This window comes from Indicator indicator, chromosome 5 (genome assembly GCF_027791375.1).
Source record: "Indicator indicator isolate 239-I01 chromosome 5, UM_Iind_1.1, whole genome shotgun sequence".
Lineage (NCBI taxonomy): Eukaryota > Metazoa > Chordata > Aves > Piciformes > Indicatoridae > Indicator > Indicator indicator.
Window position 1 is genome coordinate 23,954,677 of NC_072014.1, and position 576,716 is coordinate 24,531,392.

Sequence of the window (576,716 nt, forward strand, 5' to 3'; positions counted from 1 at the left end):
AGGAATTTTCTTTTTTGATTTGTGCTTAGAAGCAGGTATTGAGAAACTGATCCTTTTCTGTACAAGTAGTGTCTCTTGTTGATGGATCAGTGGTGGACATAAGAAATCTCTAGCCCAAAAGGCAGGCAGTCTTCAGTTGCTTGTCTTGTGGCTAACCAGTCACTGCCAGATTTCTGCAACTGGAGGTGTAATCTCCCACAGTAGTTGCACAGAGAGGAGTAATCCATTAATTCTTGTGTTTTCCTTGCTCACTCTAGTACTCAGAGGTATAAATTAGAGGCAGATGTGGAATCTGAGAATTTTTCCAGTTTCCTATTTTAAAAAGAAGTATTTTGCATTGTGGGCAGTCTTTCTCACAGCCACAGGGAACACCTCATGAAACATTCTGGGTGGTTAAGTAGCATGGATTGCTGGAGTTCACACCTCAGATAGATCTAACAGACATATGTTCAGTTAAGCACACACCAATTATCTGCAATAAATGTAGGCTTGGATAGGAGAAAATAGGCCTCAAGGTTAGGATGCATCTGGAATTTGGCAGAAAAAGATTGTTTCAGTGAGTTGGTACTCAGCTGCAGGAATAAAAACAGATTAAGACAGGTGTTACACCTGATAGATAAAAGGTGAAGGAATTAGTTTTTCAGAAATCAGAAGGGAAAATCTATACTAGAAAAGGAAGAAAACATATTATGTTCTTATACTCATCTAGATGAGCCATGGCTGATCCAATCCCAGTAATTCAGCCAAAAACTAGTAATTCAGCAAATTCCTTTCTGATGATCTGTGTTCAGATCCAGGGTAAGCATGGTAGGTTAGCTTCCCCCTTGGAGTCAATAAGTTACTCTCAGGTCACTTTTCACATTATTCAGCAGTTTTTACCTTTGCTCTTATGTATCAGTTGTTTGGAGGCAGTTTGGCATGTTTGAGCTGCTTTTTCTGTTATTCCCACTTCTTGTCACCACACAGCTGACCTGCAGCCTTCAGTATGTGAGAAAAAGGTTTTGTTTCCCCTGATATGTATCCAGGGGAAGAGGGTTGTCTGCCTGAAAAAAAAAAAAAAAAGAAAGAAAGAAAGAAAGAAAACCAACAAGAAATAAATTGGCTGATATATCTTAGGTAAGTGACACCAAATGGAGCTGTGTTTAGTTTCTCTTTCAATTAATAGAGAACAACACCTCAGGGAATTTCTAGTACCATAGAAAAAAAAAAAAAAAGAAAAAACCATGATCACTGAAAGTGCTAAAACAATGAGCAGTAAGATGTTATTATATGAGCTAGGAGTTGTTCAGATTATTTTTAAGGCCTTTTACTTTCAGCGGTATTTTTTTTCCTCAGAACCAACTGGCTTCATAATGCAATGAGAACAGGAATCTATGCAATAAAAAAAAAAAAAGTATAACATGGTTTCTCCCTAAAAAATATGTGGGGCAACAAAAGTAAAAAATGCACTGTTCTTTGAGGCTTTGAGATGCCAGTCAGTTTTGCCATTCAGAACTAACAGGCCATTCATGACACATGTAATGAAATCTTGGTACTCTATCACATCAACATTTGTTTTTTTCACTATTAATTTAGGATATCAGAGTGATGGGATGTCCTGGTCATTAATACAACTCCTTATTACTGGAGGCCTCTATAGCATGTAGTGATCTCTGGTTTGTTCCCACTACAGCTAACACATAGCTACATAAAACATTCTGACTTCTTTTCTCTACCAGTGAAAATAATCTTCTAATTCCTAGGTTATGCATATGTTTCATGTCTACTCACAGGAATTCATGCAGAGATACATGATTTACTAAAATTATAAAGTGGTGATAATCTTCACCAGTGACAGATTTTCTGGTGCTAAATGCTACTGTTGAGGAGTATTAGTGAATTGTTCCTGACAGTCCTTAGTTCATAATGGCTCAAATGTTTATAAATATGTGATAAATACCTGTATGACTGGATGAAATACCTTCACATGGTAGATTCACTCTGTACTCTCAAATTCCAGTTTTGACAGCAATTTTCTGTGCTCTTTTGAACTAGTTACTCACTTCTTTTTAACTCAGTTCTCTACCTGTGATTAAAAAAACAGACATTGGTACCTACTTTGCCTCTGTAACAACACACACAGGTACTTAAAGGCTGATCAAACCAGTAAACTGACATGAGTAATAGATATTCTGCTCTTGTCACAAGAGGCAGATTTAGATTTCCCACACCAAGAAGTTTTCCTGCACCTTTACATATGTCCTTACTAGGTCAGCTATAGCTTAGGCACATGAAAGGTACTCCTGTGCTTTGGAGACAGCATAGCCAGATACCCCTGATACCATACTGGAGGAAGGAGGAGTGACAACGGACAGCCTCACCAATGGGTTTACCCATCCTACAACCAATAATCTCATGGAAGAGGTGCTCAAGAAAAGAGTGACCAGGAGCTGTTTAATTATGTCTGTGCCCCTGATACACAAAGACAGCAAAGTCTGAATTGTCTGAATTTGGATGAGTACTTTGCTCATTTCTGCAGGTAATGATGATAAACTCCAGAAGCACTCAATAAACTGCATCATTTATGTACCTTACACTACAGACTTTTAATTTCTTGAGTTTACAGCTTGCTAGGGCATTTGTTTTTTCTTTCTTCCTGGACTTCCACATAATACCTGGCCCATCCTAGGGAAAGCATCCAATCACTTGCAGTTGTCCAGTTGGGGACTTAATTATCAGCTGCTTCATACTCTTCCAATTGCAAAGTTCACATCGCACTGTCTGTAGAAATCTCATTCAGCAGAATGTTCTCCCAGTACTCAGTTGCTGAGATTTTCTATGCTAAAACTTCCACACAGAGAAGTGGAAAGCAGAAAATTAGACTCAAGACCATCAAACCCATAAAGACTTCCTCCTCACTCTAGGAGATATTCAGACACTGGGTTTTTATAAAATGGCAGCTGAAATCTGTGGTGGAAAAGCCTCATGCCATTTTTTTAAAAAAATATTTATTTTCTAGCTAGTCAGACTAGAAGTAATTGGAATTGGAGAGACTGCAGTCACTTTTGAAAGTCGTGGCTGGAATTAGAACCAGTCACTTTAACAGTGTGGTATCTGAGCACTATAAACTGATTTCATAGCGAATAAAGGAGTAAAGTTATTTTGAAACAGGTCTGTAGCACTTTAGTAAAACAGTTCCATATTAAAGGCCCTATAACAACACATAATAAAGTGCAATAACCCTTATTCTGATTCTCACTCTGTTCTTTAACACACTGCCTCTGCCATACACACACACACACACGGTTTGTCAACTGGCAGTGTTCAGTGGTTTGCATATCTGGCTGCAGGACAACCTACTGCTAAGCTATACAATGGGATGTTATCTTTTTTCCTAAGGAACCTACATGATTTATGACATAAATTTACAATAGGCTCATATCTGTATATCACATAAGTATTATTGGAAATTCCATCTTTTATCACTACTATAAAAATATTTTATATTGAAGAGAGTAATCATATGTGTAATACTTAATGAGTTTAGTTTGTTTAAATGTAATAGATTTAATCCTTCAACAAACGTGGTTAGGTTTAAAGAGATAATTCCCTATCTTCAAACTGTTTGACGCTTTCTGATATTTTATGTAAATGCTAAACCTAGAAATACCCCAGGTTTCCTAGCTTAGATGGTGGTTTGTGACCTTACACTCAGTATAGTTTTTGTCAGGCCTGGGACAAAGTGGTCACGTAGGTAAAAAGCCACGTCAATTCAGTTGGAACCTATAGGAAACTAACCTGTGGCGTTTTCTATATAATACTGCTATAATTATATAACATCCATGCCACTGATGGGCCGAAGGATTTAAGGAACAGTGTACCCTCGCCGTTACAAATACCGGACACTGGGACTTTTTACAAGTTGCCGTGGCCTTTTCGCAACTGCCACTAGATGGCATCAAATATCCTTTTTTTTCCCTCGTCTTTTGTTTGTTTTAAATATATATATTGCTCTTTTGCCTACAGCAGAGGGTTTAGATTTAGAGTTTAAGGTGCTTAAACAACTTTTAAGAATTCTGGAGAGAAGCAGGTTCTAACTCTGACTGAATACCACTGCACTGAAACAAAAATATTGTCAGTTACCCTCTTGTTGAATCCTGCAAGTTTCAGGATACCTCTCTTCCATAATAAAAACACTAAGAAGTTCTCTAAAATAAACTGCTTTTAAAGTATCTGCTCTTTCTACCAATTATTCATGTTTTTCAACATCCTGATTAACAAACAGATGAACTAAACCACACCAATTTTCCTAGAGCAAATCTAGGAAAGGAAAAAACAAACCAACAAAACAACAACTAAACAAGCCATAATCAGTAACATTACTAGAAGTGAAGGAATTTATAATAGTGAAAATAAGTGCACAGTGTGTGGAAGAAATTTCAAATATATATTTAATTTGAAAGAAATCTATAATTAGCATTCTCATTAAACCACATTTTTATGTCATTAGGCAGAGGGGTAAATGGACCTTTAAAGAAATGGACCTTAAAGGCTCTTCCAATGTATAGTATTATAGGATTCTTCAACTGTGGGCTAAGAATAACAGAAACTCCTTTTGAATACACAAGGGTAGAGTAGCAGATAACCACCACTGTGTCATGAGACTGAGTCTCCACAGCAGAAGAGCCATGTTTCAGCACACTGTCTTTGGCTTAGCTATCCCTGCCTAACGCAGCCTAAAGGCTTGTGCTTTCAGAGTTAGCTCCTCTGGGACAATGCACTCCACCCTGGAAATCTATGCATTAAGCAGACTGGAAGAGTCTTTTCCAATGATCTGTAGAGAAACTAGTGACTTTAACCAGTCATAAAACTAAAGTTGCTAACTGTAAAAGGAGCAGTTGTGGGATCTGGAGTTGTCTAGCCTGGAGAAAAGGAGTCTCAGGGGAGATGTGATTGTTCTCTACAACTACCTGAAATGAGGTTGTAGCAAGGTGGAGGGTTGGTGTGTTCTCCCAGGAGACAAGCATTAAGACAAGAGGATATGACCTCAAGTTGGACCAGGGGAGGTTTTGGTTGGATAGTAGGAAAAATTTCTTCACAGAATGAGCTTTAAAGCACTGAAACAGGCTGCCCAGGAAAGTAATCAAGTCACCATCTCTGGAGGTATTTAAAAGATGTCTAGATGTGGGGCTTAGGGACATGCTTTAGTGATGACCTAGCAGTGTCAGGTTAACAGTTGGACTTAATGATCTTAAAGTTCTCTTACAATCAAAAGTATTCTATAATTCTACTTCCAAATATTAAGAAGGTTGAACAAATGCTGTAATTTCCAAACTTTAGAGAGTTTTTTCAGGATCATCTTGAGACCTTCACTGCTGTCTAGGCGGTAGAAGTGCTCAGAGCTAAAAAAGGGCATTGTGTGAAAGTGGTTATGTTGGTTTGAAAAGGAGCTATTCCTCCAAACATCTATTCAAAGATGATGTGATTGGGGCTGTGTAGCCCCTGTGATGGGACCTTTGCACCTTGGTAGGGTTAATCCATTTGTCAGTCTCTAACCGGGAAACTTTGCCCACAGATGCTGCAGAGCTGACTCCACCTGAACAGAAGTCCCTCTTCCAGTTCCCTTGAAAAAAAAATCACTTTCCTTCTCTATTTAATCTAGACAGATATGACTCTTAACACCTCCCAAAGTGCATTTGCCAATAAAAATAGTTTTTATTTCTGTCTTCTCATTTAGTTGGGAAGAAATACTTTGAATGATTTACAAAGTTTGATTCTACTATAGAGAGTACTACTAGCTTAATTGAGATCATGAACTGATTTGAAGGCTTCCTTTTAAGTTGCTAATTCAAAAGAGTTTTGTACTGTCAGATAAGCGCTGTGACCAATGTAAGTCTGCAGGAGGAAGACTCAGAGGAATTCAAAAGGTGAGAAGGACCGCTTCCCTCAATCCCTCCTATTCCTATTTGACTGCAGGCAGGATTAGGATTGTGACAGAATATAGTTACCATGGGAGACTCCCCCATAAAGGCTCCAAATACTGAAACACATATAAACAGCAATTACACTTGTGCTGCCTCTTGTTTTCATCCCACTACTAAGAGAAACTCTTACTGTGAGTTTGTTCTTTTGGTTCTTACGACTTAGTGCTGCAGTTCAGAAAATCTTTAATAATGTCCTGGTTTTGTTTGCAAGTGTTTTATATAGTAGGATATCAGACTGATGTTGTCACTCTTTTGAGACTAGGTTTACACTCTAAATGTGCAAATACATTTTTGAAGTCATTCAAACTAAAAAGATGTCTAGCAACATATGTTTAACCCTTATTTACCACTATTTCCACAGCTGTGGTTGTACATAAGGGATAATACCTATCTGCCTCAAGTGTCTAGGGGAGAAAGCAGTATTTCTACAACAGAGAATTAATAATGATTGTTTTCCTTTTAGAATACTTTATCAGCACCAACTGGCAAGATTCATTCTCGGCCTTATTGTCCAGAGAAAAGGTTGTCAAGATAACGTTATTATATACAGCTGTACAGAGACATCTTTTTTTATTGCTGCATTTCAGCCAATGCATATAATGAGTGCATGGCCTGGAAACACCCACTTTCACCCTTAAAATCTTACCATTCTTTCAGGTAGAATCATAGAATGGTCTGGGTTGGAAGGGACCTCCGAAGGTCACCTAGTCCAACCCCTTCTGCAGTGAGCAGGGGCATCCTCAACTCGATCAGGTTGAGCCTCACCTTGAATATCTCCAGGGATGGGATCCCAACCACCTCCCCAGGCAACCTGTTCCAGTGTTCCACTACCCTCATGGTAAAGAACTTGTTCCTAACATGCAATCTAAGTCTGCTCTTAGAATCATAGAATCGTAGAGTCATAGAATTATTATAGAATCATAGAATCAGTCAGGGTTGGAAGGGACCACAAGGATCATCTAGTTCCAAACCCTCTGCCATGGGCAGGGACACCTCACACTAGATCAGGCTGACCAGAGCCTGCAAGCGCACACTGCCTGCTCATGTCCAGCTTCGCATACCTGGTACTTAAGGAAACGTGTTTTCTCTCTCCTGATAGCCACCAGTTCAACCATAATTTTGGCTCCCTTGCCCCTAGTACTCTTCTCCATTTCCATACACCTTCAGATTATATATATATATTTTTTTTTTTTTACACATTTATCTTGTGTGTTCTCTTTCTAAAAGGTTTTCATTCTTTGGAAGGATAGATTTATCATTGCCTGCCTTAGGCCCTCTGAGTTAGCTGTTGTGGCATCCTATATTCTTTCATGATTACAAATGACTTTATTTCCACTGCTTTCTTGAAAAATATTCTTAGTGTAAACACACACACACATAAAAAGCTAGCCAGAGAAAGAGTCAGAGGAAAAACATATCACAAATCATAGAATTGCACCTAAAAAGTAGATACTGCAAAGCAGTCAAGGTTTCATTAGACCTCATTTCAAACAAGCACCCAGTGTCTTTGTGGCACTGAATGTAGAAACTTTTTTCAGGCTCAACTGAGTTTTACTTTCTTCCTGCAACAGCCAAATTCAAACCCAAGAACAGAGGCAGATGTGGCTTGATGTGCTGGGTTGTTTTTTTTTTATTATTATTTTTTTCCACTTTCGAACTTGCTCATTCATTTCATATTTTTGACCAAAACAAAAGAAATAGTGAGCCACAAAAAATAAAAAATCTGGCATCCCAACCATGGAAGAAATGGGGGTTTCTTCTTGCTTTGAGAAAAGCTGGGAATGAGGACCTGCATCATCTATTCAAAACACCTGGTCAATGAAATATGCTTAAATATGTAGATCCCTCCTGCCAGTCATTTTTTGATTAGGTGAGAGGACCTAGAAAAATACAGACTTTCTGCATTGCTTTATCCTCCTTGCCTCAGTCTCACCTCTATCAGTAAAACATACACTATTTCCTCTCATCTTTTCCAGTATAACTTCTGCCTTCAATGACCTGAAGACTTACTGACATTTACTGTCATGAGTACAGTGCCAAATGCAATGATGATCTCAGCCATGGCCTCCAGTTCAAATAATAATAGTGGTAGCTGTGACAATGATAGCACATGACCAAGAACAAAAATGTCTCACAAAAGACACAAACCAAATTGGGAGAACATACCAATGAACAGTAAATGTCTAACTCATAAAGAGACAATTCATTATTTGCTTTATCATTTAAGTACTTCCAAAAATTAATGACATTTGCCAAACATATGGCTAGCATTTACTTAAGATAGTAAGCTGATGTACAGTAGGAATCCAAATGACTCATACGCTATGATGTGACTGCTTGACATGCCTTATTAAATCAGCTCTCCAAAGTATCCAATATCAAATATCAAAGCATAGGAAATAGGCTCCTATTTTTTCACATTGATGCATGCACAAGCAGAAAGCAATTCTTAGAGAAACTCTAGTGAGGATAGCATGAGGTGTAGTGCTCAGTCCAGTAATATTTCATTGCTATGACAAACTACAGAGCCATTACCAGAGGGCAGTAAAGAGGCAGAACCTTCAAGAAAAAAATATGTACCTCTCAGGATAGGGTATTTTAATCTCTATATCTGCTTATTCAGCAAGTAGGCTGAAAGGATCCCAGCAAGTTTAACAATAGACTCAGCAAGAGGGTCACTTATTGCCTCGTAGGCTTTGAAGTTCCTTCAGACTTTACAAGGCAGAAGTAAATGTTCTTGTTCAGTTTGCATCTATTGAAGCATTTCTGTCCTTTGTTATCTTAGCATTGATACAGACTGAGCAGACTAGCAAATTTTGGTTTAGATTAGGGAGCTATCAAAATTCAGTTTTATACTGAAGAGCAACATTCAGGGAGACTGAATGGTTTTGCACAAGCATCTAATACAGATCCCTTCAGACCATATACTCTTATTCAATAATTTTGAATACATAAACACAAAGACAAGGTATGGTGAACCGTAAATCCTCAGATGAGCAACTGGAACATGTAGGCAAAATGATGCAGCTAGAGGATAAAAAAAAGAAAATCTGGTCTTGTGCAGGTTGGCATAACTACCTCAGATCAAAATTTAAGCTGGCAGTTTTGAACAGCAGGTCAATACGGCACAAAGCAGAAAACCATGAAGAAAACCTAAATGAAACTGTGGCAATACCAAACAACCTTTCCACATCTCTGTTAACAGGTACAGAAATAGAATAAAGTGAGAATGGCTCCACAGTTAAGCTGAAGTCTGTTGTAACTGTTTTTAAAGTCAAAGTCCTAGATGTCTTGATAAGGCCCATTTTGGGTCAAGTTATATTCCTAATATATTATCACATAAATTGTCTTAAATAAGGCTTCTCAGCCCACAGTTACATGATTCTTGGATGTCTTCCATTAGCCTTGTGACCTTGTTTCCTAGAATATACCTTTTTGGGGATCAAGCTGGACCCAGAGCACTGTCTATTGCGTCCTTCAGACAGCAAACACAAATCTCTTAGAGATAAATGCATATGAAAAAAGAACAGGAAAACTTCATCTGAGAAGTGATTCACAGAAAATTCCTACATGTGTAAGCATATACTCTGTGAAAGCAGATATTTACTACTGGACATCTGCACTAAGCAGCAGCTTGCTGCCTCAATAGTCTGCAATGAGACTAGAGGAAATGGTGCCAGATGACCTTCTTAAGAATAAAAATTGAATCTCAAGGAAACAACCCTGTGATGGTAGCTGGATTGGTTAGATGATGGAAGATGTCTACCACATCTTTCTTTTTATGGTATTAAATAGTTAATTATGTACATTTAAGACTACTTTAGATTGTATTTAACATTTTGCCCATCATCAAATTTCCATGTGGAGAAGCAGCAAGGAGAGGTTTGAGCTAAAATAGATTTACCTTCTGTGGCTCTGCCATTTGAAGAGATCACTTTTTTATAAACGTAACACAGGTCACCATACAAACTAAAAATATTTTATGAGAGAGTTTTGCCACAATTCTGTGCTACACTTTCGATTGGCTTTATTTACTTTTTTACATTTGTATCAGTGTTATCCATCTTTTTTTGATAAATGTTGTCAAAAATGAAGAGACTTGACTAGAAGTCCCAGAAAGAAAAAGGACAAGCAAAATTTTCCTTATTACATTTATCAACGGTATTTCATAATATTTTCACAGCTATTTCTCCTGGAACCAGTAACAATTGAAGCAGTAACATTCAAATAATGCATTAGGAGGGATTTCTCTTTTGCTAAAGCAAAAAGATGAATAATTATTGTCTAAAACAATACCTGCAAAGAAGCTATAAAGTAAGTGAATTGAAAGTCTCAGTAATAAATTTCTTAAAACCTTAATACTAAAGCACAGTTAATCATGCAGCAGAGAAAACCTAAAAGCATTCCACTATTTCCATCTTTAATGTCCTGAAATATATTAATCAACAACAAATTTTATCCTAAAGAGCAGTCATATTCTTTGGTAAAGACAGAGGCAGATCAAAGTCTGAAAGAAGAAAACCATCACTTTCTGGAAGCTAACTGCTGTTTAAAGAAAAATAAGGGAGACCCCTTTCACTGAGTAAACTCCTGAATAATGACTATACATAGTGTGGAGGAAGAGAGAGGGCAGAGATCTAATGAGAATAGTATCTATTAATACTACCCCTTCTAGATTCCAAGTGACTCATGAAGCATATAATAGCCCATTGGGTATACACACACTGCCAGTCTGGAACAGTGTTGGTTTTTTCTGCACTGCATACATTGGTGGGAATTATTTCACTGATTTCCACAAGATTAAATATTGACCCATCATTCAAAGTAGCATTGACATCAGAGCTCTGCCTACAGTGTACAGGATAGAGTAAATAGAAATATTTCAGCTGGCAGAATTATGCAGTCCAACTGAAGATACACATATATGTGAAACTCAGGGGATCCTGTTCTGCTCTCACAAACTCAGATATAAATCTGACAGAACATAACTGAATTTCTGGATCAGAAGTCACTCTCCTTTTTCTGAGTTCTACTCTGTTTTAGATGGAGGATTCTCTTTATTATTATATTCCAGAAATACACTAACATATTCCAACATTCACTTGCACTACATTTTCATTTTGGCACTATTAAAAAAAAAAACAAACACCACAAAAAAACAACCAAACACAAACAGACAAATCTCAGTTGGGTGTGTGGCCTGGATCTTCTAATGGATTAGATAAATGCCATTGATTTGCCTTATCTAAGAGTCTGTTCTTCCACCTTTGTGCAAATGTCCAGAAGTAAGAAATGAAAGAGTGAGAAAACAGAAGAGGAGGTCATGCAAACAGCCAGGAGTTCCTGAGTTTAAAACACCAGAGAGAGAGGAATGGAACATTTTCAAGCTATGAATAGATAAAATGAAGCTTGGCATGATTTGGTTGCTTGAGACACAGCTGAGACTTGAATCTCTGCAGCTCAGGGAAGTCCTGCCAAACAGGTTCGCCTGAGGATTAGGAAATCAGAGAGAACTCCAGGTACCATCAAGCTTCATTGGATTCCTACTGTCACCCCTGAGAGAATGGAAAACAACAGCTACTGCTCTGCAAAGAGAAAACATTTCAAGAAATAACATTCTGGGGGAGAAATTCTGCACCAGCTGAGATCAAGGAAGGAGCAATGAGCAAAAGAGAAAACATGGTTTCAAATAGCACATTTCAGCACATAGTCTGAAAACAGAGCAAATGTGTGCAAGAACAATTAGCTTTCTGCAAGTTGTGTTGGAAGCACAGCCCAGAGCCAGGGCATCTCTATTCATATTTGGGCAGCTGGCCAGAGACTAGAGAAGTGACTTTCCTCACATTATTTTCTCATTTTCATTAAACTGTATTTTAGGGCACCACAAAACAACCCTAATTTTCTCTACATTTTTGTCAGGCACATACCCTTCGCTCCCAGCATAAGAATAATCTCTCCTGGCAAATAAAGCAGGTCCCCATTAATTATCTCTCTCTCGCTCTCTCCTCTTGCAGCTTTACTTGTAGGAATACTGCCACGACTATGGGCTGTTTGCCAAGAGGCCTTACACATGCTTTTTTCATTATTAGACTACTATAAAATTTAACCATATAAGTCTCCTGTGTTATACCCTCATGACAATGCCAACAGCCATTCTAAAATAGACTATGAAAGAGAGCATAGAGAAGAGGCCTTTTTTCAACTCATTAAACTGTGGTTTATTTTTTGCCTTGTTAGTAGAACGTGTTCTGCTCCTGCTGATGGGCACTGGAGCAGGCTCAGTTCTTATATCAGCATTTTAAAATCATCAGCCCACCACTTAAAAATTCATTTAACTAAGTGAGGATTTTGCATGTCAGTAAGGTCTACAATGCAGTAAGGACTAGGTTCTGCCATTTGGCATTAAAGAATGTTGGTTCTAAACTACTGGGAAAATAACAGAGTACAAGGATATCGCTTGTTTTGAATTTCCTTATCAAATCACAGAGCCGAATTGGTTCTAGAGATACAAAATTTTAAGGAAAAAAGCTGATCCTGAAATAGTACGTTTTATCAATAGGTAGCAGAGTACTTGGAAGTGGAGTGTGGCACTATTTTCCCTTTGTAAAATGAAGTAAAAGGAAATTACTTGTCTATGACCATCCAGGGATTCACAGCAGACTAGAATTATGGGAGCAAACATTTGTACTTTGATCATTTTAGTTAAGCCTAATAAGCAATATTTTACTTGCTATCATTAGTTTCCCATCATTGTTTAATAACCTGCCTCAGAAGGAACACAGCCTCTTTTTCTAATGTGTGAAGACAACATACATGGTGGGAATGATGGAGTTTATTCTCTCAGTGTAGCAAAAGACAGAGCAAATAACAGTGTCCCTAATTCAACTTTCAGGAATGTCAGCTGGAGCAGCCAGGGAAGGGCATCAGCTGCCTGTCCTCTCCTTTTGACCAATTGCAGCAGAGACAAGATAGCGCCTGATGGAAAACACAAAGCTCTGTCACAGCACAGCGAACACCCATCAAAATTCGCATTCCAGCTTTGTACCAATTGTGAAAAAGCAACAGTAATGTTGTAAACATGACTGATGAGACCAGGAAAAGAATGATACTTTACATATGCTTGTTAATATGTCACTCCACTTATTTTCATGTGTCATTTAATATCTAGGATATGCTGAGTTTAACAGCTTTAAAAATATGATTAGGAGTCACCATACTTGGCTAACATGTTTCTAGAAACTTATGTCTGTAGTAAGCCCTCTGTGCTGTCAGTGTACACACAGCCATAGCTGCTAGGGAAGACACAGAGAAACACATACTGTTGCCCATTCAGCAAACCAGCAGTGTCTGCATTATCTTAAGCAGCATGCAGAAGCTGCACACAGGACCCTTCATTAAAGAAAATATTTTCTAGTGGAATAACGTAAAAAAACATACATAGCTATTATTTCACTGTCTTGTTGGCAGTGGTACAAGACCTTGGTAACTTTGGGTTGAAGACAGACTAAAACAAATGGACCATAACTGTACAAGGGCACAGGCACCCTGTGCCCATTCCGTGTTTCTCTATCATGCACGCATTGCCTAAGGACATGCAGGCCAGCACAGATGGCCTTATGTGATTGTCTGAATATACTGATAGAGTCATTCTTTCAATGTCACTGGGATTTATTTTCTCCCTTACCTCTCTTTGTAGTTTCATCTCTTGTGAGATTTCCCCTGTCTTCAGGCAGTTGCCCGCAGATTCCTGCAAATTCCAGCCTGAGTGAGCAGAGCAAGCCACAGCTCAGCCCCAGAGGTTGTATAAGAAAGGCAATCAAAGTTGAGATTTCCTGAAAAACAGTGGAGAATTGTTAACATTATCATTTTGAAATTTGTTATTACTTTCTCCTAAGGTCTTGCCCTTTAAAAAAACAAACAAACAAACAAGAAGACAAAGCAAAACACAAAAAACCCACAATAAATCAAGTAAACAACAACAAAACCCACAAAAAAAACCCCAAAACCAAATGAACCGACCAAGAAACAAAACCCAAACCAAAACCACCAAAAGCAACCAAAACACACCACAAAAACATGAAGGGGATTTTCCCCATTCCAGCAATTAAATCAATGTCTCTCACATTTTCAGCCATATTCTCCTATACTTCTTCCTCAAGAAAAACATCTGTCAAACTCCACTCCAGCACTCAGTAGATAAGGACACTGTGTCCTGCTGAGGCTAAGCCAGAAGGACGTTTCCTCTGAGAAAAACGAGTGCCATGCTGTGGATCCCCCTGCCCAAACTTCAAGAAAACTTTATGCTGCCAGGACTCTCCTTAAGCTTTCTTCTAAATTAAGTCCATAACACACACACACCCCAAAATAGTACTGGAAGGTTTCAAGAGATATTATAGAGAACTACAAAAGGCCATGCAGAATGTTAGAACTGACTGACAGGAGAGGTCAAGAAAGTGCCAGATTCTGACACACCCTAGGAGCAGCCAGCAGGGTTGGAGTGCCTTATTGCACAAGCAGGTCCCTTTACTGGGCCAAGCTCCATCTGAACTAACACACCTTGCAGGAAAGTGTGATAGCTTCAAACACCTCCCGCCCATCACCTGTGTCCTGGCAGCACTGCAAGCAGGAGCAGCCTCCGCATGGCTCCCCGTGAAAGGACAGCAGGGCCAGCAGCCACCTGTTCTCACTGGGTGCTAGCCAGAGGGACAGCACAAATTGCTTCTGTGCTGAAGTGCAGGGATGAAAGAGCCAAGATGTGACCTTGTTTATTCTTTAGACAGCCTAAAACTTTTTTTGTGGGGCTTATAGGAAGACTGTGACTAACTCAACAGGATGGTCTAACAGAAAATATCACCGATAAACAGTGACCCCATCAATAACATTTCGTAATTTCAAAGCCACATAAGTGCAGGCAGCAACACCTGCTTATCTGGATATTCAGGTGCTTGCCAATAAACAGATGGATGGGGGTTGGACTGAACTCTTCCATTGAATTTTGCTAGTGTTTCTCAGAAATCAAGACCCTAATAATCCCATTAACCCCAACAGCCTGTGTATATCCACTATGAAGGGAGTATTCAGATTGGATATTACCTCACAGTATGCTGCATCATCTACATGCACAGACACACACCAAAGAATTTTTTTTACTTGTAGGTTTATCAGCAATAGATACTGTTGTATAAAAAAAAAAAAAAAAAAAGAAAAAAGAAAATAAGAAACCCACAGCTGTCCAAATTCAGCCACAATTCAGCTCAGTATCTTTCCACAGGAATTTAAAGAAAAGCAATACTGTTACTCATACATCCCTGGAGCCAAACCTGTTATGTGAGTAGGACTATTAATGTCAGCAGTAATATAAAGTGAGCAGGATTTAGTCCATGCTCAGTAATAAAACCTTCTCAAGAAGATGAAATTGGGCTCAGTGTAATGTAACAGAAGTGACTGGAAACCACAGTGACACTAGGTGGACAGTCTGTACCATACTATGGTTTGAGGACTACAGAGCACGTAGTCTTACAGCTCTGTTCTAAGATTTTTCTGGAGATGATATTAATGAACAGTGACTGTCTGGTGCCAGTGTTACTTCAAAAAGCTATTTTAATACAGCTCACAACAGCAGCACTGACAAATATAATCAAAACAGCAGTCCATTCAAGCACAAGATAGAAATATTGCCCTCACTTGAAAATGAAAAATAAAGCAAGAGAGATGGACTACTGAAAAGGAGAAAAAATGCTAAAAGAAGAAAGAAAGAATCAGTATCATTTGGAGTTATATCACTATGCAGTCATTACAGTATGTGATAACCTGTGCGTGGACTCCATGTGTGATGGTATGGATACAGTTATTAGAATTTTATTTTCTTGAATTTTGTATAGCAATGAGATCAATGTGTGCCACATAGGGAGGGCACTGACAGAAATGAGATCCTACTGTATATTTTCGGAGTATAGGCTTGATTTTGAGCACAGCATTAATTCAGCTTCCCCCCTCCCTCCCAATCAAGATCTCATTATGTTGTCTAAAACCTTGATTCAGACAAGCACTTCTGTATGTGCTTTGTTGGAACGTGTAATTACTTCCCATTAAAGTCAACAGGACTAAGTAGCATGGTTAAGTGCTTTGCTGAATCGGAGCCTAAATGACATCAGCTGTGCCAGTAAGTTACAGGTGCAAAAAAAAAAAAAAAAAAAAAGGACTATGTTTAAAAAAATCTCTTCTATCTTTTTTAAGCAAACTTTCATAATAGGCCTATTTGTAATTTTGCTGTGGATTTTACTTCACTGGCAGGTGACGTTATGTTACTTTCATCTCTCTCAAATGCTGCCATGCTGGTGTTCAGTGAGTCTCTAGAAAAGAGGGCAAATTTTACAGGATTGAAAATGCAGTACTGAGGTAACAAACATTGTTCTGGTTTGTCAAAAGTGAACAGAGAAATACGAGGAAAACACATACAATTGTTTGCCCTTGAAATTTTGTAATGTGACAGACAAGGGAAAATGTGCATTAGCCTTTGAAAAAAGAAAAAAAATTAAAACCTTACCAAGCACACACAAAAAAGCCATCAACAGAAGCTTTCTGAGTGAGCTTATTCAGGAAAAGCTTATGCAGGGTTTACTGCTCTCCTTCACCTGTAACAGACTCAAACACAGATGTGTGCATCATGGACGGCAACGAACAGCACCTAACTGACCCCTGTCTCAGGCACAGGAACAGTTTTGATGTGCTTAAGTCCTCAAAGGCAAACCTTAAAACTGTTCAACCAAATGATGGTCTCCCAGAGGCAGACTCACAATGTCATGGTAGCTTAAGCAAAGGTACCTTAGACACACAACTAAGGATGCTCTTATTTGGGATTCTGGTTAAAATCTCCTTTTGTGAATCTGAGCATGACGCTCACTTGTGTTTGCAGGAAGTGCTCTGAAGCATGGCAAAAAAACACTGTCATGAGTTAACAAGGCAGAATTCATATCAGATAAAATGTGTCTTTAATTGAGAAAAATATCACTAACAGCACCTGGAAGACTTTGAGAAGCAGCAGGGAAAATAAATCAAAGAGAAACTTTAAGAGCATTTGTAACTGTCATCAAAAACAGGCTACCTTTGAGTCCTGATGCTGTGAACAGTCTTGGTATCTGGGTACCTAGATGTTATATTCAGGAGTCTAGCATGGAAAATCTCTATGAGGAACCAGAGTCACAACTTCCACATGACAGGAAATTGGTGGATGCACCCCTATCACAGAGGTGACACAGGGGACAAACTGAAACAAAGGAGTGGATCAATCGGATTAAAAGGACATGTTTTGAAGTGGACAAATAGCTGTTGGTAAATAGCTGATAGCAGCATAACAAATAGGGATGCCAAGAAGAAATTAACTATCACCCCAAAATTTCAGCCACAAGACAAAATAGGCACAAGACAGATATAACAGAGATGCCATGGGAAGGACTGTCTTAAAAATAGGCAACTAAACCCAGGAGTAATAGTACAAGACATCTTAACCTGTAATCATTGCTTCCAGACCAAATTAGGTTAAGAGGCTTTTTTCAAAAAATCTCCAGTTGAAGAATATTCTTTTATTCTATTTATTTCTTTAGATTTTAAAATGTGCCTCTCCAAAGATCTAGGGAAAACACACAGATCATTTAAAATTACACACAAAACTCCAACTAATTCAATGGTCACAGTAAAAAAAAAACCTTCCCAGAACCCTGACCCTAACCCTTCTCAGAAAAGAATCCCACCTTTTGAACCCAGCCACCATCATTCACTCTGCTTCCTAAGAAAAAGCTTGGGAAAATAGCTGGGTTCTTCCAATACCAACCAAGAGGTTAGTAACTGGCCCATGTCTAACATCTAAGGCCACAACATGCAGTGACAAAAATTGTTCTTGACACTCAACTTTCCCTTCTCATCCTCTCTCTGGCATTTCTGCTTTATCTGCAATTTTATTTTGATGAATTATTTTTATCATCTCTTTGTCTTCACACTTTGGTGCTCCTTGAGACATCCAAAATATGTCCCTAGAAGGAAGGCAACCACCATCTTTTCTTCCATCTCCAATCCTTGCCTATTTCTTCTTCTCAGATCCTCTGAGATGGTCATTCCACATGTACCAAACATAAATACTGAACATCTTTTTTTTCCTCAAAGCCATAATTAAAATTCCTCAATTCCTTTCAGTTAATAGCATGCCCATTTTGTAAATGCATAGGGCTACACTAAGAGTCAGACAGAAATAGTCAGTAGAAGAACCAGAAACATAATACAGATCTCGTTTCCCTTCACCTTGGCTGAGGAGTTGAACTAAACAATAGGGACAGTCTATTTCAGTCTATTTTCAGGTACAGTATCTCTGAGAGAGCTATTTTCATACCAAAGGTAAAACCAGGTCTAAACATCTCGAGAGACTTTTTTTTTCCCCTTCAGTCAGTAGAAAAGAGACAGGAACACATAAGTCATAACACATTAAAATGAAAAGGGAGGATCAGTTTTCTGTGCTAAGCAGCAGATACAGGGCTATTATGCTCACATGAGTTATCATAGACTTGCTGGATGACAAGTTACAGATAATTAGAAAAAGAACCCTGTAACTGAATGCTTATAATCTCATTATTGACTTCTAATTCATAATCTGTACATTATTGAACTGACCAGCCATGCTATAAATTTAATACACATTGCATGACAGTCTTCTCTTTCCAAAACTTCATTTGTAATGGGATCTGCAGCTCTTGGCTGCAGTAATTTATAATAATCACTGGTAAATAATACATATAATTGATGCTATTTACCATGTATAAAACAGGAGTTAGAAGTTTCACATTTTAGGCCAGAAATGTTTCACAGAAATGGATTTCTTCTTTACATAAGTTTGATAGGGACAGGGAGAGACTGAAGGCAGAATTTCATCACAAAGGCCATCAGACAGGTCTGTATTTTAAAGGAAACCTTTGCTTACTCCAAGCAGCAGTTCGTGTTAGTGTCAAGTTAGTACCTGCTCATTTTTCCCAGTTTATCCCAAGTCCTTTAAAGCTAAAATATGTGCATCTGGCATTGATTAGAACTAGCCAGAAAGTCTGGTACTAACCTTTTTTGAAACCTACAGATTTCTTTTGTAATATACAGAGCACAATTTAGTTTTCTTCACGTTATTCTTTCATTATTTAACTTCTAGCCTGCAATACATAAATTACATTGATTTTCTTAAGATTCAGTTTCTACTGAAATGACTCCTACAGATTTGATTGTGCTTTGGTTCCAAGATAAGATTGCTAAATTTCCCTTTTCTGCCTTTCACCTGGACTGCACCCTGAATTGGTAAGTGCTTACTTCTAATTCAAGAAATATGTACAGTCCTTGTGAAACATAAAATTGTACATGTATTTTGCAGTAAATTTTCATCAGATGAAAAATGTGTTTACTTTGAAAGAGAGACATGCCTGCCTATGAATCTAGAATGCTTTAAACAGTACTCTATAAGACCATGTGTGTGTACACTTTATCTCACTCCCTCTCTCTCTCTATCCCTGGTGCACTTCCACCGTTTTTAAATCAGACTTCTTGAGCAAATGCTCTGACAACTGGGCTATGGTAAAGGCAGCAGGAACAAATTCTCTTTCACTCTCCAATGATGATTTGGCAAAGACACCAGTAGGCACAGGCAAACACAAGGATTTGGGGACTCACAGTTTTCCCTGTAATTTAGGAGTCTAAACCTCACCCAATCCTCAGTTTACACATGCTAAACTCTCTGAATTTTGTTCTCACCTCTGGAATTGCAAGTTGAGTAGATGCAATGGCAGTGGCCCATGCTAACTGGGGGCACCGTGATCCAAAGAGTTGAGTCATAGACAAATAGCTGCAGAATTCTGATCTAATATGCTCTGATGTAATCTCTATGCATGTCTATAGGGACTACATGAAGTATCTGCTATACTGTTCTCTGCAGTTATCTGTAGCAAAGTAGTTGCCTCCTTGCATATAGGTGCAAAAGGGTATTAAGATCCTGCAATGAAAAGTGCTGTATAAATACAAGCATTCCTTCAGTATGAACCATCAGAGAGGCCAGTGCTTTCCAGATGGAAGATTTGCTACATTTAATAGTTTAGACAGATCTTCATTAAGGGGGTTAATGAGTTTAATATGGATATCCCAAAGGCTTCTCTTCTACTAAGTTAACCACATTTTAAGCTTTGTTGATAAAGCATTCATTTTCTCAACGCCTAGGAATTAAAATCTAATTTTTTGCTTGAGGTTATTGGCATTTCTTAATCTGAAAAGTCTCACAAAGATCCAGCCATGGATTTCCTGAATCTATGAGATTCAGTCTACCTCTTCTGAATTGTTCCAAGACCACATTCATCTGTGAACCTCAGAGATGGAATCCCCATGGCTGCTGTACATAACATTCAGTTTGTATTCAGATGCACCATATTTGATGCATTTATGCTTTTCAGTTGAGCTGTTTAGACTCATTAAGCATTCTACAAGCTTGACCTGCCCTTTAGCATCATGAGTTAATCTCATAAGCATTAATGCTGTGTGAGCTCACCCACAAACTCATGTCCTTTTTGGGAACAAGAGAATCCACTGCTGCCCCTAATCCCACTTTATGTTCTGTGTGGGAAGTTGTAAGGGGCTCTTTTCAGAAATGGAAATGAATATTGCATGTATAGGATCCTTCACCCTGGACCTGAGCAAGGCATAGCTCAGTTGGAGATCAGGACATCATTTGAGACATTTGTGTATGTCCAAAGCTTTATACCGGCTATCGCTGACTAGTCCCTCCCTTCTATGACAAGGATTTTCAGGCCTCACTTCTAGGCATTCATACAGGCACAAGGTTATCTGAAATTCACTGTCCTTGCTAACTGTCGAGCTGGATGTAAAGCAGCTGTTGCAGACTCTACTTGAGATAATGCAATCTGTCAGCAGCAATATGGCAATAGCCCAGACACAGGGTAGTTGTCTCCCCTGAACCAAGCTTAACAGGGGGTTTCTATCTGGGCCACACTGTACTGTCATATCCTGATTCTCCCTACATACCCTGTGAAGCCTGCTAGAGTATGTCTTACACATTTAAGCCCTTCTTAACAGCTATTCCTACAAGCCTAGACCGTTTTAACATAAATGTTTCCTGACCAACATATTGTCACAGAAATGCTCACACCAATGAATTATAAAGCTATTTAAACAAATTACTTAGTTTAAATTCTGTGTCTAATTAGTCGTGGATTACATTCTCCAAATGAATACAAAGCACAAGCAAACAGAGGGAAAAGATCATACATTAATCTTAACTCAGACTGGAGTATGGAGCAAGAAGATCCAAAAAGCCCAACATACCATTAACATTTACAATAGCATTGTCTCAACACCTGCTGAAAGATGTTCCAGACATCACAGTCTGTAGGAATATAAAGCCTGAAAATATTTCTCTTCTTGAAAAGCACAAGGGACTCCTTAGCAAAAATGTTTCCTCTCCCTTCCCTCAAAATTTACAGCTGCTGAAGTCTTTCCAGCACCTGTTCAATGGCTAGGTGCATTTTCAAATACCTGTCACACAATGGATGGTCTTTGGGGAAAATCATAGATTTATCACTATAGTACAGGAACACAAGAAAAATAAATAGCTATTTCTCCACACTGCAGCTAGAAATGAGAAAAAAGCACTGGTAGAGTGCTACCATGAAACAGCTTCCTAAGGATTCTTGTCTGTCATGACAGGCATATTTAAGGAAAAAAAAGAAAGAAAGAAAAAGAAAAAGGATAGCAGTTGTACCTAAAAGAGTGATCATTTCTCTGTGTGTCTGATGCAGACACAGTACTTTTCTCTTTAAGAGCATATATTTTACACTTTGGACTATCACAGCCTCCTATCAAAGGGTGTTTCAATTTGATTCTGTGTTGCATGATGAGTACTTTATTTGGTTGTTGCTGATGGATGTCTTCATTCTGTTTCTGTTGTAAGAAAAACTGAGCGTTTCCCTTCCTCATTCCTTCATCTTCTCTAGGACATTTGCAGTTTTATGCACCACTCTCTTCTTTCAATCATGTCTTTTCAAAGCTGAAATGTTTATTTAGCCTCTCCTTACACAAGCTTTATTCCACATCTGTTATCAAACCTGTATTTTTTTTTTCCAGTTCTATTGCAGCCTTTCCAGATAAGGTGATCAGAATCAGTTGTAGTTATCAAGCTGTGGAAGCACCATAGATTTATTCTGCTACATAATGGTGCTTTTCTACTTTGTTTTCAGTCCTTTCCTGGTATTTCTTATCACTCAGTTTGGCTTTTATTTCTTTCTGCTTTGAGCTATGATCTAATGTTTAGAGAGAAATATCTGCATTGACACAAAAATCTTTTCTGCAATGTTGAGTCCATCATTTATATGCATTTATAAATGTTATTTTCCAAGTGAATTATGCATTTTTCAAAACTGATCTCCACCCATCAACTTATCATCCAATTATGGGAACTTTCTGCAATTCATTACAGAAAGTATTGGATTCTCCTATTATACTTCTGCCTATTTTTTCATGTTATAAAATGAATGCATGAAAGCATTGAACATGGAACACAAATTTAAATCTGTAAATTTAAATATGTGATCTTTCTTTGGGGCAAAAAATGACCATTTATTCCCACTCTCTATCTTCTAGCTTTTAATTGAGAATTAATCCACCAAAGGATCTTCCCTCTCATCCCACAACAGTTTAATTGCCTGAACAGCCTGCTTTTGTCAAATCTGCACATGGCATTTTGACCAGATGACCCAGAAGACCACTGATTAGGACATTAACAGGAGCTGATTTCATGCAAAAAAATCCTTAATTAAATCACAAGGAATTATTCCAATTTTGTCCTGAAATGTAAATTCTTCATTAATGTGCTAAGAGAACTAAACCAGGCTTCCCAGAGTCTATAGGAGCTACACAGATAACTGAAATGTAAAATCAAGGCAGTGGTGCTTTGAATCATTGCCATTAACACCCTTTATAGGCTCATTACACATGGACTAGAAGTCTAAGCTCACAGGTATAAAAGAGCTTGGCATGTTTCTGCTCTGAAAAAAGTGCAGTCAGCACAGTTCTAGCCCAATCATTGGTTTCAACAAATGGTGCAACTGTAAATGGAACTTTATTGTCCTCTATACATACTTAAATTAAGTGCCCACTTCACTAATCGATACAGTTTTCTTTCTTTGGGCCCCCAGTAACTTGCAAGTCTCTGAGCCACATTTTTCACTGGAGAGAATGCAAATGGCCATAAGAATCCAGCTAGGTACTGATGAAGTAAAGTGTGGCTTAATACATTAGTATTTTCAATGAGATCCCCAGTATCTTCAGAATTTTTTTCTCTATATCAAGATTCCTCATCACTGAAATTCTCTTTATGCTTATTTTAAAATTTTATTTAGCAAAGAACAGAACGCTGCATTTAAGCTTATCTGTGATACCTCACAGGTTAAAGTCTTACAGCCTTCTCTACTCAGTAGCTGATTTTTTACAGTTTAGAAAACACACACATTCACAACGCAAAGTAAGAATACAGCTGCCGTGAAACAGCAGCCCTATCGTGAGCAACACCCTCTGCAAACCCAAAACGACAAATAAACACCACAAACTATTAAACTTCAATGGAACAGAGACTTAAGGTTTTTTCTCATTGCTTGTGTAATAGCAGCTAAGAGGCTTCCATGCTAAATGAGGGGAAGGGGCAAAAACTAATTTTTCATATAAAGATGAACTCTGACACGTAGTATGAAAATGCACTTTGTCAAAGTTGATAATTTTATCGCCAAGCAATTCAACACCACAACAGGTTCATCTGAACCGGTAATTGCACTAGTAAATACACTTCTCTTGTGGCCTTATGCCTGAGTGTTTTAACGCTGCCATCTGAGGCTTGGTGCTAAACAAAGCTTAGGAAAGGAAATTACTGAGACAGCAAATTATAAAAAGTTAGATGATGTTCAAATGCAGGCTTATATTTAATAGCAAATGAAAGGCAATCTTAATTCTTGGTCCATTTTTGCTGCCCCATAAGACAATCTGAATGTGTTTGAAATTTACTGTGGATAAATCATTAAAATAGTTTGTTCATGCTTCTAGGCCCTAATAGATATATATTTCTTCTTTTAGGGACACCCTTTATAAAGTAAAACTAAAACAAAATCCCACCCAAACCCTCAACCTTTTCTTTAATTATAGCAAATAAATAGAATTTCTAATGGCTTGTTTCTCCCTTGGTATATTGAATAGACTTCTATCTATATTTACCACATTAGTGGATAAAACTGTTTGGTCATCACTCTCCAGTTATGCTTTTAAATAAAGCTTACATAAGGTACTGCCACTTTATAATTTTGGCACATCAATAAAGTAAAGAAAACAGCAGCCACATCTTTCTGGTAGCAATTACCAAGATTACATTAGTGGTATTTAGTGCATTTAGGCTATTAGATCAGCGATGCTTATATTTTATATAGGTGGGGGCTAGTAATACCAGCTATGAGTAAGATGCCTTAACAGTTCCTATTTTAAGATACTGGGTTTAATTTTTTTTAGTTACTCACAATTTTGAATTTTTTTTCAGCCTGAAGTGGAATTTTCCATCCTAGGTGTTCTGCAGAAATATCATAACAACGTCACTGCCCCCAAAAGTGAGGTATACTCTTCTGTCCATGTTTACAAAATGAACTCACTATCCCTCAACTCGATGCACTTGTCCCAAAAACATGTTAGTTTCTCCAAGATTTTTTAATTGAAATTTTATAAAGGAAAGAGCTCGATAAATTCTTCCCTTATTCAGTTGAGATTTCTTAGGTTTCGGTAGAAGCTGCTTAAGGTGTAGGAATTTAAGAGCACATGCCCTGTGTCTCCGCAGATCTCAATGAGCCATTGCCATATTCAAATACAGAAAAGACAAGAGAAAGGGGAAAGATGATGAGGCTAGATGGAAACGAGATTAGAATCCATTAACAGGAAAATATGGATTTATATGCAGCACACAGGCTGTGGCTAGCCCTGTGGAAAAGGGAGAAAAAGACCAAGAGTGCAAAAAGCAGGAGGCATGAGAAGAGATATATCTGATAAGACACTAGCATGCAAAGGAAGAACTGTGAGTTACTGAGGCAAAAAAATGGAACCAGAGAAAGGACCAGAGTCCCTGGGGCTGCAGGAGGTTCCCCAGGGGAATTTAACTCAGAAGCCAGCAAAGACGGAAAAAAGGTTGAAATGCACATCTGGGCAAGCACTGAGACTGGACAAAGACAATGTATGGATGAAGTATCAGCCAGAAGAAAGAGGCTGGAATCTGGAGTTAGTACTACTGAATAACCCAATCATCAGTGCAGTATTTGAATTTATAAAGAACATTGGCACAGAGTGAACAGCGTGGGAGGAAAAAACAAAACAAAACATAGAGCAGTTGCCTTCACAAGTACAGTCCTGCTCATGGTCTAGCTGACATAGGAAACTCACAGAATTAAAGGTCAGATCAAAAAGGCACAGGATGTTTCCAGAGATCAGCTTTGCATTCTTATGGATGTTCTTTAAATAAAACTTACGTGAGTGCTCATATGCTGTTAAATACACACACACTCAAGATTAATTTTTTTTCCCTCTCCAAAAAAGTAGAATAAAGCCTATCTGTTTTATGCTTTCCAATTTAAATATGGGGTTTTTTTCCCCTTAACAACTCTTAAATCTCACTTGAAATATCAGGAAAAAAAAAAATAATCTCTAACAAAGATTTGAATCCATTTCTGATTCAAGAACCCTTTCCAGTCCATTAAATTCACTTTAAAGAATACAAAGACAGCAATCATCTGAGCTCACTTTCCTGTGCAGCCTCTTCCGATATATGCTCAAAACCAAGACAGACACAGAAAGAGATCAGTTCACATCCCAGTGTTAACAGGTTACATAGACTGTAGGCTTACAGCAGCTGAGCAAATACAGCTGATAAATAACATTACTAATAGCTTTGGCAATGAGTTAAAAGCATCTCCAGTTTCAAAGTTGTTCCACTACTGAGTGAAAGAGAAATGTATTTAATTTTTTTATTTTATTTTAATTCTTCCATCTCTGTGTTCTTTCTGACACATCAATCTAAAAGACAAAAAAATTTTTCTAGGAGTATTAGTCAGGATTATATTTATCTCAACATTCATCACGCTACCAGATCTCAGTGTCAAAGTGTATAAATAAGACTGACAATTTTAAATAAATCAAGAGATTCCTTTTATAGGATCCATACAGGTCATTTGTACTATATTAACTCTGCAAGTCAATCCATTTGTCAGTAGATCTGGGTAGGGATCTGTATTCTAGTAGCTTCTATGTAATAAAAAGGGAATGAAAATAAAACTGTTAGCTTTTGCCAGCATTTTTCTTCTTGTTTCTTGGCTGCAATCACCCTTCTTTTCTGGTATTTTATCCTTGGTTGTTGCTTTGTCTACTTTCTATTGCAAGGTCAGATGAGTAAGGGTGAGACTCAGTAAATATGTTATGGAGCTTATGAGGTTTGACCATTGCAATTCTTTTTAGAAAAAGTGCATTTGCATTAAATAACAACATCATTTGCATCAAATAATAACAGAATAAGGCACTGAGGCTTAGATTTCTTATGTTAAATACTTAACTTACTGTTAGTTTACATTGCAGAAAATTTAGAACAAAATTCCAAACATTATCAAATTTAAAACATCACTTACATTATTTGTCATTAACTAAGAACCACATGGAATTAATTTCTGAAGGAATCACATAAACTATTGTGTTCTAGAATCAAAGAATGGATAGATGGTGAAATAAAGAATTTGTAGTAATCATTAGAAAAATGGAAGATTCTTAAGGCATATCAACCCTTACTTTTTGACAGTAGAGACAGATTTCTAACGGGGGGGGGGGGGGGGGAGGGAGTTGCTTCCAGTTATCTCTCAGAGAGTGAGTGGAACTAAACTACATTTTAAAGCCAGGCAAACTTTCTCAGAAACAAACTATCTAATAACTGCCAGATTTTGAGAATTTAAAAAGTATTTAATTTTATTTTTCTAAATATTAGTAAAGAAATAAGATCGTTATATCTGAAGAATAGCTTAGTTGGATCACAAGTCTACATTTGGAGAAATAAAACCTCTTTCAGAATTTATATGACCCATACTCTTGCCTGAATCTTCAAGATTTTAAGGAAGTATGTTTGTGCACATGACAGAAAGAACCTGGGAAAAGATCTGGTTCTTCATGATTTTATCTAAAATCTCAAAGGGTTTGAATGTCATATACCAAAGTTTAAAATAAAAAGAAAAGAAAGTGAGAGAGGTATATATACACAGTGACAGTAAATCCACATGACTCATAAAGGCCATGGGTAGAAGCAGCTATATTCCCTTGTGATACAAACTTCTGGAGGTGCCAAGTACATAGACTCTCTTCTCTGCCTGGGAAAAACTTCTTGTGGAGAGAGGTCCCAATGAGGTTGATAATTCACCAGGAAGAAAATCCACCAAAATCTTCACTGATTAGGAAACTTGTAGAGCATTAATAGTTATCAAATAAATCGATCTCTTATTTCTCTGTGGTGGTTTTTTGGTTAATTGGGTACTTTTAGAGGTTTGGGTAGAGTGTTGTTTCCCCTCCTCTGCTATGAATCCAAAGGAAATGGAGTTGCAGACATCCAAGTTATTGAGCTTTTGAAATATTGGGATTTGTATTGCAGACAAGCACTCACTACCTTTTCAGGTACTGTTTCTAGATTTTTATGCTGTGGAATTTAGGCAGATGTTGGAAAGGATGGGTAGGCATGTAGGAATGTGTATATCACAAATTTGAGTAGGTTCCAGTGTAAGGAAGACAATAAGAGTCAAAGATCTGATCATAATAATTTGCAATTAGGCACCTAAAGTCCATTTGTCTCCTGTTTCAGAGCCTATGTCCTTTTCAGACTCCCAAGTCATTAAAAAGTACTCATGTTTTCAGCATTAACAGAATGGATCTCTTAAACCTAACCTAGATTTGAAAATTCCTCCTTGACTTATGCCTTGTTCATTCTTCTCTAATTAGTAGTGCAGTCATGCTATTGATGAAAAGCAGGTTCTTTCTGCATGTGAAGACCATCTGGTCTTGCGAGCACATCCCTATTCCTACCCCAGATGGCAACTTCTTGGTAAGGCTAAGAGGTGCAATTATTCAGTTGTTCTGTAATCAGACATGCACTTCAATTAATTACTGGTGATTAAGATTCAACTGTGTTTCTGCTATCTACATTATCAAGACATTCTATGTAAATTTTGCAACCATTGCATTTTTAAGATGCAATAACTTTGTTGTACAGGATAAACATTTTCAATCACGGTGTATAAAGGGTTTTATCAGCTCAGGAAGTCAAAACAATTTCAGTTTGTAAGCTCTAACTAGTCCTGGTGTAATGGTAGGCACTTTATTGTCTGTAACTAAGAACAGGGCCAGAATTCTTCATTTGAAATGGTGCCCTGAGGAGAGAGCTGTAACAAAGTTTGGCCAACATCTATGTGTCACACAATTGAGAAGGGGTGGAACAAATCTAGATGGGGTCTAGAAGTAGTAAAATTCAAACTATTTCTACTTCAAATAGACTTTTAATCTACTCTGCCATCACTTTCATCCAGCCAGAGTGCTTAGCTGTTATATTTACAAGAGGAGAAATACCCATTGCCTTGTCACCTCTAACATTCTCCTAAACACCCCTTCCTGGTCAAATTGCAATTTGCTCTTTTCTGTGAGGTTGGGAGAGAGAGTCAAATCCCTGTTCCAGGGCTATCACACAGGGCCACAAACACACAGGGACTCTGTAAATCATTTAAACGTTCATGAGGAAAAGCAATAAACAAAAAATCAAACATAGAAAATCCACCATAGAGGTCTAATACATTATCACAAGTTTGTAGGACGCTTGTGATTCAGCAGAGGTATACATAGTACAGCAGAGGTGAACAGCTGTTTGCCACCACATGTCACTGGTAAGACAGAAAAGCAGAGAAGTAATTGAGAGAGGGTTGTAAGTTCTTGTAGATGTAGACCACACCACTCTGTGGATAAGAGCTGCCACACAGACAGATGCAGCCTTGTCCCATTCTGGCAATTTAAGGGAGGATGTGCAATCTGCTGTATTTTCTATTTTTCCTTCTTTAAGAATTCTAAAAACTGATGTTACTCTTATTTTGAGGTTACATATGCCCCCCTCCCACCCCCCCCCGATTTCATTTTTGTATAGTAATGAACAGAATGCAACTTTGGGTGACTAATTAGAGCTCTTAACCCACACAGTGTGCTCTCAGACAGACCTGCCAAGCTGTAATGGCTTACGGCAAGGCCTGCCTGGACATAGCTGAAGATAAAAGCAGGTCATATGAACACCAGGAAAGGCCTAAGATTACCTTGTATGGATTTGCTGAGGCATGAGAGTGAAGAGATGAAGGGCTGGGCTCTCCACCACTCCTCTCATCAGCTACCCAGCATGCGTTGCCACATCGGGTGAGCTCATTAGTTCAGACTGGAGCTGAATTTTGCTTGGCAGCTAGGGAACTGTAACTACTTGATTTTTCAACTGTCAGCCTTTTAAACACTAAAAATGTCCAACAATTTAATTGTAATAATATGTATATTTCTACTGTGTATTAACCTCGCCTTAAACTTACATATAATCTACAGGTGAATTTATAACTACACAAATATTAAGTGTAAAGAGTATTGATGCTGAATTGTATTGAGACTCAGTGACCCAATGGAGAGATTCATAAATCCAGAGTTGCCAATTTAACCACAACTCAGGCTTCTTGTGCTGTTCTTTACAATACAAATCTTTGAGTGATTGCTGGGTTTACAGATGGTTTTACAGTAGGAAGTACTTCAATCAGCTCACCACAAGTCACCATCTCCTTTAGTTCCACCATGACTTCAGTGTCTTAATAGGTGTATACTATCCAGTGTGGCTAGAGAATTTGAGTTTCTCTTGGCTGTCCACAGGGATCTTAATACCCAGAGAAGAGTTTAAATCCCACAAAATCATATTTCTAGGCTTATTCTCAAAACAATACACAAAACAAAACAAAATGAAAAAAAACCCCAAACAAAAAAAAACCAACCAAACAAAACCCACAACACTAATGCTACCACTTTGAGTAGTTAAAAGCTATGTCATAAAGATAACCTTAAAATTCAAACCTGAACCTCCTTTTTTTTTTTTTCCAATGTGGGTATTGAGTTATAAACAGTCTTGGAAGAAAATGAACATAGAAGTGACCAGAAATTTCATTCCACAAAAGAACTACACAAAATACACACAATTCTGAGTACAGGCATCAATCTCTATCTGAAATAGAACCACATATAAACAATGTGTCTAGATTTACAGCAATGACTTCGTGTTTTAAAACTCTATAAAGACATCCATATGATTTACATTCTGAATCCCACAGATTATATCTTACTAGAATCTCAGAGGCTTAGATCAATAAACATTATAGTCATTTTTAGGAGCTACCAATGTTTATTAAACCTCCCAGTGGGAGAGAACATTTATGATGGCTCCTATCAGTCTGTGCACTATCTGTGCTGCTAATGGACAAGGAAGACTGGCAGAAATTGCAGTCATCTGAAACAAGTTTTCTTTCCAGTTTCTACTTCTTTTATTGTTAGCAGATTGCTCTTACTTAACCAACACTATTATGCATTTTTAGGCATTAGACAGCTGCTGGGCTAGAGAGCCTCTGGGCTTGGTGTCACTCATTTACTTGCTTCCTCTAAGTCTCCACTACTGTTTGCTTAGGCTGTCAGTTGCAAGAGGGTTTGTCATTTCCTCGCCTCCTCCCTCACCCAAGAGCTTGTCCTGAGGACCTTCAGGAGTTCTCTTACATCCTGATATATTATTTCTGACACAGGGGCCACATGAAGCCAGTGCTTCACGGGAAATCACCAGGAAAACCCCAAACAGATCCCCAAATACAAATGCCTTCTCTAGTCCTCTAAGGAAGTTTCTGTAATCTAACTGATCTTTGTTAATCCCGTTAATCTCTTTAGAGGTACTCACTTGAAACACACCCTTGATACATGTCAGTATCCACACGTACTCAAGCATATACCATAGGGGTCCTTACAAGTTTCAGTCCTTTGAGCTTGCTGTCATAAAGGCACAACCCATCCATTTGGTCAGATTCACTAATCTCCTGTAAAACAAAAGGCTGGTGCATAGTTACAATAATTTGCAACTACCATTTCCTATACAGATTCCTCTCAAATCCACAAGGCAATGACAGAAATTGTTTCACAGTTTTTCAGGAAGTCATTTCAGTGGCAGTTTAGAAGATACTCAGCAGTGCCTGAGGAACTGGACTCAACAATGCTATTCAACCAATGGTAATGAATACTCTGACTCTATTGCAAAGTTGAAGTTTTAAAAAAATTTCTTAGTATACTAACAGTAATACATCTTTAATGTCTGATGGTTTGAGAGCCACCATACTGATGACAATAATAATAACGATGCCAGGTCTCTAGAGAATGACTGAGGTGCCTCTTTTCTTCAAGAAGTACAGTCCAAAGGAGCAGAGCCCTGAACAGCTCACAGACTTCATTTCCCCAAACCCAGTCATTCCAGCCATGAAATAGCTGGAGCTGACTACAAAGCAGGGATATCAGGAGAGCAGCAAAGCACCAATCACAAGAACCACTCAGTCATCTCCGGAAAAGGTGACACAGCAAAACACAAGAACTATTTGTGTCCTATTGTAGTGCATTGATGAGAAGGGGGAAAGGGTCTTCCTGCTGTGTGGTTTTGGGCTTGGAGATGGAAAGCAGCTTCCCTCCTGCTGAGCTCAGCTGCTGCGACAGCAGAAAGCTGTTCTAGACACAGTATGCACTTATCATTGGTTTCTTTCTCCTAAATGCACAGCTCTTTGGTCTTTCATTTCTCCTTTTTATCATCCTCTCAGATATTGACCTTTCCTCCAATAGCCATGATCTTGTGTAATCTTTCTTACTTGTGTAGAGTGAGTTTAAAATGTAATTCCATGAGAATGGCAGCATTTATAGAATTGTTCATAGAATCATAGTATTTTGGTTGGAAAATACCTCTGAGATGGTTGAGTCCCACCCTCAACCATACACCACCATGGACATTAAAACATGTTTTGAATTGCCACATCTATGCATTTTTTCACACCTCCAGGGACTGTGGCTCCACCACCTCACTGGGCAACCTATTCCAATGCATGACCAAAACTGCTAGACACAAGAGAAAGGGGAGGGGTAGAAGAAGGTTCTTATGCTTTTTAAGCAGTAATACAGACAGATGCAAAACTGAGAAGACAGAGTAATACGCTTGTTACTCCTAGCATGTCATGACTTCTAAGGAAGGCCAGGGCACTGGGACTGTCAGATGTGAGAGGCGTTACAGGTAACAGCTTCTTCTTGCCTCTGCCATGCATCTCTGATAGCTGGCCCTCTTAGGGCTCTTCTCCTTGCCAAAACACATATCAGGCTCATAAAACCACATATTCAGTTTTTTTCCCCCCATCAAAGCCAGAGACCTAGAATCTAAGGCTGAGATCTGTCTTGATTTAGACAAGTGTAAATAAAAGTTCATGCTGCAGGGCAGACATTCTCCATCAGAAAATCAAAGCAGAAATAAAAGTTCTAGTTCAAATAATTTCAACTGGTTTTTTTCCCCACCTGGTGTTATTTCCCAACCTTCCTTCCTTTAATAGACACTTGGTAGCTTACAGCAGGTAGCTGGGTCTGAATGTGTTGGTTTTGAAGCATGTTTACTTGGCAGGGAAGCTGAATATCCAGGAGAAGCTGTACCTTGCCCACCTACACCATCTCTGTATCTGTCCCAGCATATTTATCACTTCTGCTACTTTTTTTCCCACCATTTCCCAAACAAGCATTGCCAAGTGCATCTCTGTAAAAAGCCCTCCTTGTTCTATATTTGTCAGTATTGAAGTGTCATTGTCTTCTATTGATTTTAGCCCATCCAAGTCCTTAAATAGCTGGCAATTCTGTTCTTCGTTATTTACAGTTTCATCCATTTATAGTATCACCCATCTGTGGTTTCTGTTTTCCCTTTCTTAGTTTCCTTTTTTTTTCTTCCTTGAACCAATTTCTTTCTTATTCTATGAACTCACAGAACTGTGCTAAAACAACAATCTGAAGTTAAAATAACATCAAATTCACACTCAGTCTTTGAAGTATTCCTTATGCGTTCTCTACACCTACAGAAACTGCAGAAAACCTGGAAGAGCTTCCTCAAGTTCACATAGAGTATTTGTTATTAAGTTGATTAAAGTAACAAGCCATACACAGTGCTCTTCTTTTGTTCAAGCCTCAAAATGATCATGCTGTGAGATAGAAAAAGCAGTAGTCTCAAACACTGACTTAATCCTTGGCTCATGCTGGTTTGTAAGGCAGTACTCGGTGGTATTCATCAACATTTTTTGACCTGTAAAATATTCCCAGCAAAATAAGAGTTTGAAATTTTTAGGAGTTGCTAAAACAAATGTTGTATATCTTATTTACAGCTGCATACATATTAAAAATAAACTAAAATAAACAAAACCCAAAACCTTACTCCTATGTAATTTTTACAACACTGAGTGAGAATGACAAATCGATCATCAGTATTGAAAAGTATCCCAGGCTCCTCGAAGTGGGAGCTCTGATAAGTACTTCATCACTTAGGAAAAGCAGCTATTGAGCAATCACAAAATGACAAGCGTTTGTCTCACATTCCTTCATGGACTGTCCTCACCTCCCAGCTTCATTTCAAACAGCTCCAGTGACTGCAAAGCTTACCATGGCTCCAGGGGGGCTTTCTAGGGAAGGAGGATTGGCTTCCTCCCCACCACACCTAGGACTCTGGCTCCATCCTTTCCCTGCACCACCTGCAAGGCAGCTCCCAGGCTTAGGCTGTTCCTGGCCCTATAGCACCTGCTCTCCAGCACCACCCCAGCCTCTCCTTAGAGCAGAATGACAAAATTGCAACCATAGAAGTAAAAATAGAAATTATGTCTATCCAAAGGAGAGCAATGGCTTCATCATTTTGAAATTGAAGCATTTCAAAGGTTTAAAAAATTTCGGTTCCCCTCTCATCACCAATAAAAATGATTCCAATGACAATTTCAATTATTTCTATTTTATTTTAATGGATTTGTTCACTTTCATTTATGAAAACTTCATGTATGTAAGAATGCCTCAAAAGGGAAAACAATACAGTTTTGCAACTTGTAGAACTATTAAAGCATTTCATACCAAACAAGGAACAAACTGTATAAAAATCTGTTGTGTTCAGTAGCTTAAATAAGGAATTGGAAGGAAAAGTGTGAAAACAAAAGTTTGCTGTCTCAAAATGTTCCACAGAAACTTCACGAAGAAATTAATTGCCACAAACTGAACTTCTACTTAGAGGATCACAGGAGAAGATCTATGATAAACCAAGAGATCTAGCTATGCAGGATGACTGACCCATTTATTGGTTACTTACATGACAAAATAGAAACTATGGCCCATGCTTTCTCTTGAGGTTGCTTGTCCCAATGGCTCATTTACCTGAAGCACACACAGAAACACTTCGGCACGGGGGCTGCAGCTAATAAGGCCCATGTCTTACATGTCCTGCTTAAACCAAGCTGGCCCTGTAGAGTAGCTTTTCCTCTCCCTGCGAAGACTAACACCTGAGCACTGGCACAGCATCAAGCACAGCCTTGATGTATTTCCAAGAGCAGCTAAGCTTATTTGAAAATCATGTGAAGACCAGGGGGAAAGTCATATCATGTATGGATTTTACAACAAGGAGTTTCATGTTCAGAAATGGAAAACACTAGCAATTGTTTCTATTGTCCTGTTTAAAATATGCAGGTATGAAGATTGAAGACAGTAATTTTCTTCAGTAAAATAAATTCCTTATGATTACAGAAAGTAGAGTTCCAGTAAATAAACCAACACTTCTCAGTAGATTAATAAAAATGGAAAACTAAGCAGTCCAAAATCATGTCTCAGAAATTACTTTGTTCTCATTATGTGCAAAGCAGGTTAATTCTCCTACATACTGTATGGAAGCCCTACATTTTGCCAAGCCTTCTCTAATGCTATGGAACAGCTTCCTGGGAAATGAATACATAGTCAAATCAGTACCAAATAAGGCAGTCACTTCTCCATAACAGGGGATGTCAAGAGGAGGATGTCTTGCAGTGGGTGAGAGGCAAAGCATGCAGTAGATGCAGAGGTGGTCACACAGGCTGGGGTATCATGGGCTGTCTGCAAAGCTTGGAGCCTGGCAAATAACCCTGGTTCTCCAAAGCTGGCTCTGTGCTTCACTGCTGGTCATCTCCTTGTGATTAGGTGAATGGGGAACACGGCTCAGAGATCACTCAGCAGCAGCTGCTCCGGGTCTGGAAGCAACAGTCTCATCTATTATTCAGATAATGGGCAGTCTGCTAAAGACTAGAACAACCAAAAGAGGATTAGTTGTCAGCACTTTGAAATGGTTTTTCACTGTTCTGTTGTTATTACTTTTGGAAGCCAGAATTTTACTCCTTACCTTTACCTGAAATGGTTACAGTCACTGCTGTGCTGTAACAAAAAGTTATTTTTGGAAGCAAGAATTGTACTGCTTACCTTTATCTGCTGCTTATAAGGACCATGTAACACACTTCTATTATGCTTGCACTGACCCCAAACTGTCTTCTGTTTTAAAATATTTTAATAGATATTTATATAATAGATAATTAAAACAAAAAATGACAGTAAGCAGATAAATTATAAATGAGATTTAATCATTAATATTCACTTAACTAAATGGAGCTGTACCCTGTGAACATCATTATTTAGTGTTCAGCACTTGTATATGACAGGAATTTATTTACTTGCGTACTTGTACCTACAGTCCCCAGCTGAGTTGTGAGGGTTTTGCTTCCCCACAGAATGAATAAAGACACAGGAAAAGACAGTCTGTCTCCTAGGGAGGTTACAGTCTGAGAAAATATGCCAAGTGCAGAACAGAGGTGCCCAGTGTGCTTTCATGCCTTTCCAGAACATGAAGGGTAGCTAAGAAAAACCAGCATGAAGCTTCAAAAAGCATCTAGTATGCCACGGGGTGCATTTCTGCAAGACAACTGTCCACAGAAACTGGTTGTAACCAGGGTGCCCAATGCTTATGACCACAACATCTCTGCAGATCTGGTCCATGTCCCATGTACAAGGCCAGTTACAGATGAGGGAAGTGTCTCAGCTGGCTCTGTGGTCTGATGAAAGTATGGATGATGGTGTAAAGATTAAATGGAGAAAGAATGTGGAAATCATAATTACTGATCTGATCTGAAATACCTCAGTAATTATCTTGTAGGCATTTGGAGAAAGTAAATAACCCAGATGACTTAATTTTCCCGAAATGGTCTTTTTTCATTCCAATATAAATAATTTTATTAAAATTATACTTGACCAGTACTTTTAATATATATGCTATGGAGTGCATTTCTGCAAGTCAACTGTCCAGAGAAACTGGTTGCAGCCAGGGGACCCAATGCTTATAACCACAACATCCCTGCAGATCTATTCCATGTCCCATGTACAAGGCCTGTTACAGATGAGGGAAGTGTCTCACCTGGCTCTATGGCCTGGTGAAATACTCCAGGTGAGGTCTCACCACAGCAGAGTGGCAGAATCACCTCTCTCAGTCTGCTGGCCACACCTCTTTTAATGCAGCCCAGGATGCAATTTGCCTTCTGGGCTGAAAGTGCACATTGTTGGCTTGTGCCCAGCTTTACGTGCACCAGTACCCCCAGGTCCTTTTCTGCAGGGCTGCTCTCTATCACAGCCTCCCCCATCCTGTGATGATACTGAGGATTGTCCCAACCTATGTGTAGGACCTTGTTCATATTGAACCTTATGATGTTCACCTTGGCCTACCTCTCCAGCTTGTCCAGGTCTCTCTGGATGATATCCTCTCCCTCTGGCATATCAGCTGCACCATTCAGCTTGTATTGTATTTGTGTTTGGCATTCCGTTGGCATTCTATTAAATGCTATGTAAAATTAATATAATAATCAAGAATCAACGTGAAGAGGTTTTCTTGACTGTTTAAATAATATTTTAAGGTAGCTTTGTCAACATTATCTGCAATTCCCTATTCAGTAACCTTGGAATTGCAAAAGTATCATGAAGGCAGTGTTATCAGAGATAAATGGGCTGAAAAAAGGCACAATACAGAAAAAAAAGAAATTTAATTACAACTTCAAATCCCTTGACACTTGTCCATTCAAACTCTGAAAGTCCAAAACTCCAAAAGCTGATGTTAGTATCTAAGTTCAAAATGTAACCCAAGAGAAAAAGACTCTTCTCCAATGCTTCTATTTGCACAGATATTTCATTAATATAAACCAGTTTTCCGTCACTGTGTTTTTACCATTACTTTTTAAACAATACAAAATGGGTAGCAAAAATCACTCTGGCTCCATTATGCAGCAAATGTAGGCAGACCTTTAACTTCAGCATGACTCCACAACAGAAACTGTCTACAAATGTCCCTACACAGCCCTTTTTGCACAATCAGGCTTAAATTAGTAAAGACATATGATGCATTAAGCCATGTGCATTACACTGTTCAGGCTTGAAAGTGCTTAATGTTGAGTAAAGTCTCCCATCAGCTGTTTTTGTGTTATTTGTTTTGTGCTCTCATTTGAACTATTACATAACATGATGTAATGAAAATTGGCACATAGAGGTGTATCAGTTTATATTCCAGAGGAAAAGTAGTGTATTTTTTTATTTCACAGAGACAGAATAAAACAGATCTTTAATTCAAATTGAAAAGCAAAGAGGAGTATGGTAAATGATAATGTAGCACCATTGATTGCAGGAAGTATTATCATATACTGTGAAGACAGGTCTTCATCATGTCAGTATCATAATTATTCTAAATCAACGTTCTTCTTTCTGAATTATCATAGCCTAAAGCCATTATAGACACTGACTTACTGCAACATATGAAAAGGAGGACAGAAAAATTACAACTGATATATTGTCACCATTTTTTATTCCAAATGCCACAAAATATATGTGATACACGAATCAGATCAAGTGAGTGTATATGCACACAGAGGATTTAGTTGCAACCACACTAATGTTTTGCCCATTGCATACTTGTACACACACAGAAATGCAATCTTCTTTGAGATGGCAAAGGGAAGCATAATACTTAGTCCACCTGACAAGTGCCCTGGTCATTAGGCTTTCATGGAGTTACCACAGAACCATGCTGAAAACAACACCAGCTGGTTTTGAAAAGCTTTGCTGATGTTTGGGGAAAGGGTGAATGTACTCTTGCAGGGCAAAGGAAAAAAATGAAGGGGGGTGGGGGGGCGGGTTGGGCAGAGGAGGAGGCATAAGTAAGGAGGCATGAGTAAGATAGCATCAGTAAGTCCATTAAACTTCTGGGAAAGAGTTAAGTCTTACCTCTCCTTTCCATGAACTACCTCAAGTGGGTTCCTCCACACTGTGCTGGCTTTTGTGGATTCCCTTCTTTTTCTGCAGTGTAAAATAAATATCAGCATCTAACCTCAGTATTGCAAAATTCACTAGTGACCCAGCCTTATGTGGTAGCAGACTTGATATCAGAAAGCGTTGGCTACACAACTCATCCATGCCACAGACTGTGCAACTTCCACACTGGTCAAACTGTAAGAGATGAAAACACAAAATTTAACTGGAATTACTTTCATCAGGAAGACATAGGAGTTTTCAGCCTTTGGTCACTGCAATGTGACTAGCATCACTGTGTATTTCCATTACTCTAATCTCCATGGGAGACAGATTACATAGATGTTGCAAACTGAATCTATTCTTAATAAGAGGTAAGTTCAAAAGCTAAGATCTTTACTAAGTAGAAAGACCTAAGGGGATGAAGCTGTTGTGATAAATTAATCTTACCACATGGCAAGTGAAAAAAACAAGGTTTTTTTTTAATGCTGGCTAATCTCAGCATGTGTGTATTTTGCCTAGAGGTGAATGTGGGCTTAGTCTCAGAGTCTAACTCTTAGGGCTCATACATAACACAGGTTTTTGGGACAGGGAGAAGCAAATGAGTCATCCAAAATTACAGTGGGGCTCAGTTTACGCACAAAGCAAGTTGAACGGGATCCTTGGAGTTGTATCCCTCCGGCAAGCACACCAGGAACAGCAAAGATACATTCACTGCCAATTCAGTCACCTGAGCATAGCTTTTAAAGTGAAACAAAAACAGCAGTTCCATTCCCCTCCTTCCCTCCCAGATATGGAGCCCAAATGATCTTCAAACCCCACAATCCGTAGTTGTGCATAGTGATAAAAATCTTCAGTATAGCTAAAAGCAATTACCAGTGGAAAGCATGCATTCAGACTCAACAGGGAAACATGACCCAAGTAGAGACTCTCTGTAACCTCATTTGCAGGAAGTTATTTTGTTTCAAATCTTTGAGCATTGGTGGGGGTGAGAATACTCAGAAATAAACAGGTCAGAAATTCTTCAACATCAGTTTCTATGTACTCAACACCCTCTTTTCTATTTTTAAGCACCAGCCAGCCAGGCAATGTTACTGGTAACACATCCACACAGGTTTCCTTGACATTCCTCAAATAGTGGCAGCACTATTATCTGTGAATGTTGCACTTTTCCATCAATGGACAAACTGTTCTGTTTCTACTATTTGTAATATTACAACCTCATAACACACTTGTGGACTGACAGACATCTTTTTCTTCTCCTCCTTCCTTTTACTGCACTGACATTGGAAGCCTGCTTCTCATGAGGGTTAATATTTTGGATTTTTCCACTTACACAATTAAGAAGCAGCCCCATGGAAGAACAACTTTATGCAAGGGAAGACTAGTTTAAAAATGCAAGATCCCAGGGATGAGGAATATGGATAAGTACTTCAGCGTTTTAGTTTAAATTCAGCCCCATAAAAGTTCACATGAAATATTCATACTTTAATGTCCACAAAGTAGTTTAATCTGATCTGCAGAACCACAGCTCTGGCACTATAATATGTCCCATGGCCATACAAAATGCTGAAGCAAGCAGAATATGTCCATATACCTCTGCCAGAAAAATTCTGGCCTGCAGGCTCTGCTGCAAAGCATTCACTAAACACCCTGTATAACTATTTCATATATGTGCCCTCTGGATATGCTGAAGGCTTTTCTCCTTAGGTGTCTGTCTCTGATCCTAGCAACAGACACTGTTTCTTTGTTCAGTGACCTTATAAATAGAAGCACTAAGATCCAGAAAAATTGCTAGCAGTATCACAATCTTTAGTGATGGTCAGTGATTCCCCAGATTTCACCCTAAACATAATTATGTGGAGAAATCCAACTACAGAATTTTTGAGTTCCTCAAAACACTTCATCTGTCATCACTCCGTTGAACCAACTCTAATTATTTGCTTTCGAAAGCAGCTCTAATTGATTTATCTGTTGCTCAGAATAACACCATGATAAATAAATTATCACCTAAACACGATGGATTACTAACATTTCCTTTTCTAATTATATTTATGACATATTACTAGGTCTTGCTTCATTTAAAAGCTTGTTTATGCTTTCCTCATCCCTGTAATCTAATCTAAGGTGCAAAGCCTGGGTTCGTGCCAGTGAACCCCTTTGCTAATATACTGTGACACTAGCAGAGTCCATCTGGAGTTACTGTTCTGCTTGATGTCACATGGCAGATCCTACCTGCACAAAAGATGAAAGGACATTCAAGGCACGTATCTAGGGATGACAGTTTTCTTTGTGATGAACCACAGAGTCACAGCTTGTTAAGTAAGACTGTGACAGTGATAAAAGACAAAGCCATCATTTTATAGCAGAATATGGCCTATCTGTACATGACAGGCCATACTATCTCTGCTCACACATGCTGACATCTCATAAAGCATTGTCCCAAGTGCTGGACAGAAATAGTCCCTGAAGACAGCACCACTAGAGTAATAGCATACTGCTTATCTCGGGACAAATGAATGGAAAAAAAACCCTGAAGTGTACAACGTGTCCCTATTAACATCACAGATACAGGGATCTTTCAGTTTAAAGTATTTTCTACTCTTGTTTGAGGTTCAGTTGGTTTGGAATCAAACAACAAGTTCCCTTCATTTTAAATTATTTTGATTCCTTCAATTTTATTTTTTTTCCAAATGTTGAGGGTAAATTAACAAAAATCTGTTGGGAACTCTCCTTTTTGGAGGCCAGTGTGTCCATACTGTGTGAGCAATCTTACACTGTGCTTAACATTCCTTGCACTTGGCATCTTCCCAGATTGTGCAAACATCACTAGCTGGTGCTCATAGCCTCCCAGTGTGCCCCACAGGGTGAAAGCCCATGGGAATGTAGGTTACATCAAGAGGATAACTGCCAGGCACCTCCCAGAGCAGGTGGCATAGGGGCGCAGGGAGGGAACAATGTCAGCAAAGGTGGCAGTATGGAACTTCAGGCTGGTACCTTGCTGTGGGGAATGGGAAGGCCTGGTGGCTTCCTGGCAAGAAGAGACCAAGGAAAGAGATATTAAGAAGGAAAAGATTTAGCTCAAAGGAAGAGATAAGGAAGAAGGGCTACAAACCAGTAGGGGAGCATAAAGAAAGAGGAAAAATCTTTTTTTCTCTAAGGGTATTTCTCTATTAAGTCAGGTCCTTCTCTTGGGTTTAGCCCTCTTGATGTTAGTCCACTAACAAAAGCTTTAATGATGTATTAACCCTGCTAGTGGCAGATATTGCAAACCACCTGAATATGGGCAGAAATTAACCCATCTGCTCTAGTGATCCATATGAAAACCTTTGGCTTCCTACACTCCCATAAGAATAAAGTAGCTCTCCTGCAAGCATAGGTAATGGGGCTGGGGGAGAACAGTGTGGCATCATGAAACAAACAACAAAAAAAAAGAGATATTATTGAGAATGCACTGGAACTGGCTGCCCAGGAGGTGGTGGAGTCTGGCTCTGGAGTTGTTCAAAGTCCACCTGGATGCCATCCTGTGAACCTGCTCTAGGCAAACCTGCTCTGGTGAGGGGATTGGACTAGATGATCTCCAGAGGTACCTTCCAATTGCTGTCATTCTATGACTCTGATTCTGTTATGCTGTCATGCAGGTGCTGCTTATCATCAAGATGCCACAAATTTGGTTAATATGGGTATTCAGACTGAGTACCAATCACATGGGCTAACCTGAGAAGTGTCTAGTGCTTTGGTACATTTGAGACGTGTTGGCAGCAATGGTCAGGGGTTGTAAGTCTTTAGAAGTGACAGTGAAAACCTGTCTGCCACTCTCAAGTTGTGTGATGCACATATCTCCCTTCCCTACTGTACATGCAATCATTCCCCTCACTGAACCCTTCTACCAAACATCTCGTTCTCACCTGCACTGTAAACACCTGCAAAGTCACTGGTGAATCACCTTCAAAATTTTCCTCTGTGACACCTACAAAATATTGACAAAGTTTAAGTATCCCATGTCTTAAAACTGCTGCCTGCCGTACTGAGTAGCATTTACTGTTTGCTTGTACCCTCCTCATCTGTTGACTGAATGTCTCCTGTCTTCACACAAAAATATATTACAACTATACAAAAGAATTTAATAAGTAAGCACTATTAATCACAGTAGCATTTACCAAAGTATTAAATAGCAAGCCATTTACACTGCTGTTATGGTTAGCTCAGCATTTCTGATTTAGTTAGTCTGATGTTGGTCTGCATCCTGTAAAGCCTCAGGTATGCATTTACCTGGCCAACTTTACTAAGGGTAGTGTTCATGTTTTTGAAAGCTCTTAATCCTGAAATATATGAGAGTTCCAGTTTTCATTTGAAGAGAAACACTTTAACTTTTATAGAAGAATGTTCAAAGATCTGAATTCATATAGAGAGAACTCTTTTTTTCTCATTCCTAATATTTTCCTGATTTTTCAGCCATTCTAATGATTTTTGGTACCTTTTTCTTGATGTTTTACAGTTGGATTTAGCTCTACTAAAGTACTTTGTTGACGTGAAGCAGACTGCATTTTGAGCTTGTAAACTCATTACATTTTTATTCACACATTCTGTGCATAGGCATAAATTACAAAAGTGTCTTCCAAACATTAAATTCTCAAGAATACGAAGATTTTGATAATCCATTTTGAAATCTTATATCTTGTCCATTTGGTTCTAGCCAAGCCATCACATGATTTTGAAACTGGAATTGAGATACTGTTTTATGAAGACAATCATCATTCCACCATAAAAAAACTTTCTTTAGAGATTTTAAAGCATAGCTAGCTTTTCCCTGGAGTCTTTCTGCTTTCTACACACCATGGTTCTAGTCTGGATTACAAGTGCCAAAATGCCACCAAAAAGAAGACTGTTCCTTCAGTATTTTTGGTTTAGCAAGAGATAGAAAGTGCTAGAAATTTTCTAGAAAAAAAAAAGCTTTAGTGAGAATCCCCACTGAGCTTTTAGATCAAAAGGGCTGATGAAGCACAGGAGGTTTGGGAAAGATTTCAAACTGAACTGATGCTAAATCTATTGAATTTTGCTGATCAGTTTAGCAAAATGATTGAATATTGTCTCAAGTGCAATCAATGTTGGTATTTTGAGAGGGCTTTGTATATATTTAGAATAGGACAGCCTGAGGCCTAAATCTGCCCTCAGTGACCTCTGCCGTTAGGCTGGTATGAATGTGCAGAAAAGATTCCTATTGGTGACTGAATCATGCCATCACCATCACTAGCTTTACATTTGTTTATCTTATTCATGAGCTCCCAAAGTCACACAGGAGGGTGACAAAAGTTAGAGGTGTCTCCCATGCAGGCAAGGAACTCCAAATTCTTTCTGTGCCTCTTGGTGATGCAGAGGCTGCCACGGTCGTCAGGTTTCACTCTGCCTGACATAGCATAGGATCTGAGGGTCTGAATTTCCCACAGCAGGGCACAAAGAAGCAATCTGAAATATAAGAAAGCTTCATTTAACAGAGGCATAAAGTAGAGGCAGCAGGAGTTGTGTTAGATGTCAGATCAATGTAAAATTTCCCACTTTTCTGTTGTTTCTTCCTACAAGGAGTTCCAGGTTCACTGCTGACTTTGAGTAGTTCCAGTGCTGCATCTCAGAAACAGTTGCTACATGCCTCAGGAACAAACACTGGAATGTCTTGTAAGGTGATTCTGGTCATTCCTTTACTTTGATCCCGATCAAGTAGGTTTTCTCCTCAAAACATGTCTGAATACTGCAAAATGCACACAGGGGGTTTTATACAGGAACACTGATCAGTTTCTGAATTTGCAACACACTAGTTACTCACATAGGCAGTCAATGCACAGTGAATATGAAGTAACCTCCTCCATGTCAAAGCTAAGGTGTGAACTCACAGATGCTTCTCTGCAGTAGAGTAAGTTACTTCACACTTTGCCAGCTAAGAGAATCTGCAAAAGGAGTTAGTATGGAGTAGCTTATGAGCTTTACATTCACAACTTGATTTTCTTTTTTTTTTTTTTTTATGTCAACTTTTCGTTTGGAGATGGATTCAGACATTTTACTTCTGAGCAACTTAGTTCAGAAAATGTTCAGTCTCAAAAAAAAAAATCTAATGTAGTGCTCTTGTATTTCTTCTGAAATCTCACTCTTCTATGAACTGAATTACAGGTAGTTCTGATACAAAATAATGGATAAAAATAATACTTATAGTCAGAAGTAATAAAATGAAGATCTTCTGATTGTGAAAAATAAATATGTTGGATCATTGACATACATTACAGACAGTTTAAATATAAAGAAAGTTTAGTTTTAGTATATTAATAATATTGAAAGTCTTACGTAGCTTTTTATAGTTTAGGTCTTGCATATTGGCTGGCATCTTGCCTGGCTCCTAGCCTTTAATAAGTTCAAAACCAAAAGAATCTTGCCTCTTGAAAAACTAGAGCTTCCAAAGCCTCCCTGACATACTGTGAAGAACACAGCAAGAGAAGCAGTTCCCACCAAACCCTGCTGTCTTTCCAGATGCACAAGAGCTTTTAAAAGCAAGAATCTTGGGCCACGGAATAATTCAAGGCAGAATGTACCTCAGGAGGTCTTTAGTTGCTCAATGCAGGGTCAACTGTATGATCAGACCAGATTGCTTAGGGCTTAATCCAGGCTGGTCTTGACACCTTCCAGGAGACTGCACAAAATCATCTGCAAAGAAACAACATTGTAGCCATATATAAAATTTTTTGTTCCAATTCAAACTTCATTTAAAGTGCTCAGGGAGGTGAAGTGCTATTGAACTTGCCAATCTTTTCGATACAAGAAGTGTTGAAGCACGGGGAAAGAAAGGATGCTTACTCACAGAAAGAGTCTTGGGCTCGAAAGCATGAGTAATGGTAAACTAGGTAAAACAAGACTCTTTCGAAGTCTTCAATGGATTAACAAGAAGGTAGCTTCATTTTATTCCACAAGTCCTAGTGCAAAGCATTTTATCCAAAATTCCAAGCTTTTCATCTAGCAACGATTTCCTTGTAAAAAATCATTTCTTTGGACACAGACTTTGGTTAAAGATAAAAGATCAGTCAATTGGATAAAGCTCAATGGCTCTAGGCAGAAAAATAAGAAAACACAGTAAAAACAAACAAAACCAAAACCATCAAACAAAACAACCTTGAATTTCTTGAAATCCTTTAAATATGATCACATACAGAACAATCTGAAGTGCTTAACAATATTGATCAAGTGGTACTCTTCTAAAAAGCATTCTTTGCAAGTTCAGCTTTGTTACTTAATACTTGATTTTCCAAAGTGCCGAGCACCTGCAGCTCCCACTGGCTTCATTTGCAGCAACCACAGTTACTCAGGAAATCAGGTCAGATGACACTCATGCGGCAAGGCCATACTTTTCAGTGAAAAACTACACATTTTGAAAACTAGAGTGTTTTTCACTTCACTACACCTTCTGTTAAGAAGTGTCTATTTGTCCACAGCAGATGCTGGAGCCATGTCCTTTTCAGCTGCCAACATCCCAAACCAGTTCCCAAGCTGGTCAAGATGGAAAAGAACGAAAGTTGTCATACTGGAAAATACCTTAAAAATAAGGCTCTGGTACAGGGTCCAGCTCCCCTTTTATTCTCCTCTGGAAGCCAACAGCAAGGAAAACTAAAAAATGAACAGATGCTTGCTTCTGTCCTGCTCTGGCTTCTGGACAGACAGACTTTCTGAGATGGTGAAATATAAACAACCACCACCTTCTAAGGATACAGGCACTTATTCACAGAAATAGGAGGAATGAAAGAAAAAAGGTAAGATAATTAGGACTCTGGAACAAACAATTAGAGCTGTGTACAAAGTAACACAATTTTTCACCTATCCTTATGCAGAGGCAGGATCTAAAAATCCATACTACTGCTACATAATCTGAGGCACCTGGACAAATCAAGGTGATGCAGAGAGGTCCTTGATTCTGTGACTCTGCAGAGCACAACTGGAGATTAGGAAAATAATTATATCTCGTAAAAAGAGTGTATATGACATTAATTGAGATTATAAAAAGCTAACTACATCTGGGGCTAAAAAATGGTGTTATCCCAAATTCTCATTAATAGCATCCAATTACTGTTGGTGGTTATATAACTGTTCATCTCACTATGTGGCCACTTATTGCTGAAGTCTGTTGCTGCTCAGCATAAATCGCACAGTGTATAAATGGTATTTACTTTGCATTTTGCAGTACCAGGATAAACAAAAACATACTCTGAAACAAAATTAAACTGAGAGGAAAGGTTATTCCAAGCAAAATTTGTTAATTTTCTATCTTGTAAAATTAGCCTAGTTTTGGTTGTGAGGCATAAACATGTGACTGATGTGAGGTATAAAAGAAATAAATGTTTTCTATTTTAAATATGCAGCAAATCCCAGCACATTATTGCATAAAACATACCACTCATTTTAGATTTTTTTTCCCCTGAATGCTACACAAATCATAAAAGCCAAGAGATGTCAAAGTGCCCATCATTAGAATATGGGAACTTTTACTGAGAAGTCTGTGTGTGGGCATTGACCAAACAAAATGTCAATGAGCCTCTGCTAATAAGAATGAGCAAAGATAAAGTAGGCAGAAAGATTTTTGTCAGTGAATACTGCAAACAACAATCACAGCAGTCAGGCAATTACAAGAATAAAACACCCATAAGTCCAGCAAATAAAATGTGATCCCTTCATAAGCCATGGACATAAGAGGCAATGGCAATAACTAAAGCTGCACTTCACAGGATATTAACCTTACTGAAAGGAGGGCTGATGATTGCTGTTGCATCAAATCCAACTAACAGCCTGTTCATACAGCCAAATACCTATTGTTTATGTAGAAAGGAAAACAGTTTCAGTAGTAAAGCTACTGTGATGACCAAGGAAGCAAAATCAATGAGCTAAAACATGAGGGAACAGTTGCACACTGAAACAATAACCAGAAGTGTTAGGAAAGACCAAAACCATAGACTAAAGCAATGGGATTAAAAAAAAAAAATGAATAGGTTGTAATGATCTCTAAGAGGATGGATTTTCATTTCTTCATAGCCAATGGCAAGATTTCATTGATTCTTGCTGGAGGAGAATCAGGCTTCTTAAGACAGAAACAAAAAAGGCTGGAAAAAAAAGACAAAAAATACAACAAATAGTGAAAGGATTCAATATGAAAAATAGAGCAGATACATAACACTAATTCTTTCCCTATTAGAGGCAGAACTTCTGCTTGCATTGGAATGGAGATTTCAAATTGCTGTTATCTAATGAACGATAATAATTTAACAAGAAATCACTGCAGTTGGTTTTGTCATAAAGAACAAAATATCCAACAACTAATTCTCACAATAATAACATTTCTTAATCCACAACACACTATCTGCAGTCTGAAAGTACACTGATAATCCTCAGCTCCTTTGGAAGTATTTGCAGAACACAAACTCCTTCCCAGAACGTAGTACATGAAGGTAATTCTAAGGAAATAGACGTTATAATATCTGCTGGTATTTGCTGCCATTAAGCTTCATTTCTGAAGGTAATCTACATAAGGGAAAAAAACCAGCTCCTGCTTTATGAAAATGAGCATATATCCAGAGTAGCAATAAATGGGTAGTCAAACTGAGAATTCTGGAAACAAACCAGACATTGTGTTTTATAGAAAATGCTTGTTTGATGATCCCTAGCAATGTAATTACACAGTTTACTGGGATAAAAACGTCATTCCAAAATCAGAACTAAGCTTTGTAAGTTAACTAGTATTCTGCTTTACCCAAAAGAGCCCCAGTGCGTAAATTCAGTCTTTTTCATCAAATATTCAACATGTGCTGTTCAAAATGCATATTAACTTTACAAGGATGCCATTATAAGGCATATGCACCACATGCATGCAAACAGTTTATTATTTTTTTCTTGATAGCTTTACATCATTAATAGAGGGAAGTGAGGTAGTACATATATTTAAATTTATATTGTGTTTGTATTTAAATTTTAGAAAGCCTTAAAAAAACACCTTAGCATGTGTTACATGTAAAATGACCTGAAGTGGCTTATGTGAAAGTATTCTAATAGATTAAAGTCATAAGTGAGAGTTATCAGTATGCACAAAATGTTACCATGGAAGATAAAACATTTATTAATAAACAATTATAATAGTATTTTTAATTAGAAGTTAATCATCTCAAAGTTTCAGATATACATGTCAGAAAAACAAATGAGAAACCTGTGAAGATAGACATTTGTGACCAGATCAAATAACAATTCAAATATAATTACTGAATGTAATAGAGAGATAGAATAAACAGGTACATACTGCTCAATTCCTCTTAAACCTCAATAACAGGTGGGTATACCAAGGCAATACATTCCCCAGGAAAAGATGCCTAAACATGATCAAACTCTCAAAAATAAAAACTCTATACGTAATGCTACTGAAATGTTCAGAAATAAACTCTAAAATATAAATCCAGGACTTGAAAAGAACAAAACTGTTTCTCATATGAATTTCCCCCATTACAGTTACATTCTTATAATCTGAGACATTTCCAGAGGAACGATAAAATCATTATGGGTAAAGACTGGGAGCTAGGCTAACTGAAGGACAGAGACTAGCCACACAGATATCAAATTTATATTTTGGGTACCTGAAACTAATAATGAACCCCCAAGTTCACATATTGCTTCCCTTGGCTTCTGACATAACAGGTCAGGATGATTTGTAGATGCTCCATCTGGAACGCTGCAGGCTATAGCACAGCAGAGTCTCCTTGGCAGGATACCCTGGCACTCCTTACCACAGTGGCACAGCTGTAACCGAAGGTATGAGGATTTCTCTGGTCTTTCCTCATGCAGCTGATGGCCTGGATAGTGGTGAAAGCACTTTTCTATTGGATAAAAGTTGTGTGTTTAATGCTTTCTGACTGAGGAAGAAACTGAACTTGGACCCTACTTTGTGAGCTGGTGTACTCTAGAATCTGATAGAAAAAGTGAACAGCATCATCATTTTTTCTTTTAACTTAAAGGAACACTCTGGAAAGAGGCATCCTGTTTCTATAGAGGTGCTCTCAGCATGCTGCAAAGAAACCTCTTAGGTTAAGTCTTGAAGTAGATTCAAGCAAAGGTGGTATGTCTACATCTGGGTTTCCAGACATATTTTGAAGGAAAATAAGTAATAAGATTACTACATAGATACCATCTGGTCTGAGCACCCACAGAAGCACAAGCTTAGGTTCTTAGGAAGTTTAAGATGGGAGTTCCTTATTGAATTTAGGCTCCCCAAAGCTTAAATAGAGGCTGAATGATTTTAGGTGATTTGTACATACCCAGCTGCTGTCTGAGGTGCCTAAATCCTTTCCTGGATCTGGCCCAGGAGAGAGCAGAGTGTTGTACAGTTAAGTGCTCTGCTTTTACAGAAAATCAATGCCTAACTCACTTTTTTTTTTTTTCATTTAAAAGATCCTCCCTTAGCATTTGTATAGCTTGCCATTATACAGCTAATTGGACACATTATAAATGCTTGAAGATATTGAAGGGCGTTAACAAGGAGAAAAATACAATTTTTTTGTCTAGTACAAGAGAGTATGAAAATCAGAAGAAAATTCATGTCTGTAGGAATTGAGAGTGAAGCATATTCAGGTGAGTTTCCTTACTGAAATGGCAGAAGCTTCAGCATTTCCACTATTTAAACAAGAAGAAACATGGCACTGAGAGGCAGACTAACGTAGTGTGTCATCTCTTCTTCTAATTGGTGTCAGCATACAAAATCAGCTCTCTTTCCTGTTTTGAACATATTCTTTTGGAGCAATTAGTGATTATCAGAGAAGGCTGTGGGAACATAACATGGCATGGAGGTGCTCTTTGCTCGACAACAGCTTCTAATTATGGTGGTTTACTCATGATTCAAGGTGATAAATCTCTGCCGGGAAGCTTCTGAAATTAATATTTTTTATATTAATAATATATATATATATAATATAGGTAGATAGATATAACAATATCTGGTAGATAAGAAATGAGCTGCTATAAAAATTCAAATGGAAGGGGGAAGTCTACAATAACTGGAAAAATCCTGCTTCTTGACTTAATCACATTTCTTCTTCTGTATTAATATGGAGAGGTGTGGTCTGAAGATTTCCCAACACAATATTACATGAGTAAAATGCCTGGTGTAGCTGACTTTCCATTATCCCTCCTTTATTCTTAAAACACAATAAAAAAGAGGAAGCTGGATATTAGGCATCAGAAAAGCTATGGCTACAGAAGCTCATCTCAGACACTTCTCTGCTCCAAAGTCCAGCACAGTTTGAGTTAGAGAAGTCCCAAGGCAAAGAGAGCACAAACATCCTTCTGTCTCTTCTGGAAGATTTTTGTCATCATGAGTACATCACATGTCTATATTACTTTATTGCTGAATTAATGTGTTTCCCAATGAGTTTTGAATATATTATATACATTTGCATGTATTTTGAATACTCTTAGGGCTTATTGTTTACTGCACACATCTTACAACATACATAAGATTCTGCAAAAAATACATATCTGAATTAGTGCCCTATGAAGAAAGAGTCAAGACACATGTTTTTATTTTTGTCTTCATGGCTAAAAAAAGTTTATTCCGTGTAACTGATAACCAAGACTGTTGGAAGATTATTCATTATCTGCCAGTCAAATAAAAATGTCCATTAATATAATCAGTAATTATATCTCCTATCAACCACTCAGTAAATTATTCATTATTTTTCCCTCTTCCATAAATTTGCTGTACATAATAATCATCAAACAAAAAAATTATCAAGATCTTTTTCTCTAACAATCTCAGATAAATTATCCACAAATATTTGTTTAATTAACCAGCTCTACTACCTGTCATGTATCCAAGCAGATGTTAAGTACTCCTCTGTCTCCTTCCTTAAGCAAATGAATATCTAGTTACACAATTTTTCCTGTGTGCCACAGATATGTGATTTTAATCTCACCCTATTACCTGAGGTCAGGTAGAGGTTCAGAGCTGCAGTCACAGTTCTTTATTGTTGTCTGAATAAGCATTCTCCAGCCACAAACAAAACCATACTTTTGTTCTTTTCTTAGTTCTCTTCTAACTTAATTCCCATTAAAAATACCACTTGCAAGCATATCTTGAAAGGCAAAAAGCCCAGAAACCTGATCTGTTTAACAACTTTCTGTTTTATGGATTATTCACTTTCTCTGCTCAGAAATGTTTAATAGGTGTTTTCCTACCAGCAGTATTTTTATCTTTTATGAAGATCTTTAAAGAAAATGTGCTAAAATCTGTTTTCAAGCCTAAATCAATCAAGGTTGGGTCAAGGTAGTTCAGGATATTCTGGGCTGTATTTCCAACTCCTCAACCAGGCAGCACCTTTTTGCCATATTAGTATGATAAAGGCAGAAAGACTTCATACCTTCCCATAAACGCATAGGTATTTTTATTACTTCTAAAAGAATACAACCCTTCTTCTATGAGGAACTGGAGGAATAAACAAGAGTTTCTAGCTCTGACACTTACCCCAAACAGCTACAGCAACTCAGAGGGTCAGGGAGACAGGAGGAGAGGCTCTGGAAACAGCAGAAAGTACCCTCCAATGTGCTAGTAATAGCAGGACCCCCCAGTGTCACAATTCTAAAGTAACATGGTCGGTTTTACTGTACATAACCTGGCATTCCTGATGAAAGAGAACCTTTTATCCTCCACCATCTCTTTTTTTTTTTTTTTTTTTTAGGCTGATTTCAACCTGGACTGTGAGTATATGAACACTTGTGCTGGCATACAGGACTAGGTGGCACAGGAGCAAAGTAAGGAGACAGAGATGGGAAACGCCAAGATTTTTCAAAGCAAATGCAATGGGTGCAATGATCTGAAGCCACGACGTTGAAGTCAGCACCTCAAAGTAGTGGTGTCCTGGAATCATTTCTCTTTAGGCTGCTACATAAAACTGTCATCAAACTCAATATTTAAGCTGTGCTTTGTTAACATGCTGAGATAATACAAGATGAGACACTTAAGTACTCTTAGTTTCCAAACCTGATGATCCTGCAAAAAATCAAAAATTGCTCAGCTGTAATCTAAAACTGGATATTATAAAGACACTATAGTAATGATCTGACAGGAAATGTTTATGTTTCTGTGTTGACACAGTCATAGATTTCCTTTTTTTGTCTGATGTTTGTCATACAGTGAGTGTATCCTTATGCATCGTAGGCTACTGACTTGTTTCAGCCTCTATGTGAGATTCAACATCAGCTTTCATGTGGCCGCATTTCTCAAGTTTTATTTTTCAATACATAATTGGGCCAAGTATAATACATAGCTGGCATAGTTCTTTTGAATACAGTGAATTCATGATCTTTTATTCCAGACAAGGTTGCACTATATGAAATTATTGTTTAAACATCTTGTGAAGGTTAGGGGTTTAATGTAGTAAGAAATGGATTTTCTGTCAAATTGGGTGGCCATAGAAGAGAGAAAAGCATGAAAAATGCTTATAATCCCTTTAAATCTCTAATCAGTCACAGTTTTCAATTGATTGTTATAGTCTTGGATATTTCAGCAGTATCTGACACCACTGAATAATATTGAAATGCTTAGAACCTGAGCTATATTAATAGAAAAAGTCAATTTGTTTACATGCCCACATGCATAATGTTCCTTGCAGTACTTTTTATTCTTTTTTTTTATATATATTCTTTTCATGTACCCAGGGATTCTCAGTTTGTTCACTTTTATCTAGTGTTTCTGCACTTCCTTTGTGTGAAATACTCTTTCATTATCAAAACTGAAGTCTATTTATTTTGCCTATATTTTCAATCTCATGTTAGCTAGTATTTCACATTACAGGTCAGATAAAACTTTCCTAGTTAATGTTGTGTCACTATGACAAAACTCAGATGATAATTAGGGAATATGCATTTATAAGGAGTGTCTCATTTGTATTCCACTTTATTATTTAATGTACTTTCAGAGTGATTTAGCTGAAACTTCTCATGAATTCTTGGTGTTCTAAGTGTTCTAATTGAAAATCTAGTATTTCATTCACTTTTAAGAATGTTTATAGAACAAAAGTGATCAGTGCCACAGAATGGCATTTTCATAGGCACAAATGTTTGTATACTTTACATATATATATCTTACAAATACTTCGCATGTTCATAACAATTTAAATAAGAAATCATTTGTCTATTCATAAACTGGTAATAAAAAAGAAAAAGGAAAATAAATTAAACAAGGAACAAAGGCAGTACTGACATAAAAGTTTTTTTCTAAAAAGAGAGAAGAAATCTCGGTCGTACATAAATAGATGGTGACAAATATGTGAAAGTTTTATTTTATGCTCATCCAAGTAAGTGGTAGAAATAACCTGCCTAGACCTACAAGCAGCAGTACTCCACAACAGTACCCTTCCTGCTGCTGCCATTTGTTTAATGAGTCTATTCAAAAGCAAGATGAATGGAAAAATTTAATTATTAATTTTATTTATTTATTTCTAATGCCTTTGCATGATTACTGACTGAATTGGCAATAGCCTTACTTTTATGTGCAGATTCTATGCATTTCATTCCAAAAGGTTGTATTACCATCACCTGGTTTCTTTCTAGATTCCTGGGTATATGCCATTGAAGAATGTAAACACCCAGCAAACATGATGTTTCATGCTAGGATTTTAGTCAACATGCACTTTGGGATTTTCCCTTCACATTAGCATGGACAGCACAGACAACTGGCAGCTCCAAAGAGCAGTCAAATTTTAGGTCTTTTAAAATCTGTGATGCACAAGCAGGAAAACTACATTTCTCTTTAGGTAAACATTTTCTATTAGTCCTTTCTTACCCAGACTTGCATAGCACATTTATTTCCCTGGGTCATTTTCCATTTTACAGCAAATAGATTACAGCAACAGCATAGCAATCTGATAGCAGCTTTTCCCTCCATCAATAGTATTTCTATTTAAAGACGAGGATTCAAAACCAGTGCTGAAGGTACAGATGTTCAAGATCAGACTTGATGTGGCCCTGGGCAGCCTGATTTGGTTGGAGGTGTCCCTGCTCACTGCAAGGGGGTTGGATGAGATGACCTTTGAGGGTCCCTTCCAACTCAATGCATCTGTGAATCTGTAAACTTGGCAAGCTACACTACATGCAAGTATTATGCATTCATATATGTACATTATTATAGTGTGCAGTATACACAAGAGAGATGTGTATATATAGGCATGTACATATATACATACAATGTAAACTGTAATATAAACTGCCCTCAAGATAGATTCATTATTTTTTCAGTAAGACACATTTAGGTCCTGTTGACTTAGGGAAAGGTCTTTAGGGGATAGAAATCCTCACTGTGGCCAAGTGTACATGCTTAGCATATGACTGTGTGCAAAAGGTGAGAGGAAAACACACAAAGCTGGTCAAGCTCAAATGAATAGCCTGGCTGAGCCATGATCCATGTGACCTTCTCTGTAGCTGCCATGGGTTTTCATGGATGATTTCTGATGAACACAGCCCAGAGTAATTACATTCTTGCAGATTACTTCTTCCTGTGATGATAAGTACTCTGTCATTCAAGGATTAATTACTGTGTAACTTGCAAGGTTTTTTATTTTAAAATCTAGTTAGCTTGGAAGCAAATACAAATATAATAGTGACATTGTGGTCACAGGGAGTTGAATAACCATGTGATTATATGTTCAAAAGTAGACAGAATTTACGCATAGAATCATTGAATGGTAGGGGTTGGAACAGACCTCTGGAGATCATTGAGTCCAACCCCCCTGTCAAAGCAGGATCACCTAGAGTAGGTCACACAAGAACGCATCCAGAGGAGTCTTGAAAGTCTCTAGAAAAGGAGACTCTCCAACCTCCCTGGGCAGCCTGTTCCAGCATTCTGTCAGTCTTAAAGGTTTTCTTCATGTTGAGGTGGAACTTCTTGTCTTCCAGTTTGTATCTGCTGCACCTTGTCCTGATTAAGGCAGACATCTGTATCTAATTATAATGTACAATGTTTGAGCTACAAAGATAGAGAACTGCAGCTGCTCTTAATAACCTGCTTATTTGTTTCAAATCATTGCAAAAGAAAATATAACAATAGCAACAACTTGACTATGTAGCTAATTTATAAGAACAAATGAATCAAACCAGAACTTTCAGATTATTAGGCATTTCCATCAGCCTCTCTCTGCCACCTCAGAAGAGTTACTTCACTTTTTCCTCCATCTCGTTTTAAAGACGGAAATAAAATTCCCTTGGAACAGAGAATGATTGTATTACATTTACCTAACAAATAGGTACCTAAACGCTGCTACCAATATCTTTGGTAAAACTGGCTAGTGTTGTACTATTAAAATACAAAGGTTTTAGAAACTGGGCTAACTGTCAGAAATCCCACCTTGTATACTAATTACTGGTGTAGGCTAAAAGAAAACACTTTTGGTATCTTTCTGTTAACTGGGCTGTGTATACACCAGTTAATCTCTAATCTTTTAATTTCACCAGAGGATCAGGAAACAATTGTTCCATTTTATGACCCTAATTCCATATTATATGACAGTGTTGACTTTAGCAGAATTAGTCTTAATTCAGAGCTCTCTAAAGAGAAGTGTATAATCAGGTCCCTTAAAAATTGCTAGAAATGGGAGAATAATGTGAGCTTTAAAGTTGATGATTTGTTGTATTCAAATGTTTTAGTAGCAGGGAAGGTTATTGTCCTATGCTTATGGTTCAGGCATTACTCTGCCTAAAGCACATGTTTGCTTAGGATTTTGTTAGTAGGGAAGTGTAAGTGACTCTAATATATATATATATAAAAGCAGGGTAGAATATAAGAAAAAAAATGAGAAAAATTGTTATCAAGAAAATAATGTAAATACCTCCCATCTAAAAATAAACACAGTATGCAAAAGGCTAAACAAACACAAGCTGGACAAAAAATGGAATGGTGCTTGTTAGAATCCAACTAACAGATCAAACCCATGAGAAGTGCTGAAGAAGAGGGATATTTATCCATGGGAACTTAAGAATTCTGGAGAGGCTAAGGTCCCCTGAAAAAAGTGTATGTCCTTCCTCTTCTTTTATGAAACTCCAGCCTTGTAATTTTCTTTTTGTTTACTGAATCAGCCTCCTCCAGCAGAGGCTTCCTGTTCCAATTGCTGGGTTTGGGTTCAGAGGTTTTGGGTGTAAGCTCTTCCCCAGTGGGATGGCAGCATGAGGGAATGGGATGTAAGGGTTTAGCTTGATGGCTTTCTGCTTGCTGCTGCTTTCTGCTGTGCTTTTTCTGCAAACAGGTTAAGGTAACTGTGCATTATGTTATCTCATTTATATTAAACTCTTATCTCAACTCTTTGTCACAACCCAGAGTTTTTTTGTGTGATACTTTCCCTCACTTCAGTGTTGGGGAGAAAGAGGCAGCTTAACCCATTACAGTATGTTAGCCTGTTACAAGCAAGTGGCACAAATGAGACATTCATCCCAGAAGATGCTGGATGACAGAAGCTGGATCTTAAGCTAGCTAACATGAACTGAGATGAATAAATTGCTCCCTTATGACTATTTAGTCTTTTAAACGTGACTATTCCAATTTTATAACTCAAATTATTATGAGGCCCACACTTTGGCTATCACTTGTCCACATGTCCCTCTCCTTTGAGCAATAGGTGATGCAATCACCTTCACTGCCAGTCATGGAGAATATACTAGAACTAAATTAGTTTATTGTCCTTTGTCAGAATTCATCAAATAATGTAATAGTAATTTTTTAACTCTAATATGAGGAAGGCCAATTAAAACTCTAGAAGGCAGACAGTGCTCAGTTGTTCCAGGTAATAAGATCTGCCTAGCACTTGCCATCTGCACGGTGATTCTACTACTGTCTATCAAATTACATTTCATATAATGAAATTAAAACAAAATTAAATCAAACTCCTTATATCCTTATCTTTATAGCAGTTATTCAAATTACCCTGCTCACATAACTACTGGAAAAGAAAACATGTCAGTGTTGAGGATAAAGACCCAATAAGAAGAAAGAGGGAAATCTGGTATCCAGGCAATGATGCCATGAACTTCAGCCTGTGAGAAGGATCAGCAAAGTTCCTGTGTTATGCTAGCACTAGACAGCTATGGAAGAAATAAAAGTCTTATTCCCAAATGTAAAGAAAGAATTCCAGAACTGAAAATGCTTCATGGCAGATTAACTAATAACACTGTAAAACATCTAACTCTTATTAGTAAAAAGCAGTGGTCATAGAAAGGAGCTGAGAGAACCAGGAGATATGAGGCTTCTGCCTAGGTAGTCAGGAAAGCAGTAGAAAAGGCACAAGCAAAGGCTGTGGATTTATATTTAATGCTTAGTCCAAAAAGGTTTCAGATACTGCAGACAAGTATTCTGCTAGTGTACATGAATATGACAACCATTTTAAATGCCAGTCGTGTATCACTCATGAACATCTCAAGCCTCAGGAATTGTTTCATACCACTGATAACTGCAGTTATTGGTAGAAATGGATCCACGTATTTCAGAGAGCCATAAGAGGGCAGTGCATGGATATTACAGGCTAAAAGCACAAGTAGCAGAATTTATACCTCATCTGCACATTCTGGATAACCAGAAATCAATCCTCAGTGTATCTAAAAATATCAAACATATCATCATAGGATCAGATGATAATAGAGTTGTGAGAGACCTTAGGAGGTATCTAGTGCAACTTACTGCTCAAAGTAGTGTCAGTGATGAGCTGCGAAACCACATTGTTTAGGGCTTGATCAGTTCAGTCTTGTGAATCATAGAATGGTCCAGGCCAGAAGGGACCTCCAAAGGTCATCTAGTCCAACCTCCCCGCAGTCAGCAGGGACATCCCCAACTAGACCAGGCTACCCAAGGCCTCGTCGAGTCTTACCCTGAATATCTCCAGGGAAGGAGCCTCAACCACCTCCCTGGGCAACCTGTTCCAGTGTGGAATTTACAAGGAAGGGGACTACACAGCTTCTCTAGATGACTATCCTATTTATGTGGGATTAGCAGAGAAAGGACTAGTACAGCATTAAATGGGATTATATTTTTGTCCTAAACTGAAGGCGTATGTGGCATCACCTATCATCACAGGATGTATGTCACTGGACTAGGACTTTTGACATGGTCTAAAATCTGATGTTCACTTTCAAGTGAACCACAGCAGTCTTGAGCTTTCAGTGTCAAGCATAATGAAATCATTATTTTAAATGAAAACAATTTCTCCCTTGTAACAGCCCTCTGATTTCAAACGTCTGCTTCATGAAACCTTAGTATTCTCCAGGAAAAAAATACTTTTGTTTTACTAAGAAAAATTAAAAATGCCACTGGGAAATATTTCTATCAATATTGCATATAACTTCATGGGTTTGTTTTCTTCATGATAAATTGGGACTGAAGATAAAAGCAAGACCTGTGTTTTCAGCACTAGAGTTTCATATCTGAATCTGTGCCTGGATCTTCCAGAATGTGTACGTTCTGGAAATCTGCAGGCTGGTTTGGATAGGTAGCCATGAGAGTTGCTCATTACTGCCCTAACAACAAAAAAGCATGGCAGTTCTTTAAATCCCAGATGTGTTTTCCCTCCAGCTGTTGACCCAGCACATGAGGAAAATGAATAAATCATTATTTATCTAGTTCAAATGGCATAAAAATTAATTACTGTATGTTTGCATTGATCTTCTTTTTCCCTCAAGAGTTGTGAAACTAGGCTTCCAAAACCACATTTGAATGACATTATTACCAAGCTAAATCATAGTCTCTGACTGCTCTGGACACCACAAAGTGTAAAAAAGTCCTCTTGTTTCAAAAAGCACACATCAATAGTTTGAACATTACACTGTGAAAATAAGTAGTATATAAACAGTTAAAACTATCATAATCATCAACAGAATGAATATCTCTACTGTGATCTAATATGAACCTGTCTTAAATAACAAAGACTAATAAATAGAAAATATGGAAAATAAATGAATGTGTAAATGATATCTTGCTATTTCTGAAAATGCTTTTGGATATAGCAGGGCTTTTATTACTCTTTCCAGTCAGAAAAGCTACTTTTCACCTGAAATTATTACTCATTCTGCCATACTTGCACTGCATGGTAGACAAGTGCTGGGAAAACTAGAAGGGAGACTGAAAATTTGTATCTTTCTTGTATAGCAGTGAAATAGACTTAATGTCAGAGAAAGGAAATCCAGGAGAGATTATTTAAATAAATTCCATTTTAGGCCTCAAAAGACTCTTTCACAAAACAACACAAGCCATTTGAGTATCTTTTTCTGTCACCACAGATTATGAGAAAAACTCTTACTTGTCAAGTACCTGCAGTTCATATTGGCTTCAGAAGAGTTATTGAATACAGTCATCAGCACTGATGAAAAATTGAGCCATTCATTCACAGCTGCATTAATATAATTTTTGAGATGCTAGCTTTAGACAAATACCTGGGTTTAAAAACGTGGCCTATATTTATGTGTATTTTATCTGAAGAGACAGCAGATCAGCTCATACACAACCTTTGTGGTGGGAAATGCTGTTTCAGGATATGGGTATCTCTTCAAACGAATAAGACAAACAGCAGTTTTTGTAATATGATTAGCCATGATCCCGTGGATATTAGGAAAGTAAAGTGGGAATATTGAGAGAGAAATATGTGGCTTGGATATTTGCATATTATTGATGACAGTGATGTGACAACACCACTGATGTGTACAGTGCCTGGAATAATTATTCTATATGATTCTGGACTCCATACAGTTACAGGGAAATATTATTATTAAGAGAATAATCCTGAAAAATTAAATGTGGAAAAATACAGTTGTTGGCATAAAATATACATTCCAGGTGGAAAAAGCTTCACCTACAGAACTGAGTGTTAGAATATGCTAATAATAAAATTGTTAATGACTAAGTGAATGCAGTGTAGAAATTGCAAAGTGACTGTGAAAAGTATGTTAACAGAATGCAGAAAGAACATAGAAGGTATACAACACTAAAAAATAAAAAAACAAACAAACAAAATAAAAAAAAAAAAAACAACCATACTTTGTTTGCCAGGGCTTTCTGATTAGCATAGGGAAAAAAAGGTACTACTACTATTAAGATATATAGAGGAAAAATAAAAGTCGTCTTCATCAAGCCAGTATGGAGCCATTGGCACTAAAGGTTCATACTCTATGGTGGGTTTTTCTCCTGAGTGAAATAGGAATTTATTTGCTATGCTATGTTTTGAGACACTGTTTTCAAATTTAAGAAGGTTACTGCTCTCTGACTGAGGTCTACAAGGTCTTTGGGATAAAAAATAATTATTCTTAGGAATAGTAGAAACAGCATTCTCATGAAACACTTATGAACTGGACTAAACATCTGAAACTGTATTTAGAGTTGGCAGACGTAATTTCCCCGCCCTAAAGTGTTTGAATTATTTAATTTTGAATACTAAAGTTTACTGAAAGTCATAATTTCTGGCCAATGTCAGTCTCTTCTCTCGTACCCTTTGGCCGTGGATTATGAAACTGTCTTTCTGCTTCTCTTCATATCAGGCAGTTAATTTCTGGTCCATTTATACTTCCATCCACCTGTTCTCTCTGTCCCTTTGTCTCTGAGGCTGAAAACCACAAATAACTAACAGTAGATAAGAGTCAAGCAGGGAAGACAGAAAGCTGAAATCAATAGGAAATATGGGACAAAGGGTTCTAGGTAGAAGGGAATTAAATTTATCTAAAATTATGAGAGATGAGCCCAAGGAAAGAAGCAAAACAAAACTTATATTTATCTATTAAAATAAAAAAATCTGCCAGGATGATTTGTACTGCCAGGATACTGGTGACCAAAAGGAACATGTTAAATGCTTCAAAACTGCATTTTATTGATCTTAAAGTGAACCAGTGGTGGGAAGAAATTTATATATGCCTACTATTGGAAACACAGCCAACGTGATACTACCCAAAGGAGATGAAAGGTCTCACTGCCTCTTGGTAAATATCAAGAAAATTTTCTAACATGAACCAAGCTCCTTCAGAGCAGCTGCTGTCCTCTTTGCCCCTGCAGATGTTCAGCATTGCCTCACTTTTGCTGCAGAGCCCTTGTTACCCACTGCCTGCTAAGCTAGCAGCACTTGGAAATGCTATCAGAGCAGGAATTCAGCTGCTATGGCCTGATCTCAAGGAAAAGTCTGAGAAAGAGAAATAACCTGCTTCATTCTGTGACCTCTCTGAAGTTAAATCCACCATCTGAGAGTTACTGTGCCTACAAATTTGGTTTGGAACAGTTATTCGATTTTGTGAAAGAACTTCATGTGGCAAATTTTTATTTATTATTGCTTAGAAATGAAACAGAAGCAAATTCCCTGTGAAAGGAAATTGTGTCTGCACAGAATGTGCTGGAGCTATACACCCTGAAGATCTAGCTCACCTCACGGTTTTCTCTCAGGACACAAGGCCTGGAAGCCTGCTGCTGCTGAATTAGGAGTTACATCAACACCAGAAACCTTGCAATCTCAGGAAGCTTCACATCACTGCTTTACCTATCCTTGGCGTTAGGATGAGAGAAAGGAAACACCACAAACCTGCTCCAATTACTAAGTACACTTTTTCATCATGACTGATAAAAAACATATGCAGAACGTGCAGATTTAGAAGAAACCTTAACTACATGGTTTACTCAAAGGAGATGCTAAAAAAAGGAAATAACTTCACCTGACATATGGTAGTCCTATCATTTAATGTTTGAATACACTGTGGAGAAGGAAGTGGGAACTTGGGTATATAATGTGAAATTGTATTTAAAAATATAAGTTAAATCAATAACTTATAGAGAATAATTTACTTTTTTCACGCTTTAACAATGGATTTGCTTTTCCATCTCACTCTGTATTTGTTAGGCAAACACATCTGAAGACACTAAACTTAGTGCTTACATGAACTGTTATTCTAATATATTTTCCATGAATTCCTGTTGGAAGACAGATTGCACAAATGGAGAATGTAGACATTTATCTTCAATTACATTACCTGTGGTACAGAACTACTCACAAATATATTTTGTATACCATTAAAATTCCTCTACATATAGTAAAAGGGAAAAAATAAATTAATAGAAGCATGTTTCCTGTCTTGCCTGATTATAATCAACGTTCTTTCTGGGATGAGAGCTACTACAATGACAGACAGCACTCTATCTAGAAAATCTTCAAGAAGCACGGCCCATGCTTGGGTCGCCTCTGTCACACGGAACTGGCCAGAGGGGGTCAGCGCGGAGTAGTCTGAGGCACCCGTTACTGGGCAAGAAGCATCCGAAACAAGATGTGAACGTGGATAATGTAAACTCCCAAAGCAAGAGCCCATCCCAAAACTGTGTCTTAATATGAGGGAATGAAACCCTGTGGTGAGACAGAGATATTGAAAGAGTCTCTCGGAGGAAGAAGTGGAAGCCTCATTGCTTGAATAATTTAAATCCTAAATGAATAATACAAACACAAAAATACTGAAGGGAAGAATCTGCTGGCAAGGCATTGAGTAGATGGATATATCGATGCTTTTTGTAATTCTGCTTTCATGACCTGTACATACTACTTCCAAAATGATCCTAAGTCATGAGGGTTTGAATCCCTAGGCATTCTAACACAGCACATAACAACATCCATGTATACTGCAGAATTACAAGGCCTTTAATAGGTTGCCCACTGTCTGACTGTTTTTCCTTGGGATGTTACCTTTATCAGCCCAGGAAATTTAGCTCACGGAAGTTCTGCATTATGGATTTTACATTTATAATTCATATACTTGTCATCAAACTACAGTCCCTCAGAGAAAATTACAGGTAAATGATACATTGAATAAAATCCAAAGTAAGTACAGCATAACTTTTTGTGTGAGTGTGCCACCGAGGGATTAAATTAGCTGTAAAATTACCAAGAAATTTATATTTACTTTTTAGAGCATGATTTGGTGTACCCAACTTCTTTTGTCCTTTTGCTATACTAAAAACTTGGCATCCTTTCTCCCATTGAGATACCTAAAGTCGTAAATACTAATAAGACCCATAGGCAGACACAGCGAAGAAGTAAACCTTAAGGCTGAACAGAACAATCACCCCTGCATGATTTTATTGACATCAGTGATTTTGACAGAACTAAGAACCCATTTTTAATATAACAAATTTGAACACAAAATAACTATAAACGTACCTAATTCAAGGTGAATTTTGTAACAACCGTAATGAAGTACTCCCATTGTGCTGTGTAGGTAGCTGTATAGACCATGTGGCTGCAGGATTAGGAAAGATTTACCACTCCTGGGGCATCAGTGCAGTACAAGCAAAAACAAGTTACTGCTAGGAGCCACCTCTGGCAGCAGCAACTGCTACCATACCCACCCTATGCCTCTTTTGGTTGTATCAGTAGAGATTGGCTGGTTGGCTGTTCATAATGTTCAAACAGCTGATTTCTATCTTCCCCAATGGAGGCAATTTGGCAGCAATTGCATACTTTGCCTGTGCTTAAAGCTCAGTCAGTCATAATCTAATTAATGGTCATTATTATTGTAAAGGATTGAAACAAAATCTAGACCTATAAACATAAATGTTTTGACAGACATTAAAACAAAACAAAAAAGAAGACAAGGAAACAAGAGTGTTAAAAAACAAAAGGTGACAGGAGACATAAATCTTTCAAGAAATCACAAAGGCCACTCAAAAACAAAGTTCCAGTATTTCACTTGACAGCTCTAAAGACACTCCCAGACTTATTTAAAATTGAAAGCATCTACAGCATAGGTGGATGAATCAATGACAGGACACACAGGGTATACATGGTAAAAGCAACACAGTTATCCCCTGCTAGCTAGAACAGTGGAGGAGGAAGGAGAAGGGAAAAAACAACACAAGAATTATCAAGACTTAACAGTATATTGCTCCAGTACAAAAAGTGTCTATTCAAGTGGGAATGCACCGGTACATTTCTGTTTACAGGAGGGCAAACTGTAGAATCATGACAATAATGAAATGGCAAACACAGGACTTTGGAAAACTCTCATGGAAAGTCTCCTGGAGCATCAATGAGTAAAAGGCATAGCCAAGTATGATAAATATGCTGGACTAAAACTGATTGTCTCCTTTATATTTTTTTTCACCAAAAATATGATGGAAAATATGATTAGATCCATTTCCCCAGAGTTATGCTTTCCCAGCAATAACAAGATTTGAAATAGATCAATAACAGATCTCCAGACATACATTCCTCTAAATTCTCTCAAGGAACTCGAGAACGAAGTAGTTAAAAAGGCGGTGAAAACTTTGAAACCACTATTTCAAAATCAGCTGCTATCCTTGAGGCTAGGAAACGCCACATGTAATTTTGCTGCAGAGCAGCAGTTGTTCACTGGAGAGCTACTGCTGGCTGTGGCGAGGGTAGTGCCGTGAGGGGCAGCGCCACAAGGGGGCAGAGGACAAAGGATCAGTTGTGCTGAGTGGATTTTAGCTCCGGAGACAGCCTCCCTAGATACTTAGTTCTCTTGCAGAGCTGGCAGCTGCACAACTTCATAGATAAAGCACATATCTCCACGGCGTTCTCCTTTTCTTTCCTCACACTAGACAGGCACATTTATGATGAAACTTTCCCACTTGAAGGCATATTTCCCCAATCAAATGCAAATTCTTTCACATTACTCTTTTGTGTGCGTGTGTTAGTGGCAAATTGTTCAGTCTTCACGTATTTTCCTCTCGCACTTCTCTATTGGCTTGCTACAGAAAATTATACAGCATTATGCGCAATGAGCATTAAGCACTACAGGAGCCACAGATCACCTGCATCACTGAAAGGGCGTAAATCACCATGACAAACATTTTCTGATGCCACCTATTGCTCCTGTATTTATTATATCCCATCATTCTTGTGAATTCATCCTCTGCTAAAAAAAAAAAAAAAAAAAAAAAAAAAGAAAAGAAAAAAAAAGCCACCATCTCAAATCGTGGGTTTAGCAGAAGTTACCTTGTTTTGACAGATTATCCTGATCAGGTTCTACACCAACTAAGGTGAAAAAAAACCAAACACAAAACAACTGACACTCTTTACTGTATAATCACATAATCAAGTCAAACTTCAAGTTATCTTTAGATGACAGAACAGAAAAGGTCTTCTGGAGTCATGGAGTTCTAGACCTTTTATTTCAGTCTTCAGGCAAGCATAGTGTGACTCTCAAACTTGACATGAAAAGATGAGGCTTCAGTGGAGTTTGAATTCTTAATTTTTTATTTCATTTTTTTTCCAGATGCTACCTAAAGAGCTGGACTCAATTCTGGATTGTAATTGATCTAGTTTGCTACCAACTGTTGAATACTAGAAACAAACACCAGTTCGACACAGGACACAACTTTATTGTGATTATTTTCTGTTGTTGTTATAGAAACATTTAAGTGTCATTTGTTATTGTAAAAGTGAGAATGAAGTCACTGCTGGCCTTTATAACTTGACTAGATGTTAGGTATTATATAAAGTGTTAAAATAAGTATGTTCTCATTTTGTGTACACTAGTTCTACTGCTGTCTTTGGGAACTTGGATACATTTTCAGGGCAATATATGTCCTTGGTCAAAACAAAGAGCAGAAAGAGAAAAACTCACCCACTGCCCAAATGACAGAAAAAGCTAATTAAAATACTGTAAGCTTTTTGTTTTCTAGTGTTGATCAGGATCATAAAAGTGTTACACTTTCTCAAATATTATGATTACATAGAATATATGTCTGTTACTCCTTGGATTCATACCACTGAGTACAGAGATTAAAATATTTGCTTCTGTAAATAAGCAACATTCACTTCCTGATGAGGTATCGGATTACATATCACATAACATAGCTGAGGCTTTGTAATTACTACACAACAATTCTTATGTAGAGCTCTAAATACAATTTATGTATGTATAAATGATATTTTTAGACATCACTAACAATTGTGTAAGTCTGGAATGATTCCACTGAGATTAAATAAAATTAGTTCAGCAAACCCCAAATCCTCAACAGTGTCCCTCATCTGGTAAATATAGAGGATGACACACAGTAACAGTGAAACAAAGACCACACCTGAGATAAACCCACGGGAATAAGGAAACACCTGTGTGTGTTGTGGCAGAACAGGTGGGAGGCGGTGGTTTGCCGGCTCAATATCCTGTGCTTGCGATTACAAAGAACGGCGAGCAGGTGTCTCTCTTTTTTTCCCTGTGAATTTATAAAGAAGCCTCCGCTGCTTTGCACGACCCTAGAGATGCCTTCGCATGGCTGCCCCCAGTTCCCTCCCCGTATCACCTCGCCGAGGTCCCTCGGTTCTTGCCGTGCCCGTGACTGAACGCGCACAGGAAGCCGTAATTGCAGGCTGAGAAGAATAGTCGCGGCCCCAGTTATTCCTGTGGGACAGAAGCAGAGAGGAGCGTGGCGGGGGAAGGCAAGCGTTCCCCAGGCCCGGCCGCTGGCAGCGGCGCCTTCGTGAGCGCCGGCGGGGCGGCTTCAGCACCACGGTCAGCTCCTAGATGGAGGTCCGCCCCGACCCGGCCCCAACTCTGGCGCTGGGCGGTGGGGCGGAGCCCGACCCGCGGGCGTAGCGCCCGCGGTTGAGCGGCCTCGGTGACAGCGCGGTTCCACCCCGGCCCGGGTGAGGCCAGCCTGTGCCGGAGCTCACCGCTCACACCCCCGACCCCGCGCCCACAGGGACCCGGTGAGCTCTCCGCGCCACCCTCTCGGCCCCCGAGCGGGAGCTCGCACCTGCTCGCACCCGGGGAGCAGTGCCCGGCGCCGGGGGCCTCCCTCTTTCTCGGCAGAAGGTGTGCGTGCAACGAGGGGAATCCTCGTCTGGGTCACGCTGCGGGAGGAAGGGGCGAGCCCTTCCATTGGGCGGGGAAACATGCCGAAGGCTCCGGTGGTCCCTTCCCCTCTCGCTCGCACCACTGCTGAAAACCGACCCCCACTCGCGCCTCCCTCCTAGACGGGGCGTGTACTGAGCTCCCTCCCTCCCCCAGCTCCGGCAGCGCCTGGGGCTCCCCGGCGGGCCACGCTCAGGGGCCGCGAGAGGGCCGGCGGTACCGGCAGGCGGAGAAGCTGGGGCAGCCGAAGGTGACAGTCGTCCCCATCCACGCCCCCCCGCCGGCAGCGCCCTCGGTCCCTGCTGCCCCCCTGCAGCCGCAGCAGCGGGGGATGTGGCACGTCGCGGTGCTGCCGGGGTGTAGCTCATTCCTGATGCCGCTGTTTGTCGCTGAGTTTTGAAGAGATTTATTGGCTGGCTCCTGCTAAGCCACGCTTGAGTAATCCGAGCTGCTGCGCGCCGTGGTGAAGCCCGGAGGGAGGGAGCGTCACTCCCTCTGGCAGCGGAGCAACATTAGTCTTCCAGCCCTCAAACCATCACTACAGCGTCGGAAACTGCCGGGTCACAGCCGTTTGCTTTGGAAAATTGGCGATGTTTGGTGCTAGAGATCGATTACCCTTGTAATCTTCCCCCCTTCACCATCTTCTCCTGTTCACCCCACCCCTTCCCGCCCCAGACAATAGCGTTCGAGCTCCTCCAGGAGAAAAAAAAATAGAAAAGAAAGCAAGGAAAGAAAGAAAAAGAATCAGAGGGATGGATCTGACTCCAATAGGAAAAGCGTGTCTCTAGAAGTGGTGTTAATGGGAAGAGATTTCCGAGCTCCAGAGGACGATGATGTGTCACAAAGGGTAGCTGGCTCGGTGCTTTGGGCTGGAGCCGTGTAGGAGATCCTTGGAGAAGTCATTGTGCACAGAAAACCGAAGACCTGTACAAACATGCCTGTTCGCAGAGGTCATGTGGCACCACAAAATACATTTTTGGGTACAATCATACGAAAATTTGAAGGGCAAAGTAAGTTCTTTCTTTCTATTTTGCTACAGTAGTTTCATTCTGCTTGTGACTTAAATGGACAGCAGCTCCAGACTTTTAAGTTTGTAGGTTGGACAGAAAACCCCAGAGGTAAGGAGTGGGTCCCTCGCAGGAGTAACATTGGTTTTGATGTAGAATACAGATTACCGACTTGTACTATTTGGCGTTTTTTTCCACCTTATTTCAAGGAATAATACTGTATAGCTATAGAAGTTATATATCTTACCTTCTTCTGAACTGGTGAGATGGCTCTAAAAGCAGAGTGCACAACCTCACTGCCTGTGCAATGTCTAAAAAAAAAAAACAAGCTAGTTTTATTATTGTTGGTAGTGTTATGACTATTATTGTTGTTATTGTCTTTACAAAATAAAGCAAAATGGTCAGACTTTGATTTAGAGGAAACAGATAATATGCAGAGGGGTTACTAAAGGGAAAATGCTCTTACCTTGTTGTCATGGCTGCATTTTAATATAGCTGTCAAATATTCCTGCTTTGTTTACGGAAGCCTAAAATATCTATTAAACCAGTGCAACTGCATCCTCAGGGAGCATGTATGAGATCTTTTCCAATGCAGCAGTTTACTACCTGTCGAGGAGGCTGAATCTGAAGTGTTTTTCCTGGTCTGAACTCTGGGTTACTGTTAACAGAAGGAACACTTGATGCTTAAAATGAATTTCATTTAGAAACAGTAGTTTTGATATATGCACATTTATTTAAATATTTTGCATAATTTTAGTATCAGTTTGGTGCAAAGCCTTAAGACTAATTCTAGTTGATATGCTTCTTTATACTTAAACCCACACTACCAATTTGATATTTATATTATTTGAGAGAAAAGTAGTTTGTAGTCCTAATTTATCGAAATGCCAAGTGAATGTTGCTACTCAAGTAAAGTTTTTATACAGTAAAGTATATATATTTTGAAGAGATTAAAGCCCTACCTACTAAAAAGGCAAGTGATTGTAAAAGTTAAGCATGATGAAAGACAGTAAAAAAAACAAGAATGAAATTTGTGTTTTTCTCTCTAAATACTTCACTGAGTATCTTTAAAATTTTGAAGACTGCTAACTTGGTGTCACATAAATAGTCTTTTGTAAAGCAAGGGGCCTATTGACGCTATTAAGCAAACAGAAGTTAATGTTATAAACTGTAAACATATAAAAGCTGCACATTTATAATTACAATATGAATAGTGTGTTATAGTGGTAAACAGAAACAAAAGAAGTAACAGTTGAAAACTTTTGAACCTGTCAGATGAGGGTTTGGGAAAGTATGATGGACTGAGACACATAACTTCAGTGGACTGTGCAGTATGTTTCCAGCATCACAATATTTGGTTTTCATATATCTTCATACTACTTTTTTTTTTTTACTATCTGTCATCATACTTTTTTTTTTTTTAAACTAAGGAATATTTTATTATTCTTTTCTAGTTTTGTTAAAATACTGATTATAAACTTGCTGTCGTTTACCTCAATGAAAACCCCTGCAAAGCAGACAGAGCTGGCTGGACCTTATCCCAGGAAGCCCTTTGTTTGAGTAGAGTCCCCTGCCTGAGGCCCCAGTTTCACCCCAAAGGAAGCTACTAACTTCTCAAGAACTTTCCTGGAGTTATGTCTGACAGCACGGTATTCATCACCTGGGCTTTAGTGAAGCTAAAAAATCCCGATTCTCAAGTCAAAAGGACTTTTGCAAAAGACTTGAGTAATCTGGGTTTATTTCTTTAAAAGAATGCTATCTTTATCTTAATGTATTCTAAATCTTTCTTTAGAATCATGGATCAAACTTGCTACATTAAATGACTGAAAATCTCTGCATTTCAGGCATCCCAGTGAAAAGGAAGGTTGTTTAGCATCCATCCATGCAATCGACACTTTATGAAATGTTGAAAGAGTACTAAAAAATGCATTGCTTTCTTTTATTGCAGATAAAAAATTCATCATTGCTAATGCTAGAGTGCAGAACTGTGCTATCATCTACTGCAATGATGGGTTCTGTGAGATGACCGGGTTCTCCAGGCCAGATGTCATGCAGAAACCTTGCACCTGTGATTTTCTTCATGGGCCAGAGACCAAAAGACATCAGATTGCCCAAATTGCTCAGGCACTGCTGGGGTCAGAGGAGAGGAAAGTAGAAGTCACCTATTATCACAAAGATGGTAAAGTCTGTTTTTATTTTCAAGACTTTTTTGTGTGTTTTGTTATCAGTTGATCGATAAAAGAAATGTGTATGATCCGCTGGCCAGACCCTCTGTTGTAGTACTGTAGTGTAATTTCTCTGAAGTCCAGTGCAATACACTTATGTATATCGTTAAGGGAATCTGTCCTGGAAGTAGTGGGTGTAGAGTGTATCCCTGTACTCTGACTCTTAACAGCTGAATGAAGCTAGCACTGTTGTTTGCAACTATTGAACAGAAGTTTTTCTCTGGGGTGGTTTAAAGCAGAGGTAAGTCTCCTAAAGTAAACAGCCCTCCAACAATGAACAGATAGTACAGGCATAGGGGGACATCACATTTTATGAACTGTTTCAACTCAAAAGACATAGGAATGGTGTTGGATTCAGGTGGCTTACCTCTGCCTGCATTGCCCAATGGGAACCATACCTTGATTTGAATGTAGTATTTTGTTGGAAAAAGTAAAATGAAGTTAAAAGTAGCAAAAATTGGCTTAACATGACCAAAGCGTTATCTTGCGAAGAAAGGGACAAATCGCTTTCAGAGGTGAGATACTATGAAGTTGAAGTACCTGCACCTGAACCACTCAAGTTGTCCTAGAATTAATGTTGTAAGAGTAAAAATTTTGGGATGGCTAAACAGAGTTTCCCTGTTAATCAATGAAGATATAATACACAAAGACTGGCTAAATCTGCTGTGCCTGATGCTTTTATTTCCCATAAGCATGAAAACTAGTTATGATACATAATAGCTGTATGTAGGGGTTTGGTGTTTGGTTCTTGGTTGTTTTTTTTTTTTTCCTAATTACCCAGGGGTATTTACAGAAATACCTATCTTCCTAACAAATTCAAGTAATGGATAAGTGTGGTGTACCTTATTCTGTCTCTTGCTGTGTACACTCTTGGGAGAAGGAAAAGGAAATTCATATTCAAATGATGAGCTTAAATTAGTTCTGGAGAAATGCCAGTGTGCTGTTTGCATCAATTTTAGAATCACATGCAATGGATGCTCTCGCATTTTAAAGTCACAGAGTTAAGCCCTGTTCTCAATAATTCTGTTGTTATCTCAGAAAGACTTAAGTAATATTATTTTTAGCTTAGGCTGGTATAATTCAGATAGGACTCAGTCCAACCATTCCACCCACACTAATGATACTTAAGCATATTCTTCTTAGCACATTCTCAATAGAGGCCTTTATTCCTAATCTGATTCAGTGGTCTGGAGCAGATTTTGGTCAAGATTTGTTCTATCTGTGACTTGTACATAGATGTCTGAGGAGACCTGATGCAGTGTGCCTTTTACACATCTAGCCTGTGTTTGTGTTAACTTGGCATGTGTTAAAAATAATACTGCAAAAGGAGAATGTCATTGCTAACTTTCACAGCCACCAGCCTGGAGCACTGTTTTGAGATCTGCTCATTTAAAAGTGCTTCAGTCTCCCAAGATATTAGGAGGGAGGGAAAGCTACTTAAGTAGTGCTTATCTGTCAATTACTGTATATATGTTTTCCAGAAATGCTGAATTCTGGCATTATGCAGCACACCATAATCTTTTTGAGACAAACCAAAATGAAACTTCCCACAAAAATTACCATGTATTTTGTAAAGAGTTTTGAATTTTGACAAACATTATAAATTAATGGGTACAAATGTGGTAAAAAGATCTGAAATTTGTCTTGTCATAAAATCAAAACTACCTATATCATGGATATAATACATGTCAGCAATCATACTCTATTGTTATTCTGTATTACTGAAAAGATATATTTCATTTTTTCAGTTTCACTTCTTTGGTTACTTTTAATCTACACTTAACTTTTTCAAAATTTCAAGTTTATTTTTGCAATTTATAGACTATATATACACATAAGGAATGTATATCACATTCTGTATATTTAACAACATATATAGAAGGATGATACCTAAAAAGGACTTCCTCCAGGATCTGAAGCAAAATTAATTTAAAGAATTTTCTAACAATCTTGAGAGTTTAGTGCTTGGTTAGTAGCTTGTTTTGCACTATGTGCTGTGAGTGAATATGAGACTATTTTAAGAGGTCAATACTAACACTGTTAGAAATGTAAGTTTCTCCATGTTACTAACCAGTTACTCCAATACTTTAATTGCTTGAAGGCTTGATTTCACATTCTATTTCATAGCCACCCATTGTATAATATTTAACATAATACTAAGCATAAGGAGGAGAAAGACAGCTCATGAAGGTGTAAATCCCTTGAGGTTCCACTGACAAGAGACCATATAATGCAGTCCTGAATAAATGTCCAGTGAATTGCAAAGGAAACCTTATTCCATATCACACTATTGTTTATTCTACATAAGCCATTGATTACATTTAAAATTATTTTCATATTTCAAAATAAAGCAAGTATCAGTAGGATCATATATCCCTTCACTTACAAACCTAATCTGTCATCAAAAGTCCAACAATGCAGATCTCAGAAAAAGAATCACTCTATAACTAATGCTTTTTACTTTTCATTCTAAATACCACTTCACATAGTTATAAAATGTCACAGCTTTAAAGTTCAGCTTAAAAATGAATTCGTGCACTTAGAAAAATGGTATTGCATACATACTAGGAATTAGGATTCTGATGTTCTCTACTGACCTGCAGTCCACTTTTCTACATGAAGGGAAGTGTAAGATTTTGAGTTTTAAACATCTCAAGGATACAAGTCTAAATGCTGCTGTTTGCTCAACACTCTATAATCTTTAGGCTAGTTCACATGCCTAAAGAAAAGGGGACAGAAAAAATGGGGAAAATCTTGAATCAGGCTGGTTTTCAGAAAACGACAGTTACTTTATTGTACACTGCCTTAAGCGTGGCAGACAAAAGATACAGTGGCCAAAGAAGAAAGGAAATTTGATGTATTACAGTTTTATAAACATGTTACCTAGACTGGACATTTTTCCTTTTTTCACTGTGCAGTGTGAGGAGGATGCAGAATACTTGTCAGAGCTTTGTGTAATTGTTTAGAGGTGAGATGCTAGTATTTACTTACAAACACAACAGGCTTCTCTCCCACCAGTGCCCCATCTTCAACAGAAGTTTTTAATGTTTGCAGCTAAAAGCCTTACTAGCTCCTCTTGCAGTATTCATGTCAGAATAAGATTGTTAATGTAGCCTACATTTGGGTTTAATTTCTCTTGACTCCTTTTTCCTTTTAGAAAGGGATTTACACAACCTGGGCAAAGTTCTAGTCCTCAGTCCTGTTAGAGTAGTTCCACGGTCAGCTTTTACATAGTTATCAAAAGAATTAATTGCTACTGAGATAAGTGGTTAATGGAAACATTCACTAAAAGTCCAAATTTATAGGTTCTCAGCACAGTAGAAGCTTCACAAATGTCACTGGATGTACTCATGTGATCCAGTAAATTTATTTTTTAGTGCAAATATCCCTTTTTTTAAAGAACAATAGATAAATACAGACAAATCACAAGAACTGCTGTTTTGCAGCAGATTTTTTTTCTAAGCCTTCCCCATTAGGCATTAACATCTGTTAATTCAAAAACATTTCACTGATATCAAAGTATCCCACAACTGATTTTCACAAATCATGATCTGTATTATAGTTGAGGGGGAAATATTGTTTATACTGAATATCAATTCTTATTTTAATGAAGTTATTTTGTGGTGAAAATGTTTGACAGTTCTTCCTTTGAGGACTCCATTTTGCAGTTTAAGTCATTATTGCATAAATCATTCTTGACAGATGTAAAATATTGCTTGAGGTGGTAAAACTGTAAAGCTTTCGACATAAAAAGCGTGATTATTTTGGGATTGAGAATGGATATAGGATAACCAGAAAGACTGTATCACAGTGAATACTTTTTTTACTTTATACTCTCTGCTTTGTGGACACCAGTGGGCTGTATCTAAGCTTCCAGAGTATACTTGTTAAAAGTAGGTAAGACAGCATTTAAGCTTACTCTATTACACATCAGATATTTTAGGGGTAAGAAGTACTGCCAAAGAGTATAGACTTGAGCAAAAATAAGATTATGCAATTGTTTGCAGTGTTCAGAAACTGCACAAATTACTTGCCACTTCACTGATTAGAGAAATGTATTAAATATATTTGTTCTTTCAAAATATATTAAGATTCCAAAGTAATATTTTTAAGGTCTTGTAAGCTCATTTTTGAGGATCAGAAAATAAAAATAAATAAATGTGTAAACAGACTTTAAAAAGTAGTATTAAGTGTTCTTGAATAGGAAGACGAGGACTTCATTTAGGCCGTTTTCTAGACTTCAGTCAGCATGGGCATTTTATCAAAGTGATTGTGTTCTGTAAATGCTGTGAACCTACTAATCAAAAATACAACTGAAAAGAAAGACCTTGCATGTGTGTCGAGTCTTAGATTAGCTCTAACATGAGGATCAGAAAGTGCAGTCTTGACTGTAGATGCAGTACCTTAACCACAGCTGATGAGAAAGCTTGATTAATAAATCACTGTCCAATACCCTGCTGCTGTAGGTAGTCTTAAGTTTAAGACATACTGTCTGACTGCATTTTGATCAAGAAAGTGTTACTCCCCATGAAAGAGCTGTCCAAAACACCTGTCTTAATATAAGTGTTTCCAAACAGCCTTTAAGAAAAAGCAAACTTGGATCAAATCCAGAATGTTACTAGAGGTGTTGAACTATTAGAAATAAATGACCTTTTTTTTTATGTCTGTAGTATAATGTTTCTGTGCTAGATTTTAATACTTGTCTATGAGACAAGGCTGTCCCTTGTCCCATTCAGTATTACTGGGTTTACAACAGGGAGCTGTCAGCAGTGAGTCAGTATCTCAATGATCATTTACCCACCTCTCATTCAATTATGGCTTCTGTGCCTGCCCATAACTGTGGGTCACTTCTTATTCATGCTTCAAATGGGTTACATAATGATAGATCAGCTCTTAGATATACTAAGTAGCTTTATTTATGGGCCAATTTCCATCATATTTTTCAGTTCCTTGGCTTTCAAATATACTCTTTTTTTTCATTTGTTCTCTGGTTAAGATGAATTTATTTTCAATAAGGGAGCTTTTACAGAAGATAATTTTTTTCCATTCATCTATTCCTTCTAACAAGAGACAGTAGCGGCATAAAAAGGAACAAAAAATATTCACTTTGTCAGTGCATAGGGTCAGAAATGTATGATTAAAAATTCTGATTTTAACAAATTATTGCAATTACTATAGCTTCTGCGTCTTTAACAGAAAATAAAAACATACCTCACTTAGTTTGGAAAAATCCCTTCTGACAGTTTTAATTTTTTTCATGGTACAAATGAAAAACCTGCAGGCTAGTGGATCAGGAGGAGTCTTTCATTTCAGCACAGTGTCCAAAAAGGAGTCTTTTGCCAGTGGACTTCCATAGTACAGTTTTATCACAGGATTGAGAAAGTCACAGGATCAACTTATGCTAATCAAGGAACCCAAATTTCCCTTGCTTGAGCTACAGAGTCATTGATCACAGACTTTTGAAAAAAGAGAGTCCTATAGTGGTAGGAGGGGTGTCACATTCTGGAATCAAATGGCACTAGAAGATTCTGGTATGATAAACTCTAAACTGTTTAGAATGATAATATCCTATGGAGAAGAGTTTTATCTTTTAATTAGGCACTGCCTGACAAAGTTTTTTTTTAAGCTGAATATGCTTTTGTTTTGTTTTGTTTTAGTGAAAGCTATTTTGGTTTTGGGTTTTGAGACAAAATGAACAGCTGTCAGTCCACTTTTTGCTGTAGTTTCCCATCATTTTATTGTGTTCTATTTCAGTCTTCAGTGTGATCCTTTCTAATGTTACGTTCTGATAAGAGATTTATTCCATTCTCCTAATTTGCATCATATATTAGTTCTTTCCCTTCTCCTCCAAACTGGCCCATATGTTAACGAATACATGCGAACAGCAAATCAGACATGGCAGAAGAGCAACTGCTTTTCTAATAGCAGTCTTATGGAAATTTGGTATTATACAAACTTTGGAACATCACACCTTGCATAGTACCAGTGTTGACATTGGTGCTGTTCTTTCTGATTTTAAGCAACGGAAAAAGAATAGTGGTGTGACTTAAATTTTTATCTTAGTGGTTTCAAGTCCACTTTTAAAGTGTTCCCCACATATTTGACCTGGTGTATGACTCAGTTTTTGTGCCATATTATTTCCAGCTTCCCACCCAAGTATGCAAAATCTTAATCAAGCAGTATAGGACTCAGAGTAGCCAGACCAAGCTGATGGTGGAAATTGCTAATTGACTCTGGAAACCACATATCTCAGAAGCAATCAGAACTGTAGCTGGGAACCTAGATCTAGGCAGAGCAGTTGCATGACAATGAGAGTGGGGTATTGTGGCTCTATAGTTACAACTGGTTTCATACAGTATGCATCTCTGAAAGTACACACCTCTGAGAAGTATTGGTGTTATAATTTCATATAACTTTAACTGTTTAGTATACTATTTTTGTTTTAAATAACATACATATTTTAATTATTCCTTAGAAATTAAAATATAATTTCAGTTGGAAAGCAGAATTACAGCCATAATTAGTCAAAAAATGTTTTTCAACCTCCATCATTTCCCTATTGGCTTGTGCACCAGAGCTTTCACAGAATTAAACATCAAAGTTTAATATTTGCAACACTGGGAATCCTGATATTTAGGTATTAGAGCACTGATGGTCAAGACATACTATGCCATTGCTAATTAGTATTACCTGGATCTTAGTTGTTACAAAGAAAACAGGTTATGAAATAAATGTGCAAAGCATAGACAAAACCCTCTGCCATTTTAATCCACAGGGTAGAGAGACAGATTACTTCAGAACAAGGACAGATATATATTAGGGTTTTGCCCTATGCCCAGGTTGCTTGAAAAGTCAGTTAATCATCATGTAAATGTTAACAAATATGTTCTAAAGCCATTCTCCAGACTTTGGAGTCTGCCCTTTTGAGATTTATTTCTTAGAGCATTCTCTGGTGATTTTTCATTCAAATCAATGCAAGTGTATCCCTGAAAATAGCTTGCAAATTTCCTCCTTTCAAATCCCGTTTATGCCCACCTGCTTTACTCTTTCCTGTCTAGAAAAATCGTTATGTAATCTCATTCATATTTTGCATGTTTATGGCAGTTGTACAAGAAAGCATTTATTTTTATATTTTCATGAAATTAGTAGTCCAATCCTATTATCATGGTATTTAAGGTAAATACTGTTGCAGTTCTATATACTTGCTTGGAAAAGGGCTTTCATTCATAAATGGGAAAGAAAAAAATAAAGAAAATCTAAAGTCCACGTAATTTTAAATAATGATAATGAAAGAAAGAAAAGCTGTTACATTTTCTTAACTTTTTTTTCATCATAAGTGTCCAGCATTATCTTTTGTGTGACAAAATACATCAGCAATCAATTTAACACAAGACTCCATCCAACAGAAAAGGCAGCATTTCCCAAAAGGACTATTTCTGTAGTCATGGGCAGTATACCATATTATGTGATAGAATAAATATCCTCAAATTACAAAACCAGCTATCTATAAATCAATATCTAAGCCTTCTTTGTGGATTAATGGAGTATCTCATGAACTCATATGAAAGGCAGTCTGTGTATAATGTCAGTCCTGGTGTGCCGGTCCACAGTTCAGAGCATCCTTAGTGCTCTGTTACACTGATTGTTGATGGCAGTAAGATTGAGTTGACACAGAAGTGGTTTTATTGTGTTATCACAAAAGTTTCAAAACAAAAAACTTTTGGAGAGCAACAAAGCAGTTTTGAGTACTGTTTGTGTGTGAGCAAAAAACTGTTAAGATACTGTTTCTATTTATCCTGAAATTTACAGATCGGTTCTGTCAGGAGTAGAACTGGGGTCTAGGAAGCTGCTCCCTAATGCTTAAAATGTTTACTAAAAACTGCTACTGCAGCCACAAGCAGAGCTAGTGTCTGATATGTGCAATGTTTGTAGATCAGACACGAGGTGTAGGTGTCTTCCGCCTTCTCTGGTTACTCTTAATTTTAAAAGGGGAAAAGAGGAATGAATACATGGTCTGTAAACAACTCTTCTTCCTAGCTGGCAGATATGCAATTCTATTTTATTAAAACAACTACACAAACTAAGAATATTACAGCTGAGGAAGCTTTTCAATAGACCATGGAAGTCTATTTGCATAATTTCTAGTTGACTTTTGACCTCATTTATAAAAAAACCCCAGATCCTGCTGAAGCAGAATTGCCATTAGCATCGCTGTCTCTGCAGAACTCGACATAGGCAAAACATAATTAATGGCCAGATAAAGACATTCTGTGTGGCTTGTATTTCAAACATGATTTCTCTCAAATTTGAATGCACAAGAGTATTTGTGCATGCTTGGGAACTGAGTGAATTGTTACCCTGCTAAGTAGTATTTTGGTCTTACTCCTTTTCCTTTCCTCTTGGGATCATTAGGTTGTGAATAAAGCACTTTATTTCCATTTTCTGAGGAAATTAAGAAACATAACTGATTTTCAAAGTGCTGGAGAAACAATTCTACACCTTTAACCTTCATCATTACTTGGAAAGTAAGTTATCCAAACTGGGGTTTTGCCCCTTAGAGACCACAGGCACTACTAAAGTATCACAGTTACAAAGGTCACACTGAGGTTCAATAACTCCAATAACTGACTGAACAGAACTTTTACATGTAAAAGAAAACTTAGAACTAGATTGTCAGTTCTGTCTTGTGTCATATATATAGTTACATATATATAATAAAAGAGCATTTTTCCCTCTCAAGAGGTTTAACAGCTACTTTGAGGAACTGCCAAAATTACCTTCTACCTTGTCACAGAATGGTAGAATACAAAATGGTATTCTTTAGTTCACAACAGTTTTACTAATAAAGTATTACTTGTATTAAATACATTCCATCACAGGAAGTCTGAACTGAACAGAAAATTAAAGTGACTTCTAATGAGCTGGCTAATGCAGTGAGTCTCTTACCTTGAAAGGCAGATTATTCTTTAAAAGCTCATCGTTCCAAACCATCATTTTCTACTGTATTTTTGCACTATCCTCCTCTCTTTTCTAAAACAGTAAGCTATGGTTGTATTGTAACGTTTCTTAGCAGAGACAAGAGCATTGTGTATATATACAAGCCATATAAAAAAAACATCCCAAACATGATCAGGTCCAAGAAGAGGATAGCAGAGTGAGAACATGAAATTATATTCAACAGAGAATAGTTCCATGAAACAATCCTTAATAGGAATTGCACTGAATAGGCACTATTCTTAAATTAGTATCTCAAACCACAGTCCAGGTCCAAGAAAAGAGACACCCTGGTTTGATGCAGTTGTGCACCTCTCTCTGTCCTGCCTGTACTATAGACATCTTCTTTTAGAGAGGATACACACTGCAATGATCCTTAGTTACTAGAATGGGGTTAGAGGCAGATGGGATTATTTTGCACAGCAGAAAGGGATGAAGTTTTTTCTGCTTTTGCCACAGGGCTAAAGAACATAAAGGTGGAATCAAATCTTGTTCATCTTTTTCCCATGTAAGCACTGTATCAAGTTCAGCCCTCAGGGTTTCCAAATTTGATACAGAAAATAGAACTGCCAAATAAATGACAAAGAAAACAAAATGGAAGGCATGGATAAGAAAGTTCAGTGGCTGCCATACTCACACTGTTTACAAAGAAAAAAACGTATCATTTGCAAGTCTCACATTGGACTCTGTTGTTGTAGTTGTAGCACTTAGGGGAACCAGGAATCAGTCACACAGAGACTATTCATCATTCTTAAACCACACTGATATTTTAAAAGAAGCAAAACTATATCTCATCTGAGCATTATTTGTCTTTAACTGGTAATACAGGTATCACATAATGAACAGGGTTTTGTTTCCTCCCCAAAGCAAAAAAAAATTCCACTCTCCAAACATTCAAATAACTGGAATTTCATTAGACTCTAGCTCGATTCAGCTTTTTAGGTGTCTATAATAGACTCTGTCCTCCCTGATCCTGAATACGTGAGAGTTACATAAACTTGCCAGTGAGAAAATGGACATTTCTGCAGGATATGGTACATCTGTTCAGATTCAACTAGCTCATCTCTAAACTTGATATATTAACCAGGGATATTCTCATAATGTAGTTTAGATTGTAAATTTTTCGTGTCTTGGATTTCACCCTTTGTTTGTATCTTGTTTTTTAGAAACTGGCACAATCTGTTATAGCAAGTAATGCTTTGTTTCACATGGGAATCTTTAAATAGCAATCACTCAGGCGTGTTTGTTTTTGGAAAGCATTCTGTCAGCATGGCACATACTCTAACTAATATATAATATTTTGCTATGCCAGTATAGCAAGTAAGTCCTTTTGTTAGACTGGTCTTTTATAGCTCTCATATTTTCATAGAATCAAAAAGAATTTAAGTCAGGAGGAGACTCAGGAAGTTGTCAGTCCAGCCTCATGCTGAAAACAAGAGCAACACAGTTCAGGCTAGGTTTCTTAGAGCTTAGTCCAGTTGGGTGCTAGACCACACAGCCTCTCTGGGCAACTTGTTCCAGTCCTCAATTAACCTTAGCATGTCAGGATCACCTCCATTTCGATGCAAAGCACTGTCCATCACTCTCCTGCCATGCATGTCAGCAAAGAAACTGCCTTCATCTCCTGGTAGATTCCTCGTAATGGTTGAAATGCTTTTACTACTTCTTTCAAATTGTCTCTTCTCTAGGCTCCTGGTCTAAGCCAGTGTCCTCAACCTCTCCTCACAGGACATGTGCTCTAAGTCCATATCCATCTAGGTAGCCACTGCTGGCCTTAGTCAAGGTTATCAATGTTTTTTCTTCTACTAGGGAACCAAAGCAAAATCTGATCTGATTTTCTTTGGGAGATTTTTTAATACAAAAAAAAGTGTTTAAGAAGAAATCAAACATTATAGTACTTATTTTGCCATGGTTTACAGTTGTCCAAACAGCTTAATGATAAAGACAATTTCAGTAGAGTTCTTTGTGTGACTTTTAGAAGCAACTAATCAATTATCTTATACTGGGAGATAAATGCAACTGCCACCAGCAAACAACTAGGGCATCCCTGGCACACATTTTTCAGCACTTCATTCCTATCACTGAAGATGTACTGAAACCAGATCTTCTAATAGGGAAATAATATGGGGAGGGACTTTTTAGGATGTCAGGGAGTGACAGGACTGGGGGGAATGGAATAAAGCTGGAAGTGGGGAGATTCAGACTGGATGTGAGAAAGAAGTTTTTCACCATGAGAGTGGTGAGAGCCTGGAATGGTTGTCCAGGGAGGTGGTTGAGGCCCCATCCCTGGAGGTGTTTAAAGCCAGGCTGGATGAGGCTCTGGCCAGCCTGCTCTAGTGTGAGGTGTCCCTGCCCATGGCAGGGGTGTTGGAACTAGATGATCCTTGTGGTCCCTTCCAACCCTGACTGATTCTATGTATTTTTTACATCATGTGGAATTCTTGTAGTGGCTTTCAGTAGTGAGGTAACCTCATGGAAACAGTCTTACCTCAGAAGAAAATGTTCTTAACATTTCCTTATATAGGTCATGACAAAAGATAGCACTTTATTCTCCATTTCTCTTCTGTTATTTTTTATTTCATATTTTCTTCAAAAAAATGATGGATACAGTGATTTGTCCTATGCTTCTATCTTCCAGCTTAATGACTAGAGAGTATAGAAATCTGCTGTTTCCTTCAAGGGTTAATACTTCCCTTTTCCTTTAGGCCAATACTAACTACCCTTCCCCTATCCCATCAAACAACACAATCAATTATCAAATTGTGCTAACTACCTGCTGGCAGGAGCTCAGCACATCTGGCTGCCAGCACTGATGACACACTTGCTACTGGAGCTGCTCCCTAACACATGGAGCATAGCATGTCAGCAGCAGAGCACTGGGAATTCTGCAGGTTTTGTGGTACTGTACTGATGCCAGATGCATGGTTTTAAGCAGTTCCCCTTCAAATACTCATCATTTAGGGATGTGATTCCATCTGAGGATATTAAAACAGATAATTGAGACATGATCTCACTGATTTAAGTCACCCCAGTTGGGTGGCCTGACAGTTTATTCAGATCTGTAACCCATTCTGTGTTTTCTTTCAGTTCTTTATATATAAAGACTGTTAAGCAAATAAAATGTGACAATTAAAACATATTTAATGAATATTATTAATGATGGGTTTGACTGCTGTTTAAAGCTGCTGATAAGCTTCACTGAATATACTTCCACTGACTAAAACAGCACTGACAATATTTTTAATTTTGCTATTAAAATATTTTTTCTCCCTAGTGCTTGCATATTTGACACAATTCTGTTTGTTTCATGGTGGATTTCATTTCTAATCATCCCAATGTGATGCTAAAAAGTTCAATAAAATCTGCTTTACTGACTTACTTAGAAGAAACTTTTCGTCTTTTTCCACATGACAGATAAAAGTATCTTGGGAGTGTATAACAGCAGCTCCTGGTGTTACATTACAAATGCTGGTTGCCTCTACAATCAATTAATTTGATGATGCAGAAGAGAACATATCTAGCATATGAATTACAATGTAGTGTTATGTAAGGATTTCTGATCCACTTTTTTTTTTTTTAAGTGTGTTTTATATTTCAACTCAGATGCAAAGTCATTCCTACTTCTACAGTAGCCAATGAGAGATTCACACACTGACAGTATAATTGCAGTAATTTCTGCTGGTAACAGATATATTGTAATATTCAGGGTAGCCACTTGTATGTGCTTCATTTCTACATAGAATTAATTTAGTGTATGTATCACTGTGAGATATATTTTATTTTTAATTTAAAAGAATGAGAATATGCAAATAATTTCTCATTCTTGGATTGGACCAAATGTCATTGTCAGATTGCCCATTGATAGCTGATTGCAAATGCTGACATGTTTCTGTCAAGGAGAATGGTTAAAAATACTTGGCTCTGCAAGGGTGGAGTAAAGCCAGAACATGATCAAGTGCCAAAACAATGGCTTTTCTAAGCCTTGTTTCTGATACTTTACAAACAGTTATTGCAAAACAACCTACCCTTGTCACTAACATAACTTCAAAAATGGTATTTACTTCCCAGTTATATATGGTCTTTATCCAAAATAAAAGAAATGGAAACCCAGGCTCCCAAACCAAAAAGAGTATAGGAGCTAAGAAGGTTTTCAGATAATTGGAAACTTGATGTGTTTTTATTTGGATTTGAAATTATTAAAATATTTGCTAATTACATATTTAATACTTAGATATTCAATAAAGGCTTTACAACTATACGATTTTGGGGCATTTTGTTGAACAGATTACCCTTCTAGCAATCAGTGAGTCATTCTTTTTTTGGATATAAAATATATTATCGTGTACATTTTTCAAGCAATTATGAGAGCAAAATAACTTAGAGATATTTTAAAACCAAAGTAATTTCATACTAACTGCAACTCTAATCTGTACAGGTTTGGCATTTTTATTATCACTTGAAATCACCATTTTGTCCTGGGAACCCAAGAGAATCAGGGGGAATATAATAGGAAATTTTAGAGATCAGGGCAGTGAGTTCAACAATGGAACTGCCCAGCTCTGTTGGCCGGGAAAAGAAGGGTATTATTTTAAAGTGGTAATGCTAAATATAAACCTTTTTTGAGTACAGGATTGGCAATTCCATTAAGCTTACCTAATTGGCCTTTCTGAAGTGCAGCAAATAGGGCAAGCAAAATGCCTGGCTGAGGGCTACAGTGCATCACCCCAAATCGCTTTTTTCAAAGCCTGCAATGTTAAACTTGGATGTCCTTTCAATACTTTAGGTTGTATAGAGGCCTTCGTGCATACCTGTGTTGGAGGCTGATAGTGTCTTACTTTTAACAGAAATAACATAACCAGCACTGTGATGCATAACCCAGATCAGAGATCAAAGCTAACATACTGTCAGATATTATCTTCAACAGAAACTTTCCAAAAGTCATTAAAGAACTATAAAGATATTTTGTTATTATCTGCCATGGACATTTATATATATAGTAGAACCAAAAAAATACTAAAGAAAAAATTTAAAATTAAAATAAAATGTTCTTGATTTTTTCCTTTTCTACCATGCTACCAGTACTTTGACTGTTCCAACAGAAGTGTACACCGGAAAAAAAATAATAGGATTGAATTAAGTTGAAATCTGTTTTAATTATGCAAAGTGTATCAGCCTTCAATCAGTGGTGATCAAATCAGTTCTGTTTTGAGAAATTATAGGACCTTGGGACTACAAGCTTAGAGTCATTAAGAGTTTTATGTGTTTAAGCAAGTGGAAAAAAAGCATGCAAAAACCTGCTGGAGAAGTTCCTAGTTAGCTCCATGCATAAAGCTCATTTCACCTTTGGTATTGTTACAGCTTGCAGTGTGAGGGGAAAGGACATGTGGATTCTCAAGCATACATTGAATTACTTTGGTTTTTCTGCTGAAGTTCTCTGTCAACTCAACATAAGTAAAGCAGCTGGTATGATCATATGCTGAGCATACCTGGAAAGTAGCTGTTCACTCAATCCTGTAGTTTTCTAGTTAGCAGGAGTCATGCTGTATTTCTTTACAAAGGCACCCACAATTTTAACTCTGTAATACTTTTTAAATTATGAGGTGTTTTGACCTTTCCTTCAGTTGAGGCATTACAATGCATGGCCAGATTTTCAAGAAAAGTTTACTGCATTGGAATATTCAGCTCTTTGTTCTGTGAGGATTTTGTGCTTAGTTCTTTATAGGATATGAAAATAACGACCTGCATTCTTTGTCTAAATGAGAGCTGATCTTTAGAGAAACCTAGCCTGACCTGCAAATTTAGGGATTTAATGAATACTTCAGTGTTGCTTTTCTCTTTAAGCAGTCTTCTGCAGTCTTAAAACTCAGTAATAATGTACTGCATCCAGTAACATCTACAAATGATAATATAGAAATAGTGTTAATGTTACATTATTCATTAATATATATGATTATATATATATTAATATATATTATCCTTATTCATATATTTATGCTTATTTGCACATCTTTTTCATGCAACCTCTAAAATAGGTATGGTAAAACACAGAAGGGACAAACTAAAAAATCCTCCTATTCCAGCAACTGGCAATATCCAGCAGTGAATATCGCTGGTTTTAGAACCAATGTTGATTTTTAGCCTTAATACAGTTTATGGGAAATGTAGTAAATAGCTTCAGATATATTTACTATGGTGGGTGTAATTACTCATAATTATATAATTACAATTAAATTGGATGCCTAACAGTATTTATCAAACAAGGATATAGTCAATATTACCATATGAAATTGGCTTGGTTCAGTATTAAATTGAAGTGCAAATGTCAAACAGAAAGCTTGATGTAGTACTTGAACTGAAGCCCTATTCAGACTTCAAGAGAGAGGATCCTCTGGAGAAGTTGTGTATCATAGATCATTCCAAAAGGAAAGAAAGCAAATATAAGCATTGTAAGAGATACATAATCACACTAAGAAAGCATGTGCATAAATGACTGTATGAGACTGCATGAAATATTTTAGTCCTTGCCAGAACTGTGGGATAGTAACAACAGAAATACTTCCTTTCAGGCTCCACCCTAACATTCCATGTCATGTTTCAAATTAATAATTTCTGTAAATGCTGGATTTTTCTGTACTCAAGAGTTAAAGTAGCTGAATTCAAAATCAAGAAGACTGAATTGGACATTTTTAATGTAACATGAGAAATTTATATCTGAGGTGTTCTGGAAATTCAAATACCTAACATCTTCAAAATTAAACTTTCAGGGTCCTTTTCGGCTTGTGCCAATAAACAACATCTTCATTACAATGATTATTCCAAACATACAGGGCTTATAACCTACTTTTAAAATAGTACAAAGGAGGCAAAAATCACAAAAGGGTCACATAAGGAAATCTTGGACAGCATGTATCCGTCAGGTGGGAATAGAGTGTTGTGGTGGGTTGAAATTTGCCAGACCAACTCAGTTGGAAGCAAATGAAAGCTGTATTTACAAGCAAAACTACAATCTACAATGAAATGCAATGCATATGTACAAATATACAATATTTACAGGTATTTACAATTAATAAACAGCACAAGCACCCCCCTGGCCGAAGACCAGGGGATGCTAATAGCTTCTCCCTCCCTGCCTGTCTCTTGCTCCCCTGTACAAAAAGGCACAAGAGACAGAGCACAGAAGTTAGAACTTAGCCAAAACAATGGAGCCAAGGTCAAGCAGAAGCCAGCAGAAGCACAAAGTTAGTATCTCCCAGAGTGAAGAGGTGAGGAGAGAGATTGTTTTGGTACAACTCATTTAAGTCCCTTATTTCTCCAATGGGATTGTTTAGAACTATCATTATTTTCCTTTTTACACCCAATAGTGATTTATTTACATTTTACCACTTTCTGTTCAAGATCTGTGAAAAATTTTTAAAGGCATAGCCTAAAACTACCCCAAGTGTGAACAGGGAACACAGATCTTATAGGAAAATTAGCACATTGATTCCATGGGAATTGTTGCAAATGCCATAATACAGTCTGGATCTAGTTTTGACTTTCATCTAGGCTTACAAGAAGTGTAGAAAGGTGATCTAATACCCCTGTCTCACATCTACCTTAACTGAAACAAGTACACACTAGGCAGAGAAGAGAACTGAAAAGTCAAGACTCCCTCTTGGAAGTATTCTGAACTCTTTTTCTTTCTGTTGAACCTTGAGAGAAGCGTGGTTATTTATAGTTATATTTACGATAGCATAATGTCAGATTAATGATTTGTGTGTGTGTAGCAGTGTAAAGATACAAGGTAAAAAGCAGTGTGGTGAGAAGATGCTGTATGTAGATAGATTGAATGATAGGTTTTCTTGATGTGCTTTTGTTTTACTATACTTAATCTGTTTTCTAAAGTAACCAGTTAGGGGGGAAATAACTGGAGAGAAATTGACCAGGACTTTTTGATGCTACCTAATTAGATATTTCTGAAGGTCTGATTTATGGCACATGCAGTGCAGAAATACTGGAATTTGGGCCAGGGCTCTTATCTACTCAGTTTGTTAACCACGCTGCAGTAGATTTCCAGGTGTGTACAGTTTTTGTTGAATGCTCAGGCATCTCCCTCTGCATGAAAAGATCATGTAACAATAACAACATTTCTTCAGGAGCTGTGCAGAAGGGTTTCTGTGAACAAGCATTTTCTCTCAGTTATAAGAAGCAATTGCTAAACAAGGTCCAAGGATTTCTAGGGCCATGAATGAAAGGCAGGGTAGCAAATACTGCCTGAAAATTCAATTCAGCAGACAGGACTTGATCTCCTCTTTCCTGCTTCTTCATCACAAGCAGGATAGCATTAATCCTTATTGGTACAGGACAGGGACTTCCAGGAGGGGCTAAAGCAAGGTGTGCTGGAGAGCATGCAAACAGCTGGTTTGGGAATCAACTGTCAATTTCACAGCTGGTTTCTGTGAACCAGCCTGAACTACTTTTGAGTGGTGCCCCTGGCTGTGCAGCTGTGTCCACAGCACACAGGTGCTAGTATGACCCAGATTCCCATCACAGATTCATGTCTGTAGATGTGAATGTTAAGGACTATATCTGAGTTAATAAAACTGTCAGTAAATTTAACTTCTAAGCACTCACCTTACTATTTAGAAAATTAGAGTTCCAGTGTGTAGAAATGGAAGGAGAAACTTACACCAGCCTAGGCCCAAGAAAACTCAGATATTTCAAGAGCCTCAAATCCTGTGTTAAGCCTTGGGTCATCTGAAACTAGATGGTCAGAACCTCAATACTGCTCCTATAGTTGCAGAAGGAGTCTTGCTTCACTTTTCCTGTTAGCACCTGAGAATAAGTCCATGGAAAAACCTCAAAGGAACTTCTAACCCTCACCGTATCCATCTCAGGGGTATTTTGCTGGGGAAAGGTCTTTCATTGAAAAACCATTTTTGCTTCATATTAAAAACAAATTGTATTTTCCTATTATGCCTCTGATGCGTTAAGATGACAAAGATGTTGGTTTGCTGCAAAGTGAAGAGCATCTCTTCCTTTGGATTGCTCTCAAGTACAAACTAGCTGTTTTTAAAATCACCAACATAAGCAAATTTTCTCCAGATACTTTTTAAAATAAAGGTTTGACTATTGCTATTTAGAGAACTCACTTTCACCTGTTTGTTAATGATACAGCTTCATTGATTCTATGTGATTTACCAACTTCCTTCAAATACAATTATTAGATAACTGAGGTACATAATTCCATGGGGTACCTAAGGCAGGTTCTGAAATGAGAGGCACATACCATGCAATAGAAATGCAATAAAATCAAGAAGAGGTCAGCTACCTGGATATAAAATGAAGACCCACCACCACCACTGAGCTGCCATGTAAGCTCTGAAAGCAAAAGTCCCTCTGTGAAAATGTCTCTGAAAACAGCAAAAAGGCCAGAAAACACAGGGGTCAAAATGCAAGCTTGGAAAAAAAAGCAAGCACTATTTCAGCATCTGGAGAAGGTTGCTGTAGCTACCAACCAAAAAAAGTTTGGCTTCAAACTGCTAAAGCAAGAATTGAATGTGACTAAAATATTGAAAATTTAGGTGAAAATTACCTAAGATCAGTTTTTACTTAAAAACGTTTGAGCTTTTAGGGAGAAAAAGACAAGCAAAAGGCAATCAAAAAACCAAATGATAAAGACGGACATATATATATACAATTGAAGTATTACTTTCATTTCAATAATTCTTATTGGAGAAATATTACTTGTACCATTGTATAATTCTCATTATTATCAGTAATTAGTAAGGTTTCTGAACTCAAATACTGATCCCAAACATGCTGTAATCAAGAAAAGCCTCAGTGTCTAGGCTGTTTCTGTTTATCGAAATGAAGGTACTGATACTAAGTGCATTGTTAGTGCTGCAAACAGGAGACCAACTTCTGACTACCTTTTCTAGTTCCCTCTACTCTGTAACCCTCCCTCCTCCAGTCTGTGCTTTCTTTTTTTTTTATTTGTTTAGTGGTGTTTTTTTTTAGTCCTAGCCAGAGACACCATCATTTTCCTAACCATAGAGCCGTACAGGTTAACAAGGGGAAAATGTCAGACATTAACAGTTTCATGGAAAACTGGATCACAATTCCCATTGAAAAAATATGTTTTTATTGTTTAAATCACTGTTTCTGCCAGTACCCCTTAACTGTATGCTCCCAGGTGCAGTATAAATTAGTCTATCAGGAAAGCAGAAGTTCAGGACAAATCTCTTTTTAATTAATACTGAAGATATCAATCTGTCCTTGCACAGCTTTTACCTATGAGCTGCAGAAACCAAATATATCTAGACCAATGCTTAAGTCATGATCAGCTGCAATTCTTGTTTCAAGGTTATATACATTGAGCACAGATTCCTGTGGAGAAGCTTTTCGTCAGAGCTTACAAGAAGTGTAAATTTTTTTTAAAAATAACTTAATGTTTGCACATATCCTTCTCATTACAAAATTTCAGACACAATTTTTCACTAACTAAAGAGAGGTAAATCCTAGTTCCAAACATAAATTTCCTTAGAAACTGTTACCCATTATTTCACTGAATAAAAATATTTCATGCCATACTTAGGCAAACAAGCAGGTGGTAGAAGTTAAGCAGGCAGCAGATTAAGAAACAAGGTCTGTACAGATCATTCAGATACTTTGGGGATCAGAGCAAAATCTAACTAGGTACCTATATACATGTCAATTGTTTTTCCAGCCTTCCACTATTTTAACATGAGTGGATGGAAAATTCAAGGATCTTTATCCTTTGTAGCTTTATGTGAAGAGTTGGTATATGGTACTACAAGCTTGCCCATTTACCAGCACAGTGTTGTACCCACTTAAAACACGGCAGGGCTTTTACTGCAGTGCCCCAGATCATGAGAACTCTTTGAACAGCCACTTTAGTGCACATTTTTTCTTAAAAAGTCTACAGCCCAAAGAGAGTGTTAGAAGTGCAGAACTAGAATGTGACCTGATACATTCATGCTCATCTCTAAGTACTTCCCAAAATAGTGACATACCTATCAGATGCGTAAAAGAACAACTACTGTGTGCTCTCTAACAGCTTGTAAGAGAATTTTTGAATATCGAGTAGGAGGAGAAATGACAGCTGACCAGGAAATAGGGTTATTACGTGTTCTTTTTAAAAAGCATCCATTTGAACCACTTCCACAAAACTACTACTCAAGGTTAATGAAGAAAACACAAGCCTAACATTTTATCCTAAAGAATGAACATCAAATGCAGTATTGCCTCTAATACTGCATTGCGGTATCACTTCTGGGTTTCTGTCCAAGTCTTGGTGTGGGACTCATGGCTTCCTGTCAGGTTAGAAACCTACTATGAATTCAACCATAAAGGTGTTCACTGTGCCTTAAATTATGCAGTAAAATACATACTGTTATAGCACAAACGATAGGAATGTTATACAAATAATCAAGAGCCTAAATAGTATATAAAGCAAATTTAAAGATGAAGATATACTGCATAAAGTATTTTTATTTCTCTCAAAAATATTGGTGATACTTCTCCAACAATATAAATAGATACTAAATTACAGTGTACTGGATTCTCATTTATCATAGAATCATAGAATCAGTCAGGGTTGGAAGGGACCACAAGGATCATCTAGTTCCAACCCCCCCACCATGGGCAGGGACACCTCACACTACATCAGGCTGGCCAGAGCCTCATCCAGACTGGCCTTAAACACCTCCAGGGATGGGGCCTCAACCACCTCCCTGGGCAACCCATTCCAGGCTCTCACCACTCTCATGGTGAAAAACTTCTTCCTCACATCCAGCCTGAATCTCCCCACTTCCAGCTTTATTCCATTCCCCCTAGTCCTATCACTACTTGATATCCTAAAAAGTCCCTCCCCAGCTTTCTTGTAGGCCTCCTTCAGATACTGGAAAGCCACAATAAGGTCACCTCGGAGCCTTCTCTTCTCCTATTTCACATCAATATAACACATAGGAAATTTTATCTGCCTACCGCAGAAATAGGAGGAGACTTTTAAGAGTTACTAATCATGCTATCAAAATTATATTACTAATATGTTATTGATTATTTCTTTTAAAATGTAACACCTTTCCTTCAAGAGCTAAATATCCATGTGGATGGTGTAACTGTCTTACCCAAAGACTTCAATTGTAGCATGTGGCTAATGCTCTATTTGTAGTAAAGCTGACTATTTCGAATTCTACAGACTTTTATGACTGTTACTAGCTACTTAAATCTAGAGGCATTGTTTGGATCTGCATCCTGGCATCCAAACCTGAACTAGAGATAAATCTGAGGAATGCAGTTCTACCAAAGGCTATAGATTTCATAGTGGCTTATGGTCTCAGCACATATAGGGCCCAGAACAGCTGATGAAGGAGCAGCACAAACTAACACCACCTTAGTTTGCTGTTTCTCACAAAAGCTACCACTGGAAACTCATGATCACTCCTTTTTGAAGGCTGCCCCAGAACTGGAAGCCACAACCAAATGCTCATGATACAAACAGTCTTAGTAAGAGAGGAAGACCCTACTTCTACTCAATAGCTGCTAAGTGCTAACCAGTCAAAACAAATGGAGTAAGGGTTACAAGTTACAAAGGCATTGTAGCAGCAGCAGAAACGGGCTGAAAATCAATTGCTAAACAGGTAAAAAGAGAGCTTGGGGAGTTTTTATCTTGAAACCCTCTCTGCTCTTCCTAAGCTTTCTCAGGTAGGAGATAGTGTAGCCTGCTTTCATTTGCATTCCTACCTGCTTTGCAGACTCCTGCATGCAACAATGGGAAGCATTTGGTGAGCACTCAGAAAATCAAGCACTTCCTTTGCTCTTGCCTTTTATTATGAATGAGTGTGAAGAATGATATGAACCACTACTTGGTCGTCCTTCTATTTGATGGAGCGAAAATCTGAGAGATAAAACAGCTGCTCCTAGACAAAGCAAAACAGGAGCGCTGGGCTAGGGGGGAGAGGTTCAATACAGTGAATGAGAGAAAAAAATCTAAAACTACTGCTCCAAGTTAGGTAAGCTGAAAACTTGATGAGTTTTTTAGAGTGCCAAAAGAAATATTTTTGGCCACAGGACACCTACCTCATCAGTGTTGCAACTGATAGTTGTGCAGCATGAAGCCCTCTGAGGAAAAGTTACTAACCTTTTAAAAGTTACATGCATTCTCTTTGTTAAAAATTTCCCCAAATCAATGTGAAGTCATAAATAGTTCTGGTTTGCTTCTCATTTTACTGCAAACTTACTAACTTCTTTTAAATAACATATTTCTCTAATTTAATTTAAAATCTTCTTACACTTATCCTTAGAAATATATTTGTGTTAAGTGATATAATCACTGTTTGCAATTATATATGTATTTTGTAATATCAGAACAAACAGCTTGATAGTCTTCCTGCTTTTGAAGGATCAGGTGCAAAACCAAAAATTAAATAATGCAGCAGAATACCAGGTTTCAGGTAGCTCTGAGAATCAGAGCAGTCCCTGACATAACCTTGATATAAAATTAAAGCTGTGCTAGAGAGATCTGTAGAGGTAACACATTTGTATACACGCACAATACTATTTAACTAGGTCTTTAGATATGAGGCTTATAAATGCAAAGTATTAGGGATGTTATGCCAGCAGGCAGTCAGGAAGATCAGAGGACTAACAGCAAAACTACTTCCATGTAGAAATTCGGTTTATTACTCATTAGCTACAATTGTGACTGAAATTACTTGTCTTGAACAAATCTCTTCACATTTCTTTTTTCAAATTTCCTGGGAAAAAAAGTGTTTCATAACAGACTTTGTTAGGTGAAGAAACACACACAACTGGAGTCTAATTACTATGTCCAAAAGGCCTTTCACTGTGACAGGATAAACTCAGAATAAAACTTCCAATGCCTTTGAAGCTTTTAAGCAAGAGCTCAAAAGAGCTTTCTAACAGTTCAAATCAAAGCTTGCAAAGTTCTGATTATTTTTTCATAAGTAATAGAATATATTTTAAAATAGCCTTCTGCAATCTATCCCCAAAACTAAAGATATCCAACTGCAGGCCTAGTTCAATCAGCATTTCTCTGGTTTGGGTGTACCTTTGTAGGAACTCCACTAAAACTGTTCTAGATGTGTGCATTAGTTTAAGTGGAATTAGAACTTGGGCTAAAAGGTGTATGCAAGTACTTTTTAAATTAACCTGGAGTGGTATTTAAAAGTCAGAAAGATGGTTGGGATAGGGCTTGCCACAACTAAGGCTGACATTTCTTTTTTACTTTTAACTTTGGGATTAGAAAAACTAAAGATATGTTGGTTTGGAATTGCCATGTTTGCTTCTGCTTATTAGTGAGGGGAAGTGTCACTGATCAAAATGTAACTGAACTGTTACAATGTCTCAGGTTCCTTCCTTTCCTGATGTTGCCAGTTAACTTAACCTGTAGATTAGTTGCTGTATTTTTCTGTAAGTTTATTGTATAGTACACTGCTGAAATACTTTGCCTGTGTTCAGATTTTTCAAAGAATTCTGGTTTGCTTTGCAGTGAAGAATTGGAGGCAGGACAGGGAATGAAAAAAATATGAAAGAAGCATGTTAATGGAGCTAGTTAAATATTCAAGACAGCTTCAGTGCAAGGAAATCGTGGCAAGAAAGTCACATTACACCTTTCCTAATGGCATAGGTTCCTAATTGTATCATCTCTAAGTTTCTTGTGCTATAAGCATAGTTGCATGTTTTCCTTTCTTTATATTGCTCGATTACAGAAAAATTGCTTTTTTTTAAAACTGCAGCATAATTGTATTGCCTAATGAATAAATTATATAACACATTTAATCCTGATTGATATTGCAGTAAAGCACAAATTATTCCTGCTACTAATTAATGAGCACTTCTGTATCTACAAAAGATGATTTAACTAATCCAATGTATAGATTTTCTTGAGGCTAATTGTTCAGTTTAATGAACCAGATATCCCCCACTGAAGCAAGTGTCATGTGCCCTTATACCAAGCAGCTTAAAAGAGTAGTAAATCCTTTTGTACAATAGCAGTAGTTATGGCTCAAAGCCTGTTCTGAACCGTCTTCTGCTTGTGCTGTCTCCTTGATTTTAATGGGAATGTGCACGCAGAACAGAGTTTTCTACTATGTTTTGACTTGAGAACTTTTTTTCTTAATTTGTGTTCTGTTCAATTCTGTAACATTTTAAGTACCAAAACCAAAACAGACTGAGGAAGGTCAGCTATGAAGTAATGTCTATCTGAAACAACAACAAACAAACCCCACCACAAAACAGAGGAAGGTTCTATTGAGGGTCCTTTACAGGAAATGCACAGATTACTGGCTAGCAAGCACAAATCACAATAAAAGCCACCTAAATACATGGTATCTGTGGATCTTTCACATTTAGAGGCACTGACAAATTATCAGGAAACAAAATACAGCAAAGCAATTGAACACAACTGAAATCCCAGACAGACCTGATATCAGTTGCTGTTATTGATGCATGGGATAGGATAAGTGAAAGACAGCTGATAGTGAATTGTAATGACATGATGGAATGTGGTAGAGGCACTGATCCGTGAACAGCAGAGTGAACACTAGATTAAAAGAGCAGTTACTTGCTTAGTCACTTCTTGTTTCTCATTACTGACTGGAGTGTAGATCATCCCCATCCAGACGTTACTTATGACATTCAGGTTTCTTTCTACATCTTAGTCAAAATACCAGATATTTGGAAAAACAAAAAACAAACCACAAATCTCCCCAGCACTCCTGCCCCCCCGAAAAAACCCAAACCCCAAAAAAGTGGCAAGTTAGAAATCTGATATTACTGAATTAGTGATTTATCATGACAGCTATGTTTGGAGGATTCCCTGTCATAGCTTTGCATCTCGTAAAGATATTGTCACATAACCTTTCATCGGTGCCACCATCATTAGCAAAATCATTACTAAAAAGATAATGATTTTTTTTCTTAAGTCTTTGCCTAAAAATCCTGTTGCAATATGGATATTTTCCTCTTGGCATCAACTAACTCATGATTCAGGGCATTTATACTTTCTAAACTGTAATTTGCTGTTGGATACATTTTTATTTAGACTTACTGCTCCTAATTTTAAAAAGCATTCCCAGGTACATCTGAAAGGCATTTCTTTAACTATGTAATGTACCTTTGGCTATAAACATGCCATGCACTGCAGTATCAAACCTTTTTGTCAAAATCTGTCCCTGTAGGATATTGCAAGTTTTGAGGTTTTTTTTCTTATGTATGATGAACACACTCAAAGCAGACTGAGTAAAAGGTGTGAGCCTTTCCTGTTATACTGTAACTTCTATTTCTCCCTGGCAGTCTTCACTAATCCATTTGGAATGGATTGAAAATATTTTAGTTGGGGAATAAAGAGAGTATTCTTTAAATAATTATTTTTAAAGGCAAATTTTATTCCTCTAACTCTCAAGCGGTATTTCCTGAGTTAAAACAAAAAATGCATTTTTTTAGCCAACTTATGTTAGGCATTGCTTAACATTTTCTGTTTTCCTCGTTTGCTAGATACACCAGCTCATTTCCATTCTCTTTTTGAGGTCTTGACACTGAAACATTATTCTCACATACCTTAACCTTGGCTGTATCTCTGATCTTTTATATTTCCCCTTTCACATTATGCAACATCAAGCACAACAGACACCAAATATTCTATGACAGCCAGAGGATTACCATTTCTGTGTCACATAAAAAAATATATTAAAAGCAAGCAGATTACTACCTAATTTTATGTTTCATAACATGGCAATGTTGCTAGTATTTTTTGTGCCTGCCTGGGCATTTAGGAGGCATCTGAGTGATTCTTATGAGCTATTTCTATGTTTGTGTCAAGGAACACACTCATACTGTAGGAAAGTTTTTCTAAACTTCTGCTTCAGTGTGTGGTTGAGCATAGCCAAGCAGAATCATTGGTCGAGAATAATTTAGAAATAAAGCACATTCATATCTTCGTGATATTTTTGAGAGGATGGCTCATAAAATGAATGAATGAAGGAGCCCCTGTTACAGGAAGGATCTGGAGGTGCTGGAGCATGTCCAGAGAAGGGCCATGAGGATGATCAGAGAGCTGGAGCCCTCTCCTATGAGGATATAACTGAAAGAGTTGGGGCTGTTCAGTGTGGAGAAGAGAAGGCTCCGAGGAGACCTTATTGTGGCCTTCCAGTATCTGAAGGGGGCCTACAAGAAAGCTGGGGAGGGACTTTTTAGGATATCAGGTAGTGATAGGACTAGGGGGAGTGGGAAAAAACTAGAAATGGGTAGATTCAGATTGGATGTTAGGAAGAAGTTTTACACCATTAGGGTGGTGAGACAGTAGAACAGGTTGCCCTGGGAGGTGGTAGAAGCCTCATCCCTGGAGGTTTTTGCAGCCAGGTTGCATGTGGCTCTGGGCAACCTGATCTAGTGTGAGGTGTCCCTGCCCATGGCATGGGGGTTGGAACTAGATGCTCCTTGAGGTCCCTTCCAACCCTGACAATTCTATGATCTAACCAAGAATTTTAGGACTGCTATACTTGTGCACTCTTTGACTCATCAGCCTTCTATACTATGGTGAAGTTACATATACAAATTTGGAGAGGAAATTCTGACAGGTTTCAGTGCATTTGAACTTCTGTGGGAAACACTTGTAAAAGCATCCAGAAGTATAAAGAGGAGTAAGTGTAGCACGTCCTCTCAAACTTTGCTTGGAACTTCCTGCCATCCAAGAATCTCTGCTAATTTTTTAAAATTTCTTCTTAAATTTCTGTGCTTTTATTAATTAATTCTCTCTGTTTTCCTTTCTCTCTCCCTTCTTGATTACAGATATTTAATAAATGATTAAAAAATTGGTATTAAAATTTGACATTAAACAACCAGAAGACCAGCGGTCTTTGCTAAAGCAGCTACTGCAATAATTTTTAATAAACAGGCATGACAATTTTCTCTTTCATCACCAGTGTTAATGACAATAAGCCCAAGACACAGACCTTGGGAAGTAAGTCACAAATTTGTGGCAATCTAAGCACAATGAAACTCAGAAATGCAAAATCTAACTTCATTTCCAAAAGCTTTTACTTAGGGGACAGTAAGTTAACTGAATGCATTTTCTCAGTAACAGCTGATGAATGATAATCACATGCTGGATCTGCAGTGCTTCCCCTCTGATCTGTGTATTGTTAAATGATACATGTTTTAACACTGATGAATTCAGCCCATGTAACACCTTCATCTTGAGTAACACCACTCTTGCATCATGGTCCAACTTTCCAAAAATTTGGCGTATGATATAGTAAACTGAGATACCACAACATTCATGAAAGGTTTTAGCTCTGCCAGCACTGATGGTTAGTACTGACTTATTAAACCAATGCAGGGCCAGCAGGCTGGATCCTTTACAGAGTTTAAGTATGCTATCTTCATTCAATACAGGAGGCCATTCTGACCTGATCAAGCTGAAGGGATAAGCTTTTATTTCTATTTAGATGTACTATTAACAGATTTTTAATGCAACCTGGCAATGTCACTTTTCTCTAGCAAAAAACCACACTTCCCATGTCCTCTGTTACATTCAAATAACCATATTGCGGTGGGTGAATTGCTTGTAAATAGCACTTTAGGGTGGGCGTTAGAAGATTGGCTCCAGGCTGTTGTGCCATACTGTTTCTTTGCAAACAGCCTTTCAGTATGTATGTGTAGCAAACTTCACCTTTGAGATTCCAATGGCTTCAGAACAAGTTACTTTTCATAAATGAAGTGGTAGAAGAGCTATTCCTATGGTTCACTGCTTATTACTGCTTTCCTGTCGATGATACATACACTGTACTTTGAAACTGTGCTGCTCTCACAAATCCTCCTATATGTTTGCTGTTCCCACATTACTGTTCCTCTTTATATATCACACATTCTTCCTTAGCATGATTGCAGGTATTCCTCCCATTGTCTCAATATTGTCTTCCCTAAATGGCAAAGCTGAAATGCTTGACCAGTCACATTTTCGGTTAACCTACCTAGCAAGGGTCATTTGGGAGACATTTGGAGTTGTTCTGAATACTTACTTATTCCCAAATTCAGCATTATTTTATGCTATTTTTAGTCACAGAGGTTCTGTTCTCTTTCCCTCTCCCATTTATTCCTCCCTGAACCTGCAATAACAGTGTCAGCAGCTTCCTCAGTTTAGCTCACTTTTAAGTACATTTGATTTTTGAGCCAAGCGGAAAAATACGAGAGTAGAAGGAGTTTTATTTAAAATATGTAAGATGTGATCTTTTCAGTGAGTCACTAGTTTCTTTCATAACTACTGTAATGAAGTATACTTCCATGCATAAAAATAAATTCAATTCAGAGAATTACTACAGCACTTGTAAATGTTTAATGAAACTCCAGAAAGTTTATGTTTGATAAAGTACAAATCAAGGGAGTTCTTTTAGTGATCTCATCACACTCTGCAACTAAAATCAGGCACAAAACCACAGCAATTTTTCAAGTTAAAAAACCTCATCTGTTTCCTGGATATGTCAGAGGGAGAATGTTACTTTTTTTTTTTTTTTTTTTTTAAGTATCCTCTTCCCTACAACTTCACTGCCTTAAAACATAGTGACACAAAAGACAAGATCAATTGGTACCTCCCCCAGATTTTTTTCATGCATTTCCTTATTTACCCTGGGAATAGCTTTTCAGACAGAGGCTGCTCTGCAGGCAGAATCAGAAAAGAGAAAAAGAAAGGAAAAAAAAAAAAAAAAGAAAGTGTTTTGACAGATTATCAGAGGGTGACATATCTGGCATTCTTATCAAAAGTCTTCACTTTGAAGAAAGGCAGCGTGAGCAGGTGGTTTCCCCACACTGCTTCTAACGCAGGCAATACAACTTAAAATAGGTCAAAATACATATGCTACTCACATCTATGTACACTAGAAGTTTGTTTTTTTCCCAAGCAAACATCTTGTCTGCATGCCCCATGGTCCCTTTTTTAAGGATTGCTGGGATCACAACCTAATTACAGTCAACTGAGACTGTATTCAGCCTGTGCTAAATATTAAGATACTGTTCACTGCTGGTGGAAATAACAGCTGTATCTTCTGGGGATCATACAGCGAATTATGTACACATGAAGTTGGTTGGGTCTCCAGCTAATTGTATCAAGTCCCAAATCAATTAGTGATTGTGGTGTCCACATACTTAAAAGTCAAAATTGGGCCGAAATTTGAGAAATTGCTAATGCAAGTTTTCTTTGCTATCTGTGGTGATACATTAGCTGATTTTTCCATCCAGGCATTAATTAGCATTACCTTAGCACATAAAGTAAGGAGATAAAGGCAAGAGAAATAACAGAGTCCCGATGTTCCTTCAGGATAAGAAATTCAACCTTTTAACCAATGAAATATGCATAAAACAGTCTTTGAGCATTGTAACCTTCCCCTTGTGACGTGATCACAACAGCATCTGATCGGTTGCCACTTTTTCCAGTCATCAAACCATTCAGAAAAGTAGTCAGAACTAACCTCCTTTAGCAGTTGAAAAGCCAAGTGGCTTTCTAGAAGGTCACAATACTCCACACTGCCCCCTTTTCATCCCCCACTAGAACTGCAAAACTCAAAACATCTTCACAACAGAGGCATAACACAATGTGCTATTTCAAGCATGTGCACCAGGGCTGCAGCACGGCAGGGAAATTGTATGCTTTATATGTCTTCATTATCTATTTTAGGATCTTTGTATGATTACTGCACAGACCTCTCTGTTTTTCCTTATTAAATATTTGTTTATGCAACCTTCCCCCTGAAGGCAACTGGGTTCATGTAATCCTTACTTTATAAGGAATTTCAGTCCCATATGTCGCTCCTGGTGCTTTTTGCTGCTCTACTGGCACCTCTGCTGCTTGCCCTTTAACTGAAGTGACAATTAAATCATAGAAAAACAAATCTTAAGCTGAAATAGAAATCTCTCCAAGCCTGAGGCTAAAGCAACCAAGACCCCTTGTAGGTTGTATTTAAAAGTTATAGCATGAATCTGGACACACAATAATTATATAAATTCTTAAATTCCATCAGAATTTCAAGACTGACTTCTCACAGCCCAAGGAGAGCAGGTTTTGCCTCATGTACAGAATTACTTTGATGTTAAGAGAAGTGCAAAACCTTCAAGATTAATTAGAGCTCAAAGTATAAATGCAACAAAGGGAATTCCCTTCCCTTCTGTTCTTTCCCAATGGAGGGAATTCCCTTCTCCTTCTGTCTTCTCTCTGTGCAGGAAGGGAATCCCTTTGCTATTCTTACCCATGATGACAATTCTTTTCTCTCCTAAAGGGCAACAGGAAGTTCTTTTTTCCATTGTTTCCCTTTTTCCCATAAGAAGATTGAGGACTCCACTTTCTTCCCATCAATTTTCTCTTAGAGGTGAAAAGGAATTCTTGCCTGCTATTTTCTGCAGGCACTCACTGTACCAGTTTTCTGGTTTAATATTTAAGTATGGGAACCACTTTTTTTTTCCTGTTTTTGGTTATTTGGGGCTGGGTTGGGTTGGTTTTGGTTTTGTTTATCTCTCTGAGTGCAACATTTTTATGCTACAAAAATACGAAACCAGACACCCACTTCAAATTTGGTTACTGGCAGCTGTGATCTATATATAGCTGTATCCACTTAGTACTGCTATCTCTGCTTTTAAGTGCTAATTAATAATTAATGCAGGGAACGAAGTTTAAAAACAAAGCAGGAGAACAGAATCCATATTTCATTAAAGGGGTTTCTCTTCATTCTAAAGCACACGCTTTACAGCATTTAGGGCAAGAATTTAGTTTTTTGTGCTAGAACTGGATGAGATAATCTGCCCTCCCTACCCCCCTGCTCTCCCTCACCAGCCCCGCCAGAATTACTGATTATCAGGAATTAGCAAATTATTTCAAATTCACTTTAATGGTGGGTGATGGTCCAAAGACACCACCACTAATGTACAGATTAAGTTCCATTTCAGTTGTATGCCACTGAAGCAAGCTTTGTGTTTCCCTTCACAGGGTGATGAGTTTCACCTGTGTGATTAAAACCAAAGAATAATGGATGATGATGTGAACTTAGTTCATTTACTATAGTACTTGTTGTTGGGTTTTAATAATTTAGAATATTGCGGATCATAGAGGTAACTGTTCTGTGATACCTTTGGTAAAATATAATGAGGTATTATCGATGTGAAACCTCAATGTAATGTATTTCCTGGGATAATTTCTCTCTTTTGAGAATGTGGCTAGTAGATTCTCCCTGAGAATTCTCTGTTCTCCATGCCAAAAAATTAAGTGACCTGCTGAAGAGATGGGGAACTTCTTATGTAGAATACATTTTCTCTGGTTTTAAATGGAATCCTCTTTTTTCCCTGTTTTTTGATATCAAGACCACAGTCAACAAACTTTAAAGGAGGATTTCTAAAACAAAAGCAAAGTATAATAATAATTAAAAGGAGTAATTAAGGAAAATAATTTATAAACCATAGAATATGAGTAGCAAAAGACAGCCTTTTCTCCTCAAATCCACCCTCTCTTGATTGACTGTTCACTGTTTCTTTTTGCAGCTATGAAAAAGTCTGTGATATTACTAAAAATATCATTAATATTTCATTTTAAGTGTTTATATGAAAAGGTATTTGTTTAAATAAAATTACAAGCCTGTTGATTCCATGCATGTTCTGCCTGGATTAGTTAGTTGATTAGAATTAACTGTCTCATAGATGAAGCACTACTAGTGTCACAACTCCCCTGCTATATAGTCCTTATACTTTAAGGATTTCTAACAGAAACAAACAAAAAATTTGTGACAATGATGTCTTCAGACACGTCGACATTAACTGCTCATTCATGTTATGTCTTTGGAAAAGCACAGTAGAAGGTGTATCATAAATATCGCATGAGCAAATTGATGCGTAGAATGAATGTAATCAAACTATTTTGATCATTCTAATTTAGAAAATACATCATATTTTCATTTCATTTCATTTTTTGAAGGTAAATATATATAAATCTTGCACTATCAAAACCCAGGATCTTCTATGCAAACAAAAACTTGGTCAGTCAGCCGGGTTCAGGGAAACCAGTAATCTCAAAGTGACAGCAAACACCATCAAAGACCTGAGAGAAGACAGGAACCAGGTACATCTAATTTTGACTTCCACAGTTTCAACTCTTCCACTTGAGATAGAGTTCAATATGAGATCCTCAATACATTTGAAGCATTTGATGTATCTGCTTCAGTCAGCTAGAATTTAAGACTCAGATGAATGAATTTGTGAACAGACTCTCTAAGATAGTAAGTTAATCACAAAAGTCAGGATTTTACAGTGAAACCGTAGCTAAATTATTGTCTTTCACTGTGCTGTTACCTTCATATTTGTGAGATGTCAAGCATTTTTATAGTTGGAACAGTACCTCTTCAGTAGAGTGCTATATTATTCTTCTCTAACTTAAGTGTTTGTAATGAAATCATGGAAGGGAACATTTAATGTAATTTTAACTTGGCTTAGTAGTTTTGGTTTTGAAAATGAGAAGCATCACAAATGTTATTTGGGCTTTTTGCTTACTGCAAAAATACCCTGGTTTGAAAGGCTTTTATTTAAAGAAATATTCATAATCTGGTTTTGTTTTGTTTTTTTTTTTTTTTGATGCTAGGTCCTCAAACTTTTCCACTGATGTCTCCCCTTTTTTTTTTCCTGGTGCTTCATACAGCAAAGAAAAGTTGAAAATATGTGAGGTTTATGTCTCTAGGGAAACTCTGGTTAAAGTTGTGCAAATATTTTACATGCAAATATTGTGCATGCAAATATTCCATAAATTGCCAGTCAGGTTATTCAGTAAAATGGCTATCATTGTCAGGCCTCTAAGGGCTGCTGAACTAGGATTAACACATTGATTTATTTACAAAGATTGTTACATAAAAAAGGCAGTCTTGGCTAAGAACTAATTTGCTAGGCATTTGTTTGTTCCTTTTAATCATATGTCAATCTATTCAGATTTTCTTTAAAAAGTATTCTGGTAACTGATACAGGTACATGTTATGACAGCTCTGTGATGACCATCCCCAGCTCAGCCTTGAAGAACAGCTCTGAGGCCTGTACCAACACAGAGCAGCTGTATGTACCTATACCAGTTTAGCTGAATATGCATCTTTTATGAACAGTAGTGCTAGTGGCTTCTTATTCTTCAGCTGCTCTTAAATGATGTGAATGGTATGGTAAAAAGGGCTGAATTAAAGTCACAGTGTTTTCAGAGATTAAATTTACAGAATTAGAAAATTTCACATTATATGCTGCAGTTAAGACCAAAGGTGAACTGTGCCTATAATAATGCCCAAACAGTGAACACTCCTCAAGCATAAGTTGTGGTTACGCTGTTCTGCCTTGCAGTCGGATAAGCTCCTAACCCAAACCTTCTGGTCCACAAATATGCACACCCAGAAGGAGAGCTACTGTGAAGGTATGCCGCAGGAGCCGTGCAGACCACAGCGGCTCTGGGTGAGGTCAGCGTCCCCCTCCCGCAGTCGGAGCTCTGCAGCCTCTGTCGGGCCTGCAAAGGAGGCAGCTGCTCCCAGTATGTACAAACAAAAGCCCCGGTTCCCGTAGCAACCCAGCAGCCCTGCGAAAGCTCCCGGCACAGCACGCTCTGCTCGGCCGCCCCATCATCCTCCTCCCGCCTGCCCGCGGGGGCTCCTTGCACGCTTCATCCCCTTTTGGACAACGTGCTTCAAGATTTGTACTGATATAGCCAGCTAAGGTGAACAGCGGAGGACGCGTTTCACTTCTGGGAGATGATAAATGCCTATGGCTCTGCGGGCTCGAAACTGGCCAAACTGTGTAAGAGCTTCTTGCCTTACCTCGGAAGCTGTTAGAAAGTACCTAGCAACGCAATGTGCTTAAATATGTATATTTTACATGTACACTACTCAGGTAAATCGTAATTTATGTGGTGATAAAGAATAAAATTTTTAAAAAAAAAGGCAACTAATACCGTTTGGAAAGGAATGGACTATAGACAACAGCATGCTGCAAATTTTAATCCTTTCTCTTTTTTCTTTCTTTTTTTTTATCCAGTGTCTGCAACAAATTAGTTTTTTTTTTTCCCCTAACTTGCTTATTTCTTCACTGAGTAGAGATACATTATCAATACAGCATTCCTGGATACACAGTAGCTAATATCTGGCAAGAAGCCAGATAAAGAGAAGCGTTTCATTTATTATAACTTGACAAATAAACAAAAAAGATCCTCTCAGACCCAATTTCTAAGAAAGATTTTTTTTTCATTATTCAGATTGTTGTTAGAATTGCCTTTAGGTATTTCAGACATTTAAAGAACTGTTAAAAGACAAGAATGTGCTTCATTTTGATGAACTTGGAGGATAATGCTTTGAGCAAGATGATTGAGGCAGATTTCATGTGCTCAGCTGGATTCTCACAGCTAAGTGAAAATCCCACATTATACTCTTAAGTCATTGTGAATGGATAATCTTTTCATGTCTCTGACAATGAATATTTTAATTCATTGTCTCCTTTCAATTGATGGTTATTATCAGTGACAAACTCATGAAAAATATGCAGAATGTATTCTGAATACAGAATGTTACTTCATTATACTAGTGTTAGCAAATGGGAAGAATTGTAGCTTTTCCTGAACAGTTTTTTTTTGGTCAACATATCAAAACAGAAAAATTGCATGAGTTTTTTTTTTTTTTTAAAAAAAAAAAAAAGTGCCACATTTTTGCTGATACTTAAAAAGTTCCTTCAGCTCATCATGAAGGATCTATTGATACATCAAAACTTGGCATAGAGGAAGAGTGATACTGTGGGCAATATAGGTATTTTTTTAATGCTTCTTTAGGCTGACCTCCGATGCTAGGCTCTACTTAACAGGAAGCACTGAAACAGAAATGGCATTATCAGCTGAGTGTTAGTGAGTCCTTCCCTGTACCAACATTGTTCCACAAGTTCTCATATGCTCAGTCATATTTTTTTTTAGACATTCATTGTGTCTGCTATCTTGAGCTAGAAATTAGATGCTTAACCTCTAATGAAAAGCAATAGTAGAAGGATGCCTACTTTTGAAGTACCAGCTGGTACTTATTAAATACATCCTCAGATGTAGTTCCAAATTGATTAAACAGTACCAAGTTAAAAAGCAAGTGCTTCCACAGTAGGTTTTCAACAAAGCTTACCCATCCAAATTTCCTTCATCCCTTTGCAATTTCTTCTTTACACACAGCAAGATAAAATTTAGATAATCAAGTATCCCTACCATCAGGATCAGTTTCAGCAATTTGAGCTGCTCTAACCAAAATGTTCTCAGCTGTGTAACAAACAATATCCTATCCTGTCTCCCTGGATCACTAGAAAGCACTCAGCTCTAATAATGTCTTACACTGAAAAGAAGAATTTGTTCTTAAAATCAAGGTATATAACACACAACCTGGCTGCTCAAATGAAATATATGGCACCATAAAGGCTTCATTTTATTATGCATCAGTACATTTAATTTAAGGAGCCATTGACCTCTTACCTTAAAAAATAAATTACAGTGCTTATGGAGAATTACACCAAATTCAAATGTTTCAGTGCATTTGAATATCTGGGTGAAATTTATCTGCAGAAACAGATAAACCTTTAATGTATTTTTTTTTCACATAGACCATTAAATAATCACCAGATTATAAGAAAAATGTGTTACTAGCATCCTGACCAGATGTAAACCAATGAACTAGAAGTGAATGCTCCAATTTTCTCTATTCTCCTGAGCTACGTGATCACACTGCTAGTATATGTGTTAGGACTCCGATGAATTAATTTCATTCTCACGCTTTCCAATAGTTCCTCTCCAGAGAAATCCTAGTAGACTGAAAAACTTTTAAAATTTCACTTAGAGTAGGATTCAGTGACAAAGTGGAATCAGAGTTACTGTTTACGTTCAGCTTTCAGCTGTCACCCTCAAAGTTTTCTTATTTTTATCAGCTCTGTGATACAGCCAAACATTACCACAGAGCAGCTTCACCTAGAAACAAAGTAAGAATGATAGGCTTTGTACATAGGTATATCTCATATGTAAATAACATATATACCTATATAGAAGAAAGAAAATAGAGAGACCATGATCTTAATAACCCTGTTAATTAGAGAGTATTATCTTCTCTAACACCATTTTGAATATAGAACGGATTTGGGCCATGGAAGTGCAATTCTAGAGAGCACTAAGGTTATGCAGCCTCCTGAGCCCCACACCTCAAAAATAATTACAAGATTTGTATGTGCAGCATCAGCTTTGTGATCTGTGAATACAAAACCACCAGTGATCCCTTCTGAGCATGACATAGGTGGTGGTATATCTAGCCAGATATAAAAACTTGCTTTTCAGTGAGACACGTTTCTAAGTTTGGACTCTATCTCAGCAAGTTCTCTAAAAATATGACATATTTCAAACATATGCAGAATTAATACAGAAATATAGAGAGCACATGAACAAGCATAAGCATAAAGGAAAAAAAACTTGAACATTTTGTCACTGCTTTGGGTGCTGTAAACTGTACCAAACTGGGGGCCCCTACACTGCACTTTTCCCCAAACTGACCATTATGTCATTTATTCTTATTATTTTTTCTAATACTTCTTGTTCAGACTTACAAAATACTCATTGGTTTATTACAGTGAGGCTTACTGTGGATAAGTGACCACTTCCACTCTTGCTCTGTAACCTGCCAACCAAGCAGGTCACAGATGGTCTGGTGTAGCTTTGGCTAGATCAGGAAGTTTGACTGTAGCCTAGGATTCACTTAAAGTCAAGTATAAAACAGTAAAGTGTGTTTATCCAGTGTGTTTATTCTACATCGGAAAGTCATAAAGAGTCTCATAATCATATATAGATTAATAGAGCTTCAGAAGAGCTTTTTAACATTTGTCCTGTAGCAGCCTACAGGACCAAGGAAACATTTATTTTTAAAAAGCAAAAGAGCTAGTACTTTTTACAGTTTACTTTCACATATTTTACTTCTGTGATAAGTATTGTAAAGGATTGCCTCAGCTGAAAAGACAGGATGTCCCCTTGATATACTGACAGTCAGACAAAATTATGTGACTTTGCACTTACTCCTGTGTGCTCATGGAAACATTACTCACAACTATGCCTCTCGTTACTTTAGGGAGAATCTCAGGCATTTCTTGTTTTAAAGTGTCTTAACATGAAGAGATCAGGAGCCACATTCTGCTCTTATTTACACTCTGCAACTCCTTTGGTGCTAGGTTCATATTAAAGTCACGGTGAGCTCAATTTCTCTTGTTAAGGTAAATCAAACATTTTTAGTGAGTCATGCAATGCCACATGCTAATCCCTCTATGCAAGCTTTTCTCTCTGGAGACATTTTATCTGTGTTTATTAGGAAGACCATATTTATATCTTCAGGGAAGTCTGTATATAAAAGGGAAAAACCTTGTAGGGCAGATGTTGCAATTGGCTAAAAGATTGAAACTGAGCTTTGTTTTATGCAAACTAGAGCGTGAACATTTGTCATGTAGCTAGGATTTAAAGGAGCAGAATGAAAGAACAAAAAGATGAAATCTGAACACTTCTTTATGCCTCAGTACTAGATTATGAGAGTAGTACGTTACTGAGAATATATCAATTGACTATTTCCCAATACATTTTATTCTTGCTGGTCAATGATAGCTTTTAAAAGCTTCCCCAAAAGCTGGTTCAGCAAATTATATTTAAACTTACTATTCAATGGCACACACCAGCATTTCACCTATGTTGTATGTCATAAAACTGTACTTTGTTGAGCGTAACTAAAATAATCACATTCATTCACCTTAGCATGACCTACAGAATAGTGGTGACTCTGCTGTTAGGACTTAATGTACACCTGGATAATATGCAAAATGCTCACATGTGACAAATGTGTTCTCTAAATAACCTCATATTATCCCACTTGTGTGAAAGACTTTTGGTATCTTCACTCTTGGAAATAGTAATGACTCCAAAACCCTGGAAAATAAATTTAATTCCTTGTTACAGTTCAGCACAAGACACCCAAGCTAACTTTCTGAATTTCATCTATCATTTTCTAGACATGCTGCACACATCCATTTGTAATGGCTATAAAACAAACAGCTTTCCTGCATTTGTGGTCTGGAGCATCCAAATGGCCTGTCACATCATGTTTAGACACAAGTTCTGTTATCTTGTGGAGACTATTCTTGAGTAGACCAAACAAGGTGAAAAGAAATGTTTGCCACAAAATTGACCCCATGGACAACATCAGTAAGATTTTACAGAGATGCAGCCACCCAGCTTTCACGTCATTGTAAGGAAAAGTGAAAATAAAACACAGGATTCTCTGAATCTACAAGATCTGAGACAATAAAACCCACACAGCCACCATTAGCTTAAGGGGAGTTTTGTGTTTACCCAGTGAAGGAAAACTTAAACATTAACACCAATCAGCATAATACACTGATCTCTGGAAAATACACAAGCTGGAAAATATGCAGCTGTGTAGCTTCATGTTTAGGTCAAAAATGCATCCACTATTAACATCATACCCCTTTTCCAGGCTTTTTGAAGGGGCCTTTTCTTCGTCAGTGAGACAGAGGGAAATAAAATTGTTATTATTAGGCTGTTGATGCTTTATTCCTTTAGTAATGTAAGCAAAGAAAAACATCTGATGTTCTGCTTTTGATTTGCCCACAGGTGAAATACAAAGGGCCAAGCTGACACTCAACATTTAAGTCATAGTTATATTGCAAGAGTGTTTACAGTGGCGGTGACAGCAGTGACTGTCAGCGCTCAAAATCACAGTGCTGATGATAACTGAGTGAACAGTTTTGGGAACACTGGGTCATCCAAATGTCATTATTTGGCATATCAATATATCTCATTATGTCTCATGTACTGCTTCAACCAGACATGAGGACAACCCTAGAATACATAGTTTTTATACATAAACAACATAAACAGTTCAGATCATAGATACACTCTTCATTATTTAAGAAGATTTAAACTCCTTTATCGAAATGTCTTCAGAATGGATGTCACTTGTGATACTGTTATGATACAGCATGCAGCGTAAGCCTTTTTTACCCCTCTAAATGTTACTGCCAAGTAAGGAAATTAAGTTTGCAATCAGTATGCTTTAGCATGATGCAAACTGATGGTTTGGGTTTGCTGAATGGCTTATAGCTAAATCTTTTCACAGAACTATTTGTTCAGGAGCAGGGTATGCAACACAGAGAAAACCTGAATCGATAGTATTAAATTTGACAGATCTCAGTGAAAGAAAAAAAAACTTCTATAACATAATCACCATGTTACATTTTACAGTGTACTAAATAGAAAGATTCATTGTTGGATATAGACATTCTTGGTATTTATATTCCAATAAAAGGGTCATAATAAAGTCATTTTGGTTTCTAATTGCAAATCATAAATGTTAGAGTATTAACACAGATGACAGCAAAATAACTTCTGGTAGCCCATGAGATGATTTTGATGGTGTGTATTTAAGTCAGCAATACTCACATCTAAACGCCATCACATGCTTTCTAGCATGGTTATTCCACCATTTTTAATCATATGCTAAACAATGAAATTAGTACTGTGGATGAATACTGAGGGACAAGGACCAATTTATATGACATTGACATATAAGTCTGTGCTGTAGCTATTTCTGTTGGAATTCCCTACAGAGAGGGAGGCTGCCAAGCACCACCAGTTCAGAAGGTACCACTCAGAAGCAAATAAGAAAATAAAACACAGAAGATGGATTCAGAATGAAGTGTATTAAATAGGGCAAGTAAAACTATGGGGTTTTAAGTTAATTGACTTTTAAAATGAGAAACACACATAAAAGCATTTTTCACCTCTGTCTAATTTTTATGATAATCACCTTTAATCCTATCACTATAAATATCTTGCAGAAAATTTCTGATTATTCAATGAGCATTACAGAAATTATTCTACCAGTGTGCATTAGAAATAGGTCTTGAAGCAGATGAAATCTTTGGGATAAAAGGAGAGATGTACCACTGATCATAAATTTATTCGGCCTTTGACTTATTTTAATGTACTGAGTTGGACAGATGAGGGAGCTGTATTCCATAATTTAAATCTGGACAGTGCTTTTAACATATAGTTTATATATAGAAGAAGTGTGAATGATCATTACTACATAGGAAAAATATTTGTCTGTATTAGAGAGAAATAATTTTTCCTTTGCAATTTCATATGTACATTTCTCACATGACCCTTTAGTTCTGATGGCCCGTGCAGGAGTAGAAAAGGGTAGACTTTAGACAACTGGCCACTGTTCCTTGACTTGCTTCTAAAAGGACACAACAACATACCACACTTGAAACAAAATGCAATGAGCAGAGAAAAGACATACTCATACTCTACAGGACACTGATCTAGATCTTCAAGCTAAACTTTAATTACCTGTGGAATGACCACTATAAAGTGTTAGGAGTTCACCTTTGATTGAGGTAGTGGATGCCTCCTAGATTATGTTTTTACAGGCTTACATGTCTGCATATTTGGCCTCTCCTAAAAGTCTCTCTATCAATACCTCAAATTACTCATTTGAAACTTCTATCATAACTAATTTGCCACTTCATTAAGCAAATTATTACTTGTCACCTGCTCAAATACTAGTACTTTCTTTGCATCAAGATGAAGATACTGGCTTGATTGCTAGAGAAAGTTCCTTTAAAACTTATTTAATACTACCTATAGAGAAGGGGGATTGATGATTGTGTGTTCATATTGCACATACCCATACACACTCCATTTTGAACAGATAACTGTTCTCAGTTTGCCCTTACCATTCCTTTTACTGAGGGAGCAGCAGTTTACCTGTTGTGGCACTAAAAGCTTCTTAGCTGAAATATTCTTTAGAGGTCTTGTGCTACTCATAGCAGAAATAGCATACATATGTATGTATGTATGTGTATATATATGTGTATATATCAGTAAATAGTGTGGAGGCATAATTCTTTTGCGACTGTGTTCCTTGGCTCTAAGACCTATGGCCCTACACAGGTAAAGAGTTTGTTTCCCTTTTCCTTACACTCAGTGGACTCACTCGTTTCAGATTTTTGTTTTCTTTTAAGACATCTGAAGAGAAAGAGGACCTGAGAAAGAGGACATAAGGACCTGCTTTCTTGAGTATTTATGAGACCAAGTTGGCATCCGTCACAGGAAGCTTCAACCTCCATATTCCAGGAACATAGAGAAAAGAGACCTAACTCTATCAATGCATTGTAACAAAAGTAATATTCAGAATATGTATTAATTTTTTTCCCTCTCCAATTAAAAAATCAAAAGAAGAACACAAACTGTTGCTAGTTTGTCTGAGTGACAAATGCAGTGTTTTATTGTGTCTTTTTCCCCTTCCATACTACTCAGGTAGTATTGCAGTTACTATTACTTTCTGAGTCATTATGAGCTGTACATATTTTTTTATCTCACTTGTTTTCTTCTACAAACTGACTTTTTTCCCATTGTATTCAAAAAATAAAATAAAATCAACTTTTTAACTGCTGTCTCAAGGAAATCTTAACCCTTGAATGTATTGCCCCCCACTCTGCCTATCAAGACTTTTAAACTTACCCAACTCAAAAAATCCTCTTAGTGTTTACAGGGTGAAAATGAAGTAATGAATACAAAATATTATATATAATAAAAAAATTCTTATAATATAGAAGTCAAACAGCACTCAGAAAATATCTCTTCATGCTAACACTCAAATGTGTATGAATGTTAATCAGCCTATGACTATCTGGACCCATGTGTGGTTAAGTGTCCTAAGTATTTCCCTCCAAGATCACGTTACTCACTCATTAACGGATTTCTATTCCTTCTTATTCTCAATCCACAAGTATTCCTGCATTCAAAGTAAAATGTTAGTGATTACAGCAGATGTCATCTGAACTCCCTATCAGTTTGTTAAGTCAGTAGTCTTTATTCTAAGATTAATTTCTATATCTGCAGAGTATAAACAATCCTCAGAGGATACATCATAAGCTGCAAACCCCTTTTTAAAGTGGCCTCAGGCTGCATTTCCAAGGTATGTGGCTGACTGAATTTTCTGCAGATCATCTTCTTTACTTTTCTATGATCTATTGCATTAGTCCAATACTTCAATACCAAATATATGTTAGTTTTCTGCATTTATGTTTTATTTTCATTATCGTCTCCACTTGACTTTTAACTGTGAATAAATACAACAGACTATGACTCTGGGGAAAAACCGTGATTTCATGAGTTCCCTTTGCAGTATTTTCCCCATATAATTATTCTCATTTTTAAAAGCTTTCCTTAAAACAGCTAAACTAAATCTTCCAAGCTGCAGATTCTGTTAGTTCTTGTCTATTTGGACACAGAGACTGGTTTACTTCTTTCCTTTGTTCCATCAGAGTTCACGTATGTAAACAACTGGGTTTTCTGTTAGTTCTCTATATTAACAAACTCAGTTTGCTATTTCTTCAGAAGTCATGCTGCTCTGCACCTAATTATCCTTAGCTAGTCCCATCTAGACTATCTTCAGCTGATCTCCATCTTTCTTGATGCATCTGAATCTGGACACTCCTTCCCCCAACAGACCCACAGCATTGCAAATGAAACCCTAAAAGCCTTAGAGAGAGTAGGCAAAATCTCATGTGTTTTACAGTGATGCCCCTGCTCACAATGCTCTGCTCTGTAGTCACTCTTTCCTCATCTATACATCCCTGTCTAGGTATAGACCTCTGGAACCACACCCTATTTTGTCAGATCATTTTATCTCATTTTTCCAGGATAATTTTGAATTCTAATCCTGGTGTTCTGCAGCCTCCACCAGCCTAGTATCATCTACAAATTGAAGTGGACTTTTCAAGCTATTAATGAATAAAGTTAAATAGATTATTCATAAATTATTAACCATAAGGCATCTTAACTTCTGCTCTGACTAGATAAGAGAACATTATGCATATCACCAAACTTTTCCACCATAGTTCATTTGAAAATTAGTATCATTTTCAATGATCATGAGGTTGTGATAATTGTAATGTTCTGCTGCAGTTAAAAAAGCTGCATCTACTATAATGAGGCCTTTTTTTCCCCCTTCTTCAGCTCTTGGATGCCAGTGTAAGTTTAGGATCAAATGATATCTTAGCTGAGTTTCCACATAACTGGACATTAATCAAAGTTTTTAAGATTTGGTAATTTTTCCTCTGTATTTATACAGTTACATATGCACTCCTGAGTGTCCAAACGATATACATACATATTTTCCTCCCTAAGACAATACATGTGGGTTTTAATCAAACTCCCAATGACAGCCAAACAATTTGACAATCTGACATTTTCTATGTGTATTTTATTTTCTGTAAATGTTTCTTGGTTATTTGTGTATTTTAGTGGGTGTTCATTGTTTTATTTGTTACTTAGTCCTGATGTGATTGGTCTCATCTGTCACATGCTAAATCTTTTAACTGCATGTCTTAATGGCTGCAATTTTGAAAGTAATGAATGAGGATCTGCTGAATCATTGCAAAAATATTCTGCATTTGAGACAAATATGGAAATTCCTGAGGGCTAGTGAAACATTCCTACAAACAAACAGGTTTTGGCAAATAATTTTGGTACAATATCATGACTGAGCCATCCAGCTATTTGATTTTTTAGTTCATACTTGTAAGTAGTAACGTTCAACCAGCTTCTTCTAGCTCCATATCACTTGTACTATTAACATTGAAAAAATATAATATACTAGATGGTATTGTAGCTGCTTTAGGAAATTAACAAATAGTAAATTTGTTAAAAAAAGGATTCATGAATAAAATTGTCATTAACTGGAATCATTCTAGTTCTGGCCTTGTGTTTCTGATTGAAGTTAAAATACCACTCTAGACATCATGATCAAAATCTTGTTTTTTAAGTCTGGACAATTCAAAGATTAATATGGCCATTTGCTACTCATCTGTCCAAATCCAATCTTATTAGGAACAAGTGGCCAGTGTGAAAAAAATAAATAAATAAAGTCACCATTATTCATAAGAGAAAAGGTTAAAATGAATAGTCTAGCATAAGTATAATAAAGAATGTCACACCTTTTTTCTCCTGCTCGCATCTACTCACTTCAGTGAGAGTGACAAAACTCTTGTTAAGTTTTACAGGTACAGGAACAAGCCCAGTTTTTTTGCAAATGTCAGTTAGACCAACCAGAGAAAATAAAATTTAAAAAATCAACAACAAAAATAAGCCAACAAATTCTTCAGAGTACTCTCACGCACATATTAAATAAATACCGGAATAAGTGGGTTTTAGATGGAGATTAAGTTGTAATTTTTATCCCATGATAAGCTTCTTTATTTCATGCCTTGCACAATACAGGTGAGCTAAGCATTTGTATTCTAATCTTTGCTGGCAGACAGACAATAGGTGACATCTAAGGACAGAGGTGTTGTGAGCAAAACATCACATCTTTGAAAAATATCTAAGCTTACCTTCTTTCCGACCCAGAAAGAAAACAGAACAAAGAGATAAAACAGAGAAGTGAAATCTCCTCCTTTGCAACAACCCTGCTTCAATGCCTGTCAGTCATTCAAAAACTAACCAAAAAAGTCACAGTTCAAAAACATTTTCAAAGTTCTCAGCTCTAGACCTTGCTGATACAGATGTCACTCCATACACACATTAGTTGTTTGCTTCATCTTGATTAACCTTTATCAAGTAATAGGAATTCCAGCTTGCCCAAAGCTGTTATTTTGGATCTAACAGATGTCAAAGAACACTTCTAGCTATGGGCACTGTTGGAATAGAGTGATGGGAAAAGAACATCTTAGAGCTCAAAAGACGAGAAAAGCAGATTAGAGTGAAGACCAAAAAAATTATAGAATATACTGGATTTTGGAAACAGAAATAGGTATCAGGAAAAATGAATATTAATGAGTATTCCCATAAATAAATGTAATGTGTATGGCCCCATAAGGGAGAGCGTACACATGGGAAACAAGACGTTCTTACTAAATCTTTGCTAAATATGAAATTCAGTAGAAAGTTCCAAGCATTCTTGAACACCAAATCATATCAATAATGTTGCTACATTGCCTGCCTATTCAGATAGAAATTCTAAAGTGAGTTCCTGGGGGGTTGGAGCGGATGGCAGGGAAAAAAACAAAACAAGACCAACAACAAATCTACAGTTGCTCTGATTTCTGTTTGACCCAGGTATGAGTAATTATAATTGCTCTTTATATAAGAAAACTTAACTCCTTCACAAGTAAAGAAGAGATGACCCAATGCAAAGTAGGAATTGTTATTTTCCAGCAAGTAGTACTTGAGGTTGCCTTATCATGAGGAATGTTTTGAGGAGTGTTTAAGTGAGAGGGAATTTGAGGAGTGTTTAAAACTTTTGCTATATAAAAAAGCTATTTCCATGGTTCAGTACTTCTTAATATTCATAGAATCATAAAATTGTTTTCATTGGAAAAGACTGGATATGGTGCTAAACCATGTCCTTTAGCACCATATCTATGTGTCTTTTAAACACTTCCAGGTATTCAATATTCTCCCTGGAGTGCCTATTCCAATGTTTGGTAACCCTTTTTTGTCTAATATCCAAGCTAAATCTCCCCTGATGCAACTTGAGGCCATTTCCTTTTGTCCTATGACTTATTACTAAGGAGCAGAAACTAACACCCTCCTCAATACAACTTTCTTTCAAGTAGTAGAAAGCAAGAATGTCTCCCCACAGCCTCTTCTCCAGACTAGACAACCCCAGTTTCCTCAGCCACTCATAAGACCTGTAATCCAGACCCTTCACCAGCTTTGTTGTCCTTCTCGGGACGTGCTCCAGCACCTCAGATGTCTTTCTTGTAGCAAGGATCCCCAAAGTGAACACAATACTCAAGTGGTGACCCCATTAGTGCTGTATGCAGGAGGACAACCACTTCCCTGGTCCTGCTAATCACAGTGTTCCTGATACAGGTCAGGATGTGGTTGCCCTGAATATGATGATGCATATTCAGCCAGATGTCAGTCAACACCCCAGGTCTTTCTCTACTGGGCAGCTTTCCAGCCACTCTTCCCCAAGCCTTGTTGAATCTCATGTGATTGGCCTACTGTAGACTGCTGTGGAGTTCCCTCCTACTCTCAAGCAGATCAGCACTCCCTCCCAGCTTAGTGTCATCTGCAAAGCTGCTGAGGGTGCACTCAATGTCCTGTTCAGATCATTGATAAAGACATTTAGAGAGAATTGGCCCCTGGGTAACACCACTTGTGACTGGCCACCAATTAGGTTTAACTCCATTCACTATCACTCTGGTCTGGTCATACAGCCATTTTTTTTCACATGGTGAAGTGTACACCCATCCAAGCCATGAGCAGCCATTTTTTCCAGGAGAATGCTGTGGGAGACATGTCAAATACTTTACTAAATTCCAGGCAAACAACATTCACAGCCTTTCCCTCATCCACTAAGGGGGTCATCTTGCCATAAAAGGAGATCAGGTTTGTCAAATGCAATGCAAACTGCTACATTTTTCTTTGCATTCCAGTAATGTGCAAAATCATATTTTAAATACAAAACAGACTTCATGACTATGTTTTCTTTATCAAATAAAGCAAGAATTCAACTTCATACCTGCATGTTATTTTTATGGTATGTATGTTTGCTCCATTGAAAATAGTGCCGTAAAACTTAGCATAGAGAGATATAAATATATTAATTGAAAGGCAAAAGCATGTATGTTATTAGCTTAAGTTATACATTTCCATGGAGAATACATTTTGTTATTGTAGTAATATATGCCAAAATACTTTTTTTTCACTGCACAACATATTATTTATTACAGAGTTATAAAGGCATCCTTAATCCACTTTAACAGGGCTCTGTTGGAGAACCAGATTTGTAAAAAGGAAGCTAAAGAATTGGATCAAGGTACATGACATTCTGAAAGGGAAAAAAAATAAATCTGAAAAAGAGAAGACAGCTGTGGCTGTGTAATTTTAGCTACTTTTGGGAAAGGACCAGAAATGAGTTTCTAGGGGGATCATCTGCATGTCCTGTGGGAAGGTTTGCTCAAAGATTAGTCATTAGTTCAAATGGCTTTCAGGATGCTGGTGATGAAAAAGCTGTTCTTCTCTAACAGTCTGGATCATTCAGCTTGTTAATGTGACTTAATTATCCAATGCACAACAATCCCCAAGAGAAGGAAAAAAAAAAAAAAAGAAACTACTACTATATTTCTGTTTGTATCAAGAATTTGTAGGTTGCCTCAGAACAAGGACAAAAGATCAGTGAGGATTACGAACTTCCCCTGGCCCTTAAAATGATATGCCAAAAATAAAGAAAGGTGATCTGATACTCTTGGGTACACAACACTTGTGTATCACTTAATCTTTTTAATGTAGAATGATTGCCTGTCCCTGCAATATTGGACAGGTCTGCTGTCAATATTCCAGTCCCACAGGGAGAAGGATCACTACTTTCCTCAGATAAAGGAAAGAAAAATTTATATATTGCAAAATAACACTTTTTTTGAAAATTAAGGTGCATTCTTCTTTTGCTTATGTTCACTTACCTTTTCTTCAAGCATTAACATAATCTTACACAGATTATTTTTAAAAATGGAAGATCTTTCCATATGAAATGGAGAGAAGATTTTCTCTTTAAACACTTTGCCATTAAAAATGTGAACACATGCTGATAACTTTAAATTGGTGTAATTCTGCTTCATTTATAGAATGAGGTAGAGCCAATTCATGTCAGTTGTCTTAATGATCTGTACTTCAGAAGAACTTGATTTCTGGGAAGAGCTCTGGTTTGTCTAGAGTTGGGATGTATCACAAAATAGAATGTTACAGAATAAGCTACAGCAATTTTTTATATCCTCAACACTGTTCACATTGATCTTGGAAAGAGCAAAATATTGTGTTAGTGAGACACAGAAGGCACTGAAAACAACTGCTGCTAAACTACAAAATCTGCTGCATTTGCATGTGTAAATTTATAGCACATATTCAAACACATACTTAAAAACTTCAGCACTGTAAAGGCCTGCCTGAACATTTTAATACAATAACATCATGATATTTTGTATTTAAAGTGTATAATACTACTTACCCATTAGGAACATTTTTTAAAACAAAACTCAACAGGAATGTGGACATGTTTCCTAGGCAGAAAAGTCACTATCTGTTAAGACAGCTTGAAACAACGAAATGCTGTGCAGATGCTCGCATAAATGAGTACACAGCCAGGCTAGGAAAGGTCAAGTGTAGTTAGAGTACAATCCACAAATTGTAGCTTGTTTCAGCAAGATTTGATGTATTTAACTCAAATATTTGTCTGGATCGTTAGCATTACTGCAAGTGCAAGGACAAGCCTTTGTGTTTAAACAACCAAGGAAGATGTACAGCCTAGTTTCTCCTGTATTTTCCTGATCTGTGGTGTTATCCCAGACTTTCTGGTACATTTTCTTAACCAATGCAGTAAATTCTTCAGACCTCAAATCTAAATAGTTTTATTTTTTTTTCACTTGATAATAAGGCAGTGATATTGTTCTAGTGAAAGCATATATTCTTTCACCTTCATATGCATAAAGAATGGAGTCATTTTCCGCACTATTCAGTGTGCAACCTGTACAAAAATGTGAAATTGCAATTTTTTTAAATCAAGCAGAAAACCCCAAAAAAGGTAAATAAGAAATGTTAAAGTCAATTGACAGTTATATTATTACAGGAGGCCAAAGTTTGCTACTGAGGGCTTCAAGTACAAATATTGGTGTCATAAGCACAGTTTCTTATTTTATTTTTGACAACTTATTTTCCATCTTAAAAGTTAATATTTGACTATCCTTGGAGGAACTACAATGTGTAATGTAATTTTGAACTCGATGCTGTCATATGATATACTCCAATTTCCCTAGCCAGTGTACATTCTTCATAAGAGAATTCCCATGATGTTCTACCCTTAGTCAAGCAACAATTCATGGTATGTTTTGGAAAACTTAACACTTAAGGATAATGGCTTCAGAAGTATGGAATAGAGTTCACTTTGTTTACTCCTGTAATTATCAGGAAATAGGTGGATTTGTTTTACTGAACAGAAAGTTATTTGTGGTGTACTTTGAGTGAAATGCAAAAGAAGAATTTTAGCTTTATTCAATGTGTATTAAAATTGAAACCACAAAACCCATTCACAAATGAGGAGCATTCTAAGGACATTATCTCAAATCTTCTGCTTGTAAAGCTACTACAGTGAAAACAAATCCAATAACCATATATTACATCTCCATAAATCCACAAGAACATATTTTGAAGCTCCTTTTCTGCTCAATTTGTATAATTTCACTGATTCCTTCAGAATTAATTACTAATTTACATAATTAAAAGTAAACAAATCAGAAGAATCAAGATCTTCACTGAATCATCTGACAAAGACCATTTTTGACCATTAGATCCTTTAGGGATCACTGTCAGTCCCCACCCCCCTGGTTCCTTCTTTCCCCATTAGTCATAATGCTCACCTTGCATATGGGAAACTAAGGGTTCTAATTTCTGTGACACTAGCCTAGAAGAAAGTCTTGAATATGGTATTCTATACTGCAGTGGGTTTATTTTGCTTCATTTGGCATCTTCCTTGAACCCTTCCTCTACATTTTCTTACAGAACCAACAGCTTTGTAGCTTCAACTCTACAGAAAAGACCCTTCACAGGGAGCTTTCTGAAATAAGAACAGGACAACTACATAGTTTCCTTCTGTAACTAAACTACATTTTCCCCAAGAATACTTTCATTGAATTTTTGTTCTCCTCCTGATAATGCCTTTTCACATTTTAGCAGCTTTTCTGAGTCTTGATTTTTGTCATCTTGACCTTTCCAGCTTACTGGTCCCAACTGTTTTTGTAATAAATCACTTTGCTTTTCAATAGCTTCCTTAATTCCAAGGCCTTTTGCTGGCTTTCTTAAAAGTTGCAAAAAGTCTTTCTGAGACATAGGTTCTCAATGCTAAATCCCACAACAAGGAAAGACTCAAATGTTTTACAATCCTAATTTGTAAGTTTACTAACAAGTTTGTTTTCAAATTTCTATGTAACTCCAAAAGTATCAAAACTTGAAAACATATAATCAAATTATAAAAAAACAAAATTTAAGAAGCTATAACAGCTAGTGGTAGTGTTGGTGAAAAACAAATATTTTGCCTGCCTGATTGAGACAGGGTCAACAAGTTCTTTGGTTTCTTATCACCATATATATAGATACATGACTGACAGAGCTAGTGATAAGTGGATTATCTCAGTCTAAACCATTTAAACAGTCACCAAGACACTATGGGTTTACTGAAGTGAATTCATCTTTGATGCACTCACACTACTTACATCAGTATTTCAATTTTTGATGCACCTGCTTGTGGAGCACATTTCTGCTCCAGGTACTGTGCTAGAGCAGAAGATACCTACAGTTATAGCTTTAGATTCTGAAGTGCACATATCATGTTTCCCAGCAGAGTGATTACCTCAGTGTAGTTTTAACCAGTGCCACAAGTAAACGGAAGTTATCACTGCAAAGCACTTTTCACCTGCTATAGGTGCAGCCTTCTGCCAGAACAATTACAATTGCAATTATGTAATCAGAGACCTAACCTAAAATTTGCCTGGCAAAAATTTAACACAGGTTTGACCTAAGAAAAGCATCAAGTTCCTGTTCTCAAGAACAGAAGGCACAATGCTTTAAAGTTTCTATAAAAAGGAAGATCATATTTAAGTAAAGAAAGTCCCAGAATCTCTGCCAGCAGAACTGGTGCACAAAGACCTGTTAAGGAAAAAAAAATTCTTCCCCAAACTCTTCTCTATACATATCACACAGTCATTAGGAGGGTACTTAACAGTATATTCTCACAAACATGCATGAGATGGAGATCAATCAGCACCATGGTGCTCTTAGCTGTCATCTGAATGGGCAAGCAGGAGACTTGTCATTCAGTAGCAGCTCTAGCACTGGTTCTGCCAGTTCTTGACATACAAAGGAGAAATGAGCATACGACACTTATTTCTAGCAGAGTCTTTATGGATTCAATTACTAAGAATAGTGTACAACAAACAAGATACTATAGATTTGGCCCTTGCCCCTTCCATATAGGCTCAGAAAAAGGAGACTGAAAATTTTCAGTTAGGCAATTTTCACTTAGCTGGGGACTTGACTTTGCTGCTGGATTATCCAGGCTGCTTTATCAGCTTCTGTCTGTTATATTATGAATGACAGTTTGAAAAGTATACACTGCCAACATAAGATTAGCATCTACAGGCCTCGGATTTATTTCAAGTTATTTAGATTAACATCCATGTGTCCTAGATGTAGGATTTCAGAACGGCAAGCTCATCTAACCAAGATTTCTCCCTGCTCCCCAAATGTAAAATGTAGATCTGTAAAAAATATTAACATTAAAAATACATGTCATTGCAGAGTGTTGGTATATTAAAAAGCTTGAAAGAATGCAAATGTATACATTTCCCAAAGGGAATTACAGAATTAAGAAATGCAGAAAAATAAAATGCAGAAAAATTTAGGTAAAAAGCCAACAGAAAGCCATTAAGACTAAGAATAAATCTTATATGCACTGAAGTTATATTACAGGCACCCAAAAATAGGTCAGAGTTCATTCATACAAAGGCTTACAACATAGCATGTAAATATTAAAATCATATTAGTGGGAGCTGAAACAGTGAAAACTCTTAAAACCCAAATGCATGCTAGGTGTAGAAGGAAGAGTTGTCAAAAGAAACCAGATAAGTAACATGAAATTCATAATAACTGCCTCATAAGGGAGCACTGCTGACCTAGGGAGGGCTTAATTACAAAGTATGAGAAAATTAGGACAATAAGAAAAAAAAAGCCAAACCATAGAAATAACAGAAAAAGAAGAGTTGCTTTCTGTAACTGTAATGCTACAACTGTTCTCTGCTAGATCTTTCTTCTAGCCTGTTTTAAAGGTACACTGGCTACGTGTTTAGACTCCAAATTATATTGCTTGCAAACAAGGGCCATATAAATCCCAAGCAATTACTGTTTAGGAATGATGCCTTATATAACTAGAACAGAACCAAATGGTAAAGTTAATGTCAGCATCAACTCCCAATTCATGCATACTGAAATTGATTTTGAGGGCTTGCAGAGCATAGCTCTTTAGGAGTCCTATCCAATTTGATTGTATTGCCAGTGATGCAGTCTATGTGTATTTAAAATGGATGTTCACTTTTTTTCAAGAACTGAGAATGTTGCAACATGCCCTACAATATTCTGTTACTGTCAGCAACAGGGTAGGATACAAAGAAATTAGATTTATACACAAAAAATACACATATAATATTTAAGATAATTGCCATATAAGAGAGTCCAAATATTCTGCAGTATTTAATTAACTTTCCATCTAGGAATGAGTCCATAAATCCAAGCCATAATACTTGCACAAAACATCAGCTGCATTTAGTATTTGCGGATCACAAGATCCTTCTTGAAGAGTGGCCTTAAGTTCCTCTTCCTATCCCAACCTCATTTCAAGATTTGAGTTATACTTTGATGGAAAGCTCGTATCGTCACCAAAAAAAAATTAAGGAGAGCATACAGTAAGAGGTAGATATCTGTCACAGCTGTTAGAGTTTAAGAGAAGCAAATATTTAAGTGAAGAGGCAGACAGTTCCATGAAAACAACCAGTCTGCAGATGGGTGACCAGCTGCAGGTCTTTTTAATTCATGGCATAGAGGTTTTTGATTACACATTTGTTATGTTGGCAACCATTGTGCAGCCAGGTGTTCACAGGGTCAGGTAATCAAGTGTTGCTTCTAAAGAATTCATAAAGTGTTATTATCACAGTGCTACAGCAAGTACCATTATTCTTATTTCTATTTGTCTGACTAATTGGACATTAAGTACGATTTTTGCTTCTATTCAGTGGGGAACTGGGAAGTCACCTTGGCAGAGACTTCTTTTCCTGTAAGTTGCATAATTCCTCAGGGACACCATATGTAATAGCATCTTACTTTACATCTTAGACTTTCCATATGAAAGTCAATTGATGCATCAGGGAACAAACTAAGGCCCTCAAAGTATTTATGATTTGAGCTTTCTCCTCTTTTTCATCATTTAATCTTTCAATCGTGATTGAAAGAGACAAGTATGAGCTCACAGCACTAAGACATTTCCCGGAGATTTACAAAAGTGTATGAAAAACTGCCACCCTAAGATTTCATTAGTGGGCTACAGAATCAACAATGAAATGAGATTCCCATTTCACTTGAACTCCAGACAATAAAATGGACTGCTGCAGTAAACTATATATAGCAATAGGCAGGTATAGAAATGTAATACAGCAGACATAATGCTGTCTTACAATGCTGCCTGGTCCAAACGCCTATCAGCTTTTCAACTGATCTACCTTTTCTTAGAATTCATCCTTCTGTATAGAGGATGGATGCTATCTCAAGCAATGACATTCAGAATTTTCTCCACCGCACAAATGAAAAAAAAAGAAAAAAAAATACTGTTAACATTATTGAACCTTAACATTAAATATAGACTTCCCTGTTCTAAATTCCATTTCCTCTTAAATCTTCTGGGATGTCTCCATGAAATCGCTTCTCAATGGATCTTCTAATGCTAAGAATCCAAATAAATTTCTGTTAGCTCCCAGAATTCTTACCTCCTGCAGATCTGACTTTTCATCTTCAGCTGAAAGATTTCCCTGACTTGTTAGCACTATGCAAGAGCACCAAAGCTCTCTCCCTTATGCACTGTCCTTTCCAGGAGTGTCTTGCTAACCATTCTCTCCCCTTGCAACCACAATTCCTACTCTTTGCCAAAAAAATCGAGTGCTACATTTTTGTGGCCTTTTAAACAAAAGCCTGACTCTTTTCCAGCTTGTTTGTTCCCAGATTTACTAACACAATGTCTGGTGCACTTGTCGGGACTTCCTAAGCCTTTTGATTCCTTGACCTAAGTGGAGATTTGTTCATCTTACTAATTGGAGGTCACTATTTTCTTTGTAAGAATGAGAGACAGGAAAGAATTAGAAAAGGAATCAAGTAGCAAATGAAGTAGTAAGAATCAGTGATGCCCTATACTATATCAACTTTTGAGTTTACACGCAATGTGTAGAAATGCATAGTAAAACTTTTGGTTTGGTTTGGTTTGGTTGGGTTTTGGTTGGTTGGGTGAGTTTTGGCTGTCTTTTTTGTTGTTGAGTTTGGTTTTGTTGTTGGTTTTTTTTTTTTTTTTTTTGCATTGGGCCGTAATATCAGGACAACTACTATGCTCTCATAAAAAATTTCAGAAACCTTTAGACATCATGGAATATTATATCCAGTTCAGTATTCCATGACGTGTGTCTAGAAAGGCCGCGGAGATGATTAAGAATTGAGCAACTGACACACAAGGAGACCACTTAGCCTGAAGAAGAGGCTCAGGGGATCTTTTCAATGTGCATGTTATCAAATATCTGACAGTAAAGATATTTACTGTAAAGACTCTTCTCAGTGGTACCCTGTAATTAGGCAAGAGGCAAGAGGAAAAATTTGAAAGATATTGCACGTCAACTGAACAGAAGAAAAAACTCTTTTACTGGGAGGGCAATCGAGAAGAGGAGCAGGTTTCCCAGAGAGGCTGCAGAGTTTCCTTCATTTTTGGAGACAGTCAAAACCCAAGTGGGCAAAGTCCTGAGCAATCTGCTCTTGCTGTGCCTGCTCAAGTGGAGGAATTGAACTAAACAATCTCACGTGCTCCCTTCAAATATTAATCATTTTTAATTTGTGGTTTTGTCTTTATTTGATCATGTTCCAGCAAACACTGAGAGGCTGTAGAGACATTTCCTGAGAATCACTACCCATTTACTTAGATATGGTCCTTCCAAGCCCTTCCTCTAGATATATGCACTTTTCACGGAGCAACTATACATATTATGTAGTTCTGCACACTGATTATTTTTGCTGACATTACAGGTCACAGTGATCAGTTTGTGTACTGCTGTGCTTACAACAATTAGAATAGTGAGCCATTGGAAATTAATGTTAGAGCATTTGTTTCATTGTCTTCTCCTTTCGTGTCATAACTATGCATATACCTGAAACTTAAAACGCTGCTCCTGACAAAATAAATAACATTCATATCCTTATGAGAATATTTAGTAAATATAAACAACTCACACGCAACTCAAATACAACTTCAAGAACAAAAGTACTTGCTGTCCTAAAGATTCAAAGCCATTTTGCTAATCCAGCTTGAACCAAACTTTTTATTTCTGTATTCTTACTGACAGAAAATCACTGATTTAACTCCAGCAAGTTTAGCACAAATGAGAAAGATCTTTCAAAACAACTAGCGTACAAATGACTACCACAGGTGGCCAAAGAAATTTTTAACACATAAACAAAAAAAAAAAATTTGCAAATTCTCTGCAAGGTAGCCTTTTAATCATTGCACTGCTTCTATTTCAAGGGTCATTCTGTGACATACATAAAACACAATTATAAAAAGTAATAAAAATGGTAGAACCAGGTATGTGAAGCAGAGAAACCTGTTATAAAATAGAACCATTGAGAAGGTCAATTTAATAGCTTCTGTCAACCTAAAAGTCTCTTGTCATTTCTTATGACAGTAAATACTTTTATCACATGTTAACTTACTGGCCTCATAGACTGTTGTTTCCCATCACCTCTGGAATCACGGAGATGGGAGGCAAGAACTAAAAAGAAGTTGCCTAACAGGAAAACATAAAGCCTGTAAGTAGAGCATGTCTTCCGAGTAGACTAGAGAAACTTTCTTCTTCTGTGGGAACTCTGTTAAACAGAGCTGGACTCCGTGGGGAAACACTGAAGGCAGAATGGGACTCCAAAAATGAGCAGTATATGCCTCTGGCAAGTTTGTGCTGCCAGTTGTGGGAGTGGATAGGTCTCATGGCCAAGAAAGCTGCTGAGTGTTAGGTTTTATTTTTGAACATCAGCATCTCCCCTACAGAACAAGGGGAACTATTCCATACATGCATAACTCTTGAGCAGCAATAGCTTTATTGCTCTAGGCTAGATAAAATTTTAAATTGGAAACGGAGATAAACAAAACCTGGGCAGGATTATCTCTAATTTTTTGGATCAGTGCCTATGATTATGCTCTTACTACTACCATCATTGCTCTCCTAATATCAGTAGTACTGTTTCTAGAGGAGTTTATCTGTTCACCATTCTGTAGTTCTGTTATGTTTGTTTAGGTGTAGAAAAGATTTCATAGCCTTACATATGAGTTTCTCAGGAAAGTCCAAAAGTTAAGATTAGTGCAAAAGCATTTTCAATAATGAGCTGTCATTCCTTTGACCTTTTTCATACAAGTAATGTAAACTACATGACAACCCTCCTAATAGTTATCAAGAGTAGCAGTGAGGCTCTGTCAATCAGTGCATGACTTGTGACTGTTTCCTAAGCAGCAATAGACAAAGCAAACCCTACAGTGACACTATTCTCTGCTTACTTGTCTTGGCAGTAGACAACAGTTCTTAGTATTTTAAACATGACTAAAAATATCCACCAATGCAGAGAATGATATAAATGGCCTTGCAATAGACCACATAAGCCATCATTATTTATTTCCAACAGGTATAGAGGGGGGAAGCAGTGAAAACAAATCAGGTAGGACTTTATCTGCAAGCTTAGTTATTAATAAGCAAATAATTAAAAGGAATATGCTGACTTAATGTTTTGTTATTAAGTGATTAATCTTATTTAAAAATAAACCCTGCAAACATTTGGTTAATGGCTGTCCTCTGGACAATTCTGCTTGTATCTTTCAGAGGTATGCTTAGCTGTAATTGCCATGAAAGATTTATGCTGAAAACCTTCACTATGCCTTTATGTTCTCTAAATTAGAATTTATTCTCTGGCATAAATCAGAAAGAAAGAGTAGTCATACTTACCGCATTTGAAGATTTTACAAAGAAACGGGAGAAAGCCCTACAGTACCCCTGTTGGTTTTCCTATCTCAGTTAATGTTTTGCTTTCTGAAACCAGTCAGATTACAAATCTTACTCACAAAGAGATCCCAGGCGTATGCAATTAGGGCAAGAAAGATACACATCTAATTTATATTCCTGAAAATGCAATGCTTGTGAAGACTAAAATAGCAATATTGCTATTTTATAGCGATGTATAGTATACAATGCAGTGAAGAGTAAACAATGTAAGATTCACTCCTTGTCTTAGTATTGCACAAACATGTGAGGATATGGGGCAAAAATACTAAAAAACCCTTTTTTGCTGCAGCCTCCCAGAAAAGACAAACAATAAAGGCAGTTTACACTGAAAATTTTCTAAGAGAAAGAAGGAATAAGGAGATATTTGGGAAAAAATATTAAGAAAAAGGTTCTGGCTTCCAAATTGTTTTTATTTATTCCACGTGTAGCTTTTTAATAGTATTTTACTTCCAAAACACTTGAGTATTTAATCAAAGTCAAGTCACTTCATAGTCACATCTTCCATGCTATATGCAGATATATTCAATATTGTCTCCATTTTAGAGGTGAAGAAATGAGTGGGAAAAGGTGAATGTGGACACAGTCATTTTAAAGACTTGTTTTTTTAAAAGGACCATCACTGTATTTCATCATCAGTATTTTTTGAGTTGCTTTGTAAAAATCCGACTCTGGCTTTTGAACTGCTCTGAAAATCTAGTTCATCAGGTGATAAAATGAGAGGAGTTCTTTAAGAAGCCTGGCTACACTCTGGACACTGTTCAGGACACTGTGAAAGGATTGATTTCAAGTAGTTGATCCAATCACATACAAGGAGCCTACTCCAGTAAAGGAAGATTCCATCACTGATTTCAGGAATGTAACCACAAGATCATGTGCCTGGTTTTCTGTCATGACTTATGAAGGAAAGATCAAATTATTTTCCCACTCTAAGACACTGACTACTCTTCTCAGCTTCACCTGAAAAGCTTGCTACAAGCAAAACAGAGCAATAACAGCAACAGCAACAACATAAATTTATAATGCTAGAAAATACTATTTTTGCAAAGCAAGTACAGTAGAAAACTTTTGGGTTTTGATCATAATGCACATTCTAAATATTATTCTTAGCACAGCTAGTATGCTTTTCGGGGTGAAAGCTAGCTCTATTTTACAATACAGAACTTCCATTTTCAAGCTGCTGTTTCACATCAAACAGATGTTTTCTTTTTCTGGCTAAGCTGCTACATGACCCATCATTGGTGTAATGATTTATTTTATTTGAAGAAAGATGAACATTTCTGGAGGAGTATAAACCAGGAATATTTTAATAATATTGTAGTGAATACAGGTTTGTGGTCTAAGCCTGCTGTCATTAAAGATTTTTTTTTTTTTTTGAGGTAATAGTGTAAAATTGGAGAGCTGGAGTTTGGAAACTTGATCTGTTTTTTTGAAAAGAGAAGATGTAGGAGGAATACAGCATTCTTTTTATACTGGCAACATCACTGCTCTATACAAAATGCTTGTTTAATAAACTGTAAATCTTTCAGTACTGCTGTTAGAAAAAACTGTAAGAGAAAGGGCAGTACTTCAAATATACACTACCCTTTAGCCTTCAAAATTTCTGTTTTGAAAAAGCAGAAAATAATATTTTCTACAACATATGTATTTCATTATTTTGCATCAATACCTAAAGGATCTGGCATCCTTTTCTCTTGTAACCATCTTTCTTATTCAGTATAGTACTGGTAACAGATTCATGCACTGCCACTGAGTGAGGCACTTCTATAATTAAGAGCAGGATCACTGTTTTAGTGTAGTTCTCTCCCCATATTTATTTACCTTGGTGAAAGACTAACAGGGTGGATGCATCTGATAAATTCACTGTTGCATGTATGTAATATAATAAGTAATATATATAAGTAATAAGTTCTCTTTCCATGGCTCTACTGCAATTTATTTTTTTAAATGCTACTGTGTTTGCTAGTTTCCTTTTCATGCATAATTCTACTCTGCCAACATATCAGGTTCTGAAGACATCACCTTTAGTTCTTTTTACCATATTAAGCATATTAAGTGATCTCTCATTACCTTATAGTTGTGTGTGTGGATGGATAGATAGATAGATAGACAGATAGATAGATATAAACATAAATAACAGTGTTACCATCTTATTTCAAACTTAAAATTCAAAATTGATGCTTTGCAGTCAGAATCTCCCAGTAATCTGCCAGTTTCTTGCTCATCCCATACACAAATCAAAATCTTACCAAAGACTTGGTTAGTTTTTTTCTTCAATGTGTTTGCACAAAATCATTTTCATTATGTATGCTCAGGAAATTGGATAGTGAGGTATACATCTCTTGTGTATTCTCATTTTATACAGACCATACTTTTATAAGGATGTAAGTTCACAGTCCTCTTCCCTGGGTGGGCTAACTGAAAAACATGAAAATCATTGTACTCTATTGCAAATAAGACTACCTTCACCTTATGTGGTACACTCTGTCTGCTAGAGAAGGACAGGACTGGCTGAATGTTTCCATTGGTCTCCAATATCTACAGTTTAAATTTAATCTCCCATATTTAGAGTTTCTTGGAGATTTTAGCTCTTCCATTCTTTTTCTCAGGCTATTTTCTTCAGCCCAGTTTTATTCGTAGTATTATGTTCTCTTCAGTTATCAGGTTGCACCAGAGAGTATGAAAGACTGAAGTAGCTGTAATTGCTTCACCTTTCTATGATCTCTGCAGTGTTCTTCCTCAGTCTGCCTGGATGTTAAGCCACCTGCAGGTTCAGATCCTGTAACCTATGTATAGAATCACTCTCACCATGGCATGTGTAGAAGACACTTGCCTGACTATTCCTACAGTACCTACTTCAGTGCTAAGATCACGAAAAAAGTTAAACTCAAGGATGGAGCTGCACTCCATGACTTGAATGAGACTCAGTCAGGTTGTAACTGGGTCCACAGGGCATGTTCCCTGTGTTTCCTTTGTCAGTGTACTTGTAAAACAGAAGGGGAAATTCTTACATGAAGGATAAAGCAAAGCTGCTAAATCAGCAAAAATCAACTTCGGCCACAAACTTCTACTTTTAAATAACATAAATGCTCAATAGCATCCTGCTACATTTCCCACATGGAATCATACCATGAAGAGTCAGCGTGTTATTAGTACCTTACGGATTTGCAATGTTAATTAGAAAAATACAAATAGTGAGCAAATCCTAGGCTCAGTGTATGGTCTGAGAAACTGAGCTGAGCACGTTATTTCTCTGAGGTTGAAGAGCACTGAGAACAGACAAAGCATTAAGAAATCATTTTGCATTTGAACGCTGTCTTTTTCAGAGTGTGAAGTGTCTACCTATCACCAGCTAACAAACAGGGCATCACAGAATGAAACTACTGCAGTGTGTTCTTCCTGTTCTCAAACATAAAAGCTAAGTCAATAATTACTCTGCCTCTATGTGTATTTTTTTTCACAGCAGAATGAATCCATGTAGCTGCATTGATGTCAGTCCCACTGCTAAACCATTAATCTCTGTATATGTTTCATGCAATGCCAAAGAGATCAAGTAGTTCTGAGATGTGTAGGTGGTACAAAGTTCAGGTTAGGACCCTGGCCCTTCTCTCTTTTTCTGGCAGCTGTACTCATTTGACAGCTGTACTCATTTGACAGCTGTCAAAATCCTCAGTGGTTCCAGTCAAAAAAGCTGTGTTGGGAATTTAAAAAAAAACCTCTCATGCTTTTCTAAAAAAATGTTTTGCAGTCCAGCACATAGAACCTGCCTTTGTTCTCCACCTCCTGCCCTGCCCCTGCAAGGACTGTCTCACAATTGGGAGATATTGTAGTCATCTCAAAACCTTTTGTGTTTATGTTTAGCCTGTATCTGGGGCTATAACAATTCTCCTTCCCTTTTATCTGTTTTTTTAAAAGTATCAATATGCACCAAAGTCAACAAAAATGCCATGGTGCTTAGAGAATGTTCCGTCTAATCTGTAGGAAGGTTGTATTGAAAGACATTCTGTGTTGAGCAACATTCTGTAAATGTTAGAAATGTTTTGGTCAAAATCTCTGTCCGGTTCCATCAGGAATATGGGATTTGTTCCTGTGCTTGTACTCACAACAGTAAGTATGTCTTGAAGCACCTGGGGAGGAATAACCACAGATGCCAGTATGTGCTGGGAACTTATCAGCTTGATAGCAGCTCTGCAGAGAAGGACCTTGAGGTTGTGGTGGAGAACAAGCTGAACATGAGCCAGCAATGATTCTTGCTGCAAAAAAAAAAAATGAGCTGCATTAGGAAGAATACAGGTAACAGTTCAAGGCAGTGATCCTTCTCCTCTGCTCGTCGCTGGTAAGACACATCTAGGGTGCTGTGTTCAGTTCTGGGCTCCCCAAAACAGGGAAGATATGGGCTTACTGGGATGAGTCTAACAAAGGGTTACAAAAATAATTAAAGGAATGGAGCATCTGGAACACAAGGATAGACTGAAAAAGTTGACTGCTTAGCCTTGAAGAGAGAAGGCTTGGATGTATCTTACAGACGTGTATAAAAACCTAATTGGAGGTGATACAGGATCATTACCCAGAGTCATCACAGTGGTGCCCAGCAACAGGACAAGAGGCAATGTGCACAAATCTAAACACATTCACATCCCATTGAAACAGAAGAAATTTGTGGGTTGTTTTTTTTTTTCTGTGAGGGTAGTTGAACAGATGGCCCAGAGAGTTATCATTCATGGGGATATTCAAAATGTACCCAGGCACAGCTCTTGGCAACCTGCTCTAGCTGACCCTGTTTGAGCAGAGGTTTTGGGCTAAATTACCTCATGAGGTCCCTTCCTACCTCAACAATTCTTTGACTCTGTAAAGCACATGTGGTTCTCTGCCATTGGATACCTCCACCTGTACAGAATTCACAAGGCAGTGGAAGCTTTGAGAAGCTTTTATGAAGCAGCTTTGATTCTCTATGTTTTGCCTAACTCCAGCCATATGACAGGAATGTAAAGAATGCTAAGCATCATCCATACGTGATGAGTGAAGACCTCTTGAGAAACATAACTGTAATCTGTCACTATAGCAAGGCTCCACTCATCAGCCACGTCCTAAACTACAATAGTGTTATCTGACTTGTGGGTCCACTTGTCAAAGTAGAAATTCCTACTTTGCAAGGCGTCACTGAGAGCAAGACTTCAATCTCTTCTTATATATTTGAAATTTCAGAAGTTATACAAATGCTGTGGTAGAGAATAACAAAAACAATTACTTTCTTAAAACACTGAACGGTGAACTTTACTAGAACATGGATATTTTTTTTCTTTTGACTCCTATTTCCCTGTAAAACTTTTCCCAGTAGTCATTCCAATTCCATTTGCTAGTAGAGATTTAAAGAACCTGTATTTATATCCAAACATATAATATGCATTATGAAACAAGTAATGGTGCAATTAAGGGCAATCTTTGGAAATATAGAATTAGAGACTAAATTAAGAGGACAGATAAGAAGAATGGTAAAGAACTCAGTTTCAGAATATAAATTAAAAACTCTTTAGAACTATTTTCTTTTTGGTGTTTTCTTTAATCTGTTTTTGGAAACCTCAGTATTGTTGCCCAAGAAACACAATTTTACTCTAATTGTTCTACATGTTTTCCTCATATCTCTGCTTTGTGTGTGTGTGACTGTTTATAGTTTGATTACTTTTATTCATGTGGAACAACTCATCTTTTAACTCTGTTATTACCTCCAAGTGTTTAATCTCTGGCCTGTCTTTAATATCTGTGAGTACTGATATCATACTTTTGTAACTGAAGTCCATTACCACATCATTTGTCTGTTCTAAGGAAATTGAATTCATTTGGATACAGCAGCAAATCCTTACAGGTTCATAGATTCCTTTACGTTCTGTGAGCAGTAACCTTAACCTGGATCATTATGCAAAACTTCAAATGATTGTGCTCAAATTTGTGTTTTCTTATAATTTGGACCCAATACCATCTCTGGTACTTCAGAATGTGATTCTTTTCCTTTCATGAAAGGAATGACCTCTCCCTCCCATAGCCTAGCATTGGATATCTTACAGCTATTGTTAGAGGTATATAGCTGGGAAACTTCAAGGATGAGAGCTAAGTTGCATTCTAGATGCGATAGCAAAAATGAGGGACCTCTGTCCAGAGTAACCATTCCTCAGTATGTGCTTAGAAATTGCACATGTGAAAGAAGGCAAATCTTATCTAAGTCCCTGCATGACACAACTGCAGAGGAAGGTAGTGATAGTACAGGACACATATAACTAATAAAAAATGAGACTGACTAGCACAGCAGAAAGTGTAAAGCAGGATTCTGTCCCTGTGTGGATGGATCTTCCCTAATGATGTTTTTACTACAAGGAGTAGAGTGTTCATCTAGGTTTGATTAAGAACTTCAGAAATTGTGGTGTATCTTTAACTGAAAGGTATTGTCCCTGATTGTCTCTAAAGTTAGATAAAACAGACTATACACTACTATATAGAATTGCTGGTAGCTTTTAATGGAGCTTTCATGTGACATCTTGAAAGAGAACTGTGCTGATCTTCATGAAGCTTTCAAGACAGGCCAGAGGTGGAAATGGTTGCAATTAGCCTGCTCTGTGTAGCACCTTCTGCCTTTCAGAACACCCTCACTGAGCCATAAATAAGATTTCATCTTGACTTTTGTGAAAATTTAACTATACAGAATAAGGGAAAAGATATTTAAAATATTAAGGTTCTGGTTTATTTTACTGTTCATGGTAAATCTGGTTTTGTTCACAGATACTATGCTGGAACAGCACAATATACTTTCTTGAACCATGTGTTTTTTCTTACAATATATACCAATATTAACAATTTGTTTCCATCTATCTCTGTGAGTTTATTTCTTTTTAAGAACTCTCTTAGTCTAGTCCCTCCATAACTGTGCCCCTTCTTGTTTAAAGAACCCAAACAATATTGCATGAAAAGCTCAGTGGAAAGATAAGATGAGGGAGAGTTTAAAAAAGAGAATCATGTTTTTTTCTTTCAGAAGTGACAGAGGTTACAGCCAAGGCTGTGACATGCTAACAGGATACTTGCTCAGATGCCAAGATTGTAGTGGTCCAAGCTACAAAACAAACTGGAATGTTCACAAGCTCAGAAACCATCCCAGATATATGATACAGAAATTCTAGTAGTTTAAACAAATGCTGAACTAAAACTGATTCTCCATTTGTTTGCACTGTTTACACCAGTGTAACTTAACTGATTGTGGCAATGTAAACTTTTTATTTTCATCATTACAAGTCAACAATGAACATAGTGGCCTAAAGAATGAGCTACCATAGATGAAAATACCTTTTCTTGACAAGACACAATGAACAGAAGTAAATTGTCAACAGTTATAACAAAGTATGTTGTTGAGTTTGAAGACATCTATGAAGTGGTCCAGAGACTACTATTTGAGGTCAGCTTAAAAGGATGAGATTGCCCTAAAGTAAAAAATTAGAAACAGTGGTTCAATCCAGTCTAATTTCTCTGTATACACTGACTCTGACAGGCATGCCACATAAATTGTTTTGTGTCAAGTTATTCTGGTGGCCCAGTGTACCCATTAAAAACACTTAAGTCTTAAGATAATATCAATATTGTACTGTGCTAGGGACATATTTTGCATATTCTGTCAAAGACTGCTATCAATAGTTAAGTAATTTGATTTGGGAATTCATTTTTCCTTATACCAGCTGTCCTGAATGGCAGTAAATTCAGATTCTGTGTTGGGGATGCATAGTCTGAGAACAGAACAATTGTTCCTTTTTTAGTAGTTCTTTTTTACTGTTTTCTGGGCAAACAGTATGTAAATAATTCTTTATTTCAATAATCTCAGTCAAAGACCAGTGTTTGGTGCTTTGAGAGATTGTAAGACAAACTTCAGAATCTTCTTTTGGTCTGAAGATTTCTTACAACTGACCATTGTCTCTACTCAGAACCACAGACCCACACATAGATGTACCAGAGTCTGTCTTTTCACAGCTGAACATTTGCATGACTGGGGAAAAAAAAAAAAAAGGGGCAAATTTTCATAATTTGAAAGCATTTTAATGTGACTTGTTTGTTTATTTTTAGATTGCAAAGTAGATCACGTAACACAGGTGAACACTGCAGCTAATGTTTGTAACTGTTGTAGGAAACATAGCATTCCTAGGAAACACCACAATACAATCTCAAGATTCAGAACTATTTAAGTCTTAAAACCATCCATAAATGTTATCCTTAAATCTTTTATGAGAACTTGGGCTGAGCAGGACTACAATTATTCTGTTCTGAGTTTAAAAATAAAATAAATTTCCTCAAATCAACTGTCAGACATTGCTTCCAGCTGGAGCATTCACGATGTGTTAAAATTAGAATGCTAAGAAAATACACTCAACACAAATGGGATTGATTTAAAAGGCAGACTTCACATTTCAGCATCTCTGATGATATCAGCTGTGCTTCTGATATCTACATGTGGCAAAGCATTCTTGTCACGGTGGAACTATGAGCCAAGGAGAAAATCTTTCACTGGAGCACGATAGGCCCAAGAACATATGCCTAAAGGCGAGTAAGCCTAGCGTTTCCTTAAGCTTTTTCAGCATTCACTATGTTCACACTAGGCTACAGGACCTTAGGCAAAAATCAGTGGTGAAGCTTCCATGAAGGGAAAAATGAAAGCAGTAAGAAAAACAAACATTGAAATGAAACCATTAAATTATAACAAATTCACACTCCTTGAGAAAGAGAAGGAAGCCTGATTCTTCTCACAGACTCACAATCGACATCTCAGTCTTCAAATATGTAAAAGGTTGTTACAAAGAGAAATGTAATCAAGTCTTCTTTATGTAGACTGGGAATAGTGTAAGATGCAATAGTAGAAGATATAAAAGACTTCAAAAGTATTAAAAAAGAACTGGATTAGACTTAAAACCAAAACAAAAACCCAGTGAAAATCTAACTATATGGTTTGTGATAGATTACCCTGGGAAAGAAACTCCTTGAGAGACTATAAATCCCTCTACATGAGAGAATCTCACAAACCGGTTGTACAAGCAATTGTCAGGAATTATTTTTACACAACTGATCCTGACCTCAGTAGGGAGCTGGACAAGACAAGCTCTTAAATAGTCTTAGACTGTCCTTTTTATGACGAACATGGAAAACAGGGACAAACAAAAATATTTATCTAATATCTGCTGGTCTAATATATGGGCATACAGACAAATAGGGCAAGTTTTTTTAAATAGTTTTTCTCCTAGTAGAAATGTATAAATAGCTGGAATTTGGTAGAGCATAGCACACTGAGCAGTGAATTTCCTGCAAATCCAGAGCTAATTTATTGGTTGAGAACCCTTGAAAAATATGGCTACTAGAGACTAAAAGAGTGAGAGTGATTTGATTTCCAGCAGTAGTACTTACTGACGTGAATCCTAGCAGGATCTTAGCACTGCTTATAAGGGTAAGTAATGTAAGCAATTTTAATTTCATAAAGTTTGATTGTCAGCAATATGTCTTAAATAATTTCAGAGGAAATCTCTGGGATTTTTATGGTTTGCAGTAAATAATCATCATGTCAATGGATGAACAAATCAGAAATTAGCACCTCCCACAAACAAACATGTCAAATTCAATAAAAATCTGCTGAATCTCAGAGTAAGCTACATTCCTGCTCAATAGTGAGCAGAAAGGGACACAGCTGAGACAAGGGAAAAAAAAAAAAAAAGAGGAGAGCATGAAAATTTAGTTAAATGTTTAAATGAATGAGGTATATTTCTCATAGTATGCCACTAATGTAGGATACTGAAGATTTAGTGTCACTGGGCAGCCCTGAAATGTGCCTATCTGAGTCTATATGTATTTGAAGTTCCTCTGTCCTGGGCTTCTGCAATAATTACTTGCTCATTAATGAATAAAATTTCTAAATAAGACTAAAGGAATAACCACACACCTTTATAAGGGTTTTTGTAAAAATGTTTGACAACTGGCTATTGCAATATTAAGAACAAAATCCATTTCTGATGAAGTGTCCAGGGCAACGAGGCCCTGGTCTACAGCTAGGTCTCCTATTACACTTTTAGAGCACAGCAGTGTCAAAACTCTCACAGGCTTCAGCATGACTGGCATTTAAGTATGGCTTCTCAAATTCTTCTCAAGTTCAGTTTTCATATGATATTATCACTATGCTCCAGGAAATACACATGGCAGGCAGTGAGAAGGATCTAGCTTGTACACTATGGTTTTCAGTCTTCCTGGAGGATACCTTTGATTTTGTCTCTGTAAGATATGGGAGAGTCTTAGTCATTTCTCTGTCTAGAGGTCAAAGATTCTTATAACTGAATAAATAATTCATTCCATGACCTGAAATACCAATGAACATCCTTAGCAAAGTGAGAAAATCTTCACCAAGCACATTCTGAATGAATATTTTTCAGTCATGCCATCTAGGTTTCCCTGGTTCACCATACACACTCTTCAGAAAGTCAGGTGCCCAGTTCAGCACATTTTAAAACAGAAATAACAAATAAAGAAAAAGAAAGAGCTGTCACATGAAGCGTGTATGTTGAGCAACCAGCCGTTTGTGTTAGTTTGGTATGGCTGTATTTGGATTTCTTCTATTTCCCAATTATCTTCAATGTTCTCTCAGTACAAGATTTTTTGGAAAAAATTCAACTAGTAACTTTGCACACTTTGTTCTTTACAAAGAGAGGAATTCTGAGACTGAAAAAAATACCATCACATAAATGTTAATCTTATTATAGATGCCTTAGTGTATTTATGACATATATATAAGAGATTTCTGCTGACTAAAGAGAAGTCCATAATTCTGTTACAAATCTCTCTATGACACTTAAACGCAAGTTGTATGTTAATGTTAATGTTACTGCCCTGGATTATTATCACACAAATGCACGAAGTGTAATTTAAAAATTAATTTCATTCAAACCATGAATGTACATATATGATGATCAGAGATGCATTTATTTTGATGAGACTTTTCTAAGAATTTTCTCACAGTGATTTTGTCTTCATTAGACAAAGAAAGTAGTAAGTCTTAGGCTTAAATTTATGATATTCATGTACCTTAGGAAAAATATATGTATTAATAGATGATTGTGTGTGCAGGGCAATCAGGCCTAGTCAGCATGGGTTCATGAAGGGCAAGTCCTGCTTGGGAGACCTGATCTCCTTCTATGACAAGGTGACCTGCCTAGTGGATGAGGGAAAAGCTGCGTGGATATTGTTTACCTGGACTTTAGTAAAGTATTTGACACTGTCTCCCACAGCATCCTTCAGGAGAAATTGGCTGCCTATGGCTTGGATAGGTGTACACTTCATGGGGTAAAAGACTGGCTGGATGGCCAGGCCCGAAGAATGGTGGTGGAGTTAAATCCAATTAGCGACTGGTCACAAGTGGTGTTCCCCATGGCTCAATACTGGAGCCAGTTCTCTTCAATATGTTTATCAATAATCTGAATAAGGGAATTGAGTGCACTCTTAGCAACTTTACAGACGTCACTAAGCTGGGAGGGAGTGCTGATCTGCTTGAAGGCTCTGCAGAAGGTCCTGGTCAGGCTGGATCATTGGGCTGAGGTCACTTGCATGAGATTGACCTGGAGTACAGGTTTTATGAGGAGTGGCTGAGGGAACTAGGATTTAATCTGGAGAAGAGGAGGCTGAGGGGACATCTTGCTCTCTGCAGCTACCCTAGTAACAAGTGATAGTATGAGAGGAAGTAGCCTCAAGGTGCACTGGGGAAAGTTTATTTTGGATGTTAGAACAAACTTCTTTTCTGAAAGGATTATTAAACACTGGAATAGGCTCCCCACAGAGGTGATTGAATCATCGTCCCTGGAGGTGTTTAAAAGATGCCTAGATGTGGTGCTAAGGGACATGGTTTAGCACCAGACTTGGTAGAGTTAGATAATGGTTGAACTAGATGATCTTAAAGGTCTTTTCCAACTGAAACAATTCTGTGATTCTATAATTACAGAGTTTTAAGTCTCTTAAGCAGTTTCCTCAGTGAGCTTAAAGAGAGGAACAGATCTTTTGACAGGAAAATCTACCGTCCTGAAAGAGAAGAACAGATTTGTTTGAATGTATACCACCCATAAAAGCGGAAACCTGCTTAAATGTGCAAGAGTTAATTTTTTTTTCTCTAAAGTCTTTGACACAGTCATAAAAGAAACAGACTTTCAAATGTTAGGAATAAAAATTGAGATCAACAGTTTTCTTTTTTATGTTTAAATACTTCAGATACAACCACCAGAAAACAGAATTTTTTAGCTTAAAAAGAGAACCTGGAAAGGTTTGTTTTCTCTCTCACAGAGATACACAAACAAGCAGCAACTATCAAAAGATCCAGAGTTTGTGTTTAATTTAAGTTCCATAACCCAATTATTTTATTTCTTAATTTTGCCACAGTTAAATCCTGCCTGGCCTTCTTAAATAGAAATTGACACTGGATCTGGACTGGGCTGACATCTTCCAGAGCTGGAGGCACAATAGCATTCTCTTGTTTTTTTTTTTTTAACTTCTCAGTACCCACAATTACAGCCACAAAACCAGGAATAGCTGATGTAAAATAAGACCCTCATTTTGTTTCAGTCATCCAGCCTGGCCTGAAAACGCTTATCAGCCAGCCACCTCTTCAATTTGCAAGTGAAGTAACTCTACATCTGTATCTTCTGAAAATCTTCTGTGTTCCCTACTGTGCAACTTCAAAAACTTCAGAGCGACAAGGCTAAGAGTCTACTTTCTTTCACAATCACTTTAGAAAATGCCCAGCTGAATCCAAGGGGCAAAGTCCTTCAGTCCTTTCAGGCCAATGGGGGACAATTCACTGTCCGTAAGTTTATTCCAATTCATGTATTTTTCTGGTGCACTTATACAAGAACCAGGCATTTTAAGAACTTAAGGTAGGTTACCCTGATTTAACTGTTGGCAAAGCACTCAAACACAGTAGGTATGAAAGCACAACCCACTCAAACATGCTATTATTAGAACCAGGTGGGAAATAATTTTCCCAAGTTTGGAACACTTTTGAAATTAAAAAAAAAGGCATTTCAGACTCCAACTATTTCATAAACTCCTGAATGAAAAGGTTGAAATTGTATGGATTCATGTGCCTACTTCTCTATTTCAAAAAGAAGTACATATCACAAAGCATATGAGAGACTATGGAAAGAAATGTCACCTTTGAAATACAAGTTCATGAATGAGAAGGAGAATTTCAGTTCAAAATATCAGATGTCTTGTTAATTCCATACTGCTGGGCAGTATGCACAGGACCTTTCCCCTAATCATCACTATCTGTGCTAGGCAACTTGATGACATTGAGTAAAGCATCATATAAATAAAACAGCTTTCATAAAAAACAACTTCTGAAAGTTGTCTAACAAAAACTCAATATGGCTGTCTATATGCATTTCATCACTATTTGTTTGGCTGCACAATGTCATATAATGACCACAAGGTCAAATTCACCTGTGAGATAGGAAGAAAAATATGACTGAGTTAAACTATTATGATTATCTATGCTAGTGGTAAAGCTACACTCCCAGCTCATGCACTTTCTTAATATAGAAAAGACACTGATACTTTAAAAATCATGCAGCTTCTCCAGTTTTTATGTTGTTCTCTCAAATACTCCATAGATATTTATGAGATGTATATTTTACAATAGTATTTTTAAATAGGGAGTGAAGTTTCTCTGCAAAGACAGGATGCCCTTATGGCAGAAATTGTAACATATTTCCAAGTCTGGTAGTGTGTTTTTTCACTTCTATGCTGAACCTTGTTTACATTTTTCTAGTTCTTGGTAATACCACTCCAGGAGGAGCAGTGCAGGATACCCTAACTGAACTCTCAGTGGTACTCGGATCTAATAGGTGCATGTTCCATCATTAAATTGATTTTTGCCCCAGGGATAAGGAATCAAGAGCATAATTACCCTCACAAATGCAAAGGTAGGTATTAACTAAATCAGCTAAAGTTAAATGTACTATCTGATTTTTAGCACTAGTTCCTTTATGTTGAAGAAAGGGAGACAGAAAGGATTAGTATAATATAAAGCTAAGAAAGCTGGCTTTAAAAAATAATTTTCTGAACATTTTGCCATGAGACATTTCTAAGGTGACAAAAGGTTTCACAACAGCAAATGAAAAATAAGAAAGTGGACCTTTTTTCCAGCATAAATATTTGAAAAAAAATGACTGCTGTGAATATGTCTATTAAAAAAAAAAAAAAAGCCATAAGAAATATCACCATTTCTGTACTTAGATCTTAAAATATTTTCTAGGTAGCCACTCTGGTGTTTTGTAAAGTCTGTATCCTTTTAAGCAACAAAAGATTGTGGCTTAGATGCAGTAATTCTAATGTGATTCTTTACTGTTATTCTGCTAATATCCTGATTTTTATATGTTGCAGTACTCATTCCCTGATAGATAGGAATGTGCTATTTCTGTGCTATGTTTTGTTTTTAACATCACGTTTCATAACAGATCATGTTCAATTCCATTTGTGAGCTCCCCGAAGCCCAAAACAGCTGTAAAAGACAATTTCTGGATAAGAAAAATGCTTTGATTGAGCATGGGAAATATTTAATACTTAATAAAATTAAGGCTAACTGCTGGAAAACTGATAATTAGAGCTCAGAAACACTGAGTCTGCCTACCAAATACTGGAATTCTGTCTATTTTAAAATAAATCTTACTCAGTACTTTGAGTGTTGGTTTGAACCAGGAGACTAGGAGTGAAAGCATGAAGAGTTATTTTTAAGATCTCATTTCCTTGGTGAGGATTAAAGCAGGGACAACACAAACCCCAGTAAATGAGACTTATAAACAATATGGATGGGAATATTCATGAAAACCAGAAGTACATATCTAGCATGGAAACCTCTGCTCAGTAGACATATGGTTCTTAAATTGTCCTAAGTAGCTTAGATGGGTACTGCAATAATCCTAAATTAAACTGAATGTATTGTGAGAATAAGAAAAGAAGATATAATACTATTTGAGACTGCTGAAAGTTCAGCAACAGGACAGGTCTTATTCATATTCCACACGTGTTTAATAATGCCAAGGAGATGATCCAATGTACTTTAACTATCTAGGATTCAATGAACCTTGATTTCTGTGGTCATCCTGTATTTCAGCATGTTTCAGGACAAAATACAGAGGCAATGAAACCATGCAAGGAAACCATTCACTACTAGAACTTTGGAGTCAGTTTGAAGTCTTCATACTTGGACACATAAATCAGGTTCAGTCTTTCTGGGAGCTGAATACTTTTGAATTCTCATCACTTAATCTGGTGCTAAAAGTGAGCTGAGCTGGGTTTTATTGATAAAATACAACCTGCTTATTAGGGAATGAATCAGAAAAAGAAAAATGAGAGTGTGTGTGGGAAATTAGGCCAAAGTAGTGGTAGTTTAAAGGTCCGAAGCATCCAAAGTAATGTATCCTTCCACTACAACATATTACAATTAAACAAAAGGTGGTTAATTATCATAGAAATGCTGAAATTAATGTATTAAACCAGAATAGTAGTTATTTGGAAAAATAAAAAGGAGGATCACAACTTTAACCGTGCCTTAAAATTACAGAATACAATGGCATTCTCTATAAACTTTTTCTAAAAAGAACATAAAATCTGTGTCTGAGAGAAGCAGTTAGTTTTGAGAATGCATACTGCTGCCCAACCATGTAAGAAAATAAATTTACACCATGTCTAAGATTAAAAAGGAAAAAAAAATTGTCATTTAAAACATACTTGTAGTGGGTAATTAGATATTGGGGGTTTGGTTTGGTTTTTACTTTCTCCAATGCTTTCTAAAGGATACTTGATAGCAATTTGCTCTATTGTCAATGGCTATTCCATAGGTATCCCTCTGGGACTTGTGTAACAAAGTACATTTTAAAATTCCATTTCCCAGAGTGAATTTTCTGTACATATTCAGCATTCACAGTATAAAAATGCTTAATTTCTACTTCTAATTATTTTTGTAGAAGTGATGAGGAAAGGAAAGAAGAGAAAGGAACTGAAAACTTAAAGTGAATGTTTCTGACAGAATTATTTTTTTCATCTCTTACTACTCTACTCTCCCACCTCTTTAAAATGTGTATCTAGGCATACATTTTCCTACTGGTTAACACCTCTGCAATGCTTTTCTGCCTGGTAGAGAGATCAGATATTTATAAAACTACTTTAGCAGAGTAAAGCAAATTATTTTCCCTAGAGCTGTCTGCTGGAGTTTTCAATGGCAAAGCATCATGTTGCTAGCAATTACTTCCATGTAATCGTAACAGCTCTAAAGCATTTAGCAAGACACTGTCTTCATTTATCAATGAAACATTTAACAGAATGTTTTAGATGGATGCATGTATTTGATAAAGGTTTTGGGCATTTACAACAGCCTTAAATGTTAAGAGTGCTTCTGTGGCTTTCATTACATGACTTTACAGAGCTAGAAACTTCCTGGAAAAGTCAGATTTAATCATTTTAACAAAGCAGAAAAAGTAGACTTCTCTCTGGAAAAAAATGGGGAAAAAATTATATGTATATCGATGTCTCTCTCTTTTACACATCGGAGCTGACATAATAAATTGTATATATCAAACCTGGAGAGACTGGCAGAGCACAGAGTGGATTTACATATGCTCTATTTCAGTTGTGGGATATAATGAGCTGTCAAAACCTGAGGGTTTTCCAAAAAGCAGAATATTTCAGTTGGAGGTTATTGAAATGAGTCTGAGTGCAGACTACTGCATAATCCTTTATAATATGATAACAAGGGATGTTAAGGCTGTTCTAGAAAGGACCAAAAATTTATCTTTTTCTTTTTTCTCTCTGACCACTGACCATCATTTTAGTAGTGATGCAAGTGAAATTACGCAGCCAATATATGATCTGGTTGGAAACCTCTACAATGTTTCACTGATTTAAAATACATCACACGCCTCCAGGAACACATATTTCCATTTGAAAACGAATGAGTATGATCGTGTCTTTATGGCACATTTCCCTTGCAGGAAAACACACCGGCCTCTGAGAGGCACCAGAGTCACAACTCCTAATTCCAGTATTTTGACAATACAGACCACATACAGACCACATGACCTCCTCTTGCTGATTCTGTAATTTCTTTTTACACCTCCATGAACCCATAACGTCTATTTCAGGAGTTCTGTAAGGCTTGCTTCAGATAATCTAGTGAATGTTTATTTTGGTATTTTGCTGACATTTTCTTTCCTGGATCATAGTTAAGCTCCTATGTAACACTATATTTACAAAGTAACATAAAACACTAGGAAATTTTTATAACTGTTAAAAATTTTGCTTTCTGTGTATAAATGTTATTTATAAGCAATACCAATATACTGTAAATTTAACACATGACATTTCATAGGTTACATAAACATTTTTTGTATTGCAGAATTGCTATAAGGAGAACATCAAATACTGTCATTTCATCTGTTGTACTTTTTCATTGATAACCACGGCCACGGGGAATGAAATTAATAAAGCTGCTTCTGTAAGGAATCCAGGACTTGACATAGTTCCAGGATTTCAGACCTCTATTCCAATGAGTTCTTTCTAGCTTCCTGGTGTTACCCTGTGTGATATGTGCTAACGTATCAAAAGTTTAAGATCTAAAAAAATCATTGTACTGAATTCCCCATTCTGGACCATCTGTTGTCCTCAAATTACACATGCAGTTTACTTTTTCCTCAAGCTCTACATTTGTTTCAACAGTCAACTTGGTTGACAAATTCAGAAGCAAGTGATAAGTTATAGGTACCTGTATTTGATTTCTTTGAATTAGTTATTTGATTGCATTTTGCCAATGACGCAAACCAGAATTCTCAGTCAGAATGAAATTCGTATTTTAACCCCCTTTACCAGTGCCTCAAGTCGGTTTCAGATACAGCATACTGTTACAACACTACTTTTTAATTTTTATGTGTAGAATTCTATTAACACAGACTTCAGGAAAATATTTTAAACTCTTTCAAGATAAATTATGAAATCAGGCATCAGTATTGTGCTCATACTCCCACAATACTGCAATCCTTACATACACAACAGCAGTTTGTCGGTAAAAGCACAGTCGTTTTACAATTTGTAACCTTTTCTCAGTTTAGAAAATACAGATTAGCAAGTAAGGAAAAGAGCAAACACAGCAGTTTCCCCTTTCAGTGGTTCACTGTCATTACAGTGTCAGGTTCTTTGTTTTTAAGGACTGCCTTTTTCCAGCAAAGTGAAATGCCAAATTGCTAAAACCATGAAAAATAATCAGAAAGAACTACATTAATTTTAGAACACTGAGTCAATTTGCAGTAGAAAGTGAGAAAAAAGGGCAACCTGTTCCCTCTCCAATGTAAATAATGTGACTGATTTTTATCTCAATTATATTGCTAAGAAAAAAGGTACGTTCTGCTAGAGTCTTCCACAACCGTCATTAATTTGTCACTTTCTGGGACTGAGAAAATACAACGCAAATACATTTTACTCTTTTAGTAATCAAAGAGTAAAGCTATTTTCACTATTTGGTATGTAACAATAATCCAAACATAAAGCATATCCTGACTGCTACCAATGTATCTGTGAGAGAAATGTCTTAATGCTCTTTTATATAGCAAGCAGTTAGGTACCAATTGTGGATTCAGGTAACACACGATGCACAATGTTTCTAGTAAGAAGTTCAATTTATTAGAAACTATCTCTACAGCTTTGTTTTGAAAATTACAAGAGAAGACAAGTTCAATAATACACTTGACACTCCCTATATATTCCAGTTTAGTTCATTCATACTGTTGAGATAAATTTTCTAGAATGTAATCAACAGCAATATTGACCACATAGACATTATGTCTCACCAAAGCATGAGAAACTAATTCTAACCAGCATTTTTGGGTAAGAGCAACCAAAGAATCAACCAATCTCTAAAAAGTCCAAATCATCAGGTTTTCATTTAAGATGCTTGTAGGAGGAAAATGACACTGGTTTAAAAGGCAGGAAAGATAAATCCTTTTCTGAAAAGAACACGTAAAAGCAGTAAGTTCCTATCCCTTCTCAAACTTCTTTTCACAACTTTACATTTTTGCTCATAGCATGCATTTAAAGGAAAACAATTTTTTTTCTTGCAATGGATTTGTCTGCTTCATAAGGCAAATCACTTTTTTAACTCTGCTATATCTCAAAACTCAAAGCTTTCCAGCAGAGAAACTGAGCTTCTGTGAAGTAGAAATAGAATATGAATCTATACAATGGCAGGGCAGAACAGTCAGAACTAAAGCCCTTTTTTTACCACTCTGATGCACATAACCTAAGTAACCTTACCTGGAATGCTTACATTGTTAGTTTTGCAGCTAAATTATAAACTGCACAAATCTGACAAATTAAAACCTTATCTACATCTATATAGCTTTTAGTGTCAATGAAGACTGTACCTTTCTTATTTCTTTAAACTAAAGCATCTCTGTTATCTTATGAGTGTACATCCATTAACGATAAAGATGTAACTCATAATAAAATCTTATTGGAAGTGAGTGTAATCCTGCCTAATATTAATTCTCCTCTTGCTTAAACCTATTTCCTGTACTGAAGTGCCACTGTGCAAACCAAGTCTTAATCAATACCATGAGAAATCTTAAACAGAGAGGTCAACCTGCCACAGAGAAAACACAGCCCTAATTAGTGGTGTGAACACTTCCTTTAAATGCTTTGGATTTTTTTCATTCAACCTTGAAAAAGATATGATCAAAATTTTAAAATTTAGATAAATGCTTATATCATTACAGCATTATTATTGGCTTGGAAGTTACATTAGCAGAGAGAATTGATGAGCTAGAAGTCTTTTACATGTTGGTGGAAGCAAGATTTCCTCCCCTTTAGATCAAGATGAAATTCAAGAAAAGCTGTGTGTGAAATGCCGTATCATTGCTCTTTCTCCACTCACAGTATTCAGGGTACTGGTTCCATCATATATCATAATATATATACTTTTAAAATATTAATTGATTGGAAATAAAACTAGAATCTAATATTTCAAGTCATTATAGATAGTACTCATGTCAATATTTGTACTACACAATGCTGATAGAACCTCAGACTGAGATTAATCCTGAGGTTCTAAAAAAATGGATTTTCTGGCTTCTCTGTCCACAAAGTTTCAACATAGAGCCTGGATTCCAAACAAAGCTAATTTTTTAGGCCATCCAAAATACAGATGAATTGTGTAGGTCTAGCTGATTTCTATGGTGAAAGTATTTCAGTATTTCACAGCTATATTCTGTGCTCAGAGTATGTGGGCAGCTCTATTCAATTACAAAGGATGCAGATGAAGGGTATGATGTGTCCTGAAGTGACGACAATTTGATGATTACTGTGTTTGATTTGTAACTCTATCTTCATCATTGAGCTTATATTTCTTTTATATTAATGTGGTTATAGAAACCTTTTTCTCATTTTCCCCAAGGCAGAAAATAGCATGTAAGCCTTAAAACAGTTATTTTAATTTTTTCCACCAAAATTAGAGATAGAACATAAGAAAAAATATATGTGTATACAGTCTACCCTACACTTTCTTTTGTATTCTGAGATATTGAGACTGCAGTTTAGTAGATCAGGAAATAAATATCCCTGATGTGATCCTTTTCAACCTGAAAAGCTACTTCATGAAGGCAGATTTTTTTTTTCCACATAAAAGTAAAATATTTTAAATTCAGCTGTGAGGGAACAACTTACAGAAGTTTGCATAAAATGTGTTCATTTTGTGGCAGTTTAGGCTGGGTGCCCCCTCCTACTGCCACATAAATTACACCTCTGGTGTCCTGGGTGCCCACCCAATAGGGGCGGACACAGAAAACGGTGTATTTATACCCATAAATCCTGCACCCTATAAGGCCATCTGCAGAGTCATATTATTCCTCTTTCTTCCCTCTCTGCTCCCACAGGAGATGTCCTCTCTTATCGGGTAATGCCGGGGGAGTATCCTCAAGGCCACTTAGGCCTGTCTAGGCCTAATGCCAGGAGGAGAAGGGGGGAGGCAGTCTCAGACCTGGCCAGCCTGAGACTTGCCTAGCAGTGGGAGGGGGAAGAAAGAGCCCTGGGGGTTTTGGGTAGACCCTCAGGTGGGGAGAAGGGAAGGATTGGGAAGCTTTGGGAATTCTGTGAGGGGTTCTGTACGCTTTTGGGATATTCTTGGCACTATCCTTTGTAGTCTTTTGTAGCTTCACCAATTGCTTTTCCATTTAAACCTTCCATCACTCTCCAATCCATTTGTGTGAGTGTCATTCTTTTGTCCCTTTCGGGGCAAGAGACGATCTGTCTAGCCTCAAACCAGCACAGATTTTAGGAAGAGGAGAAAGAGAAATCACAGAAACATTCAGGTTGGAAAAGACCCTCAGGATCACCAAGTCCAACTGATAACCCTACTCTACAAGATTCACCCCTAAACCATATTGCTGAGCACTACATCCGAACAACCTTTAAACACATCCAGGGTTGGTGACTCAACCACCTCCCTGGGCAGCACATTCCAATGCCTGATCACTCTTTCTGTGAAAAAAAAAAAAATTAATGTCCAGTCTAAACCTACCCAGTCATAGCTTGAGCCCGTTCCCTCTTGTTCTATCACTAATTACCTGTGAGAAGAGACCAGCACCAGCCTCTCTACAACATCCTTTCAGGTAGTTGCAGACAGCAATGAGGTCTCCCCTCAGCCTCTGCTTTTTCAAATTAAATAACCCCAGCTCCTTCAGTCGCTCTTCGTAAGATTTATTCTCCAGGCCCTTCACCAGCTTCGTTGCCCTAACTACCTGAAAAGTTTTGTTTTCAGCTTTGAGGTCAAATACTTGGTTCCTCCAGTTTGAAAGAGCATTTTACCCACATGTCTTCATAATTTCCAGCTGAAACCTTTACTTAAACTGAAACCATCCTGATGGCATTTTGGGAAAACTTTCTATCTGGTATTCCTGTTCCACAGTAGCTTAGTTAGATAGAAATATGCTGTTCTGAACATTAAGTGTCTCTAGAGAGCAGAGAGGTAGAACTAGACCTCTTTGGAAACTTCTTTTCCCTCCTGAGTTTTCTTAAAAGCTCAAAGGGTATCTCTATGGATGTCAGATGGTCTTGGCCACCTATCTCTGATGAGAGGACTCTATTATTTAAATGGAAAAATTAGAGGATGGCAAACAGATCACAGGTGAAATGGGGGGAAAAATTAATTAATACAAATACAAGGTAAAAATGCTGTGGAATTTTATCTCTCATCTATTTCTTCTAGTGTGACATTTAGGGCTCTCTGAAACATATCTGTGAACCTGAATTTCACTCAGAGAAATCAAAACACCACAAAATCTTAAAAAGTAAATGTTCCAAAAAGCCAGCTGATTTTCCTTGCCATTTGAAAACATACGTTGCTTAATTTTGAAATTATACCCATAGCCAGCCATTTAAAATATTTCCAAAAACCAAATACTTTGTTGTGGGTTGAAAAACAATTTCTATTTGCCCAAGATGTTTATTTTTTTTAACATTAATACTTCTCTGGAACTTTTGGGTAGTAGCGTAACTCATCTCACTCTTCGAGCCAGAGAACCACACACCAAAGAATCACGGTGTAACTTGTCAGTAAAATGTGACTGTCTCTGATAAGTGATTTTTAATTTAATATGAAATTTCTACTTATAAAGAGAAGAGCTTCGTTGTTCTCAATATGCATGGAAAACCTTTATTGAGCATTATGACTAATTAGTGTTTTAACTGAAGTACACATAAAGAATCTCTCTCATATTGTGTCAGGGAAGGTTTAGATTGGATATTAGTAAAAATTTCTTTACTGAAAGAGTGGTGAGGCATTGGCATATGTTGTCCAGAGAAGTGGTGGAATCACTGTCACCGGAGGAGTTGAAGAAACATGTGGACATGGCACTTTGGGACATGATTTAATGGCCGTGGTGGCCTTAGGTTGACAGTTGGACTCTATGATCCTAGAGGTTTTTTCCGACTGTTTTGATTGGGAATAACTTAATGAAGTGGGAATTATATAGTTATCTTTATCTTTCCTGAAAGCCCGGCCCCAACACTGTGTACAAACTAGTTAAATTTTATTTACAGGTTCTATTCAGTTGGGAATCCCACAAGAATGCTTAGGGCCAATTTTGGTTCAATTTAGAGAATTCAGAAGATGGAAAAGGCTACGCCACAAAATAGCTTTACCCCTCTTAGAAATCAGAGGCAAGCCAGGACCCTAGGGAAAAGCCAAGAGTGCCGGATTTACTCACGAGGGTGAAGAAGGAATTTGGAGATGGTCCCTGGATCTCGCCTTGGCTGCAGTCTCTGGAACTGCAAGTTTAGAATCCAATTTGTGGATCATGCGGCATAAATCCAAAGAGAATGGAACCCGCCAAAATTAAAGTGTCCACAAGGCAAATCTATTGGAGCAGTTCTGCCCTAAGCAGCTGAAGAGAAGCCGTACTGCTGGCGTGTTTTCAGAGAACAGCCGCAGTTTACAGCAGAGGCAGGATCGCTCCAGCGCGGGCTAGGGAGCAGGATCCCAGGGTACACAGGTCTGAGGAGAAGCCAGGTCCAGGTGCTGCAGGCAAATCTCTCTAATTTCGCCGCAAATCTAGTGAATCCCAAAACGAGTCCAAGTACCAGTCCCCTTTCTGGTCAGTCTAGCTAAGATCTTCACTAGACAAGGTGTCCAGTGGTAGTATATACTGGGCATGAAGAACCTAGCCAATCAATTCCAGCTCCCAGCGTGGGCTTCCCCACGAGTGAATACATGTGTAGGAATTCATCTCCCGGTGGGAGGCAAAGTCCCTTCTTACCTTTCCCTGTTCAAGTCCCTGTTCAAGCCCGCAGGGGGAAAGGAAAGGACTTTAGTGACTTTGTCTTGCCCTATTCAAACCTCCGCAGACAGAGGCAGAGGAGAAGGGAGTTTTGGAGCATGCCAACCAAAACAATTTTATGATTCTATATATGAGACAATGATTCCTATCTAAATATTTTAATGTGTTTGTACACAAAACAAGAAATTGACAGTTCCCATCAAAATAAAATGTATTTTAAACTAATCAGAAGCTATGACTGATTTCCTCATATGAACAGACTGGCATCAAAGTGTTCTTTAAAAATAAAAGTTAAAAACAACAAAAAAGCACACAAGAAAAAAAACAAAAAAAAAACCCCAAAACAAACCACAACCAACCAAACAAAAACACCACCAACAGAACAAACCCATAAAACAAAGTACCTGTAAAATTCAATCTTATCAGCACTGACTTATCAGCTTAATTTCTTTCATTAAATTCTGTGATAAATTTCAAGAACTGACCTTTAGTAGTTTTGTACAGGAAAACATTGCAGTAAAAATAGAAAAGCTGGACATTAAACAAGAAAATATCCATGTGTTACATTTCATTGGGAAATTTTAATAAGATGTACATGACTGGAAAATACTGTTAGGCTGCACGTGAAAAAAATGTCTGGACCTGCTGTTGGTTACATTACACTACCCTGAAATGTACCTTCTTGGTTTACAATAATCTTCTGATTTCATTACCAAGTTTGAAACTTTTCTTTTTATAACTTGGTCATGTTACTTGTAGCACACATGATGTTCTTAGAAGTATACAAATGTAAAAGAAAAACTTAGCAGACACTACAATTCAAGCAATGTTTGCTAAACTTTGGTATAAATATACTGATCTTATTTACCTCAGCAGATCCGAAGTCTAAAAAATTCCTTTTTGGGTAGAAAGTAGTTTTTGTAGGTAATCAGTGTCTTTTTAACAGGATTCACTATTCAAGCAGTGGTTTATCAAGAGAACTACATAAAATAGTAACCCTTTATGGGCATATGTGGGAAGTGTTGAAGGAAAAATCCGCTCAGTCTTGTATTTACAAGCTCAAGGCCGAAAACTTGCCAGTTGGGAACATGTTTTCTAAAGGAACTGGCAGTTCGGGATTCTTCCATTTTTTCAGTGTTCAATTTTAGAAACTTAAGAGGCTCATTAAATCCCACAAAGTAGTAAGTACTTATCTCATTAAAATTTTTCACTGGGATATTCAGAATTTCATGTGCTTCCTGGAGTTAGCTTATCTATAAATTTTAAGTCATAAATTGCACAGTGTCCCTCAGTAAAGATCAGATGTCTTGACTATGAATGCTCATTTTTTCTTCTCAAATCATAGTCCTTTTTAAGCAGGCATACACAAATCACTAGCCAGTGATGATTAAAATACATGAAGAATCAAGAATTCCAAATCTCAAATGACAAGTGAAAATAATTGGGATGACTGGACATTTGGGGTTTTGCATCCACTCACCTTCAGAAGCAGAAGAATTCTTAGGAATTTTTTCAGTTTCTCCAATCTTTTCTTCCCATATACTTTTGCATAACTATAGGGGCATTTCGAAACGTTTATAGGTTTAACTGCAGAACAGAAAATTTCTTGCATTTTGTTTTGCTTTTTCACTTCTCTGAGAATCCATTTAACATTATATTCTTGAATCTATATTCTGATTTTCTTTAATATAGTTAACAATTCTGTTGCTGGATAATTTCCTTTAAGTAGGTGTTCTGACAAATACGTATCATAATGTTCTTTGCATTTGCTTCAAACTTTTTTCTGTAATTGGTCTTTTAATAGGCTTCAAGATTTTCTGAGTTTTGCAAATAATTTGCTCCTTAGCATTGGAAGTGAAGCATCTGATCTCTCCTAGCTTTCCTAAAGAGCAAAGGAATTACCCTTGCTAGCCAAAGCTGCCTTTCAGTTGTTAGAAACTAAAGCAGTCTGAGACATGAGGATAAAGGATTGTACAATAAAATGAGAGTTAAATTCCAGCTTAAGAAATCATTTAGAAACAATAGATCATTCCCAAATAATCAGCAATCTTCACTGTCAAAACATAACTTTGCCAGGCTTTTCATCAGACACACTGTTTAAAATGAGATAAAAATTATATTGTGTCATTTTATGGTTCTTTTAAAAAATTCTTATTTTAAGGAGAGAAAATAAGTCATTCACCCTCTTCTCATCTGTAAGCGCTTGGAGAAGCAAAAATTAAAGTAGGAACTCAATATGTTGTATGGTTGTAGTAATCACCAGCTTTGCCTAGTAGCTAAGTGGCAGCTTTCTTGTTTTTCACTTGGTATATACAGAATTTGACATCAGGGAGCAGAACATTTCTGCAGATCTTTTTAAAGTGAAGCCAATTGCATCCAAACTGCAATAAACAATGTTCCCTTTTGATCTGTATTACTTGCCCATTAAGACAAATTCATTGTTCAGCTCTTCTTCATAAACTGTTAAGGTTAACCAAGGAGCTGCAGACAACAAAGATTATTACTGTTTAACAAAACCTGGTGATCTAAGTTCCACAAAGAGCGTAAAAAGATTAAATATTAGCTTAATGTTAAGTAAAAATTTTTGAGCAATTGTTCTTACTCCTTTCTGCCATGTTAATTAATCACAACCTGAGGTTCAGCTGCAACAATTCATTATGTTGTCCATACACTAGAAAGATTCAATATGCTCCCAGCTTTTTTCACATTAAAATTGAAAACCACCTGTAGATCACAGTGAAGGGCTTAAAAAGACATAGTGTTGTGGTTCAAGCCCAGTCAGCACCTAACCAGCACACAGCTGCTTGCTATCTCCTTCTGCAAGCAGGATAGGGGGAAGTGAGTTGGAAGCATTAAAGTGATAAAACCCATTGGCTGAGATAAGACCAGTTTTATAAATAAGGTAATAATAACTTATTTTTTTTACAACATATAAAACTGTAATGAAAACCAAAATAACAAAAATAGAAAAACAAAACGTAAAAAAGACAGATGATTCAAATGAAGACAATTGCTCACCACCAATCAACCAATGCCCAGCAAATCCCTGAGCACCAGCAGCCCCTTGGCCAACCTTCCCCCGTGTTTTATTGGTGAGTATGATGTCATATGATATGGAATATTTCTTAGGTCATTTGGAGTCATATGTCCCAGCTGCTTCCCCTGCCAGCTTGCTGGCAGGGTGGTATGAGAGGCAGAAAAGGCCATGACTCTGTGTAAGCACTGCTCAGCAATAAGGAAAACATTCCTGTATTATCAACACTGTTCCCAGCACAAACAGGAAACATAGCTCCATACAAGCTACTATGAAGAAATTAACTCTGTCCCAGCCACACCCAGCATACATAGGCATTGTAGTGCCTATATCAGTTCAGAAAGAAATATTTTATTAATGCTACAATGATTAATTGATTAATATTGATTAATGCTGCAATACATTAATGCTACAATGCTACAAGAGGGCACTCTTAAAATGGAAGTCCCATTCAAGTTGCTTCCAGCTGAAAACACCCACAATGTTGCTCTCCATCCCTACAAGCTGCTGCTTTTTTTTTTTTTTTCCCAGCTGCAGTCACAGGATTTCCCACTACCTGCTGTAGTGGAGTCCTGCAGGGCAAGAATGAATGTATGAGCAGAACTGTGTTCAGTTCCTCATCCCAAATCAAGCTATGCCTAGCTCTAGTCGATGTAGCCAGTACCACTGATTTCTATTAGTCTCTGCCAATTGTTTTAAGAAAAGAGACGAAAGATCACAGCTGAAAGGTATGTATTGTCATAAGTATATGTACAGTGTCAAAGAAGGAAGAGAAAACTGAACATTTTCCATCTATGTCTAAGTCTCTTGGTTGCCTCTTAAAACTCCATTCCCAAATAGCAACAGTCTCAGTAGTACTAGTGACCTTTGGCTACAGCATTTCTATCTTTTGGGACTACATCGATTTTCTCTGGCTTCCATGTAGCAATTTGGCATCTTATTGACCCAGAACCATAAAGTGGACAGTATCACTAATGGCAGGGGACTTTGGGAGATTTTTTTAGGACAATAAACTAGAACATCAGCTAGTGCAAGCTGCATTGAAAGAAAAAGCTACTCTTTAGAGTCAGGCAGTTCTAGTGGACTGATGACCATACTTGGCAGATGGTAGCATTGGCTGATTTGTCTGAAGATTAGTTTGTTAGCCACAGATAGCACTCGGCTTGCTTCTCTTCAAGTGTATGTCCGAGGGCTTTTGTTTTAGTTTGAAGAACTGTTGGAAAAAGTCTAAATCAGTAAATGATTGGATATTTGTAGGTAGTATTAACTTATTAACACATAAGAGCACAGAAAGTATGAGAACCTTCTCAACTTAGCTTGTTTTCTAGTAACTGTGAAATATTTCAGAGTTCCTGGAGATCTTTTATACATAGACCATGTACACTCTGTAGATTTGTTAGGTTTTTAAATAAATATTAATGAATATTCCTTTACCCTGTGTAATACAATAATTCTGACCGCAGTAGATGTGTAGAATACTTGCATGGATTTGCTCTCATAATTAAGTTCTTCTGTATTCCTATTTAAAACTCTGTGATGTATCAGCTTGCTAAAGGCTTGAAATGGATTGCTTTGAATTACATCCTGTGGAGAAGAGTCTACAGCCATCCAGGCTGGTGCATCAGCCTAGATGATTTTAATCCTGCTGATCTCTATTAGTCAGTAATCACAAATTAAGCTAGTCTAAAACTTGAATGGCTCTACAGCCTTCACAAGACCTACACTGTTGCCTCCCAGGAGAATGCTCTTCTCTGAATACTATTTGAAAGTTCTCTTCTTATTATGTTAAAGGAAATCAAAGCTGTTTTGTAGACTATTTGTGAGAAAACCTTCTAACTGTTTACCTTTGTGGTGTTGTAAAGAACAGCATGAGTCAGGAACAAATCACAGCCTTCACATAACTCCCCTAGATTCTTTCCATCACATCAGACAACGGGTTCAGTCCAGGCATGCCCTTTCTTTCTTTCACAGCAGTTTTTTTCTTTACAGTTATATTAGCTACATAACTATGTTAGCGTAGTGCATGAAGGGTTATAGCTTAGCACAATATGTAAACCATACTGGGAAAAAAAAAAAAGAAACAGAATGACTTAGCGTCAATGGGAAAATAACATGCAAGATGAGCTCTCTTTCATAAGAATGACCTATTCCAACTAAACATTTCTAGGTAAGTATATTTCAGTTAAGGATATTTTTTATCCAGAACTTTACTTATCCTCTTAGGCTCAGTTCTGAAGTCTAAAGGAAGACAGAAAGAAAAGGACATGGGGTGTAAGGATTACTCAGAAAGTACCTGAAAGTTTTATTTTAGTTCTAAAAGTCTCCTTTCAATTAGGTAGTAAAATTGCTGGAACACCCAATATAAAAAACTGCTCTATTTTCAAATCTCCTGTTTGATACTCTCAGATGTCAGCTTGAGGGTTTAAGAATTTGCTACCACCTGCTACCCATTTTACAACTCTTCTTTACATGTTTAATACAGTTTTGTACTCCTTTAACATCAGTTCATTCCTGAAAAGCACAAACAAGCATCTGACACAGAATTTTAGTGAGGCACTCCAGGAAATCCCCAGAGCATGAAAGGGATATAATACCTCTTATTTCCAAATCTGCTCATGCATAAAAAGGGTTAGCACGCACTTCCTCAGAGTATATTTTTCTTCAGTAAGGCAAGAAAGGAAAAGACTCCAGTGAATTTATTTAATAATTGATAGTGGAAATAGACTCTAATGAAATTTCCATCATCCAGAAACATGAACTCTACTTTATATACACTGTCATTCACTTGTCTGCTAATAGCTGACTTGGCAGCTTCCTTGAATTCCCTGCTTGGATACAAACAGCCAATCCAGTCCTCCTGTGAAAAAGAACTGCAAATCCCAAGGGAACCAGAGAAGTGCTAGTGCTGTATGCATAGAGGATATTTATCTCCACGGCAGCATAATGAAGAAGCTGCTAAGGAAGTCCCATTAGAGATAAGTCCTGCTGTGAGGGGAAAAAAGAAAAAAAAAAAAAGAATTAAAAAAAAAAAGTTTCAAACTGTTTATCTTTTTCTTTGCAAATCCTACATGAGCAGCTATTAGCAGGGGACTTGGAAACCATCCAGACAAGCATAGAACTTACTTCTCTCCAAGCATCCCACAGCCCTTTTACTTCCTACCGTTTACAGATGGAAAATATTTGGATTGGAAACTCCCAACATACAATGATAAACTAATTTCTCCATAGTACCCATCCATCCTTCTTTCTGTATCAAGTGGGAAGTCTTTTGTAGCTGTTGTGTCTTCTTAAGGTACTGCACTATATTTTCATATGCCTTGTGTGCTTATATAACTTAGCTTGAATAAAAGTGCATGTATTGTGTACCTGTCATGAGAACACTGAAAAATATATGCTTTTCACTGTAGACAATCGAATGTTTGGAGATAGTAATTGATACTGGGCTGTATGATGAAATATATTTGACAAGAATCACTGCTCTTGAATCTCCTGTTTGACCATGTGTACTTCTATGGATGAAAGATCAAGGAACTATGAAAAAGAAAATACTTTAGTAAAATAAAAATTTCTTTTTATTACCACTATAATAATTTTTCCTCTAAATCAAATATTTCTTATTTCAATGTTCAATTAGTGTCCCATCTTTCTATAAATGATCTGAGAAGCACAAAGGAGAAAAACAAATCTGTTGTTTCCTAATAAAGTATTTATCATCTAGTTTCATGCCTGAAACTTATTTTACTATATATAGCAATTTTCTCTTTGATTACAGTAGGATTAATATCATGCAGGTGTCTCTAGAACCAGGATCTTTTAAAGCACACATGAAATATTCTCAGGAGACTTAGTCTAATGATGATTTCCTATCAGCTTTGTTATACAAAAAATATTTTCATGGGGTTCACAACAGTGCAGCTGCAACAACGGATACTCACTTTATGGTGAGTATTTTGTTGTCTGCCAGCATGTAGTCAATCCAAACTTTGCACATCTTCTTACTCAGAGAGATCTCAGGGCTCAGTTTAATTTTCCATAACAGCTAAACTCTCCCATGGCTCATTTCACAAGCTTACTATTGAAATAATTCTTCACCTGTTGCCCTCAGTAATCAATAGTCAATTCTACTACTTACAATAAGGTAAATACGTTCACCAGTTAATGTATATTTTGTGTTACCTGAATTTTAACAACATATACATGTGCATATGTAAATGTCATAATAAGTTTTATAATCTCTGACTGTTGGTTCCATTTAAATATTTTATATGCCAAAATAGACAGGATTTTTTTCAATATCTGTTACTGCTTTTGAAGAACTAGTAAGAGCTCCTAAGATGAGAAAGCACTCCAGAATATTAACATTTCTTAAGCTCAAATTAGGAACCTTAGAGGAGTATTCTGTGTAGAAAATACACTGTGCAACACTTGCATCTACTGCAATACCACAATATAACACATTCCTATCAGGTTGGTAACAAGCATATGTGAGTATGTTGGGAATATGAACATTAAGAACAGAAAGGGAGAGTAAAAACCTTAGTAATACTTAAAAGAAACAAAACATAGCCAAAGTAACTTAATAACCTCCACACAGTCATACAACTTTACTTTGATTTGGTTGTCTTACTTTTTTCGTTAGACTGAATAGAAGTCTATTAAGTCCAGTTTCTTTAGGTAGAGGATTACAATTTTTTTCTATATGCTTTGTAATACAATGTACAATCAAATCATGAACAAAAGTTTACATTTATTACAATTATTATTTGGAAAGAAATTATATTGAAATGACCCAGATTTGATCTAACAGACTGGTGTGAGCTGATAACTTCCTTACATGGAAAAAAAAAAGCAGTCTTGTATATACAAAACAGCCAGTTAACAAAATCATATTTTCATGACAGAAAACACAAATTATAACTGAACACAGCAAAAACAGTTGTGTAAAAATATCTTCATACTCTTGAAACAAGACACATTCTGAACCAGTTTAGTTCTGGCTCACCTGTTACTATGGAAATAAGAAAAAAAAAATCTTAACTTGTCAATCTATAAAGCTGTGAACGACTAGAGATCATGTCCTGATTCTGGGATAGACTCTAAGCAAAGCAGAATCAGTTCAGTTCTGAATGTAACTGGAAGTAAATCAGACACTTCTAGTGTGAATTTCGTCAGAGAGAAGAATAAGACCCACTGGTTAGGGCACAGCACCATGGAGCAAGTTCAGACTTAACATTTCTGGGTTTGTTAGTCATCCTGCCACTTAGGAATTTTCATTAAAAATAAGAAATTTTAACTACTTATCTATGTTAGTGTATATACTTTTTCATACATATAAAACGTTTAATGTTTTATCCTTTTGCTTTAATTTTCACTTTTCTTGAAGAAAATAGAAACTTCTTTTATCATCTTTGAATGTGGAATACTTAGTCTTTAAGTATAAAGAGCTAGTGCCAGTAGTAGAGTTAATAGAGAGCCTTGTTAAATCATACCACACTGTTGTAGAATATTATTATATTATATAGTGTACTTGGTGTACTGCAGTTGAATGGATTCCTGATTTGCATAGCACTCATGGGATGTGATAATTAGAAACATAATTTATTTCTATACAAGCCCTTTGAAGTTAATTTATCTACAAGAAAATTTAGAAAACATTTTCCTGGGCAATGTCAATTCCACACTTTGAAGAACAGAGGATTATGCAGTTGAGTAGGATAGAATGGATTTGCATTCAAGTTATCACAAAGTGATAAGACTAGTGGGACTTATCTCTATTGCTGGAATAGATCTTCAGGAAACAGATATTTCTGATTAAGATATCACAGTTTCTTGGAGGAAATGGAGCACAAAAGATCCTGTCCCAAAATATCTTGTCCCCAAATGTTCTTCTATGTTAGTCCAGTTGTTTATATAGTGCTGTCATATATATTAATGTTAATCTACCATTGAATTTTCAAGATGATCAGACAGAAATTTCTTAGAAAAGAAATCTGTATTTCATTAATTCATGAAAATGTTTAAGTACCTGTAAATATTTTCATTTCAAACTGCACCATAATCTGGCCATAACTGTTATATGAGTCCCTTTAAGGTATGATTGGAACTTTGTAGTGAAGCTGTCTGAAACCATTTGAGAACCACTACAAATTATTAAACAGAGACTGCCAAAGAACACACAAAGCAGGGTGGGCAAATCTTCAGGCTTTGAAGATGGCCATTCTTTTCAGCAAAAATTCAAAATTCTTTTGTGTATGGAGTCAGGAAAGTTCAGTGTCTGCCCATCTTTTTTACATGTAACATCTTTTGACAAGAGCCAGGGTTTTCAGAAGACAGAGTACATCTTTTTAATAAACAAGTCTGTATTTGCCATTTCCTTGTCTTTTAAACATATGTAAGCATCTGATCTGTGTAAGTATGTTTTTATTCTTGTAAATTACAGAGTCACAACATAATTCAGATTTGGAACTGATGTTAAAACCTTTGAAAGATGATGGGTATTAATTTCTAATTTCTGATTTATAATTAATTAAATAATTCTATCTTATAACATATTTTGTCCAAACTTGTAAACTCTGTAACCATAACCATCTCTAGTCAGGACTAACTTGTATTTATTCTCTGTCACTAATTCCAGTCAAAATGCTACATTCTACAACAGTCACAGATGAAATAGCAATGATATGAGACGGGCGATTTTACTCGGAGAATCTGCAACACTTTTAAACCCAAGTGTACTCTGTATTGGCTTATTGTTAAAAGTTTGTCATGAAATGATAACCATGTGATGAAAATACTAATAAGCAAGGAGTATTTTGAAAATTTGCATTCTAGTCAACAGAGAGCTTTGTTTCTATTTCTTCTAAATTTTAAGCAGTTATGGCGATATGACACATTTACAGCGAGCAAACTTAGCACATAGGTCAAGTCAGCCCTAGAGGCAAGCACGTATTGCTGTTTATGATGTACTAAATCTAAGAAAGTGAACATTTGAAGTCTTTGATGATTAATGATCCTTGCCTTTCTCAATTAGAGCAATGCTACATAGCTGAATGAGACTAGTACATTTTTATTTCCACAGATCCTTCCAGTAAGAAGGTATTTCTTTTTTTTAAAGAGGAGCAGCAAAGGAGTAGCAGCAGGAATACAATCAGATACTATCTGCAAATGTTTCACATACTGTAGGAATAATATGCAAAAAAATCCCCATAAACCAGGGCAGGCATGTACTGTTTCGAGAAGACAAGCAAAACAAGCTCTTATGTGAAGATGCCTTCTTTCTAAATCCAAGAAATATATGAAGTATGACACGGGAAGTGGACTCTTTTTAGAATTACATTTACCACATTTACTTCTAAGCACTCTATGCTTTTCCATAACTGAAACCTTTTACTTCATTGAGCAGAACAGGGAGACCAAGGACCTGGAGCTCTTTTATGAAGGTCTGTTTGGCAGAACACTATATATATATGTCTGATTACAGAGGAGTAAAGGTCAGGCTTTGAACTACCTTCTGGCTTTTCTCCCAGAGATAAAAATACAGCTTGTCTCAAGTGACAGAAAAGATTTTCAGCCATGATACTCATTTGTTTCTTCTAAGCCTGTGAAATTTTCTTCAGATCAATGAATCTATATTTAGTAACCTAACAGTAGAGGGCAAAATGTGTGTTTTCTGGAAAATAATTGTATTTAAATGTTTAAGTAAAAGCAGAAATCAGATTCACTCAAACTAGCATAAAGATAATACATAGGGAGGACCATGAACCTATTTCTGGGGCAATGACCTTACTAGCTTCACTTAGTGCTACAGGTAATTTAGTATATGACACTGTGACTCTAATGACACACAGGTACTGTTACAGTTCTTGACAAATTTCCAATAAAAGATACCTAACAGTTAATGACTTTATCACTTGCCCAGTAGCCACTGCTGCTAGCAAATATTCTTAGTGTATAACAAAATGCAAAGAAAACATTTTTTTTTTAATTTAGCAGTACCGTTTGTGACAGGTTTGTTAATAATGTAGACTGTGGCAGTTCTCAAGTAATGTATTGCCTACTTGTTCATAGATTTAAAAAAAAATCTACATATTCCATAGGTATGATTATCTAACTGAGAAATTATGAACTAAAAAAAAGTAATTAAAAAAAGAGATATGACTAGTACTTTAAAATATATTATTCTGAAGAGGAAATTTTAAAAATCTAAAATAATTCTTTGTATTCCAAAGTTCCTAAGCATATCCATTTTAGATCCCACAAATCAGAACCTTTAAATAGTGATATGTTAAGAGTTCTACAGATTGAGACATTACTCTGAGCTTCAAGAAGTAAAAGTACAATTCCTTGCTGTGCATCAGGGAAATTGATCTATAACTAGTCTGTCTTAGGAGTAGCTCAGTACTATTTATTCCATTCTGAATGGTGCAATAGATTTAGCTACTCTTATACCCATATTTGTAAAAAGAGAAGCTGTGGACTTAGAGAAGCTGCCCTTCTAAACATGTGTAACCTTTAGCTTCTAAATATCGGTAGATTTTCCACGGGACTCCCAAAGACCGTAGACATAAAAATAACTATCTTGTCAAATTTTCAATTATTTTAATATTTTTAAAAAATCAGATTATTGCAGCAGAAAGGAATACTCCAGTCTGAACATCGCTGGTATTGCATAATGCAGTGCAGGTACATTTAATCATCACTGACACAGGGAGACAGACGGAAAAAACCATTGACTTGCTATTAATACCATAGCAAAGGATAAAAATAATCTCCTGAGTTTATAAAAAGTATTGGAACGGATGGGAAAGCTGACTGAAAAGCAGATTTTAGAAAGTAATTCAATTGCAACAGGAACACAAAGGTTGAAAGAACTTCAACACCATCAAGTCCCATCTACTTTTGTTGCCGAGAATCACACCAAATGCTTTTACTTAAACTTACTAATTTTCAGTTTAAACACAGTTAGGGGTTTTGGATCAACTTCAACAAAGCTTATTTCAGAATTTAATTATTTCAGTGACTATGTGCCTCTATCTGACTTCCAGCTAAACCATGTACCTGAGCCATTAATAACTATTTTTTCTACTGCTAGTGTTGACTTTGGTTCAAATTTTTCTTATCTCATTCTCATATATTTCCATAACATGACTCGTCTGTTCCCTTAACCTTCATGTTATAAGGTTACAGATCATTATTTTCTCAGCAAGATAAGCCTCTCATTCTCTTGGCTACCCTTCTCTGCACCTATACTGATTTCAGTTTAATTTTCTTGAATTTGAATGCATAGAATACATTTCAGATGTCAACAGTATCTTGTAAAGAGACATTCATATGTCTCCATGCATTTTAGGAGCTCATTTCTCTTTTAAACAGCCCGTTTCCTAGTTAGCCTTGACATTTGAGTATCACCTGTTTGTTGGAAGATATTAATTCTGGGGGACCTGCTTTATGGATCTAAAAGCTGTTTCAAGGTCACAAACTCCACTTTCAAACACCACTCATTCCATAGGTTAGTATTGTCCAGCATATATTTGTGACTAGTTCTTCAGTGCCATTTAGGTACCTGCTTAACTGAGGTTTTAGTTATCATAACATTCCTCTTTATGCTGTCATATCTACTTCATTGATCAATGCAGGAAGCTTCATAAATGTAGATAAGATATTTTCCAGACATTTTGTAATTAGCGTTGCAAAATGAGCTATCATTATTGCTTGCCTGACAGTAGTTTCTCATAATTTATAATGTCTTGATATATAATGCATATCCTGTAATGCATTTCAATCAATCTGTAACTATCACAGTCAATCATCTTGGATAAGTGTCACAGTATGAGCTGCTGTTAGTAAGTATTCTGTTTCAAAAACGTGTTGTAACAGTAGGTAGCATTGTTTTATAACCAGACCTGCACAAACTCTACAGGACTTCACTGGATAGCTTGTTTGTCTCTGGCAGGTTTAAGTCCTTGAAGGCTAGGCTTCAGTGAAAGAGGTTACTTCAAAATACATGCTTTTCTTCTGTCAGTGGAACATGACTGATGTCAACGACTTTGTTAGAGAGCAGCTGAGTTCAGGTTTTGAGATGAAGCTTTCTGACCCTTGTTAATATCATTTATGGACTAACCAGTAATGCATTGACCAAAACAAAGGTAATAGTATTGTAGCTACAACTGATACACACAGCTGAGGCTAAATTTAAGCTGGAGCATTCTTTTGCTTGATAATTCCAAAGAAATGCCCAATGCTGGGAAAAGAATTGGCTCTGTGTAATATATTTAATAAGGTAATTGGGACTAACTTTCTGAAAATGAATCTGTAACCATAAGCAGCTTGTCTTTGATACTGAAAGAATGAGTCTTGTCCTCAGTCGTTGTCTTATTGTTGACCCCGTACTGACCCTTGAACCTTATACAGTGGTATGTGGGTTTCTCTAGGAATATGGAATAGGGAAGAGAATTAGTTCAATATGGCTTCACATAGTCACACAGTAATCTGCACTTTCGCCAAGGAAAGGCTTGCAAGGAGGGAAAACCAGTCCAAGACAGGCCAGAACTGCTTGTGTTTGCAGAAATATTGGCATATGCTGATGTAATGCTTCTGCAAAATTTAGCCTTTAGCTGCACTGCCTCAAACTGCTCATCATATGAATAGTGACTGCTCTTTGAAATTGTTAAGATTTTAAAGTAGACAGAAAATTATTTATGGAAAATCTTCTAGCAATGAAGATACTTCTGAAGAAGAGAAACTGTGTTAATCACTAGCAATTTCTAAGGCAGTATTCACGTATGCTTGTAATTATAGTATGCAATATTTTAAGTTTTTTTAACTGTCATTTACAGAAACTCCACAAATGTGCAGAACTTACACATTTCACCAAACATAATTCCTTTCCTGTCAAATACTGTATAAATATGACATAAAGAATTCTCTTCTACCAACAACCAGAAAGAGCATGTGATACACATTTCTTCACTGCAACGATAATTTATGTTCTGAGAAGCAGCAACCTGAAGGACTCTGTAATTACTTTCCTAGCCCTAAAGAAACACAGTCAAACACTGTCATGCTGCAAGTCTGTGGAAAATGTATACAACCTTTTTCACATTACTAGAACTACTGGAGATAGAAATTCCATTCCAGTCAGGACTGTGAAACTTTGTAATGTAGCTTTATTCTGGGGAAAAGGGAAAATTTAAAAAAAAAAATTAAAAGCTGGAAAACTTACTTTCTATGACAAAAATTCCTCCTCAAAATTTTCAGCGATCTATAAAAAAAAAATCTTTCCTTGCATTTTTGTGGGGTTTTATGGTACATTCTCTTTACTTTGTGTATGTTCCTCTTCCTTCTGAGCAGAAAAATTCTTATCCTGGCCTCTCAGTACCCAGCTGTCATCAGAGGGAAACAGCTTTATATGATCTAGAAGTGATCTGGATGGGAAATTTCTGTCCTGAAATTTACTGGGCCAGGATTCTAGAGATGTAACACTAAATAATTACAGTGACTCTTAGATGCCTAATTACCTAAATGGCTCTATGAATCTGTGCTTTATTTGAGAAGAACTGTTACAACATTTTTGACATGTTTCTCTGAAGTATTTTTCTTGTATCTTTATACTAAGCAATTTGACCTACTTGCAATTTTTAACACATTTTCAAGATGAAAACACATTTAGAAAAAAAATAAGGGATTTATCAAACTTTCAAATATTTGCTCTTGTCTTTAAAATCTCTCAAACTTGCACTGAAATGAAAAAAAAATCTGTGTGGCTTTTACATGAATTCATAAATTGTTTCAAACCAGGATGCCTTTGTTTCACATACAGGCTCGTGCATTTGCAAGTGATAACTGGCTGTTCCTAACTTTGTCAGCATATATGAATGGCTTGTGCATACAGGCAGCCTAAGATTTTCTGCTCCTCTCACTGTCACCGGTCTGCCTACTCCTGAATAGCTGTAATTTGTACTGGCTGACCCTGGGTACTGTTTTCATCTGTTCATCTGTTCGTCTATTCATCTAGAATAGTCCCTCCACTTTTAAATGTAGCAAAGGAGACAAACAGGACATCCAAGACTGGCCCTGGAATTTCACATGGCAGAACTGAAGTCAAAACATATTTTCAACAAAGCAAAGATGACACTGGATGGGAAAAATGCAAATCTAGGCTGAGGTGTGGTGGCAAGAGATAGAATTGTTATAGTTGCAGGTTAAAAGTCTTGGCTAAAAAGAATAACTAATAAAGTCATTACATTCTCAGTTTGTGCATGTCTGTGTCTTTTAAACACATCTCTCCTCTCTCAGCCCTGCAGCATCATGTTCAGCAGTAGCTTGAGACCTTAATCATCAGTTTTTCTCCACCAACATTTCCACCGACCTAGCACCTTGTCAGCTTTAGCTAGTGTAGCTGTTGTAGCCATGGGGTTTCTCATTTTGCTGCATAGAGTAGTTCTGAGCACTGAAATAAATCACAGTGATAAGATGCAGGCTGCTGTTTTTCAGTACCATCTCATTGGTGGAGCTGCTCCAGCATTAGAGCAAAGGTTAAACAGAAAAGAGGCAAAGAAACATCATTCTCCCTACTATGCAGCTTGGGTTATTTTGAGGTTTTGAAAGGAAAAGAATTCATTTCTATCCCTCACTGGAAATTACTGTACTTGTGTTAAAGCAAAACAAAACAAACCAATAATCTGTTGAGTTTCAGTGAGTTTCAGGGACTCTATTATTTCTTCCACAATATCCACTGTGTTTATTTTTAAATAAAACTTAATATATTTTAGTTGGGTACTTATTTTTCATTAGCCTTCATTTGACAAGAAAATCTATGCTCTCACCCTGGTCTTGTACAGCTTTTAAATAAAATAAAGTTCATTTACATTAATTTTCATGTAGCAAACTACTGTACTAATTTCTTCAGTATTTTGCTGCATCATGTAAATCTCCTGACAAGTATCTCTAATTGCTTGCTGTTGAAAATATTTTAGTTTTATTTGAAGATGTTATAACCAATAGTCTGTACATTGAATTAAGTAATCTTTTGGTTAATAAAACCTTACTACAATAGTCTATGAAACACTAGTATATATATATATTAAAGAAGTCTACTGAAAATGGGACATTTAATTTGCCTGATTATGTGTTTTCACTGGAGTGGTACACTGGTAGGCAGGAACAGCTGTAAACACATAGTAGTTTGGTGTCTAATTTCCTTCAACTTCTGTAGCAAAATGATTGAGAATCAGATACCTAATTACCATTTCTGTCATTTAATTCCTCCACCAATATGTCTTTGAGGCCATATGTAGATATCAGGATTGGTGTGAAAGTGGATAAAGACAGGCAGATATTAAATGAGATTTCTTTCAGTCATTCAGCACCAGTGGTTTCTGAGTAGTTGTATAGTCAACTTAAAGGGATTATAAATTCCATTTAATTTACTAAAACTACTAGAGTGGATTTTTAGACTCTTTTAGTGGTGTTCTATTTCTGTGCAGGCTTTTACAGTTAATGAATATGTAAACTGAGTCAAATATATTTCATTTAAAGTAAAAAATATTTTTTTTTAAAGCAACAGGTATCAAATGCAAGCAGTTAATCACACTGGTATTAAAAATGTTTCATATTGAAAAAAAATGTAAAATTGTTGTCTGGCTAAACTTCATCCATGATCAGTACCTTAGGGGCTTTTCTGAAAGTTATTTTTATATTTTAATAATATTACCAAATTAATATTTGGTAAGTAGTTATTACTTCCTCAAAAACTGTAAACAAAATAAGCTAAAGCAAAGATTTGGTTACAGAAAAAACATACACTGAAAAGTAATTCCTGTTTGTACAAAATAAACAGAAAAGATTTTTAGGTATGCCATATGAAATCATTGTGTAACACAGGTCTTCCAGTGAGTTATTGTAAGTCTGAGCTGTTGCACTTGTAGACAGATCACTAAGAAAGCATCTTTTACCACCTACACCACATTTTTGCCTTCATTCCTACTACACTAGGAGCTATTTCAATTCAGGCCTTAATCAGAGAATTCAATCAGAGCATTCAGGCTTCACCTAAACTAAGTGATGTGATGGGTAGAGAGCAATGTAGTTTCTTTCCTGACCTACGGAAGCCAAAGCATTGTTAACAAGGTAGGACACGCTACTGGATATCAGGGTCTCATCCCAGATCAAGAGGCAGTGGTAATACCAAATACATTTTGGAGTTGTTTTCAAGCCAATTTCTGATATGACTTAAATGCCTTGGGTTCAAGGAGAGAAGCCAAATTGCATGTTCTCGTTTATACTGTAGTTACAGACAGACAGGCCTACCTTTTTTTTCTGGTAAACCTGCACCGTGCCCCACATTGCAACAGAAGAGCTGTTGTGGAGTCCCCCAGTCACTGAAGCACCACAAGATTGGCAGGCACCTCTTCTTCCACACCAGAATCTTTTGGAGGAAATACAGTCAGCTGCAAGCTTCCCAAGGCAGAAGTGCTAGGCACTTGGCATAGCTGATATAAATCATGACTGTTTCTGACATTTTTAAATAATTACCTGAGACATGAAAGAATGTGAAACCATTCAATGTAAGTATTTTGATAAAAAGAATGTGGAGCACTTCTATTTCTGTATTTTTAAGTAAAATACCTCAGCAGAAAAAAATAATTGCTAGTTTCTCAACAAGAATAGTAGACTTTCTTGTTATTGTGTAAAACAGAAAGAGAAAATAACAGAGTAAAGTGGGACAGAATCCTAAAAATGAATAAAATTGTGGTTGGTAGCAGTGGCTAGAAGCACTGTGTCATAAACTGTATGTTGTGACTTTTACCAAACCATGCTTTCCCATGTCTGTCTGCTGTTAAACAGAGAGAAGCTGTAAGCAGCTGGAAACAAAACAGACTTCCACATCCATTGACCAGTCAAGCAGATTATTCTTATGTATCAAAATAGTATTAAAAAACCCAACCACTAGTATAAATAGGAGAAAATGTTCATGTTTTCACAGCTTTTATTTCTTCCTATTTCCTAACAAGACTGTTAAATGGCAAAGGCAAAGAGCTGCTGAAGGGTTAAACAGAACTAAAGAATGTCAACATACAGTCACATATGCTTAAGTATTTTCAGCTCGAACCATCTGCTGGTAATGTGTGAAAGCTGCTAAATATGATATTGCATCATAGCACAAATTCTTGGGGGCAGAATATTGACTGTTTAAGACCAACCTGTTAGAAGAGGGTCAAGCTTTATAACAAATCAGGAAAAAAATAATCCACAGTATATTTAAGAATTTAAGACAACAAAAATATACAAGAGCAGTCAGATGATTTTACCAGCTAACTACCACTGGACTGTCATTACTCAATTGTAATGAGATATTAGCTATCTACACCATTCATGAAAATACAATTTCTAATTAATTACTAGGTTTTAGACACCACACTGTGAGGCCTTTTCACTGAGGTGATACTTTTTAACTTTCAAAATTATCTGTGCAGGTGGTAGAGATGTAATTTTATAGCTTTTCCTAGTACTTTGTACTCGCACATAGAGGATTTTGAGAGACTAAGTACAGGTATTCATTCTAAGACTATTTTATTTCCTAACATGGTTCCAGCTTTTCTGAGAGAAGGACCAATACATATTTTTAATCTAAAATTCTTTCTCTGGTAAAGGTTTAGAACTTCATCTGACAGGTGGAGAACTATCAAGGCAACTATTTCTAGCTCGATCTCATGTAACAGATGAGAAAATGTATTAGTGCAAATGATTTGCATGATAAAATGTTAATTTCTTTGTTTAGCAGCAGGGAAAAGATTGGAGGACAAGGTAGATCGCCTGTACCACCACTGCTGCTTTTCAATGGCATGACCAGTGTTCTCCCATTGGCAGAAAGCACAGATGTTATGCTGTCCCTTAGGTGATATTCTGTCCATATATAACGAAAATTACAATGTATCTTGACCGCATAGAGGACTCTCCTTGTGTTTCCTGAGGGCATGAGTAAAGCTGAATATTTCTGGCAGATAAGAGTTGCAAAAGAAAAGTAATCAGTAATGATACATTGAATAGTGCTGGACACCATAAAACAGTCCTCTGTGATTCAGGAAAAGAATGTAGGCAGTTATTCACATTTTTGTATTTTATTGTGAGACAATCACATATATGCAGTATTCTGTTTTAATGCATGCACGAAAGTATGAAGAGCTCGGGATTAGAAGGAATTGTACATAATTAAATGTTTACTATAAAAATGTAAATTTGCTCTTTTCTACATTAGATAGGACACCATCTCTCGCAAAATTAGGTACCTGTCTAAGCCATTTCCAGGGTACATTTTAGTTTCACACCCACAGCCTTCTAAGAAACTAGAAAGAAATCTGCCTCTGCCATGTGAAAAGAAATAGTCATCAGATGATACAAGTCCAAAGCATTCTAGCTGCAAACTGAAACAGAGCCCATATACTGGACTGGAGCTCTCTATTTATAACAGAAAATCAGTGGTACTGACTCTTCAAGTGGGTGGGAAATATAGGCAACAACAAAACAGAAAAAAGTAACTTATGAATTTTGCTCCAGGGATAGGATTAGCGAGATAGAGTGTAAAAAGCCATTTAGCAAAGTATGGTATTCCTATGTTAATTTCTCCACTCAAGTATTGCATCAAGGCATAACCCATGTGATATTTCTGCCGGAACAGGTCTGAAGGTCAAAGACGTGCGCAACATTAGCCTCAAGTGTTACATACTATTCTCAGCATTTCTGAACAGCAACACTGAACACAGTTATAATGTTCCTAGATCAGATCTGGATCTATATAAATGTTTTATCAAAAAATGCATTATTAATTGAATAAGCAATTTCACTAATAAATTAGTGCCAGAGGTGCTACAGAATGCTGTATACATGCCATCCTTCACGTTTATATATTCCAGTATCTGAGTACTTAATTATAAAATAATCTATAATGTACTAAAATAATCTATGGTGTCTATAAATCTCACTGATAGCAATTTAGAAATTGTTAGAAAAAATAATATCTGTTATAGGTGTTATTTATAAATATTCCTTTCATTTACATTTTTAATAGATCTTCAACATTTGCACTAATACATGACCTATGATATTGCAGACCACATATGTTAATTGAGACTGTGCAAACAATGCAACCCCTGATTTGCTAGTCTATAGGCTTCTAACACTAGTCTTAGTCTTATGTGGCCTCCTTCCACCAACTTTAATGTTTTAAGGTGTTCTTTCAGCCGCAAGTGTATTCTAACAGTGTAGTTCAGACAGACAAAAAATGGACAGTATATGGATAGTATAGCTTTAGTCTACACTATGGGCAGTATGGTCTTCTGATGTGCTTTGACTTCAAGTATTATATACTACTATCTTTACAAGACATAAATACACACTCCCATCAAGTCAAATAGACAAGTGAAAAGAATCACAAAATTCCAGAATGTTAGGGACTGGAAGGGATCTCCAGAGATCATCAAGTCCAACCCTCCTGCCAAAGCAGGATCACTTAGGGCAGGCTACACAAAAACCAAATCCAGGCGGGTTTGGAAAGTTCTCCAGAGAAGGAGACTCCACAACTTCTCTAGCCAGCGTGTACCAGTACTCTATTACCCTCACCTTAAAGAAGTGTCTCCTCATGTTGAGGTTGAACCTCCTGTGTTCTAGCTTGTACCTGTTGTTCCTTGTCCTACCACTTAGCACCACCGAAAAGAGACTGGTACCTTCATCTTAACACCCACCCCTTAGATATTAATAGACATTGGAAAGATCCCATCTCAGCCTTCTCAAGACAAAATAGCCCCAATTCTTTCAGTCTGTCAAAAGAACAAAGCTTTATTGCGTGCCAGTATCTGTGGGCTTATGCTACTCAAGGGCTTGCGTAGTTCTGCTACTCAAGGCCTCCTGTTTTAGGAAGATGTTATATGCTCAATTCAGCAGTAGTCTGCATCTGGAATATCACTGCTACGAGCAGGATTTTGGTCTTTGTCAAAGTTTGGCACTGATTGGTGCTTGAGACATCACTTATGGTGGTAAATAAAATGAGACACATTTTATATTGTGACAAACCTTAGAGAGTAACATAATCTGAGTTTTATACTCTATTATTAATGTCACCTAATGACAGAACTTGTTAAAATTAAACCCTTCCATCTGAGGGTAACATAGGCAAATTTAAGTTTTTCAAATAAAAGTTGAATAACTGAATACCCAACCAATCAACTACAGCTTGAAGTCCTCTAAACAAAGCAAAACCTCTGTGCTTCAGGTCACTACCACAAAGGTAGTGGGCAGAAGGACAATGGACAGCTTACTAGCATTAAGGACAAGGAAAGCATCCTCTCTCTCTTTCTGCCAGAGGTCAAGTAGCATTTTGCATTTATCTTTGTGAACCACTAATTGCTCAACATCTAATGCACTGAACTTCCTGAAACAGGAATGTATGCTCCAGTAAGGGTACCTTATTGAATATTATGATAGGATTTAGTTACAGATACTTTTCCCCGCAGAGGATAACATTATTTATAGAATTGTCAAGTTTTACAACTCTTATATAAATACTTCACAGAAAAATAAACAGGCTTCATTTAAATTACTTGAATAAGACTTGGATTTCACCTCAAAAACCTAAGAGGCTTATGCAGGACACTGTTAAACGTGGTCTTTACTAAGAAAAATAAGCCAGATGCCTAAATGACCTTCAAATTCTTCTGAAGTGAATCTTTACCTAGTGTGATCACTCTGAGGTGATGAAAGAAGCTATTCGGGGGGGGGGGACTAAATTAGACATGTGCAATACACTCTAAGCATCCATCTGCAGTCATTATAGTTTGAACACTAAAACTTAGCCTTCAATTTGCCTTCTGTGCACATGAAATTCATCCTTTTCCAGCTGTTTAAAACACAAACATCTCATGCTGGATATCTATGCAGAGATGATTTCTACTGTTATGTCTGAGAGAAGAATCTCCCCTGATCTAATAGATCTTGTGTCATGAGTAGAAAAAGTGAAAAGGAAAATCAGGCAATAATGACCTCTATTATAAACCATCAGAACTATATAACATAGCCTAATGTACTTATGATTAAACACTTACCATTGCACATGAAAATTATTATTTAAAAATGCAATTTAATAACAAGGGAATACACCAAGTGCCAAAGTAAAGATTTTACTACCTGCATTCTAACGTCTTAATGGAAGCCTCATAGTCAAGTGATATCCTTTTCAGATTCTTTAGGGAGGAATAACCATGCAGGCATTGATATGGTCTATTGTATTACCCCTCAAATACATCTCTAATGGGAGTTTAAACAAGGACAAGAAAAAAGGCTACAAAATGGTTTATTAAAGTAACATTAATTTCCAATAACAAATTCCAGCAAGGCATAGAAATTGAGAGCTGGGCATGCTAGCATACTAATGTGACTTATGGATGGATTAGCAAAATATGTTCCTAATTGGCTCTGAACTGACTTTTTATTTTTCAGACACACTTCAATATTGATTAATGCTTACCATGTTTTATGAAATAGGATTTTATATGGAAAAGAGAGGAATTTCTTTTCTTTCCCACTGGCTTTTACAGACATCTCAATCTGGGATGCTTGCTATCCTTCCCATTGAGTCTTAAAACTGCTGTTTTGCAGGACATGTAATGTTCCTTCTCTTTTTTCTTATGTCAGAGTAATTTCTACTTCCATCCACCTCTTCAGTTCCCTTGCCAGTTACAGTTTAGCTTCTCTGTTTTCCTTGAGGGTGTTACAAATGAAGGGATGTACTGCCACAGAGTGTTACATGGTAACACGGGGTTGAGAGTAAGTTTCTGAAGTCCATTGCAGTAGTAGCACAAGATTAGCCAGGCCACTCATGACATACGAACTGCATAACTTCAAATGTCTGTGGACAAAGTGCATTCTCTGAAGTGAAAATAATTTATTTCTTCCAAAGGGTATATCTACTCATTCTGTGGTCCTACTGCAGTTGACCTGAGTCTTTCTGACTTTGGAGTTGACTAAGAAAAGAGAACAGTCTGAGAGTTTTACATTGAGAGAATTTTCATTCCCCCTCAAAAACTGTTTCCCTAATTGAGGGATGTGAATTTCAGCACGTAATTTACAATGGTACAGTGCAGGTACAATCTATTAATATTTTGCAGCTAATCTTAGGTATGAATACTTAATAAAGTTGAAGGAGGCCCAAAAGCACAATGCAATTCCAAAGTAAACATTAAAAAATATAGTTTAAACCTTTTTTTGCAGAGAGAAAATTAACTGACGTTTTTGTTAATCAAGAAATTCCAATTTGGTATTTTCTCATTGAGAAATAATTAAGACAAATATTTAGATTTATATCAAATAAATGTAGATAGAATTATTTTAGCTTTCTCAGCCACTGGAATTTTAATTGGTTTGGGATGTTTTTGAAGTATTTCTACAGTACTTTGCCTATTTTAAGAATTAGTGGCTTATAAAAGCTATCATGGGAGATATAGCATGGCCAGAGATGACAGTAAATACATGAAGGATATACTATAAATGAACTACAATATACACCTAGCACTATAGTAGTTAGTATTTCTCATTTGAAAGATCAAGTTTTCACAAAAAACATTTCTATTTGTTACTTTCATTGGGTTCATTTTCCAAGTAAAAGTCAAATTTTCTCCCCAGATAACTTTATGAAAATTCTACATTAGTCAAAACTCTCACAGGAAAGTATTTTGGCAACAATTTTTCCACCAGTCTTGAGCTCAACTTGGAATCTCAAATGTGAGATACAAAACAATTGTGAAATTTGTTTTGAAAATGCACAGCATTGGTATGAAATCCTCTGACATCTGCACAGATCAAGAGCAACTCACTGAAGATCTGTGCTAGCGAAAAGAAAATCAAGTTCATCTTTTGGAGAATTAAACTAATTTCAAAAGACCTTGAACTGAATTAAATTTTCTGCCACACAGACAAGAGCAGACTTGGCTTGATATCTCTTTGCCCAGGGGAGCACTGTTAAGGGAGCACTACAGTTTCCTTATGCCCAGATTTCTATGGATATATGGAATGTCTTGTAAAGATAAACAAAGTGATGAGAGTTGTACAGCATATATAGAACTGTATGCCAAAATTCAGGTACTCTGCTGATCAACCTGACACAAAGATGTTAGGTGTGCATGTAGCCATAATGATGACTCAGAGAGTATGCCTCAGGACTGTGGTTTTGCAGCAAAAACATGGAGGGCTTCAGCTACCTTTCTCTGCCTGTTTCAAAGTCCATGCCTGATGTAAGTAAAATGAAATGTGGAGAACACCTAATAACTATTTTTGGAAGTAGAAAAAAGCCAGGCCAGGAATTTTACTTTAAATTACATGTTTGTTTGGGTGGATTCTTTTCACAAATATTTTCTCCAAGTCTTAGTTAATTTCTTTTACATAGAGAATCACCAAATAAGAGAATGGTAAGGATTGGAAGGGTCTTATGGAGATCATCTAGAAAAACCTCCTTGCTAATGCAAGTGCATCTATATCAGGTTGCACAGGAACACGTCCAGGTGGGTTTTAGAAGTCTCCAGAGAAGTAGACCACATAACCTCTGTGGGCAGCCAGTTCAACTGCTCAATCACCTTCAAAGCAAAGAATTTTCTCAAGTGGAACCTCCTGTGTTCTCGTTTGTAGCTGTAGTCCCTTGTCCTATCACTGGCCACCAATGAGAAGAGCCCAGCTCCATCTTCATGACCTCCATCCCTTAGATATTTATATGCATTGATAAAACCCCCTCTCAGTCTTCTCTTTTCCAGGCTAAAAAACCACAGATCTCACAACCTGTCCTTGTAAGAGCGATGCTCCAGTTCCCTAATCATCTTCATGGTCCTCTGTTGGACCTTTTCCAGTAGTTTTCTGTCCCTGTTGATCTTGTGTCCAGCTCACATCTGGACACAATAATCCAGGTGTGACCTCACCAGGGCAGAACAGAGAGGGAGGAGAACAAGTATTTTAGTAAATATTGCAGTTCTTCCACTGTTATTTCAGGTATCTGCACAAAGCATAAGTTTTTTAATATAAAGTCTAAACAGTATAAAAATAAAGTAATTTGCAAAATACACAGTACTAATAATATTCAGTAGGGTACTTCAGTCAATAGGACTTCTCACAAGCTAAAAAAATTGTCATCTACTTAAGTGTCTAATTGAACCCCAGCCAATGGGCTTCATTATACTCTTTAGGGTTTTATCATTTTGACCTTTACTGCACAGTAAATTTTGCCCTTCTTGTGGTATTTATAACATGTTCTATGCCATACTTGCAAAGGAGATTACCACAGATTTATCTACTGCAATTAGAAAAGGATGAACTTACAGTGGAATATAGTGTTTGTACTTCACAGAAAAATGTATATTGTATATATTAGAAATTATTACCTTTAAATAAATAGACCAGTTTAAAACTTGTGGTATTGTTAGAAAAGACATGAGTAGAATGCAATTTACACACTCTAATTTCTTGAAATAAAGGTAATTTCATCACCAGATAAAATCTGTACAACTCATTAAGTTTTTCACAAAAATAATATCATCTCAGGCATTTATGAACATAAAAGTGGAGTGTTAGATCTGATCATTCATTTTCCCATCTGCTAAAGTTTGATGTAACAATAAAACTACAGTGTGAAGTTTTGAATGTTATTTTCTGCATTCATATTTCTCATTATTATTATTTTAATATTCCTCTTTTTTTCCCAACTCTTCAGTCTTGCATATCATGAATGAATTATTCAAGAAACCATATCGGGTACTTACCTATTGCCTATTAGGACCAGTTTCTCTGAAGTGCATCTGTAAAAGAAGCCCCTATAAAAGAAGATAACTGGATACCTGAAATTAAGTTTAATTTCTAACTGTGGTAAAAGTGCCCAGTTTTCTAATTTTCATGATTACTTACTTTACTGATTCTGTACAAAATTCTTATAGCATTAGAAGAAAATAGTCAATATAAAAATTCAAGCGGAACAATTCAGCTGTAAATAACACAGTTTTACAATAGAAGGTACCAGACAATTTTGACTATTTATTAGTGTTTCATGTATAGAACACATATAGGTTTATAGTCATGTATATGTGTGTGTAACATATATTTTCAGTTTAATGGGACTGTAAAAATAAGACCTAAACATTTAGAATTGCCTGCCATCAAATTACGTAAGTCAACTCACTACAGATAATTGACACATCCATACTTTCTACAAAGTTCCATAGAAGCAAGAAATCTAAACTAAGATGCATGGATAATACTAGTAAGATGTATGTTATTCAATTGCTAAGAGTCATCAATTTAACAACTTGAAAGATAATCCATGTCTAGAGTCATTAAACCTCAAAATCAACAAGGAACAAATGCAGCAAATAGACTATTATGAGATAAATATGCTTTGATTTATATTTGACAAGGTTCTTGCTCTAGGATATTTTCAAGACTAGATGCATGATGACTTAGCATCAGCACTTTTTATTCTTGATTATTATCCAGGATTTCATTGCAATTCAGTCCATACAAACAGATCAAAATTATAAGAGTTCATTTCCCATAAATAAATTATGAAAGTTTCCTTAAGAACCAGCACATGGAACATGCAGTTTGACAGAGTGGGCTGTGGCTGTGAACATTGCATCATTCTGCATTTACAAATTCCATTTTGCACTATGCCCAAAGCAGGTTATGTCTCAAATAGGTTACAGTAATGCATTTGAAACAGATGTCCAAGAAAGGCTAATGAACTATTACGTGAAACTGAATGTCAAGATGGCAAATAAAAGGCCTTAAACTCAGCACCTCATACATTAGTTTTCTGCAAAACAGTTCATGGGTGGAGTGTAAATGCCAGAGCCTTCCAGAAGAGCACATAGGCCAGAGGCATAAACTGTAGGGTCTGCAGTGACAGGACTTTGGATTCATCCATTTTGTTGAAGTAGATTGAGCCTGGATGTGTGCTCTGAACTAAATGCTAGCCAGAAGCAGCTGACAAGCAAATTTTTATTTAGCTATTTAGTCAACATTTGCATTCAACTTGAAAAACAAAACTTGCAAAATAAAACAGTGCAACACTTGTGAAGACTCTCAAGGTCCAGCCCTCTAGGAATGATACTTTCCAATCCTCCTCCATTTAGTGTTTAGCACATGAAAACTTTATTCTGGAGTCTGCAAATCGTCTGTCTCATTAATATTATTCAGCATCGACCTTTTTATGGTAGAATTTGCACCTCCTCACAAAAAGTATTGCTTTGCTATTAATCTGTTTAGATTATATACTCAACTTAGAAAATCCAACACACTCCATGGAATTTCTTACCATTTTTCTAGCAAAAAAAAAGAACAAACTACCTAAAGAATTCCTGGAATGCACTTAGCCTGTTTTGCCTAAAGCGAATTGGGCAAATATCTTCTATCCTGTCCATTACAAACAGCAGGCTTACAGGACACACACGTACACATCCACATAGGCAGGAAGTCACATGAAGTATTAAGTAAACATTCAGTCCTCACCCATGTCCTAGGGCAGGACTCCAGCAACTTGTGGGAGGGCACCATGCCAGTCTAACAGATGGACATACATATGGGTAGTCAGGACATCATGGGAAGCCATCAAATATGGATACTAAGGGCATGATTCCAACCTAGGAACATGAGCTTTCTGTGAAGGTTAAGGGGATGTTAAGCTGGATTTACTTTCAAAAATAAAGAATTAATTCCACTGTCATGTCCGATAACAGTTATGCTCTGACTTAATCAGGTGCAGGTTTGGGCAGAAAAAAAAAAAAAAGGAAAGTATTTTTCTAAAAGAATTATTATGAGGTAATGTGTTAACATTTCATAAGGGGGACTTCATTCTGACAAATAAACATGTATTATTTTCAGGGAGATGTAGTTATGATAATGATTTTGCACTGGAAGAGCTTTGACCCTTCGTCACCATCTGGCCTATGCCTTTTTCCCTAAAGGAGACAGTAAAACAGCTATTTGAGCAGCAAATGCAACCCAGATAGACAAATGCATCCCCCAGCAACCATTACTAGGAGGGTCAGAGCTAGGAACCGCTGCCCTTTCCTCATGAGGAGAGAATGAGAACAGAGGCACACCACCTCCACATGTTACCCTGGAGAATACTGAGATAGCCTTGCTGATGCATCTGAATGAAAAATAGGCATGTGCATCCCACAGCACGTCCTTCAACAGGAGAGGGAAAGAGGTTAGGAGTCATGCCTTGTGAATTTAGTTCACTGCTAAACCACTATAATCCAAGGAGCTGGGGGAAGCCTGCTGCTGAATCATAGAGTCAGAATTGTTCTGGTAGGAAAAGACATCTACGATCATCAAGTCCAACCATCAACCTAACACCACCTTGGCTATTAAACCATGTCCTGAAGTGCTGTGTCCATGTTTCTTGAACACCTCTAGGGACAGCGACTCCACCATCTTCTTCTTCCTCATGTTGAAATGGAATCTCCTGTACTGTAGTTTACATCCATTGCCCCTTGTCCTATCACAGGGTGCAAATGAGAAGAGGCTGTCCCTTCCTTCCTGACACTCACCTATTCCAATGCCTGACCACTCTTTCACTAAAGAAATTTTTCCTAATATCCAATCTAAACCTCTCCTAGCACAATTCAGGGCATTTCCTCTCATCCTATCACTAGAGAGAAGAGACTGACCCCCACCTCACTGCAACATCCTTTCAGGTAGTTGTAGTAAGCAAGGAGGTCTCTCCTTAGGCTCCTCTCTGCAGACTGAAAAATCCCAGTTCCCTCAGCTGCTCCCCATAAGGCTTGTTCTCTAGACCCTTCACCAGCTTCATTGCCTTTCTCTGGACATGGTCTAGCAACTCAATGTCCTTTTTGTAGTGAGGCACCCAAAACCTAACACAGCTTTTGAGGCACAGCCTCACCAGTGCCAAATATAGAGTCACAATAACTTCCCTGGTCCCACTGGTCACACTATTCCTAATAGAGGCCAGGATGCTGTTGGCCTTCTTGGCCACCTGAGCCACCTGTGATTTCACTTCTTAGTAAAGCCAGAATGTTGAAATCTTGGTAAATCATAGAAGGCTTTTGAAAGTTTACCAACTGACTAAAAAGAGCACATGATGCTTTATTCTCAAATACAGGGGAAAGGTTTATGGAGTATTGTGTATTCAGAGGAAAGTTTGTCCTGGAAGGATTGAATTAATCTTTCAATTGAAATGAGATACTCAGAAGAAACACGAAAATTTTATGAAGATGTACTTGGCTTTTGTTGGTTAAAGGGACCTGTATGTTCTTCCAGTCTTGATCTAAAAACATAAAGAGAGGGAGAACTACTAGTTCCTCTGATGATTCATTCTAGAGGATATAACTTGAATGATCTGCTTTCAGCTTGCAGACATTTAGGTTCTTTCTGCTAGACTCAACAGCTCCTTAGTATTCAGCACTCTTTCACTGATTGCAATGCAAGTCACTTCTCAAACTGCTTTTCATTGAACAACAAAGATTGACATGTTTAAGATTGACCCCAAAGGAATTTTCTAAAGAATGCTATTCTCTGATCTTTTTCATGCCCTCTCCAATTTTTCAATGACCTTTAAGAATTCAGATGCCAGCAAGTGTACACAGTAATCCAGTTTTAATCTCTTCAGTGCTGCATTCACAGGGAAAGGTTCACTACTTATACTAATTTATGCAGGCTACATTCACCACTCTTACATATTATCCTATTATTTCTTTTTTGAGACAGTGCATTCCAGGTTATAACTACCTTTTTTTTTAACTTTCAGCCTACACGTCCTGGTTCTACAACCATGTGGCTAACTTGACCATTTCAGAATCTGTTTATTTGCATTTAAGGTCCCCCTCACAGAACAAGCCAAATTTTTGACCCATTATGATGTCATTAGCCACTTCATGACTAGTTTTTGAAATATTCAAAAGTGATTATAGAAGCAATTTTATATTTTCTCCACATCCTTTCAAAGCAAATTAATGCTTTTGTGGCTATTTCTGTGGACTTTCTCTAGGAACTGACACTGAATTCTGATTCTCTGCTAATGAAACAGTGCTCTCAGTCAATTTTAAAATGGTGTAATGAGATTTTTATATGTATAGTGCTATTACTTTATTAGAATATTGTATAGCAATCAGTACAGAATCAAATTTCTGTAATGGTTGCTGGTTATTTTTTTATACAAAAATTATGATAATCAAATCAGATTTCTTACCCACTAATAATGTCTGCGTTGTCATACTGAGTGACATTAATTATATTCCTGTCAGGTATTCTTTATTAAATTAATCTAACATCACAGGTTTCATTATTTGCTTAGAACTGATGTCAGGCTCACTGTCATACAGTCATTTGAACTACTATATCCATTTTATGAATGCTGGCACAATATCAGCATTGTTCCAAACTTCTGGAACTTTGCCCAGTAAGGTTTGTTAAGAGCATACATCAGAGTTGTAGACTGCTGAGATGTAGTCCTAGACATTTGATTACAATTTTTTCAAGTCTGCTGATGTTTTAAGTCTAGCAAAGAATCACCACACTTTAGAAATACTTCTTAAAGGATCTATCTGGGATTTGCATTATTATTATCACATAATTATTAATGGTTTTACCACAACTGTTGTTACTGGGACTTTTGTGGACTTTCACTGTTATTGGAATTACTTTTTGCTTAATTTAGTCACATACCCCTCAGTTTCCACAGATGTGTGTGCACTTTCTCTTTCTTTGTTCACTATATGCCTCTTAATTTCTATTTGTTAATTTTTTTCTTTCTTTTAAATTTGCATTCAATGCAGATGGACTTGCAGCTAAGATTTTCAGCATCTTTGAATCATTACTCATTTGTTCCCTAATGTTTTCACTAAGAATAACAATTTTTCATTCATATATTTTTTCTGATTTCTCCTCCCCATTATTTCTACTCAGATTTTTCTCAACCATAGAAAATGACCCATTTAGAAGTATTACCATTTTATTGCTTGAGATTATTCTTTGTTTGTCTACACCGACTGCAATCAGGTCACCCCTAGAGCAGTCATGAGCTTTTAGTCCAGTAAGCTATTCTTATTTATCAGTTCTAATGAGATCTTAAATTAAAATTGCATCATACGGCATGGAGACTTTCCATTAAAAAGCATTTTTTTAAATAAAAATTTAATATTTTACTATTGTTTGGCCAACCTCCCCCCACAATTATTAACATGCATTCAGTACCTCATGACTTTGTGATATCAAGAACTCCAGAACACCACATTTTTTTCTGGCTACTTTCTTTGCCCTTGGAGATTACATCTGCTTGCTTTACATTCCCAGTAGTTTACCTACTCCCATCAGCTTTCTGTATTGGTTTTTGCACTGGTGAGGGTTTACAGATCATCACTTTTGTTGCCAAGGCTTCATAATGGCTATTTCATACAACAAGAATCCCTTGGTTTGTGTCTGTCTGATCTCTCCCTTCAGACAAATTTTGCTGGTTACAGTTAAGTACTGTAATTCATACAATATGACTTTACATCTGATGTTGCCTATGATGATTCTTATATTTTTTTCTATAAGTTTGAGTTTTGTGTATTTCTAACTACTCATGATCAATTCTCTTATAAAGCATCAGAAAGGGTATGTTTCTATGGGTATGATTTTCCAGGGGTATGATTTCCATGAGAAAGGCATCTATATTTAGAAAATGGTACTCCTTTCATTTGGCCAGTAGAGCTGTATGCACATTACACTTGTGAAAGTCTGCAGCAATGACAGCATTTCTCTTGTGCCTCAGGGGACCTGCAGTTGGTCTATTTTTCTATATCATCCTTCATATTGTATGGCCATTTAATGCTGCCTTCTTTTGGATATCTATTAAGAACTATATCACAAATCTTCCTGAAATGGTGCAGTGTAAATGAGAACAGAATCTGGATTACTCTTTTACTTCATAGTATACTCTAGACCAATACCTTGGACAAATGAAACAAATTACTGAAATAGAGTTCTGGCTTTTTTTTTTTTTCCTTCCATTCTGCTTTGTAAGGTTATTCAATTACTTCTTAAAATAGTTTAAGCAGTTTAATTTGGAGGAATAAATGAGGTTACTTCCACAAAAATGTCTGAATCTGCACTTTTTCTGCAAGATGGACAATATTCAACAAACCAGAGATCTCTTTTCTCATGAATGTAATAAGACATTTCTTGGTTGAATGGCTAGGTGTGTTTAGTTCTAATGAGGATATAGAAAATAATAGCTACGGGAGAAAAGAGAGAGATAGAAAGAAACCGGGGGCGGGAGGGAGGGGTGGGGTAGGGTGTGTGTAGAAAAAATACATCTCCAAATTTTGCACATAAAATTGAATACATGCTGACACTTAGCCAAATATCTGAAAAATAAGAAACTAGAACAATTGTTTTTCATCTAGTTTTTTTTTTAAATATTTATTTTTAAGGCATATTTCACTTTAAAATCCTCATTTAATGTTTGTAAATGGATGCTAAAACAAAGTTCTTTATTTTTCTGTTAAAAAAGTGTGAAAGAAAATGTATCCTACCACTGCTTTTCACCTTGAGCTACACATCTGGTGTTTGTTTAATGCTAGGCTTTAAATAAGCTTACTGAAAATGTGAATGAAAATAGTCAAAGCATTTTCACAATGAAATCCAGTTGTTTTCAAAACTAGTCTAATCTAATGCAAAGCTAATCACATGTAATTCCACTGAATTAATATAATCTCCACTGCTATGACCTTTCAGAATTAAAAATTCTCTGTCTTGACACAGACTGAAAAATTAATGAAAATTATTTAAACTAATATGCAAATGCAAACTGAAGACATAGTATCACAGACTTTTTTTTTATAGCCCTTTATTATTATTATTGCATAGGTTACTACATTTTTTTCATCTACCCTCTTTACTTTCAGAAAATAATATTTCAACACTCACCCTTCTAAAGTGGTACTGATCTATGTCCAATGACATTGGACGTTACTCATTTTTTATTGTCTACTGTCATATATTGGAATGCTCTATGTTTTACAGCAATATACTATCTCTTTTGTTAAATAAATACAACTCTGTTCAATTACATCCACATTTTAGTACCTAACAAAAAGCTCTTATTTTAATATGTGCTCAGCTCAAATGTGTCATGCAGCTGAGCAAATAATGGATTTTCTATTCCCTGTTAATTCTGAAAATTATTTACTTATATATATATATATATAAAAATAGAAATATATATGTGTATGTATATATATAGATACACACCTTTAGAGAAATTAACATTTCAAAGTATTAATTTTGTCTCACAAGAATATCTTGTGTACTGTAGGAAAAAATCACCTCTCAGTATTTTCCTTTCATAATAATACATATTTATTTTTTAAACTATCTAAGTGAAACATTTCAGTCTTTCTAAAATAGCACTGTTGTTGCAATGTTCCCCTGCTAAAAGGTTCAGTTATGAAGTTAGTCAAATGTCATATATCTTGCACTCACTGCAACTATATTAGAAGTTTCCATAAAATTAAGCATTTGTACTAATAAAATAATATGAAGACCATTGAGCTTGCCTTATTCATGTGTGACACAAAAGAATGAGAAAAATCCTCCTCAGTTATTCAACAGTCAACTTCCAAAGTGTTTACAGATTTAACGATTAATTTTTTTCCCCCCCAGAGATGTAGCCCTTTGTGCAATCTGCCCTTATCTTCCATGTCTGATTTCTCAGCATCTGGTAATATGCTCTGTGTGTGGTGCACTTGGAGGCTTTACACAGGTGCACGAAAGCAGGCACAAGACACTTAATTGTACATGTGGCGGCAGAAATATTTTCATTAACAAGTCAGATGTGGCTTTTCAGAAGCAGCACTATGTGGTATATTCTTCTGTAAGATGAAGACAACATGTAATTGAGATTTTAAACTAAGTTTAGGACCTAAACAATTCCAACACTTATATTTCAATGTACCACCATTGTAAACTGCCAGTAATGGCAACTGCCCCAGAAAATCATTTCAGACTCACCTACTACCCTGCTATGTACACACCAGAAATATCAGTTCAAGAGAGTGCTCAAGGCTGACTGTAGGATCTGTGCCTCCTGACTTCAGTCTGTGCTCTAGAGAAACCCCCCTCTGACAAAACTCAAGTATATTTTTAGGGTGAACTGAGACAGAAAGGGGAAGAAAAAGTTGATCTTGTAATTTCTGCACCAGATGTGCTTTCCTAAAAATTATTCTACATGAACCCTGGAAATTAAATAAGACTTTACTCTAAAGTGTACACTTTTGATAATTTTTCAGTCTATGCTCTTTTCTTGGTCTTTACTTTGTAGACACATAGCATCACTGCTTGTTTATTTTTCATTTCATTTTTCTTTCCTTGACAAATATTTCATTGTTTTATATCTTTTGTGCATGTTTATACATGTTTAAACAACAAAGCATAGAGAAACTGTCTTTCTGTATGAAAAGTTTTCAACATTGATCACCATAGCCCTATCAGTGTAGATACTATAATTAGGAGGTTAACAATAATTGTGTCAATTAGGTAGCATACGGGATGCTGGAGCAAGCAGTTTCTCTATCTATTGAATTATGAGTGTGACTAAAAGGAGAGAAAACAGATATTTATATAGGTCAGTCCAATAATGAACTTGTCCACAGCCTTCAGAAGGTGATATTTTTTAGTTTGCTAGTTTAAGAATTCTTCCATCACCTCTAAACACTCTAAGTTAATACTTTACAAAACCTGCATCAGTCCTATAAATCAAATCTTAATTTCAACAATTATCTCAGTGACCTAATGAGTATCTATTGATATGGAGGGTGGAGTACATTGTCAAAGGGAATAGGTCCCATTTAATCACTTTAAGGTCCCTAATAAATATTGTTCAAATACGCTCTTCTTGTCTCTACCCATCACCCTTAAAAATAGCAATTCAATTGAAAAGGGATGTAATACATTTCAACCTGCAATCTATTTTTAGTGGTTCTCCACAATGAATCTTTTAAAAGAGGTAGTCATACAGATATATCTGCAGCATGCTTAATGGGAAGCTTGTGAATTCCCCATTCTTGACACACTACGTAAGTAATACTCAGCCAGATGGAATTGGAAAATGCTGACATAAAGACACAGCTCAGAAGATACAGGCAAAAGATAAAGAGAATTGTACAACCTATTAACCAAAGTTCTGTGTGGAATTACACTAGACACATTTTAATAGTATGGAGCTGTCATCTATAAATTCAATTGTGCAAAGCGATCAAGAGTTTCTTTATTTATCCACTCTTTTTTTGATGCAGCCTCTTTCCCACCACCATTAGAAAAAAAAAGTAAAATAATATCTGCACACTTTGAAGGACAGCAACAGGAAACATTTTTAATACAGCCTAGGATTCCTGGAATAGATGCACTTCATGGCTACAAAAATTATCACCTTAGTCTTAGCATCAATTTTACTTCTCTTCTGTTTACTTCTTGTAGTTGTGTGCTACTATATAGCAAATGGAGGATGGGGACAAAAGGAACATCCAAGGTTAATACTTCCCTTTGAAGCCAAAGTTTTGACAAAATCTGAGTAGGGTCTTCACAGATCAGATGTCTCCAAAGATGTAAATAAATGACATAATGTGCAAAGATGGTAAGAACTGAAGGTAAACCCAGACAGAAATATTTGTCTGATATTTCTTGTTACAGAATTCAGCAAGTAGCTATGTGGTACCTGTTTCCAGAGATCTGATTCTAAATTGCGGAGGAGGGCAATTTTCTCAGGGCAGGTTCAGTTACTCTTCGAGTAATTTTCATCATGTAATAAAAACAGGCAGATGAAGTTGTGAAAAATCTATTAGTAAATACTTAGTTTTAATTAACACAGTTTTAATCAACAAATGCCTTGTAAAGTCATTTGGAGCCCTCTAATATAAGATCATGTGAAATTCTGCAGGATCTTTACATGACTATTTTCAACATAACACTACAGGAATAGATTTCTTAGTATGATTAGAGGAAAAAAATGAAAAAAAAAGGGGGGGGCAAACTTCTCCATTAAGTTCACTGATGTCTTGTGGCATGCTGCAGCATTCCTGGCTTGTGCTTGAATAGAAACACAAAGGAATAGATTTTCAGTCCTTGATTGGTCATAGTGAGTCCCCACATCACAGTACACATCATCCCTCAATATTTGACCAAGTGGCTTTCGTTTGAATATTCAATACACATACCCAGTGAAATTGTCCTTAAATGCCAACAAAAGCTCAGCTAAGTACCCTGTTTACTTAGAGTGGACATCAAACTGGAGGTAAACAGTCTTCTGAATTGTAAGCATAAAAGGAACTTTCTTCAGTGATAAGTCACAGAACTCACACAAGGTAGAGCAAATATTCACTGAGTACTGTTTTTCTTCCAATGTCCTTTCCTTTGTTTGTAACCCTGCAAGGATACAAGATTATTTGCTTTACTGGTTTTTCAGGTGTCATTCTTGCACCAATCACAGCTTGGTTACAATGTTTTAACCTGTTTGTTACCACAACCTTGACAACATACCAACAAAGCAAAGCAAAACAAACAAACAAAAAGTTTTGGCTTGCTTCCTTTTTTTTCCTTTTTTTTTTTTTAAAGTTTGGCTGAAAGTAGGCGTGGAACAACAGGGAATAAGGTCACAATTCCAGAAAATCACACATGAAGCTGCTTCAAGTGAGGGTATTCTGCTTATCCTTAAGACATTTCAAGAATATAAAAGTTTTATCAGCAGTGTGCAAGGGGCAACCTCATTTCACAAGTTTTTGTATTCCCTTTCCTACCTTGTCTTCCACCTAATCAATCTATCACACTGCCCTGGTGACCCTACCACACTGGTCCCTATAAAGACCATGCCTGTGCTGTTTATTTGCCAGCATTTGGCAACACAATAGATTAAAAACAGCAGTCTGGACCAGAGAACAAGACTTGAGTTTTCAGCATTTCATATGCTCCAAAGGTCTTTCCTTTCTCAATACCACAGCATGCATTTAATTTCATTAAATTCCTGCTATATTCTGCCTGTACAAGTACTGCCCTGGACCTGGAATAAACACAGTAACCACCTTTCCAAGATCTGCCCTGGTCTGAAAGTAGTAGAGAGAGATGGGAGGTTTTTTTCTGTTAGGGAGGAAAAGAATATATTGAATTTGAGTTTTGACCCCTTCACTACAAGAAGGACATTGAGTTGCTGGAGCATGTTCAGAGAAAGGCAACAAATCTGGTGAAGGGTTCTATCAGAAGCTGCTGAGAGAACTGGGACTGTTTAGTTTAGTCCACAGAAAAGGAGGCTGCTGAAAGACCTCATTTTTCTCTACCACTACCTGAAAGGATGTTGCACTGAGAAGGAGGTAGGTCTCTTCTCTCTAGTATCAGGTGATACGATGAGAGGAAATGGCCTGAAATTGTACCAGAAGAGGTTTAGTTTGGTTATTAGGAAAAATTTCTTTACTGAAAGAATTGTCAGGCATTGTATAGGTTATCCAGTGAGGCAGTGGAGTCACCATCCCTGGAGGTGTTCAAGAAACATATGGACATTGAACTTCGGGATGTGGTTTAATGGCCAGGGCGGTGTTAGGTTGATGGTTGGACTCAATGATCCTAAAGGTCTTTTCCAACCAGAACAATTCTGATTCTATGATTCAGCAGCAGGCTTTCCCCGCTCCTTGGATTATAGTGGTTTAGCAGTGAACTAAATTCACAAGGCATGACTCCTAACCTCTTTCTTGATGATCTAGAGCCCATTTCCAAATGAATCAATTCTATGATTCAGGGAGGTAAAGAGTTAGAAGAAAGCCATGCCTTGACTTCTCATCCCAAACACAGAGACTCCATGAAGGAAGAGCAAAGTCAAGAGAACATCTTCTGATGTTCCAAAATAATTCTCCCTCAGGTTAACCCTCTTTTCTTTCCTCAAGGAGTTCTTATTAACATTGGGCAAATCCCATGAGCCATGATAAGATGAACAAACAAGGCTGTAAACATGAATACAAGATAACAAAATGCCATTGCTTGTGTTTTATTACATGGTGTTCTTTGCTTCCTTTATTTATGGAAGCCAACTCTTTCTTAAAAAAAGAATGTTAGATTTCCACTTACTATAACTGTGATCAAACTCTAACAATGTCAAAGCAACTAGTCAAAAACGAACCTGTGAAAAACATAAATTTCACTTCATTACTAACGAAATGGGAACTATGCACACTTTTCTGTGCTCCTTTTCAGTAAAATGCTGACAGAATTAAGGTTTGAATCATATTGAGGGAAGCGGAGGGTAGTTATTTCCAAAAGATAAACGTGCTAATTATTTAATAAAAGCGCACAGAATATCCAGCTTCTTTCACCTGCCTTTCTATTATAATAAAATTGTCACACTGCAGAAATGTCTCATTCAGATCTGTGTGCAAATGGAGGACAGGACTGCCTAGTTCTGGAAACACATCCATTATCTGCCTTTAATTTTTAACTGTTTTTGGTCTTGTAGTAGGAAAGCTGTTGTTGGCTCTGTCTTAGTTCTGTTTTGATTTATTCATTCCCACATTCAATTTTAAATTAGCAGCAGTGACTATGGATTGTACAGATACCTATAGTGGATCACTTGTATATATATCACTATATATGTATAATCCTATAAAACTCCTGAATGTGGTCAGCTTGTCAAGAAATTTGCATATGCACACAATGGACACACTCAACATCTTTCTATAGCCTTACTCAGTTGTCCACAGCAGCTCTAGTAACAAAAAATACCTGAGAAGTCATAAAGGCTTTAGTGCATGGAACAAAGATTGGTTCCAAAATAGACAGGAAGAAGTCTCAGCCCTAGAGAAGGCAGTCCTCAAATTTGTGTTAAGGTAGAAATCTGAGTTTTTTAATAATGGAATGCAGATAGTAACTGTCAGACTGATTCCGGGCAACAGGGTGGCGGTAACGTCCTGAATAATCACACTGTATTTTCAGGGCTTTTACAGAATTAGGACAATTACCTAAATGCCACAGTGTCTCATTTTTCAGAGCTCCTTTGAGCTTTGCATATGTAATGATCTGTGAAGATTTTGTTCCCAGGAAGGCAGAATCAAAGCTGTTGCTTGGGTTGTGTCATTTTTTAAAGTTTGTTTGTCAGAGTTTTTTATATGAGAATGGAAGCTCTCGTAATTTGGAATATCTTCACTGTTGCATTAATTCTACTGTCCTCTCCCAATTGCTCATAAATGGAATTATTACAATTCAAATAAATGATTGCAGTTGTAGCTACAAGATGCAGCCTGATAAAAATCTGTCCTAAAATCTTCTATAAAGAATCACTGGAAAGGTAAATAGGTTTAATGAAACAGATTTATTGTTTTGATGTGCCTGCTTCATACTGCTCTCATGAAACAAGTCAAATTTAAACACTATGCAGCCAGAAAGCCAAACAGGCTTTGCTGCACCAGGATTGTTAAAATGGTGCAATATATCCTTATATAATCCTAATATATCCTAAATCTTTGTTTCTTAAATATTTATTGTCACTTTTATATGCGTTTTGGCAGTTATTTGTTTCACACCAGTTTGTCTGGTCTCCTGAAACCGTGTTGTTGAATACATACCTACAGAATCATACACCTCATTCATGCAGCATCATATAAGGGAACAGAATCTATTCTGCACATACAGATATTTAGCCACTAATTTAACTAGATGAAATACCGAAGACAAAAGAAATGAAGCCATTATAAGTATGGAATTGAAGTTGACAAGAAAATACCCAGCTTTTCCTCTTTATCACCTCAAATTACAGGTGTATTTCATGATTACTCCTCAACAGTATTCTTTAGAAAATCCATATATATCACTGAATCTATTAATTATAGAGATATAATTTTCATAATTATTCTGATTATATCATCCACTTGCCCTGTGTCATTAGATGGCAAGTGCAAAAACCCTATTACAATTTTTATTGCTCCTCGGAAGCATTTCTTACTCTCAACCAACTCAGTACAGAGACAAAACAAAGTAAATATGCTGAGTGCAGTGAAGAGCACTGGAATGCTAGAGTGCAAATATTGAGTAAGATTGTTTATAGACAATCTAACTCTTAATATTTCTTTATTGCCATCAACTCCAACAACTCAAAGCATAGTTCTTGAATTTGCTGATATTCTATATACCCAGCTCTTGTTTTTCAGTCACAGTAGGGTCTTCCTTTTTATTTTGTATTTCAGTATAGATAGATAAGAACTGTATATCTGACTACACTAATAGTGACTGAGACAGGCATTATTACGGATTTCCAATTCCAGTCATTCGCACATAGTAAAAATTCTATGCTTATTAAAAATTCCAGATGTCTTGAAAAAGTTTAAGACTAATGAACTACACTGGATACTTTAGCGTGCTGGTGCAATGGGTCTTTAAAGGAAATCAGCTGAATTATACCAGATACAAATATTTCCCATTTTTTTTCCTGAAATATTTCCTCACTCATCTTAAATTTTTAACCCTGTGCTCTTTTTTGCAGCATTCTTAAGCTGTAGACTGTTAACCAGCCTTTGTATCTCCCCAGAGATACAAATCCCTAGCTCCAGTACAAATGAGGTTTGTAAATGCTTGAGGGCGGAATGTTCTACATAAATGGGAGATGGTGTCATTACTTAGCACTGTGGGAAGCATTTTCAAAGTGAAACACCCCTGGCGTTCAAAAGTAGGAGAGTTTTTAAAGAAGTCTGAGAGTCCTCCTCCTTTTTGTTTGCAAAACCTGATAAACATTTGATCCACTGGAGCTGAGTATTCTTCAAAGTCATGCAAACAGCCTAGCACCACCTCCAGTCCTTTGTGTTAAAGGTATCTGATTGGTGAATATCTGCTTAATTTACAAATCTACATCTCAAAACATAGTCTATATCATGAAATAGTAAGTATTTCCTTCAAAGTGAATCCATAAGTATCACTTGACTGTTTAAACTCGATATGTATTTTTATTAGTTATCTAAAGCCACAACGATTATTTCTAAATTCTCTTCAGAGTCTGTTTAACCAGTCTATGCTGCAATTCTTGGCTTGCAGCACTTCTATTTTTAGTCCTAATGGAACAGTCTTAAATTGCTTATTTTCTGTTTACTAAAGTCATTGAGTCTGTAACCATGGCAACTGTGGCAAGTGCCACAGTTTAACTCTTTTATTAAATGGATTGAAGCCACAGCTGCAAAACTTGAAAGGCCAGCACGCCAATTTTATACACAGATTAAACTGCCATATTTACCATATTTTAGCAAGTACCACATTAAATATGAGGAGCAGGATCTTGGTTTTAGTGACATAAATCTTTACTATCTCACTGCTCAACAACCAAACCAAACCAAACCAAACAAACAAAAAACACCCAACAAACAAACAAAAGAAGAGTTATTTTTGTGTAAGCCAGATCAGGTTCTGGTTTTGTTAAATTACACAGCCTGTCAAGTCTCAGTAATTACTACGTCTAAATGCATAAATTGCAGATGATGTGCATTAAACCAGTCCCTTGCTATCATGGAAAGACACCATCTCAAAATCGTGTTTGCGTGAAGCTTTTAGTACATCACTGTATTGTTTACAGCAATAACAGTAATTTTGGAACCACTATGTTCTGTCAGGTAAATTGAAGGACTTAAGTCAAAACTAATGACTTTGTGAAGTGAAACTTCTTAAGAGTTACACTGGAGGAAATAACACAAAAAATATTTAAATATGTAATTAGGTATTTGAACAGTAACACCTGAGTGCCAGAGGTGCTGAGAAATTACACCTTTGTTATTTTCCGTATAAGCTGGGTATGCTCAATACATCTGAAAACTAAAGTACTTCTAGATTCATACTTCAAATTGTAACAGTTAAGTTAAATATCTCTGAAGATTACTGAAAATTATTACCACATTTTAGGTTTTTGTGATAGAATGTAAAACCCCTTAGGATCAGATAACAAACATAATTTTTAACACAAATCTAAACACCATTATACAGCCCTCAAAAGAGTGAGAGCTAAAATAAGAATAGTGATATATTTACACCCATAAATATTTAATGTATGATTCACCCTGTTGTAATAGAACCAAAAGTTTGAAGAATGCTTGACATTTGGAGGAACAGGGTTCTGCTTCCTTCACTAGTGTTGTGTTTGGAGCACTGTTCACATTGCTACTTTGGTGCCAAATGTCTGTCTGTATAGGTACTTCTAGCAAATTAAAAAAAAAAAAAAAGAAGGAAGAGGTAATAATCTTACAATTATCAAAAGACATATTTTTTCTTTGAAAATGTTCTCCTTCAAATTAGAGAATAGTGTGTTTGATGTTCAATCATTATATTAAAAAAACTATTCTTTATCTGTTGGTGAACTGGAATTACTAGAGTGAAAAAATTATGGTTTCCATTGAGTTATGTATTTCTTTCTTTCATTTTCTCCATCCACAGGATCTACCTTTATTTGCAACACCCACATAATCCCTGTGAAAAATCAAGAGGGAGTAGCAATGATGTTTATTATTAACTTCGAGTATGTAACAGATGAAGAGAATGTGGCATCTCCTGAGAAGTCCAAACCAATATTGCCATCCAAACTTGTAAATCGTAAGTTACTTTGCTTACCTCTACTCTTATCTGGGAGAATAATTAACCTGGGCAAGAATGAGACCAAGGAAAAAGTGTATTCCCCATTACCTGACTAATTTAAGATACTATCCAAACCACAAGAAGTTAAATGTAGTAAACCTCTTATAATATTGGCAAAATAATCTATCAGTTGTTTGGTACTACTAACAACATGGATTTCTCTGCCTTTCTATGGAATATAAATTGATTAAAATAATGCCCTTGACAAAAATTGATTAACATAAATCTGTAAAAACAGTATTACGATGCAGCCAAATATTTCACCTTAGCCTATTCAAAACTGAATATCTATATTTTCCATTCTAAATAAAAAATAGTTGGTGGCAGGTTTGATTAAATTGGACTAGAGAATATAAAACATGGGTAAAAAAGTTATAATTAATCTTGATTTTATCAAATTGAAGTATTCAAATTGAAGTATTCAAACTGAAGTAGTATTCAAATTGTCTTGATGGGTGTGGGGAGGTTTGGATATACAGATATACAGACATGCTTTTGTTTTCATTCCACTCTGGAATGTATTTTCAAAATCCTACACGAAAAAAGGTCCACTTCTTATATGGACAGACTGTATAGCTTGTGTTCCACTATCTGCAAAACAAGTGCTCTTTTGCTGACCTTCACCCTGTGTTAGCAACAGCACATGATCCTTCTGCTTTGCGTCCTCACTCATAATCTGTGCTTACTACAAGATTTCACAGAACATGTCCCCATTTGTACAAGCTCTTAGTAAAGCAGAGCATGCTCTAACAGTGAGCATTAACAATCTCCTCTGGCTGGCTCAGCAACAGTTGGAAAATACCTTTTCACAGTGTAATAATCTTTAAAGTTAAGATGATAAAGGGACCTGGAACCTCACTTTTCTGATTGTTAAATCAGCACTTTGGCTTTCTCTAGATAAGAGACAAAGACCAGTACTATGTTCACTGCTAGAAATGAGGGGAGAACTTTCCCAGTGTAAGCACTCTGCATAACCTGAAGTGATGACATGGTGTATTATTTTTTCTGATAGTTATGTTGAGAAAATTGTAAGGAGCAGGCCTGTAGCTGTGCATACAGCAGCACTACCAGGTTCCTTCTGATGAAAGCAATCTTTGCCATTCTCCATAATCTAGACTTTCTGCACTGTATCTCCTGAACAAAATGCATAGGATCTCACTCAAATCTCTGTGGCTATGAAAAAATATATTAAAAAATTCCCTTCATAATATTCCTTCATAATATTGCCAAATCATTCACATTCTTAAAAATTGAAAAGTATTTCTGTAACTAATCAGGATACTAAAAAATGTTCTTTTTGTTAAGCATGGAGAAAGAGTTCTGGCTGAATTGTTCCAGATGAGCCAAAGTCTTTCCACTTTTTGCCTATGTAACCTAGTAATAGTAGATGGAGACTGTGGAAAGGAAAATTCCTGTTGTTGGAAACTAGAATTCTCAAATAATTATTGCTCACCAAAAATCACAAGTTTTTGAAACAATCTTTGTAAATATTTTTTACATCTTTGCAATCTTTGTACTTTCTTTTCTTATTCTGATTTGCAGAGTTGGATTTTTAAAATAACCACTACAGCAGTATTTGTCATTTTTCTTTAGATATCAAGAAAACACTTCTCTTTTTCGAGTAATATTATAGTGAAGTTCCCATGAAGGGGTATTAGAAAAAATAATACTACATCAGAAAAATAATTCTTAAAGTTACATCAAGTGAACCCTACTCATACTCTGTTTTTATTACAGAATGCCATGATTTTGTGAATTTTAAACACGATAGTTTTAAAAACAAGTTTAGAACATAAAATTGCCCAGTTGGTCCATGCTTAATGTGGCTTTACTGAGAAAACAGAAGGTAAAATACCAGTTGGAGGGGGTAAATTGGGATCTTCATGTCCTGAAAAGATCTTTTTGTGCTGCTATCTGCAATACATCACTGTACATTTTCAAGTGTTGTCATTTGCAAAGTGTTGTCATAGCAAAGCCGCTAAAGAGGACATCTGCAAAAAAATCACTTAGTCAAAACATCCTTCTCTTGTTTTACAGCATTGACTCCTGACATACACAAGAGATTTCCTTGCTGAGAATTCTTCAAAAATGAATAGGTGGGCCTCCAAGCTCAGTAGGTATTAGAGAAAGATCAAGTTACAAAAGGAGGCAAAGAAAGGTGACTTGAACCGTTTTCCTGCTAGTGGGCACAGCCAGATGTTAGAAACTGGCAGAAAGCAGAGCAGGCACATGGCTGCTCTTAGTCTTACCTAATTGCTTGTGGTTTCAGAGCAGACTGTTACGTGGGCAGAATCGGAAGAGTGGTGATACAAAATATATGCTACATAGCCAAAAATTCTTCTTGGCAGAGAGAATTCTCAAGAAAGAGGCCAACCTGTGCAAAATTTCCAGAAATATCTTCAAGAGATTGTGTGCAGTCCAATGGTGGACTTAAAGTAAAACAAACAAAAGCTTTAAAATTTAGAAAAAACAGAGGCCAATAAGCAACAAAAGAAATCACATGAAAGGTGGATTGTTTACTAGCAAAATCATTTTTTTAAAGTCATGTTCCCACGATAAGAAAGGCAAACAGCAGATTCTCTAGGGTGAAGAGTTAATTTTTTATAATCTTGCTCTATTTAGAACATACATCAAATAAAGCAGGATCACACATGAAATGGACAATAACAGGCACTGGTTCACTGGAAAAAAAAAAAAAAAAAAAAAAAAGGGCCAAGAAACCAAATCTTTTCAAATCCAGCAACCAAATCAGAGAATAAAAATAGAAAGGGAACCAGCCACATAACAAATATAATACATCTCTGACAAACAACCGAGATAAGCAACGTCTAATGAAAAAAAGACAAAAGATTTCAAATTGTATTAACATCTGTTACCCAGAAGTACACAGATCATGGAAGATTTCTTTCCAGAGCTCCTTAGATTGAGTTTTCTTATAATTAGAATGTCTTTTCAACCTAGGAGCAAATATAAATCAGTCAGGCTGCAGTACTGCAAAGAACTAAAAGTGAATACAAAATAAAAAGATTCATTAGACCCTAGAAAATAACTCTTCCATACTGTAATTCTTACTCTAATTGATTCATTACAAGCTGACATCAAATCTATCAAGTGTACCTTTGAAAAGTCTTTCCTTTTTTAAAAACATCTATCCTTCTAGCTGAAGCCAAGAATTTTGAACAAGATTGCTTGCCCCAATGCTCCTTGTGACTGAAATCTAACACCAAGTAAAACAACTAGCATGTCTTGCTATACACACAGTATACTCTTTCAAAAGCTCTAACAGGGAAGAGGGATGTCAATCTGTTAAGGGACTGAGGGCTCTCTGACCAAATGAAAGATCTTTGGAAGGCAACATTTGCTAGATTGAGCTCAGAGTTCCCAGTGGGCAGATAATTAAAAATTTACTAGCTGAATACTGACAGACATTTTAAGCAGCGTTTGTAAGCTCTTTGGGATAGGGATCCTGTCTTATATGCCATTATGGTGGCTGACACAGCTAGGTTCTGATAAAACATTTGGCTTAGCTCATTATTACATTCTTTTTAAAAAGTTGTGATGTGTTGCCAGGAGTTTGATAACCACATTTGAGTATAATGAGAATTCTTTCAGGTCTGGTGCTCAAGAGCTCACATCTCATACGCAGCAAAAACCCAAATAGGCAGTAATGTGAAAAGTGAAGGTATTGGCTTCACAATAGTGTAAAAAATCCTCTCAGCTGATCCTTTTCTTCCCTTTATTCTTCCTTGCAAGAATTTATCATCTGTGGTAGTCTGACTGGTATTTATAGAATCAAATAGCTATTTTTTTAAAAATCTTAGCATGCATCAAATCAGTAAAGAACTACTAAATCACAACCAAGTAATTTTTTGCTCTTTTCTGTTTCAATGCTTTTGTGGGTTTCCATAATTCTATTTTTCAATGTATGCCATTTCACTAGTAAAACAAAGGAAGTCTTTGTTCATATTTAATTCTTTCCTTTTGGGAGAAAGAAAATCCTGAAATATTTGTCATATCTTTTTGTTTGAACTTCTACCCGAATATATTTAGTATTTTATTCAGAGAGGTGAGAAAATTTCTTCTGTGAGCACTTATTCCATGACTGGGTAACATCCTCTTCTCCAGTGAAGATGTATTTGTACAATGCGCAGTTAAAGTGAGACTTACAGAAACTGATTTTTGCCCTAGATTTCTATTCATTATCCAATCTCTGTTTCTAAATTTTGTCTCATTTCCAAGTGTGAGAATGCAACTCATTCTTACTTCAAGCCTTTTCTAACAAGTTTTTTTTTAAAAAACAGCATTCTGTAGATTTTATACCATGAATTAATTTAAAAAGTCATAATATTATACAAAATTAGCAAAAATACTCTGTGAACACTACTAAATTATCATTGATAGCAATTGATAATCAAATGAAGAGGTAAGAATTCTTGTGCAGTGTGTTGTACAGATTTTATTAAGCACTTTTTTATAAAATGTTAAACTGCTCTTACTTATGTATAAATAAGTAATCTGTTGGTGAAACAGAACCATGTAACTGTCCAATTTTAATCCCAAATCTGTTAAACATTCCAATCTGGCATTTTCATCCACTGAACCAACTTGATGAGAAATTTTTACAGACATTTACTTTGCATCTGTAAAGCCAGTAACTCCAAAATATCTAAATCTATCATGACGTAGGTTGAACACAGAGAAAATCAGCAGCCATTTCATGCTGACAGAAAGATTCTAACTTCCATATCAATAATGTAGCTATATTTTTTCCACTTTAAGTAGACCATTTCAGGGACTGTAATGTACACATATGCACAGGATGAGAAATACCTCTCTGAACTTTAATTCTGAGTTGTCTTCATTTTCTACTTCACCTAGAGCATGCTGCCTTTTTACTGACCTGTAGGCACTTTTTCAAGCTTTTACTCCAGTCCTGTCTAAAGCAAAACTCCTACTAATGTATGGGCTAAAATAGCTAAAGTCAAATGACATAACTTTATCACAAATTTTATTCATTTACCTTTGAAATGTTTTGACTAGCCAGAAGTACTAACCTATACACTAATACTGGTTCCCAAACATACTGTTTATTACCTCATGAGAGAAAGCCTAGAAAGTTATTTGATTAAGCATTCAGCATATAATTGCATTCTTCCAAAGAAGGATATTTGATGATTGTCTTATCTTATGAATTGAAAACTGGCTCCACAACAGAGTTCAGAGGGTCGTCATCAGTGGCACAGAGTCAACTTGGAGGCCTGTCGCAAGTGGTGTCCCCCAGGGATTGGTACTGGGTCCATTTTTGTTCAGTATCTTTATCAACGACCTGGATGAGAGTATTGAGAGTACCCTCAGCAAGTTCACTGATGATACAAAATTGGGGGGGTTGGCTGACACCCCCTCAGGCTGTGCAGCCATCCAACGTTACCTGGACAGGCTGGAGAGCTGGGTGCAGGCAAACCTCATGAAGTTTAATAAGGACAAGTGCAGGGTCCTACATCTGGGGAGAAATTAAAATAGGCACCAGTACAGGTTAGGGGCTGCCCTGCTGGAAAGCAGCTCCACAGAGAAAGACCTTGGAGTGCTGATCTCCATGGAAGCTTGGACAGCAAGTTCTCCATGTAACAATGTGCTCTTGTGGCCAAGAGAGCCAATGGGATTCTGGGATGTATCAAGAAAGGTGTGTCCAGCAGGTCTAGGGAAGTTCTTCTACCTCTCTGCTCTGCCCTGGTGAGACCACACCTGGAATACTGTGTCCAGTTTTGGGCTCCCCAGTTCAAGAGAGACAGAGAACTCCTGAAGAGAATCCAACAGAGAGCCACAAGGATAATTAGGGGACTTCAGCACCTCCCCTGCGAAGAGAGTCTGAGATCCCTGGGGCTGTTTAGTCTGGAGAAGAGAAGACTGAGAGGGGATCTGATCAATGTCTATCAATATCTGAGAGGTGGGTGTCAAGTGGAGGGGGCCAGGCTCTTTTTGGTGGTTCACAGTGATAAGACAAGGAACAATGGGTTCAAACTTGAACATAGAAAATTTCACCTCAACCTGAGGAGAAACTTCTTTACAATGAAGGTGATGGAGCACTGGAACAGGCTCCCCAGGGATGTTGTGGAGTGTCTGGAGACTTTCAAAACCCACTTGGATGCATTCCTGTGTGGACTACCCTAAGTGATCCTCCTCTGGCAGGGGGGTTGGACCTGATGATCTCTTGAGGTCCTTTCCAACCTCTGATATATTGTAATACTGTGTGATGCTGTGATTTTATCACTTCGAAATCTATAAACCTATTAAAGACACTCTGGAATAATTTCTTGAATTTCTTCCTCTAAAAGCAATGTGAAAGGGTTTGTCATCCATCCAGTAAATGCATACTTTTTTGGATAAGGTTCAAACAAAATGAACAGATTAATAATATTCTTAAAGTAGCTAGAGCCATAATCAGAAAATCTTTCAAGCGAGGAGATTCTTCAAGGTGCTTACACTTCACCAAGTTTCCCTCCATCCCCTAATCTTAGCAATGGAGTTACATATCAGGAGTTGAGTTCACCTCATCCACTAAAATTATAAATAAAATAAGTGCAGCTGAAATTCAAATCAGGCCTTTCCCTTAAGTCAGAGTTGACTCAAAAACTGTTTGCACAGAGCACTTTGTTGCATAAGTGCACTTAGCATTTTAGTGAGAGGCGAGTATATTTTTTTCACTAAACATATCTGAACAACAATGTTGTCATGAAGTACTGTAATACCATTTGATGCATCAAGTTTTCCACATAGAATGTGGCACGTATAAGCAATAGCAACCCCCTGCCTTCATCTTAAACCACTGGGAGTAAATTCCTTCTTCTGTCCAGGACAAAGATTTCTACCTAGCCAACCAGCAGCATAGTTCTGACATAGTGTCAATATCTGTATTTTTCTCCAAGGTAAATTGCAGCGAATGTCAGGTGAACTGAGATAGCATTGAACTCTTATCAAAGAAATACACCCAAACAGCGATCACCACTAAAAGACAGAAGAACCTGTGGTACTTTTATTTTCAGTGCTACACAAATATCTAGCTGACTAACCGTAATGGTTTAAATTAAAACAAATGGGTTAACCTGTCTTTTGCCCACAGAAGAGAAGGAAAAAGAACACACAAAAAGTCCATGTTGAGACAAAAAAAAACCAAAAAAACAAAAAAAAAAAAACCAAACAAAAAAAAAGGCACAGCAGCAAGCAGCAGTCAGAAGCAAGCAAGCTAAAAGCTCAAGCCAGAGCTACTCCCCCACCTGTCCCCCTCTTGCTCTCAGTGGAAGAGCCCACACCCATAACCAGGAACCCAAAAGAGACAACCAGAACAGGAAGCCTCCCATGTTACAATCTGAACTTCAAGATCCATAATACTTCGCTCCAGCCAGCACTTTCATTTTTGAAACTGCCATGAGGTGAGATGGTACAAATAGCAGCAGACTAAAACTCAGCCTATGACACTGAAAGAACAGCCATTAAGATAAATGCATCCTATTAGTCTTTTACAGATAGAGAAATGCAAGTGGGGTGGCTATATTTTTGTTTCCTGATGATGGTTACTTTTGGGGCCCAGATTAGAAAGGAATTCTGCCTGGATTCCAGCTGCTGTAATTAGCTGTTTGCATTACAACCTGTCTGAGCTAAGATCACAGAGCTATTGTGCTATAACTTGTAAAAATGTTCGATAGTAATAATATTTTTAAAAATAAGCAGTCTGTGCCTAAAGAGATGACAAATCAAAAAGAGGGAATGACACAGCTTTCAGTAGCTCAGTCGCCTCTCTGGAGCTGGTTTGTTCACACTGGACAGGGAAAAAATGCATACTGACAATGTTCTGGCTATTCAGGGACCCTGCAAATTTTCCTTTTGCTAGTTAGATAAATACATAATAAGTATGAGAAGTGGGTATAAAAAGGATTCTTGGATTTAACATCAGATTTCTTCCTGTTTTATATTTTCACTCATTTTTAGCAGGTCTCCTATCTATTTGTTCTTTTCAGGACATTTAAAATTAATTCTGTGAGGTAACTTGAAAGCTAGGATAATGATTTTACAAAGTCACCCCACATTATAATACCTACCCCCAGGAAAGTAAAGAGGCACTGAGTTTTGCATCAGTCTCTGATGGAAGAGAAAGACATGTCGATTATTCATAATAAGAACTAGCACAGAGAACTTAAGTTATCTGTGCACTTCTGAAACTGAATTAGAGATTTTAACTTTTAAGGACAATTGAAAACTGTCACAAAGTGCCACATCTACACATTTCTTGAATACCTCCAGGGTTGATGACTGCACCACCTCCCTGGGCAAACTATTCCAATGCCTGCCCACTCTTTCAATAAAGAAATTATTCTTAATGTCCAATCTAAACCTCTCCTGGCACAACTTGAGTCCATTTCCTCTTGTTCTATCACTTGTAACTAGGGCAAAGAGTTTGACACCCACCTTATTACACCTCCTTTCAGGTAGTTGTACAGAGCAATGAGGTCTTCCCTCAGCCTTCACTTCTCCAGGCTAAACAACCACAGTTACGTCAGTGGCTCCTAGTAAGGCTTGTTCTCCAGATCCTTCACCAGCTTCATTGCCCTTCTCTGAACACACTCCAGCAACTCAATGTCCTTCTTGTATTGAGATGATCAAAACTGAACACAGTATTTGAGATGTGGCCTCACCAGTGCTGAGTACAAAGGGACAATGACTTTCTTACTCATGCTGGCCACACTATTCTTAATACAGGCCAGGATGCTGTTGGCCACTTTGGTGACCTGGGAACACTGCTGGCTCATGTTCAGCAGACTGTCAACCAGCACCTCCAGGTCCTTTTCTACTGGGCAACTTTCCAGCCACTCTCCCCCAAGCCTGCAGTGTTGCATGGGGTTGTTATGACTCAAGTGCATAATCCAGCACATGGTCTTGTTAAACCTCATACAATTTATCTCAGCCCATTGACCCAGCCTGTCCAGATCACTCCCTTGATATGCTCCTATATCAAGCTTGGCATTTCAAAGACCTGAAAGCAACTGGCAAAAACACATAGTTTGAGTTCTTCCCATAAAGATATGAAATAAGTGAGTCTATGAGGAATATGAAACTTCTTTAAGGTCATATTCTAAACAAATGTCAGTGAATAAAGCTTATTTCTCCTAAGATTATGAATATATCAACTTTTCAGTGAGTTTCTTCCAAACAAAATTGGCATTTCATAGCAAAGAAGAGTTCACAAACAAACTAGAAGAGGTTCCAGTACATAAGAAATAGCACATTAGTCTGTATCCTTTAGTTTTCTGTCTGAAACATTAGACAACTTTAATACTTAGTAATTTGAAACATATATTGATCTATGCAACAAACTTTGCAATTATCAAAGCACTTCTTAATGGAATAGTTCTTACATTTTCCAAATAAAAAGACAATGTACTTTTAGAAGAAATTTTCTCCAGATTACATATATTGTATATGAATTCAAGCTACCTGAATTTATTCTAAAATGTGAAGAAATTTGATATTCTACCTTCCTTTCCCAACCGTCTGTTCATTTCTTTGAATCTGTATTTTTTTTTAAGCTAAAGCTTTTTGTAAATCTAGTTTAATTGTATTTCAGATGGTAACAACCTTTCGAGTGGCTCTTCTTCAGGTAAATCTATCTTCTAAAATTCTGTCTACTAAAGTTCTTTTATTGTTTTGTTCTGGTTCTATTATTTCAGGATCTCATTACATTTTATATAATTGTAGAAGAGCGCAAGTCAAAATATGGCTCTTGCTTCCATTCTCTGAATAATTATTTCTGCAAAATCATAGATGTAACAGCTAAACTATTAAATTTGATATAATTATATGACATATAAAATCCAAATGTACTGGTACTTTTCATTTTATTATCACTGAAAGTCCTTGTATGCAGAACATTAAAAAAATCCAATCAATATATGAGACAAAACACACTGCTTAATTTGGTAGGGGTATATAAATTCAGTATTAAAACATAAAGAGAACTTCTTCAGACTTCCTGTCTCAGAAAAAAATCAGTATCTTTTATTCTGTGAAGTCTGGCAACCAAGGTGATGAAGGGTTGAGAATTTCTTGTGAACTTGATTTAATAGATGGAAAAATTTTTTTCCAGCTACTAAAAAAACCCCACCATATTCTCAGGAAGATAACAAAATAATCTGTTAGTTGATGAATTCTTTGCATATAATATTTGTTATGACAGTTGCTATTTTATCTCATTGCAGTTATTTGCCTTTTTCTTTTTTTCCACTTTTATTTATGTCTAAGAAATAAAAAAGCAAGATGCAAGAAGTAACATCTTTTCCTGAGAGAACCAAAACTTTTTTCTTAAGGCTTTTTCATAAAAACATTGTAACTCCTATAATCTCAACATAATGAATAAGACCAAATAAAATGACATCTCAGTCAAAAATGGGAAGAAAACCAGACAAGTGAAAGTACAGATTCAGACTAATATCCAAGGATATACCCATAGACATACCCTGAAAACATTGCTCAGACATGTCAGCCCAACACATTCCCTTCATTTCCTTCCTTTCATGTTTTGACAGGCTACCTCAGAAACCTATGTGTAGACAGAAAAATCTGGAACAATATTGGTTCTTAGCCATTCTAAACAGTACCTTTTAGGAGAAGTATAACCCGAAGACAAAAATGTGCCATCACCAGCACAGAGAAAAAATTACTTTCTCACAAAATAACATAAACATTGCTGTTACTAATACTCATAGAACTTAAGTACAATCTTAAATTTTAGACAAATCTAAAAGAGGAACTGAAATGACAAAATAAAAGTAGACCATACCAAAGGATAAAAATTTATGTGTGTGCAGTATATAAGAATAATAAATGTAAGCTTCTGTAGTTAATAATTGGACATTACTTCCTTTTCCTGCCTGAAAAGAAATTAATATTATTTAATTAGCAGAGCAAGAAAATTATCTACTTTTGTATGCTTCTCTACATTTAGGGGCAAAGAACTGGAAAAAACCATAAATGGCTCTTGCTGTATTTCTCTGTCCAAAGGCCTGCTGAGCCCAGACCAAAAATAAGGCAATATCACATGCCTCAGTGTTTGCATGGAGCACATTCAAGTATTTGCTTCTATATTAGCCTGTCAATGTTTTGTGATTCCTTAGGTCTGTTTTATGAGCTCTTAGATGGTATTTCCAAGCTTTTGAGAAGCAGTTCAATAATTGACTGTGTCTGTATTTCTGATAACCTAGATCCTGAAAATTCCTTGACAGTAGGCATTCAATTGTCTTTCAGCAAAGAGCTAACTTATGCTCCTTTTGTGAAACTAATTTTACTCATTGTTTGGAGAAGTTTCAGAACAAAAGTACTGTAGAATAAACCCACGCTCTAGAGGAAAATCTCCCATAATCGACCTACCTTACCTTGTCAAGGAAACCTCTCTCTGTTTTGAATAGGTTGATCTTTGTGGATAAGTGTGCTGTATTCTTCAGTCTTATATATTGAAAAATTAATGTATGTTTCATATGATAGCCAGACCAGTCATCCATTATGGCAAAACTCTCCAAGATTTTCTTCAACACTCTACCACAGTTAACAGATTGTACTGGAACATAGGCAGCTGAGCTTGGTTTAGCTCTCAGTAAAGGATGGACAGCACATCATACCCAAAACCAGTCCTGCCAATTCCTACACATCACTTAATTTATCTTGTGCAAACACTTTTGTGCATTGGAGCTCCTTTGATTTAATTTTGGAAAGTCTAAATCTAGAGAAAGGTGAGAGCCTGATAGACTGAACATCACTCCCAGCTAGGGAGCTTGAGACCAGCTACTACTTTTCCCTTTGGCTGATTTATGTGAAAGCAGCTTCAGATACTGGTTTCCAGATAACTGCTTTCCTGCATCACGAAAGTAACAATTCTACTAGAGAAGCTACAAAAAAATGGCTGGGCAAATCTTTGAGGAGTCATCATGTCCTCCCAGCCACCTTCTTTTAAGAGCTACCCTTCTGCAGAGCTCGGGATAGAAAACCAGGGATCCCATGTATGTTGACATGGGCTAAACAGACCCTAGGATAGCACACAGAATCTTGCAGCAATCCTAAAACTACTAAATAAACTACAGTGAAAGTAACGCTCTCTCGGATTTAGGTGTTCCTCTAACTTTACCACTTTGTCTGCTATATAAGTACGCATTTTTCATTCCTAGAAGTTTAAGGAGTACTTTCACTGTAGCAAGGAAATATTCAGGTCAAATATAATTTGCCTTCTTTGTTACAGAATGCTTGGACAGAACTGGTAGGGGAATTACCTGCCAGGCAGGCATATTGGGTTAGTAAGAAACTCTTGGTCAGATATGGTTTTGCTGGAGTACTTAATTTTCAAAATGAAGTTTGCATTGCCAGGACAGGAAATTTGCAAATGTGATGGTAACTGTCTTTTCGGAATCGGTTTTCATACTTTCTTTTTTTTTTCCCCCATGCCATAAAATTTTATATGATGGTGTTCAGTGTTTAAGAATTGCAATTTTCCAATAATGTTAACATGTTCTATTTCAATACTTATTGAAAAGCAAGACTATTAAGTATTCTTATCAAGATAGGTTTTTTCCCCTACACTTATTTTGGTAGTAGTTTTATGAAAAAGAATTTATTTCCATGAATTCTAAAGATGTTTTCCTTTGATCTCTCAAAATATGAGACAGAATTTAAAAAGGCTTTCAAAACACATGAGAAGTCATTTGAAGTCTAAGAGTTTAGAGATGTTATTTTTGGACTGAGTTCTAATACTTAGAAGCCGTACGGGTTAGCTGAGATGGCACAGAGAATAAATGTGACCAATAGATGAACTCGTGTGCAAATTACTTATTCAGTGAGTGAGGCAAGGCTTGAAAGGAGGTGGAATACAAGCCTGGAATTGTGACTCCCATTCAACTGCTTTTGTCAGCTGCTCTTAGCAAGCCACAATTATCCAAATCTCTGACTCAGCATTAAGAACAATTCAGCAATCTAGTCTTCAACTTTGATAAAACATAAGGATTTTAACATAGCGTTGTCTAGATATTTATAGTAAATAGCTAGTTGCATTTCAAGTATGTTTTTAGCATTGTAAGCCAAAATAAATATACTCTGCCATCATACATACACAATGCAGACATTGTCCACTTCCAAACAAAAGATTTTATCCTATAAACAGTATGCCAGAAAAACTTCCACTGACCCTACTAGCCTAAACTGGCACAATTGGCCTGAGGCCATAGATTTTTCTTCATGATAAATTGTATTATTACTTAGCTGAACAAGGAAGTGCAACATAAACAAGGCAAATTCTGAATGGGCCTCCTGATAGTTTTAGCAGCAGTACTGCAGGAGACAGCTGAATGTCCAACGCAACATATAGCTCATTATCAATAAACTGAAAAAGAATAAAAATACTCCTCTTCTAAATTCTATTCAAAGGCAAGAAATAGAGATTTTGAGACCATTTATTACAGTTTATCAAAGAATAACAAAAAGCTAGTCATTTAAGTTTTTAATTTCAAGACTCTTATCAAGAAGCAAAATTCTGAGTATTTTTTCCAGCTGAACTGCAGTTAGCTAAATCAGTAATGCAGTACAACATAGTCATATTAACTTGGTGAAGCAGAAAAGACCATCTGCACCACCATGAATATGACTAAAATGAAGTGTGAGCAAAAAGCCTCTAACAGTGTCTAATGCCAGAAAACATGAATGGTATTTTTAAGAGGCTGAATGTAACTGATGAAAAGAAAGTTATAGTATGTTTCGCTTTTGATGCAATGAACTTTCAAAATTGTTTTATAAACTGCTTTGCAACCCAATTCTATGTGAATTTTAGAAAAATAAATTCTCTTTTTACGTACTTCACTAATTTCAACTGTAATCGATTTGTTCAATTACACTTAAGTAAGCTAGAAGAAATACGCATGTTCCCAAGGTGCACTCTGCTGAACATCACTGTGCAGACTGAAAATTGGCACCTCTAGCAGCTCTTTAAAACACGCATGACTCTGCTTTTATGTAATAGAGGGTTTTGTCTACTGTACTGTTGTGTATGTATATGCATTGGAGTAATAGATTCAGTGCTAAATATTTGGAATTTAACAACCTTTTTCAGAAATTGGCAAGAAAAATGAAAAAAGGAATATATTTTGTATTTTTGCATGGATTTACATTTTAAAGTAGGAAAACAACAGTGGAAATAAATAGCCAGATTTCTAAACACTGAAATGTTATCAGTAGAGTCTCAGCATTTCTTTATTATTTGATACATTTTAAATTACATGGATATAAAAAAGTGCAAATGATAAGGTGAGAATATTTGCAGATGTCACAGAATTATTCAGAAAATTATATTAGAATTACAGCCATATCCTATGATACTGAAAATATTTGCAGATGTCACAGAATTATTCAGAAAATTATATTAGAATTACAGCCATATCCTATGATACTGAGTGGCCAGGTGATAAAACAGCAAATGAAAATTTTAACAGGAATAATAATAAAGACTAAATTATCTGCTACCAGTCAAGAAAGAAATCTCTCAGCTGTCATGAAAATATCTTAAGCTAGCACATGCTGCAATTGAATGTTAGGAATTATAAGGAAAGGAAGATCAAAATAAAAATTCTTTGTCACTTCATTGATCCCTGACTCTGGAAGTAGCTCAGGCCACCATCAAAAATGATCACATTAGAAATTAAAAGGAATGGAGAAGAGTGAGGATGATCAGACATACAAAGTATGGCTACACTAATATTCTTCAGGATGGAAAAGAGGTATACAAAGAGAATATAACAGATATATGAAAATCTATACCCATTACTGAGATTATTAAAAGGGAGCAACTACTAACAATTTTTCCTATCATAAAAACAAGCACCCTTCCCCAGGCAACAGTTTTACAGCAAGCAAGGGCAAGTAGTTTTTCACAAAGGCATGCTAAAATTATGGAATTGTTTCCTATAGGGTACTACCAAAGTACAACTGTGTTTTCAAAGGCACTGAGACAAATTCATGATGGAAAGCCACACCAACCATTTGCGTCATGGTTTGAACAAAATCTCTGACTCAGATAATTTATGAACTGCAGATAGAAAGAAACTGAGTAAACTTACTGGGAGAAGCAATACAATGTAGCAGATCTGAAACTCCTCCTCCAGGTATGCACTACTGGATAATAATACAGGACCAACAGTGTGCTGGATGGACCTGTAGTAACTTTAGCTCTTGCACAGTTTCCTTTACAAGATGCAGGAGAGTTTCACTTTCACTGATTTCAAATTCAAAGTAAATTCAATACTAAATATATACGACACATTTTGAAACATTAAATGATTAAGCTATGCCACCAATTGCTCTACACTTACTGTTGGCTGTAGGCATCAACGAAAGATATTTGAAAACATTTCAGTATGAGATGATAAAATCCAGTGCTAGATATTAATGAACATTAGCTAGCTACCAAGTGACTGGGGGGGAGAATGAAAAAAAATGAAATCTTATCCAAAAATAATTAATAATCCCAGGAAGGGGGGATAACAAGACATTTCATGATCTCCGCTGAGAAATCATTTGCAATTGATTCACTGTGGAAAACATTCATGTAGGAAAGTGATGAGTGACAAGAATCTATTAGATAGGTCAGATTGTTTATGCAATGGCATCTGGTCATTTCAATTACTACATTGTGGGTTAGGGGGTTTTTGTTTGTGTTTTTTTGGGTTTTGGTTGTTTTTAGTTTGTTTGGGGGCACAGTATTTTTTTTTCTACACTGTTTACAATGTTTTCTGTACGTCAAAGTCTCTCTGCCTCTATCTGTGGGTTCTGTTACACAATATCTACAAATATTTGCTATCTGGGTTTGATTTTTTTTAGACAGTCTGTACATTTTACAGTCCCTATATTTTCTTGATTTGCACTATACTTTGCACTTCCTCTCAACTACTGATATTTCTTACTATTACACAATTAGTTTCCCACACACTCCAAATAGCCTACCCTGTTATGCCATATGCCAAGACACACTAAGTCCCTCCCATTTGCAAACATACAAAAGACAATCCCATTTTATGTGTGCAGCTGAGGCTTGAGAGCTGTGTCACAGCTTTCTTCCTGAATGTTCCATTACTTTTAATTTTAAACTTATTCAAAATAAGTATTTCACTTAATGGTAAAATTTAAGTATAGGAAATAATTGTGGCAAAAACTGATACAAACCTTATTTTTCCTTCCTGAAGGATTAACATTGGTATCTTCCTTTTCAATTTGTAGCCAATAAATCAGTAAATCAGCAGTACAAGTTTAAGCACATGGAGTTCCATTAATAATAGAATCCCCAAATATCAGTTTCATGGTAACAGCTGCCAAGCAAAGTAGTTTGATGTGTTTTCTAGCAGTTTGTACAGATGCTTAGACTTTCAATTAGAAAGGACAATTGGAATACCTAACTTTTTCTCTTTTAAAACAGACTGTAGAATCAATGCTGCTATGACTACTCTGAGCTCAATAACCTAGATCTGACTGAAGTATGAAATCCTGCAACACTATGACTATAACAGAGTTACAACTATATAATATTACCATATTTATGCATTCCACTGCTAAGGATTGTAATTTATTAGGAGTGGGCCATTTTTTATAGCTATTATTATGCACTCTGACTGTGTGTAAAAAAGGCAGGTTTTCACAACAAGAAACTAATACATAATATTTTCTTCTTGTCTGCAGGCAGACTTTTTGGGTTCCGGTTACCTGGATTGAGACTTCTAACATACCGAAAGCAGTCCTTACCACAGGAAGACCCTGATGCAGTGATAGTTGACTCATCTAAGCACAGTGATGACTCGGTGGCGATGAAGCACTTTAAATCACCTACAAAAGAAAGCTGTAGTCCTTCAGAAGTGGATGATACAAAAGCACTGATTCAACCCAGTAAATGTTCACCTTTGGTTAATATATCAGGACCTCTTGACCATTCATCACCTAAACAGCAATGGGACAGACTTTACCCTGACATGATACAGACAAGCAATCCACTAACCCACTCCAGATCAAAGGAAAGCATCTGTAGTATACGGAGAGCCTCTTCAGTACATGACATAGAAGGCTTTAACATCCATCCCAAGAACACTTTTAGGGACCGTCATGCAAGTGAAGGTATAGTACAAAGTCAATTGGTACTCTCTGATGTACTAAGAAAGGGATTGTTGCAATTTTTCATAGCAATTATCATCCCTTTTAAAGCAAAATTATAATCAGATGTATCTGTTCAAAGGTACACTAAAAATATTAAGGGCCCAAATATGCCCAAATATTTATACTAAATACTGCTTTTCATGTCTAAACTGACCATTGAAATCGCGGGGTTGCTTTTTGAGCATCATCTGCCTCCTGCATTGGGGTATAGCAAAATCAAGCCCAACATTCTTAAAGGCATTATCACTATTTGGAGGGCAATCACAGAATCACCCAGGCCAGAAAGGACCTCTAAGATCATGGAGTCCAGCCAATTCACCACTCCACCAAGTCTGTCATGATACCATGTCCCCAGGCACCAGATCTGTTTGGCTTTTAAACACATCCAGGAATGGCAACTCAATCACCTTCGTGGACAGCCCATTTCAGTGCCTGACAACCCTTTCCATGAAAAAATTCTTCCTAATGTCCAGCCTAAACCTCCCCTGTTGCAGCTTGAGGCCATTCCCTCTCTATCATTAGTTACTTGTGAGAAGAGACCAGTGCCTACCTTTAAAGTAGCTGCAGAGAGCAAGAAGGTCTTCCCTCAGCCTCCTTTTTTGTGGACTAAACAGCCTATCGTGGTTTGAGGCCTGTGCCCTAACCGTAGAGGTGATTCCTCCAGAGTACCAGAGGGTACAAGGATCTGAACAGTCCAGACCAGTGGGTGGACAGAGGAAATTCTGTTATTCCATTCCCAGAATGCCTTCACCTCCCATTTGTCAGGGGACAGCACAAGCTGTCCTCACCCTTCTTCCTCACTCTCTCCCTTCACGGCTGGCTCCCTTACCTTTGAGTGCGTGGGAGCTGGGCCTGGAGTGGCCTGGCTGGGGCCCAGAGCTGGCAAGCTACACTTTAAGCTGCATTACTCAGATTTGGCATGTGAGGGGATAGAGAGGTAAGGTGGAGGGCATTTGAGGCCTGAGTATTTGGCCTGGTTTGGAGGAAGGTGGTCAGAAGCTTTGGCCTAAGGAGGTTTTGAGAGAACTGTGGCCTATGAACTTTGTGTATTTTATATGCTTTACACTGTAGCATGTAGTTGTGATTAGTATTTCCATTTAAACTTCTAATTCTATCCAATCCTGAGAAGGGTTAAAGAGAGCCTGTCTCGCTCCTTACACTGAGACACAGCCCCAGCTCCCTCACAGTGTTCCTCACAGGACTTGTTCTCCAGGCCCTTCACCAGCTTAGCAGCCTTTCTCTGTACCCACTCCAGTGCCTCAAGGTCCTTCCTGTACTGCGCTGCCTCAAGCTGAACACAACACTCGAGGTGCAGCCTCACCAACGTTGAGTACAGAGGGACAATCACCTCCCTGGTCCTGCTGGCCACACTGTTTCTAATACAGGCCATGATGCCATTGGTCTTCTTGGCCACCTGGGCACACTGCTGTTTCATATTCATCCTCCTGACAATCAGTACCCCCAGGTCCTTTTCTGCCACACAGCTCTCTAACCATTCTTCCCCAAGCTTGTAGCATTGCATGGGGTTGTTGTGGCCCAGGTGCAGGACCCTGAACTTGGCCTTGTGAAAGCTCATGCAGTTGAACTCAGGTCCCTCTGTACAGCCTCCCTACCCTCAAGCATGTCAACACTCCCACCTAATTTATTGAATGAATCATGAGATCAAGTTGCAGTTGCATGCACAGTTCTATCCCATACTCACACACACTAGATTTTCTTTGACTGTATGAAACCCTACTTCAGAGACTGGTAAGGGTTTTTTACTTAAATCTTTAGTATGAACATTGATCCAACACTGAGACATGCCTTTTTTCTGACACTATAAAAATATATCCTCAGCAACTCCACTGAAATGTTTTCTGTAATGCTTAGTATAATAGTGAAATGGTGAAATGCTTAGCGTAAAATTCATGTAAGTGTGGTTTTTCTGTGTCAGTATATTCTTGCAACAAATTTACAAAGATGTTTTCACTATCTTCTTTTTATTCTGTCTCTCCTAATTACATGAAGTCATAAAGTACAGTTTATGATTTCTTGTTGGAGACAGGGAGTCTAAGAAACTGGGAAAACAGTTTAGTAAACAAAGATTCGAAAGTCCTGTGAAGGGAGAACCACTTTTGAAACTGTCTTTTGCAGAAAAGTGCCAAATATGCAATACCTTTGCAGCTGCTGGTAGTCTAATGATTTTAATTGCATACTTTTTATTTAAGGCATATGACAAGGAATGGAGAATTTTTTAAGATTTAAAAAATGTGCATCATGAAACACTGTGTACAGATTCATAAATCAGGAAAAAAAAAATTTCAGTAATTATCTGGTTTTGTCTGTTTTTCTTCTATTCACTGAGTGCAAGTGTAAAATGCCCTTAAGTTTTCATGCATTTTGGAAGGTCCCCATCAAGAATTCTTTCCTTCTGTACATCTCCCAGTATGTAAGTCTGAATGCTCCTCTGCCACCCAAATTAACTCCTAGAAAGCAGAGCTAATTACTCCTTCCAGTTACTCTTCCTATGTAAAATATAATGGATAAATACTTCTTTTCTCATTTCTATTTCTTTTGGTATCCAATTTTTTCAGTTCAAATGAACCTGAAAACCATATCATTTTGCTATATTTCATGTTGACATTCAAGCCAATATTTCAAAATCAAGATTTGGGGGCAAAAATCACCAAGGTTAAACCTTGGCCTGTCTTTTTGGACCATTGCATAAGCTTCTCCTTGGGTTCAACTTCCTCACACATTGAAACTAACCTTTCAAGTAAAACACCTTTAAAGATATCTGGTTTGACAATTTCTGTTTTCAGAACTTATTTTCACTAAAGCACTTTCCAATTGGTCATTCTTCATACAAATTTTGCAATAATAAACCTTCACAATCAGTTTGAATATAAAGTATCTTAGGTTATGGTGGTACAAAGCTCATGCAGAAACCACATAATTAAATAGGTGCAGTGAGAACAAGCAAAAATTTCAGCTCTTTCACTTAATATTTTTAAAGTGTAAAAGTAAAATAATTTTCACTATGATAAGCCAACAATCCATTTGAATTTCTTTGGCCTCTCACATGATGCAATAATTTATAGTGTAAATAGATAAAACACTGCCACTCTGATTTCATTCCATATAAGCTACAAAATAGTATAGAATCTGTCCCTAAGTTTAGGTCATACAAGCACATTCTGAATAAACACCACAGAACAGAAGATAGCACTCAGAACTGAGTTGGAATTAGTAACCGTCCTTGATGCCATCTGCTTTCAAACATATTAGAAACAAACATATTTGGCATTTTATGCTGGAAATATGTTTAAATTTAGGTAGAAAGCCATGCTTGCTTTATGCATGAGCCACAAAACCATTTTGTTGCTATGGAACTACCCATGCAAGTTAGAAACCAGCCTAAATCACTTCCTTTGGACTCTCAGATTCTGAGCAAATTATGTAGATTCTATACTAGAGAATATTAAGCCCTAAGTAAAAGTGAAATACAACAAGTAAAAGCAAACTACAACAAGTAAAAGCAAACTAACGTCCCTTTGTGCATACCATCCCAAGGAAGTGTAAAGTTTAATATATTTCCTACTCCATTTTAATTTTGTTTATTGACCCTAAAAATTTCAAATTTTCCTGAAATTTCTGAAAACTACTACTCTGTCTAAAAATGCAGTCCAGTATTCAGATATTTTTTTTCTTTCAGCTAAAATAACAGTAGGCATAACAGAATTCTGACATATAGCATTATTTAGCTCAATACTAACTGCAGTAATTCCAGTGATTCATCCATGGTCAAATTTATTTTTTTGGAAGATGACACAATTGAATTAAATTATGTAACGTAGTTGTCTATCACTTTCAAATTATATCCTGAGAAGTATTACAGAAGAAAATTACAATCTAAGATTCTATGTGAATTTGAGCACTCCATTGAATTGCACTCTAAATTTGCCTGTTTGACGGCAAAAGCCGCACAGATTCTGTGCTTCAGCCGGCAGGAAACATGACGCACAGGAAGGGCAGCCCAAGTCATGTTGTACACACATTGATAGAGTAGCATCTACCTATCCACCCGTGCAGCTTCGTTAGTACTAATAATAACAACGATATAAAAGAGAACTGATCTCACCATGCCTCCTGTACAGCCCCACACCCCATGCAGCCGGAAGGCCAGCCTACCTGCCCTGCTGCAGGTGCCTCAGCCTTAATTAATTACATGTGACCTCCAACCCAGTGCCTTGTTACTTTTAAGGAAAGTTAGCTAAAGCTGGTCCTACTACCCGCTAGTCTTCTCCAAACAGTTTTACAGATTATCTCTCAAATGTCAAAGACGCTTCAAAGAGGAGCAAAAATATTTCAGTTCAAAACACATGCATATTTTGAAGCAATATTTTCTGCTTTTTCTGATGTAGATTTTAGTTGTCTTTTGTTCTCTCTTTTTTCTTCACTTTATTATGCTGAAAACCAGACAATGGTCGCAATGTCAAAGGTAAAGTATACATCTAGACTGTGCCTTCCAATGTTTCAAACAGCCACACTTTTTGGCATGTTACTTTGCCTGCTGTATGAAATGTTCAAATGCAATATTCTCATGCTGATCTCTCTAGGACCAGGTGCATAACTTAAATTATATTTGTTAAACACTTACTTATTCCCTTCACTATTGTCTGAAAGCACTACCTACCAATCCCTGGAAAAAGTGAAGGCATAGTTAAACAGTCATTTGATTTAATTACCTGCTAATTAAAAAATAGAAGGGAGGGAGATAGAACGCATCATAGTTATTTAACTCAGTGCTGTTGTCCTCGGGCAGGCAAAACTCATATTGAAGCTACCAGGAGTATAACCTGTGAATAGTCATATAATTGGGCGGGCCCACTAATGTTATAATATGATTATTTTTCAGTTAACTATCTCAAAAATAAAATAATTGGTAGTCAGGAGCCTTGTGGAAGTATCTTCACTTATTCCTATTTTGTCTCCTTAAAACTAGTTTCACGTTCCTGGATGGCAGGGGGTATGGTCTCAAGCTTCCTGTAGTACTAAAATGTGCATGCATGAACTTCATTGCCAATTATATGTTTAAATTATGTTTAAATATTTAGTGCCATTACAAAATTGTTTGTATTCATCAGCACTGAGATACATCTTTTAGCAACAATGAATGTAATTCTTAAGAGAATTCCTCCATTTTGAGAAAACAATTACTAAACTGTTCCATTTAATTGCAGTATTTGTAGCTATGTCTGAAAACCAGTTTGTGACTTCATGCATGATGCAAAAAGTGTGTGTACCTGGTAAAGCCTTCTCTCTAACCTGCATGCAATGCATGACCTAAATTCTGTAAAGCAATTTGTGGACTGCAAAATCGTTGCATTTGCTTCATGTGTAAGTTGGCAAAATCTTGGCGGGGGGTGGGGGGGGGGGTAAAAAAATGCAGTCTCTGTAAAACAACTTTTACAAATGTATTTACTGCTGACAAAAAATGATGGATTGAGAACTCAGGAGAGTGAAATAATTTCTCCATTCATTATGTAAGCAGGGACAATGGAATCCTACCATAAAAATGAGGAGCTCAAACTTAACTTTAAAGAATCTCCTTTGTGGGGTAGGCAGAAGTATGTCATTCTCCCTGCTTATTCAATTCTTGGCCTCTCTGCTAAACCTGCAATCAGGGTGCCAATTAATGCCAATTGTGATTTGTTATAGTCCTCCCTTTCTTCTTCCTCCTATGAAAGTATAGCAAAGGTCTGCTAGATGTAAAGTGTCAATTTAATTGCCACCAGCTTGGGTTGTACTTAAGCTATATGTCTTTTAGTTAATTAGCATTATCAATAAGGTGCATATATTTCACACTTTCTAAAGCAAAAGAAGGTAGATAAAAAAGAAAGCAAGGTTTGAATCTTATGTGAACTTAAGTCTTGGGTAGCCAACAAGAGAGTAATAAGTTCCCTTTGGAATAGAAGTGATAAAATATTTAAATCATAATGCAATTTAAACATCTATAAAGTTACTTTTTTAAAAAAATAATCTTACCAACTTGCTGATCATGGGGTTTTCTTACCTCCCTTTGTTTCCTCTCACCTTTGAGTTCCTCAGATGTCAAGAAAATTTTTCATGTGACAAATAGACCCAACTTGATATTCCTGTCTAACCATGCTCAATATTATAAATAAATAAATAAATAAATATTAGTTGCCACAGCTATGTAGGGAAGTAGAGCTGAAAAATTTCAGTCTGACCATACATACATAGCACACACCAGACATCAGCCACTTCACTAATTTGTGAAGAAATAGTGAGCCCTGTTTAATGTGAACACCACTTTTTAATAGAATCATGTGGATGATCTGAAAGATAGATTCAAGTTCTATCTGGGCTAAAAGGTGTTCAAGCAAAATTTTCCAGCTCCTTGGTAGTGTCATCAGTACCACACTTTTTAGCATTCCTTATGGGGGAAAGGCAGTGCTTTCTTAGTATAAGGAAGTTTTTGTACTTTAATGGTTGCAACACTCACTCATAGATTTTTGTTTATCTTTCATCAGATGATCTTTGCACAAAATACAGGAAGTCTCAGAGTAGAACCAGACTGATTTCTCCCAGAGAAGCACTTCAACTGTTAGTTTAGAGCATTGTGCCCTCCCTTGTCATCTTGAATTCCTTTCCGCACAGTGGCACAGTTTGAAATGGAGCAGTTGAGGGTTTCTATTCTATCTCTGTCCCAAATTAACGTATAATTAACATGAATGTAGGAGGTAGAAGGGAAGTATATAAATCCTTTTAAGCTAGGAAAGCAAATTAAAAATTTGGCTCTTCAGCAAACATTTTAAGTGAGGTGTGAGGGAAGATCAGCTCCCACTTAAAGAATTTTACCCTAAAAAATAATAAATAGAATTCAGCACTGCCTGGAGCATTTTCCAACAGCTATCTCCAGGCAGCTGATGGATTTGAATTTCACTTGTTCACTTATTGAAAATACAATGCAGCTGTTCTGCTGTTGACTCTGCATTTTAGGCTTAATCCTGTTTCATTGGTTGCTGGTGAATCATAGCACCTATTATTGTTTCCCTCCCAGGAAGACTAAACAAATAAGAAAAAAAAATCACATTATTGTCCAGAATCAGGATGCAGCAAGGTTTTCATGTGGATCCAAGAAATACTTTTCAATCCCAAACTTTAGATACATTGTCACTGACTGCAAGACCTGGATTTTTTTTCTTAAATTCATAACTGGATCTAGCTCTTACTGTCTAAGCAACTTTGTAGTCCTTTTTTCTCAAAAAATAAATTTTTCTTACTATGAATATTTTCAACTTGTGGATCAAATTTATGATGACCAGTACAAAACAAGTATACTGATCAGTTATACTGCTTTCTTGTTCCACAAAGGACTCTGTCCAATATGAAAAAGTATAATTATAATGGATATATACCTCATGAAGTATACAAACCACATATATTTTTATTTCTCATGATACCCTAAAGTAGTATAAGATGTTAAAGAGTATATTAAATATTCCTTTAATATTCTACATATGAGTATCCCTATTTTCAATATTTTGTTGACAATAGCAGTTGAAGGAATTCATTTTGTGAGTATATGAAAGTTCAAAATTCAAAGGATTTAGGGAAATGTAAGTTAATATTTCCATAAAGTATGGAGTTACTTGATGAGTCAATAGGGGGAGAGCAGGATCTACTCAATTTTCCAGTTTACCAAAAGGTGTTTTTGAACTGTCATGTAAACATGAGGAAAAGTATGAATAAGGTAACAGCGTTTGCTCATTCCAGACACTCTTATAGAATCCTATGTTCTATTTCTGCCTTTTTAAACAAATGACAATGAAGTTTTTCTATTCAGCCAGAATTACAGTGCTACAGGCTGGCATACCTAGTAAGATGAAAACAAGTATGGATGAATGCATTATATGCTTGGCAATCCATGGAGATTTCATATTTACATCCAATACTACATTTGATTCTCGCTAGCAATAATTATTATTAGAACTGATATCATCTTTACTATTAACAAGTATTATAGTGAAAAATAGTTTTGAATACTCTTTTAACATACCCCATGTGAACATTAATGATAATTTTTTTCTCTGCATTTGTCAGATACTAAATATGTGTTCTGATTTTTCAGGGCCTTTTAATCATATCAAGTCAAGTCTGTTGGGATCCACATCAGATTCAAATCTCAACAAATACAGTACAATCAACAAAATTCCTCAACTCACACTGAACTTTTCAGATATCAAAAGCGAAAAAAAATCTTCATCTCCTCCTTCCTCGGAAAAAGCAATTATTGCACCTAAGGTGAAAGACCGAACGCACAATGTAACAGAGAAAGTTACCCAGGTAAGGTAATACCCATAATCTTAGTTCCTTCTCAGTTTCATGGAGAAAGTTATCAGTGTTTTCAATAGATTGTTACTCTTTTCATGAACAGTTTGCCTATCTCCAAGATAGTTTGAAAGGCTTGAGCCATTACTTCTCTACCTCTAATTCAGCTGCAAAAGGTAGTTTACATTAGATGATACTGCTAACAAACTTTTCAGCTCTTTATTTTTCAACAGAAAAAAAGCTGTAGCATGCATCAAGTACCCCAAGTAAATCCACTAATTTCTATGATTCCTGTCAGTCATAAATGTTAATTTCAATTTCTTTACTTTTTCTCAGCTTTATGAATTAATTATTTGTGCAAGGCACAACATGACAACAAATGGTACACGATTGTGCCATTACTATAAGTATCATAGTTATATCTGTTGCAGCTCTTTGACTTTTCTTAATGCTTTTTCCTGTGGTTATATTTTCCATATGTGTTTATCAAAAGGGCTGTCAAAATGAAAAGCAGATACCTTTGGACTGGATGTATGATACATTCTGTCATAACAGGGAATGAAGCATATAATTGAAACAAAACCAAAACCAATTCAAGATATCCTATATCCTCACTCTAAGACTAATGCAGTACCCTCTGAAGGCAACATCAGTATTCAGCTACATTCAGTATCATTATTACATTTGTTACGCATATAGAGTCTCTCTATTGCCATATAGAGACTGACAAGGACAGGCTACTAATATACCACATACTGGAAAAAAATTATGAAGACATGACAGCATCCCAAAGAACTTTCATAGTCTTCATAAGCAAAGGGTGACCCTTAAATGCCTGTTCAACAACAATACTGATAGAGGCTAGAAATGCTTTGTATTAGAATGCAGATAGAAATTCCATAAGGAAGACTTGCCAAGATTAGCTTTTGACTTACTGGTGCATTACATCAACCAGACTGCAGCTTCTCTACAATTCTACTATGCCAGATATTGTCCATGCTTTCCTAGAGAAATAGAGATAAAAATTCTATCAGTTCTATCTTTAGATCAGTTACTGTCTAAAAAGTAATTGGATTTTTATCTTTCATATAATTTGTCTTTGATAGCTAACTGAATCTGCAACCATTGTACTTTCTTTCCTGGTCAGTTGTGAAAGATTTAATCTCTTCTGGATCCATTTTGATATGTTTGAAGTTATTCATAATAGTTGTACATGGAAATTTTTAGCAGATAATATGGCAAAGTTAAGTCTCATTAAAAAGACCAAATTTTGTAAATTATGTAAGCATAAGTCAGGTTTGATTGTTGTTGGGGTTGGGGTGGTTTTTTTTTTATTTGCTGGGTTTTTTGTTTTGTTTTGTTTTGTTTTTTCAAAATTCTGACTAGCTAACTCATGCTAAGTTTCTATGTATTAATGACAAAAAGTATATTTAAAATCTGTATTTATTCTTCAAACAGACATTATGAAAAGGTCCAATAGAAATGGATCTTCCAGGAACATTGATACTTACTAAGCTCAAAATTAAATGTGAAATGCTCTATAAAATCTTCACACTTCACAAAAGGCTTCTAGTTTAATTAACCACTGGTTTATGTATTTTCTACATCTGTCTCAACCAATGTGAACAGTACAATGTGTGTAGCGAACTTTGATAATATACCATTGATCATAACTGGAAAGAATTCACCACAGCTATTCCTTTTTCTTTTATTATATTCAGGTATCAATGTTTTTAGTTACTGCTGCATCATAAACTCTAGGATTAGGTACAGGGAGAAATTCCAAAGTGGTACAAATAAATTTAAGTCTATTCAATTTGATAGAGATCTAGTTAGGTAGCTATTCATGCATTATTAAAAAAGACTTAAAGAGGATGAAAATGGCTAGTTTTAGTCCTGTTTATGTTTCTAATCCCTAGTGATTCCCACATGTTTTATGAGTCAGCATTCCAAAGGTTCCACTGCATGTCTGCCTGGAAATCTCTTTATATAACTTTTCATAAGCCTATAGTATCTGCAAATTAGTGCAAATGTGATATTGGAAGGTTTGAGCACATTGGTGAGAATAGAATATGGCAGAAACATCATTTGAGACAATTAGGGTTTGTTTTGGTATGTAAATCTGTGAAACAGAATCAAAAATATACAGAGGGCAATATGACCTTTTTAATCTATGGAACAATAGCAGTAAAAGAGCAAATGGGTATAAAATCACCATGGTAAATTAAAAAGGTCATCCTTAATTATAGTAGTGCTATTCTGGAATAATCTTCTAATAAAAGAAGTTATGGCAGAAATTCCAAATGTCATTAGACAGAGCCGAGAAATGTAGTAAAGAGACAGGTAACTTCCAGTCACATATTGCACCATTCAAACATCCAACCAGCTCTCTCTTTGTACTCCTTATTGTGTATATCTCTTCTATTCCTTCCCTCAGCTTTGCTGAAAGATTTGGACCTTGTGCTACAACATGACATTTCCAATACTGTGGCTTCTCTCACTGTAAAAGTCAAAATATAGAGACATGAGCTCTTGTATGCCTCACATGGTGGTATCAACGAGCTTCACAGTTGGATCAATGCCCTCTGAATTCTTTTTCATGCATCAATAAGATCAAACATTTATTTCCACAGACATAGGTGCATGAATTCTATCATATCCACAAGATCAAGAAGTAGTTAAGGTAGTGAAGACAATGAAAAAGGAGGGGACAGCACATAGTAAACTTCACGAAGGAGAGGAATAATAATGACTCAAATAAAAGAGTCAGGGTCATTGTGTTTAGAGGAAGTGATACACTTTCAGAAAGCACTTAAAGAGGAGTGACATGCTTGAACAGTAAGATTTTAGTGAGATACATTAGGAGTGGGTGGGACAATAAAGTTTAGAAAATAATTTCAGAAGGAACAAGATGTTGTGAGAGAGTGGTGGATAGTTTGAGTGGAAAATGTGGACTTTGAAATGCAGGTGGAGAAAAAATGTCACTACAGAATCTAATAAATACATAAACAAAATTTTTTAAAAATGTATTCACCATCTTACTTTTTAAGTATTACAAATAAATTAATCTCTTCAAAAATACCTAGGTTATAAATTCTAAGACCCTTCTAATATTGTTTTACTACTTAACAGGACTGTTTAGGACATTATGCAGAGATGACAATTGCCTTAAGGTATAGCTTGCAGTGAAGTGCTACCCATGTGATGTTCCTGAAAAAGGAGATACCTCAATCTCTTAGCCTTTCTCCTGGCTCTTTGCTGGTCATAACTGTACTCTGCATTTGTGTAATGCCGTGTAGCAAACGTTTTCTGGATACCTGTTTCTGCATAACATTGACTTTTGCACAGAGGAGCAGCCCAGAAGGCTCTGCCAGATAGCCCTTTTTGAGAAATTTGCAATATCATATCCCAATATGGATATTTCTTACTAAAATTAAATTGACATTTCCATTTCACTTTACTAAAAGGTTTTGTTTAATGTTTCACATTGTTTTGAATGGTGCTAAGCTAAACTCTTTTCTAGAATAGTCTCAGCTTACTTTTTTGGTTGGCTGGTTGGCTGTTTTTCGTCAGTCTGTTCAGGGGGACAGTCCAATTTCTGCACTCTTTTGCACTGACAGGTTCAGCTGGTGTCCTGGCACTGATTGTTAGAGACAAGTCTTCCCAGAGGCACAAAGAATAGGCTTTTATTAAAGAAAGCAATCGGGCAAAAATTTGACATCCGTCCCTTAACATTTCTGATGAATTCATAAAGCAGACTTCTGACCTTAATATTACACTGTGTAGAGGAAAAACAGGAAATTATTTTACCTTTTGTTTAAATATTGATTTCTTTCAAATCTTCTTACACATCCAGTTTCAACTGACGTATGGCTCCATAGCTGTGAATTCTATTGTGAACAGACTTGGAGCAGCATGAAAATTAGAATAGACAGTACCTATGCTTAATTTCAAATAAAATACCTAATTCCTGAATACCCATAGATTAACACTGACAACAAACAATAGCTGACCCAGTTAATAAACTTAGACATTACTGGTTTTTTATTGTGTTGCCTAAGAAAAACTGTTTTCTGGCCTCTGATTATTAATGTTCAGAAATTATTGCCCCCCTTGAAATGTATGAGTTTATTGAAATATAGCATGTGGTTAAAAGACCCAGTATGTATTTATTGGTTATGATTTGTCTCAATAACTGGTTTACAGGAAGCTAAAATTCTGTAAACAATACTTTCCAACAGTTTCATCATTCACCTGTAAGAAATATATGTACCTGAACAGGTTATATGGCTAATCAAATTATAAATATATAGCTTGATGGCCTACATGATTGATTGGAAGATTACAATCTGATTTGCAGACATGCTGAACACCAACAGCTTTTCTACAAGTGGAGCTCTCAGTGAAGGGAGGGTCACATATGAAGTGATAGACCTTGTAGTTTTACTGCGTGTTTTTGTAATCTAGCCAGACTCTCTTCTGTCAGCCCCAAAAGATTAAGAAATAAGTAACAATATCCCCCCAAGACTAGTCTCAGCTGTTGGTATAAAAAGAACTATTATATGATCATGACTTCAAATTGACCTTCAGATTTTCAGGCTAAAACAAGACTAGCAGCATCTAGGACAGCGAGGGACAATATAAGACCTAAAAATAAACCAAATTATTGATCTATACATTTTCAGCAGTCTGATTCAGCTGACACAACATCATGCTGTGTACAACATCATGCGGTAACTTACACACAGACAGCATGTTCATTTTGGAAAACAAGCTGACATAAACCAGACAATTATGAATTAAAGAGAAACAATTTTGATATGTATTCCAATCACACAGCAAGGCGTGCATATAATGTAATGAATCTGAAGGTAAGCAGAGCCAACGTTCCCACATTACTTCACGAAAGTTCAGATTATTTGTTTCTGCTGAAGTGAGAATCTTCGTTTTTCTATTATCTGCTGTTCCTTTTCTCAACAATCAATTGGCATAGTTTATACAGGAATTATTTCCTTTGTTTACAATCATGCTTAGCATTCTTATGCAATAAGAATGTAATAATATAATTAGGCTCTGCAATTACTATAGATGTAATTACAGAAATAATATAAATGTGTGTGATTTCATTGTCTATGAGACATTGTGACACATTGTATGTGAAAAGTAGCGTGAAGGCAAAACCAACAAAAATATCGCAGTCTCAGGGTAGTCATTTATACCTGTGCAAAGATGTCACCAAAACTGGAGAAAAGGCTCTTTGCACCACATCAAGTTGCTATACAAAGTATATGGAAGCAGTAAATAAACCCACTGTTTTGATCAGTTTCAGAAGTAAACAGGATTTTCATTGGAATCACTTTCTATTGCATCAAGTAATACAATGGCAAATATAGTTACAAATTCACAGCAATTGTGAAAAGTAAAATATTCCTTACTTTCAGCAGAGCCTCTTTGTCACAGATGAACAGGCTAAGGCATTGGAACTGCTGTGGTGTTTTGAGATTTCACAACATATGGTAGAAATGGAGCAGTCAGAAAGCCCAACTGCTTTGAAGTTTGTAACCTGAATGCATCTTTAATTGATCTAAGATCTACTCTTCTGAAAAAAAATAAATTACTTGATAGCAATGTCTTAGAGAAAAGTATCCTGCCTATTCTGAGAATTACACTTCCACGTAATCAATGTTTTATTTGATCTCTTTGTTATTACTATCTTGAACCAAATACTCAGCAATTTGTTTTGTGATGCTGACATGGAATGGAGCATATGGTTATTGTTTTGGTTTTAATACTAGATCATTTTCCAAAGCAACATTCTTCTTTTAATCCTAATAAGTGGGGGAAAATAGGCAGACATGGGCTTTCAGAGATTAATATGTTGAGGGTGCAAGAACTAATGTTCTACAAAGCAAGTAAAACCGATTAAAACCAAGGTGTGGGCAGCAGATAAGTAAGCTACATTTCTGTAGACTGGAGCTCTAACCCCCCAAACTCCCACTTGATGATAGATGAACCTTGAAAGTTGCTAAACATGGTAGATTACTCAGTTGAAACCAACAGTTTTGACACCCACCCAGAACTGGCCTACCATGAACTACAAGAAGTCAAACCTCTGATCAGCTCCTGGCAAGCCCCACTGAGGTCCAGATAACTAACCCAGTCCTCTGATCCACTTATCTGAAATAGTACCTTTCACACATGCAGTTAGAGTTGCCTGAAAACAGGCGTGAAAGGAGACACATTCTCTGTTTCACATTACCTTAAAACCATACAAAAATGTAGTGTGGAAGAGACTTCTAGAGGCCATGTAGCCCAACCTCCTACTCAAAACAACATAATTTCAAAGTTAGATCAGAGTCAGGTGGTTACCATGTTAACTCAGGAAACAGTTTCTATGTTTAGGTCAGCAGAAGCATCTATTTTCCGGGAGAAAATCACCCAGTGATAGACAGCAACAGCAGCTGGTGTGCAGAAAGAGAGAGGGAAGAGAGCAGAAAGCTGTGGATCTCATGGGCTAGAAAGAGCTGGCATTTTACAAGGCGTATTGCTGGTGTAGCTAACATTTAGAGTAATCGCTTTGAAAGAGGCAGTCCTAGGTCATAGAGCCAGAGTATTTTGCCTGTTACTTATCTTGCGTAAATGACCATCTGTTAAAAAATCTCCAGAAATAACCCTGGGCACCAAGGACTCAGACCCAGGACTCCTTTCCTTCCTGTCTGAGTTCTGTTACCCTCAAATGGTCTGGCTTCTGAACTCTGTTCTAGTGCCAGACACCTCACAAGTATGCACTGTAGTACCAATATAAAATCTAACTACAAAATGCCACAACATGGGCAGGCAATATTTGGCATATATCGGAAATTGCGTATTCACTTTTATTAGGAGTCATTTTCATCAGACAAAAGATGCAAGTATATGAATATTAGAGTCATTTCTTGCAAGTGATGAGCTTTCCTTTCATCATAATAATAGCTAATATGCAAAGAACTGGTGGATAATTTGAAAGATTAAATTTTCAAGGAAATAGTTGAGTTCCCCACATCACTAATGAAAGAAATTAATGAATAAACTAAATGTGCAAGCAGAAAGTTCCTGCAATTTTCAGCTAATAAGGTAATGATTTAACTGGTGATAATTATAAAGCAGCTATCTTATAATTAGAAACCAGGTGGCCTTAAGCACATAAAGAAGAAATAGCAGCAAGGCTATTGTTCTTTTGGCTTGGGTAAGGAGTAGACAAGAACTATATGGATAGGTTGGGTTTGATGTATTGGCAGTTGAGGAAAATATTTTCTGGTTAGGATCTGTTAGAACCTGGGATTTCTTTTAAAGGATTAGAAATAGTAAGAAAAAACAAGGCCATTAAGCCAAATAAACACAGAATGTTGCTTAACAAATTCTGAACGTCCTCAGAATTAAGTCAATGAGAAACTCATTCTTCTTACCTATTCTGTCACGTTAGAACTTGGATAATGCTTTCAGCCTGTAACTGGTAACAGGATCAGTAGAGAAGTACATACTCTGATAAGTTCAAAGATAGTATTTTCCAGAACCAAATATAGAACTGTCATTAAATCATACTGAAATATCAATAAAATCACAGCAAGGGGAAAAATCAGGAACCAGCTTTATGAATCAAAAATGAAAGGGTAATTGAATTCCAGATATTAAATTTATGAAATGGTGAGCTAATCAGTAGTGCTTAGTAGTAGCTAATATAGTTTCAAAGCATTTATTGAGCTTTAAGGATGGTGTAGTTGAAGCACAGCACAATAAAAATATCTAGAAAGTATTTCCTAGAAGTGGCTATTTCAGGCTATCTAGACTGTAGAAATGTATTATGAGATTCAAATTTAACTGAAATAAGGTACCTACATTGCATGAATATTTAGTTGATATTCATAGTACATAGAAAACTCAAAGTTTCATCTTCCTCATATCAGGGTTCCCTTGTATTAGATTTTTCTTAGATAAGTTTGTTTTTCTTTAACAGTTGAATCAATCTTCCATTGTAGCACATGATGCAGTTATCTAAACATTACTTTAGGTATATTTTCAAGCATGAGTTTTTTATTCAAAGAGTTGCCAATTTTATATTAAGCAGCATTTTTTTCTATATGAAAATTGCAGTAACTACTTTTCATTTAATATCCTGGAAGCCAACATGAGAAGGTGTGTTCAACTCCCAAAGCCTATTCAGAATACCACTAATAATAAATGAGAAACATTTATTAAATAGGAAGAAATTCCACATCTTTGCATTTTTTTCTAATCTAAGTATCCATCTTCTTAAAAATTGGTCTGCTTTCAAAATTAATTCTATTAATAATGAATAAACCTAGTCTCTTTTGAAACAAAATGTCATGGTTTAGATCCATCCTGCAGCTGAGCCTTAAGCAGCCACTCAAACCTGGCCCTCCCACTCCCCATCCCCTGGTGGGATGGGAAGGAATGCAAGGTGCAAAACCCCAGTGTCAATTTGCCAAGCCTTTCCGTATTTATATTTCAGCAATCATACTCCATACCACTTGGCTTGTTTCATTACACCACATGTTTTGTATTCATGGATAATCTGTGCAGTATTATCAATGGTCAAGTCCACACCTTGGTCTTGAGCCCATTTATGTGTTACATCTCTTCCTTCATGACCTGAGGTGTCATGAGCCTGCTGAACTATTATAAATAATTCATCCTTAGGGTGCCAGTCCAAATCCAACTAAACCACTCCAAACTTGGCAGACTGACCCACACACTGGGGTTTTTTATGTCCTTTAGTGATTCAACTTTGGGTACATGGGCATCCATGTGATGTACTTTTACCACCAGGTTCTCTACCCAAGCAATAAAATCTTGCCACAATTCAGCAGCCCAGATGGGTTTACCTCTGCACTGCCAGTTTTTGCTTCTATTGCTGTAACCACCCCCACAGCACATTGCCACCATCCCTGAGCTGGTGCAGAGAGAGTGTACAAGCCACTTTTCCTGCTCAGCAATACCAGAAGCCATTTGGATGAGTTTCATCTCTGCAAACTAACTCAATTAGCCTTTACCTTCAGCAGCTTTGGCACCTCATCATGTAGGACTCCACACAGCAGCTTTCCACCTTCAGTTTTTCCCACAAAGTTACAGGACCCATCAGTGAACAAAGCATATTGCTTCTCATTATCTGGTAGTTTGTTATATTGTGTGACCTTCTCAGCACCTGTTACCTCCTCCTCCTCCTCCTCCTCTAGCAATATCCTGAAACTTTTGCTCTCTGTCCAGAGGAAGCTCTTCACAGAGAGAGTGATTTGCCATTGGAATGGGTTGTCCGGGGAGGTGGTGGAGTCACCATCACTGGAGATGTTCAAGAAAAGACTGGATGGGACACTTAGTGCCATGGTCTAGTTGATTGGATAGGGCTGGGTGATGGGTTGGACTGGATGATCTTGGAGGTCTCTTCCAACCTGGTTGATTCTATGATCATTTTCAAGATTCCTGGGTGGCTAGGACTTCCTATTCATGCTCATTATGTTATCAGTGAAAACCCACATACTCAGGTGGTGTCAGTTGCATGGTGTGTGGAAGAAATCTTCTCTTTGACCACCCAGCCCGTCACCAGCAGTCAGGGTGCCCGGAGAAGCTGTGCTTCAGTACCAGCCACTTCCAAGGAAGCTTAAACTCTTTCATGTGCTGCTGGTACCTCTTTTTCAGTTGGTGTATGGTTGGTCTCATATCCTTTGTATCCCCAACTCCAAATCCTAGGGTTGGCCATGGGTCTCCAAAGGGTGCTCTCTGCTGGAGCCTCTAGGTGAGACCATTCTTCCTGGTTGCGGCTAGAGCATATTTTTAGCATGTTTCTTGCCCAGACTAGCCCAAGGGCTACTGCTTGTACAATCTTCTCTTTGATTTGTTCAAAGGCTTGTCAATGCTCAGGACCGCATTTAAAAAAACCTTCTTCTGGGTCCCATGGTACAGAGAGCTCAAAATCGTGCTGTAATCTGGGATTTGCATCCTACAGAAAGACACAATGCCCAAGGAAGCCTAGGTTTCCTTTTTATTAGTGCGTAGAGATATAGCTGCTATCTTGTTAATCACATCCATTGGGATCTGGCAAAGCCCATCTTGTCATTTTATACCTAGAATCTTGATCTCCTGTGCAGGTCTCTTGACCTTACTTTATCTGCTGGCAAAACTGGCCTTCGGAAGGGTTCAATTTTTTTCTTCCCTTTCCTAAAGACTTCTGCCGTATTGTTCCATATGATGCTGTCATCAATGTATTGCAGGTGTTCGGAGATCCACCCTGTTCCAGTGCAGTCTGGATCAGTCCATGGCAAATGGTGGGGCTGTATTAACACCTTTGGGGCAGTTAATTCCAGGTGTACTAGACACTCCTCCAACTGCAAGCAAAATGTGGCCTGCACTCTGGTGCTACAGGAATAGAGAAGAATGCATTAGCAGTGTCATTTGTGGTGTACCACTTGGCTGCCTTTGACTCCAGTTGTAATTGAAGCTCTAGCACATCTTCAATGGCAGCACTCATTGCTGGCATAACTTCCTTCAGGCCACAACAGTCTACTGTTAGTCTCCATTAGACTTTCACACTGGCCATATGAGGCTGTGGAAGAGTGAGTAAGTTTTGCGGTCACCCCTTGTTAGAGTACCAGAATAGCAAATGAAGAATCATCATAAAGATCCTACCATGTCTTGCCACAATTTTCAAAACCCAAACTATATTTTTATATCAGAGGTGACAAATACATACAATGTAAGATCCAGCTGCTGACTGAGAAGAGGCAAGTTTATGTCCATAGTCACAACTCCATTCCTTTTCTCTGCCTAACCGGTATGAATTGAATTAATAATTCTAGAAACCTGGATCGTGATTTTATAGCTTGGTTTGGCTAGTGAAATGTGATTTGTATGATCACATCATGTGTTACACGTGTAGGCAGTCTGTTCTGTCTCCCCTTGCCAAATGACTTTTTGGTTGGAATGTCACTGACCAAATTTGGGAGAAGGTTGGGTAATGCAATAGACTTTCCTGCATGTGGTGTGAAGAGAAGAACTTGAACAGAACATCTTTAAATGAAACAGATTGGCATATGCTCATTAGGCTAAACACCGGAGAGCCAGAGAGCAGATGGGCATTTCTAAATTAAGCTTTTTCTATGCTACCACATCAGTTTCAACTGCAGTTTAAACCCTTTTAAACAGTAAGAGGTCTAATTACAAAATGTGCATTTTCTAGGAATTAAAGTTTATTTCTTTTGCTGATTATGAAAAAAATACTTACCATGAAACTGAATGTTAAATATGAATGTATACATAGGATCTTCTCTCCCTTTCTCCTTTCTCCTGGCAGTTATGTCAGTAAGTATTGTAATCATAGAACCAAACTATGGGTGTAGCTGCTTTGTCTCCACTCCATGCACTTCAGAGACTCTTAAGTTTTCATGTTCTTATTTAGCTGCATCAACACACTTGGCATCTAGAAGACCAGTCTAAATGGTTAATAATGAAAGATAATATTTTTTATAAATCTTATGAGGAAGACAAGGTAACATCGAGAAGCATAAATTTTACTGTTTTGTTATCATGCCTTGAACAGATGACAGCAGATACCTTTTAGGTGACCAAAAACTATAGCAATATTTTAAGCCCTTATTACAAATGTGACACTTGATCTTTTGTTATAAGATATATAAATGCTTGTTAAAAGCTTAGCGTGGCTAGTAGAGAAGTGACAACTCACAAACTCTTTAGCATTTTGAAGGATAGCATTTTCCATCTTCTGAAATAATTCCTCATCATGAATTTTAAAGAAAAGGGTTACAGAACTTTTCATACACAGTCTGGCATTAATGTTTTCTAAAAATAGCCAGTTGTTAATATCTCCTTCTTTGATAATCTGTATATCACTAATTTAAGACTTAAAGTTCAGCAAAACACTTCTAAGCGTTGCTTTGATGATGCATTCCCCACTGAAATGAAAATAATTACATAGTGACTGGTGGGAAGAGGCTCCTGAGATTTAAGAGGCAAAAGCCATTTCTTAAGTTTTTCATGGAAAATAATGGATGGAAAATGATCTATAAAAATACTTGGTCTCAGTACCATCAAATCCAAGCTGGATTTGAAAATGTTCATGGTGACCAAGGAAGAATGCTACCTTACCAAATGAAGACTAATTGGGTGATAGTTCTGGAGAAACCTTTGTAAATCTTTAAGATCAAGAATAGTTTGGTAATTCTCTTCACGTAGAAGTTCAAACCACTTGATAATAAGGCCTGCCTTTTTCCATTGTATTGCAGTGTAATAATATTACACTCTTTGATGCACCATTGCATTTCTGGAGACATTAGTATTCTTAGATATCATTTCATTTACATAGTGTAAACACTAGTGAGAGGTCAGTGACTGGTACAGCTGCCATGTCAAGGCATCAACCCAATCACTATCTGCAGATGAGTCACGTCAGTGATGGTGTCCTAGTTCAACCCACATGCTGCCCAGGGCAAAAGGACAGAAAGGTATTTTACCCCCAAGGGAATAAGATAAAAACACTCACACAGAATTGGAGGTTAAATATGAATGCTGTTTACAAAGATACACCAAAATACACAGGTATTTAGGGAAAAAAGAATATGCATAATCATGCATATTCCCAGCTGAGCCTAAGCAGGCTTCACTGCTAGGCCAAAACCTCCCCACAACTCAGCCTCAGCAGGCCCAGGAGCATGCCAAACTGCCCCTCCTCCTGGACAGGCCTACCAGGCCTCCATGTTCCCCCCAGGCTGGACACACCAGGCCTTGACCAGGCCTCAATGCTCCCCCACACAGCTGCGCAGCTAGAAAATAGCTTTCCACTCAAGGCTGCAAACTCCCCCACAAACCAAAAGAGATAGCAGCCGTTGCATGCCCAGAGAGAGGAGGGAGAAAAGAGAAGGAATTGGATGTGAAGTCTGGTTATATAGAGATGGACGGAACGGGATGGGATAGAATAACAATAATCGTAATATCCTGCGTCCACCCCCTGGGGACCATCCAGCCCCTTGTAATCTCTGGTACTTCTGGAGGACTTTCTCTATGATGGGACACTTCAACCTATAACAGATGGGCACAGATATTTTGTGCATGTGGGCTTCAGCAAGGATCAAATCTTAGATTTGTGCTCTGCTTCATCATATATTTTAGATGACAATGCAAAATACTATTACTGCTGATCTAAACACCACATTCATGAGTATAATGAAATATATTTTAATGGCAGCCTTAAGAAGAAAATATGGAGAACAAGGTAGAAAGATATACAACTTTTTATTCTAGAAGTATTAAAACACAAGATTATGATATACAGAAATAGAAACCTTAAGTAAAAGTTCTTCTGTTGTTCAGGCTGATCCTTACATATCCAACTCAGTTTACAGTTTTAGATTCTAATTCATATATTTGAATCATTTTTTTTAAGTGTCTTCTAACGGGTGTCCAGTTCCAGCTCAAATACAACTTGCTTCAATACACAGCAGAAGATTTTCTTTAAAAAAACAAAACAAAACAAAAAACCCAGACCCTGAAAACATTGTTATAGGACCTTAGGGGTATAACTCAAACTGTCTGATAGAGAAAATTAAGTATCAGCATTATACACAAATTGGCGTACTACATAATTGTAATTCATTTAATACAGACAAAAGAAATAAAGAAAAAAACGTACATTCCCCACCATTACTATTTCTTGGTTAAGGTGTTCCTTAATGACTGTTTTTTTTAAATCATGTAAAAACATTTTTTACATGTAAAAATGCCTTTTAATGCTGATGTGAGAAAGCAGTATATAATGCAGTGTTTGGAGGATATAATAAATTGAAACACTTCAGCTTTCAGTACTATTGTAATCTTATTCATGCCAGCATCAAGGAAGACTAGCATCAAGATGACTGAAATATAGAAGACCTTTATAGTATTCTGGGGAATTAGGTAATGCCCACCATAAGGGAGTAAATGTTGATTTAATTTCCATTTGCTCAGCAATACTTGTACAATATTTATTTTTAGGTCTTTTTAGATTCAGGAATCTCTTTAGGAGGTCCAATCTGTAGGGATCTCATGGTAATGCTATGAATACAGAAGAAAGTGGAAGCAACAGATGTCTTTGCTAGTTATAGTTTGGTAGCTTCAGTAGAGCTAATGGACAAGAGGAGAAAGAGACAGGAAAGTTTTCATGAGAAGAGAGTTCCACAAATCTCCAGTGCAAAATCATATCCTCTTTTAAAGCTGAATAATACTGATTCATTTTTCAAATGGCACTATCATTCAGATTTAAGGTCTATGCTCATGATAAAAAGGGTTAATTGTTCACCTGTCTCAATATAAAAGTAACCTAGGAATACATGTAACTAAAATGAGAACAGGAGCCTTATTTCAGAAGACTAAGTCAAATTTATGCCATATGTTGCTCTGAAGTGAAGCACACTGGCTGGAATTTTCAAACTGCAAGAAACATGAGAATTAAGCTTTGTCGTCCTTGTCGTCTAACTCCATTGGCTGAAAATCCAGCAGGAGAACACTGATATAAATTTTATAAATGGCAGTTCCCTTACTACTTATGCTCACACTACTCTCAGACACTAGGAAATCATTCTCATCAACTCAGTAGGTGGGGGTCTGAAAGTATTAAGACTGCTTAAGAGACTAAGCAATGCCTATGCTTCAGCTTGCTGTCGGTGTGTTTAACGCATTTTAAAAATAGCTGACACCATTAGTTAAGTGCAAGTCCTAGTAACAATATAAAAAATAGATGGATCAGCCTCTATCACCACCTCAGCATGGTGCTTAATGGCTGCTTGAAGGTACCATGTAATCTTTTGGGTGGCTTAATCATTTCTCTCTTCACAGTTCAAAGGAGAAGAGTGGTTATTAACCTTGGTGTTCTCACAATGTTTTCAGAGGACAACTTCACTGAATAAGAACTGCCACTTAGATTACTAAGGGTAGGATTTTAGGTTTATACAACACTTGCTGTTGAAAAGTTAAACAGAAAGGAGTGTGTTGACCCTTATAATCTTATAAGATTATGTTTGAAGGGCATGAAATTCCTCAGTCTTGAACAAGCTGAAATCTCAAATCCCAAGCTACTTACTGCTAATCAAAAAGCAAATAAAAGCAGACAACATTGCTGACTAAGTATTTTTCCTTCCAGTCATCGCTTCATTTCAATATAATTATACTTTTTAATTACTCTTAAAAGATCTGATTTTCTAAGCAGGAGAATAAGGAATTAGTAGAAGTAAGTGGTCGAAAATAGGTATAAGATTTCATGAATTTGTCTCTTGCCTACTTGGGTAGTATCCGAAGGTTGTCACCATCTGATATTTGTTCATTAGTCTGTGTAAAATGAAGTGGTGATCAGGGTCCCATAGGATCTGGAGAACACTTGAAGCACAGAAGGCAATAATTAACATCATTGCTAACAATCTCTATAACTATGCCAAGCACTGAATAGGGACAAAAACATAATTTACATTCTTATCCTTAGAAGTTTTGTTACTTCATGTCCGCATTTGGTCAGACTGGAGAAGCAGCCAAAGGAAATTTATCTGGTGCCCACGTGATGTTTATGCTTTGTAGCAATGCAAACATTGCAGCTTCAAGAGCCAGTAAATCAAGCAGTACTTACAAATATAATCGCTTCCAAATAAAATTGAAACCAAATTTAGATAACATTAATGGATAAGAAATCCATACCTTTAAAGGAATGACAAGTTTTAGGCACTGACAAAAGCAGAAGTGAGGCAAAAGGCAATACTTCTGTAGTACTCTTCTTTGTCACATCTTTAGCTGTACTAAAAACATAGAAATGCTTGTAGTGAATTAAAGCATATAATAAGAGATTTGCAAATTATTGATGTGATGTGTTTTTTATTTCAGGTTCTGTCCTTAGGGGCTGATGTTCTACCAGAATATAAACTCCAGACACCTCGCATCAACAAGTTTACTATATTGCACTATAGTCCTTTCAAAGCCGTCTGGGACTGGCTCATTTTGTTGCTGGTAATATACACCGCCATATTTACCCCTTACTCTGCTGCCTTCCTTCTGAATGATAGTGAGGAACGGAAGAGGAGAGAATGTGGATATTCTTGCAGCCCATTGAATGTTGTAGACTTAATTGTGGATATTATGTTTATTATTGACATTCTAATCAACTTCAGAACAACGTATGTAAACCAGAATGAAGAAGTGGTAAGTGACCCAGCAAAAATAGCAATTCACTACTTCAAAGGCTGGTTCCTAATTGACATGGTTGCTGCAATACCTTTTGACCTGCTGATTTTTGGCTCTGGCTCTGAAGAGGTAAGCTTAAATGAATAAGAATTCTTACATCTTAAGTTTTGACTTTACTACAATAATCTGTACTTTTTTTTTTTTTTTTTGCTTGTAAGTGAATAGGCTGTATAGTAGTAATGCTGTTTAGCACACAGTAAAAATAAATTTTAAGGGAATGCATTAAGAAGAAAACCTTTCTATTCAGGTGACTAAAAAACTCTGAGATTCAAAAAAAAAACGCTGATCACCTTTTACATAAAATTGTCTGTGGTAGATCTCAGTCTTTCTGCAGGTTTTTTTCTGTGGTTTTGGTAGCACAGACACATGAAACACAAACATTTTGACATTCCCCTTCAGGTGTGATCTACATCCCTTTCTGATCCCTGAGTACTCATTATTGCCAAAAATTATGTTCGGTGATTGTAACTGTGGAACATCAAGAACAGCAACAGGGACCTATTCCAAATTTATTTGAAGGAGTGCTCTTTGGATATGACCCTGATCATCATCCTTCCACACCTTCCCTGTTACAGATGTCCCTAAGAGTAAAGTGCCAGGTGCTAAAGTGGTGTTAAAGGGATAACTTTAACATAAGATGTTACAGATTAGTAGCAAACAAGTGCATTCTGACAGGTGAGTACCCAAATACAGATCCTGTGTATTATTAGTCCATGTAATGACATTTACAATATTGAGGACATAAGTAAATGAATTCTTTTTTCCTTCATAACCTAGTAATAGAACAGTTTCATTATCTGGAGTTTATTTACCTAAGCAGCAATGAAACTATACAGGTTATGACCAATTCATCCTGCCATTGTGACTGCTCTCTCTTATTCATGGTACACAGCACGTCAATCACATTTTCTAAGCTGCTACTTACTGCAGTTTTGCTGCGTACATTGCTATCTTCATTTGCTAGGCCTTTTTCAGTCATAAGGGTTATCTTTTTTATGTAAGCAGCTCTTTTTTATTATCTAGAGATTCTTCAAGTAAGATACTCTACAAACAATTGTACTGAGCAGTCTTTTTATTAAACAATATAAGCACCAAATAGAGCTCCACGTGTGCTCACCCGGCTTTAAAACACCTTGATATCAAACCGAGTCTAGAAAGGACAGGAGATAATAATCCAAATACCACACATAGCACTATCTGAATTTGAACCATACTTTGTCAACTGCAGGAAAGAAACAGAGTAACAGAATTAGCTTTCCAATTTTTAAAATAGGGAATTAATACAATTTCTAATTTTTTTTTTCTCTTTAAGCAGACTCAACACAAAATTATTATGTCTGGTTAAGTGGCATCCCTGATACTTAGGAAGATAAAAATAACAAATAGATTACTTTTTACTTTCTATATTTGCAATAGTTTATTTTTAATCATTCTGCTCCCTGAGGAGTCTGGCTTGGATTTTAAACAAAAAACAGCTGTGGTGGCACAGCCCCTTAAAGTACCCACATAGATGATGTGCATGTACAAGTGGAATCCTGCTTAAAATTACTAGTAATTTTTAGACATATGCATTTAAAATAATATGCTTTTTAATGTATTTATCAGCTTTTCACTTCAAAGATATCTACACTGCAGGGAAAAATCAAAATAATAACTAAATACCTGAAGTTTCCTCTCTTTCACCTAGGAACTACTGCAATAATCTTACAAACTAGTGAAGCTAACAGCTTCAGCAAGAAACTTTTTATATTTATAATTTTATTAAATTGAGGCTCTGGGGAAACATTATAGTGGCTTTCCAGTACCACAAAGGCGTCTACAAGGAAGGGACTTTTTACAAGGTCTTGTAGTAACAGGATGAGAGGGAATGGACTGCAGCTTGAGGAGGGCAGATTTAGACTAGATGTTAGGAAGAAATTCTTTACAGTGAGGGTGCTGAGAGACTGGAACACACTGCCCAGGGAGGTTGTGGATGCCCCCTCTCTGCAGGTGTTCAAGGCCAAGTTGGGTAAGGCCTTGACCAACCTGGTCTAGTGGAAGGTGTCCCTGCCTATGGCACAGGGGTTGGAACTCGATGATCTTCCAACATAAACCATTCTATGAATCTATGAACACTCAGCTGAAATATACAGAAACGCAGGAAGTCTTTTGCCTTTGCTATTTGTACTCAGAGCTATTTTAAAGAACATCATTTAAAAGCCTGCCCAGAAGAAAAAATGATATCTTGGAAAATAAAATAAACACGTCAAAGTATCCTTGTTCTTCTCTTAGTTTTGCTGTCTTCACTCCATTACACAGTGTATCTGTTAAAGGAAACTGAAGAGTCCTGTATTTCTAGAATTAGAGATTAAACCTTGTAGTCCTGATAGTACTTTATTCCTATCCAAGTCAAAATTTATTTGAAAATCAAGCTCAGAAAACATCTCAGGAGAGAGTAACATAGTTTCCAGTGCTGATCATTAACTTGGAAAGCCTATTCCAATTCCAAGTCTTTTATACTGAAGACTGCATACCTGCTTGTACAGGCAGTCTGCCTTTGCGTTAGCTCCTCTGTGGACTGAGTACAGACCAGGATGTTACTGCATCAGTGTCAAGTCTCTGGGTATTATTTGGGTGCCTGGCTAATATCAGAGAAGTATTTAGTATCAATTTTTTCATCCCTTGATTGTGTTTCAAGGTAAAGAAAAAACAAATTCCAGCACTATTTGAGCAGGCAGCTATTCGGAGACCATTATGGCAATGAAGGTTGAAGTATAAGTACCATGATGTAAACTAGCAGTTTTGGTTAGTTGAAATATTTTTGTTTAATTGCTGTTTGTACTAACATTTTCAGTATCATGATGCATACAGCACAAAAATCTTCAACAATGACTCAGCGCTCCAAAGAGACTATTAAGGTAATGGAGCATATACTGAAAGACCAAATACCAGCACATATTAGAGATTTTTCTAAGTGACAAAACAATTAACTATGTTTCATGCTGTAGTACTCATATTTAATAGATTTATTTACACGTTGAAAAAAAGGTAGAAGTTTGATGATAGTTTTAACATAAATTGCAGGTTATAGGAAACTATTGAGAAACTGATGACTTTACAATACCAGGACACTGTAAAGGACTGAAGGAAATGGAATATTGTGTAAGCAAGTGCACATTAATGCACATTGGAAGACAGTGTGAGCTACTTCAGTGGGTTATTTGGTTTAAAAAGAAAAAATAAAAAAGGACAAATATGAGAAGACATCATATTTTTATACAGTAATGATAATGCATGTTATGAAAAAAAAAAAGAAGAAGAAAACCAACAACATGAAAATGTAGAGGAAATGTAAGGAATTGTCCATCAGTGAGAAAGTCATGAGTTGTAAGTGGCTTTTTGCACAGGCAGAATACAATTTATGCAGATAATTAAACAGTTTCCTCTTTCAGTCTGATACAATAATTTCTGAATTATTACCTCTGCAATCAGGTAGACTGATGCCTTCCTCTTTCAAATCACGCTGTAATCAATTGCTGTTCATCAAAATACCCCTTTGCTAAGATTATTTCAGCATCAGATCTTGAGAAATTAAGGGTATAATCTCACTGTTCCTTGTAATATATTTTGTAAAATAAATTCAATGACCTATACCTAGAAAATGTTGTATCCACTAACTCCTGGTTTTGGAATGTCATTTCTGCCCTGCTTCCACCCCTCTTCCCTCCCAAAGAAAATAATTTACAAATTTCAAACTTTAATTTTTTTTTCAAGGTTCTTATTGGCAGAGCTAAATAATTATTCCAAAACTAGTAAGGATGTCTTCTCTGCATTTACTTAGCTGATGGAGAGAACCATATAGTTGTGCAAAAACCACTGTAGGTATGATATTTCTTTGGTGTGTGTGCTATTACTAAAGCCAAAAGAGAAAAAAGCCAAGGTACTTTTAATCCAGGCCTCCCCACTAAGTTATGTGTGTATCCAGCACCTCTTAAGCTTGCAGTTCAGCTCATAAAACTAGGTATAATGGAAACAGAGCAGCAAGGAATTTAGAGAAAAAAAATAGAATCTATCAGATTGCTATTTGCAGACAGTAATTTTTGACACCAGGTGGGTTATGAGGGGCTAACTGGCAGATTAGGACCTCTGTCTCTATGGGTGTCATGCCGAGTAAAGTATTCCATCACACCAGCAAAATCACATTGCACAAGACATAGTTCTGACACCAGGTACCTCTGTCCCTGGACAACTGACACATAGGAGGTGGATTGTTACTGTGTGAAGGCTAGTCTACACTGAGAAGTAGACAGCATGTGAAGGCACATCAAAAGCCATGAATCATGCTTTCCATCTCTACTGCCAGCTGTATTTTAGTGTCAGCCTCTCTGCTGCAGAAACAGGGTGAGTTTCTTGATGCTTTGAAGCCTATCTAGTCTCACTCATGCCAATTTCACCCTGAAGTGAGCTCATACCGATGCAGGATCTAAGCATGAAATTGACACTAATAATGAGTAGTATTAGCAAGTCTTTTCCTAAGAATGATGTGAAACACTGTTGATGTTTTGGATTCACAACCTATTTTCTGATTTATTTAAGGGGCACTGTAAAAATATGTTCTCTCTTGCATGTGGTAGAGGTATAAATACATTTGTAATAGAATGGTTCCAACAGCCACTAAGAACAAATCTTGCTTTTCCTTGAAGGATTAAAAATATTTAAACCTGATCTACCTTACCAAAACATGTACCTAATAGCACATTGGGCACATTGGGTGGTTCACGTGCTTAAGCTCAAGACTTTTTGAAGAATATGGTCTTTCAGACTGTTGAGGTCTGAAACAACCTTCTTTTTGTAACAATGAGAAAGTCACCCCAAAATTATTCTAACATTAACTTTATCAAAGGCATGCTGCCCAGTGTTCCCCTACATTATCCTTTTGCTCATTTACTCAGAAAACATGAACAACGTATTGTGCTGTCCACTGACAAACACAGTCAAGAAAGCCCTTTTTTTGTTCCAAGGTCCTTAGGATTTTACTCAGAAGCACTGATCTAATAAAACATGAAAACTAGTCTAGTATTTGTCATGCTTTAGTGTGACACTACCATCAGAGTGGTTTGTAAGGCTTGGAAAACTTTTACAGTTAGGTGTTATGTAATATATATGCATGTTTAAAAAAGGAACAAAATTTATAATAAAAACTTATTTAGTCTTGGCATTTACTGTATACTTTAATACATGTTCAGGCTTAATGAATGGGAACAGGTAGCTGAGTTCTTTAAATTGATTCGTTACTATTTACAATGTTGTCAATCTCTTTTACAAGGAATTAACAAGTATGAAAACTATTGATTGAAAATTGTAAATTTACATTAATAAACTTTTGACTCATTTAAAAAGATCAGAGCCTCAAAGACACTGCAATGATTCATAGTGCAGGTATGCATTAAAAGTGTTCTGACAATTGCAAACAGGAAGAATGTTTGCAAAATAAGATACTTACTTTTTGGTTTATTTCTGCTTTATTCCGCTCTTCTAGAAAATATGTGCCACAGCATTGAAAGGACTCTGTGAGATAGGATCACACAGCAGTGTTCAAACATCATAAATATTTGTTACCTAAAAGGGTAGTCATGTAATTATAAGTAGTTCAAATAACTTACAGGCTCTGTCATACTAAAACATCATGAATCTAATGGATCATTTCAGTCCACTAGTGTGAAGAGTTCAGATCAAGAACAATATTCAAAATGAGAGTATTCAGTAGATAATGACAACTTCAAAATCTCTTGATTTAAAATGTGTATTTCTTATGGTTTTCTTCACCTTTTTTATAATCACAGAATCATAGAATCATAGAATGGTCTGGGTTGGAAGTGACCTCCAAAGGTCATCTGGTCCAACCCCTCTGCAGTAAGCAGGGGCATCCTCAACTAGATCAGGTTGCCCAGAGATCGGTCAAGCATCACCTTGAATATCTCCAGGGATGGGGCCCCAACCACCTCCCTGGGCAACCTGTTCCAGCGTTCCACTACCCTCATGATAAAGAACTTGTTCCTAACATCCAATAAAATTGATAGTTTGAAAAAAAAATTAAGATTGCATTGAAATTAGTTAATCTACTGGTTTTGTTGATTCCCTGAAATTAATGGAATTTGTGCTGCTTTATTCATGCTGACTATTCATGAGTGTGCATTTGCATTTCTATATTATTTTTACAGACAACAACATTAATAGGTCTGCTGAAGACAGCTAGACTGCTGCGTTTGGTGAGAGTAGCACGGAAATTGGACAGATATTCAGAATATGGTGCTGCAGTTCTGATGCTCCTTATGTGCATCTTTGCACTAATTGCACACTGGCTTGCTTGCATTTGGTATGCCATTGGAAATGTAGAAAGACCTTACTTGGCTCACAAGATTGGCTGGTTGGATTCTTTAGGAGAACAATTAGGAAAGCATTACAATAAGAGTGACGCAAGCTCCGGGCCGTCCATCAAGGACAAATATGTTACAGCACTTTATTTTACCTTCAGCAGTCTGACAAGTGTAGGATTTGGAAATGTGTCTCCAAACACCAACTCAGAGAAAATCTTTTCCATCTGTGTCATGTTGATTGGCTGTAAGTAGTTTTATATTATTAATTTATTTACTTTTTTTTCAGTGTTTGAGCAAATGATTTAACAGTCTAAGCTAATAAGATTATAAGTATGCAACAGGAAAGGCAAATTCCGAGGGAAAGCAATGTTATATGCAAAAATATGTTGTGACTCGTGCAGTGTCAGGAAGTAGTCAAGTTGCTTCACTACTCAAAATCTGTTATTCAAACTGGCAGAAGTTTTGAGTTGTATCAGTGTCTGTAAGAAAATCATGCATAAATAGGAAGTTGAGTTTTGAGTGGTTTTAGGAAACTGTAGTCGATTTTTGGATAATTACATTTTATTTGATGATTGAAATTCTGAACTAGTAAATGTAAGCATACCTTCTTAATTATGCCCTTTGTTCTGTACCTGTACTTCACCCTAGTTCCCAGTTCTTATTTCTACCACAGTCCATAAAATGAACCTAACTTGCAAAATTAAATTCAGGACTACAATTCTAAAAAGATCAATATTATCAACTTGTTAATGATTTAATATTTAAGCCTCATCTACTAACTGAGATATACTGATACAATCAAATCTATTAAAAGCTTCAGGTAAATAAATTCCGCATCTTTGGAAATGTCACTAGTCTCATCTGAGCTGTTTTAGAAACAAAGTATATTATTAGAATTGTTGCGTCATCTGAAAAAAAAAACAATTATATGACTTAAATAAGCTTTGTTTCCATTTAATCCAGCCTTAATGTATGCTAGCATTTTTGGAAACGTTTCTGCAATAATCCAAAGACTCTACTCGGGAACTGCAAGGTATCACATGCAGATGCTGCGAGTAAAAGAGTTTATACGCTTTCATCAAATCCCCAACCCTCTGCGGCAGCGACTTGAAGAGTACTTCCAGCATGCATGGACATATACCAACGGCATTGACATGAACATGGTATGTTGTTCTGTTTTTCAAGCATGGATGCTGAGATGAATGCATATGAATTTAGGTAGAGATTGTAAGTCTCCATTATTTATGAGCTGTAGAAGTGCAAGCTTGAGAAGGTGGGTATATAGCAATTATTGAAAATCAAACCATTACAAGTTTGGCATTCAAACATTTAACTGCCTAGATTATTACAAGCCATATCAGAACTCTGGACTCTTACTGTGTCTAGCAAACCTTGAGAACTGCAGTTAACTCTTATGATCTTAAGAAGAAAAAAATCATAAATTTCTTATTTCAGATATAGCTGTTCCAGAACAAACTGATTTTCTACTTCCAATATTAAAGAGTACTTTTGTTGGTATCTACAGACATTCTTCTGTAAAACCTGTGGAGATAATTCTTTTTCAAAAACCTGTTGTGTAATCTAGAACAGGTCTCTTAGGGTTGGGTGAAAGAGAAGAGCAGATGGGTGAAATACTCAGTAGTTTGCTTGCATTCATCACCACATAATTCTGCCCTGAAAGTCAATACAGTACTATTAACCACTTAGCAATTCACAGAATCTCATTTCTAGGAAGTGGCAAGATGCAACTCTCATATTTTCTGTTCTTGACAAAAAAACTGTGAATGCTCTTTAAATAAAATTATATTATGAGGCTAAGGAGCAAACAACAACAATCTGCTAATGACCAAAAGTAAGCATCTATACTTTTGGCTTATTCTCTGGAGACAGCAACATTTTTTCTAGAAAGGTTGACATAGGCTGAAGACACTAAGAAGACACGGAGACCATTGTGCATCTTAAGGATATGTGAATCTGCATCTCTAGAGGGATGCTTTCCAGAGCCATTATGAGTCACAGATTAGAGACTTTGGAGAGCTCTTCATAAAGTTGGCAAGAACAAGAAAGTCTATACATTTCGGTAACAATTTAACTAGAAATCAATCTCCAAAATTTTGACATAAATTCAAACAGCTTCCATGTGATATTTATACATACATTTGTGAATGACTGTCACAGTGATACACTTTTATGCAGTAAGCAGGGATAATGGTATTGATTCAAAGCTTTTACAAAGCTGAATCACTGACAGCTTTGCTTTATGGTTACCATTAAGTAAAGCAGAATTTAAAAGACAACAAATTACATATATTGGGCTTCACCTCTCACTTCCATGAGTGTCCTCTCCAGAGGGATATTAATCACAATGCAGGATAAAGCTACTTGCGTAAAGCTCTGCTGGGGATTACTACAGTGGAAGGCAACCTCAGTAGCTTCATCGTATGTGGCACTGAATGGCCCTAATTCCTTCTGATGGCAATGAGATTGCAAGGTTTTCTGCATTTTGCAGGATCAGACCCTTAAGCTGCAGGTGGGCACAGCCTTAAGCCACTCATTGAATTATTTCTGAAGCTCATTGAGTTATTTCTGAAGATATTACTAAATCATGCATGTCTTAACATTACCAGTAATGGATGTACTAAGAAAATCTGTTTCACATGAAATAGTAATTAAAACTGGATGTTGTCAGGTTTCACTTTGCATAATGCAGGAACTGGTGTAATGGAATTAGTCTTGGATTTGTCATTAATGTGAAATAATAACTAACTGGTTTAAACAGACCATATTCTGCAACATGATTGTGAGGCAGTATGGTGGGTTTGTTTTAAATAAAATGTGAAAAAAATCAAGTTTAGTATCTTGCTTTATTGTATTTTATTTCTTATTCTGTTCACAATTCTATCCCTCAAGTTTTATGGCAGTCGCTTAATTTTCTAAAATGAGTTTGAATATATTACACTTAGTGCAAGGGTAATATAAAAATTGTGTGATTTATGTTGTACTTATGAAAGATTTATCTCTTTCCTGTCTGCTTCATACCTAAATACATGGAATAACACCACCCACTGGTAAGAGCAGGAGGTATTTATATCAAATTTAATTGCAGTATAAAGTGTGGAGAATATCCATGTTATCTGTCGGGTTTAGAGCTTGTTCAATGCTTTCTAATTTTAATAGTAACTTTTTGCATGATGAAGGGGTAGATAGCAAAAGGAAATAATCCAAGTAGAATCAGATGTGGGGCAAAATGGTTACTAAAAATTAGACATTAAGAAATACTAATTTAATCATATTTATTAACCACTGTTTTACCCCACAACTTAAATCATGCTTCTACGCCGAAAAAAAAGTCATGTGTATATTGGTTTGCCTTAGATAGTTGTTCTGTAGGAATGTCACCTACAGTGTTGCCATGCTGATCATTCTGCATTTTCCTTTGCGTGAATGCTCTTAGTTCAAACCATATCTGCATGTTAGCACAAGCTCCAGTGAAGTTTTCTTGGCTATAAGCCACTTGCGTATGAGATGGACTTGCATGTGGTGTTAAGTTTGCATGAAGCATTTGCATTTACACACTAAACGGTAAATACTGTCCTCAGACAAATGTGTTTGACTCCTGTCAATAGTTACTGGGAGTTTTTTGCAAATATCTGAAGGCAGCATTTGATCCAATGTCTTTATTTTTCATTTCATGACTGAAATGAAAATTCAAAACCTCAGTCCTCTTTGTCCTGTGAAATAGGAAACGCATGAATAATGTACATCATATATATATGTACATGCAATGTATACACACACTCATATATATATAAATAATATATTTCGAGTAATGCTTTTCATTGTAATTAGTAATATACTTCAGAATTCAGGAAAAATTAAGGGAAAAAAAAAGCCACCAACTTTAACCTCAAGAATAATACTGCACTAAGTAGACTTGATTTCCTAAACAAAATCCTACAGTTTGTATTGAAAACCACAAGATAATACTTTATGCTCATCTGTAATAGCTAAATTTAAGATTAGTTTTAAAGATCAACAAATGAAATGTGCTGAGAATATTGTTTATTTGTTCCTCTTTCCTGCATTTTTACATTTCTTTGATTATCTTTCATTGCATAATGTATTTTGATAAAAACAGTTCCACATAATTATGCATGGACTGGATAAACAGGATTTTGGATTTATTTTAATCTGGATAAAAATCTTGAGTCTACAGACTTTGGTATACACTGACAAAGTTAAATTACAAAAAAAAAATTGTCTATTGTGTATATTGTTTCATAAAAGATGTCACTAACCCAAAAAATTAAAAAAATATTATTTTTATTTTTAAAACCCTCCTGTTCTTGTTTTCCTAAATTCTCTTTATTTTCTTTTCCCCCTTTGTAACAATGTTATCAGTCCAGCACTGATAATAGCATGCCTGCGATGCTTACCCTGAAAAATTGAAATATTTAGTGTTTGAGATCCTTCTTTAAGTTATGCATGAATTTTTTACAGTCCTCTCCCTCCTTCTTTCCATGAACCTTCTGTGCATCTGAGTATCTTTATTGTTTATTTTACAAGTTTTGGACAGTGTTTAGACAAATGAACACATTAAATAAAATTTTGGATGTGGGACAGATGCTTTTTTGTTTAGGGTTTTAGCCAGTAGAATGAAAGGAGAGAACGAGTCAGATTTTTTTATGCATAAATTTATGGAACCTTCTCCTATACACGTCCGAGTTGTCTTGGCCACAGTGATCATGCAACTACAGCAGAGTGCACATATGTGTGAAGGTTCAGAACCAGCAATGCTGCTGTACCAAATAAAGGGCAGGTTCACCATTCCTTTGGTAAGGCTTCTTTTGAGAGAAATTGGCAACTGATCACTGGATGACACCACTGCATATATTGTTCTTACCTTCCCTCCCACTATAACCACTTCTTAGGATCAAAACTGTTCTTCCAGGATAACTATTGCCAGTAATCTTTGAACTAGACAATTAGAAAAGTAAATTAAAAATTTCAAAAATAACAAGGTCTTTACACCATCAAAAAAGTAATCCAGATTAGAAGTGTTTGGAAGAAAAATTAGTAAAAATTGGTTAAACAGAGAGAAGATATAAACATGGTAGAAAGTGGTGCTGCTACTTTTCTGTATGTCATAATAGAAATCATAATATATAAAATATCTTAGGTATGATTAACTGTGAAGCTGTTTTTTTTTTTTACTTTCTGTAACAAGAACACTTAAGACATGAATGCCTACGTTCAATTAAGTTACGGAAAAGAAGACTTCATTAAAAGAAAGAGACTTTCAAGAATGTCAATCTATTTGCAACACAGTTTCTCATCGTATTGTATTTTGTGAAAAACAAAGGCAATTCACAATTTTCCAATTATCATCATATTTTTGAAAAGACATGCATCTAACTGTTGTGTTGATGAGGGAGTCAACAGTCTAAGAAACTGAAATAATTTTCTGTCCTCCTCACCCAGGAATGTATCATATGTCAGAGATCACCTCGCAGATGTACTCAAAAACTGTAATAACTTTATAGATGAGGAATTATCCACTGGAGCTCCAGTAATTTCAACATTAAAATGTCACAGAAATCTAAGTCATGGCAATGACTGAAAGCAAGAGATCCTAATTCTTGATAAGGCTGTCAGACTTCAAATCTCATTGAAAGGTGAATTAGACTCACACTGCTTCTCTCTCAGCACTTTTAAGGACTTCGTTCACATCATAAAAAACTGACTCTGCAACACTTGCCTGTGTGAAGAAAAGGAATCATCAGAAATAGTCCTTATTTTATATGGAGGCCAAGAGATGCTGGAGCAGAATTATTGCCACGTGTGACTTTGTTCATTCTGTTCTAAATGGTGAAAGCCCTTGGAAGCCTTGGAAGTCTTCTGCTTATAGAAATGGTTCATTTCTGTAACTAATTATTGCAGAAATAATAAATTCTAAATTCTTTCTAGAAACAGAACTAGGTTAAAATACAGACATGTTTAGCCTAGATGAAGATGTTATTAAAATCCGAGAGTCAGATGTTTGAGACAGAACTAAATTCTGCACTACTCTTTCCATCAGAGGGACCAGCTACTGGGGAACAGGCATCCTATTTCAAAATCTACGCAGTGCAATTTGTGCAGCTAAAAAAGTGTCTCAGATTAGTGCTAAAATTAGGTGGCAGAAAGATAAAGAATAAAAACATATCTTATTTCACCAAATATATGAAGTATTATGAATTAATTTCTCTCGTTCTTGCAGAACAAACTAAGATGGAAAAAATGTTAATCTTCAAGATAAAATCCCCACTAGAGTGAACCCTCCAAGGCACAGGATTTATTTCCTGTAATAAATTTGAAATTTATTATAAAAATTATTCAATTATTCTGCATTCAGTGATGCCAATGTCAACATATCCTGAGATCTGTATTTAGTAGATGAGATCCAAATAGAAATCAAGTATGTGTAGTCTACAACAAAACCTATATTTATTCTTGCCTCTTTATTCTTTTGGATGCTCAGGGTTTTTTTGCTGTGTTAGTTTTCATGTGGATGTTTCTCAAACAATTTCATGAAAAAAGATCAAGAAAGGGGAGGAATAAATAGTTAATGTGGGGAAGCACCAGGATTCCTCTCTCACTTTATGCTATCTTAACCTGTCAGTTGAACTTGAGAGTCTACCTTTATCTTTCCCTTATATGTTGAATATTTGACACTTGTAAATAAAAGCATGACTGATTCTAGGACAAGAAAGCCTTAGGCAAAATGAGTTTCAACACACCTCAAACAGAACACCACATACAAGAGCCCTTTTGTGCTCTTTTCAACTGCTACCTGGCATTTAATATTTGGTTCCATTCATATTTCAACAGAGAAAAATGCATGACAGAAGATTATATGCAGAATTAGAGGAATATCTTTGCTAGATTGTGGGGGCTGGAGCATCTCCTCTACTAGGAAAGGCTGAGAGAGCTGATACTGTTCAGCCTGGAGAAGTGAAGGTTCATGGGGGATCTCATCAATGTCAAAAATATCTAAAGGGAGCGTGTAAAAAAGATAGAACTAGGCTCTTTTCAGTGGTGCTCAGTAAGGAGTAGAGGCAGTGGGCACAAACTGAAACAAGAGGTTCTGTCCAAACATCAGGAAGCACTTTTTTATTGGGAGGATGACTGAGCACTGGCACAAGTTTCCTAGAGACGTTGTGAAGTCTCCATTCTCGAAGATAGTCAAAAGCCACCTGGACATTGTCCTGGGCTACTAGCTCTAGGTAGCCCTGCCTGAACAGGGAGGTTAGATAAGAAGACTTCCAATGGTCCCTTCCAACCTCAACCATTCTGTGATTCTATAGCATGTAATATTCCTGTGTTTCATGGCAATTATTGTAGCTAATATTCTAATTTGCTTTGTCTAGGATGCTTCCTAAATACTTTCTGTGGGACAGATGTCAAAACCTTTTCCAGGACTGAGAACAGGAAATGTAAAAATTGTCATGGACCTTGTCACTTACCCAAACACAGCACAGTTATCATTTCCCAAAACATTTGCTAGTTGTCTGAGGTTAGGGCACATAATAGATATCTCCAATTCTGTTGTCACAAAGATGTCTGATACATGTACGAGTGGTACCTTGTTATCATCTTGGAAAAGAGAAGTTAATTAAGATGGACTCCCTCATCATTTCTGAAATACCACATTCTTCAAAGCAATATTAATCAAGTCCCTACTATCCTCTCTAAACTTCTATCACTTATTCAATATAAAACATTTTACTTCTCTCTGAATGACACTTTTATCCTCTCTAAGCATACCAAGAAGGTAAACCAACATTATTTGATGTAGAATAAATTTTATTCAAGACAGGAAGAGACAACTGAACTTGGACTTCATAACTATCAATGAGAGACCACTGGAGCCTATGGTCACAGCTTCATAACTTTTATTTCTTTTTTTTTTCTTTTTTTTTTCCTTTTTTTTTTTCTTTTCCAGTAAGGGGGTTGGTTGAGGCTGATTTTATATCTTTGCACATACCTTTTTAAGAAGATCTGTATCTCTTCAGTTATGCATGAATGTTGCTTCTAACATGATGCTAACCATGAGAATGCAAGATTTTTTTCTCACCAGGGCCTGGTGGAATCACTGTTGAGGAGATACTGAATGTAACAATAGAAACAGCAACTGAAACCCAAATCTGTATTAAAATTATTTATTAATTTTGTATTTGTCATTGAGAATAATGCTATTTAATGAGCAAGTCTAGCCTTTACAATTTTCAAAATTTTATTTTTGCATTACCTAGTCCTGCATTCATATAATGTCAAGATTATGCTGGCTGGTTTTACTATTTTGAAGGTAATCTCCTGACTGAAAACTGCATGGATGATTCAGTAATATTTAGAATTGTCACACATAATGTATTGATGTTGATTGCCACATTATAAGAACATGATTTTCAATATAATTGTTCCTGCTCTACACAAAGTCAAAGATATCTGTGAGAAGCAGATACTTCCTTATTAACACAAGCTAAAAAAATCACTAATAAGGAATATTTTCCCAAAGAAATGAAAATTTAAATATTAGGAATGCACATGGAGTCTTGATTTGACAAAATATTTTTTGTACTGCACAAAATAAAAATTAGTTTGGACACATCAAATACTGTAAGTGTCAGCTACAGGACTTGGGTTAAATACCTCATTGCATACAATGTGCACAATACGGTAAGCTCCCTTTAATAATGTAACATATAGCAATGCTTTAGCAAATTAATCTTCAAATCAGCTTCTTTCTTGCATTTCCAAACTTGTGTTAGTGTTCCAAAACTCCATTGGAAATCGTTATTTGTGCACCTGTATAAACATTTGATGAATGTGGTATTAAAGAGTAAATGTTCTTCATCTCTGATGTGTAACAACTGTTCTAGAGTGTAAGCTCCATGGGGCAGGGACTTTTTAATCACAGATATTTGAATACAGGCTAGTACCTTTCAAATGTTATTGGCATAAAAGTAACTATTAACTAATACAACTGTTAAGTGTGTGATAACTATCAAAGTAATTGTTTCTTTAAAGAAATACTCAAAGTATCTTCAGAAATATTAAACAACATACATGGTCTGCATGGTTTTTGCTTAATGGTAAAGTGAAATCCCTTAATAAATGAGATAAACAGAAGCTGATGTGAAAAATTAACATAATTTAACCTTAATGTTGTGCTCCTGACTTTCTAATGATTTAAATGCCTTTACCTGTAAGTAGCTCTGAACTGAAAATATATTTCCAATTTTGAAACCTATAAAAGTGGAGCTCTTCTAAATTATATTCATATAGATGTATAACAAAAGACCTAATCTAAAATAGACCTTTTTTACTCACATGACTAGAGAACAACTTCAAAATAAGCACCTGCAATTTTTCTTCGCCTCTATATATCTGGATGAAATTATCAGTTTCTCAGTATTTTTCAGTAAATAAGTTGTTACAACCCACAATATTTTTATTTCAATATCATTACATTAAAAAAAAAGTTATTGCATACTAAGCTACTTCTAGTGGTGTAGTAAATACTGAAAACAGAATGGCACCACAAAAGCTTTTCATTTATCATATTTTCTTTTGCTTACTGTTGTTGAATGCCATTTTTTTCCTGACAATATATAAATTTCATTTGGTAATGCCCTATACCTCCTAAAATTTGTGTGTTTTAAAACTTTCTGTTTATTATTTCACAGCATTGATTTCCATTAACAATCATAGAAACATTTCGACTGAGTTAAAGGTACCAATATTTAATTTGCAAATCATAGCTTGGCTTGTGTGGACAGAAGCCACATAACAGAAATGTCTTCATCTGCTCCATTAGCAAGGAATAGGAGTTGTGAATATCTTTATATAATGAGAGTGAGTGCACAGACCTTTTTGTGCTGAAGTAAGAATTAATATGGCAACAAGTGAATGTATTTTCTGTATTTTTTTCCGTGCAGGAATATTTACATGTTTATAGAAAAACAGTGCAGAGGATAAACAGGAATGAATTAATAGACTGCTCTAACAACAAAAAGAAACACTTTGCTCATATAGTCATAAGACTGGTAGCACCAGTTCATGTTTTGTTCTTAAAAATATGCAACAGAGGTTACCCATCCCAGGGAAAGCTTATGATCCATAAACATCAGCAGGTAACATAAGGAGTGGTGCATAATAATATCCAGCCCATTCCTTAACACAGCAGGCAGAATCACAAGATGGGCAGTCAGTAGCAGAAATGTTTATTGATATGATAATAATAATATGATATTATATGATCCTAGACAATTTAGAAAAGCTTATACATAATGACCATGTTGTAAGTAACTCACTTTTTTTCTTCTTAAGAAATCTAACGTTACCATGGTACATGAGAAGAATCCCATGGGCTTTACTTCAGGAAATCTCACTTTGTTCTGAGTAAGAGATGAGCAAGAATCATACCAACTAGTCCTTAATAACAAGTTTTGTAAGCATTACATACATTAGTAGGAACATTACTATTCACATTGTATAAGCTTTCTGATATAAATTACAGTATGCACTTATTAAATTGTAACACTCTGAGAGCTCTAAGGGCTACCTCTATTGGTGTGTCACATCTTTCTTTCTGTCCAGGAAGAAAACATTAAAAAAGATAAAGTAACTTTCATAGCATTCATATGAAATCTTTATGCTTGTCTTTCCAGGTCCTGAAGGGGTTTCCAGAATGCCTACAAGCTGACATTTGCCTGCACCTCAACCAAAATTTACTTCAGAATTGCAAAGCTTTCCGTGGGGCCAGCAAAGGCTGTCTTCGAGCTTTGGCTATGAAATTTAAGACAACACATGCACCGCCTGGAGACACTTTAGTGCATTGTGGAGATGTTCTCACTGCTCTTTATTTTGTATCAAGAGGCTCCATTGAAATCCTTAAGAGTGACATTGTTGTAGCCATTCTTGGTAAGTTGATTACAAGGCAGTTAAAAGAGTCAGGGGACTGAAAAGAAATCACCCATCCAGGGGAAGGAAATTTGTAAATATTTCTCTCACTGTTATTTAATATCAAGCAGAGACGTGATTTGTCTAAGGAGCAAAGTCTACATGACAACAATTCATGTGCACCAAATAGCCTATGTCCTTGGATATCTAAAATGTAAGGGCAGGAGTGAGTCAAATTTATCCCCAGATAAGTGGTAAACTGCAAGCAGATATCTAATTACTCCAGTTTTGAGCATGTTGCAAGAACCAAAGTCAAAGTTACCTTTTTGCTTGAACAGTGTTTGAGGGTATTGAGACACAGACTCCCTATATCCTAACTGGATACTTTAGGCATTCGGTATATCTTCTAAAGGTTTTCAGAAATGTCTGCTTCTGCTGAGTATATAGAAAAGGATCTAGATTGATACCTAAGCATAATAACACCACCATTTCCCCAATATTTCTTATTAAGACATTCTTGTTTGTTGCACATGGGAAATTACTTGTTTTCTTTCCCAATGAAGATAGCTCGGAGCAATGTTCCATCCAGCCAGGAGTTCACCTATAGCTGGTTATGGCTCTTATATGTAACAAACAAGACTTCATTAGCTACAGCAATTTAAAAACTAAAACAAATAAAAAACATTCCTAAACAAGAATACTGATTTGTTTCTCCAATGTAATATCAGGTAATAAGAATGCAAATAATAAATGAGTAGATTGTTAAGGATTTTGTTGTATGGAAATCTACAGTAGCTGTAACATCATTTGTAACTTCTACTTTATCATCCACTGTAGGAACTTACAGCCAGAAAAGTAGCTGAAGCAAAGTGTGTCCTGGTAGTAGTATGTTGCTATAGATTGACTTGTGATTGATAATTCGGCTGGTACTTTGCAGGGTGGATACTTGAGCAGAAGTACAAAGCTGTGCCTACAGCAGTCTTTTCCTAGGTTTAGATGGTATTATCAAGATAATTTGCCACCTCATGCTGTTGCACCTCATCAACTTGATCAGCTTTTAGGCACAAGCAAAGCAGGGAGCATACAAGTCTAACTGTGAGGTTTCACTGTGCATGTCTTCCCCTGTGGTTCCTTGAGGATTTAATCTCTTACATCAAAACTTACAAGCTTATGAAGTCATTAATTTCTTCCTGGACCAAAGATGCAGACTTGTCAAATTTTGCATCTTACACACATCAGATCCGTGTGCTATCTTACTGCAGCAGAAACTGAGGTATCTGCAGGGCAATGCCTCTATGTCTCTGCAGGCCTACAGTTTCTCACAACGGCAGCCATAGTATGAAGCCCTTCTCTCCCAGAGAATAGTGGTCCAAACAGAGAGACAGTTGTGCACAACTGCAGCTGAAAGAAACTGCTCTGTATGCCCATATTTGTTGCATCATCCATGAGGCAGGAGCCTGCCTTATAGCTGGCTCCCACCAATGAGTCTGTGGTATCTTGAAGAATCACCTAAAAATAATAAAAGATAATACAAATGAAAATTACTCTGCAATGAAATCACACAGAAACTCAACAGATTATCATCACTAACTAAACATTTTCAGTTGAATTCCTCTGTCTGAAAAACCTACATGCAGATAAGTAAATTAAAAATCTACTCAACTCTGTCTTCTGTGGTTGAAGAGGCTTCAGTTCAACAGAGGTAGTATGGATGAAGTCACCACCCTTAAAAATTGTTGCAACTTCAACACAGAAGTCAGAGTTCTGAAAAATGTTGGGTTTGTGCCCCAGTTTTCCTCAACTTGCCAGCACTGTTAGATGCTGTGGAGCAAGCTTTGATCAGTACTGACCTTATCCTTATGGCTGTGGACCTCAAAGAATCTACCACCTCTTTCAGTCCTGCAGACAAAATCTAAAAATACCATTATCATGTCAAGAGTCATATTGCAGGGAAGGTATTATATGCCTTAAATAGAGACCTCTGCATTCATAAACATTAAGGACAGAAGAACTAGTAGATTATATTGGCTGACCTCTTTCATATCACTGACTCTTGTTACATTTCATACCTTTAATGGTCTGTTGTGTCTAATGATCTGTGTTTGATGAAAGAAAAGCAATGGGTTTTGACCTGAAGACATAACAAGATGAAAAAGTGATCACTTTTCTTGGCAGTTTATTTTCACACTTAATCAATTTTATTGTTAAAAATGTGTGCTTTATTTCCAGCATAAAATTATCTTGCCTCAATTTCTTTCCATTGGTTATTGCTATGTGTTTCTTATTATAATCTAGAGCCAGTTAGCACCAAGTATTATTTCCAGTCTGCAGTATAATCAGATTACCTCTTAATCTTGCTGTTGATAGGTTAAACAGACTGCTCTTTAAGGTCCTCACTGTAAATGGGCCCTTAATCTATATTTTGCATCTTTTAGCTGCTTGCCTGCCCAATTTTCAGCTTCCCTTTTTAGAAAATGGAGAAACCAGAACTAATTCACAGAATCACAGAGGCTTAATCCTCTCATAGGAGAGGATTAATTGCAGTAACCTAATATAAAAGTCACCAATGCTCAACAGAGAGGCAAAATCACACATGTATTCTTTTTCACCAGTCTACTGTTTCTCAGTTGTCATGACCACTATTCCAGAAGTGTTTTCATAGTTCTGCCCTAAGCCCCATTGTGCAGGCAAGCCCACAAGCTTTAGAGCATATTTTCACTAGTCTATGGCTGTGGCTGCTCTGCACTGATGAAGGCTGGGTGCAGATTTGGGGAAAATGAGCAATTAAGTAGAAATTATGCTTTAGCAAACCAGTACCACAAATGTGTCAACATTGATGGAAAGACTTGTAATAGTGTTTGTTAAAGCCAAGATAGCTGGGTTTGAAGAGCTTCTTCAGAATTACTTCTGCATCTTGAAACTTTTGCATACCCTCTGAAAAAGATTTTTAAAAGTCATTTTCTATTACATGTAATTCTCATTAAAATATTATTCCAGGCCAGACAGTTTCTGGACTCTACTAACACAAATTGCATCTTTGTCATCATAACAATATGGTTTAAATCAAAAAATAATATTTTTACAAGAAAAAACAAGGGAACCTGCTCTTGCCATGCTGTTTTGATGGAACTGAAGAAAAACTGTGATGAAACTAGGTTTTTCTTTAGCTTAGTCCAGTTATATGCCTATGTAATTTCACTGACTTTAATAATTTTACTTTTGATTTACAACACATGAGCAGTGGCATGCTCATTGTATCACTTCATATAAAATCAAGTATTCTACAACATTATCTTGAAGATAATGGTTTAATGGCTTATTCATGTTTAAAATAATCATCTGCAATTAATTTTCTTTCTGCAGGCAAAAACGATATTTTTGGAGAGATGGTACATCTTTATGCAAAACCAGGAAAGTCAAATGCAGATGTGAGAGCTTTAACTTACTGTGACTTACATAAGATCCAGCGAGAAGATCTATTGGAAGTTTTGGATATGTACCCTGAATTTTCTGACCTTTTCCTCACCAACCTAGAACTGACTTTTAATCTCAGAGATGAAACTGCAAAGGTACATATAATAAGTGGGGTTTTTTCTCTTAATATTGGGCTAAATCTGTCCTGCAGTAAAAAAAGTGCCAAAATAGCAACTGAAAAAAACCAAGGTTAGCAAAATTAAAAGCTAAAAGCCTGAGGCTAAATCCTGTTTTAAAAAAAATATACTCACCTGATTGCTCCTACTGAAGTCAGTTAAACACAGCAGAAGTCAATGAAATTATTCAGATGATGTTAGTTTAACAGCATTTCATTCTATATTTAAATGGTATTAAATGTTCAGGCAGGGAGATTTTGGATGTTTTGTTAAAGCCATGGAAAATATGGAGGTTTTCAGATGACAATAGCTTGGGTCACCACAAGGAGAATTTTTTGACACTAAACATAATTGTACAGCTGTAAAATAAAGATAAACCAGATTATCTGGATTAATTCTCTGATTAACAATAAAATATGAATTGTTAATTCTCTTATCTTGGAGTGCACCCTGCCTCCTAGGAGACTGAAACTGTACAAGAAACTTTTCAAATTTCACTCAAGTCTTCAGATTTGCAGGGATCTCTTAATCTCTTTTGTCCCACAGTGATCAGCCTAAGCATCGTATTTTGCACAGATTGCACCTTCAGGAAAGTAGAAAAATTATCTGTGTTTCCTTATTTCAGACTGCTGTGTTCAGTCTGAACTGCAAAAGAAAGGGCAGGTTTGGCAAGATAGGAGAGTGGAAAGGCTATTGCCTATCTCATGCTTGTGGTGCTAAAGCTTTCCCCAGAAAGTTGCAGAGTTATGTCAGCAACTGGCTACCAAACATGGACTGCACTGCTCACAATTACTAGGCTACATTTCATTATTTCTGAGATACTGTTGGTTTGTGGTTTCTGACTATACTTTTAAGGAAAAACAGAGGTTCAGTGAGAAGGAACTAACATAATTTGGCCTCTAAGGCCTTTTGAGAAACAAGGAGACAAAGAACACTGAGTTCTGGGCTGTGAATGATAGGTGCATCTTTCCTAATTAAATGTGGATCTTCAGCTGAAATTTTAAAACAAATATAACTTATGACAAGAAGTTATGTTGAGCCTTTTTTAAAATAAAAGATTATTCTGAAAATAAAAGACCAATTCATTCTATTCTTTATTTTAAAAATAATCTTTTTGTGTTTATTGAAAAGGTCATCATTATTAATTATATGCAAAATACAAAATAATGAATTTAGTGATTGATTAAAAACTGAAAGTCCACATTAATATTAAAATTTTAGTCTGAGCAACTATTTTCAGCAATTACGTATCATCAGTGTTATATGATTAATTTTTCTTTAGATCTGATAAAATTGAAATAAAATTCCATCTTCTGTGTTGTAGCATAGAACACACAAAGAAATCCCTCATTGCTCATGTTCCTTAGAAATTTTTCAGTTGTTCTTTCATACTGCTGTACCAGCCACCTAGAAAAATCACTAGATGTCCAGAAGCAGGGGAGAGAAGGAAAGACATGCTCATCCATATCTCTGGGCTTGCACATCACCATTTTCTCTACCAATTGCACTTACTTCCCATTGTCTATTGCTATCCAGAAAATCATCCCTCGAAAGAAATGTGGAGCACAATTTGGTCTTCAAAACTTCAATCAGATCCAGAATTGTGCTCCTGCCCTCCTATTTATGTAAAAGTACCTTTTTCTTCTTGCTATTATTCTACCAGTGGGCCACTACCTAAAAACCTTACTATATTTACAATGAAGGGAATAGAGGAAGATATAAACATTCCCACTTATTTCACTCTGCCCTTCTCGCACATGCAAATCTGCTTGAGTAAGGGAAACCTCACTAGCACAGTGAAAGGAAGCAGGCTGGAGACAATGCCATGGACGTATGCACAAAGAACAGCACTGGTGTTACATTTGTCTGTTTGTAAATTTCTCAGTTTTTAAAGAAACAGAAATAAATGATAAATATATTTTGTATTTATTGTGGAGGGGGAAAAAAAAGACATTTAAAAAAAAAAAAGCATATCCATGTTCTATAGGATGGATAGAAAAAGACAACATTGTGTTCTACTATGTAAATAAGTACCTGAATGAACCAAATCTGATAGAGAGGAAGGAAAGGTCTAGAAAGATAAAACAATGAGGAGTAAAGTGTCTGATGTTTGTCAGCGTTATATTTATTGTTGCAAAATGCAACCTTTATAATAATTACCTGGTAATTAACTATGCATCTAATTACACTTAGTTACCATGTTACTTCTTGCAGTAGCATCCATTCTCCATTAGTTAGGTTTTTTGTGGTTCATTTTCATTAATTCCTCTAAGATTACTTAAACCACATCTGTGCAAGTTCAGGAAGCTGATAAAACAGGGGCACATGTCCATGTAAATTTATTATCAGAATACCTTTGTTTCACTATCAGGTGGTGACATTGTTTTCACTCAATCTGCATGAACTTTGTAATGTTACCATTGAGCAATACCATTAACTGGGGATGGAAAGGATGATATAGATTGACTTCTGTAATATTGCCTTTCTTAAAACTTGAACATGATTAACAGTCAATCACATATTGAAATCCTGCTCTCTTTAGATGGGACTAATCTGTCATTATGTTTCATATTTCATTAATCAAGTCTGACCTCATAATAAGATCACAAACTACTAATGATATGGATGGAGATAACTGCAACCTACGAAGACGGAAATTGTCCTTTCAGAGTGAAATAGAGAAAGGTAATTAACTTCATTTCTTACATTAGACAGCAGTGCTTCATTATTCATTGGTATTTCACTTGATAATTCTGGGTACATTAGGGTCTCATGTTGGCTATTACTGTAGCAGCTCTTGAGAATACATCTGGGCAGAAAAAATACTCTGCACATTGTTCCCTATATGGTTATATATGGCTAGAGTATATGTTTCATCCTTCCATGACATCATAGCTGTCAGTGCAGAGGTGTTCAAACACTATGCTACCTTGTTGCTTTTGCTTTTGAGACAGATATATACATACATATGTATGTATGTATGTAGGTTACCTCTGAAATGTTGTCTGTTTTCTCACAAAACATTTTAAACTGCTTGGAGAAATTAGTCCATTGGATTATTTATTAGCAGCACTGATTTTATTTTCTCAGCAAAGTGCGTTGTTGAACTTGATACTAGGTAGTATTTCTCCCTGGAATAGAAATATTTTGTTGTCAGGAAACTATATTCACCATAGTCAGATTTTGATTCATATAGTAACTGTAAATGGTTGTCCTAGCAAGAGTTCAGGTAACATTTTCTGTGCTTACATTCAACTTAGAGTATTTTGGGAGTGATGCTAATGAAGGAAAATACAGTGAAACATTAAACGATATCTCCAGTACCTAGTACTGATAAATATCAGGAACTGTACATCATAGCTGTGGTCAGACTGCAGCAGTCATGAGGAGAGCTAAGCTGATACAACATTTCCATTTTTATGTAGGGAAAGCACCGTTCCTTGAATAACATTACATGTTTACAGTGCAATGGTTTGTCTGACAAATTACTGTTTCTAGTATGCCTGTCTTTTATGCTCCACAGTTAAACACCAATCATAAATTCAGCATAATACCAATTTATAGAGTTACAGGGTAGCCGATAATAAATAGGCACACTTTCAACATACATAGCAGGTATAATGTTTGATGAAGGAAGACTTTAATCCAGAGTGTGGCTACTCATAACAATGACATTGCTGTTTGATCAAAGAAGAGTCTTTAGGGCAGAAAGCCAAGACTGACAACAAATCTGTCAGGAAAACGTCCCCATGAAATATTCAATCTGCTCTCACAAAGTATCTGTTGACAAAGGCCTGAACAACCTTCACATTTCTTATGAGAAAACAGATGCTGCCACTTAGACAAGATGGAAGTGATCTTTCATGTTGTGCCTGCTGCAGAATTACAAACAGGCTCCTCAGGTGTCAATGTGTTGCCAAGACCCCTAGCCTTTTACGGTTCTTGTCCAGTAAATTACACTGAACATCCTCTTAGACACATCTATTTGCACATTACTTTTGAAGGAACATAATTCCCACAGTTTTGTCTTTGGAAAAAAAAACAACCAACCAAACATATGAACAACAAAAAATCTGCTTTGGGGAAGCAGATACACTGGTTACAAGCTCCTTAGTCCTAGTAATGACTATATAGTATCTAGTAAATGTCTGAGTTAAATGGATGTGCAGTACATTGGAAGGCCATCTGAGAAGATGCAATCGTTTAGAGTTCTTTAATAAGAGCTGAGTATACTTGTGTGCCACTGGCTTGCTGCTGCTCTCTGGTCCCTGCTCAGATTCTCTGTGTGTTGCCATAGTCACAGCAATCACCTTGTAGTAGTAGACCTTCAATATCTGTTCTCTGTGACCCATCCTACATCCTGTATGATGCTGTAGAGTACTACAGGTTACTGCTGGCTTGTGAAGTAACATTCTACTGATTTTAACACTTTATATGTAAGAGGGACTGGCATCATATTTTGATCCAGCATAGATAGTCTCTAAAATATAGAAATATTTGGGGATGATCCTGCAGTGTATTAGATGAACTGAAGTTGAAAAGACAGAATTCCTGAACATGCAAGCTGGCAAATGCATTTCTGGTCACAGTATTCTTGCAGATAAAAAAATACATGTTCTACAGCAACTTTTAACAATTGTATTTTGATTTCAAAACTAAAGTTTGAATGACACAGAGTCACTCAACATTCTCACTTTTATATTTTAATATTTTACATCTCACTAAATTCTTATCTATTTGTAATTATTGGGGGGGAGGGAGGAGGGTTACTTATGAAATGGTCTTTTCGCTGGCATATTATAGCATATTATGCAGCTTGAAATCATATCACTTCCATCTTTAGTGTGATCATCAGTGATTTTCTCCTCTTTTTTAGTGCTAAAAATGAGATTGTGTTATCTCAGGCTTTAGTTCATGCTAGCTTGATTTGGATCTTGTTGCCATGGTAACTCTTCCTGCACAAGTTTTATCAGGGGTTAAAAAAAATCAACACAGCTTTCTGTTATGCATCTGCCGTTTATACCCCTACTTTTCTAATTCCATGAAAGACCTTCTCACTCTACATATACATATAACCATCATTTCTTACCTATGTCAATAAAAATTTATCTTAGGTAGTACATTGGACTTTGCCATAATGTGATTTTCAAGAGTACAAGGTTACCTGAGGAACAAGCTTGCTCTTTGATTTCCAGAAAGGACTGCAGTACCACAAGAGGTCCCTTGCAAAAATTAATAAATACACTACCTAGTAGCTTATTCTCACTTTCACCCAAAAGAAATTCATTGCAGACCTTTCAGAATAATGGATTACATTCCTTGCACAGGTGCAGTCTTAGTCAGTAGCTGTAGGTGCTTAACAGTTAGCCAAGAAACTTTCTCCATGACTGCTTAAAATAAGCCTGGCAGTTCCAAACAAAACTCTCAGCTGGGTTGGCAAGTTAGTCTCCTGCTGAAAACTGAGGGATGACGAGCTGCTCCATCTGTATTCAATTGCCTCATTCAACAGTGCAGAATACAATCCTTTCTTGCCCATTTCTCATTTTCCTCTAGTAGTTCTGTGGGAGTTAGGTAATTTCAAGGGAAATACATAGCAAAAGAAGTTTCTTTTGCTCTGCTAGATCTGAGTGCAGATTGATTATCCCACGCTGAATGGGACATCATTGGAGTTGGTTACATCAATATGAAATCCAAACACATAGGTGAAAACTGCAAATATTGTAGGCAGAGAATAAGTAAGCTCACTAACAGCTAGAAAATTTGAGGCATTGAAAAGTCTTTTCTGGAGTTCAAGCAATATTACCTTTGCCAGGATCGTGGTTGTGTTTTCTTCTAGTATCTTAATCTTTGTTTGCACTGTTTCAGTGTCCAATTAGTCTCATTAAAAGCTATTCTTTGCATTTAACTTGAACTCACATAACAATTAGCTGAAGGCTATCAAAATTCTTGACCTATTCTGGGCAATCACAGAATTTTCTGGAAGCTCTAGAAGCGATCATATATTAAATTCTTTCTGGATAAAACTGATTTTTGAGGTAGAACTGCACTTGTTACATAGCAAATCATAGCTACCCTTTGTTCTTTTGACAGGGCATAAAAAATCTTTATATCATATCCAGGGTAATTAAAACACTAACTAAATAAACCGGTGTAAACATACTAGCTGGGAATTTAATTATGACCTCACTGAAACAAATCTTTATTCTGGATTTTTATCTGTGATCCAAAAACAATAACATTATCCTACAGTTGAGAGGATAATAAAAACTCCAATGAAGTTATATTGTTAAATTAGTAACCAGAGATTCATGTAGCTAGCACTCCTTCAGTTTTTGCCAGATGGCCCAGGAAACTCATAAGAAAGAATTTTTATTTCCATGGATGTGTTTTTAAAAGGCCACAAAAGAAAGTCCTTACAAAATCTTGTTGCACGATTACTGCATACACTTGCCTCTTGTTGACACAGACTATAACAATCAATTGGGATATGAAATGCATTTTGCAGTGTTTTATTTTTATCATGTTGTTAACTAAGTAAATTTACATAGTACTTAATTTTAATTTGAAGAGTTATGCTTCTTGGCTAAACTTTTCCAAAAGTGTCTACCGATCTATTCTCAAAGTAAGCAGAGTAGCTAGAGCTCTAACTTCTAACTGAATCTTGATTAGCATAGCTACCTTAAGTGTGCAGTGCTTGTAGGTAATATACAGGCTAAGAAGCCAAACCATATTAACATAGCTTTATTACACAAGGCATCCAGAGGCCATGGCTGGCAATATAGAAGAGAAAAAAACCTCTCATGAACTGATTCTCCTGTCTAAAAGTATGAAGTGAAGCAGTAGCAAGAGAATGGGGAAACACCTCCCTGCCCCTGCCCTCTCCCATTCTTGTTCCCTTTCACCACCTTGCTTATTTAAATGCTTACTTTATGAATAGTCTCAGACAAGTACTGTGCCGTGTCCCCAGAAAGAAAGTAGGGTAAGGATCTGGATAAAAATTTAAGTTCTTGATTAACTATGTTGAGTTGTTAGTATCACACTGATGTAGTTTGGGTTTAATTAGAAAACAGTTTCTAATACTCAGCCAGAGTGTCAGGTGGTTAAACAACCAGGAAACAACTAATGCCTTGGCAGGCAGCTTATGGCTTGAAATAAGATCTTAATTCTTGAAATCTTACTTTTGGCATGAAACCCCTAATAGAAAGTATATGGTCATCAGAGAGCCCATCACTGCACTTTTCCATCTGCTTCTATTATTGTTATTGTTATTGCTGTTATCACATCTTCCAGGGAAGAGTCTTGCCTGCAGGAGCTGCTCCCAGACAGGCTGTTTTCAGAAGCCAAATATTTGATGAAAATGTATGCAGTCACACTTAGCCAACCTCTGAAAATAAAAGTTAACAATTGTACTACGGTGAAAGCTGGATTCCTTGTAAAAGAGAAATGTAAACTTGATAGGAGAACTCCTTTGGCCTTTGGCCTAAATTCATTCTGAGATGCATATTTATAATTCTCCATTTATGAATTTTTAAGTACAGTATTGTTTCCTGAAGTATAAATCATGAATTGTCCTTTCATTATTATGTGATAATCATTAAAGTTGGTACAAAGCCAAACAGAGCAAAGAAAAATCAGAGAAAAGGCTGCTACTTCCTCCCTAACTTATCTCGTACTAAAAATGGCACAGAGGAATAAATGAAGGTTTTCATACAACTTTTCAATTCTTGGGTTTTTAAATATGTCTTGTTAAGTTATTCAAAACTAGCTCATTTCTTAGTCTATTTAAAAATAGGAACGTAGATCCTTATGGAAAAATTACCCAGACTTTAGTTCAGGATTGTGGGGGAAGATTTCAGCATCTCTTTTTCTTCCCTATTTCCAGAATCACCCAAGCTTTCATAGCTCAGAGAGAAAACACAGCAAATGGCATGCTAACTTACTAAACTCTTGCTGAGACAGAACAGTAATTCAAACAGCTCCCTCCAGTAGAATTCATTTCCTCCACCTTCACTATCCAAACTTACTGGATATTAAAATCCAAAGCAAATCATGAAAAATTAACAGGAATTGCTATAACAATGGAATTTCAGTAGTTTTTATCTATAGGTTTCCCTGTGAAGATGCAGGAGCTGCCAAATTATGAATTTAATTGGAATTAAAGGAATCTTCTATGATTAAAAACCATCACAGAAAAATAAGAACTTTAAACATTTTTACTACTAAGAGGAGAAAATGTTCTAACTTTCCTAAAATACCAGTAACCTACTTTTCCTAGGAACAGAAAACTTCCTGCATTAGTTTCTAGACACACATTGTTTTTCCTTGGTGTTAGCCAAACATCATGCACATATAGAACCATAGAATCATAGAATCAGTCAGGGTTGGAAGGGACCACAAGGATCATCTAGTTCCAACCCCCCCGCCATGGGCAGGAACACCTCACACTGGAGCAGGCTGGCCAGAGCCTCATCCAGCCTGGCCTTAAACACCTCCAGGGATGGGGCCTCAACCACCCCCCTGGACAACCCATTCCAGGCTCTCACCACTCTCATGGGCAAGAACTTCTTCCTCACATCCAGCCTGAATCTTCCCACTTCCACCTTTATTCCATTCCCTCTAGTCCTGTCACCACCTGATAGCCTAAAAAGTCCCTCCCCAGCTTTCTTGTAGGCCCCCTTCAGATACTGGAAGATCACAATAAGGTCACCTTGGAGCCTTCTCTTCTCCAGACTGAACAGCCCCAACTCTCTCAGTCTGTCCTCATAGAAGAGGTGCTCCAGCCCTCTGATCACCCTGGTGGCCCTTCTCTGGATACGTTCCAGCATGTCCATATCCCTCTTGTAATAGGGGCTCCAGAACTGGATGCAGTACTCCAGGTGGGGTCTCACCAGAGCTGCATAGAGGGGGAGAATCACCTCCCTTGGCCTGCTGGCCACACTTCTCTTGATGCATCCCAGGATCTGGTTGGCTTTCTGGGCTGCAAGTGCACATTGACAGCTCATGTTGAGCTTCTCGTCCACCAGCACCCCCAAGTCCCTCTCCTCAGGGCTGCTCTCCAGCCAGTCCCTGCCCAGCCTGGATTTGTGCTTGGGATTGCCTCAGCCCAGATGCAGGACCCTGCACCTGGTCTTGTTGAACCTCATGAGGTTGGCTTCTGCCCACCTGTCCAGCCTGTCAAGGTCCCTCTGGATGGCATCCCTTCCCTCCAGCGTGTCTGCTGCACCACACAGCTTGGTATCATCAGCAAACTTGCTGAGGGTGCACTCAATGCCTCTGTCCATGTCACCGACAAAGATGTTGAACAAGACTGGTCCCAGGACTGAGCCCTGAGGGACTCCACTTCTCACTGGCCTCCATTATTCAACCATATGATTTGTAAATAGGGGAACACTTGAAGGGAAACACAATTATCACAGATGTGAAAGAAAGCAGGAAATAAATGTGTGCTGGAGAATATAAGCATTGCCACACCCCAGGTTTTAGGATGTAAGCCTTTGCCAGTATTTCAGATTTTGAGGTCTGGCAGGTCTACAGGCAGCTGCTGTAGCAAGCTGCTGAACAAGGACTTATAACACACAAATCCATGTGCCTATTAGAACTTTAGATAAATTCTTTCTACCAGCTTAAGAAATATCTTGAGAAATGTGTACAGACCTTTAAGAACACTTGTCTCTGATATGTTCTGAACATGGCAAAGCGTCGATAAAGCTGTATCTGTTTCAAAAGATTATTTTTAAGACAAAAATCTCTGATGGAAAGAATCTATTTCCACTTTTTCTTAAGTTCACCTAGGTTCTGCTGGGCATTATTCTGTAGAAGGGCATGTCTATATATGCTGTTCATAAAAGGAAAAATTGCAGTAATGTATCAGATCTTCATCTTATCACAAAAATACTGCATTGTTGCTAATTTAAATTATTAATTAGTATGTGATTACTTCACATACTAATTACATTGTGAAATGCAGATGTCACGATATGTAGCATCAGGACTCTGAGGCTGAATGTAGGTCAAGCTGATTCTGATATACAGGGGCTCAAGCACTAAAATTAAAGATTTGTAAATGTTTTAGGTTTGTTTAAGTGAATTCAGAGCAAATTATAGTATTTATAGTATTTTCTAATGTTCAAGAAGAGATAAGTATCTCTATAGACAAGGCCAAAGCCAGTTTTCAGAGAAATTTTCTGGTAGCAAAGGTGGAGTAGCTCTTATTTCAAATGTTGCATGCAAAATAAAGGCCAGAATTTTATCTATTACTTGTCATGCATTTGTAAACATTGTGGGGATCACAGCCTTCTCCCACTGGAGCAAAATCCACTAACATTCTTCATAGTGTTTCCCATAAGCCTGTTTGCAAGACAGTACCGTTTTCTCTCTGAAGATTTAAAATTCACTAAAACTAAGCAATAGTTAACAGAACTTATGTATTAAAAATTTGCTATGAAGTCTGTCATTAGAAGGTCCTGTATGAATATAATTTTCAAGTAAAAATATTAATTGCAGATAGGGTTAAAAGACCCAATCCAAAAGTCTCATGTCAAAAAAAAAGAGGATGGCAACAGGAACAGAAGTGTCAGACATCTTGCTGTGGATTTTCTTGTTATAATAGTATATATTAAAGGAATAAAAATTACTTTAACTTTACCACACAAACAGTTATCTACTGTATGACCAGACACTGGATTGCTTTCATTTTCATGTTTACAAGCAGTCAGCTTCCTCATTTTCTACATTCTCCCATTACCTAGTCTGTCAGAAGACACTCAGTTATATTTAGCAATGTACTCCATGCCAGTCATATGCAACTAGGTATGAAGCAAAAAGGCAACGAAAAAGAACTAGGAGCATTTCTCTCATGAGATCCCACCTGGAGTACTGTATCCAGTTTCTGATGCCCCCAGCATAAGAGGGACACGGAACTGCTGGAGTGGGTCCAGAGAAGTGCCACAAAGATAATCGGAAGGCTGGAGCACCTTTGCTATGGAGACAGGCTGCAAGATTAGGGGCTGTTCAACCTGGAGAAAAGCAGGCTCCAGGAAGACCTTACAATGGCCTTCTGGTACCTCACGAGGGCCTACAAGAAAGATGGGAAGGGACTTTTTTCAAGGGTTTGTAGTGACAGGATAAGAGGGAATGGGTTTAAGCTTGAGAAGTGTAGATTTAGACTGGATATTAGGAAGAAATTCTTTACAGTGAAGGTGCTGAGGCACTGGAACAGGTTGCCCAGGGAGGTCATGGACACTCCCTCCCTGGAGGTGTTCAAGGCCAGGTTGGATAAGGCCTTGAGCAACCTATTCTAATGGAAGGTGTCCCTGCCTGTGGCAGGAGCATTGGAATTAGATGATCTTTAAGGTCCCTTCCACCCTGAACCATTCTATGAATCTATGAATTCCCTTTAGCAGTTTAACAATCCTAAGGCACCTGAATGACATTCTATAGTGTAGTTCAACCTACATACAACTTCAAAGAATCACAGAATGATTTTGGTTCGAAAAGACCTTTAAGATCATCGAGTCCAACCATTCTCTAACTCTACCAAGGCTGGTGCTAAACCATGTCCCTACGTGCCACACATCTGCCTCTTTTAAACATCTCCAGGGATGGGGATTTGTGGCAGTTTTAGACTAATGTCTAGGAAAATTTTCCACAGATTAAGTAGAAAGTGGTAGAATGTAAATAAATTACTATTGGATGTAAAAGCAAAAATAATGATAAGGTCTAAATAATCCCATTGGTCTGAAAACTAACATAAAGTTAGTTGTATAAACTAACTTTCTCTCTTTTTGGCTTCTTTGCTCTAGCAGATACTAGCTGGTTGTTTCTGCTTGGCTGTTGCTGACCTTGGCTGCATTCTTGCTGTTGCTAAGTACTAACAAATTACTCTCTGCTCTTCTCTTTCTCTTGTCCCATGTACAGGGTGGGGGAAGGGGGCAGGGAGGGGGAAGCTGTTGGTAAGCCCCTGATTTTGTCCAGGGGGTTCTGGTGCTGTTTGTAAATACAAGTAAATATTGTATATATTGTACATATTCATTGCATTCCATATTTCTGGATTTTAGGGTGCTTGTAAATATAGCTTCATTTGCTTTCCTGAGCAAACTGAGCTGGTCTGGCAATTTTATTTTGGGGGGTAATTTCTACCCACCACAGGATTCTTCTTTCAGGGAGTTGTAGAGAGCCAGAAGGTCTCCTCTCAGCCTCATTTTCTCCAGGTTGAACACCCCCAAGTTCCCTCAGCTGGTCCTCAGCTTGAGTAGACTTCTCTGGAATCACCTCTTATTATACATTGGACATGCTCCACAGTACCATTATTTTTTTAATATATATTACAAAAAATATTATGTATCAGTTATGTTGTTCATACATCACTAAATTAAAAGCAGTGATTTCAGGGACTAGGATTACCATTTTCCCTGACTGGTTTTATTCTGCTCCCCATCTATATGGTGGAAAACATGCATGGTTTGAAGTTCAATGTTCAAATTATGCATCTGCAGGTTTTGATTTTTTCACATCTTCGAGATTGTTCACCTTTTCAATTCTGTTTGTGGTATTTAATTTACTATCTGAAATGCTCAGCCAGTGACTTTTCATTCCAAATATTTTCTGCCCAGGGTGCAAAGGTGGGCACATAAAGCATTCTTCTGCTATTTGACAAGGTAACTGACATTTTTAAATTAAAAAACTGATAACAAATAGTCAAGATGACCAGCAAATGTTTTGCTTATATGTAGGAAAGACAGACCGACTACCACAGGAGTATTCATGAATATCTCCTAAGAAAGAGCTAAAAGCAGTTGAACCAAAATATTTGTTGGGAATCTGGAGATCTGCAGACCTTCTGAGCAATCAATCATCCCTCTTTCCACACTCCAGTGTGCATTTCTCCTCAGCAAGGGACATATTGGTGTAGCTTAAAATAATATGGTAGGTTTTTTCAAAGGAAAGGGAAGATGTCATTTCTGCTGAACAGATTTATAGTTATGCAGATGATGTTAATGATGAGGATTATCTGGTTTGTGGTTTGGGATATAAATTGCTTTCTGTGGGGGTGAGGAAGTCATTCATTTCCTGCACACAGCTGAATTTGTCTAGGCATATGAGGAAACTTGAAGAAATAAAGAGGGGGGTCAACAGAACTGCCACCTTGAACTTCCAATGGGAGGTTTAGCTTGGATATTAGAACACTGGAAAAGGCTCCCCAAGAGGTGGTTGAATCCCTGTCCCTGGAGTTGTTTAGAAGATGCAGGGATGTGGTGCTAAGGAACATGGTTTAGCACCAGACTTGCTAGAGCTGGATAGTGGTTGGACTTGATGATCTTAAAGGTCTTTTCAGACCAAAACAATTCTATGACGTTCTATTGAATGACTGGAAAAGGGAGCAAAAATTCACCACCTTCTGAAACACTTGGCTAAACAGCTAGCCTGATTAAGTATGACATTAGCATTAAACAATAGTGCTCCACATGTAACATATTACTGACACTTTCACCAACATTGTTTGCCACAGACTAATGTTGAGAGAAAATATGTTTAGATCATGCAGATTGGCACTGTCCGAATAATGCAAAACCAAGTATTACCAGGTGACCACAGCATACAAAAGCAACTTGCTGGCCTCTGGTAACCATCCCACCAAGATGGATTTTATGCCAGTATTTTTGTGAATCTGTGTCATAGATATATTTCATTGCCCTGATTTTTCCTTTTCTTTGCCAGTGAAAGTGCAAAAAGCAGGACACAAACCATCTGATAACTACTGTGAGGCATTTGGAATTTTCAGACAGCAAATATCAAAGGGCATTGCCTGTAAACTTGGCAAACATACAAAATGCATAAGAAGCTAAAATACATAAGAAGCTAAAATAAGAGTGTAAAATAAAAGTGTACATCTTTAGTAAAGCAGGAAGTTACAAAATAGCAATCTTCCAGGAAAAAAATAGTTTCTAGCAATCAGAATCAGAAATTGGAATTTGTCTTACTGGAAAAGGAAGGAAGAAGCACTAGGATGGTGTGGGGGGCTGTTAATTATTACATTTATTTTGGAAACAGAAGAGAAAGAAGAGAAACCTTTTGAAGCCTGGAGTCTGTGTAATAGAAAGTAAACTTGTTCATACATACATACACACAGATAGAAAACACTTATCTTCTGAAAAAAATCCACAAATCAATGAAATTACAAAAAGAAGACATAATTGGAGAGATTCACACTCTAAATAAAACGCTACCTAGATATTACAGTAAGGCTGGAGGGACAGATTTTTATACGGGCATGTTGTGACAGGACAAGGGGCAATGGTTTTAAACTATAGCAGGGTAGATTTAGATTAGACATTAGGAAGTTCTTTACTAACCCAGTGGTGAAACACTGGAATGGGCCACTCAGAGAAGCTGTGGGTATCTCATCCTGTACTGTTTAAGGCCAGGCTGCATGAGGCTTTGAACAACCTCGTCTAGTAGGAGGTATCCCTGCCCATGGCAGGGTGATGGGAACGAGATGGTCTTTAAGGTCCCTTCCAACTCAAGCCATTCTATAATTCTGTATTATTTGTCACTCATTTCCACTGACCTACAGAGGCACTGCTACGATCTTGGGCTGAGGTATAGAACTTACACCATTATTAGGTCCTAAAGAGACAAATGAAAAACACAGTTTCCATTTTAACTCCTATTCTATCCAGAGTATCATAGGATTATTCTCCAGACAGAAGACTCTTTAGCATTAAATAAGAGTCTTTTCAAAGGAAAACAACTTTTTACTTTCTATATACACCCAGATGCCTAGCACATAAAGCAATGGAAGTAAATTAAAAAATGCATATTTTGAAAGAGATCAGCTGATGAATAAATCTTCCTTGATTTCAATAGGCAAAACCCCTACATTCAACAGATCTCTGCTTTTCTTCTAATGCCAGTGAGTTCATTATACCCAGACAGCATTTGGAAAAGAGTGTGTTCTATTGTTCTGATACATATGGAGACTAAATACAAGGGTATCAATTGAATTACTCTGGTTTTACAGCAGTGTAATTGTTAACAGAATCTGGCTTCTTGTTTCTAGACGTTTTAGTATTCTATGAATATGACAGATAAGAATGCCTGCTATAGTTCAGCTGCTATATGATTTTTTTCATTAGAGTCTCAATGACCTCCTCTTAAAATTAGTCTGCTGATTGATTTGTATTCCACAGGGTGTTCATTACAGCTACCGTTAGTGCACAAAATCCCATGAACATAAAAAATTGCCCTAAAAATGGCAATTTCAAGCTTTCATTAGAAGCTATTTTTCACAGGCTGAGGTCAGTCAAGCAGGAAGTAATTAAGACAATTTACTGTAGCATGACTGTATATATTTCACCATATATTCCTAGAGAAGAGCCATGGGAGACATCTACATTACAATTTTCTTCTGAAGCTTTCTTTTGGTTTTGTACTGTTTTGGAGATGGGATTGATAAGAACATGGTACTTGACTCTCCCATCTGAGCATCCTTCAAGAGCTTTACACAGCCAATCCATTTGCATTTGTGTTGCTGTCTTTGCATTATCAGTTTCACCATTCACTTATAGCTAGTAATCCTGCTTAAAAAAAATGAAAGAAAGCCACTTCAGTCTAAGGTTGTGTTAATTGCCTTTGAAGACTCAAGATGGCACAGTTACAGATGGCCTTCCTTGGTATTGGTTTTATTTCACTCACCATTACCTGTCCTCACTGCTCACATTCCTGCAGAGTGCTCTGTTTGGATGTTGCATTCTCTTTATGTGCAGATAAAAGGAATTAGATGAAGCCACAGTTTCACTTCCTTATATTGACCAGAAAATAGTGGAGAAACTTAGGCAATATACTAAATGTGGTATTAACCATTAGCGTAGGCTGCAAAGACTACAGACTTTCCAGAGCTATGTTGATTAGTAATTAGCACAAAGCAGATGGGAAATTATGCTGTCTCCCCAGGAAGTTAACGCAAACTAGTTACAGTATTTATATGTTGTTGAGACTACTCTGATAAAATGTGTTTTAAATAAATAGCAGAACTGGAATTGTCTTGACATATCAGTTAAAAATAGGTATAACCAAATATTGAATTGGAAATTAGCTTCAAGTTTACGATGAAAAGAGATAAGAAGTTGTCTGTACTCATAAATGATCATTCTTGGGTTTGAATCCTATTTAATTTTCACAATGCGTTTTTAAAGGTATCTACTTTAAATATAGTTTTATTTTCCACTTCTCAAGAGGACTGAATCTGCTGTTCCTCACTACAGACCTTGAATGTGATTAATGAAAGATTAATTCTAAACTTTATTGGTACCCTGCTACCATAATATCACAGCATGTTGTGTACTTTTCTTATTCAAAAATTTGTGAATTCAGAAAATTGCAATTAATTCTAAAGGCTAAGGACTTTGAGCTACTTCATAAAGTTGTTTTGAGATGCTCTCACCAAGACAGATATGGAATTTTTCTTTTTTTTTTTTTTTTTTTTTTTTTTTTTTGTAGCAATAGGGCTTCTCTCTACTATATCAATCCTAAATAGAGATTTGGCAGTAATGAGCATGGAGAAATACGCTCTCAGTTTAGGTAGGCCCAGAAATTTTGAGATTGAGTGTTTGATTAATACACATGACTTTTCTGATAAAAGAATAATCAGCAAAGATGCTTATCTGTGGCCATAACTTAAATGAGTATTTCTGATACTGTGACATCCATAAGCATCAAAACTGAGAGAAATGTCCAAGAATGTGAGAAATTGGATAAGGGAATGAAATAGCAAATCAATTTTTAAAAAAATTTGGAATATAAGCTTTTTCAAATCTCAGCCTCATCTGGAAAAAAAAACAGTGAGCAAGTAGGAGGGCTGTATTGGATATAAGCAACTGTTTTGATATAAGCCATATTTTGCATAATGAGTTATGGTTTAGGGACTACAATTCCTTACTACGTATGTATAAACATCATCTAGGACTTCCAAAGAAATATAAATCTCCTCTGATACAGAAATCAAAAAAGTCCTTAATTTATTCTAATAGACAGTGAACTTCCCAGCTGATCAAATAATCGTCCCCATCCTCAGACTAGAATAAACTAGGACTCAGTTTCATGAACTGCATGTTATTGTACACAATTTTTTTCTATTTATCAGATTATTTCAAAGAGAATGACCACAGTGATCCTGAACCTTCAGGGGACACCACCACATACTATCAACCTACGAAGAAACACTTTGAGGAGAAAAAAAGTGGGTCATCATCTTTTGTTTCCTCCATTGAAGATGAGCAAAAGCCCCTGTTCTCTGGGATAGCTGATTACCCATCTGTAACAGACAAAACTACAGACATCGACTTTGAAGAAATGGTTCATGCCACAGAAGAAATTCTCATTGACAAAAGAAGCAGTTCTTGTAAAGGTAATGTAGTTGTTGCTGTTCTGTAAAGTTTGAGCAGACATCTTCTTTAATGTGATTATTAAAAAATCCTTTTCTGAATGGTTCTGCTGATTGTTTACATAATGTTTATTTCTGTGTTTTCTGAAAGTTTAACAAGAAAAAATTATTTTGCATCAAAAATTAATATCTCTCAAGAGGATTGATGTAGTTTAATACCCTGGTTGTGGGACTGGATTACAGAGTAGCCAAAAGTCTATTCCAGGATTTGTTAGCAAACCATATTGTAACTAAATTGCCTTAGGAAAGTAATATAAACAAACTCTTTAACAACTGGTACTAGACTTCAGTGAGTGCCCATGAATGAAAGCTGCACTCAAAGCAGTAAAGAATCTCTCAAAGGGTATTTGATATGCCAGGGTTGGGTGACAGTAAAAAATCCATGATAATGAGAGGAAGGCAAACCTATTGATGGTTGCACAGGCCAAAGGAAAAAAAAAAGTTTTCAGGGAACTAGTTTTGTTCTCTCTATTAACAATGCACAACAAAAATAAAGTAGAAAAAAAGAAATTATAACACCTCAAAAGACTGCTATCCTATTTTGCTCTATGTGTTGGGAAAAGAGTGCCATTGCATCACAGAGAACAAATCCTAACTTCCATAAGTAAAACACAAGAACAAAGATTTGAGTTTTTGTATATGACAAATGATGAGAAATCATTAAGCAATCTCAGTTACTTTTACATAGACTTAGATTACACAATTAAATCTAATACAGTAAAATATTAATTTTCTCAGTGATGGAAAAGAAAATTAATGACAAGGCCCAGATTAATATGCAAGTTCATTGGCAATTGTTTCAGTAATTGTTTCAGTCTGAAGAAAATAATTACATATTTACTGTTGAATGCTGTTTTCCCCCGCAGTTTGTTTCTATTAAGACAATTTAACCATTCAATGAAGTTTAGGGTTTGGGGATGTAATTTGAAATGCACCTAATGATTAATTGGGCCAAGCAATTTATTCTTTACATCTCAAAGGTATGAATACATGAAGTCTGTTCTTTTCAGGTTAAGGCTATTTAAATCTGTACCATATAAACTTGTTGCATGCATCCTGCAATTTGAAAGCTTACCTTTTGCCTACCAATAGCCAGAAATATGTCCTTGCAGCTATAGCAACATTTTCCAAGGCAACCTATTGCAGATTTTATTTGAGCTAAATTTAGCATGTCTAAAGGTTACATATTGTGATTAAGACCACATTCCTTTTTCCACTTTGTAGTTTTGCATTTCTGGTAAAGCGTGTAAAAGCTCATTATCTTTCTTGCAACTTTCACACTAACTTCCAATGTCAATAAAATAAAATCGGATTTGATTAATATATGTTTTGAACTAAGTCCTTACTCCTGCTATTAACTGGAGATTTCTTATAACTTACCATAAAAATAGCTAGAAACCAAATGAAATTTTTAAATACACTCTGCTTGTATGTATGTATGTTTATAGTCCTCATATGGTATGGTACCTTATAAATCTTGAATACAAATGTGCTTGTAAAAAGCTACTGCAATTCATTACCATTGTGACTAATACATATTTAATTAAGTTTTGTTTTAAGCTTTAGTCATTACTGTCAATGAATGGAAAGACTATTAATAATGTATTCCATAATAAGGGTAGAAACTTCATAAGCTTCTCTCTCGTAATCCTAAAATGCAGCTTTTAACATTAAAACACATTTTAAGAAGACATGATAATTTTTCTGTAGTTGGAAATTTATATATTGTGTGAAAATGCTATTTTCTACTTTCACTCAGTTGTTATTTGGGCTCTAATACTGAGTCTTGAATTGTTCAAGTGAACCTAGTTATACATTTACTGAGTCAGTTCTCAGCGTAGGATTTTCCAAGCCCTGTAAGACCATAGTTGGTTATAAAGTTGTAGCTGCTGTTGGGCTTTTCCAGTGTTACTCAAGTATCTGGAAATACCTTAAAAGATGCTTAGAATAGTACAATACCACATCTTATAATATATTAACTCACTTATAGTGTATGAATTTATTTTTTGAGTGCAAATTAATTGGCTTTGTCACAAATTAAGTGTATATTGCAATAGTCTACAATACATATTCTGGGTCCCCCCCAAAAAGTTGTGATTTTCCTGGGATAATCCATGGCATTGAAAAAATAGGAGATTTTACTGAATAATGTTTTGTGCAAAATACCCAACAACTTGTTTTTTACAAGACATTATAAAGCAGTGAAATGTATAGCCTGTACTTTTAGGGTTTAATCATGAAATTCACATCTTAAAAGTAAGTCTACTGGATTTATAACATCCATCACACCCACATCCATAATTTAAAATCTTACTCCTGAATTTGTCGTAGTCTGCTCCCTTCAGTTTGCTGAGAGCTTTCTAACTTCCTTGGACACTGTAGATTGTGCCATGTATGCTTGCTAAAACCAAATTACATGCTTCTGTAACACCATTTGCCTCTTTCCTTCTGTTGGCTTAAGTGGCTGAGAAGCTGAACAGGTTTCTGTGTAGCCAAGATGAAATCTCTTTCCCCTTCTTTCTACCCAGTTCATAAAATCAGTTATAGGTCATGCCACAAGAAATTCAAACACTTTCTACACTTCCTGGAAACCTTCTACCATCTGCTAACCAAAGATCAGATAATGTAGTGAGAACCTTTCTCTGATTAAAAAAAAAAAAAAAAAAAAGAAGAAGAAAGTCTCTTCCTACACTTTGAGTCATGTAGTGAGAGCTCCCCTTCCTGGTTAAATCTAACGGAAATACAAAATCTGAGCAGGTTTGGGTTTGGTTTGTTTTGTTTTAATTTCTTTACTTAGAGCAACACCGACCAAAGATGTGTTTGAAAAGGGTTAGCCAATAGTGTTTGGACAAACCTCTTACATGTCACCCACACTGTGTTTTTTACTCTTTTCTTTGAAACACAGCTCTGGCTGCTATGGTTGCTTAAAAAAGTTCACAAGTGTGAAACCAATGTAACCCTTGCTGATTTATTAGCATGTAGTGCCAAAAGAAGTGTTAGGAGAAGGTCTGAGCAAACCATTCAGGGAATACTGAGGAATGTGGTTGCTCATACAACCAAGGCTAACACTTTATAAGCAGTCAAGGATTTTGTCCAGCTGTAGGTTGAAGCAGAAGTCTGTAGAACTTTTGCAGTAAGAAATTTTAATACATTCTGTAACTTCTTGTAGTTAAACAATTACAAATACAACCCTAATGGGAGTTGTATTGAGCTGGTGTTAAAGTTTTAACACCCTTTTTATCACAGTAGAGGAGGATCTGAGTGGTAATAAGCAATTTTTGGCTGTTTGTGTAACAGATGTACTCAAGGTAACAAAGGTTTGGGGTGGTAAGTAAGGGGTGGTAGACACAGAAAAAGTACTATTCAATGTGAGAATGTCACGTGTAGGCTCTACAAAGCTCCCAGCAAGACCTTTATGCTGCATCTCATACATATATGCGCAAATGGCATATCCTATGATAAATGATTTGTAAACTTTTGCCAGTCTGGTGAACAGAACAAACAGCCTAGAACCTAGAGTGTAAACTAATTAATACATTCACAGAGGTGTAAACAAAACAAATTCACAGAGGAAGTAGACCTAGCTCAAACCAGAAATCCAAGCAAAAGGGAATGTCTCTGAGTTCCTTTTAGGTGGTAAGGAAAGTGTTTGATCACAAGAATTGGGAAGGTCAAGAGTGATGGACTTTGGACACAGCAGGTACACAGAGAGCGTTGGAGTAGTCATCAGCAGCTTTTTTACAAAGGTCTGGAAATAAATATAGCTTACACATATGAAGACTAGTTTTAAATATGTATATATTGTATATACAATATATAAGGAGTAAAAGAGTAATTCCATTCAGCAGTATAGCTGAAACTCTTCAGTAAGATCCCAATAATGTTACTGAGATTTTATTACCTTGAAATAAATTTATGTACTCAATGAAAAGTTTTATGTGCAGTTCAAACAGGGGAAAAAATATTATTTACCACAAAGCTTCATTTAGTATTAAAATTATCTTGAACTGACTCAGCAATGCTGAATATTTCATTCTTACGAGTCACAAATTATTAAAGAAAATGGCACCTTTCAACCTACAGTACTGTAAGAGGTTTTGAGACATGATTTACACAATGATGTAAAGTTGGGTTAGAGACTAGTGATGCTAAAAGCTACATCACTGAAAATCAATTTCCTTTCTGAAAATAATAACCAGTATCCTTTTTCAAGCAATATGAGCTGCATTAAATGGCCTCTGTCTCAGGGAAGACATCCTATGCTTCACGAACCTCATTAAGACAAGCAGTGTTAAAATTACTGGTAAGAAAGGCAGCTTGCTGAGGTCTGGCAGCTTTCTCTACAGGGGCATTCTGATGCATTGTACTGCATGTTCAGTGCTGCAAATGAAAAGCAAATCCATCAAAAATCTAAACAGTGAATAAATTTCAATAGAGAAGGAGTTTTAGACAGATCTCTGAAATAGGCAATTAAAGTCATTCCAAGTATAGATAGACAGATAGATAGATAGATAGGTAGATATAAAATACATACATATATATACACATAATTTAATACATTTAGGTTAGGACAAATATTTCTAATTTCAGTAAATAACCAATTGCTTTAAAAACACCTTGAGAAAATTGGGGGTTCATTGGTAAAATAATAGAACTAAAGCTAAAGAAATAGGAGCCATTCAGTGGCAGAAGTCTCACGATGCTAATGAGACAAAGCTACTTGTTTATCTACAGCTTCAAAATGTTAGCATGGATGTGACCACTTTCATCTTTCCTTAAATAGTAGTAAAGAAAAAAAAGAGTTGTTCAGGCAGGGTGCTAATATACCAATTTGACTTCCAAGCTTTTGAGAAACATGAGTAAATGGGATGCTTACAGGATACCAACCTCCCTACAATAGCATGTATATAAAGCTTTACTTTTGTATGTTTTGTTTTTCACCAGATATCACTGATAAAAGAAGCTGGGAGCAGGAGAACATCCGAGAGTATCAGGACTCCCCAGTTCAGTCAGCATTACCTCACGTTTCATGGGGGATCTGTGAAACTGAAAGCGACTTTATATATGGGGAAGTAGAGAATCGATTAGATATACTTCAAGAGCAACTCAACAGGTAAAAACAGAGATATGACCAGAAAAACATATGCTTGAAAAATACATAATACAACTGATATTAATGACACTACATGATGAATGAATTTGCCGAGGAAGTTTCCAAAAGCATTCAGATCTTCAGAAGCTTGAAACTACAAAAATAAGCCTGATTGGAATATCACTTTCTTGTATGTATGTATTCTGAGGAGCACAAATATCACTCAAGTTCAGCCTTACAGATACTTAGAAAAATCTATTCTGGGAATGCTGGTACAAAAATTTTAATTAATTTAAGAATATTTGTGTCACTAACCTCTAGGTACTCACATAGCTACTCTGAATTGCGTTGCAGAAAAGCCCATCTCCTCAACTGACTGTTTAGGAGACCAAATTTTTTTAACCAAGAAGCTGTACTATTACATTTCAATCTTGACTCATTAAGAATTCTATTTCTAGATACTTACATGTCCATAAAATGGCAGTTTTCAGTGTCTTCAATATCTGAAGTAATTTTTCATTTCTGGAGACCCAAAGAAAACCAGCTGACACTCCTTTAAAATAGCATTGCAGACAAATTCCCTTTTTGATGCACTAACTTATTTGCAACTCTCTCTGTAATATCAGTAAAACATAGGAGTATGCAAAGGCAAAATACTTATACCTGTTGCAACAGAAAACAGGCTCTCTTTGTCAGAATATATTATTACCTTTGCTTCTCATCCTTCTCTCCTTTGCTCTCTGACACACCATTCTTTGCTGGCGTCTCAGCAGCATAGCTTATAGCATCTTAAAATATGGTTACAAAAATTTGATCCATCCTACACTATAATTTACCGTGTAATTTCACTTAATTTTAAATTGCCCTGTGCTCAGGTCTGTGGCTTTTTATATTTTCACTCTGCAATTCCATTACTTTCAATATTTTTCCATGACAAATACTACGACACGCACTCAGCCCTAATTATACTTTAGTAGCTCTTCATTGGCATTCTGTGCTGTATATTTTAGCAATCAGTTTAAAGCCAGGTTTACTGCATATTGCTTCCTTATTCTTCCATAAGCCAGTCAAATTATAGTGTTTTTAATTTCTGAATACTATATAGTACATTAAGAAGATATTTTTAACATGTAAGCCTAAATTGCTGTAATTTCTAATTGCAGTAAATTTGAGTAATCTAAGTAACTGTAAATGTCACATAATTAAGCAGCTGCATGTTTTCCATCAACAGTGTGTAGCCTTCCAGTTACTTTTTTTTTCCTGAAATCTTAAGCTCTTGAAACTGGTTATATCTCAAATTTGCCTATAGTTTTATCAAATTCTCATGCAAGTTCTCAGTATTTTCCTGAGTGAGAAAATGTAATTGTTGCTGATAAACTAAGATTTAAATTGTCATTAATTTTATTAATCATTTTATTCTGTAACTCTTGTCATGTGTTTAAAGCTTTTCACACTTTCAGGATATTTTGGACCTTGTTGGGTCTTCTATGAATGTTACAGGCAATAACCTTTCCTGTTTATATCAAATCTGGCCTGCTGTACTAAAAATTATAGTTACTTCTTCCTGAACCTTTCTATGCCAATTTAGAGGCTTGGCATAACATTCATATTATTAAATGGATATAGAAGGCTGGAAAGCCACTGTACAAGGAATACATGCTAGAGCTATCTCTGTTTCTTGTCTTTATGTAATTGAAATTTCATAGGGACTGTGGGCTAACCATTTAAGGCTCTGTTCATTCATTCTTGGGTGGCATGACATGAACTTGTTTTAAAACTTGGAGAAAGGAGGGAGAAGTTATATATGCAATGATGATGAGTAAAGACTACTAGAGGCATTCTTTGAAGCACTGGGGAAATCTGAACAAGTGCTAACAAAGGATGGAGCAACTTTAGAGTTAAATCAGTGTTAAAGGCAATCATTGATGCAAGTCCTCCTTTTTATTCACTGTGATGTTAAGGCCCACTTTTAGCAGATGGAAGCTATCTAGCTGGTGGCATGCTGCTGCTGCTGCCACCATCCCCTGCATCGTGCTTGTGTGAGATCAACAAGCAGCAAAGCATCCAAGGTAGCCAAACACGAAGGCAAGTAGGACAGAATTGACTCTTATGTCCAAGTTTTGGCCTTTGTAAGAGCTGATGCCACAAAGCCAGCTTCTCCCAATAAAGGAAGAACCATCATTCTAAACATCCTTTGGACAGACCTTTTGAATTCATTTCATAGATGCTTTTATTAAAAAATGACAGAGGCAATGGACAACTCCATCATGATGAAAAATAATATTGGTGTAGCACTTGATGAAAGCAAAAATCTGCTAGCACAGGATCAATTCTGCTGCTGTAGAGAGCCCAAGTCATAACACTCATGACATTAAAGGCTGCTGACAAAGATTTATTTAGTCTGTCAGAAGATGAGTAGCAATACAGAAGGCTGTATATCTGTATTAAGGTCTGTCATGGCATGTTCTGTAGCCTTCCAGCCACTAGGGAGGCACAGTAGGCATTACCTGTTCCTGAGTTTTTCATAGATCTTGGCAAGACCATTTGAAAGTCATTTCAGTGCTATCAAATTTTAAGTATGAACAACATTTACATTTATGAAAAAGGGGGTGGGGGAAAAGAGAAAACTACTAAATCTGAACATCAGCAATGTTGATACTATGAGGCCTGAATAAGTCTGAATACATTTTTACAGTAAGGAGACTTGGGCTTTTGTGTTTTTTTTTAAATTATATCGAAAATATGATTCATTTTCCAACTGTGGAAAAACACAAATGTGGTTTTCTGCTTGTTTTGGTGCATTGTATTAGATTTGGGAACGTCAGAATTAATTGTGGGATGCATCAGAAACTATGTCACATCCTCAGCCAGTACAAATCAATGTAGTTACGATGAAGAAAAAATATTTATTCCAGTTAATTTCAACCAAAGGCCTGGTCCCCCATGTTACTTTTTGTTTGCAACATAAGGGACAGTACTGAAATCATTCTTAACACAGAAAAAAGGCCGAATGCAGATAGGCAGGTATCTCCTGCAAAGGAAAGTCAGCAAGCTTTGGAAGGGCTCAGTACTCCCTCTTCTGTTCTTTCCTATTTAAGACATGGGCATGACATAAGCAATAGTTCAGTTTGTCAATAAGCTGCAGGTCCCTCTTGATTGCATCTGTAATGAATCTGCTAAAATATACCCATTTCTGACCATGAGTTAAATGATTTTCTGTAATTCTCTAGGCTTGAATCCCAAATGACTGCTGACATCCAAACCATCCTTCAGCTTCTGCAAAGGCAGTCAACACTGATTCCACCTGCCTATAGCATGGTGACTGCAGGGGCAGAGTATCAACAGCCAGCAATCCAGGTGATAAAAAAGCTTCAACCTGCAGCATCAATTAAAACAGACAAAAGTTTCAGTCCTTCATCTCAGGTATGTGCATATCCAGTAAGATCAAAAGAGATTTGCTAATCTTTTTAGCTTCTGATGGAAGAAATGCATACCAGTCTAAGTGCTTATTCATTAGTTTAAGGAATATAATTTTATTATTTTGATGTAGCACCTCCACAGTGGATTTAGATACCATAGTTTCAGAGGCCATGTCCTCCATGCAAGTTGGACAGACACAAATAATAATTTTGTAATCAGACTGATTTACTTTATTACTATGCTCTTCACAAAAGTTAGCAGAAATTGCAAATACTAGACACAGTTATAACCACAAACATTTTTCAGGTATAAGACCTTCCTGCATTGATACATCTGCCTTAGATCCCGTTCATGAAGTCCTGAAAAGCACCATGACTATGTTTTCATGAAGGCATAGGCCAAACAAGCCCAGCTGATGCAGCACAATGGTTATACACATAGGGAAGCAGGAGGGACTAAAACCATTCTTATGTCCCATTCCTTGCTACTGCTGGAGCTATGAAAACACAGACATACCTGTGTTTCCCTATACATTTACCACCTCAGTTCTGTCAGGGAAAATTTGACGATTTTCCAAATTTGTTTGGGATTTCTGAAGTTTAACAGCTTGGGCATATAATTTCCAAACAGTTGGATTTGACAATCTTGGATGACACTTCTATGGTTCTCTGATTCTATGTAGCACACAATTAGTAAAACAAGCATTCTTGGCTGTGTCAGATTCCTTATGCATATTCTGGAACATAGGCACAGTACATTCACCATATCCAGAAGGCATTATAAAGATTATCAGGGCAGCAAATGTGTAGCAGTAGTTTTCAGAAGTTTTTGTGTGTACACCTGCACAAAACATACACACATATCACAGAATCACAGAATGTTAGGGTTTTGAAAGGACCTCAAAAAGATCATCTAGTACAACCCCTCTGCCACAGCAGGATTACCTAGAGCAGGATCACCTCAAGTAGGTCATACAGGAACACCTCCTTGAGGGTTTTGAATGTCTCCAGAAAAAGAGACTCCACAAACTCTCTGGGCAGCCCATTCCAGTATTTCCAGTGTTCTGTCACCCTCACAGTGAAAAAGCTTTTCCTTATGTTGGACACCTTCTGCAAACATCATCAGGCACACTGCACACCTCATAAAAATTCCCAGTTCAAAAGTGAAGAACTGAAATCTGAGACTGGAATCCAAATGGTCATAGTGTTCAGAATTATGCAATTCCAGAGTTATGTTCTGAAATGAAAGCACAAATTCAAGAATGTTGAAATCCATACTCTTAGATCAGGTCTCAATCATAATCAGTCCTTCAGAAAGGGCTGTTTGTATGCATATCTTGATGTCATATAAGCAAGTCTGAGGACAGGACAAGATATCCAGGCTTCTACAATTAATCAGCAGAATTGCATTTGATTGTGTTAAATCAAATAATGTACCATGTAAAAATATTTCGACACACTGCTTAATTTTTGAACATAGCTTTCCAGCAACCATTTCAATGCACTAATTTTGAGCAGAACAAGAGCCTGGAAGACACCAATTTAATTACTATCATGTTTCTTCTCCTTTCCAGTGTCCTGAATTTCTAGACCTTGAAAAATCGAAACTTAAATCCAAAGAATCCCTCTCAAGTGGAGTGCATCTTAACACAGCCTCAGAAGACAACTTGGCTTCTTTCTTAGATCAAGAACATGACCAGCCTGTAGCATGCCCCCCACAACACTGTAAAACTTATCTCCAGCCAGTTAGGCACCCTTCCTTGCCAGAATCTTCAATAAGCACTGTAGGAATCTTGAGTCTTCATAGGCATGTTTCTGATCCTGGTCTTCCTGGGAAATAATACTTTTACACTATTACTTCACATAAAAATGTAAGTGCTTTTAATGGCTGTTTTTCCTTCTTTTTTTTTTTTTTTTTTTTTCCTTTTTGGTATTTAAATCCTCTATACTTGACTCAGGGGCTACAAGGAATATACAATTATATGCAAAAGTACTGTATATTTTCCTAAATCTGAAGCTTGTAAGGTAAAGTTGAGCAGTTCTGATGTAAATATATATATATATACACACACACACAAACTCTATGTTCCAAATGTAAAACTGCCAGCATTCTCAAGGCACCTTATTTTTTTTTTTTTAAATAACATGCATGTTCTGAAATAACAGTTTACATTGCATGGAGATTACCATTTACTGCTGTCATGGAAATAGTATTTTATTGTGAATATGTCTTCAAAACAAATAATAGACCAATAACAATAATTCACACAGAAAATTCTCTTATCTGACCAAGCTAAAATTCAAGCAAAACATTCTTCTAGCTCACTTTTGAAAAATTATTTCTTTTTCTCATAGTGAGCTTTTTACAATTAATGACAATTATTCTGAATCTAGAGAAAGAATAAGATAACCAATTCTTCTGGCTTTGGAACAATTAGGACAGAGAAGCCAGCCTCCTTACAAACCAGTTAGAAGTAGGGATGTACATTAACAGACAGGAAAACTCTGCCTCATGCTGGGAAATACCACCACAGGTTGCATCAATAAAACTGAATTAATTGAATAATTTGCTTAGAAGACTTTTAAATAATAATAAAATAAAAAAGAATTGTCATAGAAGTTAGCTCTCATGAACAGACAGGTACTCTTCATCATCACACAAACATAATCACAGTAAATAAACCTAATTTTTATATAACACAGAAGGCCATGTTCCCTTTGTTCAATACAAATTAATAACAACCTGGTCAATTAAAAACTACTTGACACATTTTTGTTTTCTAATTATTAGGGCAGTTGTTTGCAGTTATCTGTCTTTACCGACTGACCCCTCTACGATGATCCTAGATAGGATATATGTATATGTGGACACATACCACACACACATTCCTGTATGTGTGTATGTGTGTATTTTATATATGTACATATGTGTGTATATATTTATATACACATAGACTCAAGTGTGTGTATATACCTACACTTACATGTAGGAGTAGAGATATAGAGATACAGAGATATATATATATAGATATATATATATAGATATATATATATGTATATATGTAAAATCACTTTCAGGAAAAATTGTAAACTTTCTTATTACAAAATGAGTAAGATTAGCTCGTGTCCAAAGCTGACTACATTAGAATAAAATGATTTAAGGTCTGTAGGCTTTAAATACAGTATGTACTGTATATGCATAATGCTTTGTGAATACTTAGATTTAATTTTATTAAAATATTATTCTGCCTCAAATGTTGTGTTTATTTTAGAAAGAACTGACCTTTTTATTACTGTTTTTAAATATTTTTAAATGTTCACATGATTTTTTAATTGTAAAGCTTTAATGTGAAATTCCTCTAAGAAGAGAACTGCTTTCAGAAAAGGATGTAACCCATGTAGCAGGGGAGCAGTTCAATTTTAACTAAAACCAAATTAATCTCTCTGTTATAAACCAGTGCCATGCAATAAATAGTGCTTGACCCTCACATTAATAGATACATACATTGCATGTTGCAGTCAGAATAATACCTAACATATTTAGTCATACACAGCTAGTAGATAAACCCAAGGTGGCTGAATCTTCTCTCACTTAAAATTAGTGAGTGTTGAACTACTGAGCAAGGCTCCACTTTACCTTTGCATATAAAGATACGAAAATTAATTAACTGAATACCTTCATAAGTGAATAAAGAAGCCAACCCTTCCCACTCAAGATCAAATTTTCTTCTGCCTCATGCTGCTGTTGACTGTTGAAACGTCCAAATGCTACGATGTGCTGACTGTTCTTACTTCTACCACTAAGAGGTCTGCACTGATTAGTGCCTTGCAGGATCAGACCCTGGGTGACAGCATCATTGGGCCAGACAGAATCTCTGATTACCTATACTCCATGGAAACCAAAGTGCTAAATAACAAAGTGAAATAGCTACTGCTTTTTTTTTTCAATAGCAAGCATTACCAACTTCTGCTCTATCTCAGTCTAGTAATTAATACTAATGTCTGTTACAATGAACAAGCTACCACATTTTCTAAAAAAGTTATTTGTGGTTATGCTACATTTAAAAGAGTCTAATTTGATTTAAAAATAAAATTAGCAAAACCAGCATAATGCATGAGCATTGCTTTACAAAATGCCTTTATCCAGTTTCATCACTTGGTATTTCACATTAATGAAGACTGAGCAAAGCAGGTGGAATGGGGAAGGACTTTTGGGGAAAAAAGACAGCAATTTTAATTAGTCCACAGTGAAAGAAAAGCTCTATCCCTTACTCCATTTCCTCCTTCAGAAAGACTTTCTTCCTTCACTTCTTTGTATTTATCAGGAAGAAAAATCTCAAATAGGGGCAACTAGGGAAGACTTTGCAAAGTTATGAAGATTCTCAGCTCCCTAGATATGTTCCAACTCCGTCTGTTCAGTAAACACATTCTCTGGTTGCATCACAGCTGCTGCCTATGGATGAACCCTTTCCTGCTGCAGGTTGTGTCCTAGCAATCACCTCTCTCTTGTGAGCACAGGTCACTCACCAGAGCTTCTGCATGACTCACCAATATAAGTAACACACAAGAAGCAGAAACGCATTGCTTGACATGGCCTCTGGCTGCCTGCTTAGGTGAAGCAACTTGAGATTTGTCCTGCTGTTTGAGAGCTGCTGAGTTATGCTGGGCACAAACAGAATTGCAGGAGACTGCAATAGGCATGACTCCTCGATTGTAAGTTGTACATAAAACCACACCTGCAGATAAGAAGCTTTGATAATTCTATACTCTCCTGGTAAATATTTTGACAGTGTGAACACTAGTATTTAAGGCTGGTCTTTTCATATATTGGCTTAAATCAGAAAGAAAATCATTCTAATGGAGCCAGCAATGCAAACCAACATCAAAGTTTTAATGAAAATACTGATAAACTGTAAAACTGATTATCACGTATTTCATCTGATTGGGAATCTAGGTCCAGTAGGCACCTCCTCTCCATTCATCTACAGGCCCTTTCTGTATTTACATACAGAATCTTTGTGGCTTCCTTAACATATCAGCATTTTCAGTATCACTGAGATAACACAGCAATTTATTTTATTAAAGAAAACCTAAGAATTTTTCTCCACAGAAACTTTTGCACAGACTCCTCAAATGCATCAAAGGTGATATAGAATCATAGAATCATATATTCCAAGCTACCCGTACCAAGAAATAATGCATAGCAGTTTGTAATCCATCAGTACACTATCAACTTCAAACATTAACAGAATCTCAGAATGCCAGGTTGAAAGGGACCCCAAGGATCATCTGGCCCAATCTTTTTAGGTGATAGATGGCCCAGCACCCCAGCAAGCTGTCTTAAAACTGTCAGGTGTCAAGGGATCCACTACTTCCCTTGGGAAATTATTCCAAAGTACTGATGTCTCCTGAGAAGCTTGTCACTGAACCCCATTACCCTAGTCTCACTTTCAAAATTAACATCAAAATTTTCATGAAAATACTGGTAAAATGTAAACCTGATTCAGAGTGGAGACAGATGTGGTATGCAACCATTGGCATATTTTCAAAAGATGTCCAGACATGGAATTAACTTTTAAGTCGCTACTATTTACAGAAGGTCCTTTAATACGATTACTCTGAACGTAGATTTCCTTTTTATTATGGATATGTACTTATACCATACAGCAGTCCCATGTTACTTATACACTGTATCAGCTCTATGCATTGGTTTTTCTCTAGACTTGAAAAAGAATACATTAGAAGTTGAACAGCAAATAGCTTAATGGGAGAAAAAAAAACAGATCCACAGAATAGAACACATATGAAAATCAAGGCAGCACTGAGTTTTATCCAGGAGCATGTCCCAGAGCTTGTAATTGCATGAAGGCATTACAATGGCAAGCTTACTTTTTCTCACTGTACCTCTATGTACAAATAGTAGATAGAACTGCATTATTAACGAAGAAACATTTTTCTTCATGTAGATATTTGGGGTTTTTTTAATGCCCACTGGGAAGTTCTTTGATTATTAATAAATGTAGAATATGGCTGTTCTCTTTGGAATGGAAATTAGATGGTTCAAATTAAAGCCTCTCCAAGGAGGCATTTGCCCCTTCTATGCATTATTTACATTCTTTATACTGAAACTTTATGATATTGTAAAGTTGGAAATACAAAGAAAGTTTTGAAAACTTAGTTTAGATAAATACTTAACTACTGTGAGCTGTAGCAAATCCTGTTTGTGTAACAGGTTTTTGTATAATCTAGTTAATATAAGTTATTACTTTGATTTCAGAAAAGATCTCCTGGAAAGTTGTTTACTACATAAATAAAAGTACTTGTATACTGCACATACATTCAATATTTTATATCACCATGAAAACTAAATATGCATAAATAAATGCAATGCCCTTATTTCAGTCATAATCAATATGATGTGAGCATTTGTGACTGACTTGAATTTAGTTACTCTAATGCAAACACCGTTAACAGGGATCCCAGAAAGATTAACATATTTCTATACCAAAACCACTGGGCAAAATAAAATTTTAATTATATTTAACACCACGGGAATAAGTGTAAAAGAACAGGATTACACAGAACACTACTCGCTGGCTGGAAGCACACAGAACATTTTTAGAAAATCCTGTGCACACAGTAATCTCCTTGTGCTGCATAAACATCTATCCCTGAAGTAGAACTGGAAGTCATATCCAGGTGTACTCCCCCTCACTTCACCAACTGAGGAATTAATCTGGATAAAGCAGCTGACAATTGCTCTCCATTGAGGTCCAAATTTTCACTAAACACTTTTAGCAAAAGTGCTGTTTAAATCTCTATCTTCATAGTCAGACACTTTCATTGCTTGAATAATTTTCTTTTAGAGAGCTGAATAGCCATTGGGAGCTTTTATGGTAAGCTGAGCTCTTAAAACAAACAAACAAACAAATAAACCAACACCAAGCAAACAAAAACCCCAAACAAATAATTTTAAAAAAAAATTTAAATAAAAAAAATTAAAAAAACCCCCACTACACTCCCAGATCTGCTTGGGGAAAAGGGGTGGGATTAAAAAAAATACAATCAGTTGAAGACCATTCCAACTATATTCAAGTAGTATTACCTGAACTTGCCTCACAAAAAAAAAAAAGCCACTGTATTGCAACATAGCTGAGCAGAAATAAAGTTTTAACTAGAACATCTTGGCTTTTTAATGGAATTCACTTCTCTTGTTTCTCCAAACCAGCAGAGCTTTTCAGAGTATGCCACTGCTACTGAAAAAAATGCATGCAGCATTTAAGGTATCTGATCTTTTACTTGTGTAAGCAAGCTACCCTACTCATTTATAAGACACAGCTTATTATGTATGGCCACAGGCTTTTCCTTTTTTATTAATCTCTTTAGTTTAAGACAGAAATTTATTTGTTTGGAATTAGACATGCACAGACAAAAACAAAAAAGGCATGCTTCTAGATATAGTAAAATGCAAAAAAATACTTCTTGCTATGCATTGTGCACTTATATTCATTCAAAGCACACTGTCTTATCAAGCAAGAAGGTTAAGAACTGTACAATAGCTTCCATTCACAGAAATTCCTCCAAACATGAACTTTGACAAGTTGGTGAACCTCTTTTCCTCCATCAGTTCAGATTGTGGAGTGTCATGGTGCACTGCAAGAACCTGAAGAGAAAGTAACAGGTGAGAGATTGGAGATTTTGGAAGTGTGACAAGTACAATGACACTATCGGCGAGATTCCAAAGGAATGGCCTACTTACATCCTGACAGATGGAGGGACCCACAAGTTTAAGTATCAGAAGTAACTTATATAGCAGATGAAAAGCCTTCACAAAATTTTATGAAGAGATAGTCAAGGCTGTTTCTGCTTTTGGAAGCAGATTCCTCAATCTTATTTCATATTATTAGTTACAGCGTGTCCACAGTTTGCTACCTACGTTCTACTAAGAACTTCCACATTCCACTGTGGTAACCCAGCAATAACCTCCCATAGCAATGAAGTATTATACCACTAACAAGCAAGGCTAGTCACAGTAATAATCTGCAGTAGAACAGAAGAGCAGGGAATATCAAATACATAATTATGCTTTCAATATTAAGATGTAAATTGAGTTACATGTTAATGCTAAGATAAATACTAGGGGAGATTTATATATTAGATATTAGGAAAACTTTCTTTACACGTTTGTCACAGATGGCAATTCACATTTCACTTGCAGAAAATATCAGTGATTTGTAATGCATTAGATTATCTGTAGTGATAGCTAAAATGTTCTTACATCATTAAATAGTCACCATCTGGAAACAGTAAGCAGAATACTCTGCTTAAATCATATCAATGGCAGTGAGCAAGTAAACAGGCAATTAAATGTCTACTATACATATTCAAAACCACTATCAAAGTTATAGCATTTTCTAATGTAGAATTTACATGCAAAGATAATCAGCAAATTCACATAAACTATGAGACCTTCATTTTCAGTACTTTGTATCCAAATCATTATCATTTATGCTTTGAAATAATTTACATATGCTTTTCCTTTAACTCTTCAAATCTAGCCAAGTTCCATATGTAATACAGAACAAAGTTAATCGAAATCCTAGTCTCTAAAGTTTTGCAACTGAAGGTTCTGTTACCTGCTTACAAAATTACAGCACTAACATGTATCATGAGGTACAGCCTAATCTAAAGAAGAAACGGTTTCAAAATGGCAGTGAGAATCTGAACATCTGAACATGAACTGTCAACATATTTTGATTAATTTGATCTTACTAAACAGCAACATATCTATCAAGTCTGTAGTACCACAAAGTCTACTATCAACTATAATTACAATTATTATTGGAAAACTACATTTTACCTGAAGAGGAATGATTATCACTGGGAATATTATGCTAAGGTATTTCTAATGAAGGAAAAAAAGAATGAAACAAAAATTTAATAGGCTTGCTTTCACAGTTGATTATATAGTTATACAATTTATATAATCTTACCTGTCCAGCAGTAACACTGAAGTACATCAACATGGAGGCAACAGCAGCAGAGTAAGTACCAGCATACGCAGAACATCAAGAGCGTGCCCAATGAGGCATATCTGAAACTGCTCCTGGCATTGGCTGTCCCATTGTCACTGGCTTTCCAGTCACCTATAATTGAAATACTTTGGGAGGGGGGAAAAAAAATATCACTATCTTCACCTTGATTGCCTGAAATAATTTTAATTTTACAATGAAAATGTACCTTATGCATGATTAAGAAATACCTGTTGTACTGTTTATTTTGAAAAATAAATCAGTTTCAGACTCAGTCCTACAACTGGATTTATAGTCTTAAATTACCTCCATTTAAAGGCATTTTGACAACACTTAGTGACAAACAGAACAGTAGAGCTGCAGAAGCATTTGCACATGCCTTTGCATTACACTGCTAGGTTTTGTTTTACTTTGGAGGCATGAGGGTGGAGGTGGCTTTGTTTATAAACAGACACCTTATGGGTATTAGTGATTAGTGTTTGCAAGACACTGTAGTCATTTTAGACACTCTTATTTTAATTTTATTTCAATTTTTATGCAGTTCTGAATGTTCTAATCTCCTGATTTTCCCTGCATTTGCTATTGGATTAGTCATGACAGGTGGTAGAGGTTCCTTTCTTAAGGCTGGGTCATGTACAACTTGAAGTGGCTTCCAGTATTTGAGAACTACAATTTTATGAACAGCTTATATATTTTACTGTGCTAATATGTTACCTTTATTTATAACAGCAAATTAGAGCTCACTTTAACTACATTTAAACATGGGGTGTTTTATTCAAGCACTTCAGTGACTAAGAAAACTGAAAGGCCATCACGCAGTTGAAGTTTTACAGATACAGTAACACAAGGCTTGTCCTGCCACGCAATCACCTGAGAGGAACATTGAGCTTACAGCAACCAACAAGAAAAAGTGACAGAATAGAAAGCCCATGGCCTTGTATAAATAAACACTAGACTGAACTAGTCAGATCAACAAGTCTTTAGGAAAACTGGAAGAGGAAAAGGTAAGGGTTTTGTCCCAAGTTTCCAGCATTAGCACAACTGCAAATGGCTCCCACAAATCACATATAAATTTGGCCAGCCCCAAGCCCACCCGCCGGCTGAGCCTGCCAGCCCAGAGCAGCTGTCCGGAGCATGTGCACTGCACTGCCTCAGGCCCTTCCAGCAGCAGGCAGCTTCCTTGTGGGACATGTAGATGCTAAATATGACTCCTGGAAATGTTGAAGCATCTGCATTATTTTCATGTGTGCTCCAGCCTTTGATACTCAGCTGTCACCCCACCTGCGTATGTGGACTTTAGCCTTGCTGGGAATGGGAAATAGCAGGGCTGGCAGCTGCCACAGCACAGCATTTGTGCCCAGCCTCCTGGTGAGGTAGGTTCTTGTGGTCATCCCTACCCCTGTCACAGTCTTTGCTTATGAACCCTGTGACTAATTTCAGTCTCCTGAGGCTTTAAAAGAATGACTGATGTGCCATCCAGGTAAGGTGCTGAAGAAAGAAGAAAAAAGTAATGGGGGGGGGAGCGGTGAGACTTCCTTCAGAAATCTTTCAAAGCAAACTCGCATAAAGTAATGACAAACTAAGACTGAAACTTGAAAGAAGTAGAAAGGACAACAATGAAACGAAAATGAAACTAAGTTCTACAAATTCCTCCAGCTGAAGGAAGCTCCACTCAGAATGCTGTAACACATCTCAATATCACAGGCAGCTGAGGGCATGAATTGAATTACAGGAAATTTTAGGCTGGGAAATGACCTATGGAGATATTTCGTTTCCTTCTAAAAGCAAAGCCTGTCAATTTCTGTTGAGGAAACGCCTACAATTTCTCTGGGCAATGTATTGCAGTCTATAGATGGTTTTATAGTGGAGATTATCTTTTCTTATACATGGACAAATGAAGAAACATGTGCCAACTGGCCCTTGTCATGTTCCCCCTTGTGAAGAGGGATGCCACATTTAAGAGCTGGAAAACTCTGGCTGTATTTCAGAGAATCATAGAACCACAGAATGGTGTGGGTTGGAAAGGACATCTAAAGGTCATCTAGTCCAATCCCCTCTGCAGTGAGCAGAGGCATCCTCAACTAGATCAAGTTGCCCAGACCACTGTCAAGCTCACTTTGAATATCTCCAGGGACAGGGCCCCAAACCCCTCCCCAGGCAACCTGTTTCCATTTTCCACTATGCTAATGATAAAAAAAATGGTTCCTGATATCCAATCTAAATCTACTCTTCTCTAATTTGAAGTCATTGCCCCTTGTCCTATCACTACAGGCCTTTGTAAACAGTCTCTCTCCATCCTTCTTGTAGGCCCCCTTCAGGTACTGGAAGGCTGCTCTTAGGTCTTCCCAGAGCCTTCTCTTCTCTAGGCTGAAGAACCCCAGCTCCCTCAGCCTGTCTTTGTAGCAGAAGTGCTCCAGCCCCCTAATCATTTTCATGGCCCTGAGCCTTCTTTTCTCTAGGCTGAATAAATCTAGTTCCTTCAAACACATGCCAAGTTCCGCAATCCTGGAATCATTGTATTAGAATTCAAATCAACCCTCTACAATTTTTCACTCTCGAACTCTCCAGGACCAAAGCTGAACACAGTAATCCTGATGCTATTTACTCTATCACTTTGCTAAAAAACATAATATTGAATCTCCTGCCTTACCCCAGATTCACACTGAGGTTCCCTAAAACCGTACAATGGAAACCAAGCCTGCTTCTTTACACTGGATATTAGAAAGAAATTCTGTACAGTAGGGTGGTGAGACACTGGAACAGGTTGCCCAGAGAGGTTGTGGATGCGCCCCTCCCCAAAGGTGTTCAAGGCCAGGTTGGACAAGGCCATGAGCAACCTGGTCTAGTGGAAGGTGTCCCTTGCCCATGACAGGAGAATTGGAACTAGATGATCTTTAGGGTCCCTTCTAACCCAAACCATTTTATCATCCTCTGATTCTGAAGCTCAGTGACATCTACTGTGTGGGTGAGACCACACCTCAGAGAGGCTGTTTCAACAGTCTCAGACTGTCCAACAAACTTGTCAATTAAGTTTATCACATGCATCACAGCCTCCTGCTTTGTATGCAACATGTGATTCTTCAAACAAAAAGCAGCACCCCAAAAAATCTCTTAAAGACATATGTAAAGTACACAATTACAGTCAGCTTTACTTCCCTGATGGCCTTTTGTGGGTCTGCATTCTGGAGTAAGGCTTATCTTTCAAAAGCCTGTGCACCATTCAACTCCCAGGGCTACCTCCACTGGAATGCCTCATGTCTGTCGGTGCCTGCCTGGAAAGCTACCATGCGCAGAAGGCACTGACACACTAGTGAATGGTCCTAGAAACTCATGAGCTGTAAAGTGAAGAATACATTTATGTTTGCGTTTTTTACAGTCCTTGTTAAAGGTTTCTTTTTAAGCATTCAGGAGCAACACTGAGCCATGCCTTTCCCTCCAGGTGCCGCCGGTCCCACATCCGCAGCCCTCAGTGACGCCGCGCCCCGGCCTGCCCCTACTTGTCACCACACTGAACTCGCAAACGAAACCGAAAGCGGCGCCGGGGCCAGGATAAAGTGAGACAGGCCGGACCCGGTGACGGCCCGAGGAGGCGCGGAGGGGGACACTCTCCTCGCAGACGCCGATCCCTACTCCCCCACTTCCGGAGACCCCGGGCGCCTGGGACGTGTTCCAGCGCCAGCAGAGAAGTCTCGGAGTCCCGGGCGCCAGCAGCGCCGCGATGGTAGAGTCGTCCGGAGATGAGCGCTTCCTCTACATGATTTCCTGCTTTAGGCCGCGGCTGAAGCAGTGCATCCGGGTGCAGCCGGTGCTGGACCAGCTTTTCTCGCTAAGCGCCGAGGAAAAGGAGAAGGTGCGGGTGACCGCCTTGCAGCGGGGCGACGTGGAAGGGGCAGAGGAGCTGCTGCGGGCCGTGGAGCGGGGACCCCGCGGCTGTGGCTCGTTCCGCGAGTTCCTGCAGGCCCTTGAGAACGGCGGCTGCAGCCTGGCCGCCTGCTACGTAAACCCCAACCTCAGCCAGCTGCCCTCGCCGGCCGAGGAGGCCGACCACGACCTCTGCGTGCAGTTGGTGCAACTGCTCCACAGCACGCTGGTGGATAAAATACGGACCATAGAATTAGCAGAGAAGTGCATGGAGATGGGCATCTTCCAGGAAGAGGACCTGGATCGGGTAAGTGGCCTGCCTGTCAGGCCAGGCACCAGCCAGTGCCACAGACTGGCCACCACCAGGAACTGTAGGTCAGATAGGAAGCCACAACTAGAAATGGCTTTGTAAGTGTGAAAATGAAAGGGAGAGTAACCAAACTTGTCAGAAAAGAGAGGTGGTGCTCCAAGTAAACCAATGAGGACTGCTGGCAATGGGCCAGTGGGTAGGATGCCAGATAAGAACCATGGAAAGAAAAATGTCAACAGAGGATTAAATTCTGTGTCTAACTGGAAGGAATATGGCTGGCTTTACTGTTAATTATAATTTTGATGCCGACTTTAGGATCTGCTAGAAGTTTATTAAGTGTCTTCTGTCCCCTGAACCATACCAGGAAGTAGTAATGGCCTGTAATCTTGAGTTAAAATAAAGCAAAACCTTCTGCTTTTGCCATAGGTTCACTAAGCAGTGTCATACTAGACAGTGAAGCTGAGCAGAAATACCAGTTTGACAAGAAAGAGCAAGAGTTAACTTTTGAAAACATTTACCAGTGTTTACTCTGTTGGGTTAGGAATTACTTTACTAGTGTGAAAGTTATTTGGAACCCCAAATATTGGACACCCAGAAACACCGTTAAAAGAAGTTAAAATAACACTTTCCATAGCAATATGGGGAGAACTGGCAAGATGAGGGTGGAACTACATCATATTTGCGCTCTGAGCTTTTTAGGTAGTCTCACAGTTACACGACCATTGTATAAATAATTTCATCTGATGACTGTCAAGTAGCAGTAAGGGCTGACTACACCCTCATGGATGGGGAGCAGAGCATGGTAACACAGTAGAAAGAAGCAGGGGCCTCTTAGGACATTACTGGCTCAATTCTTTAGTAATAGGTCCATGTCTTCCCCTGAGTCGCTTTTTTGTTGTGGTATTACCATTAAGCCCATCGTTATGTTTCACAGATAAGAATGACTTGCCAGTTTGAACTACAGCACCTAAGCTTTCATTTTTTTGTTACCTCTCCCTACTCCTGTTTACCATGAGCTTCCTTCCAGTATTCAGTCTCAGTCTGGAGTGCCCACTGTTATGCTTGCCCGTTTTCTTGCATATCAAGATGGATGATTCTTGAGTCTCAAGAATGTTGCTCTTGAGGACTGAACACCTGTCTCAGGTTGCTTTGCTTTTGGCATGGGCACTTTGTTCCTCATGTGATCACATATCAAGCTCCGTTCATGACCACCTTGGGACACTTTTCAATAGCATCTTTGAGGGCCATAGCCACTTCTCTAGATATGCTTAGCTATGGTCTGTTGAAGTGGGAATTGAGGTGATGAAGGCAGAGTTTATGGAAAATGTTTCATTTTGTGTATGAGGTCATGTGCAGATTAAGTCTAAGTTCTGATAACCTGCATGAACGTCACTTCTCCTTAATCAGGGTTAGCTATTCCCTAAACCATCATGAGCACTAGTTACTATTCCATTATAATAATAATTGTTATTATAGAGTGCTGTTATTATTATAACAATTGCCCAGTATTACCAGTCTCCAATTAAATTTCAGGTCTCATGAATTTTATATATCCTGCCTAAAACCAAATGGGATAAACAGGAGGACAGACAAAACTGCAGTATGATGCTTCTGATAAGTGCCAGGCCCACCTTATATCTTTATTTTAATGATGACAGGGAAATGCTTTTGTACATCTACTATTCTTACCAACTTCCCTGAACCATTTCCAAAGTCTGAAGATTGTTGGTTTAGGATTGTTGTTTTTTCTTATTTTCACCAGATCCACACTGTTACTGACAATCGTGGGAACAGAGATGGTGCAAGGGAGCTATTGAGCAGAATAGTGCAGAAGAAGGACTGGTTCTCTCATTTTTTGATTGCTCTGCGTGAAACCCAACACGGAAGCCTTGCAGATGAATTAAGTGGAAATACAAAAGGTATGTGATGGTTTTAACATGCTGTAACAAGGTAGTCATCTTATTTCCATAGTACTAATATGTAAGGTTTGAATATCTCTTTTTTTCTTACTGTTGTTTAGAATCATAGAATGCATTATGTTGGAAGGAACCTTTAAAGGTCATCTAGACCAATCCCCCTGCAGTATGCAGGGGCATCCCCAATTGTGTGAGGTTGCTCAGAGCACCATCAACCTTGACCCTGAATGTTCTCAGGGCTGGGGCCTCCACAACCTCCCTGGGCAGCTTATTCTACTGCTCCACCACCCTGACAGTAACAAACTTCCTCCTAATGGCCAATCTAAATCTACCCTTCTCTAGTTTACAACCATTGCCCCTTGTCCTGTTGCTCTGTGTCCTTGTAAATCATCTCTCCCCAGCTTTCTTGTAGGCCCCCTTTAGGTACTAGAAAGCTGCTATGAAGTCTTCCTGTAGCCTTCTTTTCTCCATGCTGACAATCCCCAGCTCTCTCAGCCTGTCTTTGTAGGAGAGGTGCTCGAGCCCTCTGATCATTTTTGTGGCCCTCTGGACCCTCTCCATCAAGTCCATGCCTTTCTTGTCTTGAGAGCCCCAGAGCTGGACGCAGTATGACCACAGTGGTTTCATCACCCTCTCTGCCTGCTGGCTGTGCAGGATGTGACTGGCGTTCTAGGTTGCAAGTGTGCATTGTTGGCTTCTTGGCACATTGGTCCAGCTTCTTGTCCACCAGTACCCCCAAGTCTTCTTCTGCAGGGCTGCTCTCTGTCACATTCTCCCCCATCTTGTATTGATAATGACCATTGTCCTGGCCCACATGTAGGACCTTGCACTTGGCCTTGTCGAACCCCATGAGGTTCACCACGTAAAACTTAATTCAGTTGTTTGATGCAATACTCTGTAGTTTTTTCAGTAAACTTGGGCAACTCAGGCCCTAAAAGAAACTGTACAGAGTAATATGCAAAGCATAATTTTTTCTATGCTCAACACTAAAAGAAGTTAAATGGTTGATAGTGCCTTGGAATTTTTTCTAGGATCAGAGAACAGACAAAATGGGATGAAGAGCAGTACAAATGAAGAATTGGAAGATTTGAAACAGCAAGAAAATGTGAATGATAGTTTCAACAGTGAGAACAGTATATTGGAAACATCTGTTGGAAAGAATTCTGTAGTTTCAGGTATGTCCACTAACTGGTGTTCTGTACTGGCACCAGTTTAACAGCATCAAGTAACCAAGAGAATACTCATGGTGCATTAGCTTCCATCTTGCTCAGATATTCAGGATCATATGGTACTGTGTAGGTGAAGGGCATGAACAGGAAAAGTAAAGGTTGGGTTTTGTGGTTGGTTGGTTTGTTTGGGGCTTGGGGGTTTGTTCGTTCATTTGGTCCTTGTTTGTTTTGTTTTGAAAGCACCAAATTCTATTTCTTCCAGTAAAATTTTGGAAGTAGCAATTTTAAGGATCAGATCTACAAACTTGTTCAGTTCCAAAAGTTGCTCTAGAACAAGAATTAAACTGAGTTAAATCCTGCCTGAAACTATTTTAGTGAGCTTACTCAGCCAAAGGAGTAAGACAGCTAAGGCTGCTCTTTTTTTTTTTTAACTCAGCCAAAGGAGTAAGACAGCAAAGGCTGCTCTTTTTTTTTTATCAAACGTGAATAATTTTTTTAATTGGCTCTGAAAATTGCAGCCTTTCAGTGTGCAGCAATACTAGCCTATTTCTCATTCAGCATGATATTAACAGCATATCGCAATGTTTTGTAGCAAGTAGTGAATTATTAACTACAGCAAAAATACCAACTTGGTTTTCTTGGATTGGAACATAATTTGCCCATATGAGAGAGAGATGCCAGATACTTAGTGATGATTCAGAATGGATCAGACTGAGTTTTCCTCACTCTTAGGATCATTCCAGAGCACGGCTAAGAATCTTAATTGTAGTCTTACTGAGGGTAGTTTTTAATTGCTGTTAGCCTGACCTCTTAACTGACTCTTGTCAGGGTGTGGGTTACAGATAACCAGATCTATTAGCTATTAACTAGCCAGCCATAAGGTAATTCTACCCTGAAAATTATGGAGTCCATAGCACTGAACTGTGTTGAAATTAATAGACAAGTGGATATTAGCAATTTGTGCACTTGAGCAGATCAGTTCAGTGAAATGGTGGTAAGGGTGTGCATACTACATGAATTCTGGCAGATTGATTTAAATTTACCTTGGTCTGGTGTGGACTGTATGCCTGCAAGTGGCTAGAACACACCTCATTTGGTTTCAGCTGACTGGATTTCATTTCTTCTGATCCAAACCATCTCTGTGATACGAACCAAAGTAGTGTAAGTGGTGACAATGGACAGATTGACTGTAAACATGCCCTTCAGAGTAAAATTAAACCAGCAGTGTAAATATAATATGGCAAGGGCTGCCAGGAGACAGTGCTGCATGAGGATGGCTGTAGAGGAGCTGGCTCTCATTCAGCCATATTGAAGTGCAGTAAGCTTTGATCTCTATGCGCTTGTACACACAGTGCCATTTCAGTCCTTCTTCATGATCTCATAAGAAAGTGTTTTCAGTTCAGGCAGTGGAAAATACAACTAGAGCCCACATTTTACTTTCAGGTAGACTGGGAGCCCACATAATTTGCAATTTGAAGTTTTCAAGTCTTGTCAGTTTTGAAGTACACTCCCACCATTCCTTCATGTATCTAGAAGGACAAATTTGAAAAAAGCTTTTTTAAGTCACTTGAAATTACAGCACTTTGCATTGTATCTAAAGCCTTCTTTGACGCTGGTACTGGAGTAGCTGAGAATGGGTCAGAAGGTGTAGGATAAAAAGGCATAAAGGCATAAAGGCAAAGTTGAAGTAGATAATTTAACCTAAGAGAAAATTAGAGAGGAATTGTGTATGCAAAAGCACAGGTAAAAAACTGCATGCACAAATGACACAAAAGCAGTAACTTTGCGAGGTCACAAGTTAAACATTTTGATTAATGCTACGATTATCTGTATTAAAAAAAAACAGTCTAATTGAGGACAGACTGAAAGAGTTGGGGCTGTTCAGTCTGGAGAAGAGAAGGCTCCAAGGTGACCTTATTGTGGCTTTCCAGTATCTGAAGGGGGCCTACAAGAAAGCTGGGGAGGGACTTTTTAGGATATCAAGTAGTGATAGGACTAGCGGGAATGGAATAAAGCTGGAAGTGGGGAGATTCAGGCTGGATGTGAGGAAGAAGTTGTTCCCCATGAGAGTGGTGAGAGCCTGGAATGGGTTGTCCAGGGAGGTGGTTGAGGCCCCATCCCTGGAGGTGTTTAAGGCCAGGCTGGATGAGGCTCTGGCCAGCCTGCTCTAGTGTGAGGTGTCCCTGCCCATGGCAGGGGGGTTGGAACTAGATGACCCTTGTGCTCCCTTCCAACCCTGACTGATTCTATGATTAAAGAGCAGCTGTTTTTCAAGGCCTGTTTCATTTTAAAAAAAAAAAAAAAAGCTGATTGGAACAAATAATTACACTGTCATTAACTGGGGATTTCAATAATGTCTCAAAAAATGTGCTCAGATTAGAAAATACAGCCCATTAATTTGAAAGTTGGACCAATTTTAGTAGCTTGGTCCACTTCTGGACCCCTCAGTTCAATAGAGACAGTGAACTATTGGAGAGAGTCCTGCAGAGAGCTGCCAAAATCAGTTGACCTGGAGTATCTCTCTTACAAGGTGATGCTGAGAACTGAGGCTGTTCAGCCTGAAGAAGAGGACACTGAGCAGGGATCTTATAAATGCATATAAGATGTCTAAAGGGCAGGTGTCAAGAGGATGGGGCCAGACTCTTTTCTGTGATCCTAGTAATAGGACAAGGGGCAACGGGCACAAACTGGAACACAGGAAGTTCCATCTGAACATGACAAAACACTGGAACAGGGATGTTGTGGAGTGTCCTCTGTAAATATCAAAACCTGCCTGGATGGGGGCCCTGTGTAACTTGAACTAGCTCTAGAAAGGGGGTTCTTCAGAGGTCTCTTCCAACCCCTACCATTCTCCGATTCATTTGAAAGATGAGTATTTTGCATTTCACTTTATCACTGGTGTTTTATTTCATAATGCATGCTGCACATTGTAATTCAGATAATGATGTACAAAACACTTTGTGAATGTGGATTTTATGCTGCTTATACATCTTTCACGAGGTGCTTTTTAGATAGGAGGTGGCATGGAATGGATGCATAAAATTTTAATTTTGTTCTCACTTTCCTATCTGCATGGATTCCTAGAAAGTGAAAGCGAGCAATAGCAGTGTCATTTTCATATCTGGAATTCCCACTAATGCTACTTAATAGTCTGTCACAGGCTTTTTTGTCATGGATTGTAACTAGTGAAGTTTTATTTTTTTCAGGACATCATGGTCTTTTAATATGATACTAAATGCATGGTATCGTATCGTAGTAGGGACGTTTTATATGTCAGGTTCTTTCTGTGCATACAGCTTTTAAAGTGCCTTTTTGTTGATTGCATTGATTTTTAGAACACTAGGTTTTTGACTTAGGTGCTTAAAGTCTTTAATGCCCTTGCCCATCGTAACACTTCCTACAGATGGTGGTGATTCATAGATAGATCATATTCTGAGGTCTGTATCGAATAAATGATGAAAACTGTAGGACAGCAAGACAGAGGTTTGCATCGCTTTTCATGGTTATGTTAGAAAAACCAAAAAGGAAGAATTAAACAAATACCTGACTCCTGGTGGTAGCTGAGGTAGCTTGTACTCAGCTCTGGTGAGGCCACACCTTGAGTATTGTGTTCAGTTTGGGGCACCTCAATACAAGAGGGATATTGAGGTATTGGAGCCAGTGCAGTGGAGGGCAACAAAGCTGGTGAAGGGCCTGGAGAATAAATTTTATGAAGAGCAACTGAAGGAGCTAGGGCTGTTTAGTTTGAAAAAGAGAGGGTTGAGGGGAGACCTCACTGCTGTCTCCAGTTGCCTGAAAGGACGTTGTGGAGATGTTGGTGCTGGTCTCTTCTCACAGGTAATTAGTGATAGAACAAGAGGGAATGGCCTCAAGCTGCAACTGGGTAAGTTTAGACTGGACATTAGGAAAATTTTTTTTATTAAAAGAGTGGTCAGGCATTGGAATGGGCTGCCCAGGGAGGTGGTTGAGTCACCAACCCTGGATGTGTTTAAAGGTCGTTCGGATGTGGTGCTTGGGGATATGGTTTAGGGGTGAACCTTGTAAAGGAGGGTTGTTGGTTGGCCTTGGTGATGCTGAGGGTCTTTTCCAACCTGAATGTTTCTGTGATTCTGATTTCAGTTGTTTGTATTATACTTGTTCTGTGAAACATCATCTTTGTTTCTGTTATTCATTCATGTTTCAAGGAGAGCAAAATTTGTATAAAGGAAGGGCAAAGTTTCGTATCTTTACTGAACACAAACTAGGTTTAATTCCCATTTCACTTACCAAGATTTTGTAGGGTATATTTCAAGAGCACCAGTCTAAGACACTATAACTTCCGTTTGGTTCTAAACTCTCACTCACAGCGTATCTTTTTCTTTATGAAATATTTTTTGAGGATAATAAGCATATGAACATCAATGGAATATGCACTGAAGAAAAGCTATGAAAGAAATGATAGGACACAGGGTCATGATATAATTATGCAAACATACGTCAGTGCCATTATTCTGTCCAATGTCTTACGCACACTATGAGCCGAGTTGCTGCAGGTGAGCTGACAGTGCTGGGTGAGGCTGCAGCAGATTTTTCTAGAAGAGCTGTGTATCTCTTTTGACGTCAACGGGACCGTGTTTTAGGAAATCTAGCTATACAAAGCACACTGGTGACTGGGAAAAGTTAGTGTAATACATTGATTGACCAGCAGAGGGAGAGCTTAACATTAGAATACCTGCAGTAAACTTGCCAGATTTCTATGGCAGTGTCCAGGTCTTCCGTTGGATGTAACCGGCTTGTCGGTCGCTGCTTTTACTTGCAGTGTGCAAGATTTAATAATTCCTCTCTACTTTTATTTACCTGAAACTGAAATTTACGCTTTTCATGTTACATGAAGAAATCTGTGAAAACAAACAAACAAAACCAAAAGAACCCAAAACAGTTCTGGTTTTGATTTTCTTCTACTATGGATACAGCTCAGGTGGTTTACGGGGAATAAATGAGAATGCCTTCAGTTTGCCAGCAGCGCTGTGTGTCCAGTAATCAACATGGTTTTCTTTCTTTTTTTCTTTTTTTTTAACTTTTCACCCCTCTGAAAAGATGCAGTTAAATAGGACTAGATGGAGCCATGCAGGTAGTTGTGTCTGTGTCTACACTCCTGCTTTCGAAGCAAACAGAACATAGATGCCTGGCAACAGTAAATCATGACCCCACATTTAGATTTTCATCTTCCACTCAATATTTTTTTCCATAAGAAAATTAATTATATTGTTCACATTTTTTCTTTATCTAATAAAAAGTTTAATAAAGCAAATTATACCTGAGCCATCCCTGCCTATTTCAACAGCTTGGGAAGACAGCAAAATATATGCTTTTGTTATTTAGATTTGTGTAGCAAATATGCTGTACTACATTTGTTTATATTTTTCTTAGAGTCAGATGTCTCCACAGGAGATGAAAGTGTCAGTAGCTTGAATGAAAACCTGGGACAGTCCTACAATACCAGTGATTCAGGTATGTTTCTTTTCTGTTATTTAATAATTGCAAAATAAACTTGGGAGAACAAGCACTCTGTCAATGGGCTAGAACAGAAATTGGTGGAAGGCTGTCACTGTGAACTCTAGTTCACAGTATTTAGATGCCAGACTTCCTCTTATTTTATTGGAAAACAGATGCTGGTTTTAGAGTAGATGCCTAGACTTAGGGTCCAGCCCAAAAAGAGTTGATTTACTGAGTTTGTCTGAATAGGTCTGTAAACATTGTCATCACACAAAACGATCAGTGATGCAGAATGATAGACTTACATAGGGTGGAAAGAACTTCTAGAAGTCATCCTGTGCAGTCACCTGTGCAGATACTCATAATGGTGCCACATAATGGTGCTTCTTTGCTCTCAAAGAGGGTCTAGATTGTGAGTGGCCCCTGCTTAGGGTGAGAGAGACTAGGACAGGCTTTAGAGGCATCTAGAGGTGAGAAGGAACCGTTTCCAGGGTACCTGCAGAACAGTAATGAAGGTCCACTTTGGACCTAAGTAATTTAGCCCTATTTGTATAAGTAACCTAGTCAGTGGAGGCTACTATCTCAAGACTTTAGCAAATCTCAACTGTAAACATAAGTGCAAGTTCTAAGTACAGTTTTAAACTAAATATTGGACTGTGTTTACATAATACTTTTCAGATAGCTATGAATTTGCTGTGTGTGTACACTGATCCCATGTTGTAAAAGACATCCCATTCTTCTTTTCTTTAGTCTTAACCGTCAGGCAGAATGATTTGCAGCTGTCCACCATGGTGAACAGCCTGTGTTTGCCTATTCAGAATTCAAGAGGAACCAATTAAACCAGTTATTTTGGAATCTAGTCTTTATAAAATTTGTGCTGGGACCATGTCTTCTACACGGGCTAGAAAGAATTTAGGTACCTTCAGGCCAAATTAGTATTAGTTCAGTAAAGTCAATGTAAATGTTATATGCCTGCAATGTGTTTACTAGAAATGCTTTTTAAATATTTTCAAGCTCTTTAAATATTAAAATCAATGCGTTTTGTAAGTACACAGAAAATTCAGAATATCTCTGACCTAAATTGCTACCATATAGCTAGGATTTTAGTCTATGTATTGCTAATTCTAAAGAATATACTTTGTACTTCTTCATCAAGGTACATGACTCATCCAACAAATCAAATTGTATTTTTTCCACACTATGTCACATGAAGTGTCTTGGCACAGAAACTTCTTTCTTCTATGGACAGTCACACTCTTATGAGCTGGTCAGGCTGATTTAGGCTAATGGTATATAACAGCACATACGTATGTGTAACTTGAGTCTTTAAGATTCCTGAAAAATCTCCCTTTAGGTAAATTGGGCATTCATGATGTCCAGCAGATAAAAATTAAATCATTACAGTCATGTGAAGAATGCAGAATAGATGCATTTATTTTTTACCCAATGTTTATATGCAATGTGTTCTGTTTACACATGGGCTTTTCAAACAGCTAGCTAAAACATTTTAGAAAACATTTACACCTTTTAAAGTAAACTCAGTGAGAGTAACCATAAGAAAAAAAGATCAGAAGATGCAGATGGACTTTGTGATATTTATGGATTTTTAATTTAAAGTTTTGCAGTAAGTGGATGCTGTATTAACCGATGTTTCAATACTGTCTTAATGCACTGACATGATTGGATTTTAATGTAAAAAATCGTGTATTTAGTCAGTTTTCTATGCAAGGATCATTTTACATTTAAGAAAAATTGTGGAATTAGAACAATAGAAGAATAGTAATCATGTTTCTTTCAGGCAAGAGCAGCAATTCATATGAACCTTGTACAAAGGCAAACAACTTCCCTAAAGTTACACTCTGAATGATGAAAATTCTTCAGTTGAATCATATCCCTGTATTAGCCTTTATCTAAACAGGGGCTGGGGAAGGTAGAAGAGAGCTAAGTTAAATATTTTTTAGGCCTGGACAGTTAATTGAGGATGTTAAAGAACTGAAATTTAGCCAAACAGATGGGTGATAAAGTGCAAGTTTCAATATGATCAAACTGTTGAATTTAGCCGACCAGAAAGCAAACAACGTGCATCCTCAAAAGAGTAGCAGAAGTCAGATAAGTAACAGCAACTACTCTCTGGTGTGAATTTCCCTGTGTTCCAGGTAGTACTGCAATCACATTAAAAGGCAAAACAAGCAAAAAACACTTAAGAATGACATTAAGGTGTTTCCATCAGCAGTATTTCCTCAAGCTTCATTGCTTTTTGTTAGTTTAATTTTATTTAATGGAATCAGGGATACTAGAAAAATACACTTATTTTGTGTGTAATGTATCAGTGATAATAAAATCCTCATGATTCTTCATTTAGTGATATCATTAGGTAATACAATAAGGCTTTTCCCCTCCTTTTTAGTCTAGTAGAATGGATTTGTGCCTTTTCTTCACTGAGGATAGTTAATGCTAGGAAGATGATTTAAGCATATTTCCGGGGGGGGAAAAAGCTCCAAACTGCATTGAAATACATCCTTCTGATATGAATATCTATAATTTCTGACTTGCAAAATATATATAAACTCAAGAGATTTGATACGCTTTCCTTAATGCCTGAAATAACGCAACAGCTTTTTTTCCACATTTTAACTTTTGAATGTTGCTTGTTTCACCTGTGAGCCATCAATCTGAACTCTCTGTCATTTCATTTTATATGATAAGTGGAAGGATTTAGCCTTCAGGTGGCAAGTGTACATGGCTTTTTAGTGTACAGCTCGACTGCATTATGTATGAGTCAGTCTGGAAACAGTGCTGTCTGCCATGAATAGGTGTGATACATTCTGCAGTTAGCTCTATCTTGTATGGGCAACTGAATTTTCTTACCTGTTTGATTTTTTAATAATTTTTAACTCCGTTCACCATTTAAGTGGTCCTTATCTCTCTTTCCTTCTATGGCTCCATCCTTTTTTTTAATCCTCTGGGAAGCATTTAAAAAGGTAGCTCCGTTGCAACCAAATACTTTTCAGTACTGATGAACGAGAAGGTCACATGAGATTGACTGGATTATGAGTACTGCAGCTCTGATCACAAGCTTTGTTCATTACAGTGCTGCTGAACTGTATCTCTTGAATTCATACATAACAATAGTCATGTCAACAAAGGTGAGCGAAGACATACCGTGGCTTATTTCACCTACCCTGGTTGGTGATTGGATGTAAGCAGTTCTTATACAGAGCTGCACAGATCCACAGAGCAGCAATGCCTATGCTAGTATGTCCTGTTTCTATTTATTCAGAAGATACTTCTGATAGTGAAGTAATATTTTTCTCTCTGATATTTGTCCAGTATTCTGATAAATGTTCTATGCCTCATGTTTGATACCTACGTTTCTTTGTACACTTAGATGAAGATGAAGTGGAGAACAGAGCTTCACCTGAGCCAGATTTGACCCTGAGAGATTACCAGATGGAAGTTGCAAAGCCAGCCCTGAATGGGGAAAATATTATAATATGTCTTCCTACAGGCAGTGGTAAAACCAGAGTGGCTGTTTACATTACCAAAGATCACTTGGATAAGAAGAAAAGAGCATTAGAGCCTGGAAAAGTTATAGTACTTGTTAACAAGGTATGGTGGGCCATTCTTTAAAAAAGCAGTAGTTTTCAGACCTCACACTGTTAATATAGAACTAGTAAAATGAATATAAACACATTTTTCAGCTTTTCCAGATGTAGCTGTATTTAAAGTCATGCAGCTCTAAACTGTCTTCTCTACTGCATCATCACCATGGTGCAAGCATGAATGATTTTATTTTACCACAGTGGAAGTGCAAATTCAGATGTGCTTTTATGACTACATTACTGGAAAAAGTATGATTTCATGTTAGAATAAATAGAACTCAAACAATATTTTAAAATATACAATTATCTTTCACATTCTGTGTTTGGATTTGGTAATGAAGACAACCTAATGAGTCTCACAGCGATTGGGGGATATTCTGTCAGATTTTCTGATAATGTCTGTAATTCTTACAGTTAAGTTTAGCAAATATAAAGTTACCTTCTGCTGTGATATTAAAATACAAAAATGCATTTAAGAATTTTATTAAAATAGAAATATCCATATGCTTCTGTAAGAATAACATTGATAGCAAATAAAAAGTTCAGGTAAAGAGCCAGTGCATGCATGGTTTGTTCAGTCTTTCTATGGCACAGTTAAGGTAAAGTTCTTTGGACAAAAAGGTTTCGTAGAAACAGGTGAAGAGGAGGGCTTTGTTTGGGGATTTTTCAGTGCTTGGTTTTGGTTTTTGTGTTTGGTGGAGCGATTTTTTAATCCTACCCTGCAGTGAATAAGGGCATGTTTATTTTTGAAAGAACTGTATTCATACAAAGCGTATGTTCACCTAACAATGTTTCTGGCACAAAGGCGTGTCTTTTGGAGTCTATGTATGCTCTGGCTTAAATTATTTGGAAACTTTTATTCAGGTATCGTTGGTAGAACAGCATTTACAAACGGAGTTTAATCCATTCTTGAAGCGCTGGTATCACATTACTGGTTTAAGTGGTGATACTCAGCTGAAAATCTCATTTCCTGAAGTTGTCAGAAGACATGATGTCATCATCAGTACAGCACAGATCCTAGAGAATTCACTGATAAATGCAGCTAAAGAAGATGAAGAAGGTGTCCGTTTATCAGGCAAGTTTTTAATTCTGGATTTTTTACAGAAGGTCTAGAAGTATGTCTCTGTTCTGGAAAATTGCAAAGTAAAAATGTGCCAGATTCAGTAGTTAGTGCTTTTTCAGTTTACTGGTTTTATAAATGCAGGTTAAGAGTAAAGACTGGATCATAGTTAATGATAATGCAATTTTTTTCAAGCCAAATTAGACTCTTATAGTTCCTTTGTCCTAAATATTTGTTATGCCTCCTATTTTATGTAGCTCAAGCTCAGCTTTGTGCAAATGCAGTTCCAGTTTCCACGCTTGGTAGGACATTGAGTTATCCAACATAGAAGCCTTGAACAAGATGACAAAAAACTATACAACCTCACCTGCAATGAGTAGTTTGAGAAATACAGTGAAACACAAGATAAAAGCCAATCTGTTGTAAAGGTTGTATTCTTTAAACTCTTCCAATTTTGCTAACGTGCCAGTCTCTGAAGTAGGCAGAAACCTATCATTGCCTAGTGCTTACCAGAGTACTGCCAAACTAACTTCTGCAGAACCACTTGAGTATCTCAAGTATCCTCCAGAATGCCTTTTGATTAACCTAGGCAGAGATTTAACCTTATCAGCGATTTTCTTATACTTTTCACTGCACCAAAGTGACTGCTTTACAGTCATTTCCACAAACTTTTGTTGAATTGTAGACAGTAGTATTGAATTAGAGAGTTACTGGCCAGCTACAGGAGAGTGGGAGCTCCATAAACCAGTTTTGGTGTTAGAGAAACAGAAATGTTCATGAACCTTTCAAATCAGAACCTTGAAATATATGCCACTGGCTGCATATGCAGATAGCTTAAAGAGATGTTTTCTTTGTTTTTGAGAAATTTAAACCACAATAAAATTAATATTAGTTTTCCTTGTCATATAGTACTTCACTTGATGCATGGAAATATGATCTGCCTAGAAAGAACATAGTACTATGTCTGACTCTCCATCAGTTTCCTCCACTATAAAAGAGAATATTTGTAGCACTCCCGCTATCTGTTTATTCTTTCTAATGATACATCCACAAAGTAATACAAATATTTTAATTGGACAAGAATAAGGAGGAAATCTTTGTGTTGCTGTAAAATGGAAGCATGTTTTGATCAGGATAGGCCTTTCCAGAATGTCTGAAAGGCTTCTGACATACTATGTATTTTAATCATAAGCAAACATTATGTATTTCATCAGATACTGTTATGGATATAAAAGACAGGCTTGAGTTAAACTACGATATATTCTTACAACTGGTTATTAAATGTATAGATACATATATATGAGGTTTTTTATGCCATCATATTTCTTTAGCAAAAATGAATAAGCTTTTTTTCATTACATTCAATATAAAACTACTTGACACATCCAATGCCCATTAAATATATACAGCTTCCATCCACGACTTCCTCTAGTGTTACAAATTTGCAAATACTTTAGGGCTTAAACAAACTGACAGGTTCTCGTCGAGTGTCCTTACCTGTAAGAAGAAGATTTAATCACACAAATTTTACATTTGCAAGAAAATTAATTATAGGTCGTTTTTTGGTTTTTTTAATTCAAGATTTTTCACTCATCATTATCGATGAATGTCATCACACTCAAAAGGAAGGTGTCTACAACAACATAATGCGACGTTACTTAAAAGACAAGATTAAGAACAAGAAGCTAGCAAAAGAAAACAAACCACTGATTCCACAGCCTCAGATTCTGGGACTTACAGCCTCACCTGGTGTAGGAGGTGCAACATCTTCCTTAAAAGCTGAAGAACATATTCTGAGAGTAAGTACCCTCACACTTGCAAACCACTAAAGGGATATTGTCTTGTTCAAGTAAAATTTCTCAAGTCAGTGTTAGGCTCCAGATCCATAATCTGTGTTGTTTTTTTCATGTGTACATCGAAGTTCAGCTTACAGCCATTTAGCAGCTTAACCCACTATAAAGTAGTGGAAATCCATGTACAGATAAAGGTTACTTCACAGGGAAATAGGGTTTATTGAAAAGGGAAAAATTCTTGAAAAATTCTCAAGATCAGAGGGAAGAAATCTGCAAAATAGTGAGGTTTTGTAGTTAATAACATTATTTTTCCGTTTATGGATTGCAATTTACTGTGCAGTCCTAAATGCTATATTTCTAGTGTGAGTGAAAATTGGACTTTTGTGTGGATCCAAGAAAATGGAAAAAAAAAGTTGAATACTTAAACATGAAGTAACCCCTTGTGAGATACAGTAGCATGCAAATTTTTTTCTTTACAGCAGGTAGGGTTACTCATTTGGAAGGGAGTATTGTGTAGTTGTATAAACACCTGACTGGAGATAATTGGTTACATTCTTTACTTAAACTATTTTACTTGAAATTTAGTGGATTTACATTAGTAATAAGAATGTAGCCCAGTACTCCAGTGAAAACTCCTGACTAGCAAAATGCACAAGAAGGGAATGTAATATCGAATAGATGAAGCCTACAAGAAGCTTTTATGCTGTATTAAAGTAGAATTCCAAAGTGTTTTGAGGCAGAAACCTTCTGGGAGTTGAAAAAGGAAAGAATTCATTTTCGTAAGCTCTTAAATCTTAACATAGGACATGAGATTTTGTGTCTAAAGACATGTAATCTGAATTTACAAGCTCAATAGGTTGCTAGTGCAGAAGACATTAAAAAGATTACTGCCAGACTTCCTTTCCTAAAAAAAAAAAAAAATACGGTTTCCCCTTATGACTTTAGAGTTATTAATCTAGACAGAAATGTACATATTTTGTCCTTGGAAGAGATCAAAAGCAAGAAAATCCAATTCTGTTGTGCAGATAGCATAGAAATTTTCTCTATCTTTTCCTGTTCCAAGAAATATAATTTTAAATTATTTGCTACTGTCATAACTATCTCTTACTTTTGTAATTACTCCCTTAAATGTCCTTCCCTTTTTCCTTTCATCATTGCTTTGATGTATTTATTTTCTGTTCAAAAATCGACTCTTCCAGTGTATTGATGATATATTCATCTTTTCAAAATAACTGATCTACAAGGTTTTTCTCTGTGCAAGGATCATGTCTGGCCTAAAAAGTAACTTGTTCAGCTCATCTGAAATGTTTTTCAAAGAATTAGTCTTTCTTATGCTGATAGGGTATGTATCCAATTTCTGTAGGAAGAAAATAAAGTTATATGAAACCCAATATCTAAATGAGAAGCTTCAGTTTTCACATGGAATAATTCAATAAATATTAAAAGAAATGAAACATGTTTTCTCCCAGATCTGTGCCAATCTTGATGCCCATAGAATCATGACTGTTGAAGAGCATGCCTCCCAGTTGAAGAATCAGATGAAAGAGCCATATAAAAAAACTGTAATTGCAGATGACAAAAGAAAGGTATGCTTTTTCAAACAAATTAGTATTAAAGTTATATTACCCTTTAAAAGTGTGTTGTATGGTTTCAAAAACTGTCAGCTAATGCCCTTTATCTATAGATTTATTGTGATCCATAGTGCTAATTTGAATACATATGTATTTATCTGCTACTTTGCTCTGTATTGAAAAGCATTAGCAAAGTAAATAGAACTAAATACTTACTTAGGTGAGTTCTATTTTTGAAGTATCTGGTCAAAAAAAGCCTTCTGGAACATAATAGAAATGTTTGTATTGAAGTGACTTTATATTCACTAAAAGAATACGTTATTTCATAGTGTTGATTTTGTACTATTCTGAACTATTTATTTCCATAACTCTATAAATGCACTTAGCAAACTTACTTGGTTTTTAATTTATAGTTTAACATTTAAAACAATTTCTCAGTGTGGTTCTATTCACATTTATTGCTGAAAGATTCTTGCTTACTTTGGTAATCAATTTATTTCTAGGATCCATTTAGAGAGAGAATTACTGAGATCATGACAGACATTCAAAACTATTGCCAGCTCCATCCAAAATCTGAGTTTGGAACTCAGCCATACGAACAGTGGGTGATTAGAGAAGAGAGAAGAGGTAACTGCACAGCAAAAATATCTCAGCTTTCAATTTCTCTGGGTCATTCTGTTCACAGGCATGAGTTTGTATTTTTTGTTCACTTCTAGCTGCAAAAGAAAAAAACCGCAAGGAACGTGTCTGTGCAGAACACCTGAAGAAATACAATGATGCTCTTCAGATAAATGACACCATCCGAATGATAGATGCATACAATCACCTACGTAACTTTTATAAGGAGGAGAAAAGTAAAAAGATGGTAAGGAGTGATGACGACGATGATGATGAACCAGCAGTAACAAAACGGGATGAAACAGATGAATTTCTAATAGGTTTATTTCATGGTAAGTTTGAAATACTGTGATACTTAATATATGAATTCCATAGATTATGCACTAACATCATTTGCATAGGCCCACTATTATATCCTAGAGATTGCCATGTGATTTATTATGACAGTATCTGGATGTCCTAATTCACAGTATCACAGTCTCACAGTATATCAGAGGTTGGAAGGCACCTCAAGAGATCATGAGGTCCAATCCCCCTGCCAGAGCAGGATCACTTAGGATAGTCTGCACAGGAATGCATCCAGGTGGGTTTTGAAAGTCTCCAGAGAAGGAGACTCCACAACCCTCCTGGGGAGCCTGTTCCAGTGCTCTGTCACCCTTACTGTAAAGAAGTTTCTCCTCAGGTTGAGGTGAAATCTTCTATGTTCAAGTTTGAACCCATTGTTCCTTGTCTTATCACTGTGAACCACCAAAACGAGCCTGGCCCCCTCCACTTGACACCCACCCCTCAGATATTTATACACATTGATCAGATCCCCTCTCAGTCTTCTCTTCTCCAGACTAAACAGCCCCAGGGATCTCAGTCTCTCTTCATAGGGGAAATGCTCAAGTCCCCTAATCATCCTTGTGGCTCTCTGCTGGATTCTCCCCAGCAGGTCTCTGTGTCTCTTGAACTGGGGAGCCCAAAACTGGACACAGTATTCCAGGTGTGGTCTCACCAGGGCAGAGCAGAGAGGTAGAAGAACTTCCCTAGACCTGCTGGACAACTTTGTTGATGCATCCCAGGATCCCATTGGCTCTCTTGGCCACAAGAGCACATTGTTGTTCCATGGAGAACCTGCTGCCCACCAGCACTCCAAGGTCTTTCTCTGTGGAGTTGCTTTCCAGCAGGGCAGCCCCTAACCTGTACTGGTGCCTGTTGTTATTTCTCCCCAGATGTAGGACCTTGCGCTTGTCCTTATTAAACTTCATGAGGTTTGCCTGCACCCAGCTCTCCAGCCTGTCCAGGTGACGTTGGATGGCTGCACAGCCTGAGGGGGTGTCAGCCAACCCCCCCAGTTTTGTATCATCAGCAAACTTGCTGAGGGTACTCTCAATACTCTTATCCAGGTTGTTGATAAAGATATTGAACAAAACTGGACCCAATACTGATCCCTGGGGGACACCACTTGTGACAGGCCTCCAAGTTGACTTTAAACACTGTCATGTGGGATCATGTCCCAACATGTAGTTCTTCTGCAATTTCAGCCAAAAGACACTTTCTTTTGGCTTATAGTAAGTAAAAGCACTGCTTTTCTCCAGTGAAGATTCGGTCAGGAAACTCTGACAGATACATAGAATGTGTATTCCAGTAGACTTCCTGAAGGTAAAAAAGTCAAGAGAATGGAACGCAAAAGAAACTAAATTACAGGTTTTTAACCAACCCTTTCTACCAAAGTTTGTTTGTCTATATGCCGAGAGATGGGAGTCATGATTCTGAGTAAGTTTCAGGTAAAGCAACTAGTGAGAGAATTAAACAGAGGATTAAGTGGCAAATAGATCACGTTTTTAATAGATCATTCACCTTGGAACAAGGATTCATTTAGTTCTTGATACGCTAATCTATTTTGCCTTTTTTTTTTTCTCGCTACTGCCTGTACAATGAAGAAGTGGTAGACAAGTTTGCTCCCATTGCCTATGGTTTCTGGGCAGTGCAAAAAAATAGATTTTACTGCAACATGTATCCCAACTTTATGTATCCTATGAACTACAGATTTAGAATACCATTGTTCAGAAATTCAGGAAACGTTAATAAAACTTCTAGAAAAATAAATTAGCTCTTTTTCAGCTGGTATTCAAATTTATTTGCTCTGATTGCTGTGCGTATTAACTGTTCTCCTTGTAAGACTTTTTCCATTTTAAAACTGTTTGGAAATACTCTAAGCTATGATTTAAGCTCTTTAATACAGTGCACTTAGCTCTGTACTGCTTTGGAATGTAGGCAGAGGTTTTTTTCTTTTACTTATTCTCAACATGAAATAGAGGCCAAGCGTATGTTAAAAAGCTAATGGTGATTTTTTGATTGAATTGTGTGTTTTTAATGAATGTAAGCTCACTTGAAAAATAATTGATATACAACAGCTCCTCAAACTGGATGTGAATTAGCCATGCTGGGAGATGTATATAGAAATCTGCTCTTTGCTTTGCTATTTTTTTCTAGAGCTGTTATTTTATATGGTTACTTTTTCTTAATTTACGTCTGTTATTTTTAAAGAGAAAAAGAAACAGCTGAAAGAGTTGGCTAGAAATCCAGAATATGAAAATGAAAAGCTAATACAGCTGCGAAACACTTTAATGGAGGAGTTCACAAAGACTGAGGAACCTAGAGGAATTATTTTCACAAAAACTCGGCAAAGTGCCTTTGCTCTGTTCCAGTGGATTAAGGATAACCCAAAATTTGAAGAAGTGGGAATTAAAGCCCATTACCTCATCGGTGCTGGACATAACAGTGAAACTAAACGTATGACTCAGGTACAAACTATGCACTACAAATCTTGTACATGATTTGAGAAAACAGATTGTGTTAGTGATAGAACAATGGACTGAGGTTTAGAGCCCTGAGTTCTGGTTTCATACCTGCCAGCAACTTAACTTCATCAAGCTGCAGGACAGGTGAATAATAATGTCAGAAAAATTTTGCTTCCAAAAGAAACAAGCTTCTCTCATTTTGGATTCTATAGCAATAGGAGTAACAGGCAGCCATGTCCTAAGGGAGTATATAGTTGAAAGGGACACAAGTTGTAGCGAGGTATAGGAAGAAAAAGTGAACAAAATGGCCATAGAGAAAATGCAATTATTAAATGAGTTTACACTTACTGCAACAACAATAATTCAGATTGTATTTTAGTTGCTGAATTGAAAAATAACAATGCTGATCATGCCTGTCCTGCTCTGATACCGTTGCTTTATCAGCTTTATATCTGTGCTTCATACTGTCGCATAATAACTGAAAGAATTCACCAACATTTCCCATGAAAATATCACAATTGATCACTCAGCAGTCCACCTCATATCACTGTGTTGCCTTCATACACATCATCTCTGTTACACCTCCAAATTAAACATTTTCAAAACAAAGTATTTAAGTATCCTAAAACTTCTCTTCTAATCTGTGTTTTATTCCCCATAAAATTGCCACTTCAGCATTTAAGGAAAAATGATGTGGCTCAGTGCTGGGCAAAGTCCATTTCTTTCAGCTGCTCTCAGTGTCAAAAAAAAAAATTAAGACTTGTTATCTCAAACTGTTGCTTATTTTCTATGAAAATCTAGTATTTAATACGTGTACATTGCACAAAAAAAACAGAGGTTTCAACACTTTGAAAGTGATTATAGCAGATAGGATGTTTCTGTCCTTCTGCTCAAACTTGTTTACAATACCCAGCTAGTTCAGAAGTCCTTGGTTTGGATTATTTGTTTTTTAAAGTATCTAATTGATGTACTTTTGAGGTATATAATTGATGTGATTTTGGTGTTCCCTAGATCACCAAAATTATGGTCCCTACTTATTGTGGGGAATTTTAAGCACTTTGGAACTTGATTTGGGTGTGCTGAAGCCTATGCTTCAGCTGTGATATTATTGAAATGGTAGAAATCCAGAACCTCTAACTACTTAAATAATTTGAAAATGATAGAACTATATTATCAAAACTTCCAGTACCTATGAAGTGGTCTACAAACCCTAACGGCTTCTCCTTCCTCCTCCCTTAAAAAAGGTGCAGAACACCAATAACATTAAATAGAAAGTCCTTGTTTGTGATCTTGAAAGATGTTTAAATGTAGTTGTTTGAATCCACCTGATGTTTGGTGCTCTGCTCTGAAATGATTGGACTATAATTCCTTAAACCTCTCAGTTAGAAGACACTGAATGCAGAAACTAGTACTGAAAATTAACATACTGTTTTGTTGTGGGGTTTATTTATTTATTTGTTTATTTATAGAATGCACAAAGGGAAGTTATTGATAAATTCCGAGGTGGAAGTGTAAATTTACTTATTGCTACCACTGTAGCTGAGGAAGGCCTAGATATCAAGGAGTGTAACATCGTTATTCGCTATGGCCTCGTCACCAACGAAATTGCTATGATGCAGGTATGTTTACTACATACGTCACTTATTTTTAAGGTGTATTCTGTTTGGAATACACGAGTGATCAATCACAGACCTGGGATTCGGAGATAATTTTGATACGCTTGCATGGTAAAAGAGAAAAGACTCTTGCAACAAGGTTCATTTCAAGTTGCCATCCTCAGTTGGCATGCAATATAAAATTTGCCTCCTTGTGTAATGATGTAACATCCAGTTAAAGCTCTACACAAACATTAAGCTCTTTTAACAGAAAAAAAGTATAAGAATATGATCAGCAGAGTGGTTAATATAAGATATTAGTACCACAAAGAGTTAAAAAGGATAATTGCATATCAGAATACCAGTTTGCTCCTCTTCTCACTTAATCTGTGAACACAAATATTTATGTAAGTACTTAAATGCATACTTATTTTTTAGTGACAAAATACAGTTTCTGTTTTGCAAAATGTTCTGCTAGTCACAAATCTCCTGAGTACTCTTTTCACAGGTATCTAATGATAATGCAGAAACAGTATATTATTATTCACTGATTCTTTATTTCTCTGAGCTAAGTGGAAAAAAATGCTCTGTGGGGACACTGTGTAAGAAGCAGTGCATGTCTTCCATTACAAAACTAGGAAAAAATGTGCAGTGTTGTAGGCAGCACTGTCCTGTTTATGTTGTATTCTTTGTAAACTGTAGGCTCGTGGTCGAGCTCGAGCTGCTGAGAGCACCTATGCACTTGTGGCTTCAATTGGCTCAGGAGCTGTTGAACGTGAGGATGTTAATATTTTCCGTGAGAAAATGATGTATAAGGCCATTCAATGTGTCCAGAAGATGCCACGAGAAGAGTATTTATGTAAGGTATTTACTGCAACTCTGCACTTTCTCTGTAAAGAAGACTGATTTCTATTGTAAGAAATTTTTTTTATTTTAAATCTACTTAGGGAAGGAAAACTTGAAATAATATTAGTTACTACATACAGCCTTGAATCCTTCTGCCATTACTTGTTTTATAATCTATGTTTTCTTGACCTTTAGAAAAATCTGCTTTTCTTTTTGTATGGGGGGAAACACACAAGTCAAGAAAACTGACTAGAAGACATGTTGTCAATGATCTTGGTAAAATAAGAGGAAAAACCATTACTGTCATTCCACCAGAATGTTACTGATCTTTTTCTAGATTCAGAAATTCCAGTTTCAAAGTGTATTGGAAAAACAAATGAAGGCAAAGAGAAATCAGCCCACGACACACAAGAAAAATTCTTCATTAATAAAATTCCTATGCAAGAATTGCCACAAACTGGTATGTTCTGGAGAAGATATTCAAGTTATTGAAAACATGCATCATATCAGTGTGAAAAAAGATTTCCAGTAAGTGTTTATGAACTACTTTATCTCTTTCAGGCAGAAACAGATTTTCTTTTCAGCAGGGCCTGTAACCCTCTAGGTCCTGCAAGGGGGAAAAAAAAAGAATGTTATTCCAGTATTGTCAAGTTGTAGGCTCTAAGGAGCTTACAGTTAATGAATCTGAAGGAAGTGTTGGTTCTTACCCCTGATTTCAAGGAAACCAGAGTTTGAAAGTTTGGAAAAATATATAGTAACTATGTCACATGTCATATCATATATCATACGTGTTTTCCACATGGGAACTGTGACCAAAGATGAATACCAGTTACCCTCACGCTTATACCAGTAACAGATCCAGGATAAGAATTTAACCATGACCAGTGACTCAAACAACATATTGGCCATGAGCAGTGCATTGACAATTTTATATTTAGAGGATGTTCATTCTGACAACACACACTTTTTAGTCTCCCAGTGTTCTTGTTCCTTCTTATCTCCGTTGCAAGTGATGCCATCTAGTTTGGTAAACATTTATGTTAAACTGTTTAACTTCTCAGTGTCGTGATGGCAGGAGATTACTTTCTCTTACAATGGAAATTAAGATTCCAAGAAAATGTTTTAATTCAACTTCAATTGTGTTTGCTTACTACAGTAAATTTGTGACAGGTATTGTACCTTACAGATCACTCTTTGGTAATTATATAACAGACATCATCCTACCAAATTACTGCCCTCCAAAGTTGCCATTTCTTTCAGACAAATTACTGGTTACGACATTTTGAAGAGTTACGAGAAATTGGTTGAAATATGACAAATATGTTAAAAAAAATAAAATCAAGCTGCATCCCTAAATATTAAACAGCTTTATGCTGACAAGACAATTTCACAGTAAATGTTTTCAGTTAATTCAAACTACAAGGTAATAACTCTTGTAGCCCATCTGCCCAGGCTGATAGTAACCCTCAAGATCAACTAACTCCCTAAACTACATGATGTAAGAATGTGCAGGTACACTGCAGCTCTGGGTAGTCGGAATCAAATGATTCTGTTAAGGGATAAGGTTGGACTACAGGGAATAAAAAGAAAACCTCTAACTTTCATGAATCACTTCTCTGACAGCTCCATGGCACCTGAAAAAAAATAAGCTATATCTATCCCCTGTTACAACTGAGAAGCCTGCTGCTCCTACTTTAAGATGTGTGTCTGAGCTTTCATAGCTCCTGAAATGCTACGAAATGAGTCATGGAGTACACTTGTATTTTGCCATTACTTAGGAGCACGAAATAGGACCTTTCCTTTTCTCCAGCTCCTGAATGTGCACAATAGTCAGCGTTTATAACTTTCTAGGTTTCTTATCTAACTTCAGCAATTTTAGTTACTCTGTGTTTAAGTCTGTATGTAGCACTGAATGACCAATTTACTCTGATGCACACTCTCTTCGTGTTTTTCAGAAGCCTTTACCATACAAGAGAAAATAAGACACTGCAAGATAAGGATGCTGATTACCAGACAAATGGGGAGATTATATGTAAAGACTGTGGACAAGTGAGGAAGAGCTTATTTTATACTTTTACGTTGTTATTGTCTGTATTTATTTTTGTCTAATGATCTTGTCTGTTATCTGAAACTGAATTTTCTTGTACTTGCAGGCTTGGGGAAATATGATGGTTCACCGAGGTCTTGACTTACCTTGTCTAAAGATTAGAAATTTTGTGGTTGTATTTGAAGACAAAAAAACAACAGAACATATTTTTAAAAAATGGAAAGAGCTCCCTATTGAGTTCCCTGGGTTTGATTATGCAGCTCATTGTTCTTCAAGTGATGAAGATTAAGAACATGGAAAGAAAAAAGCCCTTTGCAACTTCTCCCTGACTGCTGATTAGAAACTCCTGTGCCTCATAGAGACTGCAGCATCATAAACACTGTGAAAGTTCCTGGGCCTGAGGAATTTGTCTTGGAGAGGGAAAAAAAAAAAACAAGGAAATAGGAAGACAAAGTCACACAGGTACTGTCTACACTGAGATTTGCTGTAGTTAACCCAGGACAAAGAAGATGTGCAGTCAGGAATCAGTGGAACAAATTCCCATCTCTACTCACTACAGTCCATCTTAGGGTGACAACACTGTCAAAAGTGGTAAGATGACCTGTTGTCAGGCACAGAACATAGGACAGACACCTTGAAACATGCCATGGTGATTATTTTCTGGTTTTCTTCCTGCTGTAGCCCTTTTGAAGATAAACATGTCTCAAAAGGGGAACCATTTAAAGAGGATGTATTAGCTGAGTATTTCTGAATTGTGGCTTTGTCAGTGCTTTCATGACTGAGCTCTTCCCCTCTTTAGCTGTAAGCTGTAACATACCTGCTCTGTGTTTTCACAGACCAAAATAAAGTTTCCATTAAAAGACGTTTCAAAAAATCAAGCCCTTAACCTGACTTGAAATTGATTATTGTAATGGCAAGTGACTTTCTGTGTGTAAAACAGGATTTTTAACTGGCTATATGATAAGGTACATTTTTCCAATAAATTTCTATAATGATTAACCTTTGCCAACTGTGATACTGTTTATTCACTTTCACTTTTAAGTATTTTGACAATAATACTACCAGGGTTTCACTCCAGTGATTTAAATCATAGTGGTATTCTGACTGTAAAAATAGCATAATGTATCTCCATATTGATCTAATTGTCAGATTCCCTCTGCCCCTGAATTTGCAGGTAAGATATAAGAGGGTGGAAAGAAGGTCTGTTTGTTGTTACAACGGTCAGCTTTGCAAATTCAGGATGAAGTGGTATGGTTACTCACACAGACATGTAAACGCTTCAGTAGCCCCAGGTAAAATTTCTAAGTTACATTGCTAAAAACTATATCCCATTGCTAAAAACTATATCCCAGCAAAAAATAATCTTACAATGGTGAGACCTGTAATTGCTCTATATTTTAATGAAGAATAAAAATATTGTGTGCATTTTATTTAGTCAGTTTTTATTTCAGGTTTGCATCAGGACCAGATTTGAGATTTTCTTGTGGGTTTTTTCATATTTTTGGCCTTGCTTCTGGCGGTAGGGAAAAAAATCTAATTTCTGGCTGAGAAGAGCAGAAAATTTCAGATATTGCCAACCTGATACAGGCCATTTTGGGATTAGCTGATTACTTCTAAACAAATTACAGGATTATTAAATAAATATACAGACAATGACTTTTCACTGTAGCATTTTTGTAGATTAGAATATGCTTATACTATAGAAATTGTGATTTATTTTTAGGTTAAAAAGAAAACAACTTCTTACTGAAAGGTAATAGGTGATATATGCAGAAATACTTAAAAATATAGCACTTCCACAGGTATTTTTGAATTATACAAATAAAACAGGAAAGGCTACTGAGAGATAGGGAGTGTAAACAGTTTGCAGTGTATTTGTTTTATATTTGCATATATCTTTATATTGTGCATTGTTCACAGCAGAACAAATGTGAAATCTTTTTTTTTATTCAGCATTAGATATTTCGCTAGTTAAAAAATTGAAACCAATCCCTTCATCTATTATTCTTATAAACTTAGGTTATTCTTCTTATGTTACAGTATTTTGCTTAATACTGAAAGTTTTGGCTCCTAGAATCTACTGATTTAGCATTATGTGCAGGACAAATTTTACAATTTTTATGCACTGATCTGAGAATCTTACTATTTATTGGAGATGTATTAAGTATTTTTGTTCATATGCTCAGTATTATTAGAATAGTCTCTCTTGGTAAATAATCATTCTACAGATCATCTCTGGATTTCTGTATTAATGAGTTGTTACAGTTATACACATGTATAATCATAAAACCATAGAATGCTTTGGGTTGGAAGTGACCTTAAAGATCATCTAATTCCAACCCCCCCTACCATGGGCAGGGACACCTGGAGATGGTTGGATTTCTGGGCTGCAAGTAAACATTCTCAGGTCATGTTGAGCTTCTCAGCAACCAACACTCCCAAGTCCTTCTCCACAGGGCTGCTCTCAATGAATTCCCTGTCCAGCCTGTATTTGTGCTTGGTATTGCCTCAACCAGTGTGTGGGACCTTGCACATGGCCTTGTTGGTGTTTGCACAGACCTACTTCTCAAGCCTCTGTATATTGTGTACAGTGTATATACTTCACTATATATAGCATTTCCAAGTGTGTGAAGTAATTTAATCAGTACTTTGAAAAAGTGTAAAATCATGATAAAATATCATTGCCAAGATTATTGCTGGGTCCTCAATCAAATAATTTTCAATGCTGAGTAGTTTTTCTGAAATCTGAGCTTTTGATACTTCCCTTTATTGAAGCAGCAAGAACATATGCAAATAGATTTTTTTTGTTCTTATATAGTTGATTTCAACAGGACATCACAAACATACCTGGGTTTCTTGTATTTCACCTGTGTGCTGCCAGTTTGTAGCATTACTCAGTCACATCATCAAAATGAGTGTTTGCACAATCTCACTTCTGCATAATGTGTCAATGAACCTCAAATGAATCCTGCCTGTGTGGAGGATAAGGAATTTCTAGTTCACATTATTGTCTCTGAATGGAGTTGTAAAACGTGCCTATATTGTTCATCCAGGAAGTGTGAAGTTGTAAAAAAACAGGCTAAATTGCCAGATTTTATCTGCTAGTTACTTCTGCATATATTGCCTTTATGGACACAAAGTCGTCCAGGGAGTGTGACAATCATGATTGTATTTTCTACTTACAGCTCTTACTTGTTCATAAATGTGGAAAGAAACAAAACTTAGTTATTAGGGATTTGTCTAGCTATGTGTGGTTACTTAAAGACTGGTTCAGCTTTAGTTGCATTTTCATTATTCTGTCTAGTTTTGGTCTGATACCATGCACAACCTACATCTCTAAGTCTGCATTTCCTCATCTGGGAAATACTTTAATAACCCTAGAGTAGTTCCATAACTGATTAGATAGTTGCAGTACAAACTCATTCTGTTTTCTATTCCATAATTTGTCCGTTTCTCCAACCCTTTTTAGTTTTCTTACAATTTTATTTCTATCTTAAATTACTGTCTTCTGAAGTTGCAGAGGTCAGGAAGAGCTCTAGCTGTTGAAAGAATTGCTGTTGCTTCTTTACTGGTACTAGTTTACACAGCCCAGAAAAGGGAGTGAAGCTGTTAGCAGCAACAGATTTACAAAGCTTGTAAAGGTCATTTCTCTGCCAGGTCAGTTTTGGTTCGCTTCTAATGCTGCAGCCTTTGTCAGTCTTGCTACAGTACATGCCTAAATAATAAAACTTTCAAGTTAGAAAATTGTGTACACAGTCTCTTTGCAAAGTCTTTTAGATCATGTGAGTTTGAGTCATTTCCTTGAGGCATTCTCTAAATATGCATTCATTAGAGGAAGCCTCATATTTGGAAAATACAACTAGCCTGATCCAAACCTGCATTTGCAATTTTGTGATATTCTGGTTGTCAGGAATAACCAACATTGGTAAGAAAAAAAATTATTTTTCTGAACTGTGTTTTTGAAAATACATGTGGCATTAACCACAGAATGCTAGGAAATAAGTACAGTTTGGAAATATGAATAAGAAGCATGAGTTACAGGGGGAGGGGGGGAATAATTTGTCACAATCCTTTCCTGTTTTGGAAAGTTTGAGTAGCTGTGGTTTCATCTTGTTATGAAACACTTGGTTTTGAGCTCAGTTCTGCCCTTCATATACAGTGTATGCAGAACAATCCATTTTAGCCTTCTCAGCCAGACCTTATTCAGAAACTTTGTCTTATATAACTAGTACTTCACTGTTTTCACAAGAACTAGGGAGAAAGGGGAACTGAGTTTATGGGAATATAAGGTATGCTTCATATAATTGTTTTTTTCAGACAACTAATTTGAATCTCTTTTCAAAAATCCTGCCACCAAGACTAATATAAGGAAGGTTGCCCTAACACTGGCTGGATCAACTGCTGCCTCACCAAGGCTCATATTCCATGCCATACTGTTAGGCTAGTGTGGTAACTTGACTATTTTTGGTGATAACATTATTTTGGTTGTGGTTTTTTTTTTTTTTCTTCTGTAAAACATTAGCCCAAGTTCTGCTATACAGTTTGGTGTGACAGGAAACCTCTCTCATGTACGCCATTTTACATTTTCAAAAGAGAAGGCGATTCAGCTACTCCTGAATTTCAGTAAGATTTGGGTATTCAGTCCTTGTTAACCTCCTCTGGAAAATCATAGTCCCTGTGCCTGACTTCCACACAGAGGCACCACCCTTCTGGGTTCCTTTCCTCACCCTCTGATTTTTCCCTTTTTGGTATTAAGCGCTGGAGAAAAACACAAGACTGGTGCAGGAAGAAAGATGGGGCAATTCAGCAGACTCCACATGCAAAATCAGCAATGCCTAAACCTGCACCTAGTCCCTGCTTTCTAAGTTTCATGTCACACCTAGTGAACATTTTGTCATTTTGTGGCCTTCTTTGGAAGTTGACATTTACCACAAGGACTGAAGCAGCAGCAAGAAAGTTGCTGAGCTGTGCCTGGCAGTCTATACAGAGCAAGCAGAGGAAGGCCCAGCATTAGGCACCGCCCTCTCCTCTGGCTTGAGCACTGGGTGAAATGGCTGGGAAGTTAGAGGTGCTAAGCGGACAATGGGCTTTGTTTTGTAGCTCAGTTCAGCTGCAGCCATCCGTAGCGCCTTTCTGTACATAACACAGAGCCTCTGTGCACTCTGTACAGGTCCTTGGTTGGTGTTTTGTTCCATCACACTGTTTGGATGACTACAAAAGGCGCAAGACTGCCCTTTTAAAAAGTTATTTATTTTTATTTGTGCCTAGTAACACATTGAAATGTCTGGCCCAGTCTCATGCTCAAGTCAATCATCTGAAAGAATGCGGTATGAGCACTGGAAGAATTTAATTTTTGAGATCATCGTTTTGAGGCATTGGACATCAATAATAAGTAGTTATGCGTTGCAGGGTGTGTGGAGACGCATTAAAGAGCATCCGAGCTCACGAAACAAAGCCAGCACGCCTGAAGCGTGAGGACACGTTGGGAAAGAGCAAAGAGCAGTGGCGAACGGAGGAACAGCTGTGCGCAGGAGCAAGCTAAACGCCTCTACCAGCCCAGGAAACGCTGCCTTCGTTCTGCTGCTTTCAGCAAGGGCTGGGCTGCTAGGGGGCGGGCGACCGCTAGGGGGCAGCATGCCTGTTCCCCTCTGACCGTCATTTCCACCCGTCTCTGGCTGTCGGGGTAGAATCTGAGGGCAGGGTGCAGAGCCTGCGTTTTCCGCTCCGGCCCGGGAGCGGCTTTGACGGAGACTGTTAGTGAGAATGTTGGGGTGAAGTGAGCGTAATGAGCACGACATGCTTTTACTTCCTTTCACGAGCGTTTTTCTCTCTGCCTCAGAATCTCATGTGTAACTTGACACTCTGGTCTCAAGAGAAATGTTCTCTGTTTTCTTTGACCTCAGTGAGCTAAATAAAATAACGTGCAGTTGGTGGTTTAAGCACTATTTCAGAATTTGCACTGGGCCTGTAGATACTTACTTCTGTAAGCAATCTTACATAGCCTGGAGAAGTTTATGGTTCTTTGAGAAAAAAATTAATTCTCACATATGAAAGACATTAAACAATGTCTGTTTCTGCTTCTTGTTTTGCATTCTTAAGCCATCATTTATTGTTTCAGCAAGTAAACATACATGAATTATATATAAACAATAATGGTACTGGATTTTCTTTTAATTTCTCTGAAAAGAGTAGAAATAAGGTTGTACTATGTCCTGATAATGTGAGGACTGCCAAAATACACAGTAGATACTTTTCAGAGAAAACCAGTATATATATCAACTAACTGTTGAGTCATAAAACCCCTAAGTTAGTGTAAGCAGATGTTGGTTACAGCTGACATTGATGGGAAGTATATAATCACCACCCCTGTAGCAATCCACTGGTCCAAGAATTTCTCCGAAAGTGTGTTTCTAATTTTATGGAAACCCTTTGAAATTTGGCAGTTTTCAAAAGTATGTAGGGGGGGGGAAAAAGTCTGCCAGAGGTTTGGCCTCCAACTGTGAAAACAGACACTGCTTTTTCAAACTCCTCTCCTAGATCCACTGACCAACACCCAGAAGAGAGAATTCACATTCTTGTAGAATACAGCAGGAAAATGAAGGTCTGTATACTGCTGAATTCAGCTTTTGTTAACGTTTATATCTGTTGTTTTGAACTGTCAGCTATTCCACACGGCCATGCTGTGATGTATTTCTTTTAAAGGAAAAGGAAAGGGAAGTCTTTTCAAATGTACTTCAGGGACGTTTTTGCTTGTTGTTTGGACAGATTACAACAGTTAGAGAAAGTGGGAGGATTTAGTTACTTAAGAGTCAGAGAAGTTTGCTTCAGGCAGTATTAAAAATGTAATTATTGTTTGTTTCTGCCCTACAGACTCGGCTAAAAATTGTAGTTGGTGTGGTTCTGTGCCTTTTGCTTTCCTTATTACTTATCTGTATAATACTGCTTCCATCAAGAGGTAAGGTGTTTGTAATCTAATGTGGTGTAAAACACAACAGCTTTAGCTGCTATGGCTTCTAAAGTTCACAAAAGTTTGTCACATCATCTTTAGGATTGTTCTGTCAGAATTGTTATGACTTTATCACTTCACAGAAATGCATTGACAGCTGAAATATCCTGAAGGTAGGATTGAAATACCAGCAGATGTTGAAACAAGGAACTCCTTGATGTGAAAAGCACATGAATTAACTTTATTGTGCACGATATATAATGTTCTTAGACAGGACTGCAAAAGTAATTCGCAGATCTCATATTATTTTTTGGTTTAGGAGTTACAAGATTCTCACAAGCTGCTAGTAATTTTCATTAGCTTGGTGAATTTCTACTGAGTTTTAAATGGTTGTGTTGTAATTACAGAAGTTGTCTATGCAATTGCAAGTTAAACATTTTGTTATAGGGATGCACAGTTTGCTTCAGTATTATGTCAGCAGTAGGTAAATCAACACAGTGTGGTCTGATAAGTCTCCTGGTAGTTTCAAGTGAGTGTAGTTTGAAATTTAGAGCCTGAATGGCACCTACTTGGTAATTCTTTTCTGTCTGAGGTATAGTAATGGCAGTATAAGTATTCACAAGGTCCTTTCACTATAGCAGATGAATGCCTCTGTAATAATTAATAATTAAATTAATAACTAAAATAGTAATAAATCCCCTACATTCCAATAACAGTATTTACTTAAAGGGATTTATTTTTCTGTTGTCATTCTTTGTTCATATGTTGGCAGGGTGACAGAGATAAATTGGTTTTGCATTTACAACAAAATGTTATAAAATCAGCTATCTGCTTAAGTCTTGTGGAAGTTAAGACCTATAGTTAATATGAAGGTTTTAGAAAAGGTGAAATCTCTTTCCTACTTGATATTTCTGTGGAATATGGTTATCATGAGTTGTTTTATTGAGAGAAGGCTTGGAGGTTTCTGAAGCAGTTAGGGTTGGTTCTGTTATGTGCATGTGCATAGATTATATCAAGGTGGGAGGCAATGCGGGGAAGAGTTAGGAATGTGCTGTGTGATTTACCTAACTATGATAATCCAGCTATGATAACCCAATTCTAAACAGTTCAGAAAAGTTCTTTTCATGTGTACACTGGTGTATCTAGTACTGTTCTTCTGCAGCAAGAACAAAAACACCTGGCTGCAGTTTAAAAACAATGGTGGAACCACAGGCTGAGCTACAATTAACTGAATGTATTGCTTAGGCTCCAAATTAACCTTTTATCCTGCTATATTTAGTGATTGCCCAGAATTCTGCCTGTTGATATTTCTCTTGACCTAGGCCTGAGACCAAGGCCCTGGTCTTGGTCTTTCGAAAATTACTTTTTCAGACTTCCTTTTCTTCTCTTCTTATTCTAAAGGGTGTTTTTGAAGTAACCTTAACTGAAAAAGCAGTGGCACACCTTCCAAAAAATGACTGAATGTAATGCAGGGGTGGCAAAGCAGATTCAATTGATGTGGAGCTGAGCATGACCAGAAGTTCTGGAGCAGGGTCGGGAGTGTTGTAATTAGTTTCTGACACTGAACTGAGCTGCGGTTTCCTTAATTGGAAGGCTGTTTTCCTATACACATTGAACTAACTTTTGCATTAGCTGTTCAGCATCAACCCACAGAGATGAGAATGGACGTTCTAGTGCAGAAGCAGAATATAATACCATGCTAACTAGTTTTCTTTTGGCAAGTTATCTATACACGGTCTTACAGTGGGTGCTAAATAAAATACGTGTATGTATGTATATATATGTGTGTGTGTGTGTTAAAACATGTGAATACATATATACAACTACATGTATGAAAACAACACATAAAGAAACCAGAACACTTTCTAGTTAATATATGCAGTTGCTTTAATTTGGCAGTAGAGACAATTTATATGGCTGTTCATTAGACCATGTTGTGGAGTAAGCCAACAGGTCTTTGAAATCTAAAGCAAGGATTGTGTTGGTCTACCCACAACCAGTCTTTGAAAGGGAATGATCCTGATAATACAAACAGAATTTCACAGTCATGGATTGGTGTGCATAAAGTTAATCTGAGTTTAATATAATTGCAAGTTCTGCTTTCTATGTTTTATTAAGTTCTTTCTAGAAAAATGAACTGAACAGTAAAAAAGCAGGTATCTGCATAAAGCTAGTGAGCATTAATAGATGCTCACAGGCTTATATCACATTTATACATGTATGTTGAATACACTCATATGCATGAGTGAGAATTATGATTATGGAATAAAGTGAGTTATACTGTGAAGCAAAATAACCAACTCTGTGCACGGAGAAATACAAAACTGCACTTTGTCATTGAATGCAAATGGACCACAAAGAGTTAAAACTCGGACAGCGGGGTGATGAAGGGAAAGAAGCATAGGTGACATTTGATAAGCATTATTTCTTTGGTTCGCTCTGCTGTTTCCTTTTTTTCCCTGGGTATCTTTTTTTTTATCTTTTTTTTATTTCACAGAAAATTGAAACAATGAAAGAATACCAGTCCTTCCAATAGCAGTCCACATCAAAGTCTGTGTGGTGCTTCAGACATGTAAAGTACTTTTCATGTTAAGGTCTGTTCTCTGAGTGGAGATTTTGAATGCTATTACTGAACCAGTCTTTAGTTACAGAAGAAAGAATGGGCAACAGTTACAGGAAACAGTTGAAACTACTGATTTTAATTCAAGCATTTAAACATATCTTCTGTTGCCTAGAAACAAGCATTCCAAATTATAAGTAATCAAGTAAGAAATAGTTGTGTTCCAATTATTTGCAGCCCACTGGTAGAAATTCAGATAGGAGTAGACACATTTTGAAAATCATTAGCAGTCATAATAAATTATCACAGAATATTAAGTATGTAAGGGTGAGATGGGTAACAGAGTAAAAGTTTAAATTAGAGCTGTGAAAATTAGACCAGAGATAAGACATTTGTGATGTTGTTTGTCTTTGTAGTAAAAAATCCTCTAAAAATGGGAGAAGGAAGCAGGAAATTTTATCAGATTAATGTGTTAAACAGGACTACTACTTTAAGCTTCCTGTACACACAACCATGGAAACAGATCTTATAGGGAATTTATTTTCCTAATAGGCATATTCACTTAGAGAGTTTAAACTGAAAACTAGTGATACGTAATCATCATTCAATACAAATAGAGGTAGACTCTTCTTTGGAATTATTTTCTGTGTACTTTTTAAAGTTTGCCATCTTCTATCCTTATGGTTAATGTATCAAAGATCTCTAACATACTCATTGTATTAGCAAGAGGACTTAACTTCTTATTGAACTTCTTGGGGTATTTTCTGGACATACTGCTAGTTCAGAGTTTATACTAATAGGTTTTTGCCTATGGATTGGCATTCGGTTTTATTTCCCATGACAGCTTTCTTCTGCATTAGTGAAGACAAGGCTAGTGTCAAGTCAACCTGACATGTGCATTCTACAGTAAGTAATAGTCACTTAGCAGAAGAAAACATGTATTATCATTACGAAGTACCATAGGAGAGAATATGAAGAAACATTTCCTAGGAAGTCAGTGTGATCTTAACAGAGGGCAGCTGTAATGAGGAAGTGATGGAGCATGATATGAAACCTGAGGGCAACGAGTCATCTTGATTATCTGGTTGTCATCTGAGCGCTCTGAAGGAACAGGGGAAGTGACAGAGATGTACCAGGCCATAGTATGACATCTCCACTGCCTCTGAAGGCAGAAGTCCCCTTAAAGAAGAAAAGCATGGAATACAGAATGCCTAGCCCTAAAAGCTGCCATTATTATAGTACTTAACTTTAAAAACTGGTCTTTATCAGGAATGTTCCTATGTTAACAACTGTCTGCTCTGCTTAGAAATCAAATATCAGGGTACTTGTCTTTTCTCCAGAATCATTCCTAATTTTGAAGTATTAAATTAAAAGTTGACATTTGTGTTCACTCATTCGTTACTTTTGAGCATTATTTTTACCTGCATAACTTCATCTGTTTTTTTTTCGTGTGGCTGCTAAGACATATAGATGGATGGTGATTATTTTGCAAGCCTTTTATCAGTCTGACAGTGATTAATGAGGCATTTACGAAATTTGGCAGTAGGGTTTGTATGCACATCCTGTTGTTTGACTCTCCATTAAAATAGTTATCTCTACATACCGCACGAGTTCATGAAACCCATGCTTTCAAAAAAAACCTTGATTTGTCTTTTGTGTGGAAGAGGCTTTTCTTGGGCTCACAGAGTCTACAAATAAGCATGTCTGACTGAATGAACAACCGTGAAATAAATTCGTTTTTCTAGTTTCTAAATTTGTGTTCTTAAAGGTAAGTCCTTCAGAGGCTAAAGGACTTTATCAGAGACTTTATCAGAACAGTAATAGAGGACTTTCTTTTCTGATATGCCTACTCTGCATACCTCCAGGATTATGCTAACTTTTCTGTTCCCTGATGCTAAGTATAAAAAAAAGAAAATAGTAGACGAGTAATTACTTCTTTTTTTCCTTCCCTAGTATTTTTTTTCACTTTGCAGCATTGCATTAAGAGAAACATTCTGTCTTATTTGTAGTTATCAACACAAATGATGGTCCCAGAGCTCTTACGTTGGAGGATTATTTGAATGGAAACTTCCAATACAAAACATTTTTTCCATATTGGGTGTCAGGTAGGTAAAACCTATTCTCAAATGTACATAAGCCTTTATAATACATATTTCCAGACTGGTTTACACAGATTTCAGAAATGAATTTTCCTTTCAGCTTTCCTGTGAATGAATGCTAACTATGAAATTAAACAATCTGCTAGTCAAAACTTATGGCTGAAATTTACTATTCTGTCAGTCATTCTAGAAATTCCAGGTATTTGATATTTCAACAGACATGTTTCAGTCAAATATAAGCTGTAATTTTACAGCGGCTTTCAATGTTTTCTTTCTTTTACTGTCATATTCATTGCAGCAAGTGAAAGAAATATGTCAATGTCAGTCATTTCTTAAGCAATCTCCCTTTTTTGTGTTTGTCACAGCACTTTTTCATTTACCGTTTGTGATAATTGAAGTATCCTGACTTACAGGTCCCATTCTTTGTTTTATGTAGTACCTAGCTCTGCAGGGAGCCCAGTGGTTCCTATCACACTTAAGGAAATGCTGACACTGCTGAAATTCCTAAGTTTCAATGCATTGCATAGAAAATAAGGTTGAGTTTTTAAGCAAGTTCCTTAAGGTAGAAGATCACAGAATCACATGGGGTTGTTTAGCCTGGAGAAGAGGAGGCTCAGGGGTGACCTGAAGGGAGGTTGTAGCCAGGCGGGGGTTTGTCTCTTCTCCCAGACAACCAGCAGCAGAACAAGAGGACACAGTCTCAAGTTGAGTCAGGGGAGGTATAGGCTGGATATTAGGAGGAAGTTCTTCACAGAGAGAGTGATTGCCCATTGGAATGGGCTGCCCAGGGAGGTGGTGGAGTCACCGTCCCTGGAGATATTCAAGAAAAGACTGGAAGGGGCACTTAGTGCCATGGTCTAGTTGATTGAATAGGGCTGGGTGATGGGTTAGACTGGATGATCTTCCAACCTGGTTGATTCTATGAATCACAGAATTAACCAGGTTGGAAAAGACCTTCAAGATCATCATTAAGATAAACACATGAAGTTAATTGCTGCTGATAGAAGTGTCTGTATATGGCTGAAATACTAGTCTTGTTATCATGGAGTTGCAGCCGCCCCAAAAAGGTTGAGTTAGATTGGATTGCATTCTAGCACACACACTACTACCACTCCTATCTATGTACTGCTTCGAGCAATTACTGTTTCTGACTAGAGATGAGAAACATAGAGACTATTCACATAGAGTCTTGCTAAGTGAGTTTTAACCCACAATTTTAGAATTGAACTGAAGCCTCCCAGGAAATCTCTACCAGCATTTCAAGTTTTGTAATTAGCAATTTGAACTATATTGCCATGACTTATATGATTTAAAAATTTGTTAACATTCTTTCTGAATGTCTTGGGTATGTAGGCAGCATATCACCTAAACATAATATTCTACTTCCCTCTTTGTATGTTTCTAACTTGGACTTATCTTTCCACTTAATAGTCACAAAGCTCATGCAAGAGTCATGCCACAGATTCCATATTCATGCCTACTGCATTTCATATGCCTACTTTTCTTCTGATGCAAGGAGTTAAAATTCAGTATCTCTTTCTAAGAGCTCCTGACAACACTACAAGTGCTATTACACAAATGATAGAAGTGTACTCGAAAGATCCATGCCCTGATCTAATTTCCTAGAAATGGACACCTTATACAGTGTTTCTGGCTGCTTTTAAACTGTTAAATTCCTTGTCTCTGTTTATAGCAGTGAAAGTAGTGATGTGAAATTAAAATTCTGATCTTCATTCTGTACCAGACTATAGCTCAGGTTTTGAGCACGGGTAGGGTTAAATTCCATTATTCATTTTGTAGGATTCCATGTAATTTTGTAGGACCTATTTAAGGGCAGTATAATTTCTGTATGTCAGTTATGTGATACTGCTCTTATCTGAGGAGTCTGCACAAATGTAAATGGTCTGGTGAAATTAGAAGATCTTGAGTGTTTTAAACATTTGTATTGCAATACTGACTTTCTAATGACTCTCTGGTGTTCTTGATCAGACATAAGAGAGAATAAAACCTGTCATTTAATTATAAAATTAACTAGCTGATTCTCTGTGCAGTGTGTAATCTTGAGAACTCAAGAACACTGAAGACAATTTGTTGATAAGTCTATACTTTGGAAACATTGGAATAAAAACATTTTTATATGTATGCCAAAAGATATTTGCTCAAAATCTATTCATGGGCAAGAGTGTGAATACTTTGATAAACAGATTTGTTTTGTAGTATCTTCTGTGCAAGGTAACAGCCCTTTTATCTTGTTTATAAAGATAATGAATATCTTCATCAGTCTGCAGAAGATGATATTGTTCTTTACAATGTTGAAATGAACTACCCAACTACCATCATGACTAACAGCACAATGGTATGTACCTTTTTTGGTTGATAAAAAGGCAGTAAAGTGCAGTTGTCTTTCAAGTGCCAGTTTAAAAGTGAGAGGATTAAAGCTCAATTCATCAAATCCTTATTTAGAAGTTTTTTTTACTAGACTCTAATCTACTTCTTAATCTTTCAGAAACAAGTTAATGCTTCAAATTATGTGTTATCATCAGACAAATATTTCATAGCTCTGGAAAGCAATTATTCAAAGGTAATTATTTTAATATATTGTTTAATTAAATGTTTATTTTCATTTAGTATTTTGTTGGTTGTGGTTTCCATAGATAAATGTTTCTTGGTACTTTCTTGAGAAAGGGGTAGGCTGTGAAAAGGCAGATGATTATTTTTAATTAGGTTATCTTTTTCCAAGTTAATGTTATTTCCTTGCTTAAATTTTGCAGCTGTGGAGATACTCTTATACAGCATCATACCACATTTATGACCTCATATATGGGTAAGGCATGATAGTCTTACAGAGAGCTACAGTGAATACTCTGTAGTCATGTGCTAACAAGCATTTCCACTGAAAAACTCTTTAGTAATGTGGCTACCACCCTGCTTTGCTTTTGCTTGAATCTATCAGGTTACTCATTTGCTTGAAAAAAAAATGGCCTCTAAGAAAACCATACAGTCCTTTCATCTACTCATCCAGTAGACTGGATTAATTTATGTTTCATATCTGGACTGATTTATGTTTCATGCCCTAAAACTTTCACCACTCAAGATTCTCTTTTTTTTTTCTTTGCATAATTTTCTCCTACTTTTTCTTGGCTACCTGGGTCCACTTCAGTCTCACACCTGATGTCTCTATGCCCTACTTCGGTCTAATTCATCCTTTTTATGGTTGATCTAATCTTTAGTTTTCTTAAAACTCTCATGTGTCCTTTAGTATTCCAGTGATCTTGTAACAGTCCATCCTGGATTCCTCAGAAGTTTACAGCTTCTCTCATGGCAAATGGTCTCTTTCCCAGGATCTTCCCCATACCACTTCTTTTTCCACCCAAATTCGAAGGATCTGCCTCCCCAGTCACCTTTTTATGCCATAAGCAGCAGCATGACAAAATGCTTCTTAGTTCTGAGGAAGAGGGGCTGCAGTGAGCTGTACCATTCTTGGGAAACTGTTGGCTCAAGGTGACAGGAAAGAATTGCTGCAAGCTAATGTGAATAGAGAAGTACAGAAAGTGGATTGTGATCCTTAAGTTATAACTGCTGCTGTTAAGCTTGCCTTAGCATGCTATATATCCTCAGTTCACATTTCCCAGTAACTTGCCAAGCCTGTCATGCAGACTGCAGATAGAAAGAGATAAGGTTGTCTTCTTAGGCTGATGGATATGTTTTCAAGAAGTTGAGTTTCAAGCCTTTACCATCAGTGGTACACACCGTCACATTAATGCATGTCTCACTACCTGCCTTAATTTTGCATTGCTCAAAAACCCATAAGCTGCTAGAAAATACAGCTCTTCATGAATTTTATATGAATGTACAGTATAACAATTCACTTGCACTTTGCATAAAAAGCCATCTCAACCTCTTTCCTTTTTTTAGTGGTTTTGTAACAGAAAATCAGCTTCCACATAAAGTACAGTACATATCCTGGTCACCCGTTGGACACAAATTGGTCAGTAAAGACAATGAAGTGCTAGAATGATTTTGATTTGTGTTGCTAGAAAATACGTATTTGCTTTTGATTATTATTTTCTTAGGCCATATTTTTAACAGGCTTGTGTGTACTAACCTTGGTTGTGAGGAAGAATGACAAAGAAAGCAGTTTTTACTTCTTAAAATTTAATTTAGTTGTGTCTTAAAAATCCATGTTCTTAGCTGCATTACATGTTTCAGTTTACTAGCCAGTATCTCATAACTGAACAACATAATTGTCTATAGGACTCAATGTAGTTTCAAGGCCTGAAAAACAATGTGTTTTCCATCAAAAAACTTAGAGAAAGTGTAACACATGAGTTTAATGTGGAGATTTAGAGATGCGATATGTAAAATCTTTTCTCAGATGTTTACTATATGACATGGCTGCCAGATTCTTCTTACAAAAAATAGTATTTTATTCTTTTTTAATAGCTACTTGATAGCCAAATACATATTTCTCAGTAATTTTAACAGACTTACTAGATGTAGTAACAATTTTATAAACTGTTTTTATTCTTGGTTCCAAAGCATCAGCCCAATAATATTTAGTATTTTTTTTAACTACTTACCCAGTACTGACAAACTGTTTGTACAACATAAAAATTTTAAACATCATACTAATTTCAGAAAATACCAAGGAAGTATGTTAAGTATTAATGCACAATTTATTATGAAAAATTTTCTGTGTCTAGGAGAATGTTAGAGTTCTCTCAATTAAATTTTGTTATGTTCTTTATCAAGAATTCTGAAGACAGAACACAATGAAGATAGTTGCCTATCTTTCTAGTATTAATAATCTGTGATGTTTTAATACAATAATTCTTGCATCTGAGAATTTCAGGAGATGTTTTTCACTTAAAACACAAAGTAGTTAAAATGTTAAACTGATATTGCTGACAAGTGCTTAGAGCATTAAAATGCACAATTTTCAAAGAAAGTGATGTTTCTGATTCTGGTTTCTTCATTTGATTGAAGCTTAGAGATACCCAAAGCCTGCAAGTGTTTCTTTCAGGTACTCTCTTTTGGTAACTAATTTACAAAAAAACAACAAACCATCACAGACAGAGTAAAACTCTTTATCTCATTTCACATCACCTAGGCTTTTTGACATATTTAGAAAAATCCAATAATTTTATTTTTAGTCATGTTTTTTTGTTGTTTGGTTATTTTTGGTTTGTTTTTTCTAGACATAAAACGCATTGTCTGAGAATCTCTTAAAAAACATAGCAATATGAATGAGTTTCAACAAAATTATTTTCATGATTTTCCTCAGCAAAGCTAGGCACAGAATCCTCTGAGTTTGTTAAAATAAAAGAGTTGTTCAGGATTTAGCCTAACATAGTTGAACATGGAATTCGGTCTGCAATGTATAATATTTTTACAGAGTTACCTACCTTTGTGGAATTTGCAAGGGCTTCTAGCCTAGCATTTATTTTCTGTTTTGTGTTCCTTATATATTCTTGTTGGTATAACATAAGAGCATTGACTGCAGCATAGACTAACCCCTATTACTAATGCCTATATTCACAAGAAATACTTTCTTGTATTTAGGTGTATGTATATCAGAATAACATCTATTTGAAACAAAGTCCAGGAGAGGCACCAATTAAAATAACTTCTGATGGAAAACAGAATGAAATATTTAATGGGATTCCTGATTGGGTCTATGAAGGTAAGTAAATCTTGAAGGGCAACAACTGACCTGTTAAGTGCTTTGTTTAGATGACCTGTTTCTCACAATCCATTCTAAAATATCTGTGATGATATATTATTTTTAAAGCCCTATGGATTGTTTAATTTTGTGTTCATAATGTGTAACCAAAATCATGAGTCTTTTGTTACTGAAAGTCTATCAGAACTTTACAAATTGGACTTCCTTCTTCTGCACAGGTAGTGGTTGGGAATTAAGCTTTGTGGTAGTTTTAGGCTGATGCCTAGGAAATTTTCCACAGATCTTGAGTAGAAAGTGGAAGAATGTAAATAACTTACCATTAGATGTAAAGTGAAAATAATGATAAGGTCTAAATAATCCCATTTGTTTGATAACTAATATGAAGTTAGTTGTATAAACTAAATCTTTCTTTTTGTTGGCTCTTTGCTCTAGCAGATACTAGCTGGTTGCTTGTGCTGGCTTGCTGATCTTGGCTGCGTTCTTGGTGTGGCTAAGTACTAACCACCTATGCTCTGCTTCTCTCTTCTTTTTTCTCTTTCCTTTGTCTGGGGTGGGGAGAGGGGGAAGCTAATGGTATCCCCCTGGTTTTGTCCAGTGGGGGTTCTTGTGTTGTTTATAAATTGTAAATACAGGTAAATATTGTATGTTTTTGTGTATATTCATTGCATTTCACATTTCTAGATTTTAGTCTGCTTGTAAATATAGCTTAATTTGCTTCCAACTGAGCTGGTCTGGCAAATTTTATTTTGGGGGTAATTCTCTCAAACTAGTTGGGGGGGTAAATTTCAACCCACCATGAGCTTCAATTGAAATTTTAATTTTGGTAAAAATTTTTTAATTTGGTTTAAAAAAAAAAAACAAACAACACACGCACACAGCAAAAACCCAAGTGTGCCAGTTTTGAGAGGTCTTAAGGTTTTCAAAACAGTGATGCATTGTAGCATGTTATGTGTTATTTAGTATAACTCTACATGTCTACGTTCCTAAGTGTAGAATGCTAAAATATATTATATGATAGATAAATTACAGTCATAGATTATTATAAACGTGTTCTCTTTTTTGCCTCAGAGGAAATGCTTGCAACAAAATACGCACTGTGGTGGTCTCCAAGTGGAAAATATTTAGCATATGTACAATTTAATGATTCTAATATACCAGTTATTGAATATTCGTATTTTGGTGAGGACCAGTATCCTAGAAAAATAATTATCCCATACCCAAAGGTATGTTTTCACATTATTTTGACTTCCTTTCTGTTGAGAAATTAATTATGACAATGGTAAAATTATCTGTGCTTTTAAGAAGGGTTGTATTACAGTATTTAAATCCATTGTGGCCTAAACTTAGGCCAAATCCTGGGAAGGTGTAAGTGCCTTCCAAACTGTAAATATTTTGATATCAGTGCAGTAAATGGAGTTGCTTGTGTAAGTCAAAAGCATGTACAAAAGTGCTTGCATGATCAAGCCTTGTTTTTTTCAATTCAGTTTACTTATTGTGCTGTGTATACATGCAGTTGTTATTTTTTATTACAGTAAATGAATTATGAGACATTTCTTATTTTGAAATATGAAGGCTATGACAGCTTCAATTTATTTGCACACTTCATAGTGCTTTTTGATCTCAAAGGGCTTTGGATTTTAACTGCTTTCAAGTGCCAGATCTAAGGCAAAGAGGTTTTGGGTTGGCATTTTTCAGCACATATTAGAGAGCTCTGCTGATTCCTGTCTTGTTCATATGATTGCAAATGATCATGTTAATGTATCTTAAGAAGCTACTCACCCGTTGGCTGGGTTACGCTTCTAAAGTGAAGCTGTATGGTTTAGACCACACATGGAAGAGAATTAAAAAACTAATAATGTATGCAATGAATAAGCAAGCATGAAATCAGTTTAAGCTAAAACATTTTATTTCACAGCTGGGATGTCAAAGAGCACTTGTAATCATGTGAATTTACTCCTCGGATTTTATGCCAAAGTATGCAAAGATCCACACTACAAATAGAATGCTGGTTCCCATCAAGCACATTTTCTGCATGGAAAGGCACTAAATTTTACTGTTTAAAAGATTTCTTTATATATGAAATGATGGAAAGTTAAGTAATCTACTATTGCTGTAGTGTCACTCTAAGATCTGGTAAGACCACATTTTCCCTACTGTATTCAACTGAATACATATTTTATACTATATATCTATATATAGATATATATCCTTTCCTGCAGAAAAGCATCATTTACCTTAATCTGAATTGCTCAGAAATTGATTTGAATTACTTTGTTTGTTTTGAAGGCTGGGGCTAAAAATCCAACTGTTAAAGTGTTTATTGTAGACACCACTAATTCTGAAGTGTTTGGTCCTAAGGAGGTGCCAGTTCCTTCAGCCATAGCATCCAGGTAGTGTGCCTTCAAATGTCTTCTCTTTTTTAAAAAAAGGTTTTGACTATTTGTTTTAAATGCTTGAACCTCTTAATTCTTGTTTCTGACAGTGGAGTGTCATATTCATCTACTAGATGGATCAGAAAGTAAAAATGTATTTTGATTCTTTCTGTCTATATGATACATTGTTAAAAAGGACAAAACAAAAATCCCTATGACAGCAGAAGCTTTGCTGTTGTTTCCACAGAGCAATATTAGAGATACAATCTGTAGCAATGCTTCTGTATGTCTGTTATTTAATAACAACTATTTCTTTCTTTCTTTGTTTTTTTCTTTCTTTTTAGTGATCACTATTTTACTTGGCTTACTTGGGTAACAGATAGTCGGATCTGTGTACAATGGCTAAAGAGAATCCAGAATTTTTCAGTCTTAGCTATTTGTGACTTCAAAGAAAATTCAAATACTTGGGACTGTCCAGAGGTAAGAAAGTTGGAAATGTAAACTTAACAGTCCTGAAATTAGTATTTGCTAATCTCATCTGCATAGCTATATTAACACCCACTGGTCATACACAGGTTGCTCTGATTTACTTGCAGAAGTATATTCAATCTTGCCCTGAAATCTTTTAGAAAATAATTGTGTGCCTGCCGTAATTTTATTTTCCAGTGTTTGATCACATTCAGCTTTTACCCACTAGTGTTACCTTTTTCAATATTTTAATTGCTGAGAAATAAAATCAGCAAAATATTTTGTAGTGAGGCTTAAATAACATTCAAAGCAACAAAAATAAGAATGCTGCTGAGCAGCTTTTAGTACTCATGCTTTGTTCCTTCTTGCTTCCCCGTCTTCAGAAGTGGAACCATATCCCAGAATATTTTTAAAGAAAATCTTACTATACTACATTGAAATTTCATACTAAGTTTGACTAAATCATGTGTTTTATGATTAATGTTAATATCATCAAAAGAATATACAGATTTTAAAGAAGGCCATCTTTCAGGAGGGAGAAATTCTTCTGTCTTGTCAAATCATACAGCTGTAGAAACCAGGCAAGTTTTCCGAATTGAAAAGAAAACCTCAGGCTAATTGCAACAGTAGCTCTCCATTTTGTTTAAATAAGTCATTCCATCATTAAGACAGTCTGGAGAGAGAACAGTGTTCTGTTGAGCAGGATAGCTTAGGTGTAAAAGTTGTATAGCTTACATATAAAAGCCTTTCTGAAATCCGTATTCCTTGTAAAAACTGAAGACTGTAGACACTAATACACTCATATAGATCTTGAAGAAAAGGATAACCTTGAATTTCAGTAATTTCAGTAACTACTACAGAAATCTTGTTCATTGTCTTAGCATTGATGCTGTCTGTGTGTCTTGGTTTTGAGTTTATGGTACAGAACACCTCTAAAACCTAGCATTAGGCTGAAACTTTGAACTAATTGAAAATAAAAGGCAAGAATACTTATGAAAGTGTTCTGTATAACTCATAAATTGTAACTTTCGAGTTTATTGGCAAAGCCTTTCCAAGCTGAAAATAATTTTGGTCGTCTTTGTTGCAAACTCAAAGTAAAAGTCTTGATCTTTCAAAAGCATTATCAGTGAAGTAATTTTCCACAAATACCTTCATTTATTTAATTATATTTATTTATTTAATTATATATATAGTGCAACATTTGTTATATTGCCTACGTAATTGTTCCGCTTTGTAAGTACATTAACACTGACTCTCTCCCCTCCAGGTAACTAATATTTTGGTAACTAAATATTTCAGTAACTAAATATTTCAATGTAAAGGAAAAAAAGATCAAGGGTTCTAGAATTTTACTACAATCCGCCAAAGTACTTTAACAGTACTTGTGTGTAAGCAGTTTTATTATTTTCAATAGGCCTTTTTATGTGTTTAAATTTAAGTATGTGCTTAATTGCTTTGCTGGAACCAGACCAGAACAATTAACATCTTGCAGGACTGTGTTCATGGTTCTTGTTTAATTGCATTTCTCCATGAAACCTTATTTATGGAGTCACTACTGACGTTTCTATAATTCTATATTTATACAATGATACAATGCTTTTATCACATTAAAGTTTGCACAAATGGCCAATTGAAGGAGTGTGAACAGATGGGAGTGCTGCATTAGCTCTATTTGCAGTTAGAAAGTGTATCTCTGTACACTTCCATTGGCAAAAATAGTTCTCTTGTTGATTTCAGATTAAATCGGGATCTAAGGTACAATAAATATGCTAGTCTTTATATACTTGTGAATAATAACAAAATACAATCTACAAAATGTTCCTAAAGTGTTCAAATATTCACCACTTGCTCATGTGAATAGATCATAGACACCAATATGTCTTCAGTGGAACTATTCATGTGAGTAGAAGCGAGGCATGTGTTTGTGAAATTGGGATTTCCTATAAAGATGCCAGTTCTTTAATTAAATTCTGTAATCCAATGGAAGTCAATGGGACTACTCAAATGAGAGAAGGTAAATATATCCTTACTGTTATATGTCATCAAGATCTGAGCCTTAATTTAAAGAAAGGAAAATAAGTTTATATTGCAGATATAAACCAATTCATCCCATTCTTCTTATCTGAAAAAGAAATAAAATCCATCTTCTGAGTTAAAGCTCAGTGAAGCCCTTGAAAAGTACTAAACAGTCTTTCAAGGGCAAGTACCTGCAACTTTTGCTCAAATAAGTCACTTGGAACCAAGCAGAAAGGGAGAAAGCATGATTCTGAATGCTAGTGAAATTATATTGAGGATAACAAAATAATATTTAGAAAGCAAATTTGTTGAATTTATTTCAGACTGTGAAGAAATATGTATTAAATGAACAGCATAAAGAAAAGTTTGCAAGGTCAAAAAAGAAATACATTGACTGAATGTAGAGTGGTCAATTATTAAATCACTTGCTCCATCCAACAAGCAAAATACTACACTCTTTAATGAAAAAGTCTTAGGAAAGTATTGAAAATGCACTATAAACTTGGTAACATACATAGGAGTATAAAAACACCTTTAGCTGTAGGAGGTGCCAATCCATTTATGCTCAGTAAAAGTCTTTTAAAATCAGCTTGAAGAATGTTACAAGGAATTAAGACCTGCTAAACTTACATTCACAGTCTTGGGATATACTCTGGGTGATTTTTTTCCTGCTTGTGATTTTTGTCATTCCTTAATTCTTTCAAATATATTATTTGTGAGACTTCTAAAGTGTTGAAAATCAGGCCCTTTGATATTGCTAAGCTGAGTACCAAATATGAGGCCCCTTCATTTATATGTACTTTATTTAGCTAAACTATTTGACTTGTATTTTAAAGGTTTTTAAGGTTTACATTTGAAAGATGTACCTAGCAGTTACATTATCCACTTCATCTAAATCAACATCACAGTTTGGAATGAGAGAAAATACGTCAAATGAAACAGCTAATAATCTAACAGAGACTTTTAATATTATTATTTTTAAAATAATTTTACTTGATTTTTTTACTGAAAATTTCACACAATTAAGTAGTTGTTAATTCTTGCTTTCAGTAAAAATGTTGCATGTTAAAACAATCACTTTAGATTTTATTTAGCTCTTATGACAGCTGTTAAAAAATGATATTCTAATTAACATAGAATAATAGCATTGTTTTGGTTGGAAGACACCTGTAAGATCTAAGTCCACCCTGGTTATTAAACACTGTTCTGAAGTGCCATGCCCACACATTTCTTGAACACCTCCAGGGTCTGTGACTCTACCACGTCCACAGTAGAGTTCAGAGGGTCGTCATCAGTGGCACAGAGTCAACTTGGAGGCCTGTCACAAGTGGTGTCCCCCAGAGATCAGTATTGGGTCCAGTTTTGTTCAATATCTTTATCAACGACCTGGATGAGAGTATTGAGAGTACCCTCAGCAAGTTTGCTGATGATACAAAACTGGGGGGGTTGGCTGACACCCCCTCAGGCTGTGCAGCCATGCAGCGTCACCTGGACAGGCTGGAGAGCTGGGTGCAGGCAAACCTCATGAAGTTTAATAAGGACAAGTGCAGGGTCTTACATCTGGGGAGAAATAACAACAGGCACCAGTACAGGTTAGGGGCTGCCCTGCTGGAAAGCAACTCCACAGAGAAAGACCTTGGAGTGCTAGTGGACAGCAGGTTCTCCATGGAACAACAATGTGCCCTTGTGGCCAAGAGAGCCAATGGGATCCTGGGATGCATCAACAAAGTTGTCCAGCAGGTCTAGGGAAGTTCTTCTACCTCTCTGCTCTGCCCTGGTGAGACCACACCTGGAATACTGCATCCAGTTTTGGGCTCCCCAGTTCAAGAGACACAGAGACCTGCTGGGGAGAATCCAACAGAGAGCCACAAGGATGATTAGGGGACTTGAGCATCTCCCCTATGAAGAGAGACTGAGATCCCTGGGGCTGTTTAGTCTGGAGAAGAGAAGACTGAGAGGGGATCTGATCAATGTGTATAAATATCTGAGGGGTGGGTGTCAAGTGGAGGGGGCCAGGCTCTTTTTGGTGGTTCACAGTGGTAAGACAAGGAACAATGGGTTCAAACTTGAACATAGAAGATTTCACCTCAACCTGAGGAGAAACTTCTTTACAGTGAGGGTGATGGAGCACTGGAACAGGCTCCTCAGGCGGGTTGTGGAGTCTCTGGAGAGTTTCAAAACCTACTTGGATGTGTTCCTGTGTGGACTACCCTAAGTGATCCTCCTCTGGCAGGGGGGTTGGACCTGATGATCTCTTGAGGTCCCTTCCAACCTGATATACTGTGATACACCTTCCTCAGCAACCTATTCCGATGCCTGACCACTCTTTCTGTAAATAAATTTTTCCTAATATACAATCTAAACCTCCCCTGGCAGAGTTTCAGGCCATTTCCTCTCACTCTTATCACCTGATATTAGGAAGAAGAGACCTACCCCCACTTCACTACAACCTCCCTTCAGGTAGTTGTAGAAAAGAGCAATGAGGTCTCACCTCAGCCTCCTCTTCTTCACACTAAACAAGCCCAATTCCCTCAGCCTCTCCTCATAAGACTTGTTCTCTAGGCCCTTCATTGCCCTTCTCTGGACATGCTCCAGCACCTCAGTATCTTTCTCATACCACAGGGCCCAAAACTGAACACAGGACTCAAGATGCAGCCTCACCAGTGCTGAGTATAGGGTCACAATCACTTCCCTTCTCCTGCTGGCCACACTATTCTCAATAGAGTTTAGGATGTGGTTTGGCTTTATGGGCTTGCTGGCTCATGTTAATACCGCTGTCAAACAGCACCCCAAGATCATTTTCTGCTGGGCAACATTACAGCCATTCTGCCCCAAGCCTGTAATGTTGCATGGGGTTGTTTTGACCCAAGTGCAGTACTCAGCACTTGGTCTTGTTAAACCTCATAAAACGGACTTTGGCCCATCAACCCAGCCTGTCCCAATCTTTTGAAGAGCATTTCTACCATCAACCAGATCAACACTCCCACCCATTTTAGTGTCACCTGCAAATTTACTCAGGGTGCACTCAATTCCCTCATCCAGATCATTAATGAAGATATCAAAGAGAACTGGCCCCAGTACTGAACCCTGGGGAACACCACTTGTAGCTGGCCACAAACTGGTTTTAACTCACTGGGCCCAGCCACTCAGCAGGGTTTTTTTATCCAACATAGCATGTGCCAATGAGCAATCAATTTCTCCATTATTTACCTCAGGAAACCTTCAAGTCCCTGATCCTTCACAGCAAGTATACTAAAATTCTCTTTTACAAGCAGCTACAGATTTTTTTGTCTGAAGATTTTGAATCTCCATAACTTTATTCTTCTTAAGATGTATATGTTTGATTTTGTTTTTCAGAATCAACAGCACATAGAAGAGAGTCAAACAGGATGGGCAGGCGGAGTAGGTTTTCTTTTTGTACTCTGTTTGGATTTAATGAAAAACTAGTTTTCTGCCTCTTCACAGCAGTGTTTTGAAATGTGAAGCACCATTCTGACTCATACAACACTACTGCTTAAACATGTTGCACTGTAGGATTGAGATTTACGATGCCGTTCCAAGCATAATATCTGGATATCTGCTTTCTGAGATTAAAAACTCTTCTTCTGATTCCTTTTCCGAATATTAGACCAAGTGATTAGACACTGTGCTGAAGCAGGTGAAGTCATAAAAAGAGGTAGATTCATATTGCAATGTAATTCTTAGAAGTATTCTGGAGGCAAAGAATAGATTTAAAATTCCTCTGGTTATTGAGTCAGGAGACAATCTCAGTTGCACCATAGCAATTTTAGAATAAAACCTGTCCATTCAGAACACGGATTTAGTGCCAAGTGCTGCACATCTTGTGGGGTGTCTATGTAACCATTTTAAGAAATCTGACATAACAGATTAAAAATTGAAATGTGTACTGACCAGGATTCTGAATATCACAGATAAACACTTGTGCAAAATACTTTGTCTCATCTGAACTGAATAAACAGTCTGTTACTTTCAGTGTGTGTACTATAATCTACTAAACAGCTTGGACAGTTTAACTCATCTACCATTTTTCTTCCATTGTTTCAGTTCTTTGTTTCTACACCATATTTTACGTCAGATGGCAGCTCATACTACAAAATTTTTAGTGACAAAAATGGTTATAAGCATATTCATTACATCAATGGCTCTGTGGTAAGTCAAGCAAAGTGTTCTGCATTAATCTACTGTTAAGTTCCTGAAGTAATTCTGCAGTATTCATTAACTTATATGTCATGCTTCACAGGAGAATGCAGTCCAAATTACAAGTGGAGAATGGGAGGCAATATACATTTTTAGAGTAACAAATGATGCAATGTAAGTATCATGAAGAAAACATCCATCTTATAGAGAATTATTTAGAAATACTTAAATTTAATTATGTGGTTAACCCTCATACAATTTGCAGTTACTTCTCTTTTTATGGTCTTTCGTTCAGCTTACTATATACATAGGTATAGTTTTCATAATTGGAGTGATTAGCTCATGAGAAGATAGAATTCCTATTTGTATAGTTTCTTTGTCATCTATAATCAGAGTTTGAGCAAGGATTTATTAAGACGTAAGGTATATAAACTTAACTTACTCTTCCATCACATGCAGAAATCTCAAAAAGTCTAAGTTAACTTCCAAGACGGCTTTTCATCTTGGTGCTGCTTCATAGGTCATCACATTATGGATTATTTATTAACATATAAATGAATTTACAGTTTCTATTCAAGCAATGAATTTGAAGGCTATCCAGGAAGAAGAAATATTTACAAGTAAGTGTTATGAACGTTATCTTAATGATACTAGGGTGTTAGAAGATAGCTTGGGATTCGTCAATATAATAGTTTCAAGGTGGTTAAAGTGTAATTTCACAATGTACTTTAACTAAATATTGACCTCAAATTATATCTTAGAATTGAGGAGAAAGAGCTTCTAAAGCTTAAATATAATCTTGGGGGGGTGGGGGGTGGGGTAAAAAGGGAAATCATTTATTCTTAAATTGAACTGTTCTGAAACTACAGTGTTTGTGTTGTAGAATGTGAGGCAGGCGTGAAATTAGGTATAGAAAAATAAATATTGTTTCGTTTCATTGTTTTTCCTAGAATCAGTATTGGAAGTAAACCTATCAGAAAACAATGCATTACTTGCAATTTAAGGAAAGAGAGATGCCAGTATTATACAGCAAGGTTCAGTGAACATTCTAAATATTATGCCTTGATCTGTTATGGTATGTATAGCACAGGAGAAAACATATGATCAGTTGTTCTTTAAATTTATCAGAGATTTAAATAATGCTGATTATCTCAAATTTTTCCATGAGCAAAATCCTTGGGAAGATGGTTCAGAAAATACAAACATTTTCATTCTATTTTTTTTAATTTTCAACAAAAATCTAGGGATTTTTTAAATTAAAAACAAATTTGTGAAAGTCCTTCATAGAACAAACCAGTTTATCAAAGTCATCGTTTTTCTTGCCAAGAGTAGCACATAGAAACACACATTGATTTCCAATTCATGAGATCAAAGTTGGCAATGAGAAACTACTATAACTTGTTTCTCACCTGAAATTCTTAAAACCTGTCAGTCACAAAATGATGGATATTTTCTACCTGAGAACATTTTTAAACACTGAACAAAACTCAGTTCATCAAGTTGGATGATTTCAGTGATTTGAGTTTTTGTGTATTTCATCTAAAGTTTACTGTTCTGGTTCTGCACTGACTGATCAGATGAAGAGTTCCCTAGAACTTCCACTGTGCAGTAACAAATGTAGCAAATAATAACACCTTTCAATCATTTTGCACAAAGTAGTCAGTAAGGTCGTCACCATATGAAAGCCACTCACCTTCACAAATATGATGTGACATGTTTTCAGAAGAATGCTTCACATTGTTAATTCTGCATTCACCTTATGTAATCACATCTCAGGTAGTAACTAGATGTCACTTCATCTCTAGGAAGGAAGAGTTTGTTAGTAGATTTAAAGTTACTCCCATTATGTATGCTAAGAAATACATGTATAGAATTCTATGCACACACAATAACTTATGTATTTGATACAGCAGTAACTAGCAGGTTATACAGTAGAGAAGATGCAGATTTGTGTATCAACTTTGAGCTCTTTTAACACCTATTAGTTACAAATGTAAATGCAATACTTCTTCACCATTCCTTCAAACTACAAAATGTGTTCTTATTATTCTTATGATAGGTCCTGGGATTCCTATTTCTACTCTTTTTGAGAACCATGGTGACAGAGGTACTGCAAATATCCTGTCTGTTTCTGAGTAATTGTTTTTCTCATTGATCTTCACTGTGCATATCTTCTAATACAATATTTTGGATTGTGATCAAGAAGCCTTTCATCTTTTTTGTTATTAAAATACATAGTGTTTTTCTAGATGTGTTAGTTAGTAAAATCTAAGTATCAATGAACACACCAATGCCTTTACTTCCACTCCTCAGTCCAGCACTTTTACGCCTTGATGTTTTTCCTGTTTACACACTATATATGCAATGACTATCAGCAACTCTTTAAGAAACAGTGAGTCAAACTTTGTAGAAATTATTGTGATTTCGAAACCATTCCTTTTCACAAGACTCCTTTTTTCATGAAGCAACTGTACCATATACAAAAGGCAACAGTGTACTATTTAGAGTTTGCAGTTTGAGTTATTGTACTGTACTAATTAGAATTTGGATCAGTGACTTGCTTGTCAGCCATCAGTAAAAATGTCAGGGAAAAGCAGAAGCTCTGTCAAATGATCAGTTTACAAAACTGCTTCAGACAATGTGTAATTATTGATACAAAATGGAAACCTCAGCAGAAAACATTCAGAACCTTCTTTCTTTAAGCAGCCTGTTAGTGAGGACTCTTTGCAACCAGACCAGGTAGGAATTTGCTAACCATGAAAATATTAATTGCTCTGCAGTGAGTTTTGTCACTCTGTCCCCTGTTTTTCCCTGAAAGTTCTCCCACTTAAAGCTCTCAGTCCTGAAATGTTATGAAAGCTATCATGGTCCTGTAAAAAACTTCAGTAATTTGGCATTCCCCCTTCCTTCCCTCCATAATCAGTGGAAATGCTCATATAGTTTTAATGCCAAGGTCCTTACAGTTCAGCCCGTATTGATAACCGTCTATTAACTGAGTGTTGTCTGACCAGAAGGCACATAAAAACATGAGGGAGACAAATGCTGCAATATTTTTAAGCTAAATTAATCAATGATGATTCGTGTATGAGACAAAGAATTGCAACATAAGACTAGTTTGACTCCAACAGCAGTCAGTAGATCCTATTTTTTTACCACTCAAAAAGGTTTGCAGGTGGGTAAGATTGGTCAGGGTGTCTGTTGCAACTGTCTTATTAAAAGACCATGTTCTGGTATTTCTGTTTCAGAAGTTTTAAAGATGTTTAAATACAGCTAATGCATGGATTTTTTTCATTTTAATCTATTGTCATAGCTTTCTGTTTCATTATGACCTTGTGTTTCAAGGGTCCCCACGACTTCCTTATCAGAGTAGGAATTGCATGAAATGCAGCTAAGTGCTCAATTAGAAATACACGATTTTTAACCTCTGCTAGAAAGAACAGTTTCACTTAATAGATCTTCACCACTGGTTTCATGATACCTCACTCTGCTGTGCTATTCTTCAGGAATAGAAACCAATTCAGGCTTCTCTCTGACTTTTTCATAACCTTTTTTTGGATTAATTTTCCTTAAGTCCCTTGCTTCCATAATTTCTTCTGTGGTGCAAAACTATTTTTAGTAGATCTATTTTCATTGCAGCTGGCAGCCTTTTGAAAGTTTATCACCCATGAATTTTGGTAGAAGGCATGCAGTTAAAGTAACATACACCAGTTTGGAAGCTAGAATGATCTTTCAGCCATAAAAGCCCACCTGAATCTGCAAAACTTGTCAAGAGTGCTTTGAAAGAACCAATTCCCATGTTATATTTCTGGCATATGCTGACCACTATCTAGTTTAAAATATGCTGAGAGAAGTAATTCTGGTTTTTTGAGCATCTCCAGAAACAGGAAGTGGTTGCCATTGGGGGCGGGGGGGGATGGGGGGGGGGGGGGAGGGGAGAGGAACACAGACTAAACTAACAAGGAAAAGTCTCCTGCAGTTTTAAAAGGTTCTTTCACTTCGAAAGTGAAGCTGAAAGTCACAGATACCCATTATGTGTTCTTCACCACCCACTACTCACGGGAGACAAATAAGTAATACCCAGTGGATTCATAATGTGTAGTTCTGCAGTCTATTCTGGAAGTTAACTAAATTTTAAATAGTACTTTTTAAATTATATAACTGCAAATCAAGTCTAAATCAAGCAAAACAAAATTTGTAAATGCTTTTTAGATTTTAAAAAACAGCAAAATAGGTTCACTAAGTGTACAGTAGTATATTACTAAGGACAATTATATGTTAACTTTAGTATCTTTGTGTGGAAATATACCGTATGGTGGTTATGCAAGGATCTGCTACAACCCTTTAAGAAACTGAGTTTCTTGTGTTTGCCTAGAAACAAGATATTCCCAAACATCAATGTGCTTAACCACACTGCCCAAGGGGTTCAGAGCTTAGACTCGTGTTACTATGGTAAGCAAGAGGAAAGATACAGGACTGTGTTTTGCATGATGGGATGAATTTTGCATTTCCAGCTCTCTCATATTATGGGACTGGGATTAGGACTCTGCAGGAGAAAGGAGTTCTTCATAATATCCAGGACTCTAACAATCAGAGGCAACATGTCAAATTGTTTGCACTGCAAAATCTGCAGCCTATGTAAATCTAACAAATATTTGTGCACTGTAATAGCAGTGTCTTGCTTTTATTTAGCTATATGATCAAGTCCAATTTGGAAGTGTCTGAGTTCATTATTCTGCTTGTAAAATTCACAGATTTCCTTTCTGTCCTAATACCATAAAATAAAAGCATCTCAATTAATGAGTAGGAATGAACAATTACTTAGTTAATAATTCGGGTATTTCTTTTACTTAGAGCTCAGAGTATTGGAAGACAATTGGGAACTACAGTCTGCTTTGCAAGAGATCAAGCTGCCAAAAGAAGAAATTAATAAACTTGAAGTGGATGGTATAAGTAAGAATTGCACATCCTTATTATACATTTTATTCCTTTTACTCCTTTGTGCCTCTATTTTGATACAGTAAGTGTTGTCTCTCTGTAGAACAAACTTGTTAGCACCTGAGATTGGGAAGAGGAGTTCTGTTTCTGCCCTGTTCAGTAACAGCCAATTTGTGCCTCAGGGTATCTGCCTATCAGTAAAATAGGAGTTAAAATACATCCGTGCTTCATAATGCATTTTTTTTTACTGCAAAGTGTTTAAATACGGAGTAAAAACATTATAGTATGGTGGTAATAAAATGTGAATTGTAAACCACTGTTCACACGTTACATGTATTGTCCTGCATACACTACTGTTTTCACTTATGATTTTAATAAAAGTAGGCACTTTATTTCTCCAAAGTTGTTCTTCAACAGCTCAATACTTTCATCAGTTCTGTGATTCACAGTTCATGCACTGGGTAGTTTATGCTGATTCATTTTCATATACTATTACACCAAACTCTAGTTTATGTTTGGAGGAATCATTTTAGCCATTAATGATATAATTATAACATATCTTTTCCAGATTTGTGGTACAAAATGCTTCTACCTCCACAGTTTGATAGATCCAAGAAGTACCCACTGCTTATTCAAGTGTATGTAATAACACTTCCTTTCTTTGAATGTTGTTTTGTCAGAAAAATGTGTTTCCTAAACTTTAACAAAGCCAAGGACATTTTATGCAACATTTTATGAAGCAGAAGCAAAAGCAAAACTACTTACTTCTGTTTTCTTTGTTCTTGTGGTTTTTTTTTAATGTATTTCTGGAGTAGAAATTCAACCCATTGGAAATGAATGAGTTTTTTCATGTTAATATTATCATGGTAAGCATCAGTTCCTTGGAGAAACAAAAAGCATAAAAGCATGTGGGCTATTCCTTGTTGTTCTTAGCTCTGCACTGCTTCTGTTCATCACGAGGCATGCTGAAATTATTTATTTTGGCTTTGCTAATATAAAAAATACAAGAGTCTGCTTCATTTTTCAAGAAAAAGCCCTGAATGCTCCTAAACCACAAGGACTGGCTTATTTTATCAAATGTTCCTTCTAATGAGCATTTGGTATGAACTTAATTTATTGCAGGCAGGAAAGGCAAAAAAAAATTGCAGTGGTGCAAAAAAAAACAAGAAGCAGAAAAGACTGCTGAGTACATGTAATAAACCTTACATCTTTTTTTTTATTAACCTCTGAGGACCCAAATGTTTGAAGAATGCTTATGGTGTTAGAATGATATTTGGAGTAGAAGATAAAGTCAGTTGTGTCCTTGAGATCAGATGTGTAATTTGCATTAGGCCATTCTCATGAGGAGTGTCTCCCTGTATGGCTCAGCTATGTGGGGTGTGTTCTGCCCAAAGCTCCAACAGTACATGATATTTCCTGCTGAAACAAAAATCTGGAGATGGTCAGAAAGTGTAACATGCTGAACTTTTTTCTCCTGTTTTCTCTGACATTGCTGACTGCATGTGGAGATCAAATGCAGAAAAGCACTAAAAAGGGCTGCTACACCTAAGGAATTTGAATGGAGGAAAGAACTGAGTCTTTGTGACATCACTCTACCAAGGATTTCTCTTAGAACAAGTACCTGTTGCTGCACCCCATAGTCTGAACTAAAAAAAAATGGTTTGCCTTAGGCAGAAGATCTAAAGGATTAAAATGTATTTTAGATAGCAAAATCTCACAAATATATGAAAAAGGTAGTTGAATTCTTTATCTACTGAATTCTCTGAACCACAGGCATATAGCAACATACTTGTGGAGAAACTTTAACTATAGCTGTAGTCCAGTATCCAATAATTATTATAAATTTATAAATGTGATTTGAAAATGTGTGAATTTTCATCCTTAGATATGGAGGACCATGCAGTCAGAATGTGAAAGAAACATTTAGCATTAGCTGGATTACCTATCTTGCAAGCAAAGAGGGAATTATTGTTGCTCTGGTGGACGGCAGAGGAACAGCTTACCAAGGTGACAAGATTTTGCATGCAGTATATAGAAGACTAGGAGTCTATGAAGTTGAAGACCAAATCTCAGCAGTCAAGTAAGTAGCATATGTCCTTTTAGAACTGTTATATTTACATAGCTACAAGAAATAATGTTAAAAACATATTACATATACTTCTCAGCCTTTCTTCTGGAGAGCTGAGGTCTCCAGGAAATAAGACAAGAAGATTGCTAGAAATAAAATATTGCTAGATGCTTGATGTTGGTGAGGTTTTGTGTAGTATATTAAGTTTATATATTACCAAGTCCATGCTTGGACCTCACCACTTCAATATTGTAACACCATCATCAGAGGCTTCAGTCTTAGGCCTAAGGAAACATAAGTGTCAGTGATGAGTGATAAACAAATATATTGTCCATTATTATGAAATTCTCCCTGTAGGGGAGACCTAAGATTAGCCAAAGAACTATAGTGATATACCATGGTAATTAGCTAAAGGTCAAGTCTGAAGTTCACAGCACATCAGAGCATGGATATATTTTCATGTGCAGCAGTAAATACCCTCTTTCCCCCTTAACAGACTTTGACTATGAGAAGCTTAGCTAGAAACTGGGTGTAGCAGTCCAGATTTCCATGGCTTTCTCTACTTACCTGGAAACACTGCATGTATATACAATGTGTGTGAGGAGGGTTTCTTCCTCTTTCTGCTTCCTGAAAGTTCATTTCCTCCTCAATGATATAAACACACTATTATCCTTTTCAGTGATACAGAATAGCTGTATGTCATGTCGGATTAATCTATTATATGATTTTCTTTCTTGAAACTTTTAGCAGAAACATCATAGTCTGAAATATCACAAGAGAGAGAATGTTTTCTTATTACTCTGAATTGTCACTCAGACATAAAATTCAGAGACAGAGAGAACTTAAATTGCTTCTGCACTTACAAAATCTAGTGAGAGGCTGTGAAGAAATGACCTCATACTTCACACTCCCCAGATTTCTGTCAGCACCTAGACTAAATTTTTATTCAGTTAAATGTAGTGCATTCCATCTTCCTGATCTAACACATGATTTCAGATGCATGAGAGGATCCTATACTCTAGTGGGAAGTTCTTGGAGGGGCTTTACTGTATGAAGAACCTCAGGGATTAAGACAGCAATGTAACAAAGCTGAATCATATTTTGGCTTTTCTAATTTTGTCCCACCTAGACAGTATCCCACATTTTGGGTGTTGTCAATCCATTGTGTTTGCCAAATAGAATAAGGCTAATACATGTCTTGGGATGTATCCGAACCTCATTTGTTTATGTGTCACTCTTGAACCTTTGCAATCATTTGCCTCGTCCTCTTTTCTCTCCTTTTGCTAATACACCTCTGGAAACAGAGCCTTGAGGCTGAAGCACAATTTTTGTGGGAGAACTAATATTTGTTATTCTCTTTGACCACATAGTGGTAATATGTGCTCTTCACTTTTCAGGCACATAAAAAATAAATGTGATTGCTCTGGGGAATCCCCAGTCTCAGAGGTTGATACTGTGCCTCTTGAGACATCAGAGAATCAGCTGATTGTAAGACAAGTATGTCAAGCATCTTGCAGGTCTAAATGTTAATGGTACTAAAATGATTAAAACAATAATAGCCTGTGAAAAGGTAGCGTTATGGGAAATGAAATGTGGTTATTAGTAGGCACATGCTTTTTGAACTGTTTTCTCTGCATGTGTATGAGTGCATGTCTGTACCTATATGTATATGCAACATGATTAATGTATGATGTCTACTCTGGTCTAAATATCCACATGGGTTCCCTGTATAAGAAAAAAGAACATTTTTTGCCAAGAAGCCAGTTGGGCCAGATCCACAATTGTTATGAAGAAAGTATTGATTTCAGCATATTTTATTCTTTCAAGAAAAACTCTTCCTCTGAAATATCTATTAATTGAATAATTGATGCTTTGCAGAAATCAGACATGCTATGCTGATTGTTAGTTAGCTCAAATTGGTATTATATGTGAAAAAACGTGAAGGGAAAAATTACTTTTTGCTAATTTGTTATAGTATTAGGAATCTTCTGCAATACTGCATTTATTTCTCTGATTTTCTTTTTTTCACAGGAAATTTATAGAAATGGGCTTTATTGATGAGAAACGAATAGCAATATGGGGCTGGGTAAGTGGCTGGAGCTTTTGTATCTATCTTTAAATAATCCTGCAGTATATATTTTTTTTATTCTTCCTTATTCTGTCTTAAATCTGTATGAAGTTTCTTCTACCAGTGTTTGATGGTATTCCCAAAAATTTCAAGCCCAAAAAGGGCTTAATCTTGACAGCTGTAGAGGGAATTTTGAAAATTTATGTCTCATGCATTGTTTGGACTTGAAGTCATGCAAAATTGAGATGTTGTAATTGGCTTTACTTTTAACTTAGGGACTTACTGGCATGGTATCAAAATTCAAGTATTGTCCTTGTGATGTGAGATTAAAATAATGAGAAAAGTCCTTTGAATATCTCTCATCAGAAAATGTGACCCTTGCATCATTCTGAATCATGATGCTTGGCTTTGAAATGGTCTTCAGGGATGTATGTGGGTCTGAGGGGTGTACAATGTTGACAGCTTCACCAAGAAGTGGAAAAATTGGACAGTATAGAAGTCATTCCAAGCAATTAGCCATTCTGGTTTTCATCTTTGATTTCTTCATATGCTTTGTAACACTCCTGGAATTTTTTTTTATAGCCAGATGTATTGAAAGTCCATTACACTTAGGCACTCAGAAAGAGAGTAGCATACTTCAAATACATATATTAGAATAGCACTGCATTCTAATAGGAGAAAAATAAATTATTGGAGTGGTTGGTGGTTGTTTTCTTCTTGTGCTGTCACCTTCAAAGTAGGACCATTCATGAAAATGAGATGCAGACCTATTGGTAATGTTATGTATGAGAGAACTGAAGCCAACTTTACTGGCAGCAGAAATGCCACACAGGCCCTTACAGAGATTTTTTAAGATGTTTAGACCATCTGATTCAATGGCCAGGAATGTCTGGATCAAGAATGCCTAGGTAGTAGTGGAGCCCTGCCTCCTACCCAGCTTCAGCAAAACAGAATTATACTATGCAGGAAAATGAGCTGTTAAGCAACACCTGAGTTTCTCATGGATTAGAGACAGCACTGTAAGGAATGCTAAAGAGGGTTGGAGGCCAGGCCTATGTTAGCCAGCCTTACTCCTTCCCTAAGTTAATCAGTATCATCTATCCAGCAGTAACAGGCAGCACTAATTAGAAAAAGCTTACGGAGTAAAGTGATATGTTAGACACCCATTAATGTTTCCCACTATTTTTGTCTTTTTACATGTTCATTTTTCTTTGATTATCATTCAGAAAGACCTATTATTTCATTAAATGCCTGTCTTAGCCAGGAGAATTCTGATATGTCAGTGTTTGTTTTATTTTTCCTTGTCTGTTTGGGTTTTTTGGCCCCCTTTCATTGTAAGAGGATGCCCAGAATCACACAAGAGGATGGGTCTTGTAAGATTCAACTCAGCTGCAGCTATAGAAGTTGCTTGGTCTTAGCACATGAGCAGCACTTCTAAAAACTTTCTGTGAAGCTTCTATCAACTAATATTTAAATTAATTTTTGTCAGACACTACTATAACACCAGGATGAAATGGGGTACCATATGGTGAAATTAAGTGACACAGACAGTTAGAAGTGAGTTACTCTAACATGGCATTAAGTTAAGGCCACATAAAAATAATTTAATTTTTTTAATCATATCATATTTTATTTCACTACAGTGTTTCCAGAATCAGTTAAGAGATTTCACACATCTAAAAGCACTGTGTCCCAGCAACCAACATAATATTCAAATAACAGCACTATTACTCAGTCTTTTTTCCCATTTTTTTCTATTATACCATTTCCTGGTCCATAACCTTTGAAAGGAGTCAAAATGTGTTCCCATATTTATGGCCTGCAACTTAGCAAACTCTTCTGGGTGGCAAAAGCTCTTAAATAACCACTAAAGCAATTCAGGTTGTGAACTCTTATCTCTCTGTCTGTTACACTGTACATTTGTACAAAAAATTTAATAGTTTTGCTTATTTCCCTTAGTCTTTCATATGCTACTGATGCAGTTGATGATCTTTAGAATTCTTCATGACACACCTCATATTTTGCTCTCCCTCCATTCCATAGTGAATAGTAACCCATTATTTCCCAAGGACTTTATACAAATATTTTCCAATCCCAGTTCCACATCATATGGACAGCCAAACCAAATGCTTTTTATTTTCCTGTCTCAGCAGCTAACCCTCATAGTTGTACAGATCTGTTCTGATATTCAGGCTTACTTACTACTTTTCCTAAATTCCAGCTATGAACTTATTCTTGCTTGCTGAATCTCAGTTTGAGGAAACAATTCAGAAAACAACAGAAACAGTGGCAGGCAAAACGAAGGAATTGCTCCAATCTCAAGGTTTGAAGTAGCCACGTCTACTGATACGCCTGATTAGCAAAAGCTAAGTAGTTTGTTATGAGAGGGAAAAACTCTTAACTCTTCTTGGAGATGCACACTAAAAGGATGAGAGGCAATGATCACAAGTTGCCACAAGGGAAATTTTGGTTAGGTTTTAGGAAAAAAAATTTTACAACAGTGATCAGCGGTGAATCAGATTGAGTAGAGAGGCTGTAGAATGTGGATGTGATTCTGATCAACCTCATTTAAATCTGAGGGCAGCCCTGTTTTGAGCTAGAGGTTGAACTAGATTACCTTGAAGTTTTTCTAGCATTCTAGGTGGTAATAAGAGCAGAAGTGATAAGCATTAAAGCTGTAGCAAATAATGTAACCTCTCTCACAAGAAATCACATCAGGTTCATTTGAAACAAATACTTTTTTTTTTCCCCCCTAATTAAAAAGGCTTTGTTGCTTTGTCCTTCTTGCATGCAAAATCAAATATTTACTTTGGAATTAATGTATATTAAGTTGTTTCAGAAAACAAAATTATATTTCACTGATAAGTTTAAACTGTCTGTGATTTCTCCCCAGTCCTATGGTGGGTATGTAACTTCTTTGGCACTTGGATCTGGCAGTGGATTATTTAAATGTGGAATGGCTGTGGCTCCTGTTTCTAGCTGGGAATATTACGGTATGAAAACTTGTCATAAATACTGACTTGAAAAGCAAGATATAGCATTTAGTAACTTTCTAAATAAAATCATTGGAGGAGACTGGCAATATGAAACTTAAAGATATTGCAATTACTTAGACAGAAAATTCTCAAGACCATGAGTTTAAAGTTTTCCTTCCTAAAAATATCTGCCTGAAATTGGCAGTTTGGAACAAACTTTGCCACATGGAAAAGGTACACCAGATAATCCCATATGCACATCACTAAGTTGGTAAAGCCCTCTTGATAAACTGCTATACTCAAGAGTGATCTCCTTAAAAATCGTGTTAAAACAGTACCAGATGAAACAGATGAAATTATTTTTCTGCCAGTAGTGGAATCACAGTGCACTTCAGATACTGCAGATGATCTATGTCAGGAATCAGTGTCTCTGATGATTGTAAAGTTACTTCCCAAAAGCACTGGAAAAGAAACAGACTCAGTTGTGTCTGATACAATTTTTAAAATAAAATATTTTTTCCCTTTAGATGTTTCTCAACCACACCTCCTGTTTTGTTGTGTTAGGAGACCTACTTTTTATTTATATTTATTGGCTTAAGCTCCAAACTGTTCAGAGGAAACAGCTCTAGCATTATAAACCAAGGGCCTTACTGTGTGAATAAAGGAGGCGCATACTTACACTTACTTGCAGACCTGTTAAGCTTTTGGCACAGTCTAAAGGAACCTTAGTGTAAAAAAAGAATCATGGCATGCATGTTTTCAATGAGCAAAATGTAGCACTTTGAACACATTTACTTAGCATATGGTTGTTTGCTAAGAAGTCTTGGTTACGAGAAAATTTTTTGGTTAAATAGGAAAGATTCCTTCCCTGACTGCTAGTACAGACATTTCTTATATTTATGGTGTTTTGCAAACAAAGGGGAAAACATTTGTATGACACAGGAAGCATAGTCTTCATGTTTTCACTGTCATCAATTTTTTTTTAAGACATTTTTCACTCACGATTGCAAAATTATTTCCAGAATGCAGGCATGAAGCACTGTTTTTGAAAAATTCCCTCAGTAAAGGAAGAGTTATAAATATTTTCCATTAATTAGAAAGTGAGAGAAGCTTTTCAGTTAAGTAGAATAGGCCCACACCATCACAATCTTTACTTCATCTGAATTTTCAGGAAGAAGTTAAAGAATCTTGCTAAAAACACATTGTAAAAATCCAAAGTGACAAATGTACCTCCACTAAGGAAGGAAGGAAGGACACAGAAGGAAGTCCTGAGTCATAAGTTTTGGCAAACAGATCATGTTAACATGAGGGTGAACTGTGTAAGGGACAAAACTACAGGATGCTACGTATTTGAGTCTCAAAGAAGTATCACTATGTCAGAGGATGTACTGGCCCCTAGACCTTCTAAATTCTGTACCACCTTCTTTTAGATACACAGAGAGTCTGAACCACAATCATTTCCCTGAAATCCTCCCATTCACCTCCATTTTGTCTCAGCATTAGTAACAACAGAACAGTTATTGAGATGGCAAGGGACATTGCATTCGAGGATAATGTATAGTTAAAAGCATTAGATCAGTTACATTAAAATTTGCAATTTGTCTCCTTATTTCTTCATCAGTAACTGACAAGCTGAATCTTCCACTTAGTCATTATAATGAAATTCTGCTGACCTCTGTGGACTTGTTGTAGCTATACTGATAAAAGAGAGTGGAGAATTTGGCTCAGAATACTGTAGTAATGCCAGCCATTCAGAAAGAGTCTATTTTATTGAAAACTTGAGCCCAATATGGTTCTTTGATACTGTGTTGACAACAGATATTGCACATTTTCTGTTTTCATTGAATGATAAAGGATTTTGACAAAAGATAGGCTACTTAGAATTTTGTGGTACTTAGTTTATTATAAATTATCTTCAGAAGCCTTACTTGGCTGATCTGGGAGACATAGTACACATCTTTAGTACCCAGTGGTAAGATGTGCAAAGGATACAAAATAAACCATGGGAACGTAAGTATATTGAGTCATTTTCATTTCCTGGGAAGAGTTCCACTTTTTAACAAAATTATTCTAATGCAGTATATCAAACTGGACAACAAGGTACTGATTACAATAGCCATTATCTCTTTTATGGAGGGCAGGGGGAAATGCCAGCTCTTCTTTGTCAGAAAGCTCTGACTCTGTTATATAAATAAAATTCTTGTAATACTGGAGCCTGACTGCTCAATATGTGTCAGTTACTCTTTCAAGGCAAGGTCATAAAGAACTTAATTTTCTGGTAGTGACAGCTGCTGTGTCAGTTTCCCACAAATTTTCATAACAGCTCTTGGTTAGATTACAAAGTCCCAGGCAGCTCAAAGATAGCAGTTCATACTGATTTCTTGGTGATAGATACTGTTCAGTTATTCACATTTGTTTTGTCAAATCTGTTAACAGTCTTTGCTGTAGTTAGAAAAAGGAATTCAACAGAAAACTGAACAGCAATTGCACCACTTTTTCAGTGCAATATATTTTATATATATATATATATATATATATATATATATATATATATATATATATATATATATATATAATTTCCTGCTCTGCCTAATTGCTGCCTCTATCCATTCAATAGGAACAGGACAATATATTTATCCATATTTACTGTATATGCCCATACCCATCCTAGGTTGAAATTCTGCTCAAGTTCTTCAGGTGTCAAAAATAGTCTGTGTCATCTTTCCACCGTGTACCTTTATTGGCTCATTTAAACTGATTTCTGGAGTTCAATCCAATAGCATAAAGCAGTATCAGTTAATTAACTTTATCCACACAACCTTCTGTTGGTTCCACAAATGAGTATCAAGCCACTATTTCTGCAAGGACAGTTGGGAGAACATTTATTAATTAACCTTCATAGTTTATTTTTTAAAAAATATGTTTAAATTTGGTGCATTATGAGGAAACCAAACAGAACAGATACAGCTAAACAATATTTAATTTGCTGCATGTGACTGCAGGCAGAAAAATATCTGTACATTCTTTATCTATGACTTTTTTCTTCTTTAATATCACAGCATCTATCTACACAGAACGATTTATGGGTCTTCCTGTAGAGTCTGATAATCTTGAGCACTACAAGGTGAGAATTCTCTTTCTGTGTTGCACTGCCTTAAGCCTGAATCACACTTCATGGACAAGTAGAAATGTAAGGAAAGAAACTAACCCACCAGCTCCTGGCAGCACCTGACAGTCCCGTAGCAGCTACACTACCGCTTGCGAAACTGATTATCTCCAGAGTTACTAGTGGTTTTGTATTTATTAATCCTAAATATGCTAAATTGAAGGATTCTTATTTTCTCACTTGGACAAGTCAGACAGTTCTGCCAGTGCAAACCATTAGCCTAGCAAAGAACTCATGTAATAGAGGTTAAAATGTTGATGTTTATAAGGTTTTGGTGTGTACTGTTAGCTGTGATACGCAAACTGTTTCACAGAAATTTAGCTCTCTGGTGTTAACATCACCAGCTTACTAAATAGTCAGAACAGCTTTCCCTACCCAGAACAGGCTGTCTGCCTTATTTTCTCCAGATTGATAGGAAGTTGATAGCTTCCTCTAGCAGCACATATACCAGCTCTGGATACAGAGAGCCCTGAATTAACACCTGAAGGAGTTGGTAGAAAGACTCCCATTAAAGATTTTGGATCATGATCTTGGTACTTACTGTCTATCCCAACTCAATGAACAGAAACGCTCAATACCACGTTGCACTGGTAGAACTGTCTGGGTAGCCACAAGTTACAGTGGTCAGGGAATGACACATGGCTAATGCTGTGCTTTTCAAGAACTGGCCCTTAGAAAAGGCACTAGATACATATAGCTTCTATTATAATCTCAGACCGGTATGAAGTCACTGCAGTCATTATTATGCCAGCCAGTCCAACTGTTTAATTGTTGTTCTACTAAATAAAGAAAGCCTTTCAACTCTGTGGCTGAGTGGTTTAAATTGAAGCTGCTGAACTGTTCATTTTTGCTCTTAACAGAATTCAACTGTGATGGCAAGAGCAAAGAATTTCCAAAACGTGGAGTATCTTCTCATCCATGGAACAGCAGATGGTGAGGTTTGCAAATGGCAGTACAAATACAGACCCAGAATCACTTTGTTTGAAAAACATTAAGTATCTTTCTATGCCTTTGATTAGAGTCAGTGCTTAGATCTTTGGTAGATTTCCATATGACATAAGATGCTTACTTGTTCTTAGTAATGTCAACTGTATCACTTGATAATTAGTGGACACAACTTAATGTAGTATAACTTTATGCTTTGTGGTATTTACACATTTCAATCTCTTTTTTTCTTTTTCAGATAATGTACATTTTCAGAACTCAGCACAAATTGCAAAAGCTCTGGTTAATGCAGAGGTGGATTTCCAGGCAATGGTAAATAGACAACTAGTTTTCAATGTGAACACTGGCTTACAGCTTTTTTATCTGAGAATGCTGCAAAATCTGCCAATTGCTAGTGCATTTGTTACTCTTCATAAACAATTTCTTCCTGAAAGGTTTTGCCTGCTCCTTTCTTTCATTCTTCTTGCCCTTTGGATGCTAGCAGGATTTCTCTATTGTCAAGAATAATTCTGAGGCTTTTAAACTGAGCCAAGGAGAAGAATGAGAATCCAGCTTCCTTATGAAACTTGCCACAGGCACCAAGGGAAACAAGCAAAATGTGTAGATGATATCCAACCACTCTATCCAGAATCCAGGGGGGAGGGTGGGGGGAGGCGGGGGGGAATGTTCTCTGCAAGACTTGCTTAGGGCAGCAGCTGCAGGAAAAAGAGAAATACCAAGGTTAGAGGTTTTAAATGAGGAATGAACAAGGGAAAAGTAGTTCTGAATATCATGATAAACTCTGCTTCTGCACCTTTTTTCTTGGGGCTAATGACCAAAGTGTTTGCCTGCTATCAAGTATACTGGCTTTCTGCCTAAGTCTATTTTTCTAGGGCCATGAACTCCCAAGAAAAGGGATCACATGGGGATCCCCCTGTGCTTGGAGTTTATAGGCCCCTTCTCATATATTTTTTGCCTCCTTCATTGATATTTAACAAACCTGGGTTATTTCTCAAGTATCTGGAATGCTGTATGCAGTTCTAGTCAATCTAGTTCAGATACAGTGGAATATCAGTTATTCCTAAGAGTTGGCATAATTCATATATGTATTCTATCTGCAGTACAACATTCATATTGTTCATGGGTCTGCTGTAACTCAGGATGTTTCAAATAGAATTCCACAACATTTAGCCAAAAGCTTGTTGCTTAGATCCTAGTATTCCTAAGCAAGATTGTAACCCCTACTGCCAGGGCCATGCCGCTAGGGTATTTCAAAGCTCTTTTGCCTGTCTTGATACAACTAACTTGTCAGTACTGAGGTAGTAATGCTAACTCCTGAGTTACAGAATGTTTAGAAACTTTTTTTTTCCAGTAAGAATATGAATATACTTGAAACTAATGGAAAGAATAAAAGATTAGCAAGTCCCTCGGTTTTCCTGGGGCATACACTTTCTTCTATATGATGATAAAATAAAGTTCTTGCATTGTTTAACTATTGCAGAATTGAAAACACAACATACGGTGTTTATGGCTTTTTTATTTATTTTTCAGTGGTATACTGACCAGAACCACGGAATTCCAGGCCTTTCCAGCAAGCATCTCTACACACATATGACCCACTTCCTCAAACAATGTTTTTCTTTGTCAGAATAAGTAGGCTATTCACAGCACGCTGATGCATCTCTGGAGAGCACAACGGTAACAGTGCCCAGGTTGTATAGTTTTCAGTTGAACTGATAACAGGAAATTTGAAGTTTTAAACTTGATGTTTACATCCACTTTTCTTATTGTAAATTAGCAAACATTACGTTAATACATGTTTTGGCATATTTAACACCTATTCGATAGGAAAAATAAAATCGGAATGCAAAATGCCATGTTCATTTATTACCCTCTTGATTAAACTTACCTTCTGCAGTGCAAAGGTAGGTGGTCCTTTGCAAAGGCACACTGCTAGATGAATATGCTTGTCTTTGTTAACTAAAACGGTAAAGTGGGAAAGAACAAAGAAAGCAGTGCCATACCTAATTAGCATCCTAACAAGTACCATTATTTCTAATTTCTTGGAAAGAATCCAAGCAGGGATAGGAACGCACAATATTTAAAGGTGAAGTTTGGATAATCATCAGGAATATTGAATGCTGTGTTCAAATTGTATTCAACTCTTATTTGAAACCTTGATTCTGCAAAATTCTCAGTGTTCAAGTTTAAATATGAAAGCAAGATGTTTGTGATAGATATTTTACCTCAGTGGGGTTTCCTCCTGTATTTGCCCATATTAGCCTGCTTTTACTCTCCGTTCAAATTAATCTTAACATCATTCATCCCAGACTGGAGGGAAAGGATCAAAGGATTATGCATGCTTTCTTTGCTTTGTTTCCAGTGAAATTATCTTAGGGGATCTTTAAAGAATGCTAGAGGCTAACAATGACTGTAATACTTCTATTCTTTTGATTAGTAATTAAATTAAGGAGAATATGAACAAGGCAGTTGGCAAGAGATCCATTGTAGATGGTAAAAAAAATCTGAGCTAGCCTACTGCATAAGAACCATGGTCTAATACTGTATCTCGTCTCTGCTATTAGCCAGTGAGGGAACAAAGTAACCTGGAAAAGAGAGTGGAGTAGCCTTTCCACAAAGCAAGCTGCTTCCTAACACTCAGTCACAGATTGGATGCTGCTGCTTTGTGGAAAAGCAAGGGGTTTCATTTTGACCCTCTTGACAAAAATATGGGGTTTAGCCAAAATCATTAAAATGTGGAAGTGATTTGCTATGTAACAGCTTCCTTCGTTTTGTTAATAGCAATATCAAATCTGATTTTCCACACATGAGAACATTCCTCAGACACATCTTTATGTAAATGTAGTTGCCAAGCTGTTTGTAATGGTTAAATTATACTTTGATGGGAACTCTTCAGAAAATACTCAATTAGTTCAGGTTTTTTTGGAAATGCTGCCAATTACGTGACGTTAATGAGCTTTCAGTTGGTAATGTAATTAAAATTCTACTGCTATAATTGTTAAAGGAAAAAAAAATTATAGCCCTGAGAAATTTAACATTAAGCAAATATAACATGAAGTGGAGCTAATTAGATGTTGATTGCATGGTCCTGTGTGCATTTGCTGCATATAACAGTAGTCTCAGCAATGTGGTTATTTTACAAATAAGGGATACAATTCAGTTGAAATTACTGAGATTTAATTCTTAATTTCTTACATTGATAAAACTTCACAGAAACCATTGTAAAATTGCAGTCAAAGAGAAAAATCAAGCACTTAACCAAGAATGGTTAAAGGCTTTATATACCTGAATATGTCAATAGGAACCTAGAGCAATTTTCAATAACTGTGGTATCAATCTCACCTAAATATCAATATATTAAGCTGTCTTTAAGTTTCTGCACCTTTGGGGGTTTTTTTATACACTTTTGAAAATTGTGTAAGCTCTGGAAATTTGCTCAGATAAATTGACCTCTTGTGGATACTATAAGTGATAAGGTAATGCAATGTGTTGCTCACACCCTGCCCAGAATTCTATAGTCAGAAGCTTCTGGAAGTATTTGACATAAGGGACATTTCAGGAAAATGTGTCAAATAAAATAAGAGAAGATGCCTCTTTCCCAAGAGATGAAATAGCTGTTTCGTTATTAATCTGCCCTTACGGCTGTTTGTTTCCTAAGGCAATCAGAATACACATCTTCCAAACTGTCCACCATTTACCTTGGTTTGTAGGAAGCAGTTGTGGAGATAAAACATGAAAAAAAAAAAAGTGCATCATGCTGCTGTCACTTTTGCTTCATTGTTTTTCATGTTGTTAATTTATTTGCCTTACACAGTGTTCTTGCCAAAGAATGGGAATATGTCTTCAGCAGACTGTGACATTTATACTGAGTTGCTAGAATAATGTCTAACCTGAAAGCTCTATAATTAGGCAGACATATATTTTGATGACCTGGGGGAAAACGTCCTAGGATGCTGCGAGTGTCAAAAAAACCCTCTTCAAAACATACACAACATCAATTTGCAGGCCTGTGCTACTAACAGGTAACATTGCAGTCATTCATTAGAAATGTTTCAGAACGCTTCAAACACACCATCACAGAATCACAGCATGGTTAGGATTGAAAGGGCCTTGTTTAATCCGGGCCACCTACGTTGGGCAGCCTGAGACTATGTTCACATGGCTTCTGAATACCTAAAAAGGATGGGGACTGTCATATAAACAAGATATACAGGCCTCTGAAGATGGGACACAGTCGTTCTGAATACTTAAGTAGACAGGCCCTTGATTATTAGCCACAGATACAGCTGTCTACAAGTCAGTTTTCACTGTGAAGCTTGTTGAGCTATTTTGAAATAAAGCTAGAGGTGCAAAGCAACAATTCTTTATTCTAGGAACTGGAGTGTATTGATATAGTAGAAAACCACTGGTTCCACTCCAAACCATTAATTTCCCAGCATCTGTTTTCATCACCTACCTCGCTGATGCTGTGTGAATTGTACATATCAATGAATATGCAATCCTCATACCTCAAATGTAGAGCAAAACGCTTTGCTCTACTTAGGATTACTGCAGCTGCAAAGAAGAAAAGGCCTAAAGAAAAAACAGCATTAGTAGAAAACCATGTGTAACCCCAGCCAGGCTCCAGAGCATGGTTAGCGCTATACTCATTTTACTTAGATATCAAGTCAAATTCAGACTTTGTGCAATACTTTCCAGTTTGCCAGTCAGTTCCAATTACAAGCCACAGCTGTTTAGAACATTTTTATGGAGTCATTTGAAGGCTCTATGTTTAATCTGAATAATTCATAGTATTTACTAAGAGCATTTGGTATTACTTTCAATTATGAACATTGTCTTCTCAGAATGTAAAGTAACTAGTACATACTTGGCCAGCTCTTCTGCTTGCGCAAATTGATGCAGCTCCATTGACTTCAAATGGAGCGATTCCAATTTATGTGAGTAGACAGTGTGGGCTACAGCACAGTTACAATAGCTCTCTTTCCCGAGGAGATGTCATCAGCATCCATGGCAGGGAGCATGGAGTTGCGAAGTGTGGAGAGGCTGTAAGACCCTAAACTAATCCTCTGTTTCAAAAAGCCAGTCTTGCTCTCCATAGTGCAGCCACACATTTGTGTGTGTAATGTGTATGTACACAGATATGTATGTAACATGATGCATATGTTTCAATATATGTATGTGTTTACACATATGTTCTTCCTATATACGTTGCAGTAATTCTCGGAAGGGGAATGCAGGGCTCTTTTGGCTGAATATCATGTAGCAAGGATAGGAAAATAAAAGGGGCTGCACAGCCAGCCTCTGAACTCATGGTTTACAAGGTTAGGGAGATACCCCAAGATACATCCTCCTCCCTCCCATGTTCTTCAGCTATGTAATGGATAGTAATATAATAAATAAATATATATAGTGCAATGAAGAAATATACAGGAAAATGTTAAGATTTCACTTTTTTGAAAGCATTTGGTACGGATTTTTTTTACTTTTCAAAAGTCAACAGCTTCCTAATTCATGAAAATGTTTGAATCTTGACAATTTTAATTACTTTTATTCTTCTACCAACAGTTAAAGAGTTGAGAGAAACATCTTAGAAAATTATGATATTCAGAGTATGCTAGCCAGTTATGACAACTGCATTGGTACTGTATTTCTGAAAAGCCATGCCAACTGGAATTGCCACTGCTAGAGCACCAGGTTCAGTGTGTGGCTGTTAAGAACACTGCTTCTCATTTTACTTCTTCTGTAACTTTCCCCCCAGGTGTTTGTTTTTTTTTTTTTTTTCAGTGAGTACAGTGCACTATCCTTAATAGCAGCCATTACCTGGTGATGTGATGATGGTGCAAGAAACTTTGATACACTCTAAATACAGTGAACTCAAGACTCCAAGTGAGGAAGAAACTTTCCTGAGGGCGGATCACTTTAAGGTTCTGTCTTTTAGTCTGACCCAGCTGAAATACTCCCTTATGTGTGAGCTATAACAAGGAGGAGAGTGAGGATACCCTTTTGCCAAAAGGTGCCATCTAACAACTGTAATTTACATTGTGAGATGAAAAAAAATATTAGTGTGTATGCATGTTTTATACACTCTTAAAATCACAGAATCACAGAATGCTAGGGAAGGAGCCTCCAGAGATCATTGAGTCCAACCCCCCTGCAAAGTAGGACCACTTAGGTCACACAGGAACACATCCAGGTGGGTTTGAAGATCTCTAGAGAAGGAAACTCTACATCCTCTCTGGGCAGCCTGTTCCAGTGCTCTGTCACCCTTACAGTAAAGAAGATTTTTTCGCACGTGGAGATGGAATTTCCTGTGGTTGCCCCTTGTCCTGTCACTTGGGTATCACTGAAAAGAGACTGGATTCATCCTTCTGACAGCAACCCTTCAGGTATTTGTAGACATTGATAAGGTGTCCTCTTCTCCAGCTCCAGGTCTTTCAGTCTTTCCTGGTAAGAGAGATGCTCTAGTCTTTTAATCATCCTCATAGCTTTCCATCAAACTCTCCCCTGTCCCTCTGGAACTGGAGAGCATAGAACTGTACATATTCTAGAAGTGGTCTAACTAGGGCTGAGTAGAGGGGGAGGTGAACCTCCCTCAACCTGCTGGACACACTCTTCCTAATGCACCTGGGTATACTATTGGCCTTCTTGGCCAGAAGGGCACATTGCTGACCCATGGATAACTTACTATCAACCAGGACTCCAAGGTCCTTTTCTGTGGAGCTACTCTCTAGCAGGCCAACCCCTAACCTGTACAGGTGCATGGTGTATTTTCAACTTCTGTTTGGTAAATCTCGTTTGCTATGCTTTTGAAATATGTGTTAGCGTAGATTCAGTTATGGCAACTGAAGGTTGGGTTTTGATGGATGTTCACTTCTTTCCTGTACTACTTACTGTCGGTGTTTCACTTGAAAAACAATCAGTCAGCTTCTACATGTTAGATGACCTGCTAGATGATATAGCCTGCGTAGCAACCTGCCCAACTAGGTGAACTGAGCTGCTCTGTCTCATACATTTATATTTTTGGGGGGGAATCATCCTGCTGTAAACAAGGAACTTTATCTGACACAATAAACAGTGCTCAACAAGAAGAACTGCCCGTTTCCTGGAGGAGATGAGACTTTCTCACATACTGTATCACCCCTTTAGAAAGCTGTGTGTAACTAAACATGCAGTGAGCGAATTGTCCGTTGTAACCCGTTTCAAGAGTGCAGGTGTTATCCTGATGTAAAAAAAGATCTACACGGCCCTTTGATCACCATCTGCTGTTCTGCTGGGGTACTGCAGGGCTGGGCGGCAGCATGCCTTCTCCCTCTGCAGGGAGACCATCCTCATGGGGAGACAGGGCCTTCTAATACTTAGTGCTGGACTTACATTTAAACTGTGATTTAACGCTAATAAAGCTTAATAGAAAGTAGATTAAAAATAATTCTGAGAAAAAGACGACAAAGTATCTCAGTGAAATGAGCATCTCATTAAAATAGGTAGATTGTATCATGTGGGTTTATGCCAGTCTGGCTGTGCTCCACCAGGAGAAAATTACCTCACTAAAGATTCTTTTCTGGCTTCACGGAGCAGTGTTAGGGAAAATAAGAGGATTTTCTCTAATATGTATGGTCTGTGCCACAAATTAGACCATGGGCCACTCCAGACTGGGTCACAGGCTGTCTTTAATGTTCAGTGAGATGCCCAGACCTTTCCCTCCACTAGGCAGAACTGAAACTCAAGGTGGAATCCTTCACATTTAACATGTCTCCTGGACTGCCTAGCATCTTCCATATGTAATAATACCTCATTTTTGGTACCCTTTGGCATTTTACAAGGGACTGACATAGATATCATTAAAAAGTCTGTAAAGAAAAACTTCTCAATAACTTTTTGAAGGGAGTATCTCACTTGTTGCTTCATAGACAGGGTGAGAGGCCCATATTCCTCACTGGCAGGATTTTTCAGCTGCCAGAGCCATTGATGCGCTTTGTATTAATCTCTCCTATTTGTGGTCACTAGATGGCTGAACATAGTCTTCTCTGGCAATGCTGCTGCACCACAGCTATGAAATTACCCCTATTACTGAATGGTTTAAGACTTTGACAATAGTTGCATAAACATACTCAGCTACAAAGCTCAAATCTGTTTTTCTTCCTTGGATTTTATTTTTTCCTTTTAGGGAATGGAGATATGAGCAAAAAGCTTATCCTGCATAAATTTCTAGGCCACAGTGTAAAACTCACAGTTCTCAAGTGTGCATGATTTTCGTACAGTAGAATTTACAAAGTTGGTGTTTTACATCTAAGGGTAACAAAATCTTTTTGTTAAATTTGACCTGTGATAGGCTTTGCATAGTGGGTGTCCATCACTGCAGTACTTTAAATCTCTCCTTGTTCATTATATTGGCAGATTACTTGAAGAATCATTTAAGGGCTTTGGGGGAGGTGTGTTAGCTCCTGTTAACAGTGTATTAAATTTATAAACCTTGATTTAAAATTGATAAGTTGATGCTACTGATGTCAACAGGACTGGGATTCTAAATGTTAAATGTAGCAAATCAGAATTGAGAGAAATTGCTGCCTTACTCCCAGGCACCTTTTGCCCACTGTTTGTCATCTTAATGCTCTTCTGTTTGATATTTACTTCTTTGGACATTGCTACCTCACTCCTTTTGCAAATCCATGTTAGCATTGATGTCATAAAGTAAGCAGAATGAATGTGTGAAATTGCTTGTAAAATTATCAAATGAAATGAATAGCAAATACAATGACTTCTTTTTTTTAAGTTGAGTAAGGAAACTGTTAGCAATGATGCACTCTCATAATGCTTACTAGAGCTGAACAGTACATATATAAGTCTGCGCAGAAGAGGCAGCTAGGCAGATCTCAGGATCCTCAAGGCTTGCCATAGTTCCAGAAGAGAGAGCAGCAGCTCCTCTGCAACAGCTGTATATCATTTCAAAGTATTAAAAGGTAAGATTTATACCAACTACCAATACAATTTGTTTGAGAAAGCTGAGTGTATTATCTGAATTGTATTGCTAAAAGTTTGCAATAGAGGCGCAGGACCTTACTGCAAATTGGTGTTTTCGTCTGTGGTTATAGTCACTGATGTTTTGGACTTAATGACAGGTTAACTGTGAGAACATGAAAGACGTGCATTGTAGTAAGAACTTAAACACAAGATACATAACTATTGCTTTTCATATTTTTATCTCCTTTATTATCTTCTCTAGAGATATTTAATGAACAAGAGTTTGAAATATTTGCTCCATATAGATACTGCCTAAATACAAATCAACAAGTATTAAATTAGGAGAATATAAAAAAATTAGATGGGTTTCTGTAGACACTGATTTAAAACCATCTAAAACAGATTGCCACTCCATCACCCTAGGATTAGATTAGTTTGCTCAAGCAACTATTCCTTTCATGTTACTGTAAGATCTCAAAAGAAAAATTTACAGCACAAAAGTAAAAATTAAAGCCTTTCAATAGTTACTGTGATTATCATATAAAATTTAATTTAGTCTTTCATCCTACTATGAATTTCCTTAGACTAGAACCATTATATTTTACAGAGCATTCCACAAGACATTATAGCATGCTAGGCAAATTAGATGTAAAGTGTATCTACCTGAAAAAGTAACTTATGTATGATTAGAAATAATTGCTACTTGCAAACAGTTTCACATCAACAGAAATCTATCTTATTCATTCATATATCTTCATATGAAAAAAATTTGCTTTTTGACTCCTGGAACTCCATCAATCACTTGTCTTTTTAAACTGGAACTAGATCTAAACCTGACTTTTGAAAGATTATTTTTTTTTAAACTCAATGAAATTAAGCTAGTTTAAATTGCATGAATACAAAAGGCATCTGCAGTAAAATATATTGGAAAAATTATCAAAATTATATTGATTGAGGAAATAATATTCAAATAAGTTTCTCATCAAGATTTGAGAGACATATTTGTTGCATACTTTCTGACCATTCGAAAAGAAATTCAAACATTTAAATCAGTCTAATATGCATAGGAACAAAAAAATTATATTATCTTGCTGATTGTCTATTTTTCTCTACAAAACATGTTTATGTTCCCAAAAATAAAGTAACAATATCTTCTTTAACTTGTCAAAAACAGCTGGTGATGGTTTCAGTGACCAGTAGCAAGTATTAAACATTGAATAAACAAAATAGATTCTAAATTTTTTTAAGAACATATTTAGCAGAAATTTAATGGCTGTTGAAAATGCTTGTTTTATTAATTAGTATTTTCTTACTTGAAAATTGTATTTTTTAAACTGCATTTATACATCTTTTTAGTAGGCTCAGATTTTGATTCTGAAAAATTTAGGATGCTAAATCTGCATTTAATTTTAAACGGGTGTGAACACTGTTCACATCTGAAAGCCCTGTGGGACTAATACATAAAAGTTACATCCAAGATATACTAAAATCACTGAAAATCTGTTTACTGACTACAAAGTGAGCTTTGAATAACGTTTTTTTTATAACTTTTCTATAAACAACTAGCTTTTGGTGTCTGATATTGCCATAAGGAGACTGGATTAATGACTAGACTATTTCTTTCATTCCATCTCAGTGACTTAATTTTATGTCTAATAGGTATCATGGTTAAAAAAAGCTACAGGCACCTGTAAATAATTTTGCTTTAGTTTTTCATGTTAAGTATACCAAACTGCTAGCACACCATTAAGCAGGACAAATTTGTTTATATATGGTGCAATTGCCAGACTCTATTTGGTGTCTAAATTAACTCATTTTCAACCATATCAGCTGGCGTGGGAGTCATTACTTTGTGATCAACCCATTTTTGCAACCACAGTACACCCATCTCCCAAAAAAGAGGCAGTGATTTTGTCCCATTGTTGGAAGTCTGTGAAATGTGAAGTTTTGCATTCTTTGGGATAAACATTGGATGTCAGTGTTGCACCACCAAATTACAGTTCCAAATGAAACACTGAAGAGAGAATTCAGCACAATAGGTCAGGTTATAATAGTACTGACTACATGGCTGCTACAGTATTTGTTGGTACTATAGCAGGACATGTGCCACTGTAAGAATGAAATCTCACATAGCAGGACATCACAGAAGGCTGAAAAGAGTCTCCATACACACTGATGATAAAATAAGCTACATTAGCAGTGGCTTCTCATGGAAAGACAGAAAGTGACTCCATTGCTTAATAGTACAATACGTTCAAAAATTTATATTTGTCAATTTATTTTCATGGTTTTGACTAAGATTTGATTAAGATTTTATTAAGATTTTTATTGCCTTAAATATTTTGATACTGACACTCAGGTATTTCAGTAAAATACTTGTATTATTCATTAAGATTCTTTTGAAAATGAAGCCTCACAAATACTAAAAGCAATGCATTCTTCCTAACCATAGGTAAAATGCCTGCCAACAGTCAAGCTTTGCATCTCAAATTATAAGCTATTTTATAATAGATAGAAAAAAACAATGTCATTAAAAATCTGCTCTGAAGCTGGACAGATTACTGGAGCAGCATTGAAGTCCTACACCAGTAATGTTTTTGATGCTGGAGTTATTTTTTTCAGAGATATTCATATAGCTCCCTCATTTGCACTGTTCAGAGTCTATGTCTCATGGCAGATTAATTTGTACCTTCTCTACACATCATTCCTTCAAAACTTTCCTAAGGATTCCTGCAGGCCATATTATATTGACAAGGCATTACAAGAGATGACAGACATTTTTTCATTCAGATTACTTTATATCATAAATCATTGAATTTCCATAAATAACTCTTCCACTGGAGCCAGAGGAACACCATGCAGATTACATTTAGGGAGGAGGGGGTTTTATTTTGGCTGGGTCTTTGCTAGCTACGACTTTACTTCAATGCACTTATCTTTCCTATGTCCCTTTGTTTTTCAGACTCTGACATAAACTTCAATAGGAAAGTGTCATGAATGGCAGAAGGACTCTTTCAAATACACAAGTATCTGTCCAAGTACATGCTGAAATTACTTCCAGTGACATTTTGCTGATGTGTATTCATTGCAACATCTGTTGCTTTACAGCAGATTAATGTTGTGATGCATACTTATTTTAAAGTCTGAATGAGCATTTACTATTCCTCATGCAATGAATGAGAATTTAGCTATTGAATGAAAGGCATATTCAATTTCCTCATCAAGGTCAAAAGTCCCTAACCAAATTTTAAATTAATTTCCCTTTCTACACAGTCATTCCATAAACTTAAGTGATCCAAAATTATAAAAAATAAACACTATATACTAGTTGATTTTATGTGTAGATTTCCTCTCATTTCCTGTTTATGGAAAGCACTTTTGAGTCTATTAGCCATTAGCTGCTCATAGTCCCTTTTGCACAGTATTACGAGCCTAAAATGATTACCATTTCTTTGTTCAGTAGAGTTTGTCCTATAGGGCATCAAGTGTAAACAGACTAATAATGCCACATTAAGTAATGAAAATTGTAGCACACATAATTAGGGGATTTGAGAATGTCTTATTCCTATTGGTGACTATTCACTTATAGTTAGGATCTTATTACTTGCATGAGTAAACTGATCACTAATGCAAGTAAGGAAATGAGCATGAAAGCATTTGTGCTGACTGCAATACCCTAGTTCACATTGAATAATCTCCCATTAAAGTCAGTAACACTGGTCATGCTATTAAAGTGCACGTGATGAAGACACATATAATAATGTGGCCATTTCTGTTACATGCTTGGAGCCAAAAGAATGATCTGCAACAGTAAGAATTGCATCTGGGAGGCAATACATTTTGTTTTGGTTTATTGCCATTAATATCAAGTATGCACCCCACATCTTGTATATCCCAAATAGCTCCATAACGGAAGGCCTTAAGGTGAAATAAAGTATTATGTCAATAGTACAACAACAGGCAAAACTTGACATATCACATTATTGAACACAAGCCAATGTGGGGGTGTTTTTTCCCCAAAGGAGTCACACCTATTAATAAGTTATTATTAAGTCCCAAGGCATTGTGCTGCAACATCTGTTATTTAAAGTATATTTTAAAAAAATAATTAAAGGGGAAATTAAAAATTAAAAAAAAAAAATAAATTAAGAGTGAAAGGCCAGAAGGAAAGAATGGGAAGCTGCTAAAAGTGATGGCTTTCTTGACAAAAAATTTGCTTTATTTTTTCTCTAAGCTGGAAGAAAAATGAGTCACACCAATACTCTAGTTCTGCAATAAAACAGTATTATAGAAACACGTCTGAAGGCTGCCATCAGCAGAGCACAGAGCAGAGGAGATACAGACCTTTATCCTTGTGTTACAAAATTAAGTAGGATAAAGACCAGAGCTTAAAGACTAGAGCAGAGGCTATGCCTTTTGAACACCTACCCAAGGCATTACAGTTTTCAGACAGGGGGAATATGAACCCTATCCTCTCAGGGTCTCAATATTTTACAGTTTGGATCAGCATTAAGAATGTCTCTTTTTTATATAATTAATTCAGTGTGTAAAGATGATTACATTCTTCTTTGTTGCCTTATTTCTCTTTCAACAGGCGATGAAAATGAAAAGTGTTTATTTTGTTGCTGGGCTCCTTTTAATTATAGTTCAAGGCAGCTGGCAAAATCCTCTTCAGGATACAGAGGAGAAATCAAGGTATGTTCTTTGGATCAAACTTCTAGAAACACTTGGCCTGAACTTTCTTTTATTTTTAAAAAATGTTTTTTAATATACTATTACACAGTACTTAATCACTGGGAATGATGACAGATTTTAATACTGCGAAGTATGGCACAGAAGTTTTCGGTATTGCAATAGCTGCATCACTTACCCGAGAAGCGCCTCTAAGTGTACAGCATCCAGTCAGCTTTGGTGATTCATTTTACTTGCCAGAGAGTGATCAATATGCCACTTGCTTTCATTTTGTGAATAAAATAGTATTTTTTAAAGAAAAGTCAATGTACCAGCAGAATATGCTATAACCATTGTCAATTAACAAGTGCCAAACTTTTCACAGATCATTCAAAGCTTCCCAGTCTGAACCATTAGATGACTCTAAACAGCTGAATGAAGTGAAGCGTCACTCACAAGGCACATTCACCAGTGATTACAGCAAATACTTGGACACTAGACGAGCTCAAGACTTTGTGCAATGGTTAATGAGCACTAAAAGAAATGGGTAAGCATTTTGATCACATTGATGTTTGGTCAGTAGAGATCTCTGTATACAGAAACAGCCAAAAAACTAGCTGAATTCAGTTTCTTGATTTCATCTTCCCACCATAGACCATGTATAATACTCAAATAAGTAAGATACTCAAGGGAAATGTATATATAATGTTAAAATATTATTGGAAATGGGGAATATGGGCAAATCACTCAAACAGATTTTGATAAATCAACTGTAGTGTCAGCATATAACCTGATACGCCATCTAAAAGTTCTACCATGGCCTCTTTGGGACAGATTGTTTCAATGAATGAATGAAGTTCAAAAGGAATAAGATATGTAAATATAATCATAAAATGCTTTTGCTGGAAGGAACCTTTAAAGGTCATTTAGTCCAACGCATAGAATCAAAGAGATGCAAAGCCATTGGGCCATTATATTTTAAACTCTCCTGTCTGTGGATCCTCTAAACCTTGAAGCTTCATTTGTGAAAAGGGAGCTAAGGTTTAAGCTTTGCTGACCACTGAATACTTTACCAGTATCACAACTATGCTCTTAAGAGATGAGTTGGGACATTTTTTGAAAAAGTGCTTTTATTAAACACACACTACCAAGCTGAGAACAAGAATAATGTCAAAGCATGTCAATGAATAATGTCAAAGACTATGCCCTGTGTTCTAGAGAAGATCCATCCAAGGAATAAAAAAAATCTATGATAATAGTGCTTTTAGTTCCCTGTAGAAGTCTTTAAAATGTAAAGTAACCATTCCTAGATATTGTATTAATTTAAATTCATAAACATGAAATAATTTTTTATATTCATCTATACACTATAGACATTTATCATAATATTTAAACAATAGCAAATAAAATCTTATCAGCTTGTGCATACTCTGCATGTACTGATAATAATGTTCTAATGATTGTGGAATTCCACTACAGCCAGCAAGGACAGGAAGACAAAGAAAATGACAAATACTCGGAGCAGATCTCAAGGTATTCTAATTGCAACCACTTATTACAATGTTACCATAACCCAAGAAATGCCTACCAAAATAAATTATCTTGCATCTGCTTTTTACAAGGGAATAGGACATGTCTCTCTTGTTATTTATTCCTGTGTTCTATAGCTATATGCAGTGGTTTCAAGGAATGCAATAGGATGACAACATTTCAGGAAAGGATATTTCAAGTAATAAAAGAGTGTAGAGAAGAAAGTAAAAAGAAAAACTTGGTATAGATAAAGGCTGAAGCAGAAAAACCCCCACATTATATTGAGAAAAAGAAAACTAGTGAGAAGACTAACAAAAGCAACATGGCCAGGCACTCAGTTGCAGAGACTTGATAAAGCACGATAAACAATGCTCAGCCCCATGTTATATAAACTGCTCACAAGACCTGCTGGAGGCCTGAATTTTGTTTCCTAATAATGTTTTTTGGGGGAGGGTTATGGGGACTGGAAATTTGAAACAAATAAAAACCCAGTGTTTTTGAAAAACAAAAGAAAACAAAACTCCAACCAACCTATATTAATTCTTCCTTTTTGTCACAAATTCCTAAGAGGATAATTGAGATCACAAAAGATCGTTCCATTCAAAACACTGTCAATATCAATAACAAATCTGTAATAAAGTTTCAGCTTCAATGAAACAGCATCTCTCAACAAAATTAACATTCCATTAAAAATGTTCCAAATAACTCAAGTCAACATGCTGATGAAAAGTGCAGATGGTACTAAATTAGGAAGAATGGTGAAATCCCAAGAAGATAAAAAATAATAGAAGGAGCTAGAAGCCCTGAAAACTGGGTGGAAATTAGAAATGCCAGGGGATTTATTTGTGGCAATTATTCCATAATATGTGTACTTCTTGGGGCCACTTGCCTTGATAAAGGCTAGTGTGACATAATTTCATGCTGTATCAGAGAAGATGCACAATGAAGAGTATGGAGGGAAAAGTCTGAACAGTTTGGATAAGAAATAATGAAGGTAGGAGGAGTGGGCTTAATGGAAATTTTTAGGTTAACATCAGAACTAACAAAAAAAATCTCTATAATACAATACAGGTTGCTGACTATAGCTAATTAATCTAGCAGAAGACCATTCCAATGCAGCTATAATTGCTTCAAGCACATGATTTGTTCAGAACTTGTTTAGGCATCTCTGTACAAAATTGTATTGCATAGCACAGACAATGCCTTCAGAAACAAAGTATGTAATGAAAAAAATACTAATTTGAGGGGAAAAAAACCAAACACCAAAACAAAAAAACCACAGCCACAACCAACCAACCAACCAACCACCGTAGTAAGAAATGCTAATCTGGTCAGTGAGAAAAAGAAGTTAATAAAGGTTAAAAAAAAAAATTTAATTCATATGCAGTCTGCTCCTACAGTGTTGTTCTTGTTTCAGCAATGAGATCTCCAAGCGTCATGCTGAATTTGAGAGACATGCTGAAGGCACCTATACCAGTGATATCACCTCTTATTTGGAAGGCCAAGCTGCCAAAGAGTTCATTGCATGGTTAGTGAATGGACGAGGAAGAAGAGAGTAAGAATGCATCCATTCCTACTATTAAATTTTGCCTTGCTTTGGGGGTTAGAAATCAAGTTTGATGAAACCTTGATGTGTTTTTGATCATTTTTGCTGTACTTCACACTTTTCTTTTGTAACAGAAGATATTCTGTGGGTGTTCGATTACTGCTTTACATTAAGGTCAAATACAGATTAAAACAAACGTGTTAGGTATGCTGTTACACTCTAAAAGGTCAAGTTATATTTAAGGTCAACCTTTCTGAAACTAAACCAGACCATCCTCTAACTACCAGCTTTCTCCCTTCATGTAAGATTCCTTACAATTTCTTTAACTCTCATTGAGATGATTCGAGTCAGTGTCATCTTAAGTGACACTGTTTTTTCTCTCTGTTTTTTCCCTTTCACAGTCCATCTTTCAGTTTGCAGTATTTTCAACATTAATTTTTAACCAATGTCATCAGCTGTACTCCACACACTGGTGATTATTCCCAGCAGCAACTAATGACTTCTTTTCATCTTCCCATCTTCCACAAAGATTCCCCAAGTTGCTGCAGTCAAAAGAGCTACGATTTCCTACAACTATGACTTATTTTCCCTTTTAAGACACCTCTACTTCTTTTGCAATGATTCATGGATGCAGCACACCACAGTTTTGACCTATGTATGTCTCTCATTTCTTTCATTAATATCTTATTCTCCGCATACTCACTGCATATTTCTCAGGCCTATTCATTTCACATACTCACTCATGACTCTACCTCTCTGTTCATGATAGTCTCACATTTTGAATGTTATTACCTTCAGTCTCCTGCAGGTACCCTCTATCTCATCTATTTCCAGCTCTGCATTTTTAGGAGCCACACCATGCACATACCACCCCCCACCTTTACACTGTTCTGTACTTTTTGTGTGTCTTTAGACTGTAAGCTCTTTGGGGCAGGGATTTCAGTTCATCCTCTGATTATATGTTCTACCAGCTGTAAAGTACTCTGTAAGTCTCTTGCAGTATATAAAAATAATAAATAATAATAATAAAATACAAATCTGTAAGATAAGATTGTGTGTTGTAGTCAAGGAAGACTAAACAGGTTAAAGTAAATTTTGTCAATCATGACAACTCCCTGAAAAAAATAACAGTGTTAAATAAATTAACTAGACCAGCTTTCTACTTCCAATATTTAGTCTTATGTGCAGTAAAATTTGTGTACAGCCTTCCCTGAAATTATTTTATGAAAAGAACCAGCCTGCCTGTCACTGGTCCCAGAGCACGGTGTGCTTCAGCATCAGCCCACCTTAAAGGAATCCAGTCAAATCTTCCCATGTTTGAGAAAATGAAACAAGAGAGGAAAGTTCTCTACATTGGGCTCTTGGCCTAACAGTTTCCCAGCAGTCAAAAAAAAAGAGCATAAATCAGGATCTGATTTCAAATACAAAATGTTGTTGTACAGCAAACAAATATGTAGATTTTATACAGGTCTTGCAACTGAGTTATTTTAACCCCTAAAAATAGTTATGCCACATCATGTGTAAGTATATTAGTAGGACTTCAGACCAATTAAAACAGAAAAAAAAAAAAGAACATTTGACTGTAATGGTTTAGTAGTGATATTTCTCAAATAACAATTCTTAGTTTACTGTGCCTAGTCTACTTGGCATAGACACTGCAGACATAGATATTGAGATATGTTTTTGCATGTATGCGTTTTTCAAAAATGCTGGTGAGGAATTCAGACTCAGATGAAGGAATAGTCCTCATCGTAAAAAGAGATTTCCATGGTTTTTTTCAGCTGTGAAAATAATGTCTCAAAAGATGTTCTGCTATACATCATGCTACACTGAGCCACACCATCAGGCTCCACCCATTAACTCCTTAAAATGGCAGGAAATGCGTAGTGTATTAGAATCCGGCAATAGAGCCCTTTTAAATAGCTTGTTTACTTTGATCTGCCAGTTGTTTGACAATTTCTTCCCTTTGAAGTTTCCCAGAAAAAGCTCTTCTGGCCGAAGAAATGGGACGAAGACATGCAGATGGAACTTTCACAAGTGATATCAACAAAGTTCTTGATGACATGGCTGCCAAAGAGTTCCTAAAATGGCTGATTAACACAAAAGTTACCCAAAGGTGCCTGAATTTCGATTCTATTATTCTTAATGTACTGGGGGTTTAAAGGTATTTGCCGCACACAGAGAAAATGCTGCTCATCTTTCTCTTAACTATTGACATACCTGTAACTGTTACAAACTTTCTTACAGAAAGTGCTGAAAAAGGATAAGACAATAAACTCATTCCAAATATAATTTGTGTTTTGCACCAGTGGTGAACCTATGTAATAGCTTCCTATTTAACCTGAGGGGCGTTTTACCACTGAATGCTACCAGAAGTGAGGTCATGTTAAATTACTGAAAAATAAAACTCTCCTTTGCACAGGTATTATAAAATCAGAAATATTTATTGGTAAAATTATGCCAAGTTGATTATTCTTTAAGGACTGACATAAAACACTGCCTTAATTAGTGGCTTGTCATTAGGGAATAGGGTACTTTAATCTGAGCTCCTGATAGCTCACCATCTAAGAACTCTGCTTTAGTTTGCCTCTACATAGGCAAATGCAGTTGACAAGGCAACATTTTCTATGTGAGCTATGTCAACAGATTAATATTCAAGAATTCTTTGTTAAAGTTAACAAAGCATTTAAAAAAAGAATAAAATCTCAAGTCAAGGCACATGTGAGTGGCCTGATTCCTTAAAAACCTGTAACTCCGTTCTGTAGAAAATAATTACTTTTAGTCTTTGGACTACTGAAGTACCCTTTGATCATGGAAATCTGAAATGACCAATAATGTCTCCAAAAACTTAGAATATCTAATTAAAATACCCTTTTTATTAACATTTTACTATTTGTATAGTTCAGTTTAAATGCATTTGTAGTTCAGCACTGAAGCAAACAATTTAGGAAAATAACCTATTATAAACTATTAAAAAGCTTTTGCTTTAGGAATAATTGTTTTCAGTCTGTTATTAGGGACGGTCTGTGGAACTAACGTCTGCTAACTCTTAAACAGTAGAAATATGTTCCACACATATTTCACAAATCTTGGGAGATTTATAATATATCCTAATTGCTGCTGCTTTTTTTTTTCCAGGGACCTTTTGGGAGAAAACCAGTAAAAATACAGAATAAATATGGGATAAATGAAGATCTTCACTGCATCAACTGCCAGTTATTAAGAGATTCTGAAATCTGTATTCTGTTATTTACATTAGGTGTAACATAACCATGTCACCTTGCATGCCAGAAAATAATTATACTATAGTTTAGTGCTGCCAAAGGTTCATATATGGAAAATTTACTGTTTAAGCAATGGTTATCTCAACAGCTTCAAGACTATGAAAGTTCCATATCTTCATAATTTCCATTTACTCAAACTGAAATAACTCCATTTATAGTTAATGATAAAATTATTTTTCTAAAAAGGTGACTTCTACACACAAAAGATTCAATCATCAGTTATATGTATTATTTGTAAGGAGCTAGCAGTTACAATGCCTGAGAAGTGAATATCCCTCTTAAAACCTTTGTTATAAAAAGGCTAAGCTTTAAGGATATTAAATGATAGCCTTAAATAAATTTTTTCAAGCTTATTTTCTGTTGAGTTTTCATGTGTATATCCCTGGTGCTTCTTTGCACTCCAATTCATTTTATTCTAATATTTTAGTGTCACTAAGCTCTTGGAGGAAGTGGTTTGTTTGGAATGATAAACTCAACATTTTGTTTTGTCACATTTCCTTGATAATGATTCTCAGAAAAGAGCTGTGTGAACTTTAAATTACTTTTAGTTGAAAAAACCCCACATGTAGGATGATGCTAGAGGAGGAAACAAGACTGAACAAACAAGTATTCCTCATTAGCATAAATTCTAGTTTCTCAGCAAAAGCTGTAGGATAGCTTTGAAAAATATTAAGTGCAATATACTGCAGTAGTAGTGGAAACTGCCATGTAATTTCTTCAAATAGTGTAAGATTGCCAAGTAAAGCAAACTCAAATGGCCCTGGGATCGTTCTAATCTCTACTGTCTTCCTTCTTTCTCTAAGAACTCCTTTGGCAATCATCTCTTGCATTTAGCAACATTGTAATGTAACTTAAAAGCACAACCGTAATTTCAGTAACCTCAGCATTCTCCATTATGGTGACAGAACATTTTGCTTGCAGATCTGTGTTTCTAAAAGTCCAAACTATTCTACTCTCCGCTGGCCAGAGTGTCCTTTTGTAGATATGGTAGTTGCTGTGACTCTAAAATACTCACGGGTGCTATTATGCACCGCATACATATAGAGAGAGACACAGAGAGAGAGGGAGATACACATAAGATGTATATAATAGCAATATGCCAGTTATCTCTATTAAAATGTCCTAAACAGAACGAGGGTTAAGAAAAAAACAATGGGTTCAGCAAGTATCTAGTAGAAGCTGATGTGAAGCAGGAGTGCTTTTGAATCAGAATCAGTACGTACAAGTTCTGCTAGGAGCAGCTGGTATTGTTGTGCTTCTCATTTGTTCTTTAGAGGCTGAAACTTTCACTGATGGTCCAGAATTTCTGGAAAAATGAGATTAGACTGTCCTTCCAAATGCTACAGGAACGAATACTCTGTAATTTCAAATCATGACTGATCATACCCAACATCTAGAACAGCTCCTTGACTGCAACAGAAAGCTGATCTAACATGCCAATCTTAAATTATTAAAACTCCATAGAACCTTGCACTAAAAAAATCCATCATAGCATCCAAAATACCACCAGAGATAGATTGTACATTTGTACACAGAAGTTTCATTCCAAGTGCTTCTGGAACTGAAAATTATTCACTTACTCACAGCTGGATCACTATGGTCCAAGCTGCAACAGTACAACTAATTCTTCTATTTCCATAGACTGAGCAATTGTCTTTAAAGTGTTTTATTCCACTATGTCCAGGGTACTTAGTGCTATGAACAGGAATCCTGAGTTACTAATCCATTCTCCTGTGTTGCCTATCACCACTGCATTTGAGCACCTCCTGATGATGACTTTGTCAGCTATGAAACAGTGTTTTTCCACATTTTTACAAATTCTGTGCTTTTAGGAACAAAGTGGTATAAATTATTTTCTCAATGTTACACAGCTTGTCTGGAAGACAGCAAAAATATTTAACCTTTAATTTTCCAAGTCTCAACACAGAACATGCATCAAAGGAAAACCTTTCTTAAGGAGTGAGATAAAGTTGAGCATGTTCCAGAAATTCCAAACACATTTTTTAGCTCACAGAATTAGGACTTTATATATCCTGAAATCACAGAGCAAGTCCATATGGGATCGAAAATTAGGTATGAGCTGGGTATTTCTTATACAGGCTAGAATAAAGTCAATGAATGGTAAAAACATGAGGAGAAGTGAGTAGCAGTCACTTCTTTAAAACATGTCTCTATTAGAAAACAGCCACCCATATCTGTATGCTGAGAGAGAGCAGAACAGCTGCTGCATTTCAGCTTTGAGAGAATTGCTATTTACGCTTTAATTTTGTACTCTAGGAGGGGAGAGAGATAATTCCAGGCCTCATATGCTGTGAGTGGTACATTGGTAATGAAATTCAGGAACAAATTCTTTATAAATAATAGCTGGGTTTCAAAGTCTTCAGGCAATGAAACATCAGCTGTCAGTTATTACATTACACTGCTTGTGGTGCTGCTGCTTGTATGAGGGGGCTTCAGTTTGCTCTTGTCAAATAGAAGAAGCAGGACTGCTCTAGGGAATCAAGTTCCTAAGAATGTTTCAGCATTCTGCAGCTTCGTCCAGTCTCAGAAACATTAATCTTCCTTCCAGTAAAGGACCCAAACTGTGTATAGCTTATTTAAATTACATGCCCTGATGTATATGAGGGGTCTTGACTGTCATGCTCTAAAGATGGCACTGTTGTGATGCCCCTCTGTACCTGATGTGAGTTTTACGTCTACAAAGCATTCGAGTATGGGTGCCATTATATTTGAAATACATTGCAAATATGTCATAGATGCAGTTTATGACACATAAACTTAATTATATTTTTTTTTTCATTCCCTTCATGCTGACTTCACTCTACTAGAAAACCAAACTTTGTAACTTCTTAAAGTTGTATGAAAGCAGTTCCACTGGCCCAGACTGTACTGCAAACATGCACTTTGTACAATTCCATATTCCATGAACTCATGTCTGTATCTGGAGTCCTTTGTGTATCTGCACATATGCTGCCTAGAACTTCCAGGTAGCCTTACATTAAAAAGTGTTCCTGATATTCTCTCTTAATATTATCGCCTTTATAAATTGCATTTTATGTGCTGTGTAGCATCCTTCCTCTTCCAAACTAAGTATCTAGAAAAATATGCATAATGAAGCAAAACAAGACAACTAATTGGAATTAATACATGTACAAACTGTGCTCTGAGGGCATGTGGCAAGAATCTTCAGTTGTCAGGAAAGAAAAATACATTGACTTGAAAGAACCAAATGACACCCACTACTGAACAGTTGTCCAAATGACATAACCACAAAGAAGAGGTAGGTACTGCTAGATACTAATTTCTTTAATATCTTGGCATCACTTTAATAATTATTTAATTTCAAAAGAACATCAAGATATGAACTGATTTGAAATACTTAGCTGGAGCAACTTTTAAAGTCTCAGGCTATCACAAAAGACAATCTGACAGAGCACCAGAAGCACAATCATTGCAATTATTTTTTGGACCACAGGTTATTTTCATCAGACAGGAAGACCTTGAGATTTTTCTGTTCCATTTCTCAAGCTGTAAAATACCCATCGCTCTCAGAACACACATGCTAATATTCTGCAAATAGAGGGGGAAATAAGCTAAGATGGACCATACCACTCAATAATTGCTTTTTGGAGGCTAGGATTTTTCCCTTAAAATAACTGCAGAAACCCCCACAACTTTCTGACTACTTGGTGATACTTGGCTTTTTAAGCAATCAAATGCTTCATAGTTTTGCTTTACAGGTTATTTGCAGTCTTTTCCACAAATTTGTCTTCTATCTCAACACATACTCAAAATTCTCCTTGGAAATACAATTGTCTAATGTGGTAAACTAGAGTCATCTTCAGAGCTAATTTTTAAACTTTTATCCTACACTTCCACTTTTCTGGTCTTAATATAAAAAAATCCATTTTTCAGACTTACAAATCCATCTCTCTTTAATGCCAAGAACCAGTGCCAGTAAGCACTTCCTGCAACTTTATCAGTCTTTCCATGACTCGATTGCCAGAGAAAGAAGTTCAAAGAGCAGAAACTTTACAAGAAGTGCTGGTGTTATCAAAGCGTTAGGAGCTTTGCCATTAGCGTCTGAAGGCACTACACTTCTGGGACCTCTACGTGGCCCTTATCTGATTTCCTACAGAAGTCCTTTCGGTGTCAAAAGTCCCTCCTCTTAAGCGTGCTGCTGTGTCACCCCGCTGCAAGCGTTTGAGCTAAAGGTGAAACCGCAGCTCGACACCACCAGACAAGGCTGCAAAGGCAGCAGGACAAGCCCCGCTCGCGCACAGACTACCCAGTGCCTCGCGCTGCTCGCTTTCTGCAAGCGGCAGCAGCCGCCCCCGCCCGGCCCGGCCCGGCCCGGCCCGGCCCAGCCCGGCTCGGCTCCGCCGCGTAAAGGACGAGCCCGGCAACAGGAGCGGCACCTTCGCACCGCTCGGCCTGCGCGCGCCTCGCTGCTCCGCTCTGCTCCGCTCCGCCATCCCTGCTGCGCCATGCAGGTGGGCTAGGGACGGAGGAAGGGAAAGCGGGTGGGCGGCACGGTCCGCGGGCGCTGGGTGGCCGCCGCTGCCGCCTGACGGGACTTCTCCTTACAGACCTTTCTGAAGTGGCTGCTGGGGATCCTGGGCGTCGCCGTCATCGTCACGATCATCGCCGTGCCTCTGGCTCTGCTCACCGGCAGTAAGTCCGCGGCGGGGCCGAAGGGGAGGTAGGGCGTTGGGGCGGACGCCCTGCAGCCGCCGGGGCTCTGTATCTGCCGGGCTGGGGGGCGCAGGGGCTCCGTGGCCGCGACGCCCACTGCAGCGGTGGGGGAAGTTTTTGCTGAAAGTTAGTGCTTTAGGGAACAGGGTTCCCTGGGTGGGAGTGTGAGTTGAGAAAAGACCAGTTACAAGCGTTATCGTTTTCCACGTTTTTCTTTCCCATTATGGCCGAAGGCTGTAGAACCAGCAGTAAAATGCTAGTTAATCAATTTTCTAGGGTATGTTGAGGAAGTAAGAGTATATTTTCTTTCATTTTCTTTGTTTGCACAACTTTTGTTAACGTTATTGAGTGAGATGATACACTCCGCACAGCTGCAGAGGGATGTGTTTTTGGACTCTGATCTGTTTGTACTTTCCAGGTTGTCCTTGTAACTCTGGATGGTCATGTGAAACACGGTTATATCTTCATCAAGCAAGGCATTGCTTCTAGCTAGTAGGACAGCAGGCTAATTTGTTTTTTGTGCTCTTTGGTTTAACAGCTGAGTAGTTGTGACAGAATTCAGTACTGTAGAGTAAGGAAACAAAGTGTTTTCTAGACTGGACCTTTGGTTGTTTTCTGTACATGATGTGCATCTTGAGAAACGTGAAGATGTGTATGTTGGTCTTGACCATGTGTTTACAAATCAACATGGCAATTGGTTATGTGCATGGAAAGTTCTGCTGAGATTTTCAAAGTCCAGGTATCTGAATTACAGCATCAATGGATGCTGACTCTTCTCTTATTTCTGGGCAACTTTTTGCCACTTATCTCAAAAAAAACCAAACCAAACAAACAAAAAACCACAAACAACCAACAGATTTTTGATGTGACAGAAAATACTCTTAGTTTCAGAAGTTGGGAAGAGCAAGAGGAAGGGTCTTGTTAACTTAATCAGATGCATGTGTGCAGGCATAACACCTAGTGAAAGAATTCAGTATGCAGGCCTGAACTCTGCTGAAGAATTGGTGCTTGTCTGCCTTAGTGCCAATGCTCTGTCTTACTGAAAATCAAATGGGTTTTCTTCTTTCATAAACTGTAACATAGAAATCCTTTTTGCTGGAGAAGTGGCTGCAATTCAGAATCCATCATTGAGTTCTATAGTAAGTAGAAACACTTCTGTTGGATGACATACAGAATATCACTATGCTGTCAGTCTTGGCTTGTGTTATTTTGGTTGTAAAAGAGTAGGGCAGTGTGTCAGTCTCTTTACTGTTGTCTCAAATTAACGTGTGGAAAATTATGTAGCACACCCAGGTAGTTCTGCAAGTCTCCTTGGATAAAATAAGGATTGAAATGGAGAGGTCCCAGTTCAAAAACTTTAATTCCTATCTCTTCCCAAATCAGGCCAGGAGTGACGTCTGAGTAACAGCCATTATAGTTCAAGATCTGCAGGGTGCTTTTGAGTTTTTGACTAAAGGGTAATAACCAAATGTTTACTGTTAGCTAAGGGTGTACAGGTGGTGCACATAAAATTACTCCTTTAGAGGTTAGAGCACTTAGTTGCTGACAGTTTGATTACATGACTTTTATGAATGACCTCAGGACATGCAAGTCAGCTGAGGATCCCTCCTGGATGTGTACAGGTGCTGGCCTGAGTACAAAATGAAAAGTGGCAAAATTGAGGGGTGGTGGGGTGGAGAAGTAACTCATATTACCGTGACTGAAACCAAAGTCTGCCCTGATAAAAGTCACTGTAATTGTAATCAAGTCTTTATTTCATCCCAGTAGTTCAAGCATTGTGCAGGGAGTGAGAATGATGATTATTGATATACGGAGATAACTTAGTTTGGATTTTTTGCCTTTGGCCTGTGCTTCTCGATGTACTTTAATTTCATAAACTTAGAATTCATAAGCATAGAATTAGTTTGATAAATGGGCTCCAGTGCTGTGAAAGATTATGAAATTTTGCCTCTTCAGAGTTCTGGCTTGTTGACTGGAGTGTAGGCCTGGCAAACGAAACTCCTACTCCTTCTCTTACAGCCATTGTGCACAGGTAAATAATGCAGACTTAAATTCCCCAAAGGGTTCCCTAATTTGGGTGCAGCCTTTCACTATTTACCTTGAGGGTCTTCAGGCAGAACTGTGTACCAATCCTATACCCACTCTCTATTTTGCTACCTTATATTTAATAACTACATGGAGATACTTGCATCAAACAGTTTAGTCTCAGAACAGCTTTATGGCTTGTATTTGAAGTCTGTTGATGATAGCAGTGTAACGCTTTGAGGGGCTGTTCAGGCCCCTACAGTAGCAAATGGTTGCTTCTAAAGCATGAGTATCTCCTGTAAAGTTGTAGTCTGTCTGTTCATGATTCGCTTACCCAGTTACTTATGCTTCTCCCATTCTTCTCCCACTCTTTTCTTTTATAATTTTCCATGCAAAGGACAGACTGAAACATGCAATATCTAGTATTGTTTTAGTGGGGGGAGAGGGAGCAGGGAGGTCCTACACAACTGTCTGATCATAAACCTGGTTCCTTCACTTGAAAGTATTAATTCTGCAGTGGTAAGGCTTATCACTGTCATAGATAATGCTATGTGTGGGTTTCTGTGGTCTTTTGATAGAAATATGCCTAGAAGAGGCAGGAAAAACACAGTAAGAGCTGGGGAAGTTTATGACCGTAGTGTGCCTGAGGGTACTTTTAGTCAGATGCCTAACTGATGTGTTTGGTATTACTAGTGGCTGGTAGAAAGCCACCATAAAAAGAGATAAGGGTTACTGGCAGCAGAAGTCCAATAAATTTATGTTGTCATCCTGAATTTGAAGTTGAAGAATGTTGGGACTGCTGAGACAGTTTCATGCTTCAAGGACTCAAGAGAGGTGAGGTTGCAGATCTTCCTCACAGCCGTGTTAATGTATAACTGAAAATCTCTGAGTAGATCTCATCATTGTTCTGTTTGGGATAGTCATATCTACAGTTTTCCTCTGTTTATCCTTCCTGGGTTCTGTTCTGAACTAAGCAAATTTGTGACTGAGTAGTGTGGAGGAGTATCTATTGCCAATGTCAACAACCTGCTTGCAAGTAAACAGAGATGAGAGGCTTCTGTCTGATATACAACCACTGTATTGGAAGACCCGTGCCACAAGATGGATGAATATGGCAGCTGTGATCTGTCACAGTTTTCTTGGGAATAAGGGGACCTGTATTATTCTGGTTTCTGAAATGCATTAGGTTTATGCATGTTAGGGAGAAAGACAGAAAATCTGTAAGGGAATTTAAATCTGTGGATCAGTAATCGATCTTTGAAGTAGAGAATCTCTTGAATATTGATTTTTTTTTTTTTAATTAAGGTTTGGATAAGAATCTTGGCTCTGATTTATTTTTTTGGAGAACCATTATATAAATGGTGACCAGTAATTCATTCTGTTAATTTGGCTTCAAAGGGCTTGGATCAGAATCATGGCTGAAATTCTCTCCGAAGTTGTGTGGGAGATACAGCAGGTTAACTGCCTTGTTGTGAGTATGTTCTAGAGTTGTCTGGCCCAACTTGAGGCCAGCTTGAGGCTGACTGTTCTAACTATTCTCTTTTCCCCACGTATTCATGTATCTTACTCTTCATTACAGGATCCTTGTAGTCTTCAGGTTATATGTGGATGTATTACTTGGCTAGCTAGTGAAGAGATAAAGAATGGAAATGTTTTCCTGCTGTAGGTCCTTGATTTCTGTAATTGTCATAGAATCATAGAATCAGTCAGGGTTGGAAGGGACCACAAGGATCATCTAGTTCCAACCCCTCTGCCATGGGCAGGGACACCTCACACTACATCAGGCTGGCCAGAGCCTCATCCAGCCTGGCTTTAAACACCTCCAGGGATGGGGCCTCAACCACTTTCCTGGACAACCCATTCCAGGCTCTCACCACTCTCATGGGGAAGAACTCCTTCCTCACGTCCAGCCTGAATCTCCCCAGTTCCACCTTTATTCCATTCCCCCTAGTCCTATCACTACCTGATAGCCTAAAAAGTCCCTCCCCAGCTTTCTTGTAGGCCCCCTTCAGATACTGGAAGATCACAATAAGGTCACCTTGGAGCCTTCTCTTCTCCAGACTGAACAGCCCCAACTCTTTCAGTCTGTCCTCATAGGAGAGGTGCTCCAGCCCTCTGATCATCCTGGTGGCCCTTCTCTGGACACCTTCCAGCATGTCCATATTCCTCTTGTAATAGGGGCTCCAGAACTGGATGCAGTACTCCAGGTGGGGCCTCACCAGAGCTGCATAGAGGGGGAGAATCACCTCCCTTGGCCTGCTGGCCACACTTCTCTTGATGCAGCCCAGGATCTGGTTGGCTTTCTGGGCTGCAAGTGCACATTGACAGCTCATGTTGAGCTTCTTGTCCACCAGCACCCCCAAGTCCCTCTCCTCAGGGCTGCTTTCCAGCCAGTCCCTGCCCAGCCTGGATTTGTGCTTGGGATTGCCTCAGCCCAGATGCAGGACCCTGCACCTGGTCTTGTTGAACCTCATGAGGTTGGCTTGTGCCACCTGTCCAGCCTGTCAAGGTCCCTCTGGATGGCATCCCTTCCCTCCAGCGTGTCTGCTGCACCACACAGCTTGGTATCATCAGCAAACTTGCTGAGGGTGCACTCAATGCCTCTGTCCATGTCACCGACAAAGTTGTTGAACGAGACCAGTCCCAGGACTGATCCCTAAAGGACTCCACTTGTCACTGGCCTCCACTAGGACATGAAGCCATTGACAGCCACTCTTTGGGTGTGACTATCAAGCCAGTTCTTTATCCATCTCATGGTCCACCCATCAAACCCATGTGTCACCAGTTTGGAGACCAGGATGTGGTGTGGGACAGTGTCAAAGGCTTTGCTCAGGTCCAGGTAAATGACAGCAGTTGCTCTCCCCTCATCTATTAATGTTGTGACCTTGTCGTAGAAGGCCACCAGGTTTGTCAGGCAGGATTTGCCCTTGGTGAAGCCATGCTGACTGTACCAAATCACCTCTTCACTATTCTTGTGTCTCAGTAGTGTCTCCAGGAGAATCTGCTCCATGATCTTACCAGGCACAGAGGTGAGACTGACTGGCCTGTAGTTCCCTGGTTCTTCCTTCTTACCCTTTTTGAAAATGGGAGTAATGTTTCCCCTTTTCCAGTCAGTGGGGATTTCCCCAGACTGCCATGACTTTTGGAATATAATAGAGAGGGGTTTAGCAACCTCCTCTGCCAGTTCTCTCAGTACCCGTGGGTGTATCCCGTCGCGTCCCATGGACTTGAACACTTTCAGGTTCTTCAGGTGATCATGAACCTGATCTTCACTTATGATGGGCAGTTCTTCCTTCTGGTTCTTGCCATTAGCTTCCATGACTATTCGAGGAGTGTGGCTGGAGGCCCTTGCAGTGAAGACTGAGGTAAAGAAGTCATTGAGAACCTCAGCCTTTTCCAGGTCACTTGTGACCATTTCACCTGTCATTTAACTCCATTATCTACCTTAACTCAAATGTTGGGTAATGTAATACAAAAAGACTTTACCAGCAATAGATTGCTATATGTAGGATACTTCTGCTATTTTTATTTTTTGCTTTGTATGGGATAGGGGCAAATTTGAGAGGGACACCAAAGCTATTGATTGCAAAGATTATCTCCCTCTGGGGAAATCTCTGCAGACCCAGAGGGTGAACTGCCATGGGAGCTGTCACAGCACTCACCTGTTGGTTGTGGTCTCTATTGGATGTCCGATATCAGCCACAGAGTATCAGATAGAGTTATGGGTTAAGTGAGCCCTTGGGTTGATGCAGCACAGCAATTTTTACTTTGTTCTTTGCTGGTAATCCATTTCCATGCTCTAAGTGTCACAGATCTTGAGCAGTGACTGGAGACTTGAGTGTAGAGGGGGAAGATTTTTGAGTGCTTTTTTTACACACATTGGAAGAGAAACAGGGAAGGAGATTTGGAAAAAATAGCCTGAAATTTCACTTACTGACTAACAGTTGAATCAGTCAGGTTTCCCTTTTTGCATCTCTCACATTTCTCCTAAATTACATTCTTAGATTGTAGATCATTCTCATTCTTGTTCTGCTGTCACTTAAGAAGGGCAATACTCATTCACCTATTCTGAGTTGTTTTTTTAACCATTTCTCTATCTCTTTCTTTCTCATTATTGCTGAGTGTCATGGTTGTACCTGTCCTTCCCTTGTTTTTCTTCTAATCTCTCTTGGTTATGGTTGAATATGCAGTAAAGCTTCCATCATTACTGGCTTTATAGTTTTCCATCTTTTTTTAAGTTGGTTACGTAATTTCTTCTCTTTTTTTATTGCATATAGAAATTAGTAAAATGCCTTGACACTGCAGAAGAAGGACTATAGAATAATATAGAAGAAAAAACAGTACAGTGCTCTTCTTAGTGATGTCCAATGATAGGACAAGGGGCAATGGGTGCAAGCTGGAGCATAGGAGGTTCCACATGAATATAAGGAAAAACTTTTTCATTGTGAGGGTGACAAAACACTGTTAGAAGCTGCCCAGAGAGGTTGTGGAGTTTCCTTCTCTGGAGACATTCAACCTGCATGAATGATCCTGCTCTGGCAGGGGGTTGGACTAGATGATCTTCCAACCCTTAATGGTCTATGATTCTGTGATACATGTACCAAAAATTACTTGTCAAGAGCTTTTGATTTTTCGTGTGGTGATGTGTTGTGCAATAAACTTTGCACAGTAACCATCACGGGGCACATACAAGACAACCAGGTGATCAGGCCCAGTCGGCATGGGTTTATGAAAGACAGGTACTGTCTGACTAATCTGATCTACTGTAAGCTGACCTGTGTAGTGCATGAGGTAAGGGCCATGAACATTGTCTACCTGGACTTTAGTAAAGCTTTTGATGCTGTCTCCCACATCATTCTCCTTCAGAAACTTGTGGCACAAGGCTTGGATAAGTGCATTCTGCACTAGATTAAAAGCTGGATGTCCAGGCCCAAAGTGGGATGGTGAATGGAGTTAAATCTGGCTGGCACCCAGTCACTAGTGGTGCTCCCAAGGATTCAGTACAGGGGCCTGTGCTCTCTGCTATCTTTATCAATGGTCTGAATGAGTTACCCTTAGTAACTTTGCAGATGACACCAAGCTGGGTGCCTGAGTTGATCTGCCAGAGGGTAGCGAAGCTTTACAGTGGGGTCTGGACAGGTTAGACTGATGGGTCAAGGCTAATTGTATGAAGTTCAATAAAGCTGAGTGCCAGGTTCTTCACCTGGGTCACAGCAGCCCCATGGTAAGCTACAGACTTGGGGATGTGTGGATGGAAAGCTGCAACTTGGAGAGGGACCTGGGAGTATTGATTGATAGTTGACTGCATCTGTCAGCAGTGTGCCCAGGTGGCCAAGAAAGCAAACGGCATCCTGACTTGTGTTAGAAGCACAGTGGCCATCAGGAACAAGGAGGTAGTAATTCCCCTTTACTTAACACTGTCGAGGCCACATCTTGAGTATTGTGGTCAGTGCTCAGCCGCTCACTGTAGGAAGAATATCGAGGTCCTGGAGCATATCTAGAGAAGGGCAATGAGGCTCACAAAGGGCCCGGAACACGTGACCTATGTCTGAGGGAGCTGAGAGCGACTGGAGAAGAGGAGGCTGAAGGGAGGCCATGTTGCTCTCTACAACCACCTGAGGAGAGGTTGAAGCAAGGAGGGGGCCAGCCTCTTCTTGATGACAAGCAACAGGGCGAGAGGAAATGGTTTCAAGCTGTGTCAGGTGAGGTTTAGGCTGGATTGTAAAAATTTCTTTTTTTTTTCCCTGAAAGGGTTATTGAACATTGGAATACTCTGCCCAGGGCAGTGGTGGAGTTGCCGTCCCTGGGGGTGTTCAAGCAGTGTGCAGACCTGGTGCTTAGAGGCATGGTTTAGTGTTGCTCCTTCAGTGGTGCGTTGAGGGTTGGACATGATGGTCTTTGAGGTCTCTTCCAACCAAATATATTCTGTGATAGTTAACTTCCTGTTTACACCTTACACCTACAGAAACAAACTCAATTTTTCTTCTGAGAGTGACACATTGAAAAAAAAAAACAAAAAAAAACCAAAGTTGAAGCAAAATTGTTTCTCAACTTCCTATGTGTACCAGTTACATAAAAGGTTAAGAGCCTTCTTCCTAGAAGGACTTCCTTACAAAATCTTACTTAAGTTTTCACTTCTGTTGTAACAGAGGTATTACGATGTAAGTATCATTATGACAGTGGAAATACATATGCACTGCTGAGGGTGAGAATAGGTTATCAATGAACAGCTAGTCATTGGGAATTTCGGAAAATAAGTTTGTATGTTGAATAGTCAAAAAAGAAAAATGACAAGAAAATCAAGCCTTCACAGCCTGTCTGAGGAACCTAAGCATGATGGAAGCCATTTTGCTAACATATGAATATACATTGATCTCTATCTAGTTTTCAAAGCCACTAAAATGCTCTTGAATGTCAACAGCTACTTTATTTTGTCAAAATATACCTTTTTGACCATTCTTTGCAAATGGAATTGGAATAAGAAGAACCAAAATGCAGAATTCAATGTATGTTGAGTCTGTGGTCAGTGCCATAATGTAGATAAGTAAAAATATACTGGTAATGGCCTGTCTCACAAATTAAGAAAATACTTCAACTAGAACTTTTATGACTGTACCCTTACAGCCTGGTGTTATGTTTGCATATTCAGTTACTATGTGGAAGGTGTTGACAGAAAATGAAATTTAACTTTATACACAGCCAACAAATCTTAATAGTGGCCTGATTTTTAGTAATGAGACCTCAGCAAAATGTGTGTGTGTTACCAGGGAGAAAAGCATTCATCAGTTTGGAAAAGTCCCTAAACCTGTTTATCAGCCACCTGTTTTAAACTGCTCCTCCTTTTCCAAGAGAGAATTTTATTGCTTCCTGAAGCCCCTCTAATTGAAAATAACACTCAGTTAGGAAGGAGAAAAGTGATATTCCCAAGTAGACAACTGTGCATGAATATCAAATGCACACTTGTTCATAATCCATCAAATTAAATATTCATTTACTGCAGAATAATTAACAAGAAATTAATATTTTCAAAGAAACTTCATGAGCAAGAAATCTAGAGTAGTAGATTTTTTTTTGAACAGTCAAATTTTGGATGGAATTGAGGAAGCAATTTTTTTTAACCTTAGGCTAAAATTGTTGGCGATTGCTCTTATTGCAGTAATTAGCTGTACAGTCTGTGCTGTATATATGCAATGTGCTTATTGCTTGGAAATAAGAGTGCAACTGTAATAGCTGATATCTTTCTCTTATGTTCTAGATGTCACAAGTGTTTAATCTGCAGAAAGGTAACCTGCCAAAATTACTATGAGGTGCTTTTCTCTGTGTGTGTCCCAAGGACTTCACACTCAGCATAATGAAGGAAAAGGGTGCACGTAAAAGACTGGGACTCTCAGAATTCATAGAGGCAGGTTATTATTTTGGTTGATCAGTCACCACATCTGTACTGAAGTGTCTTTATCAATTGTTTTTATCTTAGGTCTTTACATTTGTACTGATAGTAACAAAAAAAGAATGATATAGCCAGTGGAAATAAAAATTGTTTCCCTTCTGGACTGTGTAGATTTGTATGAGGGTAGTTTTCAGGTTGACATTAAAAGAAGGAAAGAAAGAAACAAACAAAAAAAAAAAACCCCAAAACCAAACCAACCAAACAAAAAACTAAAACCCCAAACAAACAAAAACCAAAAACAAAATGGAAAAAAAAGGGCAAGTGAGGAAGCTGGAATGGGAGTGTGCACCTGAACTTAGAAGTTGTTATTAAGTTTCAGGCTTTCTAAAGAGTAGGTTGTGCACTGCAACTAGAAGTTGACTGCAGTGTGCTAGGGCTGGTGACCAAACTCATTACCTTAATTGGGTTCAAAGTTTCCCTTAGTCTTTTCATAGTAACCTAGTTACTTGCCTTTAATTTTGCACTCAAAACAGTAATGCTGCTGTAAACATTAAGATACCATTGTGAAAAACATATCAAGGAGGGTTAAATGTTTAACCACTTATTTCGTTATAAGCTTATCAGTAAGCATTCATGATTTAATTACTTAAAAAAAAATGAAAAGCAATAAAGTTTTCAGGGAAGGTCTTATTTGAGGCATTTCTTAAATTTCAGTTTAATGATAAGCAGATGAATCACAGTTGAAGGATTCATGAACAGGAACAGCCCTGTTACAGAGTATGTGATAGAATGCAGCAGCTACTTTAGTTTCAGGGTATCTTTCAAGGTCTTTACACCTAATCACATGGATGCCACGTTTCATTCATCTGGAAGATGTTGCCAGTCCACCACTTTGAAACATCAGTATATGTCTCTGCTTTCCATGGTCCACCCCACAGTGGATATCTGATGCAAATACTAGCTATCAGGGGTCTGCATTGAAGTTCCCAGAATGAGCATAGGAGGAAAAAGCACTAGGATAAATCTTTTCAATTTTTGAAGAGTACGACTTCCTGAGATAAGAGGGCCAGAGGTCTTCTGTTTATTTTTGTCACTATTGAAAAAGTATTTTCATTTACTCAAAAGAGAGCGCTTCTGTTTCTTAAAGAAAAATAGCAGCAGAGAAAAAGGTTCTGTAATTTTTACATGAGTTTATTGAGTGATCTAACCCATAGTCCTTTATTTTATGCTTGCTGAGTTTATTTTGCAGTAAAGCTTTAGTGCCTTCTCACTGCTAGAGCTGGTTAGCTAAAACATATCAGTAACCAGCAACAAAACCTCACTTATTGTAGTGGTCAGGTTAAAAAGCTGTAGTGGAACAATTAACAACCACGTCAACATCTCTCTTCTATTTCTTTCAGAAGGTACATCTGAGCCTGATTCACGAAGTACATACACTCTGCAGAATTACTTGAACAATGACTACAACTACAGAACATACAATTTGCAATGGATTTCAGGTAATTAATTTCTACATAGGTCATGAACATCAAGAAAATGTTCCACCTTGATTACACATCTTCCTGCTGAGATAAATACCTTTTTTTTTTCCTCAGGATAAAGTAATTTTTTTTTTAAATGATGCCATTATAGGAAAAGTCATAACTTGAAGAGTTGTGATTTCTTTTTTGCCTTTCTCTTTTTTTTTGCATGTGTGGCAAGCTATATTCTACTGCTAAAAGAGCATACATACTTCTATTTTTTTTTGTAAAAGCATGTTTGTGCTCTGAAATGTGTCAGCTTTCTGTGCATCAGGCTATTGGGGAACAGGAGGATTTACGACACTTTTGAGTAGTGCCCCATGGGAAGGACATACCGAAAGGCAGAGGCTGTGAGCCCCAAGACTTCATTTTGTGAATGTTCTTGTGCTATAAGCATCCTGTCATTACAGAAGTGGGAAACACAACATTGATCGGATTTTTAAATTTTATTTCCTGCTTAAAAACATGATGTGGGGGGGGAAAGGTAACTGTTGAGTATTTTACTTACTGTGTATTAGCAACTCTCTTCTTCTAGGAAATCAGTATCTTCACAAAACAGCTGATGGAGACATTGTACGTGTCAACGCTAACGATGGAACGTCCTCAGTAGTCTTGGCAAAGACAATATTAGTATGTTGACTTATATATATGCAGACTTTGGGAAAGGTATTGAACTTAGTATTTTGTTCAGTGTGTTTCTCTGGAATCAGTGCTTAGTATGTTCCCTTTCTGCACTTTGTTCACAGGATCAATACAAGGCAACCACAGCTATATTGTCTCCTGACCAAAAGTTTGCACTTCTGCAGTACAGCTATACAAAGGTACAAATGCAGGGGGTTTTTGGGTTTTTTTGGTTTTTTGGTTTTTTTTCTCTGAGGGTGAAACTGGGAGATAAAGGTCTGTAAAGAGCTGAAAGACTGAGATATGAGGAAGATATAGGAGAATGGATGAATAAGATGGATGTCTGCAGGGGAACAGTGAAGTTGAACAGGCAGGAGGAGGAGAAGAGAGACTGATAGTCTGTGAGCTTGGCATAAGAAATAGGACCACCTGAGAAAAGCTGGATAAAAAATGGATAGAAAAATATCACAAGGAGCGTGGGGAAGGATGGTTCCTCTGGGAAGGCAGGCTAGAAGAATAGATAGGCATGACTGTCCAAGGAGTTTTGTAGGTAAGGAGAACGGTTGAATAGGTACACTTGTATACATACACTTGCACATATATAGTATGTATGTAATTGTTATGTTGTGGTGTTAAGGCATAAGAATATAAAACAAGTAAATGAAAAGCAGCATGTGTTTACAAGAGAAGACTGTCCTCTTGTACTTGGAGTGGACTTGGGTGCCCTAGTTCTCCACTGTCAGCAAGTACATGGAAAACTTCCAGCATAATGCCTCACCCTGGCTTCATGCTAAACCATCCAGCAGAGATCAACCTATATTTATGCCAGGTGGCATGAAAACCTGTCTCCGTGTGCCAATTGAGGAGTTACAGAAATGTAATGAAGGCAGTAATTTGCCCTACAGTGTGTGCATGAAGAATCCAGTAACTTACTTGGTGGTGGTTATTTTTTTTTTTTCTTTTCCTAGAGAGCTGTCTGTTCTGTTTGTAAAAAGCTGGGCACTGGCTTGTGCGGTGTACCAATACTCGAGTGTAGTGTCAGTGAGCTCTGTCATGTGTCTTGCACTGTGGCAGTCATGCACATAGCTGTAATTTTTTTTAGTTCTAGTTTCCTTGCTAGCTGCTACTAAGCTACATAGCTCTTTAAGTTGTTCAGAATTACCTGACTTTCCATTGCATCGCTGGTAGCCACAGAATTCCTTATATTTTTCCAGCCATCCTGGACATCCCCTCTACATCTGATTTCTTACTCTATAGTATTCTATTTGTTGCAGTCATGAGTGAATTTTATTTCAATGCTGAAGCCATATCTTTCAACCTTTATATAATAGTGTGATAGAAAGTTATGTTATTATTAATCTTTATTGTGAGAAAAGAGTCAGAAAATGATTCATGAGGATGTAGACACTTCTTATGTAATAGCCATCTGGTTGTGTAGCACTAAATTGTTGTTTTATATCTTCATGCACACCATCATAGAAGGTAGCATTATTGTAACACGTCAGCATCGTGGGCTGAATCAAACCACTTCGGCCTCACATAGTGGGCACATTCAATGTGACTGCATTATCAGCAGCAGCTTTCTCTCTAAGAGCCCACAGTGTGATGCAAACTTTGAGAGGGAGGTTTCTGAGAGAAAGAGTTTATTTCTGTGATAATGTGATAGGAATAGGTCACCCTGAAAGTAAAGAAACTGCTACAGAAATATTACAGGGATTTCTGAGGACTACTAAACAGTAAGATGCTAAGTTAAATAATACATCATGGAAGATGAGAGAGAAAACAGCAAGTGTGCCAGTAAGGCAGAAGGAGGAGGATTAGCTGTGCATAGCTATGATAGCCTGCCATGTAGCTACAAGAATGTCATAGAATCTGCAGCATCTCCGGCCTCTGTATCTCTGTACCTAGTTAGTGGCCTTTGTTGTAGTATTTAAGTGATGACCACAGAGCGGTGGCAATTCTTTAGTCCTTTCTTCAACCATGCAGAGATTTGTTATCCGTGTATGTTCATGGTGTTGTTTCTGTCCTAAGCAAAAGTTTGAGGAGGATTTCAGAGGTAATTCAAACTAAGAGACATGAATCCTGGTGAAATTTATTTTCTTCATACTAAAATAATTCTTTTACAGTTATGGAGGCACTCCTATACAGCTTCATATTACATCTATGATTTCAATAGCAGGTCAGTAATTTTTGTGACTACAAGGTGTAGTTTTAACATTATTTTGCGATGAAATAATATTTCACTGATTTCTCTTAGCTGCATTTTGTTTGCTTGTTTTTTTCCAGTTCTATCTTAGATGCCAAACTACTACATAATGATACGCAATATATATCCTGGTCACCTGTTGGTCACAAACTGGTTAGTAAATATAAGTGAAACTTAAACAGTCATTTTTGAACATAGAACATGGACATTCACATGGTCTGTATGCTTGAGGTTTGGGGACTTTCCCACTTCTAAAGTAGCTCAAATAGTTTTCAAATTGACTACTGCTGCTGGAAAGATTCCAAAATCTGTCTCCTTGTTTTGTTTTGTTCTTTAGGGAAAATGCATTCCTGAAAGCAGTAGTGGCCCCAGTAGTTACGAAATGCACAAATGCTCAGGAACTTCATAGTTTTCACAGTTGCAGACAGTAGCTCATCCCTTTCAAAGGCAACAGGATTAAAATTGTCAATTTGCTCATCACTGATTTTTATCTCCTAATTACACCATAACCAGTGGAAGTTTTATTTAATGGATGGGTTTCAGAGATCAAAGTCTCTCTTGTACTTTCCCACTGTCCTTTTCTTCGTCCTCTCCAATCCCAAGCTACTGTTTGCAAAGCTTGTGCGTTTCCTATAGTAAGTGCTGAATCTGATTAAAGAGCTATCCCTGGAGAATGTGGTGTTTATTTATTCTTTTTGCATTTAATGTAAGGATAGTAAAGCTCAACAACAGAAGCAAAGGATCTTGAAAAGAGCTTTCTGCATCTCAGAGCAGAGCTCTGGAATAAAACTGCTCAGCTTTTGGAGAGGAAAAATGGGGATGATTAAAGAGGCAGGCAGATGTCAAAAACTAGAGGAGTTCTGAGCATTACTGAAGACCTTTCCAGATCTATGGGCATTGCTGAGACCCCCATCAGTGTTTTACCACAGTACTGACAGTTTTCTTTGAAAGACAAATTAGTAGAAAACAACTCCTAATGAAGGAAAATAAGCTTGTATTTCAGCAGAAAATGAAGAGCAAAATTTTCAAAACTTGATAATCATGTCATTTATCATAGTAGGTTGGTCTTTTGCCTGAACTTAGTAATTCAAGTTTAAGTGTCAGTGATGCTTGGTGAAATGCAACTTTCAAAAACAGTTCTTGTAATTTGATAGAAAAGTAAATTTCCCAGTAGATGAGACAAAGTAGGTTTTACTCTTAACAGTAACTGCAATCATAATGATGTTTGGCAGGTGTATGTTTGGAATAATAATGTTTACATGAAAGCTTCACCAGCATCAGAACCTGTGCAAATCACTGAAAGTGGAGAAGAAAATAAAATCTTCAATGGAATACCAGATTGGGTTTATGAAGGTAATTGTCAAGCATATTTTACTTTGCATTATGATGTAAAAAACCTTTTATTTTTAAGCTGTACTTATTTTTAATGCCTGTTAGATTACTTTTAATGATAAGAAATTAAATAAGTCTGTATTTTAACAGAAGCATGCATTCTTGCTTGAGCTTAACACCTGGCTAGTGTGAGGATCTAAGAATGGAAATGAGTTCACCTAATTTGTAGTGCCTCACTGGAAATCATCATGTGTGAATTATAAACATTGAGCTAATGTATTATTTCAGAACTCCAACAAACAGTCAAGCACTTTGGTGTCTGAACTTCAACTGAAAAAAAGAAATATTAAAAACTAATGAGAACAGTACCTAGGATAGAGGAGCCAACTTAATAATTGTAACTTAATGCATGTGCATGTCTTTCAGAGGAAATGTTTGGCACCCATTCTGCTCTGTGGTGGTCTCCAAATGGCAGTTTTGTGGCATATGCAACATTTAATGATACAGAGGTTCCTGTTATAGAGTATTCATTTTATTCTGAGGACACCTTGCAGTATCCAAGGACCATTAAAATCCCATATCCCAAGGTCTGTGTTATTTATTAAACATGGTTGTTCTGCAGTTTCATTAAGAGAGTAGTCTCATTTAATCAGTTTCTGCTAATGAAAATATTGTCTGTCTCTCCTCAACAGCTTGCTGTGATTACTCTTTCTGAAGTCAACAGCATCTGGCAATGTTAAAGTATTTTATTATTTCCAGGAGAAAGGGAAAAAAAAAACCACAAAAAAACCCCATTTTAAGCTATTCTTTCACCAGAAAAATTTGAGGTGGCAAGTAGGTGTTGAAATGTAAAAGCTCTTAGGAAATTGAAGTTAATACAAATGCACGTTGTGTTAGGGTTGTGCATGGTAGGCATAATGGAATCTCTTCAACTAGTGTATCATTCTTAGTTGTTGGATGCTTCCTGTACCGGGGGTGAAGGGGAGGAATCTCGTAATCTTTGCCTACATCTAAAGCTTGCTAAGTTTTAGCTGTGGCAATGAAGAATTTACTGCATGCAGCTCCCTCTCCTCCTTGCTCTCCACATGACTTTGTTCCCACTGCTTGTGGCACAGTTGCCACTGGACTAAGTAGCGTGAGTCAGAGTCCAACACACTCCAAACACTCTTGCAGATACTCTGGAAGTGAAAAGTTTCATGTATAGTGCAGGTTTTGCCTGTGTGAAGTTATTTGACATTACACAGAATTTTGATTTAGCAGAGTGATGCAGCAATGCACATAAGACTCAATACAAGTACAAACTGCACTTGGGAGTACAACTATTCAACTATACTGCTGAACCACAGTACAAATGTGGTTCTCATTACTAGTCTCCATAACATGCTTACCACCACAGTGCTGGGCATCCCCATTGCTGGGAAGGAATACATGGGTTGAAACCATCTCAAGCCAATCACTTTCTTCAGTTCTTTGTTCATTGTTTGTTTTTTCTGTTCTGTGTTGGGCTGAGGTACATGTATTTTCCCCCACATTGGTCTGTTCAGCTCAGGAAGATATTTTCAGTCCTTTGATTAACTGGAGCAGAACAGCTGATACAGCCAAGTGATCACTCAACTGTTTATCTGCTGTAAAAGCTACCCTCTGGTTCTCTTTGTGCCAAGTTCAGCTTTCTCTGCAGCACTTGTGGTCATTGCTTGTGTTTCCCAGAGCTTCAGGAGCACAATGACCTTTGCCTGTTCCCTTGGAGGCCTCCCCCAGATGGGTCACTGATGCTCTGCCCTGAGTGTGGCTCTAGTGAAGAAAACATAGGTGTGCAATAAACTGACGATTTATATTACATCTTTTACTAGAAACCCATTTTGTTCAGAATATTACTGACTTCTTGAGATGGGTCAGCTATAGCTGCCTAAGAGTTATGAAGAGGACTTGGCTAGCTGTCTACTAGAGAAGTCTTGATTGACAGTTGTATTGCCATCAGTAGCACTACATTAAAAATATTGGGGTTTATGTGCTGCAGTCACGGCTTTGATTGTGATATAGGCAGCTATTACATGATCACTTAATGTAAGGCATCAGTTCCCCTGAAGAAGCACTTTTCTGTCTGTTAGCAATAGACTGGACAAATTTTTAGGTACCATGTGTCGCATGTAGGACAAGATATGGTCAAATACTGCTGTGGTTACAGCAAGCCCTATATGGTTAAAAATTATTCCAAATATAGCCATCTTTTGTACCTAGAAACAGCTAAGAATTTAATATAAAAAAAAATTAAAAATAACAAATCCAAAACAAAGTAGACTTTATTTGTCGGTCTTAAGAACTGCATTTAGGAACTTGGCTTTTGGCATGTTTGAAGTAGGCTAATTGTACCTGACTGTAGTAATTTCTTCAGCTGTAATTTCAAACACTTATTTCACTAAGAATATTCTCTCTTCAAAAGTACAATGAAAAATGTTTGTTTTTAGGCAGGAGCTACAAATCCAACTGTGCAGTTGTTTATTGTGGATACTAGATTGTCTCCTAATTTCACCTCTACTGAGATTTTTCCACCTGAAGAAATAATATCAGGGTAAGAAATTCGGTTACATGCTTGCTTGTTTCTGTTGGCAGGAGAGGAGGAGCTTTTGTGTGTGACCACCCTGTATTCAGTGTATATGGCAGTATTCCCCACTCATGTAGCTCTGGTAGCAACAAGATCTACCAGAGAAAATCTGCACAGAGATTATCCTCCTAGTGATTATATATAGATAGCATATTCCATGTATGTTATATTCAGAATGTGACAAGTTCTTGGCTCATCACATTCAGTGGAGTCTAACTATGGTGAAGTCATTTCACAGTACAACTTTAATATGAACAAGTTTTGGTATAATCAAATTATATGTATTCCAGTTCACAGGGGAAAGGGGGAAGAGAACAAAAAGCCAGAACAAAACCTAATCAGAACCTTTAATGGTAACTGAAGATTTGATTTCATTGGAAACAGACTCCTTGTTAAGGCAAGATATTATGGATCATGGTTGTCTTCATATTTATACTTCAAATGTTTGTTTTATTTGAAAACATGGTGAAAACCATCACCCTTTACAGTAAATGGAAAATTATATTTCTCAAAATGCCACTTGAAATGCACAACATGATATACATGTATTTTCTGAAGAGCAGCTAGATTGATGAAAAATGCATGCACACAGAATTTCGTATCCCAGATGCTGGAGGTTGTTTTTTTTTCGTTATAACAGTACTGTAGAGATTTGCACATACAAATGTGATGGGTATGGAAGCACAGATTATACTGATAAACTTCAGAAAAAACAAGAGGTCTGTTAGCTAGTGCATGAGACCAGCTTTTGTATATGGTAGCCAAAAAGCTATAACTGGATTATCAGTGCTATCCCATTTCAGTCCTCACCACAGTGTAAATAACTTTGTGAACTGAAGTAGGCGAGGTTTTTCAGTCTATCTTCCATTCTCCTTTCTCTACAGTAACACTGCAATATCTAGATGTTATATAGATGATGTGTGCTGTTTTTTCTCTGCAATTTCACTGGCTTGGAATTAAAAGCCCTGTATATCTTGGTCAGTTCTGGTTAAGATCTGTGCTGTCTTAAGAGTTACGTTTTACCGTTGCTGTGTGTGACCTGGAGGAGAATAACCACCATCTACCTTTCAGCTTTTTTACATGCAGTTGATTCATTTTTAATTGAATGTAACACTGTGTAACGTCTGGGATTAATACAAAGTCAGGCAGGTCTTGAATGATGAGCAGAGTGCAAGGATTGAAATTTTTGCTTTCCCCCAACGACTGATCTGTCCTGCAAACGTTGGGGTGACTCAGAACAAGACTGAGGGGATTTTGCAAGAGCAAAAGTACATGAGTAGGAAAAGGCAGACGATAATGATGTGCAGTGTTGCTGTAGGGTGGCTTTGCTCCTTGAAGCACAAAGTAATGAATGTTTGCACAGTATGTATATTTATACTGTACTTACTTGGAGCTAAATTCCGAGTAAAATGAAATTTGAATTGGTGGCATACCTCACCTCACCCACCTGGGTAGGCATTTTGAGGGGCAGTGTCCCTGCAAATGATTGCCTGTTGCAGCACTATCTGGAGCTTGTTGCACACGGGGGCACAACACCCTTCTGTTTCAGAGGAAAAGTTTTATTATTTGGCAAGGAAAGCTGCCAAAACCTGGAATGGCATTGCTTTGCCACATAAGATGGTAGATGAAACCTGGCACTTTTTGCATGAATGATCAGCATGAAATTCATACAGTATTTAAAGACCATGTTATGCATCGTGGATACAGGCAGTTCCTGTTGGCTAGCAGGAAGATGAAGGCAATGGATGCTTATCATCTTAAATAACCTGTCCTAAAAATAAGTTGCCTTCAAATTAGGGAATTCCAGGAATATTCCTTCTCAGCAGCAAATGAGGAAGGGCAGTGCAAAACTGCTGTATTCTATGCTGGAGTTATTTGCAGCTTAGCTAACATTTAATGGGTTGCTGAAAACTTGAAGGTGCATTCTTAGTCACTATAATAACTTTAAAATATTTATAATAGTAAGAGCATAATAAATAAAAACATTTTGGGATTTTCCTTGTACTGTTCGCTTTGTCTGATGGATGATGTCTCCAGAATTGTTGACTTCCCTCATATTAAAGGAACAAAAATGAGAGGCTAATTCCCCTTTTACAAAGTAAGGGAACCAACTATTATAGTTACATAAACAATGGCAGTTTCTCTATTTTTTTTTTTTCCACACAAGCTCCTGCAAGGTGCTTTTATAATATTACTGGTCTAAGAAATACTGTTTGAAGCCAGGGAGAGTAGCAGTTAAATGACCTACCAACTTCTAGTCAAATATGAATGCTAAAATACACCTTTTTCAAATGTGATTTCTAGACTGCAATATAGAAATCAACCTGGAAGTAGTTGGTAACCATTAAGCATATGTTTTTGATCCATCTGCTTTATTTGTAGTGGTTCCTTTTTCATTTTTCTTCCCTTCTTTTCCTCTCACCCCTCCTGCAATGATCATGAAGATACTCGCTTTCATCACAAAACTTCCCACGCATTTTTTGTTAACTAACTTTGGGGAAAAGGGAACATGAACTTGGAACTAAGTCAAATGTGCAAATTCCAGTTAAAAATGTATGCTTGCCTTGGAGGGGAGGTTTGTTTTATTTTAGTGCATAAAGCTTCTAGGGGATAGGAGAGATCTAAAATAAGAACTGCAAGTGCATCTAACAGATCGTAATGGTAAATAAAACTACTAAAATTTATGTGGTGCTTCACATTAATACACAGGAATATTAATAGATTTTTCAGATACCCCAGTTTTTCATGTAAACTAGTTGATATTCTGAAGATGAAAGTAAAATATTCAAACAGTAGTATCTGTTCCTGGTATGATCTCTCCATTCTAACTAATGGAAATAAGTACTAAATTGAACAAAGATAAGTCTCACTGGGAGTGCTTACAAGCAACCAACTTCATGCGGCTAAGAATAAAATTCCAAGATCCTAAGACCCATATAACTTAATATTCAGAAAAATTTCCTTTAAATGCACACAGTACAAGATTTATGAACTGTCTGGAGTAGCTATTACTGTATGTATTAGAGGATAGTGATCTGGCTGTTACAATTTAATTGAATTCTCTATGGAAGTGAGTATGTACAAATCATCTAATTCTTTATTGTATGAATGAAGATAACTAAGGCATCTACTAGTAGCAAAAATGACTGACAAAAAAAATGCCTCAATTAAGTTTGCTTCATTGTTTATTGTTGAAGTCTAGATTGAAATGAAAATAGCCAGATGAGTCTCGTTCAATGAAATGCTGAATGCTGTTGTATAGTATGCTATTACAGAGAGGATTTTAAGTATCTAATGCTGTTGCTGTTTTCAGAGATCATTACTTGAGTGTTGTAACATGGGTCACAGATGACAGGATCTGTCTGCAGTGGCTCAGAAGAATTCAGAACTTTTCAGTCCTCACAGTTTGTGACTTTGAAAATGCTACTGGAAACTGGTTATGTCCACAGGTAAGAAAAAAAGAGATGGGAGAGTCACAATGCTTGACAGATGAAACTAGAAAGGAATAGAATATCCCTGTGTATTTATCTCCCTAGAGAAATAGCCTGAAGTAAAATAAACATAATTGTTGACAAAATATTTGTGTTGTTTTTTTTTTCTTAGGAGAAACAATTTACAGAACAAAGTACAACTGGCTGGATTGGCAGAGTGAGTGTTCAATTTCTAAAACTGCTACATGCTATGCAGAACTGATTATTAAGAAAATGTCATATAAGCCTTTTGCTGGTTAAATTGCCTCTTGTGTGCAGGTCTGGTCCATTCACTTGTTGCATTTTACACGTGTAGGAAAAAAGCATTCAAATGGAGCTGCTGTGCCACCTTGCTCCTGGCTTTGAGCTTTTGTGTGGGTTTGGGGCTCTGAACTCTGAGGCTGGGCTGACAGCACAGCATGGGCTGGAGCTGTAACTGCATCCTCCGTAACCCATCCATCATGTTCAGCTTGCCAAAAAGCAGCGTACTCCTTCCAGGCTCCTTTTAATTTTGACCTGCTTCCTCAGCAGTGTTAGGTAAGGGTGTGCAGAAGCCAGGATTCAGAATTCTCTTTGTTCTAGGGGAGTTGACAGCCATGCTGGCTTGGCTGCACTCCAGTCTTCCTGCCATCTACAGAATAATCTAGGGGATAAAATGTATTAAGAAATATATCCTGTAACCTTTGAGTTGTATTGGAAGAAAGGTGTAGAGGACGAGTAATTTTTAGTGTTTCAGATTGCAACAAACCAATCCCGGCTCAACTTGAGGGGTTTTATTGATTTATTTCCCTCCTCCCCACCCCCAATCCATTGGAGAGAACTGGGGACAAGATAGCTGACCAGATTAAAAATTTTCGTACGCATCTGCCAAACCAGTCGCCACTGTCTGGATGATGCTTTCCAAGCTGCCTCTCAGTCCTTTTGTGCATGGTGTAGAGTAGGCACCTAATGAACTACACAGAAGATCTGGGGGAAGTGAAGCAGAGATGCAAAAGTTCAGACTTGGAGGGAGAAATGAGTTTCAGAGCTTTTGATGAGAACACAGAGTACACTTTCCACTCCCGCATTTTCCACACACTGATTATGCTTTAGTCACTAATTCACTTTTGAAGTCAAAAATGAAAGTTTAAAGAAATGCAAAGAGGGAGGCAACAGCAGGGATGAAATCATCCGCAGTATGAAGATGAGAGATCAACCCACCTGCTGTCAAATTTGATATGGAAAGGAAGGCCTTAACGCTGACACATTTTGCTTCTCTGCAGCAAAGGCTTCACAATTAGACAATGTGATGATCAAGCTGCAGACTTTGTAAACAGTTGTGCAAAATGAGAGGGCAAAATGCAAGTCTGTGCCATTAAACTAGGTTGTTGGTTTTTTTGTTTCTTTTAAAGAGACAACCCACATCTTAGGAGCTGTTGGAAGAAAAATAATCTTCCTGAAGGATTCTTGGATTTGAGAAGGGAGTAGAAAGTAGGGAGGGTTGAAGAAGGGATAGAAAAGATATATACAATTCACATAAGGATATGTACCAACTTGAGTAAATTATGTATGTCTGTAAAATAGATGGACATATAGTTCTCTCTGTGTATATCTATAGTATTCTGGGTTTGTGTTTTGGTGTGGGTTTTTTGTGTTTTTTTTTTTTTTTTTAATAGAGATGAAATTATGCTTAACCTAAGAATGCTTAGAACAGCCTGTGTTACCGCATAAGGCTCTCAGGTCATGAGCTAAGTTAGAGCTTGCCAGTGAGGCAAGTCACACTTTGAAAAAGCAAGATGTGATAAGGGAGAAGCTAGCAAAATATTTGCCAGGTTATTCTTTTGTAAAAATACTGCTAGGGAAAAAGGAGAGATTCTCTGGAGCACTTGAGCTAGGAAGACTCAAGTTCTGTCATGGCTTACTGGGTGACCTGGGGCAAGTCACTTTGTCTTTCTGTTTCACTTTCCATTTAAAAACTGGGTATAGCATCTCACAGGTAATTGCATTGTTTGCAACATTTAGCATGGAAATAACTTCTGTTTCATTTGGATTGATTTCATTCCTCTGTTTTTCTCTGCCATGGGGAGCACATCCAAATGACAGTAAAGAGAAGGAATCCATTCATTTCTGTTATCCCCAGTTGACAAATGGATAGTTCCTTCATGAAAATAAAATCCCAGTTTGCGTTCTTTCACATTTTTTAATCATCTACTTGATAGTAAAATTTCCCTGTGGAAAGCAGCTAGTTTTCTGGACATTAGGAAATGTTTTTTCATGCAAAGAGTGGTCAGGCATTGGAATGGGCTGCCCAGGGAGGTGGTTGAGTCACCAACCTTGGATGTGTTTAAAGGTCGTTTGGATGTGATGCTTGGTGATGTAGTTTAGGGGCGAACCTTGTAGAGTAGAGTTATCAGTTGGACTTGGTGATCACGAGGGTCTTTCCCAACCTGAATGATTCTGTGATTCTGTTTTCTTTAGGGAAAGGAGGAAATTTTTCTGTGTCAAGCTAGAAAAGAGTTCAAGGAATTTGTTCACAAATACATGTTTTAAAAATTGGAAATTCAAGGGAAACACATCTGCAGTGTTTACATTGGTGTAGGTTACAGCTGTATGTTGGCATGGGACAGAATGAAACGGTAACTTTTAAAAGTAGAGGCACATTTTGTTTCCTAAAATGGCAGGAAATGAACACCTATAGGACTTCAAGTTAGGTAGGAAGGAACACCGATCATTACAAGGGCTAACACTAGTGAAATTCTGCTGCTTAAGGAGCAAGAAAATATTTTAAGTATGTTTACTTTTGGCATAATGGCTGAAGGTTCTGTCTTAGCAGTCAGTAGACAAAACTGTTTGCAGTATGTTCCGTGATGCTGTTTAGAGATATCAAAACCTAAATTTATCATTTTGGTTTTGGAGTTTTGTTGTTTGGTTTAATAGACATCTCTTATGTTCAAGTTCCAGCCATCTGTCCCTCTCTTTGCACCTGACAATGCTACCTACTACAAAGTATTCAGCAATAAAGAAGGTTACAAACACATCCATCACATAAATGGCTCACAGGTAAGCAATAAGGTGTAGGACAGTCACTGCTGACTGGTGTTTCTTCTAGTGATTGACGAGCTTCACATTCTGCTTTTCACTTTGCCTTTCACCTTTCTTCTCCAGGCTCCAATTTCTATTACTGCAGGAAGATGGGAAGTAATCAGCATAGAAGCTGTAACTAATAGCTTTTTGTAAGTATTGTAATTAAGCTATTGATTCTAACAAGGGTCTAATCAAGCAAAGAGGAAGAACAGGGAGAAGGTGTCATTTAACTCATTAAAAATATGATGTAAACATGTAAGATAAACCTTTAACTACTGTAATGTAATCAATATGTTTTGCTTTTATAGATACTACATTAGTAATGAAAAGGATGGAAAGCCAGGAGGAAGAAATCTTTACAAGTAAGAACTTTTTTCTTGCTGTATTAATAAAATATTTGTTAATGAAAAAAGTAATTTAAAAAAAAAAGGCATCACAGAATAAAAGATTGGCATGCTCACAGTCTGATGTGGTATCCAATATAAGATATTGAATTAAAATCAGGGTAAGAATGTAAACTTTAAAATAACTAAATTTTTTTCTGTACATTTAGCTAATAAAGGGCAATTATGAAAAGAACCAATCCTCAAGCAACAAACCCCTAAAGAAAACCTATCAGGCTTTTGTTCTGTGATTATAATTGATGCTATTACATGATTCCAATATTAATGGAACTCTAAAGTCTATTTTCTCTAATTTTTAAAGCATTATTCCTGAGTTTTAGCATATTTCATTTGGTCATCTTATTTTAAAAGCACACATTTGTTTAGCATAGCTTAGATAGTCTTTCATCTCTGAGATGAAGCTCATCTATTTTGCAGAGTGCTCTTGGAAAGCAGTCCAAATTCTATTAAATGTGTTAGCTGTGATCTGAATCAAGAAAGATGCCAGTATTATTCTGTGTCCTTCAGCAAAGATGCGCAGTATTACCAGCTAGACTGCCGTGGTGAGTATATCTGGAATAATTGACATAGACATGACTCACTGATTCGTCGGGTGCGAAAGTTCATTTTGTCAAGATCTTGATATGCACTGCATAACAACACCATGTGTTGATACTGTTGGAAAAATGGATTGGCAGCAGAAAAACATATTCCCTCCTAGGTGCTAAAGCACCTTGACAAAAATTACAAGGATAAAATTTGATAGTTCAAGTCATCAGTGGACCCAAGAGGGTTGCAAAACACTCCTGTCCACTGTGCATCTCCTCAAGTGCTCCATGGGAAGCTCTGTCTGTAGAAGGTACTTGGAAGCTCTGGGAGCCATAGGCTGGGTAAAGAGAACTGGTGTATATGTGACAATATAGATAGAATGGGAAAATTAAGAGTACTGTTCAAAAAAATCCTGAAATATTTATCATGAGTTAAGCAGTGGTACTGCAGTTTGTCTCTGATCTGTAAGTGCTTGTGCTAGATAGTGCAAAGGATAAATGAATCAAGGGGTAAGAAAAAAAACCTGCTATAAAATTTTCCTCAAATTGCTATGTATGCTGTTTAAGGTGCCAAAATTTTACTTGATCTATGAGCTAAAGGACAGTAGAGGGAATTTTCTGTCACGTTGTAACAGTTGTTTGAAGAAGACTGCTGTGGTCTTCAAGACAAGGCTTACTGATTTCCAAACCATGATCCACAACCAACGGGCAGGCTTTGCTAATTAATTCTTAAGTTACCTCACAGTCACATGGTTCATCTGTGAGACAGTCTGAATATTTAACAAGGTCTTGTGGCTGGAGTTTGAGCCCTATTTAATAAATTTCAGCTTGTGCAGACTAGGGGGAAATGACTTCTGAGCTTTTATGACTCACCCACTTCCAATTACTTTATGAAGGCCGTGTTTTGCAACAGCATGAAAACATGAAGGTTCTGTGCTCTGTCAACAGGTCCTGGACTGCCCATGTCTACTCTGCACAGAAGCAGTGATGATCAAGGTATAGGACTGTCTTAAAATATAATTTGTGTTGAACTAGAAAAGTGCACTCTAAACTTACTTTAATTTTGTTCTCGTTGCTTAGTATAATAATTACAATGTCAGTTACAAAGATGAGATTTTGTTTCAGATAATTAGTATATTTAACTAGAGGAATAAATTATATAGCGTGGCATACATTTATTGTTAGTTTATTTAATGTTTTACATTGTGCTAGAAAACAGTGAGTAATGTATAACTTATTTACAGGATAATTGTTCAGCTTTTCTGAAATTGCATTTAGATGAAAAACAGGGAAAGCAGCTTTCTGGTTACTAAAGTACTGACGGAAAACTATATCGTAAACATTGAATCAGAGAGAGAAAACAAACTGCAGTAAACTAAGACTGCAATGTAGATTGCCATCATCTCAGACTGAATTTTTAAAGTGGCTCATAATTAAGAACAGTGCATTTGAAAATAATGTATTTAATCTTTGATTTTTGTTAACTCTGTCAGTCCTCAGGTACTTGGAAAATAATACTAAACTGGAAAATGAATTGAAGGATATTCAGATGCCTTCAAAAATAGTTGACTTCATTAGTGTAGCTGGATATGGTACGTTCAAAAATACATTTTACGTTTCTCTCCCTCTTTCACTAAGTGCTGCAAGGTCTTCAGAAAAGTATGACAGAAAAAAATGGGTATAGTGGGGCTAGTGAAATTATTCTGCACTTAATATGTGTGGTTATTTGGACTTTCAAACACAATGTGTGGTATTTTTTTTGTCTAAAACCATGAAATTATCTAAAATATGTTTTTTTTTTTCTTAGTGTGATATCTTGATATTTTCATCATGAAGTGGCTTAACTATGTTTTTTCTCTTGATAATTGCCTGAAAAACAGAAGTCCCTAACACCAGCTTTAAATAAATAATTAAGAGGAACAAGGGTAGGGTAGAAAGCTTGTGAGCATTACTGAATTCACATTAAATCATAAATTCAATTAGATCTTAATTTACAGATGCAAGTCCCTTTGGGTTTTGCTAGGAGGTTGGGATGGTGGAGAAGTTTTTATTACAAAACCACAGAATCTAAGTGGGAAAAATTGCAAAATCATTTAGGCTACTTTTCAAGAAGTTTGCCTTTGATTTTGTGTAGGGGATATTTGGACTAAACAGTCACATTCTTAAAAGCATGTTCACCCTCAAGACTATGTAAACGTATGAATGCAGACTGGAACAAAATGCTGGAATATGAATGACTAATGCCTTGCCTAATGATGCTTGCCTGAATTTGCATGTCTGGGTACAGGAGCTTGCTTGCTGTGCTCCTAGGCTGAGGAGCATCAGAAAAACTGTCAGTGGGAGGCCTGATACCTGTCTAATTGTTCTTGCTCCAGCCTTTAATACTACCTTTTCATGCCAAACTTTCTCTTGATGAAATCAAGAGTATTCTTAATGGAATTAGATTTAAGAAACTGTATTGAGTTCTGTCAGATGTTGTTGACTGTTCTTTTTGATACCTTCCTCTTTCTACTGTTACCTTATTTATATAATAATTCTCATTATCCTTGTGTTTTCTATCTTTTATTTCTGACACAATTTTACTAGGGCTAAAGATGAAAACTTCCAGGCAAGATGGAGGTTTAAAGATGTTCTTCGGGCTATCAGTTGTATCTTCATTTTTTTTATTCCTCTTTTGTTCTTACTACTCCATCTCTTCAGGGTAAAAGCTTTTGGGTAAGGGGAATCTATTTTTAATGCCACGAATAAGATAAATAAATGCATTTCTGTGGTTTGACTTCAAGTTCCAAGTTTTTACACAAATCTTTGTATGTTATCAGAGAAGAAATTCACTCCTGTGACTATGGAGTACACAACAAAGTAAAAAAATTACTCTTTTTGTATGTGAAATTTAGATTATTGATTTTTCAGTGGTTTAATGTCTTGCATATTCATATCTGGACACGTTTCTGTAGGACTCACTCTTGAGTATTCCTGCAGTGCATTCTTGTCGGTATTGCTTCATGTGTCCTTTGCAACATCAGTTCTTCTAAAATTCAGGAGCCAGTCAGCTTGCAAAAGTCGGATGTTGTGCAATTAAAATGTTCAGTTAACTTGGGTGGAAAGAATAACGTGGATGGAACCAAAATCAGTGTTCCTTGAGAAATCACAGATAATTGAATATGTTCCTGGGATGCTTTACTAAATGGTCATGCAGAGCCTATCTGGCAGGTTCAAGATGCTTAAAATGTGTTTTCAGTGCAGGGAGACAAATTTGGCTAGAGAAACTTTTCTGAGACTTTGTCAGATTTACCACCATAGAGATTTATCAAGTTTTACATCTAAGCTTATAGCAGAGAATAATATTACAAGACAGCATGTGGAGTCCCTGAGTTTTATTATTGTAGACATTCCAGTTCAGACTTTCTGCTAATTTGCTGATGTATTAGGGCAGTTCATATGCAACTACTTCTTAGTTTTTAGGGGCTGATGCAACTGTACTCTTGTATGAATTGCAATGCATATCAAATTATGTCACTGGAGAACTGACCCAAGTTAAATTCCTTTCACTTTTAGACCTGTGGTATCAAATGATACTGCCTCCTCATTTTGATCGATCAAAGAAGTACCCTCTGCTCCTTGATGTGTAAGTCTTCAAGTTATATGTCAATGTCATGTAAATAATCACTTTCATCTACTGCAAATGCTTCTAGTGAGATCAGAAAACACAAAACTGCTGTTTTCTAATTGCTTCTTGAAGTAGTTTTAAGAGAGCATGAAAAAAGATGAAGTGTATACAAATTCATGGTAGATTCCTGTACCGTAGATGATGTAATGCTTAACAAGCATATATTTTGTTGGTGGCAGTAAGCCAGATACATTCTGTGTCTGACTTAAAAGTGAAGATGTTAGCATTAGCTTACCTCCTTCTCTGCTCTTTAAAAGTTCGAATAATATTCAATGAAATTACATTCCAGAATGAAACTTTGGCTAAGCCATATTTCCTAATGCTGAAGTAGTGAGTGTGAGTTGCATTTTCCCTGATATTTGACTGTCAACTGGTGTTGGCAAACTGCATTCTGTGGTCAGGATTGCATTTGCTATTTTTCCATAAACTCAGCACCATGAGCATGTGCTGTTCAGTCCATTTTTCCTCAGGCACTTCTGTTTGTGTTGATATGTTTTCTTCTAACTGGAAATTCACTGAAATTTAGCTATTCATTAAAGTAGAAATGTTAACCTTTTCCCATTTATATGAAAAGCTGAATCTGTAAGGAAACTTGCTGTTAATGCATCTTTATATGATGTAGTTTGGTAGCACTGTAACACTTTTTGGTATTGGATGATTGTCTTAACAAGCAGTCAGTGCTCTTTGCTTCTTAAGACTTATTTTGGGTTTGATTCTATTTTTACTTACTTACCTGGGCCTGCTTAATTTTGATAGCAGAAATTCCTCTGAAAGTGTCACCACATAGAAAAAAAGACTTGATACAGAGAATTCCTTACAGATTTTTCTTAGCTTTTAAAACTGGGAAGAATTGGGTTGTAGAGCCATAAGAGACACTCTTCTGTTTTTCACTCTCTTGAACAGTAGCTAGAGATGTGTACTTCAAGCAGATTTTTACCATCCAGGCACTCAGAGTGTGATTTCATACTGCTCAAGTGCTTCAGAGTATTTCGAAGTAAAAAAGTTGTAATTACATTTATTTTGCTGAAAAAAAAAAGTAGTTTAGACTGTAGAGAACACTGATGAGACACTAAAAGTGCAAATTGTTTTCCAAATGCAGGTATTTTTCTAAATGAATGCTATTTGTTAATTTCAGACTTTAACCAAATAAATTACAGGTAAATGGAACAGAAATGGTTAAAAAGCATCACTTTGAAAGTCAGAATTTGGTTTGGGTTTCTGATAAGGTACTTAAAGTCAAAATAAAGTTTCTTACTATAAGAAGCACTAAACCAAAATCCAGTCTGCTTGCCTCCTTGACAGCTGCCATGTTACGAAAGCATGTTGCTTTTACTGTCCAGGCAAAGCAGCAGCTTGCAGTCAGTCGGCAATGCTTTTCCTGTTTGCTCAGTTTTATTTGAAGGTTTACCCTTATTTGGTGGTTGGAAATTATCAGCAACCATTGTATTTCAAATGCCTGACGTGAGAATATATGGAAAGTAAATGCCTGAATTCTGTGGCATTTTTCCCTCAGGTATGCGGGACCCTGTAGTCAGAAAGTAGATAGTACCTTCCAGATCAACTGGGCTACTTACCTTGCTAGCACTGAGCAGGTTATTGTGGCTAGCTTTGATGGCAGAGGAAGTGGATATCAAGGGGATGAAATTATGCATGCAATAAACCGAAGGCTGGGAACATATGAAGTGGAAGATCAGATAACAGCAGCCAGGTGAGCTACAGTGAAATGTCAACACCTGCTCTTTCTCTTCTGTGCTTATTGTGTAGGGGGGAGAAAAGGGTGAAAATTTTGAACAGTCATCTTGAAATGACTGGCAAAAACATAACTAAATTCAATATTAATTTTGTGTGCTGAAGTGTGTCATTTATGGGCCAACCATCATTTTATGTTTAAGAGAGGAGCTAATGCTGGAATACAAATGTACCATAGCACTGGTTTTATAGAGCTTGTATCTGTCACATTAGGAGTACTAATGGGACATCTACTGAGCTACCAAGGAACTTTGAGCTGGAAATTTTACTCCAAGATTATTTTACCTTTCTGTTGATGGAGTTATTTGTGTCAACTACTCAGCTTTACAGCAGAGTTTACATTCATTACTTGATTTATGCTTGTAAAACCTCACTAAACTGAATGATGTCACTATGAATCTCCCAGAATCCCAAACAAGTGATCTTAACAGGGTTTGCTTTCTGAAATTTTAAGGGGTTTAAACAAAGAGCAGTTAATTTTATTTTTTTTTTAACCTTGACTGGATTTACAGGTATTAGCCTCTACCTTACTGTGGTTTGAAGGCTTTTCCAGGGCATCCAGGTTGGTTTTTTTGTTCACATGCAGATGTTTTTCTGAATTTCTTATGTTCAGAAACACATGTGCCTGTGATACATTGTATGTTTCCATTTGTGGGCACCCTGTTGGAAGGAGGAAAGTTTATTTGTAAAATAGAAAGCTGCACACATGGTAGCACACAGGCACATCTATATATGCTGCAGATACCTGCAATACCTTAAGCATTTAATTATTCTGTTTACTTTTAGAAAGTTTTCTGAAATGAGCTTTGTTGATAAGGACAGAATAGCTATCTGGGGCTGGGTAAGTACTCAAGTTTGGCTGGCTTTTCATTTAATTGCAACAACTATTTGTTGTACTGCTGTGTGTGTGAGCTGCTGGAGCACTTGGTGTGAGGCACCTCTGGGGTCATGGCACAGTTCAACGACCTAACAGGTGAACTACATCATGCAAGTGCCTGTATACACTGTCCCTTTGCAAGCATTCAGGAGCCTTTGAAACCAAAATTAGGACTACTAGAAGGATTAAAAATAGTTTATAGGGATACTGCCAAGTTCCTGTGTACAAGATGAACCAATTTTTTTTTAAATAAATAATGCAAGTATATATTCACTAGTGTCTCTTTCTATGAGTTAGATGACTTGTAATTTTACATTAAAAAAAAAAAAGTGAACCAGCTGCATGGCAAAGTTGTATTTTTTACTAATAGATGGAAAATATCTAACCTACTTTTTGTTCTGCTTGGCTGTGTTTTATTTCAGCAGTGCTTCCAGCCAGAGACCAGATTTCTCTGACTTGATGTATCTTTGAAACCTTTCACAAGAGAGGGAGTGGTTAATAGCATATACATACCCCACAGCTTCAAGGCTTAGTGTACCTACCTAAGTGTTAGTGGTATCTGGTTCAAGCTTTGAACATTTCTCTGTCCCAATCTGCTGCTTTACTGCTTTTTCTAGTGTCACAGGGAATACTCTTACATGCTCTGTTTAACCATCCTGTGTTTAACTATAGGCAGGATTGCATGCAGGGTCTTGAATTAAATTACTAGCTGAAATTTGGTCACTGCTGGTGACAGGCACCAGTGACTAAACTGATTGTTGACAAGATGGTGATGGTGCTTTTAGTAGGTTTTCTTGTGGGAGTAAATATCTCTATATTCTGTGAAGTCAAGAGTAGTATCACAGAATGTGAGGGGTTGGAAGAGACCTCCAGAGATGATCCAGTCCAACCTCCTGCCAAAGCAGGCCACGCAGGAATGCATCGAGGCTGGTTTTGAAAGTCTCTAGAGAAGGAGACTCCAGAGCCTCTCTGGGCAGCCTGTTCTGGTGCTTCATCACTCTTACATACCATAAAGAAGTATCTCCTTGTATTGAGGTGGAATCCCCTGTGTTCTAGCTTGTACCCATTGTTCCTTGTCCTATCACTGGACACCACTAAAAAGATACTCCAGAGGTCTCTTCCAGCCCCTACAGTTCTGTGATGCTGTGATATTTATACATGGGTTTAATTACTAAGTGTGTGCACTTGTCTTCCCTCTCAGTGGGATGACCCAAGTATTGAAGTTGGAACAAACATTGGATACAGTGCCATTTGCATATAATCTGGTTTCAAGGCAGGAATGAGATGCAAAAATTGCTCTTCTTTTTGAATGTGGGTGGGCACATTTTCCTAAATAATCCCTTCCAACTATAGTAAGGGCAATCATTTGGGCAGTCAGTGACACTGTTTAGGTATCTTGCTGTCTAGATGCTCAAGTTTATCAGATACTTACTCATCTGTGCATCAGGCTAGACTGTGAGTGAATTTTCTGTGCCTAGCAAAGAGTGTGTTGCAGCACAGTTCCTCCCACAGACGCTGCAGATGATTCTTCACTCCTCAGTCACAGTCTTGCTCTTTGACACTTTGGAGGAGGGTTAGCCTGCTCTGAGGGAGTTGTAAATTTTTGGATGCCCTGGTGCAGCTACTCACCAGGCACATTGTGGGCCCAAGATCTGCTTCCACCCACTCCCCCAGCGTGGAGGGGGACACAGCGGTTCAGCAGTGTCTTGCTTCCTGTCTTTCACTGGTGCCTATGGTGCTACCAAACACTGTCATCCTCAGCTGAGTCACAGTTCAGCAGCGTTTGCACCCTTTTCCCCCAGCAAGTTTCTCTCATTCATCAGCGCCACAGCTGCCATGCGCTGTTTGGTGCCCGTTTCCCCGACTGAGCAGGCTGGGTGAGATCTGACCCAAATTCAGAATGGAGTTCATTAATATGAGAAACACTGAGCCTATAAATGTCTGATGAACTGTTTAGCAGATGGGCCCCATCCTTTTTCTTTCCGACTAAAATAACAGCAATGTTTTCTTCTCAGTCTTATGGGGGATATGTGACCTCCATGGTGCTTGGCTCTGGAAGCGGCGTGTTCAAGTGTGGAATAGCGGTTGCCCCTGTGTCACGTTGGCAATATTATGGTATGTGATGGCTTCCTTGTTACAAGGATTCCCATATGTCTTGCAGTGCACATGCTGCAAAGTGTTGATTCATAGCACAGAACTTTATCTACTAGATGCCATATAAATGACACTTGGTCTGTTTTTATGAACTCACGGGTACTGCATTTTGGAATTAAACCAATTCCCTAAGTATTATTTTTCATTTTCAAAAATCAGATGCACAGTTCCAGGTAGTCTCTTTAATCTTTAATGAAGGCTAAATTGTTTTAATATTTGTAGTATTACTGTAATGTGTCTGTGTTTGCATTCCAAAGTTGCCACATGTTCTGAGACCGGTATTGCATGTCAGAAATCCATCGCTGTTAAGACTTTGCTTTTTTACAGTAGCAGAATAGGATTTAAATTGCGTTTTGTTTTGAGTGTAAAATTTGGATTTTTTTAAATACAATTACTCTTAAGAATAGCTCGATATGAAGAAAATCTGAACAAGTGGATAAATCTGCATGTGCTTTGAGCTTATAGTATATTGTAGTTGCACGAGGCTATAAATACAGTTACAGGGGCCCTCCCCCAGATGAAAAAAAAATCATATATAGTTAAAAATATAGTAAGTGCTTGTACAATGTCACCACATTGTGACATTTTTCTGGTTTGGAATTTTACAAAAACATTTAAGGAAAAGCTTTTCCTGGTGAACCTCTGTTAAAGAAGGCATAATTTATCATTCTGCAACTAGCAGAGAGGCTGTGTAATAGCATATTTTGTGTTCTGGCTAATTCAACAGATCAGGTCATACTACCAGCTATTAGCAGTAGTCCATTGAGGACATGCTGATGTTTCCATAATGTTTTGGACATGAATATTACAGCATGGCAGCAAAGATAATTTTTTTTTAATGACAATCAAGATCTCTAAAATTCCACTTTTGGTTGATTACATAAAGGACAGGATCATGGAGGCATTCATATTCAGCATAAAAAAAAAAAAAACAAAACAGTGCAAAAATTCTGATGAGAAGTCAAAAGGACAGTAGAATATGGCAAATAGAGTGTTGATTTTTATGGCTTAAAATAAAGCAACAGATCTGCAAAAGGTCATGTAATACAATGCTGAAAAATCTGTGGAAAATCAGACACTTAATTTTACTGTATATAACAAAGCCAAGCTGAGTCCCAATCTACTGCTACATTTTCTAGTTTTGTAGTAGTGAACATTTAGATAATATCTAAGATTATTTTTTTCAAATGCTAGTCATTTGTTGCAAGATTTTCAGTAATTTTCTTAGGATTACGGAAAGAATAACAATAAGGTAACATTGGCACAAAGTACTTTATTAATATTCAGCATTCAGGTGTCCATGGCAACAAGAAGATTAAATATTCTGAATAATGATGGTTACCTACATGCTGCATTGTGGAAAACCTGGGTTTATCCTTTTACCTTTTTTTAAATTATTTTATTTCCAGTATGCATTTTTATTAAGTGGATAAAATTGGTGGTAGACAGACTGGAAATTAAGTAGCAGATTCTGATGGGTTTTTGTTGTCCTTTTTTTCATTACAGATTCGATATACACAGAGCGATACATGGGCCTTCCCACAGCAAGTGATAATCTGAACAACTATAATGTAAGAAAAATATTCTTTATTTTATTTTTCTGAAATGTGTTGTTTCTTTTCTAAACCACTCTGGTTTTCTTCATAGTCTAGTTCCTTCTCCATGGGAAGAAATTCTTCTTTCCAGCTGTAACTGTGTTTTTAGAGGATGTAGTCTCGTGTGTTTGGATTTCTTGAGGCAGTTGCTCTTTGCTGTGTGGTGTAGGTTTTCTGCTGTTTGGTGTGTTGGGTTTTGGGGTGGGGTTTTTATTGTTTGTTTTGCCTTTATTGATGTTTGTGGGGGTTTTTTATGCTCCATTCCACTTGGCTACTTTACAGACAGTAAGACAAGCTGTAAAAACTGTTTTATTTTAAAATCACCATGAAAGAAATTCATTCTAAAATTGAGTATGCTTGTGGGCAAAGTATGCTTTATCTTAAACAGCATTTCCACCAAAACAAACATACCTCAGTTCTTTCTGAAGTGTAATTTTTTTAAATTGGGGGGGGTGGGGAGGTGGTGAACTTTCTTGCTTTAGGAATCTGTAGACTTTTTTCTGGGAAAACAAAATCTCCTAAACTTTAGGAAAATTTGATCGGTAGGCAAGTCTGTCTGTTATGGTCATATGAAACAAGCTGCAGACCAGGATAGAGCCAGCAGTGTTGGGGTTGGCATTTTAGCCCCATCTCCACAAATGAAGGGTGGCCAAGATTTGGTCTAAACCTACTGTTTACCCAGAAGTGAGGAATTTGCTCTCATTAGAACACCTGGAAAAAGAAGTGTAGAACGTGTGGCCTCATTATGGCACAGTGAATTGTTTGACTTGCTCTTTTGTGTGCTTTTCATTGCCTCAAGGGCTTTTTTTCAGTCACAAGTGTAGGGTGTAGGACAGAGGAGCCCAAGCCTTCTCTAAGGTTTTGTTCTAGGTAGGAATCAGTGGCTATTGGATAACTGTCAGGGATCTGCAGGTACTTTGTGCTCTGATTATCGGGATGTTTTAAAGAGGTGTATGGCCGTGGTGATTCTGGAAGCAAACATGAGTGTTAGAGGATGAGAGCTGGGGCATTCTCTGTTTGGTAAACAGGCTAGAAGACAGTTTAGCAGTGATTGTGTCTTGATGCATTAAAACATCATGGGGGAGAGAAGGGTCAGGGTTGTTATACTGATGTAAAAGTAAAGTGAAACATGTAATTACATACATCTGTTGACTGCAGCATCTCTTTTGACGTATCACTACAGTAATCTAGATTTGTTAGCTGCTATTGTAACATTCTGGCATAATTGAGGACAATGGCAGGTAGCAACCGCTGGAAGACTTGGTACAGCACCTGGCTCCTCTAATCAGTGAGCTGCTGGGGCCTGCCAGTGCCTGACCAGCAGCCTGCACCCGGCCCCCTGCCTGCCTTTTCCAAATGTGTTTCTCTAAGGCAGTGGAACAGTAGGAGGTCTGTGAGGTAGCAGTGTAAATAGAAGTTACTGTCGTTGTGCAGAACGAACGTTAGCGCTCTGGGTGCACAAAGTCATTCACCAGCTTCACGGCACAGATGGCAACAGAGGACTGTTTAATCCTTTCAAGCCAGGAGTCGGATTTTCTTGGCATAGTATCCATTGCTGGCAATGGCCACGTTGAAACTGCCAGTACCAAAGAGCTAAAGGTTTCAAATGTGTTACTCAGAGGACTAATTGGGGAGAATGGTGGCTAGATGGAGGAGGGGTAATTGCACAGATCAGCTCGTCACACTTCACTGCTACTTCTAGATATAGGAAAATGTAACTTAAGTCCTCATTTGTTTTTAAAAGCCCCAAATAATGTTAAGTGAAATTTACTTTTCCATATAAACCTGGAGGGATGGGGTAACACAAGAAGTGTTCGTTGCTTTTCACACAGCATCAAAAGAAGGTTATGGGATTTTGTTGTTGCTGAAGACCCTTTCTGACTTCAGCCCAGCATGTTCTTGGCTTACAGCCCCTTTGTTCAATATCCCAGTCCCAATAGCCAGCCTCCTGGCCCCTTGTTGCTGAAGAGCTGTTTTCTGAACTAACTAGTTTTTAGCAAGTAAATGCAAAACATGTATTGAAAGCTTTCCTAGCTGAAGCTGTTAAAGCATTTGTGAACTGTTAAGCTTTGTACTGTCAGGTTTGCATGCTGTATCATCTTCTCTATCTTACTGCATCCACTATAAAGCTGGTTTGAAAACTGAACAGTTGCATAAACTCTGCACTGCATGCCCTAATTTAAAAGAGACTCAGTATGCACCTGCTTTGAGAAGATGCATGCTGCTAGGTGCCTTCATAATGTGCAGTGTTGTTAATGGCTGCGAACATAGAGTCTTAAGAAACTAATGATGGTAAGAGGGGTACACGCTGCCTGTGACACTAAGTTCCATATTTATTGAATGAAGAGAATCTGAGATGTTAAATACTCTTTTTCAAGAGTCAGGTCTGAGGGATGACTCACACTTCTCTTAAATGAGCCAATTGTGATCAGGGAATTTTTATGGGAGTTCTGAACTATTAAGAAAGGAGCAAGCATGGGTGTAGCACCCAACAGAATTTTGTAGGGATCCTAGACCGAATGGCAGAGAAACTGTCTGCCTGGGAAGAAAATGTCCCTGATGTAAGACTATGAGACTAAACGGGCAGACTCTAGAGGTCAGGTGCAGTAGCCATGTAAAGCATAATGAAGAGACTGTTCAACTTGTGAGGAGATTATTTTGCAGTTCACTCTGAATTTGATATGCTTTTGGCAAGTATTTGAAACAGTCATAGATTTGGCAATCTTTTTCTAGCAGATTTGAAATGTTCAGTCCTTAAGAACTGCTGCATCATTAGGTTATGCAAAACAGGGTACAATTTTGTAAATATGCCATCTTGTACTGATTTGACATTTGTTCTATTATCTGAGAATATGCTAAAGGGAGAGAGACCTTCAGTTTCAGCCAAACCTTAACTTGTTTGTGGAGTGCTGATAAAATGTTGACTGCTGTGTGATCTTTATAAAAGCCAGTTATGCTCAGCAGGGCCTAATTCTCAGTGTCTGTACATGGTACCTTTTCAGAACCTTTTTTCCTGGCTCTTTAACTATGAAACGGAAGGAGTAAATTAACTTTGTATTTATTTGCTGTCCGTTTGAGGTTTGTTCAGCTGCTGTAGCTGTTACTTTTTGCTGTAACTGTGCCTAGCTTGAGATTGCTTTCTATCTTGCAATGTCCTTTTTTGGCATAAGTAGTGTCCTTAAGGCATGTTTTAGGGGAAGGACTCTTCATGTTGATTATGGGTACCAAAGTGAGATATCACTTGCAAGTGATTAAAAACCCCAAGAAAGTATCTCATTTGTATGTTTCCTCTTTCTGAAGCATTTTACAAATAGCTTTATTCCCTTTAACACTTGTCAATAGTGACATCTTTTTTTCTAAAACTGCTTTTGAAGATTACTCAGAAGCAATCACAAAAGGTTTGCTCTCCCTTAAAACAACACTGATTTGCTGGAAGAAAGCTTATAAATGTGATCACTTTTCCCTCTTCACATGTGTAAAATGATTCACTCAAAAGGTTTTTTCTGACTTTTTTTAACTATCATCAGGCCATTATTTTCTGAATCATTGTTTTGGTTGGCTGCTGTACTGCTGTACTCCTCACTGAATCAAAGTGCTCTCTCCAGATTTTGACACTCTTGTAACTGTTTACTCCAGTATACCACTTCATTTCAATGAATGGTGTCATGCTTCAAGTGTGCATGGATTTCCATACATTAGACAATATTTTTAGTTCTCTACAACCTGTAACTACCAAAAGAGGACAATTGCAGTGTTATGGTTTAGAGTGTGTTTTTCTCCCTCTGCTGACTTTGTGGGGTTTTTTCTTTTAATTTGGTTGAAAAGCTATAAAGAACTCATTCTGCTTATGAGAGGATTGTGGTATGGTATTTTGCCATGACAAAAGGAATTTAATATTTATGCTTGCTTTAAAGATTCATGAGAGTATAAGAGACGTAAGGAAATTAGAACACTTCTGTGTCTTGGTGAAGTATTTGATTTTTTTGGGGTAAATGATTTTTTCTTTGCAAATTCTTGTGCAAGGATACAGCCTCAGTACGAGGTGGGGAAGTAAAACAGTATATTCTTCTGTTCCTAATTTTTACTATTTTTTTTCTTGCCACAGTACCTTTTTAGTTGCTGTAATACAGAGAAATATTTCTGTAGTGATTCAGTCATTTTTGGTGGAGAACTCTTGTAATTTGCTAATAGAAGGAAACCTAATTTAAGATGCTTTTTGCCTATTAAGCTGTATAGGCTTACCAAGCCCAAAAAATCTTTTGTCCCTTCCCACTCTCATATCAGAGCACTATTCCATTCCCTTGCCCAAATTAAAGGTGTTACCTGCACTCCTTCCTTTCCTCATTCATTAGTACCAGTCACAGTAGCAAGTCAGGGTTAGTATGTTCTAGAGAATTATGTTGTCACTGTGCTTCAAGTTTCTTGCTTAATTTTCATTAATTATTGTTTTAATCTCTGTATTGTTTCAATTTCCAAATGCAGCTTGATTTCTATTTATAGATTCAGTCTAGTAGGTTTTTTCCTTCAAGCACTTCTTTATCATGCAGCAGGGAAAGCATAATTTTAAACTTCTGTTGGCCATTTTTACTTGAAGCTGATAAAATACTGTCTCTGTTGAATTACCTACAGGTAAGCTAGTGTACATTTTGGTGGGGAGGGTAACACATGTAGTCTCCACAGTATCTATGCCTTGCTATCATAGGGTGCACTGTTGCCATGGCAACGTATTTTAACTTTGCAGTCGCACAGAAAGCCTGTGTCAAGTGGTGTGATGCAGGCTAACAACATGTTAGCAATGCATTAAATGTGTGTCTCACAAAACTCTTCCCCTCTGGAATTGCCTCTTATTTTGCAGACATAACCCTTGGTAGTCAGTGCAGACCGGTGCAGAATGGTTTGAGTGTGAGCAGTGTTCCTACCTCCCACAGCATTCTGTTTGGGGATGGAGGGCATGGAAGGGAGCAAGAGTGGCTGTTGTTATCTGAAGGACCCCAGACTGTGTCAACAGGAATCAAAATCAGGTGGTAGCAAATCATCTTCTAATAAATAGCACCTTTTTTTTCTTTAATTTTATTTCAGAGTTCAACAGTAATGGCCAGAGCTGAAAAATTCAAGGAAGTTGACTATCTTCTTATTCATGGAACAGCAGATGGTGAGTTGCAGTTAATTAGACATTTTAGTATTACAGACAGGTTCACAATTCTACTACTGACAAAACAAAAGCATGAAGGGGCAAGGCTGTTACATTTACGTCAATAAAATAATACTGCTTTCTGCAACTAATTTGTGTTTCAGTCAGCTGTGCTAGGGAGTCTACCGTGGTCCTTGCTTTACCTTTCCCCCAGAGTAGTAGTACAGAAGCAATATTTTGTTTACTTTTTTCACTTTTTCACTTTTCAGATAATGTTCACTTTCAGCAAGCAGCACAGATTTCCAAAGCTCTTGTTGATGCTGAAGTTGATTTTCAAGCAATGGTATGGTTCTGTTTTGTTTATCATGGGTTTGTATTATGAAAATAATAACAAAACCTTCTTCTTGTTAGGTGTAAATGAATGAAAGTTCACATACTTGCATTTCATGTTCATTAACTGAAATTTTAACATGAAGCAGACATGAATCTTCTGTACTAAAAAAACGTAAAGCAACACATTCTTGTATTTGACTCAGTTTACCTAATCTTTCATTTTGTTCATTTTTTGGTGTTCTTAGACAAACAGCCAAGCCTGTCTCAATCTATGCATATACCCGAAGTCCAATTAACAGTTTCTTCCAGATAGGAACGTTAAGGGAAGGTTAACTCCAGCTTAAGTCCAAGATAAACTATCCATTATGTTTGGTGTTAAGTAGTTACTTGCCCCTTCCTATGCTGTACAGAGAAACTCTCAGACTAAGGTGTAAGCTCTTCCTTTCCTACCTTCTCTCTGTCATTGAAAAGCAGTGCTGAAATGGACAAAGTGTGGGAGGAAGTGAAGTGCACCAGTGCATGGTTGCCCTTCAGCGAAACTTGAAAGGCTTACAGGGTGCAGAGATCAGGCACCACTCTAAACTGAGGAGTTGTCTCTGCTCTCCATGTGGACAAGCCACATACTGATTTTGTACTTTCAGCGTGACTGGATGATATATCCCCCAAGGAAAGCAGGGACAAAAGTATCACACCTACCACCATGTCTTTGCCTCCATACTGAATCAATCTCATGCTCAGATGATTTTAAATGGCTGCACATGTTTTTATGTCTGTTATGTTTGAGTGTATTATTTAGTTGATGTAGCTAGAACTAATTAGTCCTCTGTATTTTTCTTCCCCACAGTGGTATACTGACAAAGACCATGCCATCAGCGGTCAAGCACATAAGCATATTTATACCCATATGAGCCACTTCATAAAGCAGTGTTTCTTGCTGCCCTAGCATCAGCATTTTGATTCAGTCATGGTACCTCTCCAGAAAGTTCTAGTTAATGTACAGTAAGCCACTATAAACTTTCATGAATGGAGATAAGATAAGGGTCAGTTCTTGGGATACCTGTGTACACAATGAAATGCTAATCTTCATAATGATTGCTGCTGCCAAGCAACTATTGCATTTTTATGGATTGTGTTTAATCAGGTCTTAGCATCATCAAAAGGTAGGTGTTGCATGGTACCTGCTTAAACGTTAAACAGATTTTGCAGAAATTACCTTATGCCTGATCAATTATTTTAGCAACAGTATCAGAAATATTGCAACATTAATATTTTCTATGCAGAAGGATATACTTTGTCTACTGCAGATCCTTGAATTAGTCTTTTCTTTGCAATCTGTAATCTCTTGGATTACAGTTGCAGAAGTCTTGCAAGGAAAGCATGTCATGAGCTATTTTGAATAGCTTTTACCTATTCAAACTAACAGCACTGAATTTCTTTATTTCCTATCATAGTACTGTGATTTTTTTTCTTACTTTTGTTAAAAAGGCTGCTACTGTGGGAATCTGCACTAATAAAAATCATTGGGAACTCTAGCAGCCCACCACTGTTTCTCCATGGGATAGAAATGCTTTTTTTCCAGAAGTTGTGTATTCACTGATGACTGGGATGTATATTCCTTGCACTCAAACATACCATACCATGCAAACCAGCAGTCACTTACTTAAAAGCAAGGGCTGGACTGAATTGCTATTTAGCAAACCTGCTTTTCCTTGCAGCCTACCAATAAACTGCTTTATCTTCATAACTCAGGCTCTTCCATCTGAAGATTAGTTTTCTTAATTTCACATAGAAAAGATACAACCCACTTGTACTATGACCTGTGCTGCTTTAAAATAATAAAGACTTGTAAGTTATGAAAGGAACTGTAGTCTCATCAAAAAATATTGCTCAAAAACTCCTAGAATTTTACAAAAATCCATTAATGCAGAGAGAGTGCTTTTCTTTAATGGTATCATGTAATGAAATGAGATGTGATTATCTTAATGCATAGCTGCTCAATGGTAGATGCTAGCATGTGATTATGCGTTGTGGGTTATTAGTCACATTAGGTGTGGATATAAAAGTACTCAGACAGATGGGGAAAGGTGGGAGAGAATGTCAAGATCCTTTGTGCAGCTTATCCTTCAATGAGAAAGAGAAGGGGGCTGAGGTGGAAAATAATATTTTGGTTTCACAAACAACCCCAAAACACTTTGACTTACAAAGTGTTTTGTGAAGCAAATTGGAGATGGGTATAGCAAATATGATTTGGGGCTCAATGTATGTGATTCTTTTGACTTCAAGGGTAAGAAACATGAAGTATGAAGGTAGATTACAGCAGTGCAGGTAGATTATAAAAAAAAGATGGCTATGAACTGCTGGATAGCTTGCATGTGCAAGGGCCAAAGGTGTAGGGGTTGTTTAATGTTATCACACTGTCATATAGACAAAATATTTCTGTAATCAAAAAAATACATGAACTGGCTCTCATGTGAAGAACTGCAAGTATTCACTCAGCATAATCAGAGAAGCATTAAAGCCTTTAAAAAGTTAAGCTAACAGTCTGGGTATGTTTTCATTAAGCAAAGATGTAGTTCTTGGACTTACCTTACTGATGCTAGCATCTCACTGAGAAACTTTTGTACTCAATACACAGTTTTAACTTATCTGTGAGGCATAACAAAGTATTTCTTTATCTGGAAAGGAATTTCTAAGATACGCTGCTAACAGCCCATAGCGCAACTTTTAAAACAAGCTATAGTAAGTGTCCTAATCAACATCGATTTGACTTTATCTCTGGTACATCTCCCTCAGCTCCAAAAATAATGCAGACAATAGAGCTGCCTCAGGCAACTGACAACTTAAAATGCAGTAGCACAGGTAAGTACCTGACAGTGAGGCCATAGAAGAAAGCCAGCTCCTTTCACTAATACACAGTCAGCACTGGGAACCAGTTGTGCCTTCAGTAGTGCCACATGCCACTGTTAGTTAGCTACCTACCAATTACCTTTTTCTCTCTGTATTTTTTCCTATGTGAAATGGGTACTTAACATCTGTTGTACAGTACATGTACAAGTTATGTAAAATTCGAACAGAAGCAGCTGAAAGCTTGAGTAGTAACTCACCATTTTCAGAGTGGGGGGCTTCCAGTCTTCGGTTTTAAAAAATTGGTGAAGAAGCCTTAATCAGGTGGGATTTAATCAGATGGAGTCAATACAGGCATTGGAGTTTGGTACCAGTACTAGGCTTTAAGGCCTAGAAATCTTTTGGTAGCAGAAATTTAGGGTCTTGAGAACAGTAGAAGCTCCTAAAATAGGCTGTAGGCTAAGAAGCTATTCAACTGTCAGACACTTCAAGTACATAGCATTGAGGAATTTTAAATTTTATGATCCTTACCTACTTATCGGTGAAAAGACTCAGCTACTGCTGCCTGATCTGCGATCTCTCTCAGGAGCAAGGGGAACCAACTGATGACCAGTAAATCAGAATTTAATTTTCACTGTGTTCCTGGAACAGGTAAGTTTTGTGCCATCCCCTGTGGTGCACTTAACTGTTAAGAGTCAGACCCAAGTACACTGCCATCAAGTACACACAGAAAGCCACTGCAGGTAGCTGTGTTATGTTTCAAAGAGATTTGTAGGCTGAGCTCTAACAATCCGTTAATTTGTGAAGCCTAGTCAAGTGCCAGCTAGACATTTAAAATTGTGTACCATACAGCATACTTGTTCTGGGCTTTGCAGTGTTAAAAATAAAATTGAAAGTTAGTTAGGATAAATATTTATTTTCACATAACATTTCTTAATTGTGAAAAACACCATAGTCTATTCACATGTACACATTAACTTTTGTAATAAATTACAACCAAGGAACTGAGCAATTTGACCAGGAATATATAAATTAGAAGTACATATAGCACTACATTTGTTTTATATTGTGTGTGATTTCAGAGTGTTAAGATTTAACAGTGGCATAGCATTTAAATTCACACAAGACCAGAGTGATTGTTTTAAAATAAACCCACTCTGAAATACTGAACAGAAATACAGAATGCCATTGAATACACTGATTTCTTAATATTCTAAGAGTTGGTTGAGTGAAACTAATACACTTCGATTGTTTACATGATCTGTAACAAAGTCAGCAACATATTAAAACACCACCAGGCTGCTTTCGGGACAAACCAGTATTGAACTTCTATACTAACCTTAAAACAATTGGAATCTTACAATTTATCATCAAACACACAAAGCATTTACTCTTAATGCATCAGCATTTTTTCCTAAATTTACAAATACAAACATTGAATTAAATGTAAATCCATCTTTGTGTCCATTAGAATGATTATTTTTTTTCTCCATAAAAATGGCCTTTAACGATTTTTAATAACGCTAAGTCAAATTTAGAGCAGTGACCCTATTTGCAGCAAAATGCAGTTATCAGTTATGGCACACACACAAAAACATTAGAAGGAATACTTGAAGTGTGCTGGATGTTCTTCACATGAGGTTTATGGAAAGATTATAATCTTCTGAAAGCTGGGTTTCCTGGTTTAAGTTAGAACAGAACTAATTCAGTGATGTTACTTTTTAGCTAGGGATGTTAAAGCCCTGTAGGTGTGTTTGTTACAAAGATTACAAGGCTCTCCTTATATGTACAATTGAAAGTAATAGCATAATAATGATTTAGCTTTCATTTAATCATTTAAAAAATTGTCTTAAAATTTAAAATCCCATGAATTCCAATAAAACTTTTGCTCCACATCTCTATTAATACCTAATCTCATAGTCCTTGTTTTACACAAAAGAACAGTTTGAAGGATCAGGCAGTAACAAAATCCATCATGAAAAATGTCTCTGTAAAGCCACATTTTACTTTTCAATGCTGTTTTTTATCTTTTAGTCAGCATGTACTTGATGAAATAGTGAAGAGCTGTAACAAAACCAATAGCGAGATACCCACTTACGTATTGTACACAATCTCTGAAATTAAGAGTCTTACAGTTGTTAGTAAAGAGAAAGTAATACAACTATGCTCTTTATGTGGCTGTACTTACGCAACAGAGGAAAATCGTTGGGCAGGTGCTATAACTGCATGTGGGGTATAGTTTGTAGATACAAAATTTTCTCTATTATAAAATAACGGATTGATGAAGGACATAATGGGTTGTTTGGCCTACCACAGCAACGTTCATACAATACAAGAGAAGATACTGTAATCACAGGTTGCATTGTAAGAAATACTGTAGCCATGTCTCACATCAAAGGATGTGGTGGTGTTTTTCAACTAAGGTGAGAGAATGTTTTAATATATATTTTAAATATATATTATATATAGATACAGAATATATTACTATGTTCCAGTTACATACAAATTTGAGTATTAAATACACTGTATTGAATCAAGGAGAACTTCACCAATACAGAATCTGACCCTGCAATCCTCATTGCATGAGTAATCCATGACTTCAAAAGGACAGCTTGAGGAGGAAAGGATATCCTTTTTAGTTTGTTCACAGGGTCAGATTAGTTGTTACTTCAAAAACTTTAACATTTGCTTGCCAGTTTGGGTCTCCTGAAATTACTTACACTAGTGTGGGTTTAAAAACTGAAAGTAAAAATTGGAACAAATGTTTTCAAGTTCATCCTGAATGAAGACTATTCTGTATTCTCACACAGAAAAAGTAGCAAAATACAGTACAAACCTATTAACAGGAAAGTTGAATATGAAAGAAACTTTGATAAATTATGATATGAATACTGATGAAGAACCAGTATCAGCAAAGTTGATTAAGATTTTTTGCATTGCCTACTGCAGACTTAACACAGATGCTAGCAATGTAGACACATAGACAAAATGAAATGAGACAAATATTGCACACCATTACCTCTGCTGGTTTGAGATGAAAGACAAAGTTATAAGGTCAAATCATTTATATTTAGTGGTTGTGGCACGCCTTTCATTAATTTGAAAAAAAATTAATTGACGAATAAATCATAGACAAGTCTCCCGGTCAACACCTTTCCCTGAGTCAGCTTTCTTCTCTTTCCTGATTTCAGCACTAGGAAAAGAAGGAAGAAGGAGTTACAGCAGCACTATATTCATGATCCACCTGAAAAACAACACCATAGTGATAATTTTACTTAATTTTTCATGCTGCATAGCACAAACTGGGAAGCAAGTGAAAGTTTCTGTGCTGAATGGTGCAGAAGACATCAGCCAGCATTTGAGTGATGAGATAGGGAGAGAATGCAAGATGTATAAACAGACAGGTCAGCCAGCATGCAAGCAAAGACAGCTCCTGAGCTACTTTTTTTTTTTTTTTGAGTGGCAAATAAGATTGATCAAGCCATGGTACCAGTACAGTTCTCTGTCACTACCTACACTTTCTTAGATGGCAAAAACGAGGTCATGATAAGTATTTCTTTTCATTTAAATGTATTCTGCTCTCAGTGTACATTTAGAGGGAATGTTTCTGAACTAGAACAGTGCAAGCCAATTTCCAGCTGTAGTATTTGGCTTTCAGTCTTGACTGGGGAGAGGAGGAGAAGGCTGGGGGGGACAGGGAGTGACAGTAGTTCCCATGTGGACCTTATTAAATACATCCTCATGTAGACATTATAAGGAAATAACTTTTTTTAAAAAATTGAAACAAAACGAAACAGCAAAACCTGACATCATACAAAAACCATATCACTAAGAACAGAGTTCAGATTTGAATTCTTTTTTTTTCCTAGTTAATATATGTGCAAAGCAAATGATTTTTTTCTGAAGAGGATCCTAATTTACAACAGCACAAATAAACAAAAAGTCATGTTCTTGCAATGAGTTTCAATCACACTACAAAAATGGAAAGAGGCTTCCACAACACAGGCAAATCAAGCCTTCAACAAAGAGTGAGAAGGGTATCTAAAAAAAAAAAATGGTTCTGAGAACAAACCTGTATCAAGCACATAACCTACCAGGTTTCATGGGAATAATTCCTTAACTAGAATGAATGAGAAATAGGCTGAGTTACACAAGGCTTAAAGAAAGCAAGATCAATTCTCAAATTCTTAAGGTGATTCATGCACAATTTTATAATCATCTGACATATTTCTTCATGTAAAAATTGCTTTAAGGATACAGTTCAGCTTGATTCTATGCCTATGGCTGCTTTCAGAGGTGTTAATGGAAATAGCTAAAGAATACCAACTTCTGCCACTTCAACTGCCAAATCTGTCACCTTCTGAGGAACAGTAATAGAATTGGGTACATTACGCTTTCTGCACACAAAGGGTATGCAAACAAATTCCTGGAGGGTGAATTTAAAGTGCAGCAGTACAGCAGGCACAGAGTTACCTGTGCTTAGTAAAAGCAAACACTTGATGTGTAGTGTGCCTTACGGTCTACAATATTTCCATGTTTTAGGTTCCTCTGTGATACACCAGAAGTCTTCTTCTATTTAGGATTCACATCTCTGAGCATCTCCTGCAGATGTGGGCTTTAATGCCTTGAGAAATTTTGGAAAAAAAAAAAGACAAGTCCAGTCTTTACCAGTAACACATAGAGCTAGTGGATCTGTGAGGGACTTGGAGCTGTCTTAGGCCCTACCAGTGGAGTAGTCTTAACAATACCTGAAAGAAAGGTTTGGGGTGCAGGCTTCACGTATCTTCAGGTACAGAAGGGACCTCCTATTATCCCAGAAAGTGACAGATACCTCTTTCTCCAATAATTCCAAAGACCAGCTAGGACTACCTTCTATACACAGATCTTCATATGTTTTGAAATTGCTATCTAAAGGGTTTAGCAGTACAAGCAAAGACAGAAGAATATTTAATTAAATGTATTGAAGAGGGCTGTGTTTCAGATAGGTGCCTTCGTGTTCAATTCTACCAAGACAGGCTCAAAAGAGGCGGCTCCTAGGAATTTTAATAATGACAAATTAAGGTTGGAAAACGGTAAAGTTCATCTGTCTCTATGGTTAGGCAGCAGTTGACTAAGTAAATGTCAATTAAATACTCTCTTTACATACTTTACGGTTACAAGTCTGGGATGCAAGACAGACTGTATTACTTCACAAAGCCAGGAGCAGGGCAGAGCTTATGATAGATATCATCCATGCACTAGGCTGAGAAATCATCTGAATAAACTCTTCCTGCCTACTATCTCTCTGGAGATGACCTTAGTTTATCACTGGCCAAGTCAACTGAGTAATGTATTTCACTCCAAAACGTTTTACTGCATGTTTTCACTGTAACACAGTGACTAGCTGCTTCAAACATGGAGCTTGTTTTGAAAACTACATTTAGAAATGGACAACGTAATTTTAAATAAGTTAAAGAATTAATGAAAAAATCCAGGAATAAATTTGTTGTAACATGTCAATATACTAAATCTACAGTTCCTGTGTTTAATAAAAAATGCATTGAAAATCTTAAGGACTTTAATGAAGATATTTTACATTCCTATTTGAAATTTCTTTTCATGTGTCCTCCTGAAAAGCCACAAAAAGTCAAGTCACTTTGGTTCTTAAGTGACAGCATTTTGAATTAGACAATATGGTCAAGAAAGGTTGGGGTCAGAGTCTTACCTTTGGGGAATCAGCTTCTTCTACAGTGATTGGAAAGAGCAGCTTATGACAAAATGTGATATGAAACAATTACGTAGAAAGTAGTTAAAAACTAAGATTTATGGAAATAGGAAAATCTCTCTTACAATCACACTGTGCTTCTATTTATGATCTTCTTATTCCCATAATAACTTGGTAGCACAGGTAAAATTTATTGTTGCTTCATTTTACATTTGTCTGGACTAAAGTTTTAAAGTATTTTATTGTTCTGAGCACAAAATGCTCAGAAATGGGCAGAAAAATTCAAGAAAAAAAGCTGATGCAATCTTAACATTATTTTCACTCCAAATATTTGCAGATTGCTTTCAAAGTACTGGGTTCTTTGTATAGGTACTCCCAGGGTAGCAATGACCACTTGTTTTTGAAGAGGAAATAACAAAAGCAAGCAGAACAAACACAACAGCTGTTGTGCAATATCCAGGTGTAGGGCTGGTGGTTCATTACACAAGCATAAGGCATGCTCTACTTCATTTTTCACTGTAGCATAACTAAGTGGCATGCAAAGATGTGGGATTTTGTTGTTGTTGTTTTTGTAGTAAATGGTGAATTGGTGTTTTGAGTTCAGAATACTGTGACCAGACACAAATAAAAGGAATCTCTAAGAAATAAAACTGCAAGATGCTAAGAAAACTTTCTAAGCCCTAGCAAAATACTGTAATACTGCTTTGATAGCAATATAGAAAGTATAATGCAGTAAGAAAAAAATGAAAACCTTTTAGAAGGAAAGCTTGACTCCTTATCTTTTGCATTCTCTGAGGATATCAACAATGTCTTCCACACAGCAGTTTTTGCCATTTCATCAGAAATGTTTATCACAGATGGGTCATCTCTAGGACAGAAAAAAAAGAGTTAATACACAATAAAGCTGTAAGCAATCAGTCTTTGTTACTTAGTAATTCTGTAAAAGTCCTTGAAAACTGGTAGTGAGATCACTAAGTGCAGCATAAGTTAAGAAATTGTGTTAAACTTCAAAAATCCTGAACAATTACTGAAAATGTTCACTTAAAACATCCTTGTACTTTTTAAAGTATTTTCCTCTCCAACAGCAATTAATCACAGTAAAAATAAAATACACTGTGTCACTTCCAGCTAATAACACAAAAATGAGGTACTGTGAAATTAAACATTACCCAAGATCTCACAGCATGCCAGTGCCCCAGCTGGATAAATACGAATCCTAAGAGCTCCTAACAGTCCTCAAAGTACTTATGCACTGCAACTCCACCTGATTTTAAAACCATTTTGAATGCACTCAAAGCCTTGGCAAAGGCAAAGATTTAAGAGATGTAATAAAAATGCCCCAATTAAACAAGCTAATTGGTAGCTTTAAGCAGTACTTTGTAACCATTATGTCTTTACCATCTGCACTGCTCCAGATGCACAGCTAGGAATAATAAAGTCTTAAATGTTTTCAGAGCCTACCTGTACATTATTCCTGACTTCATGGTTTATGTACACTTTGACATTTAGTAAGACTTCAGTAAACCTGTTTTGAGGAACCACTTTACCAACAAATGTCCCAGCTCTTCCTTTGAGCTGCAGGACCATGACCCTTACAGTACAGAAAAGCAGATACTATCCAGGCAACTCTACCTATGTAAACACACCATATATCAATAGAGATTATACCTCAAGTAAGTTAAAGCTAAGTATTGCTAATATAAAATAGAGCAACAAAAAGAAAAAACCCAGACCACTAGAAACTGATGAATCAAAAATAAGAAATAGGCTGGAATTTTCCAGAAAGGCAGACAATTATTTGCCTTAGGAGACACTGGGGTAAATTCATGTAAAAATAGAAGAGAAGGCCACTCAGTAGTCCTATGAACTCACATTAATAGGGAGGATACTCTCTCCAGATATTTCAAATCTTTATTAAGACTTTTCTTTCTGAAAACTGTAAATGGTAGGCCATGTGTATCATCACAATCTCTAACATAGCTTTTCGACCCTGTATTATGCCTTATCTGGACACCTCTAGATTCACTTATTACCACACACAGATGGGATCTTAATTGGAATGTTTTAAAATGTAATACTGTAAGAACCTAGGTTTTCTGAGGTGTGTTCAAAACTTTTGCTGGCTCCCTGCTAGCATCAGGGTGAAGGGTTTGACCTGCTTTACCTCTTCCTTTTGCACCATGTATGTCAGAAGCCAGGATTCATTATTAACAGCCTGATCCTGTAGTCCCGCCCAATGGAAAATTTCAGCTAGTGTGTCCTTTTTCTAGGGACTGAGAGACCACATGGAAATACTGGGAAAGGGCTGAGCTTGTTCAGTGATGCAGTATATGGACCAGTTCACCTATATGTACTCTGCTACCAGACAAAAATCCTCCTGACATTCAGTAAGCATAAGGAGTAAACATTTCAGGATGTTTATTTTAGTTGTTTAATTGCAACTCACCTAAAAGAGCAAAGATATATTTTACCTGTAATGTCCTTCTAGTGGTAACTGAACAGTCCCTTCCTCTTCCATTGCTAACATACTTTGCTCCTCCTAGAAGAAAAGAATTTCTATATGAGACAGGACAAGATGTTGTGAAAAGCGATATTTATGTACTTTTTCCCCTTTAAGTATTTGCAGTTCTTAATGATATTTTTCAACTCTTTAAATACTTGAAATTTAAAATATTCTACATTCTCTGCACAGCAGGGGAGAATTGTAAAGTCCTTGACTTAGCAAGAATTAAATCAGTGTATTACAGGATCACAGGATGTCAGGGTTGGAACGGACCTAAAGAGATCATCAAGTCCAACCCCCGTGCCAGAGCAGGACCATACAGTCTAGCTCAGGTCACAGAGGAATGCATCCAGATGGGCCTTAAAAGTCTCCAGATAAGGAGACTCCACAACCTCTGGGAAGCCTGTTCCAGTGGTCTGTGACCATCACATTAAAGAAGTTCCACCTTGTGTTGAGGTGGAACATCCTGTGCTGCAGCTTACATCCATTGCTCCTTGTCCTATCACAGGGAGCAAGTGAGAACAGCCTGTCCCCTCCCTCCTGACACTCAGCCCTCAGATATTTATAAACATTTATTAAATCCCCTCTAAGGCTTCTCTTTTCCAGACTAAAATGACCCAGGTGCCTCAGCCTCTCCTCATAAGGCACATGCTCCGGTCCCCTAATCATCCTCGTAGCACTCCGCTGGATCCTCTCCAGCAGGTCCCTGTCCCTGTTAAACTGAGGAACCCAAAACTGAGGTCTCACCAGGGCAGAGTACATTATTCTTCTCATCATAAGTCCATTAGTCCAACATTATTCTCATCATAAGTCCAAAGCACAGCACCAAATCATGACTTGAAAGAAAATTAACTCTCCTCCAGGCCACTTGGTAACAGTTCACCCTGATGCCTGTTTGGAAGCGTGAGTTGGCTCTCCCAAAAAGAGAGCTTACCATTTTCTGGCAGATCACTCAAAACTCCACATGCATCACATGCAATAGTAAACTGTTATTAGCGGAGAAGGGCTGTACAGTTTTCCAGAACAGTAGAATTTAAGTCTCCTCTGCATAGAAATTAGTTTCTTCCAAGTTTTACTATTGCAATCATTTTTGAAGTCACAATTCTTTTCTCCAAAAGGGAGAAGTCACTTTGTGCATTCCTGTCTCAGAGAGACTTAACTGATTAACATAAAAGTGCTTCCAAAGGAGGTCTGCGAGGAGAAAGCATGTATAATATCCACCATAAATGTACAAAACCTTGGAAAAAAACATGGCTAAAAATATAAGAACAACCTAAGTGATGAAATTAGGATCCAATCAAACAAGTTTCAGATCTTGTCAACTATATTTCTGAATATTCTTGTGGGTAGAATCTATTTTTAAAAGCCGTGTGATAGCAACTCTCCAATTAATTCCTTAGGCTACATGTCAGAAGTTTTATTACTAGTTAATTTTGTCATTTCCAGGCTTCACAGCTTCATAAGTTTTTGACAGTTGAACAGTTTTAATAATAGCTCCAAATATTTTAAATGCCAAAATATGTAAAAATAACCTCTCAAAATCAACAGTGAATGAAATAAAGTAACACCAGTAGATTTTCCCAGTTTCATTTTCTGATGCCATCCTATCAAGCATGGGAAGGAAAGTGACATATAACCAAAACATAAGGACAACAAGGAATTCTTTCCTAGAAGAAGTGAGCTACCTTGATTACTTTTGGTTACTCTGAATTGTGATGACAACAGATACTGTGATGAAACGACTCTCTGGTCTGCTTCGATTCAAGGAGGAAAACAATGACTCATGGACTTGAATATCAGCCTGGCAGTTTTACAGGGACCTACTGAAGAGTAAACAATCATCATGATGTTTATCACCTAAGTAAAACCTTATTCCTAAAATGTATTCTAGGAAAGTATGTTGAATGTGTCAAAGAAAGCAAAGTTATCCTCCAGGTTACAGAAGAATCCTAAAGGCAGAGAAATCCAGTTTTCATGTTCAAAGTATTAGTTCATGTCCTATTTCTGCAAATAGACTTACCAGTGGGAATCCATATACACGCTTTCACTGACCTCAGATCACATCTCAGGATATCCCTAAGGATACCCTGCTGATTTATCCATTCACATTGTCCAATTTTTGCAGTACCCCTGTACCACCAAAAGGTTATGTCTCATGGGTCCCAGGCTTTTGTAGAGGTCATCAGGGCATCTCAGAGGTCATATGCACAACAACTGTTTCCAGAGAACTCCTGCCTGGAAGTGACCACAGCCTGCCAATACTATGTGGCATATTTGCACCTTCAACTCCCACTGCTGCCACAGCCTCACACCATGCTACCATACAAAAGTGCTGATGCATCCAGTCTACCTACTGCTCCTTAAGTTAGTGTTTCTCCTTTGAGACACGCCCCTCATTTATTTGGGCCCAGTACAGAAGATCCCTAACAGTTTACATTCATCAGGTGGTTGAAACTAAGGACAGACCTCCATCCCTTACACAAAGTTACTTTATATTCTCACAGTTTCACATGTTATTCAAGCAAGCAATTCATGAAGCAGCAGCTAGATGAGAATTCTATCAAGGAGATGCAAAACTAGTTAGAATGCTACAATGGGAAAACCCAGTCAAACAGAGGAACTGTCAAAACAGGAGAATGCTCCGAGTAGAAATATGTAGGAATCTGTCCTGTATCAAGCACCTAAGAAATTATCTGAAATGGATATGATATTCCTTGAAAGCAGATGAGAAGTCCAAATCTGAAACAGTGAACTGGGTGGTAGTACCACAGGCTGTAAGTATAAGTCTAAAGATTTGGTTAACAGGGGTAAGCAGTGCCACTGATTTTTCATTAGCAAGTGGAAGTAAATTGTTTCTGCAGAAGGAAAATGATGGCCCAGAGCATAATAGGGATACTGCTGACACTTGCTGAGTGGAGAGGACACAAAGTGATGGTGCGACCTATGTATGACTCAGATGTAGCTGGGACATGCCATGCCTTAAATTCTGTGGTGCTCTTCTCAGAATCCCCAGCAGGGACAAGACCAGTCCCAATGCTGCAAAGTGCCACAGGCATCTCAGGGCTTTTGTACAGACATGGGTTCATCACCTGAATGGATCTCAGGAGCAATCCCAGGAGTGCTGTAGAGACTATGTTACATGACAGCATGACAGCACGAGAATCTACATCTAATAGGTATTGCCACCTAAGCTTATTAGGTTTGTAACCTTAAAAGGATTTATGTAAAACATGATATTATTACATTGTGGATACTGTTAACAAGTCTGTCTGATGCATGGTGTATATCTCATTTACAGAAGTTTCTCAAAATATCTGAAGGAGAAAATTATTAAAAGCTACACACCAAAGACCCTGAAACCATGACCCACCTCTTTCTCAGCATCTTCCAGTTTCTTTTTCTTGCTCTCAGGCATCAAATCATCTAACCAACTGAGCTCCCGCTTAGTAAAAAAGAAATCCATTAGTTTTCGGACAAACACCAAAGCCAGAACCTGCAAAGATGTTAATTCCAAGAATTAGGAAATGAAGCAAGTAAAACTGACAAATGCACTCAAAGAAATACTTTCAGAAGCGAACAGAATTTATAGCTAGAATTTTAATCTTTAATTTGGATAAGTCAACAACTAGTCTTTGTTCAGATGAAGCATGACTTGAAACATGTAACAATCATTGTGGTCTGTAGAGATCATTTATTTTTGATTAGTGACATAATCACAGAGCTCATTTAAGCAGCAGAATAGATTTTTCTTTTATTTCAGCAAGACACAGAACTAAATTCCACTAAAGTTCCTCAGCGCAGTGAATAATCCCCCTTAATGAATGTTATGTCTATAAAATAATTAAGTACTATTCCTTAAGTAAAAACATCAAATATATTTTAATTTATATTTTTTAAGAGAAGAATTTTCACTACGAGAAAATACAGTTGGACTATCCACATATGTAAACAGAATACAGCCTTGACTCAGAATTTTTTCTTACTTACATTCTGTGTTATGAATTGTTCTTGAACAGTGAATGAAAGCTATATTTTAATTACCCACCCACCATTTTTTAAAATTCAATAATAATTATCAACAGGTGTACAAGGATTTTCAGAGGAAATAAAAAATATTTCATACCATCATAGGAAAGACAATGGCAGCTCTTGAAACCTTTATAATCCACAGAAGCACAAGACAACTCAGCTGAATTACAGTAAAGAGATGGACCTTTCGAAGAGGAACATGCCTCAGATAGATAAAATCTGGCTGATGCTTTGCAGGCATCCAGAATAACTTTATCCTGTCAAAAAGCTGAAAGACAATTTTTTTTTAAAGTTTGCACCAAAACGAGCTGTAGGATCATCTACACTGACATTCACAAACTGCTTGAGAGAATCTGAATATCTAAAGAATCTGGCTTATTATTCTAAAGGCAAAAACCATGCAGAAGTTCAGGAGCACAGAAAAAAAAACTACCTCAGTTACAAACATGAGCCATGAATCTACACCAGTCCAGTTGTGGTAAAGGACTCATCTTCTCTCCAGATGAGCCACCAGAGTGAAAAACATTATTTAAGTGAAGTTTAATTCTTTGGTTGGTCATATTCCTTAAATTCGTTTCACCTTTAACACACATTTGTCTCCGTAAGTATTTGTATTTCAAATGTGCTGAGATACTGGATTCTGCTGAACTGTATTTTGTATAATTCTACAGGAAACATCCTGCTCACAACTGCACCACAGGTTACACAGAGATAAGACTTCAAGTCAATAACTTCAAGTTATGAAAAGCCAGACTTCAAAGCAGACATGAATCAATTGTGAATCAAATTGAAGGGAAGCTGGTTGATCCTGTTGGGCATATGCACTATTATGCTGCTTTTCTAATAGATTCTAAACTTTCAGTTTTCAACAGAGCTTTGCTTCCTTTAGCACATAGACAATTAGTTGTAGAGGTATTGTCTACAGTCTTTTATCTCTTGTGGATGAAACTTTTTTTTTTTCCAGTTTACTTTCCCTTCACAAAACCAGGAACAAACCAAAACCCAACAAACCCCAGAATGCCAGAAACCCAGCTGCTATGCTGTTGCTAATGTACATATGTAAACGACAGGTTCTTCCATTTCAGTCCTATTTGGCTCTTTACTGACCCAAGACTTTGTATCAGCTGCTATGGCACAGTGAATGCATGAACGGGCCACAGTCTTCACGAATTTTTGTTGAGCATGTGTGAACAGCATTTTTTTAAAAAGGCTTATAATTTGGCCAGATTTGAGCAAAATTCTTTTTCCCAGAAACAGCAAAAAGCACATCCTCCCACAAAAGCTATCTTATCAAATCTCAATTCCTTGTCCCAGTCTGGTGGAGGGAGAAAGGGAGGGGGATGCTATCACTTTTCCAAATAAAGATAGCCAGATTTTAGTATGTCTTAAAACCACTCCTCAATAGTGTGCTTTCTCATACCCTTCGTTCAGAGAAACAGCTGAAACACATTCAGCTGAAATTATCTATACCTCAGTAAAAGCCAAGCTACACTTCTTAGACTGTCAACCCAAATGATAAGATCTAGGCAAATTTATAAAAGAAGAATCTCTGAATAGAAAACGCCATTCAAAAACCAAGAGATGTTGCCAATATTGCTAAAAATAGATTTTTTTTTTTAAAAGGCAAGACATTTTTAACTCACAATCAAAAATTTAAATACAAAGAAAGAAAATCAGGCATTTTCTCTGCTCTTTGTATTTGACAACTTTTTGCACACTACAATTCTTTTTTTGTAATGTGATTGTTCTTTATACCGAGGCCTCAACTTCCAATAACAAAGGCATGCTTGAAAATCTGTTTGTGCCGGAGGGGCTAAAAGATTTGACATCCTACCACTTAACACTGTGAGTCACCCAGGAGAAATGGTATGGCTGACCTGAATGCTGGAGTGCCTGGCTTCCACCAGGGCCTCCTACTTAAGGCAGCTGCAAGAACGCTGCCCTTCCACTAGACCTGTCCTTGATCCCTGAAGTGAGAATTTAAATAGCATGGGACTTGCAGCAGTTCCACTTCTCACCTATGTTAGTTTTAGGGCTGAAACCTGCACATAGACCAAGTCCAAGATCAAGGGTAGAAGTTCAAGATCAAGGTTACCGCTACAAAGACACTAACTTGGAAGACGGAAAGGCAACAGACAAGCAAGTGAACAAGGAGGCAGGGGAGAGGGAAGAGCTCCTGGTATTGTTACTCATGAGGTATTTAGGCTCAGCCAAAATTCCCTTGATAACAAGGGAGAATAGAAAAACCAGCAACTAAAAGGTAAAAAATTGGAACACATTTCCTTAAGGGAATGCTCTATTTAGAGAGAATCCATTTTCCTTTTTAAGCGAGTCACTTTCAAGAATTTAAGGTTGGCAACACTCCTTCAAGTTTATACACAAAAGATAATAAAAACAGCTGCACATTTTATAGAAAGCATTGTCAGTAATACCCTTCACAAATCCATTTTACCTGAATTCCCTTTAGAGATGAAGCACCCATGTAAAGAAATACTCCATAAAGTACTGGCATAGGAATAAACTGCACAAACAAGCAGAGAAAGGGAAGAGCATATTAAACAACATTTAACAATTTTAAAGGCTTCTAGAAAAACATTTTAAACAGTTGAAATTCAAAGTGCCATATGCCTGCATTAATCAGACAAATTGCAAATTCAGAGTCTCTCAATTACAAATTAATAATGCTTCTCAGAGTATAAAACAAAAGACAAAATTGACGAAACTACACAAAAAAAATTAAAGCATTTGATACATACTTAAATTCTTTACTTAAAAGACTCTTCAGGAGAGCATCTGAATAGTAAAGCTGTAAGCCTCCAAGAAATGTTTAAGACACAAAATACTTCATACTTCTAAAAAAATGTTCTGAGCTGTAAGCATTTCAAAATTGGTGAATGAATTCTGTGGAATTATGTTTTAAGACACTGTTTTAAATGTTCAGGCTGTCTGTATACAATGTGTAGGTAAAAGAATACTTCCATAGATAAGTATCCATTTTAAACATTGAAATATACAAAATGCACGTTCTGTTTGCTTTCAGAGTGAAGGTTTTGTAAGATACCTCATAAAATACTACAGGGAACTACAAGTTCTAAAGGCCTTCACTATGACAGCATGCAAATCTAAATTCTGCTCTTACTAAAGCCGGTGGAGAAACTCTCACAGATTTCACAGAAGCCAGGTAATTTTTAAAACGTTAAGTACAGACGAGGGTGAATATTCGTATCACAGAACCAACCAGGTTGGAAAAGACCTGAGAGATCATCAAGTCCAACCTATTACCTAGTACCTAACGCCTCATGACAACTAAACCATGGCTCCAAGTGACACATCCAATCTTTTTTTGAACACCTCCAGGGATGGTGACTCCACCACCTCCCTGGGCAGCCCATTCCACTGGCCAATTACTCTTTCTGTGAAGAACTTTCTCCTCACCTCGAGCCTAAACTTCCCCTGGCACAGCTTGAAACTGTGTCCTCTTGTTCTGCCACTGGTTGCCTGGGAGAAGAGACCAATCCCCACCTATCTACAATCTCCTTTCAGGTAGTTGTAGAGAGCCATAAGGTCTCTCCTGAGCCTCCTCTTCCCCAGGCTAAACAACCCCAGCTCCCTCAACCTCTCCTCATAGGGCTTGTGCTCCAAACCTCTCACCAGCCTCGCTGCCATTCTCTGGACACGTTCAAGTATCTCAATGTCCTAATATACTACAGGTCAGGCCAGGTTTTGGTTACAAGGTTTTTGTTTTAAAAACGTTACATGTCCCTAGTCATTTTATTATGCAAAATTAGAATTCCACTTTAGAGTACCACTGTATAACACTGTGCTGGTTAGTAATGTGCCTGGAAAGGGCACTCACTAAATAATACACTAACAGCAGTGAAATCTTCAGTGCAGGCATTTAGCTTTACCTTATTTCCCCAAATTACCTTTAGGATGCTTGTCAAAAAGACCGATGAGCCCATAAGGACAAAAATCATGAGCCCTGTGACTCTTTGCTCCCGAATTCCAAGAAATTTTGGCTGCTCCCCTGGAGCGGAGCACTCTGATTCCAGTTTTAAGCTATTCACATGGGAAATAGAGAGGACAGTGGCCGCAACAAACCATGGCAATCCCATAATAGAGCACACTCCGAGCATGACTGCCACCATGAGTAGGTCAAGATGGTATCCACATCCTTTCTGTTAAAAAAACAAAACAAAACAAAACAAAAACAACAGCAAGAAAATGTAAAATTATATCTGAATTAAAGACAACACTCCTGACAGGCATTCCTAATGTATAGTTACAGACAACATTAAAAAAATCATGACTCACAGGAAAAAAAAATAGTTTTCTTCTACATGTTATCCAGGTTGGGTCAGAAGTGACAGCAAACTGCCTTTCTAAGGGGAACTCCTACTAGTTCACAAGAAATGCTTAATATTGTAACACTCATTCCAACTATAAGTTACAAGTCACAAATTCACTTTACAACCAGCACTGAAAAACATTTCTGCTTATAAAAGACATACCAGTGTGAGCCAATGGAAAACTCACACATTTCCTGCTTTAACTAAACCTATTCTTTGGGTAACAGGAAGCAGAACTTTGCTCCATTGACAACTTTGCACTGCATTAATCTTAACAGACCCTCCATCCATACATCCACAGGAGGCAGAAAAGTAAGCATTTTGATCATTTTCTACATAAAAAACATATCAACATTTGCAAAGTCAATTTATGCTATAAAAGGCCATAAAACCACAACAATCCTTTAAAAGTTTTTACAGAGGGTAAGCATGTGACAGTAGCAAGTTTTCACTAACATACCTTCATCTTATCTTACAACAGGGAATTATAAATTAAGAGAAATTAAACTATAACCAAGCTATACATCAAATTAAGTTATAAAATAATCATTATTAGGTACTGGTTTTCATATTTAATACTTACAGGTAGGAAGTATTGAATATGAGTATCTCATATGAACATTCACATGAGATGTCAGTACAAAACCTTTGGTTTTGCATCATCTCTGTAGTAGTCAAGTACTTTGTAAATTTACCAACAGGAGAATGTTGATTTGCTTTTGTAGGAGTGGATAAAACTCTTTGGTCAAATCTTAGATACATTAAAAAACTTCCAAATACAACCTGCACTAGAAAATGACCAATTAGCTGCATCAAGCTTGGTTGTATAGACATCTGTTACCATAGCTGAGAGAGGGTTATTTAGAATTTTAGTAATTATCCAGGACGATCACATAGCTTCTACCAGGCTCTCAAGCTATTTTCCTTTAAAAAGTCAAACAGTTACTTACCTCCACAAAATTTTGCAAACATGGCAAGGAATCCAGTGTCATGGTCTGATGAAACAGTGTTGTTCATGCAAACAATGTGAATATGTTGAACCATAATTTTGCCTGTAAACCCATGCAAATGCCTTTTGACATAAAAAAAGTAACTAAACTAAACTTGGAAGGGTTTGCTCTAGAGACTGCCAAAAGCTGAAATGTGCACTATTCAAAATTTGCTATGGGAAGTATAAAAAAAGAGAGGAAAATGAGCTGGAAGCAAACAAATCACTCCTTTCTGAAGACAACTTTTACTTCTAAAACGGGAAGTGTCTGGGTTTATGAAAATGTAAGCCACATATCAAAATGAAAATGCCATCTTATTTGCTTACATTATTTAAAAAGGGGAATTCATATAAAGTAAATTAAAAGAATTAAACTCTATCAACCTTCCCTCGCTCCCCAGAAGTGCCTCAGTCTGATTTCCAAGACACATCTTGACAAACTCAGAGATGTGTCAAACACAGATATTAGCTACACGCACAATGCACTCAAAGAAAGAGTTTAATCCTAAATCCTAAGAGAGACACCTTTTTTTACCTTCTGACACATTTATGAGGAATGTATCTGCTAATGCATACAGAATCCGAGAGCATTTCCTCACATTCATACATGATCTGAGGAACCTGACATATGGGAAGAAAAGGAAGGATAGCAACAGGTGATGCTACACCAGACCCCAGCAAAACTAAAACGCAGCAAGACAAGGGGGCAGCCAGGAGGACCATCTGACTCCCAGATGCCAGTGCTGAAAAAACACATTCCAAAGCTTGGCAGCAAATTCCTGCATCTGTCAAGTTAACCACATGCAATGCTATGGATTGACATGAAGAGCCAGGCTGACAAAGAGGGCAAAAAAAGAACATATCAAATGTCACAATCATCCAAGAAGAGGCAGTGCAAAGTGAAGGTTGCAAATGCATTTGCTAAAGCAACTTGGGATTGGATTGCTGCTTATTAAAAGTATGTCAAAAAAAGCCTAAGCTTCCTGCATATACATGTAGAGAAACCTGCTGCTAGATTTTGCCCAACAGTTTTTCAGAGGGGTGATGTCCCTTTTTCTCTCTCCATCTGTAGGCAACTAAAGTGTTAGAGAACAGAGCAGGAAGTTGTCCTGTGTTGTTTTAAAAACTCATTGTGCCTCTAAAGCTCAATTTTATTCCTCTCTGTTCTTTAAGATAGGAAGGGCATACAAGGGGGTGGGGAAAAAAAAAAAAAAAAAATCAGACCACAGAGAAGGATGAAGAAAGGAAAGAAAAGAAAAAATCTCAACATCACAAAATAACCCCTGAATAGTTTTTCTAAATCCAATCCAGTAGAATAGCTCTGTCAATATCAGAAGAGGCAATTATATAATGGTTCTTAAGGAAATTATTAACTTTCAGATTTTTTTTCTTTAGGTGAATAGGTATCATACTCCCAATAAAGCATAGAGGATAGCACTTCAGAATCTCTATTCCAAATTACATTCAAAAAGACTTCCGTAAGGCAGTGAATCACTGATACATGGCACAGCTATCACACAGACCAACAGAGAAAGAGTGTAAGAATTCGAAGGGGTGCAGCATAACGTACAATGAAGTAGCATACTCAAGTAGATGAAGGCACATTACATAATCTGAGGCAGAAGATGAGAGAGAAAAATTAACTATTTGACAGAATACCTTTAGTTTGTGTTCTTTTCTATTGATAATGACAGCTGTGATCTGCTGGTCCATAAAGATAAGGATAGTACAAAGCAGGGCTGGAATTACAGCAGCTATCACTGTCCACCAAGGATTAGGCCCCAAAGGAGTGATAAACCAGCCACGATCATCTCTGGTGGGCTGTAAGAACAGAGTCATGCATGACCAGTCAGAAGGCTACAGATTATTTACATTTCAACTTCACAAAAATACATATAAAAACATTCCTAGGACATTTGCTGCCTTTAAAATCAGTCTATGTAAGAATTAATCTATGAAAAACTCCAAACTTCATAGGTTAGCAGAAAGATAAGTTACATATAATAAAATTCTCTGTGATATTAAAGACTTAGCTGTATTTGATATGATAAGCCAAGAATTTGGAAGGAGCCCCAGAACTAGAATAGTCTAGGATTTGGGTAATTTCAGCCATGCTGGTCCTCACATAGAAGACATTATGAAGCATGAAGCATTGGGAGAGGATCACTTACATGGCCCACTAATCAGAGAGGCAGCATAGTACTTGAGGAACATGAAAAATTCAGAGTAACATCACTACTCCCTGGTGATTAAAAAAAAAAAAAAAAGGCTAAACTCACTATAGCACACTACTTTGTCAAAATAGTAAGACAGTGCAATTTATTAACAAATTACCTTAAAAGCATTTGGAACCTGAAGTTTTGGAGATGGAATCCCAATGGCATAGTCAATTAAAACCATGGACAAAATAGTGAGAAAGACAGCAAAATCGCTGACAACAGATCGTACCTAGGATTATTGAGAGAAATGACAATTTTAACTGAAATGTTCATGTGTGATTTAAGACTTATTTTTCTTCACTGTTTTAAGCCATTCTGTATTTATAGCTAAAACTGTGCTTATTCTGATACAACTGTCTAAGAAACAGGCAGCGTCCACTTCACCAGCAGCCAAGTGACTTTGCAATGCAGATGGAATTAATGCTGACACATGACTAGTGACAACTTCTGAATTAAAACAATGGCACACACCTTTGTTGGGAAGTATCGGCTAGTTTTGAACTGCTTCAGTGTGGATGACAGTGTTACTGTAGAAAAGAATAAGATGACAGACCAGAAGAGGACATCTGGAACGTAAGGGCCATGGTGACCACAGGCTCGCCCAACAAACTCTCCATGAAACTTTTTACATTCCTGTCAGGGAGAACAAAGCAGTGTTGTTCTGAAAAAGGTTCATGCTTACACTGGTATTATCTTTTCAATTACTTTCGTAAATTGCAAGCAGATTGTATTATCAGAAACAGTAAATTAATTGTTAGGTATTTATTCTTTTAAAAGTTAAAACTCCCAATGTTTGTATCTAGTCTGCATAGAAAACTCTCAAATAAAAAGAATTCCTTTTTTATACCAGTATCAAGTGACTAATATACCACGAAGTCATTGATATAAAACCAGATTTATTTCAAACTGAACAAGTATCCTTATTTGCTGTTTGAAAGCACAGATTTGCACTTCCTAATCCTTTCCACGAGAGGAAAGCAAAGTTCAAAAGCTACCGAAAAAAAAAAAAAGGTTGTTCCTGATGCATTCTCAAGAACTGAGTATTTGGTTTAAATTCACAGGCCAACAATCCAGGAAAAAAAGCTATGTGAATGATCACCCTAGGAGACCAACACATCTCATACCACATGGGGGCAGCACATTCCACAAATTATCTAATTAAAAAAGTCATCTGATACATTGCAACAAACCCCATCATCTGTAACGTTAATTCTTCCAACATAATATACAATCAAAAATGCAGGTACAGTAAAAAACAGTCTAGTAAATCTCCAATACCATCCATAGTTGTCTAAATCCATCCTTGTTCCATATTAACAAGCAGAGAAATAGAGTAGCTCTAAGAATGTGAGTTCTCTCTCCACACTTATTAAGCAAAAAGAAACACAGCACCCAGAATCAGAGATTCCAGGCAGCAATATCCTGTCAGATAACAATCTTTTAGTACCCAATGAACGGGATCACTGGCTCATCAGATTTATGTCACAATACTGTGGCTTGGCATGTTATGAGAAAGTTTGGCTTTGAACAAAGGCTAGCTTGAAAAAACTGACAGTTGCTATTTGATAGCATATATTTGTGAGACAAAGGAGTGAAAAACTTTAATTTACACTTCCAATACACTTCTCACTAATGAAATAAAAACTCCAGAAGAAATTCTCATGATTCTGGGATGACAAGTAGAAAACTTGTCCTGGCCTGAGTTAGACCTTGATGCTGGCATAGCACAGGGATGAATTTCAGTGTACCTACAAAGAAGGAATCTTGTCACCATCAGAACAAACATTTGCCCGTGCTCGTTTTGTCCTGGATGGGGGGGGGGGGGGGGCCAAAACCAAAACAAAACAAAAACACACCCAAAAAAAACCCAAAAACACACCAAAAAAAAAAAAAAATCACTCTTGGTCTTACTGTTGCTTTGAAGAGAGTGTACCAGTCTAGATCTTCAGAAATTTGAAACCTTTGAATCAGACAAGAAATACCAGGAAGAAATGAGCAGGAAAAAAAGACAGCGAGGTGACACTGACCAAGTATTTACAGACAACTAGATCTAATTTTTCACTGCAGTTCTCTAGGACAGAAGAACTGAAGCTGATGCTTGCAAGAAATAAATACATGGAAATATGAGAGACTTCAGTTATTTCTTTGACAACTATAGAGACTTAAGTGAAAAGTTGGTCAGTTATACTGCTACCCATGTAAACTCAAGTTTTGGTAATACGCTTTTATAGAAGTTTTAAAGGATTTTATATAATGCAGCTGGTCTTTTACATTTATAGTTAAAACAAAATCTGTTATTTTAAATCTCCTCAGCTGTAAATGTACTCTGAAAAACACTGTCAGAGATCTGAGAAAGTGAGAGGAGGAGTCTGCCCCTGCACAGATGCTCTTAGACTGTGCTGCAATTTTGAGATTCTGGATTGCTGGAATCCCTCAGGCCAGCAGTTCTCAACTTCCTCTCTGCTGTTGCCACACCAACAAGAGTTGAGGAACAGTCCTTGCTATCAAGGCAGAGAACAACCATGGAAGGCAGCTCTTACTTAACTCATGATAGGAACACACTAGTTCTTCTGCAGTCCTGCCTTTGAAAGGAAAACACAGTATTGTCTGGAGATAGTCCAATGAGTTGGCTTTTAGTTGTTTCATTCAGTCATGCCTACAACGAGGTTAACTCAGTTATATTTTTGACAGAACCCTTCAGCGTGATGTATTTTTCCACTCAGTTCTCTTTGTGTAATGAAATGACCCATCCATGAGAAAAAGTGGGGGCCTCATCTCAGTACAACATTTTAATCAAGTTGCAAATGTTGCTTTAAAGAAGGCAAACCTGAAGTAATAAATACTTTAAACTTAGAAAATTGCACTATTTAGAAACAAGTTAACACATCCATGTTTGCAGCTTGTGCCCATCCCTCTTGCCCAGTTTCCACATCATGCTCCACCTCACCCCCCCAAAAAAATAATTACACAGCTAAGACATACTTAACACTGATGGCCTACATAGAAAGATGGTCACTAAATGGGAAATGTTATAAAATTTCTGCCCTTTCTCTCCTTTATAGCTCAAACAGCTGTGAGAATGCTTTAATGGAAATAAATGCTCCTCAATCTTTCTACACGAGAGAACTCCGATTTTGCCACCTGGCAGAGTTTAGGACAAATCCATTGTCATTTGACATGTTTAGACTTTGTCTCAATCAAACTCTTGTGCTAGTATGTCAAGAAGTTTCCAAAGCAGGGCACAAAACGCACATACTTGCTCTAATGTGTACTATCAAAGGCTACAAAACACTTACAAAAGGAAATAAATACTATAAAGTCTATGTTAATCTTTGTTCATTTATTTTACGCTTTATTTGAACCAAGAGACACAGAATTATTTATGCTTATGCCTTTACTTATGAAGTTCCAAAATTTCACTTACTGACACACTTAGGTTCCCCCATGGCACATCAGATGCAGATATATTGTAGTCCTGCCAGTATCGTAAGGTTTTATTGCTAGGATGTTCTGGTTCCACACAATTGCATCTGGAAAGACAAAAGAATATTTTTTCCTTAATAATAAAATGTGTCTTGGATATTAATCCAAATTACCAACTTTGTAACATATTGAAATTGTGCTCTACTTTGCCAGATAATTCTAGGTCAAATGAATTCAGTAAATGCATGCTTTGAAGCAGTTTGTAGTTCAGTAGCTAGTGCTACTACTAGAGTATAAATCGCTGTGAGGTGCATATGCATATATAGTACGTAACATGACATACTTAAACCACTGTCCACAGCAAGATTTTCCATCTATTTTCCTTCTATTCTATTGATACTTCCAAGTATGGCTTGTAATACTGAGAATGTGCCAGTCCTGTTCCACCCCCTTGGACCTCACGCTTCCCTTCATAGGGATTAGCTGCTATGCACAGTTCCCAGGCTGATCAATTTCTCAAATGCAAACTGTCTGTATCTTTCTCTTTACCAGAATGCCTTTGTGTGACAAACAGCCTGATCAACTGTCAGGGCTATGCAAGATCACCAGCACCAAAGACTCTCTGAACTTCTGTGTCTACTGTTTTTCTTTTCCCCACAGCTGCTTTATTTTAAATTGTGCATTTTAACATACAGAACGTGACGAGGCAGTGTGGGAGGACAATACTGCAAATAGGCAATTTAAAATCAAAATTAAGTCTTTAAAGCCTCTGAAGCAACTGTGGGAGGTTTTTTTCTTTGACAAAGCCTTCAAAATATGCAGGATACCCTGCAGGTTCCAAGATGTCAAGTGTGCTTTCCAGTTCTCTTTAAATTAATCCTACTTCAAAAATCTATCGTACTGTCTATCCTGCTAGAATTTTAACATGCTTATGATGGCTGTAAACAATTCTGTACTCTCCCTTCTGAAAAAGTTTTCAGGAGTAGCTGATGACAGGATAACATCTGACTACATAGTGGGGAGCCATTAAGCATACAATTGCATTCCAGTTCTAGAAGAATATCAGTCTATTCAGTTATGCCATTGAATTTCTCTGTGGCTATTTATCTTTCTGCAAAATGACAATTCTCATCTAGATTTGTAGTATTTTCTATAGAAGAAATTCTACCGTCTACATTATGAGTGCAGAATAGTGCTGCTGTATTTTGATTACAATACTATACATGTGACAACAGCTGCATTTAATACACACAGGGAGATGCAGGTTGTCTTTGTGTAGCTCCTTGCTTTCATTTTAAATGCAGCTATTTATTAAAAAAAAAAAGAAAGAACAAAAACCCTTACAGCCCATGAACTAAAAGAAAAAAAAAAAAAAAAAGAAGCAACAGCATTCAGAGAAATAGAGGGCCTGAGCCAAAAGTCCTTGAAGAAGACTGGATCTTTCAAACCAATTGAATATGCTTTGGATCAGGCCCCAAGTGCAGAATGAATGCGTGTTCAATGCATAGTTTAAAATATTCCAGAATGGGTTAAATGAAGCACATCACTACTAGTGAGCTACAGCAGCATAATAAAGTCAACAAACAGTATGTCTATGTTATTGCAAGGGAGTATTTGATATTCATGCAACAATACAGAGGTGGCTATTTCAGATTACTACTGTATCCTGTGAGCACAGGAGCTCCCTGCCCCCGATGTCCATCGCTGATCGCAGACAGGCCAGACGCTGGGCGATGGCCCAGTGGGGTTTGATTACAGTAGGCCAAGGAGATGTTGTCTGTTCAATCACAGTCACTTTCTCACTAGAAGGGAAGACTGTGTATGTCACCAACACTACATTGTACAGCTACACCTGCTGCAAACTGCAAAATTACATTTAAAAATTAGATAAGCCAAAATTTTAATTTCCTTAGTCAGAAATGTGACAATTAAAACCTGTATTTTAATACAGCTCAAATAATTCACCTTCAGATGAGAACATCACCTGGTTTGTTTATGCTTCATCTTTCACAGCACTCCCGTCTGGCCTTTACCAATTTTCAGTCACTTACCAATGGCAGACTGTTCTCATTGGCAAGTAAAAGATCTGTGCAAACTCCACGCATGCAGACCAGAATTTCTCTGCACCCAGCTTTTGCTACTGAATGGGTGCAGAATCAGGCCCTGACTGTAAAGATCAGATCCTGCTTTTTACTGACAACATCATTCAAACAATCATCTCAATGTTTTGAGATACAGAAAATTATATTGTTTTTAATATTGTATGTAATTTTGATGTGAATTGCTCAGTCCAGCCCATAAAGCACAGTAAGAGGTACCATTCAGTGCCAGAACATAAAAGATTAGCTATCAAAGTATGACAGCTCATAACAGATGTAATTGTTTCAATGATGACTATTTCACAACACAGCTGATTTGCAAAGAGAAACATAAGGCTTTATACTTTAATATTTCAAAAGTTTTAGCCTCTTCCATTGTCATTTTTCACTCTGAGCGGTCAGCTCTCAGGAGAAAAAGTAAAATACACTGAATTGTTAACCACTAACACATCTATTTTCTTGATAAAACCTAGAAGGCTAGAATAAGTGAAAATGTATTGCCTCTTGGAGGTTCAAATGCTCTTAAGTTCTTGTAAAGTTCCTTAGCATGACGAGCACTTGTCCACTACAAGACTCCTATCTGCAGTTTATGTTATTACCAAGGAGCAAGAGATTACACATGCACCTGTAAAGTGTATTTTCTAAGCAACATATTCCACTCCAAATAGAGTACCAAGTTAGCACCCTAATCCCATGCTTTTTAGTGATAAGGAGTCAGCAACCATCTTCGATATACTAAAAGATACAGGTTGATTTATTTTATTCTCTTTCATCATGGCTAGGAAGAAACTGCTTTTTTCATGGCTAAAATATAGGCAGGGAAGAATGATACTGGTTTTGGTGGCAAAGCCCCAGGTGTTACTCCAGCAGGGTGGGGGGGGAGATGTGTGTGGAATAAATCTGCTGCCAATTCACAATATACCCATTTCATCACACTGATGACAGAACAATTCTTGCATCTTTATACTTTTGGCTACCGCAAGACCTTCTGATCTCCTGGGAGCAATTCCAACGTGGAAACATGGGTGTCTACACACCCCTCATATCTGTGATATCCATGATGGGTTGGCACATACATGGAGAGGGTCTGTAGAGACTCACATCTTTGTTTTTACAGTAGCTGGAGGCTGATTGAAAATGGTGCTAGATATCCAGTCACAGGTCACTCCCTTCTGTATTTAAAATGTCAATATTTTGCAACTATGCAGAAATCCACTGATTTTTTTTTCGCTTGTTTTCCACTGTGGTATTTAAGCATCAACTACAGCCTATGACAAAGTGGTTTATAAATCTGAGGTAGACTAATAAACCGTTTCACAGAAGAGAGTCTTCAGGAAACTGCAGGAGAACTGTCATAAGATCAGAACTGACAAATACAGAAAGTACCAAAAATAATGGCTGAACCTGCCAGCCAGAAAAAATAATTACAGCAAGTCTTTATTGCCTCTACATCTTCCAAGGTGCTCAAGAAATATCTGGCAAATCAGGATGAGGAAGAATATTAGATATAAATATAAATTTTAAGACTGGATGAGAAGCTGGAGCCTGTACCTCTCTCCTTTTTACAGGATGATTCAAAATTTCAGTTAAATCTTTATCACCAATTCAACTGTAAGAGTACCTATGTGACTGACCCTATGTCCTCCCAACATCCTCAACATTCTTCCTAGCTCTTTTTGCTTCTGTTTCATAAGTACTGACTTACTAAGTTTTATTAACTTGAGGCAGCTATCAAAACTTCACTGTATGCAACATGTCCTACAGCTTGTTCTGTTTTCAAAGAACTGAGATAGGATTTGACAACTGCAGCTTTAGGACATCTCAGACAACTAGCACTATGCTTTGGTCTGCAAAAAGAATAGTTATTACTATCCTTAATACAATCCAAAAGACTGTTCCTATGATCCTTCTGTCTCTAGACAACAGGAATTAGAATATTGGGTTAGTAATTTAGAAACATGTTACTTTAAAGATAAAGTTGGGGAATGTTTTCCCTCTCCTTTGCAGATCAGCAATAAAAGATAAATATCATTGCTGCTCAGCAACTAGTCAGGTAAAAGGTTTTGTACTATCAACACTTTCATCCTAACTGTAACTTCATGTTTACTGCAAAAGAGGAAACTTATTTCCTGGGCCTACCTGTTCAATTGAAATTAACCTGAGTCTGCTGGAGGAATCCCCCTAATTTCCACCTCTTACCCCCAATTCTTCAGGCTTGTTCTTCAACATTTTCTTCTCTTTTAACCTGTCACATGCATTCTCTTCCCCACACAGCCTTTAAACATACAGCGTGGTGCTAGTCCATTCTGCTGCCATTACAGCCAGTATAACAGCTTTGCACAAGTGCCTTGTCAGCAAATAAAACACAAATCTTTTGAAAGCTTCATGTTTCAGCAGGTTGTTTTCCAGATTAGGAAGCACTTACTACTGATGATTTTATCCAATTCATGAGGCATTGCTTTGATGCTCCCATTTTTCCTGGATGTACATATTGCAAGCTACACCTATTTATACTGGCTAAGGATATAATCTATAGAAGATGGAACTACATCTTCATTATGATTAGCCAACAAGCTATTGACTCTTTTTACATGGACAAAATCTCTTTCTGGCTCACTTAAGATACAGAATGAGATTTGCTCGGTATGCATATTTATATTATTAAAAAGAACAACAGCAAAAAAAACCCAACCCCACGCAAGTATGACAAATAAGTTACAAAATATGGTTGCTTAAACAATATGTCTCACTGAATATGAAAGTATGTATTTGGTAATATGTGTAGGGGCTTTTTTTCTCTATGACACAAAGTATGCTTTACAAGTGTGCTGTGCACTGACCACAAAGACAGATTAAAAAAAGGGCATGAAACGGAAAGATCAGCACTAATTTTGTTTTAAAAGTAACGTATTAGACTACACGCATAAGTATTCTTTATGTTGCATTTATATGGCTAAAGGAAAGTATCTCAACAGCAGAAGGCTATGCACTTTTAGGTTGTCTACAAATACAATGTTTTCATGTGAGTTATGGGCACTGGCAAAATTCTTCTCTTTGTCAAACAACTGCTATATGTAGGGGACAAGGACAATATAATAGACAACAACTTCTCTGCTGATCCAGAACTAAGACAACTATATATCCCTGGCATTGTATTTACCATATTCCTTCTCATGTCAACATTCACAATGATGAAATCAAAGTCTCAGTGGAGAAGAGATTGGAAACAAAATGGTTAATACTGATCAGAAATGGACTTGTCAGTTAAGTTCTGTTCTCAGTACCATGAAACTCTTTCAAAGCACAGCTGTCATGGCAAGACAAGATTTTTTCCTTCATTTATTCATGAGATCAGCCATCCTGAATCAGGCCATCGAGTCATTAAGTAAAGTCACCTACCTCTAACAATCACAAACATCAGCAGGCATCCACACATATTCCCTAAAGCTGGATGTCTACATAGTTTAGTTGGTGGAGCTGAAACTGAAAACATAAAAGCCTATAAAAGTACCTAGATGATTTGCTCAGCAGCACAACGATTTCACATGCATGTACAGAGAGAAATCTGAGGAGGGGAACCCAATGTTTGGGTGAAGAAATCTCAAAGAATCAGGTTTCTTTGGAAAGTACATCAGGAGGAGAACATTGCTGTCAAAGTCTAGAAAACAGATTTATAATCAAACTGCAGTTTTGTTAATGTTGACTGTCAATCATAAAGGTTAGTCTTTATTAGCTGCCTGGTGCAGTATGCAGCCATGAATTCTTAGTAGTACTACAGTATGTAACAGCCACACAGAGAAGTTAATGTGCAGAAAGTAGTGTAGTTACGTGGGATACTGACAATTCATCTGAAAGCTTCCACTGACAAATAGTTCTACGATGACACTTTGCCTCATTTCCAAAGTAAAAATAAACAAACAAAACACCTGTAAAAATTCAGCTTAATGCTGTTTCAGGAATAACATACTGTAATATATACTATAGTGCTTAAGTTTTGATTGTTCAGGGATAATGTATCAATATCCATAAACATACTGCAACAAAACCACCTCAGTGTGGTAGTTTATGTAAGTCTTCAACAACAGTCTGAATCCTGTGGAGAATTGCTTAACAAGGAGATCTGTTTCTGAAGTGGAGAGGATGAGTAGTCGGAAAGAATGAAGCAAGGTGGGCACTCCCTATGCTCAAAAGAGGGAGAAAGAAAAAGGAGTCAGTTAGGTTAGGCAGACATAAGGAAGTCCTAGGGTAAATTAAATAAAGAAAAATAATTTCTGGATTCCAGAGTTTGTCACGAAGCAAAAGAGAAACAGCATTTAAACTGAATGGTGGCAGTTTTTCGGTTCTGGGAAGAAGAGTGACATTCTTAGAGAAAGACACATGGAATACAGTGGTCACTTAACTGTAGAAAAAGAAAAAGTCTATCAAAAAGGAGGAAAGAAAAATCTATATTCATATCTAAGTTTAAAGAAAACATTACAGGAATGTGTATTCAATTACATGCCTGGGATCACAATGGGAAATTCTGTGCATATCATCACTGACTCTTCTCATTCCATGTGCAGCTTAAGGAATACAGTGTTTAAAAACAACATAATGTGCATCCAGTAAAAATGTATTTAGATGAAGTTGTAGAGATAATCGAAGATTGAAAATTTGCTTGTGCAAACAGTGGTATATGCAAAACTCATCTTCACAATGCCTTCTACAAGCAATGGTATCTATAGCCTGCAAAAGATACCAAGATTGACATGATCTTGGCTCCTTCATTACATCAGAGTGGGGATTTTCTACTCCTAATGCTTAAGTGCATGTCAATATCAAGACAGATTGCAATATGCATATTACTATGCCAAGAAATCACTTTAAAATTATTCAATGTAATCTGTTAATAATTGAGTAACTTCTGGTAAAGAATTATTATTAAAAACAACATGAATTCATCGCTCTGAGAAAAGAACTAATAAAAATCAAAATGTATAACTTCTCAAAAAACTCCACATTGAGAAATAATTTATCTTGTGAATTCTGAGATATCTTTAAAAGCTTGCATTTTAAAGACTACTGGATTGCTTCCTTAATCACATTCCTTTCATCCATACTACTTATATTGTTTGCCTTTTGAGAACCTCTGCTTTCAGTCTACTCAGTTGCAGAGTTCTCCTTTCCTAGCAAAAATTATATACTAATATTTAATACACACATTAAAACTGATGTGCATCAAAGCTTCAGAGCGGATTCATTAACTGGAGATATATTTGCTACAGGGGTAGGAAAAAGCAGGAGGAGGAGAATGTAGAAATAGGAGAGTTGCTATGCCAACCTACGAATGCTAATGGCATGATAAATACAAAAAGGTCACAGTAAAAAAAAAAGTGTATATTCTTTAATAAATTATGTAGCCACTATAATTCTATCAAAATATCAAAATAATGCAGTTTAAAAAGAAAAAAGTTGCAGTAGAGAGGCAAACAGGTTGTCTTTGTCCTTCTTGTGATTTAGCTCTTAAATGCCTTATTCTTTATCATCCATATCGTAAAGGTGTTACATATGAATACCGAGTGGATATGTCTGCAAGTACATCATCTGAAAATTAGGGCCAGTATTTCAACACACAGTAACAATCAAGTATAATGAAGGGAACAAGTAAAAAGTGCATTAGGACTAGTTTTACACTAATCAGATAAAAATGCTAAAGAAAGTTGTGGGGTTTTTTTTCTGTTTTGAGAATTCTTTAACAATTTCAAATGCCTATCTTGTAACTGAAATGGTAAACAAATTTTTAAGAAATCTTTTAGGAGGACTTTCATCTGTTTTTTAAATATTTAGGTCTGCTTGATTTAAAAATAAAGAAATAAAAATTCTCAACTGTTCTGAATGTTCTTTCTATAGCCTTCTAAGGTTTGCTATGGCAGATGCTAGTAATGACTACTATACTCTTAAATATAAGAGGAATACGATCTTTTACATCAAACTTCTACAACAGAGACTGTTTATGACAGAATTCAAACCCACCCAAAATACAGAATACATTTTCTTTCTACTGGAAATATGGCTCCAATCTGGTTGAAATACCAACCATTTTAAATTACTTTTACTTTCTTTGTCTTTCTAGTATTCCAAAGGCCAGTACTAACAGCATGCCGATGCCTTTCTGTGGTCAATCTTGATGTTTTCACCAGGGCAAAGGCAACAATACAGGGATGTAGACAGACTAACTGTGGACATCTTCAGAAAGCCCATGAGAGAAGAGAGAAGGGCTTAGGACACAGCATACATCGAAGTCTTCAAACATATACAATGTCTTGACCCATTTACCATCAACCTTTTGAGTGGGCAACAACCAGAGTACAGAAAACAGACATTTTACAGTATAGCCTGAGTTTTCTATCATTGAATTGCAGATAAGGTTTTACATAAGACTTGGCTATGTATTCAAAGAGAAATGAGTTGCTCAACCTTTTGAAGTTACCCATTGCTAATTAAAGAACTGCCAAGCCTTTACTAACAATTAAAAACTTGTCTTTAAAATCCCCAAAGAGGAAAATGCAAACAGCTGTTTTAATTAGCAAAACAGCAGATACTAATTAGCTTCTGTAACAGAGTATGCTGGTCCTTTAAGGACAGGACCCATTTCAGCCCAACTTTGTTACCCATTTAAACTTCAAGTAAAACTACTGGAACCAGTATTTTCTAATTCCATGTGAAAGCAATATTCCCCCAACTTGAAGTTAAGTTTTATGCTTATTCATCTTTCACTTTCTGATCTTTCTAGAACCAAGAGACTTGTACAGGCATTTGAGCAGGGACTGAGGGTTATTTGAAATGTCTTGTCTGGTGATGAGCCATGGGGAAAACAGGCAAATGGCACAGTGTCTGGACAGCGTAATATGTGCATATCTGCACAGCAAACCAAGTTCAGGTTGCAGCAAGCCTGTTACAAAAGCACTGGCCGTGTGGGCAGCTGACACAGTTGCTCCAACAGAGAACGTTCATCAGAGAGCATAACCTGCCAGGTTTAGAAGAACTAAGAAAAAACTAAGACAAAGGAAAAGGGAGGGGGAGAAAACAGAAGATACTGGAATTACTGCCTTTGCTGTGCTCAGAGCACAGATTCTCAGAATCAGCAGACGTGATCTTACAAGATAATCAACATGCATGCTGGCATTTCCCTCAGTTTTAAGGTTAAAACAATATATGCCACATCCCCTAAGAGCCATGCTGCCTACAGGTAGTCATTTTGGTATTAATGGGGTCAGTTGTCATGAACATGACATTGACAGTGAGATATTTCTTCAAGTAGAAGATACACCATAAATATCAAAAGTGAAATGTAATGCAAGAGTTTACAAGTCAATTTACTTGTACTATCTTCATAGAGTGAAAGAATAACTGAAAATACAGGAAGGAAACGATGCAATAACTAACTACAGAACTACTACATCAAATAGTTTCAAACGCATACTTAGCTATCAAAATTATCAGGCAGCAGTCAAATCTTCCTTCCAAACATCTAGAAGACATCCTTTGGAAACTATGTTTGGAAAATCTAAAACTATTGTGCTGGTATTTCAACAACATAGAACAGTAGTTGTAACTGGAGGACAGCAATTGCTGCTTTTTTACCGTTCTGCATGCTCTGCATATTCTACCTTCAATGAAGACAGTTACCATGCCACAACACTCTTCAAAAATCTATTTGGAATTCTGATTAACTAATGGAATTTCAAATAAAACCAAAAATAATTATTTGAAAGTGTAAGGAATATGACAGTAAAAGACTTCTATAAAATACAGAGATACATATCACTCCGCACCTATACAAGCGAGGCTATTCCTCCTCTTCTTCCTCTGAAACCTCAACCAGTATCATGGGATTCACACAAATAAAGCCAGCTACCCAGAAATTTGTGTTCCTATTTGTGTTTATGCTTTTCATTAGGTATTTTAACATCTCAGATCTGCCTGCTAAATAGTTTGTGAACAATTTTCATCTTTGTGTAGTATTTCAGCATCTGTTTTTCAAAACTGTAAGAGATCATCATACTGTCCTGCCCTCTGAGATGACTACTATGAAGTGGTAAAGGAAAAAAGAAAAATCCAACAACACTGGGCTGTATGAGGCTCTTTAGAGTAAAATATTGACTTCACAGAAGTGAAGTTAGGTAAGACCAGGATATAACCTCAACTGCATGCATGGTCATTTCTTGATTATTGCTTTCTCTTCAGATTAATATTCCTTTGTCTACTGATTAAACAATTAGAGCAAAATATTTTTTTCAGCATGATGATAGAGTATGTCAAAACAGAACTACAATTTTTACAATTTAACATGTCTGTGTATTAAAGGTATATAATGTGCATTCAGATTCAAGATTTGTTAACTGTATTTCTAGTGCTAATATATACAAAGCTCAAATGTTTTCTCTGTTGCTGTGTTTTGTTTTTCTCAGCTTAAAATGCAAATGAGACATTTGGTTGAGACACTCCTGCTTTTCCAGCTAGCAGAAGACATGGCACTGTTCAAGCATTGTTCCTTTTGGGATCCACCCTGCTCATGCAGAGGGTTCAAATAGGTTTACTGAAATAAAGACATTTCTGGAGAGGAATCTTCTCTGCAAATGGTTTTTAATGATATTATAGTCGCTGAGATGATTAGGCTTCACTGGCCTCAGCACAGACCAGGGTCTCGTCCTTTAAGAGTAGAACAATTTTGTTCTCATATTACAGAAACAAATCTGTGAGTTTTTGCTTCTAAATGAACTATACTGATTAAAACTATTCCTTTTTTACTCTACAAATAGAACAATACTTGTCAAAACTCCACACTACAGTAAAACTGCTTAAATGGAATCATATTAAAATCTTGTTATTAAAACAAATTGATTATACCAAAATCAGTCACCCCTGAGGAGCACCTGACAATTCAAATCCACTTCAGTTCTCAGAGCTTGAACTGTAACTGTTAGAGATGTTAAAATAAAGGTTTAACAGGTTATTTTAGATAGGCTTTAAATCATTTTGGGGAGGGGGGAGCCAGGTAAATATGATATTAAAATGTTGTCTGATCATACAGCATAATATTATAAATCATCAATTCAATGTTATAGCAAGAGATCACTGAATTACACCACATTAAATAAAAAAAAATAGACCCATAGTTGAGGTCCCTCCAAGTCCTGCTTTTCATCTGCGTAAGGTTTTCCAAACTCCAAATCAAGGTATTTTTTACTTATCCCAAGTAAACGAGTACTGCTTGTACACCTACATCCAGTAATCACTACTTCCACGTGCCAGCAACATGCCTAACACAACAGCTACCTTGTGCGACATTTGCAACCACCACAAACTTTTCCTGCTGTGCACTGGTTTGCATTCCTCACAGAGAAAACATGACCTATGGGAAAAAAAAAACACCTCTGTGTTAACAGGAGAAATCTTACTTACGAGTACTTTGTCAGCAGATCCAAATCATTATGCATGTTGATTGGATATGTCTCACTGAGATGAAACAGCTTCTCTAAGGCCTCATAAATGAAAATTATGCAGATAAGAGAAGCAAAAGCTTCTTCAGTAAAACGAGTAATGTAGCAGACTAGGGAGCTTGCATCAGTTGCAACGAGGATGATGCACAGGATTGCCGTCCACAGTCCAATGCTAGCTCTCAGAGAAAGGTACGATAACCCGTACTCTCTGGAAACAAACAAACAACACACCACCTCAGTTCATCTTTTATCCAACCACAGTAAATGGAGAAAAGGCAACTACAACATTTCCTTTGCCTGGAGGTATGCAAATCTGGGGACAGTCTTAATTCAAAACTATTAACCTATTATGAACTGAAGATACTGTCAAGTTACCCCTTGACCTAAGCTCTCCAGTTAACAGAACTCTCTCTGTTAAAGAGAGCAGCTTTGAGAGTAGCCACACATGTGAAATGCATAGGGTCCACCCACTTTTTATCTCATATCCTGCCTTGTGAGCAGCCATATTTGCCAATTTCTTTAGCTGCAAGAGTAGATATAACAACTTTCAAAATCCTGTATGCTTATCACATATGATTATAGAGCTCCAAACATGTTAGAGTGACATTATCACAGAGCAATGAAAGGTCTACCTGAAGGTGATAAAAGAGCTTTTGGGGTGCTAAGCAGGGTCTCCTACTCTGTGTTGCTCAGGAGGTTCAGATCATGGTGCAGCAGTCATAATGCAGACATAATTTTTACCCACAGTGTGAAAGAGGTATGCCATGTATAGCATATAAACACGGGAAACACTGTTCTGGCATGATACTTCATACCTTGTCTGTTTAGGTAGAAGCAGGGCAGGGTCTGTATTAGTGCCTACTGAAAAACAGCACCACTGCCACTGCACTTACTTCCTGGGTAACACCTTTTGTATGAGTTAGGGATGAGATAAACCATAGACTTAAATGTATTGTTTCAGAGTAGAACATGATAAAGTTTTAAAAACAAAACAAATAAAAAAAGACCCCACAAGTTTCTGAAGCTTGTACTCTCTTCAAAACAGTTGGTTGGGCTTTTTTTTTTTTTTTTTTTTGAAAGCAGACAAACTAAACTGAGGAATTACAAGTGAGTGTATTTATTTGCTTATTTATTTTAAAATCAGCTTTCTGGTATTACCACCAATTCACTTGTCTCAGTTATAGAATAATTTTCAGACTCTGAAAGCCTAAGCAGTGCACTCCAAATCAAACTGATCATCTTGTTCTGCAGTTGTTGAAAGTTCCAGATCAGTGTCTATAGTACTACCTAACAACACCTGAGGAACGATGTGCATCACGATCTTCACTTACTTGCAAAATTTGAATAAGATCTTCTCAAACACTAAAACTGGTCCTGTGCTGCCAAGTATAGTGAGAGGCTGTCCACCAAAGAGAGAGTAGGCAATTCCAGTCATGGATGCTCCAAACAGCGATTCTATTGCACTCTGGATATGATAGAGAGAAGTGTCCATAAATTTTCAAACAGGTGACAGTGGCTTAGTCTGTAGCCTTCTAAACATTGAAATGCCAATATTTAAAGGTCATTCACGCAACACTACGAAAATACTAACCACAAACCTAGGAATGCAAGTTTGTTTTAAAAGTTCAGATTTAACACATACTATACGACCTTCAGTTGCTTCTCCCAGCAGACCACCAAATGTGATGACAGGAGACATGCAAGCACAGTAGAGAAATAAAAATGATGCCAGACACTGCAGGCTGAGAGCATCCCTGAAGTCACTCCAGAAGAAGGGAGCTTTTCTTTTTATATCTAAAATCAATCCTCCAAAAAATCTAAAGAAAAGGAGAAGACATCAAATTAATAGAAAAGGTATACCAAACCTTCATAGTATTGCTTTAAATCTACTGCAGAGAAGCTACTGTTCCTTGATCAAACATTGCATACGCTTATAATTCATCCTCCCTAGAAAAAAATTCCTGGGAATCCTGTCTTGATAACTTTAACCAGGAAATAAAAGAAATGCTAGAGCTGCACAATGCAGAAGCTTCAACTACAAAATAGTTTTGAGCATTCACAAAACACAGCACAAGACTATTCCCAACTTTTCATTTGTGTTGCACAAAGTTAAGGAACATTAATCAAGTTTAACAGAGGTTCGACCTTTACAAATGGTAGAGAAAGGAGCTTGCAACAAATAAAATGTGAAAAAAATCAAATCCTCTTGCCCTTCTCCCCCTCTCTGCAAATTAGCATGGGTTGTCTTTTTCAGCTATGTGCTACACTAATCAGAAAAAGTGCTTGAAAAAAATCATATGCCAAGCCTATCAGTTGAGAGAGAACCAGACAATAATGGTTCCTTTGAAGTGTGTCACTTCTAGAACATTTAAGATTTTGCATATATTTTCACTAACTTTCCAGTGCGTTGCAGTTCTGGTCCAGAGTGTCCTCCAGGATGTTCTGCTTCCCCATGGGCTGCAGTTCCATTTGGCACTCCTGGGATCTTACGCTTCTCCTAGCAGAAGTAAAAGATACTTCTCACGGGTCTTAGTAACCAAAGCATAATGTTAGCAGAGGAAACAAGTTTTGAGAGTTGAAAGATGAAACATGTAAATTTTATTGTAAGATTCATTAACATAACCTCATCATAAGCTGTAAAGGAGTTCCGTAACAGGAAATAGCAGAAGCAATTGTTATCCAAGAAATTTGAAGAAAATCTTGCATGAGGAAATATTTTAAAGAGTAGCAAGCCTGGCTGCTTTCATCAGTTCTTGCATTAAGCTGTTTGGTAAAGATCACTAGATAAAACTATCTGCCTTTACACAGGAGAGTACTAACACAGAATGCCATGACTATTCCGTATGACTGCTAGACAACGGTTCTCTTCAAGTCAGTTAATAAAAACAAAAGAGCAAGCAAAACATCTACATAGTGACTCTGCTAAATGTTAAACTAATGTGACCTATTCTACCTAGCAAAAATTCATCACATTGTTTAAGAGTGTCTAAATTTTACATTATACAAACCTGAGAGGGAACATTTTTAGGTGGCTCTATTCGAATGGTTGGGTCCCACTCTCCGGGAGGGAGAACAGTAACCTGATCAAGAAACTCATCAATTCCAGACACCAAGTCATTGCGGTCTTTTGCTTTGTAAGCAACATCATGGAATACCTGTGAGAAATGGAAAAGCCTATGTGAGGACAAAAAGGGATCGGAAAGAATAATCTCCTAACTTTTTCATTATAGCCATTTTTCTCTAAAATAGTATGCACTCCATGCAGTTCCCACCAAACAGTCTCAGCTTCAACTGACTACATAGTTTTCATAGAAGCTTCAGCTGCTATGGAAAAACATCCTTACAAGCGCTAAAGGTTGTATAGATTTACAGTTTATAATACAATTAATTCCACTAGAAAGTAACTGTGTAAAATGGAATCTTCTCAGTGAAGATATTCTTGCATGTGAATATTGTTCCTCTTTTTCTTTAATCTCCTTAATGCAGCATAACATGGGAAATTATAAGATCATGAAATGAACTACACTGCTATTTGTGCATCATTAGAATGATTAGCCATAGTTCATCTGCATGATTCCTCATTGAGGATTCCTTATTACACCTCTCCAGTCAGTACAAAATGGCCATAACCAAACTGTGAATAAAAATACCTCATCTGTCATTAGTGTTGCAATCGATCTTCCAATCTCATGGTATTGTTGCCCTTTACCCAGTGGTCCAAGAAGAATAAACAAAAATCTGCAAATAAATGACAAATTAAAAAAATTGTACAGGGTATGTGGTTGAAAGTAACTATACATACTACAGAAACACTTCTCTAGAAATCAGACTAGAAAAACTTCTGAGACAAATATTATATATAAGCTCCTTCAAGATCCTCACACATGCAATTAAGCTCTGGTTTAAAAGAAAAAAAAAAGTCAAAATAACTTCCAAAAATGTATCATAAGCTTCACAGTCAGATTTGATTGGGCTATCAAAACCTTCTTAGATAACAAACCTTATCTTACATAAAAAAAATATACGCAATTATAATCCATGTACAGAACACAACATTAATTTAATTCTGTTAAATCAACAGAACTGACTCTTTTATGGCAGTAGTATTATTGCATATTGGGGAAGTTAAATTACCCTGAAAAAAAACCAATTTTTAAATTGTTCTTATTCCCATTAGAGCTCTAGACAGCCTACACTCTAGGCTTGCAGTTAGTAAGGTTCTATAAAATGCAGAGGATAGGTTCAAATGAAATAACTGAGGATGTCAGTTTGGATAAAATGCAAAAGACAATTTTGTGGCTAACATTATTAATTTAAAAAAAAAAATTTCTTAATTATCCTAATTTTAATTATTTGTTGAGAAATCTGTTATTTTCCGTTTTGGCAAGTTTGCTGGGTTTGTGGTGGGGTTTTTGGTTGGGTTGGGGGGGGGGGGGGCGGAATTGAGTGGGGGGAGCAGGGGTGGCAGTTGTGGGGAAGTTACCAGGAAAGGCTTCAGAAATTTTCTTCCAGAGCCAGCTCAGTGAGTCAATGTTCCTTATACACAGCTGAATGTCATATCACACTGCCTCCAAATGGTACTCAGAAAAATATGAGCATAAATAAATTCAAGTATACCTTGTTGGAATTGGAACTTCAGCTAGTCCTGTAAGCAGCACTGCAGGAGATAATCTAACAAAAGCAACAACCGCACGGTCCAGGAACTCTAGTTCTCCAACTAAGATGTTTGATGCTTCAGCTCCAGGTGGTATCTTTTTCATGAAGTGTAGGTCAACCTGGTCAAAGCATATTAAATTACAACCTAAAAGCAATTCACAGGGATTTTGTTTCTCCCCAGTGTATTGACAGAGACTTTCTAGTCAGTGCAATACCACCTTAGTTATTTCAATTATGCAGTTTCCACTATTCTTATCTGTCAAGTAATTTTCTTTTAAATAAAAACGTATCTCAAAACCAAAGAGCTGGTCTTTCATTATTTGACTACTTTTTTGCTGGAAACATAGTTAAAAACATTGCAGAATTAATTCATAATGACAACAAATCACATTAAAATCCTCTTAATGACATAGTATTAATTTTGTAGTAATATTTTTATCAGTAATCACAGCAGCATCAGCAATCCATAAGAGAGTCAGTAAGTCATAACAGAAGAAATGAAGACTTCTTATTCTTAGATAATTAATGATTTTCAAAATCATGAATTCATAGTTCATACTTGCTGTATTATAATCACAATGAGAAGAACAGGTTCCACTACACACAATTTTCTTTCAACTACTCTAATTAAGAAGTCCTTTTGTTTTCAGATTTAACAGAATACAGCTGCCCTTCTGCTGAAAATAACTCAAAAATAAGCTATGACCATGATTGTCTCAAGAGTAAGCTGAAAGAACAAAGCAGAATACAAATTTTGGAGTTCCAATGCACTCATACCAGCTTTTGTGAAAACAGGAGGAAAAAACATAGAAAGAATTTAATCGTGACACAGCTATATAAGCTCAGGGTATTTGCCTAGAAATAAATATGTATTTATTTCCTCTGGATCAGTCTAGAGTTTGCTCTGTAATAAAGATCAACATGAAGCAATAGAGTATATATGTTTGATTTCACTATGCACCAGTATTTTCTACATTTCAAAATGCATGAATTTTGTCATTTGCTTTCCTTTTATTAATCTAAACACAACAACAGCAACCACATCCAATATAAACTGTTAAAGTGGACCATTTTAATGTCTATCTTACAGCCATCTGTCAGTACTAGTTTGCATAGTTTTTGGTAATATTTAGAAAATTGTTTTCTTGCAAATGGCTCTGGCACTAAATCAGAATTCAGATATAATGCAGTTGCCTGTATAATGAAATCTTATTTTGCAGAGATCACAAAGAAATGTCTAATTCTACCCTACGCTACCCTACACCAAGCTAGAATAACGACCACACACCTCACAAAGCTAAAAAAGCATCTAATCAACCTGGAAGGTTGGAGACCAAGGCTTTCAATGTAAAGTGTCGGTGATCTAAATTTTATTCCTCACTCAAATCATAAAATAATTCTTCGTGGTTAAATACTAACCCCAAAAAGGTTCACTTTGCACCTGCTTTTGGTGACATAGGTCATTTGTAATTGTAAGAAAGGAAGTAGTTTTTCAGACACATAGCAATGTGCATTCCGTACTGATTTTACTTTGCGAATGGATCTAACATTTTGCAACTAACGTCTCATGTACAACATGCTACAGTAAGGTCTCACAAACATATAGAACCACAGGATCAAGATTCAAATCTGAAAGAAATGTCTCCCATCTGCAAGAAAGTATTTTCAGGTATGTTTCCTGCATTATTTATGAGCTTGAGATTACAAAATCTTTCAGGTAGTGAACAGTTTCAGTTAAAAGAAAAGTAGCTGGTAAAGAAGCATTAAAGTGGGAAAATACACCCACATCCCAGGTGTTGCTTTCATCACACAAGAGCAAAGCTGGCCCTGGAGTGAATTTGGGGCAATGACAGAAGCTACATCATTCAAATGCTTCATGGCAACAGGCTGAAGCCCCTTACTAGCACCCCATTCCTCTCACCCTGGTGTGTCATCCCTCAGCCTGTCAAATGAAGGCCTGGTAATATCATTATCCCCCTTCTCTTTCTCATCTTCATTATCATTCCCAGGTTCTCCTGTGAGTCCTAACTCCTCAGCAGCTCTTGCATCTTCCCTAACACATGGTTCATTATCCCCTACCTCCCTGAAGTAGCAGTGGAGCTGACACACCACCTCATAAGCATCCCAGGCTGGTTCCCAGTGAGAATGGTTTTTCCCCTTCCCCGCTTCAAATCTAGTTTAAAGCTCAATTAATGAGCCCAGCCAACCCCTGCCATAGAAACCTTCTCTCCCTTTAAGAGAGATGTACCCTATCTGCTGCCAGATCATGTGAGGTGACCCATGGTCAAAAACCCCAAAGTCCTGGCACCAGGCTCAAAAACAAGAACTGATCTAGCAAGTCCTCTTCAGTCTTTCTGGGTTGGTCCCTGCAGCTGGGAGGATAGAAGAGAACACTACCTGTGCTCCCACTCCCTTGACCAGCTGATCCAAGGCCCTGAAGTTTCTTTTGATAGCCCTCAGCTTTCTTTTCTTAAGGTTGTCATTACCTATCTGGAAGGTTAATAACGGGTAATAATCCATGGGCTGTACCCACGGATTTAGGCTGGGAAGGATAAGAAGGTTGGGAAGCCTTCTTACCACATCTTTAACCCAGGGCCCAGAGAGACAGCACACTTCCCTTTTAACTGGTTCAGGTCTGCATATTGAGCCTTCTGTTCCCATAAGAAGCCAGTCACCTGTAACAATGACTCTTCTGTTGCTTTTGATATCAGATATATGATGGAAGATATATGCTAGGCTTGGGCTTTCTTAATCTTGGGAATATTTCCATGACAGACGATTCATCTTTCTTGTCTGCTTGCTGCATTTGCAGGACATCATACCTGTTCTGCAAGGGCACGTGAGGGGTCTAGGGGAATAACTGAAGCAACACTCCTGCTACGCCAGGCACTAAATAGTCCCGGTAAGTTACAATTAAACATAAAATTAAGCAACTAATGTGGAAGCCATTCCCCTCCAGAGTAACTCAAGGACTGAAAAGAGTGGTGAAGACCTACCTCAGAATGAAACATAAACTGACATGAAGCCAAACAGAAAATGTCCAACATTACTTCTCAGGAAAGCTATGACATGTATTAACCAAATTCATTTATAAGAAAGGCCAACTAGTATTCAAAAACAAGTCAGTTATTTCATGTGGTATTTGAAATGCTAAACTTTGTCAATATGGGATAGAGGTTTGATTCGGAAATAACCGTTTCCATGTGGAGCATAGGAATGACGCTATGAGAAGGGATGCTGGTACAGTCTCTTTATGCATTTCATATTTCAGGATGATTACAGTTCTCTTCAGCTTTTGGCATAAGAAGCAGAACCAGTCAAAATCAGTGATTAAACTGCCATCCCCATCCTCCTCAGACATAGGATAAAGCGGTGCTGCGATGTTGTCTTATTACCCCCAGAACAAAGCCCTCATGATGTCCCCAGAGGAAGAGTAGTGACACATTTACAAGCAAAAGCATCAGAAAGCACGTCTCCCTCTCTGAGCTACTGAAATAACATTCAAGACAGCTTTTAGTGCTGTGTCTCACATTATTCATGAACAGATACCAATACAGAGTCTCAATGTTGTGTTCAGATTAAGTCAGCTTTTTGAATCATCTCCAGAATTTGGAATATTAAAAGTAGCCCAAGGGAGATAGATTAGCAAGGAGAGAATATGTGAAGTAGTCAAAGATGCTTTTCTGTAGAAAATAAATGAAATTAATATATGAAACAAAATTAGAACACGAAATCACAATACTCAAGAGAAAATTAGTGCACTGCTCTACTTTCAATCTGTGCATTTAATTCCAACGATAACTTTTGGGAGTTATTGCAATAGCACATTTCAAGGGAAAATTAAACTTTACTTTTGCATCTTCAAAAGATAAATGGATCTATTTAGAGGCAGTCAAAAAAGGTATTTAGATTACAATCCATTATTGTTATTTCATTTCTCAAAATAAAAAGCTGTTCCTTTCATATTCCTGACATCCTTGTTAGTATCCAACAGTGCTGAGGCTAGCCAGAAGAGGACATGTTGGTCTATTCTCAAACCAGCTTAAATAGGAAGATCTCCTTTGATCAGCAAAGATTCAGCACTACAAAAATAGTGAGTGAAAGATCAAACAATGTATCCTCCATTGTTGTTTAATACAAGCATCATGCACCTAGGTAACAGAGTGGGATTTTGATCCTACAACACTGAAAGCAATTAATGAAATGTGCAAGAAACATACTACTGAAAGTCATGTCATATTTTTAAAGTATTAGCATTAAATTTTTAAAAACTAATCGTTGTTTATTCATCTCCTTGCCATCTCTGTAGAAATGTGGTCCATCTCTAGTCAGCCTCCTTTCTTTTCACTGTTTTTGACAAAAAGATCTGTTTCCCATCTTTATTTCAGCCACATACCATTCCTAGTCTGGCATGTTCAATCAAGAATTCAAATGGTGCAAATAGCTACTGCTGCTAAGAAATAAGTCTGGCACCAGATGGAGCAATCACATAACTCTACTTTTAGCTCAGTTGCACTAACATTAAGATTCAACAGACTCAAAGTGCTATTTTTCATCATTCTGGTTTAAATCACCTTTTTTCCACTTACTCAACCTTTGTTGTATTAACGTGTCAGCTGGTCATCTATCCCTGTCAGGTTTGTGATCTCTATCTAATGTGACAGTTTGTTTTAGGTATTTACAGACTTCTTCAATAAATTAGGATTCTCTTTTACATTAAAGCTGAGAAGCTGTTTGCTTTTCTTTGCTATTTAACATTGAACTGTCATTGCAATCTCCACTACTGAGCAGCTAACATCTTTTGTGAAGTGTACCGAAATATCTTGGCTTGCCAGAAGAATTAAGTTTTAGGTTTACAGAAACACATTCTGTTTGAGACATCTGGAATCCACGAGTTCAGGTTATAAAAAGCACAGTTTGCATTCATGCACTACTTCTACTAAAAAATAAAAAATTCAGAGGTAAATCTGAATTATAAGAATTCTGAATTACTTTTCTACTTAGACGGGGTTTTTCTTTGATTTGTAAAAATTCCCCATACAAATGTACACCTATGATACTGTGATGCAATACATTTCTCTATGTTCCTAAACTCTGATTTCCTGTTACCAATAATTTATCAAGAAAACGAAATTTCTTTTCTAGAATATACAAATTGTGCTGCATTACACACAAAACTTTAATGTTCCAGAAAAATTTGCACTTCACAGCTTTTCTTGATTCACGTGGATTCATTTTATTTTGTTTAAACAATCTATTTGCTAGTCAGGAACTTCTACATAATGAATTCTTACCTTGCTGAAGTCAACAGTGCTGTTTTCTCTGCTCACGTCATTTTTATTTTCAACACAGGCTGGAGCAGACTGTGGGGAAACAATCTGACCTGCTAAAAAAGGTACCATTATTACAGAATACTAAAAAATTACTTTTCTAAATAAAGCAACATCTAATGAAATAGTTGTTAAAGAAGTACCATACATTTCATATCCTATGTTTATGAACCATTTAAACATGACATTTTAATTAGAGACTTCATCATAACAACACAATCTCAAAACCCAGAGCATTTATGGCACACAACTAGGAATGGGTGAATGCAATTCAAAAAAATGGAAAAGATACTCACGAATATTGGAAGACAAATGTTCTATGCCAATTAAAGCTTAAAAATTTTAAGATACTACATTTGAAGAAAGTCCTGTATTCATATTTGTTTTTCTAAGTAATGTGAGGATCTGCCAATTTTGGGAAATATCTGTCTACAAGAATACTGCTCACTGAATAAATGGGATTACTAATTTTCATAAATTTACTCACATATAAGAATTCCCTGATTACAACTACAAATCCAACATAGAAGTGGGCTGCTATAAAAACAGATGTATTAGAAATCAAGATTATTTTAAACTCAGTATTGAACAATGTGATTATTGACATGCTTAAACATATTTCAGCAAATATTTTCAAAAAAATCCAGTGAGGATTTAGTAAAGTATTTTATAGAAATTTTAAAAATATCTCAAAATGAGAAGTGTTTAAACACCTTTCAGTCTTGTGTAAGCAAACAGTAAGCCTCGGGAATAAAAAAAAAAGCCAACAAAAACTCAAAAAAAACCCCACCCAGGATTAATTAACAAATATATGTCACATAAAACGTATTTTTTACTTGATGCCAACATTGCCCCTATGCATGGCCAAAGGCCACCATGCACACACTGAGAGTGTGGTGTTGGCATTAAGGTAGCACACAAACCCCACAGGGTGATGGGGCATTCCCTGCTGGCCTTCACTCTTCCTCCTTCCCTGGCATGGTAGGAGTTGCTCACAGCTCTGAACACCACAACAAAGTACAGAAAAAAGTACCAAATATATGAGCCAACTATCTCTTACTGCCCTAACACATACCCAGAAATAACTACAGAGTCCAACTGGCCCAGAGTCAGCATCTCGTGCCCAGCATATATTTGTTTCCATAGCAAATAAAGTGTCTCATATGACTGAGAAATGATGATGTGAAAACATTGGTTCTGGTGAAAATCAACCTAAACTTACACAGTAACAAAGACCATATGTTCATGATACTTGAAGATGAAGATAGTCAGAAAGTTCTAAACTAAGCATAATGTTTGGGCAACTCAAAAAGCCACAGTCTGTCCCCTCACACCACTGTTAACATGCTCACAGTCCGAGCATGCCCTCAGTTACAGCCAGGAAACAGGGCTTGACAGGACTGGAGACTTCCAAGAGAATCTCAGTCACTGCCAAAATGCTGAAGCATTCCGCTTCTGTCACTGCTGAGCACTACAATATCCCTGTCTAAGTCTGGTCATGAATTCCCAGTTGAAACACTTGCTGCTGAAGGAAAAGGTTGGTTTCCATGAAAATCAGCATCTTGTTTTCCACTAGGCAAATCTCCCATGGCACAAACGAGTTTTTAGACTCTTGTGCTGCATCCTTGTAGCATAGCCAGAGAGATTTCAGGAACAGAATTCTTAATGTATCGCTAGAAATCTTATTGTTAAATATATTAATCTTAAAAATGTAAATATTTCTATTTTCTCTCTGATTCACAACAAGGACAGATCAAGACAAGAACAGAAATGAAGCTTTTGTTTATCAGTACAGTGAAATAAACAGAGAATGGCAGACATGACTCCAGGTTAACCTAGCCATGTACATAAAAATAAGTCAGAAGGATTAGAAATTAGACTACAAGAATAAGGGCTTGATTTCAGAAAGAAACGTATTAATATAACTTAAAGGAATTCACATTAAAAAAACCCTATTAATTCAATTAAAAAAAAAATACTATTAATTCTTAACTGTCCCAAAAGACAACTTTTGCAAATCGGAAGCTGGAAATTATGCAATATACGAGATGGTCTTTCAATTTGTTGTTTTAATTAGAACTTAAAGAAAAAAATACTGAGTTCCATCATTGTTCCACCATCATCTCTACACTTTGTATCCCTGTACACTACTTCACACTGCAATTTTTTTTCCTGTATTATTTAGCAGTACTAGAATTACTTCCACAGGAATTACCCTGTAGTATTTTAACTATTAAAAATAATTAATACATAAATTTGATTTCTGTATGATTTTGAAGGTGTTAATGATGTAACCAAAAAAACCCCAAAACATTCTATGAATTCTAACAGAAAGTCATAAAAAATGCTCAGGGAAAACTTCTGTCTTAACCTACTCCCAGGAACCTTTTAATCCAGTAATCCACACCTAAATCCAAATTTTGTCCTTTTAGACACAGTTTTGTACTTTAGGGTCTATATCAAGAGAAATGCTGGTAATAATTACTCATACAAATATACATACTATGTTATAAAGATATTACAGGAAAGCAACAGAAGTAGTAATTCGTTATCTTTCTATTGCTAATTAGAGATTTGCATTTATACTTTTTTTTTCTGGACCCAAAAATTCAAGAAAATGAAAGCAGGGGTATCTGCCAGAGAGATAAAAATATTGGCCAACAAAGGAATCAGAGCATGGACCACCTGTCAGAAACACTGAAGTTTTAACATCATAGTCAGAGGTGTCAAAAGTCTCAAAGCAATTAGCATAACAGTCAAAAGGCTAACTTTTAAACATTGTGTCCACTTTTCTTTTAGGAGAAAAATATGTAAAAATATACATAGTAGGAAATAAAAGCCACAACCAGTGAGTATGTGAAGTTTATAAGAATAGCATATGTTCTTTTTCTGTGCCAACAGAAGACCTCAAACTTTGATATATCCATATGCTGGAGTAATCTGAAAAAACACAAGTTTTACCTTGAGGCAGTAGGAGTTTAAATAGCTTTAACTTTAGACAGCTTTCTGGATCTTGGAACAAGAACTTTGGGGGTTTTTTATTGTATTGAATAACAACCAAAACTACAAGGTAAAGACGACAGGTAATTTTGCTTTTCACACGATAGCCATTGTGAAGGCTTTTATAAAGAGCATTTTAAACACTGCATGAGTGCATGTTTCCTACATGACAATACAGTCACTAAAGTCTGAATCTAGAACTTGACCTCTGTGTGGCCCTTCACCAAAAAGGAAAGACAAAATGTACTGTTTTTTTTTTAAGACATATTTTTCTCCTGTACACATCTAACTTGTTAAATGCTCGTGTATGTTGCACCAGATAGTAGGCAGATGCAGTGTTATGGTGGCCTTCTCCCTAGGAGCAGAACTGCAATGCTATATGGTTATTTTTGTGTTTGGTAGCTTCCTCTACTTCTGAGCCACAAAGATTCATAAATTCACTTACTTTTGTATGATTTTGTGTTGACTTAAAGGTTATGTCTTTGGGGTGAATATTGTTAAGCATATGAGTTATGCCCAGTGAAGTAGGACCAAACGCATATGCAATGGCAACCTAGTTGAACACTGGCATCACCATGCTGAACTGGTTTTCCATCATCACTGAAAAGCTCAGTTTGCTAAAGCAACTATCTACATGCTTTATCCTTGAGTCACTTAATTTCAGCAACTTGTTTACTCTGAAGGAAGGACACAGTTATTGGCACTCTGAGGATCCCACGAAGCAACAGTAAAAAAGCTATGTGAAGGAAGAGGGGAGCTGTCACATCATACATAGACTAAAACAAGCAAAACAAAGCAAAACAAAGAGCATCTTCTCTCTGATTTCCACCAAGATGTCAACAGCCACCACTGCACCAAACTGTCTCTGGAATACAGATACACAAAATCAAATTTTATCTTTATAATATGGGAGCATTCAAAGCATATGCACAAAAGAAAACAACAAGAAGCCCAAACCAAACACACACGCACAAAAAAAAAAAAAAAAAAAAAAAAAAAATCAAAACAACCACAAAACCCCAAACAAATGGAAAAAAATAAAACAAACAAAACTTCAACCAGCCAGCAACAACCAAAAAAACACCCACCAAAACTAGAAACACTAAAAACTCCAAACACTAAAACACCTAGCACCAAACCCCACCTAGGCTTTAAACATTTGCTCTGAGAGAAACATTAGGATGGTTTATTACTTCTTTGAGCTGACAATATGGGATTTAGACTGGTGAGAATGATGAAGACATCAACTCCCTATCAGAGGGAATAAGGGCAGTACAGCCTTGCTGTTTGTTCAGCTCTTCCATGTCCTGTCCTTGCCAGTTACATTTCAGCTTTCACAAGCAAAACGTTTATTTACACACTGTGTGGGGTAAATACAGTATTTTATTTTTAAGAGAGCAATGTAGTACATTGACTCCTTATAAACCTGAAGTTTAAAAGCCTTAATTTATCCTGCAGTCCATCTACAATAAAGCATCTGAGGAGCTCAATTCTTTGACAATGCATCAGAAAGTCACATTCAGATCTTTAAGGTATCAAACAAATGGACAACATGGTATCACTGAAATATCCAGCCTACACACAAAGGAACATAACATCTAAGAGATAAAACCACACTAAAATGGGCATTAAGACTTAACTATGTTTTAAAAGCTGATATTAGCATAGTTTTGTAATTATATTTTAAATTGGCGTACACAAAAAAAACCGAGTGGCTTTTTTTTTTTTTAGGTGATATGAAGTTAGCAAAGCCTTGAATAGAGCAAGAAGTCACACATAAAATGCTGTATTATGCAAAGCCAAGCCACTTAAAAATTAAAGTTCATCGAAATAAGGTCCATGTTTATTAGACTAATAAAAATTTGCATTTGCGGATAAAGCTCAACATCTTAAGACTATTAGTCCTGACAAATTTTTAAAAATAAAATAATAATCCCGGTAAATTAATGTCACACGTAACACTTTTAATCCCTAAAACGTAAAGCTCAAGACACTTAACTTAGTGTATTGTACTTATTCATCAAAATCCAAGAGGTCTCTTGAATGCCAACAATAAAACCCAAGAACACTGTATTCAGGTACAAATCACAATTGAGGGCAACAAACTGGACACAACAGAAACACCAAAGGAAACTGACTCAGAAAAGCTGTGGATTCTTCTAGACAATATAGATTTCGTCCTATTCAGAAAACAAAACTGATTGGCCAAGCCAGCTATAACAATCTTCAGGCTTTTCAGTGTAACTAAGGCACAATTCACAAATCTAAATAGCCACACTGCCCAGACCAAAAATAAAGGATTGAAAACCAGCAAGCTTTCCCAAGTATATGGTAAATTCTCATAGAGCAGTAACACCATCTTCGTAGACTCAACCATACTTGTACCTTTAGGCCTTGTGATGCACATTTTAAATCAGTGCAGAACCACATCACTCCACTTGTACCATGCAGATTTGGTGCTCCCTAACAATAAATAATTTAAAAGGATGAGGAAGAAGTCACTTTACCTGTTTTTCTAATGGTGAGGCTGAATTTCAAGTATTAATCACATGAAGTCATGCAGTTTTAACTAAAATGCCATGATTTGTACTTTTACAAACTGATGTAAAAAAATGAACTTATAAAGAAACAGCATGGGTTTTCTTTTCCCCCAAAAACCCCAGCATCATTCCACATAAAGCTTGTCTTAAGTGTGCCACAGCTACTGACAAAGACCTGAGATATTTCTTTATTCGCAATAGCAAGAAGTTGCATGCTGTCAAGAAACTGAGATCAAGACATGGGTGTATATTTGAAATGATCTGAAGCCCAAGCAAGAACAGGTAATTATACTACCTCTGAACCTTCAGGAAGTTTACAGAACCCAAAGGATAGGAGATGAGGAAGATACAGAGATGAGATGAGCCTGTTAGAGACAGACACAACAAAGACAGAGCAAAATGAAGAAATAGAAAGATGAATGATAGTTTTACACATAGATATTACACATTTTATCATGGCTACAAGGAAATGTGGAGAAAGAATAAATATCAGATGGAAATGTTTGTAAAGACAAGTTGTATTTCAGTAATATAAAAGCCTGTGGATAAGTCAAGTTTATTAAAATATACACATTTGAGGAGAATATAAAACAAGAAACAGAACGTAAACTAATTTAAGCTAGAATTATCTCCAAGTCTGCATTCTCTTCAAGAACAGCTGGAGCAATCCACCTCATCCAGATCCAATACTGCCAGAAAACTGTGTCTGTATATGGCATTTGCGGTGACGTCATTCCCAAAACAAAGGAATTCAGTCAGGTACATAGGAATGCCTCCTTACCATTTTCATATGGCTGCAAGCAATGCCTGTTTCTCTCCACATGGTAGTATTGACAAGAAAGTTTCACATGCTGTAAGGTAGCTCTGAGCAACAGCATAAATGGAAACTGAGGAAAGTAATAAACACCACCACGTAACTGGTGATTTAAGACTTATAGAGATACTAAAGCATGCTGTCCTAAATTAGGCATCCAAGAACAGTCTTAAACACCTCTGTGCGTGTCTGTGTTCGTATGACCAGAAAACGATATACAAGTCCAAACCAGCCCATCATGCTAACTGAAATAACTGGGAAAAGGCTTGAAAAAGAACACATCAAAACTGCCCCAGCAACTCATGTTTTTAACTCTGATGATCCCCAATTTAATATGTCATTGCTTTCTTCAAGCTCTTTGACATATCCATAAACCTCTCCTTGGTATTTCAGAATTTCTCAAAATCAGACATGATTTGTGTTGCACTGCAATTTGTACACTAACTGTTACAAATTTTATACTAATTGCTCTGACACGAAGGGAGAAGTGGTTATCAATGGCAGAAGTATGGAACAGAGTACAGGCACAAGATCATGTTATTACGGATAAAAAACACCTCATCAAGGTGGCCAGAAATATAACCTACAAATCACATATTCTGTCATGCTCCTATCACCTAGTCCCTTCCTCTTTGACTTCAACCCATCAAAGATCTGTTAAGTCTCATTAGGTCTCTGAAGTCTAGACTAAAAGTGAAGTAGCCAGCCTAAAACCCAAAATGTTTATGAGATGAAAGCTTTCCTAAGGTTTCCTAGCTACTTCTCCATGTCATGCGTGCTTGAATACTGAACTGCAGAACTCTCTATAAAAACTGGAGAAGCTTGTGTAATTATTTTAGCATTCTACTAACAATAAAAAGTATTGCATATATGCAATTGTCTTTGGCTTTTTTAGACCACATTTTAAGAATTTACGGACACAGCTCTCAGATAGGAGAGTGAAAAATCAACTGATCTCTGTAAAACTAAGTTAAATTGCTTTACAAACCAAGCTTTCTAAAGATGACCTACTAATGACAAAGGTTCATATTTTTACCTGCCTTTTACAGGATTTACGCTAAACTTAAACTTGGCACTCTCTATTTTGGGTATTTGGTGTCAAATCAGACTTTAAAAAAAGGAAAAGAAAAAAAATCGTTTTTCCTGCTCTTATGCCAAATTCGACTGTCGGTTTTTATTGGAACATCAAAAGCAGGCTTTTAATTCTCACAGTTTTGATGCTTAATGAAAAGTGAAAGTTAAACACAGCATGGCAGCATTAAAAATGCATGGTAAATCCATAGCACCCTGACATCTTAGCCCTGCAGAGGGTGTGAAGAAAAGCCATTGTAAACAAAAGATAATACTACTAAATACAAAGCAAATTAATTAGATGGTCCAATAGACTCAAACAAAGAAAATGGAGGGAGAACATATGCACAACTATTTCCAGGAAAGATATCACAGTGGTCTGCCAGCATCACAGCCATATAAGGAATTTCAGTTTACATCTTTGTTTTCAGACATTGCTCCTGACTACCTGGAAATTATTTATAAGCTAGCACAGTAAAGTACTTGGACAAAGAAAGAAGGGGTTTTGCATCCACCACTGTACCACGTAACCCAGACAGCAAGGGTTTCTGTCTCTGAATCACCTATTCTATAAACTACAGTGATAAAGATTGTTACCACCTAACTTGTCTAAAGAAAATTAAAATTTAACTAGAGTGAGAATTTTCTTTTGTACAGAAAAAGTGTTCAAACTGCCCTGACTCATTTCAACAAGGACAAATAAATGGCCCTTCTAAAGTTCCTGGTATCTGCTGTTTCTAAAAACTCTGATCTCTCATAGGGGTGAACTGAGCTGTAAGCTTATCACTAGTACCTGACATAACCAGTTCTTTTCCTTGCAGTCTTCTAGGAATTAAGCTTCTCATCCAGAAAGTAAAAGCAATAATAAAATATTTTACTATTTTAATGCATTTTTTATATTAAAAAGACAACAATATTGCTACTGGTGGCAATATATGGAACATTTTACATTTGTGTACGCTACATAATGTTTGTGAACAAATGGTAACAAGTGGACTAAAAATCATTCCATGATTGTATTTTACCAGTTTGTCCTCAGGAAATAAAGATGTGTCTCACACTACACTCTTGAAAATAGTAAAATTAAGGGATATGAGCAACTTATATTTTCTTTTACACATATTCAGCTGATTTTTCCTTTGCTTTCCTTTTACTCATTTTCAAAAACTCTTTTTTGCACTCTCCATGGCAATCTAAAAAATAAATAGTTGCAGTGAGTGCAACACTGTAGCTAAAGTCTAACATTTGGGTTACAAGGCAATAAAATGATCAGAAACCTCACTTCTACCCCGGTCAAGCTTCTAAAGATAGCAAAATTCCTGAAAGATGAGCATTTCAGTGTAGATTCCTGCATAATTTACACAACATGTGGCGTGGCATGTTACTCAGGTTAAAGAAATAACTAAGAATATGACAGAAAAGGTAGCAGTCACTGTGCCTATAATTAGGCAGCCTTCCAGAATCGTCTGTTTTCACACTCCTTTAATCTTGTAGTATTGGGGCAAGAGTCGCCACACAAGCCATGAGCTGATTACACATCATTGTCTTGGAAAAGGGGAAAAAACAAATCATGATTCCTTTTCAAATAAAAAACTGTGACTGACTTTCTCTTCTAAAAGCTAATACTCATTTTAATATAACTCACACAATAAAATAAGATTTGCACAGCCTAATATAACACATAATGAATGGTAAGAGAGAAATTTAAACCAGCTTCTCTTTCCTTTATCACAGGGCCACTGTCTATCTTGAAAAGGTCAATGCAGGAGACTGCCAAATGTGCATTAGCATTTAAGGGATGCAAGTAGAAGAATAATGCATCAAATTTATCAAAAGATATCTGTGTACAAAAAGACTGGGTTTGGAAATCTACACCGTAAATTTAGATAAAAACCCGATTTATGTATAAACGTTCCTAAAATTATTTAATTTCAACTGTTTATGGTGCATTTAAGTTAACATTGAAAGTGACTAAGTGTTTTGTTTTGTTTTTCATCAGGGCTTAGAGCGCTCTGAGGCATGTCTACGTAAGCACATGAACTGGAATTCAGTAGTTTTTCCTCTTGCATATTAAGCACAGACAAATGAAAACCTGTAAGAATGGGTATCTCTACTTACAGAATCACTTAACCACCAAGTATATAAAACTAGTGTGCCAAGTATGGACTTTGAAGCTGTCCTGATCAGAATCTTATTATGGGGGGAATTAGAGATGTGATGGTTCCCAGAAGAAACTAATGCAAAAGTGAAATGTTTCTGGGGTGCATTACTGCCTCAGTTCTAAATACAGATACATGTAAGATCTAGTACAAAAAGGTTTATGGAATGCAAGCTGCTGTGCTGCATCCTGTGAAAATTAAGGAATACAAAAATTATAGCATTAAATGTCTCCTGAATATTTGTTTGAAGTCGTTATCAAGAACTGCACAAATCAATAGGACAGCTGCCTTAAAAATGATGGACAATCATCCTACTTACATTTACTCTTGCACATCCATATGCATGAATCACTCACATCTTAATAAATATTTTTTCCTTACTCTTAAAATTATATTTTGTCATAATTAACATGTTTCTATTTAATATCCTCTTCAGTGAAATTATGTATTGCTTTTTAGGTCTGAGTCTCTTCTCCAAGGACACAGCTAGATTTAGAAGTACCTATCAAAACTTTGTATTGCTTTTTCTCAGTCCCCACTTCCCAGAGAGCTTCCTAGGGGAGCTCAGTCAGGTCTGAACTAAAGACACAGCTACAGTGATTTCTGCAGTAAGAGTCACTGTACTCCAGTGATGTTCAGACAAAAAACGTTGTGGGTATTGTGATACTGGGCAGAGATTCAGCAGTTATGCAGTGTATAATTCTAATGAATTAATTGTAAATTTTTACAAAATTTGGCTGCAAGTTTCATAACATAAGCCTGTGTTTATGTAAATAAGGAAAAGGCAGTAAGAAATGATCTTTCATTATGATTAACCTATAACAACAGTACAGCTTATAAAGCCTTCTATAAAAGAAAAAAGTTAAGCCATTAGTCTGCTGTAGGACAGCTATACAAATCAAATGTGCTTTCTCATGTTCATAAATAATTTTCAAAAATGTGATTTTTCTGAAAGAACAAGGTACCATTCTTGTTTGCATCTCTTGAATGTTTTTTTCTTGAAAATGTTTTTCTTATTTTCCAGTGCCTCAAACTCAGCTATGAAATCTGAGGCACCAGTTGAACACTAGCTCATGCAAGCACTCTCACAGACTAAGAAACTATTCCAACAATCCATTACATTTTAATTAAATAGTCAAAAAATTAGTCACGTCACATTTTTGGCTTGGAGCTTGTCCACTTGAGAGCAATATTGTGCAAAGGTGCTCAAGCTCAGTCTGACGGATCCCAAAAAGCGCCTAAAGCACCACCAAGTCTACACTAGCTGTGGTGCACTGGGGATAATGGGCCGTACCATGCCAATTATCCAGGGCAGAAGAGCACACTTAACACAGCTAGCCTGCTTCCAACACCTGAGCTGGTGTCCTTGAATATCTCTGTATAGCCCTGAATGGTGCAGGACAGCTGAATTTCAAATGTAAACAGGTGTGCTACTGAATACATAAGAACAACCACTTCCAGGTGAAAGGTACCACTTTTACACAGTAGTTTTTCAAGGGAGAAGCATGCTGGAGGAAAGTTGTAGGTACAAAGCACGTGCAATACTGAACAGGTAGATGTTACTGAAAGCTCAAAATGCAAAACAAAACAGTTCATTACCATTTTTATCCATGGAATGGGGCTCAGACTGCTTCTTTCCAATATCAGCAAAGGATCTCACAATTGGGATCCTGTTGCTCAGCTTCTTCTGGTTCTGGTGGTGATGCTGTTTCAGTAATGCCTCATGCACTCTGTGACGAACATCCTCACTGAGCTGCCCAGAACCCACTTGTTGGTCCAGAATCATATCTGAAAAAATATATATATAAACATTATAAAAGAAGGGAAAGGAGGAAATATTTCATTGTTTTAAATGCAGTAATAAGAATGATTTGCTACAGGATTAAAAATGAAAGGTATCAGTCCCTTTAACACAACAGGATTAAATACTAAATTTTAGCTAGAAGTGTTTCACTCTCAGGAAAAAAGGGAAATAATCAAAAAGATGCTTTTAATGTAAAAAAGGCAATCCCTCAAAAGCTACACAGTTCCCAAATTAATGTAATCTAAGGTACTCCATGTAACTTTGAAGGTAGTCTCTAAGTACTCTAATACATAAGGTATATAAGGTGTCCTTTTTCATTTCAAATAACCCCCATCCTATTTGCTACATAGGACTGGCACAGTGTGAAGAACTTTTTTATTCCCTTTATACTTACCACAGAAGATCACAGGTTAGCTCTTTATTTCTAATAATTACAATATTTTCAGCATAATACAAAGAAATTGCAGATAAAACAATACAGGAAAATGTGCTTCATTATTTGTAAATACCTAACAGGAATTCATTCTATTGTCAAAGTATGTGTTCCTGCAAGAGAATCATTACATGGAACTGTAAATGAAACTGAACATCTTGCTAAGAAATCACAACCATTTTTGCAATCCACTGACAGAAAATATTCTTACATATTCATATTCAAAATTACTTGTAAATATATGCACTGTGTATTTCAAATGGAAAAGGATTCTTGAGAATTTCATGGGATTTTTTAAATTATTATTTTGGGAAATCCTGCTAGCAACAGTTATAACACTTAACAGAAAAAGAAAGGAAAAAAAGTAATTCTGGATCAAAGCAAGTGAAATAGCATCTAAGTACATGCTGTCCTTGTATATCTATTGGAAGAAACTGTACGGTACAAAAATAGTGATATGACTCAAAACCTCCTTGTACTGAAAATTCAGACAGCTCATGATTCTGTAGTGGAGTCAGATTTACATCTACCAATAAATTCAGTGCAAAGACAAGCAGAACAGGGGGGGGGAAAAGGCAGATGCATCATCCATAGGGACATCATGTGTCAGGTCTTTGTAATTCCCAAGAGCAAGAGAAGAGAGACAATAACTGGCATTAAATAATTATGCTGGTTAAAAACAGAGTTCAACTGCTAACAGTCAACTATGCAGTGTATATATACACATAGGAAAAACACAACAGTTTTCCTGAAGTTCTCAATATCCACCAAACAGGCCAGTGTACCAAATGCATAGCTGCTTTAAGAGCAGAAAAACAGATTAACTGCAGGTTTCACTTACTATGAAGAGGCTACCAACAAATCTACGTCTCTATGATGACACACAAAAAGCCAAGGATCAGCCCACAGATATATGCAGCTGCCAACAAATGCAAACGTGAAAGATGAAACCGTATCTCACAACAGAGATTTTTGACATTGCCTTTGACTCTTTTCAGCAATTACATTCTGCTCAGTATGAACAAATACTCCAAAGAGTATTACTTCCTGGTGGTGTGTCTGAACCTCAGCATATGTATTTAAAGCCCAAGCCTTTGAAACACCAGTAATAATACTGTTGGTTGCAAAGATGGGCTTCAAAACAAGAGTGACATGGTTAATGTCCAAGAGTAAATGGCAACAAAGAGCATTTTAAATATCTCGTTTTCAAAACAGACTCTATTTCCTTATCTCTGAGAGAAGATCCCACATGCTCCCACTAATTGAAGCTGCACCTACTTTTTCAAAAGCCCCATTTTTCACTTTTGTATCTAGAGCACGTGGCCACTTCTCCAAACTCTGTATGAAAAAAAGAGAATGGAATAAAGAATACAAACCTAAAACTTCACAGCACTGTATGTCAACTACATTCCCATGTAACAACAGAGACTCTCCAGGGTTTCTATTACCAGCAACAAAGGTTTAGGGATATTTTTTTGTTTTGCTTTCAAGAATTTTCCTCTTTAATGACATGTTAAATTCTGCAGAGGACCCCTCTAGCCAGAGATAAAGCTCACCATTAGATTATTTTCAAGCCATCACATGGAGCTTACAGCAAGATACAATGAATATGATGGAATGCACCGAGTTGGAAGAGATCTCTAGAAGTTATCTAGTCCAATCCACCTGCAGGAAGCAGGGATATCCCCAAGTAGATCAGGTTGCTAAGAGCTCCTTCAAGCCTTACCTTGAGTTCTCTAGGGATGGGGCCCCCACCATTTCCCTGGGAAACCTGTTCCAGAGCTCTACCACCATCATAGTAAAGTACTTCTTCCTACTGGGCAATCTAAATCTATCTTTCTCTAGTTGACAACTGTTGCCCCTTGTCCTACTACTACCTGTCTTTGTAAATAGTCCCTCCCCAGCTTTCTTGTAGGCTCCCTTCAGTTACTGGAAGGCCACAGCAGACTGTTACCCATTCTATTAATTGCTTACTCCATACCATTTCTGTTAACAACAGGAACACTAAAGTAGGATGTTTCTTCACAAAGGAATCTTGATTTATACTGAAACCACAAAATAATTTTTTCAAGCTGATAAAAACATTCTTCCTGCCCTGGCCATTTAAAAAGATTCTAATAAACTTGAGGTTTCATATAATTTCAATAATGATTTCTCCATTCATAATCAGTAATAATACATAATTTAAATAAACTTGATTTTATGAGTAAATGTGAACAATGTGAGTAATTCAATGACAAGCTATTGTAGTAACTCAAACCTAACTCCTCATCACCTATGAACAATTTACCCCTCATTAGGTATGAACAATTTACCCAGGCTCTCAGTTAGAGTAATCAGTTCAAATACAGTGCAGCTCATGTGTTGCCAAGCACAGCAAAAAGCACCTGTCCCACCTATAGGATTGGAAAGGGTGCAAACACAGGTTGGATGCTTCTACTCAGTCTAGAAACACCTATTGCACACTGCAGCTTTGTAAAGAGACATGCAGCCAGATCCACATGGAGCTGTTCCAGTTGGAAGCAAAGGAGCAATAGAGACTTGAGAGTGGCTATAGCTCATTCCACATTGCTTCATGTTCACAGTGTCTTCATCACCCCATGTACAATACCACATGGAACTCCCAGGTAGAATGACAGTTATACTGCATTTGCACCAAAATACCTGTGAAGTGCACAAAGAAATTATTCACAGGTAAACAGGCTAAATAGGGCCTGACTTTTGCAGTGGTGAGCAGAGAAACAAGATGATGAGCTTTTTCTTTCTTGTTTTCTAAGCTGGGTATGAGATGAAATAGAAGGTTTTAATTGCTGGGCTCCTGTTTTCCTGATATAGGTTGGCACTGCCATTCTACAGCAGAGGAAAGTGAACTCAACATAGAGCAGCAAAGTTGCAGGGATCTGTACCTGTCAATCTTCCAAATTTTGTAATTGTGCAATTGCAAGAAAAAAAAAAATGACAGATTAACAACAAAAACTAGAACACAATGGGCTTTTGTGTGCCTCATGATTACAGTGACAGCTGACTATCAAGCCTAATTTAAAAGCCAAGGTTTGTTTGGTTTGTGGTTGTTTTCTGTCAAATCCTAGGAAGAAGAAGACAGAAGCAACCGTAAAGCAGAGCTTTATGGAAGACACTGAGTTAAAACACTGTCCTTTATAGAATTACAGAACAGTCTGGGCCAGAAGGGACCTCCAAAAGTCATCTAGTCCAACCTCCCTATCTTAACCTGTCTCCAACAGGAACCTGAATATACTCTTCTCTAGTGAGATAGCCACTAGAAGCAACAGAAAACTAACAATTAGGATTCTTGGGTTGCATTTGTGAACCAACATCCATTTACAGTGTTTACAATAGTGATTATAAACAAGCTATCTAAGCCAGCAGATACAGCCTGTTCATCCAAGAGGGGAGAGCATTCCAGTGCACTGACAGACGGATTCTTCTCCCAACTCTACCTGAAATTACTTTGTTCAGCTCCTATGATGAATTACTTGATGAGATGGAAAGTGCAGAATTACTGTTTTTCAAAGTAACAGCATGCAATTTTACTGAAGAACATGAGCCAGCATTTCATAAAACAGTAAGTAGTAGAGATGAAGCTAAAATTCCCAGTTTAGACCTCAAAAAGCAAGCAGTTGTACATCAGAGCTATGCTAACACGCCACTGGATGCTACCAAAGGAAGAAAGGGAGACCACATAAAACAATACATCTTGCATCTCTAAACAGAACAAGAGCCACAAGTGATACAGATTCTGTCCCTACACACAAAATGAAAGCAATCATGAAAATTTCCAATTTGTTAACATGGGAAAATATAAAACAAAAATGTCACGCTACTTAGAAGTTGGCACAATATTTACAATTTACCCACAGACAAAGTGACAAAACCTGACAGAGGTTGCTTAGAGGGAATCACCACATAGTAAGCTGTAAATAAAGCAAAAGCACAATAAAACCTGGGTAAGTAAGAAGGTGAAAGCTCAAGAGACAGGTAACAGGGTCAAACAGAGCAGCAGACAGGCTCACTGGCAATCCTATGCTTTGTTACAGCGTTCGCAGTAAAAGTTAAATTGACCATAAAAGCACTGTCAAACATAGTGCAATGTGGCACAGCTGACACAAAAGGCTACAGTGAAATAAAACCTGAACTGGAGACAGTTTAAATATATTATTATTGAGTAATGTAGCTTACAGCAAACAAAGGCAAAAGACGACTTGTTCAGAACAAAAGCTTAACATGATATTACCAAAAAATCAACAAAATTGCACACTGGGGATATAATGCCCTAAGTTGTTGAGCACAGAGTCTAGTGACCTCAATCACAAGATTAAGCTGTTACACAGATTGAAAATTCGATCATGAGGAACATACGAAATACTGCTTGGGGAGTCTAATAGTTCCAACAGTGATTCTAACTCTGGCACTGGACACTGTGCTATCACAGGGAGAGTCAGACCTCTGTGTTGGAAAGCACAGTGAAAGTTTAAAATTCAGTTAAAAAAATAAACTATCAGTACATTTAAGCTGTTTAAAATAAATGGTACTATCTAATATTTCAAACGTATGCAAGTCTCCAAAAGCACTGTTGTGCAATGCTGAGGCCACAGTTTGTGTTTGACAGGGTTTGACATTTGTTCACAGCACACTCTGCACAACTACTAGAAAATGCAAGATCTGTGATTATGTTGTAAAGTATTGCCATTAAAGGCTGGACCAAACAGTTTTTGAACCAAACAACAGAAAATGGCATCATATGTTGAGTAGAAGAACGTTTTGGGTTCATTCAGTGGTTACAATCAAAAAAACAGATGGTAATCTGAGAATCTACATGGTTTCAAAGGAACTAAATGAAAATATCAAAAGAGAACATTTTCATCTGCCAACTCAAACAACGCAGTGAAGCTGCTCTCTAATGGTGCAGCCAGATTCTGGCAAATACCTCCTTAAGAGACAAGTTCCAAAATAAATAAATTGTTTTGATTACATGGATTCTTCAGACTTCCTTTAAGCATATGTTCTATACAGAAGTGATCGATAAAATATTACATCAAACATTCAAAGGAATTCTTATACATGGAATGCTAGCTTAGTGACACAGGAGCCACTGCAAAGACAAAACTAGAATGTTACAGATTAAAAATAGTAATAACCCCCCCTAAATTATGTTAACAAAAAAAAAAAATTTAAAACGGAGCTCCTTTCAAGGGAAAAGTAAAATTCTATTTTACAAAATTTAAGAACAATTTGTGAAACTTCAGGAATACACATGCTGTTTCACTGCACAATGACAATGTTGGAGATTCCGAAGTCTATATTCATAATAAGATATTGTCTGTGAATTCAGCATCATAGGTACAAATAATCTCTTTATGAACAAAGAACTAGGTGCAGGTCCAAGAAAATTTAGTATTACAGATGAAGTAATTTCTTATTAAGACAGTTAGAATGAAAAAGAATCTAATAAAGAATGGACATTCTGGAAGACAGGAAGGTTTATAAATTCTCTCAATATCACTGGTGCCAAAATATTTTTACACAGAACTATCAGAGTTTCCAGGGATGAAACAAAAAAACATTTTGAAAACCATGCAAACAATATAAACGATGTTTTCCATCTGTAGATTTTACCACAAGTCCATTAAAGTCTTAAAACAGACTTAAAAAAAATAATTCAGGGACCAAGTGCTGAGGCTTTAATGCCTTACTAAGTGCTTACAGATTAAAAGCCTCGACTAAAATAAATAGGAATTCTTTGTCTCAATTTAACAGCAAAGATTAAGTATACCTCAAGACTAACACTGTATTTACGTTTACAAAAATGTCATTTGATATTGGGAGTATAGCCTAGATAGCAAGACACTACCAACGAACATTCAACACACATTTCTGCCTAATAAAGTGTTAAAGAAAGTAAAAAGAAAGTGTATGCGCACAATTAGTTTAATTGTTATCAAAAAAAATATGATGCACTACAGTAATGCAGTAAAATTGTCAACAGATTTAATTAAAAAATAAAATTCATAGTAAAAAAATAATAATCAGAAGTACAAGAACCATAGGGTATAATCTATTTTTGCAAAGTCTTCTACATGTGGTATACACAGTAGCATCGAGAAGAACAATCAAAAATGACCACCAGGACCACTGACTAGCTTAGCATTAGAACGGCTAGCACACAATACAAGAAGAGAGTTAAATGTTGAAAAAAAAAATATTGAAGCCAACAGGTGAGCGCAACTATTTCTCTAAATTCTAAAGAGTAGGGTCTGTCAGATACAACCAGAATACACACCACCTCTAGGGTGGAAACAGCATTTGCACTGTACAGCACATGGTAAGTAGGATTACTGACAGCAAAAGCAACTGAGTAGAACAAGGATGGACTTCATGAGAGAGAGACGTTCTGTCTAATCTTCAGGTCTAGCAGTTGCTTGTATGGAAGAAGAGCAGCCTGTCATATTATTTGGAATTATCAAATCACTAACCTACCTAGCATATCTTGGTGGTGTGCTTGCTACCACTACTATGTCTTTCTCTCCTCCCACTGCTGCTTGATGTGTGCCGTGCCCATTGTAACATTGTGTAATTGCTGGAGAGTAGGAACTACATGTGTGGTATTAGAGCAACAAATTACAAAGGAGCTTGATTGAGGAAGAAAAGAACAGCATTACTACCACATAGATAATAATAAGAGAGAAAAATAAAAGGAAAAGCAACTTTATTTCTAGGTATAAAAAACCATCTTTAAAGAAATCTGACACAGAATGTGGGCATTTACAGCATGATTCACTTGCCAGAGCCTGCTGCTGGTTTGGGGTTTGTTAGTTGTTTCTTTGGTTTTTTGGGTTTTGTTTTGGGTTTTTTAATTACCTCATTGCTTACATTAAAAAAAAAAAAAAAATCAAATCCTCTCTCAAAGACAAATCAAGACACATGCAAACCTTATCATGTGTCAGATCACCTTATCAGAAAGGGACCCCTGCCAGTGCAAACAAATAAACCAACAAATTAAACACAGGCAAATTTGCCACAACAGGTACTTTTAATGTGAAAACGGCAATGCCAATTCATGAAAGTCATCCTATAATCTCAGAACAAACAAGTCTTCCTAATCTACAAATTGAGATACCACAGAAGGAAGACGGACTCAAAACAGCATTACAGTAACTCAAATTCTCTACTGAAGGACAACCTCAAAATTAATTTCATGTTGTGAATGCTTGAATCCTTGGCCACACTAACTAAACAAATAAAAATTGATACAACTAATGAGGGATTAAGTGATTATAAACATGAATTGATAGTGGCCTCACTATACAATATCTTCCAAAACCCCAAAATAAGGGATATTTGCTGAAATTATTTTTATTGCATTAATTGTTTTATCTACTGAAAAACAATTCTGGAAGGGATCTCTTAGCTGACTACAGAAAAAGTTGAGTGATTTCTGGATTAAAAATGCAAAGAAAAAGACTGAAAATCCCAGTGTACTATTTTAAGCAAAAACCCAAAAAAGAACATCAAAGCAGCTGATTTAAGTATTTACTGACTTTTTTTAATAAATAACAAATCATCATACTGATAAGCACCTTTGTTCTTTCAAATCAGCTGCTTTTTATTCTTCGTGTTTATCTTTTATCATTATCAAGACAAATTCTGAAGCTCTGTGATTCATGGGTGAATCAGATCTTGGCAGAGAGTGAAAACCCACGCAAGTTTCTGCAGATTTGGATTAATAATACCTTGTGTCAGTTTGACATAAACAATCTGGGAAAGGTAAGTGCAAAAAGCAGCTACCACAATCTGAGCCAATTTTAATTCCACTGTTAAATGTACCCCACTGAACAGTATCTCATTTACCTGATAAGGTAAATAAGTACAATTTTATCTGGCTCTTACATAGGTTTATGTATTACCCATAAAGCAGTTTTCTTGATAATCCTAAATGTTAATGGATTTTCTTGCTCTGTCTTTTGTATTTTTACCTAAACCAAGGTTTTCTATTTTTATTTTTGTATTTTATGTTTTCAGTTAACACACTCCCTTGTGCCTGTGTCAAGGCAACAAAAAGCCCACAAGAACCACTCAAGCACCAGTTCTCTGTCCATGTGCTCTTTTCCCAAATTTACATCTGTTGCATCATGTCTGACATTCAAGCAAAGTTTGAATTATGGAAAACACCATACATCTGATATAATATTTGTCTAAAATAACAGTATATGTACATCTGCATAAAATACCAACTGCATGATACACAGATACAACACCATTTTCAGAAATGTTGTGCTAAATGGTAAGGTAGAGGCAAGGTAAAACTTTTAAGTATATGTCAAACATGCAAAGACACCAGCCCAGTAACCATCACGAGTATGACATGAACTCTTACTAAGGCTGGATAACCAGAAAGTTAGAGACCCCGTATTACAAAAGAGTAAGTCTCTTAGCGGTGCCTTCTGTGCTGGAAGGGACAAAGAGGTTTTAAACAATAGCAGCAAGGACACAGCACCAGAAACTCTGCATGGCACATGAGCCCTCGGACTGGGTATTAGCATTTTGATGAGTTTTAAAGTCTAATGTAAATATATCTCTATTATAAAAGACACACATTATCCCTGCCTTGGTACACTAGAGAAACTTGCATATCTACTAACAAATTTATAAATTATCTAACTCAAATTATCTACTGTATATACTGTATACCACACTGTACTGCAGGATTTTAGCATGGCCATGCAACCTCTGTAATTTTAGGATTCCTTGAGGCCATGCATTACTAGTCTGTACTATACAGCCCCTAAAAACCTGCCTTATTATGGTTTCAAATGCACTACCCAAAAAACAACCAAGCAAACAAACAAGAAAACACACCAAAACCCCCTGCAGTAACTAGCTACAGCCTTTGTGGGAAACACCAGGAATACAGAAAATGGCATTCACTCTCAATCTCACTTAGACTTTGGGAGACAAGACTCATACATTATGTTCTTTCTTGCTTTTTACTTCTGCTGTTCTCAAAAGCTCTAGAATTGCAATTGCCAAATGTATCTTTAGTGGAAAAAATGCACTCAACTACTGTTGAAGAAGCTAATGCACCTCAATTTTTTTCAAAAACTTACACAACATTATTGTCCTCCACACAGAGACATGTTTTGAAATTGGCCTGTTTTCATGACACAATTCTGACAGATACCTCTCTATAATTCATTTTTTTTTAAAGATAGATTGTCTGCAATTAGTAGTGCTGTAGATTCAGTTTGTACAAGTTAGCATACGCATCATTCACAATGTGAGGCAGAACAGTAGGAGTACAAAACATGCCAGTTCTAATGAAATACAGCCAAACTATCCTCTTAATTCCATTTTCATTTTCTCCTTTATACAAAACTTGGTTCTGAAAACTATACAAAATAATGTTAATAAAATATTTACCAATTGCGTCAGACACTAGATTCTTTCCCAATATATTGAGCAAAATGTTTCCTAGGAGTTTCTAAACTGAGCTCATTATTGTTCAATAGCTTTCTTGTAAGCAATCTCATACGCTCTTCATTTTTTTTTATGATTAATTTTCATAACTAATAATGCAACATCAATACATACCTGCAATTTCTTCTATGGAATTAGCTCTCATGTCCAAAAGAACTGTACCATTCAGGATACAGCTTCTCAGCTCAAACAAGCTATGAAGTGACAGAGTGGCAACATACGGTTTACTCCACCTCTCTCCACCATCCTCTACATCTTCTTCAAACTTCAACCACCTGTACAAACAAGCAATTTTATAACTCCATTGTGCATAAGAAATTAAAAATAAATTAATTCTGTGGATATTTAAAGACAACTGTTAAACATGTCTCTGTCTCACTTTGTTGCTTTGTTTTTTTGTCCTATAGGAAATGTGAGAAATTTCCTTTGCCTTTATCTTCAAATATAATGCTGTATTATACACTTTTTGAGGGTAGATTCTGACCACAGAGATGAAAAGAGAAGTGTATTAAGTAACTGCTGTTGCACTTTACAAAAACTTTGAGTAATTCTTTGGTATGCAACGATATTTGTATGATAGAACAAAAAGTAGTATGAGAAGGATAGAGCTGAAGCATTTGTGGTAAAGAAAAATAAATGCTATGCATAATAAGAACAGAAAAGTCTTGGCATATGCAAAAGTGTTTTAAACTAAAGTTATTTAATCTTTCAAGCATATGCAGATGCTGCTGCGTGAAGCCATGCAGCCTGGAAAGGTTTGAACAGCTGCAGCCACAGCACAAGGCTGTATTGATTCAACAGATTTACATGGACAAGGCAGCAGAGAAGTCAAGCAGAGCTTCACACCTTGACAGCACCTTCACACTTATTTCCAGACAGCAAGGAATCAGAGAGCCTTAACACCTCTAAAGCAGAGAAATTTCCAGTTTTACCATGCCTCAGAGCCCAGTAACATGGTAAATGCAGCTGTCCTCTTCCGTTCCTGGTTTACCTGCCTGGCTCTGCTCCTACTTGTAAAATATGCCTCTGTACCCGTATTTTAGACACTTTCCTACTTTTATTCCCTGTGTACCAGATTCTCTCTCTTCCAATGCCTTCCAGTAAGCAACCACCACTTCAGTGACCCACTCATCACCAGGGAATCCGCTCCCTTCCTGTATTCCATTTCTTGTAACTGTTACCAGCTGTCTCCTAATCACACTCCCATTATTTACATAGAATTGTAGAACCAGAGGGGTTGGAAAAGACCTTTTAGATCATCAAGTCCATTTTATCTAGCACTGCCATAACAATTTGCCTCCAGCTTCTCAGCCCCTCCAAAATCTCCAGCCTCCTTTGCCTTGCTCTCTCTTTGTATTTGAATACTTTTCCCTCCATTTCCTCTGTGCAGGCCAGTTTCCATATTTCATCTTTGCCCATGAGACCTCCTTCATCTCTACAAGACTTCTCCAATCCCTTCGCTGCACTCTAGCCAGGCTATCACCTTTACCTTTTCATTCTTTCAGAGAAGCAGCAAGAAAGTAGAGGACACACAAAAAATTGCTTTCACAGAGATGAACCATGAAAAATTACCTGCATATGCAAATTAGTTTTTTCAAACAGATTTTCAAAACCACATCAAAATGGACATAAAACACAAATTAATGAACTTCACCCCCACCAAATTCAAAGGAATAGTTTGAAAAGGATGAGCTACAACAACTCAGCAAAGTTACCAAAATGTAAGTGAGAAACAAAATAGTTGAGGTTTTGGTTGGGTTTTTGTTTGTTTTCATTATGCAGCTTCACTAAAAGTCCATAAAAGAAGGCTTCTCATAGCTTACTCATGGTGCTCATTCTTCCAAGCTTAGAATTTGCTAGACCTATTTGTGGCCATAATGTCACAAACATGATGCATTAATTGTCCTGTTTAAACTACTCCCTCCTAAGATTCTGCAAAGTATCTGCATTTTTATCTTATCATACCTCTGCTTTTGTCCATGTTTCTAATCTCTTCAGTAGTTTTAACAGATTACAATCTTGGCACCTGTGTATTCCAAATTATTTCTGATGTACCATCATCTTTTTTTATGTTGATTCAAAGAAATTTTAAAAATCATGCTACATATATCCCAAAAACAATGATCCAAGCATAGTTTCAAACCGCTTATCATCAGAAACCTCATACTGTCATCGCATTCTGTTAAATAGTCTTCAGCATTGCTTATCTGATTATACTGCTGCAATCTGTCCTTGGTATTACCTATTTTGAACACTGACCTATTCTAAACAGATTTTAAAATGAGAAATAAAAAACAAGTATGTTCTTAAAAGCTTCATTATGACAGGTGACTGAACAAGGGCAGGTTCATAACTACAGCTCATAACTCACTAGGGACACATGGAAAAGAAAAATCTAACCCAAGAAAACAGCTTGAATTACACTTTGTGGTGTCAATCAGACATGAAAGCTTATGCACAACAAAAATCCACAGGAAGTGATTTCTACTGCCCAAATAATCCTATTTACCATCTTGTAATTTGAATAGTATCATTCTATCGGTTGCATCCAAATTGCTGCTGTTACTAAAACTTACATGTTTAAAGACATTATTACTTAATGCGCCAACAGGCTGGTACATAAACATAAATCATACCCAGCTGAGAGAATTCTACATTTGGAATAAATTTCTACTTTTATTTTAATAAGCATTATATGTGTTTACTCTTCTCATCAAGGGAAAATCATGTATCTCACCTTTTATCTTTTCAGAAATATACCTTTGTACATCAAAGAATTCTTATTTAACATACCACATGAGAAAGCAGCAAACATAAATCACATACATCTTTAATCTTACACAGTGATTCAATCCTAAATGTTCAGGTGGTTTTAAATATCATGATACTATTTTAACAACACTCTGAATTCGTGTACAACATCCAGTGACATAAATGGCTTTGAAATCCAAATTCAGGTGTGGATTCCAAGGTTGCCTATTTTATATTTTTTTTTAGTATCCCGCAAAACGGACATGCTCTAACATATTTACTTTTGCAGTTTGACTCCTTATATTGATATGGCTGATAAACAAAAGCCTTTCATAATTTCCCAGAAAATAGCATCAAGCCCATTTGTCTATTAAGCTCACATGTCACATGTATCCCATGTGCTTGGAATATATTTAGAGATATCTTAGTTATGTCTAATAACACAGGAGAGCAGCTTCAGTCATACGGTTTTCTTTTACTAGTAAACTAGCAGAGGTATAGCAATTACACATTTTAGTTCCTCTCATTGCACACTTGCTGAAACTAAACATGCCAACAATAATTTCAGCAAGGTACTCAGGTGTGTGGATGTGTATATACTCATATAGATACATTACATATTCTAAAGTCATCTGCATCAGTTTCACAGGAATCAACGATGGAGTGTGTACACTTCAATGTAGATTCAGTTGCAACATTTCGGTGCATGATAGGACCGTGAGTTCAACCATGAGTTGAACAGGATCTGTTTCATAGTGTGTTATGTCTGCAGCAGAGATCTGGAGTATGTACTCACAACCCCCTCAAAAGCCAGTATTATTAGTGTAGTCTTACAATCTGTATAAATTTCCATGAGTGGCCCTACTCTGATTAGAAAATTAAGCAAAGTAAATACGTGTGTCACAGAAACAAGGCAGAAGTTACAAATCTACGGGGAGTTTTGACCTAGTTTCTTGACAAGAAAGTTTTGATTCGGAGGAGATGCATTTTCACTTCATACTCATAATTTTTCCATTTTCTACTCACTATTAACAATTTACTTTCTGAACTATGGACAGGGGGTTGTTTTTATAACTGTGCTGTTTCATCAAAACTTAAGCCTAAAGCCTTTCCAGTTGGTTCCAAAGTCTTTCTCTTTTTCTCTTTATTATATATGGTATTTTTTCTTGTTCCAGAAACAGAGTGATATTCCCCCAAATCTGCATCCTAAATTAGTCCCAACAGTTTGCATAAAACTTGCTACAGATCAGGGACTAACTTTCCAGCCACGACAAGAGATTGTTAGGATAGATTTGAATATTAATTTTCACCTAATAGCTATAATTTGAAACTTTACTATTGTGTATACAAAATCAGCCCAACTGTTATGCCCCTGTGTGTTTCTCCACAAGCTGACAGGAAATACTTTTTTCAGAATAGAAACTATACATCAGGCATTCTCCACACAATTGTATAGCTGGGCCATGTTTAAAAAAATATTGCAAGACTGACAATTTATTTTAAAAAATGTGTTTCTTCTGGGCTGAAATTCCATACCCAAGAAATACATATTCTTACAGCTTTCTAGAATACAAAATATTGCACCCTCTTATTTGCATAAATAAAGCACTTGGACACTTGCCTTCAGCTTCAGTTTGGTCATTTCACTACCATTGATTCCTTTTCTACCAGCCAGCCACCCCATGTCAAATTCTGTTTGAAATTTTTTAATCCAAACTGAAAAAGATTATTTATCTTAACCATCTTTTTTCCAAGAGAAGGCTCCAAGGAGACCTTATTGTGGTCTTACAGTATCTTAAGGGGGCCTACAAGAAAGCAGGTGAAGGACTTTTTAGGGTGTCAGGTACTGATAGGACTGGAGGAGGACAGATTTAGATTAGACCCTAGGAAGACTTTTTAGGGTGTCAGATACTGATAGGACTGGAGGAGGACAGATTTAGATTAGACCCTAGGAAGACTTTTTAGGGTGTCAGATACTGATAGGACTGGAGGAGGACAGATTTAGATTAGACCCTAGGAAGACTTTTTAGGGTGTCAGATACTGATAGGACTGGAGGAGGACAGATTTAGATTAGACCCTAGGAAGACTTTTTAGGGTGTCAGATACTGATAGGACTGGAGGAGGACAGATTTAGATTAGACCCTAGGAAGAAGTTCTTCACCATGACGGTGGTAAGATACTAGAACAGGTTGCCCAGGGAAGTGGTGGAAACCCCATCCCTGGATGTTTTTAAGGCCAGGTTAGATATGGCTCTGGGCAACTTGGTCTAGGGGAGGGTACCCCTGCCCATGGCAGAGGGATTGGAACTAGATGATCCTTGGGGTCCCTTCCAACCCTGATAATTCTGTGATTTTGTGACTTCTTTTCTGCAGGGCAGCCCTACTCTTTCTTTGTTTTCATCTTATTTCTAAAGCTAACAGTTTTCTTTTACTATACTTCACTCCTGTATCTTCTGAGGCCTCAAAAAAACAATTTTCTTGGTTGTTTTACTATATCCTTTTGCAACAATCTAATTTTTAACTTTGTTTAGTTATCAATGACAATTAGGAAGGCTGTACATACAGACAGATCAGTCTAAGCAGAAATTTCTTCATTTTGCCTATTCCTTTCAAATTCAAAAATTATCATAACGTTTCAGAAACACAATTCTTTGATAATTTGCAAAGGGGTATTTTTTTAGTTGAACTAAAAAGATACTATTTCCTTGCTAAAAATAACATAAGCCACAGTGATTTTTATTTGTAATCACAATAGAAGCTGATATCCTTCCTACAAGATGTTCTATATATTTCTAATCAGTATGACAACACTGCAGATGATTAACTTGATTAGATTCTCTATGAACATTAGTAAGACTATTTAGGAACACTACTACATTAATTTTGCAGCACAATCCCCATATGAGAATTTTCTACATGTAAAGATCTATATTTAGCATCTGTCTCTGCCTCCTATGGACAAATAAGGGAAAGGAAGGTCACAGAAAAATCTGTAGCACTCTGGGAAAATTAAAGGGAAAGCTAACAGCCATATTCATGCCAAAGAGCCCACATATGTAGTTTCCCTCTAAATCCTCTAGGAAATTCCACAATTTTTATCCTACTGACACCAAAGATGCGATTCATATTCTTCTAGGCACCACTGAAAAGTACTGTCAATAAATACTGTCAGGGAAAGAGAAAACTAAGGTTCTAAGAAAAATGAAGCAAGGATTACTGGCAAATGTAGTCTTAATGAAACTAAGCAAGTCACGCCCCATTTAGATGCTCAAGGAAACACACATTTTTCAAAAACTTGAAATTCTGTTCTAATATTGGGGTTTTTTTTTCAACAAATATGCAATATAAATCTTTTCACACTAATTTTGCAGAAAGAAAACAATTCAACACTGATTGCTCAAAACCAACCGTTCATTGATAGTTAGAATACATAAAAGATTTATTGCTCAAAAACTAATCTCATTTCTTGCTTTCAGCTTTTTATAATAGTAATTTTATCAGTTTCTTAAGGATCCAAATAGTATATGAAGTTTGAAAGTTTCTGAAAATTATGAGTTAAAACACAAATAACCCAGTTATTTTTAATTCTCATACATTGTGTGTTTGATATCTCCCCTCCCCCCCCCCTCCGATATTATTTCTGACCTATATTTCACAAACCTAGATGAAAACATTTGGCTTGGGCAAACAACAAATGCTGTTGTAATACCAGCAGTCTATGGATTACAATCATGCTTCTATTTAAGCTTCATATCCAAAAACCTGTTCCTGAGCTTGCCACAGCTTTGAAATCATTCCTCAACACTCCAGCAACCAAAAAGCTACAGATAATTTTTAAAAATAACTTACAAAAACACTCACCTTGCTGTCTCCCTCCATTCTGCATCCTCTCCTTCACGCCAACAAATCTCATCAAGCTCAGTAAAAAGATCATGAGGAATGTGTTCCTCATCATCATCTTCTGTTCCAAGAATAAACTGCACCCTTTGTGACGGAGTATCTGGGGAAAAATAAAAATGTCGAGTCCAGAACATCAATTTTTTGCCCTGAGCAAGCAAATAACCTAAAATTTCATGAGATTATCCAGACTCTTTAATCTGTATCACTTACTACCACACAGAAAACATGATTATAGTTACTCTGTAGAAGCATCTATACGCAAACACCTTCAGATTTGATACCTCTTTATTTACTGTAGTTGTCTAGTCTGCTAATTAAACAAACTCATCTAAAGATAGAATGCGATGTACAGAAGTAGTGACTACAGGAAGTTGGAATGGTGTCCCACAGGAAAGAGGTACCACAGAGAGGATTACAGACAGATCTGATAAAAGTCACTTACTCTGGTATTACAAAAACTACTTTGCCACATTGTAAGTCTAAACCTACAGAATTAAGCTCAACACATAAGGTGGTAAATTAAACGCACATTCTTTGTTTTATCTATCAGGAGAAAGAAACCAAAAGACACTTCTCTGATGTCAATATACCACTAGGAATTGCAAAAAGAATGCATCATTAACTACATCCATCCCCTGCCCATTTGTTTAAACTGTTTCTACATGGTTAGGCTGTTCCAGATTGTCACAGGTTGAGTTGAATCTGCTGCTGATATTCAATGCCATGCTGCCATCATGCCAGCTTCAAAATGAAAGTACTGGCTGAAGCAAATTATTAAGGGGCTTGAAGTTCAGATTGTACCATGAGAGGCTTACTGTCTTGGTTGCCAATTCTGTTTTCTGGGTTTGGGGTGTTACTCTTTTCCAATAGTTGGGCTGTGGGTCAAGGGTTGGGGGGAGGTTGCTGGCTTCTGCTGCCCCTTTCTGAGTTCTGCTGCATTTTCTGCAAATAGGCTATGGTAATTGTGTATTTTATCATCTCATTAAACTCTTTATCTCAGTCCAGAGGTTTTTTTATGTTACTTTCCCTCCTGTCTGTGTGGCAAGAAAGAGTGGGCTTGTGACAGTGAGCTGTATTAACCCAGGATGCAAATGAACAAGTTGTTTATTTGCCACAGCTTCCTCATTTTACTCTTCTTGTCTTGGTCTTCCCTTTACATTCCTATTACTAGTGATTTTTCTTCATAACCTTTTGGTGCAAACCACTGAATATATTTTGGAGACATACTATCCTTTTTCTCATCTCGCTCAGTAAATTTCCAGAGATCACAGAGCACCATAATGAATGTGTATATTGAGCATTCATATGCATTAAATAAACAAAAGCACCCCAGACAAATAACCAAAATTTGTTTGCTTATTTAAATGCAAATCTCAAATAATCTCTGCATGAAATCTAGTCTCTCTAGAAATACATAGTTGCTTTTTCTGCAAATGTGTTTCAAGTCTCTGAGAGGAGCAACAAGTCCTTTGTGAGAGCTGATGGGGGCCAGGCTGCCAGTCAATCTAAAAATTATTTATCCAGCAGAACAGATCAGCAATTCCTTGAACATTATCTAAATGCAGTTTTTTTTCTACAACCAGATTTTTTAGACAATATTTTCTATCCCGCAGTGAAGAGCAGCACTGCACAGAATCCTCAAGCTCTCTGAATTTTGGGGGGGGGGGGGGAAGAAGACAGACTGAAATGGTATCACTCACTGAATGCTGGTTAAAGAACAAATATGGCACTGATCAAAAAAAAAAATTAAATGCACTACTGATACAGGAGATTAAATTCACCAGTAAAGAATTAGTAGTAGCATTAGTAAACTTGCTATAGCAATGAAACACAAACAATACATGACAGTTTCACCAGAGCTCTGTTTAAACAGAGTGTAAAGATACAGTATTGTCAATCCTACTTAGTCCTTCTCAAAGCAAGGAAATTAAACCCAGGAAGAAGTTACAAGAGATAAGGTACTACTAAGATCCAGAAAATTAAGTGCAGGGGGACAGAAATTACTTTTGGTGACTCATTAAGGAACAGGTACAACCTTCTCTACTTCTATTACTCTTCTCTCTCATTGTTGAGTCCTTTTTTTTTCCCCATAAGACTATTTCAACCTTTATTCTAGAGCCCCTTCCAGCCTTTCCCTACCTATTATTTTAAATTATGTTCCTCATATCCACATATTGGTATTTTATGGAGAAACAAAGTAAATACAAACATCAAGATTTAATCTGAGACTAGAAAGTGTATTCTGGTCAAGAAGCGTGCAAATTACTAAAGACAATTTGCCAGGACAAAATTCAATGAGATGTGAACTTGCAAATGACAAGTGCACACGACTAGCAACAGAACATGGAAAACAAGCTACTTGGATAGAGAGCTGGACCCATGCAGTGAGAATCTGAGAACAAGCATTGCCAGGAACATCCTGTACTCTTGATAAAATCAGCACTAGAATTGATTTACAGCAACAGCTACTGTTAAGCAATAAATGAGTAGTGTTGTACAGAAAAGCTGCAGCTTTTTGACAGTTATGATACTCATGCAAATGCACAGTTTCAGCATGGGAAGGAAAGCAGAGTATCAGAAAGCTCTCAAAATCAGGTGAGTAGTAACAAGGGAACACCTTACTGAGTCTTCTGTGTAACATGCAGCTACTTGACTGGCAACAGTGAAGAATCTATATAAATAACAAAATATGCACTAAATTCTCTTGTTTCTTTTTAGCACACCAGTAAAACTAGTTGCTAGAGTCTAGGTATCTTTATTTGCTGCTGTGTGTTTGTACTGGTGTGCAAAACCAGCAAGCCACAGCTCAATTTTCAAACAGCAGGCTGAGAACTGGAGGGGGGTACGGGGAAGTTACTGTTTGCTTTATTGTACTGTATTTTTTTTTAAAGACAAAACTCTAGAAAAATTAAATAGGAACAATTTCTTTTTTAAATAAAAATAGTATCTGTTGGTTCTACCTATAAAATGACATTAATGGAATTACTCATATGAGCAATGACAGATGGATTTGGCTCTTATTCATACGAGTACTAAATACCAAATATGTCATTAATTTGTTACATGAAAAATGAATAACATGCAATTCACAAACAGTATGAAAGAATACTTCAATTGCTGACTGTCAAATTTGATAACTTAATCCTTGGTGCAGAAAACTAATATTTGCAAACTAGAACACTCAACATTTTTTTTCAAGTCTAGGGAAACAGAAATTGGCTTGAATATTATCTGTGTCTACTCCTACTTCAAGTAATACATCTAGCATTTAAAAAACAATAAAAATTGTTCATATTGGTATTACTATTTCTAAACAAATGAATGTAATCTAGATTAAATTGGGGGATGAGGGGAAGGTAAACTACAAATTTATGAGACTAATTAGCGTTTCTATCACTGCAGTTATTTTATATTAGAGCACAAAGATATTAGAAGCAACATGAATATAAAGTTCCACAATAAGCCCCTGATTATTCTCCTAAGCAAATGACTCATCACCAATTCAGGAAATCCTTCAGGGCCAGCTGGGGTTAAGCAGAAAGTCTGGTACATGAGAGGAGCAGAACCATCAACAACAGCCCATGCTTGGCTAACGAGGCATCTCAGTCAGAAGTTGAAACAGCTTTCCATTTGCCCAGTCCCATAGGAGCCTCCTGCCAGACTGTGTGTTAGACCTGGTTTTCTCTGGGCTTGTGCACTCATCATCTGTACAGCATTCACACAGACACCCAAACTACCTCTGATACCTCTAAGTATGCCACATTTTAAAATCTGTGTAAATCTACAGCACTGTTTAAAGGGTCAAAACTAAAAATCTGGTGGACACGCAACTGTTGAAAGCACAAATTCACACTGGGATTTGGTGCTTCAGAAAGGAAATGACCCTGCAGCAAGCTGGCATACTGCTTGCTACCATGACTCTTTGTAAAATCACTAACATCCATGAAACAAAAGCAACATGTGGGTACAGGCATGCCAAAACAGCAAAACTGAAAGCCATAACTGCTAATAACCTAATTTTCAGAGGCCAACACAAAGAGCTGCTCCCAGGAGCAGCACTGAGTGCAGGCAATAGGGAACAGTGGGTTACATCATCGTCCCACCTTGCAAAACACATGTAGGAAAGGTTCTTTCCTGTCCTGGTTTTGAGGCCACAGATCCTCTCTTGCCCCAAGAGGGACAAAAGAATGACACTCACACAAACAGACTGAAGAGTGGTGGAACATTTAAATGGAAAAGCAATTGATGAAACTACAAAAAACTACAAGCATAGTGGCAAAGATATCCCAAAGCATACAGAGCCCCTTACACAACATCCAAAGGCTGCCCAGCTCCTCCCTTCTCACAACCTGAGGGTATACCCAAACCCCCAGGGCTCTTTCTTCCCCACACCCCCACCCCCCACTAGGCTCGTCTCAGGCTGGCCAGGCCTGAGACTGCCCCCCTGCCACACTTTCTCCTCCTGGCATTAGGCCTAGGCAGGCCTAAGAGGCCAACAGGATTACCCAACAGAGAGCATCTCCCACAGGAGCAGAGAGGGAAAAAAGAAGAAGAGAATGACTTTGCAGATGGATTTATAGGGTGCAGGATTTATGGGTAGAAATATGCCATTTCCTGTGTCCACCCCTATTGGGTGGGCACCCGGGACACCGGAGGCGTAACTTATGTGGCAGTAACAGGAGGCACCCAGCCTGAACTGCCACAGAACCATAACCAGGCATAACAGTTCTGGGCCAGGATTGCTTCCTCTTGACTGAAAGAAGAGAACAAAATCCAGAGTTGGGCAGGGGCAAGAAAGCAGGATCGTTCTCAGTTCCCTCACATAAATTCAACCCAACAAACAACCTGCTCTGCTCTACCCTTCAGAGTGACCCATATCTCCTCCATGCATGCCAGGATTTCTCCCAAGACAAAGCTGCCCTGCCATCAGGCAGAACTGCACACAATCTCCCCAAGCCATACCACAAGCAGAATTACACAAATGTATCCAAATTTTGTCTTCTGTTCTGCATAAACTATAGAAAGGGTGTCAAACATATTTTTGGTATCACTCTATTAGCTCAATTGTCAGAACAGGTTTCTGGATTTATAAGCCTGTTGACAACCTGCATTTAAGAACAGAATTAGCAGTCTAATACTTCTTATTGAGGTCAGTATATGTAGACATTAAAAATTACTTTTCCTACATTAGAAAGCATGCTAAACATTAAAATAAGATTTACATTACAGAAGTTCATATAAGAACGTAAACATCACAGACAAGATCTAATCCATGCCTCATGTTCTTCTACATTCACGTTGAAGTGAAATTAAACATACAAACTTTCTTTTTTTGATTACTCACTGCACAGGACAGGCTGCAGACTGGGAGCGAACTGGTGTGTAACACAGTTAAGATCCATAACAACTCCTTTCAATTGAAGGGGAAATTATGTGAACAAATTCACAGAATCACAAAAAGAAAGGATCGTTTCACACACAGACAAAACATTTGTGATCCTCCTACTTGCAAACTCATCAAGTAAGCGGTGGATGGGGGCTCACCTCCCACCTCCTTCCTGTGCAGATTAGGCATTGCCCTTCAGCTCAGCAAAGGCAGGAATCATAAATCACTTTTTTTTAAATTAGAAAACTTGGTAAAAATTAAAACTAAATTTACATTACTAAATACCACAAACAGCCACACAGCATACTTCTGCAAGTCTCCTCACAGACCTTAGAAACCTGTGTTAGGTTGGGAGAAAGTACTCCCTTGTTTGCTCCTGTGGCACTTCATGCTTACACATACAATCTCATTTCCAAGAAGCTCACTTCACATTTTCTCCACACAAATTGTTTCCATCATCTTAGGCCTATGACAAATAACCTTATCTTTTGAATCTGACAATAAAAGCAATTTCCAAGCTTTGATTCTCTTCTTTTTGCTAGACTCTTAAAACTGCAGTTACATTATTTTAATCCAGATTTGCTGCAATCTGTTGCACAACTGCCCAGAGATTCCAATTTCCAAGTGCATCCTTCAGCAAAGCCTACAGTTAAGGGCAGAAGAACTCTCTTAAGAGCCATATTCTTTACAAACAATTAAATGTTCCCTGTTAATGCCACTTTGAGTTTTGAAGGTAGCTACCAAATAGTCCACTGAGTTCTTTCATTACACTTTTTTCAAGCCCCTCTAATACTAAAAGAAGTTCCCCTAAGCAATTCACTTTTTTGCCTACATTACCTTCAGAGAAGCTTTCTTGAACTGTGTGTAGAGTCCTCTGTTAGTCTCATCTCCACGGCTGCTCAGCTTCCCTTGCCAAATCCAACATCACGAACCACAAATCTTTAAAACTAGTGATTATTAAAGCTAGATTTCTTAAAAGAACAAACACAAACTTTGCACAAGCTCCATCAGTGCCCAGTCCTAGAAGGCACTACAACAGACTGAAATCAATCAGTCCTCACAGCTGTATTTAATTCATCCTCACAAAACCTGTCCTTAAAGGCACCCTGCTGAGAGTCAGTCTTCTCATTCCACCCCATTTTAGAACCGAAACACACCTGTGTATGCACTTGCAGCCTAGAAAGCCAATCACATCCTGGGCTGCATCAAGAGAAGCACAGCCAGCAGGTAGAGGGAGGAGATTCTCTCCCTCTACTCCACTCTGGTGAGACCCCACCTGGAGTACTGCATCCAGTTCTAGAGACCCTATTACAAGCAAGATATGGACATGCTGGAATGTGTACAGAGAAGGGCCATGAGGCTGGAACACCTCTCCTATGAGGACAGACTGACACAGTTGGGGCTATTCAGTCTGGAGAAGAGAAGGCTCCCAGGAGACCTTATTGTGGTCTTCCAGTATCTTAAGGGGGCCTACAAGAAAGCTGGTGAGAGACTTTTTAGGGTGTCAGGTAGTGATAAGATTAGGGGGAATGGAAAAAAAATAGAAATGGGTAGATTCAGATTGGATCTTAGGAAGAAGTTTTTCACCATGAGGGTGGTGAGACACTGGAGCAGGTTGCCCAAGGAGGTGGCAGAAGCCCCATCCCTGGACATTTTTAAGGCCAGGCTGGATGTGGCTCTGGGCAACCTGATCTAGTGTGAGGTGTCCCTGCCCATGGCAGGGGGGTTGGAACTAGATGATCCTTGAGGTCCCTTCCAACCCTGATAATTCTATGATTCTATATCATTAACCAGTAAGTGCAAGCACAAGAGAGATACTTCACTGGTTACAGGCAAAAAAGAGACATCAAAAACCCACTGAAAATTGCCACTAAAATCCATGTACATAGCAATCAAGTGCAACCCTACCAACCAAAGGGAAATCTGAACCACACTTTCAGTGTCACCACAGCTTGCAGTGCAGACAGAGCAGTCCTGGCTCACTTCTGCAGCCCATCAGGACTGGCATCCATCACCCTCCCAGCAAACAACACCAAGGAGCTGCTGTATTCTAGAAAGAGGGTTTTGGTTTACTTTGCATCACATTCAAAATTTAATTCACACAGCAGCCACAATACTTGCCCTACAAGGAAAGCTGTGGAGGAAGGAAGCTTACAGTAGGCATGCAATTGTGGCCTGGATGACAACAGCAGCATTTTTAACTGGAATGGATCATTCCACAGCATTTCTACTTTCTTTCCAAAAAATCATAAGGCAAGATGGTGGAAATCTAGATCCTGAAATAACTTAGCTTACAATTTTTACTACCCAGAAAAGCCTCTCCATGAGCAAGTCATGTAATCACAAATTACGCAATACAAAGGTACATCGTTATGACAAAATGGAAACATCTTGAACAACTTCATCTGATTAAGAGGAAACAGACAGCAAGAATCAAGTGTAGGAAAAACAAAAATGAAACCTGAATAACTGATCTGTATCTCCAAATGACAGGACTCCTTTTTATTCCACTATACGTTTACATATTATTTGTTTACAAGCTCTGAATTTGCACACTGAGAACACTTGGGTTGTTTTTGAAAAGTGACAGTAGGAGATTAAAAGGAAAAAAAAGGAAAAAATAAGAAAAAGGTGGGGAGGAGGGATGTCTGAAACTTATGAGATGCCACCAGAATGTTCTAAAAATTTTATTCTCTAAAGAAACTACAAAGTATCTGGTACAGCTTTCCCAGCCATGAGTCAAAGGGATTATCAGGAAGCTTCTAACCCTGGTCATTACATTGAATACAGGTGTTTTCTAGCCACACTGGTACAAAGAAAACTAATTAAGAAATTGTTTTTCACTTGACAGGAACCAGGTGGAACTTGTCCACTCTGAGTGGGGCCTGCATAATGCCACAGCACTATGTGCACCATGCAGCTCCCTTAAACAGTGATAGCAGAGCAAGATCTGCATCTACTAGTGCACCTCACAGATTAAGTTATAAATTGAAGAGAGATAAATTATGACCAAAAACTAATGCTCCATTCCATGCTTCGTTAACTGAGCACTCTGAAGTACTTCATATCTGAATATTTAAGGCCTTTACTTGTTCCAGCACCTCTATTATTCAGTTTTTGCATTTTTGGCTTTTTTTATACCTCCTTTCATACATCACTGCTTCAAAACACTGCTAATTTATTCTCTTGTATCAGAGAAATCCTAATTTATTTTTCTGACTTACTTCAAAGCACTGTTTTCTATCAGCTGGTCTCACAATGCTTATTTTCACTATCTTTCTTCTTGCACCTGCTCTTTGAATTTTATTTGCCTATCCTCCCTCTCAATTCTCATGAATACAGCCTCCTACTGTTCAGCAGAAATGTGTTAAAAGGTGTCTAGCGAAAGAGGGAATCAAACATTTCTGCACGTTCAATTAATTTGGGGACTATTTTGGATCTGCTCTCTTAGGCAGCACAGAACCTCATACTGACTTGTGCATCAGGGATAGGAAGCGCATTTGTCTTCCCTGCAACTTCCTGCAGCCTCTGAGTACTGTTATAAGCTTTTGGTTGTGGGGAATGAGAGCTAAGAAGTGTTATTGAGGTTTAGTGGATTAAGATTTAATGCAGGAAGTATCTATTGCTCCCTCTGTGTAAATAAAGCATAGGAAAAACTATGCTTATATTCTCTCTAAAGGCAATGCTTCTCCCCAGGCAGCACAACCTAACTCCTCTAAGAAAAATCCATAGCAAAAGCAAGAATGTGGATAGAGACTACCATTAATCCTAGAGTAATTTTGGCTGCCTGCTCTGACTGTGCTTAACCCCTCCATCACTGTATAATTTTCAGATCCTTTTCATACATCTCTGCCTAGGTGGACTGATGTCAAAGCTTAAAGTCTGATTCTCCAGCCAAACTCCTAGAAGTCAGATAGTCAAGGGGGAAAATCCTCAAATTTAACCACTTAGATATTATTTCAGGGTTGAAAATGTTGCCATATCCAGATTTTCCTGAATATTTGGTATGTCCATCATTATGTCCTTTGATTTGTTATCACCCAAGCATTTCAAGAGTATCTTCAGCATTCTGGATCCACAGAAGACTTGCATGTCTCTGCTCTGTATCTTGTCTGTCCTGAGCTTTATAAAAGTAATCATTTATGTGACCTACTATCAATTAAAGGGTGTGTAAGTCATAATACCATTACAAATGAAAATGTGACTAACAAAAGTGCACTCCTGCACCAATTTTAAACAAGGATATCTGCAGACAAATACACTGTGAACACCAACTTAGAAGTGCACTTCAAAAATATCTTTTTACATTACTGCTATTCCATCTTGGAGCTCTCTTGAACACCTGCTGATTTTTACTTAACCCAGAACTGTGCTGAACAGTATGTTTCATTGTATTCACATGTGTCAAAGACTATTAAGGACAGATTCAGTCAGTTAATTCCTTTTTCTTAGCTTCTGACATTAGGAAGGACTCAAGTCTAGGTCTCCAGAAACTGAAGGAACAGAACTAAGTTCTCAGCCAAAATGTGTCACACGCTGGCATTTAAATAAAACCAGACGACTCAACAGAAGACATTCACAGTTTAAGATATCTAACTTTTGGCTAATGTAACTTTCAATTGTTTCTTTCTAATCTGACATGATATGTATATATGCACGTTCTTCTTGAAAACTATTTTAATAATTTATGAACTTTGCTGTTTTCCAAGAAAGCAGTTTCAATGTAGTATTGGGTCTTCATGCATTTGAAATGGATTCCAGACAGAATCACCACAGCCAACATTTTATTCACTCTTCAGTCTTTAAAACACAACTCTCATCTATTAAGTTTGAAAAAGTCTTGACTTTGTTTTATTTTCAGTATAATCCCTTGTGAAAGACTCGAGCATCTCAAGCTCTTTACAATACACTTCATCATCAGCATTTATTATCCACTTCCTCCAAAGATTTCTACATACATAATACAAATTTCAGATTAAAAGAAAGTCTTATAATTACTATTCTGTAACCTGAAATTACATTGGCACATTTCCCTAATGATTTTAAAACATTCTTCTGTTGCACAGTGACAAACTGTTTTCTATGCATGCTTCCACTGTATTTTCTACAGTGCAGCCTTGGGACATTCCAGCCCATGTGCTTTTTATTTTGAACAACAAATAATGCTCTCCTGTTTTGAAACAAAACTTGATTAATTTATTCATGAGTACATTTTTCTGTTCTTTTCTGTTGTTTTTTCATTAAAAATTTTCAGGCCTTTAGGAGTTTTGTATCAGGTTCATTTACTGAAAGGTACTTTTTCCTGTTTGCCTCTTAAGTCCTCAGCAGACTCACCTCACAATGGCACATTACAGTGTCAAGTAGGAAAAAGGCAAACACAATGTGGATCCTATTTCATATCTGATAAAACACTGCAGTTTTAGTAACAAAAACTAACTGTAAAGAACCACAACTCCTCTATTTTATGTTTTAGGGACAAACATTCTAGAGCCTTAACTTAGGGCAGTTTGGTGACAGTCTACCTCTATGAGAACACTTGTGGACAGTGTCCTACAGCTGCAGAAACAACTGAAATGTCTCATGTATTGACCACCACTGACTACTGCCCTTCACCAGAAGGATAAATCTTGACTCTCTAGCAGAGATTAGAGAGACACTGCTAATTGTGTCCAAGCCGTTAACGGGACAGACTATGCATGATCATACTGATGTTATTAAAAGATCTAGGCAAAAATAAAATTTATCTTACCAAAAGGAGGAGACTCTCTCCCATCTTCTAATCCTGAATCTCGCTCTCTGTCTCTCTTCCTGTGTTTATGTCCACGGTGCCTATGGCGTCGGTGACTTTTTCTTCCACCTAGGGGCACGTGGACTCCAATGAACAACGTTCGATGACCTGCAGGTGAAAAAAAAAGTTACCTTTTAAAAAGGAGCTGTGGCAATATAACAACAATATTGATAACCATAATATAATTAATGGTATCATAACTATAACTGCATTGTTGTGTAATACTGATTATTCTGTTAACAGTCATAAAATTGATTACAATAATGATGTAGCATTGCAGGTGTACAGGACAAAATCCCAGTGCTTATGATGCAGTGCCAGATTTATTTTTCTCCTTCATATCTGCATCTCTGTGTGTGAACTTTCATTAAAGCCAAACAGGTATTCAGCAAACACTAATGTAAAGGAGCTTACAGATCTCTTAGCACGAAACTTTTGGTAAAGTTGCTGTTTCCTTTTGTGTGTACAGGAACTTTGCAAAACTCAGTGTCAAACCTTGACAGAATTCTTGTGGAAAATTCACTGAAGGGACAAAAAAAGAAGAGAGACCCAAAAAAAACAATAAAACACTATGGAAGCCAGATTGAAAAATCCCTATACAACTGTACGTGCTCACATCATAAATACATTTTTGGTAGCATATGGTGCTTCCATTTCTTCTATTTTGTTTTTTAAAATGCATAAGAAAGTACACACTCCTATGCCTACCACCACCTTTGAGTCTTTCAGCCTGAGGAATTTTACATTGCTGATCAAGCCCAAAAGATTTAGCTCTCTTAGCTATGTAGGCTAACAGGATCAGAGCACAGTAAAGTGTTTAGAAGGGGGAGAGCGCAGGGGAAATATGCAGCAAGTACCACAAAACAGAACAAATGGGAAAAGACTCATGACTCACTACAGGCAAGTCTCCTACATTTACTCAGCAGAAAGACAGTCCAGATTACTCATCTCAAATAACATTTATTTTCTCCTTGAAACAAGCATAACAGGGCTAGTGGATAATTACCGCTTTGCTGCAATCATTCAGCATTGTCAATCATCTGAAAAAGGTCAAGAACATTAAGCTAAGGTAGCACGTGATCACTAATCCCATGGAGACTCCAGCAGGGGCAGAAAACACAGCAAGACAGCATTTGTCACAATACATCAAAGAAATTCAAGGCTGACAGAAATTCTCTGCAGAGGCAGAGCTAAAAAAGCTGGAGAAAAGACTCTGGATGAGACACTAGTTACTCCCTCAACTTTGATTCATACAGAGGAGACCAGAAAGCAGTGGCATCAATTTGGGGAGACTATTTTTGTAGAGTCAAGAGATTTTTCTGAAGCAAAGCCCAGGAACTGAGAATTATTTATTTAGGTACCTCTTTTTCTTATTACATTTAACCCAAGAAATAATTTAAAGAGAACTGCTGCCTTTAGTGTATTTCAAATGTATTGCAATCAGTGACGCATGAAAAATGCGGAAAGGAAAAAGGAATTCATTAAAAAGACATTGAAGGACAGCAGTAATGTAGTACTCAACCCTTCCTTGTTGCTTTCATTGGGTAGAAACCCCCAAAACATATTGAAAGGAATAAGGTTACCCTTTCTAATATTTTAATAATTTCCAGACATGCAAATAGACTTATTTTAATTTAGTAATTTAATACATTCCTGGTGGTTTGTGATAGAAGTGGGCATGCTTATCCTAGTTTTGTGCCACTTCAGTGCTCAGGTTGTACCTGCACCAGGAAATGCAGATTTCAGTTCCCACTTCAATTAACTTCCGGGGCTGAATCCAGCACTCTCCCTATACAGACAGAATCAGTTCACACTGGAAAGAAAACAAGAACCTGGAAACAGAAATGGCTAACCAGGAAAATGCAAAATGGGTTTTATTTCTACTGTGTGAATCTAGTGAGGCAAACAGAGTTCCATCAAGGCATAATTTCAATTAACTAGAGAGGAATCTAGTTCCTTGTAAAAAGATTCAGTCAAATAGATGAAAAAGAAGAGACTGACATGGCAAAATGAATAGTTTTCTACAGAAAAAAAATGATAGAGTAAAAAGCAAAATAAAAAAAATCTCAAAGAGTTCAGAAATTCTGCTTTATTAGAAGGCCACAACTGTGGAGCAAAAAAAAAAAAAAAAAAGACCATCTGGAAACAACAGAAAAACTAATGAATTCTAAATTGCTGGAAAAGTGACAGTGAATGACAGAAGTAGGAAAAAAAAGATGAAAGAAATAAAATATATTCAGTGAGTAACATGGCCTTTCTTCAATTAACCTTTATGTGGTCAAGATTGTAAACTAGTGCCCAGAATGTATTTTTTCCTGTACAAACTGACTAATGAGTTTCCAGTGAGCTCAGTAAATTTCCCAAGCCCAGAATGCCAGCCACAAGCCTCCTCTGCCATCTCCAGCACAGAGCAGGTCAGAAACAATACACTTTGTCAGACAGTTTCTTGATGCCTTACTGTGGCAAAGGAGTATCCATACCTGTTCCAATGGATTTCTTCAACAGAACGTTTTTACCCCCTAGAAACAAAACCTGCCAGGACACTTTCCTGTACAACGTGATCTAGGTCATACCTTCACACCCCTACCATTCTGTGATTCTGTAAAGACTTTCATTATTTGAATGTGAGAATTGAGAATAATTTGATGATGAAAATAAAGAACTTTATATTAAAGTTACTAACAGAAATACCAAACGAACTTTTAAGCTACAGTTCCAAACCCAGGATTTTCCTAAAACAACATTTTTCAAAAAATTCTACATTTCAAGAGGATCAAGAGAGGATTTACTTTCATTCCCGTTGCTGTAAGTCCCAAGAATCAGCGAGACTGTCATTTTAATGTTTTGCACAAAAGTTGTTTTTAAGAGATTTTCGTCCCAGCATAACACAGAATCATAGAATCATAGAATCAGTCAGGGTTGGAAGGGACCACAAGGATCATCTAGTTCCACCCCCCCTGCCATGGGCAGAATACAGGCTGCAGATAGCTCCTGAACATCACTGATTATCAATGGTAAGCTTTCAAGTGACACCACTGGAAACACATTTCCTCCTCAAAAATGTAAAACTGGGTTAACAAGACCTTTCTTTTTTAAACAAACATTTTTATGCCTTCAGCACCTATGTTTACAGTAAGATCTCACATTACACTGGCTGAATTTTCCAAAGAAAGAACATCTGTAATTTCATTCTGGCTGAAACCAGTTGCAGGATATACAGTAGGATTCATGTTTACTCCTTGTAGGTCATAACTAATTCTGTAAGGGCATTTCTTTCATTTATCTTTAAGGCCTTTTTTCTGTGTTTTTCAGTTGCATTTTCCAACGGTGGTGGTTGCAGAAAATATTAACAGATGAAGTGAAGTCAATTAAAGTATTTTTTATTATATTTGGTCAGTTAGCTTAGTTTGCATCTCTTCTCTTCAACAAACTGTCCTGTAATGGGAACAATTATACTTAAATAATTTCTTTATTTTGTATAGCTCAGCCATGAGTACGGTGGGTACGCTGTAAGATATTTTGTGTGCGCATGCACAGGTAGCCACTCACAATCAGGCCCACAGAAATGTACACAGCTGAAACTCACTCAGGTAAGCACGTGCAGATCTGTGTTTCTGGACACACTTGAGAGCTTGGCCTCCTCTCCTTTCTCAGGAAAAAGAAGTACATCTAATAGACATTATATTAAATTTATGTTATAATCAGAATTATTTTAGGTATCAGTGAGCCACAGAATTTAACTGGTCTACCTGAGTTTTTTAAAGTAATCTTACATTAACATCAATAGAGAGTTTTACCATGGAAAGACCATAATCTTGTTCCTGCAAATATATGCTCTGAACTAAAATGTTGATATGTATTTCAGATGCACCACTAGGAAAGATAAAAATAAGTACATGCACAAATATTTTTAGTATTAGGCTTTAGGAGCAAATAATTTTTAAAAACTGAACCTCAGAGAAAATACATTAATATAGAAAGATTATTATTTACAATCTCAGCTTATTTAAAAAATGCAACATGCAACACACTGAATTGATCTCTGCAGTGTCACCTTTATACAGTGCTATATAGCCACTGTTAAATTGTACCAATACTATTTTTTTAAAAGGAGTATTCTTAACCAAATTGCTCATAGCTGGGAAACAAAGCCCAGAATATAAAGTTAGTTCAGATCTATGCATTTATAGCAGAAGAGGCTTTGGCCCCTTCAGGTTTACCTTCAATGCACTGAAACACTACTTACGTGAATATACTTTAACAATTACAGAAATAATTACTTGTTATAAAGAGTTATTTTTCATTTCCACAGGATTACATGAATAAATCTAAATTTTATTACAAAATATTTTTAAGGGCTTCTGTTAATTATATTTAATTTTCAGAGAGATGAAAGTACATGTATGTATATGTAACAATCAAGACTCGCCCTAAACTTTTGAAGAAAAAGTATATTGTGCTGCAAATATCTCCACTTTGTGGAGGTATTAATTCTTTGCCCTAGAAAAGACAGATATGAAATGTACATTATTAATATGAATATATCTTGCAGAGACATTTCTCAGAATAAAATCTAAGTAGAACAGTTGGTTGGCATTACTGTATTCTAAAGAAGAAACTCTTCCTTACACCAAACTTTGGCAACCCAAAGGTAAATTAAACACCTAAAAAGGCAACCTCAGAAAATCAAATATTTTCTGCATACCCCATGAAAATGACAGATGGAACATTTTAAAATGTAATTCAGAACCTGGCATTCTGGGTTCTTAAAACAGATGTTTGTCCTAACTACCTATCTTATTCATGAAATCAATGGAAAAGAAATGTAGTGGCATTTCTACAGCTTTGAAAAAATATATCCCATCATAATTTATGGGGTTTGACAACTTAGCATAGGAACTTCTAGGCATCCCATTGCAGTTGTCTGAATGGCAAGGACACTGCAAGGAAAACAGAGATGGAGAAAGGAATTGTAAACATTTACCTTAAATTAAAGGAATTAAGATCTTTGTAACACAACTGTTTAACAGTACAGATAGTTTCACCCCAGTGCCTCCCATTCTTATTCCAAACAATTTTAACACAGAAAACACACATATGAAGCACACTCATCTTCCCACTTCCCCATTGGCAGAAATTCCACAGACCTCCATATTACACCCATCTCAAGGGACTGAAGGTACTGAAGAGCTCCTTAGTGAACCAGTCACGTTAGTGCTATTACATAAAAAGTGACTGTCCTGGATCTGCGTATCCATGAGCACACCAGGTGCTTGTGGTACATCAGCCAGTGTTGCCTTCCACCTGGAATGAACTGAACCTGCCTTAGGCACCTGCAAAGACCAAGGCTTTCAGATTCCTGCTCACAGGCATGAGGGACAGGGCCAGATAAGGGAACAGAAGGGTCTTAAAGCAGCTCCAGAAAGAGCAAAGGCAGACTTCTGTCACCTATTTAGGAAACACTGCAAAGTCAAGATGCCTTGAGAGAGAGGCCAGTGGTTCAAGCGAAGTATCAAATGCCTGCTGACCATAGCAGGACTGGAGGGGTTTATCCCTTCTCTGGAAAACAATCAGTGCCTGAAACCGTTCTTATGTATTGCCAGTTAGAGCTGAATCAAACACAATTTTCCATCCTCTCAAAAATGAACAATCAGGTTTAAACAGAAAACCCATAGACCATGTAGAGTTCTTTTAAAATTGCCTTTTTCTTTATATGAGAAAAAGCGATTATGGTGTATTGTGTAGGAGCAGAAAGTACATGACTCATGATTCAATACTGTAGTGCAGCAGGGAGGCAGAACTAAAGAGAAAGCAGAAAGGACAAAAGCAATGCTTCTTAAACCAATCGTTTATATTGCTGTTCGTGGTTATGGTTTCCTCAGGGGACATTTTCTACCTTTTTACCATGGTATGATTTGGAAGAACTGACAAGAAAACCCTCATGAATGTTTTAGATTATTCATGTAACTTATGTTCTAGGTTAAACAGAAATTATGCATTAAAATAAAAACCAAAACAATGTCCCTGGCCCAAGCAAACATGAAGGGGATACTGAAAATGGAGGATAAGAGCATCTTCCTGAAATCATTAAAGTCAAGGACCTTTTAAAGAGCCCTGATCAATGACTACACTCCCAAAAAGTCTGTCTTTTTTACACAAAATTTTTCCAGGTTGTGGCTAGGATAAAATGTTTTTTTAATTGCATGTATATTCATTCCTGTTGCTCCTGAAGTGTTTTGTGCACAGTCCTATCACAAGATCAGGCTTTGCCAGAAAGTCGTAAAAACAAGCAAGCAGACACAGAACATCACAGGACCCCCTCAGACAGTTACACACTTTCCACTGATGGAAAGTGAAGCTGTGTTTATTGGAGGGAAGAATTTGACCTATATTTCTAAATTAGCAAGTCAAAAAAAAAAATGCAAACTCAATATTAACATAACTGTATGTTAAAAAAGAAACAGTTCTGTCTTCTGAAGATGCAATTTTGCTGCTTTCACCCATAATGGCAAGCTAGTCTATGCCAGTTTCAATTATTAGAACTTCACAAGGTAAAATATTTAGAAATATTAGTCCCCACAAATACTGAAAAGGTTCTTTGTCACTGAAGCTCACAGCAAACCCAGACTTCAAAACCCAAAGGTCATGATCAACAGAAGACCATGGCATTCAGCCAATACTATGTGCTAACTTCTTTATTTTTTTCATTTAATTATTTTATTCATTTAATTTCTTAATGTGAACTTACAATGAGATTTTATGAAAATTCATGAATCTGCAAGGTGAATCACCTTCCTACAAACACGGCAACACTTGGGAAGGGACAGGAGATTTGTGCAAAAGGGCAAAACCAGACCATTACCAAGGCAAGAGAGCAAGCACAACTCAGGAGAAAAGTAAGCGAGACCGGAAAGAACACTGAGACACATAGGGAAAAGGAGACAAAACTAGCAAGAGGCATAACAGAAAGATGTGCCTTCGAAATGACAAATGGAACAAGCTAGAGCATCTAATCCCTGGTAGGCAACAAAATGAAAGAATTCTGTGCCTGTAAAGCCAAAATATCTTTTTGAAGAGACCTACAGCTATACAGCCTCAACAAACATTACAGCTGTAGAGCAATCTGAACCTTTCTTCAAGTCTTTACTTCCACAGCTTGTACTCTACCTCTCCAACAAACAATGCTGCAAGCAGAATGAGATCGCTCAGAGTGAACATAGGGATGAATGGGGCACTCAAGGAAAGCAGAGCCAAGGAAGCTTGAAGCAGGGGCATCTGTACTGATGCGGTAACAAATTATTTGCAACAGGCTGTAGCGTCCTGGCAGACAAAGGGAGGGGAGACCTTGGTTGATGTTCCTGTCTGGCCAAGCAGAATTAGTAGCTGACTTGCATCTACACAGGGGCAAGGCTGAATAAAGGCCAACAGGTTAATAAGATTTATGTTCTTTCAGTCTTGTGAGGTGCTAGGTCCTATTAATTTTCAAGTAAATAATGTCAGTGGAAGACAGGTCCACAATCATGTTATTTCTATAAAAAATGTCAAGTCTTTTGAGAATAAATGTCTACTTCACTATCTGGAGCCACTCAGGTTTTTATTAAACTAGAGTTCAATTACAATGAACCTTTTAGATGTCAACCCTAACTATATATAATCAAAATTTCATTTAAGTAAATTTTAAACTACTGTCACAAACTAGAACAAATCTAAAAAGAAAAAATAACTACAATAAGCATTTTTTAAAAGGATAATGACATACTGTGGGGTTTCTATTTTTGTGGTCAGCAGGACATTTGCTATAAAAATTAACCTTTCACACAGGTTGTTAAATACAAAGCATCTCTACAAAGCACACTAACATTTCAAATTAGTTTCTGGTTTATTGAGCTTATATCCTCAGCTTCTACATCCTGTTCTGTGTTGTCCTAGTGATGTCTGTTTCCTAATTTATCTTGAGGTCTTTTGTGACTTTCAGTAATCAGTCCGCATAATCTAAATTCTGTCAAAAAGTGTCAGAATGCATATTCTGATATACAGTGATTTATATATTGGATAAGCAGGGTTTTGTGTCCTGAGAGACATGAAAGACAGCAAACTTGATTTCCCATGAGACAATTTTTTCCCATACCACTTAGATAAAATGAATGAAACAAAGAGCTTAAGAATACCTTGACTTCTCAGAGTCAAGGATCACTTTGGAGTGTCACCATGCAGCACATGCAGGGCAACCAGGTGATCAGGTTCAGTCAGCATGGGTTCATGAAGGGTGGATGTCTGGGCCCAAAGAGCAGTGGTGAATGGAACTAAACCCATTTGGCAGCCAGTCACAAGTGGTGTTCCTCAGAGCTCCGTTTTGGGGCCAGTCTTGTTTAACATCTTTGTCAATAATCTGGACAAGGGGTAAGTTTGCAGATGACAGCAAATTGGGTAGAAGTGTTGATCCGCTCAAAGTTAAGAAGGCTCTGCGGAGGGATTTGGAGAAGCTGGGTCGATGGGCCAAGGCAAGTCGTATGAGGTTTAACAAGACTAAGTGCTGGGTGCTGCACAGGTCACAACAACCCCATGCAACACTACAGGCTTGGAGTGGAGTGGCTGGAAAGTTGTCTAGCAGCAGAAAAGGACCTGCTTGACAGCTGTATGAACATGAGCCAGCAGTGTGCTCAGGTGGTTAAGAAGGCCAACAGCATCCTGGCCTGTATCAGAAAAAATGTCAGCAGGACCAGGGAACCGCTTGTCTCCCTGTACTTGGCACTGGTGAAGTCCTACCTTGAGTACTGTGCTCAGCTTTGGGCCCTGTGATACAAGAAGGACACTGAGGTGATGAAGCATGACCAGAGAAGGGCAACAAAGCTGGAGAGAAAGTCTTATGAGAAGCAGCTGAGTAAACTGTTTTAGTCTGGCAAAAAGAAGGAGAGGAGAAGAGAGGAGATCTTCCCACTCTCTACAGCTACCCAAAAGGAGTGTGTCGCAAGGTGGGAGATAGTGTCTTCTCCCTAGTACCAAGTGATAGGACAAAAGCAAATGGCCTGAAGTTGCACCAGGGGAGGTTTGTATCAGATATTAGAAGAAGCTTTTTCACTAAAAGGATTGTCAAACACTGCAATAGGCCCCGCCAGGGACATGGTTGAATCCCATTCCTGAAGGTGTATAAAATATGCGTAGATGTGCTACTAAGAACAAGGTATAGCAACAGACCTGATAGAGTTAGATAAAGGTTGGACTTGATGACCTTAAAGGTCTTTTCCAACCAAAACAATTATATGACTCTACAATTTTGAGATTTCTTCCAAGAGAGCCAGAATTCATCCCTGATTCATGCCTGGATCTTCACCTAACAACTCTATCTCCAGCTGCCTCCCTACTGAAGCTGCTTCTCAACACAAGGCCACAGTAATAACCACAGCAGCTTTGAAATCCTGCCACAAAAATTCAGGATCTGCATCTGACCACCTCTAGCAAGGACAGCCATGGAAGTCATTTTCACTCTCAGCTACATGGTAGATGTAATCATAAGACCTTAGTCAGAGTGCACTTAGTGCCAATCCTTTTGCATATGTCAGCAGGTGATCTGTCTCCAGACACGCACAGATCAATCCAAATACTTTTAATATATGAAAGTACATATACCCACTTTGTCAGAAAACTGTTACTACTGAACAGGGATTGAAGCAATGGCAGTCAGCCAGAGGCAACAACACAAAATAAACTGTGTGAGTGCAACTGCTTGTTGATGTGCACACCTGTTTATGAAAACTTGCCTACCTGCTCCCAGTACAGGTACATGTACAAACTGCCCTTTTCCAATTAAGGATTTTAGTATCCAGAACCAGTACCCAATTCTCATTTAGGAATTCTACCAATGATAAAAGTAAGAGCATAGTTATTTCTGTAGAAATTTTGTCCATACACACATTGAAAGGTAACATGCAAAAGATGTGACTATAACTAAGGAAGACAGGCTTCTTGTTTTGCTTTTAGTTATGCTTTTGCTGTCCCTTCATTAATGCAACAGTCAGACAAATGACCTGTACAGTATTAGTGACTGATCTTGACCTTATAGCTCAGGGAAAATGAATTACATAGAAAAAGTATTCATGCTGGAAATACAAATGTCAATGTCCTGCAAACAATCTACAAAGCACTACAAAGCTTAAGTAGGAATATACAATTTGAAGTACACTTTGCAAATGTCATTACTGGCACTAGGATGAGCACATTTGTTCCTGTAAGCACCACAGTTCCTCTTCTAGGTCCCCAGGGAAAGAAAACATTGATCTAGAGAGACTGAGGCAAAATTCTGGTGTTCTGGATGTACTTTCAGGAAGCATTAATCACCATGATGTTGTCATACTTTTAGCAAGATACGTACTAGCAATGTATTTGCACAATGGTTGCACCAAAATACGCAAACACAAGCATTTGCTGGACCAAGAAAAATTTTAGTACACAGTGAAATCAGTATTGCTGACATTTGAATACTGATAGACTAAAACTAAGAAATAGCAAAATACTTACAATTTCAAGATTTAATCTGAAAAAATTGAACTGATTTTCAGATTTAGACAAGCTTTAGATCTTCATATGAATTGCAGTTTTGGAAGTGGTGCTGATATGGTGCTACTGAAACTTAAACCCTGTCTAAACCAGTCTTTGCTAGAATATTCAGTAACTAGCTATTTACATTTTTAAAACATAAACCTAATGTCTGTCAAAGAGCAAATTACATAACATATTAATTATCTAATGATATGATTTTACTTCAAGCTATGCAATTAGCACCTGATTATCACAGAATCATAGAATGTACTGGGTTGAACAGGACCTCTAGAGGTCATTTAGTCCAATACCCCAGCAGTGAAAAGAACACCCCCAAATAGATTGGATTGATTGGAGCACCATCAAGCCTGACCTTGAATGTCTCCAGGGATAAGGCCTCCACCACCTTCCTGGGAAACCCAGCATTCACTTACAGTGGGATGCACTTTGTCCCCCTGGTCCCCATTTTGTGGTCGTTCAGCTTGGGTGGTGTGAGAAGAGAGGCTGCCAGTGAAGACCAAGGCAAAAAAAGTTGTTGAAAACTTCAGCCTTTTCCTTCTCTGTCAATTCCTAGCTTGCCATGCTTGCTTACTGGAGCAGGGAGCAGACATTTTCTTTACCTTTCCTTTCTGGTTGACATACCTGTAGAAGCCCTTCTTCACATTCCTTGCCAGGTCCATGTCCAGCCACACCCTGGCCCTCCTGACCTCATCCCTATAGAACCAGGCAGCACCACTATGCTCCTCCCAAGATACCTGTCCCTGATGGAACTGCACAGCTTGCCTCGTAGTTTGACCAGCAGGTCTCCACTCAGCTATGCTGGTCTCTTCCCTTTCTTGCCCAGTTTGTCACAGCTACAGATCAAGAGCTCTTGTGCTCTCTGGAAAGCATCCTTAAAGATTTGCCAGCTCTGTTCTGCTCCCTTGTGCCTGAGGACTGTTTCCCAGGGTGTCCTATTGACTAACTCCCTGAAGAGATGGAAGTTTGCTTTCCTAAAATTCAGGGTCTTGACTATGCTTTTTGTCTGACTCATATCCTTAGGACTGTGAACTCCACCAGCATATGACTACTGTAGCCCAGGCTGCCTTCAGTCTTGACATCCCTGTTGAGCTCACCTGTATTAGTGACCATCAGATCCAGTACTGCATCCCCTTGGATAGGGGTGTCCAGTTTCTTTCTTAAGAAGTTATCATTGAGGCACTCCAGCAGTCTCCTGGATTGCCAACAGCTCACTGTATTACTTTTCCAGGAGATGTTGGGGTGGTTGAAATCCCCCAGCAGGAAGAAAGTCTGTGAGCATGATGCCTCCTTTAGCTGGAGTAAGAAGGCTTCATCAGTAGGCTCCCCTTGATCAGGCAACCTGTAGTAGACACCAACAACAAGGCTCCCCTTGCTGCCTTGGTCTCTAATTCCTACCTATTAGCTTCCGACTTGCTGATGACAATTTTTTATGGACGTCTCTTCACACCCTATCCATTTCTTAACATAGAGGGCAACACCTTCTCCCCTTCTTCCTGTCCTGTCCATTCTCAACAGCTCGTAGCCATCAATAGCCACATTCCAGTCACACAAATCATCCCACCAAGTTCAGTAGTGGCCACTATGTTGTAGCTTTCCAGCAATACAGTAGATTCCAACTTTTCCTGTCTGTTGCCCATGATGTGCGGGTTAGTGTAGAGGCACTTCAGCTGGGCTGTAAGCTGTTACACCTTAAAAGACACACCCCTCAACTCCCTTAAGGTGTTTCACTGATGTTTCCCTGCTGGCTCCCACTACCTTGGGAGCCCCTGGCTCATTTCTGTAAGACTTTGTATTGCAGTGTCCATGGCCTCAGGACAACAGGTTGAAGGCCCTTACTAGCACATTGTCCCTCTAACCCTGGTGTGTCATTACACAGCTTGTTACAGACAAGCCTGATATTGTAATCCCCCTCCCCCTTCACATCTGGTTTTAAGCCCTATCAATCAGCCTGCAATCTCCTGAGCAAAGCTTCTTTGAGAAAGGTGTCTCCCATTAGATGTCAGCAAACATAGTGCCATGTAGGCCATCCCATTGTCATAAAAAAACACAGTCATGGCAGTGACACCAGCACCATTAATAGGAGCCATTAATAGACTGGACCCTTCTGTTGCTTTCCACACCTGGAAGGAAAAAGGAAAAAATAACCTGTGCCCCAGATTCCCTTACCAACTGTCCGAAGGCCCTGAAGCCTCTTTAGATTGCTCTTGGACTATGACACAGAGCTTCTTCCCCACCCACATGGAATAGCAGTAATGGGTAATAGTCTGAGGACTGTACCAACCTAGGAAGTTTCCTAGTGATGTCCTTAACCTGGGCTCCAGGAAGCCACAATACTTTCCCCTATGGGGGTCTACCCAGCTTATTTGATAGTTATTATGCCATTACCAAAAAAGTGTTTTCCACAAAACCAACAGAATAAGACACCAACATTTCTGAGTTATATCTACTCATCCACTGCAAAAGAAATGGACATGCTATTAACGGTTACTGAATATTAAAATTTACACTCTCTTTTTTTCTGTCAGTTCATATTTCTGGATGCAGTGATCACAGTTTTAAAGACAACAGTCTGATCTTAGAGTGGACATGAAATCTGTCTGAGAAGGCTAGACACATTAGAAGTGTTCTACATTGAATAATTGTTTTGTCAGAAAATTACACAGCAGTGCAATGTTATTTCAAAGAAAAGTTGACTCACTGTGTAAGGTCAGACTTTTTAAGTTTTCTAAACAATTTAAATGGATGGAAAGATTGAGGGGGCTGCCACTGTCATGTTCTGATTTCTATTGATAACATCCTAGGAGCAGATTTTTGAGAGAATATTTTCACTGGTATTTCACAGGAGAACTTGACACATACAGGACGGTGGAGAAAAATAGCAATTAAATACAGTTTTTAAATTATATACTCCTTCAAATGTTGAGATGAGGCTTTAAGTTCCATGTACTCACATGTGGAACATCACAGTAATTCTGACTGCCTTACCACTCGAGTCCACTCATGTGACTGAGCTTAAGGATGTCATTCTCCAGAACCTTCTCCATTTTCAAAATGCCACTTTACCATTGTCAGTAAAACGACCCAGCAGCAAGACTTTTTCTGTGTAGGCTCACCCCCAAAAAAATTTAGTACCATGGAGAAAGGAAGGCAGGGAGTCCCTATCTTTCTATCAAGTGTTTCTCTAAGGAAACCAGATACAACAGTTTCACTTTGTCCAAGATGTAATCAAATGATTGAAGACTACAGAAGACTAAGTGCAAGATTCAAAAAAAGAGGTTGTGTGCCTAAGTCCACAACTGATCCACTGGCAGCCACTTACTCCTGGAGACACCAAAACCCTAAATGTCACCTGGGAAGCATCCTACTTGAGCTCTCCCCTTGCACGTGCTCAGAGCTGCCTACATCACACATGCTACATTGTGTGACATTACATCTTTCTATGAGAGACCACACAGCCACATCTACATTTTGAACTGCTGAGGGAAGCAATAGCAGGGAGCTCCTGTGTATCATATGACATTCACAAGAAATCATCTATTTGTCCATCATGCAACACAGAATGCAAAATTCATTGTCAGAGAGAAAAGGGGGGGAAAAAACCACCACAAAACCAAAAACAATACATATGAAGAAATCAAGTGTAGTCATTTAGAAAGCTCAGGTTCATGCTTACTGCAGGGGGCTCGGATGACCATTAAAGGTCCCTTCCAACACAACGCATTCTATGATTCTATGAAGATACCATTCCTTAGACCTGAGGCAGATGAACTTTTCCAATGTAGGATGTGGAAACAGATCCCAGATGTAAGAATTTCTCTTGGGCTAGTTCCCGAGGCTCTCTGTATGACAACAAAAAGAATCTTCCGCATCCCACCACAATAAGCTAACAACTAAAATCAAAAACTTTCAGTGTCATGGATGGGATATGTGCAACCAAAATTCAGTTTCATACAATAATTATGACTTGGGGTGGGGGGGGTGGGGGGGTGTCACACAACTCAGTACAAGATTGTAAGTACAGAAGTAACCAGAATAATTGTGTGATCCACTAAACAAAGGGAAATGCAACTCTTTCAGAGAATGTCTGAATCGGACAATTCTCACAATTTCTCACTTTATTCTGCACAGTGATGCTATGTGGTTTCTGCAGTGCTTATTATGAACTTATTATGCAGTGCCCAGTCTGTGACACTGCAGAATGTTTTCATTCAGCTCAAGATGCGTCTAGGCAACTACACAAGGAGTCTAACACCAGTGCAGAAACCATTATAAGCATTAATGTAGAAATACTTATTTGAAGCCATACATGCACGTTTACAGAACTTTATTATAGATCATTGAAAGGAGTAAATTCCTTTCACCATCATCTGTACCTGAGCACTGCTGTGAGAAAATGGTAATATTTATCTTTTTAAAATAAATTATGAGATTCTACTGCATTGTTCAGTCTTTTTGCATCTCTGCTCAAATCAGTATTTACATATTGGAATTGCATTTCAGAACTTGCAAAAGAAACAGAGAATGTAATGCGTCAAAAAATAATCTCTTACCTTCTAGATCTTCCTTTTCAAAATGTGTTTTGAGAATGGAACGAGTTCCACCTCTATCCACAACAGCCTCTTCATCGTTTCTCTGCAAAACAGAATAAAAAAGACAGTTAAGCTGCTTCTCATTTGGAAACCACTGAAAAGATTGTATAGTACTATGAAACAAATTCTTTTAGCATGCATTTTTTTATTCTTCCTACTCAGGAAGAAATAGTTTTTATTAATCTAATTTTCCTGATTAAAATATATTCCTTTTGCACCAATTTTTATTGAAGTATGATTAAAGCTAAATTTGACATGAAGTTCTCCTGTTAAAACCTGCAAGATGATGAGTAAAACATTGGTTACTAGGCACTAAGAAAAACATGAGGGCATGAGAGGACAGGAGGACAATGAAGGACATAAGAGAAGAAACGTCTGGTTCAGGCAGTTTTTTATTGTACTCCTGAAGAAAAGGATTGCACATGTAATTTTTGTCTTTAGACTAGGATCCTGAGCTACATGCAGAATTCCCAAATTATTGGCAACAACAGTCTATACTTTGACAAAGCTAGGGAATGACACTCAGTGAAAATATGATAAGAAAGAAAACTCTTAATACCATGAAAACAATCGTCACTTACTGCTAAATTGCAAAGCTTTGGCTTTTCTTTACAAACATCAAGTTGTAATTACAAAAGAGGCAGACAGCCCATACTAATATCAGAAAACAGAAAGGCTGCTCTCCCTCAGGATGTGTATTTAATGTTGAATTTTATACTGTAGTGTCATGCATTTATTTTAACTGTAATCTCTGCTGTGCTGTATACCACAGAATGGTTTGGGTTGAAATGGACCTTAAACACCATCTAGTTCAAACTGCTCTGTCATGGGCTAGGACACCCCCCACTAAGAGCAGGTTGCTCAAAGTCCCATCCAACCTGAGCACTTCCAGTAATTAAAAGTGTCTCTCTGGGCAATTTGTTCCAGTGCTTCACTACCCTCACAGTAAAAAACTTCTTCCTAGTATCTACTCTAAATCTACCCTCTTTTAGCTTAAAACCATGAGCCCTAACACTACACTCCTCAAAAAAGAGTAACCCCTAGCTTTCCTGTATGCCTTCTTTAAGTACTGGAAGGCTCTTACAAGGATATTCTATGTGATGAATTAAGCTATTATGCTAAGGCTAAAAAAGCTGCAGAAATTAGTTATTTTGGCCACTTCTGAGATAAAAAAAATAAAAAATAAAACCCACATTTTCCTAAGTAGAGAAATCTTTGGGGAGTTCAGCAGCTGGGGACTAGATGCTGTGTTAAAACAAATAGTGGCTTTGCTATGAGTTTGACACCAGCAATTATAAAAAAACAGCTACTAAATACAGCATGTATTTTACAGCATGATTTACAGTGGCTTCCAGTACATGATGATGAAGAAAAAAAATATTAATTATACCCAAAAAATCAATTAATATATCAAGAACATATATTTGCTTGTCATTAGTGGAAGAGTTTAGTAACTGCTATTAGAGCTACAACTGCTTGTTCTCACTATATAAAATATCTGTCCTAAGGAACTCCGAGGCAGGGGGATTTGAATACCACCGTTAAATGTTAAATATATGTCTATATGTAGAATGAAATAGAATGTAGCAAGAATAAACCTGCATAAGCAACTCTCCTTAAGGAGTATATGCTCCAGGGAAAAAGATTCACACTGAGAGCTGGATGTCATGTGTTCTGGACGTAAGCTTTTGTTTCAGGCTCCTCTCTTTCAACAAAAATAGCTGTCATGCTGTAGCTATCTTCTGTAGAAAATTCCTATGAACGTGTCATCACCAAGCATCTGGGCTGTTAAAGAGACTTGAGAGTACTACAATGCCTTTCTTAGAACTTTCCTGCAGTGAATAGCATGCAACTGAAATCTGACAATGGGAAAAGGCCTTCTATTGAAACTTGTTTTAATAATTTAGGATTAGCTAATAATCTATTAAGATGTACCGGGGCAGTACAATGTCACACAAACCATTTGATCATCCTAGGTAAAATGAGTCCACTATTTTAAGCAGTTAGACGTAACTGAGTGTGTTTGTCATGCTAGCATGATGCCATGCCTCCAGGTTAATGATTAGGCATGATGCCAAAGGCCAAGTACTACAAACCACATCAGAAGTAATGCTATTCTAGCACAAGACAGCCTTCAGTACTTCACTGATTCTGAAAAGGCCTTAGGGAAGCAATAATAAGGGAAATTTAAAATGGGGAAATATTAAATTGTTGGACAGTTTAAAACATTTACAGATCATCTAAGTAAAGTAAACTAAATACAAATTAATTCATTAATATTTATCAAAATATGCTCATACACTTTGACTTCTCTTTTCCCATGTGTTCAGTTTTCAGCTTCTGGCAATCCTTTTCTTCTTCCCTGCCTCCATTTCCTGTAATGTCACACCAAGTCTCAGCCTTCCCTCATTCCCAGAAGTGGCTTTATTCCATTAATATTGCAAGGAAAAACAGCTTAATTGGAAGTATTGTGATGTTGCCAATTCACTTGTCAAACTGAGCAAAGTCCAATTAAACAGCCTTACACTCTACACTTTCAATTCCCAGGGAACAGTACAAAAACTACCTTGCATTTACCAGTACAGAAGTCACACTGCATTTAGTCTAGAAGTAATGTGTGTGACTCCTGTACTGCCTCCTTGGAGAAGGGAAGGAAGGGCTCACTGCCACTTTAGTGCAATTAGGTTTTCAGTTCCTTGCAGGTAGGTACTATTGCAATACAAGTAAGAAGAGTGGCAGATCCACCCCACTTGTCCCATGATGCATAAAGACTAGAAACAATTTCTAGTAATGCTCTGGTTTTTATTAGCATGTCAGGAAAACTATGAAGTTATTCTTTTTAAGTGCTGCAATAAACAAGAGTTTGAAACTGTATGTATAAGCAAGACTAATCATAAGACAACCATGGAAGACATGCTCTGAGTTATTTTTAATGTATTTTTAATGAACCAAGCCACAACCAACCTCCACACTTAATATCCCCAAAGCCATGAATGTACTGCAGTTTCAGCAGGACTAGAAGAAGGTATGAAAAACTAAATGTTTTTTAACAGGCAGGCCATTTTTATGTTAGAATTCTACCACTTCTTCTTTTCAACCCATTTGAAGATGATGAAGGTCAGAAATTTTACATCGTGCACAAAACTGCTACGACTGAGGTATTCAAACTATAATGACATATTTCAGCAGTCTGTAAACAAATTTGTGGACACACTGACCAGGTAAGAGTCCTTGGAACTGTCCATAACTGCAATGAGTTGCTTGCTGAGTCGGGTGAACAGTGTGGTCTACTGCTTAAGGCATGGGAGAGGGATCCAGGAAGTCCCCGAGCGCTAATCTTGGATCTGCCACTGACTTGCTGTGTGGCTTTGGAAAAGTCACTTAATCTCTGTGCCTCAGCTTCCCCATCTGTAAAATAGGGATAATAATGCTTACTTATCTACCTTCCTCACCATGCTGCTCTATGCCCTAAGTAGTATTCACACAGCATTTCAGAACTGTAAAGCACTACAGAAGGGCTAAATCATTTGATTTAGAATGTGCACAGTTTACTCACATGAAGAGATGATGATGGAAAACAATGGATTGATAAAAATCAACATTTAGGCATAAAATGGGCCTTTTTTGAACATCAAACCAACATATATTAATACCTTGTCATAATTTTACAGTGCGCAGCTTCGACAACTTAATTGTACAAAGTTTAAGACAATGTAATTGTACAAAGTTTACATAAAAATAAATATACTAGACTTGCTTTCTGTTGGCTTAATTTGAGAGCAATGCTATGGAAGCCAGTGGAATAGTATTTCTGTGAAACTGTGATCAGAGCACAATAAACTTGTAATATATTTATAAATCACCTAACATTTCTCTTTTTCATTATATTTATTAATATTTTGTGGGTTTATATATTTATCAGACAATGATAAACCTAAAATGTAGACACAACACTATTTCCCTAAAGCAATAAAATATCTGCAAACACACAGCAAAAGAATTAATGCATCTAGGATAAAAGAGCAAGAAAAAAGTTGAGGCTTTCACATGGAAACCACAAGCTCCTTAGAAACCAGGGCTCACAACTCTACTCAGTCCATGAGTTCACCTCTTACAATTTTCTAATGAATGCTGAAATTACCTTCACCATAAAGCAGCATCTGCTGCACATATTTCACATGAAAAATCTATTTTAATGAAGGAGTCTTATAAAAGCAATTTTTACTACTTTTGTTCTTCATATTAGAAGTCTCAACACAGTAGTGAGTATAGAAAAGCAGACCATATAGTCATCCTCTGCATCCTTTACAGGGCAACTGCACATTATAACACTGAAAGGTATGTGAACAAAATTAAAAGGAAATAAACCACCCTCCAAGACTTTTTTGGCTTCTCTTTGTGTTATGTAGTCATGAAGGAAAAAAGTTACTAGGAGTACTGATTTTCAACTCTTACATCAACACTGTCTTATCAGAGAATAAATTTAGGCTGCACCTGTTGCCAGGAATTCCAAGTGTATTGTTTAGAAGAAATAAAAGTGCTCAAGACTAAGAAACGAAAAACAAAAAGTCCTCTGTCCACTGATGCATTGATAAAGCTCACTACCACAGTTGTTTCAAAGCTAGACAAATGATCTCCTGGAAATCTTCTCAAATTGACCATCTTTAGCTATGACACAGACCTAATGGCAATTCATAATGCAAAGCAGCTGATCCTTAAACCTGTCACCTCCCACAACTGTGCAGTGCCCTTCCACACCTCAGAATAATATAATTAATGTGGAAACTACACATTTAGAGAAGGTGTATACAATTTTATGAAAAATATTTTCAGGTGGGTTTAGTTATAGCTCTTCTAAACTGTCTCTGCTTTGTCGTTGATGATTGAGCGTAAAGAAGAAAGAAAATTCTTTCGAAGATGGAGCCATAAAAAGGCATTTGACACACACAGAATCATAGAATGGTTTGGGTTGGAAGAGGCCTTAAAGATCATCTAGTTACAGCCCCCCTGCCATGGGCAGGGACACCTTCCACTAGACCGGGTTGCTCAGGAGTCCATCCAACCTCAAACACTTCCAGAGAGAGGGCATACATAACCTTCACGGGCAGACTGTTCAAGTATCTCACAACCCTCACAGTGAAGAGCTTCTTTCTTACAGCTAATCACTTAGCCTTAGTGAATTTCATGAGGTTCACATGAGCCCACCTTTCAAGTCTATCAAGATCGCTCTGCATGGCATCCCTTCTCTCTAGCATACCGACTGCACCGCACAGCTTGGTGTCATCAGTGAACTTGCTGAGGGTGCACTCAATGCCACTGTCCATGTCACCAGCAACGATGCTAAATAATATTGGTTCCCATATCAACCCCTGAGGAATGCCACTCATCATCAAGTCATGGATCACTACTCTGAGTGCAACCATTTAAAAAATTCTTTACCCACTGAGCAGCCCATCTGCCAATTCCATGTCTCTTCAATTAGAGACAAAGATGTGGTGCAGGAGAGTATCAAATGCTTTCACATTTTTTAATATGTATGTGTTAATGTAGGCACATACACTTGTAGAACTTCAGTATATTTCTGGATGATGGAATTAGGACATATTCCTGATATTCTGGACGATAACGTGGTAGATTATCTATACATTTAGAGTATTTACTAAAAAAGGAAAACCAATACATGGTCTTAAAAAACACTGCTGCATATAGCACAAAAGCTACCTGGATGCTGCACAAAAATTTACTGAAGATCATCTGTGCTGATCGCCACAGCAAATGAAATAATGTAAACCGATAAATATATATTAGAAAATAGGAAACTGTTAGGACAGTAGGAAGTTATTAAATAGTTGCAATTAATACAGCTTGCTGTCCTTAGCAGGTACTCTGCTCCACTGGTACGACAGTTGGTGCTAATATATTTTGAACAGACAATCAAAATGGATAACACTAGAATTTTCACTTTACATGGAAAATGAGAAATTATTTCTTTCCTTAATCCTTCTTTCTAATTTTTTTCATACCTGGCTACATGTATTTTCTTTCTCTGATCGTTTGTCAGGGTTTTCAGTAAACTGGATGATTGCTTTTCTTTGAAATACAACATAAAAACCATCTACAATGAGTACTAATATTCCAGAACATTTTCCAGGATTTTTAAACCTCTATGTAAAATCCTTTCCCTTTTTATTTAAATTCTAAATACAGCCACAGCACAAATCACAACATAACCAAAGCAAATCCTTTTTTGGCACCTTCCTTTCCTTAAAATTTATAGCAGAGCAGAAGCCATTTTGCTTTCTTCTGCACTAGAAACCATGCATATGACACACCTGCTGACTCATAACAAAGTAATCATAGTATTAATTACTTCCTCATATAAGTCAGTTATTGATGATCAGACAACCTACATAATTCTCCAATGCCATCTGGAACTCAGGAATGCCTATCATAAAACGTTAAATATTACATTGCTATAAATAATAGAAAGTGTAATACAGAATTATTTTATATTATCAATAAGATGGAACTCTGTAATATATTGATTTCAGTTCATACATTATATTGTAAAGGTAATAGAATAGATCTTGCATATTAAATGGGCAGTAATGAAATTCTAAACATTGATAGAGACATTACATACATACCATGATCGCCTTCCCACTCTGAAGATATTCCAGCATTATCCCCTTGTGTGCTCTTTATTTCACAGACTCATTACATGGTATTTGGATTTTTAAGATGATTTTGGCTAAATTTAGCTTGACATTTCATAAGGATGGCATTATTAAAGATACAGAAAAGTGAGCTATTTGAACTCAGGAGATGCCAAGAGTATATTGGAAATATCTTGAAAAGACAATTAACCTACATGGCTATAAAGCTGTTCTATGTAGATGGATGCCTCCCTGTTGTGTGAGGCAAATCACTGATGACTGCCATGTTCAGCCTTGTCCTTTAAACTGTCCTTGAGCAGACACAGTCACGCAAAACTGATTTAATGTATGTGTATACAAACAATTTAGATGCTACAATTCTTTTCTCTTTCTGAAGACAAGCACAGTAGAAAAAAAGAAATCTTAAAATATTATTGTGTTTAACTGCTTATATTACATATAATCATAGCTAGCAATTTTTTGAGGCAAAAGTACAGCAAATTTTATCTTTCTGATGAAATATAACTAGTGACACTGTATCATCCTTTTCCCTGCTATCCACCTGTCAATGAAGTCCCACCAAAACACATTTATAATGCAGTGACATCTGTTCCTTAAGGTCTGAAGAATTATTTTTTTAAATGTTCCTTTAATTGAACTGGGTTTGTGACAGCTTTCTGCAGTAGTCACTACTAGTTAACATAAAGCACATATTCCTGTTGGTCAGCTCTATTCCACATAGTTCAGGCTATGCAACAAAGTAGAAAGCCATTATTTATCATTCCAGATTTGCACTTTTCCCAGGGCTGCATGTCATGTGCAAAACAACATCCTTCTCTGTTTCCTTTTCTCCCTTTCCTCTTTTAAGAGCAAAAGCCAACATACTGTTTAGCATGACTCAATAAAAAAATACTACCTTCTGCAATGCTGCTAAAAACTGTATAATCAGCACTGGCTCCAAAGAAATTATTTGCTACTGACCAGAGACTAAGCATACATTTAATGTAATCATGCAGTTCCATAGAAAGACAGATAAGCATTGCAGACACTAAATCTAAGCACATTCTACTGCCACAAATTTAATGAAATGAAACACAAGCAGAAAAATGCACGCAAGAATAAAACAAAGCAGAATTACAGACAAGTAAATGCTCACTAATACCTGTAATTCCTGTGTTTATGTACACTGAAGCATCCTGTGCTGGCTTATATACCATTGTGCACAATACAGCCACTATGAATTGAGGTATAAATGAATGCGTTAACTACTAAAATGTTCCATTATCATTTGATAAGGAATCTTCTCTCTTAAAAAAGCCATTTCAGGTAGAAACAATACATATCTTACATTTGCAAGGTAAACATGTTACTTAGTAAAGTCTTTACACACCTATTCAATGAAAGACAAGATTTCTATCTAAAGAAAATAGAAAATCAAGGTGAAATAGTAACTTTTTACAGTAGCTAGATGTCCAACTTTCTTTGCACTTTCCCACCAGAAAACGACCCTATTGTACTAACAGCTGCAGCAACACGACTGAGAGGGAGAGTGAAGAAAAGAAAAACAACCAAACCCAGAACCATTTCCACTCAAAAGGCTTCATGTCAGCTGCTGTGAAGAAGTTCAACAGCATGAAGATGGCTGTGAAGGCTTCATCCAAAGACCAAATGAGATTTACTTTTAGCTTGTCTGGGCTCTCTCTTGGCCCAGTGCTGGATGCAGATAGATCCAGGATAACAGCACTATTTAGATGCAGTTAGAAGTTTGACATGCCAAGTATAGCCCAACATGCAATAGAATATTAGCTGCTGGGCAGCAAATGGAAATAAAATATGTTAATTGCTAGTTTCATAATCAGCAATAAGATATATTGGGATTTAAATTTGACGCACTTCCCATCTGAAAGGATTTACTTTTAGCCTCAGAAAAAATATTCTGTTTTCAGATTTCTTTACCTAGAAAGAGGGTCAGGGAGAAGAATCATAGAAGGCAGTCTTCTTGCAGAAGCTATTCATGTGGAAGTAGAAAGTGCAAAGAAGGAAAGAGGTCATGACCAACTTACCAGAACGTGTTATAGCAGCAGCTACAAGAGGAGTACTCTTCCTTTATAGACACAAAAATGTAGTCTGGAGTCTGCACCTTTTACATAAATGTATTCCAACCATAATTCAAAACATCTTCTTCCCACATCCCCGCTCTCCCGAAGTCAACATGATCAACAATAAATTAACTCCCTCTCTCATTAACACTGGTACAACATTCAGTGATTCTTCTGTTTCTCAGTGCTGGTCTACTATCAGTGAAGGTAGCCTGACTGAACCAAATCTAACTGAAGTGTTAAAAAAACAGTATGACCCTTTTGTCTCAGGTCATCAGTAAGCCATGATGACTGGTGAGGGCAACACCAGAGGACACTGTTAGGATCCACTCTATTCACAAAGACAATAAAAAATAATTATGTCCTTCAAGCCAATGATGATACAATCCACTATGTGAAAGTTTGGGTAGTCTAGTTAATTCACATACAGAGTAAGAAAGCAGTAAACAGTGCAGAAAGAATAGGGGGAAGAAAAAGGGGAAAAAAACAGAAAATAAATAGGTGAAATAATGAAATTGCCAATGTGTTCTGAGAGCAACAGGACAAGTAAAAGGATTTCAGATACCAAGCTTGAAGTTACTTGGGCATCACTTCTGCTCAGGGAATGGAATATTACACTGTAAAGAGAATTTTCATATCAAAGACTCACTCTAAAATATATTGTGAAAGTGATCATGACAGGTTATAGACAATGAGGGATGTGTATAGTTTAAAAGTCTAGATAGCAGAAACACCCAACATGTACATTCAGAATTTAAAATGTGCTGCCAAAGATGAAAGGTAAGCAGGAACTATAAATGGTAGTTCAACTGGTCTTCCTACCTCACAGAGATCTAAGAACTAGACTTGTACAAACTGCATTTCTGCTGTAATCTGGAAGCTTTAAACACCATCAATTCCATGACCTTGCTGTTCCAGACTAGTCCACAGCAAAAACAAGCTAAAAGTTAGAAACACCTTAACAGGGTGCTTGATACTGAAATTACAGAACATAACTTTTGGAAAGGAAAATATACAAGTACTACTGTAGAGTAGAAAGCAAATGTGAATATAGCATTACTACTTTATACAAGTTTTATCAGTGCTTCTACAGGAAAGATTTTATTGTTAGGAAAGAGTCCATTTTCTCATAATGCCACCAAATTGATTGACTTGCATGCAGCTACAGAGAACCATAAAGGAAGATACAAGCTTTGAAGGATATTAGCCTACCTTTACCTATTCTCCAGTTCAGGAATTTTGGAGAATTATCATTGTAGCTATGATAATTGGAATAGAAAGGCTGTTGGGATTGCATTCCTGGTTTGTTACAACAACATGTCCAATGCAATTTTTTTTCCCAACCCTTCTCACAATCACAGTGTTTACCTGTTTATTTATGTACTTACTAGATAACTAGCATCACACAAAATTTCACCTTTCAAACTCCATCTCCTTGATATAAATGTCCCCAGTGGTCAACATTTTGAGAAAATGGCAGAAATTGCTAGGTATCACATTTACTGGCACAACACAAGTAATGACATTTTTTAATTACCTGACATTACTTGCATTTCATTATACTGCTGTAAAGTGAAAACAGTATCCAGCGGATGTTCTTTATACTGCGCTTGCCACGACAACCCCATCTTCCTTCATTAAAGAATGGATTTCTTTGTGATGAACTAAGAAAAAAAATTCTTCTAATTTAAACATTATACTGCAAACAACTTTTATCAGGCTTTTGTTTATTACATGTTTTTAGCAGATTTAGTACAACAGGCTCCTCCTAGGACCATCTCAACGTAGGTACTGAACTAACGATAATAATCTGCTGATCTCTAGTTGGTCTTACAGGCATCTTTCCTTAAACTTGCAAATTCTGCTTATCTTTTCTTCAGCTACCATTGTTATGAAATCCATATATGTATGCATGTGTGGAGAAAGAAAAACAGTGTCTGTGGGCTCCACTGACATATACATTGAAAATATATTCATGGTGTGATAGTCAATAATTGAAATAAGTGACCTTATAGCTATTTTACTAATCATATAATTTAAAAGACACATTATACCTTATAGGTTTACAATAAATAGCCTTGGGTTAAGAATACTTGGTAATCTAAGTACAATAACACATGTACACACCTGCCCCATCATTAAGTCAACTTCATACACTACAAAAGGAGCGTTGTGGAGGAGCTTCAACAAAGACTGGACTCAGTAACAGAAAGTGCACTAATGAATACAAGAGGAACTGCAACTGGGAAGTCAAAATCAATACTCCCAGTAGAGCAAACACAAAATTCAACTTTGTGGTAAAATCTGTCTCTTGAAAGGGAAATTAGAGGACAAGCTGTAAAGATTTTGAAAGAAATAAACTTGTATTTGAGAAGATGAGTAAACAGACTTTAAAAAGCAAGCAATGTAGGCAGAGTAATAAGCAAGATGACATTAACACTAGTAATCAAGGAAAGCAAAGCTATACAGTATTAACACCAGACAGGCAGATGAATTATGGTGTTGAGATGAGCAAGCCTTCAACCTGATGTAAGGCTACATGGACAAACAGGGACTGTTAGACCTCAGAACTGCAGGGAACAAGAACAAGAAAGAAAATAAAATTCAGGATTATATTCAGGTGACCACTGAAGACCAAGAAGATCTTCTGAGATTTGTAAAGTTTAAGCAAAGTGGGTGAAGACCACTGAAAAATAAAGTAGTGATGCCTTCATAAAGATTATGCTTGTGTCTACATTATCTGAAGTAAGGTGTGGAGGAGGACGCAAAGGCTGAGGATGGATTCCTGACAGATCTAAACACACACCTACATAGACAAAGAGGAGGAGGAGGAGAAGATCCATCCAGTAAGAAACAGTTTGGAATGAGAGAGCGAGAATCAACAAGGACAAAATGACAAACATCCAAGAACAACAAAATTTAGTGAAGACTATAACATAGCCTCACAGAGAGATGACAGATGGAGTGGAGGAGAATAAAGGACTAACCTGGAATTCCTCCAGGAAGAAGTCAAGTGGAACATTACTGAGATAAATTTCAGTACAAAAGACAGAAACCAGAAGTGAGCAGTTCTAGAAAGACATTAAAAGACAAGAAATGAAGACAATTGTACAAAACATATAAGGGAGTTGGGAGATGAAAGAAGTGTAGGGATAGGAGATTAACCTGGTGAATAGAAACTTCAGACACTGAGCATTGTTCTGTGTTGGTTTGGGGCTTTTTTATAATATGAAGAGTCTCTCTGTGTATTTCTGGTGTACGGGAAGGAATTCAAGGGCAAAAATAGATATAAAAAAAGGCAGAAGGTGGATAGGGACAGGGATAGGTTCACTGGAACAGGCTCAAAGACTACAAAACAAAATCTTAATGTCCATTTCAGTAAACAAGGAGCAAGCTTTATTTTCACCTTGGTTAGTTTTGAGAAGTTCACCTGGACAGTGAGGGGGGAATACATAAGCTGGATGGATGACTATATGATTAATAAAAAATACAGAACAGGCAAATCTGCAAGTGAAGATACTCACAACAGACAACAAAAATCCCAGAGATTAAGAAATACAGAAAGTCAGCAGAATCAAAAGATTTTCACCAGCGATAGTCAGCAGTGTTTCTAAAGCATGGCAGATGGCATTAGGAACTGAGAAAGTGAATACTGGGAGTCAGCCAAGACCATGAATTGTCAGAAGGGTTTGGAAGTGTATAAGAAGAACAGAAAAACATAGAGCCTAAGGGAACTGATAAAATGACAGAGGAAAAAAAGTGCAGAGGCTTAAAGGAGAAAAAAAAAATAACAGAAAGGAAGTCATCAAGAGTGACAAAACAGAAGTTCTACAAAGTCCCGTTCTTGGATGGAGAGAATAAAAATGCTGAAAAAGTTCAAATAGTTGTCACAGAAAGGAACTCCGAGAACACAGTTCATAGAGAAGACCAACTCAAGTGTGTAGCCCATTTGGCACATGGTGCACAATTCAAATGAGGAATAACAGCACCAGGGCATCTACAGAGTTGGATGGTTATCCATATGGTAACTGAAGGGTGAGAAATTATGAATGGAAGAAAGTTGCAAGTTAAAGTCAGAGAGAGAGATAGTAATAGGTAGAATTGCGTGCATGCAGACCATAAAAATGTTAGAAAGACAGGCAGAAGGAAATTTTATTGTTAAAAAATTGTTGGAGAAGCCAAGGAGTTTTGCACCTGAAGGAAAAAAGAAAGTGACTGGAACAAAGAGGCTGAACTAGAGGCAGATGTAATTTACGATGAAAGGAGAGAGAATACCAAAATAAGTGTAATCCAGACAAAAATTGATATAAGTGCATGAAAAGCATCAGAAAGCACAGGGATAAACAAGCACCAATACAGCAATCAGAAATAATATCAGAAAGGGAACAGTATCATCCTAACTGTTGGTCTTTCATGCATCCTGAACCTTCTGTTATCTGAAGCTGTTACATATACCCTCTCTGACATACATTAGTTGTTTTAACAAATTACAGGATAATCTAAAATGTTGATAAGGATTTGCTATGTCATAGTTGTACTAGGAATAGATTTAATCCACTGAAGCTTATATTGCATGCCAAATCCATATAAATAGAATTGGTGGAGGCATCTTATTCTTGTACGCTCTGTAACTGTATTAGAATTTCATGCCAACATATGCTAATAAATCTTTTGTTACGTAGAACTCACTAATCTCCCACAGTTTTAATCATATTTATGTATTGTTTTCTAAACCAGCATAGTGATGGCTTTATTCTTCTCAACATATAGTACACAATAGAATAAATAACAACACTGGTCAAGCATTCTTCTGCATCCTTGGACATACATACATACATCCTTGGACATACATACATACTCTTCAGGAGAGAGCATTTGGGGTTTTAAGGAGCTTGTTTTGTTATTTTAAGCCTACTTATTCTTTCCCAAACCCAGCATCACAGCTGATAAATCTGATACTTAACTTTACCAATGATTGCTTTCAAATAGATTTCTGAAGGAGTGTAAAAAGAACAATGTATTTAAACCATACCTATTCCCAAGAAGTTACACAAGGCTTTTGGTCCCCACAAAAGGGTGCCATTGGGTCTGCTACATATAGAAATCACAGACTTCAGCTAATACATTAAAGCTCTTGGAGTTATCTGCCTGAGAGGGGGAGGGGGAAATAAATAATTAAAAGAAGAAAATATACTATTTGAAATGTGCTCTTTCTCTGTCATTCTGATATGTTATTAAAGTCATAAATATGCACCTTTAAAAAACAAAGGAATACTGACACCTAGAAAAGGTGCTTGCTCTAATATAATTTCACCTTGTGATGTAAACATTGTAGAATTAAAAACTCAAGTAAGCAGGTTTACAGGATTACAAAGTGGTGATACTTCTCAGTACTCTGGATCACGACAAAGATGTTACCTCCCAAAGAGTATGTGAAATTCCACATTAACTTGCACCTTGCACAGTTCATGTGTAGGAGGATGGGAGCCAGTTAACATTCCAGATAATTTTTATTTTAAACTATAGCATTGTCATGGACCGCAATAGAACACTTTGAAAAATGCTGATCTTAAGAACCTTCCTCTGCTTGGTCTGCATGTCAATCTTTGGTACTAACTAGAAACATTGAGCATTATCACTACTAGAAGCAGACACTGTGAAAACATGCCGTCAACTTCAGAAAGTGCAGGTACTCAGAAGAGACTGAGCTTAAAAGAAAAATCACTGAACAGAATTAGTTCTGTTCTAACTCAAATCAGGAGAAAATATTTAGATGGGGAAGAGGGGGAGTAGCAAGTGACAAACTTAATTATTAAGTAAAAGATAAGAAACATGTCCTTTTCAGTAGCATAAAGATCAAGTCGATAAATCTTGTGCATAGTTCCATTAATAGACACTACCATTATTCTCTTGAAAATTTTATTATTATTCTCATTCTTGTTCATTTTTCATCACTCTGAACCACAGAAGTAATGCTCATGCCAAGGAATGATAAATGATTAGCAAAGTTGTGATGAGTTTTTTAATCAGACCACGAAAAAAAATGGAAACTGCGTGATATTATTATCTTCTATTTTGTCTGGTTTGTGTTTTGAATACTTTCTCAAGGCTCCTGCTTCCACAGGTTTCTGGTCACTGTTATTGTACATTATATTTCTGTGGAAATCCAGACAGCCCAGAACAGATACTAAATTTGCATATCCATCCAAAAGTTGCTCTTAATATACTCTACTCAACAAAAAACAATTTGTAATCCCAAGTTTGATGCGTGAGACATTGAATGCAGTGTGTTACATCCTTACTTGACATCACCTCTGGTAACTGCACTAGATCACCTGAACTCACATCTGAGCTGTAGACCATGCATATGATGTCAACTTCTGAAAAGATTTCCAATTAATAACTAAGCATGTTGCTGATTTAGAGACGCTATTCTAACAAATAAAATTACAGGCCACATAAGTAAGATATATTGGAAAACAACTAATCCTGTAACATATTCAGTGAAAGACAAGGCAATGAAAGTATCTGAAGGAGAACTACAGTCCCATGCTGAGAGTGATTAAGCAATCCTACAACACGAGATTAGGATGGTATAAATACACAGAAATTCAAACTGAGCAAATTGCACTAGGAACTCAAGCAAAGGAAGCTCTGCCTTCATTAACACAGACAACCTCCCAAAGTGATGGTTACTAAGCATGAGGTGCTTCTTGTCTTGGAAACCATGTAAGTGCCTGCTGTTTTCTGAAAAGAGCATTATTGTTCCACAACTAGCTGCTACATAAGTGTACATCACTATGCCTATTCCAAACAGGTAAACTGTAAACTGAGAGGAAGATATATGGTGATGAACATGCTGGGAAGGCAGGAGCATTCATTACAGGAACAGCATCAGCTCCAAGGCAGAGCTTAACCAATTTACTTTACAAGATCCCTGCTGCCAAGTTCTGTGTAAAACCAGGTGCCAAAAGTCTCCAAAGCCAGAGCTTGAATCTTGTTTGCTATGACTGAATGAACAGCATAGGACAGTCTTCAGTTTACCTGAAGAAATTTTATGCTGCCCATATTGGAAGATAAAGGTGCTATTCTTTACAGGTTTTTATTTAATTAGAGATCTACAGGTGTGTATGATGTAGCCAAGCAGAGACAGGAAAATTAAAAGGAAATTAAAATAGAAATTGATAATGAATTTTTATGGACATAAAAGGAGGCCCATGAGAGAAAAAAGTCTAAGTGATTATCGGGGATATTTGTTTATAGCTGATGATACAGACATTGCTAAAAATGTAAATTTCACCCGTTTCAGCAATTGCAAAGGATACTAAAAAGGAAACACTTCTTATCTGTTGAAGCAGGCAAGAAAAGGACCCAAAGCACATCTCAGATCTGTGCTGAGGTTGCTGCTACTGTAGATGTTCAAGACATAAGGCAGTGCTAGTAACTACTTTTGACAGCACAGATTACATCTCTCACTGACATCCACAGCAAATACGCATCTCTGCATTAGAAGTTAGATGGCTGAGAAATTTCATCTGCACCCTACAAAATAGAAAATCACTCAGGAAAGAGGAGGAGGGGACCAGAAGGCAGACTGGGCATTAATCAAGCTCAGTGAGTCACTGAAAGACAGCAATGAGAAATTCACTCATGACTACGCATGGAAGAACTGGTGACAGTACACCGAGATCTAGCAGAAGGGACAAGTCTGGTGAAAGCAATGAGGCAACCAAGTTCTTAAAGAAAGAGATCATCACTTCCTTCCAGAACAAAAGAATGCCAACAGCATTTCTTTTTTGTATGTCTCACAGTTCTTAGGTAAGCTTTACCAGCAATATCTAGCCACCTCCATCAAATCCTGTGCCTTGGTGATTTACGAAGTCCTCATTTTGAGATGTATTAGCAAAACTACCACAAATGATACTCTAAGGATAAGGGCCAGTCACAGTTACCAGATGCTGAGCTTCATCCTTAGCAGGACTCATAGAACTAGGTCTATGTTTGCCATGTGGAATCTAAGCATCTAGGAATAATCTTCATCAGAATATACAGAGCTGTAAGAAATTACCACATTACTGTCATTGTTATGAAACTACAGTTGTGTGTTTTCCATGTTATCAGACTTTCTAATGATCATTCAGTGTACTCCATTAAAAATGTTACATAGCAGTCAATGTTGAGGTAACACCAAACACTTTCTTATACATGACAGGACAAGGGACAATGGGTGGAAGTTGAGGCACAGGAAGTTTCACGTAAATATGAGGAAAAATTATTTCACTGTGAGGGTGACAGAGCACTGGAACAGGCTGCCCTGGGAGGTTGTGGAGTCTCTTGTCTCTGGAGATATTCAAAACTTGCCTGGATGCATTCCTGTGTAATCTGGTGTAGGTGATCCTGCTCTGGCAGGGGGGTTGGACTAGATGATTTTTTGAGGTCCCTTCCAGCCCCTGAAATTCTGTGATTCTGTGATTAAGAGTTGTCTATATTGAATTACGTTGTGATATGGAAAACTGGTGCTAAGACAAATGTGTGTGTGAAATCTAAAATTTTATATTCACCAAAATTTACTCCTGGAACAGCACTAAAGTTAGATGAACAATGGGCAGAGAAAAAGAGCAAAGAGAAGTCTGATCTATTTATTTTTTTTCAAATCAGGTTTAAAATATCTTTAAAACTGAACTAAAGAATGACAGCAGATGGTATAACTGACCTGCATTGCTAACTCTCAGACAGAAACATTCCTAAAGCATAGTTAACTCCCTCCCATAATACACTTGACATCAGGTCTCTACCAAATTCTTATCTCCAGACTCCACCTGAATGGAACTGCTCAATTGCATCTCCCCTTACTTATGCAAAGAGAACTTTCTCTGTTGTCCCACTTGCAGGATTCAGACATAAAAGTAACACCGCTTTTCCAGGAAAAATTTCATCACAGGATGGGGACATAAATTTGATATTGCTTTTTGTTAGAATAGTTTTAATTGCATTAAATGTGCCTGCAAACCATATGGGTAAGATTTCTTGCACATATTTTAATGACTCTGTGCCTGCATAAAATTTTTAATGAAGAGAATTTAAATAAGTGAACTCACATTATCAGGAGACAATCTTGAGTCACTGAAGGCTCCTTTATACATTTGAAGCAAATTTTTATAGTACCTCAACACTCTCTCACGTCACTTAATGCCAGGGTTACATTTTTATTCAATGCATGAAGCTGAAATTTTTGTATGAGCTGATGGTTGCTGCATCAATTTATAACATTGGAGAGCATGCTCCAAGATTCCACTAGAAATTAACACAACATTCTTGGCAAGTTGGCTAAAAACACAGACTATGAATCCCTGCAGTTAATACTCCCCATAGGTCACTTTTGTTTATTTTGTTTTACATAGTGCTATCATAGTAGATAATAGCTTTTTATTCTGTTTTTCAAAATGTTAAAGATTCACCTTTGCCTGTAGGAGTTAATTCTCTGACTACATCAATTGGCATTGGGGGACATAGATTCCATATAAGACATTCCAAAACAACAGGAGTCTTCATCACTAGAACAACTGCTATGAATTAAGCAAAGCTAATTTCAAAACTTTTCATTCTGTAAGATTACCAACAAACATCAGCATTTATAACTTTCAGTCCTGGTTTTCAAGGACTCCTGTCCAAAGTGTCCCATATTTGAGTGACCAGTTAACAGACAACCTGAATTTCTTACCAGGTAATCTCATTCTGGCCCTCTACTCATCCTGTTGAGACATAACTGGAGCACTCTCTTCAGTTCTGGGCTCCCTTCTTACATGAGAGACATGGATATACTGGAGTAAGCCCAGTAAAGAGCCACAGAGATCATAGAAGGAGAGGCTGAGAGTGCTGGGACTATTTCAGCATGGAGAAGAGAAGGCTCAGAGGAGCCTTGGCTGAGAGGGAAGCAGCAAAGGCTTAGTCACACTCTTCTCAGTGGTACCCAATGACAGAGCAAGTGGAAAAGGACACATATTTCAATATAAGAAGTGCCATTTAAACATAAGAAAGACTTGATCCGCTCAAAAAAAGGGAATTGCAGTATTTTTCACCTTATCATTAGTAATGTCTTGTAATCTCTTACTGTAAAGAGGAGAGAGTGATGCTCTACCTTTTTGGGTCATACTGAAATCAGCATGGCACAATGGAAAGCATCATGCAGCTTAGTCTGTAGTTTATACTGATCTTACTAAGCAATCCACTGAAAGTTACCAGAATTATGAATCAGTTTCTACTTATGCTTAGCTACCAGTGAAGGAAATTACATGGGACCAAAGTTGCTGATGACAAAACTGTAAAGGCACTCAAACTAATGGAGAGTTTATTAACAAATTTTATTGAAAATTTTAGTAAGGCAAAATAAATATGGTCTTGCAGGGAAACAAGAAACAACATGAGTAAGTCATATTATTTATGAGGCTCATTAAAAGAAAGAGAGAAGGAAGAGAAAGAATGAACCATAGCTGGGATTGCTTCTTCTCATTGAAATGCCATTCTGAATAGTGTATAATCATTATTTTTTACTGTATTAATATGGTCACCTTCCCCACTACTCCATCTTAGGCAGTCTCATATCTATAGGAATTGGTTTGGACTAGTTATGACTCTAACATTTTTAACAGATTACTGTGGTATTATTGATGTGATTTATTCACATTATCATGCTGCATCCCAGAAAAATTCCCTCAAATAGTTTTTATTCAGAATGATCATATAGTGATAGTGGAACACTAAATGGAATAGGGCATTCTTGAAATACTTGTCATTCAGCTATGTGACAATGAAGTTAGCTGTTACATATTTATGCTATGTTACTTAATGGTTTAGACCTTTCTGACATGCTTATATTAAGCCCTCCCTAATTCAGGTCATTAGATTCAGTGGCTTGGTATATGAATTAAAGTACTAAACGAGGAGAATTTGACTAGATAATAGAATCACCTCATGGGAGGGAGCCTAATGTAGGACAGAAGGACTTGAATTCCTTCAACTCACTCTGAAAGTACTTTTTGCTTCTAACGTTGTTTTGCCATTTGCGAATCTCTAACCATTTCCTTAAAAACCTGGGACTACAACATATAAAAAAAAGCCAGCAGTGTGGAACCAGAACAGCAAACAATACTAAGTAAAAGCACTACACAACTGGGTATGTGCATGAGTGTGAGCATTCATATTCAAAATTGGTAATTCAGCACACACATTTTGCTTCTTCCTGAACTTACTCTTAACACTGTTCCTAAAACATCCATACAGAAATTTGTTTCTTTATAAGGTATTTACCACTGAGTTCTGTAAACAGGTATGTTTAAAGATAAAGAAGCACATACTCACAGGTGTGTATTCATTATGCAGAGTCAAGGGGAAAGAATTATTTCATTAAATCCTTCCTTACACAGCATTCTTCAAACACCAACAATTGCAATTAACTCGGTTTGAAGAAGGATGGTAAAGTTTTAAAGAAGGCATAAAAAAAGCCATCTTCTTAACTTGATACCAACATGCTGTCAGTGACTTCAAATTCATGCAGGATGTCCAAACGCTAGCAAATACTTATTAAGCCTGTCTTTTTCTGGGTGATGAGAGTGGCAGGGAGGACTAAGCAAGCAAAACAGTTTATAGGCTGAAGTTTTGAAATCACTTCACTACATATGTGTTTCTCTACCTTTCTGAAATTCCTTCTCTTACAACAGAACCGCAAATCCTTGACACATTCCTTTGAGGTGTTAGTCTCTAGTCCCTCCAAATGGAGATGGGTGTATGATGGGACTATGTCCTTTGATGAGCACATCCAAACCTACTTACAGTAGTCAGTAGTAACTTTGTTTCAGAATGGAATAACCTAAAGACACATTTCCTCAAGCAAACACTCTTTACCAATTTAAGTTCCTCTGCAGATACAGTTTCTATCCAAAACAGGCCACAACGGATGTCTATTGCACTATTTCAAATAATGATCAATGCTTCATTTCAAAAATATCCACAGAATGAAGTCTGCAGAATTAACACATAGGATGGAACAAAGTCCAAGATAAGCTCATGATATGCTAATACAGCTTCCAGCTACACAAAATTATACGGAGATGTAATTCTTTTCAATGAGCAAAAGGAGAATTCAAGAACAACTTCAAAATACAGGTCAGTCAAGATTTTAAAGTATCACAGTATCACAGTGTATTAGAATAAGGAAAACAAAGAAGCTGAGGAGAGGGTTAGTCCTATTAAAAAGTCCATAAATACTCTGCAAAGCACCAAAATACTGTGAAACCAATACTTTCAGGAATTTCAGTCCAATGCCAAGAAACAGAATGTACTCATTGAGACTAATACATTAAAATACTGAAAATAAATTCTAACGGATTAAGAAGACCTTGTATCAAGTGAAAGGTATGGTTAAATCATTCCAAATCTAATCAAGCTTAAGAGCAGGGCAGTCTTTCCCCATTATTAATAAGAATGTAAGCTGGATAAGTAGACTGGGAAACTATAAATGATGGCCTATAAAAGTAACACAACATGTTTTTACAAATGTTTTTAATTAAAAATTGAGAGTCATATTTACTGAAGCACTTCACTGCACACGCTTAAGTTTGATCTTCTGTGGTCTCCCACAGACATACATTTCCAACAAAATGTTGTTAAATGGGGGTGAAACTGGGATACAGTTGTAAATGAGAAACCAAATCCATGTTTTACATGCTTATGTTTCTAGGTGGAAATATGGAAATATTTTTAAATCTTTATCACTTAATCCTGTACTTTGGTGTCAGAAAATACAGCTCATCTGTGCCAATCTGCAGTCCAGTTATATGTGAAAATTTTTGTTCCACAAGGGCAAAGCAAGCAACAAAAAAATTGCACAATACTTTCAGGCTTCAGCTGAGCTTTTAAAACACACAGCCAAACACGTTGCCATGGAAATGTTCTGAAAATACATCTAGAATTTAAGATGGAGACGAGTATAATTTTTTAAAATAAACTTCTATAATTTCAAATATAATTGCTTTATAATGTAGTCAAGGGAAACAATGGCTATTATCTAGCATTTATTACACTTCATGTGCTAACAGTATCTCAAATTCCATGTTGTGCTACATACATGAAATTAGGCCACTGTCTTCCTATATAAAATACTCATTTGTTTTTCTTTATGTATTCCAACTTTTCTATCCATCACCACAATACATCAGCACATATGAAAGCATCACCCTTGCAATAAAGTTGGCAACAGTTAAAAACAAAAAGCATGAGACATGCTTCAGTAAAATGAATTTGCTTTTAAACAACATCCTAAATATTTAAGTAATTCATTTTCTTTTACAACCCATTAGTATTACTTTGTCAATGACTGCAACAATTAAAAAGGGGAGAGCTATCTTGCCAAACTTCTACTGTTATGTTTAGTGAGCTATTTTTAAAACTGATTTGAAATGGAGCAAAAAAAAAAATCTACTACTGCAAAATGAAGCAAGATCTATGCCTGCAGAATAGCTCAGTCCTGTTATACAATGTGATACGCTGTTTTAAATAACCTACCACTGTAGGTAAACAGCTGCCCATTACTGCATTTCATACAACAAACATACATGTTCACAACAGCTTTGTGTGCCATGCAAAGACAAAGCAAAATAAAAATGCAATACAATCTTGTCATTACACTTTACAGCAAAGGTACAACCTTTCACCATAGATTTGTTAAAAGAAAACATATTCACAACAAAAAAAAAACCAGGCTGAAAATATACATACCTTACACTGTTCAAATAGCAATCAACAATATAGTAGATTTCCAAGATATACATTGCTCTGCTTATGTAAACAGTCTACCCTATAAATCCTGTAGCAAATCGAACACGAAGCAATTTCACAGACAAAGAGATTATAAATGACCTAAAAACGTAAAACAAATGCTTGTGTTAGAAATATTAGTATAAAGTGTGAGGTCATACCTGATGACTTAGACACTGTAATGTCTCACCGGTTCCAATCTGCATGACCTTTCTATTTCCAGAGACCCCCAAAAATTGCATTTCCTGTCTCACAAAAGTACATCACAGACCCATCTATCTTTTAAAATCTTCTGGGATAGAGAAGAAAGCATTAACAGCCATTCTATCCATCAGTAAGTGCTGGAGTCATTACCCTCAAGATAGCAGACCTTAAATACAGTTTCCTCCGTGCAATCACAGACATCCAGTAGTCAAGGAGGCTGACACAGCTATATCACTGATGCTGCTAATGCCATCTGAAAACAGTAAGCTTACTGCTTAAAGCAATCCTGCATCATCCAAACAGAACAAGCCACATCCTTCAACTCCCTACTTGCGCTTTTTATAAAACCTTCCACTGCCATTATAGATTTCATTCCCATCTGTGGTCAGCTAAAGGAGAAATTAGATATTATGCAACCAGCTTTGCATTAACAAAAGAAAAACGGCAGATGAAGTGACATATCGAGGTTATCAAATTTTGCTTGCATGACCACTCCTCAACAAGCACTTTCACAATTCAGAGGAAGCATCACAATGTGATTCAAAGGAAAATTACCAGAAAGAAATTATAAACAATTCACAGACAGTAAGGCATTTAAATACCCCTGTGGTACCGAAACAGCTATTTTATGCAGCCCTATTAAATTAAAATCATTGCCTACCTAAGTATTTTCTGCGTTTAGTTTCAACAAATTGCATGAACTGCATTGTTTCCATTACTCCCTGCTAGCAGTCAGAAAACAGCATGTCTTGAATATGTGCCAGTATTATGACAGCAAAAATGTGCTTTGATATCAAACAAAACAATCATGCATGGTGTTTTTTCTGATAGGAAAGGCCCTTTTAAGCTAACAAATGTACAGTATCCTTAGAATCTTTTAAATTACTAAGAATACAAAGTAATAACCTGATTTTTTATTAAAATGCATACTTGATGGAAGTGAAACTTACTATAAATCATTATATTTATTTTTGCCATCATTCTGGCTACAAACTTATGCAAACAAAAAACCACTTCACAAACTAGGACAAAACAGTGCCACCGAGAAACTGGAAAAGATTATCATTTAACAATTACTCTGAATTCTAGACCCACAGAAAAATTACTCTTGTTCACATAGTTGGCAAGTCCTATTGAAGGACTCCCTCCATATCCTTAAACACACACAGCAACGTCCCCTCAACACATACTGAAATACAATGGTACCGGTCACATTTTATAAATACAAGTTGGAGGAAAAATTCCTCCCTAATTTAACTAAAGTTTGCATGTTATTCAAATGAATTTGGATGTCCTTCTTTACTTTGAAATAAAAACAGTAGCTGAAACCAGAAGTAAATGCTTCTAAATTAATTCACTCAGATGCTACTCAGTTAGATTATTGTTGTTATTATTATTGTACAGTTGTGGTAATTGCACTTTGAGTACTTAAGAGTTAATCAGATTTGGCTTATAGTCATTCACATTAAGGCCCTAATAAAAGTGAACTGGTCTCATCCATGACCACCACATGTTTGCCTTTAGAGAGAAACTGTCTGCTATCAATTTTTAATTGATTCACTTTATACAATGTGCAACTGCCTCAACATTATGGATGCTATACCTACAGGAAAGGGATATTCAGTTAGTCACACACTCCTACAAGGTCTGCAGTGACATGTCTGGTAGCCTAACAGAGGTTAGTCAGTGAAGCCTTAGGAGGCTTTAAGGTGCAGTAGGGAACCAGATCAGGCCAGATTTTATGATGCTTTTTATATTCTCCAAGAGAATTAATCCTGAGATCAAACAACTCAACACTGTTTTTTACTGCTGATGATAGCAGCAGTCAGGGTGCCACATTAAAAATCATGAATACTCTTGAAAGCAGCCACTTTTAAAGTTTTTCCAGAATAACTCAGGAATTCACTTTCGATCTAGAAAATATTACTCTGCGGACATGCAGAGGATATAAATACATACCCAGAAGGAGACAAAAGACCTTCAAAAAATAGACAAGAGTGATTCATCAGTAAAGTTTGCCAGGGGAGGTTTAGATTGAATATTAGGAAAAATTTCTTCACTGAAAGAGCAGTTAAGCACTGGAACAGGCTGCCAAGGGAAGTGGTGAAATCACCATCCCTGGAAGTGTTCAAAAAAACGTGTGGATGTGGTGCTTAGGGACATGGTTTAGTAGTGGACTTGGCAGCGTTAGGTCAATAGCAGGATGCAACGATCTTGGAGGTCTTTACTGAACTTCTGTGATTCTGTGAAAAGAAGGGGAGAATAGCTTTCTCTGAATCAGTATGAAATGAGAATAGCTCCCAAGGTAATACATTTCTTTACAAGAGTAATTTTTATATATTTATATGTGTGTGTGTGTGTATATATATATATACACACATACACATACATACACACACACCCCCCAGTACTAAATATTCAGTTATTTACTCCTATGCAAACACTCAGTTCTGCAATACTATATATTCTGATCAACAGTTACTTACAACTCCATGGAGAGTACAACTAAGTTGCTGGCAACCACCTCCAGGTTCCCACAAGCCACCTAGCTCGGGTATGAAAGCCAACAAGATAGTGGGAAGTGATCAAATAAAAAAAAAATTATATATATGTTGCCAAGCCACCATTCATAAATATTATAGGCTATGTCTGTGCAAATCTTGTACTACATTATGATCTCTCACCTAGATGGATATTTGAAGAATTCAAGAGCTAGCAAAAGACAAATTATAAATGCACTCAGAACTATAGAGTTCTTTCTTCATCCATATTATCCCAGCTAGTGAAATCTTTTCCCTGAAGTTATTCCATGTTTTTCCTCACGGCAATCACATTACTATGTTGCAAAGTGAACATTTTAACATTCCATTAGCGATGTTAAAACAGAGAGAGGGTATAGACACAACACTATTTTACAAAGTATAGATATTTATTCTGAGAGAAGTTAAAGTGAAAATCTGGCAAGGCATTCTCTTTAGAATACCAACAGGTATCATCTTATAGCACACAAATGCAATACTCACAAACATAGTTTGCTTTTATTTAATTTTTCTTCAAAGGAAAAAAAAGAAAGAACAAAAAATGAGTTTAAAAAAAAAAAGAAAAGAAAATGAAAAAGCAGGCAAATTCAGAGTTCCTGTGGATTATGCAAGGTAAAATAAGGGTCAGTTTGAATCTACCACAAATCAGCTTCAAATCAAAAAGAATTGGTCTAAACAGTCAGTGGGCAAATAACAGAAGCTCTGTCACTCCTTTTTTTTTAATTAAGTAACATTTGCTAGTACTAATGATCACAATAGGCAGCATTTGAGATCAGTGAAAACTATTCCAGACTGTAAAAGTAAAGTTAGATGATAATAGTGCTGTACCAAAAGAGCTGGAAGAATAATACAAACACATTTCCCAGTAGCCTCTTGGGGGATAAATTTTACTATATATTTTTATTAACAACGTTCATAAGTAGTATGAATGATACCAAAAATCACAGTTTGGTTTTGTTCCAACATTTTTGGTATTGGAAAGCACTGCTAATTTACAAGGAAAGGAACATCACCAGGAAGTTAAGCATTGCCTTTAGGACCACAAGAATAAAATCGGTGTAAAATTTAACACTGCAAAATGCAAAGTGAACTTATAGATTGTTACATTTTCACTAAAGAAATGAGAGCTCAGCAGTTGAAAATCACAGTGGGGACAAAGACGATCACAGAGTTGATGCGAGCTACCAACATGGTGTCCCTATGGAAATGGAAAGCAAATTTTAAAATTATCAAAGATATTTCTAGTACATAGGTATCAACATTTATGCAATACCATTAAGTTCTATTTCAACCTTATTGTTCTTGATTATGATCATCTGTGCCTTAAAAAGAAATTCAAACTGCAAGAGATAAAGACTTTTACAATGGTCAGGGAAACAGAAGAATTCACTATGTTTAGGTTAACAAACCAAAGACTAAGGGAGAGATCTGTGGATGTGTCAAGATAGAAGTGCCAAGGAAAAAGAAAAAAAGTAGAACAATTCTGGAGTAAGCACATCACTAATATTACAGGGTTTTTTTAACTATCAGAGGTTGAGGTCTGCAAGAGTAGGAAATCAAAAACAAAGAGTGTGGCCTTCTCCTACATTTCTACAAGAGGCAATCATGGGAACAGAGACAAGGGATTTTAAAAAGCAGAAACTGAAGGTACAGCAGATTTGGTAGAAGAAATAGGATGTAAGAAAAACCAGGAGATTGCTCTGGGGCTGAACATTGATTGAAAATAAGTTTAGAACACTGAATAAAACAAACAAACAAACACCACACTTGACAATAGCTGGTTTCTCCTGTACTAAAGACACCAAGTTTTTGTCTCAATATGTAGAATAGTATTAACAACATAAATAGCTCAGCAATTTCTCTTAACCAAAATAATTCATCAGTTCATTAAGTTTCAGCTGATTGCTCAGATCAACACAGATTAAAAATTATCTTTGTACTTGAGTGGAATAAACTCAAAAGTAATTAATGATAGCCCAAGTCCTGTTAATCCTAATGACGGGACTGTTTCTATTATCTTTCTCCAGTCTACAGATATATGCCTTACTTAATTCTCCCATTAAGCTATTGGTTTGGAGGTTTTTGTTATACAGTGTAAATACTCCAGACCAAAAGGAAAGCCATTTAGAAAACATATGTTCAAATTTATTAACTCAGTACAAACTTGTGATATTTCACAGACAGACTTACTATGTTATCCCAAAAAAGATACTGTTCAAAGATTCTCCTTCTGTGATTATTTCAACAGGCTTACATACATCACATAAGTCTAATCAGCTCATCAGTGGATAATCATGGCTCTGGTTAAAGAAAACTCAAAACATTCATAAAGCAAAATAGGGAAAGAGCAGAGGCAAACCTGAACCATGGCTGCATAGTCTGAATTTGCAAATGAACTTCTTGGTTCAAATTCTACTCAATAGTTAATATAGCTGTATCGAAACCTGCCTTTCCAAATTCCCCACTGTCAGTGCTGGTGTGTCCTAGCACTAAAACTCAAGCTTGTACCTCAAGCCAGTCCCTGATAATCCAGGTCCCTGAAATACACATTTCCAACAAACTTGAAAAAATATGTAATAAACAGTTTTGAAACAGTGAAAAGAAAGGACGATTTCTGTTCAGCATCTTACCTTCAAAAACAACTTCAAAATGTCTGACATCCCATTTTTTGGAAGATAAGGCAGCAGAAGGCCTTCTCTCTTTGACTGCTGAGAAGCAATCCTATACTTACAGTGTATATAAGTGATGGTCGCTTATATTTGTTTTTTGAAAAACAAAGAATACAAAATCTCCTCTAGATTTGCAATTGTGCATTTATTTATTTTTCAGCTAAATTATATTTACCTAAACCACGTCTTCTAGAAGTACGTAAAATAAGACTGAAGTGATAAATTTCAAATAAGTCTAGAAGGTGAATAATTATATTTTAAATGACCATGCCTTCCTTTTCTGACTTTAAAGAAGGCAAAGCTTTCCACCTTTTTAAGCACCTCAACAGTATGGCAACTTGTGCCACGGACCAGGAAAATCTTTTCTTCTTTTATTAACTGACATTACATTACTTCACTTGCAACCATTGAGGATGCTAAAATCGATTATAGGGAAATATTTTCCCCACCTCAAGAAGGTGATGATGAACTCTTGACTCCCTGTTGTACAGTACAATAGAAATTTATCTTCCTTATAAAGGAAGAAATAACAATTTAATTGAAAATGCTGGAACAAATGCCCCTAGCTTTTCCACAGAAGAAACAGCAGGACAGGCAATGCTGCTCTGGGTATCTCCTAAATATAACAAAATATGGAAGCTTCAGCCTAGGTATATTGCACACCTCATACCTACCTTTCTTTTGATCCTTTTCATCTCACCTTTGTCCCCAAAGAGAAAAAAAAAAAAAATCTCTTTCTTGCTTAAGTTGTCATTTCACTAAACCGAGCTTCTTATCTGCCTCAGAATAAATCTGACTTTTCTAAATATTTTGCATTAAAAAGTTCTCTTTCAAAGAAGAAAAATGTTAAATTTTGACATATAATTACCATTATCCTCTCTGCTAGCAGAAAATGATGGCAAAATGCCAACTTGCTTGTCTGCTATAGATAAGACATTTCCAAGCTTCCATCCTTCCCTTTAGAGAAAACAGAAGGGGAAGACCAGCCAGGAGAAAGCCTATCCTGTCAGCTGATCCTGTAAGGAAAAAAATTAATATTCTCCTAGCAGAAAACATTTTCCTCTGAGCCTGAGGTAAATTATATGCCTTACCATATGTTATGATGGTCCTTTCAAGAATGACAAATTTGATGAATTTTTCCTGGATGGTCTTTCATACAATCTCTTCTCATCACCTCCAGCTTATGCTGCCGGCAAACTCTCAAGAGGCATAAATCAGCATAGCATCACTAAATTATATAACTTCTACCCACAAGGGATTTAGCCCCTTCTATTTCAGACTTTTATTAAAAAGTCTATGTGCATTCTTCAATGCACACTGATACTGAGGGCAAGCCTCAGTATCAATACAGACTGGGGGGTGATGTGATTGAGAGCAGCACTACAGAGAAGGACTTGGGGGTACTGCTAGATGAGAAGCTGGACATGAGCCAGCAATGTGCACTCACAGCCCAGAAGGCAAATCGTATCCTGGGCTGCAACAAAGGAAGTGTGGGCTACAAATCAAGGGAGGTGATTCTGCCTCTCCACTCGGGCAAATACTGCGTTCAGCTCTAGAGGCCTCAGCACAAGAAAGATGTAGACCTGTTGGAGCAGGCTAGAGGAGGACCACCTGTGAAGACAGGCTGAAAGAGTTGGCGTTGTTTAATCTGGAGAAGGCTCTGGGGGAACCTTATTGCAGCCTTGCTGTACTTAAAGGGGGCCTAGAGCAAGGATGGTGACAGTCTTTTTAGTAGGGCCTGTTGATACAGGACAACTGGTTGATGTAGGAAAACAGAAAGGGGAGAAATAAGAGAAGCTCCCCAAACTAGGAGCATGCCCCAAAGTTCATGTTGGGATGCTCTGGATTAAATTACAAAATTAGAAATACAAACTCTATAAACTATACTAATTCGTAGACATTTATGGGTAAAAATGGGGCAGAAGATAATGTTTTCTAGAACAATTCAAAATGCTTTAAAAATTTAATTGTCACTATATTTTTTTAATATTTAAAACACTATTTTACACCCAATAATGCAGGGGCATAGCTAAAAATGTTAAGACCTCAAGAAAAAAAAATAACCAATAATTGCTTCAAAGATAGAAAACTGGGACAAAATGCCCATTGGAATATAAAGAGCCTCCCACAGGAGCTTCAAAAGTCAGACACTGCTTACTTTTATATTTAAGCTGCCTTTCAGCTAGCTAACGACTTGCAGACATGACACTTGTGAAAAAGTGTAAAGGGCAAAGAAAGATAAAACAAAACCATCACAAAGCAAATGTAATCCTTAGACACAATCTGGTCATAGAGAGCTTTGAAGGTGGATTGGTGATTTTACATATCACAGAATCACTCAGTGGTAGGGGCTGGAAGGGACCTCTGGAGATCATCTAGTCCAAACCCCTGCAAACTCAGGTACAACTACATCTAGAACACATCCAAGCCAGGTTCTGAAGGTCTCCAGAGAAGGAAACTCCTCAACCTCTCTAGGCAGCCTGTTCCACTGCTCCATCACCCTCAAAGGGAAGAAGTTCCTCCTTTAGTTCAAGTGAAACTTCCAGTGTTCTAGTTTTTACCTGGCCACCACTGACAAGAGCCCAGCTCCATCCTCACCGCCCCCACCCTTTAGATATTTGTATGCATTTATAAGATCCCATTTCAGCCTGCTCTTTTCCAGGCTACACAGTCCCAAGTCTCTCAACCCCTCCTCTTAAGACAGATGTGTTCTCCTAACCATCCTTGAGGCTCTCCATTGGACTCTCTCCAGTAATTGCCTGTCCTTGAACTTGGAAGCCCAGAACTGGACACCATACTGCAGGTGCAGGCTCAGCAGAGCAGAGGGGGAGGAGAACCTCTCTTGGTTTGCTGATCACACTCTTCATAATGCATCCCAGAATACAGTCTGCCTTCTTGACCACGAGAGCATGTTGCTGGCTCACAATTAGCTTGTTGCCCACCAGCACCCCCAGATCCTTCTCCACAGAGCTGCTTTCCAGCAGGTCAACTACTAATCAGTACTGCTTATTCCTCCCCAGGTGCAGGACTCTAAACTTATCCTTGTTGAACTTTGTAAGGTTCATCTTTGCCCAACTCTCCAGCATGTCCTGGTCTCACTGAATTTCAGCATTCTGGTGTGCCAGCTGCTCCTCCCAGTTTTGTATCATCAGCAAACTTGCTAAGAGGACACTCTGCTCCTTTATCCACGACACTGATGAACATGCAGAACAAGACTGGACCCAGTACTGACCCCAGGGGAGTAGCACTAGCTGCAAGCCTCCAACTACACCCTGCAACAGTGATCACAACCCTCTGCTCTGTCATTCAGCCAGTTCTAAATTCACATTACTGTCCATTCATCTAACCCATGCTTCCTGTTACAGCAGACAGTGACAAAAACCTTGCCAAAGTCAAGCTAGACAACACCCACTGCACTCTCCCCAGCTACCCAACTGGTCACACCATCATAAAAGGCTATCAGATTGGTCAACCATGATTTCCCCTTTGTGAATCCATGCTGGCTATTCCTGATAATCTTCTTTTCCTGCATGTGCTTAGAGATAATGTCCAGAATGAGCTGTTCCATCACCTTTCCAGGGATGGAGGTGAGGCTGACAGGCTTGCAGTTTTGTGGGTCCCCTTTCTTGCACTTTTTGAAGATTGGAGTGACGGTGGCTTTCCTTCAATCTTCAGGCACCTCCCCTATTCTCCATGACCTTGCAAAATTGATGGAGAGTGGCTTAACCTTATTCAGTTCCTTCAGCACTCATGGATGCATCCCATGGGAGCCCATGGATTTGTGGGTGTCCAGCTTGTGTAGGTGATCTCTAACCCAGTCCTCCTTGACTAAGAGAGTCTTCCTTCCTCCAGACTTTTTCTCTTACCTCCAGGGACTGCTGGCCTAATCACTAAAGACTGAAGAAAAGAAGGCATTCAATAATTCCACCTTCTCCATATCCTCTGTCACTAGGTCACCTACATCATTCAGTAGGAGGCTCACATTTTGCCTGGCGTTCCTTTTCCTGCTAATGTACCCGAGGAAAGCCTTTGTGTTATGTTTCACATCCTTTGTCAGATTTAATTCCAAGAAAGCCTTAGATTTCCTTGTAGCACCCTTACATACTGGCAACACTCCTACATTCCTCCCAAGTGGCCACATACTGTGGATTTCCTTCTATTAGCCTTTTTCCAGAAGCAGCTTTCTCATCCATGAAAGTCTCTTGCCTGCTTGATTTCTTACTCATAGGGATGCACTGATCTTGAGCTTGGAGGAGGTGACATTCAAATATTAACCCTCTCTCTTCAGCTCTCCTACCTTACAGGGCCCTAACCCATGGGATTCTTCCACGCTGGTCTCTGAAGAGGTCAAACTTGGCTGAAATCCAGGGCTGCAATCCTACTTACTACCTTGGTACCTCCTTCACATGTTCCTAAACTCCACCATCTCATGGTAACTGCAGCCAAGGCTGCCTCCAACCTTCACATCCCCAACTGGGCCTTCTTTGTTCATTAGCACGAGGTCCAGCAGCACACCATATGCTTGTCTTATAATGGTTAATAACAGTAAAAACTAACAAACAAAACAAGCTTTAAACAAAATTAGTCAAGTCTTGTGAATACCACATCTATTAAACACTGCTTCCTGTCTTAAATAAAGAGAACACTGCAAAAACAAAGTGAAATTATAATACCTGGAGCACAGGCCTTCTGGAACAGCCCCATTGTAAAGACTCTTTACCCTTAAATTATTAACTGTGGAGCTACACAACTGTGATGGTTTTAAGACTGTCTTTTTAATTTTTCTTCACAAAGTTCCAGCAGAGAAAGTGTAACTTTTTTATTTGCCAAAGGTGCAAAGACTTTCCTTTTCCTCATTTCTTCACACTCATTCTCTCTTAAATGTATATATACACACCATATACATGTGGTAAGTGTATCACTTCACCTCTTAAATACTGCATGAACTTGTCCTGTCTGATGGATTTTGTGCATTACACACAAAATTTAGCTCAGATCAGATCTATCACAGCTAAATATATACAGGATAATAAGCCTCCCTCTGTGTCCTGAAAGAGAAATTCAGCAACATTCATTTCACCTTTTCTTTTTTGTCTCCATCAGAAAGGGAGGAAAATAGTGGTGAGACCACCTCCCCAGAGAGTGACAGCAGCAGACACAAGATTGCTGAACTAGAAAATTTCTTTCCTACTCTTATCTCCCTCCAGTGATCATCAGTGGAATCACCATACATCCAACACCAGCACAGTCTTGCTTCAGGCCTTCCTGCTCTCTTAAAGTTTTACTGTCTTCTAAGTTGGTAAGAAATTAAAGCAGATGAGCTTGGAATAAAATCCAAGGCTAAGTGAGAAAGAAAAGAGTGCTTCTGAAAGCAGTCATTACGTTTCCTCATAAATCTCAAAATCCTTTTTTCCAAACTTCCTGTTAGGTTACAATGAGCCAATTTAGGTTACACTAAGTCAGTTTTCATCCAAATTTCAAAGAAAAGGCTAACTATAAAGGAAGAGCATTCTCACCACATAACAGTTGTCTAACAGCCTCATCATACACCTCAGAGGGCACACAGATTCAGCTTTTGCTATCTCCAGTGTTTCAAAAGACACTACATACATACTTGGACTGAAACCTGATCACTGAGTCCTCAGACCAGACTCAGGAACTACATGATGCTATTCAGGACCAGCATCACTAAATTTGCACTGCTAAAAAGATGAGACATCAATCCATCAGAAATACATACTCAGTGACATGATTTCCATTCTTTCCCTCATTCTCCAACATGAGACATAAATGCTCTCATTGTTCTGGAAAAAAAAAATCTTTAAAATTTGATACAAAATTGTTACAGTATTTACTCTTTGTTAAAGATACATTGGCATTTAGCACTCTGACATTCACAAAAGTACATGGTTAAAAATTGGCTTTGAACTACGTCACCTGCAGAACAGTCTCACATGGGAAACAGTGCCAGCTTTACTATCTGGGACTTTCAAAACTCAGATGGATAAAGTGCCCTAAATCTCCTACACAAAAGCACCTTTTGTTATGAACTTGTTACGAACACACTAAAAAAAAAATTGTACATGGTGTCATGAATTCTTTAGCTATACCATGTTGAGGTCTCAAATACCCAGGTAGCTTAAATATTTAACATGAACACGGGACTACCATGACTGTAACACCACCAATCCAGGTAACTAAATTATTTTGGTTCTTGGTCTGGCTTAGGGTACAGCGTCTTTTGGGGGAAAAAATGCTTCTTTTAAGAAACTAATGCTAATTGCATCCACCTACTCTCTGTAATTTTGTCTCATAAAGAGATTAGTAGCATTGAATATTGTAATTATCAAGCTTAGTTGATATAAATTATGCAAATTCGAACAGAAGACCTCCAAGTTTTGGATTTATTTCCACTTATATTACATAAAAACAAAAGGTAATGAAATGTTCAAGGACATACCCATCAACTTGAGTTTTCAGATAAACTGCCAAAGGTTGGAGTTTTCAGAAGTGAAGAAGGTACTAAAAAAACACATGAAGATTTGAGCTGGTTTTAAATAACTAGAATTCTAACTTCTTAAGTGCATGTAAGAACTAATATTTTTATTAGCTCCTCCCAAATCTATTTTTCGAGAAGTTCTTGAATGCCTTTGAAGATAATACATGACACCGTAAATTCCACCTCTGGTGTAATCCAAGAACACAGGTGTTACTTCAGTAGTCTGATTATTATCAAATCCCTATTACTTCTACACAATGATTCTTCAAGTCACCAATCCAACTTTTGTTTTTAAGAACAAATTCTACAGCATAACAAGCTCAGTGTTGTGTGCAATCCCAAAGGAAAAGACTATGTAAAATGAGAATCGTGACACACACTACTACTAAATTTTGAACATTTCAACTCTCCACAGCATTGCTGGCCAGAGACAATATAGATCTCAATCACACCCTCCTCCTTCCGAAGAAAACAAGCAAATATATGCAGCCAGCACTCCCTTGGTAGCAAGGAGATAAGAGATTTGAAGCTATTATTTCATAAATTCTTCTTAAAGTTGCTACACAATTCATGCAAAAGCCACCTTACCATAAATCATTTTAAATACCACAGCTACGAGGCCCTTACAAATACCTCATTCCAGAAAGTAATTATCAACAAAAGATGAGAAAATTCACTCAATGAAAACAGAAGTATTTAGAATAACTGGAAGAGAGATAATTCATGCTAATGCAAAAGACAGTACTTTGCCTTATGAGCCAAGAAAAGCAGTTTAGACCATATCACAAAAAGAAAATTCTCATAAATGTTTCATTTTTTTTAAATTACTTTCTTAGTTCACTTAGCCTCCAGCAGTTGATAAACCATAGGCATTTATATAATCTATTCTAACTCATCAGAAATCACTCATTCCCTTGACAAGGAAGGGAAAAAAGTGACTAGGGAAACCAAATCAGAGCTTGAATTAAAAGCAGTATTGTATTTGACCTGTTGCCTCTTTCTCACCTTGAAAACAAAACAAAAAAAATTATCATCAGGAGAAACAAAATTAGTCTAAGATGAAGAAATGAGGTTTTTTTATTCAAAGAGATGTTCCATATACTCACCTCATTACCTCTCCCAAGAATACAAAGCCTAAAAATATATTGTAAGTAAAAAAATCTGAATCTCTCATTCCTAGCACTGCCATAATCTATTTCAAGAGTAATATATTCCTTTCCTTTGCTTATGCTCTCAAGCCCCTCGATCAACTTGACATTCCTAAGTCTAAGCCTATTTTTCAGGTCATCAGTATGACCTGTGTGCAAAGCCTTAAAACCCATTGGTGTCTACAGTAGTTTGATGGGATTATATCCACATGGAAACTGTCTATCACTTTTGCTACCAATAAAGTAATAAGCAAAGCTTTTGGGTCTTCTAAAAAGTATTTTCAAGACAATTTCAAACTTTGGAGATACATCTCTATATGTCTTAACCATATTATTAACCACTGAATATTTTAGAGCCCTGGCACTACTCCCAGATGGTGCACATGCCATGCCAAAGGCTGACCATCACTTTCTTGGATGTTCAAGAAGCCAAAAATTCTCATATGCTACCAAGTCCAACAGGCCATTCTGGTCAGAGAAAACAGAAAACACATTGACATGTCAAGAGAAAGGCCTGCTTACACTCAGCTCCATCTTTTTTTGCAGTTTCAAAGCTTCTCTTGTACATAATTTCTTTTCTCATAACCCAAGACACACTGAAGTTTGGGTAGCTATCAGAAGTATTAAAATAGCAAGTTCTTATTAATATTCATTTTCAAGTAGCTTAAAAAATAGTATTCAAGTTATAGTTCTGATTTTAATAGTTCCAATGAAGGGTTTTTTAAAATAAATACGTTACATTTTATATGAATAATTATTATTAATTAAGTATTTCTGGTTTGAACCAGTGCTACCAGCAAAGCAATGAAAGGAGATGAAAAGCACAAAAAGCAGAAGACAGAGCCAAGGATCACTTTTGCTTCTTCCCAGTGGGGGACCCTGGACAGGCTCAGGGACACCTGGTGTCAGCAGGGTCCCGATTTCTGTTCAGTTTCATCCTTTCCTTTCCCCCCAGGCAGAGCCCTCCCAGGGTGCTCCTCCTGCTCCTTATACAGCAGACTGTTACCTGAACCCTCACATTGAGCACCACCCCTCTACCCACTCTGTCAGGCTAGGTCATATACTGAATTAATAAATATAGATTATATTAATTATTCATACAGTCCCGTCTGACACATAAGATTGAATGTCATGGTTATCCTGAAGGTAGAAAACACTGAGTTTTACATAACATGTTCATTAAATGCAGTGAACTAATTAAAGTATGTTAATTAGGTAATAGTCAAGAAGAATTCAGTATTTGGTAGAGACTGGTCACTGTTAATACCTTGTATTGTGTTAATACCTTGGCTGTATTTTTATGCTTAATGAGCAAAAGGAAAAGCTGATTAGAAAGCACCAAAAGAAAAAAAAAATCACATGTGTTATGTATTGGAAAAATAGCCTCAGGTGACAAGAGGAAATACATACAAAAAAAAATGGCACTCTAACAAAGAAAGTATCATTTCAAAGCCATAAACATGCTGTCACTGGGAATTTTACATATTCAGATTCTAGGAAGCAACACTTGATTGTTGATGGCAATGAAATGGCAAAAATCGATTTTAATTGCACAAGCTAGCTGTCTTCTACCTGTACTATGTAAACATTTTACCCAATTTCTTACATTTACTTCATGAAAACTGAGCTTAAGTCTTCCATATAAAATGCTTTGGATAGAAAAGTAACTGAGAAGTAAGTCATTAATTAAGCTCCTACTCACACAGGGCAAATGTTGGTGAGAAATATATATGCCTATGTCTGGCACTGGGAATAAAGCCTACGTAATGCTCTGTACGTAATTAAAACATACTCCAGACTTATGTTAAAACTTCATTTTTCTTTTCATTCTGTATCTTATTGCTCTGCTTTTTCACTTGATTTGAAAGGGCATGACCAAACCTAGAAAGCATTTTGATGTACATGTTATTACAAAGAAAGTAGAAAAAAGTCCAGTTACAGTTCTGAATGAAAAGAAATTAAATGAAGGCCTGCATTTTCTTCAGAAGACAACTGGAATCGGTAACAAAGATGACTGATGTTGGCAATAGTTAACTACTCAGGGCAAAGGCAAACTAAATATCTCTTTTTAAGCTCAGCAGCATAAATTCAAGATATTATTGCTTGGTCATTAAAAAAGTGAATTCCAGTACAAAAGACTACGAGAGACAGATTAAGAAAGGGAACCTTGCACTTGGATAGAATTTAAATAAAGTCAAAGCAAGTCTTACACTTAAAAAAAAAAAAACCTAGACAAACATACAAACAGAAACAAAACACTCCAGTCTGATCAGCAGCCACCCAGGACTAGAGGCACTTAGTTTATATATATATATATATAAATTTTGCCCTCACAAAACTGGCATTTTTTCACACCAAGATGGCAGCCATGCTTCAAGCAAGGCCTGAAAAGAACTGCTGGAACCAGCTCAAACTCACATTGGGTTGCAAGGTTCACAAACATTATTATCCCTAATGCTCACTGCTTAAGTGTAAGCTTATTAAGGCAAACTTCTCACCATTCAGTTGTAAGGTCTTTCACCTCTCCCTAGTTACGACCTTTCAGAGAAAATTTAGTCTCCAGTAAACTTCCTTCGAGAATATACCACATCACTGCCCAGCACTAACAAATACCTACTTAGAAAGGATAACACACTAAGTATTCAGGGCAGACCACACTAACATGAGTTGCACTCAAACTCAAATTAACTGAAGTGTCTAAAGAAACAGCTTTTTTTGGTTATCATTTTTCCTCCAGAGGAATTCACGGTATGGAACCACAGAGTTTATGTCAGGAGAAGCTTGCAACATTTCCTGTAACACATTTCTGTAACACATGCATAGCATCAGATGCAATTAACGCTCTAACAAGAGTTATTGTATCTCTACTTGCCATTTCCCTTGCACCCTTTCTAGTCTATTCTCTCTGCACTTCAGTTTACTCCTGAATGTAGTAACTTGCAAGGATTTATTGTAATTGACTCAAATGATAAACAATACATGTATTTATTTTCAAACATTGTTTTAAGGAAGCTCTGTAGATACACAAGAAACAGAACTTGAAACAATTTCATAGGATGTATCTCTCCAGTGCATTTTCCATGATATATAAACTAAAACTCTAATGCTCAGCCATGCAAAATAACTGCAACCAGGCTTTGATTTAATTTTCAAAATCACCTTAACAAGAACAACCCAGGAAATCCAACAAGGAATCTCTCATCATCATTACAAAGTAGTAAGTTAAATAGATGAAAGAACAATGATGGTTCTGCTTTTGAGAGAAAGCGATGTAACATCATCCTTGTGAGGAGCTCAGGTACCAAAACATTAAATGCAACAAATAATCTCTCGGACAAAGGAGATCATTTCCACTTGCATTTATGTTCATGTTTTGTCAATACCTGTGCTTTGACAGTTAACTGTGTTTAAGTGTCCAAAAAGCATTTCACAAAATCTAAGCTGTAGGCCAGGATTTAGTTTCTTGACATTTACCTTTTGAATTTGGCCTAAAGAGCCTAACCATATAAAGAGAAAGCATTCAAATGCTCCCAAAAGGTTTCACAGCTTCAGACAGTTAACTGGTCAACAAATACATTTATCCCCCTCCACCCCAAAAAAAAAAAAAAAACAAGCATAAAACTTAAATGGTTTAAGGAGAGATGAAACACAGTGCTATTTAAGAATTAAAGAGAAGTATTTAAGATGATTTAAGCAGGTGTAATTCAAAACAACATGAACTATTTTACATTGTAAAATTCAAGTTAAACTTCAGCAAGAACATTCAAACAATGAGAACATGAAAGACTGTAGAACCAAACAGATTAAACAAAATTGAAACTCTACCTTTCCAGACACTCAGAAGTGCCAGACTGAACCAAATGCAAGGCAACAGCTGACTCTTTCCTAGTACAATTGCTAGGAAAAAAAAGAAATCTCTGTATTGTAAGTAAATATCCTCACTAATTTTACCCATTTCCAGATAATGGCTCACAGCTAAATTAGCTTTTAATTGTAAAAAGTAAGAACATTCCTATCCTAAAGGACTCGTGTAAAGAGACTGAATCAAATAACAATCAAGTAGACATCTCCTTGTTCATTCCTTAGCAGGAGATAATCACATAGAGAAAAATCTTCTTTGATATGTGACACAAGTTAGAAAACTGATCTAACCTTGTCAGCAAGATAAGAAAATGGAAATAAAAAAAACCTGCTGCAATAATTTACACGAGGCTTCAGGAAGAAAACAAAATTTGGACATATTTTTGACTGGTCATAAATAAAATATAAAAATAAGGGAGGAAAAAGTAGATGCCATTAAAAATAAGCACCAAAATTACCTAGTCAACAATAAAAAAAAAAAAACCTCCATCGTATTTTAGCATCTGCATTTTATGAGTGATGGTGAATATGCCAAAATCTCTGTTATTAGTATATCAGAACAATTACTGCTGTGATTCTTTTACCAAACAATCACTTCTGTGATATTTATAACATGAAGACAAAACACAAGTAAGGTCCCAATTAAAAACATACTGGATCATAAATGCCTTTCACTACAAATTTTTGTCATTTATTCTAGTAAGAGTTGTCCTGTTTTCCACAACTTTGTATCATTTGGTCTTAACAAGTCTCTTCCAGGGGGACAAAGACTATTAAATCCATTATCCAATCATAACTAGTTGGAGAAAATTCTGGCTCTTTAGGTGAACATAATCCTTTGATATGTGATGATTTCTTCTTTCAAAGCCTTGGCATTTATGGTAGAATTACCATATTTTCCCTACATAAACAATAATTAAGCTAACATTTCATTCCTATTTTGAAACCATAGTCAATAAACTGGTATCAAATTATGAATAGCAAAAAAAACTTCTATCAGATTAAAAAATAAACATGTGAACATGTTATACACGTAAAAAGTATACACAAGTAACTTGGAAATTCTGCCCCTTCCTTCCATTTCAAATTCTGACTACAGTCAAAATATTAAATTTTCTCCATCAAGACAGGCTACTGTAATTTACTGCAACTGAAGCTGCACAGGTGTAATCCCCCTTTTTGCAAACCATGTCTGATTATCCTCATCTGAGCCATCCTGAGAATTTCCAGCCCACGATTCGAGTTCTTCAAAATATTTACAGTCAATTCTAATTGAAGACTCTGATCCCAACCAAATCATGTAGATCAAAGACTGAATGGCAGTCTATGAACAGTGCAAAGGTTTTACCATACTCTTCGAAAGCAGATCACCAAGTATTTGAGGAAGGAACGGGAAATGTGGATGTGGTTGGATAGATCCTAGTGCTAGAATGAGCTCCCACAGTACATCATCAGCCATATTGTGCATCATTAAGAAATCCTGCAAAGAGGACTTGTTCAACTACAGCCTCTCTACTCCCAAAATGATTGCTATGAAACTACATCTCCCTTACGCAATAAAAACCTCCCAACAAGAAGTGTGCCAAAAAATTATTTAGAAAAAAATACTTTAAAACTGTACAAACCAACACAGAACAACCTTACAGACTGGCACATACAGAAAGCACCTCATTATGCTGTAAGAATTCAGTGAAGGAAGATTCCATCAATTACTATAGCAACTGGATGAAGTTCAGCGAATTAAAAAGAAACTACTTAGGCAAATTAAAAAGCAAAGAATCTCAACTCTCATGTAACCTATTATGCAAGTTTTTCAATGCATTATGCAACAACATGAAATCTCCTCAATGCACCCATAATCACCACCTTCTTCATGGTACCATGAAGGTCCACTGACAGGTCCAGTTGCAATTCACTGGGATGGATCAGTCACCTTCGAAGTGGGCAATATGTGTTCAGGTGCTCTTACATCTGCTGGAGAGAACCTGCAGTAAGATCATCCATGGTTTAAGGGAATACTGTGAGGTAAAAAAACAGAGGCCCTCTACTTTTCTTGTTTGTTTTAGAAATCTCCAAAATAAGACATTTCAGAAACACCAGCACAAAACATTGCAACAATTCAGATACCGTATTTAAGCAATGTGACCTGAAATTTCCCTACACAGTAAGAGTTATGAAATACAGATGTTAATTACCCAGAGTTTTAAGTCTGTCATATTGATCTATTCTGGTTATAGTGATCCAGATGATGTCACAAATGCACCATAGTGCATGAGCTCTAAATGGTCATCTTTGCTACCTCTGACATGTATCTCTTAATACACAAAGAAATAAATGACAGAACAGTATTTTTATTTTTTAAATTAAAACCAGTAGAAGAAAGTATCCCATTGAAGGAATCACAAAGAAAATACAGTCTGAGAACAGACTCATCATTGTTGAAGGGAATGAAAGTTAAAAGGTACCTACAAAAATAAGCATCTTTAAGCATTTGACTAAGCAAATGTACAGCAGACTTTGCCACAGGCATTTGCCCGCACAGCTCTTTCTCCAGGTTCTACCCTTTTGTACTATGCCCTAGGCAATTCAAAATAAAATTGATACAAACATTATTTAAATGACCTTGTATGTAATTTTAGTTAAATAGCCTATTTTGAACTTATTTCACAGTTAGATTTTTAAGTATTTTCCAAAAAACAGATCTATTGTCATTCATTCAGGTAACACTGCAAGTATATTAGATCTAATCAGGTTTTTTAAGCCAGGAGGATTCAATGCATATTTGCATAGTTCCTTATGTGACCGTGTATTTTGTAAAATATCAATGTCTAGTGTTAATTTTGCATTACTTTGTCCAGAAAATTACAGCATTTAATTGCTAGTTGGTTTGTTTCAGTTGTAGGGTTGTTTTTATCTCACAAGTTGTCCAAGAGTCTAGTTCAGTGAAAATGCTATGCCAAACCTAGTTACTTGGAATTTCTGGGGCTTGGGGGGGATTTTGGTGGGTTTATTTATTTATTCATGTCTAAATGTCTTTGAAAATTTGGGTACATATCCTTTAAATTTCAAGAGTTAGATCTCATCATCTCCAATATCTTCTACGTACACAGACAGAAGATCATCTTTCTTGCTTTTTCAGCTCCCAGCTGGTTTCTCAACTTTGCATGAATCCTGAATTGACCCATCAATCAGCTCTATCACACTTGCACATCTGCAAGTAACAGAGCCTTCGTTTAGCTGGCTGAAAGTGCAGACAGCTGAATAAGCACAAAACCCAATGATTAGGATCCCCAGTTTCTAAGTTAATTTCAGACTGCTGTCACTGCAGCTCTCAGTTGTCAGAATTAGAAAACCAATATTGTACAGAACCATATGCACAATCATACAGAGTGATAATCTGTTCCTCATGGTAGGGCACAGAAGACAAAGAGAAAACCCAAGGAGAAAAACAGAAACCAATATGAAAAAGATGAAGATGCCAGCATATGAAAACGGGATGCTGTTACATGTTTGTGTAACCTGTAAAACTACTATAGAAATACCCTGAGAGAAAGAAAAATTCCATTTTCAGCTTTTAACATTAATCTTGGGCAACTCCATTGATTATAATCAAGTTACACCGTATTGTACCTTCCTGAATAAAATTTGGCTAAGTCTCACCATCCAAATAAACAAGAAATATGTACGGAAAAGCTTCTGTATGTGGACTTTTTTTTTACTTTAAATCAGATTCAAACCTAGAGACTGAAATACTGATCAAAAATTTTGAGGGTTTTTTTTTTTTTTAAGCCTAAACTTCTAAGTTTAAGCATTACCCCTTAAAATAGGATTCAGGCCTTGTTTCTCAGCAAAACTGAGAACTTAATCCCTTTATCCTGTTACAGAGAATATTTTCTTAGATTTCATTCTTACAAACATTTCAACACAGCATATAGTCTTACCCAGTCCTGCAAGGGAAATGTTTCATTAACATCTCTTTTCTACAGATCTTTGGATTGAATTTTTCTTCTAGCATTTCTGCACACTGTTTTAAATGTTATTTTTAAATATTTGCAGTAGTGTAAATTAGAAACTTGGATTTGTATCTCTCCTGATTCATCTGAAGATACATGTGAAACAACAACCATGAATTTTGAATGCAGTGATACTGTCAAACCAATCAGGAAAAATATTGCCGATTTTCCAACATATTGAGTGGTTATGCAGCCGAAAAATAGGTCTTGCTAAGAATGTGCATGACTATCTTGCTTGATTCTAGAGACCAGGATACTCTTACGTGAAATTACAGCGTAAATGGAGACCAAGGACTCTACCCCAATTTTAGTATCCAAAGACTGAAGCACCAAAACTAGTGGGGGTCCTTGAAATCACACAATTTGTGTCTTCCAGAAATGCTACACCGTTGTTTTCCCATTACAAAAGTCATTCATTACCACCCAAAGATCTCTCTGCTATTCAAAGTAAAGCACAGGACAGAGATGTAAAGAAAGTGTGCTGAGCTGCTAGCAGCAAAGAGACACACTGGGTACCATCTAGGGTCCATCAGTTGAATTACAGCTAGTAACCAAACGAATCAACCAAGCAAAATCCAATGCCTGTCATTAATACAATTGAAGAGAAAGAACCTGGCATCCATCACCAGCTCCTTCAATCACTCTCCTTGGCTCAGCAGCAGCCTTGCATCTTCTGTAAAATACACAACTGTTTGCCCACTGTAAAAAGCAAGGATTTGGCACATCCTGCCAAGCAGTAGCCTATAAATTGCTGGGCAACACACAATGCTCATCGAAACTGCTTGAAAGCAATGTGGATTAGAAAAAAAGAAAAAACAGATCTGTGATGACAACCAGAGCCATTAACTAATAAAAGTAAAAAAAAAAAAAAAAGTCAGTAAAGGGAGGTGCTTTGGGGAAGAAGGGCAGCAGTCTGCAAGCCTGTGATGATGTCTGCATATAGATGGCTCATTTGCTTGCAAGAAAATGAGAATCCATTGATAGAGCAGAACAAAGTTCCTCTTCCTTGTGTTGGTCTCTTCTCCCTAGTATCAAGTGACAGGACAAGATGGCCTCAAGTTGCATCGGGAGAAGTTTAGACTGGATATCAGGAAAAATTTCCTTATGGAAAGAGTGGTCAGGCATTGGAATAGGCTGCCCAAGGAGGTGGTGGAGTCACCATCCCTGGAGGTGGTCAAAAAACATGTAGACATGGCACTTCAGGACATGGTTTAATGGCCATGGTAGTGTTAGGTTGACAGTTAGGACTCTATGATCTTAGCAGTCTTTTCCAACCAAAACAGTCCTATGATTCTGTAATTCCTTTGCTATTGAATTCAGCAGGAATCTAGTTGGAACAGACCTCTCCCAGGTCATTGATGCCCACTGCTAAAACAGCAAACATTTGGCAAGTGCCACATTTTCCTGCATTTGAGAGCCCAACAGGAACACCTTTCTTCCAAAATAGCCAATCGAACAAAAAGCATCACTGATCAGAAAGAAAATTAACCCTGTGACACAAGAAAATAAACACAGTGCATGGCAACTCCGATTCATTTTTGATCAGCTGCTATTTTTACTACTCTCATCTACAAATGAACAAGTTATTTGTAAGACCAAAAAGAATTATTTTTCTCTCCGCAAAAGCATCTGAGACATAACCCAGTGCTGCAAAGCTAACAATGAAAAATCCAATTTCATGGACCCCAAGAAGAAAAGCCAAAGGAGAACTGCAGAAATCTTTGAAATTCAGTATCTTGACTCAGGCTGCCCCACTACATGGTCCATACAATATAAGAAAAGGAGGACTAGCAAATGGTCTTTCCTCTGGTATCCAGTCCCAGGTTCTGGCAATCAGCAGTTTAAAGTTTTCCTAAGCTGGTGATTGCATCTGATGAATTAGGATCACTGTGCTTAATTACCTAATTCCTCTTTAACCTATTTACACTTATGGCCTCCACAATATCCCAAATCACTTGCACTCGAATTCTGTACTTTGTGGCAGGAGTGTTTCTGTCTTTTCTTAACTTAGTGAATTTCAATAGCATTGTCATTCACTATTTCTGCTATAATGCAATAGTTAGGATTTATTTTGTATTCACTTTTCAGTTTTCACAACATTTCATCTCCTGAATTGCCTCAGTTACAGAACACCTCCTAATCTGCATGGCTTCAATTTGAACAGAATCTATTTCCCCATTAGTCAAGAAATGCTGAATGACATGACCTCAACATCTGAGCCAGACCTTACAGTTCTCAGGGAAAGCCCAGTCTCGAGGTGCCAGCACTCAGAGTTACCCTCAATGACATTATCTGAGACCACTTGAGATGGTGACTCACTGCCACATAAAAGCTTTAGACAGGTCAGATAACATTTCATACTCCTCATTTTTTCTTGAAGAACAAAAAAAAAAAAAAAGAAGTGCTCTTTCAGAACAGAAGGTGCTTTGAAATTTTTTTTTATATTGTCCCCATCAGCAGCCACTCAGCTCTCACCTTCCCTTTAAACACAAGCATACACTTTTGTGAAGCACAAGCAACAGCAGTGCAGAAGAAAATGCCCAAGTAGAGCACAGTATTGAAAAGAAGCACAACCCAGACAGCAGAGAAAAAACCATCCTAGAGAATGATGAAATTTGTTATATAAAAAAGATACCAATAACCAGCATGACTGATCACAGAATCACAGAACAGTAAGGGTTGGATAGGACCTCTGGAGATCACCTACTCCAAACCCCCCAGATAAACCAAGTTTACCTAGATCAGGCTGCACTGAACACATCAAGGAAGGTTTTGAAAGCCTCCAGAGACGGAGTTTCCAATACCTCTCTGGGAGTCTGTTCCAGTGCTCCATCATCCTCACAAGAAGCAGTCTTTTCCTCATGTTTAGATGGAACATCCTGTGTTCTAGTTCATGCTTATTGTTCCTTGTCCTATCACTGCACACCACTGAAGAGTCTGGCCCCATCCTCTTGATATCTGCCCTATAAAAATCAGCATTAATAAGATCCCCTCTCAGTCTTCTCTTCTCCAGACTAAAAAGACCCA

At 37.1% G+C, this 576,716-nt stretch overlaps 6 protein-coding genes across 7 annotated transcripts; 5 read left to right on the plus strand and 1 right to left on the minus strand.

Moving 5' to 3' along the window:
* Window positions 1–68,286: 68,286 nt before the first annotated feature.
* KCNH7 (potassium voltage-gated channel subfamily H member 7) lies at window positions 68,287–284,632 on the plus strand. Its single transcript, XM_054380796.1, has 16 exons — window positions 68,287–68,362; window positions 70,308–70,538; window positions 193,930–194,089; window positions 210,881–211,305; window positions 215,807–215,827; window positions 219,485–219,699; window positions 235,594–236,019; window positions 242,151–242,550; window positions 243,270–243,469; window positions 253,019–253,271; window positions 256,614–256,819; window positions 259,426–259,525; window positions 273,993–274,244; window positions 279,225–279,393; window positions 282,603–282,795; window positions 284,366–284,632. Exons 1-16 carry the CDS (start codon window positions 68,287–68,289, stop codon window positions 284,630–284,632), a joined length of 3,594 nt encoding a protein of 1,197 aa, XP_054236771.1.
* A 10,894-nt stretch (window positions 284,633–295,526) lies between these two features.
* On the plus strand, window positions 295,527–320,761 carry IFIH1 (interferon induced with helicase C domain 1). The gene is made up of 16 exons (XM_054381515.1): window positions 295,527–295,991; window positions 297,757–297,913; window positions 298,942–299,085; window positions 304,489–304,569; window positions 307,943–308,163; window positions 309,021–309,231; window positions 310,798–311,015; window positions 312,479–312,595; window positions 313,084–313,207; window positions 313,297–313,530; window positions 315,731–315,987; window positions 317,454–317,603; window positions 318,282–318,443; window positions 318,763–318,953; window positions 320,381–320,474; window positions 320,579–320,761. The coding sequence occupies exons 1-16, from the start codon at window positions 295,542–295,544 to the stop codon at window positions 320,759–320,761; spliced, it is 2,994 nt and encodes a 997-aa protein (XP_054237490.1). The 5' UTR covers window positions 295,527–295,541.
* A 6,031-nt stretch (window positions 320,762–326,792) lies between these two features.
* Window positions 326,793–364,563, plus strand: FAP (fibroblast activation protein alpha). Its single transcript, XM_054381230.1, has 26 exons — window positions 326,793–326,924; window positions 327,343–327,427; window positions 331,988–332,083; window positions 334,339–334,433; window positions 334,584–334,658; window positions 334,849–334,901; window positions 335,993–336,065; window positions 337,640–337,760; window positions 338,829–338,983; window positions 340,047–340,150; window positions 340,477–340,612; window positions 345,974–346,018; window positions 346,682–346,786; window positions 346,878–346,948; window positions 347,341–347,394; window positions 347,725–347,849; window positions 348,834–348,881; window positions 351,626–351,724; window positions 352,278–352,347; window positions 353,595–353,789; window positions 355,809–355,863; window positions 358,739–358,838; window positions 361,880–361,944; window positions 362,847–362,919; window positions 363,170–363,243; window positions 364,462–364,563. Exons 1-26 carry the CDS (start codon window positions 326,793–326,795, stop codon window positions 364,561–364,563), a joined length of 2,406 nt encoding a protein of 801 aa, XP_054237205.1.
* An 11,929-nt stretch (window positions 364,564–376,492) lies between these two features.
* Window positions 376,493–382,808, plus strand: GCG (glucagon). The gene is made up of 5 exons (XM_054381152.1): window positions 376,493–376,584; window positions 376,946–377,107; window positions 379,508–379,645; window positions 381,609–381,752; window positions 382,775–382,808. Exons 1-5 carry the CDS (start codon window positions 376,493–376,495, stop codon window positions 382,797–382,799), a joined length of 561 nt encoding a protein of 186 aa, XP_054237127.1. The 3' UTR covers window positions 382,800–382,808.
* A 5,030-nt stretch (window positions 382,809–387,838) lies between these two features.
* DPP4 (dipeptidyl peptidase 4) lies at window positions 387,839–429,221 on the plus strand. The gene is made up of 26 exons (XM_054381231.1): window positions 387,839–387,892; window positions 396,896–396,923; window positions 398,359–398,526; window positions 399,083–399,177; window positions 399,294–399,368; window positions 401,295–401,347; window positions 401,455–401,527; window positions 402,607–402,727; window positions 403,133–403,293; window positions 405,172–405,275; window positions 408,622–408,757; window positions 408,912–408,956; window positions 411,713–411,817; window positions 411,923–411,990; window positions 412,150–412,203; window positions 412,663–412,787; window positions 413,721–413,768; window positions 414,266–414,364; window positions 416,328–416,397; window positions 417,953–418,147; window positions 418,975–419,029; window positions 421,081–421,180; window positions 422,726–422,790; window positions 427,894–427,966; window positions 428,215–428,288; window positions 429,123–429,221. Exons 1-26 carry the CDS (start codon window positions 387,839–387,841, stop codon window positions 429,219–429,221), a joined length of 2,343 nt encoding a protein of 780 aa, XP_054237206.1.
* Window positions 429,222–434,248: 5,027 nt separating this feature from the next.
* SLC4A10 (solute carrier family 4 member 10) lies at window positions 434,249–552,997 on the minus strand. Of its 2 annotated transcripts, XM_054380746.1 has the most exons (25): window positions 552,917–552,997; window positions 530,150–530,231; window positions 515,004–515,150; window positions 503,830–503,968; window positions 497,332–497,492; window positions 487,088–487,276; window positions 475,869–475,960; window positions 470,536–470,693; window positions 469,569–469,656; window positions 468,927–469,073; window positions 468,315–468,415; window positions 467,561–467,735; window positions 467,250–467,383; window positions 465,881–466,126; window positions 454,339–454,444; window positions 451,386–451,547; window positions 451,030–451,143; window positions 450,355–450,516; window positions 447,285–447,536; window positions 445,811–445,879; window positions 443,453–443,626; window positions 442,700–442,822; window positions 439,298–439,365; window positions 437,578–437,694; window positions 434,249–434,315 (listed from the first exon to the last, which is right to left on the minus strand). In XM_054380746.1, exons 1-25 carry the CDS (start codon window positions 552,995–552,997, stop codon window positions 434,249–434,251), a joined length of 3,354 nt encoding a protein of 1,117 aa, XP_054236721.1. The 2 variants fall into 2 exon arrangements, with proteins under 2 accessions (XP_054236721.1, XP_054236722.1); XM_054380747.1 differs by lacking the exon at window positions 552,917–552,997 and having other exon boundaries at window positions 475,869–475,957; window positions 530,150–530,225.
* Window positions 552,998–576,716: the final 23,719 nt, after the last annotated feature.

What these genes read in the sequence shown, in the direction of transcription:
- KCNH7 (XM_054380796.1), top strand. Translation starts at nt 68,287, where the DNA reads ATGCCTGTTCGCAGAGGTCATGTGGCACCACAAAATACATTTTTGGGT. An exon ending in CACCTATTATCACAAAGATG is followed by an intron (nt 70,539 to 193,929) that starts GTAAAGTCTGTT and finishes CTCCATCCACAG; the next exon opens with GATCTACCTTTATTTGCAAC. An exon ending in TCAGAGATGAAACTGCAAAG is followed by an intron (nt 256,820 to 259,425) that starts GTACATATAATA and finishes TCATTAATCAAG; the next exon opens with TCTGACCTCATAATAAGATC.
- IFIH1 (XM_054381515.1), top strand. Translation starts at nt 295,542, where the DNA reads ATGGTAGAGTCGTCCGGAGATGAGCGCTTCCTCTACATGATTTCCTGC. An exon ending in ATTAAGTGGAAATACAAAAG is followed by an intron (nt 297,914 to 298,941) that starts GTATGTGATGGT and finishes AATTTTTTCTAG; the next exon opens with GATCAGAGAACAGACAAAAT. An exon ending in CTGAAGAACATATTCTGAGA is followed by an intron (nt 311,016 to 312,478) that starts GTAAGTACCCTC and finishes GTTTTCTCCCAG; the next exon opens with ATCTGTGCCAATCTTGATGC.
- FAP (XM_054381230.1), top strand. Translation starts at nt 326,793, where the DNA reads ATGTTGGTTACAGCTGACATTGATGGGAAGTATATAATCACCACCCCT. An exon ending in CCTTCAGCCATAGCATCCAG is followed by an intron (nt 340,151 to 340,476) that starts GTAGTGTGCCTT and finishes CTTTCTTTTTAG; the next exon opens with TGATCACTATTTTACTTGGC. An exon ending in AGAGTAACAAATGATGCAAT is followed by an intron (nt 346,949 to 347,340) that starts GTAAGTATCATG and finishes ATGAATTTACAG; the next exon opens with TTTCTATTCAAGCAATGAAT.
- GCG (XM_054381152.1), top strand. Translation starts at nt 376,493, where the DNA reads ATGAAAAGTGTTTATTTTGTTGCTGGGCTCCTTTTAATTATAGTTCAA. An exon ending in AATGGACGAGGAAGAAGAGA is followed by an intron (nt 379,646 to 381,608) that starts GTAAGAATGCAT and finishes TTCCCTTTGAAG; the next exon opens with TTTCCCAGAAAAAGCTCTTC. An exon ending in AACACAAAAGTTACCCAAAG is followed by an intron (nt 381,753 to 382,774) that starts GTGCCTGAATTT and finishes TTTTTTTTCCAG; the next exon opens with GGACCTTTTGGGAGAAAACC.
- DPP4 (XM_054381231.1), top strand. Translation starts at nt 387,839, where the DNA reads ATGGCCGAAGGCTGTAGAACCAGCAGTAAAATGCTAGTTAATCAATTT. An exon ending in TAGTTAATCAATTTTCTAGG is followed by an intron (nt 387,893 to 396,895) that starts GTATGTTGAGGA and finishes CTTATGTTCTAG; the next exon opens with ATGTCACAAGTGTTTAATCT. An exon ending in AGTGTTTAATCTGCAGAAAG is followed by an intron (nt 396,924 to 398,358) that starts GTAACCTGCCAA and finishes CACTTATTGTAG; the next exon opens with TGGTCAGGTTAAAAAGCTGT.
- SLC4A10 (XM_054380746.1), bottom strand. Translation starts at nt 552,997, where the DNA reads ATGCAATTTTTGGGGGTCTCTGGAAATAGAAAGGTCATGCAGATTGGA. An exon ending in GGGGGAACCTAAGTGTGTCA is followed by an intron (nt 451,548 to 454,338) that starts GTAAGTGAAATT and finishes TCTCCCTGACAG; the next exon opens with GAATGTAAAAAGTTTCATGG. An exon ending in CCATTGTCTTTCCTATGATG is followed by an intron (nt 442,823 to 443,452) that starts GTATGAAATATT and finishes ACATCTTTGCAG; the next exon opens with GTTCTGGCTTTGGTGTTTGT.